At 40.2% G+C, this 576,716-nt stretch overlaps 1 protein-coding gene, 3 long non-coding RNA genes and 2 pseudogenes across 5 annotated transcripts; 4 read left to right on the top strand and 2 right to left on the bottom strand.

Moving 5' to 3' along the window:
- Nucleotides 1-59,192: 59,192 nt before the first annotated feature.
- Nucleotides 59,193-59,614, top strand: LOC103288288 (60S ribosomal protein L23a-like; annotated as a pseudogene).
- Nucleotides 59,615-272,570: 212,956 nt separating this feature from the next.
- ZMAT4 (zinc finger matrin-type 4) lies at nt 272,571-521,358 on the bottom strand. Its single transcript, XM_008143861.3, has 6 exons — nt 521,257-521,358; nt 463,116-463,205; nt 405,452-405,608; nt 379,326-379,553; nt 313,853-313,949; nt 272,571-272,659 (listed from the first exon to the last, which is right to left on the bottom strand). The coding sequence occupies exons 1-6, from the start codon at nt 521,356-521,358 to the stop codon at nt 272,644-272,646; spliced, it is 690 nt and encodes a 229-aa protein (XP_008142083.1). The 3' UTR covers nt 272,571-272,643.
- LOC129150111 (uncharacterized) lies at nt 344,713-356,950 on the top strand. The gene is made up of 3 exons (XR_008556839.1): nt 344,713-344,810; nt 345,135-345,436; nt 356,825-356,950. It is a non-coding gene; the product is annotated as an uncharacterized LOC129150111 (long non-coding RNA).
- On the top strand, nt 357,968-390,531 carry LOC129150112 (uncharacterized). Of its 2 annotated transcripts, none has more exons than XR_008556841.1 (3): nt 357,968-358,018; nt 379,493-379,590; nt 390,448-390,531. It is a non-coding gene; the product is annotated as an uncharacterized LOC129150112 (long non-coding RNA). The 2 variants fall into 2 exon arrangements; XR_008556840.1 differs by lacking the exon at nt 357,968-358,018 and adding an exon at nt 364,733-364,882.
- LOC129150110 (uncharacterized) lies at nt 394,078-402,876 on the top strand. Its single transcript, XR_008556838.1, has 3 exons — nt 394,078-394,170; nt 401,749-401,862; nt 402,467-402,876. It is a non-coding gene; the product is annotated as an uncharacterized LOC129150110 (long non-coding RNA).
- Nucleotides 521,359-523,167: 1,809 nt separating the features above from the next.
- LOC103288289 (double homeobox protein A-like) lies at nt 523,168-523,657 on the bottom strand (annotated as a pseudogene).
- Nucleotides 523,658-576,716: the final 53,059 nt, after the last annotated feature.

The following is a 576,716-nucleotide window of genomic DNA, read 5'->3' as shown; positions in this document are numbered from 1 at the left end:
TTCTCTCTTGTAGGTAAAAAATTTTCCTAATTTGCCACCCCAGCAACTAAGAAAAAATGGCATTCTATGCAACAAAGAAAGGGGAAGATGAATTCCACATGTGTAGTGGGCAACCTCTGTCACAGGACTTAAATAACTTGCCTTAGATCATGGGATAGATTTTAACCCAGGTTTGTTTTGTTCCAAAGTTTGCTTTCTGCTCTTGTTCAATGCTATACAGTAATCTGTGTAGCCTATATATCCAGAGGGATAGGTAAAGGTAATCTGGGTTATAGCTCTTATAGGTATGGAATTTTAAGGGATGGTTAACTTCTCAGATACTCAGTTCTTTTTGTCATCCTTTGAAAGAAGATTTTTTTTAACTTAAAGATAGATGACTTTAGGTCTTTAACAAGACTGGCCATTGTCTTGCAAGTGAAAATACCCATGTTGCAATTATTATTATTATTTTATTTGTACTCTGTGATGAATCATTATATAATGTTACCAGATGGATACTGAAAAGCTTCAATTTTTTATCTTTAGAGACAGCAGATTTGTGATGGATGAAATGAATCTCTCAAGTGGATAGGTTTATCAATCAATATGGACCTATAGAGAATGAGGAGAAAGTGGGGTTATAAGGCTCACACTGTGCTATCATCACCCAGGATAGTTGCCAAATCTGAGCTATAGCTTTGAAAAAATATTCCAAAGAGGGTTATGCATGCAGCCAGTGAACCACTGAGCTCAGACCATCTGAGAATACTGCCTTTTGTTAGATTGCTGCTAATGCCAAGTTCATGCTCATTGGTTTGGCTGAACTTTTAGTGTATAGAGATGTTTGTCCAAGTATGGGTAAGGACACGACTGGAAACAACCTCTTATTTCCAGCCAGAACTTTCTTCCAAGCTCTTGACTTTTGTATTAATGTGAAGAGTTCATAGAATAACTCTGAATGCTTCACAAGCTCATATTTACCCCCCACATCTCAAAAAAAAAAAAAAAAAAAGCTAAGAAAGTGTCAAAAGGCACTTCATTTAAGAATTTATCAAATCTGTATTGATTCTCAGGAACCTGGAACAGATATGAATTTTAATATGAACCAAACATGACCGTTGGTATAAATCCTGCACTTCAATCCATAGACACACTTTGCTAATAGATACATTGTTATGGACATTTGTCCAAATAGCAAATGTTTACTGAATTCTATTATGAACATCGTGCTAAAAATTGGGATTGACACAGTTCTTGGTTAAGATAAACTTTAGCCCTTCTTATGGAACACTTATCTTTTGGGGAAGATAGATAAAACACAAGTAAACAATGAAGCAAATATAAATTATGATCAATGGAGTTGATAAACAAGAGACTAATGTTAAGAGTAAGTGTCCAGGGAAGGTCTTTCTCATGATTTGGCCTTCCTCCTTAAATGATCAGAGGAAGCTGAGATTCCAAGGAATCGCTTAGGTAAGTAAAAGAACAATTTTAAAGATAAATCATATGTTTACTCTATGTAATTCTAAAAACTCTATTAAGAGTGTTCTGTAGGGTGGTAATTCTTAAACTTTAGCATGAGTTGGAATCATCTTCTACAGAACTCCTTAAAACAGATTCCGGGACTCCACCTTCAAAGGTCCTAATTTAGTAAGTCTTGGATTGGGCCTATAAATTTGCATGTTTAAAAAACATATATATTTATTGTTTTCAGAGAGGAAGGGAGAGGGAGAGAGAGATAGAAATATCAATGATGAGAAAGAATCATTGATCAGCTGTCTCCAGCACACCCCAGGCTTGGGATGAAGCTCTCAACCTGGGCATGTGCCCTGACCTGGAATTGAACTGTGACCTACTGATTCATAGGTCAAAGCTCAACCACTGAGCCCTGCTGGCCAGGCTAAATTTGCATTTTTAACTATGTTTTTATTTATCTTAGAGAGAGAGTAAAGGAGAAGGGGAGAGAGAGAGAGAGAAAGAGAGAAACATCAATGTGAGAGAGAAACATCAATGAGTTGCCTCTCATATATACCCTGACCAGTGATCAAACCCACAACATGGGTATGTGCCCTGACCGGGAATCTAACCAGAGACCTTTTGGTGCATGGAAGAACATTCAACAAACTGAACCACACCAGTCATGTCTATAAATTTGCATTTTTAACAAATGCCAGATGTTGCTGTTGCTTCTGGCTTTTGGACCAGTACTACTTTGAGCAGTACTGCTGTAGGCCAAATGTTTTTTGTCAACACAATTGTAGAGAAGAATAGATTAACCAAATTAAGAAAATTTATACTTCTATTACTATAGCTTACAAAGCATTGCATATACCTTACCTCATTTGATTTGTATAATTACCATTTGAGAATGTGACTTTTATCTCTGTATTGTTTATTTAGTCATTTATTCATTCAACACATATATGTTCAGATGCTATTAGGTGATCAGCACTGCACAAACTGTGCTGGGAATATGATAGTGAGCAAAATGGACATGGGGCTCTGAGTTCAGAAGAACAGGCAGACCTTAAGCCAATTATCACATCATATATTTCTAAAATGTATATGACAATCACATTATGTAGATGACAAGTGGCATGAAGAAAATGTACTAAGGAAAAATAAACCAGAAGAAAGCTATTTCTATCAGAAGGTCTAGGAATGCCTCTCTGAAACTTCCGGGTTTATGCCGTTAGTAGATGAAAAAGCCAGGATGATCTCCAAATCCTAGTGCTATTTCCCCTCTGTCATGGCTGCCTCTCAAGATGCACAAGGTCAGGAAATCGCAAAGTCAGGAAAAGGATAAGGCGCTCAGATCAGGAAGTGACACTGCCTGGGACTGAATCTAAGGAAGACCCACACCCCTTGGATGGGAATCACTATGTACAAGCGATCTACCAAGAGCAAGTCATCAAATCCAGTAGCCAGAGATGCATTATCAGCGAGTTTATGGCATCCTACCTTATCAGGAAGCACTCACCCAAATGTCATAAAAAAATGAAATTTTGATGACATTTCCATAAAAAGGAGGAAACTAAAAAAAAATTTTGACACTTGACCATGTATTAAACATTTTTTTCTACTATATTGCTGCTTATTATTTCCTTCAATTTACAGATGGGTAAATTCAGGTTCATAGAGGTTAAATAACTTAGCGAAGATCGTACATCTGGGCAGAAATGGAATAAAATTCCATCCTGTGTCTGACAATTAAGTCAGTCTGACTGGTAGCTCAGAGTCAAGTAGATTCATTGCTATAAGGAAAGATTCCTGAGAACCTTTCTTTAAAGTAAACTCTTGAACCTGACACAAGCATTAGATGGAGATAAGTCTGAACATTTATTTCAGTTATTTTTCAATCACTGTGAACAGAATCATAGGGGTGTACTTAAAAGAGATGCTGGGTCCAATGCATCTGACCCAGAAAGTTTGGGATTTGGCACACACACACACACACACACACACACACACACACACACTCATTGTTTTTAAATAGTTTTCAAGGTCATTCTAAAGCCTAGCTAGGTTATGTTCTACCAATTTGTCTGTTTTCAAGTCTGAGGATATAACAGAAAAGTAGGTCAATGTGGCTAGAACAAGAATAAACATAAAAAATAAGGACATATTTTAGTATTTTAATGGGTAAATAAAATTATTATTAGTTCATGCCACACAGCACATTTGCTCAAAAATTCCATTCTTATCAAACTTAGAGATAACATTTCTAAGATTCTTGGTACTGAGAAAGAGCCTTAGTTAACGTATCTCAATTCTCTTGTCATCCATAAATTAATTTCTTATGTACTTTGTTCTTGAGACTTTGTCACTTACAACCTTGTTTACCCCTAAATTTATATGGCTGAGGATTGAATACATGACTGTGATCACCATGGTATAAAGAATGGTGGATATATAAGCTTGATTAAAACCTCAATGAATCCCTCCTTATTCATTCCTAAAGCCATGAAATAAAAATAGGATGCTAAGTAAAAAGCTCACTCTCAGCGAATAGGTAAGAATTGAAATACCTGATTGAAAAACTGAGATAAAGTTATGGAAAAATTAGAACCTAAACTTGAGTAAATTTCTCTGGAAGCAGCATTAAAAATACAGTAGAAAGTAGGACAGAAAAAATGAAAAAATTGGAACATCAATTCATGATGCCTATTACCTAACTAATAGGGGTTCCACAAAGAGGATAGGAGAAAATATTATGATATAAATAATTAAAGAATACTCTCTAGAACTGAAGAACATGAATTTCTAAATTTAAATATCAAGCACAACCAACTAAAAACCAAGCAAATAATAAGAGGTCACACTATTATGAAAAATCATTGAGGATAGAGATCTTGCAAGATTTCAGAAGAGTCAAAAGAGTTTATAAACAAACTAGTAACCCGGTGTGTGAACTCGTGCGAGACTCGGGACCCTGCCCACGCTGTGGGACAGCTCCGAGTCATGGAGTGCCACCCCGATGCACTGCCTCTGGGCCCGTGGGAAGCCACTGGGCCCCACCTCCTGGTGATGGATTGTGACAGCGTGAGGGCATCACGGCGTGATGGCGTGAGGACCACCTAGGCTTTTATTAGTAAGATACAATTAATCAGAAGAGTAGTGAACTTCTCAAAAGCTAGAAAACAACACCCTAAATGTTCTCAAGGTAATAATGCTCAACCCAGAATTCTATACATAACCCAAGCTGTCAATCAAGTATGATTGACAGAAGAAAGGCAGTTCCATACAAACAAGGTGTCAAAAATGGATATTCCATGAACACTTTCTGTGGAAGGTACTGGAAAATATGCTTCTACAATGAGAAAATGTAAAAAAAAAAAAAAAAAGAAGAAGGAAGACATGGATTCACAAAACAGGAATCCTAGATGGTCACATTGCAAGACTGGAGCATAAACTATCCAGAGGGAACAGGTCAAACTTTGATTTTCTTTACTTTGTAGAAAGGGTCATTGGTTAGGACACAGTCCCTTGGAAACACAAATTTTCTGTGTGCATCTTTCAAATAAAGATCATGAAAAGGACAAAAATGAAAAATAAATGAAGTTACTATTAATTTCTGGGAGAAAAGTATTTTCTGGAAAGAAACAAAAATTTGGTCACAAAGGACATTGGAAGGGTCACATAGCTCAGTGTTCAAAAGTAGTTCTGGATCATAATTGTGTATTCCCTCACTAGAGATTTACCTTTAAATGTAGTATTGGGAGAAAGGGGTAGGGAATGCCATTTAACTGCTAATAATCATCCAAAAATAGTACTGTGTGCTGGAGATTGTTCTAGATGTTTTACATGTTCTCACCCATTTAACTCTCACAATCACCCAATGAGAAAGTTCAGTCTTATGTCTATAACACATACAAGACACTTGAGGTACAGAGATAAAGTAACTCATTCAGAGTCATACAGCTGGGAAGTGGTGGCCCCAAGATTTTAAGCCCAGGTCTTCTGGCTCTACTGTTCTTGCTTTTGACTTCTACCCTGTATTGCCCTTTAAGTGAGTTAGCAATACCAGCAAGCAACAGATTATGTCCATAAAAAGAAATCAGGAAATTTTTACATAAGCATTTCATTTAGAATTACAAAGGCAAATACCAAAAGAAAGAGCAGGGAAGCTAAAGCATTTGCCTCTGAGAAACGCGACAGGAGAGGGTAGTAAGGGTCAGGGGAAGCTATTTGCATTAAAAGCCTTTCATTTTTTATTTAAGTGCTTGTATTACTTTGTTAAAAAGAAAATTAATTACTTAAGTATCCATGGACACAGACAATGGTGTGGTGAGAGGGAAGGGGTGGGGCAGAGGCTGAGTGGAGGGGGGGCAAAAGGGAATAAATGAAAACTTCTGTAATAGTGTCAACAATAAAAATAAAGAAAAAAAATGAGATTGCAACTAGAATTTCCCAACCTTGTTGCAAAGGCTTAATCCCACTTATAATTAGCTAGTATAAAAATTTTTGCACTTTATTTTACTCACATAGAAGACTATCCCTAAGGTGCTTTCCAATCATAACTGCCTATAATTCCGCTCAAACCTCATGATATAATAAGGGCTGAATAGTGATAGGTGATGATCATAGGAATAAAGGTAGATAAATTCATCCTGTGTAGAAAATCTAAAATCTGGAAACATCATCAACATAACGGTTGTTAGTAATGATGGCTGTTATCACTTCCCCTGCCTTGTCCCACTTTCCCATCCCCCATTAATGCCATATAGCTCTCTCCACCTTGAATTCCTTGGTGCCTTGTCAGAGGTGGACTTTAACAGGATAAATTCTTGGCCTAGCTCAAAGTAGCAATTCTTTAGTTCTTGACCTGAACACACAAACTAAAACTAAATTCTGATATAAAAATTATTCACTAGAGAACTATTTTGGGTGAAGAAAGCCAGCTGAGAGGATTATTCATGTTTGAAACATGAACAGTAGAGTTAATCTGGAAAAAAGTAGGCAAGATTTGTAACCACTTGAATGTTTTAAAAAAACCTGCTTGAAAAAAGAAAATTTTCTTAGAGTCTCACAGCTGAATTATTTGTGCCTCCTTACATGGAGCACTTCAAGCACATTTTTAAACCTAAAAAAGAAGTGAACAAGTAGAAAACACGTATTTGGATGGAGCAGGCTTGGTTGAACTAATTGTAAGGGAGGAACCCGAAGGAATAGTAATAATTCATAGACAATTCAGAACTATTTAAATATCAGGACTGAATAGAGCTGGAACAGAATAAGAATATTGGTCTTAAGACACCCATTTTCTTTTAACTCAGGGGAAAATGGCAATACAACAGAAAATAAAAATTTTCTAAGACAAATCCATCAGTATCGAAGTTTTCAAAATCAAAGAAAATTGAACAATAGCTTATAGAAATTAGGCACTTAAAGAGACAGCCGACATTATAAATATTTAACAAAATGAGACACAGGGAGATGAACTCACTTGAACAAGGTCACACAGTGACCTCCTGGTTCATAGGTCAATACTCAACCACCGATCCACACTGGCTAGGCTAGGCTCACTTTTTAATTCAAGGTGTTAAAGTAATAAAATTTGTGGTGGAGCATATGTTGAATACCTCAGATTCTATAATCGTTGGTCTTCTGCCAAATCCAATGCAACGTTCTCCATAATTCTACACCTTAAAACAAACAAAAAACAAAAAAACAGGAGGAGCAAATACAGAGCTGTGAGAATTGTGTACTATATTGGAAGATGATACAACAGGTACAGTGGAAAAGTCTTCCCTGGAATAATTTCTATGCTCTCTTAACACAGGAAGCGCAGAGGGCAAACAAATACTACTGCACTCTCTGCCCAGCTTCATTTTGTTTCTACCGATGAGCGGAAAACATATTCATGTTTGCATTTCATTTTTGACTGATAGCAAGAGAGTGTTTGGGCAGTACCTTTGGAAGGTGACCTTGCGGCTTTGTGCACAGTGCTTGGGCACAAGGAGGCAACTCTGTCCTTGCTTTCTAAATTAGGTTTGGCTTCTAACAATCCTGCTATTTAGAAATGTTTCTACTGCAGAAAAACTAAACACTTTGTTCTTCCTGCTCTTAAAATTGGCCTTTCATAATAAATCTTTATACATTTGATTGCAGAACTCAGGGCTCTCAATTCCCTAAGTCAATAAATTAGAGATAATTCAATATTTGAGGATAAGATTTATAGTCCTGCTCCTTACAGTTTCTCAGGTGAGCGCTCTATAATCAAGCCCAAGCAAACAGCTCTATTATCTGATTTCCTGTAACACCCTAACAGCTTGGGGTGCTGAAGCCTACACAGGAGAACAGGAGCCCAGGAAGGACAACCACTCCCTTCATCTTTGTCCTGTGCTTCACAGCTGTGCTTCCCTGCATATTTTCATCTCTAGAGAAGCCATACCTCCCACAATGTGCAAGTCAGCACAGCATTGGTCTCTAAGCCGTCCACCTTCATCAGATAAACCAACTATTTCGGAGCTGAGTGCTATTATAAGGAAGGGAGGATGAAAGGATCTTTCTGCTCAGCATGCCTCTAGAAAAATCCTTGCTTCTCTCTGCACCATCCCTGAAATGATACCAATATACATTATCTAGGGCTCAACAACCTAGTCCAACAGAAGGGCAACAACGCCTGTGCCAGTTACTACATGATACTATGGAGCATCTGGGGAATTCTCAAGGTGCTTATTTGTTTCTCCAGAGAATTTCATTCCTTGTCATGTGTGGTTATAGCTTTTGCTAACACTCAGTGCCAGAACCCTTCTGACTAATTGCCTTTCAAGGGGCATGACCGCAAATAAGTCAAAAGGGAACTCACAGAATGAGTGCTAACACGGGGAAATTTTCCTTGTGTTGTGCCCAAAGACCCAGTAACAGAGATTAGGTTATTTTTAGCTGTGAAAATTATGCCTGCTTACACAACCTGCCTCTTTATAGCTATTAATAAGAAAAAAAAAAACCTCATAATTGGAGCCAGGTGCTACCATGAGCAAAGTCGTTTTTTGTGGAGCAGATTTTATATGAAAAAAATGCTAGAAAGAATTCTCATGGAGAAATGTGGCCTTTAAAGAAATTTGTTCTCTCTGGATCATAAGATTGTGGGTGGACTCTTTGTAAATCAGCAGCAGAGAAACACACTAACTTCCGTAGTGATCTTTCTAAAATATTCTCCAACCACACTGTGTCATTGTTATCCCTGTGCAGTTGCAAAATGTTTTCTTCTGCTTACATTGGCATGGCAGCTCTTGTTCAGCGAGTCTCCTTTGAACGGCATCTAAGAAAACCTCTATCTGCAGGGGACCTGCTGCCTCTGAACTTGTTTTCCAGTTTTTCCTTAACCCACATACACAGCAAACCAAGAACAAAGTATGGCCATGTGCACCCACATTCATCTCTATCAGAAAGCATACAACCTATGTACAACTTATGGACACACACACGTGCATATTTTACACACATATGTATGCACAATGTGTGTTTGGTGACTGAACTTTTCACTCATTTAAATGCACCCCATGAATTACTGTTTGGTCTTTCAGCAACCATATTGATTGCATTTTGGGCAGGGCCCCATTTCTATATAATGCCTTTTTTTTAGCAACTTAGTAGGGAAGAAGAATTGAAGAAGAAAGAAAGAGAGAGGGGGAAGGGAGGGAGAAAAAGGAGAGACAGTGAGGGAGAAAAATGGAAAGAAAGAAGGAAAGGAAAAACGACAAAGACTTAGGAGTGCAAGTTCTAATTCTGACTTCACTGTGGACTCTCTATCTAGTTTCTCCATACATAAAATGAGGTTAGTGATGCCCTGTTAACATATTTTTCATAGAGTAGGATAATAGCAAGAAGGAGAAACTTTTAAAACTACAAAACACTCTTAAACCTAAATAGATGAGACCACTGTGAAGAGTGGTGTACTTACATAAAACCAAAAAACAGAAAGTGTAGGCGAGATGAAGCTTGCTCTTATATAAACCTTATTCTCAATCAACCTCAAATATTGCCTACAGCCTCCATTCTTATACCACTCAAATGCATCTTTAAGAACTTCCGTAAGTGATCTTTCTAAAATATTCATTTTATGACCCTTTTCCCCACATGAAATGCATCACCTTTAAGGTAAACTAGCTTGCATTCTTCATATGGCTCACAACCCTTAGGGTTGACTCATACCTGATTTAGCAGCCTCACCTCTCTCCACCCCTTCCCTTGAATTTGGTCTCCAAGCACACCAAACAACTCCTAGCTCCCTGAACACACTGTGTCATTGTTATCCCTGTGCAGTTGCAAAACGTTTTCTTCTGCTTACATTGCCCATCCTCCCTAAAGCTACCTGGAAAAAATAGTAATCATCCTACACTTAACACCACCGATCCTCCTCTGGGAAGCTTCTATGTTCAAGAGAAGCAGAATCTTTACTCCTTCTTTGTGCCATCACTCTATTGGTATCTGCTTATTCTTTTCCATTCTTATTTACCTGTTAACATTCCTGCGTAGAATCCAATAGTCTTGTAACCATAGAACACATCTAATTTAACCTGGATACCAAGTGCCTGGCACAGTGCCTGACACATAGAAGAGGCTCAGTGTCTACTGAGAGAAGGAATGATGTGATGAGGAAGAAAAGGCATTCCTAAGGTTTAGAATATTTCACATTAAGATGAAACATTTTACATTATTTTGCACACGTGTCACCTCCTTTATCCCCAAACCACTGAGCCATTGATTTCCCCCAGAAGATAACCTCTTGAGCTCTCATCCTCTCTTGTTCTTTCACAATCCCCATTTTCATTCACAGCGTTAGTCAGGCCATACTTATCAAATATTTCTAAGGCCTGCTAGAGACATGCAAGATCCGCAGAACTCAGAAGAGAAAGAGAGCAAGATGAGGAAGTTGGTGGGAGAAAAAAGAACGTCCCACACAATATGAGGTGGAGAATGAGTACCAAGAACTAGCATGATAACTACATCCATGGGCTGAGGACAGGATAGAAGTAATTTAGCTCACTATTATAGTGATAATGCTGCCCACCCCCTAATTAAGAAAGTTATTATGTTCTCCCTTTAAACAATATCTTTAATCTACTGAAGTTTTATTTACTCCTCTAAATACAGACACTGAAAATATACCGCTTAAGAAAAAACCACAAAAACTAGCCATCACAACCTTCAGCCCCTGCTTCCGACAAATAAAACATTTTCTTTGGTTCAGTTAAACCAACCACTAATCAAAAAGATCAAGTAATGTCTTCATGTATTTATAGAACTAACTAGTCACCAACACTGAGTCACCTCAAGACCATATGAATAATACACTGTGTAGAAAATTCACAGAAATATTTTGACCTCAAAGTTTAAGTACCCTAGCCTGGTTTCTAAAACATTGTGACTTCAATGTATTCAATTTATAGTGATTCTTTTATAAGAGACCTAAAAGGCAGATATCTATGGCTTATATGTGTGTGATATCCATATCCCAAATATTTATCAAAAACTTAATAAAACCATAATACTTCATAGACCCAGGAAACTATCTAATCTGGAAAAGACCTTAAAAACCATCTGATCCAAACCTGTGATTCCAGACTTTAGAAAAAGGAAGGAAAATGTCATTGATTATCTTATCTAAAGTCATACAATGGGAGAAATGGGATGAAATTCAGATTCCATGAATTCTATGCCAGAATATTCTCCCATAAATCATGAGCTCTACAACAAAACACATTAAATGCTAAAAAGCATGCATAGTTTACACATATACATATAAAGCAAGATATATATTTACTGCTATATAAAATTAATTCAGTCTGTTTAGCATAAAAATGAAAGACTAAACCTTTAGCAGAATACAATCTTAACATACTTCTTGATAACCCAATATATTTCATCTTATAATTTTTAAACTTCTTATGACCTTGAAATTTAAAAAGGTAAAAAGAGAAGAAAGTGTTAGATGCCTTTTTTAAGGATTAGGGAACATTTCTAAAAGCAAGGGTGTGTTTCTTTTCTCCAAATGGGTAGGAAAGTGCTCCCTCTTGTGTTCCTTCAGCATCTTAGATTCTTCTGCCTGAGAAACTGCCCTCCCAGCTTCCCCTTCCTAAAGGATTCACTCTGTTCCTCTCCAGAGAGAGGAAACTGGAGTCTGAAACATAAAATAGCCCTCCTGTCACTCATCTCTTTGCATGCTGCATGTACCAAGGATAAATCAAAGCGTAAGTATGAAGAGTGAATCTTCATATTTATTCCTGTCTTTGTTCACTGTATTCGGCATGGTGATTCATTACCTCCCAGTCCAGAGTACACAGTACAATTATAATTTAAGAAAAAAGGAGAGTACTTTCTTTTATGCTTAGACTTACTGCTACTTGAATGTGTTATGTAATTGGTTTTTCAGTAGCTATACCGGGCCAACCTCGCTCTGTTCCTTAATGTACCATTGCCAATTAATTTCCTAACTTAGTTAATGCACTAATCCAGTTAATAAATCCTTTTGGAGCCTCTAATTCTCACAAATCAACTTGTTATTAGTGTGGGGAATATAAGAAAAGAAACTATGCCTGCCTTCAAGGAACTTATCCTATGTTAGAAGATAAAATATATGATCACAAGTAAAATAAGACAACTTGCATAAAGTGACACACAGAATGCCATGAGGGTTCAGAGCAGGAAGATTCTTGCTTAGGCTCAGGAAAGCCGTTACAGATAATGTGCATGACACCTGGGCTGGAATAATAAATAGACTTTCAATAGTTAGATATAGGGCTTGGGGAAGAAAACCATGCACAAGAAAAAGGTGGAATGGAAAATGGAATCAATTCTGGACTCGCTGGAATAAGAGCATATATGGAGAAGCCACTCATAGATAAAGGGATAAGCTGGAGTGGCTGCAAGGAGGCTGTAACAATGAAACCTGAGGCCTGACCAATCTTAGCATCCTGAGTGTATAGGAATCAAACACATGACCTTGGTTTTATGTTCAGCATCATGCTCTTCTAATCAGCTGCACTAATAGGACCAGAAAAATGAAATGACAATGAAAAGGACAATGATTCACAAACACATGCACTGTAACACTCCACAGTGACATTTTGAATGGAGAGCCTAATGGCTCGTCTATTGATTTATCTGCTCTTAATTCCGCTTGGCTGTTACTTTTTTCAAGTGACATTTTCAAATTACATTCAAATATCAGTTATCTGCATTAAGGAAACAGAATTGTGGAAGAGATAATCCAATTGTCATTTCTTTTAGTCTTGCAATTCAATTTAATGGGAATTTGAAGAAGAAAATTCACTCTTCCCAATTCATATTTTTAGACCCATATTAAAATTAATGGGCTCTCCTTTATTAATGTATCAGACTCTCTGGTACTAAAGGTTTTTGTGAACAATCTGCAAAAGGAATGGTCCACTATTGCTAATGGATGTCTCATATTTAGATGTCAGCTAAGTACATTATTTCACCTTAACAAAATGGAACATTTCTATGTGAGCACCAAGACAAAAATAAAAATGTCACCTCCTAATCTCTGGCCTAGTTCCATCTGAATCCCACTGGGATGAAACTCTGGTTTAAAATCTGAGTTCATTACTTCCTTGAAGTGGTATTCTTTAACAATATCTTCAACATAGGTATCTCCTCATTCTACCAAAATTGTGGTAATTTATAACTATAATAATTTATGATTTTAGTTTCCTGGTTATTCATATTTTACTTTTTAAATTTGACATTTCCTTATATCCTTCTTCACATTCCATTAGATAACCTCCCCCCATACCTCATTCCCCCATGGCAGGGAACCTTCAAGAGTGGTCCTTATAAATAAAAGCTATCGGGTGGTTTGGGGTTAATATCATTGATAAGCAAAGGAGAAACATTTGAAAGAGATGAGTCAAGTTTTTTTTTTTTTAATTTTACCTTAAAGTAATAGGCTAAGTTAGTCTACATAATACAAGAGGGTCACCTACCAATGGTTATCACCTGCCACCATCAACACCAACCTGTTTCCTTTCTGAAAACTATTGACAAAAATTGCTGCCTGGCAAGGACTCCAGCTGCCTGGAAACAGCAAACCTAACACATTGTGCAACAGCGGTGCCCTCTAATGGCTGACACTGCACAATGCCTTATGGTGGAGGATTCATGGGTGCTGATGGGGAAGCTGCAGCTAAGACTCTAAAATATCCAGCCTTGGAGCAACAATTTGGGTTCAATTTCAGTGGTGAGGAGAATGAAAATAGGAAGTGGTACCAGTTTCCTGATACTCACCTCAGAATTACTTCCATTACAGTGACCAGGAAAACCAGTTATCAGATCTGAGAGGTGGTATGTATTCTGGAGTAGCATGGAATAATTAACCTGAACAGTCATGCACATACATATACATATATATAATACATGCCTAGAGTGATTCATTTTAGATATTTTCATGAAAATATATTAAACTTTATGAGCATGAAAATATGTTTTTATTTTATATTTGGAGAGATGTGGGATATAATTACATTCTGTAGCAAGTCTTAGAATAAACAAAACATGGACATTTTTTTAAGCATGGTTTTAAAAAAATATTATATGATAGCAAGAAACAATCCTCATCCTCTCAGGTTTAACTTCAACACAACAATCCTAGAAGATCAGTTTTCAGAAACACTCAGTGGACTCATCAGTTTTCCCAAGGGTCTCTCTCATCTTTGAATATTCAAACCTTTCCCTTTTGAATAATTCATCAGGCCAAAATCCCCTTCCATTTTCTCCAGTCTTCCCATGGAGTAATTCTCCCAGATCCATATTCATCAGTGCCTCTGTTTGGGATTCCAGCAGTTTTCCCAAACAATTCTTGTTAAATACATGTCATTCCGCCTTTTTGTGAAATGTGTAGCTTTACTCTGCAATTTCATCAGACAAGGATAGTTGACTAGGTTCTAATTTTATAAGTCATCAGTTTATTAATGAATATTTTAATATAAAACAGCTTTTTCTTCCCCTCAAAAATGAATTCACTCATAGATAATTAATTTAGGGAAATATAGGACCCTCCACCTCCTCTAGATAGCTGATTTGACAATACCTTCAAATGGAGACCTGGACTCCTAACCCTTCCTTTGTCACACTGCTTTCCTCTATCTCAGTAATGATATCTACAGCCCAATTGGACATTGGGAATTTCAGGATACCTTTTGGTCATTATTTTGAAATTACAAATGCCATGTTGAAGCTTCATAGCTCAGGAGGCACTGTGTGATATTGGACTGAGTTCAGAATTGATCTCATTACCATTTGCCTTGGGTTGTTTATTGGCATAATGATAGTCATTCATTTGTGCCAAAAGCATGAATAAAAGACTAGCTTCCTATAGCTGTCATAATTATCATCTTATCTGGGAAAATGGCGGTTGAAGCAGAGGGGCCATGTCTGTTAAGATAGTAGATGCTTTGAGCATTAAGAACATTATCTGAAATCAAGATTTAATGAATCCTAGTTGTTTTTGTTTTCTTTGGGGAATGAGGGAGCTTATATGTTATCATAACTGGCATTCGCCATGAACTGTGAGCTAAACAAAATTTTAATCTTCTGAGCTACCATTTCAATACTTAGTTAAAAAAAAACCAACAGCCGTGTACCACCTGCTACTATGTGGCTTAGTCTCAGAGTCATAGAACAGTCAATAAAACAAACAAAAAGAGCTGAAGAGGATCCAAATACACAGTCCAAGGCAACTGTATAAACCCCTCCTTCCTTCCTATTTTCTTCCATTATATCTTGCAACTGCCAAGATGCTCCTCTCTTAAAAGCTCCTGGACAAAATGATTTTTTACTCCAGCACGTATAGCTTTGCTCTCTCCTCTCTTTCAATTCTATTATTTAATTCAATGGATATTTTCTAAGTCCTCCTTCTTTTCCTCTAGCACCTTGAATTCTCTTTCAACGCTAAGTCTTGTAGAAACTTAGAAAGAGGAGAGAAGCTTTGTGAGGATGGGAAAAAAGCTGAGAGACGAACATCAAAGTCTGGATGGAATTGGGAGTGGTTAGAAGGCTAGGGACACTTCAGAATTAATAATTTTTTGTCTCATCTGAGCATATATGATATATGCAAAAGGAATCCATAATTAGTGGCTGAAAACATATTAGCAACTTGCTGCCTGTACTCTTGCTACAGGTACAGGAGAAGCTATCCCAGAGGCTGTACATTAAAATAGAAAATTTCCTCTGTTTGAGTCAGCTCAGTTTCCCTGTGGATGAAAAAAAAACTATAGCTCTTAACACTTCTCAAACTGTGGAAGTGTGTGTGTGTGTGTGTGTGTGTGTGTGTGTGTGTGTGTGTGTGTGTGAAAAGACACTAACCCACTAATCATACAATACCAGGGTTGCATTTATTTCACTTAACACCCATCTACATCCATGGCTTAAAGGTAAGAAATTGGAGGCCCAAAGAAATGTTGATTTGCCCACAGTAAATAAAAAAAAATCTGAATCCAGATTTCTTCGCCCCTACTACTGAAAGCCAATATGTAGATTTATCCTCATGAGGACACAGGTGATGGCCTGGCTGCTGAGAAGCAGGGGCTGCAAATACATTCTGTTTGCACATCTCTGGCCCTCCATCCTTCCAGCATAGACATCAGGAGGATGCCAAGCCTGATGCCTGCACCTCTGACAAAATGGAACAGACATTAAGCCCTTCCAGAGATGCTGGCTGAGTGGACCAGCATCACCCTACAAGCAACCCTGGCCTCCAAATGGGCTCCTTGTTGTGCAGAAGGTGGGAAGACCACACTTGCCCCTCATGCTTGTTTCACAAAGGCCCCAAGATTCCTGATGGCGCCGTCACATTGTTCTCCCTTTAAGAGCAGAAAAGGGAACCTTGAAACTCAAAAGCAGGCTTTATAAAAATGTGCCACCCTCCAACAAAGGAAATGCAGTCCGCAGAGAACTCCAAATTGTTTTCTGTCCTTCCTAGAGCAGCTCAGAGCATTTCTCAGCATCCTTTAATTTCATGCCATTTTCCTAAACCAAATATTAAATTTCCCCTTTGAAGTGAAAGTAATAAATCACCAAGGAGAGAACTGGCAGCTCTTATGAAAAAAGCAGAGGTAAAAATTAGACGTGGACACCTTTCTCCTCTTCTCATTCCGTCCTGTACACAGCTGTGCAGGCCTCAGCTGCCCGCCAGGGGCTGTGCGGCTCCCCTGGCTCTGAGACTGATGCGGTGTTGCTGCAATTGTTATTGATGCTGGTGCTGTTTATTTTGTTTGATTCTGTGTTCTTGTTGTTTTGCTTTCACAGGAACAGGTGTGGGTGTTTTAGTGTGCTTGCTATTTTATAGCTCAGAATCATTTTGATTTAAATCAATAATGACAGCAAACAGATCTATTGTTTGAAATACCAAGCAGTTGCTCTCAGTCCATTGTTCTGTGAAGACTAGTTTTTTTTTTTTTTACTTTTCAAAATAGCTTTTATTATATCACATGTGGATTTATTGTTGCTTTGCACAATTATATAATAGAGTCTCCAGTTTTCAAAAGTCCTGCTACTTAGTATATAAAAAAAACAACGATGCATCTAGCAGCCTGCCAACCTGTTCACTTTATAGGACCCGTCAAATGATGTTTGTGTATACGGTGCAGAAATATGTTTACAATCAATCCCTTGGGGCAATTTTGAAGACAAAGAGAATCTGCTTTTTATTTAAGGGGATGCTGTGCAAAATGGTAGGGAGAATTTCTCTGCTTCCTTTTAGCCCAACACAGAGAGGACTGGATTCAGCTGCCATTTGGGGGATAAATGTAAATCATTTACGTGATGAAGTGGAACTCGAACTAAATCAAAGCACAGAGATTTATTTTTTGTTCATACTCTTTGTTTCATAAGTGCTAATTGTTCATAGCTGATACTGTAGTTGATTGAGTTTTGCCACATGAGGGCTTCATTTCAATAGCTCGGCTGTTACATCACGGGCCTCAGCTTTCGAGGTAGAATACCACATGGGGCAGCAAAGAATCAGCCATTTATCCTGGTGTTTCAGGAATTCTTCACCACAGCCACAACTGAGACAACTACCTAGATTCACGACAGATCTGAGGAATTGAAAACATGTGTCTGGCATTTTGTGAATCAGCCATGGCTGGTCTTAACCTCATGCCCACCGTGGGTTATGTGCCTCTCTGGTCCTTGGACAAGAGATGATCTTCACTTGGTGAACTGGCCATGTGGAAGGTTAAGGGAGCAACTATCTATGGAACTTATTACAGACTGGCAAATCCTTGTTGCAAAGAACACCAAAATCTATTAAAAGTTCCAGCTCTGCAAACAATATAAGACTCTGGCAGTTATGAAGTGGATAGCTATTTGGGCATGGAAAGATGACCACAGCATGGAATTGGTGTGAGATCTGGGTCTGAGTCATTTTTTTTAAAGCTCTCTAGGTGATGCTCCTGACCATTCAGGGTTGACAACCCCTGGAGTTGTGCTTTTAGCTACCTGGTAGGAATGGAGCGCAAAACTCTACCTATATTCCATCTATTCGCTGAGGGACACACCACTTTACCAAACCATTTTTCCCCAGCTTCTCTGAAGACAGAAGAGAATATAATAAAATAAAACAGTCTAAATTTGAGTGTGAGGCACTTGGATTAGATCTAAGAAGAAACCTTTAGAAGGCAGGAGGTTGAGTATTAAAATGCATTACCTCTGCGATAGCATGCCACCTCATTTTCTGACTATTTCACAAGGATGAATTTCCATCTGCCTTTGATATGTTTCTAATGGAAAGCCTAGACAATATTGGAGTCTAAAGCTCATTCTTTCAGACAGGGCTGAATTCTGCACTCATTCATTCAAAGCAAATCAAGCGTGTCCCGAGTGCCTTGTAATGTCCTAAAGGAGGCCACTCGGTTGGAAGAACTATTTGGGTGTTCAAGCTGTGTCAGGTCCTATTTGTAAAACCATGAGAATCAGTGCAGTAGTTTGGCTAAGTTTGTGTCTTCTGAAGCCAAACTGCCTGGGTTTCAGTTTTTCCAATTATTAGCAGATAAGCATGTTTTTTAACCTCTCCATCAGTTTACTTGTAATGGGATGATAATGATGATGATGAAGATATTGCTAGTACCATCCTCATATAGTTATTCTCTAAGTTCAGTGAATTAATATATGTAAAGTACTTATACCATGCCTAGAACATAGTAGACCTTTGTATAAAATACATATTTTTTTTTCATTAAAATTCATTTCAGGTTGCTTTGGTCATAGATAAATCATTATATTCTGATTTCTATTTTTAGTTGCAAAACTAAAGTACACAATCTATTTTGTATTTTTTAAGCTAGCATAAGTACAACACATCCTTGGATTAGCAAAATCTTAAGAGGTTGAAGGAAATAGAAAAAATGTGTAGAGGAAAGTTTCTTAATCCTGTGTGCACATTAGAATCACTGGGGAGGCTTTTAAACAACACTAATGCTCAGACCCAATCACAAACAATACAATTAATTACCAGGCTCCTTTTTTTTTTTTTTTAAACTCTACTTGTCATTCCAAAGTCCAACAAAGGTTGCAAACTATTAACAGGAAACACCTTTCTTGAAATGTAGACATTTTCTCAACCAATCTCTTTTAACATTTCCATTGATAGAGAACTCATTATGGCACATAAAATGAACTATCCCTTTAAGTTCAAATAACACTAAGCAAACAATTTGGGCTGAACAAATTTAGAGTTTACCTTCAAAGTCCTCACGTCCTCAAACTGTTGGCAAAAGATTTGTTCGATCAAGTGAAAAAATGCCAAATATAATGAAATGTTCTGCAAAGTCTCTAACCTTTCACTACTGTCACAGTTAAATGAAACAAAATACTCTTAAAAGCAAATTGAATTCATTTGCAAAATATAAAAGTTATTATTGTTTAAATGAAATGACATAAGATGGCATTTCTGTTTTGAAAGTTATTTGATAATCTGCTTTTATATGATAAATTTTACACATTTATTTTAGAATTTCATTTATCCATCTATTACTAGTTGTTTGGTTAACCATAGTCCAGAAACAATGTCAGACACTGGCTATAAACCTTTATAAGTACAAAAGCTGGTTTTAATACATTATATTTTTCTCAATATTCCACACCAGTTGACCTAATTTTTAAGTATACTGAACAAATAAGAATCTAGAGTTGTAATTCAAGTAAATTAAGGAGTTGAAAGATTTTGGAGAAGGGATTCACTATGGAATTTTTGTAAAAAGTGAGTTCTACCTTATTTAAGATATGATTTAATTTTCCAGAATGTCATTCATACACAATTTCTGGAGACATAGATCAGGTAAACAAAGACCTACCAGGAACTGAGAATACCTGTGCAGGAATCACTTTTTAAACATCAGTGGACATTGCATCCAGGCTGGCTTAGAGGACAAACTGAGAGAAGAGCAGGACTACCAAAGGTTGGACACCATTTAATTAAACGAGAACAGCTGACCCATGTCAGTGTGGTTCAGAGGAGAGAGAAAAGTTGATCACTCCCGTGAAGGACATCTACAAGGGCAGCCTTAAGGAAATTGCAGGTTACAGGAACAATGTCACTGATTCCTGTCCAATGTGATTGTTGCAATATTCTCCATAAAATACTATTACATTTTTATTTTTCATGGCAAATTGTCAGTGGGCCAAGAGTTATGAGCCCTCCCCCTGCTCGTTGTATGTCCAGCTAAACTGGCAGAGACCAAAGGAGTTGGAATTAATACAACAAAAAAGAATGAATGCAGGAGAAAAAGTATTTATAACAACGTTAAATGGAAAGAAATTGGTGATTATGGTTTTAAACATTTCAAGGGGCTATTTTGTTTCCTAAATACTAAAATAAATTTTTATAGTATACCCATTTTCTTTTTATTGTAAACTCAATTCTCAGGTTCCTTTCTGTCCAATGTAGAAAATTTAATCTTAATAATTTTCCTCCAATGATATGTAAGCAAATGATATTAATGCTCTTTTAGATTTATGCAATGTCATTCTCTGACATAACACATTCTCAGGTTATCCTTGCACCAGATTTGCACTAAAAGAAAAGGCATTATAAAGCAAAACTCTGATCTTATTCTTGTGGGCTTTTTTTTCCCCATTAATTGATCTGACCTTGAGAAAGATCCCTAAACTTTATCCTAGGTTTCTTTATCCACAGAAAAAAAGGGATTTGAATAGGTTATACATTAATTTTCTTCCAGCTTTAACATTTTATAAATCTCTATGTTGAAGTGCATTGAGATGGTGACAAAGAACTTTAGTAGCTTGCCCAAGGTCATGCATTTAGACAGAGGTAGTGAAGGACTCAGGTCTCCTGAATCATATTTCAAAGTGTTCCCACTATGCTTGAAGGCTTATTATTGAAAATGTGAAAATAAGACCTTGACTTATGTTATTATTTTATTTTACTCTTGGACTAAAACAACCTGTTTAAAGTTACACTATCATATGGGATATTATTTGGCAACAATATATTTCAAGGAAATAGCGAACACCAGTGTTTTGCATTTAGTTGTGAAAATTAGGGGAGAAGGATTTCTACTCTGATTTACCATCACAAACTGCCACTTCAGTTGGATCTGTCTTGTGCTGGGACTGTTTCTTAGGGACAGTGATTTTATTCATGCTAAAAGAATAAGATCTGATGACTTGTAATTTTCCAAGGGCAAAAAGAAAAGCTTACCCATATGATTAGATTGAAAGTTTCCCAGAGTTTTACTGTTTTCTAATTTATTCTTAGATTGACCCAAACTTCATGGACTTTTAAGCAGTAGTACTTGAAGCTTAAGAGTTAACCATTTGAAAAAGAATTAATAAAGAAAATTGTTGTCTTCTCCTCTACAAGAAGAGGGACCCAAATGGGCAGTAGCGGATCTTATCCCATTTTTTCCTTATCGCATTACTCAATCTTCCCTGTAGAGCAGACAAGTGAAATAATGACTTTCGCTGGGCAATATTAAGTAGGAACTGGGGCCATTACATTGCAATAGCATAGAGGCCAGTTGCTTGGTTTTTGGTGAATGACTCACACTCTCCTCTGTTTCTTGTTTTCACACAAAAAGCTCACTGGGAAAGAGTGCCTCCCTTCAAGCTTGTTTCACATTTCTCCAGCTTCATTGGAGGAGTTCAGTTGGAGGAGTGAGTTATAGCAAGCCATGATACTTTCTCCAATTCAACATTACTAGGAAGCCCTATACTTCGAGAACTATTAAGCCATTGATAAATTAATACCATAGTTGACTCCTGTTTGCCTCCTGAATGTTTATTAATGTTTCTGGATACAAAAGAGAAGAGGGATGTCATCAGCATCTCCAAATCAACAGAAGCTAGCACAATCAAGAATCACATTCTACAGCTGATGACTACAGAGGTCAAAAATATCTGCTATCAAAGTTTGCTGGAAGTTGACATAGCAATCCCAGATTAAGAAGGCTGTACAGGGACTTAAATTGTGGTTCATTTCTAATCTATTCTAATTAGATGTTAATGTCTTCACACCTTGTCAATTGATTGGAGAAAAATTATACTTGGAAGCATCATGTGCCTCTCTCTCTAATAATTATCCTAATTTGTTTTGCGCATTTGTGTAGTAACATAGCACAAGGTGGAAAATGAGTTCCCTGCAGGTCAGTGAGTATTACCTCACTACTCAATACACATTTGTAGATCATAAACATGGTTCGTTAGTTTCTCAAAGACAAGAAAGTTCTCTTGCCACAGACATTTCTGAAAGCAATAAAAATCACGTAATTATTCTTGAAGAACATGTAACATTTACAATATTAATATGTTTTCCATGCACATGTGCACATCTAACAAGTGGTGCAGAGATCTCAAGTTAAAGGGGTCTCTTTAACCACATAAAGCCACATGTTGACACTTTCTTTAATTGTGACAAATTCTGTTCTCTCACTTGAGAAGGTGACATTTTATGGCAAATAAGTCTGGGAGATCACCTGGAACATGAAAAGATTTCCTGTGTTTTAAGCTATTTCCTATAATGACCAGACAGTTGTGGACAAAAAGCTAGCTGGCAGTACAGTTGTTCCGAGCTTTATTAATCACATCAGGAAACCTATACTTTTTTTAAAAAGCCAATCAAGAACTTGGATTCTCCTCAGCATGAATGTATCTCAAGGAACTGTTAAACTGGAGTGTCTATATTGCCATGAACTCCAAGTCGCTGGAATTGCTGTGTAACATTAAGGAGGCAGGAGGTCTGAGAATAAGCATGTAATGCTGACAATTGGTATTAATATGCTGCCGTCTCCTCTTCCTTGTGATCTAGCTGCCACCACCATAACCACTTCCACTCACACCGCCCTGGGAAGTCATCAAAGTAATATGAATGGGGCTGGAACAAACTGCTTTGCCACAGTGTTTCACCTCTCCCACAATTCCCCATCAGGCCTGCTATCCTCTGATGTGACCTTCTCTGTTGATTTTCCCCTTGGAGGCTATTCTTGATATTTATCTTAATAAGACACCACAAAGATGTAGATGATAGAAAGAAAGAGCCTCAGCAGTATAATTTATGTCAGGCAATTCAGCCAAGACAATTGCTAAATGAAACTCTCCAAATGTTAAAAGATAGCTTTTAAACCTGGGGCAGGGGAGGGGGGGGAGTGGAAGAGGGGACGTAAGAGAAGAGCAACTTTTCAAACTACTGTTTGCATTTTTAGATTGCATTTTTAGATTTGTTACGTTGCAAATAGTCCTGGCAGAGAAGGGCAGCAGCCTTCACGTGTGCTCTCGTGGGTGGAACTACGTGAATGATAAGTTGATGAATATAAAACAAAAACAGGAAAGAAAAAAGAGGAATTCTGCCCTGGCTGGTGTTGCTCAGTGGGTTGAGTGTTGTCCCATGCACGGAGAGGTTTCTGGTTTGATTCCTGGTCAGGGCACTTGCCCAGGTTGCAGGCTCAATTCCCAGTAGGGGGCATGCAGGAGGCAGCCAATTAGAGGTTTCTCTCTCACAGATGTTTCTATCCCTTTCTCTCTCCCTCTCTCTCTCAAATCAATAAAACATATTTTAATAAAATTTTTAAAAAAAGGTATTCAGTTTTCATTCTGTTGTTCGACTTTCAGGGAGAACTGCAAATAAATAGATTTCTCCATTTGGCTCAAGATCGCATCTACAAACTTGTGAAGTGAATGGAACCCCCAAATGGGCAGTTGAAATCTAGACCACTTAAAACACATACATATAGATATGCAATTAAACAAAATGAACCAAAATGAACAAACACATTCTGGATTGAAGGGAGGAAACATTTTTATCCTTCATTAAATATACCAGCTAAGCCCTCACAGCTGGTATCTACCCTGAAATGTAGTGAAATGAATACTGCACTAGGAATCTGAAATTAAATCAGTTCTGGTTCTACTATTTGCTCTGTAACCTGGATGAGTCCCTTCATATCCCTAACCTCCCTCATTATAGCAAGGTGAAATAATACTTAACATACTACCCTCTAAGAGTTGTTGTCAATGTCAAATTAAGCAATGGGTTAAAAGTATAATAGAATGCTACCCTTTATTGTTTTTCTTAAATGATTCTGCTTTTATAGGTTGACTGTCTTTATCCTCAACCTTTTTTCACTTGTTTCTCCTAGGCCCAGGAGATGGACTAGGGAATGTATTTACTGGTATGTATATACTTTAGTCCTGAAATATAGAAGACTAGGTGATAACTGTACATAATTAAATCAAGTTTAAAGAAAAATAAAAAAAGGATGATGGCATCTACTTTAATGTATATTCATTTTTTAATTTATTCAATTAGTTCAAAAATTTCAAACGTGGCTTATAACTGAATAGATGAAAATAAGTATGGTTATGTAATAAAAGAATGCCAAAATATTTCACAATGGGGAAGACTTCACCTGAGAGTAAAAAGTGAGAATTTTTAACAGAATATATCATGACATATAAGAGATTTAACTGAATCTCAAAAGATAAGTAGGTTTCTTTCCCATGTGAACAACAATATACTCATCATTACTGGAACTATAAAATCTTCCTTTCTAAGAGTAGACTAAAGGTGAAATTATATGAGTAAATATGATAACCATCTTTCACAGTAGAATCGGTTCTTTTAAAAGCAAATTAACACTGTCCCTACTTAAGCAACTGAGTACCTTAAGCAAGGCTTGCTGGATGGAAATTATCCCACTGATATTAAGTTCCAACACAATCCAGTGAAAAAATGCCTAAGATCCAGATGTTCCAAAAGAGCTTAGAGGGTGAGAGAAGGAAGAAGAGGGAGGATAAAGGAAGAGAGAAAAGAGATGGGGAAGAATCAGAGAGTACAAAGCTAAATTTTGACTTTTTTACTCCATTCTTTTCATTCCTTGTAACCACACTACATCCCCGCTCTGTACCATTACATTCATCCAAGACTTGGGTCTACAAATTAAAACAGGATCATTACTTGGTTCAAGAATTTAAATGTCTTTATAGCATGAGTAATGAATAAAGTATTTAAAATTATGGCAAATGATAACTTGAACTAGCATGATATAGATTTTGAGTTCTGGGTATAGATGTTGATGAAACTAAATATCTCTCTGAGATTATTTGTTTATTGGGTGACACTGACAAGTTCTGAAAGATGGGAAGAACTCTCTTCCTGTACTATCGCCTGAAAGAGAGGCATGGGGAGCCGGATTTTGTTCTCTATTTCACTTTGCTAATTTTAGGAAGTGCTGACCTCAACACTGAGGTGTCAAATCTGCGCAAAGCAAGCAAATCTTCCCCTGAAACTTTGGGACTTCTTTCAGAGCAATAGTGTCATTCTAGCTGAAATAGTTCAACACATAAAAATGATTCTTGGAAAAAGAAATTTCTCAAACCTGATTCAAAATAGACACTTGCAAGCAGTGGGAATGGTACCAAGTGCTGCGTTGCGTAGGGCATAGAGGCAAAGGGATACTCATGATCAGCCTGTGGCAGGTAGTCTCTTAGCTCCATTTTCTCTCTCTTCAACTGTTACTTCTAATACTCTGTGTCCAATCACTTTAGGCCTTTGAAGACTTTTAGTATATATGCTGCCAAAGCTAGCACAGCATTTGAAGACTTTTAGAACATCTCAGACCTGGAAAAAATAATAATTTACTCTTTTCTACTGCTGAGATAATAATAATAGTGATTCTCAACCAGGCTTATGAATTGATAAGAAATGCAGCCCTTGGGGTCTATAGAGCACTGCTGAACCAATATTTCAGGGCTTTAAGAGATAATAAAGCCAATCAAACCACTAAACTCTATTTCTACATCTAGAATCTCTTTGAAAGGAAAGGGACCAAGAAGTAATTTAAAAATATCTATAATGACTTCAAACCTTAGGAACATTATGGGGTTGGGGCTAATCAAGATAGAACCACATTAGAAAGGTTAAACTTTTTTAATTTGCCAGGAAAGAATATTTTATGATAGCTAATGTACCTAAAATGCTATAAACTTAACTCATTATTTGATAGTATTCTTGACAATCGTAATTAGAAAAAAGTAATTAGCCACAGAGGGCATCTCTTGGTCCACAATTTAATTATTTTTGGCTTTAAAATTTGTAGAGCATCACATTTTCAATGTATTTCTATTGTTCTTTCGAACTTGCAATCTTTTTTTATTTTAAATGTTGTTGCTCTTATGCAAAGTGAGTACATTAGAGATCACTTTGTGTCAAAGAGACTTCAAAGGCTGAAATCAAATTAACTTAAATTCAATATTTTATTTTGTAGACCAGAAAAACAGCAATTACTGTGCTTTCCAAATGTTCTATCTTTCTCAGGGAGAGCTAGTTGCCAGGAAAATCTCATCTCCCTTTTTCTTGGCCATTATGGCTGCTCAGCTAGACTACATTTCCAGACTCCCTTGCTTTGGGACATGGCTATGTGACTATGGCTTTGTGCCTTGGAATAGGAGGGTGATGCCTACTACTCCCAAGACTTGATCTATCATTATTGATGATCCACATTCTCTTCCTGTGACAGGAGCCCAGCTCCCACTACTAGATAGCAACAATGTCACAGGGGTATGGGGAAGCAGTGACTGGGTCCCTAATAGGCTTTAAGGAACCCAGTTCCCCATTGGTCTGGACAGGTCATGTTGAACCTTGTACTGAGAGAGAGAGTAATAAAATGTTTTGATTTTTCTTTTAAGCCATTCAGTCATTAGGTCTTTATTTTTAATGTGTTGGTATCATTATGTCAATTTCTTAAAACCCCTCACAACTTTCAGCTCCTACAACCAAGTGTTGAACTTCTTAAGAAATGCCTAAATATTAGCTGTAATCAGGATTTAGAAAAAGGCCCGGCATACCAATACAACAAATTATTGAAAGAATATGTGAAAAAATGATTAAAAAGCAACTTGCTTAAGGTGACATAGTCATTTGCTACAGAACTAAACAGAAACCTTATGTTTTCAATTATATTTAATATATCTTCAATACAAATCTTACTTTCTTATCCTGAGATAAATAAGAATATTGATTTTAGCCTTGTTCATATAATTTTTTTCTATATGTTACAAAGAAATTTTGCTTAGAATATTTTTCTGTTGTTATTAATAAGTATCAACTAGCTAGTCTTATCAGAGAATTGCCCTAGTGATGTTTTCATAGCAGACACAACATCTCAGTTTGTCATATGTACTATAATTTCAGAGAGAAGAAAACAAGCTACTCCAATTATGCTTTGCCATTTGTCTGACACGTTCATTATTCTCAACGCAATTCCTATCACATGTTGTCTTCTTGTAAAAGCCATTTCTGTCAAATTAACTTAGGGAGGACTGGTGAAAAATGAAAAAAGAAAAGAAAACTCCTCATTTACTTCTAACACCTGGAGAATCAGCAGAGAAATACAATTTTGTCTCTTTCAAATTAAATCAGATTCTGGGCTTGCTGTTTCTGAAATAACCCAATATAAAATGGAAGAGTTGCATCCATCCATGACCGTTTAGGAACACGCTCAATTCATGGAAAATCAATTCAAAATCACAGCCATGTGGCTTTTTATGATGATACATTAAGATTTCTTTAATTTTTGTAAATCTACTGACTTATTCATTTGGATGCTATCAGAAAAAAAGACACTTTCAATTCAATAAAATCCTTATCCAATAAAGTGATCTGGGCTCTGGTCACAGTTACTACACATATTAGGAAATTCATGGTTCCCACTTAAGTGCAGGGCCAAAGCCTCAAAATCTTTTAAAAGGATATCTTTTCTGTATTCTGAGTCACCTCTATAACCATTTTTTTTAATTTTTATTATCTTCATTCATTTCTCAATAAATCTATAGAACAAAGCTATGAGATGACAACTGTCAGAGAGGATTAAAAAAACAACAAACACACACACACACACACACACACACACACACACACACACACCCCAAAAAAGGATCAGAACAAATAATCAAATCAAGGCTAAAGTAAAGGCTTAAATCTTGTTTTTCTCTCCTAGTTTAGTTTGCCACTGCTGAAAGGATTCTATTAAATCTGACAAGTCCAAGGAACACACAGTAGAATCTCTACAATTAAAAAGGGAGCTGAAAGCATGAGTGAATTCAGGAGAGATAGTACAAGACACATGAGTTTTTGAAGGTAGTATCGGATTTGGTGCTATTAATGTTGAAGAGGAGAAGTTCAAAACATAGGGGGAAAAAAGATGGACAGTACACAAAGTGAAAGTGGAAGGAAAATATTACTGCTCTTCCTTCTTCTGGGGCTCCCATTATGTATATGTTGGTACACTTGATGTTTTCCAACAACTCTAAGGTTCTGTTGTTTGTTTTTCTTTTCTTTTTTCTTTCTGCTCCTAAGCTTAGATAATATCTATTGATTTATCTTCAAGTTTACTCACTCTTTCTTCTGCCAGCTCAATCCTTTTTATCCTCAGCAAAGGATATGTTTTGTATTTATTTTAGAAAGAGAGGAAGGGGGGAGAGAGAGAGAGAGAGAGAGAGAGAGAGAGAGAGAGAGAGAGAGAGAGAAACATTGATGTGAGATAGAAACATAAATTGGTTGCCTCATGTACCTGCCCCAAATCTGACTGCTACCTAGGTATGTTCCCCTGGCTAGGAATCAAACCTGAAACCTTTCAGTATATAGGGTAATTCCCTAACGGTTAGGGCCTAACCAACTGAATCACCTGACCAGGGCTGCCAGTTCAATAGTTTGATTGAGCCCTTCTAATAAATATTCATTTCTGTTAACATGCTTTTTTTTTTTTTCAACTAAAGCATTTCTATTTTCTAAAGTACATTTTTGTATCTATAATGATGTTCTTTGATCAGACATCTATGTCATACTTCCCTTTAGTTCTTTAGTTGTCGTTTCTTTAGTTCTTTGAATCTATTCTGTTTATAATTGCTGATCTAAAGTCTTTGTCTACTAAGCCCATACTCTTGAGTATCTCCGGAACATTTTCTGCAAGCTCTTTTTTATTTCCTATGTATGTGCCATATTTTCCTGTTTCCTTGCATTTCTCATAGTTTTTGTGGAAAACTAGATATTTAGACAATATATTTTTCCAACTCTTGTATCAGATTGCCCCACAATTTGTTGTTGTTGGTATGTTGTTGTTGCTGTTGTTTTCTTATTGGTGCTTGTTTGTATAGTATTTTTCCTGAACTAACTCTGTAGATTCTGTGTTCTCTGCTGTGCATGGCCTCTGAGTTGAGTCCTCTGCTAGTTTTTATTTTTTTAAGTTACTGTTTTTGCTTGTAAATCTGGTTTCTTATGGGTCACAACTGGGGTAAATATAATTTAATGGTCAGCTAATGATGGCTTAGATTTTCTTAAATGCCTTGCCTTAATCTCTATATTTGCCACAACAGTGTGTATGAGAAGACAAGTCTTCATACATCAGGTAGTTTAGAAGACAGCCTTAGCTTTGACTTCCTGCTTATAGAAGGCCTCACAGTTAGCCCTTCTCTTTTCCCAATTTTTTTCTGGGCTTTCTCACAGTCTTTTAGGCCCCCTATAGGACTATATTGACATTTTTCAATATGTTGAAATTTTTCAAAGTTCCTTATGGCTGCTGTCTAGATCTTTGGATTTCCTTTTAAATTCCCAGCCAACCTCTTATTGGTCTCAACTGAAACACAGTCTTAGGCAGCCAAATTGTTTCTAGAATTGCTATTGTTTTGGTAACAACCTGGGAGTAGGCTTCCTCCTCCTCCCTACTTCCACTGAGCTGAGGTCTGAATCAAATCACATAGCCACTATGCTCTGGGAATAGAGATTTCCAAGGAGCTGAAAGTTTGGATAAAACATTGGCTGCATTCTGGGGATGCTGCTTTTAAAGAAACTCTAAAATAGGTCAAATCTCTTTGTCGTCTGCAATGCTGCTGTCTTTTGAAGACCATGCCACTGAGCTGGAGAGGAAGAGGGCCTCAAGTTAAAACTTGACAGACCCACTTTCCTCCTCTCCCTCTAACTGAGGTTTAGTAGTTTCTTTTGAAGAAAGTTTTTAAATGGTTAGCTGTAGTTGGTTTGCCTGTATTTTTGTTTTTTTTAATTTAAAGGGAGAGTAAGGTCACCAAGTTTCTCATTCTGCTATTTCAGAAGTTGACCTCCTCTTATATCAAGTTGATTTAGCATTTTACTTAATTAATCTATGGTATGCTTTAAATTTACATTAAATATATGAGGTCTACCACACACAGTCACAGCTGGATTCTGGGCTAGAATCTCAGGCCATGACAGCTCATACTAGGCAAGAAAACTCTGACACCTGTAGGGATGAGTGTCTAAAACATGTATCCTCAAAATTTGATTTAGTCACCCTTACAAGGAATTTCTCAGTGAAAAGATATAGGCAGAAAATAAAAATAACAGGTGCGTTTCATGAGCATTTGGTGACTGGATCATCTATCCTCAACTGTCCTCCTAGACAGTTTTGTTTAAGTATTGCTGTGTAACAAACTATACTCAATAAAGTGGCATAAAACAACAGGCATTTTATTAATGTTACAACTTTGTGGGACAGAAATTCAGTCAGAAATCAGCTGGGCTATATATACTTCTGTGCCACATGGAGTGTTCTTCAGCTGGTGGTTGGTCTGGTATAGGTGGTCCACAATGGCATTATTAAATGCTTAGATGACTAGAAGGCTCTGCTGTATCACTCTGTTTTTCTATCTATGAAGTCTCAGGGTTTCTTCATGTGGTCTCTCCTGCAAAGCAGTCAGACTTGTTACTTCATGGATCAGAATTTCCTAGAGAGCGAGGATAATCCTTTTAAAAGTTAGGCCTCAAATTGGTAGACTATCACTTCCACTGTCTATTAGTCAAAGTTGTCAAGGGGAGGTGATATAAAACCCACCTCTTAAAAAAAAAAGAATGTCAAAGAATTTGATGTCATCTTTAATCTGCCACATGGCCCAAGTTCATTTGAAAAATGGGACATAAAGACATTAGCAATTCTCTGGGGTTACGACTGAGCACATCCCTGTGAATCTCTCATCATAATGGGCCTCTGAGACATCCCTAATAAACCTGAGAATTTTGTTTCTCCAGTCAGGTATTTTCCTGATTCATTGAGCATGACTGTGGCATCACCTTTAGAGAATCACTAAAACATCAACAACAGTGGGATGAAGCCTGCATTTTTCAAAGATAGAGGGAAAAGAGCTACCCAGCATTTGAAGAGATTTCCAAAGATGATGTTCTAATTCCCTTTTAAGAATCAGGTACAGTCATGGCTGACACATGGTATTGATGGGAATGTTATTTCTTCTCTCCTAGTGGACCTAGCTGCACAATTTGCCTAGCTCAGCTTAGTACAACAAAGCCTTCAGGAAGAAGGTGGCTTCATTTCATTAGTACTACTTTGCCAGCTTTTCTTAATGTTCCATCTTTTTGTTCACATACCTAGCTGGTGCTGCCCTAGGGCATGTTGTCTTGATTAGCTCAAAAGTTTTGTTCATTACAGAACTCTCAACTCTTTTTTCTTTTCTAACCTGGATTATCTTACAATGAACATATTCACATCTTTCCACATCTCAAAATATAAATGAGCTGTAAACTCTATTGAGCAGTTCCAATGAGGCACAGACTTTGAAACAAAAGTAGAGGTCTATTGATTAATTGTCTCCTATGGGGAGCAGGTATCAACCTGACAGTTTCCACTTTTTGATCCTTAATACAAAAGGATCTTTAACCTCCTCTTAGACAGTAGAGCCAGTTTATCAAAGGATAGTTTTTAAAATATATATTTTTATTGATTTCAGAGAGGAAAGGAGAGAGAAAGAGAGATAGAAACATCAATGATGAGAGAGAATCATTGATTGGCTGCCTTCTGCACACCCTACACTGGGGATTGAGCCCTGCAACCCAGGCATATGCCCTGACTGGGAATAAAATCATGACCTCCTGGTTTATAGGTCAATGCTCAACCACTGACCCATGCTGTCTGGGCAAAGGGTAGTTTTTGTTTGATGAGAAGGATGTAGATCTCTAAAACACAGGAAGCAAATTCTATTTTTCACCCTCCACAGAACCTTTCATGCTTCAGTAGTGAGTAATCCTCTCAAGGGTATGATGCTGATAGCACTTATTCTAGAGCAGAAGCAAAAATATCACAAGCGTAATATTTAAATAGTAGATTTTGTTTAATATGAAACTTCTACATTGAAGGCATTGTACTTTATACTGGGGGTATAATGGAAAGCAAAATATATATGCTCCCTAAAATCATGGAGTTGACATTGTTGTGAGAAAAAACAAATAATTAAAATAATGTGCATATCTACATATATAAAAGCGTAAGTGACCGGAATGCCGGAATGACCGGTAGCTATGACATACACTGACCACCAGGGGGCAGAAGCTCAGTGCAAGAGCTGACCCCTGGTGGTTAGTGTGCTCCCACAGCCAACCTCCCACAGCCAGCCAACCTCCCCTGATCTCTCCCCACAGACGGCCAACCTTCCTCCTCTCCCCCCACCCCCTCCCACTGGCTGGCAGGCCTCAGCTGGCAGCTGGCAGCTGGCAGGAAGACCCTGGCCAGCCCTGATTGCTGGCCACACCTAAGGACCCAACCCACCCATACACAAATTTCATGCACCAGACCTCTAGTTGTTATATAATATTATGTTTCAAAGTCAAGGAAATAGAATCTGCAAGAGTGCATAAAATATAGTTGACCCAGACTGGAGATGGGAAATGCTTCATGTAACACATAACATGAAATCTGAAGAAAGAGTAGGATGTAATCAAATGAAGTAGAAGAGCATTCTGGGCACAAGCAATTACATGTATATATGATCTGATCCAGAAGAAAAAATGGCACATTTGAGACACTGAAAGAAGGCCTGTATGGCTGAGGTACAGAAAACAAAGGTCAGGTTGAAGAGAGTTATATATCTAATCATGTAGAACCTATGCTAAGTATTTTGTTTTTATCATAAATCAAGTGAACATCCACTTAAGGGATTTATGCTTAAGAATGTATGATTAAAACTATGTTTAGGTGAAAAATCATTCTAGCTGAAATTTGGAAGATGGATTTGATTGGTGCCAGAGTGGCTCTTGAGAAGACAGAGATAACATTTTTTCCAAAGATATGTATGAGTTAAAATTAATACAGGTTGATGGAATATGGTAAGGAGATAAAAGTGTTAAACATGGCCACAAGAAATTTAATGGTAGCTCAATTCAATAAAAATTTACTTGATATTGGATTTGGATATTATGGAGGTTTGGAGAAAAGGACAGTGTTGAGTTACTTCAAGATTTCTATATTAAGCAAGAAAATAAATAATGACTCCATTTTTTGAGACAGAGTGCACTGGATGGAAATTAGAATGAAAGGAAATATCTCTCTTGGGTAAGTTGTCTTTGTGACATTGGAGCAGAGATGCTAGGTAAGTAGATGAGCACATCCTGTATAAGAAAAGCCTAATATGCAAATTGACTGAATGGCAGAACAGAATGACCCGTGGAACAACTGATCGCTATGATGCGCACTGACCACCAGGGGGCAAACACTCAAGGCAGGAGCTGCCCCCTGGTGGTCAGTGCGCTCCCACAGCTGGAGCACTGCTCAGCCAGAATCTAGGATCACAAGCACAGAGGTGGTGGTGGGAGCCTCTCCCAACTCTGCGGCAGCGCTAAGGAGTGGTGAGCCAAGTGGTAAGGAGTAAGCAGGCGGGTGGTTAGGAGAGAGGGGTCCCGGATTGCAAGAGGGATGTCCGACTGACAGTTTAGGCTTGATCAGGCCTAAACTGGAAATCAGACATCCTCTGAGGGGTTCTGGATTGCAAGAGGGTGCAGGCCAGGATGAGGGACCTCTCCTCACCCCCCGTACGAATTTCATGCATTGGGCCTCTAGTGTGGAAATAAAAAGAGAGGTTTTGACCTGAGATGTAAATTTAAGAGTCATTAGCCTGTAAATGACAATTGAACCCATGGACATAGTAAAGGTGGACTAAAAAAAGTGCACAATAGAAGAGCAAACATTTAAAATGGGAAACACATTATTACTAAGTATTTTAGCTTGAGCTTACAAAAAGACCGAGGACAACAGATAGAAAAGAATGAGCTCTCAGAAGCAAAGGAAACAAAATGTCCCCTCCCTCCAAAAAATATGGACAATAAAGTGGCCAACAGTCTCTGCTCATAAGTCAGTTAAAAGATGAATGATTAAGAAGTCCCTTGGATTTAGTAGCATAAAGATAATTGGATAACTAACAACAGTTGCTAAAAAATGATTGGGATGACTTGACAATACAATAAAAAGCAGAGAATTGGAGACTGTACAACAAAAATTTTAAAAAAGATTGGCTCTAAGCGGGAGGAGAAACGTAAGGTGATAGTGGAGAAAATTGTTGCATTTAAAATAGTGATATCTTAAATATGAACATGTTCAATAGTTAATGGGATGGATATATTGGAAGGCAACAGTTCAATAGAAAGGAGAAAGATGAAATAACTGATAGTGTAAGAATACCAGAAAGATGGAGATGGGTAACAACAAAAGGAAGAGAATATCCTAATAAGATATGATGGAAAACATGGTTGGATCTACAAGATTAAGAGCAGAAATTGGAATAAATTATTTCTAAGTGACTTCAATTTTCCCTGAAAAGTAGATGGCAAGGTATGTGTGAAGTTTATGTCTAAAATATTTGTGAGATAAAACAAATAAACCCAATTAATGTCCAAGAGTTGTTAGGCACTATAGATTTTCTAATTGAGGTTGTTAATCATACCATTATATCACAGTTTGTGAATTTCTGCAGTTACAAATATATACTTGGATATAAGAGGAAAAAATATTGTCAGCTTCATCTTGAGTGGGTGTGTTATCAGATAGGTGTGACAGCATCACAGGAAAACAAGAGAATCTGTGGTATTGGCAAAAGTGTTATTAAAATGTTGAACTATGGAATCTAAACTATGTAAGGATGGAAGTGAAGAAAATAGAGGGCTAATAGTTTAGAAGAATTTAAAAAGAGCAATAAATCTGGATTTTCTGATGACTTTTATAAAAAGAAATCTATATATATAAAAAGCCAGCGTCTGGAACAATTGGAACGACCAATGATCGGTCACTATGATGCCCACTGTGGCCAGTGAACTGGCCTGATCAGGGGGTGGGGCCGGCCAGCCAACCTCATGCAGCCCCTCCCCCATACTGGCCCCACCCCTGATCACACCTTCCACTCCAATAGAGGGTGGAGCTGGCTGGCCAACTACCCATAGCCCCTCCCCAGGCTGCTGGCCTCCAGCTAGCACTCCCACCCCATTCAGGGGTGGGGCCTTCTGGCCCACCACCCACAGCCCCTCCCCATGGCCAGCCCCACCCCCAATTGGACCCCCAACCTCAATAGGGGGCAGGGCTGGCTGGCCAACCTCCCGCAGCTTTTCCTCCAGGCTGGCCCCACCCCCAATGGGCCCCCACCACCCTGATCAGCCCACAGCCCCCCCCCCCCCCCCCGATCCAGCTCCACCCCAGATCAACTCCCCCACCCTGATCAGGGGCAGGGCCAGCTGGCCCACCACCCACAGCCCCTCCCCATGAGTGGCCCCACCCCAATAAGCCACCCAACCCCAATCGGGGTGGGGCCCACCAGCCAATCGTGGCCCCTCCCCACAGCCAGCCCAGCCCTGATCAGGCCTCAATCGGGGCAGGCCAGCTGGCCAACCTCCCGCCATCTCCTCCTCCCAACAGGCCCAACCCTGATTTACCCCTATTGGAGCCAGGCTGGCTGGACCCCATCTGTGCATGAATTCGTGCACTGGGTCTCTAGTAGCTTAATAAGCAAGTTGGCATGAGAGAAGGATTTAACCAAAGAGCACACAAGATGTGTTTGTCTATTTTCTTGTTTGACTACTTATGGACTTCAGGATGGAGGGTAGATGAGTTATATGGAACATTGGAGATGGAGGGCAGGTGATTTATATGGAACATTACATGGGGGGGTTGGAATTTATGAGGACTGGTTTCTTTCATATATGGTCATCTTATAAATTTTATATTAAATATAAAGAAAGAGAGGTGAGAAGATGCCCCCACAACCTTTACTCTTAAGTAAAAACATCAGCTCCAGGTTACACCTTTCTCCCCTCTTGATTCAGAGAAAAATTCTGATTTTCTCAACATCGGCTATTTCTCAGCTGAAGTGAAACTCCGATCCATCTAAATTATACTACTTCTGGTAGGTTTTTAAAACATATGTTGGAAATATTCTAATTTTTAAAAAAAGGTATGGAAAGAAGGGAGGAAGGGCGACAAAAAGGAGGGGAGGGTTAGATAAAATAAAATCAAGTAACAGTATGAGCTTGAAGTCATTGAGGTAGCTGTTCTTAAAAATTTAAGAAGAGCAGTCTAAAGATCAGGACCCTAATGAGATAAACATCTACCAAAATAAAATGAAATAAAATGATCCGATCAAGGTGAAATGACATATCCCAAATCATGCTGAAACAAAATTATATCTCAATTTTCCCAGTGCTCCCTTGTTGTTACATTACTAATTGGAAGCTTGATCAATGGACTAGCCATGCTTGATACATCCTATCAGCATACCTATCATAGTACCCAGGACAGAGTAGTTAATAAATAAATATTTAAGTGGAGAAAAATGAAGCTTATCAAATTCCTGATGTAGGAAATTCTGTCAGATATTTCAAGATTGTCAGATATTTCAAGATTGTTAACAATGGTATATATTGTTAACAATCTTGAAATATATATATATATATATATATATATATATATATATATATATATATCAAACTTTATAGGAAAGTTCCAACTTAAAAATATAGGATTAAGAGTTTATATAAATAATATTTACAGTGTTTAGGTCAACCCTATAAATAGTGTACTATTATTTTCTCCATTCTAAGATTAAGGAAAGTGGGACACAGAATGATTAAGTAACTGGCCCTAGGTTCACAGATAGCAAATGGAGCAAGAATATGAATCATGACTTTGATTTCTGAAAAGTTTATGTTCTTAATTAGTGAAGTATAATGCCTCATATTTAAACTGTTCTATACATAGATTTGGTCCACTACAGCTAAGTGAATCTTAGTAGACACCTTGTTTAATATAACAAAGTACATACATTGGGAAAAAAAAGTTTTAGTCCAATTCTTCAGTTATTGGAAACAATGATATAAAAAAGGATGGTAGAGATTTACCAATGGAAATAAACCAGGTGCTAAATTAGGATTAGAATTTCTTTCTCATCATCACTGACACTTAAATGTGGCAAGGTTTGGCAGAAGCTTTTCATTTAGTACTTTCAACAAACTTCTGAAGTAAATATTTTTATAATGCCCTGATTCTACAAATAAAGAACCTGAGACAGAGAGAGATTACATAACTTGTGCAAGGTCACCCTGCTTGTGACGGGCAGATCCCAACTCGGACAGTCTGATAGCAAAGTATGTACTCTTACCTAATAAAGTACACCATTTTCCTAAACACTGCCAGAGGATTGTAATAGTCCTTGCAAAACACATAAATGTACCAAACAGAGTGTTCTCAGGAAGAGTCTGACTTCCGTGTCACAACATTGCTACCCTGAGTCACCTGAACAAAGACTTTTTTTTTTTTTTAGCAGTAATGCTTAGGTGCAAAAGTATTTAGGCTTATTATAAATTGATATGTTTTCACCAGAAAAATATTGTCAAAGTAGAATCCTCACGTCCCTGGGGTAGGGTGAGGGGCAAGGTGCTAACAGGGATGCTGTAAGTGTCAATATTCAACAGCCCTCAGTGAACTAATGATCCTTAAGAAGACATGAGATACTAGAAAGAAGAGGATAGTGAGCAGAAATGATAACCCATGACCACACAATCATAGCTCTGTGTCTGTATATGTCAAAAAAAGATGCACTGTGATTGATGATTATGGGAGGAAAACAATCTTGAAAATTCTCAAGCACTGCATCTTCTCCACCTGCCCTCTTCTTCCATGCCCAGTAGGAGCACATTGATGTTCCTCACCTTCAATAACAATGAATCACATAGACAAGGTAAATAATCTATCATATCCTGTTGGCAGCCAGGAAAGGGTGATCTGTTGAAAGGTTTAATTTCCCAAGATCCTGTATAAAATCAATCTCATAGAAATGTTTCATTGATCATATTTAGCACGAGTTAAAAATTACAAAGTATTTTGGTGGTAACAGCTTTGCCTGAAGCCATACATACTGAAGGCCTTCCATTTGTTTCTTCTAATGATGCTTGGGAGCCTCATAAAGGTAGCATCCAAAATTCTACAGAGGCTCTAGAGTTTCATCTCAACTGGTAGCAATACACGTAATTATTGAGTGAGGGGAGAGCAACATATAGCTATCTATATATATAAAAGCCTAATATGCAAAGTGTCCCATTGGGAGTTCGACGGGAGTTCGATTGCTCGCTATGATGTGTGCTGACCACCAAGAGGCAGCACGGAATGAAGGAAGGCCCCGGCCAGCAGCCGGCAGCCAGGGAAGGGAGGCCCTGGCCTGCACCTGGCAGCCACTAGGGAGCCTACCCATGCACAAATTTTATTCACTGGGCCTTTAGTTAAAAATAAGTGAGGGTGGCTTAGAATAATTTAATAAAATGATTATAATAGTTTCAGCAGCTTTGCTTGCCAAAATTTTAATATTGAGATATAACTAAAGGGTCTCCAGAGATCCTGTAGGTTTGACTAGCTTTTCTTTAGATAACTTGACACTTTTATGAAGTCTACTATGTCAGAGAATCAATCAGAGCTATTTATGATCCCTGCAGTACAGCAGTGAAAGAGACACACAGGTCTAGCTGCAACATGCTAAATATCATCTGATTATGGATGTATTCTGTTACTGCAAGAAACTGCAGTAGAGTGTGACCAGCTGTTCCCCACATCCATGTTCTCTGCTGACTGCACACCAGCAAGGCTTCCTTTCTCAGCTTGTCGTGCAGCTCTGCAGGGCACGGCGACTGAGTTTTAGCCAAAGGTGTACTATTTTGTTTATTTTTTGTATGGAGGCTTAATTTCCTGTTTTTATTATTGGAATTTATTCAAATTTAATTATTTTTAATTAAATGAGTTATTACTTTATAAGTATATATATATATATATTATACAGAGGAGGCCCTGTTTCACTTGCTACCTCTGATCCCTGGATTACCCAATATAACCTCCAACAACCTCAGCTCGCTTGAAGGCTAGATCACTATTCTAAGGGCTTGGGTCCAGTTGATTTGGCAATGCTTCTAAATTTTTTACTTTTGTTGATGTTGTTATTTGTATATCAATTTCTTATCATAGTTGAGGAGGATTTAGAATTTTTAATCCATCTCTTTCTCATAATCTTGGTCCCTTTCCCTGAACACTTACGTATATCACAACTAGCAGCCTGGTGCACAAAAATCATGCATGGGTGGGGTTCCTAGCCTGGCTGGTGATCAGGGCCGATCTGTAGGACAACCGGTGGGGTGATCGGGGGGGACCCCGCTGGCACCTGCGTTGGCCAGCCTGGCACCACCCACTCACCGGCCCTGCCCCCACTGCCAGTCACCTCCCTCTGCAGGGCGACCAGCGGGATGATCAGGAGACCCCCGCTGGCACCCGCCTTGGCCAGTCTGGTGCTGCCCACTTGCCAGCCCTGCCCCCGCCAGTCACCTCCCTCTGCGGATCGACCAGCGGGACAATCAGAGGACCCCTGCTAGCACCTGCCTTGGCTGGCCTGGGACCTGTGGGCTGGGGGAAGATCCTGCATTGAGCGTGTGCCCCCTGGTAGTCAGTGAGCATCTAGTGACCAGTTGTTCTGCCTGTTGTTCTGCCGTTCGGTCAATTTGCATATTAGACTTTTATTATATAAGATTTGTCAAATAAATCTCAATTTAATTTTTACCTTATGACAATAAAAATGTTATTTACTACTAACCCAATTAATGCATGATAATTATTGTTTAAATCTTATATTTTTAATTTTTCTGTGAGTGACTAATTCTCTAATATTTCCTATCATTTATTTTATATGACATATTCTATACATTATGTACATAAAATACTATATGTATAATATACTATATATGTATAACATAATGTTATATGTATAATATACCATATACTGTATATTATATACATAACATTTTATAAGATTTACTTTAACACATCTATCAAGTTTTCTCAATATTATATCTGCATAATCAAATTAAACAGATAATCTACCAATTTCTTCAGCCAGCTTGAATTTGCCTAATACTTACACACATACACACACACACACACACACACACACACACACACACACTTTTCCAGAATAACCTGTTAACCAAGCAAAGATTATCATGCTGTTTATAAAGGAGAACACAGATAGCCTTACCAGTGTCATAATATATCAGAAAAGAAAACTTAGAGGACAATATTTATAGGGCTTTTGATTTGGGTTGAAATGATTTAAGGTTAGGAATTTACTGGGGTTAAGCAATATTAGTGAAAAATTAATTAGGACAAGAGACAGTGCTTTTTGAAGTGGGTCCAGGTAACCATATTGTTGATTCATTAGTGGTTTTTGCTCTTTTCTTTTTAAATTGAAAAGTTAATTGTCCAGATGAAAAAAAATATATTTGCATAGACAAATTGATTTCCAGGAATTTCTAGACATGGGTGGGGAGTGTCTCATTTCTTAGTTTGATCATTAAACTGGTTAGACATAAAAGGCTTCAATATTTCCTCCCTCAGTCTCTCCCTACCTTAACTTCCTTTCTTATTTTTTTTTAAGAACTTAAATGCCTAAAATGTTTTTATGACATATTTGTGTTTGATTGCTAGATTGGCTGTGTATACAATTCTAGACTAAAACCATATCCTCCAGAATTTTCAAGTCAATGTTCTATTGTCCTACCACTTCCAGTGTTGCTTTTGAAAATACAATGATCTTTGGCTTATTTCTTTATAATGAAGAGCCTTTTCAATCATCAGTCTGGACAATTAGTTGACCTTTTAGACTGCAATCCTCCAGTTGTTGGGAATATTCTTAAATTAATCCTTTATAATTTTCTCTTCTCTGTTTTCTTTGCTTATCATTTCTGGAACATTCACGTATCTGATGTTGTGCATTCTGAGAAATTATCTGTAATTCTTACTCTTTCTCTCCTATTTTTTATCTCTTGGCTTTTTGTTGTTTGCTCAGAGATTATTTTTTTTTTTTTTACTAGATGCTTCCTAATTTCCAAATAATGGTTGGCACCATTAATATTCTGTTTTTTCCATTCATGTTCTCTTTTTCTTTTTAGATTAATAATCTTTTCATTACTTTATTAAAATCTTAGTAGAAGCTCAAAGATATTAGATGCAATAGGTTTTCAATTTGATAGATATAACAAAAGCCTATGTTGATTTTTAGTATAAATTTGTTATGTTTTTCTCTGTTTTAAAATTTTAATGTCCTACACCTGAAACTAATTAATATTGTATGTCTACTGGAAATGAGAAATAAAAATTATTTAAAAATTAAATAAATAAAATTTTAGATTATGACAGTAATAATGTCAGAAGTTTGCCTATTATATTAACGTCTAAAAGTAATATTTTTGTGTATTTATCCATTTGATTGTTTTTTCTCTTTTCTGATTTGTAATTTCTATAATCTCTTGCTTTTCTTAGAAATATAACAATAAAATTAACCCTAAGTTTAAAATAGATGAGTTATTTTTACAACTATTCTTGTTTATTAGTAACATATTTAAGACTTCAGTGTAATAATTTTCTAAAATTGAACAGTTGATTTCCTCTTTGGGCATAGAGTTAATTAGGATAGTGTTTTTAATTTTCAATATTGAGGAAATTTTCTTTCTTTTGACATTTCATATTAAATTATACTTTGATGATATTCTATTTCAAAAATGTGGTTTACATAATTACTGCTTTTCAAAACTTAATGAGGTCTTTTTCTTGATCTTATAGTTAGTGTACAATATTGGTTGGCTGACCCAATTTCTAGCTCCTTCTCTTGCTGTATTCCAGTTGCAGGGGACCATATGACATGTTTCCAAAGTGGCAATCTGTTGTATTTCCTGGTAAGAATTTTACTTTCATGAAAACACCCATCCATCTTTTTTTTTTTTTTTTCCATTTGCCTTGAACATAGATGTTATGCTGCCAATAGCAACAGCAGACATATTAAAACCCTGAAGGAAAGGCTAAGAAAAGCACAGAAGAAATCTAATGTAAAACCATGAGCTTTTGAACCAGCATCAATTACTTTTTCAACTGGACTTTTTGCTATGTGATAAAAATAAATAAAAACCAACCAAACAAACAAAAAACATTTTTGAGCCTCTATAGGCACATTTTAGGCTACTTGAAATTATTCTATACTAATACAGACCTAACATATGATGATTCTTTATAAATGTTTCATAGGCATTTAAAAATATTGTCTATAATATTCAAAATATTAACATAATATTTATATAGCTATTAAGTCAATATTAGAAATATTATAATTTTATTACTTTTACCTATATGAATCAGTCAAATGAGCAGAAATCTTATAGTCTGCCATGAATATTTCATTTCTTATTTATCTCCATATATTTCTTTTTAAATTTGTTACCTGATTCTTGTACATTTAATTTGTTAGTTGGCACATAAATGTTTTTTACTTTTCTACTACTATTGCTGATTATTTGCATTATTTACTTAACTTTTTTTATTGTTTCATTCTCTAAAATTTACCATTCATTTTGTGACCCCATTTGTTCCATTTATTTTCCCCATCATTTTGGTTTTAACCTTTATCTGTCTCCTTTTTACTTTTGTTTATGTGCTGATTAGCTGGTACAAGCATGAGGTACAAAATTCAAAGGGAACAGAACAGTGAATGGTAAAAAGTAAACCTCCTTTCACCTCTGCCCCAGCTCTGCATCACCCCTTAATAGCTTCTAGTGAATCTTTCCAGAGGTATTCTATAAATATAGAAACAAATGCATCATACATGTAATTTTGACAGAAATACTATCAAAATACATATATTTGTATTTACCTTGCCTATCACTTGACTTGACTTTCCTTCCCTAGGAAGTCTATATCATTGTTTTAAGTAGCTATATACTCTTCTACTATATATGTCCCATAAATTTACCAAGTCCCTATTATGAATATGTATACTTTGTAGCTAGCATAAGATGGAGTTTGATTATTTTACTACAGAGAGCAAACTACACTTCTAGTTTGAGATTTGTTCTTGGCCCAAAGTAACAGAAATCTCTGACATTAAAGGTAAGAAAATGTGTTATTTCACATATTTGGAAACCTTGGTGATGTAATCAGTGGCTCAATTATATAATTAAGGACCCATGACCTTCCCACCTCCCCAGTATTCCATCTTTGCAGTGACTTCACCCTAAACATTATTCCCCTTATAGTTTCAACCTGGTCTACAGGAAAGACTGATTTCTTCCTTTTAATGGATTAGGGCCAATTTAGACCATGTATATCCATTCATGGACTAACAAGAGCTTGGAGAGCAACTCTGTGCACTGATTAACTTAAACTATGGAGGGCTATCCTCAAAGGAGAGAGAATAATGTGGATTTCTTTAAAAATCTGAGTTCTGTTAGGAAGGAGAATGTGAATAAATATTAGAAATGCCATCAAATGTCTACTATCTGTTCTTAATTTAAAAGACTTTGGCTTTGCCCTTGCTGCATGTTCAGTTGGTTAGAGCATTGACCCCATATGCCAAGGCTGAAGGTTCAGTCCCGGCCAGGATACATACAAGAATCAACCAATGAATGCATAAGTAAGTGGAACAACAAAGCAATGTTTCTCTCTCTTTCTGTTCTATAAAATCAATTTTAAAATTTTAAAAATAAATACAGACTTTGGCTTTAAATAAAAAGTATATTAATTCATATTAATTCTAATTTATTGTCAAAGTTAATGTATTTTCTTTTCAATTTAACATTTTTTTCTTTTCTGTTTCTTATATGTAGTGTTCTATCATTTACTTTATAGACTCTATTATATTATCTTCAGTATTTTCTCTATAAATTTAAAAGCTATATATATTGTTACTATTTTATACTAGTTTCTTTCAAATAAAAAATTAATCTATGTTTTTAACTTTTTAAAAAGGAAACCCTATGCATTTCTTTTTTTTTAAATGTATTTATTTATCCTACCTGGTTTGGCTCAGTGGATAGAGCATTGGCTTGCAGACTAAAGGTTCCCCTGTTTGATTCAGGTCAAGGGCACAATAAAATTAATATATGTATATTTTAGCTTTCAAATTTATTTTTAATACATATATATATTTTTTATTTTTTTAAATATATTTTTATTGATTTCAGAGAGGAAGATAGAGGGAGAAAGAGATAGAAACATCAGTGATGAGAGAGAATCATTGATTGGCTGCCTCCTACACATCCCCTCCTAGGAATTGAGCCCACAACCCAGCTATGTGCCCTCACCAGAAATGAAACTGTGACCTCTTGGTTCATAGGTCAACTAAGCCACAATGGCTGAGCAATGTTTCTAATTATTAACAGCAATAATGAAACAGCATACCACACTTTATTATATAAATGTTAAATAAAGAATATTATATAAAGAAATTAGCATACCTTTATTTTCTTTCACCCCACCAACTTTCCAATTTTTTTCCCACAAATTGGGATGCCAAGTCACTATTATAGTTGATTGTTTATATTCTGTTTGTCACATGTGGAAAATTATTTTTATCTTCCATATTGCTGCACACTTAAAAAACATTTATGATTAATGCTGTATTTAACTAGTTTTGATTTCAGCTCTAGTTCTTTTATGTCATGGATTTGCCATTCATGAATTTTTAAGTTTGATGAATCAGTTCAGTAAAAGTGTATCTGAAACTTTTGTTTTTTTATAGAATCATAGCTGGTTCAGCAAAGCAACATAACGCTCATTTGGTTAGTTGTTTTATTTTTCTCCCTAGCATGGACTTGGACAATGAAATGTACTTATCAGGCTCCTGATAAGAGGCTCCTGAAATGAGGCTCCTGAAACATTAGCCAAAGATGCAAAGAAGCAAAGACTGTGAGAAATACCGTCTCACAGTGTTAAAAACACAGAATCACTGTTTTGAGAAACCACAGAAGCAGCAGAACTCGCTGTGAGTAGCCTTTCGTGCCTGTAGCTGCTGGTAGCCGTGGCACAAACTGTGTCCAGTGTTGAGCCTAACCTGTCTCCTGCCTGTTTTACAATCCCAGTTTTTCAGCACCCCCAGTGTTCTGTGAGCAACCTAATATCTAACTAACTTTACGCTTTGCTTAAATTTTATTTATGAGTTGGTTTCTGATGTTTAAAAACCACAGCTCCCTGTGCTGACAGGGTTAAGCTTCCAATATTCAGTTGTTTTTCTGTTTGCTTTAGCCTCTCAGTGAACTACAGTTTTCATGTGCTGCTCCTATAAATATCTAACAACCACTTTCCCCAGTGGTCTCATAGCCAGTCTTCACCCCTGGTCCCAGGATCTTTAAATCAAAAGCTTTAAGGGGGATTTTTTTTCAAGAGCTGCTCTACATGCTTCCTACTGACATTTATTTTTATTCAGAGAGGTTGCTGGAAGTCAACCTTCACTGAACTGCCTCAATTTCTTTCCATCAGCTTTCTATCTAGAAATTTCTCAAAGATTCTGACATCTCAGCAGAATCTTTCACTAGTGTTTTTTCGTTGTTGTTGATTTTCCTCTACACTTTTTATTCCATTGACTGTTTTATTGGTGATCCAGAAAAAGGGCGGTTCATCTTACTGTATCATCATATTTCACTACTTAACCATTTAGGTGTGCTACATACAGCAATGAGTAAAATAAAGGTATATTCCAGCTGTATTAATATCAGTCTGATGTACCTGTTGATGAAAAAAATTCAAAAGGGTGATGTCCATACTGAAATGGACCCTGGACCTAATCCTTACATTTTAAAGTAGTATATATATTATAACCTTTGAGAATCTGAACAAACACCTCTTGTAGTTTGATCATTATAACCGGCAAACACTTTGTGACTTGCAAAATGCTTTCTTCACTTGACTTCATTCTGACCTTAAGAAATCAATCAATGCTCCCGATATTCCACCCCAAGGACTTTTTTTAAATTAGAGAGAGAGAGAGAGAGAGAGAGAGAGAGAGAGAGAGAGAGAGAGAGAAAGAGAGATTGTTTTGTTGTTCCACTTATTTATACAGTAGAGGCCCTTTGCACGAAATTCGTGAAAGGGGCTCGGCCATCGCAGCTGCGGTGGCTTGCCTGGGCCCTTGCAGCTGTGGCAGCTTGTGTAGGCCCTCGCAGCCCCAGCTTCATCCAGAAGGTCATCCGGAAGGATGTTCAGAAGGTCGTTCGGCTGTCTAGTCTAATTACATTATGCTTTTATTATTATAGATTATTATAGATTCATTGGTTGACTCATATGTGGCCTGACTGGGGATTGAACCCGCGATATTGGCATATGGGGACAACACTCTAACCTACTGAGCTACCTAGCCAGGGCTCACCCTAAGGACTTTTTAGCCTAACCAATAAGCAGTGAAAACCATGCACTCACTTTTTCTAACAAAATGTTATTTTAGAATTGTCTGTGTGGTATTTATTCTCCCTTGCTGCAGTCTCATATGACTCAGTTTATGTCATCACAGGGTTCTTACTATGTGGAATAGGCTTTTCATACTCTCCACACAGACACACAAAATTTGGGAGATAGAGAAGAACCTAAGATCCATTACCTTAGATCATTTTCATTAATTCAGGATTTAAATTCTCATTTTAATATGAGCTCAACGCTTCCTTTTTCTATTAATTTGCTCAATTAGCTTGAGTCATGGACCGGCTCATAAACAGACATGTGCTCTCAAAATTATCCTCTTTCATTTCTTCCTGACCTTATTTCTGCTATTAGTTAAAATCTCATTACTAATAAGCAGGAAGCTTTCAACTTTTATAGCAAAAAACATTTAAAAAGTAAATTCCAAGAGTTTTGCTTATATAGCAATCTAAAAAAAAAAAAAAAGAGAGAGAGAGAAAGGAAGCAAATAAGGTAAGCAGGATACAAATAAAATAAGAAGAGCAAAAAATCAATATTTCTGCAACCCTAAATGCAAATGCTTTCTCCAAATTTGACAAATGGGTTTCACAGGAGTCCCAAAGAGAGGAGAGAGAGAGAGCTTCATGCCCATCCTTGCCACTGACCCGCTTTTAGATGTGATTGACAGGCAAGCACTTTCCCACATCACTCAGACCTTTATTGGGCATGCGTCTAAACTGCCTTTGTCTAGTCCCTTCCCCCATCAATTAGTAGGGAATAGACTTGGAGAAATATAAATGCAGTTTTTTGGCAAAGCTGTATAAATGGCATGCCTATATCATCTGGTCTCCCCTTTCACTTCTTTCCTATTAAATAATAACCAGATTATTACAAGGGCATTAGAAGCACCCGGGAAAGTGTGTGCCAGCTGACCTGGAGATTCCTCAAATTCTTGTTGTAATTATATAAATTGTTCTCCAGTCAGTCAGGATGATCTTCAGTCAGTCACAGCACCCAGAATTGTCCCCAGCAATATCTAAAATGGAGCAGCTAGCCACTGGATGGCACCAAACACTACCTGGACAAGGACAGATTGGATAACAGGTATGGACCCCTGGTACTGCAGCTTTTTAGCTGAACTGGCTCACGCATTTCATTAATGTCTCAATGATGCTAAGCTGCATTTTATTTCTGGACTCCATGCATCAGAATATGGACTTAATACATTATATTTATTTATTATATATATTAATTATAATTAATATTTGTTATATTTATTAATATGTATATATTATATATTAATGTGTTATATAGTATATAATTGTATAGTATGTTGATTTGTCATAAAATTACATGCTATATAGTAATATATTATACATTATATAATTAAATATCATATTTTGTTATATTGTGTAATATATAATTGCTTTATGTTATTATGTAATATATTTTTATATTTTATTTAGTAAGTACCTTTTTAATGAAAAATTCAAATTAAACATAACTAGAGTATCTATTCTCAAGGAGTTTATATTAATTGAGGATCAAGGTATAAACCCATAAAATATATGTGAAAAAAACAGAATATAATCATGTATTTATGGTCTCCAAATTAAAATTTGGTTCACATATTTGTTTTTGAAATATTGATAGGTAGAAGCTGGAGGAGAAAGATGGTTTAAAATTGGTATACAATGTTTTTTCAACTATAAGTGGAGACTAATACTCCTATGGGAGTTCCTTATTTCAGGAAAATCATTTGGATACCTTTAGTTATGCAAATATGCTGCCAGGATTCTCAGAGATGGATGCCTGAGGAGCCTTAGCTCAAAAAAGCTGAATTGTTGTGAAGAAAAACAATATAAAGGTTGTGTTTCCTGTAGCTTAAGTTGCCTATGTATATGAGTTATTTCATGAAAACAATGTTAATCCAACATCTTAACAGACCTTCTCTTAGAAATATATTTTACATTTTACATATAACCCAGTATACAAACACATTGGTTTCACAAAACAATTTGACTTATTACACACAGGTATTCGATAATTTCTGATTTTTTTTTTTATTTTTAAGTGGCTGTGGTAATCCATTGTATTAATTTTAAGAATACTACTGGTTACAAAGGGCATCAGAATAGCCACCCCAAAATATGGCATTTGCCAAGGGATTATTTTGGTAAAGAATTATTTGCAGAAGGATTACTTTGTGCTGAAGGCAATTAAGAAACAACAAACACAAGAAGAGCTCTCTGTCCTTCCCTTTCTGCCTCCAAGCAGGACATAAATTTCCCTTTTGTAAAGAAAATTTACATTTGTAAAGGAACTTTCCATTTGTCAGTGTCTTCTTCTCCCCTGTGTCTCCAGAGATAACTCATTACCTGAGACTGCAAAACAGGCCTTACTAAACAACTCTCATTTACCTTACTAGAGGCCTGGTGCATGAAATTTGTGCTCTTGTGGGGGGGTCTCTGAGCCTGGCCTGCGCCCTCTCATAGTCTGGGAGCCCTCAGGGGATGTCCGACTGACAGCCTAAGCCTGGTGAAAAAGTCTGAGCTCTACTGTTTTGTTTTTGGTGCCAAGTATATAATGTGGCCATCTGTTGCTCTTATAGATTAGAGAAGCATGGAAGGACCAGCTTACCTCTTAGATCTGGAATCAGACAGTTGAAGGTATTTTTTTGGTAGGGGAACACAGAGAACTGCCTCACCAATGGATTTATATTGGTCACAGTACAAGAGGTGGGGCCATATGATGGCAAATGGGACTACAGGAGTTTACCAATGCAGGCTACATTCAGGTCTCAGAACATTTACTACTATCATTAGCTCCAGTTCAGTGCTGCAGGTCAAAAATAGCAACACAAACAATATAAAGTATCTCTGTGTTTTAGCTTTAGGTGCTAAATTTTGAAAGTAGAACTTAATCTCTAACAGATTAGTTTCCAATTTAAACATTTGCAGTCTCCGTTCATAACAGGTTACTAATTAAGCATAAGGGGGAAAGATTAAGGCTCATTTCTACTAAAACTCCTAAATACAAAGTAAAGGAGGAAATACCAAAATATATACCAAAGATTTTTCAAACTCTCCTTTCTACTAATGCAGTCTAGGTTATTTGGACTAATTTTCCTACTGAGAACTACTAAATGATGGATTATTATTTTTTTAATTCTTAAAAGTATTAAAGACATGAATGTAAAAGGAATTGTCAGAATAAAATCAAAGGGGAAAAAAGTATCTGGAGAAGTAAGAGAGGACAAAAGCCATTTGTGTTGTGGAAGCATTTGTCTACGCAAGTACATTTGAACTTTCTGCTAGATGGCCTCACATTCCATGGGGAAGGACATCAAAGCCCAGAATTCCCTAGTTAGGGAGCTTAATAGGTGACCATCATATAGTAAGCTGGAGCCCCAAAGAACCACTCTCATATTCAAGATAAGCTAAAAGTAAACCCACTTCTATCCTCAAATTTCAAAGGGTTTCTAGGAAAGTTTTCATCCTAAGTAAGGGATAAAGAAATACTGTCGCTAAGAACTTATAAACAAAAAGCTAAACATTTTTTAGATTTGAAGCAAATTCACATCATCCAAGTGACCAAAAACAACAACAACAAAAAAAACCTTTAGATCATGAATTTAGTTTAAAGCAACTGAGAATAGTTCCTTTAGGCACCCTATATAGAAATGGATTTTTATCCTTTACTTTAGGCCTAAATATTTTTTTCAATATAAGTAAGCACATAAGAAAAAGAAAATATGAGTAAGCATCATCAAAAACAAATATACAAACAGATCTATAAACACTTCTTATAGCAGAATCAGTGAAATAAAGAGGTAATATGCAAATTAGCCAGGATGCCATAACAGTCACAACCAGCTCAGGAGAAGGCTGCATGCCCAGATGGGCAGGAGGGGAATGTGTGTGCGGTGAGGCAAGCCACAGATGGAGCAGGCCCAGAGCAGACACACACAGGGGGCCTGCCCAAGCAAACTTGGTGGGCCAGCAATCCCGCCTCTGCACGTGAGTTGAGAGGAAACACCTTTTGTGACCACTCATTGGCTAAGCTCCCTGTACGTCACTAGCAGTGTTCTTGGTAACTTGGGTAATAAGAATCCAAGAAGGAGATCTAGGATTTTTCCACCTCACTCCTGAAAGAAAAATGAAGGTCCGCTGCTGGAGAGCTAAGAAATGTCATATCCTGCCCTAGCCAGTTTGGCTCAGTGGATAGAGCCTCGGCCTGGGGACCATAGGGTCTGGGTTCGATTCTGATCAAGGACATGTACCTAGGTTGCAGGCTCCTCCCTGGCCAGGGCCCAGGTCAGGGCTCATGCAGGAGGCAACCAATTGAAGTGTCCCTCTCACATTGATGGTTCTCTCTGTCTTTCCCTCTCTCTTCCATGCTCTCTAAAAATCAATGGAAAAATATCCTCAGGTAAGGATAAAAAAAAAAAGAAAGAAAGAAATGTCATATCCTATGAAAGAGACATCTTGTGTTGTTGAAAACACCTTGGTGGCTGCGGCGGCTGGCAGTGGCAGCAGCAGCAGGGTGATGGGGGTGGCGCCTTCTCCTGATCAGCCCAGTCACCTCCTACAGAGGGAGGCCAAACTGTGACTTAGGCCATCCCCTGAGGGCTCCCAGACTGTGAGAGGGGGCAGGCTGGACTGAGGGACTCCTCCCACCCCCAGTGCACGAATTTCTTGCACCGGGCTTCTAGTAGTTTATAAAACAGATTACAAAAATACATTATGAAAAAAAAAACTTGCAGTATCTATCAAGACGATATAAGAAGTAATCTAGCATATAAGAAAAAGTTTCAAATAGAAATTCTGGAAATAAAGATTATTTACAACTTTGAAATGCAATAATTGAGAGGATGGATTTAAAAGCAAACAGACCATAATGATGAGAAAATAAGTGACCTGGAAAATCAGAGGAAATTGTACACAGAAAGCAGAGCAAATAAATAAAAAGATGGATTCACAGAAGAGAAGTTAAGAGTTATGAAAGATAAAATAAGACAATATAATTGGAGTTCTTGATGGAAAGGACAGAAAAGGGCAGAGGCAATTTGTGAAGACAATGAATGGAAAATTTCCAAACATAAACTTTCAATGAATCTCCAGCAAATAATTGTTCCTTAAAAATTTTCCCATATAAAGACATTGCAATAACATCAAAAACACCAAAGACAAAGAGAAAATCTCAAGCTTACCCCTAAAAATAAGAGATCATCTTCTAAAAAGCAAAATTAGATTTATCACTGACTTCTCAACAGCAACAATGGGAGTCAGAAGACAATGTAATAATATCTAATTCGCTAAAAAAAATGATTCAAATCTGAAAAATCTATGCCCATAGAATCAACCAATTCAAAAGTCAATTTTATTTTCAATTACTATTAATATTAACTTTTTGAGATTCATCATGGAAAACAGAAAGAAGGTATAAGTAGCCATCATGTATAGAAGATGTTATAGACCAGAGGTTAGCAAACTATGGTCTGCAGATTTGCTGACTATTTTTGTAAATATTTACTAAAACACAACCATTCATTTACATATTGTCTATACTCTTTTCATAATACAATGGCAGAACTAACTAAGAGAATTGTGGCAGAGACCACATGGCCTTCAAGCCTAAATACTTAATATTTTTTCCTTTAAGGAAAATGAGCAAACTAAATGCATTATGATGAATCTCACAAGTAATATGTTGTACAAAAAATGCATGACCCAAAATAATACATATTAGCCCAAATCCATTATGCAAATTTCAAAAGTAGACTAAGCTGTACATATATCATTTAAAGTTGCATACATAGGTGGTAAAACTATAATGAAAATAAATATAAGTCAAAAAGAATGGTTACCTCTGGTGTGAGGAAGGATATTATGATCAGGGAAGGATTCGTGGGCTATGGGTGTAAGAAAAGTGTTTCAATAATAGCGATGTTTTATATTTAACTTGGATAATGTTTATAGGTAAGTTTGCTTTATGATCATTTACATACATGTTTTCTGCATAATTATGAATTGAAATTTGTTACCCCTCTCATTCATATGTCCAAGCTCTATCTTTGGAGATAGGTCTTTTAAGGATGTAATTAAAGTGGAGTGAGGTGGTAGGGTGTGGCCTTAATCCAATAAGATTGGTGTCCTTCCTTATGAGAAGAGACACCAGGGGATGCATGCTCACAGGGAAAGGCCCTATGAGACACAGCAGGAAGGACAGCACCCACAAGCCAAGGAGAGAAATATAAGGAGACATCAGCCTTGCCAACACCTTGATCTTGGCCTTCCAGACTCCAGAACTGTGAGAAAATTAATTTCTGCTGTTCAAGCCACCCAGTCTGTGGTAGTTTGTTTTGGCAGTTTTAGGAGACTAATACATGCACTTCCCTGACATATGTTCAATTTTACAATTTTAAAAATGGGATTTTTTCTGCAAATTTTACATACATTTCACAAAATGGGAAAGCTGAATAGTGTCATTTTCTAAATAGTGTTTTTCTAAATAAATGAATATTTAGCCATTAAGCTTCAGGAGCCATTGCTTGCTTGGCCCTGGTGGCACTCTAGCAATTTATTCACATGATTATATGTTTTTGTAAAATTTGAAAACCTAACATATCTGTAATTTATAAAGATTGACTTACTTCACACCTTCCCTAGTGTCTGTTGGGTTACAGTGGAGTGGCTGTGTCTTGTCACAGTTGAATTGAGTGTACATTGGGCTTACTGTGGATGGGTTTACTTCTGGGTATATAGTTAAGTCATCTGTAGTCATAGTTTGCATTATGATATGAATATTGGTATCATATGAGAGTGTCTACCATGGAGGTATGTGGATAGTGAAAGAGAAAGAAGTATGAAATATATAAACTACAAGCTATGTGTGGGGATTTTTTTCTAATCATTTCCTGAATAAAATTATAAGCAGAAGATTCTGTTTCACAACATCTAGTAAAAAAAGTTGTCTCCTGTCAATAATCCTATATAATAAAAGCCTAGGTGGCATCATGCCCTCGCACAACGCCCTCACGCAACACCTTTGTGTGATGTCACCACAAGATGGCCACATGCACAGTGGAGGCGGGGCCTGGTGGCTGCTGCACACGGTGAGGCCTGGGGGTCCCGCAGTTCTGCATGGCCCAGAGAAGGTGGGTCCCGGTGGAGGAGGCAGATCACGGCAGGGGAGGGCAGTTGGGGGTGATCAGATCAGCAGGGGAGGGCAGTTGTAGGCAATTGAACCAGCAAGGGAGGGAAGTTGAGGGCCATCAGGCCAGCAGGGTAGCAGTTAGGCGTCAACCAGGCTGACAGAGGAGTGGTTAGGGGGCGGTCAGGCTGGCAGGCAGAAGCAGTTAGGGGCAATCAGGCAGGCAGGCAGGCGAGCAGTTAGGAACCAGTGGTCCTGGATTGTGAGAAGAATGTCCGACTGCCGGTATAGGCCTGATCCCTGTAAACCAGTAGTCGGACAACTCCTGAGGGGTCCCAGATTGGAGAGGATGTAGGCTGGGTTGAGGGACAACCCCTTCCCGTGCAAGAATTTTATGCACTGGGCCTTTAGTGTATTCATAAGCAGCATATATAATTATAAAAGTATCATATGTTTTTTTTCTTTTTGATGGAAATTGTACAAAACAGGATTTATCACAATTCTTTTTTGAAAGGCTTAAATCTGTAGCAATACTACAAAAATCAACTTCATTTGTAACAGTTCATATCTGAAATAAACATGGGAGAAGAGTCACAAATTTGACAACAATCCTAATAATTTACATGACATTACCAACACTAATTTATGAAACAGAAAGATTTTTCTAAATTATAGACAACAAAAATGTTTTGACCAATGATGTTAGAGAAAAAAAACTCATTACCTTTCTAAGGAAAGATATTATAAGATAATCTTTGTCATAGGAAAAGGCAATCAAATTATATGACAGACAAAATTGCAGAAGTCATTATAGTAATATGTCAGCATATTAATTATCATTGGGGTTTTTTCCGGAATTTGTAATATTTGTAACATTATATGAATTTGTAATTTGATGAGATTCCTTCTTACATTCTAAATACATATTCACTTTTTTAATCAAATTTTTCATTCATAATCTTTTTTAAAGTATTCCCTAATTGTATAAGCATTAGACCCACCAAAAAACCTGGAATCTCCCTAATGTAAACTATCAGATATTTGCTGATTTTTCCTTCCTTACCTGATGGTTCTGTGTTTTCTGTGCTAAAGTACAATTTTTCTGTAGCTCTATCTTGTCATATATTTATACAGCAATCCTATTTATGAAATTACTGTTACACATTGATTGGCCTCATGTTATTTGGCATTACCTTTTCCCTGGAAAGAACTATCTTCCACACATTTAATCTCAATGACCTTCAGTTATGTCTCCCATAACAAAGCAGTTCTGAACTCTTGGTATTATCAGCTTCCTAAGTCTTTGACTTCACACCTGAGTTTTAATGGTTTTTGTGTATTATTCTTCTATGACAAAAGAATTTCTTATGTCTCATATATTTTTACTACTGTTTTAGTTCACTTGCTACCTCAGTTTAATCATCTCCAGGGGTCCTCAAACTTTTTAAACAGGGGACCAGTTCACTGTCCCTCAGACTGTTGGAGGGCCGGACTATAGTTTAAAAAAAAAAACTATGAACAAATTCCTATGCACACTGCTAAGTCGGCTGCTAAGCAGGACAGGCAGCAGCGGCAAAAACACCTGGCGGGCTGGATAAATGTCCTCGGCGGGCCGCATGTGGCCCGCGGGCCATAGTTTGAGGACCCCTGAACTGAATACTCCTTCAGTTTTTATTTCTGTCTCTTTTCCTTACCTGCTTTACAAATATTTTATTTTCTCGATAATTTATCAAATGGTCTTAATCCCAAGATTCCACTTAAAAGCTTAGAGGTGGAAGCAGGTTAAAAAGTAGTCTACATTTAGAACCATTAAACACAATTTAACCTACTTTTCTCTGCATGTTTGAAATAACATCGTGGGAAAAAAAGGAATTCTACCAGCTACTAATGTGTTTTTTGTTTTGTTTTGTTTTTTTAACTTGAAAATAACAGAAAGTCTTCAAGATCAATCAGTAATGAAATTAATCTACCATCTACAGACACGATCAAACTATCACAAACTTGGCCTGTGGATGCTTTATGGTTTTCTAAGCACTCTGTGCCCAGTGCTGTGTTAGGAGCCATGTTAGATATTACTGAGATGAAAATGAGAAATTTCTTTACAATGTCAACAAAGACTACATTTTAGGGAGATTTAAGTGTATAATTTAATTTTTATCAATTTGAAGTAAACTGTATTATGTAATACAAAGCCTTCTTGGAATGTGGCAGTAAAAATGTTATTTATATCCATATATATATATATATATATATATATATATTTTAGAGGCCCAGTGCATGATTGAATCATGCATGTGTAGGGTCCCCTACACGCTTTCGCTTTCGATCGCGGGAAAGCTGGGTGCCTGTCTGCTGATGCACCAGGCCTTTCGGAAGCCTCCGGCTCGGCGAAGGCCTGGTGCACCAGCAGACAGGCACCCAGCTCCCCCGCTTTTGATGGTCCACAGCGGGACGTGAGCTCGCTGCCCCAGAGGCCCCTTCTGTTCCACAGCACAGCCATGGCGCAGACGCTGAGCTCGCGCCGCCGCTGGAAACGCGAGCTCAGCGTCCTGCTGGCCCAATCGGTTACCCCGGCCACCCCAAGTCCCGCCCCCTGCGCCTCCCGCTGGCCCAATCGTGGGCGTAGCGGAGTGATAGTAATTTACATATTACCATTTTATTAGGTAGGATATTTGTGCACCTTGAAAGAAACTGTGGGCCGTGAGGCTGCAGTGGGCACAGGGGCAGGTATCGGCCCATTATCTGTGTCCCTGTCTGGCCCCTCCTGCTGCAGCCCCCAGTCCCCTGTCTGCTGATAGCCCCGCACCCACCTCCACCGCTCCCATGCACTGACGGTGCCGACCCCGCTTGCATCTGCTGATGGCACAGAGCAATTGGGGCTGGCATCAGCAGCAGGTGCGAGTGGCGGCTGCTGCCCTGATCACCCCTCAGGAGCAGGGGGAGGTGGAGAAGCCCTGAGGGACGATCAGGGCCGGCAGCTACCACTTGTACACACTGACAACGTTGAGCGATCGGGGCTGGCGCCAGGCACCAGAAGCAGGTGTGAACGGCAGCTCCAGCACTGGCAGCAGGTGCGAGTGGGGTGGGTGCTGCCAGCAGGTGTGAGTGCTAGGCAGGACCATTGCACATGGGAGCAAAGAAGTTTCAGTAACCACCAGGGGCTCGCCCCAATGACAGCGACTGGTGCCCCACCTTGGTCTGGCACCCCCACTCACCTAGTGCATCATCTCACCACCTGCCATGTTCCATGCTCTGCTGCCTGCTGCCGACACCCACCATGTTACACGTACACCCCCTGGTGGTCAGTGCACATCATAGCGACCTGTTGTTTGGTTGTTTGGTTGTCCCACCGTTCAGTCTATTTGCATATTAGCCTTTTATTATATAGGATATATATGGTTTTTTTTTAAAGTATATTTTTATTGATTTCAGAGAGGAAGGGAGAGGAAGAGATAGAAACATCAGTGATGAGAGAGAATCATTTATGATCTGCTGCCTCCTGCAACGCCCCCTACTGGAGATCAATCCCAGGCATGTGCCCTGACCAGGAATTGAACTGTGACCTCCTAGTTCATAGGTTAACACTCAACCACTGAGTGCTGGGCCATCTTCTTCTTTTTAAGGTTAAGTTTATTGAATTATAATTTACAAACAGTAAAAATCACCTTTTTCTGTGTACAATTTTGTGAATATTGATAAATATGTACAGTTACATAATCACTATGATGAAGATACAGAATATTTTCTTCACACTAAAAATTGTCCATGTTTATTTGGAGCCAATCCCCTACTCTCAGCCACAGCTCCTGGAAAACTCTGATAAGTTTTCAGTCCCTACTGTTTTGATATTTCCAGAATCTCTATATATAAAAGCCTAATCGACCATTACGACCAGACCACTGGACCACCAGGTGACAAGTTGCTCAATGCAGGAGCTGCCCCCTGGTGGTCAGTGTGTTCCCACAGCCAACCTCCTGCGGTCCCTCACCCTGGCCTGCCAGCTTGGATAGGCCCCTATCAGAACTGGGCAAGAGGGCCCTGATCTGCCCCAATTGCCGGCCAGGCTGAGAGACCCCACCTGTGCACGAATTCGTGCACTGGGCCTCTAGTATCATATAAATAGAATCATATAGCATATAGCTGTTTGATCCTGAATTTTTTCACATAGCATTATGAGTTTCATCAATGTGGAATTACTATCAGTAGCTTCTTTACTAGGTATGATTTTTTATTAATGTTTCAGCTTACAGATGTACCACAGTTTATTTATCCGTTCTTCACTTGATGAAAAGTTGGTTTATTTCCAATTTTGGTAATAAAGCCACTAGAAAAAAATGTGTATGCCTTATCTGTGAACATATGTTTCTATCTCACTTGGGTAAATACCTAAGAGTGAGATTGCTGAATAATATAAGTAAATATTTAACTTCAGAAGAAATTGCCAAACTGTTTTCCTAAGTGGCTACATCAATTCTGCATCCCCTTTGGCAATATATGAGAATACCAGTTGGCTTGCATATACATTTGTACACACTTGTTATTACCATTTATTTTTCTTTAATTGAGTTTATTCTAACAGGTGCTTAGTAATAACTTATTGTGATTGTAATTTGCATCTCCTATCTCCCTAATGACTAATGATTTTCAGCATTTTTTTCATGTGCTGCAAGGAATGAAGATCCATTTACCCATTTGTCTTTTCTGGTGAAGTGACTGTAAAAATCTCTGCCCATTTTTACTGGATTGTTTTCTTATTGCTGAGTTGTGAAAGAACTATTTGTATACTCTGCAGACCAGTCCTTTCTCAAATATGTGTTTTAAAAATATTTTCCCTAACCTGTCATTATTTTTAACAGTGTCTTTTTAAAAGCGTATTTTTAAATTTTTGATGAAGTCCAATTTATCTAATTTTTTTATTTTATAGTTTTATTTTCTGTGTTTTACCTAAGATATAGTTTCCTATCTCAATTTGCAAAGAGCTTTTTAATGTTTCCTTCTAAAAACATAGGTCTTCTAAGACCTAAAAGTCTACTAAACATTTTGACTTAATTTTTTAAAATATATTTTTATTAATTTCAGAGAGGAAAAGAGAGGGAGAGAGAGAGAAAGGAACATCAGTGATGAGAGACAATCATTGATTGGCCACCTCCTGAATGCCCCACACTGGGGATCTAGCCACAACCTGGACATGTGCACTGACCGGGAATCAAACTGTGAGCCCTTGGCCTATAGGTCAATGTTCAACTACTGAGCCACACAGGCTGGGCTTGACTTAGTTTTTTAAGATAATGTTAGGTCTGGGCCAACATTCATCATTTTTTATATGAATACCCAATGTTTAGAAAATACAAACATTTCTCTTCAGAATTATCTTGAACATCTTTGGAACTTATATGCATATATGTATAACCCACAGACACAGATAATAGTGTGGTGAAGGCCCGGGGGGAAGGGACCTGTGTGGGTAGAGAGGGTCAATGGGGGATAAAACGTGGGTCATCTTTTAACAATAAAGATAAATTTTACCTTTTTACAAAGATGGTGCTGAAAGCTAAGAAGGAAGCCCCTGCCCCTCCCAAAGCCGAAGCTAAAGCAAAGGCTTTGGAGGCAAAGAGAGCAGTGCTGAAAGGCGTCCACAGCCACAAAATAAAGATCTGCACATCACCCACCTTCCAAAGGCCAAAGACACTAAGGCTGCCGAGGCAGCCTAAATATCCTCGGAAGAGCACACCCAGGAGAAACAAGCTTGACCACTATGCCATCATCCAATTCCCCGTGACTACCGAGTCAGCCATGAAGAAGATAGAAGACAACAACTCATTTGTGTTCATTGTGATGTCCAGGCCCACAAGCACAGATCAAACAGGATGTGTAGAAGCTCTATGACACTGATGTGGCCAAGGCCAACACCCTGATCAGGCCTGATGGAGAGAAGAGCCATATGTTCAACTGGCTCCTGACTATGATGCTTTCTTTGGATGTTGCCAACAAAATTGGGATCAGCTAAACTGAGTCCAGCTGCCTAATTCTAAATAGAAAAATTTTTACACTGTAAAAAAAAAAAAAAAAAAAGATAAATTTAAAAAACTGCTAAAGCTTTCTATAAGTATTTTTAAACTATAACTGCTAAAGGGTCTTGTCTATGATAAACTTTACAATACTAATTAAATTACTATATTCAGTATCAATGGCCTCTTCTTTATCAAGTAATAAGATCATAACTAAAGAATAAAATACCTTTGGGAATCTGTTCCCCCCCCCAATTTTTTTTACCACGCTATGGGTGAGATGTATTTTTGAAATTTCTATTCTGTCCTATTGACCTCTGTGTCTATCTTCTTAGCTATAACATTGTTTTAATAATTATAGCTTTAAGGTAATTTAAATAGTGTGAGTCCTGTACTTATGTTCTTTTTCAAAATTGTTTTAATTATTCCATTTCTATGGGAATTTCGTGTACATTTTAAAATAAGCTTATTAATTTCTACAAAATAAAAGCCTGTTGGAATTTTGAGATTTCATTGAAACTACAAGTAAATTAGGGGAAAATTGACAGTAATAATATTGAGTCTTCTAATCTATTACGTACCACAGTATGGCTCTCCATGTGTTTAGTCTTTTTGTATCTGACTCATCAATATTATGTAGTTTTTAGCACCCAAACCTAGTACATATTTTTGTTAGATTTGTCCCTATCTATTCCATACCTTGGTGCTATTATAAGTACTTTTAAAATTTTAAGTTCTAATTGATTGTTGCTAATATATAGAAATGCAGTTGATTTTTGTATATTGTCCTTATATTCTGCAAACTTTCTTAACCCAATTATTAGTTGACAGTTTTATTGCATATTCATCTTTGTAATTTTCACAGGGATAATTTTACCATCTGTGAATAAACACACTTTTATTTCTCCTTTTCAGCTACATGTAATTTATTTTATTTTGTTTTATTTTTTGCTTTGTTATATTACAAGTTTAGAAGCAGTTATGAGAATGAACACCCTTACCTCATTTCTTTTAAAAATATATATATATTTTATTGATTTTTTACAGAAAGGAAGAGAAAGGGATAGAGACTTAGAAACATCAGTGAGAGAGAAACATCGATCAGCTGCTTCCTGCACACCTCCCACTGGAGATGTGCCCACAATCAAGGTACATGCCCTTGACCAGAATAGAACCTGGGACCTTTCAGTCCACAGGCCGACTTTCTATCCACTGAGCCAAACCGGTTAGGGCCCTTACCTCATTTCTGATCTCAAGGGAAAGAAATTAGTCTTTTACCATTAAATATGACATATATTTATAGAGTTTTCATGATATCCTTTATAAGATTGAGGATAGATAGTTAAAATCATAAAAAGTAATTTTAAATTTTCTTATAACCACATTTTAAAAATTCAACAGAAACAAGAAAATTATTTTAATACTTTATTTAATCTATATATTATCGGTTCAGCATCTAAACCAAATAAAAATATTAATGAGATATTTTGTATTCATCTTTATTTCACACTGTCTTCATAATGTTGTGATTACTTTGTTCTTATTGCATATCTTAATTAATTGATTTTTACTTTTTAAATATGTTTTTATTGATTTCAGAGAGAGGAAGGGAGAGGAAGAGAGAGAGAGAGAGAAACATCAATGATTAGAAAGAATCATCATTGATTTGAACTGGAACTAGAAACCAGTAGCAAAAGATATCTGGAAAATCTCCAAATATTTGATAATAAAGCAACACATTGCCACATAACACGTGTAAAATAGGAACTCAAATAATGTTGAGAAATATCTTGAATGATATAAAAATGAAAAAAAAAAAAACAAAACTAGAGGACTTTCCTAGTTATCTATTTTTTTCCTAGTGAGCTTTGGTAGGAATTCAAGAAATTTGTGTATTTCATTTAAGTGTTAAATTTGTCAGCAAAAATGTGTTCATAATGTTACCATACTATCTTTTTAGTGTTTGTAGACTTTACAGGGATGTCTCTTCTTTCATTTCTGATGTTGGTAATTTGTGTCTTCTCTCGAGCTAATACTTTATCTTTTATATTGTTTATTTCAGTGTATTAGCTTTGGTGTCATTGATTCCCTCTATTGTTTTTGTTTAATTTAATGATTTTTAATCTTACCTTTATTATTTCCTTTCTTTTATTTGCTGTCTCTTTAATTATATCCCCTCTTCTCACACTTCCCCTATTACTTATGGTAGCAGCTTTGATCGTGAATTTGAAATGTTCCTTCTTTTCTAATAGAAACATGTAAAACCATAAATTTTCCTCTAAACATTGCTTTAGCTGTATCCCCACTGATTTTGTTATGAATAATAGTGCATTTTCATATTTATATCATTCAAATATTTTCCAACATTACTGTGAGTTCCTCTTTGACACATGTGTTATGTGGCAATGTGCTATTTTCAAATATTTGGAGATTTTCCAGATATATTTTTGCTATTGATTTCTAGTTCAAGTCTGTTGTGCGCAGAGACCATACTTCGTATAATTTTAGTTTATAAATCTATTAAAGACAGTTTTAAAGCCTAGATATTATATACCTTACTAAGTTTTCCATTTGCATTTGAAGAGGATGTCTATTTTGCTATCATAAGGTGGACATGCATTGGTCTATAAATATATGTAGGCTGTTGGTTGATAGGGTTGTTCAGATCTTCTCTATACTAAATTTTCTATTTCTTATATCAGCTATTGAAAAGACTATTAAGTTCTCTAACTATAATTTGAAACTGTAATTTTTTTCTTTGAATTCTATCAATTTTTATTTTATGTTTTTTGAAACTCTTTGTTAGGTTATTACCACTTAGAACTCGTATGTGTTCTTGGTGAATTGACTGCTTTATCAATATGTAATAATGGCCAAGTGCTATAAAATTCAAACTTTTAAGTTGTTTGTAAGATAAAATAAATTATATACTGACTCTCAAACTGATTTATTTCAGAAATTATGTTATTTTCAAATATGACTTAGTGGATGACTTTGTTGCTTATAAAAACAAAATGTTTTTTGAAAGTTACTGGAATTATAACTTAATTATATATTTAAAATATGTGATACTTGCCCTAGCTGGTTTAGCTCAGTGGATAGAGCATAGGCCTGCGGACCAGAGGGTCACAGGTTCAATTCCAGTCAAGGGCACATGCCCGGGATTGCAAGCTCGATCCCCAGTAGGAGGCGTGCGGGGAGCAGCCAATCAATGATTCTCTCTCATCATTGATGTTTCTATCTCTCTCTCCATCTTCCTTCCTCTCTGAAATCAATAAAAATATATTTTAAAAAAATAAAAAAATAAAATATGTGATACTTTAACAGCTTAAATATCAATATTCAAACTTAGAAAACAGATCATGAGAAATATACAAGTTATATTTTCATTATACTACTCCATATCCTTTAGAACCTTGTACAAATCTTTATTCATAATTCTCTGTTTATTTTTTTCTTTTGTTATGTATACTAGAGGCCCGGTGCATGAATTCAGGCATGGGTGGGGTCCTTGGGGTGGCCTGCAGTGATTGGGCCCCAGCTCGCACCCCCAGCCTCAGAGCCCTGCAGCCCCACCTGGCACCCCGCCATGGCCTGGCGCCGCCCCCTGACCTGTTCCACCATCCCTCCTGTGGAGTGATCAATTGGGGCCAGGCCCCCTGCCCCACTCCCTCAGTGCCTGGGAGCTGGGTGGCAGCCCCACTCCCCCCGCCACCACTGTTGGTTGCTGTCTGTGGGGCGATCGGTGGGGCAATTGGGCTCCCACTCACACCCACCTTGGCCTGGCACCACCTGCTCACCTGCTCCACTATCCGGCATGGTCCCATTCTCCTTGGGGCCCATCGGGGCTGGTAGCACCTCCACGGCCGCCCGCTGCCAGCACCACGTCACCCGACGTTCCGCTCTGCCCCCTGGTGGTCTGCGCACATCATAGCAAGTGGTTGAACTCCCAGTCAAACAACTTGCATATTAGACTTTTATTATATAGGACTAGAGCCCCGGTGCACAAAATTCATACATGGGGGTGTGTGTCCCTCAGCCCAGCCTGCACCCTCTCCAATCTGGGACCCCTCTCACAATCCAGGACTGCTGGCTCCTAACTGCTCGCCTGCCTGCCTTCCTGATTGCCCCTAATCGTTTTTGCCTGCCAGCCTGATCACCCCCTAACCACTCCTCTGCCAACCTGGTTGATGCCTAACTGCTCCCCTGCCAGTCTTTTTGCCCCTAACTGCCCTCCCCTGCAGGCCTGGTCCCCCCCAACTGCTCTCCCCTGCAGGCCTGGGTCCCCCCCCCCCCGCAACTTCCCTTCCCTGCAGGCCCAGTCGCCCTCAACTTTCGTCCTCTGCCAGCCTGGTCACCCCTAACTGCCCTCCCCTGCAGGCTTGATTGCCCCAACTGCCCTTCCTTGCAGGCCTGGTTCCTTCCAACTGCCCTCTCCTGCTGGCCTGATCACCCACAACTGCCCTCCCTTGCAGGTCTGGTCCCTCCCAACTGCCCTCCCCTGCTGGCCATCTTGTATCCACATGGGGACAGCCATCTTTGACCACATAGGGGCAGCCATCTTGTGTGTTGGAGTGATGGTCAATTTGCATATTACTCTTTTATTAGCTAGGATATCTGGGATAAGAACTGAGTCTGAATCTGGTGCCCACCCAAATAGCTGATTAACAGAAAGTGCTCAATAAAGTGTACCTGTATGAACACATAATGAATGACTCAGGCTTTCTTCACTTTGCAGATTTTCATTTTAAATACTGAGCCTTCCTAAGATACATTTTAGAGTTTTAAGTTTTACAGTATCAATCACCTTAATATGCCCTTGTTGCAGCATTATAAGTTCTCTCAGTCTTAGGCAAACAGGGTGGTCACCCTATAGCACCTGAATGTTTAAAATGGAAATAAAATAGAGTGACTTGAAATACTTTTTTAATTTGTAAGGCTGATGTCAAAATTATCCAAATAATTATAATTGAATCACAAAGTTCATGAACATGATTTTAAACTTGAGATACAGGTATTAAAAAACTATAATTTGAATAAATGATGAGTATAAATTTTATTTTTACTTTCCTGTGGAAACTTGCCCTCCCTTTGTATAAAATTTTATGTCTTGTTTTGGTTGACTTTTGATTCACAGGAGGTAGAGAAAGCAAAATTGAATTTTAAAATGCTGCTTTTCTTTGGCATTACATCCAACAAGGTGAAAAGTGGAACCCTGAGTTAAGAAGCCAATTGGTGTCTGAATAAGGCCATGGCAACACATATTTGACAGAGTTGCTCCCATTGTGTGTTAACCACTTCCAAGAGAAAACAGGCTTAATTTTGTTGGAGCAAACATAAAATAAGCTAACTGCTTTCTTTGACAGTGATTATCCATGACCTTTTACTTCTAGAAACTCCAACTGCAATAATTTTCCTCTATTTTTAAGCAAAGTGCTTTTGATATGGCTACATGATATTATGCAATATAAATCACATTGGATTGGAATTTTTCCATAACAATAAGAGCAATGTTCTTGCTAGCAAGATATGTGTAAATGTCTTCAATTATCCTTTACAAGACAGTAGTCTGAGGACAAAGTATTAGGCTGCAAAAGAAATAATCAACTAGACTGGATATGATGAGAACTAGATTGTTAATTCATGAAGGATAAAGCAGTTAATTGCCTTGTAAGACCAACTTTCTTGGTGCCTTATGATCTGAGATATTATTTGAAATGTATAAGGTGGTACAATCATCATCTATATCTCTCACACAATTGATAGTTTCCAACAAAATAATGACTCTGGTATAATTGAGAAACAATTCTAAGATGTGGAAGTCAGAAGTCACTGCCATAGATGAGACATTAAGAACACAAATGAGGGATGATTGTAAATGTCCATTGCCATCTGTTTTGTTCTGCTTCTTCCAATTTTTAAACAAAAAGATAGATGATAAATAATAATGCTCAGTTTCAAAATGCTTAAAGTGTCAATTGAAATGTGCCTGTTAGGGCCTTATTTCTTCATAAATATGTCAATTTAAAAAGAAGTTTAAAAAAGCAAAGCAAAATAAGGCATGAAGAAAGCTATTTGTTCAGGCATCTTGTCCAGCTTTTCACTGCAATAGGTATTCTATTCTGTTTTACAGGTATAAATCAAAAGATTTTGCAGACTTTTAAAAAATAGCCAAAGATATTTTTGTCCTCTTAAAATCATAAATAACAATAGTTATCACATATATATGTCCACATAGAATGCTCACACAGATCCTAAGATTGAGATATTCTTTTGGTTCATGAGCAGATTTATGTGTATTTTTTTAAAGAAGTCTTAAAATTATTTCAAAATATCTAGTATTAAATTGTTGTGTTTCACCCATGAGATAAATTTATACCAAAATTTCAACTTAGAAAACAGACATGGGAAATATACTAGTTTTATTTTTATTATTCTCCTCTGTGTCCCATAGCACTCATAGCATAACTAACCAGCCTTTCACAAAATATTTTTCAGCAGTTTAGTAGAGAAAGAAGGACTTTAGGATCATGACTGTCAGTAACCTGAATGGCTATAGACAACCATTTATCATTCATACCTAATATATTCTAATCTATAGATCATGAGCTGCCCTCCCTATTTCATATCCAGTCTCACTGGCTACTGCACTGACTCTTCCCACAATTTACTGTCTTACATGCACTGTTGCTTCTTATGGATTTATTTATAGACACATAACATTCCTGCAGACATTTCAGTTAAGTAGTATCTATAAAAAATAAGTTGTGCTGAGTTGCTTCTGTAAGCCTCACCTATCTTATGGTAGAGAGAACTTTTGGCTTCATAGGTTGGTCAAATGAATGACTTAAGAAAACCATTTGAATATGTATTACATTCTAAGAAACGATCTTCTAAATTTTATCTAGGATGGATGCTCTGAGGACATCCAAGGTACAATTATAGATCTGCAGACAAAACTTGAGGTTTAGTCTGTAAATTATTTAACCTGTGTTTATTTCTTTAACTCTTACTCTAAATGGTGTATTTATTTATTTAATGCCTGGTCAAACCTGGCTTAAGATTAATATTTAAACAAACATCAAAAGTACTGAGGGAGAGACAAAAGTAAAAGGCATTCATTCTAATGGTATTAAGAAAGTCAGCCACTCAATAATAAGTGACAAAGGAAAGGGATAATGTAGAGCTGCAGTCTTCAATAGGGTAGCCAAAAGCTACATGTGACTATTGGGCATTTGAAATATAGAGAATTTAAATTAAGATGTGTTATAATATAAAGTACACACTAGATTTTGAAGACTTAGTATAAAGAAAAAACTGTTAAGTCATGCAGTAAATTTCTCAATTTTTATATAGATTACATGTTGAAAGGATAATACTTTGGACAATTTTGTTAAACATTTTAAAATAATTTTCTAATGTGACTACTACAAAATATTATATCATATATGTGATGAACATTATATTTTTATTGGACAATGCCAATGTAGAGAAAAAGAAAAGAGATCTATTTCTGAACCTCTCTGATCAAAGCTAGCTTAACAGCCCAGCCAGCATGGCTCAGTGGTAGAACATTGACCTATGAACCAGGAGGTCACAGTTCAATTTCCGGTCAGGGCACATGCCTGGGTTTCGAGCTTGATCCCCAGTGGGGGGCATGCAGGAGGCAGCTGATCAATGATTCTCTCCCATCATTGATGTTTCTATCTCTCTCTTCCTCTCTGAAATCAATAAATCAATAAAAATATATTTTAAAAAAAGATAGCTTAACAGTCCTGGAGAAGGACTGCACAAGATGTCTATAATGAAGGAAGAGAAATTCCACTTCTGAGAATCCTGAATTCTTTGGAGCAGCACACCCAAACAAGTGGTCTATATAGCGGTCCACCCTTGTTTTGTAATACAGGCATAACTTGTTTTATTGTACTTTGCTTTATTGCACTTTACAGATAATGCATTTTTTACAAATTGAAAGTTTGTGGCAACCTGTATTGAGCAATTTTTCCAACAGTGTTTGCTCACTTTGTGTCTCAGCATCACATTTTGGTAATTCTCACAATAATTCAAACATTTTTATTATTGTATATTTGTTATAGTGATATGTGATCAGTGATACTGGATGTTACTAAGGTAAGACCCTCCACCAGGAAAGATATTATGACTTGTTGAGGGCTCAGGTGATGTTTAGCATTTTTTAGCAATACAAGTATTTTTAATTATATATAATCATATTTTTAGACAATCATATTACATACTTCATAGACTACATTAAAGTGTAAATATAGCTTTATATGCACTGGGAAGTCAAACAATTTACATGACTAGCTTTATGGTGATATTCACTTCATTACAGTGGTCTGGAACTGAGCCCATAATATATCCAAGATATGCTTGTAGATAATTTTATAATTGGTATATAGAGCTGTACAAGCAGATTGGTGAAAAACTATATCATAATGGCAGAGAGTACTGATAACAGCAATAATCTTAATAATAAAAGCCCAGGATTGTAACGACCGCTCATGACCAAACGCTGACCATCTGGAAGTCAGAGCTAGGTTGCCCAGCTGCAGCCTGGTGACCCAGCACTGATTGCCTAGGTGGCTGAGACCCAGAAAGTGAGTCAGGGTCTGATCTGCAGCCTCAGTGGAAGCTGTTGACCATGTGACTTACCTCTCTCTTTCTCTCCCTCTTTCTTTCTGATCTTCGCCAGCAGCCAGGCTTTTCTTTCTCTGCCAGCCTCCTCAGGGGCTGCTGTTAAGCCCCACCTCTTTGATCAGGCCCAGAGATAGGCCTGGAGATGCTGACTGGCATAGGAACCGACCAATCAGAACCAAAGGTGGGTGCTGTGGGGAACCAATGGCTGCCTAGGAGGCAGAGCTTCTGATGCTGACTGACATAGGAACTGACCAATGAGAACCAAATTTGGGTGCTGTGGGGAGCCAATGGCTGCCTAGGTGGTGGAGCTTTTGCTGATGGCATAGGAACCGACCAACCAGAACCAAATTGGCCAGCAGAGGAGGGCAGTTGGGGGCGACATCAGGCCTGCAGGGGAGGGCCGTTGGGGGCTAGATCATGTCAGCAGGGGAGGGCAGTTGGGGGCAAGCAGGCCAGCAGGGGAGTGAAGTTAGGGGTGATCACGCTGGCAGGGGAGGGCAGTTAGGGGTGATCATGCTGGCAGGCAGAGGCAGTTAGGGGCAATCATGCAGGCAGGCAGGTGAGCAGTTAGGAGCCAGTGGTCCCAGATTGTGAGAGGGATGTCTGACTGCCCTTTTAGACCTGATCCCTGGGATTGGGCCTAAAATGGCAGTTGGAAGTCCCACAATTGGAGAGGGTGCAGAGTGAGTTGAGGGAACCCGCCCCTCCATGCACAAATTTCATGCATCAGGCCTCTAGTAGGAAATATTTAAAGAGGTGTGGTCAGCAAAGTGTCTTATTTGTTCATAAAACTACATTCCTCTCTTTAGCTTTGCCATGGTTTCCCAAGGGTCAGTATATACTTCCTTAGCCCTTGACTTTGGTCTTGGCCATGTGACTTGCTTTGACCCATGTAATATTTTCCAGTTCTGAGTCAGAGTTTCTAAAGGCATTACCTATTTCTCTTGCCCTTTTGTAGTACTATCATTTGCATGAGATGAACAAACTCTAGCTAATTTCGGCTTCTTTATTCTGGATCCACAATGAGGTGCATGGAGCACATTTGAACCCAACCCAACCCAGCCTGGCTGAGCCAAGCCCACCTGTACAAGGTGAGAAGGACAAAAGTGACTGGGATTTTAGAGTTGTTTGTTATGAAGCATTATTTCAGTTGAACCTGATTAATATATATGTATGATTTATCTTTACAGTAATTCTATGAGGGAGACACTGCTGGTTCCATTTTAAACAAGGAAAATATTATTCACAGAAATTAAATGCCAAAGTCACATAACTAATAAATGTTTGGAACAGGCTTAGAATCCAAGAGATTCTGATTCTAAATTTAGGGTATATTGATTCTTATGAAAAATTACTCTTAATTTATATATAATTATATGAGAACTTTAGTATTATATGATAGAATATTTACTTAGAATTTTTATAGATGCTTTGTTTTGCTAGTTATGGATTCTCCCCAAAGTATTACATTTCTTAAAAGTTGTATCTTTGCCTGATGCCTCTTATATTCACCACAATATTGAACTTCGCACTTTGTGTATTGTTGACTCATAGGAAAAATGTGCAGATTGACAGATTGATGTAATAACATTTTATCATATATTTGCTGTTTATATAACATGATAAAGGTTATTATTGCCAAACAAATTTGTCCTTGTGTTTATTCCCAAGAGTTCAGTAAAAGTAAGAATAACTCTCTTACTCCTCAGCACTTCTCTCCCTTATTGCTAGGCCTAAGCTCTTGGTTGATGGCTGGTACTCTGCTGCCCCCTGGAGGGTTACTGAATTTTGTGCTTTTGTGTAAAGAATAGCAGCAGATTGACAAGACACACACAGCAACAGAAAGTTACACTTTCTAAGAAACACAGATTCAGAATCCATTCATTTATAAATTATAAACAAAAATAGAAGTTAAACAATGGGATAAAATAAATACTTTCTATATTTGATGTAGTAATTTCTTATAATTTTTTAATTGAAAATTTTTAATAAAATTATTTTAAATGTTATCACATCTGTTCTTTTTCTCTTAAAATTATAGAATTCTTGCCCAACTGATGTGGCTCAGTAGTTGAGCATCGACCCATGAACCAAGAGGTAACATGTCAGGGCACATGTCTGGGTTATGGGCTCAATCCCCAGTAGGGGGTGTGCAGGAAACAGCTGATTGATCTTTCTCTCTCATTGATGTTTCTATCTATCACTCTCCCTTCCTCTCTCTCTTAAAAAAATAATTAATAAAATATTTTTGAAGTAATAAAATAAAAATTATAGAATTCTTCTCATTAAAATTTTTGCCATAATTGAATCAACAAGTTAACAATCTATATTTCAAAAGAAAACTACTTTCAGATAATTTTCCCATTATTTTTTAAATTGTGGTCAACTATGTGGTTACTTTTCTTGGTATTCTTTCTAGTGTCCTACCAATTCAGCCTGAAGAATTCTCTTTAGCATTTCTTATAGGACAAATCTACTAACTATAAATTCCCTTTGCTTTTGTTCATCTGGGAATGTCTTAATTTCACCTTCATTTCTGAAAGATAGTTTTGCTGGATATAAAATTTTTAATTAAGGGTGTTTTTTTTTTTTCTTTTTCAGCTTTAAATATGACATGTCTGGTCTTTATGATGAGAAATCAGCTAGTAATCTTATTAAGTAGGTAATATCTTTTACTGATACACTTCAGGCAGACTTTCTTATTAAAAATGTGTTAAGATATTTGACTGTCTCTGAATGGTTTATTTCAGTTACCATAATAATCTCCAGGTCCATTCATGCTTTTGCAAAAGGTAAAATATCCTTTTTTTTTTTAAGGGGCCATGTGATATTACATATGATCTCACTTATATGTGGATTCTAATGAATAAATAAACTGGAAAACAAAATAGAAATAGGCATAGAAACATGGAACAGACTGACAGCTGTCAGAGGAAAAGGGGGTGGGGATACTGGATGAAAGGGCAGAAGAATTAACCAAAGGGCATATATGCATAACCCATAGACATAGACAATAGTGTAGTAATAGCCAGAGGGAAAGGGGGTGGGGGCTAGTTGGAAAGAGACTTTGCTTGGGGCAATGAGCACACAATGCAGTGTGCAGATGATGTTTTATTGAGTTGTACACTTGAAACCTGCATGGTTTAGTGAACCAATATCACTCTAATAAGTACAATTAAAAATAAAATTACATTTGTGGCTTGCGTTATAAAAAATGTGTTAAAATGATGAATATCAATATTCCATTGAATCATAGAATTTCTGGCTGAAGGTCATTTGTCCACCCATTTTGGCTAATAGTAGTATTTTATTCAAAAATTCTAGTAATATAATAGTGTGGACGAAAGGAGCCACATGCTAACCTGACAAGATCAGGGGAGGCCTGCATGGCAGTCTTGCAAACTCAGAGACCTGGAATAACCACAAAGGATGGTTTGAAAATTAAATATTTAACTACAAACAGGTTATAGTGGGTAGTCATGTCCTAGTCCAATATCTTCCCTGACAAAGATCAACTTAGATCTTCTTTACTGAGCCCATTTGCCTTTTTGCCTCTAAGATAACAAATCTGTGAGATGTCTGGGTAACTTGTAACTTCCTTTTTACCCCGGGCCCCTCAGGGCACAACAAATGGCACCGGGACATTCCCTCATTGTTATTGTTATCAAGTTAATTGTCAACTGTTAATTACGTTAAAGTATCCTGTATCCATCTCTGTAAGAGAAGCACATGTCCATCATTTCGCTTTTCACCCTATCCCAGAGGTTTCCCCGCTTTGCTTTGTCCCACCTCCCTAATCTATACCAATGGATTTCATGTAACTCACCTACGTCCCTTTCCTTTGATTTCAATGTATAAATATAGATGTAACCCTGCATTCTCCGGAGCTTTATCTCAATTCATTGAGGTTCTGCTTCCTGGCATATGTTGACAGTTTGACTCAAATAAACTCACTAAAATTCTTTACAGGTTTCAATGGTTTTTTTCATTAACAATAGTAATTTTTAGGATTCAGAATGCAAAATCTAAGTCAGTTGTATACAAGGAAGGTTATGCATTATCAGGATTTGATTAATTCTGCTTTGTAAGCGAAGTCTAATTTATTTGAAGGTAGTCAGTTAGGGAATCTACAAGACCATGAAAGACTCATGCTGCTTTCCTCTTAACCTGAGCCATAGCAGATATCAATAAGCAGCCATGACATTTCCCCACAGAGCTCATATTCAGCTTAGTGTGCTTCTCAGAACACAATTCCCACATTTCTAGTTTATTCTTAACAGTTTATCTCTAGAATGGAGATTGTAAAGTTTTGTGAACATCTTAGACCTCTCTACTACTGTCAGCCTCATATACATTTATCTCCACTGGCTAGGCAAGTGGGTTGTGATGTTGACTTCTGTGGCTTGCGTTATAAAAAAAACTACATGATTATTCTGAAGTCTCCTTCCTTCCTCAATGTTTATTTTCATTTACCAAAGGACAGGGACTAATTCAGAACAGCACAGAAATCCATGGAGAAGTTGCTTATAATGAAATTTCTTACTATTTACTTTTTTTATTAACCAGTCTCTGCTTACCCTGAAAATATAAGGGAGAAAACAAATCAAACAAAAACAAACAAACAAAACAGAGAGGCAATATGCAGAGAATATTGGACAAAAGACAAGACTTTTATATCAAAAATTATTTTCTTTCTTATTTGTTTCTTTCTTTTTTATTTTAGTTGTGGGGGGAGGGTTAATGTAACAACTTTGGTTAAAAATATATATAAAATAAATATATATGTATATGTGTGCCATAAACATATATATAGCAGTTGTTATAACTGCTAGCACAGCTCTTATCTTCAGGCATCTATTTGTACAATAGGAGGTACAAGGGGGGACTGACAGTTCCATATTTTCAAATTTAGGCAAGTGTAGAGAGAGAAACAGAACTGGGGAGAAAAACAGGTGAGCCATGGATGTAGAGGACCAGGTGCTGAATTTGTTCTCAACCTAGCCAGCATAAAGAGCTTAACCTTTTGCAACTTGCAAAGAACAAAGATTACTTAATTGTATGAAGGCTTGTTTGGTTCCCTCAGCATCTATGATTTCTAAGAAGAAATGAGGGGCAAGGTAGAGGGTTTAATGAGGACAGGGTGGAAGGAGAGGAATTACACAGAAAACATATTTTTAAAATTTTGACCTCACTTTTTTTTGGTAGAATGCAAAAAGAAGGCCATGTGACTACACACAGTATTGAATTTGGTTCCCTAAGATCCCAAACTTTTCTAGAACAACCTTCTAGAAAGCATATTTTCTATCATAGCTAGAAGGCATCTTGGAATTAATCTGAGCAATCAATTCTTTTTTTTTTTTTTAAGTTTTAGATAAGGACACTAAGGCAACCAAATTAAAAGTCATGCAGGAGGTTACTCACAGGCTCAGCTGCAACTAATTCAACTGAGACTCATCTAAACCAGAGAAAGCATAAAATAATGTATGTGACTATATACTCAATTCTCCCAAGGATGATGCATAGCTAGTACCATTCTAGAGTAATAATGGAGAAGTTAATTCATAACATGCAATGGATGCCTTGGATATTAGGGCTTAATTCTTTTGAGGAACCAAGTTGAAAGGCTGTAATAGTGCACTATCACCATCTGGCTTCCCCCTGCCACAAACTATTTGGAAGCTGATTCATAAATTCTTTGGGGGCAGATCCATAGAATGGAAGCAGCAGTGAGTTTATAAGAGTCATAAAATTAAAGTATAAAACCTTACTGTTTTGGCTGCTAGAAGATTCTGGACCATGGACATAGGTTGTTTCATCTGTGACCTCGATTTATGATTAATTTTAGATAAACAGTGGATAATACATGTAAGGGAAATCACCTTTGCTCCACCTTGAAACAGAAGCATAAGTTTTACTTGTGCTCTAGTTTCTGTAATAATGGCTTTGCTGTAAAATGTTTTCTAAAAGCTTGACTGGAAAGACTGGCTAATAAAGTACTCTGTGTGCTCATGAGAGAAGAGTAAAATGCCACCAAATTGAACAATTACTTGCAAATAATTGTCAGGAACTTTTTTCCTAGAGGAATTGACTCTTTCTCTAAGTGGGCATTAATAACCAAAGGCTTAGGGAAGCATTCCTCCCTCTCGAGTCATGATGATGATATTTAAGGAACAAAGGTAAACAAAATCAGAAACAGGAAGCAGAATTCAGCAGTGGACAGGGCGAAGCAGAAATTTAGGTTCATTCCTGTAGTGACAAATGATCTTATTTTTCTTACAGTTTGTCCATGGATAATTTAATATTGGCAAGGGGAAGAAATAGTAATACAGAAATGAATCCATCTTTAATGTGTGCTTGCCCTTCAGTGTAGGAGGTAACCTTGATTTTTTTTATGTGCTCACCAAAACAAGTTTTTAATTTAATAACTATATGACCAGTTGTTTTAATCCAAATGGACTGTGGTATTGGAAGAGGGATTCAGGTCCTTCTTGAAGATACACTATTGCAGGATTTGATGAAGTCTTAGAGCAATTCAGTATTAAGAATGTTGAGTCATGCCCGGCTGGAGTGTCTCAATTGGTTGAACGTTGTCTTGTGCAGGACACATGTCTGTATTGTGGGTTTGATCCCTGGTTGGGGGCATATGTGGAAGACAACCAATTAATGTTTCTCTCTCTCTCTCTCTCTCTCTCTCTCTCTCTCTCTCTCTCTCTCTCTCTCTCTCCCCCCTTCCTCTCTCTAAGCATAGTCCTTGGGTGAGAATTTTCTAAAAAAAGGAATGTTTAGTTACTAGGCAAAGCTGCTATGTGTTTTCTAAAATGAGAAACTAAATTAGAATTGAGGATGAAGTAGTCCAGAATAAGCCACTATGGGGAAAAAAAAAATGATTGAGCTGAAATGATTTGAATTTCTAAAATTCCTTATCTGCCTAAAACACAGAGCTTTCCAAAAGAACTCAGTTGCCATAAATCTCCTCCCTGGGAACAACTCTAATCTTGTCTTCTGAGAGATGAGCAGTGGGCACTGCCCTCAAACAAACACTGTCACTAAACTGCCATGGCTTCCATCTATTCTCCTAGGGGTTTTTCTTCTTTCCCTTCCTTCCTTCCTTTCTTCCTTCCTTCCTTCCTTCCTTTCTTCCTTTCTCCTTTTCTTCTTTTATTTCTTCCTTTCTTCCTATCAACAATCATTTGTTTTTCTATAAGTACCCTTTCTTCTAAAAAGTCATTTTATCTCCCAGAAGTGCCTCACTTCTTCCTCCCACTCCCTATTAAGATGGCATATAAGCCCCACACTCTAACCACCTCCTTGAATCACATTTTTCTATGAACTCTCATGTACACATCTGTGAATAAAGCTCTATCTTTTCTTTTTTTAAATTTAATAAATCTTTATTGTTCAGATTATTACAATTGTTTCTCCTTTTTTTCCCCCCATATCTCCCCTCCACTCGGTTCCTACCCCACCCTCTGCTCTTACCTCCCCCCTGCTGTCCTCATCCATAGGTGTATGATTTTTGTCCAGTCTCTTCCCGTACCCCCCACACAGACACCCTTTCCCCCCTGAGAATTATCAATCCACTCCCATTCTATGCTCCTGATTCTATTATATTCACCAGTTTATTCTGTTCCTCAGATTTTTAATTCACTTGACTTTTAGATTCACTTGTTGATAGATAAGTATTTGTTGTTCATAATTTCTATCTTTACTTTTTTCTTCTTTTTCCTCTTTTTAAGAATACCTTTCAGCATTTCATATAATACTGGTTTGGTGGTGATGAACTCCTTTAGCTTTTTCTTATCTGTGAAGCTCTTTATCTGCCCTTCAATTCTGAATGATAACTTTGCTGGGTAGAGTAGTCTTGGTTGTAGGTTCTTGCTATTCATCACTTTGAATATTTCTTGCCACTCCTGTCTGGCCTGCATAGTTTCTGTTGAGAAATCAGCTGATAATCGTATGGGTGCTCCCTTGTAGGTAACTAACTGTTTTTCTCTTGCTGCTTGTAATATTCTCTCTTTGTCTTTTGCCCTTGGCATTTTAATTATGATGTGTCTTGGTGTGGTCCTCTTTGGATTCCTTTTGTTTGGGGTTCTGTGCACTTCCTGGACTTGTAAGTCTATTTCTTTCACCAGGTGGGGGAAGTTTTCGGTCATTATTTCTTCAAATAGGTTTTCAGTGTCTTGCTCTCTCTCTTCTTCTGGCACCCCAAAAATTCTGATGTTGGTACACTTGAAGTTGTCCCAGAGACTTCTTACACTATCTTCAATTTTCAGAATTCTCTTCTCTTCTTGCTTCTCTGGAGGAGTGTCCTTTGCCTCTTTGTATTCCAAATCTTTGACTTGATTCTTGCGTTCCTCTAGTCTGCTGTTGGGTCTCTGTATAATATTTTTTATTACAGTCAGAGTATGTTTAAATTCTAGTTGGTCCTTTTTCATAGCCTCGAGGGTCTCATTAAATTTATTGGCCTTTTCCAGGAAATTCTTGAAAAACCTTATAACCGTGGTTTTGAACTCTATGTCTAGTCATTTGTTCTCCTCCATTTCTTTTGCTTGTGATCTATTTCCTTGTCTCCTCATTTTCACTGCTTTCCTGAGTTGGTAGGGTAGCTTTGTGTACTAGGTGTCCTATTGGTTCAATGGGTCAGCCTCCCAGTTACCTGAGGTGGACACTCTTGGTGCACCCCTTTGTGGACTGTGTATACAGCCTTGTTGTAGTTAAGTCTTGATTGTTGTTGGTGTCACTGGGAGGAATTGACCTCCAGACCAATTGGCTGTGAGGACCCGCTGTGTCTATAACGGAAGAATTGCTGTGCTGGAGACACGTTTATGGGGCAGGACTTGTTCCAGTAGGGCTTTGGTGCTCACTGAGTCTGCCTCTTGAATGTGTCCCTTATGAGAGTAGTTGAAATCTGGTGTCGTCCACACCGACCACTAGATACACTAGTTTCTGGGTCTCCAATGGGGTGCAGGTCAGCTACTGTCTGAGGCCACCCAGCAGGAGCTACAGCAAGAACTACAGTTTTCTCCTCTTTGCTTGGGGTTTGGCTGTTTTGGAGTTGCAGTTTATTTGGTTAAGCTTCCACAGAACAGGCCATTTATATGCAAAAGCTGCTATGTGGAGCCTGGGCAGGTTTGTAGAGTGTGCGGGGTGGGGTCTCAGGGCGTCACTAGGCTAGGGCGTGGCAAATGGCGATGACTACCATCAGCAGTCTCTGTTTTTCCGCATTTCCAAGTCCCCGCATCCCGCACTCCAAAGCAGTAAACAATGATTGCTGGGCGCACCTCTGCAAAGAAGTCACTCTCACTTTCCGACCCGGTGGCCGACAGTACAGCTTCTCCCTGTAGGTGTCTGGGTCCCCCGTGTGTCTCCAGAAACTGGGTTTCAGAGTGATCGGGAGCTTGTCTCCCTTCGGGTTGAAAAAAAGCCACGCGCCCAGTCGCCCATCACCAGCCAGATTCGTGCGCCTACGTACCTCAGCTTTTCAGCGTTTGTGCTTCTTTCTCTTTCCTTCTTAGTTGTAAAACTTCCACTCAGCCAGCTTTCCCATGGTTCTGGGTGGTAGACGTTTTGTCTTTTAGTTGTAGTTTTGAAATTGTTGTGTGAAGCGGCAGTTTAGTTGTTTACCTTTGCCGCCATCTTGGTTCCTCTCTCTAAAGCTCTATCTTTTCTTTTGCTCTTATATCTCTTGTCAATTTAATTTGCAGTCCCCTATCACAGAACTTAAGAGAGTAGAGAAAAATATTATTTTTTCCTCTGACAAGGATCCAGGTTTCAAAATCAGATCTTAATTCTGTATAATGTGGTGGTGGTCCTTCCCTTGCCTGCTACTACAATAAAGAGGAGGAAAGCCAACACATGGCTGGTCCCTTTGTCAATTTACTTTACAGTGGGAGTGATCCTGTGACATTGTTCTGATCAATTAGGTAAAAGAATAAATTTTCTGCAATTGATTTTTGCTTTTCTAATCAACATTGCAAAGGTGCATAAGCATCTCTCCTGTGTCTCTTCTTCTTTCCTTGAATGAGGATGCAATGTTTGAAGAGGCAACAGCCATCTATAATCTACGAAGAGAAGAACTTGATGATAAAAGGTGGCATTACCTATGAAGGGAAAGAGATGGTGATAAAAGGTGATTTCACAAAAATGAAACAAAAAATTAAAAACACAGTTTGAGTTTGGGGCCCTGATAGTATCACTAAACAGGTAAACCAAAACTATCAACTGCCTTCTTCAGGACTTTTTGTTTGGAGAAAAAAAATCACCCTGATTTGTTTAAGCCATACTGTAACTTCGGGCAACTGAAATCTTAACTAATGAAAACAGTTCAGGCAAAAACAGGAACACAGAGACTAGAATCAGGAGGGATAGGAAAAGTCTGGAGACTGTAGAAAGCTCATTGTTCTTGCTGTTTTCTTCTGTTTCTCTAGAACTTTACTTGCATTTTAACCAACTCAGTATCTTTGCTCCCTTTTAGGAGCCTAATGTAAGACAAGGGAATTATGTAAGCAAATTGCAGTGGCCGAGTCCTGCCTGTTTCCTCTGACTGTTGCCACTGTCTCATCACAGAAACCCATTCATCCTCCTGCCCTGTCCTCTCTTCACCCCCTTCAGAAAAGCCTTTGAAATCCTATAACAGCAGTTGAGTAAGTGAAGTGGGTAATTACACATCTTCCTTTTTTTAGAGCAACAAGGACCATTTATACCTCTCATCAGACCTTAAGAGTGGCTCTTTTGCTGAAAAGCTGGAGGCCTAGACAGGAGAGAAATTATATGGAAATGCATGTAAAACATTTCTTGGGAAGGACTATGCAAAGTGTGGGGTAAATGGAAAATGCACTGCCCATATAAAAATACCCTTTTACTAGTGTTCCTGCCATGGGAGGAGAGGCTCAGAGGAGGGCCTGGCTTTCCACTAGGTACAGAGATTGGTGCCCTGGATGACACTGTGTAAGACACGGAAGGTTCCTGAAATGTCAATATAATGAAGCAAACTAAAACGTAAAAGAACCCATAATTTTCCACTCAAAAAAATACAAAAGCCTTATTTTTTTAAGTCACAAATCTCATATTTTAATGAAATCTTCTTCTCTCCATCATCAAAATCCAGGTCCTCGTGTGGCTGACATGGAATCTTTGGGTAACTTTTTATATATTAGTGATTGCCCTCTCAGCCTATACTCTTTTGGAATCTCAAGAGCCCTGGAGAAATAGGAAAAGAAAAGGAGGGAGGAAAGACCTTGGTTGTGTTAACGTAAAAAAAAAAAAAAAAAAAAACGCATTGAAACCTGTGAAGAATTTTTGTGAGTTTATTTGAGCCAAACTGTCGACATATGCTTGGAAGCAGAACCTCAATGAATTGAGATAATGCTCCGAAGAATGGCGGGTTACATTTGTATTTATACATTGCAATCAAAGGAGGGATATAGGTGGGTTACATGAAATTCATTGATGATGGATTAAGGAGGTGGGATATAGCAAAGCGGTGGGAAACCCCTGGGACTGGATAAAAAGTAAAATGATGGACACATACTTAGGTGAGTGCAGGAACAATTAACATGATAATGAAGGAATTTGTGGTATCTGTACTGGTGCCCACCACATCTGGTTGTGCCCCAGGGGCTCCAGAAAAAAGGGAAGTTACAAGTTACCCAGACATCTCACAGATATGTTATCTTAGAGGCAAAAAGGCAAATGGGCTCAGGAAAGATCTAAGTTGATCTTTATCAGGGAAAATATCAGCCTAGGACATGACTGCCCACTATAACCTGTTTGTAGTTAAATATTTAATTTTCAAACCATCTTTTGTGGTTATTTTAGGTCTCTGAGTTTGCAAGACTGCCACACAGGCCTCCCCTGAGCTTGTCAGGTTAGCATGTGGCTCCTTTCATCCACAGTAGCATTTATAGAATGCCTACAGTGAACCCGGTACTGTATTCAGAGTTTTATTAAAGTGTCTTTAAAAACAAGACAACAGGACAAAATGGAATCACTTATGCTGAGCCACACATCACCAGTCTGAGACTTCACTTACAGTTTTTGTTCTACCAAAATTGGAATTTTAAAGCAGCCAATCAGGAATCACCTGATCAACACTAGTTAGGTAATCTGCCTGAAAGGCTCCTGCCATCCTCTAAAGCAGTGGTTCTCAACCTTTCTAATGTTTTCCAATGGTCTTAGGCGACCTGCTAGCGGTTCTCAACCTCTGGGTCCCATTCATCCTCCTGCCCTGTCCTAAGACCATGGTCTTAGGACAGGGCAGGAGGATGAATCCGCTGCTGTAGTGCCTAAGACCATCGAAAAACACAGATATTTACATTATGATTCATTAACAGTAGCAAAATTACAGTTATGAAGTAGCAACAAAAATAATTTTATGGTTGGGGGTCACCACAACATGAGGAACTGTATTAAAGGGTCGCGGCACTAGAAAGGTTGAGAACCACTTCTCTAAAGGAAAGTAACTTTGCAATAACCAACTGAAGAAGGAATTTTGGGGGAACAGAGGCAGGCTTAGGGATTTTTTAGAATTGGGGTCCATGGAAAAACACAGGGCTGCAGACTGGGAGAAGGTACATTTCCGTAACACAAGGAAGCCAGGTACAGTTACATTTCCATAAGACAAGGAGGCAGCAACAGGTATATTTACATACAAAGGGGAACTGGAAGTAGCCAAGAAAGGTCTATATTTACAAAATAAAGAGAAGGAAGCCCTTCATCCAGAAGGAGAGAAAGAAAGCCCAAAGGGAATAGGGAAACAATAAGGGAGGAGGGGGGAGAACCTCACCTGTGCCATGTGAGGTTCAACCTTTGAGCCCAGGAGTTACTATAGTAACCAACTCAAATGGGAATATTGACCAATCAGAGGGGATATCAGGCACCGGGATCTGCAGCCTTTATAAGCCATAGGGAAGGGGAACCCAGTGGGACCCTTCTCCCCCTCCCTACTTGGGAGTCCATTCTGTGGGACTCTTCCCCTCTTCCCCCTCCCTACGTGGGAGTCTGTACTTGTTCTTCAATAAATCTCCACCTTTGCTATATCTTTTTCTGTCCGTGGATTCATTCTTCAATTCCGGTGGACAAAGAATCCGGGTTCCAGTCCAAAAATTCGGTATCACAACCTACTTTTCTGCCCTGTGTGACTTCCTTGTTCCAGCTCCTTTATGCCTATCAAAGTTTTTCATTCTGTAAAGCTCATTGGAGCTCCTTTCTATCCACTAAATGGGATGCTGCCTGATTCACATAAATTTTTGCCTAACTAAAAATTTACTATGCATCAGTTTATCTTTTAACCTTATATACTGGGAGTGGTGCCAGAAGGAAAGATGTGTGGGGTAGTATATTGAGTGGGTAATGTGGGATGGGCAGGATGTGAGGCAGGGGCTCTGGGGTGGGGCATCTGCACTGGGAAGAAATGGGATGGAGGAATGGGATGGAGCACACGGGGTAGAGGATGTAAGGCCAGGTAGAGTGGCAGAGGACATGGTTCTCTAAGAAAAGAGCCATTGATTGAATAGCAAGGAGCTTAAGAGAGGAAAAAATGTGAAAGATGAGAAAGGATCAAAAAACATAGGCAAATGTTGCCACTTCCTATTTTATATTTTACCTGGGAACAAGGCTTTATGAATTCTATGACTGGAGTCCAAAAACCTCTCTTCAGACACCTCCGACATCTTTAAGAGAAACAAACAAACAAAACATTAACATGCCTGGGAACTCATCCCATCCACTTGGCAGCAACTAACCCATCTGCAGTCCCAAAGGGCAATGCGGCTGAAGACACTTAGCTGCAGAAACTAATCACTGTGTAATAGTTTCTGCTCAAGCCCAAACAGTGATCATGAGCTGGACCAGTCAAAAGGATTGAAAAATATCTTTACTTGAATTTTACTTTGTGCTGACTCCAAACATTCCTTGCGCCCCCACCCCCACCCCCCCAAAAAAGGAGCTTTACAGAAGTAGTTCCACTAACTCTCCTAGGAAACTAAAATTACAATAAGCAAATGGCTTCAGAAGAAAAATAAGAGCACAAAGGATCTGAATGGTGGGCTGAAACATCTTCTGTTCTGCCTAATAAAACTTTAAATATAAAGCCATAGGAATGCAAATATAAGGACACAAAGGGTTATAGGTCACAGCTGGGGTTAACTAATCTTGGCAATTCAGAGGGATTCATAAAACCTATTATTACCTCTATGGATCTTGAAGCTTTTGTTTGTACCACAGTGACTGTCCTTTGAAATGGATTAACATGGGGAAGGACAGGTCTTACTAGAATGTGTTTCTTGAGTATTACAAGTATTATCAGGGATGTTTTTACTCACTTTCCTTCTGTAGGGAGGAAAAATAATTTCCTTCTACCTTCCTGAGTTCTTGACTGGGAACCTCTATAATAAAAGACAAACTAATAAGAGAAAAACAAACAGAAGTTTATGCCCATGGGTTGTTTGATTTCAAATCCACTTGTTTATGACTAAACGTTGATTATATAAGTACAGTTGTTTTGACATAAGAGTGAAGTTATTGTGACACAATGTTTTCACTGATATCTGTGGTTATAATCACTCAGTAGCTCAGCTGGGAGGGGCACACCTGGAGGCTTACTGAGAAGAACATGTGGAGAAGCAACTATGGTTAGGGGACACTTTGGCTATAAATACTGAGAGTTTGTGAGGAATATTCAAAAGAGTTCCATCTGGGCAAGGCAACTCTGCTGATCTAAATAGCTCTCCAAAGACCTTGGGGCATTAACTTCTACCTGGTTAAAGCAACTCTTTACCTACCAGCAGTGGTATAAAACATGCATTGGCCCCAGGAAGATTATCTTGGCCATAATAATCTTCTACAAAGTGCCTTGGTTCACCAGCACCGTGCTCTAGAAAGAAGGAACTTGAATTTCATGCTGACAGCTAGACCTCAGCTCTTGGTTGACTTCGCGGACTCTCACAAGAACCAACTCATAGAAAGATACGTCCCAAACTAAATTTACACCTTAGGTCTTGCATCTCCCCCTTGCCTAGAGCAGTGGTTGGCAAACTCATTAGTCAACAGAGCCAAATATCAACAGTACAACGATTGAAATTTATTTTGAGAGCCGAAAACCGACTTCTGAGCATGGGCCACGAAGTTTCAATTGCACTGTATGTGAGAGCCTGCACATGGTATTTTGTGGAAGAGCCACACTCAAGGGACCAAAGAGCCACATGTGGCTCACGAGCCGCGGTATGCTGACCACTGGCCTAGAGCATTAGTAGAATTAATTTATCATTGGTTTGGAGTATGTTATTCTTTATTGATTCATTAAGAGACATTATCCTGTATGCGATTGACTTTTGAAATTGTTATCATTCCTGCAGTAAAACTGTTAAATAAATTATTGGCAAAGATAATCTCATCTTTGAGCATAATTTGCCTACCTGAACCAAACAACATGTATATCCCCTGTACACGTGACAGGTAATGAGGAAAAATTAGTAACTCTCTTAGGTGACCTAAGACACCACCTTAAATACCATCTTTAGCTAAAGGCAAAAGTAAGAAAAGTATGTGGGGTGAGGGGTCAGGAGTGGTGGAGGAAGGGACACTCCTGGGAGGTGACCAGGAAAAGCATGGTAAACAACGTTAAGCTTAGTTACATAGATTTAAGTCAGTGTATTTTCCCTGGATAAGATTCTCTAATGATACAATCATCCTCTTACTGATGCAGAGGGGCTCTTACAAATGAGATTTCTTTTATAAATGTAAATTTCACTCACAAAAGAGTAACTTCTATTGTTTTCAGAGCTTTTCTTATATCTGCTCTTTCTCAAGTTAATCAACTCAAAATAGTAGTAATCCTTATGCCAAAGAGGTAGATGCTAGAGTGACATATACTGCTCCCCTTTACCTCCAAGATAAAATGTGAAACTATGTTTTAGGGTTATAGAAGCAATACTGTTGCAGAAGACCAAAGAAAATCAAAGATGCTTCTGAAAAAAAAAAGGAGGGACACTGTTTAATATGCCAGCGGACTCAGGGAACAGCCTTCCAAATCTGAGTGAAGGAACACGCATGGGGCTTTCCTTTATATCTCCCTCCCTGTAGTCTTTGTCCCACAAACATGGATTATGCTTCCGGTCCTTTTTTTCGGGCCTTGCAAGAAGGCCCCCAGGTGTTGGGGATCTCCAGACCATACCTGATTGTCTGGCCAGCATTAATAACCCTCCCTCCGGGGCAGTGCACTGTTCACAGTAACAGGTTCTGCAAGACCAGTATCTGGGAAAGAGGGAGGGACTTAATTATAGGTTATCAGGAATGTACACTGAGCTTGCTGGCTTGGATTCAGATCACTAGCCCCAAATATCAGGGTTACATTGGAATTGGCCCTTTTTAGCCTTCTCAATACTAATTATGAAACCTGGGATCTTTGTATTACTGTTTGGGGGGAGGGGGGGAGGAGTGCCTTTTTTTTTTTTTTTTGCAAAGTAAAGTATCTTCTTACTTCCATGAATCTAAAGGACAGAAGAAGGAAAAAAACAGAGCCTTGGATATTTTCCAATGTTTTTTTTTTAGATGTTCCCTGATCCTTCAAGAGGTTTGTATTCTGTCCATGTTATATGTTATACATTGAAAAGAATCATGTAGAACAAATGTAATCATGTAAAATATAAAAATGATTTACAGAGAAGAAGTACTTTTATAGGAAGCCATTCTCTGAGAAGTTTTCCTGAAAGTCTCTAGGAATTTATGAAATGATTTTACTGATGAAGCTTATTTTCAGCTATACCCCATGGCAGTCTTCTTGCAAAAGAAATAGGAATTCTGTTTATGCTACAGAAATTGAAGTTCTGCACAGCAGTCAATAGAAAATAATGGATATCAATTACACAGCTGGAACTGCTGACTTGATCAAATTTTATAATTCTTTTCTCTGGGGGCCTTTTTAATAAATCCATGGAGAGTAGTGTCATGGATTTTATGGGACTGTTCTTGTGTTTTATTCTATACGCAGACACCAGTAACTAACAGCAACTTAACCACCTTCCAGTAACTCACATTCCTAAATACATAAAAATTAATGAAAAACAGTCAGAGAATATTAGCTCTTTATTAGCTTTGGATGGAGTTACCTTTGTTTCTAGAACTTAAAGGGCACTCTGGTTTATTTTTAAATCTTTTCTTAAAAGTTTGTATTGTTAATTAAAGGAGTTTTTAGGGGTGAAATAGGCAGGATTAGGAAATATTAGGAATTAAGGTGTCCATGGAAGAAGCACAGGGCTACAGAGCTGCAGAAGGTACATTTCCATAGAATAAGGGAGCTGGGAACAGCAGAAGGTACATTTCCATAGAATGAGGGAGCTGGGAGCTGCAGAAAATATACATTTACAGAATAAAGAGAAGGAAGTCCCTTATTCAGAGAGGGAAGAAGAAAGCCCAAAGGGAATAGGAAAACAATAAGGGAGAAAAAAAGGAGAACCTCCTGTACCTCAGGTGAAGTTTGAGCTCTGGAGTTGCTATGGTGACCAAATCAGAGGGGATAATAACCAATCAGAGGGGATGTCAAGGCACAAAGAACTGCAGCCTTTATAAACTGCGGCAGGGGGGGGGGGGGGAGGGGGGGGATGGTGGGAGGGAGAAAGGGACTGAATGGGACTCTTTTTCCCCCTCCCCACATGGGAGTCTGTGCTTGTTTCTCAATAAATTTTCACCTTTTACTATACCAACTTTCATCCATGGTTTCATTCTTTGACTCCACCTGGACAAGAATCCGGGATCATCCTGCCCAGGGGAACATCGTGCAGTCCAGTTCAATTTTCCCATTTCATTAATTTCTCTACTCATAATGAAATTAGCTAGACACATTGGTTTGGACAAGGCACAAAGGTCTTTTGCTTCCTCTCTGATTTGTCTTTTTCCTAACTGCCCCTTACATGGGACAAGAACTGACTACTAATATAATTTCATCTAATTTCCTATCTGTAAATTAGATATAATAAAACCATCTACAAGAGTCCTCCCCTTACCTATGGGGGGTATGTTTCAAGACCCCCAGTGGATATGAAACCGAGAATAGCATTGAACCCTATATATACTATGTTTTTTTATGCTATAATGAAGTTTAATTTATCATGTAGGCACAGTAAGAGATTAACAACTAATAATAAAATAGAATAATTACAGTAATATACTCTAATACAAATTATGTGAATGTGGTCTCTCTCGATCTTACTGTACTGTACTCACCCTCATTGTGATGATGGGGGATGATCAAGTGCCTATGTGATAGGATGAAGTGAGGTGAATGAGACATTGTTAAGTAAAATGAGGATTACTTGAACACAAGTACTACTATGCAGAGACAGTCGATCAGATAACTGAGATGGCAGAGTGACTAAAGGGCTGGTGACCTATGAAGTGTGGATACACTGGATAAAGGGATGATTAAAATCCCAGGCAGAATGAAGTGGGATAAGGCAAGGTTTCATCATGCTACTCAGAACAACATTCAATTTACAACTTATGAATTGTTTATTTCTGTAATTTTCCGTTTAATATTTCAGGACTGCAGGTAACTATAACCATGGGAAGCAAAAGCATGTATAAGGGGGGATCTTCTGTACTTAACAGATAAGGTTGCTGTAAGAATTAAAAGTGAGATAATATATGGAGAGGATTTAGAGCAGTGCCCAGCTTGTAGTAAGTTCTTTAAAATGTTGGCAATGAGTCAGTGATCCATGCCCTTCTTATTCTGTCATACCACTTCTGATCAACTTAGAGAGCTAACTCAGTAAAAACGGTAATCATCGAAGTGGACATTTCTTTGTCCTTCCAAGGAAAGGTCACTGTGAAATCCTGAGAACAGGATACCTTGATATTCTCTCCTATTTCTTTTTATTAAATTTTCAGATTTATCCTGGAGTTTTCTCTAGCTTTGCATTATATGAGAATCACCAGAGAGATGGGTTGTTAAGTGCAGATTATCAAATTCTTTCCCCATTCTTAAGAGATTATTATTTGTACACTAGGGTGGACCCAGGAGCTTGTGTTATAGACAGCCTCATCCAACCCCCCATTCTCATTAAGGGGGTCCACAGAGCACCCAGGAGAAGCACAGCTTCAGCGTTTAGCTTAGGGCCTGGCAACAGACTCACTGAGCTTATTGAACTGTTACTAAATTTGATTTTCTTGGGACTGAGCTACCAAGCCAGGGCCATTTTTTTCAGTACACGGATGTGTTGAGAACTCTCTGTACTTTTAAAGCTTTTTAAAGCGATTTTTAAGAAAACCTTTACCTTATGTGTGGGCAGTTCCTAGTTCTGCCTAACTTTTCTGGAAGATTCCCAGTGGAATACTTAAGCTATCACTTCAGAATCCATGTGTCTTCTTCCAAAGTGCTCAGGAGGAGGCAACAACTTTGCAGGATCTTCCAACCAGAGCTTTGCCACCTGCTGGATTTGGGCGCCAGCATGACTCAGTCCTACAGAAACCACCTGGATGCTCTAAGTTGGTGCTTCACTCCCACTGCAGGTGCGGACACGGTTGCCAAGTGTGTAGACATATTTTTATGTGAGAACTATAAAAATGACTCAAAAAGTATTCCTTCCACATGCTTTCCTTTATCCCTGCCTCCCTTAAAGAAGGTTTTAACCTCTTTCTATGGCAACAGGTAAAGAAAAAGGAAAAACATGCTTATGTGTCTTGAGTTGTCAGTCTCTATAGAGCTGGGGAAAACAATATATATTCTTTATCATTAGCTCTATTGGTTATTGAGATCATCTGCTATGTCTTGAGTTTCTGGTGGAAACTCTATACATATTTTTCTTTGTAGAGATAAACTGACTTCTCATTCAACAAAAAAGTCAAGTTGATTGAAAATGTTGGTTAGAAATATGCCACCTGCTCATAAAATATAAAACAGGGCATATATCCTCCTCTCCATATGCCGTCAACTTCCATAAGCGTTAAAGATACAGTATTGCCCAGTGATATGGCTCAGAGGTTGAGTATTGACCTATGAACCAGGAGATCATGGTTCCATTCCCAGTCAGGGCACATGCCCTGGTTGTGGGCTCAATCCCCAGTGTGGGGTGTGCAGGAGGTAGCCGATCAATAATTGTCTCTTATCATTGATATTTCTATCTTTCCCTCTCCCTTCTCTCTGAAATCAACAAAAACATATAAAATTTTTTTAAAGATATAGTATTTAGACACTTACACTACAGGAGAACAACCAAAAGTGTATTTAAACTGCAGGGAGAAAGAAAGAGAAATAACTGACATGATCTTCACTATGTCTTATTTTTTGTGTTTTTATTTATTTGTGTCATCATACAGGTTTCTAAATATAGGGCCATTGAGTCTCCTATGTGGTATCTCTCCCATGGCAAATCTAATTAAATTGCCATTAAAGTCTGTGCTCACTTTATTACGCCAAGGTGACCGCAACAGATACTAAACACAAATAATATCTTTCTTTGTGTACTGCCAGCCTTTTGGGAGGAACCTGCAATGGTAATCTTAATAGAAATAGATTTTAACTATTACTTTCTTCTTTTCTTTTTGTTTTTAACAATCAGTATTTGGTGATTTTGAAAATATCACCACTTTGAAAAAAATAATATATTTAAAAATTTTTCTTGTGTATAATGGAATTTTGGGGGCAGTTGAAGTCAACATTTGCATACTTCTCTGGTTTGGGATCAATTGTCACAGACTGTATTTCGTAGCTATCCCCACCTTTCCAGCCTATATAAGCCTGGCTGTAATAGCAAGCACCATTGCTGCCTTCTGAATATGGCAAGTACTAAGTTTTAGCCCTTACCTTTTTGCTCATGCTTTCATTTTTAACTTTTTAAAAGAAAAATCTTAATGTCACTCATCTTCAGGACTCAGTTTGAAATGAAGCTTTTCTTGGACCTCAGCAGCCCAAGATGATTTCTCCTTCACCTTGATTTGATTGACAGCCTAAGTGACCCACATCACAGATCATCTTGCATTTTTATTCATCATCTGTTTATCAAAGGCATTTTTTGGGCCACCAACCTGAGGAAGAAGAATGGATTCAGTAATTCCGGGCACATACTTTCTCCACAGCAAGGGCTTGCTTTTAGCTCCTCAGTTACTGGGATGGGGACTGGATGTTTTTAACTCTCACAGAAGCCAAACAGAATGGGCTGGGGTTTCAACAGGGCCTCTGTTGCTGGTCATTCTTTGTAAACTTTTGTTGTTTGACCTTCACTGTTACCTCTCTATTACTGTTGTATTAAAGCCCAACCTATATTTGCTGCTCTGGGTAAGCAGGCTGTCTTTTTCTCTGTCTTCTTACTGGACAAGTAGTGGGCGCGCGTGCGCGCGCGCGCGCGCACACACACACACACACACACACACACACACACACACACAAACTGGGCAGCAGGCCATCCTTATAGTCCCTGCTCTGTCACAGCTCCTGGCCTTATTGATAGTTCCACATCTTTGGGTAGGCAGGGCACACCAGGTCCATGGCCCACCTGGGGCCTTTGCTAGGTTGGTTTGCAACTTGATTCTCCCTGAGCATCACTACTCTTCCTTGATCCAGCTTCTGAAGCACTGCTGGGGTCCAGTCCTACTCCTCTCCTGGAATACCCTGGTGCCTACTGTGCTAGACTGAGCGGTGTGAGTTTCTTCCATTCCCATCTTCCTTCTCTTTTGGGGGCAGTTTCTTTTCTAACTTATCCCTCCTTCGCTGCCGGATTTCCTCCCTCCTGGATTTGTAGATCCACCCGTGTTTCTGTGGCCCAGAGTTGGACACATACCCTTTAGCTGGATGGGGTGTGTGGACAAACATTTATTTCTGTGTAAGTCCCTGTGTGTGGCAGACTCAATAAATATAAGTTGCGGTCAATCATTTCAAAGCCCTCTTTCAAAACCCTTACAGCAATTAGTTACTATTTACCCACCTCTATTAAGCTGCAAGGTTCTTTACTTAAATTATCTCATTAAATACTTACAGCATTACCATGGGACAGATATTATTTTTTTTCTACTCTATATGTGAGAAAACAGACTCAGAGAAATTAATTAACTTGGCTGGAACAATTATTTAACAAGAATCAAATAAGATATCTAAACTCAGGTCTAATAACTCTGAAGTATGCTTGCCATTTCTGTTCTGATAGACTTATTTCCCAGGGAGGAGCCAGTTCCTCGGGAAGACCTAAGTGCATGATTCCCAGTTTACAAATCATTTAGCAGCAGCAATTGTTCTCAAAATGTTTAAGTCCACCAGGTGGAGAGTCAGTGTTGAACAGAGGGTATCCAATTATCTGTATACTTTGACTAATAGTGTTAAAATCTACAAAAAAGAGGTGTTTTATTGTTGATTAGCACATTTAATTATTTGAGAATTACTTATGTGTTTTGGAAAACTTAAGCCATACTGAGATAGTTCCTCCTGAGTCCCAGGGTTATGTTTTTATCCATGGGTCTGGCTTTTGACCGAAATTCGTAGAGTACATGATCCCTCTAATAGTTTAATTTGACATATATCTCTCCTAACTAGGTAATTTGTCTCCTAAATAGGTAATTAATGACAGAAAAATGCTAATGATCAAGTGGCAATTAAGTGCTTCATATTTTTAAACCAAACTCCCTGAAGAAGTATGACTATATAATTACAGTCTAGGAAACCGGCATCATCTACATCCATGTCAGGGAGACCTTCCTTCTCAGCAGCAACATGTTTGCCTTCTATCTTTCTCTATTTGATTTCACAAGTTTCATAAATCATTGAGCAGCTGCAATTGTTGTCAAAATGTTTTGGTTTCAAATGCAAATATTTATAACTATTATTTTCCCAAACAAAGAGGAAGAACTATGTTAAAAACAGCAACTAGAACTGCCAACGCTTTTAACTTAGCCTGAGATGAGCCATTATTGTGGGGCCTGAATATCCTCGGAGGCCCTTTTCTAAGTTCTTGCTTGAAGAATATATGGTTCTCACCAGTGGACACGTGCCAGGCCAAAAGCTGGAGAGGCAAATTGAGTTCGAGGATTCCTCACTGAACTGTGTGGGCTCGGTCCAGACATGAGTCTGGCCTGGATAAGTGGTCCTCAAGCCAGATGAGAGGACAAGTGCACTTTTTCAAGGCATTTTCAAGATTTTTTAAGACATTGAGAACTAGTATCATGCCAGTTTTTATAAGGGAACATGGTTCAAATGGGATCACAGTTAAAGCAAACAGGTTCATAGGTCCTCCTTTCCATTGCCCTCCCAATCTCTGTCTTCAGGTTGGGACACTTGTCTGAGGGGGTGCACTGGGCCAGGCAGGTTGTGACGATGCACAGCAGTCATGGGCTCTCAGTGGCAGGGCACTCTTGCCATCTTCATAAGAATCAATACATCAAGAAGGATTAATTCATCAAATATGTCTGAAAAGTTTACTTTCAAAGAGAATCCAATATGGCTTACAATGAAAGTGTAGAAACTGTAACCATCATAACATCATGAAAATTATAAATGAAGAGGAGAAAAATAAATACATGTCGGCTAATAGAGTTACTGCATTAAAAGTTTAGTATTGCCTGACCGGTGTGGCTCAGTGGTTGAGCTTTGACCCATGAACCCGGAGGTCACAGTTTGATTTCTGGTCAGGACACATGTCTGAGCTGCAGGCTCAATCCCTATTGGGAGGCATGAGGGGGATAACCAATCAACGTTTCTCTCTCATCAGTATTTCTATCTCTCTCTTCCTCTCCATCCCTCTTTCTGAAATCAATAAAAACATAGTTTTAAAAATGTTGAATATTAAATGTTGCTCAAAGCTTCCAGAAGTCTCAGAAGGAGAATCACATTGTCATGCTCAGCATTCATATTATCACTCTTTAATAGTAAAAGCAACATAAAAATCTTTTCAATATAAATTTTGAGGATGAGGAAAGTATAATTTTCCAAACTTGTCAAAGCTATTTTTTCTTTTTTTTGTATATTCCATTTTAATCTTTATTCTTGTGAAAATAGCCTTATACTGTCCCATTCAAATGTTTGTAAAACTTCATATTCCCCCATCCCCTTCTCAGCATCCCTTAACCACATATAAGATAAATTTTGATGGAAACTAGATGACTACAAGTTCAGAACTAAACCTCTGAACAGCACTTGGGGTGTATGTTCAAGGCATTGCTGGAGGCAGAGGCAGGGCTTGGTTCTCTTCTTAGAGCTGTGGCTGCTGATCTTGGTGGGTCACTAAGCCTTTGAAAAGCTAGGAAAGTTTTCCTTAAAAAGTAAGCAATCATACAGATATTTTTTTCATGCAATTTTAGGAAGTTGCAGAACCTAGTTTGAAGACCTCATACAGCATTAACTGCTGTAGAGCCTACAAACAGAAATGAGTTCTTCTCAAGGTAGCGCTCAGAAATAATAATAGGTGAGGCCAGAGATACCCTTGGGATAGCAAATTAGAGTGACGATATTTTAGGCCTAATGTTTCAATTACTGAGATGCAATGGTTGGAGAGAATCTTGAACTGCGTGGGTCTTAAACGTTTTGGTTTTAGGACACCTTTATGCTCTTTGAAATTATTGAGAGCCCAGAAAAGTTTTTTTTTTTTTTTTTAATATGAACTACATCTATCAATATTTTCCATATTAGAAATTAAAACAGAAATTTAAAAAATATATTTTACTAATTCATTTAATGTAACAATGTTAAATTTGTTACATGCTAACATCAATAATATATCTTTTTAAAAAGTCACTATATTCAAAAATAGTGAGAAAATGGCACTGTTTTCTACTTTTGCTAATCTCTTTAATGTCTGTCTTAATAGGAGACAGCTGGGTGTTCATATCTGCCTCTGGATTCAGTCTGTTCTGTTAAGTTGTTTTGGTTGAAGATTGTGAAGAAAATCCAATCTCACACTGACATATATATTGTTTAAAATGGGAGGAGTATATTAGCACTATTTTCAGATAACTGTGTTACATCTTTCATGTTACATCCAAAACTTGACAAGTGGTAGTTTAAAAGGAGTCAAATATATATTGGCAATGGAGGGAGACTACATTTTGGGTGATGAGCACACAATGCAATATATAGAAGATGTATTCTAGAAACTTATACAGGGTGGGCAAATAGGTTTATAGTTGTGAATATATGAAACAGAGTTTATTCTTGTGTTATTATTTATGAATTATATTATTTTCCACATGAACAATGGTAAGCCTACTTTTGCCAACCCCTGTATAATGTTATTAGCCAATGTTACCCCAATAAATCTAATTTTTAAAAAGTAAGTGGCCACTGGATGGCCACCTGAAATAACTTCAGTACTTTTTTCTCTCTGTTGCATTAAAATCCAGGGATCTATCTTGCAGCTATAATGTTTCCTTTACCATGAATATTTTTAACCTCTCTGGACCCTTAAAAAAGTCCTGAGCCCCAAAGTCACATGAACAGTCCTACAGCACTCTTGTCCTCTGTCTACACACACTGCTGTGTCTGAAGAGCCCCCTTTGTTACTTTCTTCTACCATTAGGCAGTGTGTGGTTAGTTCCACCCACCGTTAGTTAGCTAACAATGAAATAAAGTACAGAGTACGTAAAACATGACTGTCATCAAGACCTTGGAATCTACAGAAGCTCCAGTGTAAGATTCAAGAGAGAGTCATATTTTGACATAAGAAAGCAAGAGGGAGAAAAAACTAGAAGGCAAAGTAAGGCAGATCCAAGTAGCAACCATCCCAGAAAGAACTCTACTTTAGATTTTTTTTTAATCCTCACTCAAGGATATTTTTACATTAATTTTTAGAGAGTGGAAGAGACAGGGAAAGACAGAGAGAGAAATATCAATGTGAGAGAAACACATCGATGGTTGCCTCCTGCACGCGCCCTGACCAGAGCCGGGCCAGGGAGGAGCCATCAACTGAGGTACATGCCCTTGACCAGAATTGAACCCAGGACCTTTCAGTCTGCAGGTCGATGCTTTATCCACTGAGCCAAACCGGCTAGGGCAAGAACTCTACTTGAAATGTGTGTGTGAGTGTGTGTGTCCTGGGGATGGGGTGCACATAACTGGGTTACAGAGGTTGGAGACAGAGATGCTAAAAGTCAAGCTTTGCTTAATACTAACCTTTGTGAGAAATGCTACATGTAGAGTAAAGCAATGCTTATAATTTTTCCAAGTCCCAGTTACTTGGGAGGCAATTGGGATAATTGCTAAAACAATAAAACTACCTAAATAAGGGTTTAGCAAAACTGGTCCAAGAACCGAATTTAGATTTTCTTTTACCATTAAAATTCTTATGTTCTAAAACATGTCCCTTTTGTAAATAATTAGGTTGAGTTTTCTCTACTGAAGACAAGGTTAATCCCAAATTAAAGGAAACTGATTCAGCACTCGTATTTCCTCTTCCCGCGATGTAGTTCCAGTCTTGGGTTTTCAAATTTGGCCTTATAGAATCTGGAGGGTTTCCACTCCCCTGCAGTGAGTAACAGTCTCTGATAAAATGCCAGGGAGCCCCATCACAGTAGATCTTCAGGAATATTCTTATTCCTCAGAAGAGTCCTGCCTGTCAGACACAGAAATGCTGTCATGACTGACCTCACAGAGACCAGGTCTCAGGTAGACTGAGACTACCTGGTTCAAAGTTCCTGTTCCAAACGTGTCCCTTTGCAGCCACAACATTATTTTCCAAGAAATATATCCTTCTAAACAAGGATATGTTCCAGCTGGGAAATCCTGGGGTTGTTACCGCTGAGGCTCCTGGGCTTGCAATGACTTTGTGACTTCTTTAAAAGCCAAAGATGCTTGTGTAATCTTGGCCAAAGGCTTCAGAGAGAGAGAGACCTCTATTAGCATGAAAGCCAGACCAATGGAAAAATCTATTCTGAGGTTATAACTACAGTCGCGTCCCCAGAGCAGAGGATCTTAGCATGTGTTGCGTAGGTGGTGCCATGGCTGTGCCTACGAGTGCCCTGTACCCCAGCAGCTGGAGATGGGGCGTCGCAGGTGGGTGTCCACAGGCTCAGGTCTGATTGGTGGGAAAGTGGGACACCCAGTCTCTGAGAGGTAAGCATCCTCCTCACTGAGCTGGTTTTTTCCTTTGCTTTTCAAGGAAAGGGGTACCGCTTACTACTGACACTTCATATCTAATGAACTATTTAAAATTCTTCTCCAGTACCTTCCATACCTCCGTTATGCAACTCATTTCCCCAAAGGAAACATAGCTTGAAGTGTCTGGGGCATCTTAAGAAACAAGGCAAAAACCCACATTCATTGTAAAATCCAAGCTGGCTTCTGTTCAGGCAGCACCCAGGCAAAAGGAAAACTTGTGTTTCTTCCAGATGGTTCCAGGCTCCAGGGACCCATTTTTGGTCTCTGCCTCTGTCAAGTTCTCCTGTATTTTCACTGTTAATGACTCAAAGGGGGTCAGGGGGTGGTGTGTTGGCAAAAAAACATGATGATAAATCTTGCTGATGCACCTTTTCTAGCAAGAGCAGGCAGCTGTCTTCTGCTTGGTATGCCAGGCATGCCTGTTACCTGTGTTTTTTTTCCATTCCCCCATTCCCTGATGGGAAGGAGTTGGCGTATGCGCGATTCCAAAACACCTTAATGAGAAGAATGCTATTGCGGGGGCAGTCATTATTGCAAACATCTGTGAACTGTAGAGTTTAATTGCGCCACAGCTAATGTTTATTGTGTGTGGAAAGAGGAGGGGATTAATGGTTGTTTGATTGCCTTTAGATGGTTTCTTATTATCTTTTCCTTTTTCTTGTGATGTGTTGTCAGATGTTACAAAAAGTAATGAAAGCCCCAACATCAGACACCTAAATCACTCAAGAGTCTCTGGATTTGCAAACCAAGCAGCCTGGTGGTTCTCATAGCCTTCCTGAGGAATATATAGTCGAAATGTAGGAGCAGGTGGGAAAGCAGTGAATCAGTGAGGAAAAGTTACCTGCCACCCATATAGCAAAAAAAAAAAAAAAAGTCCAGAAATTCATTATAACTGCCCAAGTGGTATCAACTTTGCACACTCGTGTTCAAATACCTTTAACTGGAATTCAACCAAAGAAATAAATGTTCATAAAGGATTGTTTAGATCAAACGATAAGGCTCAGAGGTAAACCTTAATTTTATTTTTTTTCGCAAAGCTAAGTACAAATAAAGCTCCCATTATCTTGGCTCCCCTATACAGGCTACCTTTTGGGGGTTACAGAATATTGTATTTTTCTGTTCTTGCAGCTCTCTGAAGACTTAACTCACAGGGCAGCCTTTTATTTATTTACTAGAGGCCCAGTGCACGAAATTTGTGCATGAGGGTGGGTGGGGGAGGAGGGGAGTGTCCCTCAGCCTGGCCTGCACCCTCTCCAATCTGGGACCCCTTGAAGGATGTCCTACTGCTGGTTCACAGGGATCGGGCCTAAACTGGCAGTCGGACATCCCTCTTGCAATCCGGGACTGCTGGCTCCTAACCGCTCACCTGCCTGCCTACCTGCCTGATTGTCCCCTAACCACTCTGCCTGCTGGCCTGCTTGCCCCCAACTTCCCCCCACCGCTGGCCTGCTCGCCCCCAAATGCCCCCCCCACCAGCCTGATCACCCCCAATTGCCCTCCATGCCAGTGTGCTCGTCCCCAACTGCCCCCCTGCTGGCCTGCTTACTCAAAACTGCCCCCCCATTGTCCTGATCACCTCCAACTGACCCCCACTGATGGCCTGCTCGCCCCCAACTGGCACCCCTGCTGGTCTTCTTACCCCCAAAGGCCCCACCCCCCACCAGCCTGATCACCCACAACTGCTGTCCCATCCTGGCCTGATCACCCACAACTTCCCTCCCCTCTTGGCCTCTAACCGCCTCTACCTCAGCCCTGCCACCATGGCTTTGTCCAGAAGAACATCCGGAAGGTCTCCTGGAAGGTCTCCCAGTCTAATTAGCATATTACCCTTTTATTAGTATAGACTAGTAGCCCGTTTGCACGAAGATTCGTGCAATAGACCTTCATTCACCTGGCTGCCTGCACCAGTTTTCTGCCGGCACCGGGGACCCAGGCCTTGGCTGTGGCCACCGCCTTCTACCTTCTTTCAGGGTCCCGGCTTGGCCCTGGGCGGTGGCCTTGGGCTCAGCTGCACCCAGCGTCCCTGCGACCCGATTGCAGGAGCAGACCCCCAGGTCGGCTCGCTCCTGCCATCGGAGCAGGCACCCGGCTGGCGCCCAAGGCCCGGAAAGCCCCGGGCGGCTTTCCGGTCCTTGGGCTCCACCGCACCCCAGCCGGGTCCCTGCGATCAGAGCAGGCACCCGGCTGGCGCCCAAGGCCCTGAAAGCCCCGGGCGGCTTTCCGGGCCTTGGGCTCCGCCGCACCCCAGCGTCCCTGCAACGGTTTCCTGCTGGGCGTGGTTGATGGGCGTGGCTTGGTTGGTGGGCGTGGCTTGGGCGTAGCGAAGGTGCGGTCAATTTGCATATTTGTCTATTATAAGGTAAGATAGAGTCCTGGCGCATGGGTGGGGACCAGCTGGTTTGCCCTGAAGGGTGTCTCGGATCAGGGTGGGGGTTCCCTTGGAGCATGGGGTGGCCTGGGCGAGGGGCCTGTGGTGGTTTGCAGGCTGGCCATGCCCTCATGGGGTGAGGGTCCCCATTGGGGGTGTGTGGCCAGCCTGGGTGAGGGGCTGAGGGCTGTTTTCAAGCTGGCCACAGCCCCTTCAGGGTGGGGGGTCCCGCTGGGGTGCCTGGCCAGACTGGGTGAGGGGCTGATGGCTGTTTGCAGGCTGGCCAAGCCCCCCAGCAGAGACCCTCACCCCATAGGACTGTGGCCAGCCTGGGTGAGGAGCTGAGGGCTGCTTTAAGGTTGGCCACACCCCCAGGCGATCCAAGCACCCAGCCCCTCCTTTTTTTCTTTTCTTTTCTTTTTTTTTCAGTGCCTCCTTGAGCAGAGGCCAGGGCCGGCTGGAAGCAGGTATCTGGGATTTATTTATCTTCTATAATTAAAACTTCGTAGCCTTGAGCAGAGGCCAGGGCTGGCCAGGGCAGGTGGGAAGCTTGCCTTCCTCCATTGCCGGGGGCAACCCAAGCCTCCTGCTTGCTCCAGCTCTGTGGCCACTGCCATCTTTGTTGGGCTAATTTGCATATTCGCTTCTGATTGGCTGGTGGGTGTAGCAGAGTGATGGTCAATTTGCATGTTTCTCTTTTATTAGTATAGATTTTTCAATGTGACTTAAATCTAGATAATGATTTTCAAGTTGCTTTTGGTAAGAACATTCCAAGTGTCTAGGATCTTAACTCCATTTCCATAAGAACTTTGGGTATATGTAAACATTCCAATTCTAGATTCAGGCTCTTCATGCTATGAACCTGTGCTCACAGCTGCCAAGAAAGAAATTTCAGCATTTTTGGTAGTTAATTTTCAAAGACTTATAGATTGAAAGAACTTAGTGGAAAACAAGCATACAAAAGCATGTATCTGATCTTTTTTTTGGGTTAAAAACACCCAGCAAAGTCTTGGCTGGTGTGGCTTGATTGAGTGTGGTCCCATGCACCTAAAAGTTGCCCATTTGATTCCTGGGCCAGGCACATGCTCTGGTTGCACACTGGATCCCCAGTAGAGGGCGTGCAGGAAGCAGTCTATGTTTCTCCCTCTCCCTCTCCCTTCCTTTCTCTCTAAAAATCAATCAATCAATACCCAGCAAGGAGTAGGCCAAGGTAAACAGACCTGTATAGGCCCTAAATTCCTCCTCTCATCCAGAGACACAGGCAGTGGCCTCCATCCATACTCTTTGGCAACCCTAACTGGACACCCCGTTTCTCTCCCAGGTGCATCCCACAGCACAGAGCAGAGGCAGCATCTTCTCCCAGGAGGCCAGGTGATGCCTTCCTAAGTCACCTCACTCAAAACAAAAAACAAACACAAACAATAAGAGAAGAAAAAGCCATTTAGAATAACATTTCTTTGGCCCAAATATATATTTTTTTCCTTTTATTCTAGCTAGCAATTTTCTTAGAGGTGCCTGAAAGTAAGAAAAGAGTGCACCGAAAGAGACATATGCGATGGAAATTAGCTGTTATCTTCAGGATGCCACTGGATTGCACATGGGATAATGAATTAAATGAAGTAGAAACCATGGCCTGAACTGGAAATGTGCTTTGCGCCTAATGTAATTAATCTCTATTGAAACAGCTAAGCCATTTAATTCGTGTTGCATGAATAATGAAATGAAAGGGGCACGTATGAATTAACTTTTTAACCAGCAGAGGAGATGCAACTTCCAGACTGAAACATTGATTGGGATTTTCCTGACAACTCATTAGATTTATGTGTGCCAGCCAAAATCCCTTTCTCTCATTGGTTGGTCATGGATCAGTCTTGCTTTTTAGCAGTTTCTAGGCCATCCACACTTTTGGAAAATTTACAGCACAAGGACATCTCCCAGATAGATGCTGTTTGCATAGCTTTTCCCAGCAACATATTTAGCTTTCTCCTTTCAAGATTTCCTTCCTCCTCATATGGGGAGAGAGCAGGTAGAAGAGTTACTCATCACCATTGTCTGAGACCACCATGCTTCTTTGAAAATGCTGGTATGGCTACACTGACCTCAGAAGAAGGTATCAACCCATTCTTTGCTATTCTAAGCGTAAAAATGCCCCCCCCCTTTAACTTCCTTAATCATTGAATACAGTTTTACTAAAGACTTGGTAATAGCACATGATACATATTAATAAAAAATAAGCTTAGTGGTAAGAATCCTAGAGTTGGGCTAGTGTGTCTGTCCATTAGCTTCTCTGTTGGCTTGTCCTCTCCTTAACCTGCTACCATGTTGCAGTCACTGGTCTCATCAGAGCCTGTGCCCAAATATTTGCACAGAGGTGGGAGTGTGAGGGGTTCCATACAATGTCTCAAAAACAAACAATAATTTTTTGGGGAGAGTCCAATGTAAAGGTTATTTGAAAGGGCACTGATTTGGGGTAATGTATGTAAATTTTACAGAAATGTTCTTTAGATATAACTTGTTTCTCTTTGCCATCCGCCTCTTTCCTCATCTTCTCCCATCATCACTGGAACAAACATACTTAAACACTGCTGAATCAGTGAACAGCTCTGGCAGTAACAGTCTAGAAAAAAATATATAATCTTAAGATGGAAATAGCAAAGGCCAGAGCCAAGGAAAACCAGGGAAAGAGAGAGAGAGAGAGATGGTGGAAAATACTATCAATTATAATTCAGTCATACAAGTTACTGAGTGGTCTTAGATAAATAGAAAAGACAGTCTTTGAAGGTATAATCTGTCAGCATTACAGTCAGGAATCTGATTCTTTCAAGCCTGGTGGATATAAAAAAGGGCAAGGTGATGACCCAGCTGACTCTCTGGACCAAAATGGCACTAGTGTTTCAATGGTGCCCAGAGTTTCCTCACACCCATTCTTCACACAGGGTTCCTCACACCTCTTTTTCATCATCAAAGCAGCTCTAAAGGTGGAAAATCACTGTAGCACTCTCCGTTCCACTTCCCTTTTTATACCTTCCATTCTAGGAGGCCAAAGGGCTTGCATGCTCTTCCTAAACTGCCCCACAGACCCACATTGTCTCCTCAATTGAATCCACTTCCTCATCAAATATGTTTGTTCTGTATCTTTCCTTTCATCTAGTTATTAGGCAGAATAAGACCTATGTAGATATATTCACACGAAGATGTTAATCTATTTTAAAGATAATTTTCTTTAGTCAAAATAATTAGTCTCCAAATGTGGTAGATTAGGCTTTAAAATTGGTTGATAAGGGAGAAGTATTTTGAGACCAAAACAAAACAAAACAAAACAAAGCAGGGAATAGCTTTGTATCCTATCCCATGCTCAGGTGGATACTTAGCCAAGTATCCCCCAGTACTGGGCATGCCATCTGTGGGAGGACTTACTCCTTGATCCTGCTCAACTACACCAACTGTAGGACCTCAGTTCCCCTGCCAGGAACTGTACCTTCATGGATGCTAGGTATTAGATGGAGAAGTCATAGGCCTATAAGAGAAGCTTTGTTGCAGCCCAAGTAGCCATTGCTACTACAGAGCCATACCAAGCAGCCACGCACCAGCTGGTCAGTAACACATCTTTATGCCAATTTAGACAAAAGAGGTTTCTTGCCAAATAGTGACATCAATACTTGGGCTACAGAGAGGCATGCCTGCACAGCGTGTACAGTACAATCACTGTGCCCTTGCTTTTGCACCTGCATATGACAAAATGGTCTTGAGCATCCAGTGTACTCTGGACAGGGCCCCCACATTCAAATTGCCTTGAACATCCAGTGTACTTTGATTAGGGTTTTCTCACTTCACCTCTTAAGCCGGATGGTCTTCTAGGGGTACCCTGGCCTATTTGCCAGCTCCTTGATCACAGAGCCTATAACCATAATACAAACTGTAGCAGGTTAGGACCAGTACTTCGGCCCTAATTGCAAAACTTAAGAATGCCCAATGCCATTGTCCCTGACAGTCTATCCTACCAATCTCAGAGGTGATTATGGGACAGGGTTTGTATGGCTTGCACTTCACTGTCCATCTTTTGTAGGACATGGTTATATTGCCAGGGCTGGATCAAAGGGTGCAACTGTAACTTTTAGTCATACCTACTTCCCTAAAGGGATAGGATGGCTACCCATAGCCCTTCTCTAGTAATAGACCGTGGCCAGGTCTACATTCCCTGTTTCCTTTCTCTCAAGGGTAGAAGGCCTTGGGTCACAACAGTTCATCTGTTGCTTTTACCTGCATATGCAGTGTCTGAGGATACCTCCTTATACTATATTCATCTAGCCTAATCTTTTAGGCTAGGTGGGTCCACCCTTAGGTGGAGTTCACATTTCCTGTCCCACATGGGGTGATGGCCTACTACCCTCTGGTGTTTGTGCCATCGTGGAAACCACAAAGACAGCTCAGCTGCCTGGCTACTTTGCCCAGCATCTGAATTGAACTACATAGTTCATCAGTATCCAAACGGACAGTCACAGCTGTCCATGTAGTTCTTCCCTACTTGACCTGTTCATATACCACATGGTCTCCAGGAGGGGTGGCATACCTTCTCAGAATGGACTAGGGGGTACCTCCTCTATAGGAGTTTCATCCCTTGACAGGTCTTATATGTCACAGGAACCCACAGGGTTTGCAATTCCTGTGACAGAGGGCTGGTACTCACCGCTGCCCTCTATTCCAAATAGGCCCCCCACTTTGCTAAAGTTGGGGTTTGTGCCACTTCCAACATGGTCATGGTTACACAGGCCTACAAGGCAGCACATATGGCTGCCAACTATCTCTCAACAAGAGAGTATTGGCTACCGGTTTCCTTCCATAACTGGGACTAAAACCTGATGGGCACCCTTCTCTGCCCACTTGGGTGACTGCCCTCTTGGCAGCTAGGTATCCTTCTCTACTTCTGGGGAGCAACCCCACGTCGCCCCCTTCTGGGACAACTGACATATGGCTGTGAGTAACAATGGTGCCAAGTGGGGACTGGACACTCGCCAATACCCCAAAAGACCAACATAGGTCTGTAGACCAACATAGATCAGCAACAACTGCTGGCAGCTGCGTTCAAATCTGCAAGAGAATCATAGGTTAGCATAACATAATTAACACAATGAAACATTGGCCGGGGGCTGCCCCAGGCAGCCAAATCCTGTGCCATCAAACCATGACAAATGGTAGGGCTATGCAAACATCCCTGAGGAAGGGCAACCAAAGTCCACTGTCGACCCTCCCATGCAAAAGCAAACTGTCCTTGGCTCTCTGGAATCATGTCCATAGAGAAGAAGGTACCAGCCAAGTCCATCACGTAGGGCATTGCTCCAATGCCAGTGCAAGGCAATCTATGCATTCTGGCATCATGAAGTGTAGCGGGGGAGTCACTCTGGTACGGGAGAGAGTTGTCTGCTTCACATGGACAGCTCAACTCTACACCCATCTACATGAGCAACTGGACCAGCACTTCTATCCGGGCTACTACAGAGCAAACTGTAGCCAGCATCAGTGGGTTCAACATGCCACCTCCGGCCCCCCCAGCCTGTTCTTCAGTCTAGAGATCAGACTCCTTCGTTTCAGGAAAGTCTAAAAGTCCTGGGGGTGCTCTGGCCCAGAAGAAGTGCCTTCCCTCTGCACTTTCTGGGATCGCTGCTCCACCAGCAGCTGCCTGGGTGCTGCAGTGAGAATCAAATCTTCATGCACATTGCAAAACGTTCATTATTTGCCGTGGCTTGGGCGGTAGGTCCCCCTGCCATCTTTCGCTCACGGGGCGACTGTGAGATTGCTAGATCGCCAGGGGGAGGCCACTGCTACTGTGGAGCTCGGCTCCACCTTTGACCTCCGCCTGGCTCCCAGAAGCTCTGTCTCTTTCAAGCCACAATGCTCCCCACTGCTCTTTGGGCATCTGGTCCAAGCATTCCTGTAGCATCTTCTCCACCACGACTGACACTAACATGTCCTGTTCCCAAGTCTCTGGGGTTCAAGGCATTACCGCTACCGGATACCACAGCCCGGTAGGAGGAAACATGCCTTCTGACAGGGCGGATGGGGCACTTACCCCTGGATCCTGTTCGAGAGGCCAAGTGTTGGAGTACTTACTCCTGAGCCCTCCGCACTCTCCTGGACCCTGCTTGCTGTGTCAATTGTTGGAGTAAGTTCTTCCTTGATCCTGCTCGACTATGCCAACTGTGGTGGCACAGGTGCTCTGCCAGGAACTGGACCTTCATGGACGCTGATATTAGATGGAGAAGATATGAGAAGTCATGGCATATAGGAGAAGCTTTATTGCAACTCAATTAACCATTGCTACTAAGGAGCCATACCAAGCAGCCACGCACCAGCTGGTCAGTAACACATCGTTATACCAACTTAGACAAAAGAGGCTTCTTGCCAAATAGTGACATCAATACTTGGGCTACAGAGAGGCACGCCTGTGCAGTGCCTACAGTACAATCGCTGTGCCCTTGCTTTTGCACCTGCGTATGACAAATTGGCCTTGAGCATCTGGTGTACTATGGACAGGGCCCCCACACTCAAATTGGCCTTTAACATCCCACATACTTTGATTAGGTTCCCACATCATCTTCAGCAGAAAATGACCTATTGAGACAAGCCTCTGACCTGTTGAACACACTTAATTCTATGCTTATCATCAAATGTGTGACTTCTGAGAAGAGGTCATAACAGACATTGTAGCCTCTGCTTGCTATGTTCTTGGATCACTCGCTCTGAAGAAAACCAGCTACGTGTTAGTTGGACACTCAAGCAGTCTATGGAGAGGTCTAAGATCAAGGAACAGAGGCCTCCTGCCAATGGCCATGTGAGCGATCCATCTTGAAAGCAAATCCTAAAGTTCCAGTTGGGTCTGCAGATGGTTGTAGCCCAAGCAGAGGTCTTGATGTCAACTTCATGAGAGTAGCTGAGCCTGAGCCACCCAGTTAAATGGCTCCGAAACTCCTGACCACAAAAAATGGTGAGAGTATAAATGTTGTATTAAGTTGCTAAATTTTCAGGCAATTTGTTACATAGCACTGGTTAACTAATAAAAATTTTGAAATATGTATTTTGTATTAAAATATAAAATTATGTACATTTATATAAATGCATATATTTTTCATTGTTCCAAAAAATATTGCACAGCATAATGATTCATTTGATTTACTCAGGGAATGATCAAATTTGGTATGGCATTTTTAAACAAGATCTTTAGATGTCACCTTTTATGTCACATTGTGCTACAAGGAAATGCGAATTTTTTTTTTTTAGTTTAAAGAATGTCACATATATTTTTACCTTCACATGTTTTGCCTGATTGTTGTTAAGTAGAAAAAGCTGTCAATATTATATTTAAACAGAACTCTGTAATAGCAGAAAATTAGACTCATTATAGTAAATTACATGTGACTAAAGTTTAAATCAAGAAAGTTTATTCCTTTTATTTTTTTGGTTTCTTTTCTGAAAATAGGTATTTTTTTGTAGTTATCCAGAAAAAAATGAAAGGCACTGCTTAGTGCGTTGGCTTTATCAGAACAGTTAAGATTTGCTTAAATTAAAAAAAATTTTTTTTCTCCATTTTAATTATGGTATGTTTGCTGATTTGGACATAATAATCTAATTATCTCTAATTTTATCCCTCATTTTAAGAAAAATGAGGCATCTACAGCAAAAAAAGATAAAAAGAGAAAAATCTAGTGAAGTCTAGTGAAGACCTGGATGCCTACAAAGAAGTCTTGCTTATGCCAATAAGAAGTTATTAGAGCAAATGAATCCTATTCTCTTCCTGGTTGGTCTACCACAATTATTCTATATAAATGTGGCAGTTACTTCCCAAACAGCATATTCTAAGTATTTTATTCTGTAAATAACCCAATTAAGGTACTCATTCCTATTTCTCTTCTTTAACCATGGAATCAGGTAATTTGTAGCAACTTGAAAAAACACATAGGTATACTTGTTATCTTTGTACTTGTTAGCTATCCAAAATTTAGTAGCTTAAATAACAATAAAAGTTGATTATTTCACAAAATAGGTAAGAAATTCGGAAGTAACTCAACAAGTACGTGTTTTTTGTTTTGTTTTGTTTTTTTATATTTGTATTGATTTCAGAGAGGAAGGGAGAGGGGAAGATAGAAACATCAATGATGAGAGAGAATCATTGATCAGCTGCCTCATCCATGACCCCTACTGGATATTGAGCCCACAACCTGGGCATGTGCCCTTGACTGGAATTGAACCTGGGACCCTTTAGTCTGCAGGCCAACACTCTATCCACTGAGCCAAATTGGCTAGGGGTCAACTAGGTGTTTTTGGCTCCAGATCTTTCATGAGATTGCAATCAAGATGTCTGCTGGGGCTACAATCATTTAATGGCTTGGCTGAGGTTGAATAATCCATTTCTAAAATTTCTCACTCCCATGACAGTTAATAGATGGCCTCAGTTCCTTGCCACTTGGACCTCTACATAATGTGACTTGTGTGTCTGATGTTAAGACAACTGGTTTTCCACTGAGTGAGGAATTCAAGAAAGAGAAATGCAGAATAGCAATGTTTCTTACTACTTAGTCTTAGAAGTCACAAACCATCATTTCTGTAATGTCCTAGTGATTACATAGGTCATTCCTATTGAATGTAGTTTTTAGAAAGTCACCTTGTATATAAATTATATATCTCATAAAAACCCCCAAAGGCCCTAGCCAGCATAGCTCAGTGGTTGAGCATCAACCTATAAACCAGGAGGTCAAGGTTTGATTCCTGGTCAGGGAACATGCCTGAGTTGTGGACTCAAACCACAGTGTGGGGTGTGCAGGAGGCAGCCAGTCAATGATTCATCATTGATGTTTCTATCTCTCTCTCTCTCCCTCTCCTTTCATCTCTGAAATCAATAAAAATACATTAAAAAAACCCCACAAAGGATCTGGGGGAAGCACTCATCCTCAAATCCATTAAAATTTCTTCTGCAGAACATATGAATATTCTCACTAGCTTTTCTTTTCTTTCTTTCTTTTTTTTTCTTTTTAACCTAAAATAAATTTTAAGGACTCTTTCAACTTGGGGATTGTGAAGAAGTTATTGTAGGTCACTACAATTCATATTTTCTTCTTTTTTTTTTTTACATGTATGTAAATTCATAGCTGGGTTACTGCACTATTTGTTTTTGGCTTTGTTTTTTTAAAATATATTTTTATTGATTTCAGAGAGGAAGGGCAAGGGAGAGAGAGATAGAAACATCAATAATGAGAGAGAATCATTCATTGGCTGCTTCCTGCACTCCCCACATTAGGGATATAGCCCACAACCCAGGCATGTGCCCTGACTGGGAATTGAACTGTGACTCCTGGTTCATAGGTCAATGCTCAACCACTGAACTGCACCACTTGTTTTAATCCAAATCACTTAGAAAAAGTAAAGTCTTGTTCCAATGTAGAGTCTGCTATAGTATTATATAGAATTGTTTTATTGCATAGATATTAGAAATAATTTAAAGTTATTACATTGAATTAATAAATTTTAATTGTTTTATTCAGCATTATAAAAACATTCAACATACAAAAATATTTGCCCTGGCTTGGTAGCTCAGTTTGTTAGAATGTCATCCCAATACATCAAGATTGTAGATTAGATCCCCAGTCAAGACACATACAAGAATCAACCAGTGAAGGCATCAATAAGTGGAACAACAAATTGATGCTCCCCCCCTCTTTCTCTCTCTTTCCTTCTCCCTCTCTCTTTCTCTCTCTCCCCCCCCTCACTCTCTCTAAAATTAATAAATAAAAATTTTAAAAAGAGCCCTGATGGGTTTGGCTCAGTGGATAGAGCGTTGGCCTGCAGACTGAAGGGTCCCAGGTTCGATTCCCATCAAGGGCATGCACCTTGGTTGCGGGCACATCCCCAGTGGGGAGTGTGCAGGAGGCAGCTGATCGATGTTTCTCCTAATTGATGTTTCGAACTCTCTATCCCTCTCTCTTCCTCTCTGTAAAAAAAATCAATAAAATACATTAAAAAAATTTTTTTAAAAGATACAAAAATATTTAATTATAAAAAAAATTATTGGAATAACTACAACTCTTTGTCTTGACATTTTCCAGGATATTATACCTTTAGATGCAGTCTAAAAATGTACATTACTAACTATAGCTATTCCTAGTGAAAACAAAGAAAATATACACTAGACCTGGAAGCAATAAAAGCTACTTATCTCATTTCCAATTAGGAATGATTCAGGGGATGTTGTTCTCTTAAAGAGTACTATTGTCATCTGTGGGAAGTTCTCTGTGTCCCCACCTGCTGCTGGTGGAAGTAAGCTTCTTGCAAAGTCAAGAGAAAATGAATTTTCTGAGACTCACATGGGAGAATGAGGTATTTCTGTGGAATTAAATCCTGCGTTTCCCCGGTCCCCTCTCCCTTCATCCCACCATGGAAGAAGTCCAGCTGTGTTCAGCAGAGCTAGGGTTAAAACCATTACCCAGAGTTTTTGTTTCATATTTACACAGTCCAGACCAGCGGAAGGCTAGCTTAGTTTGTGTTCCCAGCTGTAGTCCATTGCACATGGGGTCTGCATGGCCCTGGGCCATGCGGCTTCTAGGGCCACACGGCTATGGAGGGAACACAGGTGAGTACAAGGAAGCAGGAACCAAATCAGGGGAACAAGAGAGAGTAACAAGAGATTGCCTTTGTCTGGGATTACGTATTCCCAAATTTTTGAAGGTTTGCATTGGCTCCACCCCTCTAACTTGTGATCTTTGTTCCAGGCTAGACTGACAGGCAAGTATTTTTTTTCCCCTTCATCACCCCAACTTTGCTGTGCATGCATCCATCTTCCTTTCCCCCCAGTGATCTGCAAGGGGATGGACTGGGGAGTGCAAAGTTGCGGCTTCCTGGTGAAGCTGCCCAAATGACCATGCTTATAATGTCTGGCCTTCCCTTGGCCCCTTTCCTACTATTAATAACTAGCTAATTATAATGGTGACACTGTGAACTTGCTTTCTTTTTAAATGTTTTACCTTGAGCAAGTGACTTCTTCTTGAACTATAGCTACAGATAGGAGATGACACTTGCCTTTCAAGTTAATTTGAAGAATTGGGAAGTGTAATGCTATTAGCATGGGTCCTGTCAACTTGTAGGTGCTCAAAAAGTGAGCTTTTCTTGTTTTCTAAGTAATACCATCTAAAATTTTGGGCATGAAGTTTCTGATGTTGAACCATAGTTCAAATACACTTAGGAATTCGCCTATAATAAAATCCTTTGTCAATGTTTTTTTTAAAGAAAACAATCTTTCTGTAAAGAAATGATGATCTTCATATGACCAATAGATTGGTCTAGATATTTAAATATTAGGTTGGTCTTGACTGGGGTATAAGACACCCATGCCAGCAATGGTTACATATATCCCTCATAAAAGAGAAGGAATATTTTCCTGACTTTTTACTGTCCCTTTGAATTAACTTACAGATAGAGGAGAAGCTGGGCTGGTGACAGAGATAATAAACATGAATTTCTCCTTAGATACAAGTGCAACGTTTATATGACTAGATGTCTAGCTCAGGACTTTGACATTCTGTGATACAACTTTTGTTGTGTTAATGCACCTTATTTATATGCTGGTAAGACTTGTGTTGCTGGTGTCAGAGGGTTGCCTTTAAATCAATATAAAGGGAAGCTGTAAATTTCAATTTACCACAACCTGATCAGCCTGAAGGATGTGCTATTCTCATTATAAATTTAACTATAGTTCTATTGCTTGGACAGATAATTAGCACACCATTACTCCTATATTGAATACAACATGCATTTTATTTTTAGCCATACTTATTTTAACAGTTTAAAGAGTAAGTTAAATGTGTAATACAGTTCTCATCAAGTTGCATGCAGTAATATTCCGTCATAGAAACAAATACTGGAGATTATCTGGGTCAACCTCTTCTGAGGAAGAATATAGGGGGCAACCTGTGGGGGAGGCGGGGAGGGTGGCTAGCAATCTGAATCTGTGCCAGCGACTGGTGTCCTAGTGCACATTCTTGTTAGCCTATAATTAAGTTACTCCCCTTCCTTAGGCAATAGTCTGTTTTCTTGGGTGCTCCCAGTTTACAGGGGCCATGGGCCAAGGGCCGGGCTGGGAATTTGGCAGCTTGGCTGAAGGGGGGGGGGGGGGCCACTGGTGCCACCCAGTCCAGGCATTTAGATACAATCTAAACATCCCCATTCTAACTGACTCAGGAGGGGCTGTGGGGGAGAGGAACCAAGATGGCAGCATAGTTAAGCAGCTAATCTGCTGCCTCACACAACAATTTCGAGGGTACAACTAAGGGACAGAGCGTCTACCACCCAGAACCACGGGAAAGCTGGCTGAGTGGAAGATTTACAACTAGGAAAAGAAAGGAGCACAAACGCTGGGGAGCTGAGGTACGGAGGCGCGCGAATCGGGCCAGCGGCGGGCGGCTGGGTGCGAGGCTTTTCTTCAACCCGCAGGGAGACAAGCTCCCGATCACTCTGAAATCCAGTTTCTGGGGACACTCGGGAGACCCAGGCACCTACGGGGAGAGGCTGGACTCTCGGCCATCGGGTCGGAAAGTGAGAGTGACTTTTTTGCAGTGGTGCGCCCAGCAATCATTGTTTACTGCGCTGGAGCGCGGGGCGCAGGGACTTGGAAACGTGGAAAGGCAGAGACGGCTGACGGCAGCCATCGCCGTTGGCCACGCCCCAGCCTAGTGACACCCTGAGACCCCGCCCCGCCCTGAGGCCCCGCCCCGCACATTCTACAAACCCGCCCAGGCTCCACACAGCGGCTTTTGCATATAAATGGCCTGTTCTGTGCCAGCTTAACCAAAATAACTGCAGCTCCAGTCAGACTGCTCCAAAACTGCCCAAGCTAAGGAGGAGAAAACTAGCCCTTGCTGTAGCTCCTGCTGGGGGACACACAGTACACAAGGGTACACCAAGAGTGTCCACCTCAAGTAACTGGGAGGCTGACCCGTTGAACCAATAGGACACCTAGTACACAAAACTACCCTACCAACTTAGGGAAGCAGAGAATATGAGAAGGCAAGGAAACAGATCACAAACCAAAGAAATGGAGGAGAACAAGCGACTGGACATAGAGTTCAAAACCATGGTTATAAGGTTTTTCAAGAATTTCATGGAAAAGGCCGATAAATTCAATGAGGGCCAACTAGAAATTAAACATGCACTGACTGAGATAAAAAATATTATACAGAGACCCAAAAGCAGACTAGAGGATTGCAAGAATCAACTCAAAGATTTGGAATACAAAGAGGCCAAGGACACTCCTCCAGAGAAGCATGAAGAGAAGAGAATTCAGAAAGTTGAAGATAGTGTAAGAAGCCTCTGGGACAACTTCAAGTGAACCAACATCAGAATTATGGGGGTACCAGAAGAAGAGAGAGAGCAAGATGCTGAAAACCTATTTGAAGAAATAATGAACGAAAACTTCCCCCACCTGATGAAAGAAATAGACTTACAAGTCCAGGAAGCGCACAGAACCCCAAACAAAAGGAATCCAAAGAGGACCACACCAAGACACATCATAATTAAAATGCCAAGAGCAAAAGACAAAGAGAGAATATTACAAGCAGCAAGAGAAAAACAGTTCGTTACCTACAAGGGAGCTCCCATACGATTATCAGCTAATTTCTCAACAGAAGCCATGCAAGCCAGACGGGAGTGGCAAGAAATATTCAAAGTGATGAATAGCAGGAACCTACAACCAAGACTACTCTACCCAGCAAAGTTATCATTCAGAATTGAAGGGCAGATAAAGAGCTTCACAGATAAGAAAAAGCTAAAGGAGTTCATCACCACCAATCCAGTATTATATGAAATGCTGAAAGGTATTCTTTAAAAAGAGGAAAAAGAAGAAGAAAGATAAAAATTATGAACAACAAATACATATCTATCAACAAGTGAATCTAAAAGTCAAGTGAATTAAAAATCTGAGGAACAGAATAAACTGGTGAACTTAATAGAATCAGAGGCATTGAATGGGAGTGTATTGATAATTCTCAGGGGGAAAGGGGTGTCTGTGTGGAGAGTATGGGAAGAGACTGGACAAAAATCATACACCTATGGATAAGGACAGCGTGGGGGAGGTAGGGGCAGAGTGGGGTGGGAACTGGGTGGTGGGGAGATATGTGGGGAAAAAGGAGAAACAATTGTAATCTGAACAATAAAGATTCATTAAAAAAAAAAAAAAAAAGAAAGTCCACCACAATCGCCCGGTAGTTAGGAAATAAAGAAACTTAGGAATATATAAGGGGTGATCTCGTTGTATTAGCTGTTCAGGCTTTGAATCTTCGAATTCCCTGAGCCAGTAGTGTTGGCTGCTTTAAATAAAGGTTTTTTCTTGAATCTCTGGGTACTCGTGGATTTTTCAATTGCCTAGTAAATTCTTCAACACTTCTTTTTACCAATGAAGAAATTGCTCCAGAGAAGGAAGGGATTTCCCAGACATCCCACAGCTACTGAGAAGCAGAGCTGGTGCTGGAACTCATGGCTTCTGTCTCCCAGTCTAATTCTCTTTTCTCTCATTTAAACCAACACAGAGTGAAATATGGTAACATTCTAATGGAAGAGCCTAGATTTTTTTCTCTCTACCCATTCACACTCTCTTTAAATAATTAAAACATTCCTCCAACTTCTCTCTGCAGTGTAAATTATCTGCTGAGTAACCCTAGTGCTCCTTGAACGGTTTTTGCAAAGCAATTTCTTCCTTTCTTCTTATGCTCTCCAGGCCAATTTCATATCATTTTATTCAAAGACTATTACAATGAGCAAATCCCCCTACTTCTGCTAACTCTCCACTTCACCCCAACCAGAAAAACACCCTCAATAAACTAATTCATTCCATTCCATTGCAAGTATCTCACCTGGAGGAGGCACTGCCCTGAAAGATGAACTGCCAGGCGTAAGGTCTTGGTTTCTCTATTACGTTCTCCTCACTGACTCCTGAGACCTTTTTTGACATTCCCATGCACAAAAGTATTCTATAACTTTTGTTGCTTCCTTCATGGAGCTCTGTCTGACCACAGCAGCCCCAGTCAGTCTCTCCCTGTCTTGCACTGCAATCATTAAAGTACTGGTTAAAACAAACAAACAAACAAACAAACAAACAAGTGTCTGGGTTCCATCTCAAACAACTGACTCAGAATTTCTGGGTTAAAAATCTGCATTTTAACAAGCACTCCAGTTTATTCTTAGGCATATCCAAGTTAGCAACCCACTCCTACAAAAATGAATGTCTGTTCCACTCAGTAGACACTTACTACATGGCCTCGTGTTATTACTGTATTTGTCACTTCATCAGTAAATAAAATATCTTGGTCTACTGGATCATTGGCTTCTTAATGCTAGTTGCTCTCCTGCACTTTTTCTGTAGGTCTTATGGTACCTAGAACAATTCATTAAATATATCGGCTGGTCAATATATTAAATGATTCCGTAATTAAATGTGAAGTGTCATTATTCACTCTTGATACACAGTTCTTCCCAGGATAGTGGCACAGAATTTTATTTTTTGCTCTTAAAAAGTTTACCATGTAAAGTTGCCAAACCTGACCGGGAGCTCTCTGAGGACACTAATGTGACTCTGTGGCCCTTACCTCCCAGGGACATCCTTCTTCTCTTTCTGTCTGTCTCAGGCCTATTGGATGTCTCTGGCCCTTGCCCTCAGCTCACAGGTATTATCTTTATGTGACTACACCAACCTATAGAATAGAGCATGTGGCTTTGGCCTCAGCTAACCACCATGATCCTATCTATTGTATATTCAGGTTGGATATGACTCCATTAAGGCCAAAGAGACACAAAGAGAGATTTACTGGGAGCTTCCAAAACATGGAAATGTCTCCATAGGGGAGAGGAAGCATGTAACCTTGGTGACCATTTTACAACCTTGACAATAACCAGCCTTATTATGTGACAGATGCCGTGGAAGACACAGCAGACATGGAAAGAAACAGAGTCCCTGGTGATCTCAATCAGTTGATGAATAAGCCATCCTTAAAGCAGGTTTTGCTTTTGGATTTTATAATCATGTAAGGGAATAATTCCTTTTTATTCTTCCTGTCACTCTGAGCTGGGCATTTTCTTCCATGGAACCAGAAGCATCTTGAGTGACCCAGGTCAGGACCATTTTTATCTTTTTCACTTATGTATTCCCAGGGCCTTGCAAGTACATAAGGCGAAATAGACAACTGAGATTTGTTTGAGTGAATAAATGAACTTCACTTGTGTGCTCTTGTTTTCCTAGTGGGACTAATAATCACAATACATTCAGGAACTATCATGGTTTGTCAGAGTACTGCTCATGCTATCCAGTACACCATGCTAGACATTTATGTATTGAATCCATACTGTATGTATTCCAAATATTGTGTTAGTTTTTTTGGAATATGGAGATTTTAAATAGAGAAAATGAAAGGAAAATAAAATGTTGGCTTACTCCCTGAAATAGAACAGGCACTGTGCTTAGTATAGTCACACAATTTTTTTTCAATTAACCTTTGCATAAACCTTTTGAGACCTATATCACTTTTATTACTTTTTAAATAAATAAAACTATCTCAGGGTGATTAAGTGATTAGACCAGTCATGTAGCTAATATGTGGGGAAATTAATATTCAAACTCAGGTTGGTGCCCCTCCTCCCACACCACAGTCTGGTGCCTGTGCCAAAGAACCTCACAGCCTTTTTAGTCCCTGCTGGGAGGAGAGCAATGTCAGAGGAGTTTGAAGTTCCACAGTTTATCCTCTGCAGAGGGAGCTCAGCAACTCCTTGTTCCAAGGTCACTGAAGGGAAAACATAAGCCTTTGCCTCCGAGAAATAATAATGTTTGTTATTCACAATGCTTTTTGTCTTTTTAAAAAATCTAATTGGAGCTCGTTTTCTTTTTTTCTTTTTTTTCTGTGACTGCCAAATGACCAAGAGGTCAGTTGCCCTGCTGTGGGGTTTTCAGCCAATTCATGAGTGTTATTTTACTTGACAAGGGTCCTGTTTAATGGGAAAGGTTGTCACATCCTATTCATATCCTGGTCTTGATCTCACTGCAGCAAATTTAGTTAAATTTGCCCTCAATACTATCCCTTTTCAGATTTTCCTTTTAGCAGCCCCACTTTGATATGCAGGGAGAGCTCTCCCTGGTCAAGCTGTTTCCTGCCTCACTGCATTTCCCCCAACACCTGAGTCTGCTCTTTGGCAATGTCCCGCCTTGTAGAGGGTGCCAGACTCCACAGCAGCTGCACAGCCAGCTGCTTTGGGATTGCAGACAATATGGGTTAAGACCTTATCAGTCTTAGCTTCCCAGCCCTCACCATCACACATCCTCCCTATTCAACAAGACCATTATGTGCTGTGCCGCTCTACTTAGCAGTAGCTTTAATTTCTTCTCAGCAGCAGATGGCATTGTTCCGTGGCAGATAAATGTCTTGAAACAAGTGTCTGGGCAGCCCAGCTCATGAGGAAGGAGGCATGTCAGCTTGGTGTTCCTTCTCAGGGGGTGGTGACCAGGACTTAAGGACCTTATCAGAACTGAGAGACAACCACTGAGTTTGGGACATCAGACGTTAGAGGAAGACATGGTCAGAGGAGAAGGATGAGTGGGAGAGGAGATGTGAAGAGAGGAAGCAGAGAACTGGGGAAAGGAGGAAAGAAAAGAAGGCATATGGTCTGTAGAGTTGTGGGAGGATGAATCCTGGCAAGGGAAGGTCTCTTATCCTCCCTCTCAACTGCAATCACTCCGGGCTTTTTCAACCAGGTTAATTTCCTGGTCTATTCTAGGGCTTGGAGTGTAATAGAAATCTCATTTTCATTGCAGCTGAAGTCTGGAATTAGAGACAATTTTGTAGGGTCATATTCCTGGGCTGAACCCAGGACTTCCTAGCACCATTTGAACTGCAATTCCCCCCACATCCTCATCAAGTTGTCTGCATAAATATGTACAAGCTTCTGCCTTTGATCCCCCTTCTGCTTTAGCTGCTCTCATGTGACTAGGATCCTATTCAGATTCCCACACTGGTGGTGCCCATAGCACTACACATATCAAGGGCTGCCCTTTGTGTGAATCAGGCTCCTTAGAGTTGTCATGCACAGACTGTATGACCTTGGATGACAGTCCTGTTATCAAATTCCAACATCCCTAGGGTGGATGGGGAGTTATGTCTTTTAATCCCAGATCTTGTCTAAACTCCTGTTCCAACAAATCATTATGCTTGTCTCATCTTGTTCAGAAAGGTGACAGTTAGTTGTACATTTCCAGGATATTTAGTGTGGCCTGATCTGGCAAATCCTCTAATGTTGCTGCTCCTCACACCTCAACCCCCAACAGGGGGCAGAAATGTAGGATAGCTTGCCTCCTTCCAATCTGGCTCTCTGTTTTCTAACAGCTTGGGCCCTGGAGTTTGCAATGGGACTGAGAGCTCAGCCTGCCTTTGCCTTTCTCCCCACCCCATGATCCCATAGTTGGCAGAATGAGCTTTCAAAGTACAAACCTCCTCAGGCTACTCCACTTCTTCCACCTCTTCGGTGGCTGCTTATTGACCTCAGAAGGAAAAATAATCAAAAAGATTTATTTCAATTGATCAAAATTTAAAAAAATTGATCAATTCCAATTTAAAGTAGATACTCTTACAAGTAAAAATGACAAATCTCTGGCTAATTTAATTAATAAAAGTAAGGAAGAAGATAGAAATATAGAATTATTATAAATATATTTACTAGTATGCAAAGGATGTTTTCATATGTACACAGATACATATATAATTATACAGATACCTATATTTAAATATGTATAATCTCATACTCAAACTGGAAATTGCAATCAAATCTAACTATATTTAAGACTTTTTAAATGACCCAGATACAAGAAGAATATTGGAATAGACCAAAAAAATGAAAGAAATTTTAGAAGTATGTGGAAGAATAACCTCTAGGAAAGATGTCAGCGGGCTTTACAGGAGAGTTACTTCAAATGTTCAAAAAATAGATAATCCTTACCATTATCAGTTACCATTTAAAGAGTTCCTAAGGATTCAAAAGAAGTGAAAACCTTTAAATTATATTTTAGTTAGTCTGACTCTGAGATTAAAATCTCATTAAATTGTTTTAAAAATAAAACATTTAGATTTGCATCACTCATGAATATAGATGTCAAATATGCCAAAAATTAACAGCCTATCAATTTCATCAGCGTTTTAGGGTATATTAGTATATTAGAAGAAGGATGTACTTTGTTCAATAAGGTTTAATCTAAAAACATATGGTTTATTATTAGAATACCTATAAATATAATTTATAATGTTAGCAGATCAAAGGAAAAAGGATATATGTGATAGAATGCAAATTTTATTTCAAATTTTTAAAAAATGAGTAAAATAGGAGTAGAGAAATATGTTTTTAATGATTTTAAAAACAACAACAATAACAATAATAGGTATCTCACCTCATGGTAAGACTACTAATGGCATTATCAATAAGTCAGACATAAAACAATGAAAGCTCCTTTTGCTACCACTTTTATTATTATGGACATTTTACTTACTGTTCTGAACATTTTAGTCACTGTAAATAAATCTAAATTGAGCAAGAGTACAATATTATCAATTCTTGGGAAGAGTTTTTAGACAGCTAGGAATTGGGCACTTTTATAATCTGGTAATACAAATGTGCTAACACAATTCAGAAGGACAATTGGGTAAGATATATAAAAAATCTTTGCTGTGTATATAAAATTCTTTCATTTTAGACAAACAAAAATATATATGTTCACTTAATGCATTGTTTTTAGGATTTATATTGGCAGAACTTGAGATGATAGTGCTATATATCTGAAATATATATTACAAAGATTGAGCTATAGAGAGAGAACAAAAGACAACAAGTTAATAAGTCTCTGGTTGTAGAATTGCTAAAGTAGACTTTCAGCAAGGTGGACTCCATGACTCAGAAAAATATAAAATGAGCACATAACCAATATATTATTCAATTTATTAAGTAACTAGAGGCCAGTGCACAAAATTCATGCAGGCTGGGAGGGTTCCCTCAGCCTGTTGTGGAGCGGATGCAAGTGAACGACCACTGGAGCCCAGACCAAATTAAAATTTAGGGAGCCTTTATTAACAAGGCGGCCAGATGACCCGGCGACTGCTCTGCCATTCTCCACGCAGGGAGACCAGAGAGCAGCAGCGACCCTTTGTGTAGGACTGCTTTTAAGCACATTAACCACATCCGGTTTTTGCAGAACAAGTAACCCAAGACAAAACAGTTTTTCCCAAGCAACGTCAGGATCATGCCAATGACGACCATGTTATTCACAGGGTCATCCTGTTCTCCAGAAAGCTGACAGTGTTCTATGAAAGAAGGCCTACGTGCTGGGAAGGGGCCATGAGACCATATCTCAAGGCCTGGCCTGGTGTCAGCACTGACATCTCTATCTGGAGCACAGTCCACGGTCTCTCTGGAAGCATGCTCAAAAATTCCCACTCTCAAACAAGCCCAGCCTAGACACTTTCACAATCTGAGACCGCTGGCTCCTAACCACTCACCTGCCTGTCTGCCTCATCACCCCAACCACTTGCCTGCCTGCCTGACGCCCCTAACCACCTCTGCCTTCCTGCCTGATGGCCCCCAACCACTTGCCTGCCTGCCTGATTGCCCCTACCCACTTGCCTGCCTACCTGATCACCCCTAACCACCTCTGCCTCAGCCTCCACCGCCACGGCTTCATCACGAAGGACATCTGAAATGATGCCGGAAGGTCGTTCAGCTGTCCTGTCTAATTATCATATTACGCTTTTATTATTATAGATGAGGGAACCAGTAAGATATTAAGACTGGTTCAAAGAATGTTTAAGGAACTATATATAGGCAATTTAACAAGAGAATGATAGGATATGATTGCTGGGCTACATACAAACCTGGTTAATTCCCTACAGCACAAAATTATTATTGATGTTATCTTTCCTATTGAGCAGTAATTATTTGGATCTCTACAGGACAAAATCCTACAAGTTAACTTGTGACTTTACTAACACAGAGCCCTTTAATCAAAAGTAAACAGTGAGTTGAGCAAAGTGCCTTTTCCTACATCTATGCTGTCCAATGTTGTAACCAGTAATCCCAGGTGGCTTTGGAACACCTGAAATACAGCTAGCCCAAATCAAGATGAATTCTAAATATAAAATACATGCCAGATTTTGAAAAATTAGCACGAAAAAAATGAATAAAATACCTCATTAATAATTTATTATATTAATTTGATAATATTTTGAATATATTGGGTTAAGTCAAGTATATTATAAAACTTAAATATACCCTTTTATTTTTATGTTTTTACTATTCTTATTAGAAATTTGAAAATTAGTAGTCAGTACTATGCTTTCACATTATATGTTCCAGATAATCTTTGGGTGTGCCTTTGCTCTCATATGATGTTGAAGGGACATGCCACCCATATTTATATTTCATTTCCCAGTTTAAATTATTTCTATTAATAGGAAAATAGGTAATTTCTTTTTCTCTCTTTTTTTTAGTAATTTTACAAAATATCTAAAATAGATAAGCACCCATTTTATAAACTGAAAAAGAGATTCTTTTTTACATTCCTCCGAATGTAGGGTAAAACACCTAAATCAGGTTAGGAAATAAAAAGCACACAGCACAGAGTTTGAATAGGACTGTAATGGCACGTTCGGCTATGTTAGCTCAAGTCGTCCTGTGAGTTATTTTCACTAATGATTTTAAGCAGCCAAGCATCTCTTGAAGTCTATTTCAGAGAAAATGAGAGTGGCCCCAGGCATGAGCTGTGAAAGCCTCATTGGGATGGAAGGAGCCTGAGTGTAGTTCATTGAATTACACACTCTCTCGAGGAGCTATCAAGCAGAAGGCCCTAGATAGTCACACAGGTAAATTAGGGGATAGAGTGAGTATGAGTTGCAGCGTTTGGGTGGTAAAGGATGTAGAATGAACAAGATATACTACATCTGGTCCTCGCAGGGTCCAGACTGAAGGCTATGTGAACATCAGAGGTGGCCATGACAGGAGGGGGAGAGGTTCCCAGGGATCCTTAGATCCTAGAGCTTTTATGGATTTATTTGATTAATAGTCTGAAATATAGACCTCACAGATACTGCTATCTTCAAGGTAACACGTGTTGCTGAGGGAGACCCTTTAAGAGCTAGCTTTCCATTTGTTGCTATTTTACAGTATCCTCCTATTTGAGGGTGATATTTAGGGACACACACACACACACAAAAGCCAAGGCACTGGGAATTTTGTGCTGGTCTTCTACTTTATGTTTCCCAGGATCAATAATGTAAACCCTCAAATACATGAGGATAATAGTTATACATTTAGAATTCAAGGCAACTTGCAATCTCAAATGGCATACCTTTGGTTTTCTAAGCTATAAATATTTTCTCCAAAGTATGTAAAATAAAAGTTAGTAATAGTATTCCAAACCCCTTGGGTGTTGGGGGTGGAGTGTAATTCATAAATAATATCTCCCTCCTTTTTAAAAAGGAGAATGAAATTTCTTAAGTTAGGCACAATGACAAAAGAGATTGATTATGTTTGTCTTCCCTTTGAATTTTGATCTTCAATCAGTTGCCCAGATTTTCAAGTTCAAGTAGCATAATGTGGATCAGTTGAAGTTGCGGCTGCTTCACTGAGGCTGAGTCAATAAACAAGCTAAAAGGAAAGTGTCCTTTCTGTGTATGCCTCTATTTTAGGCCAGAACGAAGCAGGTCAAGTAGCTGTTTCTGCACCAAGTAGACTGGAAGAACCCACTTGGCTTACCCCTATTTCCAGACCTCCACTGGTATGATTCTATTTGTCTGACATGCCCCTTCACTTTCCCTGGCCTCTTATCTAACCCCTGTCTTCCAATATTCTATTCTGTGGTTCTCAAATAAGAGTCTAAAGATTCTGATACTACGAAAGATCCTTTCAAAGCTATCTGAGAAGTCAAAACTATTTTTATAATAATACTAAGATCTTATTTGCTTTTTTTTTTTTCTGTGTTAAAATTTGCACAGACGGTGCAAAAGCAATGGTGGGTAAAAGAGCCAATGCATAGCGTTAAGGCCGTGGTTCCAAACTGCATTCCTCACCACCAAGCATTCAGTTTCACTTAAGAATGCCCTGGATGAAACAGTAAAAACTATTAATTTTATTAATTCTGACCTTTAAGTACCTTTCTTTTTATTATTCCATGTGAGGAAATAGCAAGTACACAAAAAGCATGTCTGCTGCATACCAGAGTGTGTGCAATGGCTGCCTCAAGGAAAATCACTTGTGCAATGAACTTCTGTGCTGGTACATTAAAATCCGTTCGTCTGTAAAGATTTGCACTGTTACGTTAAAATCCATTAGTCTACTTTGAATGGAACTTTCCCCCTTGTTTTGATGTTTGTAACAACATGAGTTGGTAGTTTGGAAAATATATATTGACTGGGTTGTCCAAGTCTTCCAAATGTTGACTCATTACATTTGAGATGCCACAAACTAAGAAATACCACATATGTAGTCATAAGTGCAATAACAAGAGAAAATACCCAGTTATCTGAAAAGAGTAATGAAATACTATTGCCTTTTCAAACTGCACGCTTGTGTGGTGCCTCCCTACTCCTCTCTGCTGCATCAGAAGGGGCTTAACCTCTTCCTGGCCAGGATGCTGGGATCTTTCAAACTCCCTTGCAAGAGCTGGAATCTTGGTTTTAACTGTCGTTGGTTCATCTTTAGCTCATCTTGCATGATGACTTATTAATCAGCAGTAAAGCAGTAGTAGGAATTTCTTAGGGGACTTCAGTTCACTCGTATTTAATCCCATAGGTCCTCACAGGAAATGATTCCTGTCTGTTTCCATGCAATTCCAGATTTTTGAACAAGAATAAACTCTAAAGTTTATTTCTTTTCCTTCTTCGCTTTGGGGATGATTAACAAGGCTTAGTGGGGGCGGGGAGAGGGGGGAAATGACTTTCTTTACAACATGTACCAAGTAGATAGTGGAGGAGGACTGGACTTCAGATCTCCTGACTCACCACACAGACCTCTTTCCACCATCCCACACACTGGATCCAGAAGACTCCCGTGTAACTCATAACCCAGATGAGTCATTTTTGCCTCTCTCCAAGTCCCAGCTGAAGCAAGAGCCAATATAGCTGTGAGATTTTCCAAGTGCAGGAGAGAAACCTAATAAATGGTGAGTGCTGATATTAGAGCCCATTGTCCTTGATCAAACTGAAAAGTATCCTACTGTCAGACAACCAGGTTAGAAACCCAAACAACACAAGGCAGCCAGTCCTGCCAGCTAGACAGGCACCCTGCTGGCAAGCCAAATGCTTGGAGGCAGTTACATTTTAACTTGTGTCAAAAACGAACTTCCATATGCTCTAAAACCCAAAACTTATTGAACCGCAGAGAAAACAGTACAAGGCTCAAGTTTAGATATTTCCTTCTTTTGTCATTGAGAATTTTGAAGTTTTGAATTTGAGGGGAATGAGCGAATATACCTGAGACCCATTTGAAGGGGCAGATGGATGGGAAAAGCTGCCCGGTGATAGACTTGTTTTTCATTGGTTATTGGGCACTTGGGCTATATTCATATAGATCTCTTTTCAACGGAGAGACCTTGGAGGTTATTTCATCTCTTTGGAACCTAATTCCTCATTGATAAAATGATTAACTTAGGTCAAGCCTTTCCTAAGATCTTCTTTGCCCTTCAAAAATAAACCAGAGAAATTTAAAATTTAATCTGTATCTTCCACCTGGATTTTATCTTCATTCCCACCTTGCATGCTCATTTGTCCTCTCATGACCTCCAGTCTTTGATCACTTCTCATTATTTAAGGATGTCATTCCTCTCCTAACCTCTCTGAACTTCAAGACCAGCCTCAACTGCTCATTAGTATTCTCAGCTCCCTATCCCTTGTCCTTCAGCTTCACCAACTTTGCCAATTATTATTGTTTGACCAACTTAGTCTCATTCCTGTGAAGCTAAATCTTGATGGGAAAATATATTTAGCTATATAGGACCCATTCCAAATTTATGATTTTATTTGCAAAAAGATTCTCAATGTTCTTCAGAAATGCTCTTAAACATTTCCAGTTGGCTTTCTTACATTCTCTATAATAATAAGCCCAAACATTTATTATTTGTCTCAATGTCCTGCTTTCACACATAATTATAAATTAGATGACATTTTCCTCTAACTACACAAGAAATTTTATTGCAAAAAGTCAGCAACTATGAATTAAACATTTAGTATTATCAGAGACTGTTCCAGGTAGCAAATATAAAATAAAATATTTGTGTTCTTAGAATCTAGGACTGAGAATGGAAACATACAAACAAACAAATTAAAAAGAAGCTGCAAAAGAGTTGCCTTGCACCTTGGATGAACTAAGCTGCTAATGTATAAGGGAAGACTCCATGATCCTGGGCACAGAATAACGATAGGAGAGTTGTGAGTCAAATAAAGGTTCCAGAGCTAGTGTAGGCCTGGGTAGTTTTGAAGTATGTTAAGCATTGCTAAGTGCTATGGAGAAAATAAAGCCTGGTAAGGGAGGCAGGAAGTGATGGGAGGAGATATATATTGTATATGGAATCATGAGGAAAAGCAATATCATATGTGAATTTGGAGCAGATACCTGGAATAAGTGAAGATATCAATTATGTAGATAACAAGGGAAAAGACATTTAGTTAGAGATATCTATAAGTAAACATCCTAAGAAATGAGGTGAGTGTATTTGAGGAAGATCAAGAAGGCCAACATGTCTGGTTTTGAGAGACTGAGGGCTAGTCTAAGATGTGAAGTCAGGGAAATATGGGGACATGATCCAGGTACCTTAAAGGGGCCTTGAAAAGGACTTGTATTTTTCTACTGAGTAAACTATGGAATCTCTAAAGAGTTTTGGATTTAAAAGAATAAAAGAAAAAATAAGAGGATGTTATATTAGTGTGTGTGTTTTTTTTAATACATTGGGCTTCTGCTTCTCATTATTAAAGGGTAATTGGCACTAGACTAGCCCTTCCACCATAAGCTCTATAAAAATGAACCAAATGTATGAAACAGCTACTTGCAGATTTTAGAAAACAGCATGTGACTGTTATCCTAGAAAGAAAGGAAAACAATGAAGGGAGCCAAATAATTGTCCTGGTTTTCTGTCTGGGTGTCTTTTCTAAATAGCAGCTCAGGAATTTGGAGTTTGTACAAATTTGAATTCCATACAACTCCATACAAATGAATCATGCAAACTATGGTGGTTTTGCAAGGCTGAGAACAAATAAATCAAAGTTTGGGGTGGCTGATACAATGGAATTTATAAGGAAGAGAATTAGAGAGGAGCAAGCTTTCAGAGAAGAGGCTGAGGAAAACAGCAAAAGAGTCCCCTTGAGTCATGGGTGAATATTAAACTGCTCATGTGTAGGGCAAGCTTTTTTAAAAATATATTTTTATTGAGTTCAGAGAGGAAGGGAGAGAGAGAGAAAGATAGAAACATTAATGATGAGAAAGAATCATTGATCGGCTGCCTCTTGCATGCCCCCTACTGGGGATTGAGCCCACAACCTAGGCATGTGCTCGTGACCAAATCAAACCTGAACCCTTCAGTCCACAGGCCAATGCTCTAACCACTGAGCAAACTGGCTAGGGCTAGGGCAAGGTTTTATGATCCTGACAAATAGTAAGTATTGGAGAGCTGTAAGCCAAATAGGATTTCTGGGACTCGTGCATAGCTAGATGTTGGCGTTCTGACTGGCCTGAGTGGAGAGATTTTACTGAATTACTCATTTAGTAGATACTTGAGAGAGGTCACACCCCTGGAAATAGGGCTAGATTCTCCTTAACAAAACTTGAAAAAAATTATAACAACCAAAATGGTCCTTAACAAAACACTCAACAAAGGAAGACACAAAATTCTAACATTCAACAATTGTTTTTCACAATTCTAAACTTCAAATGAAATATACTATACATGCAGAGAAGCAGAAGAAAAATACATTAATAGAAACAGATCCAGAGATGATACACATGCTAATGGACATGATAGAATTAAAGAGGCAAGGAGTTTACAATAGCTACTATGTACCTAAGGGTTTAAAGGAAAATATCATCACAATAGAGAAGAAATGAGCTATCTCAATAGATAAATGGAAACTAAGCCAGAGCAATAGAAATAATCTCAACTGAAGCATACATAGAAAAAAAAAATATGGGAAGACTATTAACCAAGCATCAGTGACCTGTGATTCATCAAGCAGAGAAACTTATGTGTAATTAAGTCCCAGAAGGAAAGGAAAGTGATTGGAACAGAAAGAAAAATGTGTGAAGCACTAATAGCCACAAAACTCCCAAATTTGACAAAAAAAATATATGTATAATAATCCAACAGACCCAGGAAACCCAAGAAACATTAACACAAAGAAAAATTACTAAAAGAGCACATAATACTCAAAATGGCTGAAAACAAATGGCAAAGAGTAAATTTTAAGAGCTTCAGAGAAAAGGGATGCAAGGGAAATAAGAATGTCTACTTTTCATTATAAATGATACAAACAGATGGATTATGAGATAGCATTAAAGTAGTAAAATAATAATTTTTAAAAAGCTCCATCAATTTGGAATTCCTTGTTTAGAAAAATTAGCCATCAAAAATCAACCTGAAATTAAAACAATTTCAGACAAAAGTTGAGGAAATTTATTACTACTGACCTGTATTATAAGAACTATTGAAAGAAAATTTCACTTGGCAGTTAATTTCACAATTCTAGAACACTGCACTCGCAAGAACTGAAGAGTACATATTATTTTCAAGTATATATAGACAATATGAGAAAATCAAAAGCTGAGAGAAGTTGTTACCCCAAGTGTGTACTACAAAAAAACATTAAGAGAAATTCTTCACCTGATAGGCAGGTCAAGTAAAGACTATGAAATACTATACCTGAGAACTGCAGAACACACATTCTTTTCAAGTTAACATGGAATATTTACTAGTTAGACCATGTGCTGGTAAATAAAACAAGGCCCAGTAAATTTAGAGAAAATGAAATCTTATAGAATATAGTATTTTATGTTCACAAAGGAATTAAATTAGAAAATTGATGACAGTAAGATATCTAGGAAACCAAAATACTTGGCAATAACTCATTTTGGAACAACCCTTGCATTAAAGAAGAAATCTTAAAAAAGCTTGTGAACTATTTTGAATGAGATGATAATGGAAACACAACATCACAATTTGTGGGTGCAGAAAGGCAATACATAACATCAACAAAAACAAAAATCAGTGCTTTGAGATGACAAAATTGATAAACCTTTAGCTAGACTGACCAAGAAAAAAAGGGAGAAGGCTCAAATTGCTGGTTAGGAATGAAACGGGAAATCAGTATCAACATTACAAGAATAATAACTATTTTAATGAATACTTCAATAGTATGCAAATAAACTAGGTAACTTAAAGTAATGAATAAAATCTTAGAAAGACACAAACTACCAAAATTGATTAAAAGAGAAATAGACCTATAAAAATTAAAATATCAAATTACCTATTAAAAAGCACCTAACAAAGAAAAGCTCAGGCCCAGATGACTTCACTAGTAAATTCTACCTAACATTGAATTAATTAAATAATTATTGGGGAAGAGCAGAGAACACGTACAAATAATGTTGATGCTAATGACACAGCTAGGCCATGCTTAAAGGATATCTAGCAGCAGAGTTGCACAAAGGTAAAAGGAAAGTACAATGTTACACAACACATTCAATTGAACATGGAACATAAGAAGCATGAACCAAAGTAAATTGAAAATTGTAAAGTAAGAAATGAAACATCTAAACATTTTGGTGCATGGTGTTAGCAAACTAAAATGAACTGGAATGAGACATTTACAGTTAGGCCTCTACAAAGTGTTCTTCTTTGGAAATGACAAACTCAGAAGAAATGGAGTGGCTTTGATACTGAGGCAAGATTTGACACAGGCAGTAGGGGCTGTGTTGCAAGGTCTGACTGAATAATAACAGTCAGACTTCGGGGAAAACCCATGAACATAATCAATAACCATCATTAAAGTCTATGCTCCATCTACAGCTGAAGTTGAAAGCTTTTATGCAAGCATCCAAGAAGAAATTGATCACATACCCAAACAAGACGTGCTGATAATTATAGGTGACTGGTTCACAAAAGTAGGAAACAAAGAAGAATCAAATGTCATCACAATTTTGGACTAGGAGTCAGGAATGAAGTAGGAAATCAGTTCGTGTATTTCTGCAAGGCCAACAATTTGTCCATCACAAACACATGCTTCAAACAACCGAACAGAGAACCGAACGTGGACATTCATCCAGGTGGCAAAGCAAGAGATGGAGAAGCTGTATTATTTCTGCCAAAAGCAGACCAGGAGCAGATTGTGGTGCTGACTATGGACAATTAATATTGAACATTAGAGTAAAACTGACGAAGACCACTGAAAATATGTAGTGCCAAAATATAATGTAAATAACATGCCTGATGGATTTAAAGTCTACATAAAACACAGATTTACACTGTTAAACTTAATTGACTGAGAACTAGGAGAACTATGGATGAAACTAGATGTATAATTATGGAATTAAATGTGAAAAGACAAGGTTGGAAGGAAAAAGGAAAGAAAATTGAGATGGATGATAGAAGAAACACTAAACATTGTTAAACAAGAGGCAAAAGTACCATAAAAGGTGACAAAGATAGGGTTAGAATCCTGAAAGCAGTTTTTCAGCAACAATCACATAATGATAGTTATTACAATAGTCAATGTTAGAAGATAGGAGCGAACAACAAAAAGGGAAAACAAGATATCTCTATCTTCCAGAAGATTTGAGAAATATCTAAAGAACAAAATAAATGAACAAACAAAACAGAAACAGAATTATAGATATAGAGAACAGACTGATGAACTCCAGTTGGGAGGGACTTTGAAGGCTGGGTGAAAAAGGTGAAGGGATTAAGAAGTACAAAATAGTTGCAAAATAGCCATGAGGATGTAAAATACAGCATATGGAATATAGTCAACAATATTATAATAACTATGTATGGTGGCCAGGTGAATACTTGAAATATTGGGGGGAGCACTTTATAAAGTATACTAGTGACCAGGTGCACGAAATTCGTGCACATTAAAAGGGAATGAATTAGAGGAAATATTTTAATATTGCTATTTGCCCTTTCTCTATAATAGAAGTGTCAGAAATGAAATAAAATAAGTAAAACATATATGAAAATCTTCCTCCTGTCAGAGTCTGGGGCATGCCATGGGAACCAGAGTCAAGTCCCCGCCCATCCATGTGCACCTCGATATAGTGCGAGACCCAGACCCATCTGGCCCCACCCCTGTCAAGCCCTGCTGAGGGCAGGAGGGGGCATGGCCTTAGGTAGTCTGGCTGGGCGCCAGGGTGGGATGCACAGCCTGAGGTCCCCCTGGGCTGGGGCAGGGGGCATGCCTTGAGGTCCCCATCAAACCCCGCTGAGCGAGGGTCGTGGCCTCAGGTCCCCCAGCCCAGCGCCAGGGCGGGGGGCATGCCTTGAGGTCCCCTGTCAAGCCCCGTGGGTGGGGGGCATGGCCTAATGTCCCTGTCAAGCCCCATGGGTGGGAGTCATGGCCTGAGGTCCCCCGTCAAGCCCCACATGGCGGGGGACGCGGCCTCAGATCCCCTGGCCTGGTGCCAGGGCAGGGTGCGTGGCCTGAGGTCCCCCAGCCTGGCGCAGGGGCGGGGGCTGTGGCCTTAGGTCCCCTGTCAATCCCCACCAGGTGGGGGGCACAGCCCAGCGCCATGCAGCCTCAGGTCCCTGCTGATTGTTCATTAAGGCTGATTACAGGAACTTGGCCTCCACTGTGGGCACAGCCATCTTGTATTACAGAATCCCTGCCTCTGCCATGGGCGTAGCCATTTTGTGTTATGGAATCCCTGCCTCCCCTGTGGGCACAGCAATCTTGTTATGGTATGACAGTCAATTTGCATATTCCCTCTTTATTAGATAGGATGATTATCTAACCACTATGCTGCGCACCCTACACTAACATAAAAAAATGTTGAATGTAAACTGTAACTGGACAAAATAAAATTAAAACAAACAAATAAAAACCTGGGGAAGAAAAAAATAAAGGCAAATTCAAATCTAGACCAGGAATGCTGAACAACCAACAAAGGAGCACATTATCTAATTAGAAGGCAATAAAAGGAAGGTGGAAACAGAATACTGGAAAGCCATACAGAAGAGACAAAAGATGACAGATACCTTTCAAGAAGATCCTGAGAAGAATTTGCAATTCTGGAAAGTAAACTGAAAGTATGGGGAAGAAATAAATCACCAGGGTAGGTAGAATACTGATAGAATTATTTTAATCCTAACAAGAATATGTCACCAAATATTGGGGGAGGAGGGAGGCGAAAGGAATGAACTTACTGACTGGAAACGTTCAATAAACATTCCTATTTTCAAGAAAGGAGAAGCCAAGGAGCACAGTAATTACAGGATCATTTTTCTAATTTCCCATGCAAATTCAGTGATGCTCGAGGTGATGCAACAGTTCTAACTTATATAGAGCCAGAAATAAATGTAGGATGTTCAAACTGGAGATGAAGAGGCACTGGAGATCTGACTGCAAACATTTGTTGGATACCAGGGTACTACAAAGAATTCAGAAGGTTAGTCTATGTTTTATAGACTACAATAAAGCTTTCTACTTCATTGACCTTGAAAAGCTATGGGCTGCTCTGAAAGAAATGGGCATGCCTCAGCGCTTGATTGTCCTGATGAGTAACCTGCTTTGTGGACAGAAAGTCACTGTCAGGAGAGAGAAAATGGTTTCCTATAGACAAAGTTTTCAGACAAGGGTGCATTTTATCTCCCTATTTGTTTAATCTGTACACAGAACACATCACACACAAAACAGGGCTAGATTCAGAGGAAGGAGGAGTGAAAGTTAGTGGAAGAACTATCAGTAACTTAACTTACTTAAATAACTGGTTATCTTCTTTTTTATGGCTTCTAAGCAGGATGCTAATTCTCTATAATGCCCCAATCCTCAAGCTTTATAAATAACAACATGTGTGGTTTATGTGAGAGGCATGCCTCACAGGTTGAGTTTCAAATAAGTTCTCTTTGCATCAGAATTTCCGTAATTAAAATACATTTTAAATGTAGTAGGGGTGATATACTGTATAAGCAGTTCAGAGTATTTGAAAGCTGAGAAAAACATTCTGGAGCAGGAGTTCTGAGGCCTGTATTCTACTATACACTCTGACACTAACTAACTGTATAATCATAGCTATGGACAAATCCCAACCTACAGATACTTTAACTGCAAAATGAGGTTTTTATAACTATACTCCTTCCAGTTATTTGGCAAAGAATTCAATGTATACCTAGTCAGTGATTTGGGATTTGGGAATATTAGAGTGTGTTAAAACTCAGACACCACTATATTAAACTTGCCATATACTCTGGAAATGGGAACTTGCTTCTTACTTTTCAACTAGAGACCCAATGCACTAAATTTGTGCAAGAGTAGGCCTTCCTTCCTGTGGCTGCCAGCACCTGCTTTCCTCTGGCACCCGGGACCCGGGACCCGGGCTTCCCTCGCAGCCCCAGCTTCACCTGGAAGGACTTCTGGTCTAATTAGCATATTATGCTTTATTATTATAGATTATTATAGATGAGTAGAAATATTACCAAAGTTATCTTTCCTAACACTGACTGGAGAGCTTCTTTATGTAAACATACCTAGAAAATAATACCCTTTCCTCCACTAAACATCTTGATGGAAACAAACTGTTTGGGTATGTTTAGAAGAAGGATGCAGCAACCCTTGATCAATTGGGTCAGACCCCAGGGAGAAGGTCCCCAGTAGCAGGCAGCTGGGAAGAGGCACCCTGACATTCACTGCATTAAGGTCAATATGCAATTACAAAACAAAACTGCAAGAAGTTGACAGTTTGGTTTGAAAGTGGATTCTTAATCCCAAGTCAGATTTCTCATGGAGGAGCACAGTCCTACAAGGCAGCATTTTTGAGTTAGGTCAGCTGGGCTGTGTGGCCATCCAGTCCTATTCAGTGGGAAAGAACTGATCTCAGAGGGCATGTGGTTTCTTAGCATTGCACATTAGCTTAACATTAAATTTATGACGACAGCATGTTTCTTGTGGTTGGTTAAAAATCAAGTCACCGCTCCTTTAAAGGTGCCATTCTCTACCTGTTTCAGCTCTTCCTGGTTCTTGCATCACTCTCTCTTCATCCCTTTAGGCCTAAGGATGGTCTGTAACTAGTCCCAGGTTACTGTACCAGTACTTGAAGATGCTATACACCTAGACAGAACATGTGTACAATCTGTTTATAGTCTTAATATTTTTATTTAAAAACTAGAGGCCCAGTGCATGAAATTCGTGCACTTGGGGGGGGGCGGGATCCCTCAGCCCAGCCTGCGCCCTCTCACAGTCCAGGAGCCCTGGGGGATGTCCGATTGATGCAGGGAGTGGGCCTAAGCTGTCAGTCGGATAGCCTTAGCTCTGCCGCAGAGGCGGGAGAGGCTCTCGCCACCACCACTGCACTTGCCAGCCCTGAGCCCGGCTTCTGGCTGAGCAGCGCTTCCTCTGTGGGAGTGCACTGAACACCAGGGACATCTCCTGTGTTGAGCATCTGCCTCCTGTTGGTCAGTGTGCATCATAGCAACCGGTCATTCTGCTGTTTGGTCGATTTGCATATTAGCCTTTTATTATGTATGATGTCATCTATTATTGGATGCTGACTGATACACCTACAGAGATGTATTCTGTTCAGGATAGCAATGTGATGATCTTAAAACCCAAACCAAAAAATCAGCTGACCTGACTCCCTTGTAGCCTGGAGGGGTCATGTGACATACCTGAGACCAATGAGAGGCAACAAAAGTTGGGAGGAGGTGGGAGACTTCTGGAAATGTTTTGTTTTTTTGTTTTTGTTTTTTTAAAATATATTTTATTGATTTTTTACAGAGAGGAAGGGAGAGGGATAGAGAGCCAGAAACATCGATGAGAGAGAAACATTGACCAGCTGCCTCCTGCAGCAAGTTGCCCACACATGCCCGCACATGCCCTTGACAGGAATCGAACCTGGGACCTTTTAGTCCACAGACCGATGCTTTATCCACTGAGCCAAACCGGTTTCGGCTGTTTGTTTGTTTTTAATAAGGGATGGTTTGGTTTGCCTCTCTGTTTCTTTAGCCCTTTATTACCTTCTTCCTTCATGGACAGTGGATGCCATGCCCACATTTTGAGTGTAAATATGAAAGCCACATACTAGGGATGGAGGAGCAGAAAATTGAATCTGGAAGCCTTGAGGCATTGACATGGTCACAGGACCTGCTATGGACTTCCAATTTCCAAATTACTTGCTACAAAAGAAAAATAAATTCACATTTGGAAGAGTCACCATAATTGGGTGATTCTGTCACATACAACATGCAATCTTTAGCATTTTTATCCTGTTCTGCTTGCTTTATGCTGGTTGTTTATGTAATCTTCCTGACTTTCCTCTGCTCTGATGTCTCATGTTTGGAACTGGGTTTATCCAGCCTTTGACAACACTCCTGCTTCCTATTTCCAGACACCCTGACCTCGTACCCACCTAGAAACTAGACCCTTTTACTGACTTTGGAATACTTCCTGATAAACCTTCTTTGTGTTCAGTCCTCTGAAACAGCCCCAGAAGTTTAAACTGTAAGAAGAAAGTAGTCCATGGCAAGTTTATATAATAGAATTTTCTTTGGAGTTGGAGTCAGACCATGTTGGGTTATTTCTCTATTACTTTCTGCTTTGTGACCAGAGGCAAATTAGTGATATCTCTTAGGGTCAGATTTTGTCATTAGAAAGATTGGATAAATTGGATTTACTTATGCAATAGAGTTGTTATGAGATTCAAAATCAAATAAAAATGCTTACCAGTTTAAAAAAAACAAACAAACAACAATTCCATAGTCAGCATATTAATTTGGGGATTATTATCATTGGAATCCTGGAGAGACAGTGCTAGTGCATTGGGTAGGGGCCAGCTGTGAGCCTAGAGGAGTCATTTAGCCTTCTGGTATCTAGAGGCTTCCAGTAGCAACATAGATATTGCTGTATCATCTGCCAGATTGTAGAATACTCACTACATCAAGTAAGGCTGTTACATGGGCACTTGATTATTTATTTATTTATTTATTTATTTATTTATTTATTTATTTATTTTACTGTTGAGATATTATCTAGAGGCATCATTGAAAACGAGGGAGCCATAAATAAATTAGTTCAGAAACTGTCTCTTTATTACCAAGATAGGAGGATCTGGATATTCGTTGCAAAGCAGTTTGTTTTCTCCTCTGGGGCTGAAAGACTGAAGCAATTGGCAGATAATTTCTTTTGTCTAAATCTGGCTTTCTCTCCATTTCATTTGGCATTGTCTCTACCTGACCAGTCATGGATAATTAACCTCCATCTACTAACTCACTAAAGTCCTCTGCAGTATTTCCTCAGAAATTAATTTGAAAATGAATCTCCATCTAGATTTTCCTGCAAGTTGCCCACCAAGAGGACTTAGCAAAAGGGAGTATTGCACATGCACCTAATATTTCCAACACCCAAAACAGTCAGATCATGTGAGAGGTGATATGTAAGCAGTTTTAGAGCTTAGACCTGCAGCTGGACTGCCTGGGTTTGAATCCCATCTCTGCCACTTCTAATTGGCATGACCTTGGGTAAGTTATTTAGTCTTCTCAGGCCTCAATTTTCTTTTCTAAATAAAAGGATGGATAAGAGTACCACTGTCATAAATTTGTTGTAAGGATTACATTCCATTATAGGCAAAATGCTTAGAAAAGTCAAGGTAGGAATATGGGCCCAATGTTCTAGATCAGTGCTCGGCAAACATCGGGAATCTATGTCACAGAGGTTTGGCTGTCAATATTCCAACCTGAGATGTGATCATTGTTTTAGCCATCTAGATCCAGTGTGTCCTTCCTTGGTAGTGGTAGTGGGGAGGCTGGGGGACTTTTAAAATTAGGTGACAGAACTTCAGCTTATCTTGTCCATGAGATGATGATAAGGGCTCTTTGGCCCCTTGAGTGTTCTAATGCCACTTCTTCAAAATAGACTCACCTAGGCCGAAAACCGACTTCTGCGCATGGGCCATGAAGTTTCAATCGCACTGTACGTGCACGCCCGCACGTGGTATTTTGTGGAAGAGCCACACTCAAGGGGCCAAAGAGCTGCATGTGGCTCACGAGCCGCAGTTTGCCGACCATGGTTCTAGATGGTTCGATTATTTAAGAAAAGTGAGAAATTTGATTTTATTGTGATTTTAAATGTTGGGTCTTAATTTAAAAGCCTATACCTCTGTAGACTCACCAAACAGTTTATGGCCGAGGACTGAATTCAGCCTCTAGCCCTCTAATTTATGATCTCTGAATTAGAGAAGCCTACATTAGGTGTACAATGTCATGTAATAATTCCCAAGTTATGGGTCCCTGATGCTTGGCACAGTTGGCTTGAGCCAGGGCTACACCTAGATTTTGAATGCAATCAATTGGCAAGGGAAACGTGAAAGCAAGCACCTATTACAGCAAGGTGCTATTACTGTGCTGACACTTGAAAAATAAAATTTTACTACTTTCTCACAATAATGTGAAGAGTAGTGTGAGATTGTGATTTATAATAAAAATATATATATTTGGTGTTCATCCTTTTTTCTGTTACAGAACTCCTAAAACCTTTGGAATTCCCTCAGTGTTGAGAGCCACAAAGGTGTCTTGTTCTGTTAATGAGGTGACTTTTGGAAAGCACCCAAAGATGGGGGGCTAGCTGCCAAGAGAACCATACATGTGATTAGAGGGTTGGAACTTTCAGTATCCTACCCTACCCCAATTCTGGGGAGGAAAGAGGAGTTGGAGATTTAATTCAATCACCAATAGCAAAGATTTAATAAATCATGTTTATATAATGAAGCCTCCATTGGAACCTTAAAGAGCGGAGTTCAGACAGCTTTTGGGTTGGTGAATACGTGGCGATGTTAGAGAAGTGGTGCAACCAGAGAGGGCACAGAAGCTTTGACCCTTTTCCACATACCTTGCCTCATCCATCTCTTCATCTGGCTGTTGATTCATATCCTTTAATATCTTTTGTAATAAATCAGTAATTTAGTGAATAAAGGAGTTTCCTGATTTCTATGAATTATTCTAGCAAATTAATTGAACCCAAAGAAGGAACAAGCTCTGATTTATGGCCAGTTGGGTAGAAGCACAGGTGCAGCTGGACTTGCAATTGAAGTCTGAAGGGTCGGGGGTGGGGGGTCAAGGGGAGAAGAGGCAGTCCTGTGGTACTGAGCCTTTAACCTGTGGGATATGATGCCATCTCCAGGTATATAGTGTCAGAATTGATTTGAATTGTAGGACACCAGCTGGTGTCTGAAAATTAGTGGAATGGGCAGTGAAACCCTACAGACATTGGAATTGGGACTAGAACCCATAGGTGGGCATTGTCATCTTCCTTTACAGATGAGAGAACTGAGACTCAGAGAACCTGATTAAGAAACTTGCCCAAGATTGGCAGAACAGGGATTCAAACTCACATCTATAGGACACCAAAGCCCATGTTCTTGATCACTTTTAAAAACTCCTGTCAAGCCAAAGAAATGAAAGTAATGTTCACCACTAATATACTAGATAAATACCAAAATCTCCTTGGCATACCCCAATAGAAAATTATTTATCAGTCATGAAACAATCAAAAGGATGTATCTATCTGATCAGTGGACATCTATCCAATCATTCAGAGACCTTGATCCTTCTATCTTCTATCTCATCTCTATTTACTTATAATTTTCAAGGAGTGGAGTGTGGGGAGAGGAAATTGAATTAAAGATATTTATGGACAGGACTTGGAAATAGTGGACATTACTTTCAATCACACACTATGTCTTAGCATCTAATCACATGACCATACAGGGCAAAGGAGGAGTCTCAGAAATGTAATCTGTTTATGGCCCAGAAGGGAGAGGAACCTGGTTTGGTAACATTGGGAATCTATGCCACAGAGGTTTGGCTGTCAATATTCCAACCTGAGATGTGATCATTGTGTTAGCCATCTAGATCCAGTGTGTCCTTCCTTGATAGTGGTAGTGGGGAGGCTGGGAGACTTTTAAAATTAGATGACAGAACTTCAGCTTATTTTGTCCATGAGATGATGATAAAGTCTCATAAACAGCTGCTTTCTCAAGACCTTGATAAGCTTCCTTTGCACATGGGCATTACAGAGGCCATTTTGTTCTGGTAGTTTATAGCCTTTAAAAAGTTATGATGTGGACATTCCTTTAAGTCCCATAATCCATCATCAACAATGGTATTATGTAGTAACACCCACTTACAAATTGAATTTTAGTGCTCTCCATTACCAGTTCACTAGAGAGAAATGACAAATAATTTCATGGCATAAGAGTGGCAGAAAGACGAGTTCAACAAAAATGAGGCCTGGTATCAGTAGGTAGGGGGTAAACAAAATGTGTAGCCTTCAAATTAAAGGTATTTGCTCTCCCTCTTTCTAATTTCATAATTTAGCATCACTACAGGTCATTCTCTCATTCTTTTTATATATTTTTTTATTTTAAAATATTTTTATTGTTTTTTTTTTGTTTGTTTTTGTTTTTGTTTTTTACAGAGATGAAGGGAGAGGGATAGAGATTTAGAAACATCAATGAGAGAGAAACATTGATCAGCTGTCTCCTGCACACCCCCTACTGGTCATTTCTCCTCGTAACCAAGGTACATGCCCTTGACCAGAATCGAACCTGGGACCCTTCAGTCTGCAGGCCGACGCTTTATCCACTGAGCCAAACTGGTCGGAGCCTCTCATTCTTTTTAGATGAGCAACAGGATGTGTCTTCCCCTTTGCCTTTGTTTCTGGCTGTTCCATGTTTGTTTTAGAACAGTGGGTACAGGGACCTTGGGAATGTAAAGTCTTTGCTTCAAGGTATGAACCAATTTCCCACTCTCATTTAAAAGGAAGATATTTTAAGGCACCTAATTTTTCTTTCCCGTGAGATTTTTCTCTCTCTTTAAACTCTCTAAGGAAGAATAGCACTTTAGCCTCAGTTTATTGGAAAGATTTGTGAATGCATCTGGGATTCGGCTTCTGCACACAATGTCTTCTTCTTCTTCTTCTTCTTCTTCTTCTTCTTCTTCTTCTTCTTCTTCTTCTTCTTCTTCTTCTTCTTCTTCTTCTTTAATGCATATGACATCCCCATAGGATATTGTTTGCACTCAGCACTGCTGCCTTGCATTAGCTACAGTAGGAAAGAGGGGCCGGATGGCTGTTTTATGTAACCTCCATTCTGGGCTTCTGTAAAAAGAAGAAGCGGGTAACAACATAATAGCAATTTATCCTTGGTTTCTATGGTAGGAGCAAGCCCCTACCTAAAAACAGCACATCTGCTCCATCTACTCAAAGCTTGTTATTCCTTAACCTCTAAACACTCTAGCTCAATGCAGGGAAAAAAGAATTTAATTAAGAGTCAAGAAAAAACAAATGGCATAATCTGTTTAGCAATAGGAAGTAAAGAAATTGCAAGTTCTCTGTCCCTGCAAATCTCATAAGAAACTGTTCTCTGCATCACTTTCAGTCACTAGAGAGAGGTTACAATTCCATCTGAGTTCAGAGATCTGTGGCACCACAATTGCACTATGTCCTCTATCAGAAAATCAAGCCACTCACCTGCTCCAAAACACCCCGGATATTAAACATCTTTCTCTGCTGCTACCCTGACCCTGAGAAGGTCCAGTACTGGCTCCTGGCAATGTCATAACAGAGTTCACAGAACCCAAGGAAAAAAGTCTACATCCTCATCCAACAGTTATATATGCTTTAAAATCACCTGCTCCTCCAAGAGACTCTAGTCTCTCTCAGTCTTAAGAACAACTAGGCTGAGAAGGCTGAGATCAGAGAGCCTCCATGCTCAGGTTCTGGTGAAAGACTCTGTCCCCTGTTTATTGACAGCCATCTTCTTGCTGTGTCCTCTCATGGTATAAAGGCTCCATCTCATGACCCAATTATACCCTAAACGTCCTACCTCCAACTATCATCACATTGGGAATTAGAGGAATTTGGGGGGAGCCAAACTTGCAGTCCATACAGCAAATTAAAACCATAACGAAATATCACTTTCAACCTGTAGAGTAGCTGTAATTGAAAAGTTAAGAAGAAAAGAAGTTTTGGCAAGAAAATAGAGAAACAGGAACCCTTCTACCCCTTATACATTGTTGCTGGGAATGTAAAACGGTGCAGCTGCTGTGGAAAAAATTTGGCAGTATTTTAAAAAGTTAAGCATAAAACTATTGTTTGACGCAGAAATGACCCACCGTGGTATATACCCCCCTAAGTTGAAAACAAGCACTCAAGCAAATATTCCTATATGGATATTCAAAGCATCATAATTCACAGTAGTCAAAAGGTGGTAACAACCCAAATCTCCATAAGTGGATGAATGGATAAACCAAATATGCTACATACACAAAATGGAATATTATCCAGCCAAACAAAGAAATGAAGTTCCCATACCTGTTGCCACACAGATAAAATTTGAAAACACTATGTTCAGTGCAAGAGTTTAGACACAGAAGGCAACATATTGTATAATTTCATTTATATAAAATATATGATAGGTAAATCCATAGAAACAGAATTCAGAGTGCTGGTTGCTGGGTGCTCTGGGGAGGGAGTAATGAGACTTGATGGTTTAATGAGTATGGAGTTCGATTTGGAGTTGATGAAAACATTTTGTAACTAAATAGAGATGGTGGTTGCACAACATTAATGTTAGAAATATTACTAAATCCTAAGTTTTTAAATAGTTACTTTTATGTCATGCAAATTTTACCTTGATAGAAATAACATAGGCTCTGTTACCCATGGGAATATCCATTGGAATAATATATCCATGGGAATAACATAGGCTCTTGAACCCATGGGAATATCCATTCTGCTGACGTGTGACCAGAGCTCCCAGCACTTAAACTGTGTATTCCCTCGCTTTGCCCTGTGTTACGGACTGAATGATTGTGTCTCCACAAAATTTATGTGTTAAAATCCTAACCTCCAATATCATGGTCTTAGGAGTTAATTCGGTCATGGAAGAGGACCTTTAATTTAAAAGTGCTCTTCTGGGCTCTCTTGCCCTCCCTGGCCTCTCCACCATGTGAGGATCGAGGAGAAGGAGAAACCCAGGAAAAAGCTCTCAGCAGAACTCAACCATGCTGGCATCTTTTCTCAGATACAGCTTCTAAACTGTGAGAAATACATTGTGGTTGTTGATAAGCCACTCAACTCAGTCTATGGTGTTCTGTTATAGTGGTCAGAGTAGACTAAGACACCTGCTGATTCACCGCCATCCTACCAGTCTCAGCCTCCCTGGGGAAATGCACCAGGTGCAAGAGGCTCACTTATCCGCTCATTTTTACAAACATTGTCCATCACTGACCTAGTCTACAGACTGTGGGCACGCTAGAGGCAGGACAGTTCAGCAATGCCTTTGATTGCCAAATCGGTTCACAATGATAAGTAGCTAAAGATAACCAGGGCAGGCATAATGTTTCTAAATAGAAATGGGATACACTTGCAAGTGGGCATGAAGCAGAATGTGGCAGCTCCCCAGAAAGACACCAGATGGGTGGTTTATACACAGCTGCTGTTGCTGAGGGGAGAGACTTGCTGATTACCATAGAGATGGGGGCATTGAGGATTTATTTGGGGAGAACATTTCAAGGGCATAAAGAATGTAAATAGTCATTTTCCACCCATAACTCAATAAAGCGATAACAACATCAGATTTGGGGTGATGGAGTGGAAATTAAAATCTGATAAAATGCATAGCTTTTAGCTTTGGGAAGATTGGAATGTCAAACACTGAGAATCCCACAGTGCTGAGCACGCCCCTAAGGTAATGACTGACACCACTGTAGAATCTGAAAGGGCTTGAGACGGAAGTTTACATGCTAGAGCAAGTATTGCATTGTTTTAAACCTGTGGAACAGACAACTTAATTTAGTCACTTTCAAACAATCCTTATCATGTTAGGCCCATCTTTCTCTCCAGACTTTTAGGGGGACCTCTGTGGCATCCAGCAGGGGGAGGAGCCAAGTCTGTACCTGTTCTCTGTCTTCCACTATAGCATCTACTGAGATGCAATTCACTACATCTAATCTTTGTTCACCTGTAAATTTTGTTTAGACTATTAGCAACTCCATGGATTCTGTAATAGACTTAAAATTACATCGGCCTAAACAGTGTGATATAATTTGTGTGTTAATTAAAACTATATTATAGGGTAGGCAGTTGCTTTATTCTGGAACTCACACTCCTATCATTGTAGGCTGGCACACTCTAGGGGTAGCTACTATTTTTATTCTTTTGCTTAAACTGAAAAAATGCATAGTGTTGACTTTATGCCAGGCACTGGGCTACATGCTTTGAAAACACTAAGTTATTTTAACACTTGAATAATAAATATAGATACTTCAGCTAACTTTATCTGCCATCAATATCAGAGACTTTATGAATTAGCATCATGGGTTTTCATAGATGAGGTTAGTGCTATTCAAAATGTGTGGTGTGGCTAGAATCTTGTAGAGACACCCTCATTTTCGCTTGAACATTTAACCAGCATGGCAAGCTCTTTTCTACAGAATAACACCGGAGGCTTGATCTCTACATGGTCCCATAACCAGCTTAGGATCTGAGGACTCTGGTTATGATACTCTACTGATAAGAATCCCTTCTTTCAAATATTGTTCCACCTGCAGTAAGTGAGCTTTTAATCCAGGATTGGTTTTATGTGATTTAAGGACAGAAAGCTGAAATTCAGCATACTGCTTTATGCTTACTTGCTAAAAAATGTGTATTTAGTAAATGTCTGAATGACTTGTTTTTACTATAATCTCATAGCAGAATACAGCTCACTGTTACTCAGCTCAAACTTTTTGGTGACTACCATTATCTACTGGAAAAAACTCAATCTGGCTTTAAGAGCATCACAATACCAGGTCTGTACCTGGCCTCCAGCATGGACACAGACAAGATTCGATGAAGGCCTGGGAAGGGGTGGGAGTGGGAAGGACAGGCTCAATGGGGAGAGGGGGACATCTGTAATACTTTCAACAATAAAGACAAATTTTTAAAAAATGAGTAATCTTCACACCATCTGTTGCTATATTCTCTCACCACAACCGTGAGATTGCCTGGGGCCCTCTCCTTCTCAGAATTCTAGCATCGCCTGTCTCAGACACATGGGCAATGATTCCATAGCTCCCCATGGGCATGTGGGACCTTATTTGTAGAGGTTTTCTCATTCTTCCTCACTATAGTGGCAGGAGGGGTGCGGCGATGCTTGCTGCTTTCTCATGGTCTGGAGGGAATGGTCATTTCTCCTTTAACAGCTTTTAGCCTCCGATGGCCTGAGCAACCTCTGTGAAGCTACTACTACCCCATCCCCACCCTAAGTGTGGTAGCCAAATTCTGAGATGGTCCCATAATCTTTGTCTCCTGGTACTCAGCTCACAGATCAAGGTTGGTCTGTGCAACCCATAGAAACAAAACAAAATTAATGGTATGTCCCTTCCATGATTTGGTAATAAAAGACACAGTGGCTTCCATTTTGGTTGTTCTTTCTCATGTCCATGGTTAGACCATAAGAAGCACCAAGAGAAAAAATAAATTACCTATAATGCAAGTGTGGGAGAGTCTTGACCCCAGGGAAAGTGTTGTAAAGGCACATTTATTTTGAAAAGCCACCCAGGGAGCCTGCTGGTGAGGGACCCCTTAAGATCCAATATTTATCCAGATGGAACAAACTAGAAATCCAGGTGCCTGACGGCCATTCTAACAATATTTCCCCTTTTCCAAAAACAGAGATGGCTTTTATCATTATCTGAGTGGCAGAAATACAGCAAATTAATTAATTCACAAACTCACCAATTATTGTGCTGGCCACAAGTAGCCCAAAGCTTTCAGATGTGTGGGAAGATCAGATGGTAGTACTAGGATCTGAGAATTAGGGTTGGGATTAGGGACAAGTGCTATTATGTAATGGGAAGAGTTCTTGCCCGTATGGGTTCCTGGCCTGGATCTGGTCACTTACTGTATGACATTGAGAAAGTCATAAAGACTCTGAAAATCTTAGCTTTATCATATGCAAAATATAAATAATAATCCATGCTCTCCATACTCCATAGAGTTTTTAGGAGAATAAAATGAGTTAAAATTATGTGAAAGTGTTTTGAGTAAACTATAAAATGTCATATAACTATGAAGGATTATTATTACTCACCCATACCAATTCAAAAAGCCCAAATGTAAATTTATAAATTAGAAAGTCATTATGTGCTAAAAATATTGTCCCAAATCTAATTAAATTAGAACAATGGTTCATTTATCAATTTATATGCTAAGTATCCAAATAGCAATGCTATGGAATGTAACTAATGAACAGGAATAGTCCAAAATAATAGGTTCGTTATATAGCTACAGCAACTACCTATATGTTAGCCAAGTTTTAATAACAATCATATTTAGAAATAACTTTTTGAAAGACTGGAAATCAGTGCCTTAGTAACACCTGGATTGCTTGAATCCCTTATAAACTGTGAAAATGCTTACAACCCCTTAATAGTTTCCACAATGTTTTTAATGCATTTTCTCATTTGATTATCATAAAATAATTTGAAGCTAACTAAAATGCTTGTCCCCAATGTACATATAAGGAAAGAAACTGAGCTTTAGGTAGTTTGAATATCATTCCAAAGTCAAACAATTATCATGTACTATTACTACAGCTGGAGTGCACTCCCAGGTTTTCTCACATTTCCATATACTTTCTAATATACCACAAGTACGGTGAACTATATGCATGGGCAAACTTGACTGTTCAGCTTCTCTTCCCACCCCTGACCTCTCAAGCAAATATACAATCATCCCCTTTCTCAGCAAATCAGCATGAATCACCACTTCATTTTGGCCCCAGGGGAAATATCCACTAAGTCCCCTTTGTCCATCTCTGAGCTGGATACCTTTGCAAATCACACTCACTTCTTTTGTTTGTTTGTTTCTTTTTAACAGAAGAAGTGAAACTTCCTAGTGTCCCCAATCTTTGTATACTAGTATTCTTGTATTCCATGGGGCCTTGTGTGAAAATGAATTTAGCTTCAGGAGCTCCAAGGAGCTGTGGGCCCTGATTTGCACAAAAAAATATAGTTGGAGATGGCAAAAGTGATTCTGCACACACACAATGAGACCAAAGAGGGTAGGTAGCAAGGAATACATTCTTGCCATCTATCTCCTTGAGGGACTCACTCGCAAGTAGAGGAGAGGAGCTGAACTTCCTTTTTCTTTCTTTCTTAGTTTTAATGATGTGGTATATTTTAACATGTGCATTTTTAACAGCATGCCCTTCTTCAAGCCTCCCCTTGAATCTCTTTGAAGATTTAAATTTGGAGACCGCTGATTCTACTGGGGTATTTTCCTCACTGCATCGGCCAAGTGATGAGTTAGGAGGTTCATGGTGTGTGGACATGCACTGAGGTCCTTCACTAGCTTCCCTGGCGTGGTTTTTATCCCCCTAATTGTGAGTATAATCAGGAAATAACATCATGGGCCCTCTTCTTCCTTATTTCTCTTTTGTTGCTGTTTAAGAAAGAAAAGAAATATAGCTTCAGTGATTCTATTTACTCCACACAATAGAGATAAAGCCCATGGGCGACACAGCAGATTTCTTCAGAGAATATAATGGGCTGCGAGTAGAAGGTGCTGCTGGAAGCATTTATTTCTGGAAAACAATTTTTCATTTGATAAAGGATAGGCAGCAATGGAAATAAGTGAATATATTCACATGAGGCCTTTAAAAACATAATGATTGGAGGATTATATTTCTGAAAGAGTGGGTATTCATTTTGTGGGACAGCAAGGGGATTTGGGAGGTGTTGAATACACACACACACACAACACACACACACACACACACACGACCAGCAGTCCTAAACTTAGAAATGAACCTCTGAGATGGCAGCCATTTATTTGGAACAAGTTTTCAGGGAAACAATTCTTGCTCCACAGCATGGTCAGGTGGCTTGCCCAAATCATACTGTAAAGGCCTATTTAGCCCACAGGTTCTTGAATACAATGTTCTTTAAGAATTATAATAGTCCTAGCTGGGTAGCTCACTTGGTTAATGTGCTGTCCTTATATGTGAAGACTATAGGTTTGATCCTGGTCAGTGTACATACAAGAATCAAACAGGGAATGCATAAATAAGTAGAACAACAAATTGATGAGGTTTTTCTGTTTGTTTGTTTGTTTTTTTAAATTCCGGTCAAGGGCATGTACCTTGGTTGCGGGCACATCCCCAGTAGGGGGTGTGCAAGAGGCAGCTGATCGATGTTTCTCTCTCATCGATGTTTCTAACTCTCTATCCCTCTTTCTTCCTCTCTGTAAAAAATCAATAAAATATATATTAAAAAAAAGAATCAAACAGTGAATGCATAAATAAGTAGAACAACAAATTGATGAGGTTTTTCTGTTTGTTTGTTTGTTTTTTTTAAATTTCTCTCTCTTTTCCTTCCTCTCTCAAATATAAATAAAATAGAGGCCTGGTGCATGAAAATTCATGCACTGTGGGGGGGGGGGGGTGTCCCCTCAGCCGGGCCTGCACTCTCTCGCAGTCCGGGACCCTTTGAGGGATGTCCACCTGCCTGCTTAGGCCTGCTCCCCAGGGGATTGGGCCTACACTCGCAGTCAGACATCAGTCTGGCAGCCCGAGAGCCCTCGGGAGATGTCCTACTGATGGTTTAGGCCCCCTTCCCACAGGAAGCAGGCCTAAGCTGCAGTAGAACATCGTTAGTGCTGCCAAGAAGGCGGGAGAGGTTCCCGCCACCACCACTGAGCTCTCAGCTGTCAGCCCTGCTTGTGGCTGAGCAAAGATCCCCCTGTGTGAGTGCACTGACCACCAGAGGGCAGCTCCTGCATTAAGCGTCTGCTCCCTGGTGGTCAGTGCACATCATAGCAACCAGTTGTTCTGGTGGTTCCACCATTAGGGTCAATTTGCATATTACCTTTTTATTAATTGGATAATTTTTTAAATGTAATATATTACAATTTTCCCTTAATGTCCCTAAGGGAAAATGACTAGCTTTCTACGTTTGAAAGTCCTTGTTTTTTTGTTTTGTTTTTAGAGATTTAAAGCACAAGTAGTGCTTGACAAATTTTGTATTCAAATTCAATTTATTCCAATAAATTCTTATTGACCATATGTCATTATAAATTGGGCTCAGCCTGTCCTCCCATCTCCATGATTCTCAGCTCAGACTTCAACCAAGGCCAGTTTCAGGTGGATGTCAGGAAAAGGTATATGACTACAGCTTCATATAGATATGGATGTTATGTTAATTGTGAGGACTTTTTTCTCATTTCAGACCTTTCCAGGTCCCAAGATGGTTCCTCAACATCAGGTTCCCTTGGACAAGAAGGTACTGTTTTATGTGTCCCTATGCCCTTCCCCTGGGTTGATACCATCCTGCACTTGCATTATAGGCTGTTTACTTTCCTCTGGCTGAGCTGTGCAGCCCAGCAATTGAAGAATACTCTCTCTGTTGGTGTCCTAGTTAGTTATCTGAAGTATATTCATCAGCTGCCTGACTTAGTTGTTCCAACGCCATCATGAAGCTTCTTCACTAGTCTCCTAAGGTGAAGTCAGTATCTGGGCTGCATCCCTTATCCTTCTTCTGCAGATATCTACCTCCTCTGTTTCAAGACTGGAGACACCCAGCAGGGATTTCAGGAAGATCAGAGACATGTCATGCATTTAGCCTGAAGGTCATTTCTAATTCCAGCTCATCCACATGTGATTAGCTTACTTCTAGCCCAAGAAATGATCAGTCCTCAGTACCTTTAGAGGATTCAATTAGGTAGACTTCCACCCACCCCAGAGCATTTAAAATACTCTTTATTATGAATTAACAGAGATTATTTTAATCAAAGGGGGAGAAGGTAATTTCCTCAAAGAAGATAGACTTCATGAGGTTCTAGTAGGGCATTGATATGAAGTGTGACCAAATCTTATTAACCAATGTCACTCCAATAAATTTAATAAAGTTAAATAAAACAGAAGCATGACCGTAGCTAAAGCATCACTCTGTGGATAAACACAGGTCTCAGTCTGAGGGAAAAACATTCAATTGTGTTCACAAGACAGAGCCTCTAAACGTGATTGACCCCAAGCTAGCAACCAGTCAGATTGTGAGTCTAAGTATCTGTTTCCTCTCAAATCTGTCAAAAGTCCCTCAGAATCTCAGGGTGAGAGTGAAAGTAAATGTAAATGTGCTTTTAAAAAGTGAGAACTGGGATATAAATATCAAGCGTTGTTGTTTATGCTTAAATCTAGTCCTACAGCTTCAATGAAATCCACTGATATATTTTGCTATCCACAGTTACAGCTTTTTTTATATATCACTTTATATATGTGGCTGTGTGTCCAAAAGCAGACATAAACATATTCATAAAGAAAGATGGCTGTGATTGTGGTTATAAATGCGCTTTTAGCTATTTTTTCTCCCTGCTGCAGATGACTGTGTTTTTAAACCCTCTAGTGAGCTATGTTTTGCCTTAAAAAGCTGGTGATCCAAAAATAAGGCTTGGGCTGAGTCATCAAGCCCCGGGCTATAGAAGGGATGTGGTGGAGGAGGAGGCAAGGAGGTTATTTTAGCAAAGATGCACTGAACAAAGTGGGAGGACTTTCTCCCCAGGATTGGCAACCAATGGCCCACAGGCTAAATTTACACCTTTGCCTGTTTGTAAATAAAGTTTTATTGGAACACAGCCACATTCATTTATTTGGCTATTGTCCATGGCTGCTTTTGTGCTACAATGCCAGAGTAGTTGCAACAAAAACTAAATTTGGTCTGAAAACCTAAAATATTGATTATCTGGTGCTTCAGAAAAAAATTCAGGGACCCTTGTTTTGTTCTAACATCTACAAACTTGTCATATTTCTTACATTTTTCTATACTTCAATTTATCTTAACAGCATAACACTCTATGAAGCAGTTATGGTTTGTGTCTTTATGCCCTATTTGCTGATGAGAAAAACGAAGCTCACAGAGGCCATATGCGCCAATTCCATCATCTAGAAGTAGCCAGGAGAGACTTGAACTAAAATTTCTCAATGTTAGTCTGATCTTCTGTGCGTCCTCCACCATGCCAACTTCTGAGTGAGAGCCTTCCTATGGGGTCTGCTTGAAGGTGAATACTCTATCACCTATCTATCTATATCTATCTATCTATCTATCTAATCTATCTATCTATCTATCTATCTATCTATCTATCATCGATCTATTCAGGTTGATTGATGTATGTGGGGACAAAGAATTAAAATTCAATTTATTAGACCTGCCTTCTTAAACTAAACACTCTACTAAATTAGATTATAAAAAAACATTGGGGGGAAACAGGGGACATCTATAATACTGTTAACAATAAAAAAATGAAACTAACCAGAAAATAACCCCTGACCCGCACATTTTGATGAATCAACGTATTAAAGGACACACCTGAAAAACTAATGAATATTCTGTTAAGACCCTCCCCTGAGACCTCATCTAGGATTCCTGCTGGCCAAAGAGACCAAAAGCCTCAAGACAAAGGACCTACAGTGTGCTCACACTAGAGCATGCCCACGTCTTGTATCGCTGCTCTTGCTCCTAAACTTTATGGGTCCCCACAAGACTTGCAGCCAGGGAGCAGCGGGCAGTGGCAGCTCATCGCAGGCTTGCCCCCTGGACCTGTCTCCAAGGCCCCACTTTTCTCTGACTTCCCGGTGAGCTCACTTCTGTCACTGTGACTTTAGTTTCTCAGTGAGCCAAAGCAGCCTCCTCTAGGCTCTTTCCTGTTGCTTCTTCTACAATAAACCCTTCCTTTGTTTAACTGTCCCCAGCTTTAATAAACATACTCTCAATTTTTTTTAATGAAAAAAAAACAAAAAACAACAACCAAAAAACAAAACAAAAAGAAACACACTGGTGTGGGATCCCACTTTCTTGTTCTGCCCCTAGCAAGCTAAAGGATTTGGGACAAATCACTTAGCTCTTCTGGGTCTGGGTTCTCCATTTGCAATATAAATTGACAAATGAAAAGCAAATCTCTAAATCAATGACAACATAAACTTTCCACAAATTATTTCTTTCCTCCCCAAACCACAAATTGCAACATTTCTAGACAGCCCCAGGTAGCGCCAGCAGGCCGAGGCACCCTCTATGGCAGGTGAGTAGTGGAGACGGCTGGGAGACAGCTGGCAGCAAGAGGGAGACAGTGGTCCTAAGCCCTTCTGTCCCTGGCTTTGTGTCTTCCTCCCTGGAGTCCTCTTACCATAACTCCTGCTTGTCCCTTCCATTTCCTGGAAAACTGCAACTCTGCAAAGAGTCTGGCGAGGGGGCTGGTGTCTGTGTAAAAAAGAAACAAAGAGAACAGTCACTTATTTTGTTACCAAAGAGTCTCTCTTTTTTTTTTTTTCTCCTGTTAGTGGAAAGTGCTATTTTTAAGTCCCCGTCAGCCTGCAAGTGCATGTGCAGCAATTGCCCTGAACACATTTGAATAATGTCCCCGCATCCTTCTGTGATGTGGTGCAGAACGGCAACTTTGTACTTTGCATTTTTATTGTGATGAAGATATTTTCTGACAGTATTTGAATCTCAACAAAAGTTTTCCTGAAAACAAGTCATGTCTAGACCACATATACAGAAGGAAGGTGGCCCAGACCAATACCCTCTTGGACAAACTGGGGCAGGGAAGGTCTGATCTCCACGGCAATAAGCAATCCTAAGCACCTCCTAGAAGTCAGTGACCACTACACTTGCAGCCTCAAATGGTCCCATTCAGTCTCCTGCATTAGAGTCAACCTCGGGAGAAAATGTGCAATTTCAAAGTCAGCTTCATTGCCCTGCAATCTTTTTTTTCCTCTGCACTCTCACTTTTTCCTTTCCCAATGCTAGTTGAATGTGCCTTTGGTTCCAGTCAATAGAAACATTTTAGTATGGGGAAATAGTTACAAGATACTGGAGGAGCTGCAAGTTCAAAGAGGAGTTGTGAGGCAACCCAGAGATTTAGCAAGTGCAGGAAACTGCTGTCATCTCTGGAGCTGGAGAAACAGGGAGGAGATGGTGTTAGCAGATCTTAGGAGCCAGTGGAAACTGGGCCTGTGTCAGAGGCTGCACATAGAAGGTGGGTCCACAGAGGGGAGTGTTTGAAGGGCGCTGGTACCATGCAGGAGACAGTCATTTCCAGAGATACAGCTCAAAGCTGAGGGCTGGGGAAGAGAAATTCCCTGGCCTCTTCCTTCCGTCTACTCTCCAGTCTCCTGCCAATGACTCCTATGATCTGGATTCAACTTATTAGCAAGAGAGCCTTGAAAATAAAGTTTTTATGGGTCAGCTTCTTGTAAGACAAGCCAGAGTAGAAAAGGCGGTGAATTAATTTGAGGAAAACAGGCAAAAAAAAAAAGGTACTGTGGATAGCACTTCAATTTCTATTACTCTTAATGAAGTCTCCATTGTCCTAGGAAGATTTCCTTCTGCATTTAGGGCGTGCCTATGACTGGAGGTGACAGAATGAAACCAGGGAAAACAGATGTGACTGCAGACCTGGGTGTAGGCAATGGGTGAGTGTAGTGAAGAGCTGGAGTCACCTGGATAGGTGTCGATGTCTGAGAGTAAACGCTGGTAGTGTTGTTGAAAAGCGGCGGCACCAGAAATGACAATTAAAGGAGATCCTTGTGATCAGACATTATGGCTGCACTGTGGTTCCTGAAGGCCGGCTCATTTTAGGGCTGGATTCCGGCTAGCAGCTAGTGGCTTAAGGAGGAGGCTTCCTGAGGGAGGAATTGGCAAGCTGTGAGCCCAGGGTTTAGGCCCCCGTCAATCAGAACAAGACTTAAGCCTTGACCCCTGTCCCAGCAATGCCACCTCTAGCCTGGTCCTTTACACAGAACTAACACATTCAAACATCTTAACCTCCAGGTTCACAAAAGCCAGTTTCAAACAGTAAGCTGCCACCCAGGTTGCCTACCTACCCAATTTGCCCCTAACCTATTTTTCATGGTCTTCATGTTCTGATTCCAAAGATTAGGCTATTATAACCACCTCTGGCTATTTCTCTATTCACCTCCAGATTGTCTTTCTCTACTGCTCTGGCTTAGTCTTCTCTTACGGTCTTGGGAAGAACTCCCTACCTTGGCTCCTGGGCTTATAGAATGCTCCCTCCACCCCTGCTCTAATGCTTTTCCTCTGCCTGCCACGGCAGCGCTCATCCTGGATGAGGGCGCATTCTGAAAAGCAGAGAAGCAATGTATCAAACAGGGAGAGGACAGTTTCTGTGTGATAGACTGGATATATTTGGTAGGGGCCAGGATGAATGAGGTTCCTAATAAACTCATCCTAAACCAGTCAGGGAAATGTGGCTGTCAAGAGCTTAACCTGGTACTTCTTTTCGCACATACCACAGATTTTCTCATTGGCCAGAAACATATGTGCCCCTTCATCTGTCCATAGAAATTCCAAGAGAATTTGTCACCATTTTTAAAATGGGGACCACTTCTTCTGTTTTCAGAATTTTCTTTGTTGATTTATTTATTTGTTAAGAGACAATAAATTAGACTTTCTGTATTTGCATAACAGTTTAACCTTTGACTACCCCTGTGACTTCACAGAATAATTTAAGCTTTCTAAGTCTCAAATCCTACATCTTAAAAGAGATATAATGTTAGTGTGTCCCTTATAGGGTTGCTTTGAAAAATTAAATTGAGAAGTTCTATTAAAAATTAATATAATAAATGTTCAATAAATGATGTCTGATATCATCATCATCATCATCATCATCATTGGCTGAACAGCAGAAATTATCTTCCTGGCTTCCCACTCCTTTTATACCTCCCACAATAACATTATTAGCTTGTTTTTATGGTTTTACCAATCACTATCAGACAAAAGATAGCAGGTGCCATATATGTCATATTTTAAGAATCCTCATTGTCATTATCCATGGGTAATTATTCCTAAATCATTTATTACTTTTGGGTCTAAGTAAACTTCTTGGCCTTCTATTTTTATCTAGAAACATCAGAACCTCCTGGTTCTCCTTCTAGTGTCTGTTAATTCTTTGCCTTGGGAAAATCCCACTCTCCAGTGCTTATGTTTAGGTTCACAGTTGGGATTCCTTAAGTTTGATCCTGTAGATGATCTCTAACCCCCTAGGCTTCTATCCTTTTCCTGTGAACTCAGGTCCCAAAAAGTTCCAAAAAGAATAAAACTTACCGTTACAGGAGTTTGAGGCTAGGAATGAAGATATTATTTATAAAAATTTCAAAGATGGCTAGTCTTCTGAAACTGGCTGTCAGATGAGTCACACCATGGTTGATTTCCAGGCACATGTCCTTGGTTTTACCAGATCAGACCTTGGAAATGTGGGTAATGAATTGTCAAAGGAAATATTGGTTTATATCTGGGTAATCTTGCATCTCTTATTGATAGTGGGTTCAGAATCCAGACTCAGTCCAGTGGATTTTTTATTCAGCAAACTCACAAAAAATTTTTAAACCTCAATATTTTAGAAATGATTTAAAATGGATTATAAGGAGTAGAGGATAGAGAGAAAGGAAACTTATACCTGTGGCTGTGGCCTAAGTATGATCCTATAGTTAAGAACTAAGTGGCCATGTGACCTAAATTCAAATTGTAGCTCCAATTATTATTAATTGTATGACTTAAAGCAAGTTTCTTAATAGTCCATGCCTAGTTTCCTTAAATGCAAAATAGGGAGAATAGTATCTACTCTATAAGATTCAGAGGATGGTTAGATTAAGTAATACATGTTAAACACTTAGAAAGATTCTTGACTGATTCAGGAAATAAGCAACCTGACATAAATAATCACAGAAATTTTAGTGGTATGCAATAATAAGAATCTATTTCTTAGATATCTGTGGATCCACTGGGGAAACTCATTGGGGTGCTACTCCATATTCCCCTCATCTTCTTGGGAGAGTGAGTTAGGCAAGGATATTCTTCTGTTCCTAAGGCAGAAACACCAGAGGTCAAGCACAAACTAGCAAGCACATTTAACCCTTGTGTCTTTCTCATCTAGTGACATCTTGTTGGCCAAATAAGTCATGTGGGTAAGCCTAACATCAAGGACCACTGAATTATAGTCTGTCTTTGTTAGTCTGCACAGTTAGATGACTAAGGACATGGATTGGAGTGGGAGAGAGTATGAAGAATTTCTACCAATAAGTTAGTCTATTGCATTGGCGTATATTAAAAGTTTACTTAATATTAGCTATTTACAACAGTACTATCCCTAGACACTCTTGAAAGAAGATTCTTCTTTCTGACTACTTCCATTTGATACCCTCTTTGTCTTCCTGAGCACTGCCTTTACATGCTCTCACTACTCACTGTTATGCAGTGACTCTTGATGACACCCCTCACTTAGGGCCTATACAGCAGTGCTGCATGCAGGCTCTCAATAGCAATACAGTTCCTCATATTAACTTCTTCCATTATAAAATTTAATTATCTAGAGCCAATTTCTCCTCATTCAGAGACAGTTTCTGTTTGACAGGGAATCTGAAGAAAATCTGAGTGCTTTGTACAGTAACACTGCAATTAGTATATTTATTATAATAAAGGTCTCTTAAAAGTTTTAATAGCAAAAAAAAAATGAGACCATATGATTGTCTTGTAAGTCTAGGGGATCTTAGAAACATGAAACATAAGTGCTCTTATCAAAGAACACCCAAGAGGATGTCAAGTTGACTTTGATCCTTGGGTGCTGAATGATGACCTCCCAGAGATGTCTCTATTTTAATCTCTGGAACATGTGAATATGTCACCTGATATGGCAAAAGGGACTTTGAAGTTGTGATTAAGAGAAGAATCTCAAGATGGGGAGATTTTTAGATTTTCCTGGTTGGTCCAATGTAATCACAGATCTTTCTAAGAAGAATATTGTAAAGTTAGAGTCAGACAGAAGGCAATGTGAAGAAAAAGAAGACAGAGAGATTGGAAGATGCCACACTACTGGTTTTGAAGATGAAGAATAGGGCCACAAGCCAAGAAATGCAGGAAGCCTCTAAAAAGCTAGAAAATACAAGGAAATAGATTCCTCCCTAGGATCAGAAAGAACATAGTCCTGATGACCTATTTTAGGACTTCTGACTTTCAGAATGGTAAGAGAAGAAATATATATTGTTTATAATCACTAATTGTGGCAATTTGTTATAGCAGTGATAGGATCCCTAGAACCTTTGGAAAAATGGAACAGGCCATAGTTTATATTCTCATTCTAGAGGCCCACAGGGATTGGGCCTAAACCAGCAGTCTGACATTCCTCTCACAATCTGGGACTGCTGGCTCCTAACTGCTCGCCTGCCTGCCTGCCTGATTGCCCCTAACTGCTTCTGCCTGCCAGCCTGATCGCCCCCTAACTGCTCCCCTGCTGACCTGATTGCCCCCAACTGACCTCTCCTGCCAGCCTGATCACCCCCAACTGCCCTGCCCTGAAGGCCTGGTCACCCCCAACTGGCCTCCCCTGTTGGCCTGGTTGCACCCAACTTCCCTCCCCTGCTGGCCTGATGGCCCCCAACTGCCCTCCCCTGCCAGCCTGGTTGCCCCCAACTGTCCTCCCCTGCCAGCCTGATCTCACCCACAACTGCCCTCCCCTGCCGGCCATCTTGTTGTGGCCATCTTGTGACTATGTCATGCAAGGGTGTCATGTAACGCCACCTAGGCTTTTATTATATAGGATGGTCATAACTGAAACTGGAAAAGCCCATAAATGTTGTCTCTGCTAGGCAATAGTACTTACACTTAGTCACTAAAAATGGTACTGTGCTTTTGCTAAGACAGACAATTAAAGAACCAAGCATTTGAACTCTCTAGAGTAAGATAGCAAGCTAGCTCAAACTCAATTTATTCAAATGTCTGTCTCATGTGTACTTGAACTCAGCCTTTCAACAATTCTGTTGCACAGCAGGCGCTAGAGAGCCTGCTTTGTTTCAGGGATTTGTTTCCTAGTTTCTTCTAAACCTAGGCTTTTAGAATCTCTACTTTTAGAGCTCAGGAACTTCCCACCGCTGGAAGTTCTGTGACTACCTAGATCTGCTTTATGGATAAGCAATATAAGCAAGCAATAACTTTTGAAGCATGAAAGGTGGGCTCATCCCTGGTCCTGGAGAGGGTTTGACTAATCTGAAGATAATAGAAAACACAAGTGGCTTAAATAAATGAATGAATTTCTATTTTAAATAATAATAAAAAAATGACACCAGATAAGGCAGACTGATGTAGTATGGTTAGGAGGGAGAAAGCCTCCGGCTATATTTCTGCTCCACAATCTAGAGCATGGCTTCATGATCAAGGTTGATTTGTTGTCCAAGCTGATTGGCAGAGGTCCAGCCATTATCTCCATGTTTTTGGCAGGAAGAAGGAAAAATAGGGAATGCAAAAGAGCACACTTCCCAGCAGAATCATCTCCCTTTAATGAGCTTTTCTAGAAGGTCCCCAGGGCCATCACTTTATATTTTATTTGTCACTCCTACCTAGCTTTAAAGGAATTTAGTAAAATTAATCTTTTTTTTTTTTGTGAGAAACATTTTCTCAAAGAAGAACATTATAGTTCCTTCCAGTCCTATTAGAAAAAAACAGAAGGGTAGAATGAATATTGATTAGGCAATAGTTTGCCCGTTCACTATCCAATGTCCATGAGAACTATGAATAGAGTGCATTCACCACCTCCCTAAAAGAGTTAATTACAAATTCTTAGCAAATTATTGTATCCAGCTCAATTTTCAGGACATCTGGGTGATGTGAAGCTCTATCATATTTGAATGTTTCTTCCTTTGAAACACAAACTCAAAAGCAAGTCATCTTCTCCAAAACAACCATGATAGAGAAGAAATGGGATAATTGCAATAAAAGCAAACACACAAGAAAACAGGAGATATTAGAATAAGTTTAATCAATTTATCAGTCACTGTTTTTATCAATGTTGTTTTTACATCATGACTTTGTTGTTATATCATGCTGCTATTAGTTATTAATCAATTTACATATTATTTTCATATACATTTTACTAATTTTCTTTCATCTCTGATACTTCTATTATAGAATAAGGGTGAATAGCAATATTAAAATATTTCTTCTAATTAATTTCCTTTCAATGTGTAGGAATCCATGCACTGGGCAAATAGTAATAATAATAATAGTACCAGCTTCCTCAGCTTCATTCCCATGTGTGTGGAACAAAAACATCCATTTAGAGATCAAATGCTCCTTTCTCTCTTTAATCCAATGTTGCAGAATTAATGTGGTGACGTCAGCCAATAATGAATAAACTGGTCAGCTTAAAATTAAAAGAAATCTCTTTGCATTTGGAAAAGTGGAGAATGAGAAACACTGATTCACAGCAATCATCAAATCCTTTTGTAAAATAATAGCAAGGACTCCTAGCCATGTCAGTGGAGTATGTAATGAGTTAGTTTACCAGGCAGCCTCAGTTCTGTTCCCTGAGAGGAATTCCCTTCTTCATCATTTCCCTTCTGTTGCCCTTCGTCTTGAAGGCTATAACTCTTGTCAATCCTCATTCTCTGTCATGACCACATCTAAAGTAGATACTGGAGACTACTTGCTTGTGGGGGCTGCATATCTCTCATAATCCATTTGCTGCTGTGAAATTTTGGGGCCCAAAAATTGCTTTGAAGGTAGGAAAATCTTAGGCTACTAATGGCCATGTTTAGGTTTATTATGATTATTATCTTGTTTCCTCTAAAGTGTACCACACTCCCAGTCTTTTTGCTTCTGTTCTGTCTTATGCAAAGTAATAGTAGGTTAAAGAGATCTTTCAAGCAGAAAGGGCCTCATCTTTTATTTACTGGCCCCTGTGCTCTGCTTAGCCTTGTTTTCTCAAATTAATGGTCACTTACTGGACTCATCTAAGACAATTTACTCGGAAAAAAATGTAATGCCTTTACTCCTATATTTGTCAGCAGGTTCCTAACATCCAATGAGAGAATATAAGTCTTATAAAGACAGCAATTTATCCCCACTACTTATAACTGATTCAGGTTGAGGCACAAAAGCATTTGGCTTTTCGACTCTGTAAGACCTAAATTATGAGACTCCTATTCAACTCAGATTTCAGGGTGTAGGCAGGAATATCTCCATCTGTGCAGATAGTGTGGCTGGCTCTCATATGAGCTTCTTTCTCTCCTGTAGGACTCTACAGAGAGCAACAAGAATAGGCTAGAATACCAAAAATTTTAGTTTTTCTACCATTTTCTAACACTTCAATTTTGGTCAGCAGGCAATCTGATTTCCAAGGTACAGTAAGCAACAGATTTGACAAAATGTTTCCCCACTGTAGCAACAAAGACAATTACAATATCTGAATCCTTAATATCTATCTCTCCATTTCCTCCATTCAGATAAGTCTCTACTGCCCTACTTTTAAGAACCAAAGAACCAAAATCTGTATCGGTTAGAATTTGTTTCAGCCACATATAGCAGAAACCCCCCAAACACGTGATATAAACAAGTCAGAGGTTCACTTCTCTCTCACATAAAGTAACTAGGTGGTCTAGGATTGGTGTAGTAGCTCTACAGTTTTCCAGGGACTTGGTTGCTGCTACCATCATTCTCAAGGTGACCTCATTGTCCATAATGTTTGATGACTCTCCAGCAACCATGTTCAGATTCCAAGCAAGAGGAAGGAGAAGGGAGAAGGGGTGCTGAGCAAAGACTAAAGCCTATCAGCCAAGTCAGCTTGATTTGAAATTCTTTCCTTTGCTTCTTCCAGTGACTGTTATATCACTTTCAGCAATGTCACCACATAGTTATACTGCATGGGAGCCTGGGAAATGTAGTCCATTAGCTAAGCATATAACCACTCAAAATAAAATTGGAAGAGAAAAAAGAATATTGGGCAAGAATATCAGTCTCTTCCACATTCTCCAGAAATCTGTTGTCCCCTGCCTTGTGCTACCAGGAGTGTGTCCAATGCCTCATTTGCAATATAGCTGACTGCCAAAAGACTTCAGCTAAATGTTTCTTGCGGATAGGAGTAGGAAACATGATTATGAGTCATCTACACCTGAATGCCAATAAATGTCATGTCATTTCCTGACAGCGGTACAATATAAGAAGGAGGTGAAGGAGAGGCTATAATAAGGGCACCTGGCATTAGAGGAGAGAAGAGGATAGGAAATAGACCCTGGAGACAATTTCATTAGATTTTCTGGAATGGGCCATCCCAGATCCAGAATCTTTCGCAGGACTTCCCCCAGGATCTCTGTTGCAATTGAATCACAGCCCAATTTCTCCTTCCATCTCAATCTGCTTTATTTATTTATTTTTATTTTATTGTTTTGTTTTATTTTATTTTATTTTATTTTATTTTATTTTATTTTATTTTATTTTATTTTATTTGTGAAAGTATTTCTGTAGTAAAACTTCCACACACAAATCTGACCTGCAACTGCCTGTGAGAAAGCAAAGTAGAAAGTGCCTTTCTGGGCCTTAGGCTGCCTGGTCCAGACTCATCCATTTAATGGCAGTCCCTGGGGTTTACGGTAACCTCTACTGATAATAGCTCCAGAGGCTACAGTTGACCTCCAAACTCCATTGTTCCCTTTAATAATCTATAAAGATTGATTGAGACATTTGTGTACCAATTATATTTTAACATGTATCATCTACTTGGGAAATTGATTTTATAATTTAACTTATTAGAAAGATTATTGAAGCATTTTCTTTAAATGAAACCACCTTTAAAATCTGAGTATCCTCTGCTCATAGAGAATTACAAATAATGCCCTGTACTCTATGTTATAGGTAACCTACAGATATTCTTTTCATAAAACATACTCCCTTGTTCACACTGAAGTTTATCAGCCTTCTAGCAGAATAGTATGTTGTTAGTGTGGGAAGGATGTCTGAGATGTCCCCTAAGACCTTGGAGGTAAGAGAAATAAAATTAGCCTCCATGGGTTCAACTAATAAAATCCACACACAATGTTTAGAATTTTAAATGAGTAAATAATTCTGAATCTGTAAGTATGTGACCAGAGGATTTGCACTGACCCCCAATTCCACACAAGGTGATCTGGGTCTCAGAGAGGCAGGACAGGGATATGGTTAATATTTAGTAAGCAAAAGCCTAATCATATTGTAATGCATGGACATAAAGGGATAATTTGAATCACAGATAGCATAGCTCAATAGAAAAAAAATTGGCAGTGTTCTTCCAGCATTGTTCAAGCTAAGAAGACACTGAATCTGCAAGACAACCTTAATTTAATTACTGGAGAGGTGTTCTGTAGCACAGGGCAAGAATGATTCACAATGCCATGACCTGGATAAAAATCTCCCAAGCTCTCCATCTCCCTTCGCTCTAATGTTATACTTACTATGCTGTTCCCAGCTGGAGAAATGAGAATTTCTTCCATTGGATCAACCTAACTTCCATTGTACACTAATAAGCTTGCAATCTCCTGATTCACTTTGATTTAAATTTGGTTAGTGTGAGTCAGTGTCCCTGCTTTCATATGACTCTGGGACAATGACTAAGTTTGGATCTCCTGGGAACTGTGAATTCACCACCCTAACACCTCCCTGTGAGACAACTTGGAAAAGAGCCATCTGGTCTCCAACTCAAGACCCCTCATCTCTCAATGTGCATAGAGATCTTTGGAGAGTGTAGATGTGTCTGTCTGCTTAATATTTTATATCCAGGAAATGCTGAAATGCTGAATGTCATCCGCAACTTTGGGGATTTGCCCTCCGGATCGCTCATAAAAACAAATTCCAGTTAAGTTCCACTTCAGTAGTTGAGTGGAGCTCTCTGGTACTACCAGCTGAGCTTCTTGTAAAGAAATGACCTTCAAAGAGATGAGTGATTGACCACTCCAGCCTCTCTGAGAGGCTAACATGGCTTGACATCATGACAAAAGTCTCTCCTGATATGGGATGGAGCAAATTGCCTGGTGGCTCCCTGATGCATCCATGCCTCTCTCAGACCACGGAATGTAAGTAGCAGACCTGTTCAATAAATAGCCACAGCTCTGCAGCCTTGCTGCTAACATTACTCTAGGGAGGTGGGGTGATCCATAGTTGGAACCCTAGCAGATATGATGGCAGGTGACAAAGAGCGAAGTGCACAGAGGATAGAGGAGCAAACTCACCTCTGCTCTCAAGGTGCTTTCAGTGCAGTGGGGAGAGCAGCAGTGAGCCAGTTGCAGCACAAGGAGATGAGGGCTGAAATAAAATTTCTACTAAGGGTTCCCAGGGATGAAAGGAAGGAGTACCTGCCCACTTCATGCTGAGTCTTGGAGAGCAAGTAGGCTTTATTAAGTGAGAAAAGGGTGTTTTGGATGCTCTAGGAAGGTGAGCAACATGGCCATGACAAAGCACTTTGGTGTGAGGGAGTGTGGGACATCCCAAAGTCACACATAACTCATCTGCATTGTAGAGGGAAGATTGCAATGGTCAAAGTATGCTTAGAAACTCACTAGGAGACTGATGTATCATTTCTCTCTAAATCCAAAGGAGATTGTTTCTCAATATTGAAAGAAGATTCTGTCTCTCCATTTAAGCAGCAGGTGAAAAAGTTGGCTTGAATTTTGGAGTGATGTTCAACAAAATGTGTTTATCTTCAAACTGTAGGCTTTGCTGCACTCACACTAAAAGAGACCAGGAGTGAAGAGCAGAAGCCGGGGGGGGGGGGGGCAGAGGGTAGCAGGTTTACAGCTCCCCTCTCTCAGTGTGTCTCAGGACAAATGCTCATCCAGGACAACAGGAGATAGGAACACCATCCATTTAAGTTACTGCTTCCTCTAGCTATTCTCGTGTCTATCATGCCAAGACCGTATCACTAAATCTCCCTGTGATGTGACCACAAATAGCCAGACTGCAGAGTTCACACATGGCCTGAAGGTTGGCAGCTGGGAGCAGGGGGAGAGAAAGCATTGCAGAGGAAGGGATTCAAGGAAGTGCCATTTTGTGATGCATCTTGCATGCCAATGGCTTTGGACACTGTCTTTTAAGGAGTGGGGTCCTGGGAAAGGCTCTGTACCATCCTGTTGGAGGCATAGAAGATGCACTGAAGAGAAGGGAGGCAGAGAAATCATTTTGCAGGCAGCTAGGAAACCCAAACAAGCAATAATTAAGACAATCACCAGGAATACAAAGGAAATTACCACTTCCAGAAATATTGGGTAGCATATCTGACAGGAAGGGAATTAGGGGCACAAGAATGGGTTGATTAAAATGACCTCTAGTTTCTTTAGTTTCTTGATTTTAGGATCAGGAGAGATATTGGCCCTGAATTAGTTAGAATTCACACAGGAAACAGATGACCTATCGAATTAGGATAATCTGAGGAGGGTGTGTGTGTGTGTGTGTGTGTGTGTGTGTGTGTGTGCTGTTACACAGTGTATAATTACAAAGATACTGGCAGGGTGCCAGGCAAACCATGAAGACTGTGCAGTAGGACCTCCCCAAAGCATGCCTGAGAGGATTTTCTGCTTGTCAATCTTGGAGCTAGGTTCAAAGGGACAGGGAAGCAAACCATTATCAGAATCAAGAAGGCAAGTCCTGTGGAGCAGACCACCTTGAGAGGAGCATCGTGCTTCTGAGAAGGAATACTGCCAGCACAAGTTGACCTCCCAGGGAAAGAGCAAATACCCAGGGCTCACCCTCTCGCCTCCCTCTGAAATCCTGTCAGGATCCCTATTGGCACCCTCAGCTGGAAACCAAGTGCACGGGGGCCTGTTGATGTCATCCTTACAGGCAAGTATCCATGGATAGACAGCATAGAGGAAAAGTGTGGAAGATAGAAAAGAAGTAAACTCAAGATCTCCAGCCCAAGTGCTTTCATATGGATAAGGAGTTAGGGAGGAAGAGCAGGCTTGGGGGACAAAATGACACATTTACTAGTAGTTCATATAGGGTAAAGATTTGGAGATTTGGATACAGGATCCAAGGAGTGCCAGGAAATCCACATTAAACAAATACCCAGTATATCCCGGACCCTGCTCTACGTGTTTTCTGTCACTTCCTTCATTTAAGTCTTATTGCTTACCATGCCTCAGAGAAGCACAATCATCTCCATTTTATAGATAAGGAAATTGGGACTTGAGGAAAATGTGATGATTCTACAGTCACAGCAGTGAGTATTAAGAGGCAGGATCTGAATCCAGCCCTGCCTGGCTCTGAACAATGTGCTATTTCCCACCTGAAAGTTAATTAAAGTGGCTCAAGAAACAAGAGAGGATAGAAGCTCTAATCTCCCACTTCAGTGCCTGCAATTATCCAGACGATTTACAAACCATTCACACACTTCATCTCCACGTTAGGATCAATGTCTGTTTTCTATGGCTTTTCCTATAGTGGTTCATTTACCCTCCAGTTCCCTATAGACTTGGGAGGCCTGTGTGATTATGATATTTGGGGTTTCTGCAGCTTTGGGCTCCAATTATAACAGAGGAAGTGAGCAGACAGAGGTGGGGTGAGATGAAGGAAATGGCCTTGTGACAAACATCCTGCAGAGAGAACAGAGCACAGCCCTGGGCTGGCAGGCAAGGTTAGGATCCTGCAGATGGCTTTGTATTCTTGGCACCTGTGCAGTGTCTCCTCTCGATGCCAGTGGCTACGGCAAGTGGCAAGGTGACCTGCATGTTCCTTGGAGCTGATCCTTCATAAGGCAGAAACCTAGACTTGATGGTAAACAGATGCTCTGCATATGCTTTGCTTGCTCTATCAGCCTGTGGAGGGACAGAGGACCAGTTCCAATTCTATCTGGTTACTAGTTATGATCCTTCCTAAAGGCTTTTTCCTCCTCAGATTGAAAACTTAATGGTTTAAAAACAGCAACTCCCTTTCCTCTTTCACTTCCTTTTTTACCTATTTCTTCTTTTACCTTCCTCTTCTCCCTCCCACATCCATACCCTACCCTCTCCCTGCTTTGTTTCCTCCTTTTCTCTCTCTTCTTCCTTCTTCCCTTCCTCCGTTTCCTCCTTTTCCTGTTCCCCATTTTTCATCTTACTCTATTTGACTAACTGGATCAGTGCAATAGATTCTAGATATATAAAATCCAGGCACTTTGCCCAAACCCACTGAATTTCTCAGTTCTTTGGGCACCTGAGAGAGGAGAATGCAGATTACTGTCCCTCGCTGGCAGCCCCAGGCTGCAGAGACTGACAATTAGGGTAGCTGAATTAAATAATTCATAAACCAAAAGGACAGGGACTGTAGGCTTTCAGAGGTTAGGAGTATCTCTCCAGTAAGGAGAAACTGCAAGGACAATAGAGACTCCTGGGAGGATATAAAAAGGGTTTAGCATCATGGAACAGCATCAGCTAGGCACTGGGAGATCACTCTATGGTCCATAGATTCTTGACAGGGGCAGCCATAGGACCTCCCTATGGCTTGGTGAGAGGGTTTCCTGCCCAGTCATAACACTTAAGTCATGTTAGGTATCCAGCAAGCCTGGGGTGGAGGGTGCTAGTATCCAAGTGGCAGGGTGGAGGTGAGTGAGGGCTAAGTCCTTTGGGGGCCCTGAGAGCTGGCAAGCTGAAAACTGAAGCCAGTGCATTGCTGGGCTTCAAATGCCCATCTGAGAAGGACTGTGTTATCCAGGGAGATGGGCAAGGTAAATAAGTTTCATAGCCACATTTAACTAGGAATTATCAGTTTCTATGCCTATACTTTTGGCATTTGGGGTAGCATTTTCTCTTCATTATGCTTCTTAATATTTCAGTGTGGTAAAAGTGCTTGTCCATAGTTCAGATAGTCTCAGGAGTGCAGAGATAGGAGTGAGGAACACTCCCTGGTAATAGCCCGTGAAACCAATCACCTAGAGAAATGCATGCCATGCAGTTACTGATTCAGATGTTAGACACTTCCTGAATATTTAAGGAGGAAGAGAAAGGTCCCTCTTGCTTAAACTGTAAACCTCTTGTATAAAATGCAACCTTTTTAAATATAATTTCAAAAACAATTTAATGGGTTTGGGTGTATAAGAAGAAAATTTATAGAAAAATGAACATTGCTAGATTGGTTCATTATTATCTAACACCTTATACCAGATGTTCGCTCTGCAGACAGTATTTAAGATCCAGGAACAAATGGAAGTCAACTTTCTCCCAGGAAGCTACAAGTCATGAGTCCTTTGTCATTGGAAATTATATGCCAGCACATTTTGTCCTCAGCCACTCAAGTAAGATGTGGTATGTTCCTGACACTTAATATTTTTCCCATGTCAGCCAGGTTGCAGAATATAGGTTGTTTTACCCTATTACCCTTGTTACTTTTAGTCTCACAGGTTTTTGTCTGTGAAGATATATTTAACAAGCCTCCCAACAGGTGTCACAGAATCTCACCATCTGAATGGCTAGATCTCTTGCCTGGTTTGAGAGAAGGTCCTTCCTGGCCTACATCGGACAGCCCTTGTCAGATGATGATTCCAGATCGAATGCTGAGGCTGCTGGAACAGAAACCAGAATGCCTCTGATGATCTGCAAGAGAAACCCGCTCCCTCTCTGTGCTCAGCCAGGTGGCTATAAGCTTTTACATGTTTCTCCCCAGGTCCTACTTCCTCCAGTCTGGCACCCTCCCAGCCATGCCTCTCCTAGATACACACTTGATGGACCAGAGGCCTTGACTAGAGCTGTACTTGTCTTGGCTCATACCTGCCTCATCTCTGACTTCTCCCCATAAGTTTCTCAGTCCTGACTTCTGTCTTCCCAGAGCTCAATCCATCCATCTAGGCTGCCCTCCCAGCTTCTTTGCCACATTTTATATGTCCAGACTCTTGCTTCTCTTTCAAAATGTTCCTTGTGTATTACTTTCCCAATGCTACAGCAACAAATCACCACCAATTTAGCTAAAGACAACGCACATGTGTTATGTCATAGTTCTGTAGGTTCGAAGTCCAGCACAAGTTTCATTGGCTGAAATTGTAAGGTTGGCAGGGCTGAGTGCCTGTCCGCAGGCTCCAGGGAAGAATCTGCTTCCCTACATTTTCCAGCTTCTAGGGACACCCACACCCCTTGGCTCAGGGCTGCCTCCTGCCTCTGCAAAGTCAGCAATGGCAGGTTGCGTCCTCCTCACCTCACATTGTTCCTACCTTGCTTGGTCATCATGTCTCCTTCTCTGCCTCGCTCCTCTACTTTTAAGAATTGTATGATTTCACTGGGTCCAACTGAATAATCCAGGGAAATTTTCCCAGCTAAAGTTCCTATTTTAATGACATCTGCAAAGTGTCTTTTTCCATGTAAACTAACATATATGCACAGTGTCAGGGATTCAGATGTAAACGTTTTTGGGGTGCCTGACATTATTATGCATATTACACCCTTCCTGGCCCCATTCCTTATGATTTTTTTTTAGACACCTAACATTAATTTGATATACTAATTCATGATCAGGAATGAATGGAGATTTATATCTTCCCCAAGATACACACACACACACACACACACACACACACACACACACACACACAAACACTGTGCTTCCCTTTTAGCTGCTGCTTTGAATCCTTAGCCCTGGGTAGTCTATCATGTGAACGTTTGAGGTATCATGGTGGGCCCCATCCCCCAGGGAGGTGTCATTTCTGTTTGGGGTAAACAGAATATTCTAGCTCTTCAAACAGCAACATATTGACATTTGCTAGTTCTGCCTGAAGTCAGATATGTATCTCACAAAACCTTTTTCACAGCTTATAGTTTTGGGGTCCAGAGTGAGCACCATAAACTGGGCTGAGCAGCATCATGGGGAACCAGGTCATGCTATTTGCCTGCTCCAAGTGCCTGCTGCGGGAAGTCACTAGAGCAAAGGAGTTTTTCCATATGCCATTCATTTGTAAGGAAGAATAAATGCTTCTGCACTTTGCTCCTCCTCTGGTAGGCTAAGTTCCCTGAGGGTAAAGGGAGGTAGATGTTATTCATCTTACTACATTTAAGAAATAGATGCATGTGCATGCATACACACACACACACACACACACACACACACACACACATGCTCATTCATACATACCTGTACCTCTGTAAATATACACATGCACATGTCATGGGGGTGACACAGCAATGAGCACAAGCCACTCACATTTGGCAAATTTAGGACCATGTTCTCCTTTTCTGCCCCAAGTGTCTTGGAGAGAGCATGCACAGACTGGGAAACAATGGGGTAGGGAGGGGCGTAAAAAGTGTGAACCTTTGAGGAAAGTTTACAGGCAAGGTGAGGCCATTGATTGCTGCATGATGAGAAAATGAAGAAGGATGTGGCACATTTGGCAATATTGATCCAACCTATTAGCAACAGTGGCAGGTCACTCTATCCTTCCAAATTCTCTTAAATTCTATGCAAGTATGTTTGTTGTGTGTAACTGTGTGTGTGTGTGTGTGTGTGTGTGTGTGTGTGTGTGTGTGTAACAGAGAGAGTATGAGAAAGAGAAAGAGCTAGTGAGAGGCATATTTAAAATGAGATAGACCAAGCATTGATCAGCCTTAAACCAGGAAAACAGGCAGTTCAGTGTGGACCTGCCAAGATGATGAGGTCATAAAGTTTTGAGAACTTGAATTGAAGAATAAGTTGTAGTCTATATAAACAGTATAAAGAGACAGAGCAATCTTTTAGGGACATAGATATTGGCCTTCACAGCTAGATATCAGGAGCTTCTGAAGTCTCTGTTCTTTCCTTCAACAATTGCCAGACATGAACGTTCACCATTAGAAATTCACTGTGGGAAGGGGACTGGGCTCCACCTTTGCAGAAAGGTCTCATTTTAGAAAAGAAATAGTACATCATGGTTGATACACTTAGTTTTTCTGGGGTATTAATGTTATCAGAGCTGATTTTTAATGAGAAGTGAGAAGGTAGAGATTTTGGAGAATGAGAAATAGATAGTGATGATTGCAGAGAGAATGAGGAAAGAGAAAGATAGAATAGGAGGCTGGCTAGGAAGCTAGATTAGAATAAAAGCTTTGTAATAAAGACCAGGATTTGTGTCGTGGTTCCACCTCCTGCAAGCTATGTCTGATGACAAATGCTTTAAGCTCCCGGAGACATTGCTATGTCACTGCTTATCCTGAAAATTAGAGACAGAGCTCTGGATTGTTGTGAAGGTTAGAGTCAATGTTTATAAGTACAGTGCCTGTGCCTAGCTGTTCCTGCCCTGGAGAGGGGATACCTAGAGTCTTAGCTCATGTTCATGCTGGGCACTCTGAAAGCCAGGTGGGAGGTTGGAAATGCTGAGGCTGAGTGAAGGGTGCCCTGCATAATGGAGGGTGCCACACAGTCTCTGCTTATCTCATTCAGTCTCCAAAAGACCCTTCAGAGATGGCAAGAAAATTCTGACCCCATTTTCAAGAAGAAACATGAACCAAGACAAGATATCACTCTAGGGATTCTCCCCACTTTCTCCAGAGTTCACCTCCACTCAATCCTTCCCATCATCATGGAAATATGCTGCTATTTATCCATCTCAAAAATAATTTCTCTTGACCTTTATTTCTTTTCCACTTTCTTTCCCATTGTTATGCTCCTCTTTACAACAAAATTCTTAAAAATAATTGTTTATCATGCTGTCAGAAATCTCTCTCATCCTCTTCTCCATGAGAGCCATTCTCATTAAGTGTTTGTCCCTACCATTCCATTGCATGGCTCTTGTAAAGGGCATCAATAATTTCCATGTTTTGAAATCTAAGGGTCTGTTCTCAGCTCCCATCTCACTTGACACATCAACTGCATTGGACACAGTTGATCACACCCTCTCCCTTGATAGATGTTCTTCTCTTGGCTTCCAGGATTCCATGCTTTCTGCTGTCCTGCCTGTCCTATATAATAAAAACCTAGGTGGTGTCATGTGATGTTGTCACAAGATGCCTGCCCTACGTTGTCACAAGATGGCTGCCATAAGATGGCTGCCCCCACATTGTCACTAGATGGCTGCCACAAGATGGCCACCACAATATGGCTGCCACAAGATGGCTGGCAGGGGAGGGCAGTTGTGGGCAATCAGGCCTCCAGGGGAGGGCAGTTGGGGGTGATTGGGTCAGCAGGGGAGTGGTTAGGGGGTAATCAGGCAGGCAGGCAGGCAAGCGGTTAGAAGCCAACAGTCCCGGACTGTGAGAGGGATGTCCAACTGCCCGGACTGTGAGAGGGATGTCCGACTGCCCAATCCACAGGGACCGGGCCTAAACAGGCAGTCGGACATCCCCCAAGGGGTCCCAGATTGGGAAGGGTGCAGGCTGGGCTGAGGGGCACACCCCCCATGCACGAATTTCGTGCACTGGGCCTCTAGTTTATGTATATTTATTTGTAGCCTCCTTTGCTAGTTCTTCCTCTTTTCCCAAACTTCTTAATGATGTAATCCTTGGGTTCAGTTATTTGTACTTAGCTCCTCACTATTTAGTCTCATTCCTTAAAGATCTTATCTAGCCTCAGGCTTTATACATCATCTTTGCTAGTGATTCTCCATTTCCTCTCATACCCCAGATCCATTCTCCATCAGACTTTGTCTTGCTTTGTGTCTCAGGAGGCTGACCCCTGCAGTCTATATTCCCCAGGTCCTTACTGGCTGGCTTCTGACTCTGGCTGATAGGAGGTAACTGCAGGAAATGGAGTTTTCTATAGCTTTACTTTTCACTGGTTTCAGGCACACTGTTCCCTTCCTGTTTCTCTTTCAGGACTAGTTGTAATGGCTTTCCATCTTTGCTGCTCCCTTGATGCCCACCACCCCTTGTAAATCCCTTTAATCCTGCCAACATCTCAGAAAATAGCTCCTTTATTAAATCCTTTCTAGCAAAGGGCTTTGAATGTGTCACCATTTCCTGCAGGAGCTTTTGTAATGATTTCTGAATCTAGACCTCTAGCTCAGGCTTCTCTCCTAAACTCCAGGTCCATATACCAAATGATATACTTCAAAACCTCATTTGGATGTGTCATAGTTACTTCAAATTTAACATGTCTCCATTTTATTACCTAATAATGACCCCAAATCTGCTGATTTTATTGTCTTCCCATCTCAGCTGAGACAACACTATCCTTAAAGATGCTAATCTCCATATCCCTGGAATCAGCTTTGATTCCTCTTCTCTTGCATCCCTTAAGCTAAATACAGAATCTGGATGATTTTCTCCCCACCCCAATTACTCCTACCTCATGTCAACCCACCATTCTCTTTCACTTGGATACTGTGATAGCTTCATCAGATTGTGTCTCCCTGCTTCTGCTCCTGCATCTTTACAGTCTATTCTCAGCATGGCAGCCAGTGTCATCCTTTTAAAAAGTAAGGTCAGGTTGTATCACTCCTCTGCTCAAAAGCCTGCATTGACTCCCCATTTTCCATCAAGTAAGAGCCGAGTACCTACAACAGTCTAAGAGGCCCTTCATAACTCAAATGCCCATTGTTCTCTGACATCACTTTACTCCAGTCACTCCAGCCACTCTGGCACCTGTTATTCTTCAAATGTCCCAGGTAAGGTCTAGTTTTTAAGGCTTTTACACTGCCCAGGTACTCTGCCTGGCATTTTCTCCTCTGACATTTGTTTGATTAACTCCTCCACTTTCTTCAAGTTTTTAAAATCAAATATCACCTTCTCAACAAATCTGAGGCCAACCTGATCAACATATTTACAATCACCAAGCAGCCTCCTCCCACATTACCAGTGTACTTTCCTTATACCTTTTTCTCCTCAAAGGACTTACACTTTTTAACAAACAATATAATTTTCTTTCTATTAGGTTTGTTTTTATATTTTTTACAAATTGTAATTTTTGTAATTTGTAATAATACTTTACATCTTTGCCTGTTTTGTTCATTAAAATAGTGTTTGGGGCATAAAAGATATTCTACAAATATTTTTAAATAAATGAAATATAAATGAATTGGAAAAGTTTATTAAGGGCAGATCTGCCACAAGGAGCCGGATCTTCTCCCACCCCTGTGTTTCCTCACCTGCACTATGTACTCACACGCAATATAAACTTCACTACATACTCTATGTACAATACAGTCTTCAACAGCAGAGCAATCTGCTTAAGGGGTAGAATCTATAGGCAGACTAAAAGAGTCTAGATCTCAGCCACACTACTCACTTGTTTTGTGACTGGGTAAGTTAACCTCTCTAAGACTCATTTTGGTCATCCATAAAATGAAGTAACTGTGCTAAGGCCTAGGGTTATCATGAGGAATAAGTTAGAAATATGCAGGTGCATGCACACACATGTTGCAGTTAGCTGAGTACCTGGATCAGAGTAAATGTTATGAAGTACACAGAGGAGAAATCTTGCAAGTGTGGAAGTTGTAATTCCATCCTGTACACATTTCCAGGCTTCCAAAGATGAGGTAATCATATCTAAACCTTAAAGTCACACCGTTTCTTTGATACTTGACCCTTGGAAGTTATTTCTGGAATCAGCAAATATCTTTCAAACAGTTTAAATAATTTATAAAGCCCTGTTCTTGGAGACCATCCATTTATTCTCCTCTTAGCCATGGGAAATAGGAACAGTTGTTTAAGTTCTAAGACAATTCTTCCTATATCCTGAGACATTCTGAACATATTGAAAAGAATTTTAAGTTAAGCAATTTCTCTCCAACAGAACCAACAGTGGACTTCGGTCAGCTGCTCTGAATGTGGGTTGTGGTCCACGATTAACCCTAAACATCTTGGTATCCATTGGTTCTGTGGTCCTAATACATTCCATCCACACGTGAGTACCTGCTGGTCACTCCAGTACTGGGCTTTGCCTTGAACTCGGGCTGAGTGATGGAGTCTGGATACCTGCCTAATTATTGCAAGTGTCTCTATTGGGCATCCTGCTCCCTTAGAGTTCTAATACAGGGTAGACTGTTTCCCAAATGAGGAGTCCACACTGAACCACCACCACTATCGTTTCCTGAGAGCCCTGTGGCATGTCTTCCCATCCAGCACCTTGGACATACTATATAACAGTTCCATTATGGGTCATTGTCTATGACCTGTGACACTGAGACTGGTATCTAGAGCCTAGCCCAAACCCCAAACTTTCCTCTTTTACCCTCTTTCCTGCTCATATTCAATAGTCCACTTAGATTGGATTAAGAAAGAAGGAATGAGTACCCACTGATCATGCCAATCTAAAAAAGACATTTAAAAAGCACTGCAGTAAATAGAAATTGTGATGCCAATCAATTCAGGTTTCCTCGGGGAATTATTATATAACTGGTGAAATGTTAATTTGTCCTGACTTTCAGAGCGTACTCAAAAGTAAATTAAAATTAAAAATTATAAATTAAATACTTGCATGTTGCAAGTGCAAATCTAAGATAAATCAGATGTTAGTCCTCTGAAATTGGCATTCAAAATCTAAATTCCAAATTAGGATAAAGCATGTTATAATCCTGTTTGCTAAGCTTTCTTCACAGCATGAAGTTGGCTTCAAATAGTATAAGGCAATTATTAGGTAAATCTTTCCTGAATATTTAATAGAAATATTAATTGAATAAGTTTCCAAATAAATACATCACCAAATAAATGTCATAGTATAGATGCTGAATAAATGTTTAAAGAAAATGAATTTGGAGGGCCATGAAATGAAAATGAAACCACTTTTCCATTTACATTGCCCACAAGTCTGTCCAGTGTTATTTTCACCATGCCCAGGGGTAAGAAGTGTTTTCCAAGTTGAAGCCCAAATCTTCAACTGTACTAGTTAAAAATGTAAAGTGCTGGCCCCATCTAACTCTACTAAATCAGAAGAAAAATCTAGGAACCTACATTTTAACAAGTAACCAGTTATTCATATGAAGACTCCTAATATCAAGGGTTATTTAATTAATAACTAAAGGGCTATTAAAGGAAGGGGGAAGAGAAATGAATGAATGAGCATGAATGAATGAATGAATGAATGACACAACCTGAAAAGCCACTTTTCTTTCTGGTAGACAGGTTTAAGTAGCATTCTTTCCCTCCAGGTGAATCACCACCCCCTTTTCATTCCCCCCCTGCAATTGGAGTGGACCTCATTCTAGGGTGTGGAGGTTACTTAGCCAGGGGCAGTGACAGTTCTCATCAAGCAGCCATTGGACTCTCATTTATCTCTCCTGGTAATTAATTCTAATATAGCTTCATTTAATACAAAGGAGAGAAAGCCTTTAGGGCACGGTTTTACAAGATATTGCAAAGCCTAATTGAAATTCTTTACCTTATTTTGAAAAACAACCTTTCCCAAAAGGATTTAGGAATATTTAAAAGTGATAAAAAGGCAGTTTAACAAAACTAGCTTTTGGCTGTGGGATGTTCCCAAGATGAGTTCCTGTCTATAGAAGTATTTTTAATTCCCCAGCTATCTTAACATGGGCTAAAGAATCATGCTAAGTGCTGGGCCTCGAATTACAGATTTATATAAAATTAGAGCTGGACTAAAATTACCCAACCTTTGACACGATGCTCCCTATGGACCAGGCACTATTCTGGGCACTCTGAAGTCCCTAAATTCTTTTTGTAGGCGTGGAACATAAAGCACAGGAAGGGTAACTAATTCACACCAAAGACATAGAGGAGGTTAAGCCAGGATGTGAATGTGGGTAATTTGCCCTTAACTACTACACTGCCTCTCCCTCAGAGAATCTCCCCACTCACTTAGTTTCCAAGTGGATAAAGTGAATCCAAAGCCATGTGTTGGAGGTCAAGGTCACATGGTCAGGGAGCAGCTGAGGTGTAGTGACATTGGGCTTCCCAGTCCATCTTACAGCTTTGCCCCTGTGGACACAGGAGCACAGGATTCCAAAGGTGAAAAGCAAAGCCTGGAGCTCACCGAGTCTTGCTCCTCCCTCCTCATGTCCACTGCTCTTCTTTCTTGGACAGTGAAGTGATTCTATTTTTCAGCTGAGTGAGAAGGGAGAAAGGCCTTGTCTTTAAACATTTTCTGAATTTCCCAAGGCATATCTAAGGACCAACCATTTGGTTGCTTCAATCTAGCATTAAAACAACTTTCCCCCCTTGGCTTAGAAAAACTGTCCATGAGATCCTTTTCATGTATTTGGGAAATGCCCACTAAATAAGGAACTAGAAACTCACCAGTGGGGACTGCCTATGTAACTTTCTCTCAATCAGGTTTTGTTGGGCCTGCCCTTTACCCAGGCTGGTCAGCTTCTGACAGTAGGAAAGGCTTTGCTTTCTGAGGCTTTCTCCATCCCAGCACCGTGAGCCAAGCCTTACAGTCCTCATGGCTCCCAGATACCTAGCAAACACAGATGATTTCTCTCCCTGCAATGTGTCTGTCCTTTCACTTTTAATTTATTAGAATGAGATCCCCATACTTTCAGTTGGATTTTGAACATAATATTCTTTGAGCTTTTGCTAAGGGCCTCCTATAAGATTGTCAAGTTTAATTCCTTACAGCTAATAGCAAAGTCATCAGCTAAAATTTCACTAAACATTTCTTCATTTCAAGAGAAGCCATCTAGCCTATTAACCATAGCTGATTATTTGTGTCATAAAAGAATTCCAAACATTTTACAATCTATAAAGTATTTATTTATTGCTTTAGGTCAAGTCTTATTGCTAAGAACTCCAAAGTCCTTCCCATACTCTTTAGTGTAAGTGACTTTTGCTGGGGATGAATGTTGCTTTAAAAATAATGAGCTGTCAAATGGAGCTTAGAAATCATTTAGTTATGTAGAAATTTTCACTGCAACAGCTATCCAAATTCAAGAAACACTTCTTTGATATGCAAATGAATTTAGTTAATTCCAGCCTTATACTTTGCCCTTTTCCAGAGATGAATTCTTATCTTTGTCTCTCCTCACTCTACACACTTTCTTGAGTAATCTCATTCACAATGACCTCACCATGCACCTGGGCGCTATATCACCTCCAGATGCTGATAACATCCAAATATATATCTTTAACCCAAATCCTTTTCTCAGCTTCAAACTCATATGTTTAGCTGCCTATTTGACATCTTCACATGGATGTGCCTCATTCCCTTCAAAACTTATCTGCCCAAACCTGTTTATCTTCCTTTATTTTTTATCCTGGTGAAACTACCTAATCACCCAGTTCAGTAAACCTGAGAATTGTGGTGGTATTTCCTTCCACTTCCCCATACCAGAACAATTACTGACTGTATTGAAAAATGTTGACTGCTTATTGCTCATCCACTTTCCCTTCTCCAATTTCTAGAAAACTCATAATTTTGTTCAGATCCCTTCACACACAGCATACTTGCTTCTGGAAAAGTGAATACCACTATATTGTCGAAGCTTGTTTGTGATCTTTGTTCTTCTATCATTTGCTTCAAAAATCTCCCTAAGTGATTCATCAAGTCTTATCAATATCTAATGTCCATCTTCCCATCGTCATCTTCATTCCAGCTTTCACCATTTCTTACTTGGATTAATAAAACAATCTTTGTAACTGGTGCTGATCCTTCTAACCTCAATGTACAGCAATGCATCATCTGGAGCTGCCAGAGTGATTATTTGAAAGAGGAGAAGGAGGAGGAGGAGGGGAAGGAAGGAGAGGAGGAGGAGGAGAAGAAGGAGGAGGAAGAGGGAAGGTGGAGGAGGGGGAGGAAAAGAGAAAGAAGAGGAGAAATCTGCTTGTCTCAGACTCCTGCTCAAAATCTCTTCAGAATTTTTTTTTCTTATTTATTTTTTAGCCACCACTTAAAGCAAAATTACTTTATGATTTACATTTATTTGCAAAGCACTAAAAAAGGGTGGAATTAGAGAAAGATGAAGGGACAAGCATTGTTCCAGGTCAAGACAGAGGTTGCGACAGAAGCCCAGAGACCAGAAGGCACAGTAGTCCCTTTGAATGGCTCTGGTCCAACTTGAGTAAGTCTCTCAATCAGAATGTGTGGACATAGGCTAAGGAATATTGGCCCACAGGGTTTTTTTCAAGATCAAGATCAAAGCCTGTTCTAATCTAAAGCTTGCTGCCAACATTTGAAGACTTAGGGGGTACTTAGCATCTTATTCTTTCCATGAGCTCCCTAAAAGTGGACCATGCAAGTCAAATCATCCAGAACAAACAGAATGCCAGAGAAATATAAGAGTTGGAGATACATGGTTTGGCCAAATGATAAAATTGTATTGCCTATAGAAAATTGATAGTCCTTAATATATTATTCAACTTCATTCATGATAGTACCCTAGACATATTTTCAGTAATAATGGACACCTATTGTTTTAGTTTCCTAGCACCTCAATAACCACCTACCCCTTTCTTTGAATAATCACTTCTTCCTGGTACTATCAAATTATCAACAGGAGTTTCCATGTTCATACAGAACCCTGATGCCCAGCCTTTATAGTTTCAGTAAATTGTTTCAGAGATGCATCTCTGACTCAAGTTGGAGCAATAAGAGGACCTCCTTGGAACTTTTGAACTAGAACCAAGAGAGTGAATCAGTCTCTATGTGGTAAAACTGTGAGAGGGAGAGATACAGATGATAGAGATAGAGATAGATAGAGATGAGATATATAGAGAGATTCAGAGAGAAACAAGAGATGATACGGTATATAAATGCCTTTCAGGGTTTAAGTTTTATCCTTTTCTTTTTCATTTTTAAAAATATGCTCCCATGGTTAAAAGTATTTTACTGAAAAGTTTGGATAAAGAATCAAACTCAATTCATGGCACTCCATTTTTTCCCCTTCTTTTTATTTTTCCTTTTTTTTCCCACCACTCCTCCCTCCCCCTTTTTTTCTTCCTGATTATAGTTACTCTAACACCTAGACATATTACTAATCTTAGGATCACTGAGATACCACAGTTCCTTATAATAAACTAGTGGCCCAGTGCACAAAATTCGTGCATAGGGGAAATGGGGATAGGTGTCCCTCAGCCTGGCCTGCACCCTCTCCAATCTGGGACCCCTCAGGGATGTCCGATGCCAGTTTGGTTTAGGCCTGATCCTACAGTGATAGGGCTTAAACTGGCAGTCAGACATCCCACTCACAATCTGGGACCGCTGGCTCCTAACTCGGAGCACCAGCGGGTCTTTATTTATTTAATTTATTTTAGGGCAAAAGTCTATGATTTTTAATTAAAACTGAAAAACTGTCAGGGACAGGAATGACAGAGGACCCATCCTAGGTGGATGGTATCCTGGGGGTGGGGAGTGGGGAACATTGTTGACACAGTTGTCAGAATTTAAATGGGGTCTGTGGATTGAACCTTAATACCATTTGAATGGAGATTTCCTTACGTGGTTGGGTGGAGAATTGTTATGTAGGAGTGTCTGCTTTTGGGAAATACACAGGAGAGTATCCAGGCATCCTGCCATGTGTACAGATTGCTCTTAAACAGCTCAGAAAAAGACTGGGGGAAATGGGCATATATGTGTATAAATGCACACACTCACACACAGTCTAACCTTGCTTTTTTCGACTCCACCTTTGTGCACCTGCCTACTTGCTAAGATCTGTAACTCCAGAATCAAGGCTTGCAGAGCTTCCTCGGCCATTGGGCCATGGCCAGGGTGCAGGAACCCTGCAGACAGACCCACAGGCACAGTCCCAGCTGAGGTCCAACAGGTGCCACTGTTTTCTTGTTTCCACTCCAGTATGTGAACTGGGGTCTGTTTCACGATGGGTTCCATTGGGGCTTTGGCATTTCTGTGCTTCCTGACTGGCTGGGTCATAGCTGGCACTCCAGTGGCTGCCGATTCTCTGAGCCTGAGAAGACTGGGCGGTAAAATATGGAGAAAAGATTGTGTCGTAAGCACATTCAGGCTGCCCCATTTCAACCTTAAGGAATCAACAGCACCCATCACATATGGTGTCTTTCAGTGGAAACACAGAGAGCGCTACCCTGAGCACGCAAGGTGCCGGCTCACCGGGGCCCACAGACCAACAGCAATGGCCACTTGCAAGTGACATCGTGAAGTCGTGATGCTGAGGCGATGCCGAGGCAATGCCAGGGGTGAGTCCAGCTGCCAAGGCCATGTCCTGGCCCACGTCCAGACCTACACCCCACAGTGAAGCCTGCAGTCAGGCACCGACAAGCAGCTCGGAGCACTGACATAGCCATGTCGGTACTGCCGCAGTTTCTTTATGCATGTTTAAACCATCCACGTTCTTCTGGAAAGAAGGGCTTTTTCTCCCACTCTGGATGGCCATGCTCCCCCCGGGGACCTGGGGCCTACCTGGTACCCCAGCCTCGCTGACTCTGCGGGTCGCTGCCCTAACAGCTCCTTACCTCTGCGGCTCTCCATGCAGCCTGCCGGTGCCATCCAACACAGTCCATCCAGTGTGGTTTGTCCATCTGCACGGCCCCCCAAGGCTGCCCAGCCACCTCTGCTTGGGCCACTCCCGCCCAGACACTGCTTTCCCGCACCTGGCGGCAGGCCCAGTGCACTTGCGCAGAGCTCCAGCCTGGACAGGTCATCTGTCTGTTCATGACGGCCCTAGTCTATTATTAGTATGATAACTGTACTCTTCCTTCTTCTCCACCTCCTCCTTCTTGCTTAGGCTATTTCTAGTTGACATTTACAACACCTGAAGCCAAAATAGTGCCAACTAATATACCAATCTCTTCTCTCACCATTTAACTTTGTGCAGTCCATGCCCCTGGCATATGAGGCTATAGTTCTGTAGATGTCTCCAGCTAGCTAATGAAGCTGATTTTCCCTCTCATGCCTCTATCCATATTGCAGCCCACAATTTCTCTTTAGTTCTTTTCCTGGAATACCCATGTCTACATTTGTCACTTTATTTCTGAAATCCTTTATTATACCTCTGACTCAAGTTCTCAGACTATGTTCTCACAGTGCCCTGTGAATAGCTCTACCATCATTCTTAAGACACTCCACGATAAATGCTATGCTGTGCCACTCACTCAGATGCTCAAGTCTTTGTAGGGCACAGGATTCCTTCAATCTCTCTTTCTCCAGATCCTCAAAAGGCACCCATTTGATAAATAAATGAATCAATCAATTGATAAAAAAATGTTATATAGCAACTGGAGAGCATTTTACAACCTAGCAAATTAGCAAAAAAAAACATTTAAAATCAATAAATAAAAGATTGTCAGATTCCTGGAAATCTAGCACACACATATACTGTTGGTGACATTGTAAATTGGTACTTCCTTTTTGAAAATCAATATATAAAGTACAGCAAGTGCCATAAAAATGTTCACATCTTCAGTTCAAAATGAAAATGTTTCCTAAGGAAACAATTCTGTAAAGTAACAAAAAAGGCATAAATATATCTTATAATAACAACAAAAGAGAGAAATTGTCCCCAAAATTATTGTTCATCAAGGTGATAAAATATTAGAGTTATATAAAATAAGAAATGAAAGCTAGAAATAGGAAAATTTTATTATATATTAAAATTTAAAAAGCAAAATTACGAAACAGAAATTCATAATGGTTTTAAATTTTTTGAGCATAATTTTCAAGCTTGGAAAGTAAATAGGCAAAAAAATAAAATTTTTGAGTAATGGGACTACCATATTGTAGTCTCTTTATCAAAATTCTATTAGAATTAAAAAGTTGTTATTCCAACATTTGTTAACCAGGGGGAAATTTTAGTTCTGTCCTCCATGCTGTGAGTTCTGCCAGGTAATTCCTGCAAGACATTCTTCTGGATAAGGTATGGGTACAGCTACCTAAAAAATCCCTGACACAAGGAATTCACTACATTCAATTGAGAACCATTATATCAACACAGTCCCAGTCCCAAATTTGCATAATGATTTATGGGCATTTACCCTAACAATTGTGCAGGACTCTGAAGCAGCTGTTCACAAGTTCGGCTTTGGCTTCCCTAACAAGAGGCAGACAGCTGTGGTTAATGAAAAACAATTGCTAATGGATAATTCTAATTTAGCCTTGAAGTGCATTTTAGTATCACCAGTATGGAGTAACTTAACTACAGATCTAGCGCCTCATGCCTGCTTCACCCCTTGCTCTCCTCAGACTTAATTGTCCTGGCCGGACACTGTAGGGAGATAGTTCCAGCAGGAAATCTGGGAGCATGGTGTATGGAAGGGGGCTGGATTCTGTTCTGGATGATGGCAATTAAATATAAACCCAATAATAGTAGTGTTAGTAAGGAGTCAGGACGGAGAGAACCAGCATCAGAATAGAGCTGTGATCATTATATTCCTGATTGCCTCTTGTTCACGGTTCCTAAAACAGTAAGGCCCTCCTAAAACATGAAGGCCCTCCTTATGGGCCTTCTAGAAAACGAATGTCACTCAAGAACACGAGTAGGAAGCCAACAGACCCTGGGACAGTGCTAAGACAGCCTATGCACAGGACCCGAGTTCCTACCCTTAGCCTATTATCTCTGTGGAATGGGTCATCCTCTTTGGACCTTAGTTTGCTCCTCTGTTAGGGAAAAGTTTGAAAGATCTCAGAGGCTCCTTCCAGTTTTGTGATTCTCTAAGTAGCAGCTGGGATTGCTATCATTCTAATCAAGACAGACCCTCTTTAAGTGAGCTAAAATGCATTTAGGATGTATTTGTGGTTGATGAAGCTCTTGGTTCTTTCTTCTGAGTTTGAGTGCAAATTTGGGATGACAATGGGGCTCAAATTAGAAACTGGGTAATTGATTAACTGTGTAAATATTTTTAATATACTGCAAGTTTCAGTTCATATAGCACAACTTAATTGGATTTGCCCTAAAGTCCTTCAATTAAAATAGTGCAGAAACTAGCATTTTCAAGATAAAGTGGAACCTTGACCAAACTCCAAGAAAACAAAATGGTAAGTTTTTCAAAGGTTAATACCATTTTTCTAATCAAAGCAATAATAGAGATGAAGAGGCTATTTTCTTCTATACGGTGTACAAGAGAATTTTGATAGTTCTGTCCCAAGGTTCCCTGAGACTCAGAAATTAAGGGAAGAAATGAGCTGTCTTTGAAACCATTGGTAGAGTAGAACCACCTTTGGCAGAGATTGTGACTCAGTCTACTTATCTCTGCATTAGCACAGATCACAAGGATCTGCACAGCCTGGCCCTCTCCCCCTCGCCACCCTTGCTGCTTGCTTCTCAGGGTTTCTTGTCCTTTTCCATCATGATGTCCTGAATCCGCTGCCTTTTCTTGTGCTCTTCTCTTGGACTGAATTAGTCTTTCTCTCCAAACCTCAACCCCCTACCCCTTCCCTGCCTGCGAAACTCCTTCCCCCTAATCCTTTGAGAGCCAGGTCATCTGACTCAGGAGTCAGTTAAGTTCCAGTAAACCTCCTACTTCTACTGCTTGTTATTTGTGTAATTTGGGCCCAGTCTTTTATATAAAGGACTCACATTCTAGTGAAAGACAAAGAAATGGGTCAGCTGTGAACTGGTTCTTCAAAGATGCAGAGGAATTTGCCACTTGCAAACAAGTAAATCGCATTCTAAGAAAAGGCAACAACATGGACAAGACATGGAGGTGTGAAAAGAATGGAAAAGTTCACATAACCCACTGACCAGAACACAGGACCAGGGAGGAAGAAGGGATTTAGAGGTGAGATGGGAAAGTAGGCAGGAAGCAGATAATGAGGGACCTTTTGTGGCATACTAAGTTTTAAATATCTTTAAGAAATGAAAAGACTTTGAAGGAGTCCATTCTGAAGAGCCTTCGGTTACTACTCCTAGCTCTGTAATATTTAGAGGGAGGTTTTCTGCTTAAAATTATGGCACTGATTCTGCTGTTTTTCTTTGGGGACAATTGATGCATGTTCTTCATCTTGGTTTCCCTGGAACAGTCCTAGTTTGACCTGATGTCCTGTTTTAATTATTAATAGTGCTCCCCTTTTGTTCTCAAAAATGTGTCAGATTGGCACTACATTTTACTCTCATCACCTCAAGAGTTTATATATGAAGAAATTCAAAATTATTCTTTAAAAGGTCAATGGCATAATTTTGAAAATAAAGAAGTCAGAATCATTCCTACAAGAAGCTAAGAGATATCCAATCACTGAAGGTTATGCCTAGAAGGATGATTACATGGCAGAGAGAGAGATGGGTAGCATGGGGGGCGTTCAGGGTGACTGTGTAGTCAAACTCACAGTGCTCAGATGCTGGCCATATGCATGCTTTCCTGTGTGTCCTTGGCTTAAGTATTTAACCTCTCTGTGCTCTAGTTTCTCACCCATAAAATGAGGAAGATGTTAGTAGTGTTACCTTAACTTCTCCTGTGAGGCTTAAAATAAATAACATTGGTAAAATGCTTTGAAAAGCCTTACATGGAACAAGAAGATGATAGTTGTCAGTATTTATTATCAGCTTGGTAGTTGAATGTGGTTTTACTATGGATGAGATCCAATATATTGTGGTACTGCTGATCCTCTCTGAGTAGCTCTCCCTGCACAGATCTGGGATATCACTTCTTTTTTAAAAACTATCAGGACCCTTATTACTTATTTGCCTGAAGTTTTCAAGTAAGCAAATAAACAAAGACAAAGATCTCTTTAGAAATAAAACTTCATTAGGGAAAATGGAAGAAGAGTACTTTATCACATTGCTAAGCTTGTTTCTTGACACCCCTGTCTTCCCCACTAGGAGGTTTCAGTGAGCATAAGGACTGTTTTACCCAATTTCATATATTTGTACCTGACCTCATAATAAGAACTCAGTATGTATTTTTTTGAGAGATATTAAGATTATTCGCCAACAAAAACAAAGCTGTACTCTGAAACACAGCCTTGCGGCCATGATTCAATGGCTTTTATGGTTCACTTTTCTTGAGCTTCCTCACACTGCATTCAGTAGGTCTTGCCCTGTAGTAGCTGACATTCTTTTGTTGGGAGACATAGAACAGACCAAGTTAGCAGTCTGTATAGGAAACTTTAAGCATCCAGCCTAGAGCAAAGTTAAGGTTAGATTTCAGTTGGAGAAAGATAGAAAACAGCAGCAATGTACTTGGCAGATAGGGAGAGGTTATTTTTAAAGATGACATTAACTTTGCAACCCAAGGTTTTATTTTTTCCTTTAGAGGCAGTAGATTGAGCGGTTATAAAACCCAAACGCTGGGAACAGGCTCCTGGGCTCTCATCCCGGCACTGGCACTCATTGGCTCTAAGCCCTGGAGGAGGTACTTGTCTCAGCCAGGGCCCCTAGAACCCAGAGCATAAGGCACAAGGCCGTGTGCTCATGCTATACAAGGGAGAGCAATCCCACTGGAACCTGAATAAAGGAAAAGGGAAGTGAGACAGGGACAGAGACCAAATTCAAGGCACTGTGGGAGAGGGCTGATCACAGCTCCTTGACACTCTGATTTCTCAGTTTTGCTAATCCTTTCAAAGCAACACTGTGAAATTACTCCCAGAGGGTAGGAAAGATCTTATCTGCAGATTATCTTCCATTGATCCAAGTCCACTCCTGTGGGAGTTAACTGCCCTGAGCCTCTAGCTTGCTTATGCAGTGTTGACCAGCAGGTTTCACTTTACCCCTTAGAGGCCACAGGGAACCCCAGATAGGAGCTGAGAGACAGGTAGCAGATGGAGGCAGGGATTGTGAGGCTGTGCTCAGAACACCAGGAAGGACTGGAGAAGTTTCTTCAGGTGACTCCTTGGCCTCCAGGTCTGGAAACAACAGCATCTGTGACCTGGTTCTGCAATGCTGAGAGCAATGATGGCCATTGCCAGAGCAGTTCTGCTCGGCCAGGGTTGGGAATCTCCAGTGATGCACTGGCTGAATCCAATGAATTGCCTGACCCCTCTGCACCTCAGCATCCTCATCTTTAAAATGGGAGTCACAACTACTCCCCTACCTCACAGGCTATTGTGATGATTGGGTAAGTTACTATATATAAGTTACTGAGGACAATTTCGGCACACAGGAAACATCACAAAGTGTTAGCTATCGGTATTACTAGAAAAGTCTTTCCAGTTCTTATGTTTATCCAATTCTGCCTTTCCCCGGCAGCCTAGCCTTATCCTTTTCTGTTTCTGCTTAGGAATATACACTGAGTGGCCAGATTATTATGATCTCTGAACATATAATAATCTGGCCACTTAGTGTATATCCTATATAATAAAAGGCTAATATGCAAATTGTCCCCTCCACCAGGAGTTTGACCAGCAGGCAGGCCGGCCAACCGCCCATGTTCCCTCCCCCTGGTCAGGCTGGCCAGACCCCATCCATGCACGAATTCATGCACCGGGCCTCTATATATATATATACAGTATATGCGTTCAGAGATCATAATAATCTGGCCACTCAGTGTATTCAAAGGTGGAGCTATAAGGAATAAATTCTGTATGAAATGATGTCTCAAGCACTCATGCCCTGTGTCTTGTGCCCTGTCTTACCAGTTGATATGATGTTAAGAAAGAGGCAGAGACAAAGCAAGTCCCACCAAATAGCCACCAAACTCATTTCCATCTTGGTCCCAAGGATGCTCTGGGAAAAGTGACCAAACCCCACATGTTCTTATCTGGACAGATATACTCGTTGGCCTGACTGGTCTTTCTCCAATGGAGTCACTGTTGTTCAGGGAAGTATCTTATAGAACTTCTAACCAAAGGTGAAGGTGCAGTAAGGGCTTAAAGCAGAGCCCCCATACTTGGAGGATCTCTGGGCAAATCTAGCTTGCAGGGCTGTTCTGTTTGAACTTCACAGTGTTAGTAAAAGTATTTCAATTTGAGCGTTCAGTAACGAGTCCCCAACAAGAGGCTAGCAAGGAGCTGCTGTCTGTCACAATCAGTAGAAGTGAAGATTTAAATGCGTTGAAACCAATATTTTAAATCATAGAATCCTCCATAAAAGTCCTTACTTCCTACTTTTCTTTAAAAAGAAACCAGAAGTTGGGTAACCCTGGGCCTGAAGTTCCACATGGCATTAATGAGCTGGAGCAGAATAGTGACTTTCCACTTCCGACAGAACACATTCACCATTGTCCTCACCACTCGATATTGCCTCACCTGGCCAGTGTTAACCTAAAAATAAAAAGGCCTTTCAAAGTGAAAGACAAACAAGCATTTATTTGAGGCCAATAAGAATAACTATTCAGGAATCATTAATTCATGCTGAAGCCCAAGTAATGTTCCAATTAGGAGACAAAGGCAATGGGTATTTCTGAGAAAGGGAAGGAGAACAATGATATCAATAGAAGGAAGGCATTTCTACAGGTGCAGATAACCTAACAAAGTGATGTTAACTTTAAACAATGTTTTTAATTTTCAGTCCAGGAATCATAATAACTTCTTTCTTGTTATCTCTGTAAACAGTGTTTGGGAAAGAAATGCTGCCTTAGGCCCAAAGTCCAGAGGTTATTTTCTCTGTTTTAACATTCTGAGGTTTGAGGTATATGACAGTTAGTTCCTCTGGCATGGCAGCTCTGATTCCATTTTTAAGTGGCTCCGTTGATTATTTTTTGACACTGGTTTCACTCATCTATATTACTTTTTATTACAGACATTTCAGTTTTTAACCCTGGATGGCCATTGCCTGAGCAGTTCTGCTCGGCCAGGGCTGGGAATCTCCAGTGATGCACTGGCTGAATCCAATGAATTGCCTGACCCCTGGTTTCAATTTTTTGACACTGGTTTCACTCATCTATATTACTTTTTATTACAGGCATTTCAGTTTTTAACCCTGGACCTAAAGCTTCCTGGGCTAGGCTGGCCATTTATTATGGAAACATGCTCTTGTCCTGAAAAGGCATTTTGAAGATGACTTGGTCAAATCACTGTGGCCCCCCTTCCACGCCCCCAAACTTGCTCATTGAATATTCATTTGTTTTGGTTTCCTAAAAGTGCAATGGCTTTTTGATTTTGTTAACATTGTCATACATTTTCTTTGTTTATAAAAAAACAAGACATTGAGAATAGAATGAATGGAATAGGAAAATAAAGAAAACAGGCACATGATTACATGGTCTTGATTTGCACTGGAAATTTCGGTTTATGTGTGGCAGGCACTACAGAAATGACTCACTAAACTCCATGCAAATTAAAGAAAGTTTTTACTTCAGTTTAGAAGCTAGAAATGTAAATTGCATGTTTCTCAGACTCCCGTACACGTCTGGTTCCCATGTGCTCCACCTGCCCCCAAGTCAAAGCACAGCTTCAAGTCTGCAAGGTAGAAATGGGGGTGGGGTGTGGTGCTGCCTCTCCCTCTGCAGTTTCTAGGGACAGCAGCACAGTTGCTGAGTCACTAAAGGAGTGACCCAGGGTCCGTGTGTGTTTGGTCCATGCCGTGCACAAAGCATGGTGTTTCTGGTGTGACGGCAGCTGAAGGGGTGGGTCCTGAGCCAGCCCTGCTAGTGGCAGCTTCCCTGTCTAACAGTGGATTCTTCCAACTTTCAGTATGCGTGTTTTATAAAAGCGGCTGCCGTTTTTTATATCATAAGTACTGCAGGCATCATTTTAAATTCAACTTACGTTGAGATAATTTTTGTTTCACATACATTTGTAATACAGAGAGATTCCATGTACATACCTTTGACTCGGTTTCAAGCATCTTGATTTTATTCAGATGTTCTGTGTTTTACTTGTACTCGTGTGTGTGTGTGTGTGTGTGTGTGTGTGTGTGTGTGTGTGTGTGTAGAACTATGCAATTTTATCACATATGTAGCTACATGTACCCATCACTACAGTCAAGGTCAAGCTACAGAACAGTTCCTGCTGCACAAGAATTCCTCATATTGCCTTTTTATAACTATAACCACATCTACCTCCCTCCCAATCTCCTATCTAGTTTCTAACCCCTTCAGTCACTAATCTCTTCTCCAGTTCCATATTGTCACTTTAAGAACGCTTAATATGAATAGTATCATACTGTATTTAATTTTGAGATGTTATTTTTTCACTCAACATAATGCTCTGCTAATTTATCTAAGTTGTTGTATATCAGTAGTTCATTCCCTTTTCTCCGCTGCTGTGGCATGAATGTCCAAATATTATTTAACCATTCATCCATTGAAGACATGTGGGTCATTTCCAGTGTTGATTATTATAAGCAAAGCTGCTGGGAACATTCATGTATAGATTTCTGTGTAAATGTAAGTTTTCATTTCTCTGGGATAAAAGCCTCGGGGTGTAATGACTGGTTCATATGGCAATTGCATATTGAGTTTTATAAGAAACTGCCAATCTGTTTTCCAGAGTGGCTGTACCAATTTACCTTCCTGCCAGTTTCTCTGCACATTTGCCAGCATTTGGTATTATCATTTCAAAAATAATTTAGCCATTCTTATGAGTGTGTACAGCAAGCATGTCAAACTCAAGGCCCTCAGGCTGCATGCGGCCCAAAACAAATATTTTTGCGGCCCAGCCAATATAACAGTATGTAAGAAACATTTTAATAAAAATTTCATAACTTAATTTTTACAATATCCTTTTATATGTAATTATTAATAACAAACTACAACATTCACTAATGACTGATTACTATAATTGTGTTGCATTCATTTCCCTTATGCGCAGGGAATTTCTCTCCACTAATACTAGCAGCAAATATTTTAGCAGCCAATTGCCATGTCATTAGTCTTGTGCTGACTTGTTTGGTGTGCACAATAGAAAATATTTCGCTTTTGAAGAAAAAAAAAAAATGGGTTTATTAGCATTACGCTTATTAACGTGTGCATTTATTCAGTGTCTATTAAATTAATGTTCAAGAAAAAATATTAATTTTTGTTAAAATGTTCTATTATTTTATGTTAATGATTACTCATTTATTTCAGCCCTTTGTATTCAGCATGTCTCGATAGAAATAAACCTACATTTCCACGAAAATTGAAGCTTTTGTTTTCTTTGCAGCCCACATAAACTTAAACCTTGTTTATTTGGCCCGTGTTAGCCTTTGAGTTAGACATGCTTGGTGTACAGGTATCTTATTGTAGAGTAAGATTATTTGATTTTGTGTCAATTTATATAGCAGTACATTATAATTTCAATGGTGTATAGAATGTTTTATATCATTATGTTCAGAATTTATATCCCCTAGTATTGAGTTTTATTTCCATAGCATGTTTTTACACATTTTATCACATTTAATTGTTACTACTTCATGGCTTCTAATTATCACAATTCTCTTTTCTATATGAGGAAATGGAGAAAGTGGGAATAAATAAATTATGCAAGGTCACTTAGAGAAACAAAAATATGTTTATTGAGCAACTAGTATATGCTAAGCACATTATATCATTTTCTTCGATTGGGCCAATGCTTCCGCAAATATACTATTATTCCTCTTTGAAAGGGGTAGGAAAACTGGTGCTTCTAGATGTAGTATGTGGCTGAGATAAAATTGTCATAAATTTTCTTTGTCAAAAAAATACAGAGATAGATATAGAGAAAAACAAATCCACATATTAGCTATAAACTATAGATAATGTTGTTAATATATTATACATAATATATATTTGTATATAATGTCTCTAATAAGGTAATCCCACTACTAATTTACACACACACACACACACACACACACACACACACACACATACTAGAGGCCCAGTGCACGAAATTTGTGAATGGGTGGTGGGGGGTGTCCCTCAGCCTGGCCTGCGCCCTCTTGTAATCCGGGACCCCTCGGGTAGGGTCCCTAGGCCTGTCCGGTGATCAGGGTTTTCCTTCCCTCGGCTGCCGGCAACTGGCCCTGCCCCCGCTGCTGCCACTGTTTGCCATCTGTGCGGTGCTGCCCCCAGCCCCCTGCCACCGGTCATCTCCCTCTGAGAGTGACAGGTGTGGGGTGCGATCGCTTGGCTATCCTAGGCCTCCCTCAGCGGGGTGATTGCTGGCCAGACCCGCACACCTGCCACAGCGTCGCTGGCCAGTTGCCTGAGCCTCCCTCTGTGGGGCGATCGATCACAGGGCCCCCAGATCAATCACCCCACAGAGGGAGGCCCCACCCACTCGCCACAGTGCCACCAGCCAGGTGGTCTGGACCTTCCTCTGCAGGGTGATTGATTGGCTTGCAGAGGGAGGCCCTGCCCACCCACTGCAGGCCACTGGCTGGGTAGCCTGGGCTTCCCTCTTTGTGGGGATCGTGGGATGATGGTGGGGCCCCCCAACCAATTGCATCGCACCTACCTTGGCTGGCCGGGTGCCCTTGCGTATCATAGCGTGGTCGTCCAGAAGGTCGTCCAGACAGTCGTTCTGCTGTTTGGTCGTTTGGTCGATTTGTATATTACGCTTTTATTATTATAGGTATTTATGGCAGGTACTACAGAATGGCTCACTAGCTCTATTTGAACTCCATACCCAAGACCTTTTCTGCTCTGCTGTATTGCTCGGCTGGCAAATGAAAAAGCTAAGACTAGAACCTCAGTATCTGATGCCATGCCTGGTATGCTCACCACGACGGCATTATTACCTCTCCTTTTAACTTGAGAAGATAAAACAAACAAACAAATGAACGAACGAACAAAACAACACCAAAGTGAAAGTCTCAGGGGATATTCTAGTATTTTATTCCAATTGAATGAAGTGTTTTCACTTGAATGTTCTATATTTTACACCTCTAAGATACTATCTTGGGCACACTCTGTCTCCCAGTTCAAGGCTTTACAATAGGATTAGTGTACATACCAGGGAGGCTTTGTTCGACTGCGCCTCATCACTTCACACAGTCTTGGACTCTGGGAGTGAACTAGCAGGATAAGAAGACTAAACTGTGAACAGGGGGCTTTAGGTTCAAGAACTAATCAGGCTTGGGCAAATCACATGACCACATTCTTAAAGTGCAACAGTTGGACCAGAGCATCTTCCAGGTTCCTTCCAACTTTGCCATTGACTTTAGTTTGTGTTTTGATTGTATCCCTTGCTCTACTTTTTAGCCTTCAATAAACAAGGATGAGTTGAAAAGCATCAGCATCCAGGTCTTTTCAAGGCTTCCAGATGCCTTGGACCCTTCTCAGAGATTAGATGTCCAGAGAAGTAAAATCTAGCTTTGCATATATATAAAACAATCTGATTATTTCCTATGGCATATGATTTCAAACAAAGGTACATATAAGCAAGTGCATTCTCAGGTCAAGATTTAAAATAAACAAAGATAAAGCAGTATAATAGCAATCCAGTATTTCAGTTCTAATTATGAGAAGTGACTTCCCCTGAGATGGCTAGCATGGTACTGGTTAGGAAGATTAATTTGCTGCTTATCCGCATCAGACTTGTCCATGACACATGAGCTGGGTGGGAAAGCAGGCAGGGAGGCTGTAAATGGGTCTCTATAATAGAATACTATTTGTCCCCCGTAATCTTTCCTGGTTTTCTCATTCTCTCTGTCCTTCACCGAGGGACACAGACAGGGATTCAAAAGAGCATTTAATTACCAGCCTCATCTATGTCATGCCACTACAATGATCCTATATAATAAAGAGCTAATACACTAATTAGACTGAACAGCAGAATGACAGTCCAGACGACCTTCCGGACGAAGCCAGGGCTGTTAGGGCCAGCCAAAGCTGCGAGGGGCTGCGAGGGCCCAGCCCCTTGCACAAATTTCGTGCATCGGGCCTCTAGTTAATAAATAATTGTGAGAGCTACAACTTGTTTTGCCAACATGGGACTTTCCAGAGTCGTTGTCACATCTCTTAATTAGGGGGCCGGCATCTGTTGAATGATAAGCCTTAATTGAAAGCACATGGTGAAAAATTAAACCAAACCTTAGCTGGCCTTCACTTCTTATAATAATGTTCCAGCCAAGAGGGACTTGGAGATCATTCGGTGTAATACATTCATCTCAGAGACAAGTAAATGGAGGTTCAGAGACTGACAGCTGGTTAGCAGGAAAGCCAGGCTGGATGGAGCTCAGGGTTCTCAGCTGCACTATTTCTCCAAATCTCACTGCATATGATCCTGGGGCAGCTGCTAACGCCAGAGCTGCTGTAATGGAACAGTCTGTTTCAGTTTTGTCTTGTTTTTGGCAGTGTGATGGTGGTGCTTTGGGGCAATAAATGGGGGTGGGGGTAGGGGGAAATCTACCTATTAACTCCTCTGCTCCTAAGGCATCAGATCCTAATTATTAGCAAATGGCAACGTAGTAAAACTGCAGAGGTGTGTCTCCATATCTCTAGCCCAGCTGTGATTTCCAAAGTTCCAGAGAAAATATTTTAAAAATATGGATCGAAATAATGATTCTACCACCTGGGACCCCTTCTGTTTAGTGTGCAAAGTCAAGATAACTCTAAGAAAAGAAATACACTGGAATGATATCATGGGTTGCCTATTAGGAAGAAAATTTGACCAGACACAGCACCTCAAGTGGTTTGGAATCTTGTTAAGACTGTTGCTTCTAACATATGGGACAAAAATTAAAACAAATTAGGACAGGCTAGGGTTGGGTGGTATAATAAAACAGAGTAAAATGCTGGAAATGCACAGGAGTGAGGAATATGACTGTGTTGCTCATGGTTTTATTTCTAGGGCCCAGCATTGCTCCTGGCATGTGGTAAGCCCTTATTAAATACAATATTCCATCTAATCTAAGATAGCATTACTGTAAAAAACACCATTATATTTCGTACCCTTAAGAAAAATTACAGTATCGATTGAACACGTCTTACCAATGTCAGAGATGTTAACATTAAAAAACAACAACAACACATATCTTAAAATCAACAAGATGCAGTATTTGTGAAAGAATAAATGAATGTCACCCAGGTTAGAATTCTGGGGCAGTAGCTCACTGCACATGTGACCATGAGCAAAGAACTTAAAGTTTCATTATCTTCAAATTAGAAACAAACAAAAATGCAACTACCGCCACAATGTTTTTCATAATGATTAAAATGCTATATAATTTGTGATAACCATTTTGTAAACTCAAAGTTTTAATAAAAATTTTAATAATCTAAGTTTCAAAATTTACTCATATGCAGTAGTTGCAACAGCTTGATAGAAAAGGATTTGTGTGACCCTAGCTGGTTTGGCTCAATGGATAGAGCATTGGCCTGGGGACTGAAGGGTCCCAGATTCGATTCCAGCCAAGGGCACATGCCTGGGTTTCGGGCTCGATCCCCAGTAGGGGGCGTGCAGGAGGCAGCCAATCAATGATTCTCTCACATCATTGATGTTTCTATCTCTCTCCCTCTCCCTTCCTCTCTAAAATCAATAAAATATATTTTAAAAAAAAGAAAAAGAAAAGGATTTGTGTGAACAAAACATCATAAAAGTCTTATTGGAAATTACAGGACAGGCATTGTGTCTTGAATAATGGAGACAATTTGGACCAGTAGGGCATTTTCACATTGCTTTTAATTGTCAATAGGTACAACTCTTTGGTGAAAGCCAAAGGCCAACAAATCGCTTCTAACCCAGCAGAAGTAGGCAACTCTGGCGCAGACATAAACATTCCACTCCAGTGCTGACCTTCTTGGGTGAGTTCTGTGTCACTGAGGTTGACAATCCCAGTTAGCTGAAGTTCTCAACAAAACAATGCAGGAAGTAGTGTGGCTTACAACATTAAATGATTCTTTTTAATTACATATGCTTTAAATCATTAATATGTGTCTCAAGAAGTTCTTTGCTCTTGAAAAAAATAAATGTAAACTGGAGAACAAAGAATTATGGGAAAATAGAAAGCATTTTACCAAATCTGCTTTTGTGTTTGTGTGTGTGTGTGTGTGTTTCTGTGCATATTAATTCTGTTTTAGCAAATTAGTAAAGAGAAAAGTGTCCTTTAAAACCTGGTATCAAATTATGTCAAGATATGTATTAACAGAAATCTCTTTGTATCCTCTTCTACTAAATAAACAGTGAAAAGTAAGTAAGAAATATTATTTTGAAGGTATTTTCCTGTCTAGGGTACCTGTGAGTGTTTATCTAGTCCTGAGGAGAACTGAGCATTAATCTTCTAACGTGACTATTTGGAGAAATGTTCCTTCTGCTCACTGCACACAGGAAAAAGGTCAATAAACATCCAAAAACATAGATTTCTCCCAAGCCACTTTTTCTTTTCTAGCAATTATCCTTTCTGGAAGCATTTTAGTTTTGCTTGACACAGTGATGTAGTCCAAGGACAATTCAGGAGAAACTGGCACTAGTATTTAATGAATAGGTATTGAATTCATAATGTGGTGTTGCCCCCGTTTTATCCACCTGACATTTGAGATGAGGGGTGCAATGCAGTAATCTCTGCCATGGAGTTCCCCCCAGAAGAATCATGGGGAATTTACATCCACAAGCCCTCTATTCCTGAGGAACAATCCAGAGAAGAACTGGCCACCGAGGTTCTCTAGAGTTGCCAGTTCCTATTTCCTCTGCCATGGCTTTTGTCCTGTTTTTCCTGTTTCCGTGGCTGTGTGACTAGCATGTCCATCTCTAGCATGGTCCTTGGAAGGCACCCCTCTGCCATCATTCTGACCATCAGCCATTCCCAGGCCTGTGAGACCTTGCTTACCTCCTCCTGGGTCTCATCTCTCTTTCCTTTTCCATCACAGCCATGTTGCACAAAACAGTGGTGAGAGAAGACTATCTCCCCACTTAGTTATGCTAGAGGCATGTTAGTTTCCTAGGGCTACTGTAACAAATTGCCATAAACTGAAATTTATTCTGTCATAGTTTTGAACGCAAGAAGTTCAAAATCAAGGTATTAGTAAGAGCTATGCTCCTTCTGGAGGCTCTAGAGGAGAATCCTTTCTTGCATCTTCCAGCTTCTGGTGGTGCCAGGTGTTCTTGGCTTGTGGCTGCATAACTAATTTCAGACTTCACCTTCAAATGGCCTTCTCCTGTACCTCTCTTCTATGTGTTTCTCTCATAAAGACACTTGCCTTTGGATTAGGGTCTACCCAGATAATCCAGGAGGATCTCACCTTGAGATCTGCAGCTTAATTACATCTGCAAAAACCCTTTTCCCACATAAGGTCACCCCCACAGGTTCTGGGGAGTAGGACATGGACATGTCTTTGAAGGGTTGGGGCATGATTCAACCTACCACAAGGCATAGAAAGTTCTTTTTTTTTTTTTAATATCTAACATTCCCATTGTGGTAACTCTAATTTGGCTCACTTTTTAGTTTCTCACATCTTCTGATCAAGAATATTCAATTAAGGTATAACAAGTGTTGAATTACAAGTTGATAACAACTTGTAAATACAAGTAAAACCAAATTGTGCCTTACTTAAAAATATTTTTCTCAACTTGACCTCTTTTCAGAAAGGTGCTGTATTCGGTAGGACAGAATGCTTCATCTGATATCATTTGATATGTGACCATGATCTGAGGGTCAGGGAATGTGTACTGCATTGAGAATACATACAATATACCTGCTGACCCTCCCACTTGAGGATTAGAAAGAAATTCCACAACTATTACCAAATCCAGTGTCTGTAGCTGTGTCTTAAAGAGGCCTGCGGGAACCATCTGTACTTTTGATCTTGGCTATCTTGAGGCTAACTGAAAAATCTCTCTGCTATCTTCATTATTCTCCAAAATATAAGCTCCTCAGATCATTTAAAAAGTTTTCTTCATACTAATCCCAAAAAATTTAGCACACTTTCTCTTTCTTAATCCAACTTCCTGCTGCTCCCCTGCCTCTAAGACTCACCTCTGGAATGCACATTGCAAGATAAGGAGACTAACCTTTATCCTTAATTCTGTTCCCACACTTCTGGTTAACAGTCCCTAAATTTGTGGATCACCAGAAATTCTAAATATTACTTAAAAATGCATGCTGATTTCTTATTCTAGACCTTTTGAATTAGAATACGCTGAGGCCACAGGACCTCTGTCTTTAAAAATTCTTTATAATCCATTAATGAATTTGACTATTATTTATGGGCCATAATCAACATCCCTTGGGGAGTATAAATACTACTAATGGGAAACAAAAACAAAATATTTAGAATGCCTAGACTTGGACTTGGCAGGAGAACTTTAATAATGTGAAATCTAAATTTAAACTTCAAATCTTTTTAATGAAAAGAAACGTCAAGTCATATTTGTTTCAGATTCCTAGAAAAGGATTGCTCTGGGGAGAGATTTCTACCATACTCACTATTAATTTTCATTTAAAGAGCATTTTATATTTTTCAGAGACGCTTCACATTAGGTGGTTCCACAAGGGACCTATCTGCAGGCAATATATATTTTTCCATAAAAGTGAGAACAACAAAATAAAGGCTCAGCAATCGACAACTTATTTGGAAACAAGCACTCAATCTCATTTTCTCACCTTAAACATTTTATGTTTACCTTGACCTACCCATCAAGAATTGATGTTAGTCCACCTGTGTGGCTCAGTGGTTGAACATCCATCTATGCATGAGGAGGTCACAGTTTGATTCCTGGTCAAGGCTCATGCCCACATTGCAGGCTCAGTCCCCAGTAGGGGGCTTGCAGGAGGCAGCCTATTGGTGATTCTCTCTCATCATTAATGTTTCTTTCTATCTCCTTCTTTCTTCCTCTCTCTGAAATCATTTTTTATTTTATTTTTAAAGATGTTTTAAGAATTGATGCTAAAACGAGTTCTCCCAAGTTTCCAAAATTGTCTGAAGTCTGAAGTCATTCTTGCCACATCTTGCATCTGGGGATATCCTTGTTTCTGATTCGCAGTTTGCTCAGCATTACACTATTTATTTAGAAGATTATTTCCTCCATTGATTTTTATTTTTTTTTTCAGAAGAGAAGATTTTCTCTCTCTCTCCCTTCCTTTCTTCCTCTCACTCTCGTTCCTTCTACCTTTCTTAATCTTTGTTTCCCCCTTCTTTTTCTTTCTCATTGTTGTTTAAGTTTTAAATAATGTTTTTCTTATATTGCCTTAAAGCTGAAATACAAACTTATTTCACTTTCTGGAAGAAGGGTAACTTCCCACTTGCTCAAGCCTGGAGCTGTCATAATAAAAATGAGAAGTAGATAATGTGAACCCACAGGAAATATCTTATAATTCAACTGTTCTTCTGAAAGTCAAAACCTACTAGCCGTGAAAACCACCAGAAGACAATTTTTTTGGTTGTCAGCTGAGAATCCACTTCCTCTTTGTTTTAAATCTCCCTCGAACCACTGGAAATGAAAATCAGAGGTGTCTATTTCCATTGAACATCTCTTACTGAAGACTGCTGACTTTCAGAACTGATTCAGTTCCTGCCTGCTCCATGAATTGTTATGACCAAGGCAGCCCACGGTGACCACTGTGTTTTTACCCTGGGGTTCTTATTTCTTCCCTGTTCGTTCATGTTTCCAAAGTTTTCATAATCTCCCAGAAGACAAGGAGTATGTCTCAGCAGAGATAGCTATAGTGCAGTAAAAGAACTCTGGATTTGGAGTCCAAAGTCTTGAGAAGAAAGCAGGGAATTTATTGTGAAAGTTGCTTCCCATGGTTTCCAAGAATTTGTTCACTTTTTTTTTTCTGTACCAGTCAGATGCAAAACAAAACAAAACAAAACACCACACACAAAGAAAATAAGAGTTTACAGAAGGTTTTGAGCAGGGAAATGAGCCAATAAATATTTAAGTGGAGATTAGAAACCATCTTTGTCAGCTATCTGGTTCTATCGTTAATGAGCTACATAAATCTTTAACACATGTTCTTTTTTAAACATATATTTTTATTGATTTCAGAGAGGAATAGAGAGAGAGAGAGAGATAGAAACATCATTGATGAGAGAGAATCACTGATGGGCTGCCTCCTGCACATGACCTACTAGGGATCGAGCCTGAAATCTGGGCATGTGCCCTGACCAGGAATTGAACCGTGACCTCCTAGTTCATAGGTCCATGTTCAACCTCAGCCATGCAGGCTGGGCTAACACATGTTCTTTTATGTTTGCATTAGAGACATGGTTTTTAACTTTTTGAAAATTATATTTGGCAATTTTGGAGGTCATGCTGAGGTGTCCAGTTGGCATACATTCTATAGCTAATTAAACTTGGTTGCCTAAGAGGTGCCCCTCCTGGGTTATTTAGGCCTAAACATGTCTTGACTTCTAAGATGAATTCTCAGAGGCAATGAGAGTTTGTTTTTGTTGCCTCTCAATCTCTTTCTTCCTCCCTCCCTTCCTTCCTTCCTTCCTTCCTTCCTTCCTTCCTTCCTTCCTTCCTTCCTTCCTTCCTTCCTTTTCTTTCTTTCTTTCCTTTCTTTCTTTCTTCCTTCTAAATTCTGTGTTTGTCTTTGCTTCTGGATCTTGCCTGCATTCGACTCCTGTTCTGATTTACTCATTGTTGCACTGGTGGCAATAATAACTGGTGAGCAGGTTGGTTTTAATGGTCTGACCATTAAGTAAACTCTGTTAGATAGACACAGGATTCTATTTTGTTTCTTCAATTGATTTTTGTTGTTGTTGTATAGTGTTTGCCTCTTAGCTTCTTATTTTTATGTATTATGGAGTGGCTATATCCCTGGGTAATGTTAACAAAAGCATTCCTTTTTGGTACTTTAAAAAGGTAAAAAGTGTGAAATGGTTATTTTCAGCTGCAAAGTCCTGTCATGTATGTAAAGAGCATCACAGTTCTGTTAAAATGCTTGCATATGACGGTTGTCACCTACCTCCTAGTTCTTTCATACTTTGCTAAAAATTATAACTAGCATATATGAATGAGAATCTATTAGAAGCAATAATAGCATAGAGGTACAACTTAACATGCAAGGTCATTAGATGTGTTTTTGTTTTCTTAGGTGAAAAAAGAAGATAGCTTTGTTTAAAATTAAGTGACTGGTTTTTTAAAAATGTGAAAGAGGATAGTGAAGAACAAAATATGATTTCTTTTTGCAGAAGGGTATTTTATTTTTCTTGAATTTTTTGTAAATAAGGAGTCTGAAAAGAAGCAATAAAATGTGTTAACATTTTGCCAAAGGTGGTTTACTTTTGATACACTTATTCAAAGAGTTTTTAAAAGAGCTATGAATTCTTTAGTATCAAATAGCATATGGATGCAAAACTACAACTGGGTTTTCTCTCTGTTAAAATGACAAATCTGTCTTGGAATATTGTTTTTTCTCCTTTACCCTCTATGATACCTGGTGAGAAAACTGGGTTAGTACCTATTGAAAGCAGAGGCTTAAAGCAGGGGTTGGCAAACTATGGCCTGTGAGCTAAATCCAGCCCTTCAACATCTCTGTAAATAAGGTTTTATTAGAATAGAAGCACACACATTTATTTGCATATTGATTATGGTGCTTTTGCACTACAACAACAGAATCGAATAGTTGCAACAGCGACTCATGATTCTCAAAGTCTAATATATTTACAATCTGGCCCATTAGAGAAAGTTTCCTGACCCCTGGTTTAAAGCTTCCAATCCTTCTAGGTAGTAAGAAAGGTTACTTCCTGGATGGCCAGGAACCTTATGGAAGAGATATCCTATATAATAAAGAGGTAAAATGCAAATTGATCATCACACCATTGCACAAGATGGCCACCCCCATGTGGTCACAAGATGGCTGCCACAAGATGGCCAGCAGGGGAGGGCAGTTGTGGGTGACCAGGCCAGCAGGGGAGGGCAGTTGGGGGCAACTGGGCCTGCAGGGGAGGGAGTGCAGTTGGAGGGGACCAGGCCTGCAGGAGAAGGCAGTTGGGAGGGACCAGGCCTGCAGGGGAGGGCAGTTGGGGGTGACCAGGCCTGCAGGGGAGGGCAATTGTGGGTGACCAGGCCAGCAGGGGAGGGCAGTTAGGGGCAACCAGGTCTGCAGGGGAGGGAGTGCAGTTGGAGGGGACCAGGCCTGCAGGGGAAGGCAGTTGGGAGGGACCAGGCCTGCAGGGGAGGGCAGTTGGGGGTGACCAGGCCTGCAGGGGAGGGCAGTTGTGGGTGACCAGGCCAGCAGGGGAGGGCAGTTAGGGGTGACTGGGCCTGCAGGGGAGGGAGGGAAGTTGGGGGTACCAGGCCTCAGGGGAAGGCAGTTGGGGGCAATCAGGCCTGCAGGGGAGGGCATTTGAGGGCAATCAGGCCTGCAGAGGAGGGCATTTGGGGGGGACCAGACCTGCAGGGGAGGGCAGTTAGGGGAGACCAGGACTGCAGGGGAGGGTAGTTAGGGGCAACCGGGCTGGCAAGGGAGGGCAGTTGGGGGTGGCCAGGCTGGCAGGGGAGGGCAGTTGGGGGCAATTGGGCCAGTAGGGGAGCAGTTAGGCATCGATCGGGCTGGCAGGGAAGTGGTTAGGGGGTGATCAGGCTGGCAGGCAGAAGTGGTTAGGGGCAATCAGGCAGGCAGGCAGGTGAGTGGTTGGGAGCCAGCAGTTCTAGATTGTGAGAGGAATGTCCAACTGCTGGTTTAGGCCCGATCCCTTTAGGCAGTCGGACATCCCCTGAGGGGTCCCAGATTGGAGAGGGTGCAGGCTGGGCTGGGAGACACCCCCTCCAGTGCACGAATTTTATGCACCCTGCCTCTAGTATATATATATAAACCCATATTTATAGACATTGCAGGCAAAATGGGTAGAGGTGAATATCGGGTTTGATTCCTTGGCCTAAAATTAGAAGAGAAAATAAAACTAATGAAAAAACATCTCTAAAACAGTAGAAAATATTCCATTTTTCAGGACCAAAGTTAATGTTCTGGCCTTACAATTGCTTAACAGCACAGGACTCTAGATTTGCTGACAGTATTAAAAGGTGGCTAGAAAGTGTAAATGAACATTTCTTACTACAACAATGTAAATGAATTAGACTCAAACACAATGAGGTCAGCTTTGTTGTGATCAAGAATAATCTTTAGAGATTATGTTCAAAGGGGAAACTTAAGAAAAATACCCAAACCATAAAAATAGACCAAAGGGATTACTGAATGTTGTTTCAGTGTATTTCTGCCTGTTTTCTGGCAGGCTCGCCTGTGGATTATCTGGTTCTCCACATCAGGGGTCTGCAAACTATGATTACAGGTCAAACACAGCAGCTACCTTTTTTGTGTGTAAATAAATAAAATTTACAGAAGAGTCATGCTCATATTTTTCCTATGGCTACTTTCATGAGTAGAGATGAGCAGTACACCAGAGATCATATGGCTTACAAAGCCCAAAATATTTACTATCTGGTTCTTTACAGAAAAATTGTGCCAAGTTCTCCTCTTAATTTTTTTTCTTTGTTTGACTTGTTATTTACTATTGACTAGGGTAGTTTTCAACTCTGTACATATAGATAATAACTTTAAAAAAACTTACAGCATTGCAAATGATTCTTGTCTAATAGGAATGTAAATACAAGTTGTTTGGTAGAGATGCAAAAGATTTCTGTATAACATGAAAGATAATTCTGCAAATTGGAGTTTTATTGCACTGTAGGAAATGAGTTTTGTAGAGAAGTTAGCAATCTCACCCAAGCATCAGCCACTACAAATTCCTCACTCTCTCCAATTCTCTGTGAAGAGCCTTGCCATTTTGTGGGTTGGTTTTCTCATTAATTATTTGATAATGCTGTCAGGTGCTCACTTCAAAATAGAAGATGGTTAATATGTAATATTGTTTTTATTTTCAGAGGAAACATTGATCAAATCTTTATGATGTAGTTATGATATCAACATTATTATTGATCATAACAAAATGTAAGTTGAAACCACACAAGAGAAAGAATTTCATAGTCATCAATATTGGCAATCAGTAAAGTCTGATAATATCAAGTTTTGGGTAATTGATGGAAAACTATACTTATTCATCGTTTATGTACATTAGTAATACCACCACTCTAAAGAACAAGTTGTACTTACTAGTAAATATGAAACTGCAGATGAACAATGGCAGACTCTTTTTCCAGGTATAAACCCTAAAAAACCTGTGCAAATGTGCATCAGGACACATGTGCAAGTATGCTCATATCAGAACTGTTTGTAGTATCAAGCAAACAAATCTAGATAGAAAATGTCTACCAATAGCAGGAGAAAATATAGTATATGCATATAACATAAAAAATAAATGCATTATAGCTACATGCAACAGTATGAAAGAATCCTACAATACAGGCTTGAGTTTAAAAAGAAAGTCAAGAAAGAATATATACACTCTGGTTGTATTTATATAAATTTAAAGATGGTCCAAAACTACAATAAATTATTTAGAGATATTAACATATAATCCTATCTAATAAAAGAGTAATATGCAAATTGTCCATACCTCCACTATACCCACAAGCCACACCCATCAGCCAATCAGGAGCAAGTATGCAAATTAACCCAACCAAGATGGCTGCAGTCATGGAGCGAGCAAGAGGCCTGGGTTTCCCTGGCAGTGGAGGAAGCCAAGCTTCCCCGCACATTCTGGCATGCCCTGGACTCCACTCAAGGCTACAAAGTTTCAATTATAGAAGATAAATAAATCCCAACAAAAATGGCTGCGGCCACAGAGTGAGCAGTAGGCTTGGGTTTCCCCGGCAATGGAGGAAACCAAGTTTCTGGCCTCCCCTGGCCTCCGCTGAAGGCTACAATTTTAATTATAGTTATTATTTAAAGTTTCAATTATAGAAGATACATAAATCCCAGATACCCGGGCCTCCACTTGGGTCACCCAGGGGTGTGGCTGGAATGCAAACCACCACAGGCCCCTCGCCCAGGCTGCCCCATGCCTCAAGGGAACCTCCACCCTGATCCAGGACATCCTTCAGGGCAAACCAGCTGGCCCCCACCCGTGCACCAGGCTTCTACCCTATCCAATAAAAGAGTAATATGCAAATTGACCATCGCTCCAACACACAAGATGGCTGCCTCCATGTGGTCAAAGATGGCTGCCCCCATGTGGACACAAGATGGCCACCACAAGATGGCCAGCAGGGGAGGGCAGTTGGGAGGGACCAGGCCTGCAAGGGAGGGCAATTGGGGGTGATCAAGCCTGCATGGGAGGGCAGTTAGGGGTGACCAGGCCTGCAGGGGAGGGCAGTTAGGGGTAATCAGGTTGGCAGGGGAGTAGTTAGGCATCAATCAGGCTGGCAGGGGAGTGATTAGGGGGTGATCAGGCTGGCAGGCAGAACCGGTTAGTGGCAATCAGGAAGGCAGGAAGGCGAGCAGTTGGGAGCCAGCAGTTCCGGTAGGATCGGGCCTAAATGGGCAGTTGGACATCCCTCAAGGGGTCCCTGATTGGAGAGGGTGCAGGCTGGGCTGAGGGACACACACACCCATGCACGAATTTCATGCACCAGGCCTCTAGTAAAAGTATAAGAAAGCAAGGGTGTCTAATATAAAATTCAAGATACTGGCTATTTCTGAAGGAGTAGAAAAGATTTAGAATCTAGGATAGACTATAGAGAACTGTAAACAATCATGTTTTCTTTCTTAAACTTGATGGCAAATAATTGGGAGTTTTAATTATAGTTATTATTTAAATCTTACAAATTTCCTTTTAATATCCTCAATATTTGACAAAACTAAATTTTAGAAAACAGTCTTCACGACAACTAAGATGGACTATAAAAATAAGGAATTTGAGGTGGGAAGAAATTCATGTATCAGCCAAGATTCTTTAGGTTGCAAATGAACAATAGTAAAGCAAAAAAAAAAAAAAAAAAAGTTTGAACAAAAAGGGGAATGTATTGGCTTAAACAAACAAAAAGTCTAGGGCCACAGCTATAGCTTGATGAGGAGGGCAGGGATGGGCTGTGGGAGTGTGGTCAAACTATGTCATCAGATCCTGATTTCTTTGAGCTCTGCTTCCTTCTTACTGGATCCATCATGAGATAGCTTTACCCCAGAACCATGGTCAGCAAACTGCGGCTCACGAGCCACATGCGGCTCTTTGGCCCCTTGAGTGTGGCGTTTCCACAAAATACCATGGCCTGGGCAAGTCTATTTTGAAGTGGTGTTAGAAGAAGTTTAAGTTTAAAAAATTGGCTCTCAAAAGAAATTTCAATCATTGTACTGTTGATATTTGGCTCTGTTGACTAATGAGTTTGCTGACTACTGCCCCAAAAGATGGTTGCATCAGCTCCTATTACCACATTTTCTAAGTTCAGTCCTTCAAGTGCAGTGGAAAAGAAAATATGTGCCTCATTCACTAGTCCTAGAAAGAATTTATGCTATGTCACATTGGCTCAAGTTTGGATCATGTGACCATCTTTAACCGGCCACTACTCAGGGGCTATAGAGTGTTTTGATTGGCTGAAACCAAACAACATGTTCACTTTTAAGCTAGATGTGGAATGAACTTCATCGGACTTGCATAACCAGAAACAGAGAAGAGATGATTGCCAGAAGAAAATTAGGGTTCTTTTTGCAAAGGAAGGCAAATCCAACCTTGGTGACCAAAATTAAAAATCTAACCAGCTATAGAATCTAACTCATTCTCTCAGTGAGCTTAACCAGAAAAGCCTAATGCTGTTTAACTGAAAGGAGGAGAAATGGCCCAGAAGATGAGCACTGGTCCATGCCCTGCTTCCCCAGGAAGCTGAGCTTAAAAGCAGAGGCTTTCAGGCTTTCAATTCACTAGGGTACGTCATAGAACAAGAGAGAGGCATAAGGAGAATGAAGCAGGGAAAGAGGGAGAGACAATCCAAACTACATTGATGAAAACAGTCACCATGAGCGCAATCTGTGGCTTTTCCTTGGTGGAGAACCATCCACCACAAAGTGCTATAAATTGCCCAGGTCACACATGCAATGGGCTGAGCAGAGAAGCCTTGAAATGGGGAGCAAGAGATAACGGCCATAGGGGTAAAGTGAGATGCTGCTGTACCTGTATGGCTGCTACAACACCAGCTAGAATAAAGAGCCGGTGAGACAGCAGATCTGATATTAATCATTGAGTAGGGAGACTCATGGGCACAGAATTCATGAGTCCTTATTTTACTCCATAGAGTTCCTCATAGTCTGGCAGCCCAGGGTCAAAATTCCCTTCACTGCAGTGATACAACAGGGGTCCCTACCAATAGGATTTCCTCTCTCCTGCCTCTGAAGGTTCAGGCCTCCATCAGTTCAGTTGTTGTCTCTCTAACTCTGGTGCGCCAGGAAGGATTGGGAGGGGAGGCATCTGCTCTCAATTACATCACTTGCTTGCCAGACGACCTGCTAAATTGACTGCCTAACACCTGGAATAAGTTTCAGCAAGTTCTCAACATCAAGCCCGGGTTCTTATGGGACCCCTCTCACTTTGCCCTAAGCCCAAAACTGTGAGCAAAAGTGGAGAGCCAGGGGGAAATGAGGACCATATAGTGAGAATGGTAAAAGATTGAAGGCTTTGGGGGTAATTCGACTGAAGGAAGCAGAGAGCACTTCTAGAATATGTGGCTTGCAGATGTTCTGGAGAAGGCTATTCACTGTAAAGGGACTGTTTTCCTGTTGTGTGAATTGTTATAGCTCCTGAAGGTTAACTTTTCATGTAGCATTCTGCACTGCTCTGATGTGTAATTGGTTTCTGGGAGGTCAACAGTGTCTCATGAAAAAAGCCCATTTGAAAAAAAATCAATCGGAAACATTAAAGTGGAAATAATTCCATGCTTAGCTACAGAAACTACAAAAACACATTTCATTGATGAAAAGCTTTTAAAAAATAATATAGGCCTTCATTTCCAAATCCATAAAATGAGGGGGTTGGATTAGGTGATCTTGAAGGTCATTTGTTTGTCTTGGTTGCTAGGAAGCTTAAAACTCCAGTTGCTATAGATTTTAAAGAGGAGTTTGGGGTTTGGGTTTATGTCCCCATCTCTCTTTCTTTTGTTCTGTCCCTTTCACCTCCTTAGTCTGTGCTAACAGCATCAGTATATATTATATGGGTCTCTCTGTTTGTGGTGAGCCATTGGAAATCCCTCTGGTAAGCCTACATAACCTGTAAGATCTCTTCTATTTCTGATACTCTGTGATTCTAATAACACCTACCCTCGCTTTTCCCATATGGAAAATAAAAGGAATAAGGACTGCAGCTTTGCCCAAATGCTGACTCTTGGGTACACTGAAGCATTGATGTAAATAACAATTATGAAAGGTTTCAAGGTGCCCCGTGCCTTAGAGCTCAGAGTTTGACTCTGGAGTCAGAGTTCTGACCTTGACTGAGACAATCCTGGAATGCCCAAGCAATTCCTCTGTCTGCCTTTCATCATTACCCAGACTCCCTCCAGAAGCACCACGTTCCAGCTCTGCCACTCTGCTATGAGGTTTAGTCACACAGTGTATGTGTATCTTGCTTACAGTCAGCCTCCTACATCATTGACATGAAGACATCTGGGGCACCTGAGGTGTTTCTTGCCCGAGTCTACTCAGGCCCCTCAGGGAAGTCAGGCAGGCTTATCAGCAGCACACTGAGTAACATCTCAGGACAGCCGGGCCCTTCCTGGGTGCTCTCTCTCCATTTCAGAGCCAATCACCTCAGTAAGAGGCTAGAAAAGTACAAAGAGATGTCACTTGGCCCAAATCCTTGACTCTGCCTTTCCTGTCATTCTCCCTTTGCCACTGTGCTATTTTATCTGCCTCCATGGACCTGAACTCTTTTTGGAACATCCTGCTTTAGTTGCTGTCCTTGAGTTTCCCTTTGTTTTCTTTTCCTTTAGTCTATATTTTTCTTCTCTTATCAAATGCCTTTTCCCCTTCAGGAATAACTTACATGCTACTTTATATTCTACAGCTTAGGCCCCATATTTATAAACAGGGGAAGTGACTTTCATACATTCTCCTTTGAGCTTATTGTGGTGGTCTGGAAGAAATGAGCTAGATCTGCAACTTATCACACATATAAATCCTGGGCTTGTGCCTTTCAGGGATGGATATTGGTCTTTGTGGCTGTACAGTTTGAAGGCTCCACATTAATACACACCTTTTCTTCTTGCCACCTCAGGTGGAAAATCCATTTCTGGCTACAATTGTGAACTGGAGGCATAAAATCCTCAGCAGGGTCCTGGCAGGCACGTCCTCGTTGGCTCTGATAAATTGGTGCGCGCGCGTGTGTGTGTGTGTGTGTGTGTGTGTGTGTGTGTGTGTGTGTGTGTTGGGGGAGGAGGAGTCACTTTCTACACAGACATCAGATGAGAGAGAGCAAGCTGTGCAGATAAAGGATGGAAACCCAGCATGTTCATGCCTCTAATATGTGCTGGGTGCCTTCCTATGGTCATCAATTGTCATTTAGTTCTAATAACCAACTAGGAAATGATTGTTAAACCATTACATGGATGAATAAACTGAGGGTGTAGGAGATAAGGCCTTTCTCAAGGTCATGCTGCCAGTAGGTGGTCGAGCCAGGCTTATTACCCAGGTTTGTCTGACTGTAAAGCCCATGCAAAATGCTTTACACATATTCTCTCAAGTAATATAATAACCCTCTAAAGGTTGATAACACCCCTCTAAGATGGGCATTAGCATCCACAATTTACAAATAAGAAAACAGAGACTCAGAAATGTTCATTAACTTGCTCTTATAAAGTAGAAGAAGGCATTCCTACCCAATCTTGCTTCAGAGTCCACGTCTGTAAGTACCCCGCTCAACAGCCAAAGCACTTAAAACCAAGGAGAGTGGCACAATGTGTTCAACACCCGACGCAGGTTTGGGCCTGCAGCAGAGAAGATTTCTCAGACATCCTGTGTGGCTTCCATCAATACCTACTTAAGCCTCGGGGAGCTTCCCAGACAAACAGTGTGCTGCTCTTCCCAAGACAGGCACCATTTGTTGTGCACACCCACTTCCCTCAGCTCTGGGTGTGCCGCTCTGCTGGGGCAGCTGCACCATTAGCCGCCCATATGGCGGAGCTGCAGCCCACTTATGCATAAAGGATGCACCCAAAGAACCTGACAAAGGAAGCAGCTTTGCTGCAAGCGGATGATTCTATTTGGAAACCAAAGCAGGGGGCCAGGAGTCCTGCCGTCACTACACAGCAGGCCCAGCCAACCCCGGCAGCAGGAACCAATTACCAGGGGACATATCTGCTAACTTTGGTGCATAAGAATTGCTAACCAGATTTTCAGTCATCTCCCACTCCCCTCAAGCAAAACAGCTCAACCAGCACCCCTACTCTGAAGTAGAACATATCTATGGAGACAGAAGCAAATAGAAAAACTCACACTACCATGCTGGGCTCCTCCTGATGCACTAGAATTTCTATTTTAGGATAGAACCTCTTCTTCTCCTGTTACCTCATTCCCCGGTAACTGTTGCACCCCCTTCCACCACTTTGTGTTTATTCAATTTTCTTTAAAGAAGCAAGTGGCAAAACCACAAAGCACATGCTGGATTTAAAAAAAAAAGAATGTTGGGAATGAGGGAACCAGCCTAAGATTGGGCTTTGCCATGGGGGCCTTTTCAGAGGCCCAGCCCTGAGAGCAAAGGAGCTACCAAGTAAAGGAGCTCAGAAATCCCTGTGTAGCTCAGAAGGAAGCCTGAATATCTGGGAAACTGTGAAGCACACGTTAACATTTTCCCAACATGGCAAATGGTCTGGTTTTAAGAGGGGCTGCCTGTAAGTACATCCTCACATGAATTGGGCCTATGCACATAGCTCTGTCCAGGGGGAGCTAGCTCTGGGTGAGAGCAGGAAGTGTTTCCCCCTGTGTAAAGGAAGGAACAGTGGTGATGGTGAAAAGGAATGAGTGTGGACAGGGAAAAGGCTGGGCCTTGGGCATATGGGGATGGGAAAACAGGAGGGCTCATACATACTAGTAAGCTACAGGCAATCTTAGCTGCTAAGCTCCAGTGTTAACTGAGTAAGGGGATGGATCTCAAAATATGATGTGTTTTGGTCTTAGAGTGAAGCCTGCATTTATGAAAAACTAGAGGCCCGGTGCACAAAATTCGTGCACAGGGTGGGGTCCCCTCAGCCCAGCCTGCACCCTCTCTAATGCAGGACCCCGGCAGTCGGACATCCCTTTCACAATCCTGGACCACTGGCTCCTAATCGCTCACCTGCCTGCCTGCATGATGGCCCCCAACTGCCCACCTCTGCTGGCCTGGTTGCCCCTAACTGCCCCTCCCTGCCAGCCTGGTCACCCCCAACTGCACCCCCCCACTGGCCTGGTTGCCCCTAACTGCCCACCCCACTGGCCTGGTCACTCCACGCAGCCTGCTGTTCAGTCATTTGGTTGTTCCTCACTAATCCCCCTGCCGGCCTGGTTGTTTGCAGCCATCTTGTGAGGGTATGAAGGTTAAATTGCATATTACCTCCTTATTATATAGGATATCTTGTCCCTTGGGACAATATCTTGTTTCTCCAAGACACAAAGAAACTTGACTGGTAACAAAAGGGGAAAGAAAAAAAGAATAAGATCAAGAAAAGTAACTGTTTGGGAACCTAGGAGAAATATCTTCACAGTTTGTTCTCCACAGGGAGGCCCTGAGATATATCCCAGAAGGTCATGTTTATTCCCAAATCAGCAATCTTTAAGGTGGGGGATGCCCCTGAAACAAACACAGCCTGACACTTGAAACTGAGGAAAGTGTTCTTTTCACAAATGCATAACTCCCTGTCTCCCAGGTGGGCCTGGTCAATAAGAAGCCCATCATTCCTCCCACTTGGGAACCGCCACAAGAGGAGCACCAGTCAAGGGCGCCAAATGGGCACTCAGACAGAGCTTCCTAAGAGCAGGCTCATATATGGACATTAATCTCAGATGCCCGGACACCATACTTAATTAGTAGTTCAGAGAATCAGACTTATGAAGTTATGATTGCTTCCACAATCGAGTATGACAGAAAAGAGTTCATGTGACAAGCCTCAAAAGGCCATGTTGCTTCTACTTGATTCTGTCGTGGAGGCTCCCTCTCAGAACCCAGGGGCTATTCTGTAAGAAGCTGGAGCCACTTGGAGATGCCATGTGTAGATATTTCAGGACTTCAAGTAATGCCAGCCTAGGTACCAGACGTGTGAGTAAGGAAGACCCCTGTTGATTCCAACCCCCAGCTATAAAGGCAGTCCAGCAAAGGACTAAGACATCACTGAGTAAAGACAAGACATTCCCGCTGTACTTTGTCTGAATTTCTGTGCTCTTCTGAGCACAATAAAATGGTTATTGTTTTATGTCATTAAATTAGGGGTAGTTGGCTATTTAACAATAATAACTGGGGACACTGAGTAAGTGTTGTACAAACTGACATTACAACAGTATGCATTCCTTTAAAGACCATGTGTTGTATATTCTAAGTACTAAGAAAAACTAATTATGCATTAGAAATTTGCTTGAAAACTGAGGAAGAGAAGATTGGTAGTCTCAAGGGGTATTTTCTAGCCACTGTGATAGGGTCTGATGACACACCTTCCTTCTCTATTTCAGGTCAACAGTCCTATTTTCATCTTTTGAGGAAATACTAGGAGTTAGGTACTGTACTAAATACTGAGTATATAAATATGAACTATAGAATCATATTTGCTAATTTATATTTTAGAAGAGAATATAAACATATAAACTAACACAGCAAAGTGTATTAAAATCTATGAGAGACTTAGGAGCAGGGTGTAATAGTGACCACTGAGCTGAATCTGGAGGATAAATAGTTATCAGTGAAAAAAAGGCACAGAGGTTACTTTTTGCAGAGAGAACTATATATGCAAGACATGGAGGAAGAAAATCACATAGTATGTATGAAGAGCCATAGATCTTTGGTTTTTCATTGTGTAAATTGTAAATATGGGGAACAGGGGAGAAGGCAAGGCAAGAAATCTGTGAAGTGCCTGGATGCCATGGTGGAAGCTTGGTTTCACAATGCTGATGACTCAAACCCAGGGGATATTTACAATTAGGAAGTGATATGGTCAAATTGTGCTTTAGATACATCACTCTGGTGATTGTGTCAATGATGTAACTCAGAGGGCAAGTATCTGGTCAGGGAAACTCACTGGGTAGTCATTTCCAAAGCCCAAGAGAAAACTACAAAAGACTAAACTTGGATAGTGATACTGGGGACTTGAGGAAGAGAATGGATTCCAGAATATTTTGTAGGTAAAATCTTCAGGATTTTGTAATCAATTAGATGTAGGTTGAAGATTAGAGAAGGATCAATATTGTGAGCTTGAGGTGCTTGTGAGATACATAAATTGAAATGCCCAGTAGAATTTAAATATTTCAATCCAAAGACAAGGGAAATGAAAATTTGGAAATTATGTAAAAAGTTACAAAAGTAGATAAATTCTCCCCAAGAAAAGTATGTGGAGTAAAGACAAAAATAAACAAAACTATTGCCATGCCATGGAGTACTAAATAGCCATGAAGATGAATACTACAGCCACTTGTAACAAAACAGCTAACTCTTATAAAACTGAGAGAAAATGCAAGTATTGGAAAATGCACAATATAAATAATACAAAGTTAAATATACCTAAAAATCAGCAAATTGATGAAGAATACATATAGGTGGGTAAAACTGCAATGCATAGAAAGAGAATAACAAATAAAATAATCAGAATAGTGGAGCCCCTAGTGGGTGAGAAGGATGCCATTGTGGACAGATACACAGGGCCTCCAATGGTAACACTCTATCTCTTAAGATGGTTGAAGCCTTCACAGATATTAACACTTATAGCTCACATGTATATTACAGATGTTGTTTTTGAATATTTGAAATAATTTATAATAATATTTTTAAATGAACCAAAATGTCACTAGGAGATAAGGAATTCAAGACAGGAAATATAAATTACTCTTTTAAGCAGCTTGACTGGGGTTTAGATTAGAGGAAGATATAAAATTGAGAATGTCTTTAGCATCAGAGTGATATGAGTGTGTAGATTCAATGGACTGGGCATATAGGAAAGAGAACAATGAGTGACTCAGTGATCCTGGAAAATCTAAGAAGAGGAATATATATATTAGAGGCCTGGTGCACAAAATTTGTGCATGGGATGTGTGTCCCTCAGCCTAGCTTGCACCCTCTCCAATATGGGATACCTCTCACAATCCAGGACTGCTGGCTCCCAACTGCTTGCCTGCCTGCCTTCCTGATTGCCCCTAACTGCTTCTGCCTGCCAGCCTGATCACTCCCTAAGCACTCCTCTGCCAGACTGATTGATGCCTAACTGCTCCCCTGCCAGCCTGATTTCCCCTAACTGCCCTCCACTGCATGCCTGGTCCCCCCAACTGGCCTCCCCTGCAGGCCTGGTCCCCCCCAACTGCTCTCCCCTGCAGGCCTGGGTCCCCCCCAACTGCCCTCCTGTACTGGCCTGATCGCCCACAACTGCCTTCTCCTGCTGGCTGTCTTGTGGTGGCCATCTTGTGTCCACATGGGGGCAGCCATCTTGTGTGTTGGAGTGATGGTCAATTTGCATGTTACTCTTTTATTAGATAGGATAGAGGCCTGGTGCACAGGTGGGGGCCAGCTGGTTTGTCCTGAAAAGTGTCCGGGATCAGAGTGGGGGGTCCCTTGGGATGTGGGGTGGCCTGGGTGAGGAGCCTGTGGTGGTTTTCAGGCCAGCCACGCCCCCTGTTGACCCAAGTGGAGGCCCTGGTATCTGGGATTTTATTTATTTTCTATAATTGAAACTTTGTAGCCTTGAGCGGAGGCCAGGGCCAGCCAGGGCAGGCAGGAAGCTTGGCTTCCTCCATTGCCAGGGGCAACCAAAGCCTCCTGTTCTCTCCAGCTCCATGGCTGCCACCATTTTTGTTGAGATTTATTTATCTTCTATAATTGAAACTTTGTAGCCTTGAGCAGAGGCCAGGGCCGGCCAGGGCAGGTGGGAAGCTTGGCTTCCTCCATCACTGGGGGCAACCCAAGCCTCTGCCATCTTTGCTGGGTTAATTTGCATACTTGCTCCTGATTGGCTGGTGGGCATGGCTTATGAGTGTAGTGGAGGTGCGGTCAATTTGCATGTTTCTCTTTTATTAGATAGGATATATATTTCAACATTAACAATTGGTCCAGGGAACATTCTGTTTTTAAATAGTTTAATTTTCAGAAGGAAACCTTTTTCTGGGATAGCACCTCAGGTGTCCCTCTACCATCCTTCCAGGAGCCGTTTGTGTAACCATGACCTCTGAGCCCCCAGCACGAGGCATGCCTGAGTACACAGAATGAGAGTGACAGACACTCTACTGAAACCAAGCAAAAATGGGATTATTTCTCAAAGACTTCAGGGAAAAATTATAAACCATTGGTAGGTGATCATATTGCCAAATTAATTATTACTGTATTACACAATTAAAAATATATATATATGTATATACATATATATATATATATTTCAGAGAGGAAAGGATAAGGAGAGAGATAGAAACATCAGTGATGAGAGAGAATAATTGATAGCCTGTCTTCTGCAGGACCCCACTGGGAATTGAGTCCCCAACCCGGGCATATGCCCTGACTGGGAATTGAACCATGACCTCCTGGTTCATAGGCAGATGCTCAACCACTGAGTCACATCAGCAGGGCCAAATGCATAAATTTACTTGACACTTTGACTAATCTAAGTCATGCTGAAATGATGACATTTTGGCTTTAGTTTCCAATTTCTTCTTGCTAGGATGTTGGGAATAGTCATCTCACTGTAAATGACTTGGAGTTTCACTTCTATTTCTGCTTCCTTATGAGATTATTTGTCATCTGCCCCTGACCTTGTCATAGATGGCAGACTCCACTACACTTATTAGCTATCCAGTCATTGTATTATAGAAGCTTTCTCAGACTCAGTTGGGGAGCAACTGCTTTGTACCTTTGGCTTCTTTTCTTATTTAGTTAAGGTTATTAATAATTTTATTCTCTGGACCCTATTTACTGTTCTCTCTTGGTTTCTTGGTTTCTGTCAACTATAGTCTGCAGAAACATAAAATGCTCGGTCTTCCTTGTATTTGAGCCCAAAGCTCACCTATGTATGCTCACATCTGAAAATCTTGAATTATTGGCTTAGTGGCTGGGTTGCAAAAATAAAAGAAAGAAAAAAAGGAAGATTAACCACCATTTTTATTTTGGAAAACACCATCAGCCACTTGAAGGTTGAAGGTAAGTCCCTGAAAAGATGGGTTGGAATAAGACCAAAAAATAGCTGCAAGAGCTAGTTAATCCTCTTAGCATAAAATGAGAGAGTTGTACTTATGGTATAAAGGCATAAGCCCCTAACAGACTAACCCACCCCACAGATGACTATGAACATTGGACAAAATGCAAAGATCAACCCCATGAAAGCCCTGGAGAATAAACCAAAGCAGAGAGCTTTTGAAAGTGAGATGAAAAGCAGCTATCCTTCTACACTGAAGAACAAAGGAAAAGACAGGAATCAGCCCAGCCAAAGAAAAGTGAAGAGGGAACCCTGGGAATGAGAAAGCCGCAAAAGAGAGCCCCACATTCTGTAAAGTAACTTTGTCTGAGTTTCTGGGTGGCCCCTGGCAAATGCACAGTGAGCACACTCAAAACAGCTTTTAGCCAAGGCTAAGAGATGCAATCTGAGCTCTGAGCAGAGCCCACTGAGAAAGGGGGTAAGTAAAAATCTAATCAGGTTAGTTGCTTGCTAATGTCTATGTCTATGTCTATGTCTATGTCTATGTCTATGTCTATGTCTATGTCTACGTCTATGTCTATGTCTATATCCTGATATATAAAAACCCAGGGTCCATAATGACTGAAGGCTCTACTGAACACAGGAAGTCAGTCCTGCAGTCAGTGATGGGTTGCCGTGGTGACCCAACACTGACTGCCACCACTGTGGGCACAGCAACCCAGCACTGACTGCTGAGGGGGCTACGGATCAGGCCCTGAGAGAGGCCTGGAGAGAGAGGCAGGGTCTGATCTGCAGCCTCCATGGCAGCTGTTGATCAGCCCTTGCCTCTCTCTTTCTCTCTGGGCTTTGCCAGCAGCCAAGCCTCTCTTTCTCTCTGGGCCTCCACAGGGGATGATGATCACCCCCGCCTCTCTGATCAGGCCCAGAGATAGGCCTGGAGACACTGATTGGCATAGAAACTGACCAATCAGAACCAAATCTGGGTGAACTGCGAGGAGCCAATGGCTGCCTAGGAGACGAAGCTTCTGACTCTGACTGACATAGAAACCGACCATCAGAACCTAATCTGGGTGAACTTCGAAGGCAGAACCTAAGGTGGGGGCTGAGGAAGGGTTTTAAGGGCAACAGCTGTTTGGTGTAAGGTGTAAGAAAGTGGTACAATTTTTTAATGACCAGTTTGGCAGTATAGTGCATATGGCTGGCTATCAGTCCAGATATAGGGATTATGTTTTTTTGTCTGCCAAGAGCATCTCCTCCTGCTGAAAAAGGCTCCCCACCCCCATTTAAGCAATCATATCCTATATAATCTATACTAATAAAAGGGTAGTATGCTAATTAGACCAGGTCGACTGGCCATCTTTCAGATGTCCGTCTTCCTTCCAGACAAAGCCATGGTGGTGGAGGCTGAGGCAGAGGCCGTTAGGGGCGATCAGGCCAGCAGGGGAGCGCAGTTGGGGGCAAGATAAGGCTGGCAGGGGAGGGCAGTTGGGGGGCAACCAGGCAGGCAGAGGCAGTTAGGGGTGATCAGGCAGGCAGGCAGAGGGGTTAGGGGCAATCAGGCAGGCAGAGGCAGTTAGGGGCTATTAGGCAGGCAGGCTGGTGAGTGGTTAGGAGCCAGCGGTCCCAGATTGTGAGAGGGATGTCTGACTGCCTGTGGGATCAGGCCTAAACCAGCAGTTAGACATCCCCCAAGGGGTCCCTGATTGGAGAGGGTGCAGACTGGGCTGAGGGAACCCTCCCTCCCCCACCATGCATGAATTTCATGCACTGGCCACTAATATATATATATATATATATATATATATATATATATATACACATGTATATATATATATATATACATATATATACATATATATATATACATATATATATATGTGTATATATATATATATATATATATATATATATATATATACACACACACTGAGTGGCCAGATTATTATGACCACCTGACGTTTGTAGGCAAATTAGCCGTTCACTACATCATATGGGATATGGAAGCCGAAGGCCTGTTTGAACACCTTTGCTGTCTGCAGTTACCAAGATAAAACATCTCCAATTTGCACAAGAACACAAGGATTGGACAGTCAAGCATTGGAAAAAAGTCATGTGGTCCGATGAATCACGTTTCTAGTTGCATCATGCAGATGGCAAAGTGAGAATTTCGCAGAAACAGCATGAAAGCATGCACCCCACATGCATGAGTACAACCCTTCAATCTGGTGGGGGCAGTGTTATGGTTTGGGGCATGATTTCCTGGCATGATTTGGGCCCTTTAATTCATGTGGAACAACATCTGAATAGCACAACATACCTAAATATCGTTGCTGATCAAGTTCATCCTATCATGTTGATGGCGTATCCCAATGGAGATGGCTTCTTCCAACAAGACAATACCCCATGCCACGGTGCTGGTATTGTGCAGGAGTGGTTTCAAGAACATGAGGGAGATTTTACCTTGCTTAGGTGGCCCCCACAATCACCAGATCTCCATACAATTGAGCATTTGTGGGACGAAGTTAAAAGAGCCATCAGGCAGCTGGTTCCACAACCAACAAATCTCACAGAACTGGACAGTGCTATTCATCAGGCACGGTGTCAGATGCCTCGCATCACCTTTCCACATCTCGTGGAGTCAATGCCAAGAAGAATCGCTGCAGTATTGAAGGCAAAAGGTGGCCCAACGAAGTACTGATGGGGTGGACATAATAATCTGGCCACTCAGTGTGTGTGTGTGTGTGTGTGTGTGTGTGTGTGTGTACAAAATCTTCAAGAAAAAAGAACAGAATCCTAAGTTACCATATAACTTTCATAATGCCCAGCATACTGTAAAATTTATCTCTAAGGAACTAAGAAAATAGGACCCAATCTCAAAGGAAAAGACGTGGAACAGAGGCCAGTCCTGCGAAGACACACTCATTGGAATTATCTGATAAGGATTTTTAAAGCACTGTTACACATGTCCAAGTAGATAAAGGCAAATACACTTGTACTGAATACAAAACAGGGACTCTTAGCAGAGAGATAGAAAATACACAAGAGAATCAAATGGAAATTCTAGAATTGAAAAATAAAACATTATTCTACTACATACGCATTTGAATCATAAAACAAACAAACAAAACAAACCTGATGGCACCAATCGCCGGATGTAGCATCTTTAACACAGTGCTAATGGTGTTGCAAACTGTGCAACCACATTGGCAGTTTCTTAAGTGAGGCATAATCATACGGACTCAGTCATTTCACTCCGAGGTATTTTCAGAAAATAAATAAAAACATCTTTTCATATAAAGGCTTGTACACAAATGTTTCAGCAGCTTTATTTGCAATAGTTCCAAACTAGAAAGAACACAAGTGTTCATCAACAGGTGAGTGGGTAGACAGGTGTGGTGCATCCATGCCATGGGCTACTACTCATTAATAAAAAGGGATATATGTGGGTGAATCTCAAAATCATTACACTGAGAGAAGCCAGACACAAAAGAGGAACACACACTAGTAAATACCATGATTCTATTTATATACAATTTAATAAAATTCTAGAAAATGCAAAGTAATCTATAATGACTGTTCATGTAGGGATTGCATTTGGCTGGAGAGGGAGAGAGGTTAGATTGCAAAAAAAACATGAGGAAATTTTCATGGCTGTTGTAAACATTCTTCATCTTGATTGTGGCAGTGGTTTCACTGTGTATGCAATTGTTGAAACTCATTGAATTGTGCACTTTAAATGAATCCAGTTTGCTTCATGTGAAATAAATGAACGAATGTTAAATCAGGAGTCAGTTAGAGGAAGGCAGAGAAAAGAGGCATGTCAAAAACATGGAAAGCCAGTGGAGTCCAGCAGGCAATGAAGGCTATCACTTCTTGAGATCAGACATGTGTAATATTCAGTCAGAACCCATTTGGCTTCCTTCAACATAACCCCATTCCATCTTCTACGAAACTTCTTTAATTCTCAGAAACACACAACAGTCTGTGAATGGCTTTCCATAAAAATTAAGGACAGGAACTTAGCCGTACATATGGCTTGATGGAGTACAGAAAGCATGAAAAAGGCAAAGAAAGAAGCCATAAACGGAGTCTTTCAGCAGAAATTGGAGCTTGGGGCCAAAGGTTATCAGGCAAATATAACACCCTCAGGGTGGAAGGAATCGCAATGAGGCACTGGTCTTTCCATGAGATTTGGACTGGAGATTTGAGTCCATTGTATCCCAATCTTAAAGAGCAGCATATGTCCAGCTAATAATCTGGGTGATATATGCATGTTAAACTTTCCCTTTGGCCATCTCTATGTATGGATATGAATGCAGAACCTCTCTGTTTTCATGGTAGTAATCCTTATCATTGGGACACATTAGAATTTCCTCTTTAAAAATCACAACTCAATTCAGCTAAGTCATTATCTCCAGGTATGTGTTGTTTAAATTGCTCTAAGGAAGTCAGCACTGGCCTCTGGGCCACAGAGAAAGGCTGCATGGCTCACATTTTTATCCAGATGTGACTTACTATTTTAACTATGTAGGTTTCTGACCCCACTGGAACCACATGTCTCAGTGGTGGGCTGGCTCAATCTTCTGGTGACACAGCCTCAGTCACCCCCTGATAAGAAACTAGGCTTTGACACAGAAATTCAGGGGCAGAGAAAAGACTTCCAGGTATGCCAGAAAGCTAGTCTGTAAGCAACAAAGTTACTCAGTCTTTATAAAGTGCTCCTTGGAACTTTACTCTGAAATGGTCTCTCTTCTGAATTCTGAGCAAGGAACAGAAAGGTCAGGCTTCTAAATGTGCCAGCTCCGCTGCTGCTGTCCTTATAAAAAAAATGACTTTATACACTTTCAACTTCCAACTTCTCTCTGTCCACAAAATGAACCGTACGGATGCCTGGAACTAAGGGATTGCTAGAAGGAAAACAGAAAGAACAAATGTGAAATAATGTACAGTAACCACCTACATTTTTGACAATTAGAATTTAATTTTTTAAATGTGTAAAATTAAAGGGAACTATTATTTATTTTGGAAAAAAGATAGTGTGCGTTTTTAATCTTTATATTTTATATGATCCTAAGATAGATACAATGAATATATTTTTTCTTAGCTAACACTACTTTGATTCTTTCTACATATCAATAATTGTTCTAACATTTTATATACACTGAGTGGCCAGATTATTATGATCTCTGAATGCATAATAATCTGGCCACTCAGTGTATATCCTATATAATAAAAGGCTAATATGCAAATTGTCCCCTCAACCAGGAGCTCAACCAACAGGCAGGCCAGCCAACTGCCCATATCCCCTCCCACTGGCCAGGCTGGCCAGATCCCACCCATGCACGAATTCATGCACCGGGCCTCTAATATATATATATATATATATATATATATATATATATATATATATATATATATTAGAGGCCCCTAATATATATATATATATATATATATATATATATATATATATATATATATATATATTAGAGGCCCGGTGCATGAAAATATATATATATATATATATATATATATATATATATATATATATTCACACTGAGTGGCCAGATTATTATGCATTCAGAGATCATAATAATATGGCCACTCAGTGTATATTAAGTGGTATAATCATCACAGCTCCATGAGTTATCTAGTACTTTTATCCTTATTTTACACAAAGGAAACTGAGACATAAAGAGCTTAACCAACTCTTCAAAGATCACACATGTATTAGGTGGGGGAGCTGGGCATTTAGTCCCAGCAGTCTGGATCCAGAGACATTGCTCTCCCTCTAAAACACTATGCTTTGTTCACTCTTGGTGCTTTGAACACTTCTTCTGTATCTATTATTCCTCCAGGAGCATGTTTCCCATGTAGTGGCATTTGAAAATGGTCATAGAAATAGCTAGAGTTATTCATTCAATTTTAACTGACTACAGTGTATATTATAGAGATAATATTATTAAACATACATTTTGTTACATTGTCCAGTGTTCCCATGATTCAACAATAAGTTATCTAAAAAAAAAAAAACAAAAACAAACAAACAAAAAAACTATGCAAGATAGATCATCAAAACTCAAGAGTAAGGAAAATTTTTGTTCAACAATAAAAAAAAAAAATACTTGTACATTGTGAGTTTTCCTAAGCTCTTATATTTTTGCTTCGGCCACCAAGAAACTCAGAACTTAATTTCTAAACCAACATTTTAAAATATGGGCACTTTTGCCATCTTTTTTTCTTATTGTCCCTCCTGTCTCATTTTTTTCTGTTTTTCACTGATCTGACTTTTTATCTTATCTATTTTACTGAATTTACATACATTTCATGTTGCTTTAGATCTTTTGTAATTCAAGGTGAGTATTAAGTATAAAAATAGAAAAATACTTATTTTTAAAAGAAGTTATAAAAGACTCAAAGCCTTTAGGTTTAAATAGAAAGAAATATTGTATTTTTATAGGAAAATAATTAATTATCTAAAGCCAGTTCCTGATTCATAGACAGTCTCTTCTTAAAGATTTCTTCTCTCTTCCTCTTTCTCTCCCCATTTTCCTTTGTACCACTTACTCCTTCCCTTATTCCTTCCTTCTGTTAAAAATAACACTACAACTATTTTACTGTTGCACACTCTTTGAATATGTGTGCAACATCTTCAGCATAAGATCTTTATATATAAAAACCTAAGCCACTGTTCGACCGTTCGACCTATCACTATGACATGCACTGACCACCAGGGGGCAAACGTTCAATGCAGGAGCTGCCCCCTGGTGGTCAGTGCACTTCCTACAGCGGAAGCATTGCTCAGCTGACTGACAGGTGCCAGACCCGGGCTCATGGCTTCGCTATCCTCTCTCACGAACACTCCCCCACTTGTGCGCCCCTCCCCCATCCAGACCTGGACCGAGATTGGGACTGGCATTGGGACTGGCTGAGCATGAGCCCATAGCTGCTTCTCGGTCATGGGCGTGCTGGTATCACCCTAGGACGGGTGGGTGGAGACCGCAGTGGAGTGGCAGCAAGCCTACAGAGCAGCAGCTGGTGGGTGGCAGCAGGCGGCAGGCGGCAAGCACAGTGGGTCTGGGCTCGGGCTCCTCCCTGCTGCCTGCTGCTTCATGCACTACTACATCCCTTGGGGGATGTTGAACTGCTGGTTTCGGCCTGATCCCCACAGGCCACGCAGAGCAACCCCACCAGTGCATGAATCCATGCACCAGGCCTCTAGTGTGTGTGTGTGTGTGTGTGTGTGTGTGTGTGTGTGTAAAAAATTAATGTTTTACTAATGTATGGTAAATATTTTCCAGATTGTCACTGTTTTATAACATTTTTAACTTTGGCCTTTAAGAAATCAATGGTATTCTTTTTTTCATGGTTTTCAGGTTTATTTTTTTATGTTAAGAAAGGTCTTTCATACCACAATTACATAAGGAAACCCACCAATATTTAATTCCATCCTTTTACTTTCAGATATTTAGTGAATCTGCCACTAATTTTTCCTAAAGGATAACAGTTGTGTTTACATAATTTGAATGATATATCATCCACTCACTGCTACATTTGTCGTCCACAAAAATTTTCATTTATATTAGGGTCTATTTCTTGCTAGTGTATTACACTGATTGGTCTATTTACCCATGTATTACTGGCCAATATAAACATTATAAAATTTCAGTATGCTTAAATTACTGGTAAATATTATTTTACCTTTTTATTCATCCTTTAAGACAATATGATTATTCTTGCATATTACTTTTAAAATATAATTTATCAAGTCCCCCTGAAACCCATCTTGTTTTTTGACTGAAATATAAAATTTATAGATTGATTTAGAGAATCCGTATAAAGAATTTTACATTAGTGAACTTTCTTATTTTGACATTTATGTCTATTTTGTCAATATTATTTTTTATTGTTATTGAGTTTTATTGCAAAGTAACATGTTTTCTGTAACAACTAAAAGAGTGTAAACATTTAGTAAAATAAGCAAATTAATCTCCCTCCAGTCCATTCAAATCCCCAGAGTAACTGTAAAAACAATGTTGTATGTAGCTTTCTGTGCCTTTGGACATTGCAAATCAAAGCTTATATACATCTATACGTGCATGTTCTTTCCTGCCTTTACAAAAATTTTTTGACATGCTATACCCATTATTCAGCAGTTTGCTTTTTTCATTTAACAGTGAGATTTATAGACTTCTCTTCAGACCAGTAGATCTAACTTCTTGTTTCCTATACCTGTCTGAGTGCATCATAGTTGATTCAATATTTCCTCTACTGATGGACCTTCAAATTGCTTTCTTTGTTTTTAATTTTTTGGATTTTTCCAATGTTGTTACATTTTCAATTCTAGTTTACATTCAATATTATTTTGTATTTGTCTCAGGTGTACAGCATAGTGGTTAGATTCACTATTATTTTATGATCTTTAGTAGAATTTAAAGTTTCTATATATTAGTTATCTATATTCCTTGTTAATTTAATTCCTAGATCAGTGATGGCGAACCTATGACACGCGTGTCGACACGCGTAGCCATTTCTGATGACACGCGGCTGCTGAGGCGGCCACATGCCGAGGATGAAACATTTGCTGCTCCTGAGGATGAAACATTTGCGACTAGAGTCTTCTAACTCCAAGACTCTAGTCGCAAATGTTTCATCCTCCCCTATTAGACACTCTGTGCCAGAGGTCTGTAGGCCAAAACAACAGAAGTCCAGCACAGAGCGTCTAGTTCTGGGACTTCCAGTTAAGCCGGGATCTTTGCCCTCACTTCTGCCGGCAGAGCAGGGAGCAGCGGAACGCAGCGGGGGACACATCTCTGGGGGCCCTGCCATTACTAGTAACCAAATAACAGTTAACCACAGCAACCATTATCTACTGTTCTGGGGTGTCATGGATTTCTAATCCATCATTACGGAGATAAGTGAGGGGGAGGCTGGGAGAGGTGAGGGTTTGTGGCACCATTTTATATGCACCATTTTGTGGTTAGTTAGGCTAGTTAACCCCTAATTGCCTGCAGGCCTAACAAGCTATCTATAATTCTATCTTCTGTCACTGCCCCCCCTGATGGAGAACCCAAAAAATAAAAAAACTAAGGTTAAGTAAAGAAAGTGGTAGTAGCAGTGGCCAACCCTTTCAAGAGACATGGACTGAGATGTATGGCTTTATAGAAAAACATGGCAGATCATTTTGTGTTCTATGTACTGAAACGGTAGTAAGCAGAACGTGGAATATAAATAGACATTTTGAAACTAATCATTCCCAGCTCTTGGAAAAAAATGAGGATGAAAGGAAGGAATACATTTCCAGGCAGCTACACCTTTATAAGAGCCAATCTAATTCCATCCTTAAATTTATGAAAGGCTCTACAAATTTAACATCTGCAAATTTGAGCATTGCTCACTCTATAGCTCAGCATGGAAAAGCGCTCAGTGAGGGAGAATTTATTAAAGAAACTCTCCTAAGATGTGCACCAGTTTTATTTCACGATATGCAGAATAAAGATGCAATTATTAAGAGAATATCTGAGTTACCACTCAGTAGAAATATCATAAAAGACCGAATAATGAGACTGAACACAAACGTACAACATCAATTAAAGAGAGACATAAGGAAGTGTAAATATTTTCCTATCTCTCTTGATGAAACTACTGATGTCACATCACATGCTCAGTTGGCCATTATTGGTGGATATTCTGTTGGCCTCACAATGAGAGAAGAGTTGATAAAGTTAGTATCAGTGTCAACAAGTAAATCAGGAAGCGAAATATGTAAGGTTGTTATACAAACATTTTGTGACCTAAGCATTGATATCTCTAAAGTTGTGTCAGTGACGACAGATGGGGCACCAAATATGGTGGGGGGAAAAGTCGGATTTGTCAAATTGTTTACAGAAGCTATTGGACATCCGATTGTGCCTTTTCATTGTATTATCCATCAGGAGGCTTTATGTGCCAAGGCAGGATTCACCGACTTAAATGACTTAATGTCAGTTGTTACAAAAATAGTTAATTTAATAGCTGCTCGCCCCTTTCACAAGCGAGAATTTTCGGCACTTTTACTGGAGTGATTCCACCTACAGTGGATTGCTGATGTACAATAATGTAAGATGGCTGAGCTGAGGCAAAGTTCTTGAGCGCTTTGTGGAGTTTTTTGAAGAAATTAAGGTATTTCTTGACAATAAGGATCTGGGAAATTTTCCTCAGCTTAATGATGATAAGTGGGTCAACACCCTGATGTTTTTTACAGATCTCTCTGTTCATATTAATGAATTGAACTTAAAGTTACAAGGTTTTGGCAAAAGTATTGATGTTATGTTTGGATACATAAAAGCTTTTGAAAGTAAAGTTAAAATTTTCAAGAGAGATGTAGAAACTAAAACTTATAAGTATTTTCCTCGAGTAACAAAGTATTTTGAGAAGGCCAGTGCAGCTGTACAAAATGAAATGGAACTCTTGCATATGAAGTACCAGCATGTTTTAGACTCGTTACTTGCCCAGTTTAGTGATAGATTTAGTCAATTTAGAAGTCTAGAACTGACCATGAAAATAATTAAGTATCCTGATGTAGTAGTCTACAGTAGTTTGGAATTAAATGGTTTCCAATGGATGCAAATTGATGATTTGGAGATGCAACTTGCAGAATTTCATGACAGTATCTGGGCTCAGGTGTTTGTCGACTTGATGTCAAAGCTTGAGAATCTGGAAAGGTGCCACTTGGAGAATCAAGAGGAGTGCCACTACGAACAGGAAATTTGGAGTGCCTGGAACTGACTACCAGACACTTTTAGCACCCTGAAAAATATAGCAATGGCTTTACTCACAATTTTTCCCTCTACATACTTTTGTGAGGCCTTATTCTCAGCATTAAATAATATCAAAACCAACAAAAGAAACAGATTGACAGATGAAGTTAGTAGCGCTTGCTTGGGCCTGAAGTGTACAAAATACCAACCTTCAATTGAAGTTTTAGCCAATGAAATTCAGCAACAAAAAAGTCACTAATAGGCAGGTTAGTTAAAGAATTCCCCCTCCCCCTCACTTATCTAAGTTCACGGCACCCCACACAAGCTAAATAATATCAAGACCAACAAAAGAAACCAGCTGACGGATGAACAAAGAAGTCACTAAGCAGGTAATTTAAATATTTAGTTTTTGGTTTATTAAATACAATTATATATAACAATTATACATTTATGTTATTTAAACTATAAATATCGTGAAATAATTTTTTTTCCTCACAGTGACACACTACCTGAGTTATGCTCAGTTTTTTGGTGAAGTTTGACACACCAAGCTCAAAAGGTTGCCTATCACTGTCCTAGATATTTCACCTACTTTTGATGTTGCCGTGCTAAATGGCATCTTATTTTTCTATTATATGGATATATGCTTTTGCATATTAAATTTGTAACCAGGCTCCTTATTAAACTTTGTTGTAGGTTCTAATATTTGAAAAACTATTGCTAGGGTGTTATCCACATCTAGAAGGAGTCAGGAATCTGGAGAAGGGGCTGCAAGTAAATTAAATAAACTAGACATGAAATATAAATTTGGGAGGCATTTTTCAGGGGAGCCAGGGAAGGCTTAGCTTTAGTAGCTGAGTTCTCCAAGTCTCTGGACCCCTCGCTTTTTATTAACACATTTTTCCCTATAGCAAAGCAGATATAAATATCAAAGGTAAGATTTGGTTATCAGGTTGGGGAAAATGCCCTCAGCTGTCTGGCAGCAGGCAATAATATATGCAGATTTTTAGGTTTGGGGAAATGCTTTCAGCTATTCCAGCAGCAGGTAATATGATACAGCCCTGCTGAAGCTTCAAGTTCCATCAACCTTTTGATGAACTTCTTGCATTATTATGACATGCTGGAATTATCCCCCAGCATATCCCCCTTTTTTAATTTAATAAATTTAACAAGAATGTATGTCATTTGCAGAGCTCGGGTCCTTTTAAGATTTTTATTTTTATTTTTTTTTCCTTTTAAGATTTTTAAATTCAATGGAAAGGATTGAGTTCTTTTCATATCCCATTAAATTGCTGCCAGGCATCAAAGGAATCAGTCTGCAGTAAGCTCCTTTCTTGGCCAATAGTCCCTTGAGTCCTCTTTCCAGTCACTGTCCCCTGTGACATGACAGCAATGATATTTCAGTTCTGGATGGTGGATAAATGGCAATGCAGGTCTTACCTTCTTTGGCTTGGTCCTGGGCAACCTGCAGCGATGCACAGCTGCTGATTGCTAGCATGGCAAGGCATCTTCACCATCCCCCATCTCTGGTTCGCGAAATCCAAAGCTTGGTACGAGCTTTACTCACAGTGACCTCACCTTTACCGGTGATTAACTTCTTTTCTTCACTCAGGTGAAATCTTCTTCTCCAGATGTCCTTGACTCAGGTACCATTAAAGCCAGGGTATTATCCTGCACCTACTAGGGTTCAGGAATCTGGAGAAGGGGCTGCGAGTAAATTGAATAAACTAGACATGAAATATAAATTTGGGATGCATTTGGGGGGAGCCAGGGAGGCTTAGCTTTAGTAGCTGAGTTCTCCAAGTCTCTGGACCCCTCACTTTTTATTAACACATTTTGTCCTATAGCAAAGTAGATATACATATCAAAGGTAAGATTTGGTTATCAGGTTTGGGGAAATGCCCTCAGCTGTCTGGCAGCAGGCAATAATATATGCAGATTTTTAGGTTTGGGGAAATGCTTTCAGCTATTCCAGTAGCAGGTAACATGATACACTCCTGCTGAAGCCTCAAGTTCCATCAACCTTTTCATGAACTTCTTGCATTATTATGGCATGCTGGAATTAGGCTCCAGCAAATTATTATAAATTTTCTAGGTATACCATCACATCATCTGCAAATAGGAACTTTCTCTCTAACAATTGTATTTATTTCTCTTCTCCATACATTAGATAATATTTCAGAATGTTATTAAAGTTGTGTTGATAATAGATGTCTTTATCTTGCTTCTAACTTTAGTGGAGAACTCTATTATATTTTCATCAAGTCTGATACTGGCTTTTGTATGTTAAATCATGTCAAGAAAATATTTTATTATCATTAATACTTTTTTTCTTAATCTTTTTTTCTTTTTTATTCAGTTTATTTTTAATTAGTAAAGACATTATGTTTTATTAAGTGTTTTTGAAATATCTCTTGAAATAATACATTATTATTTCCTTTTACTTATGCAATATAGTTGTTTCATAGCTGTCTTGACTTAGTGGTAAGACCTTGGCTAAAGCCAGTCAGTTCCTTTTCTTGAGCAGCTAAGTTCACATCCCCACCATCTCCCACGTGGAGCTTTTACACTCTGGTCCACCATATGCCTGCCCTAATCACCCTAGGCCAGGTACCTGACACCCAGGCACAGTCCTTAAACTCCAGCCAGCTGAGATTATTCAAAGTAGCCAATCCTAAACCTGCTTGCCCTGCCTTACTCCTCCTTCCACAGAAGGCACAATAAAGGCACTTGCCACAGCCCCTCAACCTCTGCCTCCTGACCAATCCTGAGCTCCCCATATAGACAAGGAGTATGCTGTATTCTCCCCAGGGAACTGTAGGTAATAAAACTATAAAGCTTCTTCTGGTCTCTCTCTTCATCTTCATTCAACTTCACCATACCTCATCCAAGGTAATAGGGTAAAAATAATATATTGACACATTGAATAGTATTGATAGATAGTATGATAGTCAAACTTTGACATTCTTTGATGTAATATATTAATATTCTAATATGCTTTGTGATTGTACACACCAGTGTTTTATTTTAGAGTGTTGGATTTTTATAATAAGTGCACAGCAATACGCTATGTGTAATAAGGGAAACAAGTTACAATCAACAATCAACCCCAATAAACTTTTTCCTGTTGCAGAATGGACTGTTAAAATGTCATATTGAAAACATTAATCATCTGTGGTCTCATAAAATAAATGTCATTCTGCCATCAGGGACAGTTTGGGAAAAATACCGGACATGTGAGGGGTCCTTCTCATCCCTCATCCATTGCCTTCTGACTTAGGAGAGCCCATAGATAGTTTACACATTCTGGGGAAGTCTTAAAAAACACAAGGGTCAGCTCAGAGAGTCAGGAGGCTGGCCAGGAAATGCCACTCAGGTATTTCAGAGAGTGCAGTCAAGTTCAGCCAGAACTATGGGACAGAGCTCCTTACAGGAGAAGAAAATAATTTCTCCTAACTCCACAAATAAGTCCCATCTGCAGCTTTAGCCTCAAAGAGGCACTTATATCTTCCAAGGTCATGTTTTTATTCTCTCCTGAATTCTGTGTGAGCTCTTCAGTGAAACAACTGTTCTTTTATGTCTCTGCCTTCATAGCCTTTCCTGAGAAATTGATTTTTAGGATACACAAAAAAAATTCTTATATGCCTTCTTTGGACAAGTACCCAGTGAAAATGAAAAATTAAACTCAAACTGCAAGTCAGAAGAACAAAATTGTGGTTCTGGCTCTGGGAATAGCTAACTGAGTGACCTTGGACTTTGTCAGTCTCTTGTGCTGGCCTAAGTTTGCTCACTTATTCAATGAAGGTTTATTTCATTAATTCAAGCAGAAAACATTTTCTGAGTGTCTTAAGTGTGTCAAACACAATAAAAAATACTGGGAAAATGAAGGTGAAGATATGGTCCTGACCTCCAGGCAGCTCATTGTGTTTTGCTATAGTATTATTAACATAATTAGCTAGATATTACCACAAAAGGAAACAAAGGGAATCAACGTGGTTAAGCATGGTCAACTGGGGAGCATGAGCCTGCTTGTTTCACCAAGAAATTACAGTTTCACACACTCCCCAGGGAACCACCATCAGTTCCCGAAGATCACTGGGAGAAGGAATAGAAAGATAAAGAGGGAGGTAAGCACATGCATAATAGAAGTCAAAATGGGGGGAATAGGATGGATGCTTGACCACAGAGGCCTGTCAATCTAACCTGGGAAAGGGGTCAATTGGCTAGGGGCCATCAGAAGCCTGCAAAAGCATGGGAAGTTGACTAGTTATTTTGAAAAAGCTCCTGGTCCTTCCCCAAACCTGAGGTAATATAATCCCAGGGGAAACAAACAAACAAAAAAGAGCTTTCTCTCACTAGGTGACCTATGCTCGCCCCATGAGTTCACGTGTTCTCTCTTCATAGCCATGTAACCTTAGCAGCTGTGGGGCAGATGTCTGAGGGGACTCCAAATGCAGGCTCCAGGCAGGAGTCTAAGTACAGCACAGCTACAGATGGAAGATGGGAACACAGCTAAGCTAGCTAGATGGTGAGAAAGACTGAACTGGACTAAACTTCGACATGGCACAGAAACTCTGGACACTGGTCTTTGTTTTAGCCTTGATGAAGTTTGGACTTTTTCCATGGCTGGATGGATGGAGATTGGACACTGGAAATCCAGGGACACTGGGAGCCTTCTATTTCCACCTGAATAAATCTTGCCACACCACAATCTCCCATGAGTGGGTCAGTGGAATGCTTCCCTTTCTGTCCCATGAAAGAACAGACTTTCCACCGTCAACACATTATAGTTGAGATCAGGGCAATGATTTGCTTTTGGAAGAGCATACAAGAATTCAGAATAGATAATCCCCAAATAAAATCCTTTTATTTAGGTATAATTTTCAAAAATATTTTACAAAGCATAAGGGATTTCACTGCCAAGTCCAAAGGTATGCCAGCATTTATGCATCAGCCTTCTACCAGCTCTGCCTTAATGGTCATAGCCAACAATGTTATTTGTCTCTGTTTCCTCTTTACCAACAGTGCTCAGTTTGTTCAGCTGAGAATGTGCCAGATCTCAGGAGGTGTACTGTGGTTGTTTTTAGTCAAGCATCAGCATCCCATCCCCTCTGTCGGTGATTGACTTAGAGGTAGTATTGGCTCATGTCCACCAGTGAGATGTAAGGTGACTGCTGCAGAATTTCTGAAAAAGAATTTCCTCCCTGATGAAATGAGAGAATTATAAGAATTATTTTCTTACTTGCTTTCTTCTCTCTCTCTCTCTCTCTCTCTCTCTCTCTCTCTCTCTCTCTCTCTCTCTTCCATGACCAATTCTTACATTAGGATAAAGTCTACGAAGAGCTAATATCTGGGGTTGAACTAGCTATTTAATATTACAGGAATGCCAGGAAAATCTCACATATATCCACCAGCTCTAGGCTGGAGCTACTGTACTCATCTAGAAATCACCTGCCTATAGATTTATTACTAAGTACAAAATATATGTGTCATATGGTTTGTCACTCTTAGTCAAATTTTCTGTTTTAGGTTGCTTAATGCATTCCTAATTCATACAATGATATAATAATTTCTGCCACTGGATTTCCTATTTTTGAGCAAGATAACTTTATACAAAGTGAAGATCATAACAGTTTTTCAGCCATTCCTAGCTCAGAGGTCCCCCTGGGATAGAATACTTGGATGTTTTAGCTTCTTTAAAATCAGTATAAGAGAACCCCTTTTCCCTCCTAGGAAGCAAGCCATTCTGGCAAATTTTCCAATCCAGAACTATTCTAGAGGTGTGGTTCTGTTATATTCTATGAAAATGTGATGTCAAAGAGCATCTTCCTCTCTATTCACAGGTGGGATTTCCAGACTCAGCCAGGAACAAAGGTGGTATAGAAGGACATAGTTCTTTGTCCCCCTTATTGTCCCTTTCATCTTTTCATCTGTACTATTTAGACCTTGTGGAAAAGAGATCATCTAAAATAATAGCATGTTAGACACCATCCAAGACCACCATAGGGCTGGCTGAGTAGATGCTCTACAACTAGAATAAAAGAGGGGGATGTGGGATGATGCTGATGCCGGTGACCCAAAGACCACACTTTAAGAACTACAGCTCAGGCGACACAAAAGAACTATGGCTCAGGCGATACAACAGCGGCCTGGAACGTGCTCGGCGCAGTTCCCCCGGCGGTCTCCGGCTGAGGGGACGGCTCCACTGGCAGCCAAGCACAGACAGACGAGCCCCTATGAGACATGGGGTGGGAGACTCCGCGCTTGCTGACCTCTGAGTCCGTCAAGAATCTCAACGCCCCGGAAGCGGCCAGGTGCGCATGCTCGGCGACCGGCCACCGATGCAGACCCAAGGGCCGACACAGCGACGCCAGACTGGCCCACCGCCATGCACCGGGTGCACCGGAGCTTCGCCGAGCCGCCGCCCGACGAGTTCTGCAGCAGCCATACTGGAGCTCCGGAAGGATGGCCAGGGGAATTGCTGAGGGGGGATTGACCGGCAGGAATTGGGATCGGGAAGACGGGGCCCCGCTGAGACCCGGGTGCGGGCGGGGTTGCGCGCCTCTGGGCTCGGGTGTGGTCACACGCCTCTGGGTATAAGTGAGGCCTCACGTCCCTGGGTCTAGGTGAGGCCACATGCCCCTGGGTCCAGGTGAGGCCGGACTCCGGGTCCGGGTGAGGCCAAGTGCCCCTGGACCCGGATGACGCTGGATCCCGTGCCCGGGTGAGGCCAAGCGCCCCTGGGTGTGGGAGAGCCCACACACCCCTGGGTCCAGGGGAGACCATGTGTCCCTGAATCCGGGTGAGGCCGCGTGCACCTAGGCCCGGGTGAGCCCAAGTGGCCCTGGGTCTGAGAGAGGCCAAGCGTCCCTGGGTCCGGGCGAGACCATGCGTCCCTGGATCCGGATGAGGCCGCGTGCACCTAGGCCCGGGTGAGCCCAAGTGGCCCTGGGTCTGGGAGAGGCCAAGCGTCCCTGGGTCCGGATGAGACCATGTGTCCCTGGATCCGGGTGAGGCCTTGGGCACCTAGGCCCGGGTGAGCCCAAGTGGCCCTGGGTCTGGGAGAGGCCAAGCGTCCCTGGGTCCGGGTGAGACCATGTGTCCCAGGATCCGGGTGAGGCCTCGTGCACCTAGGCCCGGGTGAGCCCAAGTGGCCCTGGGTCTGGGAGAGGCCAAGCATCCCTGGGTCAGGGTGAGACCATGTGTCCCTGGATCCGGGTGAGGCCTCGTGCTCCTAGGCCCGGGTGAGCCCAAGTGGCCCTGGGTCTGGGAGAGGCCAAGCGTCCCTGGGTCCGGGTGAGACCATGTGTCCCTGGATCCGGGTGAGGCCTCGTGCACCTAGGCCCGGGTGAGCCCAAGTGGCCCTGGGTCTGGGAGAGGCCAAGCGTCCCTGGGTCCGGGTGAGACCATGTGTCCCTGGATCCGGGTGAGGCCTCGTGCACCTAGGCCCGGGTGAGCCCAAGTGGCCCTGGGTGGGGGAGAGGCCAAGCGTCCCTGGGTCCGGGTGAGACCATGTGTCCCTGGATCCGGGTGAGGCCTCGTGCACCTAGGCCCGGGTGAGCCCAAGTGGCCCTGGGTCGGGGAGAGGCCAAGCGTCCCTGGGTCCGGGTGAGACCATGTGTCCCTGGATCCGGGTGAGGCCTCGTGCACCTAGGCCCGGGTGAGCCCAAGTGGCCCTGGGTCTGGGAGAGGCCAAGCATCCCTGGGTCAGGGTGAGACCATGTGTCCCTGGATCCGGGTGAGGCTTCGTGCACCTAGGCCCGGGTGAGCCCAAGTGGCCCTGGGTCTGGGAGAGGCCAAGCGTCCCTGGGTCCGGGTGAGACCATGTGTCCCTGGATCCGGGTGAGGCCTCGTGCACCTAGGCCCGGGTGAGCCCAAGTGGCCCTGGGTCTGGGAGAGGCCAAGCGTCCCTGGGTCCGGGTGAGACCATGTGTCCCTGGATCCGGGTGAGGCCTCGTGCACCTAGGCCCGGGTGAGCCCAAGTGGCCCTGGGTCGGGGAGAGGCCAAGCGTCCCTGGGTCCGGGTGAGACCATGTGTCCCTGGATCCGGGTGAGGCCTCGTGCACCTAGGCCCGGGTGAGCCCAAGTGGCCCTGGGTCGGGGAGAGGCCAAGCGTCCCTGGGTCCGGGTGAGACCATGTGTCCCAGGATCTGGGTGAGGCCTCGTGCACCTAGGCCCGGGTGAGCCCAAGTGGCCCTGGGTCTGGGAGAGGCCAAGCATCCCTGGGTCCGGGTGAGACCATGTGTCCCTGGATCCGGGTGAGGCCTCGTGCACCTAGGCCCGGGTGAGCCCAAGTGGCCCTGGGTCTGGGAGAGGCCAAGCGTCCCTGGGTCCGGGTGAGACCATGTATCCCAGGATCCGGGTGAGGCCTCGTGCACCTAGGCCCGGGTGAGCCCAAGTGGCCCTGGGTCTGGGAGAGGCCAAGCGTCCCTAGGTCCGGGTGAGACCATGTGTCCCTGGATCCGGGTGAGGCCTCGTGCACCTAGGCCCGGGTGAGCCCAAGTGGCCCTGGGTATGGGAGAGGCCAAGCGTCCCTGGGTCCGGGTGAGACCATGTATCCCAGGATCCGGGTGAGGCCTCGTGCACCTAGGCCCGGGTGAGCCCAAGTGGCCCTGGGTCTGGGAGAGGCCAAGCGTCCCTGGGTCCGGGTGAGACCATGCGTCCCTGGATCCGGATGAGGCCTCGTGCACCTAGGCCCGGGTGAGCCCAAGTGGCCCTGGGTCTGGGAGTGGCCAAACGTTCCTGGGTCTGGGTGAGACCATGTGTCCCTGGATCCGGGTGAGGCCTTGTGCAACTAAGCCCGGGTGAGGCCACGTGCCCCTGGGTCTGGGAGAGGCCAAGCGTCCCTGGGTACGGGTGAAGCCAGATCCTGGGTCCGGGTGAGGCCGTGCGCCCCTGGATCCATCCGGGTGAGGCTGGGTCCCAGGCCCGGGTGAGACCACGCGCCCCTTGGGTATGGGTGAGGCCACGTGCCCCTTAGTCCGGGTGACGCCGTGCCCCTGGGTTCGGCCGAGACCAAACCAGAGGGAGTCGGACCTCCATTACCACCATTTGTCCAACATCCAGAGCTGAGGGGTCAGTGCTGACATGTACACATAAGGAACTACTGGACATCGAAATTGGGTCTCAAAAGAACTGTTGGTCCAGGGGGAAGCTCGCTACAGATTGATTCATTTGCCTGTCAGCATAAATATTATTGCTCGTCTCACATTCAGTTCTTATTAGTATATATCTAGTGACATTTGATCTCATTCATCTAGAGGAAATGATGAACAACATAGACTGAGGAACAAGAACAGAACCAGAATCAAGGAGGCATCGATCGGACTATCGGGCCTCAGAGGGAGGATAGGGGAGGATAGGGGGAGGGTGGGGGGGAGGGGGAGAGTTCAACCAAAGGACCTGTATGCATGCATATAAGCCTATCCAACGGTTAAGTTCAACAGGGGATTGGGGCATGCGTGGGGAGAGGGGTGGGATGGGAATGGGGGGATGAGGACAAATATGTGACACCTTAATCAATAAAGAAATTAAAAAAATAAAATAAAATAAAATTAAAATAATAGCATGTTTACAGTTAAGCTGAGAGATGGTAAATATCCTACAAAAATTTTAAGTGTGTATTACTCAAAATGTAGAAGATCTGTAAGTGACAAGATAAGTCGGGTGGAAGGACCTCAACCCTATATCAGATCCAGACTCTTCTTCTTCAGGATATTGGGTTGATAGACATTGGATTAGCCATAAAAACTATGTTTGAATTACCCAAAACATAATGCTTATGATTTATAATGTGTAGGGGGTGAGATGGGGGGGGGGAATACAATAGGTCCCAGGGGATAAGGAATTTAAATACAATAGGGAATTGTTATAGGGGGGAAAAATCCAAAATGTATTTATTTAATATATTCATCACAGGGGCTCAACCAGAGACTTAACTTAAAAAACAGACTCAAAACAAATATGACACCACAGTTGAAGATACAGGGTCCTATATAGAAATCAGAATAATTGTCTCAGAGCTTAGAAAATGCAGGTGATTATGGCAAGTTGAGAGGTGGTATGTGACATAAAAGTCCTGAAACTTCAGTTACTTCTTGCTCTGGAGCAGTTTTCTGGCAGATCAGAAACTGCTGAGAAAGCGTGTACTACAGTATTGACCACCTGGCAGAAAAAGAATGAAAGGACTCCCAGTTTTTGATGAGGTTAGAAATATTTTTAGATATGACATTGAAGAGGAGGGATGTCATGAGGTGAAATAAATTTTATGAGCTTTAAGCAAGTGCTGGTGGAAATTCTGTAAATCCCAGCTCTACTAACCAACCTTATGCATTTTGAGAGAGCTAAAGGATTCAGCCTGTTAGTTCAATTGACTCAGGTGGAAGAGAAGAATGAGAAGCAGCCCACAGTCAGGGAAACAAACAGCCTGGGGTGCCTGAATTGAGGGGAGAGACAGAGAAAATTATAAAGGAGCCAATTTACAAGTTTCCCCCCTCATGAATAAAGAGTGATTTCTAGGCATATTCATGAATTTACTTAGTCATCTTTGACTTCTAAGTCAATGAGAAAGCACTATAGGCAGATGGTGTTGTGGAAATATTCAGAAGTTCAAGTGCAGTCAGACAAAGGGCCTGGGCCACATGTGAGAACTAGCCAACATCAAGGAGCTCTCTGCTTTGCTCCATGTGTCTGCCCCAGGGCCATTCCATCCAAAGGGAATTCAGACCCTTCTCCATGAAGATAGTGGTGCCACATATGAACATAGGAGGTGGTATGCAAAGCCATGCTAGACAGCAAACATTAAGTATTTGCACATACCAATTATCTATGAATGACATTATTTAGCTACATTCAATGGAGCCCCTATGGTTCAAGCCTGGAAAACTACCTTATCTGGTTCCTTCCTTCCATTTACTTTCATAAAAATATTGCACCTAATAAAATCCTTGCAGGTTTATGTTTGCTTGTTTATTTGTTTGTTTGTTTGCTTTATTAATTTGTGGTTGATTTTTTTAGAGAGAAAGAAGGAAAGGGAAAGAGAGAGAAAGATTGATGTGCTAGCTTCCTGCACACCCTCTACTGGCAACCCAGGCATGTGCCTTAATTGGGAATAGAACCACCAACCTTTTGGTGCACGGGATGACATTCCACCAGCTGAGCACCCAGCCAGGGATAAAATCCTTGCCTGTTTAACCTGACCTGGTATCTGCTTCTCAGAAGATCCAGACTATTATTTCCTCTAATTTATACAGGGATTTTTTCTGGACCGTGCATTCTCAATGCAGATTATATCAACCCCAAAGAAATGAAAATTGGTTCTTGGGTGCACAATGAAACTTTGATATTATCATTGTTTGTGGGCCACAGTACATAAAGAATTATACTGTATATGTGGCAGTAAAATTTCATGGAGGATGGGCAATTAAGAAAAAAAAATCTTTGGGGGGCAGTAATTAAAAATCATTGAGAAATTGTTCTAGATGAATCATTCTGTCAGAAAGCAATGATTTCAGAGCTCAAGTCAAGGATCTCTTTGAAAATTGCATTACAGCCAAGCCTTTGAATCAGCATGCCTTTCCGATTGTGAGGCATGGATTAAAGCAGTGGTTCTCAATCGTTCTAATGCCGCGACCCTTTAATACAGTTCTCATGTTGTGGTGACCCCCAACCATAAAATTATTTTCGTTGCTATTTCATAACTGTAATTTTGCTACTCTTATGAATCGTAATGTAAATATCTGTGTTTTCTGATGGTCTTAGGCGACCCTGCTAGCGGTTCTCAACCTATGGGTCGCGACCCACAGATTGAGAACCGCTGGATTAAAGGATATTGAACAGATAACTATGACTGATTCATATACCCTGCCTCAAGTTCAGGAGGTTTCGGAAACTCAGTGAGAATCTTAGGGTTCTCAACATTAGACCTAAGAAGTAAGAACTTCCTGACATTTGTATTCCTCTCATCATTCCCAGACACTTCCCACTACAATGCTCTGGAGAGCTCTCCCTTGCTGGAGATCATCACAACCCCACGTCAGGAACCATTGTCATCTGGTTAGCCAGCAGTACCTTGAAAAACTATTGGCAGACAATTCTCTCTGGAGGTTTTGCACTTCAGTATATCTCTGATAAGGAATGGACAGCTTATTTCTAGACCATCTTAAAAGGCTGCTTGCAGAAAAAATAGCCTTTGAAGATAGAAATAGTGTCTCCTTCCAAGGAAAAGGGAGTATTATATAGTATGTGTATACTATGTTTATAAATTTTAAAACTTGATTTTTAAAAAGGGTGGGAAGGTAAAAGAGAAAAATGAAGAATTTCTTCTCAATGTACAGAGAAAAGTTGACATTACCACACTTGTTGGAAGAAAGTCTAATAATCCAAAAGAGACAGATCTGGTTTAATGCCAACTTCTCACCCACATCTATGTATTATTATTTTTTCCTACATTTTCTTGTAGCTCTTTGAGACCCAATAACACCAATTCTCTTTTGTTCACTCTGTCAAGGGAAGACAGAAAGCAGGGATGATTGGCAGCAACCAGAGAGGGGATTCTGGAAGCTCCCAATTCATCCCTGTGGCCACTGCACCACAGACCTGCATCCTCATGAATCCTGCCACAGAAAGCTCTTTTTCAGTCATACTGGACTGATGTCTCCATTATCCCTCCTTGGCTGTCTGCCAGTTGCATAGCAAACGATATCACCTGGACATGTATATTCAGTGTTTATTTGAACAAGCTGATGTTTCTTGGTTAAATTTTAACCCCTCACTTATCAGACTCTTCCTCGGCCTTCAAAGCTTTCTTCAGATGTAAACCCTCCTACCATTATTCACTGGGCCTTGTACCTGAGGAGAAAGAGCTCCCCTTCTTAAATATTGACTACAGACAAAAGCCAAAGCCCTTGGCATGACTTACAGAGCCCTTCATCATCCATCCTCAATTTATAATTTCAGCTTTACCCAACTCATCTGACCATTCACTTTTACCAGGCTAACACCAGCTGCCTGACTTCCCCATGTATTTTTTAGATCTTTATTTTTGCTTTGTTACTTTCTCCTCTACCAAGAATACAGTCCCTTTGTATTGTTATTCACTTGGAAAATTTTTACTCATCCATCTATACCTGATATTCTTAGCTCTCTCCCAGATCCAAAGAGCAAACCTCTCGTCCTTTTGGTTCTCACAGAATCTTGATATGGACTATCATCCTCCCCTCTAACTTGTGGTTTATTTGTCTTCTTATATCTCTAGACTTCATGATTTGAAAAGGAAAATTATTTGTTCATCCCTGTGTTCCCAATAGCCAATCCCATAGTAGCTGTTCTCAAAATTGTTGATGAATAAGTAAAAGATTTCTTCTGCCAGGTTTTCAAATACTGTGAGAGTGTGCATCCAAACCTAATCGCGAGTGGAGTTGTGATTTTTCAGGGGGAGGGTGTTAAAATATCTTCCACTGTGACTTGATTATTCTGGTCTTATGTTCTATTTAAGAAAGCAACTGACTCTAAATGTGAGCAAATAAATAAATTCATCTAAGTATATGACATTTCATCAACAAACAAGTATACATCGAAACCTTATTTGAGGACAGCTCTGTATTTGACACTGGGGAGACACATGTCTTTGTTAGTCAAGAAAGAGAAGGAGCATATGGTCTAAGTGGGGCGATAAAGCTTAGACAACTTAGACCTGCATTTATTTTGGTTAACTAAGACTAATAATGGGTCTGATTTACATTAGATTGCAGTAGTGCCTTTCAATAAGTGCATTAGATCAGGGAAAGAAGATATCAACACGCACAGGAATACCAAGAGGAAGTCCATGAGGAAAGCAGGGCCGGAGCTGCTCCCTGAATGACCTTCCCATGTGCATGTGTGCAGACCCTTGAGTGAGCCCACACTTCAGGAGAGCAAGTCTTTGTTTTCTCTATGAGATGTTCCCTTTAGCATATCTAGGATTACTTATGCTCAGCAAATTGATTCCCTACAGCAGGTTTCTCAACCTCAGCACTATTGACATATTAGATTAGGTAATTCTTTGTTGTGGGAACAGTCCTGTGCATGTAGAATGTTTACCAGCATCTTTGGTTTCTATCTACTAAACGACATGGCAACCTGTCCCCAGCCCCCACCATGACAACCAAAGGTGTCTCCAAACATTGCTAATTATATTCTGGGGGACAAAACCTCTAAGGGTTCACATAGTAAATGTGATTCAGACTTGCTTCATAGGGGCATTCTTATGTTTTTGTTAGGGTACTTTAAGAGAAAGAGAGACAGAGAAATCACATGGGGTACCAGAAAAACAACTCCTAAAGACTCAGTGTTTTTGCTTTGTTTTGTAAATGGCTAATATTAGGAAAACACACACTATTCACTGTCTATTTCCTAGTGTTTATTACTTAGCCAAGATGAATTGATAATACTCCAATGATATGAAAATGGTGCCCAAGGCCATTGAATATGACATTGAATTAAGCTTTGGAAATATTCCTAGCAACACGTTTAATTAACTAGGATACTTAGTTTATATTAAATCCACATCAACTAATATTAAAAACATATATATTGAGGCTTAACAGCTTCAGGAGGGCTTAGAGTATGATTGTGGTGTTATTCAGTTTCAATATACAGGTTCATTGAATCTCTCTAAATTGAGCATTGGGGACTGGAACATTACCACTGATTTGGAAAGCAAAGTGGGGAAAATTAAATTCTTGTGTAACAATGTTTATATTTCTAAGCAATGTTTGTAATGTGCTATAAAAAGATATTGGGTGACTTTGCTTTATTGATTGTGTATTCTTCTTTCTACCTCAAAATATTTGGGCCTCACTTGTTTGAGTAAATGTAGTACAACAACAGTGATTTTATCACTATGTACTGTGACCGTCCCCATTTATAGACGGAAATCTTGACCCTCTGGCAAAGTTTAGCTCAATGTCCATGATCTTCACCAAGCTACCCTTTGTTTGACCTGAGCTTGGAGGAAGCAAAATAGACCAGGATCTGGAAGCACTTTATTCCTGCCTAACTGAGATGAGGTAGGCATTAATAGTGGGATTTGAGAGATAACCATGACAGGGGAGATGATAGTAGATGCAGAGAAATGGCAAAAGAAGGTTCACTTAAAGTTTCATCTACAAATATGATAGATTACAGTGTACGTAATCCAATTCATAAGGTTCAAATTCCATGGTATAAACCCTCTTACAACAGAATTCTTCAACATTTTGCTTAACTGTATAACTTTAGGTATCTTATCACATATGTTGTCATCAACTGCTCATTAATAGTTTCTTGTGTGTTAGTTTTGTTGTTCCTAAAACATTATAAAATTCCAAATGACTGACTTACAGAGGGGAGCAGAGCTGATGAAAAAGGAAACCTCAGCCACCAAATTCCTTCCTAAGCTTCATGCTCCTTTGCCAGGAATCTGTTGATCTGCACCATGAGAATTTCCGTGGACTTCTCACCTCACTAAGATGGGCCTCCACAGTAGCTGCTGGAGTCTCATTCTTCAGCCCATGCTGGTTATAAGGCCCCACTTCTTGGTCTGTACCCACATGCCTGAATCTGAGAATGTCAAAATACTTTGATTTAGCAAAGACCTGACACCTTTCTCCACACTCACTCCCATCAGTACCCCTCTCCAACTCTCCCCATGGATGCCTGCAGGACATTTTCCTAGACCTGGACCATTCTTAAGACTTTGACAAGCTACACTTATTTTTAAAAACAACGGTAGTTGTGGGATTTTTCTGCTGATTATAAAAGACAAAACATTTTTGTGTCAATAAATTCCTATGAACCACAAGACCTACCTGCGTTTATTTTCCTGAGTGATGCTGCCACTTCCCTACACATGAATTGATTTTGAGTCAGTAGACTCTGGATAGGATCAGTTCAGCTATGTGCAGGCTTGGCTGCTTCACCAACATATCCAAATATGTAAGCATCTTTTTGCTTGTCTGTCAATCAGAAGAGAGGACCTGGACACACTTATATTTCTTTATTTCTCCTTTTTAAAAAATAGAATTAGTCAATACTTTGGATTTAGTGTAATTTGAGTGTGATGGCAGAAAAGCAGAGAAGGGAAAGCAGTAAAAAAAAAAAAAAAGGAGGAATACTAAAGGCATTTAACAAAAAAAATTACATCCTAACAAATAAGACAAATGTGCCCAATGTGGGATTCTGAGAGGTTCCTCTCCATTTTAAAATCTGGCTTTAGCCAAGACTCATCTCTGTTGTTTATTTCTTCAACTTGATGCTTTTTTTTAACCTTTGGATAAAAATCAAAATAGCCACCTTATCAAGTGGAGTCATAGCTTTACTTTTCAGCTCTGGTTCTATGATGCAAAGCTCAGCAAAAAGTGGTGCCCTCAATCTTTGTCCCTGAAACATGCTTTAGAACTGAGCACTGCAGTCGAGACAACACCTGACAGAAAGGTGAGATCACTGAGAGTGGGACAGGTTCATGGATGGGGACAGCCCACAGGAAAAGCTGCAGGAGCATGTAGGGAGTGTCTCTCTCTTTCTCTGCCCACCTTTCCTTTTCACTCTCCAAAATATATTACACCATCGCATGACCTTCAGATGCTCACAGTTCTGACAAAATGGGAAGCTCCAGGCAGCATGTGCTGTTTGCATCCTGACAGGATTTCACGCTGGAAGGGTAGTCATTTTACTGTTGGTGGCCGTCTAATAATTCCATCTCATGGGTTGCTAGAAGCAGAGCTTCCACTTCTGCCCTCTCTCACTAAAAGGGACCTCGAGATTTCACACAAAAAAGCTGATTCATATATGACAGGCACACATATCTCTTTCCTCTCCTCTCAATTAATGTAATTTCCTCGGCATGCACATTGGGTTCATTCATACAAGCAATGTGCCCCCAAAGACAGAGACAGAAAGCGGTGTATTTAATTTTCTGTGCCCATTTCAACACCCACCCATTGGAACTAGGAAAAGTCAATTAAAAGGTAAATTCCTTTTATAAAGTGAAAGAACTTGACCTTGAATTTGGCTAGATGGTGCACCACAATACCCTGTATATGCCATGTCATTTCAGGCTTCTCTGTGTTGTTCTTTCTGGAAGGCTCCCCCACCTTTAGCCACCCAGTGAAAGGATAAGCATCTACATGTCTCCTAGGCCACCAAGTCTGAGAGCACAAAAAGGCTCACACACTAGTAACTGGGCAGGAGTTTATGTCTGGCCAGGAGCAGATTTACAACCTTCCTTTCCCATGTGCTATCCCTGTACCTTTTAACCCCATCCTCTATGTTCCAGGTGAGGCCTGCCTGAATTCCCAGTTTCTGCAGAAATACTATTGTCCGCTTCTGATAGGAAAGTATCTCTCTGTGGGTGTTGGCTGGGAGGGTCCCTAGGCACTGGCTAGTCTGCACAGCGTTAGTGCCTATAAAAGAGATCTTGGTGGTCCTTTCTGTGCTGACACAGAGTCCTCTCTCTCTTAATCCTCCTTCACTCTTATTTCCCTCTGGGCGATGTCCTCACCATGGACTACCGAGGAGTTGCTCCTGGTAGCCACCAAAACCCCTTTAAGACCAGCCCCCGAACTCCTTTCTCTAGGTCCCATGAACTGAGCTCCCCTCTCCTCTATAGCTTTGATTAAGGCAGATACTGTCTGCCTATAGGTGTGTCTCCCCCAACTATGACCATGAGCTTTAGAAAATAATATTATTCATTCTCGTATATATCCAATGGACGGCCTCACATTTCCATTCGGGTATCTAACAGAACTCTCAAAGGTAACATGTACAACATTGAACTCCTGACTTTCTTCCCAAATGTTGCTCACTTCAATAAGTGAAAGCCCTCTTCTCCAGCTGCTCAGGCCAACAGCTCTAGAGCCATCCCTGACTCTTATAATTCTTGCATAATCCATGTTCAATACAAGGGAAATTACCATCAGCTCAACCTTTAAAATACTAACAGAATCTGACCACTTCTCAGGGCCTCCACCACAACCACCTAGCCCAAGTCACCACCATCTTCTGCCTGGGCTATTTCACTAGCCTTTTAAAATGGACCCTATAACACTTGCCCCTGAAGTCTATAATCCATGGTGCAGGCTGTAGAGAGCCAGATGACAGTCCTCAAATAACTATGTGCCTGTCCTACTCTCCAGAACTTGTGAATGTGACCTCATGTGGAGTAAGAGATAAAATTAAGCTAAGGATCTAGAAATGGAAAATCCAGGATTATCAGGAGTGCCCTAAACCCAATGAGAAGTGTTTTTTTTTTTTTTTGTTTTTTTTTTTTTATCAAAGGTACCCAGAGGAGAGACCTAGGGAGAAGAAATGGTGATGTGAAGACTGAGGCAGAGATTTAAGTGCTACAACCACAAAAAGTGAATAGCCATCAGAATCCAAAAGAGGAAATGATAACCGTGGAGTTTTCAGAGGAAGTGCAGCTCCGATTACACCTTGACATCAGACTTCTGACCTCAAGAACTAAGAGAATACCTTTCTGTTGTTTTTAGCCACCACATCTGTGGAATTTGTTTCGGCAGCACTAAGAAACAAACACATTGCAGTGTCAGGCCAGGTATGCTCTGCCAATGTCCTCCGTCCCAACCTTAAAGATATTTTTCATCAAGCTTCCTTTTTAGGAGGTTGAGAAAAATTCATTCTTTAAGAGAGCCCAGTAAGCACTAGATACCAGTGACAGGTGCTTTCCACCCTCTTCCGCAGGCAGCATCAGCGGTGGTATGGGTACCAGCTGCATACCAGCTATTCGAAGAGCAGGCCAACCATGACAGCCAGAGAGTGACAAGACAAGCCTTAGATGTTTCAGAGGCAATGCCAGCGGAGCAGACACAGTAAGTGGCAGGACAAAGGGCATTAGTGTGGCAGCAGGATAAGGGCAGCAGGCTTTGCTCCAGTGATTCTGCTAGTGACACTCATGTCATTAACATGTGCTTCATATATATATATATATATATATTTTTATATTTATATTTATTAAGGTATTATATGTGTACATATCTTACCATTGCCCCCCCCCCCCACTTCCATACATGCCCTCACCCCCCAGAGTTTTGCGTCCATTGGTTTACATGCGCTTCTTGAAGATGTTTCCTCAGGTTGTGCAGACCAGGAAATTAGGGGAACCAGGGATTTCACTCTGCATGCACAAAGCCCTTTATTTTATGTTTTTTATTTGAACTGAGCAACAACTAGGGAAAGATGATAGAAAAGCTTTTTGTTTTGTTTATTTTTGTTTGTTTGTTTTTGTTTATTTTTGTCTCAAACTTATTTCTTTAAGGCTTTTTAAGGCCTTATTTTTGAATGGGAAAAAATAACCAAATAGCTTGAGATACTCAGAATCAAGCTACCATTTGGTTGTGCTGTTGTTCTGGGTCAATTAAAAATTTAATACTAAAATTGAAATAGCCTAATTAAGTACATTTTTTTTACATTTAGCAGAAATCCTAAATTTCCACTTGGAAAAGATAACACTGATTTTCATAGACAATGACATAGGATATATATGTTGTGACCCAATCAGGAGACTTTTTTGTTGTGAATCTGATTGCGCAATTTTTCTCATTAATCTAGCAGTGAAAATGCATTCGGAAGGAAAGATTTAAAAAATATCAACTTCAAATGATGTGCAACTTTTAGCAGAGAATACACAATCAAATGTGCCTATATATTGCTCATTTTTAAATCTCTGAGCAGGGAATGGAGGGAGGAAGGGCAGGAAACTACCATGTTGAAATTATTCTATGTTCTAGTCTTAGTGCATAGTAGCCTTGCTTTTCATGTCATTATTTTATTTAATCCTCACCACAATCTACATGGTTAGCTACATATTACTTGTTTTACAAATGAAAAAAAAAAAAAAAAAAACAAAACAAAACAAAAAAACCCCAGAAACATTAATGAGCAGGAACATTTTGAAATAAGCTGCAATCACATATAACTTCCCTTCAGCTTGGGTGCAGATGGACCTTCTTTGGAACACCAGGGGAAATATGAGTTTCTTTTAAGGGGTCTTATTTAAGTTGTCTGTATAGGAAGCACTTTTTCACAGATGGGGTGACCTGTCATTGTTGCTGAGCAAACATCAGCAGCACCTACTCCTAGAGAAATGTCTGTGGGAACTGAGAATGTGTCAGCTTCCTTCCTTAACACCGTTCCCAACAGGGTTCTTCATCAACCTGCCAATAAAACCACTTATGGAGATCCCTGCTGTTTTAGAAATGAAACCTATTTGATTACTTCTTTGTCCAGGGCATTTTGGTCATTTGCATTCCTGGAAGTTCGATTGTGAAATCTGAGACCTCCCTCTCACCAATTGTGCCTTAATATGGGCTTTTTCTGATGCTTGCATAGTACCACATTTACTCATGTATTAACTCATTCAATACCTGTGACAATTCTAAGGCACATATGAGTGTTTTCACTTTTCAGGTTAGTAAACTGAAATCCGGAGAATTTTAGTAATTTTCACAGAATGTCACAAATAATAAAGAGTAGAGATAGGACTTGAGCTCATGTCTTTGATCTTCATTATGGTCGCCTTCTCTGTACTTATCCATAAAACGCCTGGGGTCTTCAAATATTATAGCAATATTGGAATGCAGGCACAGTGTTCTGTGGAGGACCCTACATGCTCTCCAAGAGGAAAATGAGGAGGGCACACATCTTATGGGGCCAAGTTTAGTGCTAGACCTTGCGACCTATTCATTCCTTCACAATACTTCAGCCTACTTTTACTCACTGCCAAATTAAATAACTCTAAAACTGAGTAATCCCAATAACTCTAAAACTGAGTAATCCCAATTATTTAACTAAATAACTCTAAAATAACTCTAAAACTGAGTAATCCCAATTATTAAATAACTCTAAAACTGAGTAATCCCAATTATTTTCTATAGTTTCCCAACAGAAACCTGTACTGGCTGTGAAATAAGAGTTCAGATGTTTTCTTTTGACTTTTCATCAGAAGATGTCCAGTACCCTTGGAATAGAGAATCCTGTCTCATACTCCTCAAATCTGAAGATCATCTATATGCCTTCTACTTCCCTACTTACAACATACTAGATCCTTTATATGTTTTTATATATTAAGCCTATCTTATCAATAAGGACTGAGAATCCCTAGAGAATAAGCTAAGGACTCATTGTTCCACCTCTATGTTGAAAAGTAGCTTCTCCATTAAATGGCAAATCCTACAGCTCAGAGGCTGAATAGTACAGCACTTAAAAAAGACTTCCAGCTGGTTACATTTAAGGGGCTGGGAAAAAGGCCATTCCCAGAATATCTGCTGGCCTGAGGCTGTGATATATTTTTGCTTGATATTGAATTGGAAACATTTCACTTGTTCTCTATTCCTGCCCCATGGGATTTGTCCTTGTGGAAGCTGGCATGTAAGCATGAAAGTGTCCATGGCCGCAGTGCCCTGCCATAATGATTCTGCCAAACTATCATTTGTTCCTTATCGTGGCCAGACAGGGAAGGCCTCCTGCTCAGACCCTCTGTCTGAGGATAAACATACAAGACCAGAGGCTGTTTTTCTACATGATTCTATGATCACAAGCTCTTTCCCCAGAAAGGGTTGCAGGAATGGGAAAGAACCATCCCACCAGGACAGAGGAGAGCAGGTTTGACTATCTCTTCAATATCTCTTTAGGATTTGTTACCTCCAACCACCCACATCTGCAGCCTTTCTCAGCTCCCTCACATGGCTCTGTCTTTCTCCTCCCATGGTTCCTTCTCCTCCACTTCCTCCTTTTTTTTATCCTCACCTGAGTGTATGTTTTTATTGATTTTTAGAAAGAGAGGAAGGGAGTGAGAGAGAGCAAGAAAGAAAGAAACATGGATGTGAGAAAGAAACATTGATAGGTTTCCTCTTGTATGTTTGTTCCAGACTGGGGATCAAATTAGAAACCTAGGTATGTGTCTTGATCAGGCAGAAATCAAACCCACAAACTTTTGGTATATGGAACATGCTCTAACCAACCAAGCCACCCAGACACGGCTCCTCCTTCTTTTTATGACTTTGAAGTTAGACTTTCAGGATTTTAATCTCTGCTTATTTTTTAAAATCTCCTTTTCTCAAAAAATTATTGAGGTACAAATAGTTCTTTCTCCTCTCCCAAATATAGCTGCTTTTGGCTAGTGTCTTATTTTTAAAAAGATAATAAGAATTGAAATGATTTGTGATGCAAAGTTTTGCTATTAGTGCTTCCTACTGATTCATTTGTCTGTGTGTATCTGACCCTTACTTTAGCAGTAACCATAATGATGTGTTTATCTATGGTGGTAACTCCAAAGTCTGGATGTCTAATTCTGAACACCTTTGTCAGCTTCAAAATCTGATGTTGTACCATTTTTCTAACATGTTGAGTTGTATATCACGCTTTTATTATTAACCGTCAAAAAGGGAAGTTCCAAGAAAACATCCAGTGAATTGGTTCTGATACCAACAAAGACTGATGACAATCAGTCAAGAAAGAAAGGCTAATCATCTCTGAAAAGGAAAAGCACCATGACCACACATTTCTTACTCTGAGGGCTAATGTAAATTCCAGTCACTTCAAACTGGTGTTCAGAGTAAAGGAGCCCACGTAGTTAGGGACAGAGGATTAAGTGGCAGGAGTTCTTAGTATCAAGAAGATACCAGATGCCCTGGCAGATGTTCAGTGGTAAAAGCACCCACCTGCACACCAAAGGTTTGCAGGTTTGATTCCTGGTCAAGGGCACATACCTGGGTTGCAGGCTCCATCTCTGGCCCCAGTCAGGGAGCATGTGGGAGGCAACCAATCCATGTGTTTCTTTCACATTGATCTCTCTCTCTCTCTCTCTCTCTCTCTCTCTCTTTCTCTCTCTCTCTCTCTCTCTCTCTCTCTCTCTCTCTCTCTCTCTCTCTCTCTCTCTGTCTTTTACTCCCTGCACTCTCTCCCTTCCACTGTCTCTAAAAATTAATACAAAAAATATCCTCAGGGGAGGATTAACAAAAATAAATAAATAAATAAATAAATAAATAAATAAATAAATACTAGAAAGATAAGTTAAGGTGGGAAGTCCAGATGAAAAAGAATAAGCTAAAAGCAATATGTAACCCTGGGATGAAGGCAGCAGGAACTTGACAAAGGGTCATTGAAGTGAACTTGGTCTCAAAAATGAGTTCTAGACCCAATACAGACCTGGAATAAGAACATCAGATTCTGATTCTAGGTGATCTGGCCTCTCAAAGAGACTGTGAGTGGTGGAGGCTATGAGACCAACAGACAATGTTGAGAAAGATAGAGGCCATGAGACCAACAGACAATGGCTAAGCCTGCTCACTGGAAAGGGCTCCTGCTGAGCTTAAAGTCTGAGTTCTCAGCAGTGCAGGAACTGGGAAGGCCTGAGTCTGCGAGAGGTTTTTGTGCCTTCACCAAGCAGGACAAGGTCAGGGCACAAGTAGGCAGTGACCAATGGAAGCACCATTGCTTGAACTGAAACCCTTTCCCAAATGAGATTCCCATGGTGATAAATCCCTACTGCCATTTTCTCAGACAACTCAATTGGAAAGTTTGTTAGGTTTGACTTTCCATCTTTCCCTTCCTTATACTTAAGCTGTCATTAAGTCCTAATAATTATGCCTCCATGTTATTGATTAGTACCTTTTCTATCTCCCTTAAGTCTTTTTGCAGCCATGCTAGTTAAACTCCTGTCGTTTCAACAGATCTATAATCCCCTTAACAGTTTCTCTTCCTCCAGGTTCTTTCTCATCAATCCAGCCTGTATAGTACAGATTAATTTTCTTAAAATATAAAAAATCTCTCTATATATTTTACCATACCACTCCCTTTATAAACAATCCTCAAGGACTTTGCATTATCTATAGAATAAAGTCCAAATTCTTGAACTCACCTTTCAAGCCATTCCATGATCTGATCCCCACTAATTTTTCTAGCCTGATCTCTCACTCAGTCTTAACCAAACTATTTCCATTGAGATTGGTCTTTCCACTATAAGTCAGTCCTGATAACTTTCAACCTACAAGTTCTTCCTATGCTGTGCCCATTGCTCCAACAGTGTTTCCTACCAGTACTCTTCTTCATCATACTCCCATCAACCTGACCTCACCAACTTCCATTAACCAGCCCAGCCCACAAGGAGCTTTCCTAGCATTTACTGCTTATTCCTCTATTTTGGTACTTTTTATGTCCACTTCTCTAGTTAGTTAATATTCCATGTTTTTCATACTGTATCCTGTTAGCTGAACATCAATGGGGATACTATTTGTGTTTATAGATTTTACCAGAGCACCTACTTCCACAAAAGATGAATAATAAATATTCTCTCAATTAATAAATATTCTTCTTAATAGTGATGTCTGCAAACAGTTATGGCTGCTATTACACTGAATACATGCAATGCATTAATCAGTTCTATTTTTCTTATATACAGGAAATACTTGGAGCTGCATTCCTTCTGGTGGGAATGAATTTGTGTGGATGCATTTACACAGTTTGATGAGGTTTTCCCCTGTGACTAATAAAGTGACTTTGTGAGATGGCCTCCCAAGGTCATAACTTATCAAAAGATGTTTTAATTTCTATAGAGATAACGAAACATAATGGACTTTGAACTCGCAACTTTGACCTGTTTAACAGAATGCACTAACCACCAGGGGCATAAGGGTCCTACTTCAGTTTGGTACAGTTATTTTCAATATAAATCAGTCCAATGGATATAAACAAACTCATGATTGGGGCATTCAAGCCTATAGATCCACATCTCTCTTTCTACCCCAGTCCTATGTTGTTATATTCCACCTAGGAGTTTGACTCCCAAATTTATATAGATCCTTGAGATGGACCCTGTTAGGGTACAGGGCTAATGCTAGGCCCTGAACACCTAAGTGTGGTAAAGTCTTTATTGAGGTAGGGCAATAAGTAACATATTTTTTCTCTGTCTTAGTTCTGAACAAATTAGGCAGTTAGTCAAAGGGAGATAGCTGCCAACTATCATTTTTTTTTTACTGATAGTCTAGATGGAAAGATATGACTTCCATAGGTGGGCATTTAATTTCCCTATTATTTTAGCTTGAATCAGGCCAACTTACACATCTGGCAATGGCCATGCTGGGCCAGGGTAGCCACACCTACTGCCCTGGGAGGGCAGAGACCATCCTTGAAAGGCAATTGCAGATGGAATACAGGAGGAGATGAAGCGAGCAAGGTAGCTGATTCTTCCCAAAGTGTCAAATCAGATTAATCAGTCTATTTCCCCAGAAGCAGAGATGTGAAGGAGTAGAAAGAATCCAGGAACACTATACTCCCTAAGCTTTTCCACGTGGAAGGGAACATCATGTGTGGGGAAGAGACACCATACTCCACATCAAGGGATATCCTGTGCCAGCCCTGAATTGGCCACAATGAGATTCAGAACACTTCTAAGTTACTTTTTCCTCATCTTTCCAGCAATTTGTTACTCACCTAATCAAGGTCAAAGCAACATTCAATCTAGGACTAGAGGTCTAAAGAGAACATATGTACTGGATTCCAAAATGGGGACTAGACAAAACATGACTGATACAACTGTTCCATTCCAACTTCTGGAAAGCAGCTAAAGCCAACACTGGAAGTAGCTCAATGACATCACTTAGAATTTCAACCCTGCACTCATGTATGCAAAGCAGCAGAGGCTTGGAGGGCACTAATTTTAAGGAGTGAAGTTATATTAACTTGCTGTGTCAGCTCCAGGCTGTGACTTGGTGCTAGATAAGAATTTTAAGTTTATCATCTAAAGGCTAAAGTTTCCTAAATTAGTTATAATAAGTAAGAAATAGAGTATGGATAACTATTAGTTCATTTTTAATCATCTATGTGGTCATATATCCTGCCACAAATGTAGACTTTTTATTCTTAGAGATTGAGCCCCTTTAAAGTGCCAAACATTGTGCTGGGGGATATATCTATATTAATTCATTTAATCTTTATAATTGTCCCCATGAAAAATGGGGACAATTTCCAACAGAGCATCATTAAGGAATTCCATCAAAGACACAGAGCTAGCATGTGCTGGAGTTAGGACTTAGGCAAAGGTCATACTGGTTCCCAAACCTGCTTTTTCCCACTAGGTTAGGCTCCAACCCCTAGATTAAAAACAAGGTGGGACTCGAATAGCCAACCCCTCTCTCATGTATTCTAGGACTTAGAATACATGAGAGAGGGGTTGGCTATTCGAGTCCCACCTTGTTTTTAATCTAATGAATCAGCCAGGTCTGGTCACTTCCTGTTATGAGTCCAATTTCTTTCTGTGTAAAATGCCTGCTTCACTGGACTGTGGTGTGGAATAAAGGAGGCTATTTATATGAAAGTGTGATTGAAATTGTAAAGAAGCCAAGGAATAGAAGAGATTCTAGTAATTTTCTTCACTTCTTGATCCATGCCTTAGGGGCTTTGGTCTGCATGGCAAAGTCACCAGGGCCTGGCCTTTAGTTCTCTATTGGACCTTATCACCTCACTCCCATTTTTTCTTTACTTCTATCTCTGATGCCCTGCCCTTCTCATTTTCTCTATTTCTTCTCTTGGTGTTGGCAAAGGAGGTGGGGATAGACTTGGCAATTGACAAATGTTTGACATATGGAGGTAGTGAGTGAAAGCAAAGATTTGGTATAAACAAATGACTTTAACTTTTCTGTGGCAAGCAGGTGATGTGGGCAGTGGGAGATCAGATTGGGAAATAACTCAGGCAGATATGACACCCAGGGTAATGAATCCATTGTCCTTATATGGATAAATCAAATATAAAATTGCTCTTGCCTTGGGTGTTGGTCAAGTTACTCCTACGCTTGCCTTTCTCTTGGCTTGTGGATGCATTTCCTTGGATTCATTTCTTTTCCAGTGGGGTCTTAAATAACATGTTTCTGATCCTAAAAGCCCAGGAGAGAAAGAATTCATTTTGAAGGAAAAAGAACCCATGCAATAATAAATACAAATGCCAGGATTTCAACAACAAAATACCTCCTGAATAGCACTAGGGAAGCAATGTCATCTAGGCAAACTGGAAATTCCCCTGAACGGAGGCCAAGGACCTGAATGTGAAGCAAAAGGGACCATGAGGCAGGTGGCATGGGACTTCCCAGCAGGACAGGCTCAACTGCAAAGAAAAGGCTATGGGTTGAAAACCTTAAAATCAGAGAGTCCCTAAATAGCTGAGCTTGAGTTTCCTGCCTGCTTGGTGGCATGTAAGTTGTGAGCCTACATTAAACTGATTTTTTAATTAAAAAAATACAATATTCTTTGCACACCTGAGTTTGAGATGTGAGATTCCTATCCACTACACGATCAAATAGAAAAATCAAAAGTCTCACAATGATTTTAAAATGGAAATGAATTTATATGAATATAGTTGTATTTCCCAATATGAAAAGAAAATCGATTTTTATGTAAATGAAGGCAGGGATAAAAAAAATTGCTTTAAGACTGAAAACTCCCAAATATGGTTGTAAACAAGGCAGGTGTTAAGGGTGAAAGCTGGGCTTTTTTCCAGGAGGTTTAGCTTGATCCAATTTTGCCCAGTTACTGGGTTCACCCTATGTTTTCTCACCCTAGGGTTAGGCTGCATAACAGAGCAAAAAGGCCTCTGGGGTGGCAGCAAAGTGAGCTTGGGTCTATGAGTGGCTCTAGTCCAAGGACCAGCAAGACATGGTTTAGGTTAATTCTCTTCCAGCAACTGTACCTCAAGGGGACTACAGAAGCAGGCCACCCCAGTGGGAGGAATATTTCCTCACTGGTGTTGTTTAGAATTACTGGTGCATGGATAATAATGAGCTGACTGGCTGTTATTCCACTTTTATTGTTTGCAAGTTATTTCCAGATAATGTACTTTGTTACTGCCCACCCTTGGAGAGGGAGGATCAGAGCATTCCCTATGTCCCCTCTCCATCCAGCACCTGCTGGGTAGTCTTTTTCAGTTCCTCAAATCTGCAATTTTTCTTTTTCTCATCAACATTTAAAGGTTTGTCTGTTTCTCCCCCATTTTCCTGCTGGACTGGGAATGATAACAAACCAGGACTGTGTTGGGTTACCAGCAAACACATGATCTTGCAAATTGGCAGGAAAGGGGCATGCTTTAGCCTGCCAAATGGTGAGTGTTATTGAAAGATGTAAAATACTCCATGACTTTGATAATGTGGAGAAATGGCTTGACAGGAGCTCTAACTGCCAGCCAAACAGAGAAAGTGACAGCTGATCCATTAGCTTCCTTAGTTTCCAGGCATGAAGGCTCTTGTTGGTCCCCTGTGGCTTATTCAGAATCTGGCCTGAAGTATTAATTTGCAACCTGCTAAGAGCACTGTGAACTTGGATAAATATCAATAAATACAAGTCAACTTGTTTTGAAAATGCTCTTTTCCTTATTTTGTTGATTTCCCTCTGATGGGTGTAGTATTTCCTAAGAGCTCTGATGGCTGTATCTTTCATTCCTCATGCATGACATTCCCTAGCCCTGTGGCCATGACAACCCTGAGCGCTTAGGGGCAGCACACTTAAGCCTGAGCTGTCGAGGCCACGGAGAATAGGACTGAAGTAGTCCAAGGACAGAAAACCTCAGAAGTGAGCAATCTCATGTCAGCTACAACCACCATTCACCTTCCTCTGGCCTACCCCTGACCTTGGAAATGATTTCCTCAGGGCTCATTGTTTAGAGAGGGAAAAGAAAGAAAGAAGAATGGGACACTTGACTTGAGGTGGTAAACACAAACAATATACAGATGATGTATTGTAGAAGTGTGTACCTGAAACCTACATAATTTTATTAACCAATGTCACCCCAATGAATCAATAAAAAATAAATTAAAAACAAAAGAAGAGTAGGAAAAAATCAAAACCCAAACTCAATTCTCTAACCTCCAATCTAGCTGTTCTTTTCTTTATCTCTTTTCATCTCTTGGGTATTTCAACATTTTTGGTTTGGGAGAGGGGATTCAGACACATTCTGGGTAAGACTCAATTCATCCATTTCTTGTCTAATTCAAAGTCATTCCATTTTTGCTCTGTCTTGAAGGCACCATCCCTTCAGTCACTCACTGTCTTAGCATCATATCAGGTTTTCAAATACCTCTAGGCAGTGACCTCAGAGCCCATGGCAAATAGTTACACATTTGGAGAAGTTAGACATCATTGCTGAGCCTGTGATGCTGGGAGTCACAATGGACCTGGAGGATGGAGAATTAGGGGGAATGAAAGATAAAGGATAAGAGAAAATGAAGGTAACCACTCAGAGGGAAACACTCCTTCTCATCTTAGGAAATAAGCCTGAGCTATCATGGGGGCTTGGAATACCAGGAATTTCTGTGGATTTTGGCTGATAAAGAACTTATCAACGGAATTATTAAGATCTCCAGGCTGCTGTCCTTTAGAGAACAAACAGTTGTTTGGGGGCAAGTCTTTACAAGCAAAGAATCTTTAAACAAGATAGCATCTATATTCAGCAAGTTTTTACTGACCTGCCATAAGGTGCCAGGCACCATGTTGCGAAAAGTGTTGAACATGATGGACAAGGTCTCTGCTCACATGGAGCTTACACTTCTAGTGCAGAAGACAGTTCTACAGGCCATTAACTACAAGTGTGACGTACAGTACAAAACAGAAGCTACAACAGTCTTTGGTAGCACATATTGTTGAAGAGCATCTTGACCTTGTTAGAAAAATCAAGAAAAAGAATGTCCCTCAAGTGAAAGCACGAGGTAGAGGAGCAAAAGGATCTAAACACCAGCAAAGCAGACACCCTTCTGCTGCCAGAGGCCAGGCTTGCCTGGGCCAACAGCTGGCCTGTCCAGATTAGGGTGCTACTTTCATTGTGTGTAACTTCAACCTGAGATGCCTCTGTTGATACCCACACATTCCCATTCACAAGAGGCACCTGCATCTAATTCAACCCAGAGCAGTGCCAACTCTCACAAGATCATCTCAAGGGTAGAGGCTGCAGGAAACCAACTGCCTACAAACTAATTTTTTAAAAAAATCAATACATCAAGTTTGCTGTATTGCATTGTTTACAACAAAGTGATCCATTAATCCGTGGCAGACGATTAAGGAAGGACAGAATCATAGAATGTCAGAGTCCAAGGGGTCTTTTGGGAGAATTTAGCCCAGCAGTTCTCCCCTGGTTCAGAATGCCAGGCAAAGGTATTTCCCAAGTGAAGAGGAAGTCTTAAATCTGTCAGTGTGAATTATTCAAAATGGTTGGATTTCCTGCTAATTCTTAGTTACCACCACCCTGGGGATCCACCTGCCCTCTGCCCCACCCCAATTCTGATACATTTGGGTTGGTGTGGGGAAGGAGGATGGCATTTTACATAGAACATGATCCTCAGTAGATTCCACATATTTCAGGTAGTTCCCTCCACCCCTGCTCCCTCCCGTGCAGTACATAGGGGAGCTGATCTAAGCTGGTTCCTCAGTTTATAGACTGTCCAGGACGAGAGAGGTTAAGTGACTGCTGCATTTGCTTTAGTAGTAAAGCTGGAACTGGAGCACAAGCTCATAATATTTTATTGTTCTCCATGCTTTGGGGTCTTAAAGCAGGATTAGCTTTGAGGGCTGCCACTTCCTGCCCCTGCCAGGCTTAATTGCCAGTTGATGTTTCTAGTCACAGCAGCCAGCAAAAGGTATATGTACCCCTGTCCTCTGGAGTGGCCTGGACCCAGGTATAGGAAGGAAATGTCCCTCAAATCCTGGCTTGCCTTAATGCTGCCAAAGCCATGGGTCTTTACAGCTGGGGTGGTGGAGAGGCTCTGCCTCTGTCTCAGGAGTCCCTCAGTCAGTGCAGACACACACACACAGGACAAGCCCTGCCAGTCTGGCTGTGCAAGCAGGGAAGAGAGGCAACCTCTGGGCCTTTCAGAAAGAACATTGGAGCAGGAACTGAAGACGCCAGCAACAAGGTCAGTCACTTTTCTGAAACAGGATGTCAGTGAAGGACCCCTTTTCTTTTTATCTGTTTTATGAGGAAATGTCAGAGACTGCAGAAGGGCCAAGAGTAGGCAAGGGGAATGTGACATCACCCTTCATACTTTCAACTCAGTATACAAATTCAAAAACAATTTGCACTTTAAAGGAGAAGATATTTCCCAAGTAAAGAAGAAGTCTTAAATCTGTCAGTGTGCATTATTCAAAATGGATGGATTTCCTACTAATTCTTAGTTACCACCACCCCATTCCCTACCCGTTGCACTAGGGAAATCAGGATACGCCGAGGGCAGGGAAGGCAGATTTGTGGGTGCATCACTATGAAGGATCCCAGTAGCCTAAGAGCCTGTGTGAATCCTCCCAAAACCCAGAATAAAGGAGGAAAGCCTGAGAAGAGAGGAGGATGGAAAAGAAACACAGGGCAGAAGGCAGCAGGGCTATAAACAAATACTGTTTCCAAGACTCCCATGACTACCAAAATCCACAAATTCTCAAGTCTCATATACAAAATGGCATAGGTTTTGCATATAACCTATGCACATGCTTCTATGTACTTTAAATCGTCTCTCATTTACTTATAATACCAAAAAAAGGTACATACTATGTAAATAGTTATTGTACTGTATTGTTTAGGGAATAATTACCAATAAAAAATCTGTACATGTTCAGCAAAGACACAACCATCATAGACCCATTCACACATTAAACGTCAGCAACAACATAGCATTGTTTTCTAATATTTTTGACTCATGGTTCTTTAAACTCATGGATATGGAACCTTCGCATAGTTTGCCTGAGGCTCCTATAGTGTTTGAATTATCTCAAAAGTCCTACTCTGGTCAATGATTTAAGGGAGGAGGTCAGGAAATTATGGCCCACAGCACAAACCTGGCTCACCAATGTTTTGTACAACTTACAAAGTTTTTACATTTTTAAAGGTTGAAAAATATCATAATGTATCATGATATGTGAAAATGATATGGAATTCACATTTCAGTCTTCATAAATAAAGTTTTATTGAGCACAGCCACACTCACTTATGTATTGAATGTGGCTGTTTTTGTGCTGTAACAGCAGAACTATGAGTTGCCAAGAGACCGAATGAGCCTTGCATTATATTTACTATCTGGCCCTTTATAGAAAAAAGTTTCCTGGCCTCTGATGTAGGGGATGAAAGTAAGAGAAAAGCTATAATGGGAGGATTTGTCTCCACCTCTCTGAGTCTGGGGTCTCCTTAGCAGATCCTTCATGTCCAAGTCTGTGTGTCTTCTTTCATGTCACCAATATCAACCTCTGTTCTACATGCTCCTTCCAATTGACAAGAGGTGGTGACATCAGATTTTACTACTGAAATGAAACAGAAAAGAAGGTTGCCCTAATGCTTATAGAAAGATTAGGCCTTCCATCTCAGAATCAGGAAACAGCCCAACCTTCACAAGAGAGTCTTAGCAGGCCAATGAATTTGGGTAGACCAATTGACTAACTCCACTTCATCTCCAGTTCTGACCTCCTCACCAATCCTCAAATCATCCACAAACTTCTAGATTAGGACTCCCATAACACATGGTTTAGATGATATCAAGTAGAATTGGATGAGCACGGGACTGGGAAGAGGAAGATACACATTGATAATACCTCTCCTCTGTGTCCTTGAAAAATAAAACCTGCAATTATAATTGTTATTCTTTGTTGAATGACCACTAGGTCATTCATTATACCATAAGAACCCTGTAAAAAAAAGTATGAGGAATCTCCTTTTAAAGATAAGAAAATTGAGATTGAATCATTGACTCCACTGCCCAAGGTCACTTCCCTAATAAGTGATGGAATCCAGGTTAATTCTATTCTGAGGACGACATTCTTATGATAAAAAAAAAAAATCTTGTTTCCTCTCTGCTCCTCAGTATCTTTATCTACAAAATGAGAAGGTTGTATTAAATTTATTTCAAGGCTCTGTCAGCAAAATAAATTCTGTTGATCCTGAAATCCTTAAGTTTGATTTGGTCACTTAGGTAGAAAAGCATCAAGGTATGTATTTTCTGTATGTTGAAAAAGTCTACATAGGTCCTAGGCAAAGAGCAATGACTTAGACACTGTTGCTGCCTTTATGGAAATTTTAGTCTATTTTAAATTGGGTTTCTCCCTATCTGTTGGATTAAGATTTCAGAGAATTCTCTGGAATAAATGCAGTAGAAAGAAGATGTTTATTTGAAAGCAAGTGAAAAGATTCATGAAAGAGGAGATTATTCTAAAATTCTACTTCTCCTCACTCAAAGAGTATGGTTAGTGCTGTGTATTTTCTGAGCTTTCAATTGGGTATCATGCCAGATAGGACTGGATCTTGTTGGGAACCCAGAGAACTGGAAACAAAGAATGGAGAAGCCAAGTAGTAAATGACAAGAAAAGCAAAGGCATTAAGGCCCAGGTAGGGAGCTGACCTTGGAGAACCAAGCCTAATTGGACACAGATGAAGACAATATCTTGTTGTTGTTTTTAAAAAATGTAATATTCATGTACATATACATTCAACAAACAATTAAGCATCTACTAGGTGTCAGATACATGCCTAGGAACTGGGTAGATTGTTTTATAAAGCATGCTTCAGGCATTGTTATATTTTACTAGAGGGGGTGGTTGTATATTTATTTCAACTTTCAACACATATTTGTTGAATGGTTGCTGTGTTTGATAAACTATAAATGACAAATGCTGAGAGGCAATTTCTTGATTCCAACACTTGTTTTACCCCTTCCTTCCTTTCTACTGCAACAATCTTTAAAAAGTCAATTTACAGTCTCTCTGGAGATAGTAAAATTGGTGAATGCTCTTATATTGAGCAAAATACAGAAGAAGCTTTAAGGTACAGTCACTTGGCCATGTAGACTCATTACCCTTAATGTGTGTCTCTTCCTAAGAGACAGGGAGCCTTGGCAACCAGGAGGGCAAAGGCCACCCTTCTAATGTGAAGCTAGTGTCCCTGTGGTATCCAGGGCCTTTCCACTCTTTCATCTTCCCCTAGCCTTACCCGCATTCCTCAACTAGTCTCTCTTCCTGGGAATTACTCCCTGTTTCTGAGCGCATCCTTCCCAGAAATTAAATTCCTAGTAATGGCCAACATGAAAAATAAATAAATGAGAATGCCTTGCACCTTGAAACACTAAGAATGTACTAAAAATTGGTGGAGATAAGAAGGACAATGGAAGAGATACACCTTTGAAACTGCAGTTTTTCATTTCTGTGTCTTGCAAAAAATTATAGAATATTTTAATTTTATAGAAATAAATGTAACTTTCCATGGGCAGATAACTGTAGAGTATGTACATATGAATTTCACTATAAACAACACTGTCAAATAGAACTCTCTGCAATGATGAAAATGTGTTATATCTGTAGTGGCTATTAAACACTTGAATTGTAGCTAGTCCAACTAAGGAACACATTTTTAAGTTTATTTAATTTTATTTAATCTATAGCTGCATGGGGCTATTGGTCACTGTATTGAACAGTGCATGTTCAGAGGGTACACATTAGACAAACACATGCTAGGCACCAAAATTTTGGCAAAGGCTTCTAAACTTCAATACATCCTTCTGCTTGAGATATAACATGCAAATTCAAATAGGTAAAAGCCAGGGAGGTAAGAAATTTTATTCTTTTTGAGGGCAAACAATAGTCCCTAATTGCTCTTTCCCCATTTAAGGTTGAGTAGCAATAAAAAGAAAAAAACACACACATTGCACCCAAGAACATATCTTGAGACATAAAAGGGTGAACACATATTTTTCATCATCTAGTTCAGGAAACAAAAATATATTTTGAAATCTGTTGCTTCTTGTTGCTTAGATTCTCAATAATACTCAAGAATAGAAACAATCTATAAAGGGAAGTTGAAAGATTAGTTGTTGAGACAACAAATTAAGATGGAAAAATAGGTAGTTGGAAACCAGGAAGAGATTTAAAAAAAGTTATTAGAGAAAATAAGAAAAAAGTATAGACAATTGAAATGCAATCATAGAACTGCAATCTGCATCAGAAGTCCCAGAAGACAGAATCAATATTGGGGAAAAAAAATCAAAAGAACAATCTAGAGGATGAGTCTTCAAAACTCCACTCAAGTGCAAATAAAATGTAAAAAATGCAGAGATGCAAACAACTAAACTTAAGATTAATCAACGGAACAGAAACAATAATCAGGTATATCATCAGAGAAAAACATTCATGAATATGATGACACACCCAAGACACAGAATAACAGAGGTAATTTAAAGCCAGTAAATGACCAGTGAAAAGAAACCAAGGACCAAATTGTTATCTATACTAATAAAAGGGTAATATGCTAATTAGACCAGGAGATCTTCCGGGAGACCTTCCAGATGTCCTTCTGGACAAAGCCATGGTGGCGGGGTCGAGGCAGAGACAGTTACGGGTGATCAGGCAAAGAGGGGAGGGCAGTTGGGCATGATCAGGCTGGCATGGGGGGCAGTTGGGGGTGAGCAGGCCAGAAAGGGGGGGGCAGTTGGGGGCATGCAGGCCAGCGGGAGGGGCAGTTGGGGGCAATCAAGCCAGCAGGCAGAGTGGTTAGGGGTGATCAGGCAGGCAGGCAGGTGAGCGGTTAGGAGCCAGCGGTCCCAGATTGTGAGAGGGATGTCCCAGATTGGAGAGGGTGCAGGCCGGGCTGAGGGACCCCCTCTCCCCCCATGCACAAATTTTGTGCACCGGACCACTAATATCCTAATAAAAAGTTTGCACTTCAAGGGTTGTTCAATACCTCCAAGAGTTTTCAGACAAACCTATCTCTCTTCCATCAAACCCAAAGAAAAGTGGATGGCCTATGAAGGAATAACAAAGGTTAATATTCCTGTAAAGTACCTGCATATCAAACTTGATAGTTAACTGTGTAGGTGCATATTCTGATCACAGAGCTTTTGCTCATCTCCAATCTTTTACTGGGTATATGGAACAGAATCATTCTTAAAATAATAAGTGTTTTAAAATTAAATTTACTAAGGTAATTGAAATAGTAATATGTTTGAAAAGGTATCCATGTTTTTTCTCATTACTGAGTATTTGATCAATAATATCAGTTTTCCCATGTTCAAATATGAATGATAGTGCCTCTCCAGCATTTTTCCAGAGATTATTCAAGGTAATTACATTTTGAACCCTTCATAAAACTACATTTTTAACATTATTCAGAAATTGGTTTAAAATTGGCTATAATTTTTCATAGTTACATCTTTTATGACTGTTAAACTTTTATGTCTCATGATAAAACTAGATAAAAAACTCTTAAAGTCTAACCCTTTGTTTTAATCTCACTTAGAGTCCACACTTAGTAGGAGCTTAATAATAATATTAATATACTTTGATAACCTGCATTTTCAAAGTAAGATGCATTGCAAGACATAGAATTTTGTTCATATTCAATTTTTTCCCCATGAAAATTCCGAATTTGTTAGTTCTGGTACTGCAACTCCTTTACATTAGTGACAATCCCTAAGCACTTTTTAAGCTGTCTCCATGATTTGCACAGATCCCACCTCCTGAACCTCAGAAAACAGGAGCCAGTATAGCTAGGCCTAGCCAGTCCTCACCTGAACAGTTTATAAAAATATAAAGTGTGTGTGTGTGTGTGTGTGTGTGTGTGTGTGTGTGTGTGTGTGTTGGGGGGAGACATCTGTAATACTTTCAACAATAAAGATAAATTTTATATATGGAGAAGCTCTGCTGGGGCTGTCAACAGCTAGCTTGCCTTCCTGCCCTGCTGTCCCCATGAAGACATCCTGTCTGAAGTGTGTAACAAGCAGAGAGGGATACAGATGAAGAAAGCTGGGTAGGCCTTGAGTGCCACCCCTCTGAGCCCAGACCTGGCTTCTATATGGGAATTTCTTCTTCTCAGTCCTAATGCTCAAGAAGTTATCTTTTTTATTATGTTTATTTGAATTACTAGAAGCCTGATGCACAAAATTTGTGCAAGAGTAGGCCTTTTTTCCCCCGGCTGCCGGCACTGGCTTCCCTCTCAGCTCCGACTTTGTCCAGAAGGTGGCCCGAAGGATGTCTGGTCTAATTAGTGTATTACACTTTTATTATTATAGATGTTTCTGCCACTGAAAGAGTCCTGACTAGAAATTCCATAAATAAGTGAAATTGAAAAAGAGTATACATAAATTTAGATTTTTAAGTTTTTTGTTAGTTGGTTAGAAAGATGTACCTATTATTGTTGCTGTTTAATTTACTATTTATTCTACTAGGTACATAGCACTGCATTTTCATGTTATTTTATAATTGTCTGTATATATAGACATCTCTCTTGATAACCCGTTTCTGTGAAGCCAATTATTCCAATGCTATGTGGCTTAAAATGATCATTTTATTTTATCTCACAATATAATGGGTCAGAAATTCAGACAGAGCTTGCTGAGCAAATCCTTTGTTCCGTGTGGTATCCATGGAGGCACTTGGTAGTATTCCACTGGCAGCTGGGCTGGGCTGGCAAGTCCAGACAGTTTCACTCCCATGTCTGAACTACAGGGGGATGATGGGAAGGTTGGACTCTTCTGGGCATCTTTGTATCCCTATGTTTTGTTTTGTTTTGTTTTTATCAGAAAATTGCATGGATTGTCCTTCTCTTTTGCCAGTGGGAGTGGGGATGTTCGAGTACTATTGGAATAAGAATTTTCAGTGGCCCCCACAGGAGGATGGGATATGGTAGAAAGCTTTATTTGCATGGAATTATATCCCTCAGTTTGCAAAGTCCAGAGTGCTCACATTTGCAGAGTCCTTCCCAGAAGAGCAGCCCGACTCTCATGGGGTGGCCCAGGGCTCTGTGGGAGAAAGGAACTGGGAACTGCCAGTCTGTGAGAACTGGACCCCAAACGAGCCTTGTATTGTGACTGGCATATTCCAGTAATCAAAGCCAGCTCAGATTCAGGAAGAGGGGCAGTGTCAAAGAATCAGTGGCCTCGTTTATCCTTTGTACCTAGTTGAGCAGCTGGAGAGCAAGAAATGTGCCTTATTGATCTATACATCCCTAAATCAAAAATCAGGCCAGAAACCTAAATAGGAAAGTTAGAGAATGGCAGTCAGAATTTGGATCTTAACATCCATGAACAACTGTCCCAGCTTTGGACTGCCCACCTCTCAACTTTTGTTACATAAAGAATAACAACTGTGTGTTTAAAATACTGTCAATTAAAAAAATCAGACTAACTTGTCTTTCTCTACATCAGATCTCAGAATACAATTGAACAATGTTCACAGTAGGATTTTTCTTGGAGAGGGTTAAGAGGGTGACGCAATTTTGTTCTAAAGCATGCTGATTTCTAAAATTCATATTAGGGGGATTAAATACTGCTTAAATTTTTAGATCAAAAATTAAGAAAACATGGCTTTGGTTATATTCTTAGAAAAACTTAAAGGTAACCATTATAAAATTTATATTTATTTAAATTAAAAAATTACATATAAGTCAGAGAATATAAAGGAAACATCTGCATTCACCTCTGTTTGGTCAGCTCAGGAGATGGAGGAGTTGATGGAGAATTCTTTATAAATATGGTGAAGGGCTACAGAACAGATGCTCCTGCAAGCCCATGGTAGCCCTTTGGTTTAAAGCCACTGTGAGCTGAGTAGTTCACCTGCCACACTTTTAGGGTCATCACTATATATACAGTGTGCACAGAACTGCTGTATCCTAGGACAATATGCCAGATATAACGTGCACATAAGCAAGGGGGAGAAGGCTATAGCTGATGCAGAATCTGTGGAGGGTGGTTTCTTTCTCCTTTTTGTTGGAAATATACCTGGTACATTTATTGTAGGTTAAACCCTCTTATTGTTGGTTAGTGATTACAAACATTTTGGAGCCATGTGCATTCTTCTGGGTTTCTCTTTGGGGTGCATAAAGCACTCTCAGGTTCCGACTTGGCAATGTCTCCTTTCTTTGCCTCCTAGTACTCAGCTGTGTAGTGGTACTCTAAGACCTCTGCAGCTGGATGGGAGTAGGGTTGTCACAAGGACCATGTTGTGGAGAAGGATGCTGGAACCTGCCAAAAAGCTTCCCTTTCTCTCATTCATTTTTAAGAGACTCTGGCCAAATTCAGTGGGCATGTGTTAGCTATGGTTTTGTTAATTACTTCTCACCACCTACCCTCTGTGTTTCATGTCTGATGGCCATCATGTTTCCAAGACGACAATCACTTCCTGCCCAGCAACAAATAGAGAGAGGTAACCACTTCTGTGCCTTCAGCCTCTCATAGAAATCACATTAGCTACTGTTAGAGGAGGATTAATGAGGTCTATCTAATTTTCTTTTGCCCAAGTTACTATATTTAACAGACTTTCCTCACAGAAAGAGGACATGGATGATGGGTAGCTTTCTGCAAATGTGTGAAGAACTCACTCATTGTTCCAGACATTCCAAAAATGATTAAAGCCTTACGATACTTAGGGTATTGCTGACTCTTATTGATGGCTTGAACTGGCTTGGAATATTTCCCGAAGCACCAGAGAAAACTAACATGACAAGTTATTTTTTTGCAAACAGCAGAACACATTGGTCTTCGATCAAGTAGAAAGCCTTCATTTGTGTATTTGAGAGCTTCACATTACTCTAGCACAGCTCTGTTGGCCCCTCAGCACAACAAGCAGTTACGTTTCTTTAGGTGCATAAATTCACATACCAGTTATGTAATTAGCAAATGCCTTTCTAATTAGAACTTTAATTTAGTTACAGTCAAACACACCTTTCTCCCTAACCTATAGACTGTTTCTAAACTGTATTTTCAGCCTCTGAAATACATTGAAATAAGACCTACCATAGCACAGAATGTTACCCACAAAATAGACCTGTCTTTTGTATGTTAACTTGAGAGTTGACAAAAGATTCTAAGTCAGCTCCTGTAGGTGGCCATAACCCACCTGTCCCAGGGCAGTCCTTGCTAGGACATTGTTTCTCAGCAGCTTTGTGCCCACTGAGGCAGATCCTGCAGTTCCTGCCTCATCCTAGTATCTTGGCTTCGGAGCATCTTGGTGAAGCTCACCACCCTGCCAATATGGACCTGAGCAGACATCTGCCATCTCCCCTGTCACAAGCTTTTGTGGACTTGGTCCTCTAAATCTCAGGGGCAAAACTCCTCAGAAACACACAGAGAAATCAGAAGTAAAATTGCAGCAGCATCCAATCCTCTGGAAGAATTTTGTGGATGTTTTGGGAAGCTGGTGCCACTCTTTGAGTGGCACTTTGTCTCCTTGGAGCTGCTTCTTGGTGCCTCCCATCAGGTTCTGTGCTTCATGCTGTTTTCTGCCTCCCTGCCCTGCAGCATCTCCTTTGTATCCAGTCTCGGCTCTCAGCCTTGCTCAGCTCCTGCTCAGTCTGGGCCTGGCAAGTCACCTAATCCCCTGCTGCCTGCTCCAGAGTCACCCGAAGTAGGCCTCCTTTTTGGTGTCCTCCCTCAAGCACCAGCCGAGGAGTCAGGCCCACCCCAGAGAGCTCACCCATTATCTGGACCAGATCTTGAAATGTTTTTTTTACCTGGTGACTGGATCCTAGTCTCACTTTCCAGCCTCCCCCTGGAAACTTTGACCTGCTGTGTGATCTTTTTCACATATCCATATTCAGACCATGCCTTACCACTGAATAGAAACCTGTTTCCTAAGGACACATGACTTTGCAAGGGCTTCTGGAAATTGCACAATAGCCCTTCAAGCAATTCTTACTGTAGCGAGCCCTTGTCATCCCATCAATCTCTTTCATCTCTGCCCAGACTCCGCTGCTTCCTCATTGCTGCTGAGATGTGATGCTGAGGTCCCTAAGTGCCTCACTTGGGAGGGCACCTGAGAAGTGTCGACTCTCATCACACCAAGGCAGACCAGCAACAGGGACCAGAGGTTATCTCAGCATCCCCTTTCTTCAAAGGGCTTGTGCATTTCTAAAAATGTGTACACTTGGAACAGGAAGTTGGGCTCCACCAGAGTGAGCTATCCCTCTCAGTTTGTTTTGCAGAGAAAATGGGGCTCCTCCATTTGGTGTTTTTTGTTTTTTGTTTGTTTGTTTGACATATCCAGGGAATAGTGAGCAGCCTGGCTGGAATGAAGTGACCAGAGCAGGGACCTTCTGGAGCATCCCATTCCAATCCTACATGGTTTGGGCAGGAACAGGGAGGCTAGAGAGGCCTTTCCCAGAGGCTCAGAGTTAGTAGCAGAACTGAAAATAGAACTCTGAGCCTTTTTATAAACCTCCCAGGCAGGTGGTACCTCAGAGCATGGCCCATAGGTGCTGTGCAATCTGTTGGCCAGTCCCCAGTTTAGGTGACACTGGTCAAGTGCCGTTCTCACTTGTCCTCTTTAGACTAGTATAAAATGGCTACAGAAATTTCTGAAATCTTATATACTTTTCTCTTTCCTGAAGCTGATTTTGCCTGAATTCTACTTTCTCGCCCCCCTCCTTACCTCCCCCAACAATAGAACCTTTGTGTAGCTACAGCATTTTTGCAACTGCCGGTCCTCCCCTCCCGGCTCCTGCCCAGGAAGTAGAAACTAATTCAGTGCCGTAATATTCCTAGGCAACATTGTTATCATCTGATATGCCAATGTGATAATGGGCAGTTTGCCAATCTGGTCAGTTTTAGAAGCAAATTGGCTTAAGTAATCACCTAAACATCCTCTTCCAAGGAACTTTTCTTCCCCTCATAGGAGACGGCACCTATTATTTCTCCTGTGAAGAACAGAGAAAATATTTCCCCTGCTAAGTGTTACAAGGGATTTGTTTGTTTGAAGCCTTCACAGGCCTTCCATTTAAATAAAGCTCCTTTTTTAATAAATGAAAATTCAATGCACGCTCAGAGGATTTCAGTGTTGTCAAATATTCGATTTAAACTCTTCCTGTTATTTACATTCTCCATCCTAACAACCATTATTACACAAGAGAGGTTTTTTTTTTTTTTTTTTTTTCCCCGCTGAGAGCATTCATGCGACGACGACATGGTGCTGGTGTTATTGCCAGAGCAATTCTCATCTCCTGTGTGCTGTGTTCCAGAGCCTTATCTCATGGTGCCCTTTGTCCCCCCAGCACGAGTGGGCATTCTCCACCACAGCAGACAGCATCTCTCACAAGTCAGTCTGATTTGAACGGGGTTGACTGGAGGGGGCCAGACCCGAAAGCCCAAGGGTAGGAAAAGCCCAGGTGCTCTCACTGCAGCTTCTGATAGGACAAGTGACCATCCCTGCCTCTTCTGTGTCTCATACGGGCATTTCCTAGTGTACCTAAAACCACACTAAAGAATGCTGATCCCTTCCTTCTCAAGGGCTCGCTGGCGTGAGCTGTTTCTGACTCCAGCCGTGGAGGGGGAGCCTTATCAGAACTCTGTTGGGGCTGCGGCAGGCAGTAATGGGATGACTATTGGAAATGATGGATGGCGCTCCAGATCTGCATTTCCGATGGCACGTACGCAGCAGAATAGGTGACTGTCGCTGCGGCTGGAATGAGACTTTTCTTCCCGCTGCCCTTGAGCTGCACGTTGATTTGATCTTGGATTCAATGCTCTTTCTCCCGTTGTTTTGTTAAAATTATTTGTCATATTTGGTTATAAAATGATGTGGCTTTCCCACTGTAAGCTGAAACCAGAGACATACTGGACAATTGCATGTTCTAGAAAATTAAGAATAATGAGTCAGAGCCAGATCCTATGAGAGGTAAATGGAGACAAGTGGTAAGGGCACTAAGTACAATGCCATCTTTAGGAGTTTATGATCATGCAATATTCTGGACAAAGTACTTGCAAACTCCATTTAATGACGCAGGTGACATCAGTGTTACCTTCATGTGATCAGGTCATATTAATTTTTCTGAGTCATTTTAATTCTCTTAATAATCTTTAAGTAGAAGGTATTATACAAGAGTAAAAATGCATAGTCCCTTTCTTTAATATCCCAATGACTTCTTATTTTATACAGTAACTGGAACAATCCAGTCCATACCCACCCCTTTGTTTTACCCAAGAAACCTGGCCCAGACAGTGGGAGGTAGCTTGCTTGATAAAAGCCCAAATATCTCTCCTGGCAGAACACGGCTAAAATTTCATCTTCCTAAACTTCAGCTCCCTTCTTGCTACTGCAACTTGATGCTTTCTAATTCATAGAGTTTCCAATTAAATTCATGATCATTTTTTTAACTTCTTAAGATAACTAAACCAAAACTGTTTTTTGTTTTTTTTTAATGTGTGCAGGCAATATGAGCACAGGTCTCCTTTTATCCCCAACTTGTCAATACCATCAAGGTCCCATCCACCAAAGATGAGAAGATGCATAGGAAGAGGGTTGTGAGCTAAGACTGGCTGACACAGGAAGCTAACCAGGAGTGCAGCACACATCTCTTTAAGGGAGGAGTCCATAGTATGTGATATCAAGACTGAGGTGCAATAAACATGATTTCTATCTAGGCACCAAGCTCCAGGAATGGGGCCCAAGGAGCCAGGTTCTGGGCAGAGCAGTCAGTAACTAGACACACATTGAGGGATGTACAGAGAGATTGCAGCCTAATATTGTTTGAATAACTAGTCTGAACTAGGCAGGGCTCTCATTGGCTCGGAAAATGGGTCAGATGGGACTCCTCAACCTATCATGTCCCTAACAGGAGAGGGCAGGAGTAAGCCAGCTCCAACTCCACAGGAATTCACTCACCCACCCCCAGAGATGAGGCTTCTGGCTGTGCACCAACACATCGCCTGCACCTCTAGCACCCATGATGTGGAGAACATGAATCATAGGGCAGACTTCTGAGAAAACATATAGGGGATTCTAAACAGCTAACAAAGAACTCTTCAGGGTGCCAAGGGGCAGATATATTTCGAGCTTTGGGTGCTTTGGTCTTCACATTTATTTGCAGTCAGCTGACTTGCTGGAGTGGGGGGCTCACATGCTGATTTATGTAGTGAGTTTGGCTCAAGCTCACAATGTTTATGAGTCAGCAATGTCTGTGTGACATTTATTACCACTCAAACAGACTGGCAGTCATAAATCCAGCTTCATTTTTACAGTTAAATGGCTACTATCCTGGAACAAAGGAACAAAGGGGAATAACCCACAGCTGTGCTATTCATCCTGCATCTTATGAAAAAATAGAACAAAGTGTAGGAATGAATAGGTCATACTGCAATAGATCCATATTTATACGCATGCACGCATGAATGCTATGTACAAATACCAGATAAAAACATATGCTGAATTCTGTTCTTCATGTGGGAAATATGTTGAGGAGCCCCAGGTCATATCCTGCCATGTTAGAGCAAAATAGATCTCGAGCTCTCCTCACTAGCTCTAAGTGTGGGTCCTTGTACTAAGCCAGTGATCGCAAACTCATTAGTCAACAGAACCAAATATCAACAGTACAATGATTGAATTTTCTTTTGAGAGCCAAATTTTTTAAACGTAAACTATATAGGTAAGTACATTGTTATTAACTTAATTATGGTACTCCTAAGCTGGCCTTTGCTAAAAACTCAAGGGGTCAAAGAGCCGCATGTGGTTTGCGAGCCGCAGTTTGCCGAACACTGTACTAAGCAAAAGCCCCACAGGCTGATTGAGCTATCAGGGCAAAGATATCTCAGGGAGCAGGAACTGGCAGAGCTGCTGAGCCTAGCGTGGAGGTCGGGGAGTGCAGAGGAAATGAGACTGAGACCTGATAGAGGGGCTGCTTGGGAATTCACAATGTCAGCAGCTGGAACATTCTGGGCTCTGCTTTGCTGGGAAGCTATACTAGCAGCAACTCTCTCCCAGGTAAAGTTCTTTGTCCTCACGTAGTTTTAAAAGTGAGAATGATCAAAATGAGAGAGATGGGCAAGGTAGTCTTAAAGATCCCTCCAGTTCTCACATTGAATGGTTCTTTTTAATATTGAAAGATTATTAGCTAGTTGGATCATAGAAAAGAGGGGAGAATAAGAAATGCATACATTTCATTTGTTTAATTTTTACAACTCTATAAGAAAGGTATCATCAGTCCAATTTAAACATTGAAAAACAAAAGCTCAATAAACATACATAACTTGCCCAAGATCATAGAGCAAATAAATGACAGAACCATATTCCAGATCCAGCATTTTAAAAAAATATCCTGTATCATTTACCCTATAGCATATCCTTTGTCTGGAATTTTGTATTCCATCCATAATTACTAAATTAATTTATGCATACATGATAAACATAACACATACAACCCCTTTACAATATTTGTTAACAGCTGGATTACCAGAGTTTGCACAAAGTGATAAATTGATTTTGGTTTTGTTTTTTCCCTTTCAGGGGTACCTACCTCTATTCTCAGAAAAACTTTGAATGACAAAGATATTTGCAAAGGAAAATGATTTGTTCTCTGCAAATCCCAGCAATAAGTCAGATAATAAAAGTAGGAACTGTAGTCTGTCTTGCTTTCAACATCTATAGATATAAGGCCCTTTAGGAACCATGATACATGTTCTTATACAAAAATATATAAGGACTGAGTTCAAGTCCACCCAGAGAGAAGCCCACTATTAATCTGAAAATATGGGCAGTTTCTGAACCAGTGAGTGATTGAAAAAACCTCAAGTATTTAATTTATTTATACCTCAACACTATCAAAGAAGTCAATAGCTGGTGCAATCACCCAGGTGGAAGACTCACTTTATTACATACCCACATGGGCAGCTTGCAAAGGGTACTTGATTAACTTTCATCACAATTAAACTCTCTATACCTAAAGGACACTGAGAATTGGTAGCTCATATAAAAGAGGTAGGAGATGAGCTTGCAATGGGCCTTAAATTAAGTGGTAAAAAGAAGAAAATGAAGACAAAGGCTTTCAAAAACATATCTAGTCAAAAGTAGGTTGGCTTTTTAGAAAAGCTGTATCCAACATGGAAAATATTACCATACATGGACTGTATTTTCTGCTACTAATCACTTTTTTAATAGCAGCATGCTCCAGTTAAGCAGAAAGAGTGGTGGAGAAAGGGGACAAACGACTTTAAAGTTCTGAACATATGGTCTTCGTAGCCAAATCATCATGGAAGCCACAAAGTAAATCTAACAAGGGACAAGAAGAATTAATTAAGGAGAAGAAAGGAGGGGAATCCTAAGCTAGTTACTAACGCTTCTAAACCCAGTGTGGACATGTAGAGGGCAAGGGTTGTCTCTTCTCTGCAGGTGTCTCCCTGATGCTCAGACAGTTCTGGATAGAAAAAGAGCTGCTCTGGATTCTCTTCCTTGCAAGGTGACCTCCCTTTATCCCATTATTATCAAGCTCAACCAAAGAGATCATATTTTTGACAAGATAGAAAAACACCCCTATTACCTGTCTTACACATATGCAACATTAATAATTTTCTTGGCACTAATATTTAGGGAGGCTAATCGCATCCTCCCATTCTGAGCTTCTTGGAGACTATTTACTGCCAGAGTAGCGAACTGATGGGACATGGGGTTGATCCAACATGGCAACTCTTTGGATTCTTAGTACCAAAATCATTAGCACTAATGCTGTTATGTACACAGATTAATACTCCACCATCTGAAGACAATTTCAAGAAATATGAGCATATACAGTAAGATATTGATTTCAAAGTAGCACATATGGTCACCAAGTTGGCCACCATAAGGAAACTTCTTGCTCATCATTTGTGGTCTTACACTCAGAACTTTTAATCATTTGAAGAGTAACAATTCAAGTAGAAAATGTGCTGAGAATTCTCAAAATAGCAAGAATAAAAGAGGGGATTCAATATTGTGTATAACAATTTCACTTTGTTGGCATATATTTAGCAGCCAAATGTAAAACATTGTACATTACTCAAACTTTCTGAAATTAAGTCAGCCTTTGCTGATCCTACAGACCACCTATGGAATGAGGGAACTTGAGCCTAGACTTCAAACAACCACAGCTGAGGTGAAAGTTTGACACATAACAATAGTTTGACTGTAACCTGTTAATGATAGCTGAAGGTGAAGGGGCAGGTAAAATTAAATCTTTTTCCCTTCAGTCATATAATTTGAAGATTATGGAATGTGAATTTTAAAGGTCAGAATAAATTGCTAATTAAGTTGAGGTATTTGAAATTAGCAAATAAAAACGCAGTTCAGAACAGTGACTAAGGAATAATGAATCATATGGGGGAAAATGACAGAGAAGTAGAGCCAGCAGTAAAATTATTTTTTAGCTAGTTGTTATAGAGCCTTCATATGTCATTACTAATAACTATTAGACATTAATTCCTTTCTCTTTAGGCTATATCTTACACACACACACACACACACAACAGTGTTCAACATCATTATAGGAAGACACAAATCAAGGCAAAATCAAGGCAGATGGTCATCTGTAAAACCTCTCTTGAAGGTATTCAGATCATATATATATATATATATATATATATATATATATATGACACTTTCCTTTATCTTTTACTCAACATGTGTGTGTATATATATATATATATATATATATATATATATATGAAATAGATATGACACTTCCCTCTATCTTTTACTCAACATGTGAAGGAATTAAGGCTACCAGACTGCTGTACCAATTTTTCGGTAATTTCCGAATCTGCCGCTATACTGCTTTACCTAATTTTCTGTACTTTGCCTACTTCCTATTTTCTACAATGTCTCCAAGTTCAATCTTATTCTAACCACTTGTTTGCATGTAACTAACATTTTTCTATATCATGTTGATTTTTTCTCTTTAATGCTCAGGAGCCCAGGTATAGGGGACAGTTAGTTAGGTTCAGGGCCTCAGGTCTGGTAGGGTTAAGTTACATGGTCATAGACATAACCTTAAACCCACTCTAATTGATTTCAAATATAAATCACAAAATCACAGTCAATTGTTGGCATTTTAACTGTTACAATGCAAATTTACACTCTCACAACACACACACCTTTGAGGATATCTCCTTTATATTCCAGGTACTTTATCTTTCCTTAGAAGCTACACTTGGGTTTGATGCTCTCAATCCATGCTGGGATGTTCAGGATTTCATTTGACATTAAGATATTTGCATATTAAACTTAAAGCCAATTGATCAACATGGGTATTACAATGAAATATCCAGAGAGTTAATTTGACATGCACATCTTCAACCAGAAAACAAAGACAGCATTTATATAGAGACTTATATTTTTAAACTTGACATTTATTACTTAGCTCATCCACACCACATACCTATGAGGTAGTTTAGCATGACTTTAGCATGAATAAATTAGGTAAGAAGCAGAAAAAGAGATCTGTTCCCACAAAAGAACAACAATTCTGGTCACAAAAGAACAACAATCAAATTTTTTTGTACAAGCTGGTCAAACAAGCAATGCATATTTAGCGTGGATAGAATGTAGAGAGGGTGGTTATTTTATTTCCTGACAGTTTAGAAATGTTCTAATATGCTGTGCTCACAGTGACCTGCCAAAAATACCTCACTTAAAAGATCAGCTTTGGAGGAGGTGTGCCCTCCCCCAGCCCCAGGGCTCAAATTTCCCTATGGGAGTATTTGCATTTTTTCATCTATTTCATATTTTTCTTCTCTTAGTCTGATTGGTCTAATAAAGTCACTTTAATAGAAAGGTATAAAGACTCTTGCAGTTCCAATTTATGTTTATATGTCATGTAAGAGGCAGATGAAAAACAAATCTTATTGGTCTTTGTAGTCAAGCAATTGCAGATGAGGGTTTTATTGCCACTTTTATCAGCAGGAGGGATCACTGCAGTCCTCTCCACTTAGCAGACTGCTTTATGATCACATTTATTAGTGCACTTGGCTGTGAAGACTACATATAAGGAAAACTCATTAATTTGGGTTTCACAATCATGGCCTGTGTGGCCACTGGCACCAGTGCTAACCTGAAGCTCACCTCTGTGCTTGAAGGAAAACTCGTTAGAAAATTAAGTGAATTGCATGACCAGGACTGTAGGAGTATATTATCTCTATAAGAAGACATAGACTATTTCAACCACTTAGCAAGGTTTCTTTAAACACAAAAATTTTACTCTACTATAAGGATGCCATTAGGCTTGTGTGTTAGGTTCATTTTGAATCATTTCTCCCTCACTGGAGCAACACTTCGAATGGGCAGTAGTGGGTCAGTTTAGTTGACGTTCTTATATGTACTCTGGAACTTTAAATATTGAACACTTGGGTTCACCTCTAGTTCTCCCGCATTGAGGATTTACAGGAAATCCTTGAACCTGTCTTCGTCTCTCCTGGAATCTCTGCTGTAATCGGGCGGCTCTGCCAGAGCAGCTCCACAGGGTCAGGTCTGCAAGGCTCTCTCTCTGCTCCAGATTTAATTTGGCTCTTTGAAAACATTTACCTCTCACTCCCATTCGTTCATAGTGAAAGTGGAATGCAAGACTCGACCTAATGAAACAAATATCACCACCACAACAAGATAAAAGAACAATAATGACAACAAACAGCTAGCTTCCCAAGCAGGGGTGTTTCCATTTAAGATGGCCCAAAATATAAATAATATTCACAGGCTCTTCCTCTTGAAAGCTGAACATGTCCCCTCCACGGTTCGCTGGAATGGTAACTTCCCTTCTCTGTACAGCAAAAATAAGGAAAGAGATTTGAAAACAAACAAAGTCTCGTCTCTGGCAGGGTATTCACTTTCACTTGACAGGTTGCCAAGGAGCAATGGCACTTAGATGAGGGATTCTGAAATAATCAGATTATTATATCTGGAAGCTGATCTATCAAGGTTGGCAGAGACTCTCTGTAAAGCAAACGAGATCTATGTTCATAGACACGTCTGCACTATATTGGGTTATTAAAAACAAAAACAAAAACCCCTGAGGGCATGAGCTCACTCACTAAACACAAAGAGAAACAAAGACTTTTTTTCTTTTTTTTTACTTGGACAGTTGCTTATGTTACAGCAGAATTGACAAATAAAGCCTCATTTTACACATCTGAACAAAAGTCACCATAGGAGGTTTGCAGCTCGGTTGTGTGCTTTCCAAATCAGCAAAATAGTTTGTTCCCCATCAAACCTTCCTTCCTTCCAACAGGACAGCTGTGGCTGGGGTGGCTGCTCTTTCTGTAGTCATGGACACTGGCCATCTTGGTCCCTCCTGAGTGGGCCCTCCTCCAGGAAATGGTGCCAGATCTCAAATACCTTAATAACGACACTGTGCAGTTTCTAAGTCATTTCATTTATTGCTCACTGAGTTGTAACCGCCTTGGCTCTCTGTGGAAAAACAATAGGCGACAGAAAACCCTGACACAGGCAGATCAATTGCCTGTGGTCACAACATACAAAGGGCAGCCCCGGCCAGAGCATTGAGAAGCTTCATGAGTAGAAGCTAAATGCCCAGCTTTGCAGCCAGCCTGCAGGTCACCAAATCCAGTCTGATGGAGAAGATGGAACCTAGAGAAAGAGCCTTGTGATTTACACTCAGAGACACTCTGTTCCCCATCAGAGCAACACGGTTCCAGTCTGTCATACTGGCCACTGGTGTTTTTCCCAAAGTGATTGAAACTTGGCTCAATGAGAGCACTTCAGTGAGAAACAGAGGAATAGGGGACCTCATCATACCCAAGGCTGTCATTCTTCAGAATTCACCCACTTATTTCCAAATCACAGTACCCCACATCGAAGCCCATAAGTCAGGCCAGCTTCATAAGAAATATTCATTTACTTCTCTCCTGTTCTGGGATTTATAATTCTTCTTTTGGATGCCTTTGGGAAAACATTTCATCAAGGTCAACTGCTGTGAAGACATTTTTGCCTAAGAGGATCATCATGCAGGCAAACTAATTCTTTTCCTAAGCTATTATTTTGGCAGCTTGCAAAGAGGATTTGGCTTAACCTTGAGAAACTTTTTTTTGAATGATCAGAAAACAGAGATGATGATTTTTCTTTTATTTACCTTCTTCATTCTCGCTGTTCAGATGGCAAGGCTGGCTCACATTTTGTAAGGTGAGATGAGAAGGACCAGTGATTCCTTCCCGTTTAGGGCATGTTGCCACAGTCATGTTCCACATGATGAAAAAATAGTGCTTCTTTCTTGATAGAGGTGCTTTACATACAATCATCCAGGATTTAATAGAATAATTTTATATGTTAAAGAAATCTAGAATAAACTGGTTATTTAAATTTTTCCATTGTCTTTAAGTTTAAATGATGCTCTTACTGTTTGGTATAGGATTGTAATTTAGAACATGTGCTAAATATATTATCTGAAAAGAATTTAAAAATCCATCCAAACATCACAACTTACCACAAAATTAAAAAGAAGAAGAAGAAATAAATAAAGCTCATTTACTTTCCAAAACTAAGATTAGTCACATGTTAATCTGTGAATCCTCGTAAGAAATGTTCATTATTCAAGAAAGATTTCTCCTCTGGTGGTTGATAAGCAATTCTCCATGGCAGAGAAATCCTGATATTTTTTTCTCATCTTGATTGATGTTTTCACTACTTATTCTTCAGGCTATAAAACAGAAGAGAACATAGTCTTACCTTTTTTCTTAATTACTTATCTCTCTCTCTCTCTCTCTCTCTCTCTCTCTCTCTCTCTCCTCTCTCTCCTTCTCTCTCTTTCTTCCTCTCTCCCTCCCTCCCTCCCTTCCTATCCCCCACCCCCACATCATTTTATCCATCAAATTAAAATAAAGTTGAATTTATATAAGTCTTTTAAGTTCTAAATAATCTGTGTATATAATAACTCAATTACTAATGTCATCTCCATGTATGTAGAAGAAAATATATATCTTTGTAATGTCAATCCAGACACTAAATTCATTCTGAAAGTTGTTAAAATGAAAATAATAATTTAATTTTTATTTATGACATATTGCATATACCCATCTGTAAATTTCAGGTATCGCTATTTATAGAAACCTCTTGTTGGGAGGGGAGAACAACTTGGTAGCATTTAGGTTTCAAATTATTATAAACTTCATTTTCTATTCATCAAAAATTTTCTCTGTTAGGTAAATAGAAAAATTGTTTCTGGTTTTATTGTCAAGAAGTATTGATTTAAATCAAATAGAGAACTAATTTTTAAAGGTTCGTTAGTTTTGTTTTGCTTTATGGTAAACAGATACTCATTGATTGCATACCTACTATATCTCAAGAATTTCCCATTTATTTTACATGTTAATTTAATCCCCACACCACCTTTTATATGGATATTATTTCTCCCCATTTTAAAGGTGAAAACAGTGAGGCTTAAACTGACTATGTTAATGGCACAAGGTCATAGGGCTGTTAAGGGATAAGCGTGAACTCCGGGAAAGATCAGAATCAGAAGGCAAAGAGCTTGTTGACATTTGTGCAGGGTTTCCCTCGGGATATTGAAGGTGTCCTCTGGCTGCATCAAGACTGCCAAACAGTGTGTTGTAATAGTTGACTATTAACCCAAAAAGCAATATTCCGGGGGGAGGGGGAGTACAAATGTGCTGGAGCCAGTCAGAATCCCTGTATAGACCTGCCTTCCCTCATCACTAAGATCTAAATATCTTAGTGGAAAGCTGATAAGTGAAAATTCACAAGTGACAAAGAAAAATTCTATCACTAACCTGGAAGCACACAGCATATTTTGAAATGTTATTTTCCAAAACATAAAAAAACACACATGCTGAATAGTGTAGGTCTTAATAAAATATTCTTAAGAGACAAATAAGAATTTGGATATTATTGGTATAATGTAGACCAAAAGAAAACAGAGACATTATTTTTTAAATAGCTTTAAAATTTTGCCTCAGAATGACCATAGTAATCACAGCTACTTTTACATCGTTATACAACAAAACTTCCTATTTTAGAATCTCATATTCAGTTCCTGCTACCATGACCTATGAAAATTCTACAGTCGTTGCCACATGAATTCATGTGACATAAAGTTGGGAAGTTCTCACTAGACAAACAAGTATGATCTCATTTTTATAACCTGCAAAGATAAATATTTTTTCAAATTAAAATGAGTTTGAAGTGCAGTATCCAATGTAATAATAAGAAGACCAACATCCATGGCTGAGAAGTCTTCAGTCATAATGACATCTTTAGAGGAAACCAGAGAGAGTTGTTTATTTAACTTCCAGTAAAAGTGTTCTATTAAGAACTTAATTTCATAATGAGAAAGAATATCACACCCTTCCTTTTTATGGTCAATAAAACTATTCAGGTCCTTTCTGAACACATTGAAGTAATGACAAATTAAAATGCTTTCAATTCCAAGTAGCTTTCATAATTACTCATCCATTTCTGATATTGCTGGAAAGGCTCCTTCATATTATAGTTTGCATCCTATTTGACACAAAAGAACATGGAAAATTTTATCGCTATTTATAAAATGGAGCACCCAATCCAAGAAGAAATTTTTTTTCATCTGAAAGATAAGCTGCGTAATTCATGTATTTTCAGAAATTTCTTTAAATAGAAAATTGAAGAAAGGCATAGGGAAAAAAGAATTTATTATATAGTTTCCATCTGTGGTGAAAATAGTCTTTGTTTTCAGAGAGTTTTAAATTTGATTTGAGTTGAAGAGATAATTTCCATTTAATTGTACACATACCAATTACACTCATAGAGCTCACTTTATTTTCTTTTTCTTTTTTTAGCTTCATTTTTATTGTTGACACTATTACAGATGTCCCCATTTCCCCCTCCTTTGCCCAGTTCCACCCAGTCTCTAACTCCCCCTTATTTTCAACATATATCTGGAAAACATATCCTCTGTTTCACTTAAAAAAAAAAAAAAGTAACAAAATTATGAAGGACTTTTCTCGGGGTCTTGGAATGCAGTGAGAAAACCCTAGAACGATTTAGATGGGTACCTCCACCTTCCAAAAGAAGTTTCCATGTCAGTGAACTGTGAGAAGTTTCCATGTCTAATTTCTGTGAGCTCTAGCCCATTAAGGCTCCTGTCATACAGAGGGATGTGAAGGCCTTGCAGGACATGTATTGCATTCCAGGACCCCAACCCAAATGAGAATCACAATTGCAGGACCAGTTAAATGAAAAAGCTTCTCTTTTTACTAGTTACTTCTTTCCCCATTCTGACTTAGAAGGTTCAGGGAGAGGAGATGCTATAAACTGGTATCAGATAGTAGTCTTGTGTAGACTGGTAAGAACTTCTTAATACCTAAAAAGGAGTGTTAAATACTACAACTAAATTTTTCTCACCATTAAAAATTACCAGACATTTTTTAAAAAGTAAAGGGATTAAGAAGTACAAATTTGTATTAAAAATAGTTTGAGAAATGTAAAGTACAGTATAGGGAATATAGTCAATAATATAGTAATAACTATGTATGGTATAATGTGGGTACTAGACTTATTGGGTGATCATTTCATAAATTATATAAATGTCTGACCACTATGCTATACTCATGAAACTAATCCTACATAATAAAAGCGTAATATGCTAAGTGTCTAACAGATTGGTCAACTGTTTGGTCGACTGCTTGACCAGTCGCTATGATGCACACTGACCACCAGGGGCAGACACTTCAGACGATAGGTTAGCTTACTCCTGGGGTCCCACCAATCGAGACTGGGTGAGAGGGCCGGACCTGCCCTGGAGCCCTCCTACAGTCCCTCCCTGGCTGGCTGGCCCCCATTGGCCCCTATTGGGACTGGGTGAGATGGCCCCGATCAGCCCTGATTGCTGGCCAGGCCAAGAGACCCCACCCATGCACGAATTCGTGCACCAGGCCTCTACTATAAAATAATACTGAATGTCAACTGTACTTAAAAAAATTTTTTTAAGAAATCTGAGTAAACCCAATGGTTATATTAATTACTGAAACACTGGGTATGTACATTAGAATTAAATAAATAAAATAAAAATGGCCTGAAATGTATTCAGTCTTTTTGAAATATTACAAAGGTATGGGAGAGGGGTAGGGAAAGCATCTGACCAAGCATGTTTGAAGGTGGTGACTAGAGAAACATCTACTGATTCATTTGTCCCATGCTAAATTTAAACTGTGATACACCAATTAAAAAGCAAATCAAAACATCCTCAGCCATTATCAAGTCTCATTTCTGATAGCCAGGGAGCAAGTTTATAGTGACATGAAAAATGAAATTTTGGACCATGGCTTATAGGCAATGATATGGCCAGAACTTGTTAGATAAAGAGGGGTTATGTCCCAGACATTTTCCACAAATAAGTTGCTGAACAGTCATGACTTTTAACTTGTTCAACCTACTGCCTGAGATGTACCATGAATGACATCCAAGTACTTGTCACCTCTGCTCAATTTATTAAAATAGTACAAAAGAAACTAAATTAAATAAAATTGATCAAAGAAATTTTACTCTTTCTTTCCTGCATTCCCTAACTTGGCAAATAAGAATTTAAGGCAGAAATTCAGTGTTTTCCTAGGCTTGATTTTTCTTCCCATCCCATACAAATCACCTACAACTTTATTGGCTTCCTATTTCACTCTGAAATATGTCATTTCCTCTGCTCCCCCTGTCCCTGCCCTACTCCAGGGCATTAGTCTATCTGGCAACTTTGCAACCAGCTCTGCTGCTTTACTCATTGGTGTTGTAATGCTTCTCTGGGTTCCCATCACCTACGGCAGAAAAATATAATATACCAAAGTCATTTGTGATGTGACAGCTGCTTCTCCAATTCCATCTTTTTATAAGTCACACACCCCCACCCCCTTAAGCACTCTAAGCTTCATCACAGAATTACTTGAGGTTTTGCCCTGCTCCCATGTGCTTTTTTGGTTTGCAAAGGCTCTTCCTTCTGCCTGGAAACTCATCCCCCAACGCTTTACTTGCCCAGCTTTACACATCCACCTTAGTGATATCCTTTCCTGAACTTACTCTCGCCCAACATTTAAAATGTATTTGTAGTATTTTTGAATAGTCACTTAGAAGTAGAGAACAAAGCTTCAAGAATATACTCAAGCTACAGGAAGTGATACCAAGTAAACTGTTGTGCTTAAGAAAGGGATGAATGTTTTTTGCTTCTGATAAGAGTGGGTGGGCAGGGGGGTTGGGGGTAAGGAGAGGAGAAAGAGGAGAAGAGAAAGAGGATGTGGAAGCAGGGGGTGAGGCATGGAGAGAGTAGAACCAGAAAAAAGGCTTTATTGTGTGCATGGTGCTATTGCTGTATGATGTCCAAATCTTTGATAGTTGTCTAAATAAATAAAATACTTGCAAAATGTTAATTATTAGTGGAAGTCTATGTAGTCTGATTGATAAGAGGGAGGAAAGCATTCAAAGTTATAGGAGAGAAAGATGCAGGAAGACCATAAGACATTGGGAGTTACAAGCATAGGCGGGGCTTTGAATTCCAACAGACTATTAAAAACTTTGCTGGGAGTCCTATGCCAATCCAAGGTAACTGGGAGTGGGATGGATTTCAGCCAACATCTCTAACATACGGGTAACACAAGATGAATTTACTCAAATCCTTCTGAGGAAAACAAATCCTGTCTGCCATAACCATTGAATGAAAAAATAATATAAGAAAATTCAGGCTAATTCAAAGAACAATCAAATATTGTGAACATTCAAGAAACCAAATATTCAAAAGTATAGAATATTTAAAATGAATGCAGCTTTATCACTTCATAATAAATGTAGAGTAAGAAAACAGCCTTCTCTCCTCCATATAGGATTTGCATTGTTTATATGCAAATTAGTGTTCCTGATATGCTTGAAAACAATTTATTTCCTTAAGAAGGCAAACATTCTCTTTATAATCTTGTTTACACTATTCATTTGCTTTGCAAAGCATTTTTTTTTATAAAATTGCAAAAGAATGAAATGTTAGAGGCAGAAGGAACCCCAGGGATCATAGGAGAGTCCAAAGTCCTCACTTTACATATGAGAAACTTGATAAAGGCCCTGACACATTATATCCCCGCAGCATTGCCAACACCTATAACCTCACACCTGAGCCCCTTTGTCTGGGGGACTTCACTTCTCCTACCTTGGGGTTCTAGTCACAGCTGAGGCAAATGCAAACAGATCAAAGAACATCAGTCTCCTGGACAGATGCAAGAGAGTGCAGCCCCCCTGTTCAATGCACTTATAGAACTGGAGGCCTGTTTGTTTCAGAGCATATGCTATCATTTTATCTCCTGCAGGAAATCTTTCCTGATCCCCTCTTCTTCCTACCCTGTCCTAATTAGGCGCCCATCCTAAGTGCTTCCCTCTATTGTTTCTCCAGCCACATCATATTGCCTTCCTTTGTTTACTGACCATCTCCCCTTCAAAAAAGCCTGGGCCTGTGTCTTTGTCTGTGTATTCAGTTCTTGGATGAGGCCTGACACAGAATCAATGCATACATAACCTTCCCCAAATAAACACATAAAGAAAACTACAGAGGAAATCTATTGCCACATTGGGAAGAAGCCTAACTCCCAGATACTCACAGTCCTCATTTCCTGTTCTATCCTGGGCAAGTCCATTCTCATCCTGCATTTTCAGAGAACAAAAACAATTAAGTATTTAAAGCATCTCGATCTCTATTGCTATCTTCTACTCTTCTTCTAATCTATATATATAAAAGTCCAGCGACCAGAATGGTGGGATGACCAGAATGACCAGTGGCTATGACACACACTGTGGCAGCCAACCAGCCTGATCCGGGCCCAGATTGGGGGCGGGGCTATCCAACCACCCGTGGCCCCTACCCCCCACAGGCCGGACCCCACCCATGCACAAATTCATGCACCGGGCCTCTAGTAAAGAGATAAAGGGCTGATGATGTAAAGTTAGAAAACTTGGCTTTAAACTCCAACACCAATTGTTACTAGTTCTATATTCATGTACAATATTTATAATTTCACTTAGTCTCAATTTATCCATGTGTAAAACAAAGACATCAATAATTATCTTCTGCAAAGGAGTGTCATGAGGCTAAATGAGATAATGTACATGAATGTGGCAAGTTGCCTGCTTATGCTTTATGCCAAGTATATTCTTAATAAATTAGCTTGCTTTGCCTCAACACTGCTTCTGTCATTTGTCAGAATTCTTTCCCCTATAGTCATAGGGGGCTCTCCCCTCCTCATCTCTTGTCTCTCTCATGAGAAAGAATTCTGACAAATGACAGAAGCAGTGTTGAGGCAAAGCAAGCTAATTTATTAAGAATATACTTGGCATAAAGCACAATCAGGCAACTCAGCTAATCTGAATGCCCCAACTGGTGGGTATTCAAGGGCTTTATAGTTTTCCCCTCTATAGGTTTCAAGGTCCCCCTTTTACAGTGTTGTGGCTTTTATCAAAATTTATGAAAACATCTGGTGACTTAATCTTGGCAAGTCCCAAGACTGCTGACTTCTTTGTTCAGTGGGTAAGAAAAACTTCCCTCTTTCTCCCCCCCTCTTCCCCTTCCCCTTCTCTAGCAGCTATCTACCTACCTAACATTCCCCCTTCAAGTGAAACCATCCAAATGCTTTTGGGGTTTTTGTTATTTGTCCCAACACTTCATTTGTCTTTGGGTTTAACTGGCACAAATGACATTAATTGGGTCTTTGTTCTCTATTTTCCCAGGCCAGGGAGATTTAAACTATGCATTCTCTGTATAAACCATTTGCTCTAGAATGTCCTTGGTTGGGGAGGATAACCTCTTATGATTCACAAACTGGCTGTTAGCTGCCCAAGCTGCTTGGCCTTGTTTAATTTTCTTGTCTCAGTTTCTCCATTTCTCTTGCCAAGATTTTTTCTAGCTTCTTACTATCCTGCCACTTAACCACAAAAAATTAGAGATTCTTATGATATTATCCTTGTTCTTAATCACTTGAAAGAAAATTTTCTGATGTGGCTGTAATATAATAAAGACTTCATCTGGTTTTTGTCCCAAGTCTTTGGGTGAAGGTCCTAAACCCTTGGAATTTCCTAATTGATTGGAGAGTCTTTGTTATTCATGGTGGGCCCTGGTAGTTTATGTTAATGAGGTGACTCATGGTTAGTCCTTAGATAATTTCAAGATGGGACTGTAAAGACCAACCATGGAATTAGAGGGATTAGACTCTAGCCTAATGATAATAGCTTACCTCTGGAGAGGGGAGAAAGGCTGGAGATAGCCAATGATTCAACTGACCAGGCCTAAGTACCAAAACCCCAATCAAAATGCTGGACAGTGAAGCTCGATTGAGCTTCCTGCTTGGAGAACACATCAATGTACCTGGAGAGTGAGTGGTGCTTCCTGACTCTACAAGGAGAGGGCACAGAAACTCTGTACTTAGGATCCTCCCAGGCCTCACCCCATGCATTTTATCTGCTCCTGATTTCTAACGATTGTAATAAAGCTATAATCATAAGTCTAGCACTATCCTGAATGTCGCAATTCCTTCTAATACATTGTTGAACCCGAGTGAGAAACCTGGAATTTATAGCCACTTGGTCAGATATGTAGATAGCCTGGAATCCCAAAAGATTGTAGCTGGTGTCTAAAGAAGGGTGATTTTAGAGAGGACTGTGCCCTTATCTGTTAAAGTCTATTAACTCCAGGAAGTTAGTGCCAAATTGCATTGTTTTATTGCAGTAGCAAACCTATCTGCTTCTGCTTCTGTGGTAGTGGACAGAGCCCAACACTAGTTCCCTGTGGCGCAGGCACTGGGAAGGCTCAAGATGCTAGACCAGGAACTTCTCTGCAGTGTAGCATATGGCAGGTGAGTAGTGAGTGTCAGAGAGTGAGTTTTACCATCAGATGCTGAACCACAAATCCCAGAGCTCTGTGGCCATTATCTCAGTTTCCTCCTCTATAAGATGAGGATGATGTAACAATAACACAGATTTCAAATGGCTGTTATGAAATTAAATGAGTTGATACCTGAAATTACTATATACCTTATACATATGGAACAACAAATAAATGTTGCATTTTATCATTATTAGTATTAGAATTATTAACTCATTACCTTGCCCTCTGCTTCAGGCAAAGTCAATTATGTCTGGTACCCCAGCTGGCTTGCTAGTGGTAAAAATACAACTAACATGATAATACAATTTTTATAATAAATTATCTTTCAATTATTACCAAAACCCCAAAACATTATGTGATGGAATGAATAAACTCAGAATCAGCATTAAATTAGTATTTATAGAGTGTCGGCCATCAGACTGAAGGATCCCAGGTTTAATTCCAGTCAAGGGCATGTACCTTGGTTGCAGGTTCCCCAGCGGTGGTCGGGGTGCATGCAGGAAGCAACCAATTGATGAGTCTCTCTCACATCGATGTTTCTCTCAATCTCGCCCTCTACCTTCCACACTCTCTAAAAAGCAATGGAAAACATCCTCAGATGAGGATTAACAAAACAAAAACAAAAAAATTAACATCTAGACCTGGATTTACCACAAACTAGCTATACTGTAAGTGTCATTTCATTTCCCCAAGCCTCAATGTCCTCATCTATTTAATGAAGAGATAGACCAAGTCATTCCCTGGGCCCCTTCACCTCTGACATGCTGAAACCCTGTGGCTGGGCCAAGGTCACTGAAGCAGAGATAGACCCAATCCTTTAAGTCATTCAATTCCAAGTTCAGCAGTTTTATGTCAGCCTCATCTAAATTATTACCAACTCCAAAATGACAAATCCACACACAGAGAGGATTCTATACTAACTTTCTTTTTTCCCCCTTTTACCCTTTAGGCTCAGAGCTCATGTTCTAACTAGAACTATAAACACAGCCAAACTTTCAGCAGATGTCCAAATCCACGACTGAAAACTATCAACACATATTTTCAAAGAGCCAAAGTCTGTGTTATAAATGTGTTGATCGGTCAATGAAAGGATTAAGAAAGTCAGCATGTCCTCAAGGGAGAATTTCTGGGAGATGATGGTCTGGTGCAGCATCCTTCAGGGTATCCAGCTCTGGACCAAAACAAAACAAAACAAGACACATACTACAAAGGGCAATAATGTCTGCAGTGTCTGTGGTAGGCAAACTCAATGATGTGGAGACAATTCAGTCACATCTAGGAATCATCCTAGTAAAAATTGACTGTGATGTCTCACTTTAAAGAACTATACCTTCCACAGTGTCCCAGTAGGACATTTATGATACAGTGTGAAGTATACTACATTGGCGTGGAGTCTGGGATCCTGGGGTCAGTTGACACAATCTGAGTCATATAATTAATAAAAATGACTTTACCTATCTGAGCCCCAGTTCCCTAGTCTCTAATTTGAGCATAAGATATTTGCTGCATAGGATTTTTGTGAGGAATAAATGGGTTGTGAACCTCTGTACATGGTAAAAGTAGTGGCAAAGCTATTGAAATGTAAATCATTACACGATAACTTTATATATTGATGTGACTTTGTTAATCTTTAAAGGCTATTTTATATATTTTAATTGAGATAATGTAGTGGGAATAATATACTAGCTAACTACAACATTATCATTGATTTGTTTATATGATAAATCTCTGTCACCATGGCCTTCCAAAGTGTCTATGGATTTGACTCTAATATACTTAAACTCTTGGAAATAAGATGTGGGTAAGGCTGGGGCTGATGAAAACTTTGGCCTATGTAGTCAGGAACTATGAAGGGCAATGAATGGAGTGTGGAGGAAAAGAACGGAACAGAAGAGTCCACCAGGTAGATTTGCATTTATGTATGGGACGGGCTGTTGAAATATATTTCCATCTCACAACTTGGTCTTGACCAGCATTAATGAACTTATGATTCACAAACTGGCTGTTAGCTGCCCAAGCTGGATTCTGTGAGACAATAAATGTAGGTGTTTCGAGCCACTAAATCTAAGTATAATTTGTTAAGGTTATTTAGCTGAGGAGATTTTCAAGCTGTGTTTAAGGTGCCATTTTGTTTTTTCTTGCTATTATGTTAGCTAGGAAGTTAGACATGAGTGGCTGGGGTGGGGCCTGCCCTGAGGTTCTGAAAGGTGTCAGACCAACATTGCCTTCAGACCCCTTCTCTATGGGCAGCCCAGCAGCCAGCAGACCACCAATGGGCAAGTTCAGAACCATCTGGTTCTTGGCATGAGCACAAAGGAAAATGACAAGACCTCAATGTGACCTTACTAGGGCCCTGGGCTAATTCTAATAAAATTTGCATTACAATTTTGACCCCTCCCCCCATGAGTTTTTCTGTATGCACTATGGGCAAGAGTATGCTCAGAAGAAATACGGTTATATAACACTTTTCTGTCAATCATCCCTGGATGCCAATGAAAATCTCTATCCAGAAAATCCCTCATTTAAACCATATAACCCAGGAAGTTCAGGGCCATTGTTTCTCTGGACTGCCCTGCTCCTCACTGGGAGTGTATTTGCAATAAATCTCACTTTGCTTTACTTTCATTTTCGTTGGCCTTAAAATCTTTTCTGTGTCAATGAGGAGAACCGAGGTCCCAGCTGGTAACCCCAATCAGTAACATTTAGAATAAACTGCAGGAGTAATAAATTGTAGGAAGAACTGTTAAACAGAAAGGAAGCAAGGCTTGATTTTGAAAATTCTCAGTCTCTCTGGACAACAGAAGATGCTGAAATTAAGGCACGGCTTCTAAGTATTACCAGGAAAATGTGATCTAGAGATAAAGCTAACCAAGACTGCCTCACCCTGGGTTAAGACTTTAAAAAGGCAAAAGGATCAGACTGTTCCTAGGTCCCACACAAGAGCCTTTAAAGAGATTAAGGGTGTCCCTGGATGGAACAATAGGGCTTCCAGGAAGTGTAAGGGCATTGTCTTTTAGCCTTCTTAACAGGATCCAAAGCCAGAATAAGAGATGTGTGGGTGTGACTTTTTTTCCTGGTGCAGTGAACACCAATAAGATTCACAGAAATCCTGGAGATTTTGAGAAAATTATCTACTCCTTTCAGTCTAAAATGATAAAATGATATCTGAAAGGAATAGAAACAGCACAAAACGAAAAGAGGCCGGTAGACCCAGAAATTCTACTGGCAGGAAGCAGGCCAAGTGAAGTATTTGGGTGTAAAAATGTGCTAACTTGCATGCAAAAGGAAAGATGTCTCTGAGGGCAGGCCAAGGTGAGCTGCTTCTGAAATGGCTAACAAGGTCCGTGCATCCTGGTTGCCATGCCATGGTGTGATGCTCGCCTCTTAAGTGTGGGCCGGATCTGGAGAATTGCTTCCTACAAATGCAATATGAAGAGTATTATTTCAAGATGAAGTTATAAAAGGCTGTGGTTTCCATCTTGTTCCCACACTTTCTCTTGGCCCTGGCTTGCTTGCTCAGGTAGTTGTGAGCTGCCCAAGCCCTTAAATGCCTATGCCAGTGGTCAGCAAACTCATCAGTCAACAGAGCCAAATATCAACAGTACAACGATTGAAATGTCTTTTGAGAGCCAAATTTTTTAAACTTGAACTTCTTCTAATGCCACTTCTTCAAAATAGACTCGCCCAGGCCTTGGTATTTTGTGGAAGAGCCACACTCAAGGGGCCAAAGAGCCGCATGTGGCTCGCGAGCTGCAGTTTGCTGACCACGGCTCTAGCCAATAGTTTGTGAGGAAGAGAGACCCTGATTCCAACAACTCACAAGGAACCACATTCTGCCAATAATGATCTGAATGAAATCAGAAGCAGATTCACCCCTGCGGTAGCCTTGGTTGAAGCCCTGGGAGAAACCTGGAGCCAGAGAATACAGTTAAGTCCTGTTTAGATTCTGTGAGACAATAAATGTAGGTGTTTTGAGCCACTAAATCTAAATATAATTTGTTAAGCAATAGTAGATAAGTAATGATCAGTATTGTGCATTGAATTGTGTCTCACCCAACCCTAACCCAACCCCACAATTTATGTATATGTGAAATTCTAACCTCCAGGACCTCAGAATGTGACCTTTTTTGGAAATAGAGTCACTGCAGATGTTAAGATGAGGTCATACTGCAGTAGGGTGGGTCTCTAACCCAATATGACCAGTGTCCTTATAAAAAGGAAAATTTGGACACAAATATAAGTATACAGGGAGAATGCCTTGAGAGGATCGGGGTTATGCTGCCATAAGCCAAGGAACTATCAGAAGCTGGGAGAGAGTCATGGGACAGATGCTGCCCTAAAAGGATCTGGGAGCATGCTTCTGCCCACACCTTAATCTCAGACTTCCGGTCTCCAAAACAAATTGCTGCTGTTCAAGCCACTCAGTTGTGGTACTTTGTTGTGGCAGCCCTAGGAAACGAATAGTTATTAAATGGGAGATAAAGTGCTATTATGGAGTATCAAGCAGGAGAAAAACAACCAAAGAATTATTTACTCTGATCCCAATAGTCTCCTGAAATGCCAAGACACCCTTACCAAAGCCTAGGGGCAGGGCGAGGGGGGTAAGGGAGGAATCTGTGTCCCTATTCAAATGCCATCACCACCATGTCAGGAAGATGGGCTCTTCTGATCACAGAAGGTACAGGGCCAAGTCAATGAGTCATCCAGGTGGGCATGCCCCTTGCATCATGACCTCCTTCACACACCTCAAAAAGGTAAGTGGGGTAGAGTAAGCAAAGCAGAGCAAACCCCAAGGCACAATACAAAGGAAGGTCAATGGAAGAAGAATCTGTGTGCATCTCACCTCCTAAATAGATTTGTTCCTTAAAAAACACACACACACAAAATTGACTCCCATTTGTGTAAATTAATTTACAGAACTAGCTGACCCATTTAAAGAACCACAAAGTGAATCATTTTAACATGAAAAAATCATCTTCTAATGTACCTCTTACACAAGGTCATGCTCTGTGGAGAAACACCCTCCTACTCAGCTCCAAATGTAACTGAGTGGTCTCCCAGGTGTCAAGAACCATCAAGTCTCAAACTCTATACATATTCACTTTTAATTAATAGACAAAAAGAAATTGATTATGGAAAAACCAGGGCTGAAATGCAGACACTCTGATTAAAATTCATGCTGACTGCTCTCATCTAGTGCTGGCAAGTCCTGCTGGGGAAGAAAATCCTTTTTTTTTGTTGACTTTTTTAATACTGGAGAAGAAAGAATGCAGAAAGGAATTGCATTCCAATGGTCCTCAGAGGGAAGCACCGATTCCTGAGGCAGCATGATTATCTGCTTCCAGCCCGTGACCTTTACTCCTTGATGACTGACAGAGAGAGAAGGAAGAAGGAAACAAGGGCTCTCCAAGGCTCCCAGGAGCTGCAAGTGCTAGGAAGTCCTCTGCTCCCAGCTGATTGCTATCGAAATGTAGGCTGTGTGCAGAGCATAGAGCCACACTAAAATATGGCTCACTACAGCTTCTGCCAGGTCCTTGGAGCAGACTCAGACACATCCTGCCACTGGGGCCTAGTCTGAGTAGAGGACACATTTTTTTAAAAAAAATATTTTTTTATTGATTTTTTACAGAGAGTAAGGAAGAGGGATAGAGAATTAGAAACATCAACGAGAGAGAAACATAGATCAGCTACCTCCAGCACCCCGCCCACTGGGGATGTGCCCACAACCAAAGTACATGCCCTTGACTGAAATCGAACCTGGGACCTTTCAGTCCACAGGCCAACACTCTATCCAATGAGCCAAACCAATCAGGGCTAGAGGACACATTTTAAAAGCATTTCACACATACACACACACACACACACACACACACACACACACACACACCAAACTAACATGGAAAAATATGGAAATGCAATCATGATAAAGAGTGACATTTCTCAAGGTGCATCATTTGTGATATTTTGATTAACTCCCATGTGTAAATAGCAGAGCAGCTTATGTTACTAAACAGAAAACTCCAGTTAGACATCTGCTCCTGCCATCTAAATGGAACTCTGTATGGCCCCTGTGTGCCACTGGTTTTCCCACAATTTGTGGGTGTGATCCAACCTGGGTGTCAGGAAGATGGTCTCCAGTGATCTCCTGGCACTCCTGACACTTAACTCCTGTGACTATACAAACCCCCCACAGTTTTATTGTTGATCTCTTGGCCTCTCATACTGGTCCCTCACAGTTGGACTTCCTGACCAAAATTCAGAGTTTAGGAAGCAGAAATTCCCTGTATGGAAGCTGTCCCTGCTTACATGACAGTATTGAAGCTGGCCATTTGGAAAGAAAGGAAAGCACAATGTGGTGAAAAGGACATGTGTAGATCTTGGGCCAGACAGATCAGCATTTGAACTTAAGCCTTGCCATCTGCTGATCATGTGACTTTGGAAATTGTTTCAGCTTCCTCAAGCCAGTCATCTATCTCATCTATGACTGGGGATGTTAACGTTCACCCCTTAAGAGCCAAGCACTGCTATCATGTGCCAAGGGCACAGCAGAAAACCAAAGTATCAAAACCCTTGCCTTATATTTTAATAAAGAGACACCAGCAATAAATAAGAATAAATAAATTACCTGGTACGTTGCAAGGTATTAAGGAATATGAAGAAAAAAAATCAGGCCAGGAGATATGAAGAATGTGACAATAGGAGGTGCAATTTTTAAGAGTGGTCAGAAAACATGCCATTTGCATGTACTAAAAAAAATCACCAGTCAACCCATGGTTGTTGGGGAAAGAGCAGGTAGGGAAACAATAAGTGCAAAATTTCAGAGGAAAGAACCCTCTTGGGGTCTCCAAGGAGTAGCATCAGTGAGGCTGGAACTGAGGGAGAGAGGGAGAGAAGTGGGAGGAGGGCCAAGAGGTAACTGGAGTGGGAAGGTTTAGTGTGGGTAGGGCCTGCAGTTATTGTGCAGGCTTAGATTTTTATGGTGAACAAGATGGAAAACAATTAGTGTGTTTGAATCAAGGAGCAACCTGATTATGAAGGATTCAGTGAATTAAAAGATGAAGACAAAGATGAAGAAGAGGAGCGAGGGAGGAGCGGGGAGGTGAGGAGGAGGAAAAGGAAGAGACAGGAGAAATGATATAAAGTACTTAGCACATCTTCTGGGACAGACAGGTACTTTAAAAATGCTATTTTGAAGCCCTTTTCATACTCCCCAAGACTCTTCCCATTTGCCCAAGACTGATTTTTGTGTATGATTTTGGGTAGAAATTTTTATGTTTCCTGAATCAATGTCATGAAACTTAAATAATAGGGAAAACATTTGGGATCAAAGCATGATGTTCTACTAGAGATTCTGAGGATTTCTGTGGCTGACTGCTGCCTTGCTGGGTTAAGAAAGTCAGATAATGTTTCACCATCCATCATCAGTTGTCGAGAGATAAGAGTGCTCTTGAACAGCATCTGCAAAGTCACTCCACACATCTGCATGGAGAGTGCAAGGATGTGTTCTCCCAAATGAACAGAGAAAAATAAAGACAGGGATGGATGTGACTAATAGAGTTACGTGTCCATTTGGCGAGGAATTCATTTTGCAATCTCATGATCTTGTAGTCATTACATTAATCTCTGGCTGTTGTTGTTTTTTTTCTTTGCTTTGCTGATTTCTGCTACATATTGAAAGGTCAAAAGAGATACAGAGATATAAGAGAAACAACTTCACCAATATAAGACTTGAGGTAGTTGGCAGACTCCAAGGGTTATGAAAGTGTCTCCTGGGGAAGAAAGGCTCACAACTTCCTGATTTGCCTCAGGACCACTATAGTTACAGTGAGGCTGTCCAGCGCTCCAGGCTGAGCAGACAGAAGAAAAAAAAAAAAAAAAAGGCTTTGCCTAAGGCAGTTGGTGCATTTTAGGAGAACTGCAAGCTCAATATGGCTGATGGAGTGTGTGGTTTGCAAAAACTTATTTTCCCCCGCAAACCAGTGTCTATTCAGGCAGTCTTTAGTTTAGGCAATTTCTCCACTGTCTAGGTGCAAGCCAGAAACCTGGGAATCAAATACTCCTCACACACAATTGGTGATCAAGTGATGTTAATTCTACTTCTCACACTTCTGAGTTTCTGCATTTCCAGTGTCACTGTGAGAGTTCATAAAATAAGTTGTTCCAACTTCTCTCCCTGTTTCTTACCACATTTCTAATAAAGCCACTGGTTTATTAGGAGGGGGGGAAACCTGATTAGTCCCCTTCTCTACTTAAACTTCCCAATGTCTTCTTGTTGCCTAAATCCCTTCGATTTACACATTAGACTGTGCCATTTGGCTAGTGAACATCTCTGGTATTGTTTCACAATACCTGCCCTTTTCACTTTCTCATTATCCAAACCAAAATGCACCTACACTTCAGCCATATGGAGCGTGGAGTTCTCCTAAAATGCACCAACTGCCTTAGGCAAAGCGTTTGTTTAATCTGCCCTCTCAGCCTGGGGTGCTGGCTTCACTGCTACTAAGGTAGCCCTGCGAATGTGCCTCACAGACCTGCACCTACAGGGAGTGTAGTCAAGCAAGGGTGCCACCTGTTGAGCTCTGACTGCTCCTCAGAGCTCCTCCTAGACCATGACTTTAGGAGCCGAGATGCAAAGGCACATCTTTCCTGGAAGGCATGGAGTACTAAGGCAGACAATGGTGTCATCTACCAATGGCCCTACACAGTAGTCAAGAGACTTCCACCAAACTTCCCTTCCTGCCCTGCTTCACTCGGGGTCAGACGTGTGGTCTGAAAGCTTCACCAGTTTCTCTTGAATCCCTCTACATTTTATCTCACAATCTACCCTAATAATGTTCTTGCACAATGAATCCTCTCTTAGCACCTGCCTCTCAGAGGACTAGGTCCCAAACTAACACAGTGACCATCTGGTGAAAGCCTACTTTTTATCTGATATGTCACTCCTCCACATGTACCTTAGGACCCCTAGGTAAAACATGATAGTAATATATTATCCTATCTAATAAAAGAGTAATATGCAAATTGACCATACCTCCACTACACCCACAAGCCATGTCCACCAGCCAATCAGGAGTGAGTATGCAAATTAACCCAACCAAGATGGCTGCGTCCATGGAGCGAGCAGGAGGTTTGGGTTTCCCTGGCAATGGAGGAAGCCAAGTGGCAGGCCCAGGCCTCCACTCAAGGCTACAAAGTTTCAATTATAGAAGATAAATAAATCCCAACAAAAATGGCGGTAGCCACGGAGCTGGAGAGAGCAGGAGGCTTGGCTTGCCCCCGGAGATGTAGGAAGCCAAGTTCCCACAGCGCTGGCCTGCCTTGGCCTCCACTACAAAGTTTCAATTATAGAAGATAAATAAATCCCAACAGAAATGGCTGTGGCCACAGAGCAAGCAGGAGACTTGGCTCCGCTCAAGGCTACAAAGTTTCAATTATAGAAGATAAATAAATCCCAGATCCCAGGGCCTCCACTTGGGTCGCCAGGTGGTGTGGCCAGCCTGCAAAACACCACAGGCCCCTCGTCCAGGCCGCCCCACACCCCAAGGGAACCCCCACCCTGATCCAGGACACCTTTCAGGGCAAACCAGCTGGTCCCCACCCCCACCCGTGCACCAGGCCTCTATCCTATTTAATAAAAGAGTAATATGCAAATAGACCATCACTCCAACAAACAAGATGGCTGCCCCCAAGAGGTCAAAGATGGCTTCCCCCATGTGGACACAAGATGGCCACCACAAGATGGCCAGCAGGGGAGCGCAGTTGGAAGGGACCAGGCCTGCAAGGGAGGGCAGTTGGGGGCGATCAAGCCTGCAGGGGAGGGCAGTTGCGGGGGACCAGGCCGGCAGGAGAGAGCAGTTAGGGGTGACCAGGCCTGAAGGGGAGGGCAGTTAGGGGTGACCAGGTCTAAAGGGGAGGGCAGTTAGGGGCAAACACGCTGGCAGGGGAGCAGTTAGGCATCAATCAGTCTGGCAGGGGAGTGGTTAGGGGGTGATCAGGCTGGCAGGCAAAAGCGGTTAGGGGCAATCAGGAAGGCAGGCAGGCGAGCAGTTGGGAGCCAGCAGTCCTGGATTGTGAGAGGGATCCCAGATTGGAGAGGGTGCAGGCTCGGCTGAGGGACACACCCACCCATGCACGAATTTCATGCACCGGGCCTCTAGTAACTAATAATAGTAGTATATTATATATTATAACTAATAATAATACTGTTCATATTAGAGATGTTAATATCCAGGTCACCCCTCTATCCTTTATAAAATGTCATCACACTTTCTATTACACTGCATTTGCTCATCATAGTGATAGTGTCTCACACAACATCTCTGTACCCATAGAGCTGAGCACAGGAGTTGGCCCACAACCAAAAGTAGTCCATCAGTCACTAGAAAAAGCACATAGTACATGCTCAATAAATATATGTTGAAAGAGTGAATGAGTAATATTTACCAAGTAAATGAATGCACAAATGAATAGCACACATGTGTGGAGAGCAGTGATAGAAAGCAAAGGTCATAAATACCAGGAAGAAAGAGAAAAATATTTTCTTTCCTTGAAGAAATAATGGATAATGAGCAAATTCTAACAGGTAAGCATTGTAAAAAAAAAAAAAAAAGACCAAATTTCCCTATAGACATTTCAAATAATAGTATAACTGTAAATCAAGTATTTGAATTTTTTTAAAATTTTGCTATGTTGGACTGCTTTAGTGGTAATGCTGTCACTAGTTGTTATACAGTAGAAGATGCATTGGTTATAGTCTGGAGGTTCAAGAAAGGTGAATTTGTTGTGGGGAACATACAACCTTATCTCTGAATGAGAAAGACATGAATTGGCAGAAAAGACTCTACAAGAAAAACACCACCCACATTTTAAAATATGTTTTTATTGATTTCAGAGAGAGGAAGGGAGAGGGAGAGATAGAAATGTCAATGAGAGATATCAGCTCCTTTCTGCACAACCCCTACTGGGGATTGATCCCGCAACCCGGGCATGTGCCCTGACCTGGAATCAAACCGTGACCTCCTGGTTCATGGGTTGATACTCAACCACTGAACCATGCTGGGCAGTCACCCGCATTTTAAATGTTATTGCAGTAAAACTGTGTTGTCAAGAGCAAGGTACTTTTCATGGAATGTGCTAGACCTATAGTTTAGCCTCTACCAGTCATTTATTTAGGGTGATGCAAAATTTTAAGAAATGTTATTTAATCCATGATGTATCTTCATTTGCAATTTCTCATTTTAAGAAATGAAAGTTGGATATAATAAAGTTTAAAAACTTGGGCTCCAATCCCAGTATTTCCCTTTGCTAACTGTGTGACTTTGAACAAGGAACATAAGCTGCCAGAGCAGCGATCTCCTATAAAAGGAGAATAATAATAAAACTTCCCAAACAGTGTTTGTGAAGACCGAATGAGATAATAAATGTGCATGCCATGAGAACAGCGGCTGACACACAATTGCTGCTCAATAAATGCTGGCTGAATCGACAGCCAGGGTTGTAGTAGCATCTAATGCATTTTAAGTGTCTGAGATGAATTTACAACTTGGTATTTCTCCAAAATTAAAATCTACTTGGAAAGGTTTCCCATAATAACCCTCTCTTGCTCTTGCTGAACCCACTCATTCTTTCGGGCTGCATTCCCTACTCCACATTTGAGAATGGCTCTTCTTTTGCAGGCTCTGAGAAATTTCCCCAACATAGTTTCCAGTGTGTAAGTCATCCTGCCACCAATTAAGCTGCTGCTACTATGGCAGAGCTTAGTCCACCTTCAGGCCTCATAGTGTAGCCTTCCATAGACATGTGTAGTTATAAAGCTGTATGGACTGCCCAGCTCTCTGTCTTTTTCCACGTTGCTTTCTTCCCCCATCCATGTTCCTATTCTCCAAACCCTCACATCCTCTTCCTCTTCACCTTCCAAACACCTGTCCCCTGGAAAGGATCCAATGAACTATTTGCATTCAGAATCTTTCAATAAACTGAACTAATATTTATGGGACTCCTACTCTCACCAGGCACTGTGTTTGGTCTTGTCAGAGATGTTACATTCTTTAAAAGATAGTGTATTAGGACATATAAATAAACATAAACACAACTCTATTAGGAGAAGTTGAGCAAGCAGGTTGACTTGTCCCTGTGGAAGAAAGATGAGTCTTCCCATGCTAAGTGTATCACCAGCAAAGACAACCACAGACTCTGCTGATGTCCAAGAAGACCCTAGGGGACCATTCCTTGACTTTGACTACAGGTAAAGGTAGTGGCTTTAATATATGCCCACAGATTCTTTCATACTCCTTCCTTTAGGAGGGGGAGCTTAGTACCACCCCAAACCTTACTTAGCGTGGCTGCATGTGACTCCTTTGTAACAAATAGAAAAAAAAAGTAGACTTAACAGTGTGTGACTTTGGATACTTGACTGTGTCTTCCTTCTTGTTCTTTCTCTTGGGTTAATCACTCTAGAAGAAGTTAGCTACCATCCCATGAGGAGAGAGCCGTGTGCTCAGGAGCACAGGCCTCCCGCCAATAGCCACGGAAGTGGGCCACCTTGAAAGCATGAGCTTCAGCCCCAGTCAGGCTCCTGAATGACTGCAACCCCAGAAGAGTCTTGGCATCATTCCTGATTCATAGAAAACTTGGAATAGCAAATACTTTTTGTTTGTTTTAAGCTATTTAGTTTTGAGATAATTTGGTACATAGCAACGGATAGTTACTAGTAGTACAGAGGAAACATGGATGCTGTAATGTTTTGGAGTTATTTAGAAGTCCCAGGTGATATGTTGTGTTTAAAGCAGCTGAGTTTGTTGTGCCATCAACTTTGGAACCTGGAAATGGTAGAAAAAAACTTTTTTTTAAAAAAAATGCAAAGCTATTGTTGACTCTCATCCCAAGACAGTATGTGAGCCTTGGACACAGGTAGCTTTGAGGACCAAAATAATGGCACCTTATAATCATATAGCATTTCATGCCTGATGTCATTTGCTCCTCATAACAATCCCACTGGGAAAGTAGGAAAATTATTATTCTATATTTCATAGGTGATAGAAAGTGAATCGCCCAAGGTTTCATAGATAATGATATGGGCAATTTAGGACCCCTGAATTTCAACTGAACATAATTTATTTTATATTATACTCTCTGCATAAATCTATTCCCAAGCCAATGACTATGTTAGCGAATAAAGGAGTTAAATATTTATGGATTATTCTTTCTGTGCCAAGAAGTGTACCAGATATTTTACATACTTGACTTAATTATCCAATGACGTAACTCTTGTTAATATCAGTTTTCAGATGAGGACTCTTGAGAGAGAGGAAAAATAATAAGAAACTATGAAAATCACAAGAAAATATCAAAGTCACTATCATTCAATCTTAGTATTCCTATCCCTAAAATTCTTGCAGCTATAACTTGACATGATATAAGTCTGTATCATTCCTAAGTCTTGCCTGGACTACCTTAATAATTTCTTAATTTTTTATCTCTGTTTCACTTTTCCAATCTGCTGCCAGAATGATAGTTCTAAAATCACTTCAATGTGACTCCACTACCTATAGGATAAGTACTCTCTCTTGCTCTCTCTCTCTCTAGGACTGCTTACTGTAGCTTCTAACTCCTAATGATTTCTCAGGTCGGTCTCTCTCTCTCTCTCTCTCTCTCTCTCTCTCTCTCTCTCTCTCTCTCTCTCCACTCCAGAATCTTTTCTAAATATATAAATCAGCCTTTACTAATGGTGGTATCACTTCCTAGAAAAACTTCCTTACTTTTCCTGTACATCTACTTATCAACAATTCAAGTTAAGTACCACCTCTTCCAGGAAGTCTTCTCACAGGCTAAGTTGGATATCCCTCTTTTGTGCTCCCATAGCATGCCCTGTTTTCCTCTGATATGGCATTTCCCATCTTATATTAGAAGTATTTGTCTTTTATTATCTCTAATACTAGAATGCATTATTGTCTCTAATATTAGAAAGCAGTGTATTCCTGCTATGCATTGGCCCCTTGATGCACTGAAGATATAGCAGTGAACAAGATCCAGAAAGTCCTGGCCTCTCTGACATTTTTTGAAATCATGGATGAATAGGTGGAAGGAAGATAGATAGATAGATATAAATAAATAAATAAATAAATATCAGGTAAATATATACTTGGTAGAGAATTAAAATAGGATGATGTGACAAATAATACTTAGGAGATATTTAAGCTGTGTGTTGATTGACAAAAAAGAGTTAGACATATGGTGATTGGTGGAAAATACATGAGGAAGAGATTCTAGATAGTGTAAAAACACAAGTTACGGTAAAAAAAAAAAAATGTTTGGTTGTTTGAAAATCAGAGCAAAGGCCAGTCAGTATTCCTGGAGTAGAGTAGGCAGGGACAGATTGGTTTGAGCTGACACGGAGAGGTGGGTAAAGGTCAGCTCTCACAGGGCTCTGTGAGTAGCATGAGAAGTTTGGATTCTCTTCTGACCACAGTGGGAAACTTTTGGAGGATTTTCAGTGGAGAATAATAAAATATGGAGTATATTTTTAAAAGCTCATTCTGGCTGCTATGTGAGGAAAGGCATATAGAAAAGCAAATGGGTCCACAAGGGGCAAGTGAGGAGGCTGCTGCAGGGAGTCCAGAAAAGATAGCGATCAGAGACTTGGACTAGGGTGCTGATAAAGGAGATGGAGAAATGAGGACTGATTTGAAATATGTAAAGGCAGAGTCTAATCTATCAGAGGCAGGACTTGCTGATAGATTAGATGTGGAAATGGAGTGAAGGAAAGGAATTAAGATTAACTTCTAGATTTTTGCCTTGAGCAACTGTATAAATGATAGTGCAGCTTAAAATACGGTAGATTCGGGGAGAAGGCGTTGGAAGTTCTTGGAAGGAAGTCAAGTGTTCTCTTTTTAATTATACTAAGTTAGATATGTGTTTTGGACATCTGAATAGGGAGTCTGGAGTTCCAGGGGAGAAATCAGGGTTGAATGTATATATATATCCATATTATGGATGTGTATAAATGGATAGATAGATCGATAGAGCATATTTGGATTAGATATCTTCTGAAAAAGTATGCTGACAGAAAAGAATAGAGCACCAGAAATGGTCTTTATAAGGCCCTTTGTGACCAAGCATTTTTGATAAGCTTTCTAGGCAGAAATTGTAGAGAAGGTGTTGGGGCTGGGCAAGGACTTGATGCCTGTTCTAAGTTTTATACATTTTTTCCTTGAGGTTGGTCCCACTAACTCTTATCCTGGTGCCAGCTTCGGTACATGGCTTCCTGCAACTGCCAACATTAGTGCCACCTAATAAGTTTCCAGCTTTACCCATTCACAAAGTGGCAAAGCTATTTTCTTTAGAATGCTCTTCCATAACCCTGTCACACTTTAAATATCTATACATCTAAAGTAAAAGAGACAATTTCACCAAGGGAAATTGGACATTTTATTATAGCTTGTTGTCCTCGACAAATTATGTAAATAATAATGCTTCTGATCACAGATGTTCCATTTTCCATAACACCTCTGTAATAAAGCCCGAAGCCATAGCACCAGCAGATTTTTTTTCCTTTTTTATTTTGCTTATCAATGAGAAAATAATTTTATCTTTCCCCTCAAATTAATCTCAGAATGTGAAAAAATAATGTATGTTCCTGGTTGTATTTTAATTTTTTAATATTTTGGATATAGTTCATTCCTAGGTGGATATTAATTATCCTACACATGAGTTTAGAATATTTTCATTAAAGGCATATGATTCAGTGAAAAAAAGAAATGGTTTTTCATTTATAATTTTACATGTTCCTAAAGCAAAGAGATTCCAAATGTTATTCATTAATAAAACAAGTTCATCTTCCTGAGAGAATTAGAAACATCTAAGTCGCTCTATCCTTTATTTAATTTTTTTAGAGACACAAAAATGACTCAGCACTTAATGCTTTAGTCTTTCATTTGGCATTTCAATGTTCTGTCTTATATCATTGTTAGCAGCTTTATGGGTGAACTGTGGTGGTTTTGTAGCATGCTAACATGACTTGGCTGAGCAACATTTCCTAGAATTCTCTTCCCTGTTTTTGGTTTTGTCTTTTTACACTTGGAAGATCAGTGCTTTTGTGTCTTACACACCTGATTCCCCTGCAGAATGCTCATTTCAACTGAGCTGAAGGTAGTTTACTGTCATCCTCAGGGGTTCCAGCTCACACTCATGAATTTGAGCTTGTTCTTGTCTTGCTCTTTCCTGCTATATATCTGTTTCCCTGTCCAACAACCTGTTCTGCAGGCTTCCAGCTCCAGCACCAGATGCAGTGCTTTAGACAGTGCTTAACCAGTGCCCACAACTACCTAAGGTCAAATGTGGCGCTTCTCTCTCTCTGTCCCTTTCTCTCCTTTAAAGGATACATCTAGTCCCCAGGCTCTAGCTTTCACTTACTGAGCTGACTTAAAAGTCTCCATTTTAAGCCATAGTTTATATCTGCATTCCAGGCCCATTTCCAACTACCTACAGCACACCCAATGGTACTTTGCTGAAGTGTCATTATTTCAAAAGCAATGTATCTAAAATCAACTTACTAAGGTACCTGCTGGTCTCTATCAGTATTCCTGCCAACTCCCAGGCTGGAGAAAGGCAGGAACCCTTGACTCTTTCTCTGTTGCCTTATCAGTAATGACTGTCAAATGGTTCTTCTGAGCCCTAGAGAATAGCAGGGGCCAGGGAAGAAGTTCAATGGGTGGCACTCAACTTTGTTTAGAGTTCTGTTTTTCTCAATTTCCACATACTATTTATTTTAAAAGAGGGTTCTGCAGTGTAATTTTGAGCTCTCCTGCAAAATCCTTTCCTCTCTGCATGTCACATGTCACCCTCTGCCCTTCTCACTGCGGTCATCTGTGGGCTGCAGGGCATTCTCCCTCATTCATGGTGAACAATGGTAAGAAACTCCCTCACTTCATTCTTATCCCAGCCATCATGTGGTCATCATGGTCTCGAAACAGCAAGACTCTCCTGGCCAAAATCAACTGCCACCTCCTAATTGACAAACCCTCTAGACTTTTTTGGTCATCTTTCTACTTGACTCTTTCCGGTATTCAGTTACTCTGCTCTGCACCTTCCTTTTTGAAATGTATTTATATTTTACTTCTGAAGTACATATCTCTCTTGTACATCTCCTATTTAGAAAGGAAATATAAAATGTGTCATTACAAGAAAAAGTTCTGACTTCTCTTCCTTTGTCACCCTGTGTGTGCACATGTGCACACACGCACACGTATATATGAATGTGTGTTTATTCTCGGTTTTTCCCATATGCTCTCCTTAAATTATCTCATTTATTCTATTGTCATTCACTTAAATAATCTCCTGTGAGAGATGACTCCTGAGTCTACACTTCCAACCATCATCTATTTTGTGAACTCTAGTCCATAGACCTAAATGCCCATTGGCACCTCCACCTGAATGTTCCCAAACCCCTTACATTGACCTACCTTAAATGGAACTCACCCTTGTTCCCCAGCCAAGATTTATCTCATCCAAGTACATTTTTCTCATTATTCATGAGTGTTCTAATCTCTCCCTTCTCTCATTTTTTTGCATGATGTTATATAAAATCACTTGCATATATTTAAATGTTCTATTATGCTTATCTCTTAATTTAGTCTCTTAATTTAAACTCTAGGCTTCTTGAAGGTAAGAATCATACCATTCACTGGTCCTATATCCTTGCAATATCTGGATTTTAGCTAGGCACAGCATGAAATTAAATCATTCTCAAGAATTGGAGCTCTACAAAAGGAGGACACGCCAGAAAATCATATCCATCTGCATGTAAATTCAATTGTAACAGACATACGTAATTCATCTTCTTCTTTGAACACTACTAATAGAAGTAATTTTAAAGCAAAATACCTATTAAAAAGGCAATGTTCTAAACTAAATTTTAAAAAATATTACTTAGAACTGTCTTAAGAAATTTCTTTAACTGTATGGTTCTGTAAGACTTGATAATATATCTATCTCCACCTTTAACTCTATGGCCAGATGATAAGGACATTATTTATTAGACTACAGTGACTCTGTCTCTAAAGATAGCTGTTTCTTGACTCTGAAAATAAGCCAGAAACTGGAGTAGTTGGGGAAGCTTGTAAGTAGAAGCCAGAAGCAGGGCTTTCAACTCCTTCTTTTGATCCCTAAGGTCAGGACCACCCATAGGGGTTGCTATTGACCTTCTACCAAGTGGCAAGTGGTGGAGGGAGGAAGAGTCCTTTCCACTTTTTCATCCCAGACTCTCAGAGATCATACATCAGTTATTTAATAACCTTTCTCTGACTAAAAATCATAACGAAACTACTTGTTCCCTGTCTGTCCTCCAAAAGGATAACAATGGGTGACTCAAGTGGTCCATACATCTACAATTATTCCAAAATATCTGAAATCAATGATTTATGAGCACTAAGCTAAAAAGACAAAGAAATCATAGTGGAAAAAACTATGATGGTAAGGGAGCCTAGAAATATTTTTGTGTAAGAATATATTTAACTTGTCCAGCTGGTGTGGCTCAGTTGAGCATTGTCCCAGGAACCAGGAGTTCACTATCCAATTCCTGGGCAGAGCACATGCCCAGGTTGTGGGCTCCAACCCCAGTAGGGGGCATTCAGGAGGCAGCAGATCAATGTTTCTCTCTCATCAATGTTTCTAACTCTTTCTCCCTCTCCCTTCCTCTCTCTGAAATCAATAAAAACATTTTTTTAAAAAGAAAACATTTAACTTATAGATTTTTACATTTTTCCCTTGTCTTTTTGTAAATCCACTAGAGGCCTGGTGCATGAAATTCGTGCACAGGGGGAGGGGTGTCCCTCAGCCCAGCCTGCACCCTCTCCAATCTGGAACCCTGCAGAGATTGGGCCTAAACCGGCAGTTAGACATCCCTCTCACAATCTGAGACTGCTGGCTCCTAACCACTCACCTGCCTGCCTGATTGCCCCTAACCACTCCCCTGCTGGCCTGATTGATGTCTAACTGCTCCCCTGCCAGCATGATTGTCCCCAACTGCCTTCCCCTGCGGGGCTGGGGGACTCCAGCTGGATGAGGCAGGGCTGAGGGGACTGGGGGACTGAGGTTGGATGAGGTGGGGCTGAGGGGACTGGGGTACTCTGGCTGGATGAGGCGTGTGGTGCCTGCCGCCCCCTGCCAAGGCTGAGGGGACCTGGGGACTCCAGCTGGATGAGGCAGGGCTGAGGGGACTGGGCACTGTCATCTTGTGGCTGTGAGTGCCACCATCTTGTGAGGGTATGACAGTCAATTAGCCTATTCCCTCTTTATTGGTTGTGGGTGCCACCATCTTGCGAGGGCATGAGAGTCAATTAGCATATTCCCTCTTTATTAGATAGGATAGTATATGGAAGTGGGTGTTATTTCTTCAAGCTTGTCTGACTCTGGGCCTAAAGAGGCTAAGCTCAATCTTGCCAGTCCCAGCCTCCCCTTGATGCCTTCTCTATCCCACTTAATGATGTCCTTTATATTTCTGCCTCAGCACCTTCCATCTAAATCTCTCACAGGTAAGATTCTGATAGTTGCAATTATCTCTGGGAAAGTAGACAAAGTAAATTTTTCCTCTGTGAAAGAATATTTTTGACAATTAGCTGGCAATTATGTATGGGAAGAAGGTTATCACTTTGAGAGGAGAAATCAATTCCCTGAAATCACATCATAAGGCAGGCCAGGTATTACAGCCTGTCACATTCTCTCATGGAAATGGAAAAGTTACTCACAATTAGCAGAGAACATTTTTGAATGATATTCACAATTTTCATTGACTTTAATCACTCTAATCCTGTGTTGGCATCAACTCTAATTAAATAGTTGAGGGGGAAAAAAAGACTATTAATTGTTGAGCATTTATTGTGGATGAGATATTTTAATAAAAAGATCCAAGAATAATCCTACTTCAAGGTTAAAAGAGAAATTACCTGCATAGATAGTAAAACAATCTGTTAGGACAACAAATCCATTCTTGTTACGAATATCTGACTCCTATGGAGCAAATCATTTACTGTCAATTCCTAGAACCATACACTAAAGAAAGTGTTATAAACATGAAGAGAGAAAGAATAATTAATTTTCAATAGAAATTGGACAGGCAAATGTCTCTAACCTTCATTCTTGATCAAAATGTCAGGTACTCTTAATATAATTTTTAATCCAGACTTCTTCCTATGCTTAATAACAATAAAATATCCTATCAGGTGTTATCAGATTTAAATAATCATATATACCTAAAAGGGCTCTACAAATAGAACCCAGAACAAATAAAGTTTTGAGTGAAGAAAGTAGTTTTCTTTGGGAAAGGACTTAGAAGGCAAAGCTCCCATGACTACATTCATCAAAACTTCCTGCTCATAAGAAGGTGCCTCATTCTGTTCAAACCTGACTTCCTCCTGGATCCTGAGTCTGTCTTTCTTCCTTTCTTAAGTCAGGTTCCAGGCTACTCTGGGCACTAAGAACTGTACCTGGAGCCCACATTCCTAGTGACAGGTCCTTGTTGTGCCACTACCCAGCTCCACATCACTGACAGCTGCTCAGAGTGCTCCTGACCTTCATCACTGAGTTAGAGCACCAATAATCTTTCTTGCAATTTGAATGGACCAAATAATTGAAGGATCACTCTCTGGAATCACAAAACTTTAGTGTTTAGGCATTTAAAAATTACATGAGCACTTTAAGAATGGAACATTAATTTGTCATTCTCTCCTAAGTGATTTAGAGCCTAGCATATGGTGGGTCACTTAATAATTTGCTAAACTATTGACCTAATCAATAAACATCCTGGTTTTCCTTTACCATGTCATGTTGCTTCACTGCAAACCTCCAGATCATGAGTGGATCAAATTTTACCAACAGATTGAATCCTTTAGATTCACTATAGAAATATCATTTGCATATTCTAGAAGGTTGGCTAATTCATTATTTGTTACTGTGTTTCTTGGTAGTTAAACTTAAAATAAAAGATGCCTCTCCAATGGATACATATATTGAAAAAGCATTGATAAGTCTTTTACTTGTACTGATGTTTTCCTGCAATACTGGTGTGAGAGAGCCTGATCGCTTTCTCTTCAGATTTAGAAAGGGAACAACAGATATTGCAACTACATTTCCTGACTGTAATGAATCTCTCAGATTACATTTTGACCATAGGAGGCACACTTTTACCTTCAAGATTCTTACGTAATATGGACTAACAAAATTATGACATCTATTTCTAAGGCTAAGAAATAGAAACCTACATGGTTGGCTTCCAAACCTTCTCAGTATGGAGGCTGCTAAAAAATCTGAAGCTCCTTCCTAGTCAGTTGCCTTTAAAATCTAAAGCTGGATTTAACGTAAGAGAAACTTTAGAGCACCCAGGAAAACCATCTACAAGACTTAAATGTCCTTTCTCATATAGACATTCAAGGACAATAGATTCTAATTTAATAAGTTGTCTGCTCATGCAAATCTTAGCTATATGTAAGTTTATCTTATTTAGCACCAGAAAAATGTTATAAAATGCAATCTATTATTTAAACTTTATCCATTATCAAGGAAATAAAATCAGAGGTCTGAAACTCATCTACTTAAGGCTACTATAAGATCTTTTAGTAAGAACAGAAAAAAGTTTGGTGGCGATGGTTTTAGAAATCAAAAAGAGTAAAGTGCACATGCTATCCCATTCAGTGTCTTTAGAAGAAAGGGCACTTAAATAAGGAAGAGAACAAATAGATATAGCTCTAGAGAGCATAATAGCACCAGAGGAAGCAGGTAGAACTTTGAACTAATTGTGTCCTGAGCTTGAAATATCACCCACATTTTTGAAAGATAGCTTTATAGATTGTATCTGACTACTCAGCATGAATAGACTGGGCTTTTTCTGTGACCCTAAAATCTATAGAAAAATCACATATTTCCTATTTGCTGTTAAGGACTATTAAGAGTGATATATATGACTATAATGATGCTTATATAAATTTATATTCTGACTGAGGTCCAGATTCTGGTTCCATCTGGCTAGTCTTAACACAATATAGAATGGTCTCAATAATATTAGTGCAAAGAAGAAAATAAAAACAAATTTTCAAAATGTTTATAGTTAAGTTATAACTGAAATAACAGTGATTAACATTTAAAGAGGTGTTATCCTTATCCATGGAGAGCATTTATTTTTGAGAAAACCCTTCCAATTAAAGTTGAGTATTTATCAAATGTTGTGACTCAAAGTTAGATTTAATTAGTTAATATTGAGATTGGCCTGACTCTGGTATGAGCAGAAGTATATAGATGCCTGAGTAAAAAGGATACACATGCTTTTAAAATGGTAAAGTGAAAAATGCAAATGGGGAAGAAAAATGAGTTCCATGTAATCAGAATGGTTAAGCAATTCTATCCAGGGATTTGCAAAGAATATTGGGAGAATGATTTTAGGAAAGTCAATCAGCAGCATAGTTTATTTTATTTTATTTATTTTTCAAGGTTCATAAATCATGGTCTTTGGAGAGTAATGTGCTAACTACAGGTGAATGACAAAATACAACCGGTAATCAGAGAGCTAGATAAAGTGAGAAGCCTGGATAGGAATCAGGGTGTAAAGACCATATGTAATTGGGAGCATTCAGAAAGTGTTCTTTCTGGCATTGCAAGACTGAATATCAAGCTTGAAGCTGTTGCATAATAAAAGGACTTGGAGCAGAATGAGGATAGTCTTTGGAGGCTTGTCTTTATATCCCACTGCTGGTTAATAAAATTTTGGGTTCTAAACCATGAGAAGGCCTGAAGTTTGTGAGCGTCCAGAAGCCCAAACTTTGGACAAGAAACTAGAGTTTGTTATGAAAAATTCTGGGGAAATCCTATAGAAGAACTACTGGGACAGCAGAAGTATTGTTATCTCAACAGTCATCTAACCATTCCTTCAGGGCCACTTCAAGTTTAATTTCATTAATACAAAATGATAATTAACACTTAATGAGGAAAAAACTTCATGTCCAGTACTGTCTAAGCAGTTTAATGCATTTGTTGGTCTTAAAACTCAATCCTCACCATAGTCAGTTTTGGTAAGCATTTTTATAATCTGTTATACTTTACTAATATAAAGACTAAGCCACAGAGAAGTCTTTCAGTAGCATGTTCAAGGTCACACAGTTAGAAGATAGAGCCATGATTGAACCCTAATGGTTTAATTTCAAAACCACTTTACTGCACTCAATCCTCACTAACCTCTCCTGATGGGCCAACCAGATGCAATTTCTTCTTCCTCTGAATTCCAGCGACATTTTATAACTCTTATTCTTACCATATCCCATGCTGATTTTAACTATAATTACTTGACTACTTGTAAATCCTCAACTGGATTATAAACTTGTTGAGAGCTATACTTATCTTTGTATCGCCTTCTGTTGTCCCCAAGGCCTATCTTTTTTTTTTTTTTTTCTAGGTGTGCTTTTTGTTTTGTTTTGTTAATTCTCACCCAAGGATATTTTACGCATTGATTTTTTTATTTTTTAGAGAGAGGGGAAGGAAGGGGGATAGACAGACAGAGAAACATTGATGTGAAAGAGACACAGTGATTGTTTACCTCCTGCATGTGCCAGGACTGGGACCAGGGATTGAGCCTGTAACCAAGGTACCAGCAAACAAGGTATGTGCCCGTGACCTGAATCAAACCCGTGACCCTTCAGTTTGCAGGCCAATGCTTTAACCACTGAGCAAAACTGGCTAGGGCCCCAAGGCCTGTTTTAATGCTCTATACATAGAAGATGCTCAATAGACTTTGGCTCTGGGACTGCATCATATGGGCTGATTTGTGCACTCACACAACTACCACACCCACATTATGACAATCCCAGCTAAAATGGACCCACTCAATCCTCTCCCCTACCCCAAAAAGAGGTGGTAGAGAGCTGGATTGAGTAACACAGCTAAGGGCATGTTTTCATTCCCATCATATCTCCTCCCCCTACTTTCCCAACAAAATTGACCTATATGAAGCGAGGTCCTTCCTTTATTTAATTCAACTAGAGGCCCGGTGCACAAATTTGTGCACTGGTGGGGTCCGGCTGGCCCACCCCAATGGGGGCCCATCGGGCCAGGCCAGTGGGTAGGAGGGGCCTGAGAGGTTGTCTAGCTGGCCCCATCCCTGATTGGGGTGGGGGCAATCAGGGGCATGGCCAGCGTGGAGGAGGGGCAATGGGTAGTTGGCTGGCCAGCCCCACCCCTGATCAGGGTGTTGGGGGCTGATTGGGGTTCAGATCAGGTTGGTTGGCTGCCTCAGTGCGCCTCATAGCCACCATTTGTTCCAGTCATTCTGGTTGTTCTACTGTACTGGTCACTGGACTTTTATATATATATATATATATAGATAGATAGATTCCTTGGCAGTCCATGTTCCATGATGATTTTTAAGAGATTAATATTCTACTAAAGTTTGGTTGGAGTAAAAGTCAATGGCAGCTAAATATAGTTTACAAATAAGCATACTCTAATTTCTAGTGAACCTTGGTGAAATGTGTGAGAAGAGATTATAGCAGACCCAGAATAAGTACAAGTGCAGAAGCCTGGCCTATTCAGGTGAGGGTCAAGTCTCCTCTAGAACCTTGCTAAGTACCTCTTATCCCTGTTGGCCTGAGAAGACACCAGAGTTTGTGATCTGTATTCACAACATGCAATAAAGTTAGAGTAAGTTTTTTTCTCTACTTCCTGCTTATACAATCAGTTTTACCCCTCTTGCCCCAAGTATTAAGCATTTGGAAAGTCCCTGGTCTTTTTTTTAAGGACAGAATAAAAGGCCTCCAGGACCTCTCTCCTCTTATAGAACCTAATTGTTAAAAGGGTCGAAAAGAACTGGGTCACCCAGCAATAGAGAAGTAAACACTAAAGAAATATTTCACAGTCAGTCTTCTGCCAGCTGAAAAATATAAAACAGTTAAGGAAGCTAAACATCAAAGTCATAACATAAGCGAATGTTAGAATTGATAAGACTTGACTACTCCATATTCCAACTCCCTGTCAAATGAAGATGTTGAAGCTCAGTGAGGGGAAAGGAAGAACTGATACATGCCACAATGTGAATGAATCCCAAAAACATTATGTTGAGAAAAAGAATGCAGAAGGAGAAGAATTCATACTGTATTATTGTATTAAGTTCGATACAGGCAAAATTAAGCTATGGTGACAGAAATCAGAAACTGTTTGCCTGAGATGGGGGATTGACTGCAAAGGGGCTCAAGGGAACTTTTAATGGTTGTGAAAATGTTCTCTATTTTAATTGTGCTGGTAGCTACATGGTGTATAAACTGTCAAAACCCAACACATTATATACCTGAAACCTGTGGATTTTATTGTATGTATATTGCATTTCAATAGGTGGATTTTCAAATAATGTTTTCAAGTGGTTAAAAGCCACACAGGGTGTGAGAAGCAGGACTGACACTGGAGTTCTGGTTGTCTGACTCTCAGCCAGGCCTATTGGGCTCCACCATCCTCCTTCCAGTTCTTTTCTCTTTCTTGATGCACTTTTCAGCACCAAGTCAGGTTGGTGATTGGTCCTAATGACTAAGAACTGAGAGGTTTCCATGGGCCTACAGTTAAATCTGGGACATTAAATTATCAGCTCAGAACCACTCTGGAGACAGCCATGACTCATACAAATTTCAAGCAAGACAAAATAATGATTACAAGTCCCCCAAGAAGGAGGAGGGTAGAAAATGAGTGAGCTAAGGAATATTAGATGTCATCAGTAATTCTAGAAATAATATGACAGAATGAAGGTGCTTCCCATTTAGTTCTTTCCAAGCCTGCCAAAGGCCTAATTTATTCACATACTGTAATTATAATGTATCCCTAGGTATGGCGTATATAGAAAAAGCATGCAAGTGAGACTTTGGGAAAAAATAGAGCTGTTAGAATTGCCTGTGCATTAGTGCTATATAGAGAGAGATATAAAGGTTTGTTTTGTTGTTTTTTTCTGTCTTCTCTGGAATTCTTCTCCCTAAAGGCCACTGTCTCTTTCATTTGAGAAGTTGGACACTGTTTCATCAGAGGCCTTTCACCAAAAGGGAGGGCTCTTGACAACAGTAGACTAGAATGTTCTATTAAAAACAGGGCTAAAAAAAAGAACACCCTTTGACCCACAGGCTTTGCCACATTCTCATCTCTATGCTGCTATAGGCACCTTATTTACAGTGTCTAAGAGTGCCCTGGGCTAGAAAGATTTGGTGACACTCCATGGTCTCTGCTTTCTAGAAGAGCTGTTTTGCACAGCTAGAATCATAAAATGGGACAAGCAAAGCAGTTTCCTTGGATTCTAGATTTTGCTCTTTATTCCAAACCTTTCCAAGCAGCTTACAAATGATTATCAATTAAAGAGAAATAACCTGACATACTTTGGGAAAGGACAGCTCTATTTTCAATACTATCTTATGTCCTGCTCATCTCAAAACTTTACTGAACTTTTATACTTTTCAGAAAAGAAAACTTTCTCATGAAAAAAAAAAATAGCACAGTATCAAAATTCCAAACCCTTTGGTTATGAAAATTTTCCTTTAGTGCCAGTAAACCACATTGAAAATTGCACAAAGAACATCTATATTTTCAGCCTTTGAAGTATTTTCATTGATTCATTGTTGTTGTTTTTCTTGTTTCTTGGGGTTTTAAGTAACTTATTTATCCTAAGTACAGAAGGTTCTTAATGGTTGGCATATCTCGCAAAACTATCTCAATTATTACTGTGTACCCCTCAGATAACTACTATTCTGAATGAAGGAACGGAATTCCAAAATATTTAAAGCAAATATATTCTAGACCTGAAAATTAGTCTAAACATTCATTCAATTACTTCACAAATAAATGAACATAATAGGAAACTGAATAATATAAAGGCTTTGTCTAGGATTCACCAAGTTGAAGAGAAAAATCTGCAAAAAGCAATGGATACCATTTAAGGCTTCCCATCAAAGGAAAAAGCAAATTTAGAAATTGCTGCTAAGTTCTGATCAGTCTGATTAATTCTCTTAGACACTTGTGTGTCATTCTCAACCAACTGAAGCATCAAAGTAAGTAATGACAACTTTTATATCCTTTATTCTAGGTAATATACTGTCCTAAGGCTTGAAGTGTTCCCTAATCTCAAATTTAAGTACATTACGTGGGAAATGGTCATTAGTCTATGGTTTGTACTCATCTGCCTTTAAATTTCATTTTAATCATTTGTACTAATTGACACACTAGCTCCCCTGGAAACACTGAAGAATCTACTAATAGGCAATTGCTTTAGATGTCAGTGTGATCATTTGCATTTCTAAACTCTTAGTCCTATTAGCTACTTAATATTTCTCTTTAACAATGGAGCAAAAATTGACTGCCATTTTCCTGTTTATGACATTTGCCAACAAAAGAAAAAAAAATCATCATTGCTACCAGTAAAGAGCACATACTAGATATGACATCACTTTCAAAGCATTTTAATGTGTTCCTGTATTCCACTCAAACAGAAGTTCCACCCCATGCATATCAGTGGTGGCACCATTACCATCATCACCATCTTCTTCATCAGCATCATCACAATTGTTGTCATTGGGATAGGCATGATAAGAAGTTGCCTAAAGGGATACTTGTGGAATAAGTCAAGTAGGTTTTACACTGTAATACTTTCCTCAGGCTGCCCTAAAAAAAGACCATAAACTGCATAGCTTAAAACAATAGAAATGTACCAGCCTGGGTGGCTCAGTTGAGTACTGTTCCATGCACCAAGAGGATTCCCAATCAGGTCACATGCCCAGGTTGCAGGATGGATCCCCAGTAGGGGGCATGCAAAAGGCAGCCAATCAATGTTTCTCTCCATCTCCCTTCCTCCCTCTCTAAAATCCATTTTTCAAAAACCAGGAATTTATCCTCTCATAATTCTAGAGAACAGAAGTCTGAAATCAAGATGTCAGCAGGGCACATCCTCAAAAAGCTCCAGAGGAAAATCAATCATTGCCTCTTCCAGACCCTGCTGGTTCCTGGTGTTCTTGGTTTGTGAAAACATAACCCCAATCTCTACCTACATCTTCACATGGCCTTCTTCTCTGTGTGTCCCATTCTCCCTTTCCTTTCTCTCATAAAGACACCAGGCATTGGATTTAGGGCCCACAATAAATCCAGAATAATTCCATCTTGATATTTTTAACTATTTATATCTGCAAAGACCCTGTTTACAAATAACATCACATTCTGAGGTTCTGGGTGGACATAATTTATTGGGACACATTATAGTTCTAATAAAATGGTTAAAGCTAATTGGGGAGTTGTTTTAAGAGTGTTAAGACTGAATTCATGATGAGAAGGAAAGAGTACTAGGATCATGAGGAAGGCATGGAAAATGGATACACATTTGCCCTGTTCTTGTCATCACTATTCACTTATCTATAAGGGAACTGATACTTAAAGAAGGTTTGTCAGTGCCCAAGATCACTCAGTGGCAAAGTTATACTAGAATAAAATCTACTGACTTAAAAGTCAGTGCGCTTTGCTCTACATGTTTTAATAATATTTACTCATCTCAACACTTTTACTGGAAATTATTAGTAAAAATATAAATATACGACATTGAACATTGCTGACATCTTAATACTTATGTTGTTTTAATTGGTCAGATTAGAATAGTTAGGAAGCATTTCAGTGGCTGATTTCCATTTTCAGCCCGAATAACGTAATTGGTATAATGCTAACCTTTCACCTGAGAACAAAATAAAAGCTGGATAAAGTTTAAAGAAAACATTTTGGAAGCTTTGAAGGTTGGTATAGCTGATGTTGGTATATGTTAAGGAAAGTATTGCTAGTAAGAAAGAAGGCCATTTCATGGTGACAAAAAGTGCCAATTTAATAGGAATACATAAAAACATCCTATATGTATAAGCATCTAATAACATACCTTTAATACATATTTTAAATAGAATTAAGAGGTCACTTAGGCAAATCCATATTTATAGTTAGAATATTTTAACTGCCTCTGTTTCTCATGGATATCACACAGATAAAAAATCAGTAAGGGCATAGGAAATTTGAGCAATATTGAGAAACTTAATGTAATTGATATATAGAGCCATTTACTTAATTATTGAAAAAGACACTTTAAAAAAATGAATATAGGATATTATCAAAATTGACCATATGCCAGGAACACAGAGCAGGTCTACACAAATTTCAAAGGATTGAATTCATTTAGAGTATGTCCTTTAATCATAGTAGAATCAGCACAAAAATATAAATATAAAAATATCCCAATATTCTAAGTTAACCATGAGTAAAAGAGAAATCACAGTAAGAATCCTATATAATAAAGAGGTAATATGCAAATTGACCCTCATGCCATCACATCACAAGATGGCTGCCCCCACATCATCACAAGATGGCCACCACAAGATGGCCACCCCATGTTGTCACAAGATGGCCACCCCCACATTGTCACAAGATGGCCAGCAAGGGAGGGCAGTTGGGGGTGACCAGGCCTGCAGGGAAGGGCAGTGGGGGTGATTGGGCTGGTAGGGGAGGGCAGTTGGGGGGGACTAGGCCTGCAGGGGAGGGCAGTTGGGGTGATTGGGCTGGTAGGGGAGGGCAGTTGGAAGGGACTAGGCCTGCAGGGGAGGGCAGTTGGGAGTGATTGGGCCAGCAGGGGAGCAGTTAGGTGTCCATCATGCTGGCAGGAGAGCAGTTAGGTGTCAATCAGGCCAGCAGGGGAGTAGTTTGGGGGCTATCAGGCTGGCAGGCAGAGTGGTTAGAGGCAATCAGGCAGGCAGGCAGGTGAGTAGCTAGGAGCCAGCAGTCCCAGATTGTGAGAGGGATGTCCGACTGCCGGTTTAGGCCCGATCCCCGCAGATGGGGCCTAAACCGGCAGTTGGACATCCCCCAAGGGGTCCCAGATTGGAGAGGATGCAGGCTGGGCTGAGGGACACCCCCCGAATTTTGTGCACCAGGCCTCTATTTAATAAATAAATATAGATGAAAATACCACATATTAAAACTGCTGGGATATATAAAAAAAAAGATGACTTGCAACATATAGCAAAAGCAATTTGTAGAGGCACATTGAGAGCCTTAAATGCATATATTAGAAAAACAGAAACACTGAAAAATTAATAACCTATACTTTGATGTTAACAAGCTAGGGGGGAAATGCAAATTAAATCCAAAGGGAGTAGGATGAAGATAATTTTAAAATGGTAGAAAGTAACTGTACATAGAGAAAATCACCAAACCCAACACTCATTCAACAAAAGCAAATAAATATTGAAATATTTCTAACAAAACTGATCAATAGACAAGAAAAGGAAGGGGCACAAATAAACAATGTCAGGAATGAAAAACATCTTCCAGACAAAAATAAAATTAGAGCATATCATGAACAACTATATATCAAGACACTTTAAAATTTAGATAAATGGGCAAACTCCTTGAAAAACAACATATTCAAACTGATCTAAGAATAAATAGAAAATATGAACAGTGCTCTATTAAAGAAATTAAAATTCTAGTAAAGATTTTCCCATCTGATGAACTCCAGGTCCAGATGGCTACATCAGTTTGTTCTTCCTAATACTTAAGAAATAATAGCAATTTACCTCAAACTCAATCAGGCATCAGAAATAGAGAGAAGACCTCTCAACTTGTTTAATGCTGTCAGCATATATTTTGATGCTAAATTGGACAAGAATGTTACAAAAAAAATTATGGAATGATGTAGCTCATAAACAAGGACACACACACACACACACAAAATCCAAACTAGGTATGAGGGCAGATGAAAGAAGCATGTGGGACAAGGCTATTACAATTATTTTCTTCATATTTCCCTCATTTCACTTTCAGAGGGAGCGCAGCCTTGTGCTTGAGGTAGAAAAAAAATGTGTTTATTGGAAAGAAGATTGCACAGTAGGAGAAGTACCCTTCTGAAGTCACATATAATTATTAAATCCCACCAGGGAAGTACTAAAAATTCATCATAGTACTCTCTGTTGGCAGTCTTTCATCCCAGGCCTGTGTGGTAACTAACTGAAATGAAAGAAGCAGAAGCATGAGTCACACTGCGAGATTCAGTCCCGGATCTGCCATTTGTTGGCAAGGTGCTGTTGGGTAAGTTGCTTTGTCTCTCTGATCCTTAGTGCTCTCATAGAAAACAAGGGGTCAATTTATTTATCTCAAGGTAGTTAAGTGGATTAAATGAGATAATAGGTGTGAAAATGGCTGGCACATATTCTGGCAAGTAAAGTTTTATATGTGCACATAGCACATTTCATAGACAGAAATTTTCCCAAGTGGAAGATACTGTCTGCATTAGTTATTTACATGATTTATGACACTCAAAATCACTGTCTACCTTTTTACATTACAAATATATAATATGTTATATGATAATATATTATTATTATCTATATTAAGAGTAATAAATATATGACTCTAAAAGATTACCATTTATTGTTGCAGCTACTTGCAATGTCCTGGTGTGTAGATTCAATGCATGTTAATTAGATTGTATATGGTGCCTCTTACAAAGTTGGAGAGATGATAAATAGACTATTTGGAGGAGGAGGGGACAGTAGTGTCCAATAATCAATACAAGCACTCTAGGTACTCTATAACAAATCAGAGAAAAAATTTTTTTGCAGAATTCCCTTGATAAAAGTACTCTAGGGTGGATCAGAGTAAAGTGAGTCATGCAAGTGTCTTTGACTCACGAGACAGCACAACATGGATGAAGAGACTGAGAATCAGTAACCAAATCTAGGCTTACATTTCCTCACCTACATCAGATCCCCTGTGACCTGTGTCTTTAAAATATCCTTGCAAAGAAATTTCCTTGCCTGGAATGCACCTTCCTCACATGCCTGCATGAAAAATTGCTACTCGTATTTTAAAATCACACATTCATTCCATCAAAAATGTTTATGAACCCCTTAATAGGCATGAAGTGCTGTGCTAGGCACCAGGGTTCTGATGGTGAGCAGCATCAGACCATGACTTCAACCTTATCTGTCAACTTCTGCACCAACACCCCTATAAACTTACCCTGGTTGCTTTCTCCCTAGCACTCAAAGCTCTAGGTGTTCACGTGGTATTAGAGAAGAATCTGTGTGTTTACATGGCTGTCCCCCTTCCCCACCCCCGACCTGCAGACAGCTCCACAGAGGCAGGGCTGGGTCAATTCATCTTTTATTTCCCAGTGCACACCTCGGAGTCTGACACATAGTGAAGCTCAATAAATGTTTGTTAAATACATAATTTATTATTTATGAAGCCTTGGTACAGTCAAATCTGTTAAATGATTCTGCTGATAAATAGGAGAGAAATGAAAACAATTACACTCAGGAACATTATATACTTTTGAGATATTCCTTGTGTGTTTTTTCTGTTTTGTTAGATTTCATTAGCAGTCCTAGCAGCTACTTTAAAAATGCCCTCAAAGCTAAAATCATTCACTTTTAAAGAGATGCAAAGTATAAATATAGGTGAAATTATGCCTGATTAGCCTTTTCAGGTTTAAAATCAGGAGACTTTCTTCTAAAATAATGAAATAAGCTTCCATTTAATTGGAAATACTTAGCATAAGATTTGCTAAGTTTCTATACTAATTAACAACATTCATCTAGAAATGGAAAGTGGTAGAAGACATTCATGGAATTTGACATAACACCAAAGTCTGGCACATCCTTCAAACAGAGATAACATTGTTTATTTAAAAACCCTTAGAATAGATATAAATGTTTCCTGAAGTTTATAAAAAATGCGGTGAACTGTCCTTGAAAATGAAAGAAGAAAGCCTATCATTATTTGTGCCCCCAAAGGAGAAAAAGCCATTCTTCAAATAGCACTAAGCAGACTTGGGAGGCTTCTGCAGAAACACTATCAAGGGAACTTTGGAGGTAAAGAGATGCAGTTTAAATGCAGAAACAATTAAAATGGTTAGCCTTTAACCATCATCTAAAAACCACAAACAAAAACACTAAAGAGTGAAAGTATGAAAGTACCTACTTGGTCTGATGTTTAGATCCTTTCAGGTGGGCGTGATACTGTTCTATTGAGTTTAGAGAGACACTGCAGATGGTACATCTGTAATTGCGCCTCAGACCTGTGGACAACAGACAGACCGCATTAGCTGCATCCTTGTCTTCAACCACCTGAATGAATTCTAGAATCTCCCAAAGTTAAGGGACAGATTATCTTAGTGGTTATCTGGTCCATCCCACCAACAACATTTTGATCCCTCCTTCCTGAGCCCAGTCAACAAGTCTCTTAGCAGAAGTATAACTGTGAATATGGTAGAAGATGCCTGCTCCATTTATGGGTGGCTGACATTATTAAAACATATTTTTTGATATAAAATGGTTCTGGAAAGTTTGTAACATAAGCAAAGAAGCAGTGTACTCTTTCTCAAGGCAGATAGAGATGGTAAGCTGTCTTATCTGCATGAAACTTGAGACTCCAGAGAATACCTATCTCAATTCCTACTCCACAACTACTACAATGGCAGAGTCAGAAAACAACTTACACATCATTCACTTGGGTTCTTCTTATACTCAGAGGGATCATATATTAATCTATTTCACAAGAAAGCTTACTTCCCACGAGAGAGTTTAAAAGAATGTTATCTATTTATTTACTTATTTATTCACTTAATTAGTTCATTAATAGAGGATCAATTTTGGACCAGGCACTGGGGAATTCTAAGATGAATAAGATGCTCTCTGTTTCCAAAGAGGTTATTAAAAATCTCGTTCCTTCGTAATATTGACTCTTCTAGAGTCAACATGTTAGAAAGCAGCTTCAACAAAACAACTTTAAACATTTGCCACAGCTCAGAGACCCACAACTGAACACATTCCTTCTGATGGTGTGTCCCAGCAGAGCAGAGAGAAAAGGAAACTCAGAGTTAAGATCTGAAACTTCAGATTTAAATCCTGGCTCCAATCATTCCTGGTTGTATGATCTAGAGGAAGTCATATAATTTCTTCCTAGCTTCAGTTTACCTTCAACTGCAAGATGAAGACAAGACCATCCACATCACAAGGTTGTTATAAGAATTAAGTGAATAAGATATATTAAAATTCTTAGTAATTAAGAGTTGTTTTTATTAATTTTGCTCCAAAATTCAATGTCTTACCATTGTAAAAACAAGGCTATAAAACAACTATAGCAATTTTTTTTTTCTGATGAATGCACAGTATTTTCTAAGAGACAAAATTCTTAATAGGAAAATAATGCACATTGTTAGCCCTAGCTGGTTTGGCTCAGTGGCTAGAGCATTGGCCTGTAGACTGAAGGGTCCTGGGTTTGATTCTGGTCAAGGGCACACATTGTTCGAAGAATTTTACGACCTGATATCTGGGTGCAATTATACAAATTATTTGACTTCTCTGTACTTCTGTTTTCTTATATGATTGTGGGAGGACTAAGGAAAAACATGTGTGAAAGAATGACTGACACATAACAAGTGATCAATATAAATTAGCTATTTTTATGATTTCAAAGAGATGTTAAAATGGAACTATTTCTGTCCCAATGTCCAGATGAAGCCCTAAGTTGAAGTCCTAAAACATAGATGCTAACTACACCCACATTACTAAAGTGAATATGAAGGTACAATTCAGGGCATCCAAAGGAAGTGATCAAGAACCAGTTTCCAGTCCCAAGCTGATCATTCACCACAAGTCTAAAAAAGAGATAGAAAGAAAGAAATAGGTAGAGAGTTTCTAAAAGGGAGCTATACAGTACTGTGAGTTTTACTTATCCTCCTCCATGTGAGCTGTGGGAAGAGTTCTTCTCTCTCTCCTGAAACCTATGGGAAAATAAATAGCTAATCACAAAGGTATCAAAGCCACAGATTTTTTGGGACCTTTTTGGGAAGTAATCTAAGGGACTCAAAACTTTCCAGGTACAGACTAATGACTCAGAGATGAAATAGACAACTGTTGACTCTCTATTCCCTAGGCTTAAGCAATGACTCCCAAACTTCCTTGTGTCGATACAGCCTCTAGTTATGGCACTAAAACGTAGATTCTCAGGCACAGCTTCTGGAGATTCTATAAGTTTTGGATATGGCCTGGGAATATACAGGAAGTTTCAGACTAGTAACTCCAAACCTCAACATACACACACACTTTAACAGGTACTGCCCCCATAGACTCATATGCCTTTTGGTAACCTGAATTTGTCAGAACAATAGGTCTTAAAATGTTATTCTATAAAAAAGAGCTGTGTTTATATCACTTTTGAATTTCACAGGTGTGCATGATTGAGAAAGTTACCATAGTCCCCAAACCCAGAGACTGTAAGTTATCACAACCAGCATGCATATGAGTTGTTTAAATCCTTATCTCCCCTTTTGTGCATGAAATCAGAATATGAAAGCCAGCTTCAGGCCTTTCTCACTCCACAGTTCTCCATCAATCTTCTCATAATAAATGGTAACTACTTTTTATACAAGTCCCCTTCTGACTACAGACTAATCAAAGGTCTCCTCATAACAAACGGAAGTTCAGTTTGGCAGCAGGCATAAATATGTATGTTTAAAAATATAGGCACTTTTAAGATCACCAACAAATCTAAAAAATATTCTGATCTCTTACTTTTCATTAAAGTTTTCATGCTCTGCAGCCAAACAGAGGCGTGGGCAGGAAATATTTGGCATTTTATTGCGATGCAAACTACAGGGAGTATAAACTAGAAAGGCTGTGCGTATAAACAAGAACAAAGGCAGCAAAGGAGCAGAGGAGTCCTCCCCCACACATGACACAAGTGTCCTTGGTGGGAACTTAGGGCTTTATTAATGCTCAGTTGAAAGCCAAATACTTTGGAATTATACAGCTCTTTCTTCCTCAGAGAACCAGAGTCTTATTAAACAAAAATGCTAACTTTTCTATTTAATTCATTTTCAGTGCAATACCATCTTAAGAGTATCCATAAAACCTCTGCAGACCCAAAGGTTATTTCTGCAGGATTGTCAATATGTGTTAGGAAATATAGTCCCTGCCTGCAAGGAACTGACAGTCCAATTGGAGAGAGAATATATGAATACAAATGTCAATAGTATTAGGTAGATCATAACAAGTACCACAGTCTGGATGAGCAGAGTGCCCCAGAAACTAGGGGAGAAAATTGTTTCTAACTCAGAGAGTTGGAAAAAGCTTCCTGAAGATGCATTGCTTTTGTATTTATATTCCCGAGTACAGTATGTAGAATAGATGGTCCTGGAGGGTTGAGCAGTCTGTGACTACTCTGTCTTTTCAAGTCTAGCAAAATTAGACTTCAGATGTCCCTGAAACTTTAGATGTATCCATTCTACATTAGAGAAACATCATTATGACTTTATTATGATGCCAGTTATTTTGCTGAATGCCAAGAATGTAGGAGAGAATAAAAGAGGCAGAATAAAATTATTTCTGGAGCGAGTCAGATAGGAACACAAGAAACAAGTAAAGAAAGAAAAACATAATTAAAGATTGTGAAAGTGTCACACAGAATGTAAACAGAATAATGAGAAAGAACCAGAGAAGAAGGGTGATTTTTGGTAGCATGGTCAAGAGTTCTCTGAGAAGTATGATATGAAACCCAAGGGAATGAGAATTAAGCTGTGATTGAAGAACTAGTTCAAGAGTTGTCCGGGAAGAGTAAACAGAAAACATAGAGAGGTAGGAGTGGAAATCATCCGTGACTGTTCAAGGAACAAAATGTGGTGAAAAAAAGAAACTAAACCAAACAAAACTGTCAAGTCAGAATTCTATATCCAGCAAAAACATCCTTCAAAATGAAAGTGGAATAAGAATATTTTCAATAAAAAGTAAGAGAACAGCCCTAGCTGGTTTGGCTCAGTGGATAGAGTGTCAGCCTGTGGACTGAGGGGTCCTGAGTTCAATTCTGGTCAAGGGCACATGCCTGCGTTGTGGGCTTGATCCCCATTGGGGAAGGTTCAGGAGGCAACCAATCAATGATTCTCTCTCATCATTGATGTTTCTATCTCTCTTTTACTCTCCCTTCCTCTCTGAAATCAATAAAGATATTTAAAAAAAAAAAAAAAAACAACTAAGAGAACAGTTTTCCAGTAGACCCACATCACAGAAAGGCTCATAAAGTCCTTTAGATGGGAGGCAAAAAAACACAAGACTTAAACTCCTATCTACAGGAAAAGATAAAGAACACCATAAATGATCAATATGTGGATATCTATATTTTTATTCTTCTAAATTTATTTGAAGAAAGTGAACGATTTAAACTGTAACATTATATTGTGAATACATGACAACAATAACATAAGAATGAATAGGAGTAGGACAACACTACTGAATGATCATTATCTTTTGCATAAAATGGTAAATAGTAACTCTAAATAGTCAGTGGTCATTTCAAGATGCAAACTCTATTCCACTAGAAACAAATACAAGGACATAAAGCTATGGATCCTACATAGGAAATTAAATAGGATGGTAAAATTATTTGATTAACTCAGAAGAAAGCAAAAAAGAGCTCTAGACCCAGAGGCTATCATTGGAGAATTCTGTCAAACATTAAAGGATTGCATACTATCAACTTATGCAAATTCTTTCAGTGAAGAGATGAGAAAGAAACACGTCCATACTTGTTTTTGAGCCAGTATAACACTAACAAAAAGAATTAACAGACTCCAAAAGTAAATAAAATTGTAAACCAGTATTTGTCATAAGCATGACATAAAAATCCTTTAAAATTTAGCAAATCATCCCTAACTGGTTTGGCTCAGTGGATACAGTGGCAGCATGTATACTAAAGGATCCTGGCTTTGATTCTGAGTTACTGGCTCGATCCCAGTAGGGGGTGTGCAGGAGGCAGCAAACCAGCGATTCTCTCTCATCATTGATGTTGGTATCTCTCTCTCCCTTCCTCTCTGAAATCAGTAAAAAATATATTTAAAAAAATTAGCAAATTAGAAACACAAGATAGATACAGACATGCATATATATATGTATATATACATCCATACATTCATTATGATATATGTATATATGCATACACATATCATAATCAAGTTTGTTTATTTGTTCCAAGAGAGAAGATTGGTTTAACACTTAAAAATCAAATTATATAATTCACTATATTAACAGACAAAATGAGAAAGTAATATAATTTTAATAGCTGCAGAAAAGATCATTTGACAGATTTCAACATCCATTCATGATCAAAATTCTCAGCAAACTGGAAAAGAACTTCCTTATTTTAATAAAGAGCACCCATGAAAAACTTACAGCTAATGTTATATTAAATAGTAAAATAGTGAACAGTTTCCTAAGCTAAGCAAAAAGCTAAGAATGTCACTCTTATCGGTTCTGTTTAGTATTGCACTGGAGATTCTAGGCAGTGCAATAGAAAAGAAAAAGAAAAGGATGTTTTCAGATTGGAAATAAAGAAGTAAAATTGTTTGTATTTGTAGAAGATATGATTGCTTATATAGAAGATCCTAAGGGATCTATAAAATAGCCACTAAAATCAACAAATTTAGAAAAGTCACAATACACAAGGCCAATAGAAAAAAAATCAATTGTATTTTTTAAATAGCTACAAAGAAATGGAAAATTTTAAAAAAAATGTAAATCCAGCATAATAGTATTAAAATATTATAAAATACCTAAGAATAAATGTAATAAAAGTTATACAAGACTGAAAACCAGAAAACATTGTTGAGATAAATTAAGAAAAATCTATATATATAAATATATATATATATATATATGCCATATTTATGAGCTAAAAAAATCACTATTGTTAAGATATGAGCTGTCATATAGATTCAATGAAAACTCAATAAAAATTTCAACAGGCCCTTTGTAGAAATACGCAAGTGATTTGTTAGATTTATGTGGAAATTGAAGTAATTAGGATGGCCAAAACAATTTTGAAAAAGAAAATAGTTTGGGGAATTATACTTGAGGACTTTAAAATTTGCTATAAAATTTGATATAATCATAAAAGTATTACTTACATTAGCAAAAGGATGGAACATATTCCATCAATGGAACAGAATTGAGAGTCCAGAACTAGACCTACACACAAGGGTCAGTCCTATATAATAAAGAGGAAATATGCCAATTTGTCTGTTACAGTGTCCAAGTCAGGACCAGTCAATGGGTTGCGCATGCACAGGAGCTGGGTGGTGGGACAGGGGCAGGGACTTCTGCTCCCCAGGCCTGCCCAGTGCTAACGTCTTGCCCAGCACTGAGGTGAAGTTGCCTGCCTGCATCCCTGGCCACAGATGTGATGCTGCCTGCCTGTGTCCATGACCTGGGACGTGACCCTGCCTGCGTGTGTACCCCGGCCCTACGCAGAGCTGCTTCAGTGTCTCAGTGAACTTTGCAACCAACCCAAGGAGGAAACAGAGAGGAGATGCCAGGAGCTGTGGATTCCCAGCGCTTTAGTCACTTGAAAACAGCCCCGCTTGGAATGCAAGGCAGCTGTACGTTCAGCTGAGAAGTGAGGGGGCTGAACACCACCTTTGCTGGGCTCTGGTCAGTCTGTGGCCCTAGCATCCACCATGAGAAGGAAAAAATAGAGGGTGGAGCTCAGAGAAAGGGAGGACAATAGAAGGAAAGGTGTCTAGACTTTCCCCAGCCCTCTCCCTCTTTCCACTGCCTACAAAAGCCCCAGGCCTGGCCACAGTTCTGTCTCCACCTTTTAGTCCCCTGTTCTCCAACCACAGAGGAAAGAAATAAGGAAGGAGTTTGTGCTGCCTCCAGAAAGTATCTATATACCTGATCGGCTGGTCGCCTCCCACAGAGGCATCAGTAGGACATACTGTGAGGGCTCCCAGACTGTGAGGGGGGGGGGCAGGCCGGGCTGAGGGACCCCCCCTCCCCCGTGCACAAATTTTCATGCACCAGGCCTCTAGTTGAGATATAATTGGCAATACAGCTCGGTATGTTTAATTGTACCCTGTAATGACTTGAGATACATATATTGTGAAATGACTACTAAAAGAAGTTTAGTTAGCATCCATTAACTCATATAGGCACAAAAAGAAAACAGGAAAAATTTTTTTTTTCCTTGTATGAGACATTACAGGATCTACTACTCTCTTAGCAACTTTCAAATATATCATACATCAATGGTAACTCTACTAGTACTTACCATGTTGCATATTACATCCCCAGTATTTATTCATCACATAACTGAAAGTTTCTACCTTTTGACCACCTTCATTGATTTAAAACAAAGGTGTAAGTCACAGTGGTTCTCAACCTTTCTAATGCCGTGACCCTTTAATACAGTTCCTCATGTTGTGGTGACCCCCAACCATAAAATTATTTCCGTTGGTATTTCATAACTGTAATTTTGCTACTGTTATGAATCGCAATATAAATATCTGTGTTTTCCGATGGTCTTAGGCAACCCTGCTAGCGGTTCTCAACCTGTGGGTCGCAGGTTGAGAACTGCTGCTGTAGAGCCTAAGACCATCAGAAAACACAGATATTTACATTACGATTCATAACAGTAGCAAAATTACAGTAATGAAGTAGCAATGAAAATAATTTTATGGTTGGGGTCACCACAACATGAGGAACTGTATTAAAGGGTCACGGCATCAGAAAGGTTGAGAACCACTGGTGTAAGACAATTCAAAGGGGGTAAATCTTTTTCAACAAATGGTGCCAGAATCCTACCTAATAATAGACAAATATGCAAATTGACCATACCTCCGACACACCCACAAGTCACGCCCACCATCCAATCAGAGCGAGCATGCAAATTAACCCAAACCAAGATGGCTACAGCCACAGAGAGCAAGGTTTCCTAGGTAACAGAGGAAGCCAAGCTTTCCACCTGCCCTTGCCAGGTCTAAGCCTCCACTCAAGCTACAAAGTTTCAATTATAGAAGGTAAACAAATTCAAACAAATGGCGGCAGAATGGAGCTTGAGAGAGGAGGCCAGGGTTGCCACCGGCAACAGGAGAAGCAAAGCTTTCCGCACACCTTGGCTGGGCCCACCCGCTTAAGACAACAAAGTTTCAATTATAACCCCAACACAAATGGCTGCCGGCCGGCCTCGGAGGGAGCCTCAGGCTTGGCTCCGCTCCAGGCTACAAAGTTTCAATTGTAGAAGGAAAATAAATTCCAGATACCAGGGCCTCCGCTTGGGTTGCCAGGGGGCGTGGCCAGCCTGCAAACCACCACAGGCCCCTCGCTCAGGCCGCCCCACGCCCCAAGGGAACCCCCACCTGATCTGGGACGCCCTTCAGGGCAAACCAGCTGGCCCCCACCCCTGTACCAGGCCTCTATCCTATCTAATAAAAGAGTAATGTGCAGATTGATCATCACTGCAACACACAATATAGCTACCCCCATGTGGTCAAAGATCCTGCCCCCATGTGGACACAAGATGCCACCACAAGATGGCCAGCAGGAGAGGGCAGTTGGGCGGCACCCAGCCTGCAAGGGAGGGCAGTTGAGAAGGACCAGGCCTGCAAGGGAGGGCGGTTGGAGGTGATCAACCCTGCAGGAGAGGGCAGTTAGGGGTGACCAGGCCGGCAGAGGAGGGAAGTTGGGGGCAAACAGGCTGGCAGCAGAGTGGTTAGGGGGTGATCAGGCTGGCAGGCAGAAGCGATTAGGGGCAATCAGGAAGGCAGGCAGGCAAGCAGTTGGGAGCCAGCAGTCCTGGATTGTGAGAGGGATGTCTGACTGCCTCTCAGTGGGATCGGGCCTAAATGGGCAGTCGGACATCCCATATTGGCGAGGGTACAGGCTGGGCTGAGGGACAACCCCCCTCCATGCATGAATTTTGTGCACCGGGCCTCTAGTGACTACATAAATGTTTGAATCCAAAGGACTTACATCACTTCTACCTCATAACTCACTTTACAGTTCAGACTTATTATAGATTTAAATGTAAAGACTAAAACTATAAAGCTTCTAGAAAAATATAGGTGAACATTTTATGAACTTGGGGTAGAGAGATTTCTTAGGAAACAAAACATATTGAACATAAAAAATGATAAATTGGATTTTATACAAATTAAAAGCCTCTACTCATTAAGAAAACACCATTAAGAAGACAAAAAATTAAAAAGGTGAAGGGATTAAGACAAAAAGAGAAGAAAACAAAAAGTTAAATCACATCCTAGGAAAAATTATTTGCAATACATATATTTTATATAGGCCTTGTGTCCATAATATACAATTAACTCCTATAAATCAATTAAAAATGATAAACAACCCAATTTTTCCAAAGGACAAAATACTTGATCAGATATATCATAAAAAAGATACCAAAAACATAGACTGATAAACAAGAACAGACCCAGAAACAAGGAGGCATGGATCAGACTGTCGGGCCTCAGAGGGAGAGGAGGGGAGGGTGGGGGTAAAGGGGAGAGATCAACCAAAGGACTTGTGTGCAAGCATATGAGCCTAACCAGAGGTTAAGGACAAAAGGGGGGGTGGGGGCATGTGTGGGGAGGAGTGGGGGCTGGGAATGGGGGGATGAGGACAAATATGTGATACCTTAATCAATAAAGAAATTTTAAAAAAAATTTTTTAAAAAGTGGAGGGAAAAAAAGTAAAAAAAAAAAAAAAAAAGATACCAAAAAATGATCAATAAGCACATGAAAAGGTGCTCAACATCATTTGTCACTCACCAGGGAAATTAAAATTAAAAGAACAATTAAATACTGGCTACTTTCAAATAAAACAAAAATGTCAAATGTAAATCACTATGTGGGAAATCTGAAATTCTCACATTCCTGAGAAGACTGTAAAATGGTAAAACTACTTGAGAGAACTATCAATTTCTCATAGAGTTAAACATATTTTATCCTATGACTCAGAAATTCTACTCCTAGATATTTACTTGAAGAATGAAAACTCAAAACAATCTAAATGTCCATCAGTACAAGAATTGACAAGCAAATTATGATGTATTTGTACAATGGAATAAAATATGGAAATTTAAAAATCTAGTGAGTTATACAACTACATAAGTGACTCTCAAAAACATAAAGTATAGGCAAAAAATTCAGATACAAAGACCCCATACTGTGTGACTTTATTCATATAAAGTTCAACAACAGCAAAGCTATCCTGCAATAACAGAACTTCAGAACAGTCACATTCTAGGGGTGGAGACTGACTGGAAGGGAACATAAGACAATTTTCCGGAGTGATGTAACTATTCTATATCTTGATTGGGATGATAGTCACAGGGTATATTCATTGATCAAAATTTATCAGATTATATAATTTCACATTTTTTTAAAGTTAGATGGATCTGATTCTACACAGAAATCTCAGCAAAATAGACGCATTTAGTCCCAACACATTCTATTGTAAATTACTAAGAAGTAAACTTCATATTCGTATTTATGCTTTGATAACCTTGCAACACAAAGAAGTATTTACATATGGTTTGTGTAATAATGCTTACTAAAGCTGAAATCATTTTGAAAGATGATTAATAATATAAAAGTAAAAACAAGAGATATTTGGTTTTGAATTATTTCTTTCTCTTCCACTTTCTAAACATTCATTAATCAACATGTCTTGTGAATGAATTGGTTCTCTTCCAGTTTAAAAAAATAAGCTAATACTTATATATGCCATGTATCAGCACTTTATCCATTTACTTATTTACTCTTCACAATATCCTGTGAGTGGACACTATCATTATCCTGATTTAACAGATGAGGAAACTGAGGTACAGAGAATTACTTAAAATCACAAAGCTATTTAAAATCCATACATTCTGCTCAGTAGCCTATGCTCTAACCATTATTCATACTACTTACTCTGACAGGTGACTAGAAATAGTCACAGAAATAAGAAAGGCTCCTTAGAGTTCATCTAAATTTCAGGCCTCCGCCCAGTTGATTGTGATTCAGTAAATCTAAAACAGAATCTAGAAATCTGCATTTTCTAAAGCTCCCCAAGGTACAAGTTTTGGATAAACCATTAGTCTAGCCCAAAACCCCATAGGGAACACAAATTTTTCCCCCAATCAGAATAGTTTGGATTTTCTTATATTAGGTGGCTATTATTTTATAAAATGATTGAACTCTGCCCACTGGCCCAAGTTCTGCTTTTTTGCACAAGTTTATTCCCATCTTTTCAAATACATCAAATACCTGAAGAAAGTTACCTCACCCTCTGAGGCTCTGTTTACCAGGCTGAAAGTCCACTGGCATTTTGACAGTGTTGTTCATTATAATATAGGCTCACGTTCCCTGTGTCATCTCTATTATACATTCTAGATGGGATTTTCTATTTGTTGATGACATTCTTAAACTGCAGCCCTCAGACTGAAGGCCAAATCACTTGTGCGGTTTCATGAGCAGGAAGCAGAAGAGAATTGTCACAACTTTTGTGCACCATTAATTCTATCAATACCTTTAAATCTGTGTGTGTGTGTGTGTGTGTGTGTGTGTGTGTGTGTGTGTGTGTGTGTGCCTGGCAACCTTGACCCACATAATCTACACTCATATTGAACTTGCTATCGGTAAATTCTAAGTCTTTCTACACAAGTTTCTGCTAAGCCAAATCTTCATTTATTCATTTTGATTGGTTGGTAGTGGCTGCCAGGGTGCTATGAAAACAATATGAGTCCTCACTCCAGAATATAAAGATTGCCATCGTCTGCTAGCCAAGTTTGTCATTGATGAGGGGTGGAGTGCCAATGGCATGCTTTTCATGTCTCTGTCATTCCAGTTATAGCAGGTCAACATAAATCATAGAAAAGTCAGGGCAAGGAAAATTCTGGTAAACCAGGGAGTCATCAACATATAGGTGGTAAAGTCATAGGGATTGTTAGATCATCTACGGAGATGGTTGTATGTAAAGAGAAGAGAGTGTGGAGGAGAGTAGAGGAACAGTTTGTACTCCATGATATCAGAGTATTGCTGATCTGCTATCTCCCATTGATGCCTCTGGTAGGAGCCAGGCCCATGGGCATCTCCATCTCCCACTGGATCTCCATCTTCAGTGTTGCGGAAATCTGGGGCAGATGTGGGCAGATGTGGGTGTGGGAATCTGGTGCCACACCCCAGCCTATACTGCAGTCACCTGCAGTCACAGTCTCTAGTTTGTCCCCATGGGTTTCATCCAGTGCAAAGTCCCTGTCACTGGTAGCATCTGTCCACAGCTAGAAAGGCAGGCTTTGGACTCAAGCCAGGAGCTACAGTGGTGGGCAGGCATCCTGTGGAGTGCAAGTCCAGCAGAATACTGAGCATGACCCGTGTACAGCTGAACTCAGTGCTGGGTGGGCTGGAGACCTGAGTTCTTATAGCCCACAAGAGGCAGAAGTCCCACTCATATTGGTGTCCAGATGGAGTCCTTATCCAGGTGTCCAGACTTATGGTTTGAGGGATCCTGGGCATTCCTATTACACCCCATTATTTTAGTCTTGACATAGCATTTGACATAACTGTCATGGCTGACAGTGACTCCATATTGACTTGTCCAAGGTGTTAAAAAAAGTTCACTCTGCTCTTGCTCTATACAATATTCATTACAGTGGTTGTACTTCTCTGATCAAACACTAACTGATAGAGGTGGTATTGAGGAAGCTGAGAGAAAAAAGCTTTTCTAGAAGTATGAAGAAATCATTATCATATTTAATCCTAAAAACTTTCTTATGAATATTATTATCCCATTTCACAGATGAGAAAACTATGTTTCAAAGACATTAAAGTCATAGAACTAGTAAGTGGAAAAGCCAGATATGAATCTACTTATTTCTGATTTCAAAGCAAGTAACCTTAATAACTATACTTGGACTCTTAAAAGAAGAAAAAATGGGAGTAAAGAAAGAAAAGTAAAAGAATCATGGTTTCAAAAAAACCTTAATTTGAAACTAATATGTAAAACAGATAAGCATAGCTGCTCTACTTTAAATGGGGATGAGTTTGGGGTCTCAAACTCCAGTCAGTTTCACATCAAACTCTAATTAATCATAGCATTTATGGCACCCAAAGTAAGGGACCTTGGGCTCTGTGGGCAGAGTTTGGAAACCACTGTTTTTTGTTATGTTACTCATTATAAGGATAATAATGGGGCATGTTGGTATGTTCAATCTTAGATTGTACTGTGGGATATCTCTTCCCTGTAAGTTTAAACTAAGAAAACTTCACTAAGATCAGGGTTTGCTGCAGTCCCAGTTAGAGGAGAGCCTGTATTACTCCATACTACAGCCATCACAGTGTACAGGATGTTTACCAGTAAATGCTAGACCTTCTGAGTTCATCCCATTGCTTGCAGGCATAAACCACAGGGTACCAAACTGTCAATTAAACAAAGAACATGCATTTTCTAAGACAATCCTTTCTCTATTCAAATAGTATAAATGCAAATCTTTGAAAATGGAATCAGAAAGTGAATGGCTTTGCATCTTAAAAATTTCCAAACAAAACCTAGAGCTATGAAATAAATTTATTCTCAGTAATTAAAAGACAATTTTAGCCATGTTGGATGTCTGACCCAACAAAGGACTGGAAAATTGTTACCCTACTGTGAAGATTCAGAAGGGACAGAGTAGTTCATGCTAAATATTTAAAGAGCTGCTTCATTGGAAGAAGGTCTAGATGTGTTTTATATGGCAGAGAATCGATGATGTATTTTCATTCTTCGAGCAAATCAGCCCCCATACAACCTTGAATTTATCCTTAGAGGTTATCACTATAAATATTATTTCTATTAGCAAACTGCAAACAACCCAAATAATTGAACTGGTTTTTGTTTTGACTTTTGTGATTTGAACTGAATGCTAAGAAAATAAATAAATAAATAAATAAACATACTCTGAAGCAATTTCTTATTTGAATTGTACTCAAGTGGTTTTCAACCATATATTAAACAACAACATGTGGGCAAAATAGCTTCTTCCTGTCCTGGATGCTGATGTCATACAAATGAAAATTCATGGAACATGAAATGTACTTTTTCCTTTGGGTCCCATGGCAGTGCCACAGATCTCAGTGGATTTAGGCAACTAATAACATAGCAGAGTATTTTTTTGTTTTGTTTTAGTGTAAAATGTTTTCATAAAATTTGTGCTTTTTCACAACACAATTTTTTATTACAGATTGTTTTCTGCACAGCGTAGAGTGTACTTCAGCCTGATTATGACATCAAGTTAAACAGTGGGTTAAATTAAAGCTCAAATAGTTGCTTGTTACTACTCCCTAGGGTTGGTAGAAAGCAGAGTGCAGAATAGAATAGAGGCATTTCCCTTCTCTCTCTCTCTCTCTCTGCCCTGCAGTGGTGTCTCTTTCAAGCTATATCTCATTTTTTTTTTTTCTCAAGAGCTAGTGATCATAGGCTGCTATGATTTCCCTACAGAATTGTCAGTAATCATGATAGGTCCACAGCTGTCAAAAAGTTGTAGTATTGGCTTTTTATCTGCATTAGTTGCGGACACAGTAATTGTCAGCTTTGTTAGAAGTCCAAATACATCTTTAGCAAACTTGCTTTGGAGCTGTACGAGCTGCCTGGTCAGTCAAAGGGCCCCAGGAAGGAAAAGAAGAATTGGTGTTACTTTTCAAGAGACCTCATCCAAGAAGGATTCCAAGTTGAAATATGAACAGCAATAAAGTCATCATTGTCAATATCTCCTTTTAATCTCTTTATAAATGAGATTGTATCCTTTCCCTCTTTTTTCTCTCTCTGTCATTCACACGCAAGCAGGCCATTAGGTACATGACTATAATCTTTGGTGTCCTTCTGGTTCTTTTGTTAATCCCTTTTGCTGGTTTGTAGACATCTATCTCATACGCCCAGGTCTTTATCCTGCTTCCACCAGAGAGCCCACCATACTCTGGTAAGTCATGAAGCATTGACCTTTTAATAGGGATGTTTGATGCTAACAGCTTTCAACAGTACAAGAAAACAACTTTAAAGGTGGGATTTTAGGTTTGACTCTATGGGTCGGAGAGAGCTTTATGAAGACAGTGGCCTTCCAATCACCAGTACCTCATAGCTTCCTGTGCTGCCTCCCCCTGGCCAGCTTGACACAGACACCCTGACCTCCGGAGCCCCACTGTAACTGGCATAAAAGTGACCTTTCTCTGGGACACAAGGCAGGAGACCTCCCTATTTACCATCATCATAGCAGTCATATCTATTTATAAAAATATGCCTGATCTTGTGTGATTTCCAACATGAAAGAGAATAGCAGAATTCGTAAGTTACAGATAAGAGAAATTGTTGATTTTAGAAAAAAAATTATACAAAATCTAGAAAATGACTGTGACTCAATAATTATCAAATCTATTGGGGACTGAAAATATGGGAAACAAAAGTCATGAAAGAATGAAGTACTGATTATTTTCAGGAGGAGGAACTTGTATCTTTTCCTCTTTCAATCTACTCCTGTTATTAACCCTTGGGTCTCTTCATTTCTGATCTGTAAAATGGAGATAATAAGTGTATTTATCTCAAACAGGGATGTGGGGGATAAGGACACATATGTAATACCTTAATCAATAAAGAAAAAAAGAGTTTATATGAAAATTAAGAGTTAATATAAGTCAGCGATTTTAAGGCATGCAATACCTGACTATTTAGTCAGGGGCACTGACGTCTTTTCCTTTAGATGGTCATATAAAAAAAAAATGACAACACAACAATAGCCATCTGGTATGAATGAATCAAAATTATACCTTTTTTTCTTTTTTTGTTCAGGTCGGCAAACAAATCTAATATACTTTTTGGTGTGCCACAGAATTTTAGTAATTAGTTTATGTGTGCCATGAGATGAAAAAGGTTGAAAATCGCTGATATAGGTGAACAACTTCGAAAAGAACCAAAACAGCTCAATAAATGCAAACTACGATTGTTATTTTAATCACAGTTATTCTTTGCTTTGGATAAAAATAAAGACCAAACTCCTGAGTGGGAGGTTTTATAATTTAATATTCTAGAAAAAGTTCTCCTTTTTAGCATCCTGAGGCATATTTAAATATTCCTGGCAAGTTGCCTCCTCCACAGATGCTATTTGTACACATCTTTTTTGACAGGTCCAATGCTTCTTTCTATAACCAATCATCTTATATATTTGCTTGGCATAGAGTTAAATTGAAAATTATCTCTATTCTTTATTTTTTTATTTTTTTGAAAACATGGAAGATGTGACTTTTTCATGAACTGCTTGTTAGAAAGCAGTTGATACAGTAAATTTCAATATATTTTCCCTACTTTGTTTTTAAATTGGGTGATTGATGTTATTGAATAGATAATCAGCTAAGTTCATAAATTAGATAAAAAAGAAAAATGCAGAAGAGTATATTAGAAGTCATGTAATTGTATTTTTAAAAATTTTTGGTTAATCCTCATCCAAGGATATTTTTCATTAATTTTTAGAGAGAGTGGAAAAGAGGGGGAGAGACAGAGAAATATCAATGTGTCCGCTGGGGACTGAGCCTGCAACCAAGGTACATGCCCTTGACCAGAATCAAACCTGGGACCCTTCAGTCTGCGGGCCAACGTTCTACCCACTGAGCCAAAATGGCTAGGGCAATTTTTTTTGATACTTCCTTTTTGTTGAAAGTATTACATAAGCTCCCCTTTCCCCCACCCATTGGCACCCTCAAGCCCGCCCCTGTCCCCCACCCCAATATTTTATTTTTTATTTTTAAGAAGCATACTCAAGGATCCATCAGAAGACATGTGTTTTTTTTTCTGTGTTTTTTTTCCTTAGTAAACTCTGTTAACAATACATTAGTTCTCTAGGGTCCTTACAATTACTGAGCACCTCTGTTGCTACCACCCTAGTCTAAACTCTCATAATTTTCCATCTGAGTGATTGCAATTTGTCTCTACACCTGTTTCCCTGCTTCTGCTCTTATCCCCCTGCTTAAGACAATTCTCAACACAGCAGTCAGTGATTCTGTTAACACTGCAGTCCAACAGCTTCCCATTACACTCTGATTGAAAGCCAAAGTCATCACAGTGGCCTTGAACTGTCACACTTTCTGGACCTCTCTCATTGCCTTCCCCATTGCCTCAACTCTCTCTACTCCCCACCTTGCACACTCCTGCCTGAGGGCCTTGTCCAGCTATTCCTTCTGCTCATCCTCAATTCTATGCATGGCTTGCCTTCAGCTCACTCACATCTTCATTCAAATGTCACCTTTACTTCAGCTCACTCACATCTTCATTCAAATGTCACCTTCTCTGTGAGGCCTTTCTTGACTGCTCTACTTACCCCACTCTCTATCTTTTTTTCTCTCATCTTTCCTCACAGTATTAACAGCTAACATAGTATAGATTTTACTTTTTAAAACAATTTTCTAAAATGCTGAATTAAAATCTAACATCCAAAAGGCAAAAGTTTTTTCTTTCCGTTAATCAAGCTCAGAGGAGTGACTGGCACATAGAGGTACTCAGTAAATATTTAAGAGGATAAATGAATGAGCAAGTGCAATGAACAATTATTAAAAGATAATACAGGCAAGCTGAACTCTAAAGAAATATTTAATCTTTAGAGAAATATCCATATGGCTTTTCTTTTTGGTTACCTGAATGGAAAAGCTCATTGAACTATTATTTGAATTTCATGATTATTTAAAACTAATATTGGTTGATGAGGCAGGGAAGGTTTCAGGAGTAAGTATAGTGCCTCTCTTCCCCCCTCCCCCAAGATTCTAATGTGCCATTCCAAAAGGAAGTATATGAAGAGACAAAGAGTATGTGTATTTTTAAAATTCTCTGAGTTTTATGGTATAAGATTAAACCATAAATTGGGGGGGGGGAAGCATACAATTCAGTTTTTTTTTAATTATGCAATTTTCATATGCTTATGTTGAACATGAAAGTAATGCACAGTGTATATTTTTAAAATGTATACTGAATATATTTTGAAATTCTGTGTGAACATATATAGGAAAATAAATAAATGATTAGGCCAGAAATCCAGGGAGATAAAATCCGAACAGCTACAAAAGACACTTTGATGTTCCAACTGATGGTTTCTAGGCATAACTATCACCAGGCATGTGAATTGTTGCAGGATTTTTCCTGTTCAGACAATACAAATGTCTGATTTCAGTCAACGGTTTCAATGTGGTGGGAAAATTTGACTGGAAAATAGTAAATTCAATAATATACTAGTAAGTAGACAGTCAAATCAATCAATAGTTTTAAATTTAGGATTTTCTGAACTCTTACAAATCTCTGACATTGACCTCTATTCTGAAATATTTCTATAATAAATTCTTATGGTCCCAGATTCACCCATTGCAATTTCTTTCATCTTCCCCCTCGTTTATTCCCAGTGCACTTTAATTTTCAAGCATTCTGGCCTCATGTACTACTTGATTATAGCCCTGGAGAACAGGGAATGTCTAATTCATTTATTTCCAACGTAGAGCTAGCACATAGTAGGTATTCAGTTTAAGTTAATCAGCAGGACTCTGTCCAGTACAACACACAAATATGCACACACACAAGCATGTACAATACACATATATACACATACACATCTATATGTATAGATGTAAATGTTTTCTACACTGTCTTTCTGGAAGTGAAATTGAAAAGAATAATCAAATAAGGGCTTCCTTAGTATAAGGGGTCTTCTCTATTAAAGGAGCTAAGATTGCATTCCCCTTGGTAAAAATATTGTCTTAGGGAAATGTCAGCTTGCTTTGAACCTAAGAATTGGTATATACAAAGAGCTGTGGAAGTATGTGGCTGTGTGGTCTGCTAAGTGTGGCTTCCTCCTCTCCGAGGTCTATGCCTAGAGGCAGGTGGGAGAGTGGGTTGAAGATGTCTGGAAGGAAGATGTTTAAGGAAGGTAATTGTTTGAACATGTGCTATATAAGGGGAAGGTGTGGAGGGAGTTGGGGGTCCCTATTACTTAGTCCAACCAAGCCTTTAGTTCCCAGCATCAATCCCTTCTTCTGTCTGGCCTTCCTCACAATGCACAGTACCCAAGCTATCCTCTGGGTTCCTTAGACAGTGATTGCCTCTATTAGTCATGCAGAGTTCTTCACTTGGTCCTGAACTATTCAAACTAGTACAATTTGATTTTTCCTATGTTTACATCTCCCATTTAAACTAAAAGCTTCTTTAAAACAACAATGGCATCCTAAGGCAGTCATCCTTTTGTCTACCCCAACCCCTGCAAAGATTCCTGCTCATAGAGCTGCTCACTAAACAGCTGAATAATTAAACATGTCTGTATATAGTATGTATGGGGGGGGGGATGCAGGTTAGGTTCTTAACATAGGCCAATCAGACCTATTATCAGTCCTTTGAAGTTGGTCAAACAACGCATATTGGTAAAATAGCAGTCAGATTTCCCCCCTATGAACTCTTCTTAATTTTCTTCTTACCTACCCTCACTTTCTGGATTCCTTGACAGATAATTGATTCAAGACCCTCTAGTCTGCCACCCCTCCAAAAATTTCTTATAGCTTTGGACCTTGGCTTCCCTCAAGTTTCAAGCCCTTTCAGTTCATCCAGCTACCTATCAGGAGTCACTCCATGTTCCTGCCAAGCCAACAGAGTCCCAATTCAGAGGGTCACAGAATTTGCTCTGTTAATGGCCAGATCTAGGCCCATGTCCCTTTATTCTATCCTGACATAGACACCCAGTTCCAAGGTAAGGCAGCACCTCTAAACTTTATTATTAGAAGAGTAATTAATGCTCTCAATTTTTAACAGAGTCCAATTGGTGAACTCTATGTAGTTTGTTTAAAGAATGAAAACAAATAAAAGTACCTTCCAATAATGCCAATCCTTAAAAATAAACGAAACTACAAAGAATCTGCCAATAAATCCCCACTGATTATTGAATCTAGTGCTTGGAAAGCTTCAATATGTCAAAGAAACTGAGAAATTATCCACAGAAGCACAAAAAAATAAATGTAAAGAATACCAAAAATATTTGTCACATGCTCAATGAATGTCTGGGTATATATTTATATTTTATCTTAGATCAAACAGGCAAACCTTTGTAGGCACCTCATACCTTACGTAGACACTATTACAAAGCAAAAATGGGTTGTGTGAGGCAGCTATACAGGGCCAAAATTCATCCCACGAGAGGATATCCAAAGAAAATCACACAAAAATAGCCTAATCAAGTGGATGATACACCAAATCATATACATTATTTTCGTCACATCTGTCTGGAAAGCTTGATTGCCAGTTGAAGCACTTAAGGCAAAATGAGTCGCCTGCCTCATTTGGATGAAAGCAGGAACAATTTCTTTCATAAATAGCATGAATATAATTTAATTCTGTTATCTTTTCTGCTTGAGAAAAGTGCCTGGATTTCACACAGAAATAAGAATTTGATGTTTGTATATTTGCCATGTTTTCTTTGAAACTGTAAATAAGAAAAAGATGATGCATCAAAAATGCCTCATGCATTTTTGAATATTTGGGTCCTTGATTCAAATTTTCAGACCCTATAAACAGCAAAAAGGAGTGATAAGAAGTGTGCAATCAAGAAAGAAGGTTGTATGTGAAATCTACACTAAACTTTCTCCTTTATTCAAACTGAATAACCAGATTTGCCCTTTTGCATTATTTGGCGGGTCTTAACTCATGTGTGTTATGGCTGTTACAGAGAGTTCTTTTTATTACTTCATAAAAAATATACAATTATCATTTTCAAAATGATCCAAGGTGGCATCTGCCCTTCCTTTGAGTTCTGAGAATAGTGATCTGTGCTTAATTGAAAAGTTCCTTCTGCAAATGCAGAAGTTGTGCAATCTTTTGCTACAGAGAGTCACTTAAAAGTAGCTTTAATGGACCGTGTAATAGCTTATTTGGCTGTGCTCTTTTATTTTAGCATAATAGCATAAATATTCCATTCAAATGTTGAAAAATTATTCAAAGCAAAAATACAGGCCCAGCATGTCAGCTACAGCATTATTTGGGTTGTGGTCCATTTAAAACTACATCGATGTGTCAACATTAATTGTGTGTGCCCAGACATTTACATATTATCTGTAGGATTTATCTGATCTCTGAAATTCACACTTCAACTTATTGTCTGGGGCATGTAATCACATTTAGAATAACATTATTCTGTCCTACACCAGATCAATGTAGGATTTCCTTCTAGATAAAACATTTGTTTGAGCTTCATTATTCTGGGCAGTAGTAAAGAATATCAATAAAGGTAAAAAGTTTCAAATGTTTAAATGGTTCTCAAAAGAGGTTAAAAATAAAATTTGACTATTATATATTTTAGGATTGCAGATAAGCAGTTTAAGTGCCACACTAAATTAGACAAAGTACGGTCTGGAACTCTCCCTGCCACAGAGAGCTGATTTTTCAGCAAGACTTTTTTATGGTCAGACCCCACCATCATGGTTGAAAGGCAGAGGTTGTCCAGTTAAGGGGAAGTACCTGGACTTCCTGTTCAAATACTGGTAAACTCAAGACTCCACTCACAGCACCATTACTTAACTGTCATAAGGCACTGAGGCCCAGTTTCCTGCTTTGCAGGAATAAAGATAACACTATTCACCTATTGTGAAGAAATGAAGTTGGCAATATATGCAAAGTACTCAGCACAGTTCAAGACATATTATGGATTCTCAGTAAATTCTCATTCATATTCTCTCTCTTCCTCTCATGAGTATGTGCATGCTAAATTATAGCCACTACTGCTCTGGGCAATATCATAGACCCAAAGACTCCTTTGTGTGTCAACACAAACAGAGGCAAGAAATGCAGGTTCTATGCCAAATTAGTTACTCATGACACCCATAGAAAATTTATAATTCCATATCTCTGGCAACTCTGGCTCCTCTATTGCCACCTCTTCCCCCCCTACCACACACACACAATATCCATTCCTTATTCATTGACATTCCTCCAGTTTCTGTACTTGGCCCACTTTCTCCTTGCTTTTATCTTATCGCCGATCTTACCCATGCAAGAACTTTAGCTCCCATCTCCAGGCTGATGGTCTGAAGTCCACATGCCCAGTCCTGGCTTCACCCTAAGCTCCAGATTTTCACATTCCATGGCTGACTGGCATGTTCACCTGAGTGACCTGCAAGTACCTCAAACTCGACATGTCCAAATGTGTCTTCACTGCCTTAACCTACTCAATCCTCTGATCCCTCCATAAACATGTTTCTCTTATTTTCCATGTTCTCCTTAATATATTTTTACCCAAAAGTTTTCGATGCTAGAAATTCTTCACCTGCCAATTTAAATTGGTTAAATTAGCTTTGCCCTCTTCCCAATGTTCCTACATTCACTACTCCATTCAGCTATGGGTTTACATTACCTCCCATCTTGTTCCCACCCCACACTTTTAACCTGCTCCCCACTTTCATATCTACTCATGTATTACATGCAAATCTTATCTGTTATCTTGGATTTCCTGAGATGGCCATTTTCCTGGACTGGATGCCATCACTAGGAGCCAGTAAGCCACATGGCCTTGCTGAGAATGCTAGGCCAGGTCTATGCACTGAGTTGCTGCTCCTTCAGCCATTTCTAGACTTTCTGAATGAAACACCCCTCTGTACGGCATGAGATCTGACATCCCAAGCAGCCTCCAAAGGGATGACACAACCTGGAAGCATAAGAGAAGTAGCTTTCCATGGGGCCAATATTGGCCCAAAGAAAATCAGAGATGAGATTAATCTGGACAAAGAAATGTTCCCTTCTTCCTACCTCCAATGGGCTCATTTAATGTTGGTCTCCTCAGTACAGACAGTCCAGAAGCATTCACATACTGAGTGACATCCCTGTTGAGTTGCCTTCTGTGACTCTTCACAGCTCATCATGAAGCAGCAGCCCATACAATAATGCATCACTTTTTATCGCTTCATATCCTCTTTGCAGCCCCTCCATTTTTCCTCACTTCTGCTACCCTTTGTTTGCACCTAGCAATCAAAGAATTGGATTTAATCCTTGCCTCAAGTTCTATGTTTTTACAAAATTAAGAATTAACAATACTTCTAAAAATGATTTTATGCAACTTTCAATAAAAGTATCTTTACAATAAGTAAGAACGCTTGACTCATTTTCCTTTTCTTAAATCAAATGTTAAAGGAAAATAAAATAAATATTTATAGTGTAAAAGCCTGTTGTAAGAAGGTTACAATAATTTTACAAAAGTTTGCTTTAGGTAGTTTAGGAGCCAGAATGATTGAGGAAACATAGTATATCTCACAAGTGAATAATAATTGGATGTAAATTTACCAAGAAAAAAATTTCTTAGCTATTACTAGACCCTGAGCTTTGGGAGGAATTTGTCATGATGAACTTTACAGAAGGGTCATAAAATAATGTAATGGATCATATCTTTTATAATATGTCCTAGAGGCCTGGTGCATGAAATTCATGCATGGGTAGGGTCCTTAGGCCTGGCCGGCAGGACCATCAAACGGGGGTGGGGTGGGGGGAGCCCTGCTGGCACCCGCCTTGGACAGCCTGGTGCCATCCGCTGGCCAGCCCTGCCCCCTGCCACTGCCACCAGTCACCTCCTTCTGTGGGGTGATTGGTAGGGTGATTGGGGGGCCCCGCTGGCACCTGCCTTGGCTGGCCTGGGGCCTGTGGGCTGGGAACAGCTCCTGCATTGAGCATCTGCCCCCTGGTGGTCAGTGTGCATCATAGTGATTGGTCATTCAATAGGTCATTCCGCTGTTCATCAATTTGCCTATTAGGCTTTTATTATATAGGATATATTTTATAAACAATTTTAAAAAATACACAGAGTTTTCCCATATTAGAATTTTGGGAAAGGTAATGGCAAGATTTTCAGACAATGGTTGTAAAGCCTTGATATACACAAGAGGTTTCTTAAAAACACACATTTCAGAGTCCCATTCCACACTCATGAATCAGAATTCTTGGAGCTAGGGTCTAGGCACGTGTATTTTTGACAGGATGAACCTAATGCTCACCAAAGTTTGAATATTGGCAATTTCCAACAGTTCAAACTAAATGTTATCTAGAAAACTGTTACAATTTTGGTAGTAGAGGCAGTTTCTAGGTAAGAATACATTCATTTTTTAAAAAATATATTTTATTGATTTTCTACAGAGAGGAAGGGAAAGGGATAGAGAGTTAGAAACATCAATGAGAGAGAAACATCGATCAGCTGCCTCCTGCACAACTCCCACTGGGGATGTACCCGCAACCAAGGTACATGCCCTTGACCAGAATCGAACATGGGACCTTTCAGTCCGCAGGCTGACGCTCTATCCACTGAGCCAAACCGGTTTTGGCAAGAATACATTCATTTTAAGTGTTATCATAGAACGCTGGATCACTGCACCAATAAACACCATCATTTGGATTTCAGGAATTATATATGCAACTAAAGTAAAATGGAAAATTGTGGATCGTTTGAATATTGTTTGAGCAAATACCTGTGAAACACCCTTTATTGTTACAAAGCCTTGGTTAAGTATTAGCATTAGAATGTAGAATGTGGGGTACTTAAATTGGAAGCAGGGTTCCTTAGCCCTATCAATAAGCTTACAGAAAAAAGCCACACAACAAAAGATTATATCACTAAGGGCAAGATGCTGTACTATAACTAACTCTATACCCACAGACACAAACTGCTTCCTGAATATGTAATTCACTGAGGAAGCCCAAGACCAGCCAAACATTTGTCTTTTCTAAAAGGAAGTTGCCATCCCATAGGTAGTTTTGCTGTAGACAATTGTTGTGAGATTGGATAACAGATCATGTATCATAGAAACAAACAATTGAATCCTATATAATCTTATTAACCAATAAATTTAATTTAAAAATGAAACAAATGAGGCAAGACTCAAATAAGACCACTGAAATATTCTCTCAAATGCTGCCTGCTCTCAGCCTTTAGAGCAGTGGTTCTCAACCTTTCTAATGCTGCGACCCTTTGATACAGTTCCTCATGTTGTGGTGACCCCCAACCATAAAATTATTTTCATTGCTACTTCATAACTGTAATTTTGCTACTGTTATGAATCGTAATGTAAATATCTGTGTTTTCTGATGGTCTTAGGCGACCCTGCTAGTGGTTCTCAACCTGTGGGTCGCGGCATTAAAAAGGTTGAGAACCACTGCTTTAGAGTATATTATTGAGACAGTTCAAAGTTGAATCCCCATTGCTTTCTACACATTAACCTACCAGCACTAGGTTTCCATTATCTGTGTGTGTGTGTGTGTGTGTGTGTGTGTGTGTGTGTGTGTGTGTGGTGTGTGTGTGTGTGTTTTGTTTTTCAAATCCTCACCCAAGGATATATACCCAAGGATATGTTTATTAATTTCAGATAGAGAAAGAGAGTGAGAAACATTGATGTGAGAGAGAAACATCCATTGGCTGCCTCTCGAATGCTCCGGTTATGTGCCCTGATTGGGCATCGAACCTGCAACCTTTTGGTTGGACGACACTCCACCTGGCCAGATCTCCCTCTGTGTGTTTTGACAAGCCTAACAACTATTAGAATAGCACCAGCTTAATATGACTTTTCATATTCAATAATTAGAGATATTTTAAAATATCAGTCCAATTAGAAGAAAAAGAAATAAATTCTTTGACGCAGGGTATCCAGGACAAAGGCAAAGGAGGCACTATTTTCTTTCATAACAGAGAGTCCCATAAGAGCCTCTGGCATTTATCTTCTAGATCACGGCTCTAAGAGGCTAAATGCTCACAAACAATTCTGTCAGAGGGTCTGGGGAAAAAGCAGGTATAAATAATACTTCCTGACACCAAGTATATTTCATAGTGTCTAACTGAAACTCCAGACTTTAAAAATGAAACCATGGTTTAAATATCTTTTAAGAGGACGCATCTTGTGTTGACAGAAAGTCAGATACTACTTAGGACAAAGTTTTTAATTGTCCTTTAATACTTTTAAATCCAAGTTAGGAACTCATTTGTTTAGTGTAAAAATTGAAATTGTGTGAACCTTTTTATTGAGCACATTACAGTTTTCTTGCAACTAGAAAAAGAAAAAAAAGTACATGTTTTAGAGGTCAGGTCACACTAAAGATGGAAAGAAGAAGAGAAGCCAGGGTCTGGCTCACTCAGCCCAACCAGGTGTTAGTCTGAACAACACAGCTTCTTTTCTCGTGTCCCTACTTGACATTACTATTTGAGTAGGATCTTAGTTTGGCTATCTCCAGAAGTGACTGATTCAAAGAATGAGTGCAGGTTTATTCTGGAGGCAGTTTCAGGAAACACTAAGGAGGGGGTGGGAAATTAGACAGGTAAGGAAAGCCATTAAGGAAGGGTTTGTTTTCTAGTAAGTGAGATTGAATAAGGCTGAATCCCATTGGGGACTCCGCCAGTGAGTGTAATGTTACAGAGAAATCCCATCTGAGGGAGGAAGGAGAAAGGCTTTTATACACCCATCACTGAGGGTAGGTTGCTAGGGGATGGAGCAGAGTATTAATTCTCTGATGCTTCCAGCCTTCCATGGGGACACCAAAGTGGGCTCTGGTGACCAGAGAAAACCCTCAGGCAAAGAGATGCTGGTGGCAACAGTGTTAAGTCAAGTTGGAGTGTGGTGGGATCAATGGAGACCATGCCTACCACCAACAGCCCAGTCCTTTAATTATGGGTCAAAAATGTCATTCTCAGAATTGAAATCCAGCCTCTTACCAGTGTCCCAAGACATTTCCATGCATTTTTCAGAGCAAATCACTTACTCAAAAGGAAAATGCACAGTAGAAACATCTGGCTCAATAAATGTTAAGCCATTGGCCAAACAAAATCCCAGGGTTTGGGGGTTGTTGGACACAAAATATAAATCTAGATTTTTCTCACTAGCTGTATAGAGTTCTGAGAGATCCTGAGACGTGAAAGTGTCTCAGCTCATTTAGGAATGTAGCAGGCTACGAATTGCTAGAGGGCAGGAATACTGACCCGTTTTGTGATGATTTCACTTCTGCCTCTCTTGATCCTGAAGGGTCACAACAGAGGCAAACTTTAAAGTGAAAAATAAAAGTCTATGTGTTTAGAGCAACAAGAGAGTTGATGTTGGAGCAAAGGATGATGTGGGAAACATGTCAAAAAGCTCCCTTCTTCTCCATCCTTCCCCAGAGCAAGGCAGGGCTGATGGCCTCAGGGCACAGAGCCAGGATAAAGTGAGGTCTTTCCTGCCCAGGGGTAGGCAATCTACTACCTGATGAACATCACTTTTCTTCCTACTAAAGAACACTTTTATAGCTCAGGAGCCTTCCTATGCCATCTAAATCCCATTTACTAGCAAAGCAAGGATTGTGTTCAAAGGGAACACAATTTCAGATTTTGAGATGCTCCCAATATGAAATCTATCGTATGTTATAACATAAATTATCCAACCAACAATTCCTTACTCCCAATCACTTGCTTACAGATTTTATTAAATTCTTGATCTTGCCACTTGGTTTTCTATTGCTTCTATTTGAGTCATCCTATTACAAATGGCCCTGATAGGTTATAATTCTGCAACTATAGTACCTAATACCATCTATATGCAAACAGGCACCAAAATGTTGAGACAGATCTGTTTATATTTTAGTGGAATTCTCAGACAAGCCTTTTTGTTGCTCAAGCTCCTTTTAAGCCTGTGCTGCGCAATTTTCAGCAGAGGCATTTGATTATATATCCCCTGCTGTTTATTTATTTCCAGTGCATCGTAGACCATTTGGAATACCAGCAAAGTCTTGGAGGAATTATTTATAGTCTAATAGGTATTAGCAATGTGAGCTGTTCCACAAAATTGAGACCTGAGCCATTTACTAGAGAAGTGATATCCACCATTTCTGGTCTTAGTAATTCTAGCCTTATAAGAATGGGTGATGTACTGCAAAGGACAGTGAACTGGGTGGGAAGGGAAGACACTGTTATTGTAGTCTCAGCTCTACCAGACAGGGATTGAGGGACCTTGGGAAGGTTACTGAAGACCAGGCACAGAGCTTGTACCTGTGAGAAAGGTCTGCACACACCAGGACTTCTGATCTGGGAAAAACAAACAAACAAACAAACAAACAAAAACAAAACACCATGCAGATGCTGAAATATTTAGGCAAGGCCTGAATTTACTCCACTAAAGGGTCAATGCAGACACAACAAAACTCAAGATGGTCCTAATTGGTGCATAATTCTGGAAGAAAATGTCTGGGAAGCATCATGCAATTCCATGAGCTGGTGCTGTGAAGTGAGTCCAGGTCTGAGCAGCTGGTAATCTGCAAAGATCCATGGGTTCAGAGTTAAAGCAGGTAATAAGCACAGCAGAAACCAGAGTGATTCATCCTGGTAGTATCAGGCAATGCTGGGAATTTGTCCCAGCTTTGGAGTCAAAGGAATCAGCAACAATAATAACATTATCTGACATCATTAAGCTAATGGCATCGATTCCTTGGGCCCTTTTGTGCCACATCTCTAAGTGGTCCACAGGCCTCAGCTTCAAGATCACTGGGAAATGGGGTGGAGAATCAGGAAAATATTGTGTCTCTCCTCTCTGGATTTTTTCCCCTCTATAGAACGACTGACTTATGGCAGATCTCTAAGAGTCATTTAGGGTCTAAAATATAATTATCATAGTGATTTTTTAATGTCATCTATGAATTGTTCAACGTAGGTCAAATCATATTGTGAAAAACTTACCCATGGCTCAATTATATAAGCTCTACACACCAGCTACTAGGTCAGAGAATTTATTTAATGGACATTATAAATATTGAATCTTTCATTCAGTATCCGCAAAAGTAGAAACTCCACTCCCATTTGACCAGAATAACAGTTCTCATAAGCTTAGTAGTAAGAGTCAGTTCAAAGTATTTAGCATGCTTAAATTGCACATTAACAAGACATAAAAACATAACAGAAAGCTCAGTTGATAAACGACCTGATAATTCTTTCCAGGAACCAATTACTATGACTTATAATTTGAAATCTATAATAATAAAAGGGTAATATGCTAATTAGAATGGACATCATTCCGGACATCATTCCAGACATCCTTCCAGACGAAGATGGCGGCTGGAGCAAAGCCCAGGTCCCAGGTGCCTGCTGGTGGCTGGAGCAAAGCCTGGGTCCCAGGTGCCAGAGGGAAGCTGGTGCCAGCAGCTGGAGGAAGGAAGACCTACTCTTGCATGAATTTCAAGCATTGGGCCTCTAGTATATAAAATATAAAGAAAACAAAATAGTTCATTTCAGACATTCAGAGTTTACATTTGTATCTGCCCAAAGAAAATAGTGAGTCGCCTTTATTTTTTTCTTTTCTTTTACTTTCAACAATAAATATAATAAAATAAGATAGATCTGATGATTTAAAAAAAATCAAACAGTGAAGAGAATGAGTATGTATTTATGGTACATAATTGAAAGATATATGGAAGAATCCTTGCCCCTAAATACCTGTCTTCTCTAACACTAAGAAGAGATCATTTCGAGGCTGAGGTTGTATTCTCAGAAGAACCAGGTATGACTGATGTTGGGTTATGGAGAGGAAGGAACACTGGCCCAAGCATCAGTTCTACTCTAAACAATGGTGCTAACTGAATCACCTTGCACTTCTCTGAGTTTTGTACTAAAGAGGGTGCTTAAGGCTAGTTCAAAGGTTATGTGCTTCTAAGAAATTATATAGCATTAACACTTAATTTAACAAACATTTATTGCCTCCCTCTTATGTGTCAAACACCTAGACAAATAAAAGAGCAACTGAGGTTTCAGGGTGACTTCTGTGTAGCTGGGGAACTAGCAAGGACACTGCTCACCCGTGAGCAGAATGAAGACTGGAGAAGGCAGTCTTCTGCTCACCCCTGAGAAGAATGAAGACTGGAGAGGATGCTATGACACTAAAGAAAGGGTCACTTGACATAACAGAGGAAGCCAGCCAGAGATTAGCTACAGGTCATCAGAGTGCATGCCGTCAGAGCAGTCACAGTGGGGCAGCATGTGGCACTAGGACACTATGCAATAACAGCCAGAGTCCAGACTCAGAGGCTGCTCTGGTCTAATGCCATTACTACTCAAAGCATTCTTCTTGAAAAACAAGACTGATATTATTTTCTTTGAAAGGTGGGTGTGAGGATTAACATGAGATAATGTATGAGAAAATACTGGCAAATGCCTAGCATAATCATTTTAGCTATTTTCATTTTCACTGATATGCAAGTTATTCATAATTGGAGCCACAAAGCCAAGAAGACTAACGTGGCCTCGATTAGCCTGGCTGGAAGAAGTGGTCATCACTAGCCTGCAGATCCCCAGATCTATCTCTCCTATGACTCATTGAACACTAGGGGTACAAGGGCCACATCAAACATTCCAGCAACAACAGTAAACAAAATTTACTAGTATCTTGGTTGTTGGAGATCCATCACACAGGTGTGAGACATGTAGAGTTCTAAAAACCACAGGGACCTCTGACATCGCATTGACCCTAAGACGAAATAAAGGACCCCTTCTTCTCCAAGTTTCAGCCCTGCAGTAATAAACTATAGAAATAAAGTCCCTACTTGATCCATCCAAGCAACTGCAGTGCTGACTCCAAGTGGGAGAGGCTTTCTGTGAGTGGTGGGTGGCCCTTTGTCACCTATATTCTATAGACACTCAAGAAACACCAGTTTGCCAGGCTCTCATCAATGACCCCAAAGCAGATTCCTCTTGGGAAGGGTTGGGTCTGCTAATCCTTGCTCACACTGACTTCTCTTGCTTGTGCTCTCAGAATCCTGTGCTTTCCTGTTGGTGCTTTGCAAGGATCTGCATATATGTCTGCTATAGACTGAGTTGTGTTGCCCCAAAACTCATATTTGAAACTCTAATTCCCAGTGTGACTGTATTTGGAGATGGGTCTCTGGAGTTAACTGAGGTTAAATGAGGTCATAAAAGTGGGGTTCTAATCCAATAGAATTTGTAGTCTTATTAGAGGAAGAGAGAGAAATCTCCATCTTTCTCTCCATGAGCTCACACTGAGGAAAGGTCGTGTGGGGAAACAGCAAAAAGGTAGCCATCTGCAGACCAGAGAGAGTGCCCAATCATACTGGCTCCTGAACTTAGATTTCCAGTCTCCAGAACGGTAAAAAAAATAATTTTTGTTGTTTGAGCTACCCAGTCTGTAATATTTTGTTGTAGCAGACAAAGCTAAGACAGCTGTCCCCTTCCTTACCGAATTATGAACTCCTTAAGGGTAGAGACGTTGGCTTACTTGCTTTTGTTGCCTAGCCTCTAGTTGGATACTAGACACCTTTAATACTTAAGGTGTATCCAACACACCTTTAATACTTAAAAATATTTGTTGAATAAGGAAATATTTAATTAAATGGTTAGCTGTAAATATATTTCAAAGTACTCATAGATTCTTCTCAGATCTTAATATACATTCTCTTTCTACCTTCCTCAGGATCAAGAGGCTGAACCACATAAAAAGGATTCTCTCCTTAGAGGGAGACTTTCATGTCTCACCCCATTGCTAAAGGAGAAAAGCAGCAAGAATGGTCAGTGAGTCAATCAACAAATATTGACTGTACTTCCCAAGGACCAGGCACTGATTCAGCCACTGAAGATATAACCATGAAGACAATGAACAGAGTACTTGCCCCAAGAAACTTCTATTCTGATGGACAGAAACATATAGTACACATGTAGTGGGGAAAATCAGATAATTTCAAATACTGCCAAGTGCTCTGAAGAAGTTGAAATAAGGTAATGTGGTAGAGCATGATGGAGTGGGGGCTGCCTTATTCAGAGAATTGAGAAACATCTCTCTGAAAAGCTTACATTTGAGTTGCAACCTAAATAATGAAAGGGGACAGCTATATGAAGATCTGGGGAACAGAATTCCAAGTGGAAGAAAGCAAATTCAAAGTCTCTGATGATGGAACACACTTGATTTTGTCCTGTGAAAAGAAAATCAGCAAGTGAAGCACAGTGAACGAGGGGAAGAGTGGGGAGAGAGAGGGCAGGAAAGGCAGGAGCCAGATCATGTGGGCCTTGCAGGCTCTAATGACAAGTATAAATTTTATTTATTTACAATGGAAAGTCATTAGAGGTGTTTTAGAGGGGTATTTAATCATCCAATTTACTCTTAGAAGTATGACTGACTGTGTGCAGAAGATGAAGAACAATGAGGAGGCTGTGGCATGGTCTGGGAGAGAATGAAGTGGCTTAAACAAGAGTGGTCATGGTAGATGTGGTTAAAAATTTGGTCAGATTGCCGAAACCGGTTTGGCTCAGTGGATAGAGCGTCGGCCTGCAGGCCTGCAGACTGAAGGGTCCCAGGTTCGATTCCGGTCAAGGGCATGTACCTTGGTTGTGGGCACATCCCCGGTAGGGGGTGTGCAGGAGGCAGCTGGTCGATGTTTCTCTCTTATCGATGTTTCTAGCTCTCTATCCCTCTCCCTTCCTCTCTGTAAAAAGTCAATAAAAATAAATAAAAATGGTCAGATTATGGATATATATTTGAGAGTAGAAAAACTGTATTTATGAATGGATTAGATGTGGGATTAGCCGGGAAGAAAGGAATCAATGGGAATGGAAGACTCTGATCAAGGTTTTTGGCATGAGTAACTGCATGGATGTGATAGCGTTTACAGTGACAAGGTGGGAAAGCAGGGCTGGCAATGGCTGCTGTGGGGGAGGCAATGATTGATCATTTGAGACATTAAGCTTAAAATACTTATTAGACACTAAGTGCAGATGTAAAATAGGCAGCTCGATATATCAATCTAGAATTTAGGGAAGAAGTCAGAGCTAGATAAGTAAATCTGTCAGCCATAAGCATCAAGACAGTATTTGAAGCCATGGATCTAAGTAAGAACACCAAGGGAGAATATGTACGTGGGAAAACAGTAGATGATAAGGACAAGGCACTGGGGCACTTCAATTTCTAGAGTCAGATATCCAAGAGGCCAGTCAAAGAAACCAGCCCTAAAGGGCTGCTAGTAAGGAGGAAAGCCAGGCCAAGTATGGTGTCTCAGAAACCAATAGGAAATAGCAATGTTCCCAGTGAGTAAAATGAAGATCTGACAAAATAGGAATCTGTAGTTGATTTCTAGGAATAACAGCATTAGAAGAGATTTTAGACCTCAAATGAGGAAACTGAGGGGGAAAAATTCCCCAAGGATATACAACTCATCTGTGTAAAGGGCCAAGACTAGTTTCCAAGACCAAACTAAGCTGCTGTCAATCCTGCGTTCTTGACCTGTCCCACCACATCACCCTCTCTGCCACTGCGCCTGCCTAGAGTAGTAATCACGCAAGGCATTTAGGGGAATGGGCAGAGCTGGTTGTTTAAGAATCAATTTCTGGTTGACCTTTGTACAGCACATTGTCTTAGAGCAACCAGATCTTTATCCCGCTGGTGTGAGGGTTAAGTCTCTATGACTGAAGGAAAATGTCCATGTGTCTTTAGAGTTAAGAGAGCAAAGCTGCAGATAGCTAATAAGAGATGGATAAAGATGGACAGGAACCAATTAGGATTCAAATGTAGAAATAAATGAAATGCAGGGACGATGTGGAGTAGGCTGGACAGAGCCATTTACAACTGCAGCCCTCCACAGAAAAGCCACAATAGACTGGGTTTTAAATTTGGGAAAAAGGTGGAGACAATGAGGAGTTATGGGATTACCCATTTAATGAACTAAATTTCCACCCAAAGTTTAGGACATATGACCCTGTGAAGCTTTTCCTGGTAACCCCACTCTGAATTAGTTGTTCTTTTTGCAGTTTTCACAAATAATTATATTTAAAATATCATTGTTCTTATCTGCCTTTGCATCTAACTTCCCCAGTGAACCGTGCTTGTTCTAGCAGATATTCAGGAAGATATTGAACCAACCAATAATCAAAAAACTAATGAGTCAGGAGATTTGAAGTTTGGGTTATCCTTGAAAACCTGAGACATATATTCCCCCTAAGAATACTGCTGTGAAATATTCTGTCAGAGAGGCTGAGATTTTCAAGGGCATTAAGCACACTGAGAATGTATCACCACATTATGTAACTAGAACATTTTGAAACCAGATATATCTGTAGCGTAGTCAAACATTAGAATCTAATATTTAAAAAAGAATCTAATATTTAGATAAACAAAGAAAAATAAGAATATATACATATACATATATACACAAAAGTGTATATATATATATGTATATATATACATATATATATATGAGTATGTGTGCATTTTATATGTATATTTATAATGTATTCATTGTTTTACTATCTTTATGGATCAGGAAGACAATATACACTCCTAAAATTAATATTCAATAACATTTATTAATAATATTATATTTCAATGTATCATTTGAATTATAAGTTTTCTACCATTTAAAACATTTCAACTATATATAAGCAGGGAATATAACTAAAACATCTTATACCTATGAGCTTTAAATGCTTTCAAAGCTGATTTTTCATATTTGAATGATTTCAACTTGCTCAATTGACTTTAAATTCAATGAAAGAAGCATCTTTTCTTTTATATAGCAATAATCGCTCTCTGTGTTAAACAATAGGTCTGTTAATAAGGCTTTGCCATTGACAATAGCCCTATTTCTCAGAGTCTCCTTTGAGAGGATGGCGAAGGAGGTAAAAGTAAACCCTTAAGTATGGAGACAGAAGGCCTAGGAATTTACTATTTGAAGGTCTCAATTTTGTACCTGCAGTAGGAAGGGAAGCCACCCATGAAGAGAGAATGTGGTGGAGGTTAGGAGGAGACTTCAAACAAGTGTCAGCTTTGAATTGTTTGTTCTTAGAGAATAAAAAAAGAAATGTTATATAGGGATGCATAGGAGGACTAGGTTCTGAGTGAAAAGCTAAGGAAGGATTTTGTCTTTATCATAGTCCAAAGTTCTGGTGATTTTCCCCATTGGAGTCTCAGCATTATGATCACAGCAAAGGACTGAAGACCGAAGCTGTATGGCTCCAGGTTACAGCCTGTCTGAGAGGGGTTAACACAGGGGGTAAGGGACTGAGGGTACTAATGAGAGATATACTGAAGACAGGGAGACACATTGATGTGTCAGCTGAAGAATGAATAAATGAAGACAGGAAAGTGTTGACACAATGGTAACATATGGATCAAAGGACTAAAGGTCATAACACTGAAAATAACATTTTTAGAAGACTTATTATGCACCAACTATTGTGCTAAGCATTCCATATACATTATTTGATTTCACAAGAACGTTATGAAGTATGCAGTAAGACTATCTCCATTATAAGCTCAGAGAAGTAAATTTTCCAATGTCATATGGCTAGTAAATGGTGAAGCTAGAAGGACTGATCCCTTTATTATATTATAAAAACATATGAAGAACTGTTATAGTAGAATTAAGACATTATTTTAAGATTAGAATGCTGTGGGCTAGACATAGAATTTTGAATGGAAATGATGAACTGTTGGAGGGGTGATAAGGTCTAGAAGTTAGCTGGATGGTATCAGACTTAAAGGAACATGATTATCAATTTGGAGCAGAGAGGTGAGAATTTGGAAATGGCATTAATAAACTAGGAGGATGTCCATATTGCTTTTGGGTGCTTTGAAATTTAGAGAGAATAAAAAGAAAGAGCAATCACAGGGGAAAATGCCAACACAATACTATCCTATATATACTATACTCTGTTATGTTACACTATATACTATTCTATACTATACAGAATCATTACTACTTTGAATCTAAATATATGGTGATAAAGATACATCATACAATGAATATTAAGACTGTATTTCTATGGAAGATCTTGTATAGATATTATAATATTTACTTGAGAGAGTCTTACTTGAAGTTTCCTTTTCAATCTTAGTTCTCTCTACTATCTCTCAGAAATCTTATTTTCAACACCCACTTAATGATTTTCTACTCCATATGCAAAGGTTCAAATCACTCATGTTGGTTCCTCCATTTGGAATGACCAACCTTCAACTGCATTTATGCAAATTCTCTTTTGACTAGACCAAGTTCTACTTTTTACACAAAGTTTTTCTTCTTTCTTCAAACAGAAATATGTGTTACTTGTTCTGAAATATCCCCAACACATTTATTTGTATTTCAAATGCTTATTCTGCCTCTCATATTTACATCCATAATTGGAAAAATAACAGCTAACTATCATGAGAACATATTCCCCACCAGGCTTAGAACAGATCCATTTAAGTGGATTATCTTCTCTAAACCTCTGTAGAAGGTAATTGGTATGAGTTTTGTTTTATAGATGAATAAACTGAGGTTTATAGAAATTAAATTACTTGGCTAAGCTCCACAACCAAACAGTAGGAGACCGAGTATTCAAACACATGTATTGTGGTACCTACTATCAATCCTGTGCTTAACCCTTGCACAAAACTACATTAATAGATTTATATTCCATAAATCTTATGAGATTCCTAAAGAGTAAATATTAGAGGTTAAAATCTGAGTCTAATTCATCTCTGTATTTCCTTGAGTGTGTATGACAGTGCTTTTCCCATAGCAGGATGTACAAAGATACTGAATGAAAGGATAAGTGAATCTGGCTTATAAGATTTAACAAGAAAAAACATTGTTCCTAACATATAAATAATTGTGCAAGAAGATAAATTATCGGAAGAAAATAAGCTTAGAAAGTGAGGAATAATAGGCAGTGGTAGAGTGGAAGGAAAACGGGGATATAAGTGGTATATGTACCATAAATATTAAAGAGATCTGAGCCATATATACCAGTGCTACAATAGCATCACTAACCCCTCATTCCGTTAATGCATACATTTTGTGTGAATCTGTCTGTAGATATGTTCAGGAAGTCTTTTTCATATTGTTAAGAATTTATTTTTTTTTATTTTACTTGTTTCATTTTCTTAATACCTTAACAATATACAACTTTTCAATGGCATATTTTCCCCAAAATAAAAAAATATATAAAGAAAGGTAATCTATACATAATTTGTGTTAAGTCAACACCTTTATTTTCCATAATTAGGTGTTTAACCAAAACTGATGGTGGTTCTAGGTTGCCTGATAGCAAAGGAAGGCAATGAAACATAATTTAACAGTAACTTTGTTCTTTTAGAAGATGCCTTGTATACATAGATATGTGCAAATATTCATATGTATACACATGCCATTAAATGCACATATGATCACTCTATGTAACTCTGGGTATTTGGAGCTTATTCTCAAAATTGTTTTGCATAGATATCATAGAACAGCATTGTAAAGCAAAAATGCAATGTGACCTACATGCTACACATATAATTTAAATTTTCTAGAAGCCACAGTAAAAAAATAAATAAATGAAGCAAAACATGAAATAATTTTAATGTTTTATTTATATCACATATATAAAATACTATAATTTAAACATATGATCAATATAAAATATTAATAGGAGACGTACATTAGTTTTTCATGTCAAGTGTTCAAAATCTGTTGTGTAGTTTACACTCGCAGGCCCTCTTCATTCAGGCTAGTAACATTTCAGGTGTCCAACAGCCACATGTGGCCAATGGCGATCACATTAGATAGTGCTATACTGGAATGTTAGACCTGTAATAGCTCATTGGGTTGTGTACTTCATAAGAATGCTTTTACAAATTAGACCCTGAGGCTCAGAAACATAGGGTGACTTGTTTAATTTCACTCAATTCTAATGCAAGATATTTTCAGTTCCTCTTCCTGGCCTGTTCCCCTAATGTTTTATATTTGATGGAATTATCCTATATAATAAAAGGATAATATGCAAATTGACCCTAACAGCAGAATGACCAGGAACGACCAGTCACTATGATGTGCACTGACCACCAGGGGGCAGATGCTCAATGCAGGAGTTGCCCCCTGGTGGTCAGTGCACTTCCACAGGGGGAGCTCCGCTCAGCCAGAAGCTGGCTCATGGCTGGCCAGCACAGCAGTGGTGGCAGGAGCCTCTCCCACCTCCACAGCAGCCCTAAGGATGCCCGACTAATGACTTAGCCCTGCTCTCCCAGAGCTAAGCCGTTAGTTGGACATCTCCTGAGGACTCCCAGCCTGCCAGAGGGATGTCTGCCTGCCAGCTTAGGCCCAATTCCCTGGGAAGCAGGCCTAAGCCATCAGTCAGACATTCCCCGAGGGGACCCAGACTGCGAGAAGGTGCAGGCTGGGCTGAAGGACCCCCTGAGTGAACGAATTTTTGTGCACCAGAACTCTAGTAAGAAGATAATTTGGATCAGAATCAAATCATAGTCTTAAACCTCTTAACATAAAAGGAACATAATGGTACCGTGAAGTCCAAATCTTTCATTTCACAAATTAAGAAACTGAGAAAGGAATTCACTTGGGTATTTTGAGAGTGTTTCATGCTCCAAGCTTTGAGATCTGAAGCTTTGGTTGGGAGCTACCTTTATTCCTGAACCCAAGAATAAGCTGGCATCCTAACCCTGAGATTATGGCAATTTCTCAGTTTAATATGAATCCGCCATCTTAAAATATACAGACTAAACCTCTTAAGTAAATATTGACCTGCAGACATTTTGTGTCTACACATAAGATCCAAACTATTCCTTCATCTGGAACAGATTTCTGCTTACATCCAGTTCTTTCCTAGTAAAATGACCACAGGGAACCCTTTCTTGATTCACCCAGCTAGTTAAGTAGACTCAAGAGTTTCTGTGGTTTCATATATAGTCATGTCTAATGGTTGAACAGACTGGACTGCAGATTCCTAGGGTGGAAGATTTAGGTCATGATGTCTTAAATATCAGTTTTACACACCTCAATTTTAGATGCAAGAATTGCTTAAAACAACAGAAATGTATTGTTTTACAGTTTGGAGGTTAGAAGTCAGAAATTAAAGTGTCTACAATTCCCACTCCTTCTAAAGGCTCTAAGGGAGAATTCTTCCTTAGTCTTCCAGCTGCTGGTGGCTCATAGCATTCTTTGGCTGTGGCTTACATGGCTCCTACCTCTGCTTTGTCTTCACATGGACTTTCTCTCTGTGTTTCTGGTGTGTGTTTTTTTCCTTTCCTGTCTCTTCTAAGGACATTCTTCATTGAATTTAGGGTCCATCCCATCCAGGATAATTTCATTTCAAATTCTTACCTTAACTACATCTGCAAAGACCCTTATTCCAAATGAGGCACAAGTCTGAGGTTCTGGTGAACAAATCTTCTGGGGGTGGCTTTCCAATCCACCATAATAATGCATTGTTTTATTTTATTCTTTCTTATTTCTGTGATAGTATTGTTTTTACATAATCATTTGGTAATAAGCAGGAGAATATAACATGGTTTTAAAAAATCTATAAAACTCTTTGACTAGAATGATTTAGGAACTCTCTAGATGGAGCATTATCTAAAGGGTTTGTTTAAATATTAGATAAAAATTAAGATTTAAATGCCATTATATTGAATAATTTTGATTTCTTTTTTGGCCCACCAGCAGTTAGAGATGCATGAAAAAGGCCTTATTGATTTAGCATCTAAGCACAGTATGCACGAATTTGTGTTTGTCCCCTTATATAGCTGGGGAGAAATATTTTCTATTTGCTTTCACCTCTAAAAATTATATTTCACAGCCCAGAAACACTCCTAACAGCACCTACAGAAAAATTATTTCCACATTCTTAAGTTCATCCAGAAATTTAAAAGTAAGCGAAAGTGATAACCCTATGCAGTAAGTAGTCACTACACACACAATTAAGAGTCTCTAGAAGTTCTGATTCTGTAGGTGGGGAGTTGGGAAGGAAATGTACAGTTTGCAGGTAGAGGTTTCCTGTCTAGGGGAATTGTTCAGCATGGTGATCTTAAGCTGAATTAGGTTCTCTGCATTCATAATACCTTGTGATCACTTTACAAAAAAAAAAAAAAACAAAAAAAAAAACACAACTCAAACATCAATAAACTTACACAATTCACTTGTGTGTAAAAGCACCTAAGGAATAGAGCCAACCACATAGTTATAGAAAAGATACCAGTGCATGATTTATTTTGCAATCTAGCTTCTTGCAGGGTCTAATGAGTCCATTACCCACATCCCTTCAGCACCTTGCGCATCATTTGCAGTATATTAATTTGAACACATTTATAGGGTTTTCCCAGTGATAGTTCTATAGTCTAGTCATATGTCTTTATTCCATCTCCCCATTTAGATGGTAGATAATCTTCTCAGAAGAGAGGGCCGCAATTTCTCAGTGGTCTAGAATCAGCTACTTATATGGATAACTCAATTCTAAAAAAAACTGATGAACAATAGAGTGTACCTAGGTTTTCTCTCCCAAACCTGTATAAAGCATTTCCATTTGTATGATTTCTGAGAGGTCAACTTAGCCAAGGCACCAACAAGTAAAAGATAGCTTGGGAAATCAATCAGTTTGAATCATTGCTTTGACCACATTGTGAAACAAATGATGAGGGTGACAGGGAAAATTTCAGCACTGTTTCCTTCCCATTACTAGAGGCCCGGTGCATGAAATTCGTGAACTTGGGGGGGGGGGCGGGTCCCTCAGCCCAGCCTGCACCTTCTCGCAGTCTGGGACCTCTCAGGGGATGTCCCACTGGGGATTGGGCCTAAGCCAGAAGTCAGACATCCCTCTCACAGTCCGGGACCCCTCGCTCTTTACCGCCCGCCTGCAGTAGAGGCAGGAGAGGTTCCCACCACTGCCACTGTGCTCACCAGCCTTGAGCCTGGCTTCTGTCTAAGCAGCGCTGCCCCTGTGAGAGCGCACCAACCACCAGGGGGCAGCTCCTGCATTAAGTATCTGTCCTCTGGTGGTCAGTGTGCGTCATAGCGACCGGTCGTTTGCAGGTCATCCTGCTGCTCTGTAGATTTGCATATTAGGGTGTTATTATATAGGATATGCATCCTTTCCTGCCCCCTACAATCCCCTGCTGTCTCCTGTGCTCTCTGTGACTCCTATCTCTTTAAAGAACGCCCCATCCCACCACACATAGACACACACACTTCAGCCCAGCACCAAGGTATACTTAGAGGCTCGATTCCAGACTATCCCATCCTCTGACTTCAACAATCAAAACCTAGTTCCCTGGTAGTAAAGGTACTAAATATTTACTTAAGCAATTCCCACTAAGAGAGTGGCTGCAGTGTTCCAGACAGAGCATGAGACTTCAGTTTGGAAGTCCTGGATATGCACCCTTGCTCTATCATTTACTAATTCTGTGGCCTTGAAAAATCACTTTGCACCTTCCAGAGACCTCCTGATTAAGGTTGGCATCATGGCCATGCAAAGGCTCTTGAAAACATTTACTATTGTAGAGTAAGTGACTAATGGACATTAACGTTGTGCATGTTTTCTGAAAAGGAGAGTTTATTAGGTCAAATATACTGTAACCTAATTAGTTAACGTTTGAATGGAGGAAAGACTGAGGGCTGATACAACAGGAAAAGTGTCGGAGGCTCTTTTATGAAGATTATAGACCTGTAAGCTTTTCTTTCTTTTTTTTTGTGTTTTTGTTGGTGATCCTCACCAAAGGATATTTTTCCATTAATTTTTAGAGAGAGTAGAAGGGAGAGACAGAGACAGAGATAGAGAAACATTAATCTGATAGAGATATATCGATTGGTTGCCCCCTGCACATGCCCCGACCAGGGCCAGGGATTGAGCCTACAATCCAGGTATATGCCCTTGACCAGAATTGAAGCCAGGATGCTTCAGTCCATGGGCCGATGATCTATCCACTGAGCCAAACCAACTAGGGCTAAGCTTTCCTCTTTCTTTCTTTCTTTCTTTCTTTCTTTCTTTCTTTCTTTCTTTCTTTCTTTCTTTCTTTCTTTCTTTCCTTCCTTCTTTCCTTCCTTCCTTCCTTCCTTCCTTCCTTCCTTCCTTCCTTCCTTCCTCCCTTCCTTCCTTCCTTCCTTCTTTCTTTTCTTAGCTGACTTCTGTAAGATATGTTGTACACAACAGGGAGAAAGTTGTCCAGCAATAACAATGGGTGAAATTTCCAGAGCAGCCTGTGATTACTCAAATGTACTTCTCAATATGTTGTTGCTTTCTCAATTGATGGGCTTGAAAACATTCCTTAGTAGAAATTTGAGTGTGCAAACACATAGACACAGGGACACACACACACTTCATATGCCTTTTATTCTCAAGGAACAGACTTTCGATCACAGAACTGATTGCAATTGAAAAATCAACTCCCCCAGGAAGTCAGGGTTGAAGTATGCTGCACAGAAGCTTTAAGTTTGGGAAAAACCAGCATCTCTGACATAAAGTCAAAGAGTTGCCTCAAGCCCTGCACATATCCATCATTTTTTAAAAGCCAGTGTTCAATTTATTCTGACAAACACAATCAAAACTCCTTAAAATGTTGCTTTTGTTGTTGGTGGTGGTTTTTTTTTTTTTTCCTGGTGTTCAGAAGGTCAACTTTAAATGCCTTCACATTTCTTCAGTTGGCTTCTATTATTCTTTCAGAAAAAATAACTTTTAAAAGGAGGATAATTTGCTATGCTTTCTAAAGTTTCTGGGGCTATAAGAGGAGAAAAATGGGGCGGGGGGGTCACAAGTGACATAGCCCAGAGGAACTCATAATTAAATAGGGGCTTTGAGTAGCAACATGAAACCACTGACAATGGATCAATGGGTAAAGAAGAGTTTATGTCTCAGACAATCAAGCAACAGTCCAACGGATGCTTTGGGGGCATTGAGGAATCTTTTATGAGGGTTTAGGGCCCTAGGATCAATTTTAATTTCACTGAATTCATAAGATGCAATGGCAAAGTTTTTAAAATGAAAACCTTTCATCTTTTTAACAAACACCTCCCTCTAGAGAGAGGCACAGTACTTTTCTGAGCTGAGAGCTGCCAAATGCAGAACTAGGTATCCTTAGAAAGTAATTGCTTCTTTGGTTAAGGCTCAAATGGGTAGTTCTTGAAAAGAAATAACCACCTTCAAAAGTTCCAAATAAAGGAAGATACTCTGAGTCTTAAATATAAAAATAATAAAATAGCTTTAAAAAAAACCAACTCTGCAATTCCCATGAGGATACACAGAACTGGTGAAATGTCTTCTCTATCTTGAAACTACATTTCTCACAGCCAAATTGCAAGTGTTGGAGAAGGGGTCAGAAAGAACACTAGAGTAATATGACCGCAAAATATAACATAAAATTATTTTCAGATTATTTTCAGAATGGAACCAATTTTCAAGAGACAATAAAAGTCAACAGTTATCATGAGAATTGCTGAACACCACAGAATTAATAACAACGAGGCTGACTCAGACTTGAAGAGGCTGACATCCCAGTAAAGGTGTGATTTCTGCATTTCAGTCTCTGAATCAACCAAGGTCTGAATCAAGTGACTTAAAACAAGGTGTTAACATGCATTTCCTTAAAATTATGCACCCACCACTCCCTGTATCCCCTAAAGAGAAAAGGATTAATGGGACTCAGAGAATTATTCAACTTAAATTTTAAAAACATAACCTTCCAGTGCCATATTAAAATAATGATTATGTAGGTAATTTCCTGTAATAGAAACTATGTACAAAATAGCCACTGAGTCAATTCAGGCCACAATGACATCCTGGGCAAATGACATTTTAAAAAATATATCTCTATTGACTTTTTTTAGAGAGAGAAAGGGGCAAGGATAGAGAGATAGAAACATCAATGAGAAAGAAACATGGATGGGGTTGTCTCCTGTAAGACCCCTACTGAGGTTCAAGCCAGCAACCCAGGCATGTGCTCTGACCGGGAATTGAACCTGTGACCTCTTGGTTCATGGGTCTACACTCAACCACTGAGCCACACTGGCTGGGCAAATGACTACTTTTCGGAACATCTGAACCACTCATGTGACTTATATGGAGGGATCATTTCTTTCTAGAGTCACCAAGATTCCAATCCCTGGGTGGCCAGTGAATGGAGTAGTGCATATACATTATGATGCTGTAACTTAGGGGGTATTGGGAAGACATCCATGCCAGCAACAACAGAAAATCCTCAATTTGTCTTTACTTGGTACTTAGTTAAAGGAAGATAGAGTCTTTCATTGCACAGCTAAAGTAAGGGTTAAAAAGCCCCTCTGTTAGGAGAGGGAATCCCCTGGAGTCCCTTCTACAGTATAAGTAACTGCTTATCAGACATGCAAATACATGTGTTATAAGGAATGAAGGGTGGAGAGTTAGAGGCAGGAGGAGAGGTACTGTAGGAGAGGCTCTGTAAGGGTAGAAAAAGCAGCAGAATAAACAAGTGGGAGCATTAAAATTAAATTCCACCCACTTCTCAATTTTGTATTTTCGGGCTATACCTGGATGTGAAAACCTTGGAACAAACTTCTGCCGCTTTGGAGAAAATAGAGCATAAACAAGGTCAGCAATGAATATATACACTTTTGGATTTCTATCAAGTAGAAAAAAAACACACACTGTGTAAATGTATAAGGTTGTACTTGGAGGAATAAAAAATGATAATGACTAGAAGGCACATTATAAATATTAAGCGCACAGAAAAGCTTTGATGAGTTCAGTCTATTACATAGCTGTGACCACTAATACATAACTATTAAGTCTTTCGAATAATTATCCTTAGTCACACTAAGTTCACTCTACTCCTGCAGTTCACTCTATGCTAACACCCCAGGGCATCTACTCCTGCCATCTAATTCCCAGGTCTATGACAGGTGCCTGGCCCTGCTGCTTCTTAAGCTGATCCCATGCCTACACAGGAGCCAGCTTGAACAGCAATTCTTGAGCTTCAGAATTGCCACCATTCTAGGTCATAGAGGCTTCTCTAATAACTCTTCATAGAGGTGGAATGAAAAGGCAAAACCCTGCTTCTCTGAGGTTCAGCCAAGGCAAGGTTGAGTTTTCCCCAATAACTTTTCCTATGAAAAATAAAGAGAGGGAGGGGAAGAGCAAGAAAAGGCAAGAATACACACATATACACACAAACACACACATTGATGAAATTACACACACACACACACACACACACACACACACACACACACACACACACAGCTGTGTCTATGTTCCTGCTTGCCTGGGTCTAATCCTCATAGCTTGAGGGCATTGTATTTACCTCAGTATAATATAATGCAAATACATTGCTATACAATGGAAAGATGCAGGAGAGGACTCAAATAAGAAAGGAGATTTTTAAAAAGGGAAAAATGAGGGCTAACACAAGTCACTCCTTCCTCTGTGCTCTTTCTCTTATACCCATTTTAATGTTTACAGAGAATGTGAAGGCTAGGGATAATTCAGAGAGCTCCAATAAGTGTACATATTAACTTATACTTGAGAAATACAGCTGTGAAATGCACTAACCATGACTCCACCCTGATGGCACAGAGGTAGCCATCATTCTACAAGTTACCTCTCTTTGGATGGTGCTATCATAGAGATGAATACTCAAGTCCTATTAATGAGCAATTAACAGCAACAACAACAACAACAACAAAAACCCTCCTTTTAAAATATCTAGGATTACTGGTTTATTGCCCAGTAATTTTAAAGATATATCAGAGGTGAATCTTGATAGTTTTTGGAAGTTTTTCTTTGAAAAAAAAAAAAAAAGATTCTGTCAACTTAGTTTACTTATGTTTAAAAAGGACAGCATATGTTTGCAGCAGAGACAATAAAGCAGAGTACACAGGACTTGATTGAAAATCCATAAACTTTTCATATCAAATTTTAAAAAATATTTTAAAATAACAAACATTAGCTCAATGCCAATAAGAATCATTCTGTAAATGTGCTAAATATTTCCAATATCTCTAGAGATCTATGTGTAGGTGGCAGATAAAATAAACTATCCGAGAAGAAAAATAGAGGCAAGGTTAGTAATGGGCAAAATTGGCATTAAAAACCCTACTAAACAAAAGAGGGGATGGTTGAGGCTTTGATGTTCCAGTTTAGTAGGAAATAACTGTTTTTAAAAAAAGACAACAGGCCTTGAACCGACTGGCATATGCTGAGCCCCAGGTCATCAAACCCAGACTTAAATACAGTTTCAGCTCTCCCAGAAATGGAATCTTAAACCAACCCATCAGGCATCACCTGGTCAGCACTAATTAGGTAATCTGCTTGATAAACCTCTGCCATTCCCTAAAGAAAAGTAACCTGCAATAATTAATCGCCTATTTTGCCTAGTATAACTTCCTTATTCCTGCTCCCTTCTGCCTATAAAATCTCTTGCCTTGTATATCTCTTTGGAGCACCTTTTTATCTGTACGATTGGATGCTGACCAATTCATGAATCATTGAATAAAGCCAATCTTTAAAATTTTCCCAGTTGAATTCTTTTACCAAAGTTAAACTTTATGTGGAAAAACATATGTATTTTGCTTAGCTGACTTTTCAAATCTTATTCAGAGGTAGGAATGGGGTAAAAGGTCAGGAATTTTTACATACTTTAAACGTCTCAATAGTTTGCTCAGAGATATTTTTAAGACAGTGTTGGTGATTTTATTCTTTTTTAAAAATATTTTTAATTGAATTCAGAGAGAGGAAGGAAGAGGGAGGGAGGGATAGAAACATCAATGATGAGCGAATCAGTGATTGGCTGCCTCCTGCATGCTTCCTACCAGGGATCGAGTGCCTGATTGAAAATCAAACCATGAGCTCCTGCCTCATTCATGGCTGGATGCATAACCACTAAGCAAACTGGCTGTGTTATTCATTTTTTTTTAATGACTTCCAAATTTGGGGATCTCAGATAGCCAAAGTTAATCATGTAACAGTGAAGTGAACCAATTTTCTGCTCCTAAGATGGTATTTTGCTCTTTATTTGATTGAAATGTAAGCTTTCAAAGGTATTTTGGCCTGGAAAATTAGGCATGGCATTAAGGTTGCCAAATTTGGTAAATAAAATTGAAATGCCTGGTTAAATTTTATTCTGGAATAAACAACAAATAATTTTAATATATGCATGTCTCCAATATGGCATACTTGCACATCTAAGTTAAGAAGTATGTGTTCTCTGAGCTTCAGATTTCACTAATCATCCTGTATTTTATCTGACAATCCCAGGAGCCATAACTACCTCATGCAGTCCACTGTATTAGTGGGTGAGCATTCAATAATATAGGGCATTACAAAGTAATTACCCTGGGCTATCATAGACAAGTAGGGGAAAATTTAAACATTAAGTCATCCTTATTAATGTGGCTGAGAGGGACAGTACATATATACAATTAACATGGCTTGCAGGAGACTAAAGGAAGTGAATACTTTAGTGTATTAAGCTGTCTTATCCTCACTTGACAAAACAAGATCAGCCTTTTAAGACAAATATATCTAGTTAACTCCATTTAGTACCAAGTGAAAGACTTTCCTTCTAAACCTGACACAAAAGCATGTACTTCCTTCATGAGAAAAACCTAGCAAGTTGTGGCAATTTTAGACTCTCTCAGAAAATTGTTAGAGAGGGCTATTAATATTCTCTTCATTTCCCCATCTAAAGAAGAGCTGAGCTAAAATAAGAGGATTGGAGGCAATGTCTATAATATACTAAGAGATTTAGAGGGAGAGCATTGCTGTGCATATGTTTGGTAGGAGTACAAATGATTTCCATTCTGATGGCTCTGGAAACCTAACATTCAAGCCATATTTCATTAGAGAAAAATGACTGTCCTACTTTCTTGAAAGATATTAAAAGGCACCAACATCTTCTCTGGGTAAAAAAAGGTGTGGATGAGCAATGTCAAATCTTATCTACTTGCTCTTGTGTTAGACTCCTTGTGAGTGTGTAACTGTCAGGGTGGAAGTGTAGAAATGTTGGGACTTGCCTGGAAATGCCCTTGAGATCATGCTCTTTTCTGAGCCATGAAGTGCAGGTGTGAATTTCTTGGCAGCTTTAGAATTCCTGTCCATTTCTTCATGGCTGGTTTCCCAGTTTGTTTAACCAAGAACATACCCACACACTAGATTTGAACTGATCTCAAGCAGTCCAGAAGCTGCACCTTGCCTTCTGTTTTCATTAGGAAATGGGGAAAAAAGGAGGCCAGGAACTCTGCCTCATGATGAGTAACAACAGAGGAGTTGCATTAACTGTTACTATACTGAGAGATACTCTGCCTGCAAAAACTAATATGTATTTAACACTTGGAAAGTCATTGTCCTTTGGAAAGACATCAGTGACCATTGCTTCCTTGAAACTAACAAGATGGGGAATAGTCCATGGATCACTTATTGATTCACTAAACAAATGCTTCTTCAGTACCTGTCAAGTGCCAGACAATGGGTTAAGTGTTAATAATACAGTGATGGAACAAATGTACAAAGTTCCTGCTGTCACAGAGATTTCAGTCTAGAGGGAAGAGACATGTGGATAGGTGATTGGATGTAGTGTAAACAAAGGTTGAGAGTTTTTAGAGGTGAATTTGGGGAGGAATGTAGGAACAGATCCCAAAATCCTTTCCAACAATATTAAGTTGAAACTTTTCCTAAGTGCAACACTGGGATTATGGAGGTTTTTTAACCAAAGTAATGGTACAATGATATTAGTATTTTATAAAAATTTATTTGGTTGCCAACAGCAGAGGAATGATGAGCTACAGGGCATAGTGAGAATTTGAAAATAAAAGTGGAAAAATATTCTTGAAGAGAAAAAATATTCTTGAAGAGAAAAAATTTGCTAGGTGAAATAAAAAGGTGGGAAAATCATTCAAAGTAAGCAAGAAACCTATTGTCCAGATCTTGGTTTCTAATATCATTATTTAAAAAGTGGGGAGGAACCAGGAAGTCTTTCAGAAATGGCTGAGGCAGAAAATTGATAAGATGAGCCTCAAGCATCTTGTTGTGCCAGTAACAAAGTTCAAGTAAAACAAAACAATATTGGGATTATATCAAAGAGACACAGGAGCTAACTTAAGGAGTTCTAAATGGCAAAATCTAGAATAATTGGAACAACAAAATAAATATATCTATGAATTAATATAGATATAAATTACTAATTAAAAAAATAGACAAGGACAAGAGACAAATTTCCCATACAGAAGAATTCCTAATAATGTATGTAAATACTCCATTCCCAAGAAGGTAGAAGATGACTCCCCGCTCCTTAAGTATGAGCAATGCAGAGACACTTCCTCCCAAAGCATACAGTATGACCAACCCAATCATGAGCCAGGTGTCAAGGTTAACATCAACAGTGTGAAGTCATTTTGATACTGTATACATTTAATATGATGTGATGAAAAACCCATCATCCTACTCAAATCACAAGGATACCACCAATTGGGGGGATTCTCCAAAATATCTGATAAGTGTCCTCAAAACTGTCAAGATAATAAAAACCAAGAAAAGTCACAGCTAAGAGAAGCCTAAGAAGACATGATTAATAATTATAGTGTAGTATGACATTCTTAAACAGAAAAAGCATGAATAAATTATGGACTTTTGTTAAAATTAATTGTCTCATTAACTGTGGCAAATGTACTTTATATATGTAAGGTATCTATATAAAAAGCATCTATATATATAAAAGCATAAGTGACCGTATGACCAGACAATTACATGAGTGGCTGGTAGCTATGACATGCACTGACCACCAGGGGGAAGATGCTCAATGCAGGAGATGCCCCCTGGTGGTCAATGCACTCCCAAGGCCAACCTCTCATGGTCCCTCCCCCTGGCCTGCCGAATTGGGACTGGGCGAGATGGCCCTGATAGGCCCCAATCGCCGGCCAGGCCGTGGAACCCCACCATGCATGAATTTGTGCACTGGGCCTCTAGTTAATAATGAGAGAAACTGAATGTGGTATATATGAAAGCTCTCTGCACTATCTCAAACCATCTGCTATAACAAAACCTATTCTGGAGGTGAAACTATCTACACCCCAAGCACAGGGACTCACAATTAAGTGTTCCTCTGTGGTTCAGATTGACCTACATGGAAACTAGATAGAAAAATAAAATGCTAGAAGAGACATTGTGCATGACCCAACCCATGACCTTCATTTTATAGAGAGGAAACTGAAGCTCACAGAGGTGATGTGAGTCATCCATGTCCAACAGCTACTTAGTAACAGAGACAGGACCCAACTCTAGGATTTTACTCTGAGTCCACTTTACTAAATCTTAATGATTCACCAGGATTTGGGAAAACTGTAGTTTCCCCTGCAAGGGTTTATACTGAGCAATAGATATCTTGCTTTCACATGTTATGGCAAAGGAAATCAAGACTCTTATTTACAAAACAGCAGTGCTTGATAACTCATTTCAAATCATTTAACAGTTTGCCAGCTGGTATCTGTGAAAAGCTATGCTGCCACTTACTTCACTGGTCCAATAGCTATTTCAGTAAATGTATCATTATTTGTCATATGCTGTAAAAATAGACTCTAAATTCAAGTTATTGCATATTTTTGTTCATTATTCAGGTCTAAGAACCCACTTAACTAATGTAGACGTCATACACACCTTCCGAGTAAAAGATCTGTTTTGGTAAATAACATTTTTATTGGCAGCACATCACCAGCCTCTATATTTCCAAAGAAACCTTTAGTTTGTTTTATTGCTACATTTTGTGTGTGTGTGTGTTAATTAAAGTGGTTTTTCCAATAAATTTTCCCATTTCCTACAAGGAAAGATATGTAAATCACTTGGGGATTTTAAATACATCCTTTAAATAATGTTAAAATGCTTGCATTTCCTACTAGCATAGAACTTTCCTGAAGGCAAGGGTCATGCCTTCTCCATTATTGCATCCCTAGCATCAAGTACAATGTCTATAACATAACGATCACTAAGTAAGTATTTGTTGAATGGGTGAATAAATGCAGAGAACTTTCCTTCATGTGACATCTATAGGATTGAAATTCTCTAGTTTCATGTAGCAGTTTTGGAAATGGGCAAATAGCCATATAAAATTTCAGACAGAATTTATCAGGATGCCTGATGCTTCCTTTCTTGCCTCAACCTCAACTATAAAATCCCCATTTTCTTGGGTTAACATTCATATGAGATGATAATTGCCAGCAGCAGAATCTATTTGAAAAGTAGATCAAATGTATAAAAGGGACTACACTTTTATTTGTTTCTTTCTTTCCCATATCTCTATACACAAGACACACCAGAGATCATCAAGTAAAAAGCTTTCCACAGCATCTCATTTGCTACAGCAACACAATGCCTGTGGACTTCTTGAAGACAAAAGAATGTCTTCTTTTATATCCCAGGACAATGTCAGCTTTATATCTCAAGGTTTATCACAATGGCTATTCCCTGGTAAGTGCTCATTAAATATTAGTCAAAATAAGATAGTGAACAAAAACATCAGTAGGTATGCCATACTTTGGGTAAACCTGACATTTGTTTAGTTTACCTTAATCACAGCTCACAGTCACCTTTGTAGAATCCCATCTACTGCAGAAAATTAGGTCTATCTGTAGCAGTTTTAAAATAAATAAAAGACATTTATGTCTACTTTCTCTGCACGGAGTTAAAGCTGTAATTTTAGAAACAAACAAAAAAAGAGTTTCCCATTTGTTACAAGATAGATTTCTTCTGATTTTGCATCTTTTTTGCAAACATCCTATATTTTGTCAAATGATTACATGCCACTAACAAAGCCCACAGCTATTTAAGAGCCAACATGGCAGATATGTTTTCCTAGAACCTTAGGAAAACATTGTGCTGAGCTCTTGCAAAATACTATCCTAGTTCTTGAGCTTAAACTAAATAATAGAGACCTTCAATCAATACCGATAAAACCTTAGAGCCCTGAGGAAGAAAGATGAATTGTTCAGCAGCTTCACATAATATTGTCAGCTTCCTCAATGTAGCCAAAACTGGCAACTAAAAACAGTTGAGTGGGAGTTGGGTGGGTATGCTTTTATGTTGCTTTTGCCCTTTCCTTGGTCAATATTTCACAACGAAGGATACTGGTTCCAGTATAAAATTTAGGGCAGTTTCCAATGTATTAGCCAACTCTAAAATGAGAAATCCAAGTTGGTTTCCAGTTCTCTATTTAATGAATGCACCTGAGATGCATAAATGGAAGCAGAAGTGTGTGTTCCATTTTAAAAGCCGCACTCATCCTTTTTGGAACCTAGTCAGTGATGATGAAGAGTTAACCAAGCTTTTTTAGACAGTGTTCCATTTATTAGCTTCATTAATAACAATAATGGGCAAAAGCCTGTCTCGGTTGAAGAAAAAATTGCCACAGGATGTAAATAAACTATTGTGCATGTTCATCAACTACAATCCTTGTTGGATTTGAGACCAAACAAAAATTTAAGTTATTACTCATATTACTCATTAAATTTATATTTTGCTATTAGTGTTCCTAAGGCCTTGCCAAGGTGTCTTTGAGAATTCAAATGCTCTGGTTCCTTTCCATTTTGCTGTGGGGAGAGTATGCGGAACAGTGCAGAGAGAAATACATCTTTCACTTGTTGTACCCCTCGCCCTACGCTACCTCAGCCCCCTCCAGGCCATCACATAGGCCTCTGCATCAATTCTACCTGGTTTCCTGACCTCTTGAACCTGCCCACTCCAATCCATCATGCAGTAATCCCCCTAAAGCACAGATGAGACAGGTCATCTCCTTCCTCAAAAAACAAATGACAGTGGCTATCAAATAAAGTTCAGCTTTGCTTGACATGCAAGGCTATTTATAATCTGGTTCTAATTTGTTTCCCCAGCTTTGTCTACTTACACATCTAACCCCACTGAACGAAATTGCCAATTATGTTCACACTTTTTCTCATTTCTTCAGGCCCTTAGTCATGCTGATTTCTCTGCCCTAAAACATCTAGTTGAACTACCACTAATTCCAGGTTGGAAGTAATTTTTTCTCTATTTTTAGTTCCCAAAGCATTGTATTGGGATGACTCCTCAGCTCCTATTTTTTTTTCATATTTTGTATTATATTTATTTCAAAGGTATGATCTTGTTCTTCCCTGCTCTGGACTTTAAACTCTTTGAGATTAGAGGATGAGTCATAGACATTTTAATGTTCTATATGACTTTTAAAAAAAAAACAGAGCTGGGTGTGTAATAGGTATTTAGTAAATGTGGATGAATGAATGAAGTAAGGAATGAAAATTATCTCTTCTATATCACACTATTTTCCCACTCCAATGATATGACAGGAACATGAGCCATTTAAGCAGTGTAATCAGTTAACCCAAAGTGTGGGCTCTGAAGATTAGAGTGAGTCTATATGAAACAGCTGAGGTGTCAAAACACATTAAAAATAATAATGCAAAAATAACCAGGTGAAATCTAAGCTGAGCATTTTCTTCTGGCACCTCCTCCCCTACCCTTCAATTTAGAATTGTGTTCTATAATTATCATATCTACTTAAAGGTCCTATTTTCTACTGATTCTTAACTAGATAAAATACACACGACTTTCAGAGATCGAAAATATCAGTATAAGGAATGGACTAATTATTTTTTAACCTATTAAATGTAATAAAAAAATACATCTTACTTGACATAGTCATCTTTTTATCAAGTATCCAACATTAGGAAATGTTCAGTCATCTGCTCAAGACTGATAATCCTGACTCTAACATAGATATTGGAGAATCTTAAGTTATTACTCATATTACTCACTTAGAGTAAATCAATAGTTAACAGAAGTGAAACCATGCAAATCACTGGGCATTCATTTAAGGCCTTCTATACTATAGATGATGAAAGAAGACTTGGGCCATCCCCTCAAAATACTTTGCCAAGACCAACACTGGTAATACCTAATGCCTAACCCTAATGGGACCCACACTTCAGAAGGCTGTGCCAGTATCTGGGCATGTAGCATGGGCAGGCTCTGCCTCTACGTGGAAGGAGCAGCTGTCAAGGGTCTCTGGAGGACCAACTGTCCACCAAATCCTGTTGAATTCACATCAAATTTTTTTCTCATTTTGTTCCCTTTACTTACATCCCCATTGCTACTACTTTCTTTAGTTGGTATATTGTCTCACTGGATTAAATTAATTGCCTTACAATAACCTCCCTGCCTCATGTCTAGTGCCCTTCTATTGAAGCCTTCACATTGTTGTCTGTATGGAGAGACTTCTTTCAAAAACAGAAATACCAACATGTAATTTTCCTGCTAAAAATCTATAAATCACTCCTAATAGCCTTCAGGATTAAGTGAAAGTGTTCAGCTCCCACCATGATCCTACTCTTTGTCTCTTCAGCTACCTCTCCAATTATTCTCAAACCTGTCACTAAGCTCCAGCCACACTACACAGCTCCTGGAAGGGCCCTTCTGTCCCCTGCCCCAGGCATTTTCATAGGCTCTGTCCTCAACCTGCACCTTTGTTCCACTCAGCTGCCTAACCTGGTATCTTCTAGTTGTTCTTTAAGGTTCACCCAACTCCTTTGATCTCCAAGTATGGGAATTCCACTTCATCCTGACACCTTTGCATCTCCAGACTTGACTAGTCTGGCTCTTTTACTTGCCCAGTTATACAAGCCTTAACCAATGGGCGGAATCCTCTGTTCTGAAAGAAAGTCTTTAGTGGATATTTGTTAGGCCCATTTTCCTGTGAATATACTGTCCCTAACATGCCTGAATGCACCTTTTGTATTCCCTTTTAACACCCTTGCTATTCTGCAGGAGTCAGCATGCTGTTCCTGAACTTGATTTCATCCTTAACTAAATGACTGGTAAGAAACCTTTGTTCTCCAATCCACCCACCAACTCTGCTAACAGTATTAAAAAGGCCTATGTCAGTTTTTCTTGCCCTTAAAACCATAGGAACTCAAGGGTATTTTTAGTAGTAAAAACCATGAATGAATGATGGACCCCTTACTAGAAAGTTTTGCTACCCTAAAAATCTGCTAGTGAAAAATGTGGCCTCAAAAAAAGTAGGTAATAGGTATCTTCACAGGAATGGCAGAAATAGGACCTGCTCTGGACAGAAGAGAAGGTGACCTAGGGTAGAAATGAACCAGGCCCTTCAGTAGAGAAAATGTGGAGCATTTGGATTCACAGGTAAGATCAGATGCAAGTACATGTATGCACTTACAATAAATCAAAACATCTTACAGTGACCTATTAGAATCTACAAAAGGTGACCCTATGTAACCCCAGTGTCAATTTTTACACCATTCATTAGCTTCAGGCACTCTGCCTATTATTAGGCCTCAAATGTACCCAATTCTTTCCCCCCATGAAGTCCTCTGCACTTGCTAGTACCTCTGCTTGGAATAAGCAAGTGCTTCTGGAACCTTCCCTTCCTTCAGGTCGCAGTTCAAATGTCAGCTAATCTAAAAGGCTGTCACAAACCATTCCACTTAAAGGACCCGACATCCCAGCTCTCATTATTTATCATGTCACTCTATTCCTTTCCCTTTATCCCTTGTCATTTATTTGCTATCTTCTTCCTAAGAACCTTCACCTTACATTCACTGTAGAATGTCCAGCACGTTGTATCTGGTGCGCTGTAGGAGTTCAATATTAGCACAATGAATGGAAAATGAACAAATAAATGAAGGAAGGAATCATAGAGGATATAAAAAAGTGACATAAAGCAAGCTTTCTGCTTTTACAAACTTGACCTTAAGTCAGCTGATCAGAACTTCTGCTTCTATCATCTCACATGGACATTGGGAGACCACGATCAAGCTACGAACTCAAATTAACTTGGTCCCCAAATCTTTGCAATCTGTTAAGCATATTGGGGTGGCCTCGTATGAAGGGAGTATGGTTGTTGGATTAAGAAAGAATTTTAAAAACTCGTGTGGAGATTTTCAAGAAAGCTTCAGATGAGAAAGAGTACCTTTTCTCTGCAGACCTCAGCCAGGACATCCATCAGGACAGGTCCAGGTCTTGAGCAGAGGACCACAGAGAAACTATTTTCCATTGGTTTGGTTCTTATGAGAATAGGTAGAAATCACTATTAGCTTTTTACTTAAAAAATTTGAAATCCTTGACTTGGTTGTTTACTGCCTATTCAAAGTCCACCCATTGATGAGACTCCAAAGTCTACAGGGTGTGACAGCATAGTGCTTGCCACACATGTTAGTTGTCCACCTGCATTCTGACTGATTGTAGTGGTTTTTAAATGTCCCCATAGTTTCTGATAATTATCTCTTCAAAGGTGGAGTTTAATTTCTTACCACTCCTTTGATAGAGACTGGCTTTGACTTTAGCAGATGGAATATGATGGAAGTGATGCTAAGTGACCTTCAAGAATTTAAGAAAAGATAGCTTCCACACGATGCTTTCTTGATTGGCTTGCCCTCTAAGAAGCCAGCCACCGCCTCACAAGCACATTGAAACCCCAGGGAGAGGCCCATGAGGAGGAAAGCTAAGGTCTCCTGCCAACAGACAGTCCTGAGAGTGAGCCACATTTTCTTCCTACTTTTATTTGACTTTTAAATTTTACATACCATTCTCTTCTTTGTGTACAGTTATACAGGTTTTGATAAGCACAGCTACATAGCCGCTATCATATCAAGGCACAGGCAAGTTTCATTACCCCTCCAATTCCCTCTTATTGCCTTTTTGTAGTCCCCTACCACCTCTTATTGCCCCCTTCCCCTCCTCTACTACCAACCAGTGCCTGACAACCACTCATCTGTTTTCCAGAATGGAACCACCTTGAAAAGTGGGACTGCAGCTGAGGCCCATATCTCAGCCGCATTGTTATGAGAAAGCTCAAGCCAGAATTACCTAGCCAAACCAAGCCCAAATTCCCCCACAGAACCTGCAAGACAAAGTAAATGTCTAGTGTGTTTTTCAGCCACTAAGTTTTGAGGTAATTGTTATACAGCAACAGTGGCACTGGCTTCCTCTGAAAACTGTTCATTTTTAACCTAAAACTTCCACTGGTCTTGAAGCAGATCCAGTGCCCAAGTCCCCCTGCACAAGAAACGTAGGTTAACTGAAGGTACAAGAGTGTCACTGAATGATATGACTCTGTTGTCTATTGCCTGAGAAGTACGCAAAGGCTAAACTAAAATAAGTGGAACAAAATATGAGATGCCAATCCACTATCACCTGAAAGTCCACAGCAGAAATAATTTAGAAAGTACAAATCTCTGACTCCAGCATTATGTTTGTTTTGAAAGAAGGCTGATCATTCTGACTCACATACTACTTTTTATGATTTGAAGTCCTAGATAAGCTTCCTGGAAATTAATCCCCATTCCTGCTAATAAAGGCAGAAGTTGTATTATAGAGGGAGTAATAAATCTAGTGGAATCTCTAAAAACTGAACTTGGCTTCTCAATCCAAAACCCTCTGAATAGTCAAAATGATTTCTTTGCATTTCTATATTCACTCCAGCTAAGATGAAATCATAAATGTGGGGAAAACTCCTTTATTAAAAGTATGTAGTGTACTTTGCAAACAAAAAAAAAATTCATTCTAAGAAAACTGAGAGTTGACTATGCCTATTTAATGCTTGAGTTCAAACCAACTTTTATACTAACATATATAAGCTCCCAAACTCAACTGTTTAAAAGAAAAGAGTTAATTATCAGAGTTCTAGTTAGTCAATAATGAGTCACTGGAATTTAGAATTAGCACACATATAATCAGAAATCCCAGATCACACCATAACTTAGAAGGGGACAGTCACTTCATTTCTCTGGGCTTCAGAATCCTGCTCTATAAAATGAAGGGGCATAAAGGATATATGCACCCCTATGTTCATAGCAGCATAATTTACAATAGCTAAGATTTGTAAACAGCCTAAGTGCCCATCAGGATATGACTGGATTAAAAAACTGTGGTACATCTACACAATGGAATACTACACTGCTGTAAAAAGGAAGGGACTCCTACCATTTGCAACAGCATGGATGGACCTGGAGAGCATTATGCTAAGCAAAGTAAGTCAGTCAGAGAAAGATAAATATCACATGATCTCACTCATTTGTGGAATATAATGCATAACATAAACTGATGAACAAAAACAGATACAGAGACAGAGAAACATTGATCAAACCTCAGAGGGAAGGTACGGGGGAGGCTTGGGAAGGGGGTGGTAAGGACACATATGTAATACCTTAATCAATAAAGAAAAAAAGAAGGGGCGTAATTCAATAATGTTCAATGTTCTTTCTAACACTATCAGTGTATGATGCTCAGAAACATGACATTTTCAAAATTGTTTGTTTGCCTGTGTCTTCAAATGAGAATTATACCAGAATAGTCTAGTTTAGAGATTTCCAACCTTTTTCATTTCATGGCACACATAAAGAAATTACTAAAATTATGCCACACACAAAAATGGTACATTTTTTACCAATCTGACATAAAAGATCTAATTTTGACTGATTTACAAAAAAATAATAATAGTATTTAACTACCCTTTTTACTCCAAAGTTACTTAAAAAAATGAGGTGCCTATACTTGTATATAAAGATTTCAGGTACCAATAATTAACCAATCAGATGTAGCCTTATTATGTGATGTGACCAATAAGATACAACTTCATTATATATTTGTGTTCAAGACAAGGCATTCACACTGGATAGCTATTGTTGTCTTGGCTATTGTCATTTTATTAGTTGACAATCTAAGGAAAAAGAGGTCAGTGCCCCCAAATAAATGTCAGGTATTGCATGTTACAAAAATTCTTGCAGCACACCAGTTGAAAATCACTGGTCTAGTTTCCTCTGAAACAATAAAATGCCTGCATTGTTTCAATCCTAAAACTTTTAAAAGAATAATAAAAAAAGGATCCTACCTAATAAAAGAGTAACATGAAAATTAACCATCACTCCACTACACCCACAAGCCACGCCCACCAGCCAATCAGTGCGAGTATGCAAATTAACCCCAACCAAGATGGCTGCCGCCACAGAGAGTAGGAGGGAGGCTTGGGTTTCCCCAGCAATAGAGGAAGCCAAGCTTTCCACACAGCCTGGCGGGCCCAGGCCTCCACTCAAGAATACAAAATTTCAATTATAGAAGATAAATCCCAAGAAAAATGGTGGCAGCCATGGACCTGGAGAGAGCAGGCTAGAGTTGCCCCCGGTGACTGAAGAAGCCAAGCTTTCAATTTGCCCTGGCCAGCCCAGGCCTCTGTTTAAGGTTACAAAGTTTCAATTATAAAAGGTAAACAAATCCAAACAGAAATGGCGGCAGCCACGGAGCAAGCAGGAGACTTGGCTCTGCTCCAGGCTACAAAGTTTCAATTGTAGAAGGTAAATATATCCCAGATACCAGGGCCTCTGCTTGGGTCACCGGGGAGCATGGCTGGCCTGCAAACCACCACAGGCCCTTCACCCAGGCCGCCCCACGCCCCAAAGGAACCCCCACCCTGATCCGGGACACCCATCAGGGGAAACCAGCTGGCCCCCACCCATGCACCAGGCCTCTATCCTATCTAATAAAAGAGTAATATGCAGATTGACCATCACTCCAACACACAAGATCAAGATAGCTGCCCCCATGTGGTCAAAAATCCTGCCCCCATGTGGACACAAGATGGCCACCACAAGATGGCCAGCAGGGGAGGGCATTTGGGAGGGACCAGGCCTGCAAGGGAGGGCAGTTGGGGGCAATCAAGCCTGTAGGGGAGGGCAGTTAGGGGTGACCAGGTTGGCAGAGGAGGGAAGTTGGGGACAGTCTGGCAGGGGAGCAGTTAGACATCAATTAGGCTGGCAGGAGAGTGGTTAGGGGGTGATCAGGCTGGCAGGCAAAAGTGGTTAGGGGCAATCAGGAAGGCAGGCAGGTGAGCAGTTGGGAGCCAGCAGTCCTGGATTGTGAGAGAGATGTCCCACTGCCCTACATGGGCAGTGGGACATCCTTCGAGGGGTCCCAGAATGGAGAGGGTACAGGCTGGGCTGAGGGACACCCCCCCCCCCCCCGTGCACGAATTTCATGCACCGGGCCTCTAGTCCTATATAATAAAAGGCTAATATGCAAATGGACTGAACTGTGGAACGACCAGTCACTATGACTCACACTGACCACCAGGGGGCAGATGCTTAACACAGGAGCTGTCCCCTGGTGGTCAGTGCACCAGAAGCTGGGCTCAGCAGCAACTCTAAGGATGTTCAACTGACGGCATAGGCCCGCTCCCTCCAGGGTAGCGGGCCTAAGCCGTCAGTCAGATATCCCCCAAGGGCTCCTGGATTGCGAGAGGGCACAGGCCAGGCTGAGGGACTCCCTCTACCCCCGCGAGTGCACGAAGTTCGTGCACCAGGCCTCTAGTAAATATAATAAAAGATTGAAAAATGAATCTTTCATTTCCACCTAGCTATAATTTCATAATTTACACTGTCATTGTTTTTAGCTAAGAAACTGCTTATATTTGCTGACAAGAAGAATTTAAACTATAAAGCAAACCTCTAAAGTACTTTCTGACCATTAAGTTTTATAATTATGTAATTCAACAACTTCTTTTTATTTTCTACATTGGATTTTATGTTCAAAAAGAGGTGACTGTATTTCTTGTCAAATTAAAACTTGGAAGTACAGACAAATACCATCTGTTTTTTTAAATGAATAATACTAACATTGAATCAGTAACCAGATTCTGCATATTAATATATATTTAGACCAATTACATTTAAAATTATTTGTTCTCTTATAAGAATAATGTTTATTTGACCTGCACTTTAAGCAAAGGTTCTATATTTTCTAATGGCTAAATAGTTTGAATAAAAAAAATACAAAAGGTGTAACTATTTTTGTGCATTTAAGTTATATACAAATAACAGGTAAAAAGTTATGTGGGAGTTACATGATTTAAGGTCAATATACAAAAATCAACTACATTTTCTATATATCAGTAACAAACATATACAAATGAAATTTCCAAACTATAACACACTATTGTTAAAGAACATAAAATACTTGAAGAAAATTTAACAATATGATTAAAACATTTATTCTGACAATTGCAGAAAATTACTGATAGATTTAAAAATAAATAAATAGAGATATAGGATGTTCATGGATTGAAAAACTCATTATTATGAAGAATTTAAATAAATGATCTCCAAATTGATCTATAGATTGAACTCCATCCCATTCAATATTCCAATAGATTTTCTATGTAGAAATTGGAAAGCTAATTCTATGATTTATATAGAAATGCAAAAGATTTAGGACAATCAAACAATCTTTGGAAAGAACAATTCTGGAAAAATTACACTACCTAATATCAAGACTTCTGTAATGCTAAAAAAAAAATCAATACAGCGTTGCACTGGCATAAAGATAGACAAAGAAATCAATGGAACACAATAGATTGTATAGAAATAGACTCACACATAATCAATAGGTTTTTAATAAAGATACCAATGCAATTCAAGGAGGAAAAGAAAACATTTTCAACAAACTTGCTGTAATAACCTAGTAAATGTATGAAAACAAAATGAATTTCAAACCCTACCTGAAATAATATATAAAACTTAATTGGGAGGGGGACTGGATGAAAGAAGGTGAAGGGATTAGCCAAGGAATACACATGCATAACCCATAGACACAGATAACAGTGTGGTGTTGGCTAGGGGGAGAGGGTGGAGAGGAGGCTAGGGCTGGGTGGAGGTGTGCAAAGGAAAGAGGGGGAAAAAAGGACATTTGTAATAGTGTAAACCAATAAAATAAAGTTTAAAAAACTAATCTGAGTATGCCATAATCATAGATGTAAAAGCTAAAATAATAAAACTTATAGAAGAGAACATACAAAATGCCTTTGATCATGGGTGTAGACAAAGATTTTTTAGATGGGGCATGTAAACAATAATCACAAGAGAAATAAGGAGATAAAGTAGACTTCCATAATTTAAATGTTTGCTCACCATATATTCTTTAAGAAAATAAAGAGCCAAGTCACCATCTAGGAGAAAAATATTAGCAATTCATATATCTGACCAAGGATTATATTGATAATATGTGAAAACCTTCTACCTTCATAAAAAAGGCAAACAACCAAATTTTGAAAAACAAAGACAAAAGACATGAACAAACACTTCTCAGAGGAATATACACAAGTGACCAATAAGCACATTTTTAAAAGTGCTTCACATGTTGGTCAATATGGAAACACAAATTAAAGCAATAGTGAAATCCTCTCCTACACTCAGGAGAGTGGCTAAAGTATAAAGACTGACAAAAAGAAATGTTGGTGAGAATATGGAATTCATATAGAGTAGTTTCCTCTTATCTGTGGGAAATATGTTTCAAGAACCTCCAGTGGGTGCCTACAACCACAGGTAGCACCAAACCCTAGATGTGTGTACATACCTATGATAAAGTTTAAATTAGGCAAAATAAGAGGTTAACAACAATAAGTAATAATAAAATTGAACAATTATAACAATATACTGTAATACAAGTTACGTAAATGGCTTTGAGGCCATTATTAAGTGAAATAAGGGTTACTTGAATACAAGCACTATGATACCACAATAGTTGATCTGATAACCTAGATGGCTATGAAGTGACTAAGGGGGTTGGGGAGCATACTCAAGGCGGACATGCTAAACAAAGAGATGAGTCACGTCCCAGTCAGGACTGAGCAGGATGGCACAAAATTTCATCATGCTACTCAGGGTAGCGCACAATTTAAAACTTATGAATTGTTTCTGGAATCTTCCATGTAATGTTTTCAGACCATGGCTTAGCATTGGTAATTGAAACCAGGGAAACTAAAACTGTGGATAAGGGGAGACTACTGTATATTTCAAGAATGCAAAATAATGAAGCTACTTTGAAAAAAATTTGGCAGCTTCTTATATAGTTAAAAACACCCAACCTATGGCCCACAAATTCTACTCCTAGGGATTTACCAAGAGAAAAAAAAAGGCATGTTCATGAAAGTTTTATTCTAAATAGTACCCCCAAAAAATCAAGAGGAGAATGGATATTAAAACTGTGGAATTTGGGAATTTGGGGTAGAATACACTCTGTAATAAAGAGAAAATGGATACTCTGCTTTATATGCACCAAGTGGATACATTTCAAAAAACAATAAGCTATGCAAGAGATGCTAGATACACAAAAAAATACACACTTTCTGCTTCCATTCCTATGAGGTTTTAGAATAGGCAAAACTAATCCATGGTGAAAAAATAAGAAAAGTGGTTCCCTGGAGTGGGAGGCTAGGATTGACTGGAAAGGGGCATATGGGGATTTTCTCAAGATGGAGAAGCTGTGTATCTTGACAGGGGTGTGATTACACAGGTGTTTGCATTGTTAAAACTCATTGAACTGTAACACTTCATGCCTTCTCATTTGACAATATGTAAAATATACATTTTTTAAATTAGAGAAAATATCATAAATAATTTCCTATAAAAATTATTCAATCAGGATCCTTTTAGAAATGAAAAATATTAATGATTGCCATATTAAGAATGTAGGATTTTAGGTAATTTTTAAATTTGGGGGTTTTTTTTTTTTTTTTTGGTTATTTATTCAGCAATTATTGAGTACCTACTATGTGGTTGTCACAGTTCTAGGTGTTTTAACCACATTGGTGAGCAAAACAGATAGAGATGCCTACTTTCAAGTTGATAAAAATCTAAAGGGGCAAGTAGGGTAAAAATAGATTATTAGGGAAACCATAATACACAAGTAAATGCACTGTTTAAAAAACTGAGACGTGCTGAAAAAGAAAGTCTGTGATACTGCCATATGATGTCCAACTGCTTGAAACCATTTTTTAAAAAGTTATGGTTATGCCTTTATTAACTGATTAGCACGTTTGTCCTGATTAATTGATTAATCATGTATTAGAAGCACTCCAGAAACAGGGATGTGTGTGTGTGTGTGTGTGTGTGTGTGTGTGTGTGTGTGTGTGTGTGTGTGTTTTAAAATGTGCTGAGTTATCATCATTGTTTTATTCCTCAAGCTTTTGTAATATTTACTGCCTGAATAAATATATATCAAGATGTCACCTGGGGTAGGTGAGAGGGTTGGTTTCAAGGACACTGTGTTCAATGCTAATTGCATTTCATGTGGTACCAAGTCATAGTCACATTGAGTTACCAAGTCAAAGTGCAGCTCTTTTTGTCTTCTCTATAAAAGACAAGCTGCTCAAATGTAACAGAATTCAGGCACCCAAGTCATTAAGATGTGGTTGTACATAAAAGATGCAGTGCTGATAATTCAAAATTGACAAGAAGAATATGCTCTAGGAATAATTCTTCTCTAAGTCATACTATCTGGCATAGAACACGCATAAAGCCCTAGTTTTCTCCTTCAGTGCCCTGCCGTGAAAGAGTCACTGAGCCAGCTTGTTATCTGCCAGTAACAGTGAGTGGTGGGTAGGCCTTCAGCTATGGAGAGACTCAGACTGAGAACATAAGAAATCCCCCAACAAAAAGCAATAATAACAACAATTGAAAAGTTTCTGCAATGAGATTATTCAACATAGAAAAAATATTAAGGCCCATGTTATTTTTCTTCAGCTAGAAAACATACACAAAAGTAAAGTATTGTCTGCTCTTATTTGTCATTTTTAATCACATATCTTGGAATAATCAGTTCCTTCTCAAGTTCTGTATATGTACTAATGGACTTCCAATCTTAAATACATGCAGCATCAGAGGATTCAGAATAACATGCTTATTTGCCAGCTAACTGCTTCTATTTCCCTGCCTCTTTGCCTGCACATATATAATTCTGCTCAGACGTAATTCTGCTAAAATGCTATCCACTTTTCTAGTTCCAAATGAAGTCCCTTTCCTTGGGGGAGTGTTCCTCACCAATATCATTAGAAGTGTCCTGTCCCTCCTTTCAGCTCACACAGCATGAGTTCTGTTCCACTTACTTGGTCTAGAATTGTAACAGATTATTTCCTGACTACAATTATCCCTCTTGGAGGCTCATAGCCTGGTTGAGGGGTAATCAGAATTGTAGGCTCTACACACAGAACCCAATTTCAATCTAGGTTACATTTGGAAAATTGATTTGTAAATGTTATTACAGCTATGACCATGCCCTAGCCAATCCAGAAAAGCTTATCACACCCAAACATCTGACGTATATTGTCAATAGCACCCTTCACCTATATAATGCTTCACATATATGTGATTGTGTTCTACACTGTCAACATTAAGCTGATTAAAAATGTTTAGGTGATCAAAAATTCTTAAATGGTTATTGATAATGAAATCTCCTAAGAAATCCACAGGACTAATCTTCACCCTACAGCTTCCAGGTTTCTGCTCAGCAGCTGCTGGGAAACCTTAGATGAAGTTTGAATGTTGCTTAGCTTCCATCAATTAAGAAAATACCTGTCAAAATGGGGTGGGATAGCTGGTATTGACTATAACATGGCACACAGCACCACCTTGAATCAATTTCCAGGATATTTCTATTAAAAGGACTTGGGTTTGCTTTAAGACATCAAAGGAAGTCAATGTATTGTCCTGTTTGGGCTGAATTCATAATAGCACAAAAGTTTAAAATAAGATCATGCTATTTGGCTTTTTTAGCATCTTCTCTCATACTGCTCATGTACAAAGCATTCATTAGAGAAGGTGTTTAAAGATAAAGCAGAAGAAAAAATAATCTGGTTTATGGATGGGTGACTTTGATCTGCAAAATAGTCAATAAAAATAGGGAAATAAATTATTTGAAACAAAGGAGATCACAAAAATTGAGCTAATTTTCTGCTCATTTCCTTTATCTTCTATTCCTTTGGATGAGCCTACTTAATAAGAATAATCATGCCAATTTTTGAAACACAAACCTTTCTCTGAAAGCCCAGTTCTGGGGTAGAAATTAGAGTTTCTCTTACCTCTCAGTTCCCCCATATCCAGAGTTGTCCCAAGTTGTTCTAATAAAGCAACTCTTGCCGCATTCTTTTTGTGTTTCTTCCCATCATAATGCTGCTGGGCCATCAGGGGATTATTAAACCAGGCTGCACAGAGCCCGCAGTATCTGTCTGAATCTCTTCTTTGATAGGGAGATGTGACCACCGGAGCAGTGTCCACCCTCGGAGGCTTAAGTGAGCTCAGGGGGGTTGCTGTGGAGGCAAACGACCAGAGAGAAATACAAGACAGGTTAGTACACTTGTCCTCAGTCTCTAAAGGTGGAAGAATCTCATGTTAATTGTAAAGCTGAAAAATCCAAGAGTTTATTGAGAGCAGAACAATAATCTATGCCAGCCTTTGTTTTTGAACTTGGGATACGACTGAAAATTCTAATAGTTCAGGAGATCATTCCTTATAAAGAAAGAGAGATTTTTAAAAATAAACTTTTGGAGATATGGAGTGATCTGCTAATTGAATTGAAGCCAAATTCTGAAACAAATATTGAATGATCATGACTTGAAATATTCTGAATGAATGAATGAGATATTTGTGTCGTAAGTAGAAACCACCAATAAATAAATGATTTGCCCAACTGTTAGCAAATATTTCAGTGATATGGACTGTACAAATTGACAAAATCATGCTAAAATTTTACTGTAAGTTACTTCTGTTTACTGTGACAGGTTATTTTCAACTTATACCTGCTAACATTGATGTTGAAAGTACATTTTTTAAGACCAAAAGACAAACACCACAGAGCATGCATTGCTTCTCTAAACTGAAAAGGGATATATCACTATTTTGAGATTCCAGTCCCAACTCTTAATTTAACACATTCCATTGTGAACTATAGTTATTTTTGGTCCAGAAAAAAATGAACCCAACTTGATGTTTACTAACAGAAAGTAAAAAATAAAATAAAATTAACTTCTTAATGCATTACACCATGCACGTTGCTTTTAGCTTCATAATAACATCTCAGATTATTGTCTCTGATGATGGACTTCAGAGACACCAAATGATTTACTGAAGGTGAGATAACCAGTTATGGTAAAGGGAGGACTCCAAACCAAATCCTTTGTTTCCAAGACCAATGTTCATTTTGCTACCCCTAAGGACTCTTTTCATACTTCTTATTAAGCAAAGAGATTTGTTTTTCTAGACCTCAGTCATCTATTTTATATAGGACTTAATTTAATTAAGGGGAAAATTTCTGATCCAAATATTTTGATGAAGACAAAGAAAAGTAAATTGTCACATAGCCCATCAGTTATAATGTCATGCAGGAGTACTTTCTGCTTGTTCTTTCCCTCTGTGATTCGGAGGGCAGCTGAATGTCATTCAAGGAAAAGCTGAGATATGGAAGCTCAATAAAAAGGTAAGCAACCACTTAATTAACCCTCCAAGCTTTCAAATAATTTTTTATGTAAACTTTTATTTTTTTAGATTAAATAACTGATATAGAAATAAATATTTGCTGAATGACATTGTAATTCAAGAAATGCCTACAGTGGAACAATATCTCAAGAAAGTATTTTCCTCTCTACTCAGAGATTTCATCAGGCAAGAATGTTTTAACTAGCTTGGATGAAACAATGCTATTATTTCTCTAAGAGAAATAAGGACTTAGAGAAATAATACTTCTTTTAAAAGTTCATTGCCAGATTCAGTCATAAATCACGATGTGAAACTAAAGCTCAAACGTGGGCCTTACCATCCTGGCAGTCACCCAGTATCATTCTGCTGTGACTTAGAAATTCTAATAAGAAGCTACAAATATGCAGTTGACCTGCATGGGAAAGGACTTCTATCCACTTTTCTGAAGGAAATTGGATTTTGCTTCCAAAGTTTCCTGCATCCTTATCAATTTTTGAGGATTTATAGCTGCCTGTTGTTTTTAACGACAACAGAAAACATATCAAATGTTTGCAATCTGAATGAATGTTGACCCTTGAAGCATAATTTACTTCCTTCTAAACTGGACCCTAAAAAAACACTTCAGAGTCAAATTTATCAATTGATACTTTATGCACCACATTCTAGCAGGACTGATGCACAATAGAATATTTGTCAAATAAGATAGTAATCTTATCTTGCATTTAAGGGTGTAGTTTGATGCTGCATCTGTACTATAGCTTCTCCTCTTTAATAATTCTGTCCTCTGTATAGGCCCCAAATTTAATTTTCTTATGCTTTGTTTCCAACTGTCTTCACCAATCTCAATTCAGTTTATATTTCATATAAAGGCAAACTAAGCAGTATGAGGGGAATGAAAAGATCTTTGAATCAAAGTATGAACTCAGGGTTGAGTTGGACTCACCAACCACTGAGCTGTGTGACACACACTCCAATCTACAGAGAAGTAGGAGTGGCCTATTTCTATGTATTTCAGAGTGGGCAGATATGCACATCATTCTAGAAAGTTTACTTTCAAACAGGAAGCCATCTACTCTGCTTTATTTTTTATCATGGCATCCAGACATCACTCCAAGCTTCTGGCCTGGTACCAACCACCCTAGTTTGCCTACGACTGAGAGGGTTCCCAGGATGTGGATCTTTCAAGTGCTAGTCCTGGGCAAACAGGAATGAGTTGGTCACCCAGGTTCTGGGTCAGACCTGATTTAACATCACTGTGGAGAAACAGGAGTTAGTGAAAAGTTTGGCAACAATTGTTCAAGAGCCTAGAGCAGGAGCACTTTCAACCAAGCAGAGAGGATCCACCAATAGATTTCAAAGCTTCACTTGTCAGATCACCAAGCGGGTGTCCTTAGCCAGGTTAGGGGGTAACACAGTCAACAGACAATGGGATTCTCAACTACCTATCAATCTTCTGAACCAGGGACCTGGGGTACCCTTCAACCCCCACACCTGGGGTTTCTACTAACATTCCCTTCTCTCTCTCTTATGCTTTCTAGGTTTTGATATAACGAAAATTATCCCATTCTCAAAAAGGACTTGGGAACTTTTGAAATAGTTTAAGGAATTTACTCATTTGAAAGGATGTGGTTTTCTCACCTAAGGCATTCATATCCATAATACAAGTTAATCTAAGTTGTGTGATATTCTGCAATTAATACATTATATCTATTTCATGTATTTTCTTTAGTTGCCCTCAAATTCCATTTGACCAATGAGGTAGCTTGAAGTTCCGGGGGATGGTGGTAAATCAATTAGTATTAGGCCCCCTCATAAAAAGCAGCAAAGGAAATAGCAAAGACCAGATCTTGGGATTTGAAGACCAGCACTATATTTCAGTGTCAACTGGTTTCTTATGATGCTCAGGAAGCAATAGGCCAAATAAACATACAGATAAACTGTAGAGTAAGAACACATTTTCTAGGCTTCAACACCTGTTCTCAGTGGGGATTACTTGGAAATATGCACTGTTTCTAAAATAATTTTTCTGATTTCTAGTCCCTCTGATAAACTGCCCTCCCCTCCTCTTTTTTTCCTATCCTAAATCAAAATAACAATGACAGTAGGAATTCTTCAGCAAGTATCACTGTTTTTTTCTGCAAATGCTGTTAAGAGTTCAATTTGACTGGGTCAGTCATTGCTGGCCTGAGGAGACAGCTGTCAGTGTAGATTGACAATTCAGTTTCCAAACAGGCCCCCTTTTCCTGCAGGAAAACGCTCAATGCAAACTGTGCAAAGTCTGGTCTCAAAGCAGATTTTCGTTGTATCTCTCACAGAGGATGTGTGTACATGGCAGATACTCAACAATCACATGAAGAATAAATGAAAAAAAAAATACTAGTGAATTTCAGTAAATATCAACTCGGGATTTTTATGTTTAATAAATAACTTATGAAAGCTAAATTTTAAATCTTTAATGATTTCATTAAACTTACTTTAAGGGATTAAAAATAAATTAGATGAGCCCGGCCTGCATGGCTCAGTGGTTAAGCATTGACCTATGAACCAGTAGGTCACAGTTTGATTCCCTCTCAGGGCACATGGGTTACTGGCTCGATCCCCAGTGGGGGGCATGCAAGAGGCAGCCAATCAATAGTACTCTCTCATCATTGACGTTTCTATCTTTCTCTCCCTCTCCCTTTCTCCCTGAATTTAATAAAAATATATATTTTTTAAAGAGAGAAAAATAAATTAGATGATAAATTAAATATATTGTGTACATCTATACTCTGAAATACCAGGCATTAATAAAAAAAATCTGTGGTGTTTTTTTTTTTTAATGTTTGGGATATAAAGTAAACTAAATGATATGGTTTAGCCCTGGATAGTATGGCTCAATTGGTTGAGCATTGTCCCATGCACCGAAGGGTTGCTGGTTCATTTCCCAGGCAGGGCACATGCCTGGGTGCGGCCTGGATCCCCGGTCAGAGTGGCCAATTGATGTTTTGCTCTCACATCAATGTTTCTCTCTCCCTCCCTCTGCCTTCTGCTCTCTCTAAAAATCAAGAAAAAAATCTTTAAAAAACGATATTGTTTACTAGTATATGTAGGGTATAAACCAAATTACTTATTATTAAATTATACAAACACATGCAACTATACATAAAGACTAGAAGGTTATAAATGAAAATCTTAGCAACAATTGTTTCTAAGCTGTGGATTCTGGGTGATTTGTTTTATACTCATAGATATATACTCATTGCTGCAGAGGGAGAACATTTATATTTTATCACTTATACATGGGCCATATTTCATGCTAACTTATTTTAGTGCAAAGTCTAGACAACACTGCTTAGGGGACTTGTGGTGCCACAACTAGGTCTTAAATTAAATCTCAGAAGATTTTATTTGCAATTTTTTTATTTATTAATTTCTTATTGATTTGGGGAAGAAATGGGCTGGGAAAATGCTGGCTTAGTCAGAATAATACATGAAAGACCCTATTACATCTCCTACTTTTCCAAAAGATACAGGGAAAGCCATTTCTCCACTGTATAGCAGATCCAAAAATGGCTCTAATTATTCTGATAAAATAAAGAATCTCTCTTCCTTCTCACATGATATGCTTGGAAGTGAATTCTGTTATCCAAGGCTATAAGGGGAGCGGGGGGAAAGCATGTGCTAATTTTTTCTATGCCATGAAGGAAATTAAATCAATTTTCCCGTGTTCCAAAGTATGTGCCATTAAACACTTCCAGAGAGTAAACAAAGATGAGATGACCTAGCGGAAACATCATCCCAACTCAATTTTGTATCAACACTCTAAATATAATCAATCCATTAACAGGAATTGCTTTCTCACTCTCACTAAATACATATATCATCAGTCTTCATTAATATAGTATTCATAGATCATTGATTTTCATTAATATAGAATAATTCCCTCTAGTTTCAGCCACTGATTAGATTCTAAACATCTTAAGTATGCCTGTTTTCTGCAAAATCCTAATCTTTGAAAATAGGCCATTAAATAGAACTTTAGAAGAGATAAAAGTCCTTTTCTAGCTTTCTCATTTTTAATGGGAAATATTCCAATATTTCATTTTTAATATCTCTGGTTCTATTTATTTGTTTACTTTTTTTAAAATTTGAAGTAATTTTAAATTTACTGAAAAGATGCAAGAATAGTGCAAAGAACTTATCTGTACCCTCCCCTCAGGCTCTCAGATTGTTAACACTGTGCCATATGTGCTTCATCATTCTCTCTGCCTCTCCCATCAGCTTTTATACACACGCATAGAGAGAGTCACACATACAAAAGAACCCAAAGGCTATGCTGCTCTTCATTCTTCTATTCATTGAAAACAGGGAGACAGAATGTAAGATTCACAAGGATAAGGATCTTTATCTGTTTTGCTCACTGATGTATCCCAGGTGCTCAGAACTGAGCCTGGCACATAGCATGTGCTAAACGCACACACACGCACGCACACACACGCACACACAACAACAACAACAACAACAACAAAAAACTCTTGTTGAATGAAGGGAGCAGTTAATTCTCCCAAAAGCTATCTATGCACCCTGACTGGTTTGGCTCAGTGGATAGAGCATTGGCCTGCAGACTGAAAGGTCCCAGGTTTGATTCCGGTCAAGGGCTTGTAACTTGGTTGCAGGCACATCCCCAGTGGGAGGTGTGCAGTTGGCAGCTGATCAATGTTTCTCTCCCATCGATGTTTCTGACTCTCTATCCCTATCCCTTCCACTCTGTAAAAAATCAATAAAAATATATTTTAAAAAACAAAAAAGACAAAAGCTATCTATGTAAGAGAAGGAATCATGGTTTTACATTAGGACATCCAGCTAGTATGATGTGATAGCGTCCTTTCTGTCTCTTTAAAACAGCTGTTACATTGTGGGTATACAGACATACCTCATTTTATTGCACTTTGCTTTATTTCACTTCACAAATGTTGTGTGTGGTTTTTTTTTTACAAATGGAAGGCAAGACCCTCCACCAGCAAAAGATTGCTTCTCATTTTATTGCAATACTTGTTTTATTACGGTGGTCTGGAACTGAAGTGCAATATCTCTGAGCTTTGTCTGTAATTTGTTCATGGCATTCCATCTTCAAACAATATTCAGTGAGGGTGCTTTACTCCCTCTGAGTTCAGGGTCAAAATATTTGGCTATGGCCAAACAGTTCCCAAACTCTGCACAGAAGTGCACTGAAATGATGCAATGAATATACAGGAGGTCCATAAAATATTTTAAAATTCTGATGAAAGGATAGCTACATCTCTCTGACACCATGGGAACCACTATCTCCAGGTAGTTGAGTTTCAATATGAGATGCTCCAGTGAGTTAATTTTCCTGTGAAGCTGGATTATTGAAGGCTGCTGTGTTATTCCAATTCATCCAACCAATAAATGAGGAACAGGAAATAAAGATGACAATGTCCAATCTAATTTCAAGATTTGATAAATTAGGCAGTGCCCAATATGATTGCTTAAGAAGGAAATACAAATGTTAAATTTTTTTTTCAGTATATGTGTACTATTTTTTCAGATGGCTGCTGTTATTAGCACATACTGGTAAATACTTACTAAGTCGTCTGGACACTAACAGTTATGACATCATACTACTATAGGATGTTTGAGCAAGAATTGAGGACCTGCTAATTGGGTGCTCCTAGAAATGCCTTTTCCCATAAACCTCAGACAAGAAGCAGAATTTCAGAAGGGCAGAGTGAGTTTCCCTGACAGGGACTCATGACTCACTGCCACCCCGGTGCCCGCCCCAGCAGATGTCATCCTTAGACTAGTGAGCTGGAGGGCATCACCCAGATCACAGGCAGTATTGAGGGGGGCTGGTGAGCTGAAACCTGGGATCTGATACTAGCTTTTGTTCTTTTCATTCTGCCTTTATTTCCTGATTTCACTTAATCCAGGGGTGGGAATGATTTACTACTTATCCAGCAGCATCAGCTATTCAACTAGAGAGCCAGCTTCCCGGATCATTTCTTACAGCCTATGAATATTTATAGAAGATTCAGAGATGAGAAGAGTGATCAGTGTCAGAAGCTCAGCGGAAGATAAAGTGCAGGCTGGGTTTAGATGAAGACAGAGAGAAAAGGTGGCCTTTTGGCCTGGGCTGGAATGAAGCTGAAACTTTAGAAGTAATTTTAGGGAAGTTAGTCCCTGAGTAAAATGTGTGCATCTACCCTTTTCTTCACCATCAGCCAGAGTACCTCCCCCAAAAAGGGATCTCCTGATTACTCCATTTAATCTCAGTTGTGAGTTACCATAAACATCTATCCATGAAAATAACATTGGCCTTAATAACCCATAATCCAAACCAGGCAGCATGGCTCAGTGGTTGAGCATCAACCTATGAACCAGGAGGTCACAGTTTGATTCCTGATTAGGGCACATTCCTGGGTTGTGGCCTCGATCCCTAGTGCAGGAGGCAGCTGATCAGTGATTCTCTCTCATCATTGATGTTTCTAACTCTCCCTCTCCTAAAATCAATAAAAATACTTTAAAAAAAAAATAACCCATAGCCTGCAAGTTATAAAAAAAATCCCTCTATTTTGTATTTAAAACAATGAATATTAGCTACACACATATTTTGCATAGATCTATTTAGATTTAATCTAGAAATAAAGTACTTTATATTAACTGTCACTTAGAAATGGCTAAATCTGAAGGTTTGAAGCTATTCTGAGTCAGCTCTACGAAACAGCTCTAGAACTTCTTGAGGTCAGATTGTGAGACAGGTGGAGCTACTGTGCTCCATCATATGAGCTGCCTCCCAACACTTGGATCAAGAGAATCCTGAGTATCAGATACCAATGCAATAAGGTTTTCCTGAGAGTTTAAAGACCATTGCCTTACACCACTGCTTTTCATATTGAGCAATGTGGTTGGTGGGCAAAAGATGAGTGCAAACAAGGAAGCAGTTTGGGGCTAAATAAGACTTTGCAGATAAGTATTAGAAAATCATTAGATTAATTCAGTTCCTGAGGGAACAGAAACTTTCCCAGGGTCTGAATCATGTAGATGTTTCATCCATAATCATTAGCTAAACTATGGCTTGACCACAATTTGCACACTTCATTGCCAAGCAGACACCACTAAAGGGAGTGCATGAGAAAGAATCTAAATTATTTCTATTGAAGAGTTTTTAGAACAAGGGTGCTATTAACAGCCAACAAGGATGGCACTTCAGGCTTTCTTGGTCAGTGTGTGCCACAGACCAAGAGCTTCCACATCACCTGGAATTTATTAAAGATGAAAATCTCAGGTCCATCCCTCCACCATTGGATGAGAATCTACATTTGTGAGCACTTAACTTGGTTCATATGCAAAATAAATTTCAAAAGCACTGAAATTAGGATTCAGTGGTTCTCATCCCTGGTTGAGGGTTAGATTGAGCTGGGAGAGATTAAACACTTATGGACTCTAGTCTCTACCCCAGGCCAATTAAATCAGAATTCTGTGGCATGGGACTGAGCATTGATAAGTTTTAAGGCTCTGTAGGTACTTCTAGTGTGTATACAGTGTTGGAAACCATGGGACTTAAAGGATACCATCTGTGATGGGCCTCACTTTTGTCAATCTTACCAAGCCTCTATGTTTTCATGTTTTATTCCTTTGACTGTATGTGCTGTCACAGTAGGCATACAGCACCACCCAAGCCCTCATGGAGCTTGAAATATGGAATGAAAATATTTTAAATAGTTTCACAGAACTACTTTATTATGTTGTATTAATTCTACAGAAGATTATGTGCTTCCTAAAAAAATCATGAGACAATAGTTCTAGAGAAAATAACTCAGGTTTTAAAATAAAACCAAAACAAAACTCAGGGTTTTTAACTATACCGATGTTTCCTACAATAAAATGGGGCTAATGGTTCAACCTCAGACCTTTGCTGTGAGGATTAAAATTGCTTGCTTGATAAAAGTTATTTCCCAATCCTGGCCACAGAGAAGACTAAGACTGGAACCCAGATTTCCTAACTCCTCCCCCTTGTTTTTCCACTGTCCCACACACATTAGTTCTGCCTCTGGTAAGAGGAAGTCAAAAAAGCTCATCTACTGGTAGTGAAATGTTTAAGTAGCTAGTCATAAGTCTGCAGTTACGATAGCAAACAGATGTGTTGTAGAATAAAGGAAGTACATAGAAGAGCCAGAGAGATGGCTTGAGGAAGAAAGATATATGAGTAATGTTAAAGAATTTGGAAATACTTAGCCAAAAGAAAGGAAGCAAAAATATGACTTAATAACACTGAGATACATAGAGGATTATGGAATTTGGACTGATGGCAAGCTGTTTTCCAAAGTCACTAAACACAGGAAACAGACTAAGCTTAAAACGGAAGGCCTCTAGAAGAGAGGGAGTTTAAGGGTGCTGGTGCATGATGCTGAGACATGCTTACTGCCCCTGATAAGGTTTGTAGAATGTGAGCATTATCAATGCCTAGTGGTGGAGGGGGAAGCACTTAAACCACACCAGAAGCTGGAACTTAGAATTAAATGAAATTTTACTGGAACAGTGAGATGGATAAGATGTTAAGTCAGGAGTCTGTGAATTTCTATGTATAACTTATTCTACATCTCAGTCTCAGGATAAAACATAACTTTAAAAAAAAGTAACATACTTGAAGATTAAATCATCATAATTAATCAAATGTATGGACATGTTTCTGACTTATTTTTATTAAAAATAACCTGGCATTTGCATTAAGATCAACTAAAATATTCATGTATATGCCAGAGCCAATTCTTTCCTCTCTGACCATCAGCACTCTTGTTTTATTATATTTACTAACTGAAAATGAAAGGTCCAGATATTGAGATTTCATCTGCTCTGTTGACTGAAAAGCAAAATAATGATTAGCACTTTGCACTAATCAAGATATAATTACAGAGAGAATTCATGAGTACTCCATTAACCCCCGTCCCCTGCTTCTCAGTTAAGTGGTCTCAACAGGTAGCATAGGACAGCAATCATGCCTGCAATTGGCTGAGACCCCTGACTTCCAAAGACCTTCATATCTTTCAGCTTTGAGTATGGCACTCAGAACTCCCAGATCATGTCTTTAGCCAATATCACTAACAATAAGAATGGCTTCCTCCAAAAGAATTGCCAAGGCTTACTTGGGGCCCTTTAATCTCACCTTGGCAATTAATAATGCATCAAAATGGCCATAAATCCTCTTGAAAACCTTGGATGGATTTATAATGAGAGCCATAAACTAGTGTGTGCTCAGCAGACAATCGAAGAAAGTCATGTAGCAGAAAATCCTACACAACAGACAGCTTCTCTGACAGCTGGAAATAGAGTAAGAAAACATGAAATGTCATCTTTCTGTGTCACCTGACAATTTATATAGCAGAAGTGGCTATTGATAATTTACTTAGTGGCTTTATTTGCCTATAGGCTCACTTCATAAAATAAGAGGTGTTTCCATTGAATTCCATACTGAGAGCTAAGCCCTGAGGTCTGGTTTTCCCTACCCTCGGGAGACAATAAACAATGCATTTATTCTGGGCTCTCTGAGAGACAAAGGGACCTGAATGTTTAAAGAGGGGTGTGCCTGATATTAAGAAAATAATTGCTTCTCAGGGCCCATAAAAAAAGAGGGTTGCAAGAATGGATAGAGACCTACGCATCTTAAAACCAGTATGTCTAAGTTGGTGCCTTTGAATGTCTACAATGGGGCTTTGGCCTTCTCTTCCATAGCCTAGCTTGGCACAAAGGAGATGGGACCATCCATGGAAATCACTGACCTGGAGGAATAGGACTGCCTGCATAGGGAGAAGGTGAGTGAGATCCGTTCTGAGGAAGCCCTGGCTTCACTGCCAGCCTGTGGACACACAGCACTCAACACCATCTGCGTGGTCATAAAGTAGTGAGAGCGCATAGGCTGAGAGGCTTCTTTGAGGATACCTAATGCCTCTAGGCCCTTGTATGACCCAAAAGATGGATAGGGTACCCAGAGAATGACTGAGACTGGCCTTCTAACCAATCATCAGGGCTAGAGGATAGATGTAATTTAAATTGATACAAAATATAAATAAACATGATACTTACTGTACTCAAGTGCTACCCAGTAATTCATACTTCTTGCATCTGATTATTAAAGAAATCAAACTAAGCACTAAGCAAGCTTTTAAGGCTGATGTTTATATAGATATTTCAAAAGATGAGAATGTAGTTTGGGACACTGACTGCCAATTATTTTAGATGGGACGTTTACTTTACAAGTGCCTTTTCAATTTCATAGACTAGATAGTTTTAAGGTTCTTATTTTTAATAGATGGCAAGAATTATTGCCAGAAAATCTCTCACTCTGTTTTTTTCTGAATAGCAATGCATTATGTGTACAGATTCCAAGTTTTAACTACATCTCCTATTGACAGTTTCAGAGGAAGCACAGGAAATTGATTATTTTATTTTTCTACTATATTCCTTCATAAAATATATTAAAGAACATTCTAAAATAAAGGGATAACTGCATCATAAAGCTTTCTGAAATTCTTAACAATATTACTCCACTATTTGATCACCCAAAGGAGAAAACTGAGTTTATGGTATTTAAAAGGATTTGTGAAAGTCACCTAGGTAATAGCCTCATTGTTAAAATCTTTCATTCTACCTAATCATTGATCCTTTGTTTTATTGATCATCTAATATAAAATAAGACAGTAGCCTTGACCTAAGCATTGTCCAAAGCCTCTTTTGATCCACTTTACAGAAGTAGTGACCAAAAGAATTTAGTTCACATTGTTAATTCACTTAAACTCTGTTCACTGTAAAGTAGTCAATAGCTGGATTGATGTGGTTTCTTCTGACAGTGTGAGACTGTAGAAACACTGCTGCCACAGAAGTCTCTTTGCCACCAGGCAGTTGTGTCCCCTTGGGCAAATGATTTCACCTCTCTAGGCCTCAGATTCATCACTGGGAAAACTAGATAATTAAAATAATGATTGGTAAGCACCTTCTAGCTTGCAATTCTATGACTCTATTCCTTATTATATTTGTAAGCATTCAAAAAGCCAAAGACATCATCAGAACAAACACATTGATCTAGAGATGACAGGCCAACTTTCCTAATTTCAAGGGAAATGCGTCACTAAGAAAGGGCTGCCTGTTTGACAAACTATTGTTTGCATCTATTAAAATAAGTATCTAGACAGATCATGCCTGGCAAACCAAATAACCTGAATCAGATGATAGAACTGCCATGGCATATAAAATCTTATATGCAAATACAAGGTGTTGATTGAACCTGAAGCACATGTATTATTCAAAATTTGAATTTATGTAACTTTCAAACAAATCTTTATTCATTCAACAGAAAACTCAAATAAGCAATTCTGTGTGACATAGAAATTTATAGAAAAGTTCTGAAGCTCTGTCTATTTCATCTTCCGAAGGAAGGGAAAAAGAAAACCAACAAGATTTTAGAAGAGAAATATACAATAAACACACTTACACAGAAGACAAGCAGAGTTGACAAGATCATTGCTTATCTGTCCCTTTTCCCACATTGTTCACTATTCCTACAAATGAGAAATGCTTGATTTAAGGTTTCTAAATATCTGTCTTTGTTGCTTTATTGCTTCCAGTCATCTTTGTGAGAACCTTGGGGTTTGAATGGTACTGTTCATTAGGCAAGCAAAAATCTATAGATCATTTTATGAAGCATTATTTATCACCATCTAGGAATCAAGGCAAGGTCCTAGAATGTACAATCAGAAGCCCTGGGTTCAAGCTCCAATTATATATTTTACTATGTAACACCAAGCAAGTTACTTTACTCTGCAGGGTCTCAGTTTCTTCATCAGTATAAGAGACATAATACTTTATACTTTGTGTTTGCTATGATGATTGAATTAAATAATAAATGCGATGTTTCTGATACCAAATCTTTATAATTATCAATTATAATAATTGATTTTATTATTAGGTTACATTCAGTCTACTCAATTACAGTTTTACGACATCCCAGGATCTTTAAAATATTATGTATTTTTATTTCATTTTTGAGAGATGAACAGACTTTTTAAAACTTATTTTTTATAAATATAATAAATACAAACTTAATTTTGCTATGTAGACAGTTAATTCTTATTACTCACGGTAGGTATTTCTGTAAAGTCTCCAAGCTCAAGATCTGCACCACTTTGCACGTCAACAAATGACCATGGAAGTGCCATGAGTACTGATTCTGTGGTTACAAATTGCGAACACTGAACCATTGCTCTTGGGGAAGTTCAAGGTTTAGGTTCCTGTGAGCCTATGGTCACCACATTTTAATCAGTTGATCAATATAAAAGCTTGTTTTATATGTTCTTCTGTTTAAAGACACTTTATTTAATATGTGTTTCATTCAAAGCCAACAACACTATAACTCATGCCTGGAACCAGTTTGTTTTCCCTGTAAGGCACATCACTACTTCTTGGAACTTAGGAACACTAGACAGCACTTCAGCACTATCCTTGGGAGCCATTTAAAATGGCAAAATCACCAACAAAAAACACAAAAATTTTAAAAACCTGGTACTAAATAGATTACAAAAAGGGCACTGTCCACAGTATGAGAGCTGAAAGAGAGAGTAGAGTCAACCTTGTCAACCTCAGCTGAGAACCTGCAAATGGAGCAGCTCAAGATCTGCACCACTTTGCACATGTCAACAAATGACCATGGAAGTGCCATGAGTACTGATTCTGTGGTTACAAATAAATTCCAGTAAGTAAGTAAATTCACAAATACAGAATCTGCAAATAATGAGGATCTACTGTGTGTGTGTATGTGTACACTTGCATACATTAACATACAATAATATACTCACTCAACTGAATCATATGGCAGGCACTATATTATGTATTTTACTTATATCTTCTCCTTTATTATAATAATTACTAGAGGCCCAGTGCATGAAATTCATGCACGGGTAGGGTCCCTAGGCCTGGCTGGCAATCAGAGCCAAACTGGTCCCCCGCCTCCTCCTTCCCACATTTTCTCAGTGCCACGCCCCTCCCTCTCCCCCTCCCCCCGCTGGTTGCCCACCATGTTCTGTGCTACCCCCTGGTGGTCAGCGCACATCATAGTGAGCGATTGAACTCCCGGTCTCCCGGTCAAACTCCCAAGGGGATACTTTGCTTATTAGCCTTTTATATATATAGATATAATGTAAATACCCATAAATTTAAAATATGAATTTGAGGGCAGGGGAGTTAAAATAACTTGTAAAGATTCAAGAGATAAAACCAGAATTTAAAACTAGGTCTGATTTTAGAGCTTATGTTCATACTCTACATTATTCCGTATTTTACCTATTTTATCAGGAGAAAAGGAGTTTTTTAAAGTCAAGCAAATGAACAGGCATGACACTTCCTGTAAAAATGAAAAACAACTACCTTTGATCACCCTATTTAACTGAAATTTAAGTAACCAAGGTAACTTAATTTGAAAATAAAACTATAGATACGTAAATGTCTATCATTATTCTAATGCATGCTTCCAATTTTTACTTATCGAACAATTATTTATTAAATGTCTACTATGTGCCAGGAAGTGTTCTATATACAGTCATCAACTGAGAGGTGGTGGTGTGATGCCTTAGCAACTGACCTCAGAACTGCCCACTATCCATCTTCTAGCATCATTAAGATGTTAAAACCTACATACCTCTAAGGCAAGTTCAAATTCATAGAGATCAAAAATGAAAGAAAAGGTACTGCTGGGAATTATATAAAGGTGAATGCTCAATATCCAGTTTTGTTAAGAATGATAGAAGTATTCATAAAAGTTTATATGTGAAACAGTAACTTTAAAGGACAGTGTATCAACCAGATAGATTAGACTATCCTGAAATAAGAAACACCACCAAAATATCACAACAAAGGCGTCTTTCTTGTCTTGCAAAGTCTAATGTAGGTTGAATGGCTCTCTGCTGTCTTCTTGGCTAGTCTTAAAATAATGCAAATTACACCTAAACACAATCAATGTGAAGTCTGGGGAATGTAGAAAGCAAATGAGTTTCAGATGAGCAATGTCTCTGCCACAGACAAATGTTCTTGTTAATCATAAATATAGTACATAACCATTTAGATTATGGGTAATCTTAAATTCTCCTTTGATTAGTAGTACACAATGAGGAATATCTGTAATTTAAAGCTTTTTTTCCCCTCGGCTTCAAATTTCTTTTAAATAATTTATGTTCTCTTCGAAAATATTATTAAGAACAGTTAAATGAAATTTTCTTTTAGGATGTTCTTTAGGGTTTGGAGTAAGAACTCAATCTCATTCTTATTCCAACTATCTTATTTTTATGGGTTTATCAAAAAAGAAAGAAAGAAAGAAAGAAAGAAAGAGGAAAAATCACTAGCCAGCAAGAATGATATTGAGGTCCCTGACCTTTATCAGTTGCAATCAGTTAAATGAAGGTGGCTTATGTACTGTGTTGAAATTGTTCCCCCAGAATTTATGTCCAGTTGAAATTTCAGAATGTGAACTTATTTGGAAATAGGGTCTTTGCAGATGTAATTAGTTAAGCAAAGTTGACTCATACTGGATTAGTTCCGAACCTGATCTAGTAACTGGTGTTTATATAAGTAGAGGAGAGCACACACACAGACACAGGGAAGGACAGTGGCAAGGGAAGCAGAGGTTGAAGTGATACAGCTAGAATGCCAAGGAAGGAGCCACCAGGAGGTAGCAAGAAACAAGGAAGAATTCTTCCCTAGAGCCCTCAGAAGGAGCATGACCCTGCCCACACCTTGAGCAAAGACATCTAGCCTCCAGACTGTGAGAGAATAAATTTCTATTTTTTTTCAGCAACCCACAGTTTATGCAATTTTATGGCTACAGCCCTGGGAAACTAATACAGATTGGATCTCAGACTTCAAATAAGAATTAAAAATCAGGAGATACTGCCCAGGTGGTCTGGCTCAGTGGAGAGTGTAGACCCATGGACCAAGAGTATGCTAGTTTGATTCCCAGTCGTAGGGGGCATGCAGGTGGCCGCCGATAGTTGTTCCCTCTCATCATTGATGTTTCTATCTCTCTCCCACACCCTTCCTCTCTCTCTAAAATCAATAAAAACATATTTTTTTCAATCAGTAGATATAAGCATATTAAGATTATGGCAAAATCTGGTTATAATTTCCTCAATTTAGTTTTCATAAATGTTTTGAATTTTAGGCCTACTTGAGACATTTGCTATCACTCAAATCTTGTAGCTTCTCTGGAGGGCCTCTCTATGCTTAACAAGGGAGAGTCACTGGGTTTTCCTCATTCTCTAGTCTTAAGGTACTTCCCCAAGGTACGTATTTCTAACTTTCCTCTGTGCCCAGTCTCATCTGTACACCAATCCCTATCTCAGTGCCACCCTAGCTACTCAAAGGTGCATGGCCCTGGAAAATGCTTCCATTTTATATGTGCACCCATACCCCTGCCATTCTCTCCTTCCTGCCTCTCCCTCGAGATCATTCATTATCTAGATCAGGAGTCAACAAACCTTTTATATAAAGGACCATGTAGCAAATATTTTAGGCTTTGTGGACTGTACGCTCCCTGACACAACTACTCGACTGCCATTGTAGCACAAAAGCAGCTTAAATGGAACGCAAACAAATGCATGTGACAGTGTTCCAATAAAACTTTATTTATGGACACAGAAGTATGAGTTTTATATGTTTTCCATATGTCACAAAACATTCCTCTTCTAATTTTTTTAACCATCTAAAAACATGAAAATGATTTTTGGCTTTCTGACATACAACATAGGCAGTATCAGGTCAAATTTAGTCCTCAGGCCCTATTTTGCTAAGTGTACCCTGTTCTAGATCACTGGTTCTCAAGTGGGGTCAGCCTTGCCCCCCATGAAACATTTGACAATGTCTGGAGACATGTTTTATCATTAAAACTAGAGGGATTCTCCTGACATCTAATGAGAAGCAAGGGATACTGCTAATCATCATGTGATACACAAGACAGCTCCCTACACCCCAATGAAGAATTATCCAGTCAGAAATGTCAATACTCTTGAGATTAGAAAACTTGATCTAGATATAGGATTCCTATGAGATATTGAGAACTCCCCCTAACAAATCCCCATAAGTTATATAGTTAGTAAGGCCTTATGTAAACATCTCTCTTCATAAATTATTCTCAGAACTTTCCAGGTGCAGTTATTTTATTTTTTAATATATTTTTATTGATTTCAACGAGGATGGGAGAGGGAGTTAGAAACATCAATGATAAGAGAGAATCATTGATTGGCTGCCTCCTGCATGATCCCTACTGGGTATCAAGCCTGTAACACAGGCGTGTGCCCTTGACTGGAATTAAACATGGGACCCTTCAGTCTTCAGGCTGGCCAATGCTCTATCCACTGAGCCAAACTAGCTAGGGCAAAGTGCAGTTATTTTAACAGTTCTTCAGTATACTCTTGTATTTGTAGATTTTCATGGTGTGTTGTGCATTGTAGTCAGGTGCATATGTTCCCTCCTCCTACATGGTAATACTGAGAAGTGCAAGGGCGTCTTATCCACCTTTGTATTCCCACATCACAGGATGTTTGTTGAGAGGAACTGAGCTAAGAAAATAATGAAAATAATGAAAGGAAATCTTCAGGCTATGAACTCTCTTAAAGCAGGTACCAGATAAGGAAACTGCAAAAGCTGCTTCTATCCCTGACAGTGGATATTTGCTGTTCTGAGTGGTCACCTGGCAACAAGGTGCCATGCTGGATGTAGCATGAACTAACTTTGGCCAGAAAGCCTGGTGGGACTGCAACTGGTTGAGGCTCCATGCAGTGAGAAGCGCCACTACAGGGGTGGGGAACCTTTTTTCTGCCAAGGGCCATTTGGATATTTCTAACATCGTTCATGGGCCATGCAAAATTATCAACTTAAAATTAAGCTGCTATATTTGGTCAGACATTTAATTAACTCACCCATAATGCCTTGGCAGGGCCAGACCAAATGATTTTGCAGGCCTAAGAAGGCCCGTGGGCCAGATGTTCCCCACCCCTGATTTAAAGCTAGATAGGACTTCCTGCACTACTCCTGGAGGAGTTGAATGGCAAGCAGCTGTTGAACTTGGAGTCAGAAGCTAGAAGTTGTGTGGCATTACATGAGGCAGGGCAGTTGAGGTCACAGAGATGATATGTATTTGGCAGAATACCTAACATCTGAGTTTGCTCAGCCTTGCTTCCATCTGACATACCCAATGCCCCTGGGACTCCTGACTCAGCTTCCCTCCCAAACTCCTGATTTTCTCTCAATCAGGAGTTTGCTCTTCCTTTCTCACAGCTCCTCTCTGTCCCTACCCTATGCCTCTGACTATGCTTCTCCCTCCTATGTTTTCTGGTATCAGCTTGTCTACACCTGGATGTCCAGGCCAACACATTTCTGGTTCCCTCCCGGCACACAGCCAAGCCCCTGGCACACAATGCAAAACCTCAGGGGCCAGCCTCTCAGGCACTCAGACCATTTCTCCCATCCTCCAATTTAACCTCTGCTCAAATCTGATCTCCTGCTCACTCCTATTAGCTGCCACCTGTCTCCCCTCTCTGCCCAGTCGCACTGGATTAATGTCTCATTTGGCAGATTTCCATGGCTGTTTCAATTCTTCTTCTCCCCAAGGTTTCTGAGACCTTGTACCCTGTCCTATGTTACTACATTGCACTTATCCTCAGGCAGGAAGGGAACAGCAGGTTACATTCTCCTGTCACTATCTGTGAGGAAGAAGAACATGGCAGTCCAGCTGTGTACAGAATGTAGCAGAAGAATCAGTGTGAAGATGAGGAGCACTTACAGACCACAGGGGAAAGGAGACTCACCCAATGGGAGCAACCTCGTACAATCCTATATAATAAAGAGGTAATATGCAAATTGACCATCACTCCAACCCACAAGATGGCCACCCGCCACACGATGGCCAGCAGGGGAGGGCAGTTGTGGGTGATCAGGCCTGTAGGGGAGGGCAGTTGGGGGGAACCAGGCCTGCAGGGTAGGGTAGTTGGGAGGGACAAGGCCAGCAGGGGAGGGCAGTTGGAGGCAATCGGGCTGACAGGGGAGCAGTTAGGCATCAATCAGGCTGGCAGGCAGAAGCGGTTAGGGGCAATCAGGCAGGCAGGCAGGCAGGCAGGTGAGCGGTTGGGAGTCAGCAGTCCTGGATTGTGAGAGGGGTCCCAGATTGGAGAGGGTACAGGCTGGGCTGAGGGACACACCCCCCCATGCATGAATTTCATGCACTGGGCCTCTAGTAGGCAATATAATATTTTAAGTGCAAAATTATACAGCACAGAGTTCAGAGCAGAGTAAATAAAAATAGCTTAATTTCCTAAGTAGACAGAGCTAACTTTTACTGAACTCTGACTATGTGGCACTGTGATAAGCACTTTGCATTTATTAATCAGCTGGTGTAATCATCATGGAAATCATTTGATATAAGTAATGGCATATACCCATTGTACAGATTAGGAAAAGGAGGTTCAGGCAAGTGAAGTCCTCAGCTAATAAAGAGTGGGACCCAGATATGTCTGACTTCACAGCCCACACTGTATTAACTGCAATTTCTAGAAGGCAGGAGGGAATCCAGAGATTGGTTGAGACTTGAACTGAACCTTGGAGGATGGAAGGTGTTTAAATCCATGACAAGAAGAGGAAAGGGTATCTTGGATATAGGATACCAGCAGAAAAGGCACTGTGGGCCTCTGGGTACATTTTAGAGTGTGTATTGAGAAGACAGAGGAAATAGGGTTGGAGATAGAGAAGAGCTAACTTGTGCAGCTCCTGTGAACTAGAAAGACTGAGTCTGGATATCATAGGAAATAGTCACCAAAATGTTGCACAGTACAGTAATAAGTTGTGTTTGAGGAATAAGACTATCACACAAAGATATACTCCTGCCCCTCAGGTAAGTCCCCGACAACAGTTACATCAGTGTTCCCTGCGTGGAATTTGAGCTTCGCCGGGGGGAAATGTGTGAAATACACATGAAGCAGTACCCTATTTGGCCAAGTATTTACTTAGGTCATTGTATTAGTTTTCGATATCTGTTATAACAAATTACCACAAATTTAGTTCCTTATAATAACACAATTTTATTGTATTACTATTTTAGACATCAGGAATCTTAATTACATATGCAACCTTAATTCCTCTCACCATGCAACTCATATTCACAGGTTCTGGGGATTAGGATGTGAAGATTTTTAGATAGCACTATTTGGTCCCCTACAGTCAGTGATCTTGCCTTTGGGGATCCATCAAAGGCAGACCTAAATATGTCCTTACAGGTCAACCAGGCAGCCACTTGGAAAAAACCACAGCTCAGTGCACAGGAGCCCAGAAAAGCAACCATGAAGTGCACAACCTTAGGGCTCTGTCCTCTCCACTCTGTTGGAAGTACTCACCTTCACCCAGAGTCAGCTCCCTGTGAGCAGTCTCTGGGGCTAATCCCAGCTTAAATGAGCAAGATTGGAGCAGTCTGATCTCTGAAGTTTGGCATTAAGCTTCTAGCTCTCTTATCACTTATGTTTCTACTCTGATAACAGCCTCTTCTGAATTCCTAAGATCTATGCCCTTTTCTGGGCCCTCATTATGGTGTCCGGTTCCTTGTTTTACCCTCTAGAAAATGACTTACTCTGGTCTCTACTTGCCAGGCCCCAGGCCCAGATCCATGGTCCTGCCCCCAGCTTGGTGGCTGCATCTCCCTCCTGACAGGTTTTCTTAATGCCAGAGCCTGTTTGTCTCCTCAGCTCCATGGCCATCCTCTGCCCCTGAATTCACAGTCTATGCTCCCCATGCCCACCAGCACTGTCTCTCGAATGGGCAGCTCCAGTGCCAGGCTCACCTCAGTTCATAGAAATGATCCCAGAAAGATTTGTCTCGAAGGAATCACAACAGAATGTCCCTATATGCTATTCCCAAGGTAGTGTGTGAACAGCCCATGTTAATCAGGAAGTCGGAGGCTCTAACAGAGGAAAGGAGCCACATCCCTTATTAACTCATTTACCAAATGCTCAGAGCACCTTCTAATTTTCTTTCTTTTTTAAATTTTTTAGTGTTGGCACTATTGTACATGTCTCCCTCTCCCCCCCCCACCCTTTGCCCACCTTCACCCAGCCCCCACCTCCCAAAAGTGCTTTTAAATCTATTGTTTATTCTGATAAGGGTCAGTAAGATCACTTCATCCACAATAGAATTAAATGATAGATAAGAAATCGGAGGTTAAAAAAGATAACAGAGCTACTAAAGATTATATAACTAGGCAGAGTTAGAGCCTGAGTTCCTTCTCCTGACTCCCAGGCCAGTATTATTGCTGCTATATTATGTCAGTGGGTCAAACCTGTAGATTCTGGAGGGGAATCTCAGGGTAGGAGGAATTTAATGTCATTCAGGCTAACTATATAATCTAGGGACTTTAAATGTCATGTATGCTAATTATGCAGGAACCCCCTCAGAAAATGCCCTGCCAAGTGATTAGCAGCTCCCACAGCTACACATTTTACCTTTAAGTATCTCTGAATATTAATAAATTCTTCCTTATCTTGAGCTCAGATCTAATTCCCTCATTTTCTACTCACTCATTGGTTATATTTGTTGCAACCAAGCACATACATGCATGTGCACACACTCACATACATACAACATGAATATTTCTCATGACAGTCTTCCAAATTATTTACCCCTGAGTAATCATTTTTCCATGCTTAACAACCTTTGCTTCCTTCACTCTTCCTCCAATGAGAGGATTTTCACGCTCTTCATTGTCTGGCCTCTGGCCTCTGGCCTCTGAGTCTCCCCTCAATGCTCCTCATAGTGTGACATGACTATGGCAACCTCACTCTGGCCTCTGATCTCGGCAAGATCTCCATGCTTTGGTCTGCTGACCCTGAAAGAACACGATGAGTCAAGAGTCCTCCCTCGGCTCTCATCTTGCAGCAGGATCTAGAATAGCATGAACTAGAACAGAGATTCTGAAACACACTAACCAAGAATTGAAACTGGTTTTTGTTCCAGTGATTCAGGAATTCTAGTAAACATGTACCCTGGAGAAGACAACTAAAATGACAGCTAATTTGGCAGGATACCCAGCTGATGCGTGAGCCCAAGGCACCCTGAGTCGGAGGAAAGGTAATGATTCACAGGCACCAATTGCTCACCCTCAACACATGGAATAGCTAGGAGAAGCAATGAGTCGTGCTTCAATTATTCCTGCCCAGAAAACACTACAGTTCAAAGAGCCCATTATTCATGGAGGGGCAGCTTAAGCAGCACACCTGAGCAGGAGAATTGCTTCGCTCTGGATCTTGATTCACTTTCTTGAGTTTTATATGTGTTTTTTTTCCCCTTTTTGTTTTCATTATAGAGGTAATTTGAAGCCAAGCTGGTTGATTAGGCAGAGCAGTTCCTAGATGTGCACAGGGCAGCCACAGTTCAGAGGGTGAAGTCTTTCAGGAACTGCTGCTGGGCTGGGCTGCAGGAACCATGACAGGAAAAGGGCTAAAGGGGCTGCACGGAAGCTCAGGAAGCCCGTGGCCTCTGGATATCATTTCTGGTGCCTCTTGGTCCTTATCCTGTACTTGTAGTAACTGAATTTGTGCTTGAGACCAAGCCCTCACCTATAGCCTAGGTCTGGGAACCAGGTTTTTGACATGTTCCTTATGCTTGATTACCAGCCCAGTGCTCTTAAATAATGATGCCCTGCAACACTTTTAACAGCCCTTCCTTTCCCTAGACCCACACGACGGCAGCCAGGACCTTGCTTCCACCTGCCAGACTTTCCTGATGCTGGTGCCCTGCTCAAGCCTCTGCAGGACCTCCGTGCCCAGACTCTCCATTGCTAGGTTCTACCCTCCTTAGCAAGCCCTCAAACCCCATCCTGTGCCACACCTCCCTAGCCTACCCTCTGCTTCCACTTTTACCTAAGGACTCACCTCTCTCTATCAGGATATACTGCTTCCTTTGCTCACTGCCAGCAGCTGGGTTGACCCTAACCCAAGCCCAGGAACCAATTTCACTTCCCAAGCCCTTCAGGTCTATCGGATGTTGCCACTTTTCAAGATTCTTTCTGCTTGAAGCATCATTAGAAGAAAATGGATGAGAGGATAAGCTTCAGAACAGTGATGTGCAGCCTGAGAACTCTGAGCAAGGTGAGGAAGGGGGATGCTGTTTCCCACAGCCCCACACACAGGTAGTGCTCTTCCACCCACCCACCCCCATTCCCTACTTGCCTACCCAGCAACCTGATTTCTGCCACAGTGAGGACTGGGCCAGTTCTATGGACACCAAAGCAAAGGCACTGCATAAAGATTTTAGCTTAAGTGCTTTTGATTTTTCTTTTGGAATATTGATGGCAACTAACAAATTACAGCCAAGTTCTATTTACAGCTCTGAGGGTATTTGAATTCAGGAAAACACACTTGCACTTGGCGATCTTGAGGATATATTTAAATTCACAAAGAACTATTTTTGCCATGTGGTGATTTTTTCTGCAGAAATAATAACTCTCCGTTTGCTACTTAATGTGATAAACAATGGTACAGCTCCTCTTCCATCTCTACCTCTAAACTTAAATTTAATAGCAATCATCTGCTGAGGCAGAGAGAACAAATGAGCTAGTTGCTCATTCATGGAAAACAGAAAAAATTTTTCTAGGGACTGTTTCTTTGAGGTGTCTATTTTAAGAGATTTGAAGGGGTGTAGGTTACAAGGTGAGTATCCAACCTTTTAAAGAGCAAGAATCAGGAATTTCAATCAAGTGGTTGCTTATCAAATGCTCATACACAGAGTATGCCCCCAAATAGGCTGAGCTTGTCACCAGATTTCATGTTTCACAACCCTATCCTATATCTGAATGTCAAAGCCACCTTTGCAAAAACAGTATTCTTTTGTTAGACTAAGTAGAAAAATACAGTGAAAAGATTTCTTGCTATTCTCTAAGTAAAAGAAGATCTTTCTCCTAAGAAAAACAATGCTGAGGATAAAAGCCAAGTATTGTTTTATACATTCTCCAAATTCCAAAATACCATTTAAAAAAGAATTACACCCACGATTTATTCACGATTCATTAGACAGCAGGATAAAATGAACTGCTAAATTTTAATTGCATTGAAAGAATAGTCATCATGAAATACACCCCCAACTTCTTGGGAGTATAACCTATTCTAGTTAACATGTTCACCATAATGTACGCCTTGTTCAAATAGCCTACCTTGATTAAATTAAAACAGTATTTTTAGTTTTGTGCTTTGATAGACTCCTGAAAAAATATTTAGTTAAGCAATTAGAAGGCCAAATGCTATCAATATGTCAGCTTTTTATTGTGAAAGTTAATAGGTTGACTCTCATAAAAAAAAGATGAAATGTTGTCATTTGCTAGAGCATTGATGGACCTTGAATGCTCATTGAATAAGCCAGATGAGAAAGGACAAAAAACGTGTGTTTTTATTCAATTGTGAAGAAAAAAATACAAAAATGAACATACAAAAAACAAAAACAAACTCATTCATGCAGACAATAGATTGGTGGTCACCAGAGGAGGAATAGAGAGAGGGTGAAATGGGTAAAGGGGGTCAAAGGTGCAGAGACAGATAGAAACTAGACCTTCGGTGGTGAGCACCTGAAATTTATGTAATGTTAAAACCAATGTTACCTCAATAATTAAATAAATAATAATGGATTATTGAATTTATAGCAAATAGCCTGGCCCAAGTGGCTCAGTGGTTGAGCATCAACCTATTAACCAAGAGGTCATGGTTCGATTCGCTGTCAGGGCACATGCCTGGGTTGTGGGCTCAATCTCCAGTGTGGGGCATGCAGGAGGCAGCCGATCAATGATTCTCTCTCATCACTGATGTTTCTCTTTCTCCCTTCTCCCTTCCTATCTAAAATCAATAAAAACAATATTTTAAAAAATTGTAGCAAATAATGTTTAACATCTAAAAATAAGGATTTAAGATTTATATTTAAAACACCTTATTCTAAATAGAAAATTTCTTTTAAAAAAAAACACCAACTCAGATGTCTGCAAACAAAAATGTTTTTCAGCCCTAACCAGTTTGGCTCAGTGGATAGAGCATCAGCCTGCGGACTGAAGAGTCCCAGGTTCGATTCGGTCAAGGGCATGTACCTTGGTTGTGGGCACATCCCCAGCGGGGAGTGTACAGGAGGCAGCTGATCGATGTTTCTAACTCTCTATCACTCACCCTTCCTCTCTGTAAAAAATCAATAAAATATATATATTTTTTAAATGTTTTTCACAACTGCAGTTTTCCTCTTCCCCGCAAGACGTACTGCACCATACAGGCCTGAGAGGGAATGTACCCGCTACACCCAGCACACTCTCCGTTACCATACTGATTGCAGACTGAAGCTAGGGAAGAACAGTGTTTTTTGCATAATAGATATAATATCTTACATAACATACAATAAGTATGACAGACAACATCTTGCAGGAGGTAAACAGCCTTTCAGGAATTGCAAGCTGCCAGATTACAGATCTAAAGGAGCAAGGTTCAGAAAGAACACCTGCTATTGGACTTAACGGTCCATGACAGTAAGGTTTGCCGGGGGCTCCTGCCCCCTCCCTTTAGGTTTGGAAGGACATCTGCTTATGAGTCTCCGATTCTGGCAGCCACCACTGAAGAGGGAGCAGAATTAAGGAGACAGGCACGCTGCTTGAACTCCAGCGTCTCCCCACGATTGCGCATCGCACACATACCTGTGGCCTTTAGTGGCGTTTTCTCTCCTAGCAACAGTTTTAACCTTTTGGCATGGATTTTGCCTTGATAATGGGAGTCGGCCACCACCGCTGAGGTAAAAGACATGTTGCAGAGTGTGCAGCACTTGTTCTTATCAACCATATCAGCACCACTTCCCTGCCAGGGGAGGGAAAAAAAAAAGATAACATTAGAGAGAAGCCCAAGTCCTAAGATGTCTTTATTCCCATTCCATTCTGTCGCAGATGAAACTGACCACAGACTTTCTTATGGGAATGTCTAGTTTTTGCTCTGCAATCTCTTTGTGCTTCATGATAAGCATCAAAACTTAACTCAGTTCCTGACTTCACCCCACATTTATTTAGTGGCTGCTGCTGCCAGGCACTGGGAATATAGGACAAATGTTCAGATAGGAATTACCAGATGAAAAAGGAGCCCACAATTAGGGGAGAACATATTGTGTCTGGCGCCGTGAGGAAAACAGCCTCTAATTGCACCCATTATACTCATTAAAATAGGTAAAATATCAGAGTTCGGGTGACCTGAATTATTTAGCAGAAATTATCATTTGACATTCAGCTCTGCCTTTGACCAATTTTAGCATCACCAGGCTACAGGGCCACGTGTTCAAAGAGAATTTTTAAGATTTATTTAAGGGCTAGAATATTTTTCATAATTAATTTGTGTATCTATAAGCTCTGATGACCATGCTGGCAGAATTTTCTATGTGAGTTTGTGTAATTTTCCTTTTCTTCATGAAGGTTATTAAATGCCACACACCCAAAAACTGAAATCCAGCTTGATTTTTATTCTTTTGTAAGATTTGATGAAAATGAAACATGAATCAGAAAAAAATAAATCCTTTGTCAGACCATGTGACCTGGCTATTGTGCACACATCATCAATTGCCTATATTTTGCCAGGGGAAGATTAATCCATTGGCTCCCCTCCTGCCTAGTTGGAAATTGAGGGTAAAGTGGACTCTCAGATAAGGAGTTAATCTATTCCTTAATGGAACAGTAATAGCAAAGCGTCTCTTTGTTAGCGCAGGCCCTGGACGAGTCTCTGGCCCCACAATAGGACCTTCTCTTATTTCTAGCAAGCCCAGGGAGTGCAATTTAAAATGGCATGGGGAGAAGGATTAGGGTGAGGATGGGATGGAGAAAGGGAATTATACTGTGTATTTTTTTGCATAATAATAAGATGTCCAGACTGCTGGAGAGAGTATTGCCTTGCAAATTATGTGGCAGAAAACTAACTCTTCCTTCTTTAAGACATTAGTCTGTAATTTCTGTGATAGTTAGCATTCGTTCTTGGGAGGAGTGATGTGTGGTGGTTGAGGAGGATGTGAGTGTGGGGGAGGGTATGTGTGTTCCAGGGGCTGGCTTGTAGTTCAGGGGAGGAGGGGAAGTGAGAGACTTCAAAAGGGAATCTGTGTGATTTGGAGTTACAAAGCTGTACCTACTGCAGTTGATTCTCTTGATCTTAGAATATTAAACCTCAGAGTGTCATCCTTTATTATAGTTAATGAGTCAGGTGTGAGGGAATGTACTGCTGGGCGTTTGGGGAGTCAGTGAGAGAAAATGGATCCTGTGGAGAGAGAAGGGGCTCCCCCAAATGTCCACTCCTGGAAAGGGACTCACCTTAGGGCAGGACACCTGGGTAGTCACTGAAAGCTGTGCCCACTGAGCATGCCCTTGCTGAGCATTTAAAGTCAAGATGCTTTGAGTTTTCTTCCCATTGAAAAAAAAAAGCCATAAACACTTTTACACCCATGTGTGGTCTACAGTGAGGACTGACTAGGCCAGGCAGGAACGGGGAGAATTGGCTTCTCCTCACCTACCTCTCCTACCAAGCCCTAGAGCTGACACATAACCCGTGGAGGGGGTAGAGCCCAGGAATACCCAGAAATGACAAATTGTGGTGTCACTAAGGATTCAAGACCAGTAAATGAGGAGGTGATAGGCCAGGAGGGATGAAAGACCCAACCCGGTACTTTCCTATTATGTGCTACTAGGAGCCCAGTGCACAAAATGCATGCACTGAGGAGGGATCCCTCAGCCCAGCCTGCCCCCTCTCACATACTGGGAGCCCTCAGGGGATATCCTACTGATGGCTTAGGCCTGCTCCCCATTGGGAGCGGACCTAAGCCACAGTCTGGCCTCCCTTTTCTCGAGGCGACCAGGCTAATCAGGGGAAGACGCCAGCCCATCACCCCACTGCTGCAGCCACTGCCAGTCACCGCAACCGCCAAGGTATTTTCATCAACACAGACTCCAGTCACTTCACTATGAAAAAAATGACAACTTTCTTTAAGCATTTTCAAGATGTGTCTTTCATAGGATATGACATTTCTTTCTTTCTTTTTCTATTTTTCTTTTTATCCTCATCTGAGGATATGTTTCCATTAATATTTTCCCCTTCCCTCCAATAGCAGGCTCAGCCCCTTCCCAAGCCTAAAGCCTCTGCCCCAGGCTTTAGACTTGGGAAGGGGTTCCCCCTGGCACCTCCAATCGCAAGCTCGGCCCCTTCTTAACCTTTTGCACTCGGATGTCGAGATTAAAATTACTCTTTGAATGTATCAATAATTTGAAATATAAAAAAATCCAAATAAATAAGTTTTTATGAAAAGAAACTCCAGTTTTTTATTCTACTGCCGCACTTTGTAAAATCTAGGGTATTTAAAAAATTAAATCCCGAGTAGAATAAAGGAATCGAGAAAAAAGCAAGCGAGTGTAAAGGGTTAAGCCTAAAGCCTCCACCCCAGGCTTTAGGCTTGGAAAGGGGTTCCCCCCAGCACCTCCCCGAGACTAAAGCATTCACCCTAGGCTTTAGGCTTAGGAAGGGGTTCCACCCAGCACCACCCAAGCCTAAAGCCTCCACCCCAGGCTTTAGGCTTGGGAAGGGGTCCCCCCCCCCTCTGCACCCCACACCTCTGATTGTAGGCTTGGCCCCTTCCTAAGCCTAAAGCTTCCGCCCTAGGCATTAGGCTTGGAAATGGGTCCCCCTACCCAGAACCTCTGATCACAGGCTCATCCCCTTCCCAAGCCTAAAACCTCCTCCCCAGGTTTAGGCTTGGGAAGGGGTCGTCCTCCCCACCCCCCGCCCGGAAACTCCGATCTCAGTCTCAGCCCCTTCCCAATCCTAAAGCCTCCACCCCAGGCTTTAGGCTTGGGAAGGGGTTCCCCCACCCGCACCTCCGATCGCAGGCTCAGCCCCTTCCCACTCCTAAAGCCTCCACCCCAGGCTTTAGGCTTGGGAAGGGGACCCCGCCCCTCCAATCATAGGCTCAGCCCCTTCCCAAGCCTAAAGCCTCTGCCTGATGGCTGGCTGGGAGTGACCTGGTTGCCGATTAGGTTCCCCAGACCCAGGTATGTATGCAAGTTAACCACCATCTTTGTTGGGTTAATTTGCATACTCACTCTGATTGGCTGTGGGCATAGCGAAGGTACGGTCAATTTACATGTTTCTCTATTATTAGGTAAGATGTGTCAGAAGATATCAGTGCTACATTAAATAAAAAATAAAAATAATGGAAGAGAGGTTGTTAAAATGAAAGGAGTAGCTTGAATTACCAAATTTTGATCTATTTATGCATGATATGCCTCAAGGTATGTAATTTTTCTTAAAATGAGGCACAAGATCATAAGCCAAAGCCTAAACCCACAATCTATAACTATGTGGAATTTGCACATCTCTGCTGCTACTTCCAGTGAAAGTACAGCCAAACCTGGCCACAGGAAGCAGTCCTTCTCTTGCTTGAACGCTAATGAAAGTCCAGAAACCCAGAAATAGGGGCTGGTATCATGATGTGAAGTATACTCAGAACTAATTTCCAGGGCAAAGAATTGGCCTTAATGTGGATGATGACCAATGGATTTATGTCATTGATTCATTCAACACATTTTTAAGAACCTACTAAATATTAGATTCTGTATTAGATAAAAATGGCACTGCTCTCTGTTATCAAGGACGTTGAGACCAGGAGACTTGGAGAAGTCAGACCAAAAATAAAAATAAAAGTATTATAATCAAGGAAACAGAGTCTTCCCTTGGACTTACATCCTCCTAATTATAAGGTTAAAAGACCATTAAGATAAGTCTATCTGTGTGGATTTTTTTTTTCTTCAAACCTTTCTCATGCCTGGAATGCCTTTCCTCATCACCTTTTGTCTAATTCAGTCTTTTCAGAATTTGTCTTCATGGTGCAGTTTAGTCATCACTTCCTGAAGGTGAAGATTCTTCTGACCTCTCTACTGTTCTGCAGAAGTAAGCATTGACCTTGCGGTCTTCTATCTGTCCTGTACATAATTATTTTACCATAGAACACTAACTAATTCATTTATTTGTTTCTATATTTGTTCCCCTCATGAGCCTATAAAATTCTTTTAAGATCATGGGAATAATCTCACTGATATTGAAGCCCCAGTACTTAGCAGTACTTAGCACAATGCTTGCCAGACAGGGGGACCTTTAGTTGTTTATTGAATGAATAGAGTTCTGGGTTGTTTTGTGGGGTTAATAATTTGAATGACATAAGTAAAAAATGAAAACAGATAACCCATGGGGGTCTTGTTATTATCTAAATTCTTTCAGACTGACAGGAAGATAACTAGCAAGAAAAACCAGAGGTATCAACAATTTATTCCTAAATTGAGGGTTAAAGTAAGAAATTTTCCCCCCAAATTTGTTAATTTCATCATAGTTTTAATATATATTCTTAGATTTCTGCTTACCTCGACAATCTCATTCACATCATCATATAGGAGAATCAAATAACAATAGAAAAGGAGAACCAATCATTATGAAAGTAAATACCATGGAATGTGGTTATGCCATAATTATAAACAAGGGACAAAGAAAGTTTGGGTACTTGACAATAGAAAGCCTATGATGCCCTGAGAAGTTAGGTGGCCGCTGAGGCCAGCAGGACATGCTTACGGGATATTTTACTAAAGGAGCCAATGTAGCTCACATGATACAATTGTAAATACCACCTCTTCTGACTACTTTAATGACCTTAGTAAAAAAACAACTACTTAGGAAAAAATCTAAATATTAACCAAGTGCCTGCAAAGAGATAGAATTTAATTGTGTCTTCTTGGTTATGTAAATTCCCAATTAATGGCTCTTTGCAACTATAGATCATATAATCTATATTGAATTCTCCCACTGTACCCAGAGCAATGTGGATAGATTGTCCAGTGTAGAACTCCATAACGTTTGATGAACTGACTTCAATGAATACATTTAAAGTTTCTGGCTTAAAAAATTGAGAATGGCCCCAAGCTATCAAGTAAATGGAGAGGAAAACTAAGATTGTCTTAAAATATGGATTTCAACGTAGAGGCAATAATTAAGTCAGACTTTTTTAGTGCAATGTCCACATTGCTGAAAATATATATATATATTTGTAGATTATCCTAAATCTGCTTAGTCAAAGCATTTTGCAAAGCTAAGAAGTTTTCAGAAGAACTCAATCACAGTGAAAAACCCTAGATGATTCCACCCAGAAATCTAGTCCCAGAAGGCCTTTCTCTTTAAGATTTCTAAAATTTAATTCAAATAATTGCCTTCATTTTCTTATACTTTAGATAAATATAAAAAGTCTAAGAGAGAGACTTTCACTTCCAGAATTTCAGAGTAAGGACTTCTTTGAAACTGCTCCCCAGTAAACAACCATAACTAGTAAAAATTACTTCTTAAAAAATAAACAATTCTTTGAAGTCTCTGGAAATTTTCCTAAGAGCAAATGGCAAATTAAGAAATATTTATTTAAGAAAATATACTAAATTTCAGCAAGAACTTCAGCTACAACTATCTATCTCCCCATCAACCCTCAGTTCCACATGATGGTTGGGTGGGGTCAAGGAAATAGAGCTCCTTGACCCATCAGCTCCCAGTTAAGGGATATCACGAAGGAAAGGCCACCTAAATTAATCACATTCTCTTCATTTATAAGATGAAAAAGCTAAATTCCTGGTAATGTAGCCATGAAATCAGGTATTCTCTTCTTCCATTCACCCTCATTTATAAGACAGAAGCTCTATCCTAAGCACAGCAGGCTAAGAATATTGTAACTCTGATTGCCCTTGCCTCAGCACACATGCTTATCTGTCCATGCCAGGACAGATAATCTGAGAAGACCAGAGGCTGCCATCTCTGCCAGCTAATAAAGCAAGGCTTTCACTTTGAGAGAGTCATGCCACTGCCCCTGTCCCTAGCTCTAGAGCACCAACAAAGAGCTTTTATTTTTCAATAAGACCAGATAGAGATAAGTAAGTCCATAAGAATAGAGAGCTCATAAACTCTCCCCAAAGGAACTGACTTTATTTGAAATAGAGTCCAAGGGTGCTCTAAAAACCAATGGAGATTTTGATGGTAACTAATTAAGTCAAAGCAGATAGCTCCATTAATGCAATAAGCTAAACCATAGGCCAGCTAGTTTACCAGAGAGGACCAGGAAAAAAAGACAGCTAAGGACAGCCATTCTGGAGTCAGAACAAACTTCAAAGATTTGCCTCAAAAACTAACTCTACAAAAAGAAATGAATTTAATTAGATCAGACTATGGAGCATTTATATCCTAGAGCACTGACAAAACAACTGAGCAATTATCGTGCAATTAGTAAAACCTACATTCTAGGTATGATTCCAGCAGAGATAGGCAATTTAACAGGGGTGACCAGAAAAAGAGACAAAGGGAATCTTTTAAAACCTCTGTCGTCACACAGTGACTATGCACATTCCTAAGGCTGCTCCTCTGAGCAATGATATTGGTAGCTGCCCATTGTGAAGGAAATAATTATTAAAATAGGTTAGCCAAGACATTGGACAAAGAAATGAGCGAACAAAAACAATCCCTGGAGGATGAGGGAATAAGAATGCAGCACTGCTACAATGTATTACCTAAATATCCAGTTTCAACAATAGCAACAAACTTAAAAATGTGAAAAAAGAAAGACAGAAAGAAAGAAAAATAAATGTGAAATCCCTACGCAGAAGGAAGGGGGGAGGGGCAGATGTTGGGTTTAACTGGCAAAGACTTTGAAACAACGTCAAAGACTTCAAACAATCATAAGTGTGTTCAAAGAATTAAAGGAAATCATGTTTAAAGAAGTAATGTAATGTATGGTGCCAATACATTATCAAATAGAGAATATCAATAAATAAAAAATTAAATCAAAGTTCTGGAGTTAAAAATATAATAATTGAAATAAAAAATTCACTAGAGAGTGCTCATTGGTAGATTGCAGTTTACAGAAAAAATAATTAGTAACTTGAAGATAGATCAATAGAGATTATGTTATTGAAAAAATAGAGGAAAAAAGAATGAAGAAAATTAAAGTGTCAAAGAAATGTGGGACACCATTAAGAACACCATATGAATAATATGGGAGTATCAGAGGTGAACAGAAAGAGAAAGGAGCAGCAAACAATATTTACAGAGTTAATGACTGAAAACTTCCCAAATATTTAGAAAACATTTATCTACACACTCAATATTTTTAATAAAATTCAAGTAGGATAAGCACAAATGATCCACACCCAGCTATATCATGGTTGAAATACTGACAGCCAAAAGCAAAGAGAAAATTCTGAAGCAGCAGAGAAAAACAACTCATTAAATTCAAGAGAACAAAATAAGATTAACAGCTGACTTCTCATTACAAACAATGGTGGCCAGAAATTAATGGGATGATATATTCAAAATGCTGAAAGGAAAAATCTATAAACTAAGAATCTTATATCCAGCAACCTTATATTTCAAAAAATAAATGAAATAAAGACATTCAGAGATTTTTTTAAACTGAGAGTAATTGTTACTAGCAGATCTATCTTACCTGAACTACTAAAAGAAGTTCTTTATGCTGAAAACAAGTGACACCAGACAGTAATTTGAATCTCATGAAGAAGCAAACCAAAACCAAAAATCACCAGTAAAAATAATTATATAATTATAAAAAACAGAATATAGGCATATGTCTTCTTTCTTTCCTTAACTAATTTACAAAGTATAGGTATGAAGTCATATGTAAATATTTGTATAGTTGGGCCAATAACATATGGAAAAATATAAGGTATTTGACACTAATAGCACAAAGGCAGTAGGTGACAGCAAAATTGTACTTGAGTAAGAAATGACACCAGATTCTAATTCAAATTCACAGAAAAAAATGATGCGAACTATAAAGGGTCAATAAGGTTAACACATTAAATAAATATTGGGCTCATTTCTTTTATAAACTTCTTTAAAAGATAAAATTATGTAACAGTAATTATAACAATATATTGTTGAATTGTAACATACAGATGGAAAATGTACAACAATATTAGCACAAAAGGAGGAAATATAGAAGACAGCTATACAGGAATAATATTTCTATATCTGGCTTAAATTAAGCTCATTAAATCTTAAGTAAATTTTGATAGGTTGAGAATTATGCGGTAAGCTCCAGAACAACCACTAAAGAAATAATTTAAAATAATATAGTGAAAAATCACTAAAGAAATTAAAATGTTATAATACAAAATATCCTCTCAATTCAACATATAGTTGCATAGGAGAAATAAGAAACAAAAAAGACAAGATTCATTTAAAAATAAAAGTAAAATGGTATACATAAATCTAACTGTAGGAAAACACTAAATGTGAAAGTATTATAGAATATAATAAAAATTGAAATGGTAAGGCTGGATAAAAAAGTGATCAATCCATAGGTTGCATGAGGAGACACTTTAAATTCAATGATACATGTGGGTTAAAATAAAAGGATGTAAACATACACCATGCAAACAGCATCCATAAGAAAGCCATAGCAGCTATGCTAATATCAGATAAAATAAAATCAGTAAAACAAAAATTACTGCTAGGGATAAAGAGGAGCATTTTATAATGATTGAAGTGCCAAGTCTTCATGACAATATAACAATCATATACATACATGCACAGTTACAAAATATATGAAGCAAAATCTAACAGAATAGAAGGGAGAACTAGGTAATTCTATAGATGTCTATTGAATCTAGTTAAGTCTTCTCTTTTTTTTTATTTTCTTATCAACCTTCTGCATAATTGTTCTACCTATTATTGAAAGTACAGTATCAAAGTCTCCAACTCTTATTATTAAAAATTACACCAATTAAAAAATGAACTAAGGATCTGAATAGACATTTCTACAAAAAAAGATATACAAATGGCCAATAACAACCTGAAAAAAAAATGCTAGATATCATTAACCATCAGAAAAAATGCAAATCAAATCACAACAAGCTACCACTTCATAACCACTAAGATAGCCAGAATTAAAAAAAAAAAAAGGTTAGTAATAAAAAGTATTAGCAAGAGTGTGGAGAATTAGCAGCTCTCACATACTGCTGGTGAGAATGTAAAATGGCACAGCCACGTTGGAAAACTATCTGCCAGTTCCTCCAAACCTTAAACATGGCATTATCATATGATCTAGCAATTCCACTTCTAGGTACAATCTTCATTATTCACACACATATGAGTTTACCTGTTTGCAAATATTTATTTGTAACCCCAAATCAATACTGTGTCATTTTTCTTGTAATTTATAGATACATGCAAAGTGGCAAAAAAATTGAGTTATCTGACACTCCCATTCCCAGCTGAGGTTGAACAAGGCCATGGTCTGCCTAGTTTCATCTCTCAGAATGTAAATAGTGTCTTTTCATGGTCTACTTCGTGCCACGTTTTTTGCTTTTTGTGCTTTTTGTTGGTGATTTTGCTGCTTAAAATTACTCCCAAGGGTAATGCTAAGCTGCTGTCTAGTGTTCCGAAGCACAAGAAGATTGTGATGGACTTTAAAAAGAAAATACGTGTGGTAAATAAGCTTCATTCAGGCATGAGAAATAGTGATGTTGGTTATGAATTAAATGTAAATCACCTGACAATACTGTACTTCTAGAATAAAAAGCAGGAAATTCCTGATGTGTCTGTGAGACCACTCCAGAAAATGCTAAAGAGGTCAATAGTACATGATGAAACTATGAAGTGGCGAAATTTGTGGATTCATGAGATAATGACTGATAAGAAAAAGCATCCTTATAAGGTTAAAAGCCAGTGACATTTACCATATTAACTAGAGTCAAGAAAATGTTAAACCCTTTTCAGCTAGTGTTTTATTATAAAGAAATACTACATGTAATCAATTATTTGTAAGAAGTATATATTAAATAAGACATCTTTAAATGGAAACACATATCAAACAAGGTTATATATTGATTGGTTGGCAAAAGTCTTGTAACCAGCGGCTTACAGAACTTAACCCTATATTTCCTCGAGGAACAATGGCTCAGTATTTGCTAATTCAGTATTTAGAGTCTGGTATTTAATTTTGAATGACTCAGTATTTGCTAATTGGTGACTTTATCGAACATAAATATCATAAAAAATGGAAATCAAATGTATATTTCATTTGAGAAAAATAAAAATATATGTTCATATAAAACAGGTACATAAATATTCATAGCTGTATATTTCATAATAGCACAGAAGTGAAAACAACCCATTTATCTACATTTTATTTACCTGAAGGATAGGTAAATAAAATGTGCTATATACATACAACTGCCTATTATCAGTAATAAAAAAATAAAGTACTGATAAATTCCACAACACAAATGAACCTTGAAAATGTTATACTAAGTGAAAGAACGTAATCATGAAAGACTATATATTATATGACTCCATTATATGAAATTTTTAAAGTAGAAAAATCTATAAAGACATAAGTGATTGTCTAAAAGTAGGGGGATGAGAAGGGAGAGGTCAGGGCAAATGAGGAGCAACTTCTAACAGGTACAGGGTTTCTTTTTTGGTGATGATAAATTTATTATGGTGATGGATATACAACTTTGTGAATAATCTAAAACACTTGAATTGAACACTTAAAATATGTAAATTGTATGATACCAGTAGTGTATCTCAATAAAGCTATTATAGAAAAAGCCTAAGAGGTGCATTTAAATGATTTAGAAAGCCCAAAGAAATACTAAAATATGAGGCATAAATTTAATTTTCTTTTATTGAAATCTTCTACTTGGAAGCCAAACCCATTACAGAAAGGGAAAAATAGAGAGAATTATTTTGCTTATGTTGTCTCCCTTGTAGTATATAGAATTCCTCTGAGCACTAACTGGACATTCTTGGAATTCAGATCACTGGCTAAAGACATTTCATGGTTATACTGGAACTCTAACTGCAGCCACTACTGAGCTACACCTAAAGGCAAGATACACCTCATACCCACTGCTAGAGGCAGAAATAACTGTATCTCTTAGCACATACCTGGTAGTAAGATTAAATGTTCAATCAATGCAACTAATTATTGTGTTATGTATGTTGTCTCTTATAGTCTGGTATTTAATTTTGAAAAGATGCAACAAGCAGAAAAGAATTCTCCTCTCCTCTACCACTGCAGTGGGAACAAAAGACCTACAAGGCATGCTTCCTGACTGACTACAGGGTCCTGAGCAATCTTGTCTCCCACTGTCCTCTTTCAGGCATCCCATTCCACTCCATACTAGATAACAAGAAAGCTATCAAAGACTACTACAGTCATGACACAAGGACTCAGGGACAAATTTGAAGAGGCTTCTACTGATGAAAGATGGGAAATGTTGAACTTCAAAAGAGATAGTAATTGTGATTGACAAAACCCATTAAATTCATTCGTTCACAAGGATATTTCTTAAAATCCTATTTGGTCAACTTTGCAGAGTAACAGTCAACCAATTCCTTAATTGAAAAATTGGTAAATAAAAGGAAAGAATGAAGCAATTGTTCTGCCTTTTCTAAAAAAACAAAAAACAAAAAACAAAAAAACTGCAGCACAGAATACCAATTAGTAAATGAGGAACTATGCTTGTTCAAAATTATTCCAATTAATCAATGAAAAATAAATAATAGAATAAAACAATTATTTAACCTCCAATGAATTACTGGTTTTAAGGCATTGAGCATCAATACCTGCTAACATCACAAAAAGAGAGACATTCAGATATCATGTGCCGTTGGATAAAAGAACTCAACACCACTCACTGTCTGGCCAAATGCATCAATCTCAAATCCTATCAAGTCTCTGGATCCATCTGCCAACTTGCAGGGAATTAATAGAAAGAACAGAGAAATGTGTTGAGTGGGACCAGAAATACATATCCAGCAAAATCTACACTTTAGAAAACTCTATAGGGCAAATGGCCCCGAGTTCTTCTACAGGTATGTCATAAAGAAAAGAAGACAGTGGAGAAAGAATCTGCAAACTCGAATAGATGACAATATACATCAAGTTTTTAAAAACTGGGCAAGACTACCTATGATAATTGGGAGGCACACTTTGTCATAAAACTAGACAAAAAAAAAAACAAAAAAAAGGGAAGAAAATTGTTCTGAAAAGGCAGGATAGTGGTTACTTTTGGTGAAACAAAGAGGGTCCAGATAAAGATGGAGCAAATAGAGGAGGTCCTGAGATGGTGGCAAAGACCTATTCTCTTGACCTGGGTAGTGGTTACAAGAGTGTTTGCCTTAGAACTCATTAAGTGATGGACCTATTTTTTTTTTAATTTTGTGTCTGTGTTTTATTTTTTAATAAAAGGTTAAAAAAAGATGAATTCCTGTTTAAAATGCACCTGGCTAGCAGCCCTAAGTGTCTCCCTAAGTATGAGTCTAAAATATTAATGAAGACTGAAAAAGATGAAAACACACTAAAAATTAATTTTATAGACCGTCTGATGCCTGAAGTTAAAATGAATTCCTACCTGCTATAAGGTATGAGGAGTTCAACTGAGGTAAGCCCTTAAAGTAGAGTAATAATAGAATTTCCCTTACAGTGTAGTAGGGAGGATTAAATCAATTTATATGTAAAAAGTATTTAGAAAGGTACCTAACTTAGAGCAAAAGGAATATAATGAACAATATAAACTGATGAACAAAAACAAATCCAGAGACACAGAATCATCGATCAGACCATCAAACCTCAGAGGGGAAGGTAGGGGAGGGTGGGGGTAAGAGGGAGAGATCAACCAAAGGACTTGTATGCATGCATATAAGCTTAACCAATTGATAAAGACACCAGGGGGGTGAGGGCAAGATTGAGGAGGTTGGGGGGGGGGGCAAATAGGGGGATAAGGACACGTATGTAATATCTTAATCAATAAAGAAAAAAAAGAATAGGCTATTGTTTTTATTACATGCTTACCCAGGCTTGCTTGTCATAAAACAGAGACTCTTGAAACAAAAAATAAAATGACACTATCTGCCTCACCACTGTTCTCATCCCAGACCAGATTTGTAGGAGGAGGTGGGGGCAGGGGGACTGAACAGCTATCCTTTATCTATCATATTGTTCTTGAACTGATATAACATTGATTGCCTATCATCTGTCCACATCTATTCTGTGACATTCATTCCTAGTTGTCATCTGGGCAGAGAAATGCAATTGATCCACTATACACTGGTGAATGTAGCTTCCCATCTCATCAAAAGCAATGGGCCACGGGGGCAGAGACAGATAAAGCTGCAGTGGCTCAGCACCCTGGGAATCACAGCTTTAACACGAGGCACTGACTCCTAATTTTGGAAACTAGGCAGCAAAGGTACAAAAGGATGGCACCAGAAAAACAGAGCTTGACTGTCAAGTTGAACTTGAGGAAACTGGAAATTGGTCAGAAGCTGTGCACATCAAGCCACATCTAATAATAGCTCTAACGAAGAGATTGAGAATTAGCCAGTCAGATACCAGGAGAAGTCATCGTTTCTCACATTTATTTATAAAATTAGAGGCCCGGTGCACAAAATTTGTGCACGGGGGTGTGTTTGTGTGGAATCCCCCTCAGCCCAGCCTGTACCCTCTCCAACCCAGGACCCCTTGGGGGATGTCCGACTGCCGGTTTAAGCCTGATCCCAGGGGTCAGACCTAAACTGGCAGTTGGACATCCCTCTCACAATCCAGGACCACTGGCTCCTAACTGCCCCACCTGCCGGCCTGGTTGCCCCTCACTGTACCCCCACAGGCCTGGTCACCCCACGCAGCCTGCTGTTCGGTGGTTTGGTCGTCCCTCACTAAGTCCCCTGCCAGCCTGGTCATCCCACGCAGCCTGCTGTTCGGTGGTTTGGTCGTCCCTCACTAAGTCCCCTGCCGGCCTGGTCAGTCCACGCAGCCTGCTGCTCGGTCGTTTGGTTTTCCCTAACCAACCCCCCTGCCAGCCTTGTCACCCCACGCAGCCTGCTATTCGGTCATTACTGTGAGGACATCCTGACCAATTTGCATATTACCCTTTTATTAGTATAGATTGCTACAAACTTAACCACTGGAAGTTGGGGGGAAATTTTCTAAATTACTTCTGCAAGGAAAAAAGCCCATATTAGAGAGATGAAATCATTTTAAAAATTAAAAATGAGAAGTGATTTAGCCTAATATAAGAAAATATTATAAAACGCTAATTTTTAAAGTGGGTTTCTGCTACAGAAAGGTCCAAGTTAATAAAACAAAATTAGAGCAGAAACAATCAAACAATACTTTCAAATTAGTATGTAATAAAGGGGAATTTCAAGTCAGTGAGGAAAATGACATTATTCAATAAATAGAATTAGAAAACTGAATAACAATTGGAGGAAAATAATAAAGCCATAAAATAACTAGAACATATAGAAATATTTATATAATCTTAGGAGGTGTTAAACTTTTTTAAGCATAAAATAAAAAGCAATTCAATACAGAAAAAAAATACATGTACTCCATTACATAAACTTTAATGTGCTCTGTATCAAGAAACACCAATGAAGACATTTAAAAGCAAATGGCAAAGAAAATTAACCATATATATTTTTAATGCTTATCTATATAAAGAGCACTTGTAAAACACTAAAAGAAAGCTAGTCACCCTCCCCCAAATTAAGTAGAGAACATAAAATAAAAATGTATAGAAGAAATATACATGTTCAATAAAAAGTATGAAAAATATCTATCTTTACCACTAATCTAAGAAACATACAAATTTTAATGAGTTGTTTTTTTACTCATAAAATTGGAAGCTTTTGAAAAAAAGTACCTAGTATTATGAAAGTTGAACAGAAATGAGCATTCTAAATCTCTGTTGTGAGAAAGATGCAGCCCTTATGAAGAGAGATTTGATAAGGTGTATCAAAAACCTTACAGACATTTCCGTATGGACCCAGAAATTTCATTTCTGAACATTTATCCTATGGAAAGTATCAGAGATTTGAGTAAATACATACAAGGTTATTTGGCTGATTACAAGAGCAAAATAAATGCTTACTGAAAATATCAGAGGCAAATTCTTGAACAAAATGTGGTATGTTAGTTATAAAAATAACATTTAATAAAACATGGTATATTACATATTGGTGGGATAAAAACAGTCATTAAATGAAAACAAAGCTATTAAAATCATGACAGATGATATTAAAGGACACGGAATATGATTCCTGAGGCTAGGCTCGTTCATTTGATATTTTTAAACAGGTATTTACAGAGTGTCAACTGTGCACTGGGGACAGTGCAAGGAACGGCCCAGGTGACAGCCCCTGTCATAGAGCGTACCTGATCATTGGGGAAGCTGGTAATAATAAGTAAGTGAAATATATATTGTATTTGTTATAATTGCTAAGGAGGAGAGAAAAATAAAAATGAAGTGTGACGCTTGTGGGAAGAAGTGTGTGAAATTTTAAAGTGATCCAAAAAGCCTCGTTGAGGAAGGTACTTTTGAATAAAGACTTGAAGAAGTAAAGAACTGCTCACACACATATCTGGAGGAAGAGCATTCTAAGTCCTGGGAACAGCTACTAGAAAGACACTGAGCATGAGGCTGACCAATGTGTTCATAGATTAATTAGCAAGAAGACCGGAGTAGCAGTAGGTCAGGAGACAATGGGAGGCATGGTGTAAACCGTGCAGGACCTGGTAAGTCATAGTAAAGACACTGGCTTTTATGCTGATGAGATGCAGAGGATCTACAGGCAACAACCAGCACAGTCTACACACACACAAAAAAAATTTAAATATATGTAAATATATATTTGCAAACGTATGCATGGGTTTTACTTATTCATATATTCCTAAGGTAGGGGAGGGAAAAAGAGTGAAACAAACTAGAAAGGCATGACTTTAAATATTTAAAAGTTTATATATGTACATTTACATAAAATTAAACTTTGTTTTTTTATAAATTGTCTAAACACTCCATATTTACTATGTGTTCCTTTTTAATGAAAAAATAAAGTTTGAAAAACATATTAAAATATTTTAAAAAGAAAGAATGAGCAAATCTCTAGTCCCACTATTTTGGAGGTTGTGAGTTAAAAGGAGAGAGATTATGCAATTTCAGATGAGATTCCTTTTCAGCTCTTTGGGAAGAAACCCACCAAAGATGAGGCAGATCTAAAGGGATGTGTCAAGTAAGCAGAGCCACCAGCATGAGGCGCCTCAATAACCTGGGTCCCCTGCGGTCAATTTCCACATCTATTTAAACTTCCCAAAAAGCTGCAAGTCTAGCAACACCCTGACCTGACAAGGCATGAAAGGAAACTGCCAAGGCAGCAAGAAGTAGCTTGCTTTCTGCCCAAATCTTCAAATGCATGTGGTTGTATGTCTTTACCACTCCAAATGCCACTTCCACTCCTCAACTGCCTACAGAGAAAACAATCAGAAACAGACACTTTTTACACCAGTTCCCACAGCTGTCTTTATCATCACAGCACTAGGAAACTAAAGAACGAACAAAAAAATCAGTGGAGGCCCTGGCTGGTGTTGCTCAGTTGGTTGAGTTGGTTGGTGCGTCCTCTCATACATCATGGGCTCGATTCCCAGTTAGGGCACATACCCAGGTTGTGGGTTTGATCCCCTGTTGACTAATGTTTCTCTCTTACCTCTCTCTCTCTCTCTCTCTCTCTCTCTCTCTCTCTCTCTCTCTCTCTCTCTCTCTCTCTCTCCATCTCCTTTCCTCTCTCTCTTCAATTTTTAAATTGTGGTACCCAGGTCTGCAGGATCAGCATCACCGGAGAACTTGCTGCAAATTCCCAGGCCCCTACCTAAGAGCTGCTGCATCAGAAATTCTTCCCATAGGACCAAGCGCTCTAGGGGATTCTGCCCTATCTAAAGGATGCCCTAAATATATTGCAGTTGTTTCCTTGGACTCTTCCTGCCTTTACTTAAGGGAAAGTCAGTTTGATTGGGGTCACATCTTCATTACTGTCTTTTGCTCTATGGAGGTTTCTACAGGCAGGGTCTCTTCAACATATCAACACCTAGCAGGCTCATTTACTTTGCTAGCTGGCTAGACGGGCCTGGGGTTGGGTCAATTACAATTCCTCTAGTGCAGGATGCAGATAGACCACATGCAGATCTATTTTTCCCTCTTATTCTCTCAACTACAAGCATACCTATCAGGGTGAAGTTGTTTCGCTGGTAAATTAATCTCTGTAGATATAAAACACTGTCTTTCTATCACAAGTTCTGAGTACTTTCTTTTAACAAGGAGACCAGCTGAAACATTCTGTATCTCTTTTATAATCCTGTAATTTTATCTTTGATTGCTCAGTAATGCCATCTTTTCCCAATAGGGTGGAATCATGCTTTTGCTATTAAATCTTGCACACACTGAAGGCCCTTGAGTCCCAGTTTGAAGAGGCCAGATGGAAGGTATTCTGAGATTCTCATTTACCATTTAATATGTACTTGGTCTCTGATGCAGACTGTATAAAAAGGTCAGAACAAATCATATTCACTAGCTTTTCTGTGTCAGTTCAACTAAGCAATCTCTACCCAAAAAAATACCTTCTAGTGGGAAATATGCAAAATATAACATTCAATAATAATGTGTATTTCTTGAAAAAATCCCATAGTTATAACTTCAGACACTCTTTCAACATCAAACAGGAATCGAATTTAGCAGAGTAAGTTTACTGTGAGTATGTTCCTTCTTATTTAGTTTTTAAATAAATCTTTTATTTTGGAATAATTTTAAATATATAGAAAAGTTGTGACGATAGTACAGAGTCCCCAGATTCCCTGCACTCAGCTTCCCCTAATGGATCAACTTACATAACCATGATGCATTCTTCAAAACAAGAAATTAAAATTACTATGACCTAAACCCCAGACTCTATTCAGATTTCGCCAGTTTTTTTACTCATATTCTTTTTCTGTGCCAGGATCCAATTCAGGATAGCATACTGCATTTAGCATTTTTATTCTCAGTTCTCTTTTGCTCATTCCTGCCAGCTTCTGGATTGGAACTTCATATAGAATAGCCACTTATAAATAGCTGTTAATGAACTAGCATAGCATCCTATGTTTCATAACTGGTAGCATTTCTGTTCTAAACATAAAGCAACCCTTTATTCAATGCCACCAGCCTGCCTCAGAAGGTAGGCTGGCCTTACCCAGACTTTAGCGCCCTCTTAGGTAGGCCTGGAGTTGGAGCAAGAAATCCATTTGGGATCCAAATGAACTGGACAATCTAAACAAGCCCTACTGATTCCTATTCCTGAAGATACAAGTAAGCTGGTGTGTTGTAGGCCAATTCTTTGTAACAATACTTTCCAGATGGCCAGAATGACAAATGATTTAGAAAACTACAATCATTGATTATTGAAAAAATTACTATATAGTATGAAGAAGGTCTGGGCAAAGGTGGGAAAAACAGAAATTATCCATGGGATAATTATCCAAGGAGATATAATCCTCTTGACAACAATCCTATCTAATAAAAGAGTCACATGCAAATTGACTGTCACTCCAACACACAAGATGGCCACCCCCATGTGGACACAAGATGGCTGGCAGGGGAAGGCAGTTGGGGGGTGATCAGGCCTGCAGGGGAGGGTAGTTAGGGGTTACTGGGCCAGCAGGGGAAGGCAGTTGGGGGTGTCCAGGCCGACAGGGGAGGGCAGTTAGGGGCAATCAGGTTGGCAGGGGAGCAGTTAGGCATTGATCAGGCTGGCAGGGGAGTGGTTAGGGGGTGATCAGGCTGCAGGCAGGCAGGTGAGCGGTTGGGAGCCAGCAGTCCCAGTGGGATCGGGCCAAAATGGACAGTCGGACATCCCTCGAGGGGTCCCAGATTGGAGAGGGTGCAGGCTGGGGTAAGGGACACACACACACACACACACACACACACACACACACACACACCAGTGCATGAATTTCATGCACCAGGCCTCTAGTTACTTATAATTACCTACTCGCCAGCTTCCCACCCTTTTTCACACTTGATTGACCTCCACAGAGGTGAGAGAGAGATACAAACAAAAACCTATAGACAAAAGTTAAGTTTGCAAACAGCCTGTCCAGACAACGGTTCCCAAGCCTGCTCTATAGATAAGCTTTCTGGGGATGCAAAAAATAAAAATAAATAAAAATAAAAAGATGGTTTCCTGTGTGGAAACAATTGTCTCTCGCATTCCTATAAATTCAGGTTCCATTTCTAATGATATTCTTCATGAGGCATTGACCTGAAATCCCAGGGACCCTTACAAGTAGAAGAAACAAGTATTCAAGTCTGATTCTTGAAGACACTTAAAAACACTGACCACCCAGATGAGAAAAGGTTTAGGCCCATAAAACTGGGGCTCTTCTTAAATTCATTACACCAAAGTGACATTTTTCTTTTTCAATTCATAAGTTGGCATGAGTTGTTAAGATTTGAATAAAAACACATTAGAGAAAGCAATGGGAAATATGCAACTGAAGACAACAAGTTGCATAGAGAAGTTCTCTTAGCTTTTTCTTGTGCAAAGAACACAAACCCCCATACATCTCAGCAGCCCCTGCCCTTCCCCCGGGGTACTTCTGGCTTGGCATTAAAACTTGGAGATAGTTCTGGTCATCCTCTGCAGTAGGACCAGGCAAACATCTATGTAATCTTCTGCTTCCCAAGAGTTTGGGTCAACAATGGACTTGCCTTTCTCTAATTCCAAAGTAATAAAGGATGTCTGCCTCTGAACAATCTAATAAAATTATTGGTCATGTTACTGAGTTTCAGAATTTGTTTGAAAACACCAGCACCATTAATGATACAAATGAAAGCAATCTCATTCAAGTGATCCTTGTCACCAGTGTCTGTACAATCAGTCCTGTTACTGACTATGAATGGTGCTAGGATTTGTGTACCACTCAGGGCAAGTGTCCTGAAACTTTTCTTAATAAATTTATTTTTAATTTATAGAAGGTGTTATGACTGCTCTGGGTTAATACAATTGTTGGTCTGAGGTCAGAAGCCCTTGCATCATCCCCCCTCCCTCCTGTCATCATCCATTCGAGTTACAGGCAAAGGATGACAGAGAGTGTGACATCAATGGCCCGGCTAGGTCACCAGCCTGATAAAATTTCAGAATCATCGGGTAGACTCTTTTAGAAGTCCCTCTCTCCTAATAGCTCAGTCTGAAAGAGGGAAAGGGGGTGGAGAGAGAGGCTCAGAGGCAGAATAACAAATGTTATCAGAAAGCTATTTTTAAGCCTAAAGGTGACCCTGAGGGTAGAGGTTTTCTGAACCATAGAGCTTCATCTTAAAGCTGAACCATGTGCCTGCATTTTAGAGCTTTCAGCTAAAAGCATCTTAGTAAGAAGAAAATTTGTATTTATAATTAGATAAGTACACAGTTGGATCACAAATATTTTAAAGCCACTTCTGCACCTCTCTTCTTATGCTTTGAATATTTTTTGTAGAACTATCTGCTTTTCTTTATAAAGAAAATGTGTCCTTAAATAAAATGTCATCAAATATGATAAAGCCATATTCAAATTATTAAAAACTTAATAATCACTTTTTTCCTGTGATCCACAAAATTAAACTATGTGATGAAACCCCAAGGGGGAAAAGCCAGACTTGGAATACCAACCAACAACCCTCCTGCCCATGAACAGGAGCTAACTATGGGGAAATACAATAGACTGAATTAAGCACCAGTGAAATGACGAGAAATCTACTTGCAGAAGAAAACTGACAGGTGGAAGCATATACCATTTACATCCATCTCTACCTATCATAAGCTAGTCTTCCAGTCCCTAACATACACACTCTTAGCACAAGAAGTATAACTGGCTTAAAAAGTGAGAATCCAACTGATATTCAGGACTATAGCCCTCAAAGCATAGCCTGTGAATACTAAGGACCTAGAAGCCTCATCAGACAGACAAGAGAGGGAGGGGAGAATGAGCATCCATATTTGAGTTCCCAAATAGACCTCCATAGGAATCATATTGTAAAGATTGCTTAGGTACAGCTGAAAAGGTTCTATTGATTCTCTACCTTAGGTACATCATGAAAGATTAATGGACCAGGTGGAAATCTAACCAGCTTTTATATTATTTCTATAGTGGAAAAAGGCTCCAAATTTCAGGCAATAGATTTACCAATGAATTATTGGAACACAATACATTTGTACATTGGTCACTATGGAGGAGGGCAGGGAATAGATTTTTTTACCTTTGTCTTGAAGGTAGATGCTGCTGATGGGGAGGACTGTGCTGAAATGTTCTGAAAATGTCACATCTGAGAATGGACTCTGCTGAATGACTGCCATCCCACCGCCGTGTACAAAACTGCCTCCTCAAGTCTCGTGATAAGCACCCCCACACCTTCCACCCAGCTAAGATGGTTTTCCTAAAACTACCCTGCTTAGTTGGCATTTCAGTGTTTTCCTGTCCTCTGGATTGTTTCCTCTGCACTCTGATTTCTCTATGCAAAAGGCACTCCCCAATGCTCTCCTTCTCGACTCCCTACCCAGCCGAGTTGCTCTGGGATAAACAATCACATGAAAACAGGCAGGCTGATCACACTCTGGGACTGCACTTGGTAAAATAATCCAAATAGGATGGGGAGAGGTAGGGATGACAAAACCATTTACGCAGCCAGATGTGCTATCTATGGTGGGCCCACGTCTCAAAGGAAGTCAGGATGAAAAATTACTTTCTTGGCTTTTAATAAGATTTGAAGCTTATTAACTTGCACATAGGTATTGTGCTCTGTCAGCCTTCTAAAAGAAAGTTTTATTTGTTCCAACCTGTTTTTGTAGATCAGGACATCACTGGAAAGTGTTTTAAGATGACATCTGGCTTTTCAGCTGTCTGACTTGGCTTCAGATGTTTATTCATCATCTAGTATATGACAGGCATCAAAGATATATATAAAGGGACAGACTATTACGTTCAGGAGCTCATGGTGAAAGGAGAAAGAATGTCACATAACTGGGTCAGTCTGTTTCAATACACTTGGTATGTTCTAAGTAGACAAAGGGAGGCCCAGCCTTCCTAGAGGAAAAATATTCAAACTGGGTTTTGAAGGATGATCAAGATTTTGCCAAGCATGTGAGACACAGGACATGAGAAAGGAGACAGCAGAGTTTGGAAAAGGGGAAAAATGCAGAGTGGGGTATTCGAGGGAGGAGATGGAGTGAACAGGTAGCAGAAACCAGGACCAAAAGAGGCTCAAGACCTGAAGTGAGGGGGTGATCTGATACTCTTAGCTCCCTATGCTCATCTATAAAATAGTTTATTAATGGGAGGATCAGAAGTCAAGACTGTATTTCCTGTTACACTGTCTATATTTTCCACTAAGAAAGCTGGAATGACGACTCCTTTTCTACCTCTACACGACTCGCAAGTGGACCACTTCTCGGTAGAAAAGCTACCTAGTTAGGAGCCAAGCCTCAGGAAGCACACTCAAGAGGGAAGTCATTTCGGAATTACCAGACATTCGAGTTGCACTTCCCGAGACACCTGCAAGTGTATTTATTCCTGCTAAGTCACCTGGCAGCAACTTAAAAGCATAGGTTTTTCAATTAATTGTAAAGTGGCAATCAGGCTGTGGGGAGAGTGATATGGAAGAGTTAGAGGAATTCACGTCTCCTCGTGGCTGTGTTCACTCATTCTCCAAAGAGGCAGAGAGGACCTAATTAGAAACAAAGCCAAGGTAATGTCTTTCCTGAGGTGCTTCTTAAGGGGAAGGGAGGGTTCTTTTGTTCGATTTTCTATCTGTATGTTTGCATTCATTAGAATGCTCTAAGGCGCTGGGTATAAACATCTTGCGATAGCATTATTAGTGTGATGCACCATATACTTCTAAATGGGGTGCAAGGGACAGTTGCTTAAAAGCACCAGGCTTAGCCTTTGCTGATCCTGAGTGGCAGTCACAGGGGAGGACCCATCAAACCATCCACTGGGACGCTATACTCTGGGGCTATGTGCACTGAGGAACTATTTTAAAATAATGATTTCATTTCCACCTATTGTCAGAGACAGTTTGCATTTAAAGAAACAGGGAAAGTAAGAGATAAGAGAAGGATTTTGGCCTGGCTGGTGTTGCTCGGTGGTTGAACATTTAACCAGAAACCAAGAGGTTGCCAGTTCAATTCCCAGTCATGGCACATGCCCAGGTTGTGAGCTCAATCCCTGGTGGGGTGGCTATGCAAGAGGCAGGAGGCAGCTGATCAGTGATGTTTCTCTCATCGATGTTTTTCTAACCCTCTCCCTTCCTTTCTCTCTAAAAATCCATAAAAACATATTTTAAAAAGAGAAGGGTTTTGTAAAAATTATGAAATATTCTTCTGAATATGTCTTATACACAAATATATATTTTATAATATTCATCATTCTCCAATTTACATTCTGCTTTGCCTCTTTTATTTTCTCAACAGATACTCATCACTGGTACTTCCCTAGATCAATCTTTTACCTGATTTCCATTACCCCATGTTGTTTGACAGAGTTCATTATCTCAAATAATACCCTGGCTAAGTGTGACAGACCAGCACTTTCAGAAATCAAGCCTTTCCTATTTCCCTAATTAGAACAACATTCTTGCACAGACTACCCAGATGCACCTGTTTTTGTGCAACTCTGACGGCTAATCATGTTGCCTTTAGTTGGTCAAAGATGTTTTGTGCTTAAGCAGATGGACTGGGGGAAAACTGCTCCAGATGTGTTTTTTCATTCAGTCAGCCGCATCAAGTTCAAGGGACAAATGGTTTCGAAAAATGAAGCCAACTGTCAATTATTCAGTAACTGATTAAATAGACAGTCAATTATATAAACCTCTTGTTCCTCAATTTTCTCTCTCTTGACTTTTGGCCTTTCCACCCTCTTACTGCAGATAGCCCTTGAATCAGAGCACAGACAATTCTAGGAGTAAAAATGGGAGTCAGGCAATGATCTCATAGTTAGCTGCTCTGTGCCCCATCAGCCTTGATTATCCACAGTTGGCTGAGATTGTATTTTAGGTCAGAGGTTGACAAAGTATGGCCACAGCCCAAATCTGGCCCACTGCCTACTTTTTTAAAAATAGTTTTATTGATTTTTAGAGAGAGAGGAAGGGAGAGCACACACAAGAGAGAAACATCTATCAGTTGCTTCCTGCACACCCCCTACCGGGGAGCATACCCACAACCTGGGCATGTTCCCTGACCAGGAATCAAAGTGGCAACCTTTTGGAGCCTGGGACAGTGCTCAACCAGCTAAGCCACATCGGCCAGGGCACTGCTTGCTTTTTGGAAACAAAGTTTATTGGATCACGGTGCTCATTTGCTGTGTCATCAATGGCTGCTTTTGCACTGCCACAGCCGAGCTGAGTAGTTACAGCAGAAACTGTATGACTCACAAATCCCCAAATACTTACCTTCTGGCCCTTTACAGAAGCAATTTTCCAACCCTTGTCTCAGGTGCTTGGGCTAGTGAGCCCAGCTTCTGGAAGCATGTTCTGATGAAGGTGGAGGCCTTACATTCTCTAGCTCATGAGCCCAGATGACATACTGGCCCCCAATAGGAACATTACAAATTTCAAGGCCACCCTAAGTGATCAGAAATGTAGAAAAACATACTTTGGATGGACACTTTTAACTGCAAGTAAAAGAAAACACAAAATCAGCTGGCCTAAGGATTTTGTTTTCATGTAAAAAGCTGAGAAGTAAATTAACTCCAGGGTTGGTTTTGTTATTGTCTTGGCTATTCAACAAATACTTAGAATCTTTGTATCTTTGTGGACTGCAGTGCTTCGTCTGTCTCATTTGTGCTTCAGGCTAACTCCCCTTAAGGCCCTGAGAAGCCTTCTCAAACTCTAGTCACTTCATGCTGACACAATAATGTCCAGCAGCGGTAGAACAATCTTTCTTTATGTCTATTTGTAAGATTGAGTAAAACTATTCCCATAAGTGCCAGGCCCACCCTCAGCTATCTTGCCCTGTATCTCAGTAGCCATTATAGTGACTGACAAGGACACAGGACCAATGCTTACTCAGATCATGATGCAGTCCTTCATGCTGAGATGGATATCTCACTCCCTGGAGTTTATGGCTTAGCTGAGAAGGATGAATATGTGAAAAAATTGGGGCTCTGCCAGAAGGAAAATGGGGAGGGAGGATGGATGTTGAGTAGGCAACCAACAATGTCTGTTATAGATTGACATGAATCTCCTTTTCACTGGAAAAAATCAGTCACAAGTTACATCCAATTAGTGACCAGCAAGTTGTACTCTATGTACGAAGCCTAGGCCATATATATATATATATATATTATACTTTCTATTTTAAAAATAAAATAGCTCCATGAACTATCACTATAAATTTGGGTACATCCTTTTATCTCTCTGGATCTCACAAAGTTAAGACAAGATGAAAATCCCTTCCAGGTCTCAGATACAAAAACCATTACTAATTCAAAACCTTGGATAATGGAACAGGGGGTGTTTGAATAAATATCTTATTTTTATGTTTTTGTATTTATAAGCTGCATTTTTGCATACAGAATATGAGCTAACTTTTTTAAAAATTTAAATACCAAAAGGCAAAATAAGTAATGGGAATTGGTGCTAGCAGAAATTAAGGGAAGGAAAACATTAAAGACTGAGGTAAAGAGGCATGGAGAAATGCAAGCCATGTGTTGCTGGAGAGTTGCTGGTAAAAAACACCTAAAAACTGAGTTCTTAGCTCTCTATCATTTGAAACAAGAAGAGAAACACAGTAAGTTATGAAACTGACAATGTCCATGAGATAAAATCACAATACCTGTTTAGGAGAAGCATAGCTGTGCTTGATATTTAGATATCAGATAAATTCCACTCATGTCTCCCAATAAGGACATTGTAATAAACTAGTAGCCCTGCACACGAATTTGTGCACCAGTAGCTCTCTGCAGGGCCTGGCCGCTCTACGCCCACTGCCCAGAGGCTCTCTGCAGCCCAGAGGCACATCTGCACCCTGGCCTGGCCAGAGGCCCACCCGCGGCTGGGCACACAACGCTCACGCAGCCTGCTCTCAGCAGCCGCCCCTCCCCTGCCCTGGGACTGGGGGACTCTGGCAGGGCTAAGGACTGGGTGCCACTATCTTGTGGCTATGGGCACTGCCATCTTTTGTGATGGAGTGATGGTTAATTTGAATATTACTCTTTTATTAGATAGGATAATATCCTTAGCAAAAGCCTTTTAAAGTCTGATATATTAGTCAAAGTGGGGCTAACCACTAAAACAAACAAACCCTCATATTTCAATGCGTTACACAGTAAAACTTTATTTCTTGCTCACATAACATCCAGTACTAGTGTTTCAGGTCAGTGGGTGGACATGATCTTTCCATTTTATGGGTTCACCCTTCTTTAGGGACTCAGAGCCATCTGCATTCAGGTAAAGCAGTATTTCTACACCTTGGCACTATTGACATTTTAGAACAATGTTTTGTTGTGGAGGCCATCCTATGTATTGTAGGATATTTAGAAGCAGTATAGGTCATTACTCACTAGATGATGGAAGTATGACGACCAAAAATGCCTTCGAAAATTGCCTGGGGATAAGATTGCTTCTCTTTGAAAACTGCTGAGTTATAGGATGGGAAAAGAAAGAGAAGAGAAAGCACATCTCCTTTTTTGTTGATGGATAATTTACATATACAAATGGACAGATCTTAAGTGTTCAGTTCAATGAGTTTTGACAATTACACCTGTGTAATAATCACAATCCAAAACAAGATGTGAACAATTTCGCTTCTCCAGAAAATCTCTAGTGCTCTTCTCTGGTCAATTCATCATCCCCTCCTAGGCAACTGCTTTCTAATTCTATTACCATAGATTAGCTTTGTCTATTCTTAGACTTTATGTAAATGGAATTACACAATATGCATCCTTTTGTCTTTGTCTTCTTTTGCTCAACACAATATTTTGAAACTCACTCATGTTGTTGCATAAATCAGTAGTTCTTTCCTTCGTGTTTCTAAACACTATTGCTTTATATGACTAAACCACAGAAATCTTTATTAACAGTTGCATACATTCCATTGGTGAAAACTAGTAATAGGACCCATATAAATGTAGGAAGGGCTAGAAGTGATGTCTTTAGCTGGGCAGACACTTGTCAGTGACAGTTCTGCACTCTGGAAAGTAAAGCATAAATCTTTTGGAGGACAGTTAATTATCTCTGTCATATCTAGCATCTGCATGGGAGATCTACATATTGCTTCTGACCTCTAGCCTAGAAGAAGTCAAAGCTCTTACTGTACATGGAAGTACTTGCATTACATATATAATAAGTTTTGAAATGTAGTCTGAAAAACTATCAGCTCTATAAACATTTTTACTAGTCAGCCATGTTAAATAACAAAATAAACACCTATTGCAGTTAATTATCCACATGTTCTGACAAAGTACTAAATAGCCAATCAATATTCAAAGCAATAAAGAACTTTCAGCTACCTCAAATTAGTGCTTTTTTTGTACATCTTTTCCTTGAAGCCTCAATATTTTAAAAATAAATTACTTGGCATTGATTAGAACATTATTGATTAGGTATAAAGAGTAATCTGTTTAAATTACCATATTATGTTTAAAATCTGCAGACTTGTGATTCACAAAGGACTCGCTTTAAATTTCATATGATATGAGTACATTTGTTTTAACTTAAAGTAAAAAGAAAAAATAGAATTCATAATCATAGAAATGTAAATTGAATATTTATCACAGGCATCCATGAGTGGAAGCCTGTATTCATAAATTCATAAATATTTTCAGAACAAAATCTTTCCCAGACCAAAAGGGCTAGCATCTTAAAAACACACTGAGAAAACATGGCATTCTTTTCTATTTGAGGAATGCTGAAAGGTAAAACAGACCAGCATCCTCTGCTTTATGTTTACTAATCACCTAACATGTACAAAAACTCGATAGAAATACATAAAAAGAAAACTGATTGAAGATAAGTTGATATAATATATTGCTCATTTCTAAAGTTGGGCATATCTATTAGGTTTGCATCATATACAAATAGAAAGTTTTTGTATATGTACATGAATATGCCATCATGTGATGATCTTTTTTATTTTCCTAACCCAGTGGTCGGCAAACTCATTAGTCAACAGAGCCAAATATCAACAGTACAATGATTGAAATTTCTTTTGAGAGCCAAATTTTTTAAACTTAAACTTCTTCTAACGCCACTTCTTCAAAATAGACTCGCCCAGGCTATGGTATTTTGTGGAAGAGCCACACTCAAGGGGCCAAAAAGCCGCATGTGGCTCGTGAGCCCCAGTTTGCCGACCACGGGCCTAACCTAACACATTCCCAATGCTTAATTCTTTATTGCCTTTAAAATACTTGGTTGTACTCATTGTATATTTCTATATATGTGGATTTTAGAAGTATTCCAATGTGTATTGCCTCAAAGAGTTCAGACCTAAGTATGTACATGGAAGTTCTGATTGGTGTAGGCCTGGAAAGGGTCTCATAAGGATCTAGGGCAATTCTAAGGAGAACAGTCTCTCCTCCACTCCCAACTCAAAGAAAGGGCAAACATATCTGGTTCAGGGACAAAGGGCCCTGATAAAGTGCCTGCAACTGGAAGATTAGATCCAGTGCAGGTACTGGGAGGCAAGCAGGCCAAGAAAACAAGAGAAGGCTCAGGCAGATGGGTGGCATCAGACAGAGCCGGACAGCACACAACAAGGGTCCTGGAGCTACAGCCCCTAAAAGTCCAAGCAGAAAAGTGGTACCTGCATTAGGACAGTTGTCCCATTGGGAACAGGGTCCAAGCATGGGGCTGGATTTGTGTCCAGGACTCACATGCCCAAGAGGCATGGAGACTGGCACGAATGGGTTCCTGCCCTAGAGTGACAGCTAAGTCACTGAGATAGAACTGGGGCAGAGGAAGAGGACAGTTTAACAGCTATCCAAAGTAACTGAAGGTCCAGAGTCTTAAAGCAGGCATGGTTAATGCTGGTTTCAATAAATTTAGGACAGCTCTGGCCAGTGTGGTTCAGTGACTAGAGTGTCAGCCTGTGCACCAAAGGGTTTTGTATGGGAGGCAATCAATCAATATGTCTCTATCACATCAATGTTTCTCCCTTTCTCCTCTTCCCCCGCCCCCTGCCTCCTTTCCACTCTTTCTGAAAATCAATGGAAAATAATATCCTCAGGTGAGGATTAAACCTTCAATATAGGATAGACCTTCATCATCTCTTCCCAAAAAAGGGCCTGGGGACAGCATGCCCCCATTGCTTCAGCCATGGGAAGAAGAGCAGTGCAGAGGTTGGGAACCAGGGACACCTGGCAGGCACAGGCTGAGCATGACCTCCTGCTCTTAACACAGTTCAAGTAAATGTACATTCTTTTATGAGAATGTCTTTGTGAATAATAAAAACTCTGGTATATTTCACTTCCATCTTAAAATGCCTTGAAACGTTATTATGTTGTTTTAAAAGTTGTTGCCAGAAAGAGAGTAATTGCAACTAATTTGCAATGCATGCCTAGTCATAATGTTAATTCACAGGACTTGTGTTAATAATCTAATACACTTCAAAGTGAATCTTGTATATTCTACTGAATTAACTAGAGTTGTTCAGGGGACTCTTAACAAGTTGCTGAAATGCAGAAGCTTTTGGATTTGTTGGGCAGTCATAGCCTATTACAAGTTGTGTCAAGGCAATTTCAGGGGCAGGCAAAAGAGAATTGCTACTCTTTTGGAGCCTTAGGCACTACTTTCAAATTTCATTAAGAGTGACATATTCATGCAATCCAGCAAACTATTATAGGGGGCTCCATCTTAAGAAATATTAGTTAATGAAAGGCAACCTTAGGACATGTCAAAATTAGCAGGATGTTATTTGCCTCAATAAAGGATTTTCTATTTATTCAACTATCATTCATTCATTCATTCATTCACTCAACAAATGTTTCCTGAGCCTTTCTATGAGTAAGGGACTGTACTATAAATAAGACATGATCCTTGTCCTGAAGGAGCTGATACCCCTGAAGGCACATATTAACAATTAGCTACATCCAGTAGGTGACAGGTTAAAAACAAGATGCTACGAGCATTAAAATAATGGAAACGACATTTCAGCTGAAAATTCAAAGAAAGCTTCACAAAGAAGAGAGTAACCTCACTGACACTTAGATATAACAAGATTTTAACAGTTAGTGATAGCAAGTAGAAAAGATTAACAATATAGACATGCAAAGAATGAGGACAGAAAACTATAAGGCATGCTCATGGCACAGCAAAGGGATCCATTCTTCTGAGTGTGATATTTGAATAAAACGGTGGGAGTTGGAAATAGAGTCATAAAGGTAAACTAAAGCTGAACCAAGAAGAACCATTAATGCCAGGATAAGAAATATGTGATGGATTTGTTAGGAGCCAGGAAGCTATCTGCAAAGAAAATAATAGGATTAATGCTTATTTAATGACTGTGACATTTGCTTACAAAATGCTGATCATCAAGTACAGGAAAAGAACATTGAGAGCAGCAATATCAGATAAAAATACATCACTGTAGTTTGGTGGAGAAGTAACAGGGGCTCAACCCATGCAGAGTTATGCATGGAGTATACTTAGCAGTGATGTCACATGCAGTTGCCTGGATGGGGCTCAGTTGTGCTCCACAAGAAAATTATGGTGCTGCCCAAATGGAGCATACATGGTCAGTTGGGGCTTCAAACAGGAGGTGGCTCTTCCTCCCAAAATAGAGTTTCATCACTAGCCTTAGGGCAGATGCTGACACACACAACAGGTGAATGGGACAGAACCTGCTGATGCCACTGCAAGGGCTAAGAAAAGGCAGTTGTCAAAGACACATTTTTCATAGAACCAAACCAAATCCAAGTTATGGATGAGAGTCTGGAGTAAGGAAGTATTGGATATTCCAAAGCAGACAAGACTATTTGGGGCAAGAGCAGGGGGAGCCTCAGAGAAGAACCTGTAGACAAGGTCAGTTCAAAACGACTTCCTTAGTATTGCCAGTGAAGGTTATGCCTCAGTTCCTTAGTGGATGGAAACAACCCTTCTAAAGTCAGGATTCCTGTGTTCAGGGAGTGTGTTGTTTGGATGCAGAGCAAGTAAAATGGTATACTGTGGTAGAGTTCCATGTTACAAGGCTTATACTTTGGGTAACTTCAAGAACAATGGGTTATGGCTTTCAGCTTAGATACATGAAGAAGAGTTGAGTACAACTGAATGTTTGAGTTTGGGGAACTGGAAGAACAGATCCTAGTAGTTGGGGAGGGGTAATTATTTCAGTAAGATGATGGTCTCAGTTGAGAACATGTTGAGTTGGGGTAGGAAATCCAGAGCAAGATATAGGCATTAGAAAGACAGAATGAGAGATCACTAGAAAAGTCAGGGCACAGGGACAACCATTTCTCAAAATAAACTACAAACCAATAAAAAGATGATCTTAAAACAATTTCAGTTTACATACAACTTTCTAGAACTATCTTAAAAGTTTTAAATGAGGTATAGCTTTAATTATGTTACTGTTATATTTGATATTAACTCACAGATGCTTTTACACATTTTTAGAGTAATAATAAGTAAAAAAAAACCCACAATATTCTTTTTAAAGAATTGTGAAGTTCAGGAGAAACCAAGATGGTGGCTTAGGTAAACACCTGAAATTGCTGCCTTGTACAACCAATTCAAAACTACAACTACAAGACAAAACGAACATCATCCAGAACCACAGGAAGGCTGGCTGAGTGGAAACTCTACAACTAGAAGGAAAGAGAAAAGCACACTGAGACTCAGAGGAGGTGAGGAAGTAAAGTGCAGAGGTACGGAGGCGTGCGCATGCTGAAAGGGCTGGCAACTGAATATGTGGTTGTCTTTCTCAATTGGGAGGGAGAACTCCAGTTCCAGGCGAGATTCTGGGGACCCAGACTTATACGGGAAGAAACTGGACTGTCTGGCATCAGGCTGGAACACAAGGGCAGCTTTTTCTCAGAGGTGCTTGCAGCGATTACTGCGGGACACTGAGACCTGGGGGCCTCTTAGGACAGGGCTGATGGGAAGCCATTGCTGTTTGCTCCACCATGTGGATTCCCTGAGACCCCGCCACACTCAAGCTGTGCGCAGAGGCTTTTGCATATGAATGGCTTGGCCCTTTGCAATCTAAAATTACCTAACAAACTGCAACTGGGTCAGAGAGACCCAGAACATCCAAAAGAAGGCCCAAGGCCCCACAGCAGCTTGCATTGCTTCACAGCTGGGCCTCATTTGGGCACCTCCAAACTCCAAATAAAGAAGAGGAATCTGCAGATCTCTCTGTAGCTACTGATTGGTGGCCTCAGGCAGAGGCTAAATTAGCACTTCCTTAGAGAGCCAAGAGACAGTCTACCCAATGGTCAGAGTGGGACCATCCAGATTACAACTCCTCAGATCCATAAGGGACACACTCAGGGGGCAGATTCAGTGAGCACCAAAGCCCCACTGAAGCAAGTCTTGCCCCATAAGGGTGTCTCCAGCACAGAAATTCTCCCATCATAGACAGAGCTGATTCTCACAGCCAGTTTGGCCTGGAGGTCAATTCCTCCCAATGATACCAACAACAATCAAGACTTAACTACAACAAGAGTGTGCACACAGCCCACAAAGGGGTGCACCAAGAGTGTCCACCTCAGGTAACTGGGGTGGCTGAGCCACTGGGCCCTATAGGACACCTAGCACCCAAAGCCACACTATCAACACAGGGAAACAGCCAAAATGCAGAGATAAAGAAACAGGTCACAAAAGACAGAAATGGAGGAAAGCAAACTACTGGATATAGAGTTCAAAACCACATTATAAGGTTTTTCAAGAATTTTCTAGAAACCGCCAATAAATTTAGTGAGACCCTCAAGGATATGAAAAAGGACCAATTAGAAATTAAGCATACACTGACTGAAATAAAGAATAATATACAGAGATATCCAACAGCAGACTAGAGGATTGCAAGAATCAAGTCAAAGATTTGAAATATGAAGAAGCAAAAAAACACCCAACCGGAAAAGCAAAAAGCAAAAAGAATCCAAAAATATGAAGATAGTGTAAGGAGCCTGTGGGACAACTTCAAGCGTACCAACATCTGAATTATGAGGGTGCCAGAAGAAGAGAGAGAGCAAGATATTGAAAACTTATTTGAAGAAATAATGACAGAAAACTTACCCCACCTGATGAAAGAAATAGACTTACAAGTCCAGGAAGCACACAGAACCCCAAACAAGAGCAATCCAAAGAGGACCACACCAAAACACATCATAATTAAAATGCCAAGGGCAAAAGACAAAGAGAGAATATTAAAAGCAGCAAGAGAAAAACAGTTAGTTACCTACAAGGGAGTACCCATATAATTATCAGCTTATTTCTCAACAGAAACTATGCAGGCCAGAAGGGAGTGGCAAGAAATATTCAAAGTGATGAATAGCAAGAACCTACAACCAAGATTACTCTACCCAGCAAAGCTATCATTCAGAATTTAAGGTCAGATAAAGAGCTTCACAGATAAGAAAAAGCTAAAGGAGTTCATCACCACCACTATAACCAGTATTATATGAAATGTTGAAAGGTATTCTTTAAGAAGAGGAAGAAGGAGAAAAAGGTAAAGATAAAAATTATGAACAACAAATACATATCTATCAACAAGTGAATCTAAAAATCAAGTGAATAAAAAAATCTGATGAACAGAATAAACTGGTGAATATAATAGAATCAGGGGCATAGAACGGGAGTGGACTGACAATTCTCAGAGGGAAAGGGGTGTGGGGGTGCGGGAAGAGACTGGACAAAAATCGTACACCTATGGATGAGGACCGTGAGGGGGGCGGGTAAGGGCAGAGGGTGGGGTGGGAACCGGGTGGAGGGGAGCTATGGGGGGAAAAAAGAGGAACAACTATAATAATCTAAACAATAAAGATTTATTTAAAAAAAAAGAATTGTGAAGTTCTGATATGTCCCTTATCTCCTTTGTACATAACACCATTTGTGCAAATCTACACCCAAAATTAAAAAAAAAAAAAAAGCAAAACATGCCTATACAAACTTTTAAAACCAGGAAAACACCAGTCCATTACATCACTGGAATATTCCACTTCACAAGGACAGACTTTGTTTGTCCACAGTATTCGTACCTGTTCAATACTGCCCTGAACAGTGAAAGACATTTAGGATCCCTTGTCATCCCCTGCTCAATGCCAATAGATCCCATTATAACAACCAAAACACTCTCAGCCATTTTAATGGCCCCGAAGAGATAGTAGCCCATTTTAAGATGTAAAATGTGTAGTTCATTATTGGCATCTACCAGTGAATCACAACCCATTTCTTGAGACTCTGCAAATTAAAACAAAATCTGGAATATTTCAGTATAGACTCTGATGGTTTTCACATGAAGAAAAATTACCCATTGCTAAGAAAATGCCCAGTGTCCCAGTGGAAAGATTCTGAGTTTGAAAGGAGACAAAAAAGAGTAGGGGTAGCCTGCGAGCATGCTCTAACATTCCAGAAGACCAGGGAATCTGGCATCTCCCTTGAGAAAAAGCCATCAGTCTACTCTCTCCACCCCCTAACAAAAAGCTTGTCTAAGTCTACAGTGAAAGCCAAAGGGGAAATAGGATTCACATTACATTTTAGAGCAATTTATCCCCAACACAACTATGCCTAAGGCTACAGATGGCTTTTCCAAAAGCCAACATTAAAAGTCCTCAACCAAAAGAAATCTACATTGTCCAGTATTTAAGAAAACTTTAAAACATTAACATAGCAATTACATTTTTTGCAATATTCTTCTCCTTGAATTTTGCAACAAATATTTTTGTCTTTGGAATTGAATAAATGTGCAAGGATTTTAAAAATACCCTAAACACATCATATGAGTTCTATGTCAATTTTTATTGAATATGATATGATAAAACCAGTTTCTGTTATTACCCAAAATTATAGAGCCTATTGAGTTTGATTTTTGAAGAACAAAAACTGTTTCTAACTCTTTCTTGGGAGAAGGCCCATGACTGGATGACTAAAAACCCAGTCTGTGGCATTGCTGACTCGGCTTTTAACTGACTGAGCATGTGACAATCTGAATTGCTCACTAAATCTGATGTTCTAGGCCAGTGGTCGGCAAACTCATTAGTCAACAGAGCCAAATATCAACAGTACAATGATTGAAATTTCTTTTGAGCCAAATTTTTTAAACTTAAACTTCTTCTAACACCACTTCTTCAAAATAGACTCACCCAGGCCGTGGTTTTTGTGGAAGAGCCACACTCAAGGGGCCAACGAGCTGCATGTGGCTAGCGAGCCGCAGTTTGCCAACCATGGTTCTAGGCAGAAACTCTAGCTTATCATTGCTCAAAACTCCACATTTAATATATAATAGCCAAATAGTCACATTGTATAAGTGGAGCCACAGTAAGGAATATTTGGTGTTAATAAATCTGCAAATGAAGATACTAAACACCCAGTGTTTGGCACAGAGCTTGGCACATATTTGAAGTTTTAAAATATTTATTATTAGCCTTAGCTGGTTTGGCTCATGGGATAGAGCATCGGCCTGTGAACTGAAGGGTCCCAGGTTCTATTCTGGTCAAGGGCACATGCCTGGTTGTGGGCTCAATCCCCAGTAGGGGGTGTGCTGGAGGCAGCTGATCAAAGATTCTCTCTCATCATTGATGTTTCTCTCTCTCTCCCCCTCTCCCTCCCTCTCTGAATCAATAAAAAATATATTTTTAAAAATTTTATTAAATAAAGGAATAAAATAGATGATTTTAGTCATATGGAAATGTTAAGTTATATTCAATATTTTCTGCTATTAGAAGACAATATAATGTTCCATACATTTTTTAAGGATTTCCATCAAAAATTTTAAATATTCATTTTTGATGTCCTCAAGAGTAATAGCCAATTATCTGAAAAAGACTCTCACCTAGGATAGTCTATTTTAGACAGTGCCAGATATTTTTCAAGCATTACTAAAATACAGGATATAAGTATTACTTCTTCTAGTGTACTAGAAACTTGATAAAAATGTTTGAGAGCTGATTTCAGGAGTTAAACCCAATGCAAAGCTTGAGGAAATGAATTTGAATTTGAAGCCACTTTTCTGGCTCTCCTCACAAATGGACATGCAACCACCCATCATAATTTGCAAAGAGTGGTGCTCAGTGAATGTGATAATCCTCTTAGAGCAGTGAGTTCAGTGCCTCTCTGGTAAAACACTGCAAACAAAGGCACAGGGGCATTTAACCACCACAAAGCTGAGTGCCAGAACAGCATTCCTGGACAGGAGCTTGGAAAGCATTTTCCTTTCATAGAAAAAGACACAGGCACAGAGAGTCTGAGTGAATTGTCCTAGGTCACACAGTGAGTTCATAGCTGGGATGAAACTGGAAATCGGGTCTTCTAACAAGCTAAGAATCCCAGATGGATTATGGAGGAACACATATAGAAAAGGTGAGAAGAACATCAGTGCATACAGTGATACTACAATGCAGAGCAGCAGGTACACAATAAAACATCCACCTTCTGACCGTTCAGACCGATAATTCATCACGTGGAATGAGGGAGAGTCTGACTCGCCTCTCCTGAGCTCCTAGTGGCTTCAGGTACATGGAGAAGAGCCACCACAAGCAGATATATGCTGGCTGAGGGCCTGCATCCAAGAAAATGTACAAGGCCTGCTGGTGAAAAGGAGGACACTCCTCTAACCTTTGCTGGCCTGCTGCAATGAACCCATCATGAAAATGCATGAGACATAGATAAAGGGAGTCCGTTGACCATGGCATACCAATAACAAGGAGCAAACTTCAGTGAGAAAATGGTGGGTGGGCACTTTCCCTGAAATTTGGATAATACCCAGAAGCCCTTGCTTTCCTGGCATTGCTATTTTTATCTTTGAGCAGTAAGTCTTAGCTAACAATCTCAAAGTAGCATCCTGCCATTCTCATTAGTAAACTTCACTTGTGTACCACCTTTGAGAAAAGTATAGTACAAGCACTGGGGATACAAAATGAAAGATACAATTCTTGCTTAGGAGGAAAGTATAGTCAACTTAAGAGAAAAACAGTAAAAACAGAAGTCAACAAAGAAATGCTGGAAGTATTTTACAAGAGCATAACAAGTTTAGAGGAGTAAAGGGGGCAGACCACAAGAACAGGGTGAGATGGAAGGTAGTTGTATAACCAACGGAAAGATCATGAAGAAATGGGTTTTGCAATTTAGAAGGATCCTCTGCCAGCTGTGTGAGAGATGAGTAGGAGTGATGAAAGACAGGACATGGAAACCATGCAGCAAACAGGTCAGAGAGGCCAAACAGATACAGCAGATGGGATGGACTTATGGACTAAAAGGAGGGGGTGAAAATAAGAATGAGTCCAGGGTGTCTTGCTTGGAGCCTCATTTGCCAAAACTGGAAATATAGGGAAAAGGTTTAGTTCTGACTGACATAAATAGTGCCCATGGGACTTGCAGATTCAGGAATCCTTAAATCTTTAGCATACATAGGTCCAGGAGTAGGAAGAAGTTCTGAATGTGGGTAGAGAGGGTGGTGACAGGAGCCATTGGTAGCAAATGAAAAATATATAGAGAGAAGATATATATGGAGAGAGATGGGAGCCCAGAATGGGATTCTAAGTCTATCAGAATTTAAGAATTTAATGAAGCAAACCATAGAAAGAAGAATGGAAAGAAGTCAGAAAAATAGAAGGAAGAAAAGTCATAGAATCCAAGAGGACAACTTTTTTTTGGTGTTTTTTTTTTTTAATAATAATATAGGAGTAGTCATTGATGTCATATGCTAAGATGAGATGAGAAAAAGACTAAAAAGTCCTATTGACACTGGTCATTAGCAGGTCATTAATAACCTTGGCCACGCTTCAGTAGTGCCCAATGGCCATGTGGGTGGGAGGTAAATGAGATGAGAACCCAGTGTAAACTTGTTCATGGAAAGCAGTGAAGCTGGGGGACGTCTGGTTATATACCTATATCTATAAACATATACACAGATTATAGATATACCTTTCTATATAGAGATATAGATTGTGGAGAACAGCACAAAGTTTCAGCTTTGTAACTTTCAAACTGCATGACATTAAGCAAGTTATTTAATCTATCTTGTCCTCAGCTTAATTTCTTTTTAATGGAGACAATAGAGAATAACAGTATTCACCTCAAAGAGTTACATGCAACATTTAGCTTAGAGTCTGATGCACTAGATGCACTTGGTCATTAACATTTGTAATATTAATATTATTAATGCTAGTGATTAATATTACTACCATTGTTGCTACCACAGTTAGGACATTGAAGGTGCTAGCAAAAGACTGGTCCGGGAGAGTGCTGAGAAAAACAAAGCAAAAGGGTAAGTGTTGGATGGGTTGAGAAGGAAAGACGTGAAGGGTTGGAGCTATAAATAGGTAAGAAGAAGGTATCCCAGGAGTTAGCAGTTGGGGATCTAGAGGAATAGGATGTTATGATTAGAAGTGTGTATACCACATTGTACTACAGAAGAAGTTTAGTGCCAGGTGAATAACAAAGGACTAGGATGAAGGCAACAATAGAGAGATGAATTAAAAGTAAGACAAATATCATTCATTCACTCTCAAACAAATATTCCTTGAGAAATGACTGTGTGTTATTTGGGAAGCTAGAGACATACCTTCAAAAGAATTGAAACCTGCTGCAAAGCTTTGAGGTTAGGGGGCAAATGGGTTGTCCCCACAGATGGAAGAGTTATTCAAGGTGGTGGCTGGACAGCAGCAGGGAGACTAAACTCAGTAATTCCAGAGCAGTCAGGATAAGACCATAGATTATAACTAAATGTGAGCTAGAGGCTGATATATGTGGATGCAGTGAGCCTAGAATTAGGAGGGAATTTTGCATGAGGGTGGAAAAGTGGAAAAAGCAAGCAGGAACTGGGCATGCGCTAACAATACATCTAGGCCAAGGGGGGCCAGCAGTGTTCATGGAGGCAGGAAAGTGCCCTCCACGTGGAGAGAGAGTTTTCAGGTAAGTGAAGGAGATGGAGGATGTGCTCTGAGTATAGAGCTGTTAAAGCCCTGAGGGTGGGGGAGGGGCAGTACTACACTAGGCACTGGAGACATGGGCCTCAGGGCCTACATGCTTTCCAGGACCTACAAACCAACTTTTTTTTTTTTTTTTAAAGCCTCCAAAATAAGAAAGCTGCAAAATCACTATAACTAAAGGTTTAATTAAATGTACACAAAATGTATCATGTCAACTTCATTAATGTTAAATTTAGTATTCATAAAAATTTCATTACATTTAGAAAACAATTTGTATGTTAGATATTCCTATTTTGCAAGAATCCCTGAGTAAGCACATTGGCTGTCAAAAAATCACAGTCAATCGTAATTAAATTAATTTCTCGTTACCAAGTAAATTTAAATAAAATTATTATAATTATTTCAAATGTTTATAACTAACATGTATTTAATGTGGAATGTGGGTAGGTGATCATATATTTGATATAACATTGGAGACGCTTCCAGGGCACCTAAGACAGGTAACCCAGAGAGCAAGTAAGGATGAAGGGAAACGAGTCAGAGCAAAGGAAGAAGGCCTAGCTTCTCACTGAGGAGCAAGTTAAAACCTTCTAGTAACTTTAATACTTTCTCTAGCTTGAGAATTCTTGACTTATGTGTACCTTGGATGCCCTTGGTAGTCGGATGACCCTTCTCAAAATAATGTTTTTACATGCATAAAGCAAAATGCACAGGACTACAAAAGAAACAAATTGAAGTGAAATGCAACTTTTAAATATTTAATGTTTTGTGATAAAAAGATAGAGTAACACATATACTTCTTTATAACATGACAGGATCCAGCTTAATTTCATAGTAATGAGCATTAATGATATTATAAGGTATCTTCAACAGCAGTAATCTGATTTTAAAATATTGGTGGGTTTTGCCCTAACCAGTTTGGCTCAGTGATAGAGCGTCGGCCTGTGGACTCAAGGGTCCCAGGTTCGATTCCAGTCAAGGGCATGTATCTTGGTTGCAGGCAAATACCCAGTAGAGAGTGTGCAGGAGGCAGCTGATCGATGATTCTCTCTCATCGATGTTTCTAACTCTCTATTCCTCTCCCTTTCTCTCTGTAAAAAATCAATAAAATATATTTTAAAAAAATAAAATATTGGTAGTTTTTATAGTGTCCAATATCAGGAAATGCAAATATTACTGTGGTATAATGCCCACATTTATAATTGAAGAAAATACTAAGTTTCAAGATGTTAGTGCAGATAAAGTTGTATTTTTAAAAAATATTAATTCACAAATCTCTAGAATTCTACCCACAAATTCCTTGGAAGTTCATGGACACCTATTAAAAAATTGCACTGTAGCTCCTGTGCAAATAAAATAAGCAGACTGGGCAGATGTTGAAGGAATGAGGAGCAGGAGCAGAAACGTGCTAGCTGACTTACAGGAACGTCAGATTCAAAGGTGCATCCCCAATATACATTTCTTCTCTCTAACCTATTGCAATCATTCTGGAAGAATCTATTTCAGTTCGTTTTGGATTTTATCTCCTTTAGCAAACCTCATTTGAACAGCATTGTCCTTTGAGAAATACATGTACACATACACACACACACACACACACACACATCCCTCAAAGTTAGAAGACAATTTCATAAATTGGGGGGGGGGGGGGACAAAGAACAAAATATAACATCCAATAAATTTAAAATAAATGATATAATATAAATATTGGAAAAGTTATGAAAATTGAGAAAAGATGGACATAGCCATAGACATGATAATCAACCTCACTAATAATTAAACTGTATCAACTAAATAAAATCTCATTTTACCTATCAAATTAGCAAAGATTAAAAAGCTTAATAAAATCTAGTATTTATGACAATGAAGTAAAATGGACACTTTAATACATTTACAGTGGAAATATAAATCACTATCTGGAAAGCAATATGAATATATATGTAGAGAGAGAGAGACTATAAATGTGCATATACTTTAACACATCAAGGCACTAGTAGGACTTTATTCTAAATAAATACCTGTACAAGTTAGTAAAAATATGGTTAAAATTATGATATAACAAATATCCATAAAAAAGAGATTGAATAAATAAATTGCAGAATATTCATTCAATATAATAGCAAATGGTAAGAATTAAAAATGGTAAGATATCTCTGTTAGGTGTTGAAATAGGAATTTGACTAAATTATTTTATTACATTAAAAAACAGGACATAGAACATTATCTATAGTGTGACCCCATTTCTCCCAAAAATATATATGTATGTATATAGTTTATGTATAGTTCATATGTAAATATTATGCATTGTTTATAGTTTACATATAAATATTATTTATGTATATATACATATATAGAAATGAAGTTATCAAAATTATATATATATGTTATACATACATATATATGTGTATATATACATATATATATATAAATATATATATGTATGCAAGTATATTAAAGTAAAGAAACCAGAAAGGATATACACCATACCACCATACTGCTAACAATACTATCTCTTAGGAGTGAAAATCTTATTTTCAAATTAAATAAATAAATATAAGAAAATAATAATTATTTTATTTTATAATTAAAAATGAAAATAATATTTCTGACAAAAAGTAACCTGGTTTTCTCTCCCCTTACCCCTCCCCTCCCCTACCTTATAAACCTAACCAATGGACACAGACAACAGGGGGGTGAGGGTATGAGTGGGGGGTTAGGGGGGCAATGGGAGGCTAAGGACACATATGTAATACCTTAATCAATAAAGAAATTTTTAAAAAAGTAACCTGGTTTTGGTGTCTGTCAAAGGTAGATGTCTTTGAAAGGAGCCTTTGAATAACTGAGCTTTTAACAAGAATTTGGGGCTTTAAAACACGTGCTTAATTGGGTCATTTCAGTTAATACCTAAAGGCAGTAACCGGAGATGACAGTTGAACAGCAAGCTTTCTTCCTGATTATTTCCTAAAGGTCCCAAGATGTCAGGCAGAAGCCTCAGACAGCTGATTGGAAGTTGCCCTGACTGAGGTTGCCCACTAAGCATTTCCTGAAGGCCAAGAAATCTGCTTTAAAAATAATGATGTTCTGGGCTGACAGAAGCATGGCTAAAACCCACACGTTACTCTCTCATTCATTTATCCATTCATCCCATATGTACTAAGTATCTATTAGGGAAAAAACTAATAGAACCACTGCCCTCTAGACCTTATGGAGAGAAGGGAGCTCTTAGAATATAGGAAACATGCACAGGTATGCCACAAAACAGAATTCGAAGGAGGGTCACAGGTCACAGTAGTCTTTATGTATAGGTGCTATTTGAGCTAGACCATAAACAATGAATGGGCTTCTCTAGACAAAGAAATGAGAAACAGGCATTCATTTCTGAGAGGTAAACAAAAGAAAGAAAGAAACAAAGAAAAGGAAAACAAAGGCATGTTAAGGGAGCCCTTGGAGAAATTCTGTATCTGGGACCTGGAGTTCCCTGGTACTGCATGTTAGATGTGTCTTTCTCGAGGGAAGCAGGAGGGATCAATTCACAGATTATTCCTGCTGCCTTGGGTTCTCTATCCAGATATTCCAAGAATTGTGGGTACCTAGCCAGCAGATACTGAAGGCAACCCTGCTCAAGGTGGAGAGCTAGGAGGTGGAGTGAAAGGTTGAGGAGAGGCCAAGGGCCATGATCTATCTGCAGGTACTCATCTGGTTTAGACAGCAGACTCAATGCCTTTTATGCTTCTACTAGAGGCCCGCTGCATGAAATTCGTGCACGGAGGGGGGTTGTCCCTCAGCCCAGCCTGTACCCTCTCCAATATGGGACCCCTGGAGAGATGTCCAGCAGTCAGACATCCCTCTCACAATCCAGGACTGCTGGCTCCCAACTGCTTGCCTGCCTGCCTTCCTGATTGCCCCTAACCACTTCTGCCTGCCAGCCTGATCACCCCCTAAACCACTCTGCTGCCAGCCTGTTTGCCCCCAACTTCCCTCCTCTGCTGGCCTGGTCACCCCTAACTGCCCTCTCCTGCAGGGTTGATCACCTCCAACTGCCCTTCCTTGCAGGCTTGGTCCCTCTCAACTGCCCTCCCTTGCAGGTCGGGTGCCTCCCAACTGCCCTCTCCTGCTGGCCATCTTTTGGTGGCCATCTTGTGTCCACATGGGGGCAGGATCTTTGACCACATGGGGGCAGACATATTGTGTGTTGCAGTGATGATCAATCTGCATATTACTCTTTTATTAGATAGGATAGAGGCCTGGTACAGGGGTGGGGGCCAGCTGGTTTGCCCTGAAGGGTGTCCCGGATCAGGTGGGGTTTCCCTTGGGGTGTGGGGCGGCCTGAGCGAGGGGCCTGTGGTGGTTTGCAGGCCGGCCATGCCCCCTGGCGACCCAAGTGGAGGTCCTGGTGTCTGGAATTTATTTTCCTTCTTCAATTGAAACTTTGTAGCCTGGAGCAGAGCCAAGCCTGGGACTCCCTCCGAGGCCGGCTGGCAGCCATTTGTGTTGGGGTTATAATTGAAACTTTGTTGTTGCCTTAAGCGGGTGGGCCTGGCCAGGGTGTGTGAAAAGTTTGGCTTCCCCTGTTGCCGGAGGCAACCCTGGCCTGCTCTCTCAAGCTCCATTCTGCTGCCATTTGTTTGAATTTGTTTACCTTCTATAATTGAAACTTTGTAGCTTGAGTGGAGGCTTAGGCCTGGCTAGGGCAGGCGGAAAGCTTCCTCTGTTACCTAGGAAACCTTGCTCTCTGTGGCTGTAGCCATCTTGGTTTGGGTTAATTTGCATACTCGCTCTCATTGGATGATGGGCGTGGCTTGTGGGCGTGGCTTGTGGGTGTGTCGGAGGTATGGTCAATTTGCATATTTGTCTATTATTAGAGAGGATGACAAGACTTGCATTTCAGGTGACAAGATTCGCACTGAGTAGCCTTAAAATCCCTTCCAGGCTCAGATAGTCTTTGGATACTTCTTAACCTCACCTTTGCCTGGTAGAATTCTATGTTTTCCCCTTCTCCCTCCCTTCCTTCTCTTTACCTCTTTTTTGTCTCATTAGCTAGGAAAGCAGAGAACTACTGCCTAGGATGGTCCATCACAATGCACACACAAAAATGCACAGTCTGTATGAAGAGAGGAATGTGTAGGAAAGACACACTAAAGACTCTTATTGGTGTTCAGGAAATTTCAGGTCATGGTTCTATCTTGACATTTTCCATCCCCCATTACAACAATGGCTATAATGGATAATGAGAGATCAAACAAACTAATTTGTCAATTCTAGGATGTGACACCATGACCATTCTTTTCCGGGGTTGCTAATGCCAACTAGTGACCTTCTAAGATTATGAACAACTGAAATGTGAAGAGAAAATTTAATAAGAAAAGGTCAACCATCACTCAATACAGCAATGAAACAAGATTTTTTTCCTTTTACAATAAAATATCAAAAATTTAAAAAAACAGTGTCTTATGATACATATTCAGTGCATTTAGCCCAAACTATAATGACTATTTAAATTATATGGAGGATATTTGCTGAGCTCTTGAGTATCTGAAATTATAGACATTCCTTTAAAGGTCATCTATAAAACCAAGTTAATAACTTTGAAGAAAAATGCCTTTTTCCATCAGGAATTCACAATAAAAATAATTTCGTTTTCTGCACAATTTTTCTTTTAAATGTGGTTGGCAAAAAGACAAAGCTAATAGATGAATTATACATAATTACAAGATGATTTGGCTATACAATGTCACAGATCAATAGGAACGTTCCTATTGCAATCAAGTAATAGCCTGTACCATGTTCACTCACATATGCTTCCATAGAGAGTTTCAATGAGGCTTTAAGAATGACACGCTTAAACAGCTACATTTTTAGTATCTATTGAGGTCACTGTGCCATGACTGAATAATACCACCCATGAGCAAGAGGGTACAACCACAGCACTATGCACGTGGCTGAAGTCATGCATGCTGTTCCCAAGGTCTAACTCTCTTCTGTCTAGACTTAAATATCGGGACTGGATAAGGGCCAAGTAATGACAAGACATACGTGTTCCTCCAAGCAAAGCTCAGATGTGCAAATGCCAACACCATATTTTTCACTCTTTGTATTAGTTTAGGTTCCTTAAAACAAGAATGTTATTGAACACTGTAGTATTTTTCTCTCAATTGTTCTAGTTCTTTGTCAATTACTTCGGGGCTTCTGCAGAAAATGAATTTGTCAGCAGCATTTAGTCCTGAAATATAGAGCAGTGAATTTCCCACCATCTCATTCTAATCAGACTGGCAAGTGCTTTCCCCCTATCAAATAAAGACTCACCATCATCGGTCCATTAGAAAAGAGGAAGAAGTAACAACAGTTGCTGAGCATCCATCCCTCACCAGGCCCTGTGCTCCCTACTTGACATTTATATTATCACATTTATTCTTCACAACAATCCTGGCACATACTAGTGGTTGCCACCATTTTTCAGACAAGGAAACTCAGTCTTAGAAAAGTCAAGGAACTTGACCAAAGTCACCAGCTAGCAGGAGTTGGAGGCCAGATTCAATTGCAGGGAAGTTCCCAAAATCTATGCCTTTTCCTTACATTACACCCAATTGCGTGTAATGTAAGGCACCACAGCATCTGACCCTTCTGATTTTTAATCCATGTGTAACGCCATCCACTCTCAGTGGAAAAGAAAAGGACATGATTAGGATGACCCAATGAACATTACTCAGCCCACCATAGGCTCTGAGTGAAAGAATTCCTTGAGTCATTCCATAAAGGATGCTTTACAGGAAGTTAGCATTACAATGTCACCAACATGTTGAAATGGCTGAGCCAGGAGTAAAAGTGTGTTCTTAAAAATAAATAAATGCAGTTCATCAAAGGCTGCGACTGGGAGGTGGCAGAATGAAAAGGGCACTAGAATTAGATGACCTCAGTTTTGATTCTGTGTCACAGTTTCTACTGCTCTTTGAACCCTCTTTATCTCACCTGAAAGTGGGCACGTGATAAAATTTTCTGAGAATTAGTTAAGAGCATATATGCAGATCTCCCAGTGCCGTCTGTGATACAGGGCAGGTGCATAAGATAGGTTTGCCGGATCCAACTTCAAAGAGACATTTTACTTCAAATTAGTAGAACTCAGTGCATCATCTCTATTTTTCAAATGTATCTTTGCAAGGCTTTCTGGTGTTTATCGGGAGACATCCATCATTGTCTCAGCATTACCTGCACCAAATCCAGGTCACATACAGTTATAAATGTATCTTGTAGTCTAATGTCACAACCCTTGGCTGGTTCTAAGGCAAGAAGACAAAAATTAGATATTCCTACAAGAATACATCAACCTAAACAAAGCCAAACAGTCACAAGGCAGAATGTAGTGAAGGAAACAAACTTCTTTGTTCTACAAGAATAACACTGTGAGCATGAGGAAGGCCCGGAGGTTACTAAAAAGAAACAGAATGGGCATACGGGGTCACTTAATGGGAAGACAGCAGGCATGATTTATGGCATAGCTGTATGAGAGTAAAGACTCAGTATGCTATGTAGGACAAAGGAAGGAAGGAAGGCAAGATTCTCTCACAGCTCTCCCTGCAGCCAGGGAAGAGATGAAGATAAATGGACCCAGATACATAAGGAAAGATATTTGATTAAAAAGGAGTAATAATTTTTTTTTTCAGGAATGATTTTGGACTTAAGAGAAAAACAAACATGTTTTGTGAAATTCTAGCACATTAACCAAGAAATCTATCAGGGGGGACAAAAGGTTTTTTTGTGTTGTTGTGGTTTTTTCTTTTTTTAGACGGAAAGATGTGCTTGAGATACAGACACCTCAAAAGAAAAAACATAGCAGAAAGGAAAGTGAAAGCTGAAAACCCAGCTGCCACAGGCTAGTGAGTCATCAAATGGTGCTAAGAGGCTCCTGTGCATCGCTGCTAGCCACCCCCCCACCCCACCCGCCCCAAAAAGAAAACCCAACGTGTAAACTAACGTTTCAGAGCTGGAGTTAGAGAGTCATTATCACAGAACAAATGGCTCTTTTGAAGTCTATAGTCAACAGAAATCTTTTATTTAAACTCCCCTAAACAAAATATATATTCAGATTCATTTTAAGAGCTCATTAAGTGAAAGACATATGCTAAGGAAATTGACCTATACTCTTCCATGTCTTAAATCATCCAGTAGATATGCTCAATCTCTTTACCCCTGAGTCAGCACCAAAATGTCCTTTGGAAGAGAACGCCCTGAGTGTCGCGTGAAAGAGGGCTGGGGTCAAGAAGGACATCCACCTCTATTAGCTCCACATCAACACTTGTACTAACAGCCTCGATTTGTGGTAAAATAGGGTCAAGCCCCAAGGACAGACAGAAGAAAGGAGGCAGTGACGCGTGGCAGAGAGAGCAAATAAGCGAGCAGGATTTTGCAGGGGGGAGATGGAGTTAGAATGTGTAGTTCTTGATCAGAAGTAATTGCTGGAGAGAACAGCTCCTGCTATGAGAATACACTCTCCAAAAACCCACCTCTCCCTTCCACAGGGTTTTCCTATTAGAGGAGGGCCCACAAAAGGGGCCCTCCTCTCTATTTCCATAGAATCTGATGAAGATTCTATGGAAACTGTTCATAACCCTCATATTTTCTTGAACAAATCCAATTTCACAAGATATTCTTTTAACAAAGGCATTTTGATAGGCATGTATCTCAAGTATAATTTCATGGAAATGCTCTACAAGACTTTCCATACAAATTATCATTTTATTAAAATTATTTTTTTGAAATCATAATTGTTTTAAAGAAAAAATAACAGGACGATATCTTATTATGAAAATACGAACAATCATTTAGGAAATCCCTGTGTGTGAAGTGTTAAGGACACAAAGATAAATAAGGTAAAGACCTGTCCTCATAAAATCTAAAATTGTGTCCCTTGGGTCCTACCATCTCTGCCTTTTAAACTAAGGAAACACAAGATGAACCCTCTGAGAGTCACTGGACCGAGGTCGCATGTCCACATCTGAGCTGCTTAACCCTTTAAATAACCCCAGTTCTCCTACTGGAAGCATGTATCTGACCACTGCCAGCATCTGCATCCCTCTCTGGAAACCTTCCTGCTGGCTTAGCCCAGGGAGTCAGGGGCTAGTACTATCTTCACCACATCCCCCCACTAAGTGACTGCCTTGAGAGCCCTAACTCACTGCTCTGGCTTTGGACATCAGCGCTCCTGTAGGTATCTCTAGCCTGTTCCTCTGTGGGATCCGCTTCCTGGGCTGGTCCCTGGCATGGCCTCAGCCTCTTTCAGAGAAGTAGAAACACTTGACTGAGTAGAAGCTCTGAGGACAAAAACCCACCAGTCCATTCTCCCTAATTGCTCTCTACCTCTTGGCTGGTGCCAAATTCATATTTACCCAACTTCAGTCCTGCTCAGCCTGGATCAACATGGAACAATCTGAAGAAAGGGTTTTCCTTGCTTCCTTGCCTGCTTCTCAGGTCTTTCTGCTCTCTGGGTCATGGCCTTAAAAATGAAGGTTGTCATGGCTGCAGGAGGAGGCAGCAACCATCTAATTGTGCAAGTTCTAAACCTGGAAGTCCTTCAAAAACCATCTTCCCTTTCACACCCATTATTCAGTGCATCTGTTTTTACCTGCTTAATTATCTCTCACATCTATTTCTTTCTCATTTTTCACTGCTGCCATGACCCTCTTCAAAGGTCATACTCTTTCAGTGGACTACTGAAAGCCTGATACTTGACACTTCACCTCTACTCTTTTTTCATTAATCCACTCTCTGTATCTCACATCACTGCCTGTTTCTATCTCTGAACACTAGCCATGCTGGCTTTCATTTTATTCCTAAGTGTGCCATGATCTCCTTAACTGCAGAGGCTTTGCACATGCTGTTCCCTTTGCCTGGAATCCCCCTGTCTCCTCTTACCTCTTTAACTACTCAATCTTTACTGATCTTCATACTCAGCTCAAGAATCAGGAAGCCTTCTCTGACCCCAAAGGCCTTATGATTCCCCATTCTATGCTTTTCCACTCCTTTCCTTTATTTGTATACTCATATGACCCTTAAAAAAGTAATGCCCATATCTCCCACTATCCTGTAAACACTTGTAAACAGAAGCTATATCTGTTTCATTCACTATTAAATTCTAAGCAATCACCATAGTACCTGACTCTGAGAAGGCAATCGATTAATATTTCTTAAAGAAAAAAATAAATGAATGAAGAATATATAGTAATACGGAGCTCAGGTTCTAGAGACAAACTCTATTGTGTTTGAATCTTGGCTATATCATTTACAAGGTGTGGGATTTTATGGTAAGATACTTGACCCAAGCTTCAGTCTTCACATCTTTTTAAGTGGAAGAAATATAGATTCCTACTTGCATTCATAAAATTCAAATGAAATATCTAACAAGTATTTAATATATGGCCTGTTATATAAAGAGGACATAATAAGTGGCCTGCTAACAAGAGAATATATCCAATGATATGACAATAATAGAATAATGGAGTTATAGAGGACAGGATGTGGTAACAAGGTTTGCAGTAATCAAAGTCCCATAATACCAACTTCGCTGTTAAAAAATTACTTTGATAGCTGTCTTTTTGGGGAATTCTTTTCTCTCCTCTAGATCAGATTCTGTATAGAGATAACAAGTATAGTATAGATTTCAGTATGAATGAGTTTCAGAACAAAGTCCCAAGCTCAAGACCTGGTCTCAGGCCTAGAAAGTCACATACAGCTGCAATGCCAGACGACACAATAAATCAATGAGCTCTGCTTTCTTCATTTGGATTATCACTGGTGTATCTGTTTAACAAAGGTTTTTATTCCACTTTTGGGTACAATTTGGAGAGGAAACATTAGCCTTTCCAAGAGATATTATTGATGTGTAGTGACAAGAAAGATTATTCTCAATAATTGCTATCCCAGAAAACGCAGGAGTTTGGGATATCATAAGTTGAGTCTGATGTGTAGGTGGTGGAAGAAACAAAACATCCTCATTGTTCCCACAGTTTTGCAGGCTTCAAGCTAATTCTTACAACATAACCTGTACATAAATTTCAAACTATCTGCATTGAAAGAAACAAAGCAGAAAGCAACAGTGCCAATTCCTGCTCAGAGGTTTGGAACGATGCTTCCTATTGAGCAAAACCTTCAACCTGCTGGACGCTCATAAACTAAAACTCGAAAGGAACAGAGGACAAGGCAGCTTTAAAGTCCAGGTGTCCTGAAGGGTCATTCCTGTGAGCAGGGCAACCCACACCTAGAGGAGTGATAATGTCCCTCTTCACATAGGCGTCAGCAGACGTTTTTGGTGAGCAAATATTTCACTTGGAGAGTAAATTCAGGGGTGGGCAAAAATAAGTTTATAGTTGTAATGCAAATAAGTAATACAATGATCAATAAGTAATAAGAATATAAGAATAAACTCTTTCTTGTACTCACAACTGTCTACCTACCTTTACCCACCCTGTATTTTAGGCTTTGAGAGACCTCGAGTCTCTGCTGCCACTACTTAGCTCTGCCGTTGTGGAGAAAGGAGCCACAGACTCTACGTACAGGACTGAGTGTGGCTGTGTTCCAATAGGGCTGTGTTTACAGATATTAAAATTTGAATTTCATGAAATTGATGCATCACAATCTATTATTCCTCTTCTGAATTTTTTTCCCTAAACATTTAAAAATGTAGAATCCATTCCTAGCTTACAAACCTTGCAAAATTCTGTGAAATAACACTTCACATACGTTTATAATTGCAGCTTCACACACAGGAAGCTTTGCTTGAGCCCTTCACTGCTCAGAGAGGCAGACAGGGCAGCACTGATAGGCCCTGAGTAAAGCCACAGCAATTAAGGTTTAGAAAGTCCAAGAGAAAGCGGTGAAAACAACTCTGCATCCGAGCCAGCGCCAGAGCCCACTTCCAGCTCTGAGTGCACAGCTGGGAGCCAAAATGCACAGCATTTGTGGGTAAATGCACCTACATTTGACAAAATTACTATTGACGAAGTAAATGTCAGTATTATGCACATTATAGACCTGTACTCTGTTCACCATCCCAACCTCAACTTTTATCTTCACTTATGTGCTGGGTCAGTGGTTGGCAAACTGTGGCTCGCGAGCCACATGCGGCTCTTTGGCCCCTTGAGTGTGGCTCTTCCACAAAATACCACGGCCTGGGCGAGTCTATTTTGAAGAAGTGGCATTAGAAGAAGTTTAAGTTTAAAAAATTTGGCTCTCAAAAGAAATTTCAATCGTAGTACTGTTGATATTTGGCTCTGTTGACTAATGAGTTTGCCCACCACTGTGCTGGGTGAACACTGTCCCCTTACAATGTATGTCCATCTCCCACATGGAACCTTATTTGGAAATAGGGTCTTTGCCAGTTTATTAGTTACGATGAGGCCATACTGGATCGCAATGGGCCCTAACTCCACTGACTGGCATCCTTAGATAAAGAGGGGAGAACACGCAGAAGGACATGTGACGGCAGGCTGGCTGCAGCTGCAGGCCAAGGTTCGCCCAGGATTGCCAGTGACCACCAGTAGCGAGGAGAGAAGCATGGACCTGTCCAATCAGAGACTCCGGAGGGAGCCCCTGCCTACACCTTGAATTCAGATTCATAGCCTCCAGGACTGTGTGAGAATAAAATTCTGTAGTGTTAAGCCACCTGGTTTGTAGTAATTTGTTACAGCAGCCCTGGGAAACTAACACAGCCACCCCCAGTAACACTTTATACTCTAGAAAGAACTTTGAATTTTATGTCCCTAAAGACATCACTCATGTTGACACCCCACTCAGAAGAGCCCTTTCTCACTCTTCTTCATTTGGCTCACCCACACCTGTCCTTCAAGGATCAGCTCGGTGTCCCTTTCTCTTGGAAACCTTGCCCTGTCCTATCCTACCCAGAGAGGCCGGAAACCCCGCCTAGTGCCCAGGTGATCACCTAGGCCTGTCTGCAGTAGCACTTACCACACTATATTAAAACACCCCCCCACACACGAGATCCTGATTTCTGTTGAAGAAGGTTCCCAGTCTTTTCACCTTTGTACCCCCAGCACATGAAACAGGTAGAAAGTCAGTGTTCTCTACCTGTTTCATGATGTGGCATGGTGGGTGAGTTTGCAGTCCCAGAGGAAGTTTCTTTTTGTTTTGCTTTATATTTCCCCAGCCTTGTGTATGCCACTTACCAGCTGTGTGACCAGAGTCCAGTTACCTAACCTCTATATCAGGTTGCTTCTCTGAGGGCTGCCTTGCAGAAAAGTTGGGAGAATTAAATGCGTTAATGTATGCAAGCATTTAGAACATAGGGAAGTGCCTGATAAGTGACAGCTACTATTATTTTTCTGACCCAGAACAACAGTGCTCTCAGCTCTGGACCCAGCGATGGCTGCAATGCCTAAAAATCAGATAGTTTCAAGATATGTGGAAGAAGCCTGGGAATAGGATTTAGGGAAGCAGGGCGAGTCCTAACCTCAGGCCTGACCTATTTGGACAAGGCATAGTTCTTCTCTGGGCTTTATTTTCCCCTTGGTAATAAGAGTGGGGAAGGGGTTTGATTACACTGAGTCCTCCCAACCTGAAATCCTGGGTGCTTAGGTATCTGTGGAAATAATATTGCAGGTTCTCAAGCTATGCTGAACACTTCAGGCCTAAGGGAAATCAGGTAAATATGTAGCCCTGATAAGCCTGATCACACTAACCAAATGTCAAGTTCCTCCACTTACAAGGAATTATATTAACTCCAGGAAAAAAACACCATTTACTTAATACTGACTAGAGATTTGGATTGGCAGTTAGTTATCTTTCCAGAACAAAATAAATATAAGTAAACTAAATCACCTTTACACTTAAAAGTGCTATTTCCCAAACAGATGGTTTTTTTTCAAAGCATGTGACCATGGGTAAGAAGATAATAAAAAGGGCTGTTGGTGAAAGACTGAGATTATCAATGCACTAGAGGATTTCTGAAGCCCGTTCTTGGCTCGAACGCTCAGCGGATTACTGAAAGTTGCTCTAAAGCAATCAACTATAACAATTTATTTCACGTGTAATTTTACTCTGTGGCATCAAGGGGAAGATGTCTTGCTCTAAAATTTCAAGGGGAAAAAAATAGAAGACCCAAAGGATGATTCTAAAAAGTAAAAGCATATGAAGGGGGAATTTTAAAAGCTAGGAATGCCAGGACAGCAGACAAAAATAAATTTAAGTTTTTAAACAACAATAGCAACAAAAAGGTCAAATGACCTGGAATAGAAATGGTAACAGGACTTAGCAATAATAATAGGCCCTGCCATTTATCTGCATGTCAATGTGCAGTTACTATGTATTCCAGAGGGCTAAGAAGGGGGATGGGAAGGATGGCTGCCATTACTCACCAGCCCCATCCATTTCAGGAATCACTGAGGGCTCAAGGTTCTTTAGAGGTCAGGGTCTGGAAAGTCAGCAATAAGTTTTCTCTTTTTAGAAGCCTCTCACTTTGTTGGGTATTCAGGGCAGCCAGGAAACTGCTCTCAGTCCTGGGACACTGGCCTGCAAACCCATCCCAGCCCCTGGAAGCAGGCCAGATGGGAGCATGGGCAGAAATGGAGAAGCAGGTGGAAGAAAGTGCTACATCCTTCCAAGAACACAGGATGCTGGTGGAAAGAGGATCAATAGTAATAATAAAACACTCAGAAAGCACTTTGAAAACAAAGTACTAAATAAATGAGTTACCTCAGTTAGGCCTTATAACAAACCTGTACATTAGGTATTATTGTGATCCCATTTTACAAACCAACCAAATAAAGACCAACCAGATGAGCACAAGAAAGGTTATTTATGCAAAGCTTGGTATAGCAAAGAATCAGCCACTATCACGTCTTTGGAGGAGATTCAAAGGCAAGCAGAAAAGTGGGAAAGCTTTATGGGGGATAAAAAGGGAGGCTCTGCTGTGGAGGAGCTGTAGGTGGGTTAACTAGAAGAAGACATCCTATGTGATTGGTTAGGATGCATGTGTGGCTTTTTCTGGTTGGTCCTAAGGTGGAAGTGAGGACAAAAATTAGGGAAGCTAAAAGGTAGTAATCAAGCCCTGTCCATTTGGGGACTACTGTTACCAAGGTCATTGTTTGGCTTCCCTGGGTGGTAACCAGAGACAGTGGTCAGAATTCCTGTAAGTCTGATTTAGTCAGACTTTCTGGGAAGGTTACTGTGCGTTAAAGGCTTGGTTTTCTGGACAAAGTTCTGTTTTTATATATGGCCTTGCCATTGTCCATCTGTATATTCAGTCTCTTAAATACTTAGGTATGAGTCTGTACAAAACAAAGTTTTTCCAAATAATTAGCAACACTGACTCTCAGAGCCCTGGAGTGGGACAGGGTATGACCTCTGCACTTCATCCGTATACCAAAATGCCTGGTAGAAATCATATATTCACCTATGAAATATACACATAGCCTAATAAAAGCACCAACCATTTATTTCAAAAGTAAGATCATTATATTGTTTTTCCTGTTTATTGATTTGCTTTAACACTAATTAATAAGTTATAAGAAAAATGACTTAATAAATCAAAGGTAGATCAAAGATTTCAAAATACAGATACATCAAAGGAAAAAGCCCTCAAATCCTTTCAAGTACTTCTTGCTCTAAAACTCAAAGATCTTTCACTCCATAAACTGATCTCAAGGTTGCTGGCAGAACCAGAGCCCGAGTGGGTGAATCATGGGTCTGACCAGAGTGGCAACACCATGTCTTGGAGGAGCACAGCTTGAGTCCAGTGCCCCCTTTCTGTCTGTCTGGCCAAGCCCTCCCCAGGAGCTCAGATAAAAGTGCAACATTCATGGTCAGAATTTGAATGGATACAGTTCATTGTTAAGTGTCCCTGCACTCAATGTCTCTGACTATTGGGATAAGACACTAAATGGCTATTGAGTGAAGCAATACAGACCCCGTTGCTGGATAATTCCCAAGGGGAGAAAAAAAAACTAATTCTGTCTCTCTTCTAATAGATACCTGATGGAAAGCATGACTCCAGTGTAGCTAAAGGTAACATAGACCTGGCTTAGGCCGACTCTCCTGTGCTTTCATACATCCTTTGGATAGAATGCTCCTGTCTTCCTTTCTCACTCCTACTGCCCTACTGCCTCCAATCAGTACAATCCATTCAAGCCCAAAGACCCCAACTCAAATGCCAACTCTTGAATAACCCCTTCCTGGTCAGGTTGCCCTGGCATAATCACTTGTCCTTTGTTTCACTTGGACTTTGTGAAGAATGTTTAAAAAAAAAAACAAACACCTACACGGTGGCATTATAGCTATTTTTTATACAATGTTAATCTCCCTCACTATATTATAAGTTCCTTTTAAACAAGTCTGTGTCTTATTTACCTCTCCTTCCTCAGTGCCTGACACGTAACAAGGCACCTCACTACCTATTCTTTCATTTCATATTCAAAAGCCCAGTGAGAAAGTATGATTATTATAGCGGTATTGAGGAAACTGAGGCTCACAGAGATCAATTACCTGTCCAAGGCCATAAAGCTGAGCACTGGCGGAACTAGACTCAGTCCCCCATCTTAGCACTTGCACAGTTTTCATGGCATCCTTTCCCTCCAATAAGCTCTAAACGCTGCTTCACTGAGGCAGAAAACCCCACAGTATTCCAGATTTCTGGTATCTGTGTATGAGCGGTTCACTTTGTGATGCTAACAGGCATGCTTGGAATTTGTTAACAACACCAGCCCTGATGCTCACTACCTTTGGTCATATGCCATTCTCACTCTCTCTTTTCTTCCTTGTGAAGAATATACAAGTACAGCTTTTGTCAAGTTTCTTCAATGATCATGTATTAATTTTTAATAAAGAAAAAAACACTGGCATCTATGTGGCAGCAAAGGAAACAGGATCACAAGCTGAGTAGGGTATAAATTCTATACCTGTAGCCTCCTCAGGACTCAAAGGGTAAGGAATTTCTGTGTTCAATCCTCAGTGTTTCTCATGGCTATGATTATGTCTCTCATTGTTGGTGGAACTGCAAATTGGTGCAGCCACTATGGAAAACAGTATGGAAATGCCTTAAAAAACTAAAAATAGAGCTACTATGCAACCCAGCAATTCCACTTCTGGGTATTTATCCAAAGAAAATGAAAACACTAGTTTGAAAAGATATATGCACACCTATATTCATTGCAGCATTACTAGTAATAGCCAAAATATGAAAGCAACCTATGTGTCCATTGATAGATGAATGGATTGAATGGATAAATAAGATGTATGTATATATATATATATATAATATGTATGTTATATATATATATGAAATATATATAATTAGAATATTACTCAGTGATAAAATAATGGAATCCTGCCATTTGCAACAACATGGATGGATGTAGAGGATATTATGTTAAGTGAAATAAGTCATACAGAGACAGGAAAATACCACATGATTTCCCTTATACGTAGAATTTTTCTTAGAAAATCAAAACAAATGAACAAACAAAACAGACTCATAGAAATGAAGAACTGATGGTTGCCAGATGGGAGGGGATAGAGGGATGAGTGAAAAAGGTGAAGGGAATAGTCAATAATAGTGTGATAACTTTGCGTAGTGACAGATGGTTACTAGACTTAGTGTGTTGTTCACATATCATAAGATATGTAAATGTTGAATCACTATGTTGTACACCTGAAACTCATCTAATATGGTATGTCAGCTATACTTTAACCTAAAAAAAAGCAGCTCAAATAAAAAATTATATTCCACTTATTAGGAAAAGTAAGCCCTGCTAGGAATATTTATTTCAAAAATCTTTGCCTTGACTTGGCTGAAGTAAACCCTTTGTTCTGACCTTATTCCCTCAAAGCAACTTTCTGATTATCATTTGTTTTCTCATGTAAATGTTCCCTCAAGGAGAGAGGGTGCTGATAAAAACAAACAAACAAACAAACAAAAAACTGAGTATTTTTATTTGCAAGATATGTACAGTCCTCATTATAAATGAACAAATTGGCATTCTGTTTTACATACCAAAGAGAAAATAAAGTATGTAAAAAGCAAAGTATCTGCTATTCTAGCAGTTTTGCCTCTTAGGTCATGTCCCCTACTCTTTGTCTTCTGATGGCTCCTGTCTCTTTCACCCAGCCCCTCTCTGTACTGGCACTTCTGTGCATTCTTTAGGGACCCCTGCCTGGTCCCAGTGCAGTATCATCAAAAAGTCCTCTATTACCACATTGGAAAGTTCTGGCAGGGAAAAGAGAAGTCTTGCTTACATGTAATATTTTTTATAATCTTAATGAGAACTGTTTCTACTCACTCAGCTTCCCCACTAAGCTGGACGTGGCTACAATTCCTTGATCTGCAAAGTTCTTAGCAAACACAACAAATTGCCTAAGGATATCACAAGGTGCCAGATACTCACGTTTTCTGACCGGAGCCTCTTGGCAGGACACCCACCGTCCCTAGGGTGAAGCATGTAGTACAGTCGGACTTTGCTTGCATGTTTTCGACTCTGGGAAGGAAAAGCAAAAGCAGATACTGAAAAAGAGAAGGCATTTTAAATCCTTGCAAACCCAGCCAGTGACTGCAAATGCCAAGAAGCACTTTTATTAGAAAACACTTCTGCACACTGCTATGAGTTAAGTGGGATTAAGCTCAGATAGGTTAAGTGACCTGCCCAAGGTCATAAAGCCAATATAATGTGAGGATTAGAAAACACACTTAATGAAGAAAGGTAAGAGCTTTGGGATCTTTAGCTTGGAATGGATAATATATTTAACTAGAGGCCCAGTGCATGAAAAATCCATGCACTGGAGGGGGTCTCTCAGCCCAGCCTGCCCCATCTCACAGTCCAGGAGCCCTCAGGGGCGGGAGGTGACCCGGCCATCAGGGGAAGGTGACACCCCATCACACCTCTGCTGCTGCCACTGCTGGCAGGGCAAGCCTCAGCCAGTCCTGGTTACCTGAGCCTCAGGTGGCCCTGGACAGCTGGGCAGCCACCACCCGAGGCTTGTCTATGTCTCAGGCTGGCCCTGGGCAGCTGGGGGACTGAGGGGATTGGGTGCCGCCATCTTGTGGCTGTGGGCACTGCCATCTTTGAGGGTGGGGCTGTCAATTAGCATATTCCCTCCTTATTGGCTATGGGTGCCACCATCTTTGTGACTGTGTGAGGGTCAATTAGCATATTCCCTCTTTATTAGATAGGATTGTCCTCAAAAGTAAGAACAGGTTAGTAGAAGAAATAATACAGGGATCAACTATGATGAAAACCCAGGTTCTCTACTTTCTTTCTCACTCTTGTGCCCTGCCCTAAGGAGCTGGGAGCCATGGCCCTGGGAGTCAGGCACCACAGCATCTTCAACAGAAGCCATCTCCTTGGTTCCCATATCTGAATCTCAATAATAAGCTATCAAAAAAGCTTCCCAATGTCAGATGTCATGAGCAAACAAAAAATATCATCTGTTCATCTGAGGTCTGGTCACAGCTCAAGGTCCATGTCTGTAGCACACCCAGTGGACAAAGAAAGCCTCTCTTCCTGCAGGATTCACAGGACTATCGATTTCTGCCTGCTGACGAGTCCACGCTCAGTCTGGAGAAACTGACCCTTCTTTAGTCCCATCTTTCCTCTACTCTTTTGTTCAACTGAGACTCCACCTCAAATCCCCTCGACTTTAAAGAACATTGCAGTTCTGACTTCCAAGTTGCTAACTGAGGCAGGAGGGTGGGGTGAAAAGAATAGTAATAAAACAGTCAAGACAGTTTTATACATTGTTGGTCCCATCTATGTATATATAAAAGCCAGTGACCAGAATGCTGTAACAACAGAACAACCAGTGGCTATGACACCCACTGCAGCCAGCGAACCAGCCTGATCAGGGGGTGGCACTGGCAAGCCAACCTCCTGCAACCCCTCCCCCCAGTCAGCCCTGCCCCCAATGGGCCACCATCACCCTGATCAACCTGCAGCCTCTCCCCATGGCTGGCCTCACCCTCTATAGGCCCCCACCACCCCGATTGGCTGGCAGCCCCTCCCCCCACCCAATCCTGCCCCTGATTGCTCCTCTACCCCAATCAGGGCCAAGGCCTACCAGCCAATCACCCACGGCCACTCCCCACAGCTGGCCAGTCCCTGATCAGGCCCTGATCAGGGCGAGCCAGGTGGCCAACCTCCCGCTGTCTCCTCCTCCTCCTCGACAGGCTCGGCCCCAATCCACTGAATTCATGCACTGGGTCTCTCGTAAGATTATAATGGAGCTGACAAACCCCTGTCACCCAGTGACATCATTAGCCATGGTCATGTCATAGAGCAATGCATTACTCCTGTGCTTGTGGTGATACTGCTATAAACAAACCTACTGCACTGCTAGTCTATAAACGTATAGTAATACAATTATGTTACTGATTTATGTATTTACTATACGATACTTTTTCCTGTTAAGTTAGAATGTAATCTTTCTACATGTAAAATAGTTTGCTGGAAAAGAGTATACTGTTATGCCAGCTGCAGCCTCATACATCTAGTATTTGACGAATCTCTTGATTGCATCATTTTCTCTTGTGCTTTACTGAATCTTGTGCAGTTTTGTACCATAACACACTGTACAGGTTTGTAGTCCAAGAGCAATAGGCTATACCATATGGCCTAGGTGTGTAGTAGGCTCTACCATCTAGGTTTGTGTAAGTGAACTCCATGATGTTTGCACAACAATGGAATCACCTAAGGAAGCATTTCTCAGAATGTAGCCCCATTGTTCAGCTGAGCATGACTGTTGATGGAAGTTCAAAACCCCACTTCTGGCTCTACCACCTTCAAACTGTGTGATGACAAACAAGGCACTTATTCTAATTTGTTTATAGCCAAAATGAGACTCGTTGCCTCCATGTACAAAATGAGCATAATAATATTTCTTAGGGTTGCCATGAGAACCAAATAAGACAATGCATTGAAAAATTGCAATCTACATAATGCTAAAGATTTCAACACTGATTGCACCAATCCCTACCTTTGGTTCTGCCATAATATCTATAATGTGATTTTTTTCTAATTTATCTTTATTGTTGAAAGTATTACCGATATCCCCATTTTCCCCATTGACTCCCTCCATCCCATCTCCCCTGCCCCAACCAGGCCTGTACTGCACTAGTGTCTGTGTCCATGGGCTATGCATATATGCATATAAATTATTTGGTTAATCTCTTCTCCCCTCCTCATCCATTCCCTCTGAGATTCGTCAGTCTGTTCCATGCTTCTATGTCTCTGGATCTATTTTGTTTATCAGTTTATTTTGTTCATTAGATTCCACTTATATGTGGAATCTATAATGTGAATTTTCCTTGAATTCATTTCTACCTAATTCTAATCCTCCATCCCCTTCTTTTACTCAGATATTATTTCTGCTTTTTCAGGCCTCAGCTCCACTTTGCCCTTACTGACAGTTGAATTCTAGCCAATCTCCTGGATGATGGTTTGTCTTCATTGATTAGTCACACAGCAAATTGCATCTTGTTTACAAGATATATTGTAAATCCTTCCTGTCTAGTTTTACTCATTAATCACTTTTTAAATTCTTTTTTTATGCTTAGAGCAAGAACACTGTGCTTCTAAACAGTCCCTGAATACTTTGAAGGCCTTTAAATGGGTTTAAAAGAGCTATTGTAACATGAAAAATATGTAGAAGTACTGAAGTTTGATTTTGTAATACATTTGTGTCCATTTCTAGGATGCATAGTAATTTTATTTATTTTAATTGATTTTTTTTTTTTTGAGAGAGAGAGAGAGAGAAAGGGAGAGAGAAACATCAATGAGAAAAAGAAACACCCATCAGTTGCTCACCTGCCTCCCATACACACCCTGATGGGGAACAGAACTCACAGAATATGTGCCCTGACTGGGAATTGAACCCATGACCCTTCGTTGTATGGGGTGGTGCTCAACCAACTGAGCCACACTGGCCAGGGCTAGAATGCATAGTAATTTTAAAGGCAGGCTTATCTGGAAGGTTAGTAGGACAGAGAAACAGAGACCTATGTGAACCTGTGTCATATGATTTCAACTCTACTATTCAGTCTCCACATTTTGGAGAACGACTCAGTGAAAGCTGGTATTTGTTCTTTTTGCAGATAAATATGTTGACTACTAAAATATGTACACCTTTTCTACAATTCTGTATACCTTTTGTAAGAAGGGGTAGTGGTAACATTAGGAACATACTGCTATAGACAAAAACATTTTTAAAAAGAACGTTAAGAAAACCTACAAGCCGAAACCGGTTTGGCTCCGTGGATAGAGCGTCGGCCTGCGGACTCAAAGGTCCCAGGTTCGATTCCGGTCAAGGGCATGTACCTTGGTTGCGGGCACATCCCCAGTAGGGGGTGTGCAGGAGGCAGCTGGTCGATGTTTCTCTCTCATCGATGTTTCTAACTCTCTATCCCTCTCTCTTCCTCTCTGTAAAAAATCAATAAAATATATTATAAAAAAAAAAAAAACCTACAAGCTGCTGACTGTGGCCCCAGAGCCTGGGCTGTGAAGAGCACAGCAGACGGGTAATTGGAGAAAAGACAAAGTGATAATAATGAGAACTCAAATATGGCTGAAGTGGGTTTTCAATTTTTCATTTGTTACCATAGAAAAATTTCTTATCACAGTTCCTACATCATCAATCTATTCAAAGCCCTGGATTCCCAGAGAATAAAATTGTGGCAAAATTGGAAATCTCATAATGCAGCCTTTTTGTGGCTGTTTTTTTTTTTTCTCTTTCCTAAAATATTACCCTTATTTTATAAAGACTCTTCCCAGCAAAGGCAGAGTTCACTGGGTTATTTAATTGCAGTTTGATAAACTAGCAAGAACTTGTTAACTGAGAAGAAATAGAAATAAATAGTAAACTCTGCTATGAAGCCATGCTATGAGGAGAGATGCTGGGGTTTACGGAGTATTATCCAATGTGACCAAATGCTGTTCATAGACACTGGTTTGTCTCCACCAGCTCCCCCAGCTCCAGCTCTGATGGAAGGAGGACTGACTCCCCTGTAGGTACTGCCTTTGCCCTTGTGTGTGGGTGAAGAGAAACAGAGCCTTGGCAAGCACCACCTGGTTTTGGACTGACACTGCAGGCGTGACCCTCTGGTGTGGTCACCTCTTTCCCCTTCCACTGCTTTCTCCAGGCTGCCTGGGCCGGATCCAATGCCTCCCAGGCACCAGCCAACCCTGACTTGGGACTGGAAGTAAAAACTCCAAAGACAATGAGAGGCGTGTGGAGTGACCCTCCCAGTCAGTCTGATTCACGCCCAAAGCTATTTCCTAAGGATGCTGGTTGAGAAAGGGAAAGAGGTTCCCAGCAGAATGTTCTAGCCTAGCCTCAGCACCGGGGTGTCTTCAGCACCATTCAACAGCAGGGTGCAGCAGCTGAGCCTTCTTTCCCTTGTGGCTCACTCACTTCTTACTCCTGGCAGGACAATCTGAGTCACCTAGACCCTTGATCGGCAAACTGCGGCTCGCGAGCCACATGCAGCTCTTTGGCCCCTTGAGTGTGGCTCTTCCACAAAATACCACAGCCTGGGTGAGTGTATTTTGAAGAAGTGGCGTTAGAAGAAGTTGAAGTTTAAAAAATTTGGCTCTCAAAAGAAATTTCAATCGTTGTACTGTTGATATTTGGCTCTGTTGACTAATGAGTTTGCCGACCACTGACCTAGACTTCCTTCACCTGGCTGTTCTTAACCACTGAACTAACTCAGCTGCTTGACATTTGGCATGGTAATCTCACTTCCTTTCATTTATTCTAAAACTAAAACCTTCCCCACAGAAAGGTAAAACTAAATTTGAGCAAAGATGTTAATTATAGTATTATCTAAAAACAAACAAAAATAATGGGAGCCCTAGCTGGTTTGTCTCAGTGGCTAGAGTGTCGGCCTGTGGACTGAAGAGTCCTGGGTTCGATTCTGGTCAAGGGTACATGCCCAGGTTGCAGGCTCGATCCCCATCAGGAGGCATGCAGGAGGCAGCTGATCAATGATTCTCTCTCATCATTGATTGATGTTTCTATCTCTCTCTCCCTCTCCCTTCCTCTCTGAAAACAATAAAAATATATTTTTTAAAAAGATAAATGAATAAATAATGGGAAACAACTGCGAGTTTGACACACACCCCCAGAAAGCCATAATGTGCAGTTGGAAATTGAAAAAAAGACATTCTTTCTACATAATGAATGTTGAATGAAAAATGCTAAACTCAATAGTGCTCATATACTGTCATTGCAACTATATAAAAATCATTAGTATATCAATAAGGGGTGGGGAAAGCATGATTTATTATGGTAGAGGAAATATGGGTAGTTTTAATTTTTTTCTATAAGTTTACCTTTATTATAACAATAACTTCGCAATGTTCAAGCCATTGTAACTCCTCATTAAGTATACTTTTTACTCATAATGATTGTAATTAGTAAAAAATATCAAAGAGCTGGAATGCTTTTCACATGTACAGTACTAGTATAATTAACCACATTTCCATCTACCTTTATAAATGTCTTAATGTTCAAAACACACATTTTTAATGCAATACTTGGTAATTAGATACACGTCCTTAAACCAAAGCAATGCATGTTAATTCAAATTTTAAAACTTTATTTTGGTAGAAACAAATATGTCAGGGTAAAAATGTATACTTTTCACAATGTGGTCACTTTTGCTTTTGGTGTCTAAATTGAGACTATGGGGCTAGGTGACAAACGCTATCCAGACAACTAAATTGAGAAGGCCTGGGAAAAAGCTACTTCTGAAACTGGCTCACGACACACAAATAAACACATACAACAACAAATCCTTACGACTTTTTCGAAGATTTATTAATACTTAAAATTTGCACTGTTTCTAAGACAGATATGCTGCCAACTGGAAGAAACATTAAAGAGAAAAAAGTGTCCTGCATGTTAAATGTATATATTGCAGGGTTTCAGGAGGGAAAAGGACAATTACTCCAAGAGAAGGCATGAAAAAGAAATTATAATCTTTCAATTGCACCGAGAGTCAGTCCCAGCTCTTTTTTTTTTTTTGCATTAATATTTGCATTTTAAGCAAAAGTCATTACTTTCATTCAAATCACATCAGCTTTAAGCTTCCCAGATAGGCCGAAAATTACCAACTCTTCCATTTTAATTAGAGCTCTTGCCCCCGATGGCTGGCATTGTGCGGGGGCAGACCTATCTGCAGATTGGTTTTTTGCTGAAACAATCTCTTGGCACTCAAAGAACTAGTCTAAAGTGGAAATTCAGGCCAGCCTTCTCTTGGGAGGAGGGGGGAGACAAGACAAACCTCTATTTCAGATGTACTGCTGTGAAAGAAGAGGGCGAACCACATGGAAATAGAATGGCTTTGTGCTTCACTTAAATAGACATCTTCCATTATCACATATAACTTTAAAAAAAAATTCGCAACTCAAATTTGCTTCCAAGGCTCCTGAATTTGGTCTCATAAAATGTGGAGATAAAGCGACTTTGTAGTTGTATAATGCTCCAAACAGCCTTTAAAATTTTTTCACATTTACCATCTCATTTTCTCCTCAAATCACAGTTGTGAGGCTGGCAAGAGAGGTGTTATTTCAAATAAGCTTTAAGATCCATTCCTGATATCCTAGTTAAGTCTTCACCATCTTATTTCACATAGGTATCTAATTATACCTCCTCTAGAAACCCACTAAAATAAGCCAGGGACTATAAGAAAAAGTCTGGAACAGCCTGATAATTACAGAAGAGTGGTTCTCACATGCTACCAATTTCTGGGTATCTCCACCTAAATGTTTGATGTATTTCCACTCATTCTAGGGTGAGGACTACAAATACCAAGAGTCTGACATCCAAGGCTCCCCGAGAATGACTGACTGATGAGAGAGAGGGTTTCCATCTCTCAGGAAGAAGGGAAGGTGCCCTGGAAGAGCCCAACTTCACACTCCAAGGTTGAGGGGTGCCAGGGCTGAGCCTCAGACAAGCCATAGCACAACTTCACTAGGAAGTCAAGGTTAAATTCACATAAACGAAGAGAGTGGTGGGGATTCCTCTGATGAGTGGGGTTCTTTCCCAGAGTGATGTGCCTTTCCTGAGTTCCACAGGAGGGAGGTTGGATACAGAAACCTAGAGTGGATGATGGACCAATTAAAAACTTACCAAGAGAAAACTGGGCCCTAGAGGAAGGCTTTACCAACACAGAGAAGGAAGCAATAAAATTCCTCTGCTGGAACTGCCCAAGGCCCCAAGTTCCAGATCTCCTACCCGGGCTGCTGGGCCACTAAAATGGTCTATACCCAAGTCCCACAGATAAAATTGGATCAGAAGATGCTCAGAAGATTCCATGAGAAGATCCAAGGCCAATCCACACACACTGGGAACAGGTGGCAGGCCTACATAATAGATTTCTGTTCTGCCAGTGATGAGGGCACCTATGAAAAAACTCTGCAATGCAAAACAGGACTTTGAGAAAACTCTCAAGGAGGAGACATCAGGGATTATTTTCAATGCAAAATATTTACTAGAAAAATAGGAGAAAGTTTCAAATGGTACATGTTTCATGTCATTCATTTAAGAAAATCCAAACTGAGTATAAAAGTTAAAAGATGAGATAAGACAACTGATTAAGATGAAGATGTACTGTCTGAGTTAATAAAGTAAGGACATTAAACATATCATAGCTTAATTTTGAAGGTCTTTCACAGAAGTTCAAAACCAGAATCAACACAGCAAATCACTGTGAAAGTCAAGGTAGAGACACTTTCTACAATGTAGAGGATTAAGATAAAAAGGAGGGAGGGGAAATGATACTGGAGACCTTGTATACAAAAGACCAGAACAAATATAATGTGGCTTTAGTGGCAGAGTAAACAGACACAGAAATTCCCAAAATAGACCCGATACTTTACAACCAAAAAGAAACTAGAAAAATATATTTAACTTTGTGATCTAAAAGTTTTCTAAACAACAAAGCAAAAGAAGCAGAACTAATAGCTATAATTTTAAAAAAGTGTTTTTAATCTGAAATACATATGCTTATGGGAAATAATACAATAATCAATAAATAATAATATAAGAAAAACTCTGTTTTGCACATTCACAACTATACACCTACTTTTGCCCCACACTGTGTATAAGAGGCAAATCACAAAATAGGAAAAATATTTGTAATACATAAAAAAATAGTTTAATACCTTTAAGAGAAAGAGTGCTCCAACAAATTTATAAGGAAAAAAATATTAAAATAGGCAAAGGATATAAATAGGAATTGCAGACATGGAAATAGCTAAAAGATACATAAAAAGTTCATCCAAATTCTACCTTGTAATTTTTAAACTAAAAAAATATATACATTTTCACCTCTTAAAATAGTACAGATTTTCAAAATATAATCTATGTTGGTGAAGACACAGGAAAAAAAAAAAAAAGACTCTTGTATGTAGCTAATAGGCATATAAATTGACACCAGTTTCCTGGATGGAAATTTTGCAATATATATTCAACAGGCAAAAACTTGTTTGAGCTGACAATCCTACTTCTATGAATTTATATTAAGGAAGCAATCAGAGGCATGTATTGCCATATGTTTATATTAGTGAAAATGAGAAAATAAGTTAAGTGTCCTAAATGAGATAGTTAAATATTATGAGATAGCTATATGATAGATCACCAAGCTGCCATTAACAAGCATACTAATAACGTTTAATGACATAAAAATATCTATAAAATAATACTAAGAAAAAACCTCCATTTCAAACCAGACTACAAATGCCAAATTTTCTAAACAAAAATATGTGTGTACATACATGTGTATTCATAGATGTAGCAACAGTCTGGGAAGAAACACACCAAAAGATGAACACCATTTATCATGGGTCACAGGTGACTTTAATTTTTCTTATGTCTGCTGCTTTTGGATTTTCCAGTTCCTTAAGAGACATAATTATTCCAGTAATTAGAGAAAAAAATAAAAATCTTAAAAATCAATCCCTTTCAACATTAATGCTTTACCATTTTAGTTGTCCTTCCTTAAGTAGAGGAAAAATACATCTCAGAAAGACCAAGGAACTTGCTCACGATCCCACAACTTATAAATTCTCAGAGAACAGGAATTATATCTGTTTGTTCATTGTCACGTCCCTATTATCTATTACCATGCCTGATAGTAGGTAAAGGTTTATTGACTGAGTAACTAAATGCATGAATGAGAGAAAGAGGCAATCCCAGAACAAGAGTCCAAGACCCTTGATTAGTTAAACCAATTGTGTGAGAGCATTGTGCCCATAATTGTTCTAGATTCCCTTCCATTCTAAAAATAAAATCAAGCCCAACACCCAACTATTTCCACTTCTATACCCCACTGTTGCAGTGTAAGTCAGAGAAACAGGGAGCCTGCAGACCAGAGAGAATTCTAAGAAACAACTGCAGGCATTTTGCAGAGTGTGCACACTGGAGGAAAAACTCTCAGCAGGTGAACTGGTGAAGACTAAGCATGGAGCATAAACTCTGAAGGAACTGAGAAATTGCTACCACTGGTACGAAAGTCAAGATTCAGAGTGAACCACATTGCTGCAGACACAGTGGCACAAGCAGATCCAGCTTTTAAGGAATGGGTTTGGAACAAGCAGAGTCAGTTCCTCCCATGCTTCTAAGAACCTGACTCACCACATGCTAGTTTGGTCATCTTTTTTAATCTGTTGTCAGAAATGTAGGCTATTGGGCTAGGGTATTACATATCTTACTTTTTAATTATAGGATCTTGGGCATTTGCACTGTTGTAGACTGAATTGTGTTCTCCCAAATTCATAGGTTGAAATCCAATCCTAAATTTTACTGAATTTGGGGGTAGGGCCTTTTTGAAGGTAATTAAGGTTAAATGGTTCAGAAGGGTGAGGCCCTAATCCAATAGGATCTGTGTCCTTTTATGACAAGGATGAGACACCAGCCATCTCTTCCTCTTTCCACATGCACAGAGTTAAAGGCCTTGTGAGCACACAGCAAGAAGGTGGCCATCTGTAAGCCAGGAAGAGAGCTTCACCAGAACCAAACCTGCTGGCATGTTTATCCTAGACATCTACTCTCCAAAACTGTGAAAAATAAATGTCTGTTGTTCAAGACACCATTCTGTGGTAGGTTGCTGTGGCAGCCAAGCCAAGACATGTGCCATCATCTAAACTAAATGCTCTCTTGGGTTTTCTTCTATACACAATAAGAAGTCCATTTTTCAAAAGCAAAAATAATAGCCTTAAAGTTTCTAAAACTGGGTCACTTCATTTTTTTCTAAGACATTTATAAAAGGGCATTTGAAATAAGAAATGCTTATCTTAAACAAGTATTAGGAAAAAATAAATTTTCTTTGTAGAAAAAAAGTATTTGGTGCGAATGTGTACATGACTGTGTAAACACATTTACACTAAATCTGTACTTCCGTCTGTCTACACAAATGATTACATCAATGCACTGCAATCTTAAATCAAAGTCCTGCAACTCAGAAAGTTATATTGCCACCAAAGCACGGAGGAAACATTTTCCTGTGGTGTGAGGACAGAGCTAACTATGTCTCCACGATATCTGAGCATTTAAAGCAGAATCACATGAGAAATAAGAGAACACTGGAGGCTAAATCATGTTATATACCTCATCTAGGCCTCTCTTTTGCTGTTTGGGGGGAGTGGGACAAAAATGATTATTTCCCCAGAAGCCCCTTGTAAAGAAGTTAAAGTTAGAGATGTGTGAAAAATAAAGCCAATGTGAGCAGTAACTGAAGTCAGAGAAAACTGGATGATTTGAAGCAACCAAGCTCTGAAATCCTCCTGGGCTACTGTTGCCCAAGGTCTCTTGCTTTCCCTTATAAAATTCATGTCTGGAATAAGAAAAATGGTAAAAACATCACTGTGTGAAGTCTTCCAGGATTAACCCCGCCACTGCTGTGGGCAAACATAGTGCAGATTCCACCTGTTTGTTGGAGGGAGGTTTAGTCTGTGGAGAAAACAAGGTTAACAAGAGTCCCTGTCCTTGTGAAAGGAATGACCAGACAAGCAAGGCAGGACAATCCCCCAGAAAACCACGTAAGGACAACAGCTGCAGCAAGGCTCACACATGACCTCTTTACTCTGTATGTATTTTCCTATTAGATTCTCTTTTGATCCCATTATTTTAATGGCATGTACTATATAATTATTCTCAAATTAAACTCCATTCTTATGACTAAAACCTCAATGTCGTATTATCTTAATACTATTGATCCACCCCCCACAAAGTACTTTTAAGAGTTCTACACAGAGCAGCTCCTCTATGAGCAGAAGCTTTTTTTGTTCTGTAGTCTTTGTTTCTTTGTTTGTTTTATAGTTCGCTTTGCCTTTGCCTTTGCTTTTGGTGTCAAAATAATTCCAATACCGATGTCAAGGAGCTTACCCCCCTCTGTTTCCTTCTAGGAGTTTTATGGTTTCAGATCTTACATTCAAATCTTTAATCCATTTTGAGTAGATTTTGGTGTACGGCATAAGATAGGGATCCAGTTTCCCCAACACCATTTATTGAAGAGAATGTTCTTTCCCCATTGTATATTCTTGCCTCCTTTGTCATACATTAATTGACCATATATAGGTGGGTAGTTCTGGGCTCTCTATTCTGTTCACACTGTTTTGATGACTGTAGCTTTGTAATACATCAGGAAGTATGATGACTCCAGCTTCATTCTTCCTTCTCAAGATTGCTTTGGCTATTCAGGGTCTCTTGTGGTTCTACACAAATTTTAGAATTGTATGTTCTATTTCTGTGAAAAAATGCCTTTGAAATTTTGATAGGAATTACATTGAACTTGTAGATTACTTTGGGTAGTAAGGACATTTTAACAATATAAATTCTTCCAATCCATGAGCATGGAATATTTCCCAATTTTTCAAGTCTTCATCAATTTCTTTTATCAGTATAGTATAGTTTTCAGTGTACAGACCTTTCACCTCCTTGGCTAAATTTATTCCTAGACATTTTGGATGCAATTATAAATGTGATTGTTTTCCAATTTCTCTTTCTGATATTCATTGTTAGTGTGTAGAAGTGCAACTTATTTTTATATGTTGATTTGTGTCCTGCAACTATACTAAATGTATTAGTCTTAACATTTTTTTTGGTGAAGTCTTTAGGGTTTCCTATTTATGATAGTATGTCATTGCAAATAGAGGTAGTTTTACTTCTTTTCCAATTTGGATGTCATATATTTCTTTGCCTCACCTAAGTGCTTTGGCTAGGACTTCTAACACTATGTTGAATAAAAATAGTGAGAGTGGGCATGTATCTGGGTTGCTTTTATGATCCCCAGCCCTGGTCAGGGGTGTGTGTGGGAGGCAGCCAATTGATCATTGGGTTTTCTTTCTCTCTCTTTCTCTCTCTCTCTCTTTTCTCTCTCTCTCTCTCTCTCTCTCTCTCCTTCCCTCCATCCCTCCCTCTCCCCCCCTTCCTAAAAGGTCAAAGGGGAAAAAAATCAACAACAACAACAAAAAGATAGTGAGAGTAGGCATCCTTATCTTGTTCCTGATCTAGAGGAAAGCTTTCAGTGTTTCACCATTGAGTATTATATTAGCAGTGGGTTTGTCTTCTATCACCTTTATTTTTTTATATTTTTATTGATGTCAGAGAGGAATGGAGAGGGGGAGAGAGAGATAGAAACATCAATGATGAGAGAGAATCCCTGATCGGCTGCCTCCTGCACGCCTTTATTATGTTGAGGTACATTCCCTCTACAGTCACTTTGCTGAAAGTTGTGTGTTGTTTTTTATCATGAATGGATATAGAATTTTGCCTAATACTTTTTCTACATCTGTTGAGACTTTTATGTGTTTTTTATCATTCATTTTGTTAATGTGGTGAATCTCATTAATTGATTTGCAAGTGCTGAACCATCCTTATATCCCTGGAATAAATCCCATTTCACTTGATCATGGTGTATGATCCCTTTCATGTGTTGTTGAATTTGGTTTGAATTTGAGAGATTTAGGCTATAATTTTCTTTTCTTGTAGTGCCCTTGTCTGATTTTGGTATTAGGGTGATACTGGCCTTGTAAAATGAGTTTGAGAGTATTCCCTGCTCTTCAATTTTTTGGAAGAGTTTGAAAAGCATTGGTATTAATTCTTTTTTTAATGTTTTATGCAACTCACCAGTGAATTCAGCTGGTTCTGGACTTTTCTTTGTTGGGTGGTCTTTGATTACTGATTCAATATCCTTACATGTAAGTAGAATGTTCAGATTTACTATTTCTTTATGGTTCAGTTTTAATAGGTTGTATATTTATATGAATTTATCCAATTTTTGAGTGTCCAATTTGTTGGCACCTAATTATTCATAGTGGTCTCTTTTGATCTTTTGATCCTTTATATCTGTGCAGTATTAGTTATAATGTCTGCTCTTTCATTTATAATTTCATTTTTTGTGTCCTCTTTTCTTCTTGGTAAGTCTAGATAAAGATTTGTCTATTTTGTTTATCCTTTCAAAATACCAGCTTTTACTTTTATTGATCTTTTCTATTTTCTCTATTTGATTCATTTCCACTTCTACTAAGTAAATATTTTCTTCTTTATACTAAAATTTCTGCACAACAAAGAAAACTGTCAAAAAAATAAAAAGCAACTGCCCTGGCCAATATAGCTCAGTTGGTTAGAGTGTCATCCTGTGCACTGAAAGGCCATGGGTTCAATTCCCAGTTAGGGCATGTACCCAGGTTGTGTGTTTGATCCCCAGTCAAGTTGCAAACAGGAGGCAACTGATTGATATTCCTCTATTTCTCTCCCCCTCCCTTCCTCTCTCTCTCTCTAAAATCAATAAAAGCATGTCCTCAAGTGAGGATTATATAAATAAGTAAATAAATAAATAAATAAATAAGGCAATTATGAAATGAGAGAAAAAATTGCAAGTCATATCTGATAAGAAGTTAATACCCAAAATATATATGGAATTCATATAACTCAATAACAACAAGAAATCTGATTAAAAATTGGCAGAGAAATTGAATACACATATATCCAGAGAAGAAATACAAACGGCCAATGTGTACATGGAAAGGTGCTCAACAATTCTTATAAGCAGGCAAATGCAAATGAAAACCACAATGAGATATCACCTCACACCTGTTACAATGAACATCATAAAAGAGTCAAAATATAGCAAGTGTGGGCAAGGTTATGGAAGAAAGGGAATCCTTGTCCACTGTTGGTGGGAAGGTGATTCTTCAAAAAAATTTAAAAATAGAACTATCATATATCTAGGAATGCCACTTCTGGACATACATCCGAGGAAAAGTAAAATAGGATATCAAAGAGGTATTTGCACTCCCATGTTTATTGCAGCATAATGCACAATAGCCAAGATATAAAACAACCTGAGTCTCCATCAGTGGATGAATGGATAAAGAAGGTGTATTATATGTATAAGATCGAATATTATTCAGCCATGAAAATAAAGGAAATCCTGCAATTTGAGGCACATTGATAGACCTTGAGGGCATTAAACAAGCGAGATAAGCCAGACAAAGACAAATACTGCATGGTATCACTTATGCACAGAACCTAAGATGAATGAATGAATGAATGAATAGAAGAACTCATATAAAAAGGAATAGAAAAGTGGTTTCCAGTGAATGGAGCAGAGGAAAGTAAGGCGAGGTTGATAAAGATTGGTAAACTTTCAGCTATAAGATGAATAAGATCTGAGGATTTAATGTAAAAAGTGGTGATGATAGTTGAGAATTGTATAATTGAAGTTTGATAAGAGAGGAGAGTAGAACTTAAATGTTCTCACACACAAAACAGTAAATATGATAAACGTGTGATGGATGTGTTAATCAATTAGATGGGGAAATCCTTTCCTAATGTATAAGTATATTGAATCACCACAATGTATACTCTAAATATCTTACAAAGTACTTGTGAGTAATAAATGAATAAATAAATAGCCAAGTGACTCAGACTCTAGAAGATAACTCCAATAGACCTCACTTTAAACACAGCAATCATTTTTTTTAATGGACTAACAAAACAAACAAAAGCAGTAGAACATCTGCCTAATAAAGAGATTCTTCAACTTACAAAAAATTATATTTCTAAAGCCAGTTTCCTCTGGTAAACTCAAAATGTGACTTTACTTTCAAAGATTTTATATCCACCCTATTTTCAAGAATACTTCTAGGTACACATAACTTTTAAAAAAGTAATCAGCAAATGTATTAGGAACATTTCTCAGTGTGAAATAATATACCCAGTAAAATGTCCATTTCTGCATAGCCAGCTGTTTTCCCAAATTTGAACTAGATTTTTGCATGCAAAATTAGCCGGTGACCTGAGCAGGGCTGGGAATCCTCCCTGTTGGTGAAATCAGAAGGTCCAGCCTCTATGCCAGTAGAAAAATAGGCTAGTAGCTTTGCTTCACTCGGTGACAAGAAAACATAAATATTTTCCCTTGAATTCCTAGAGTCAAGTACCCAGAAGCATGTTTTATTTTCCCAGCTCTATTTGTTTGGTTTAATACCACTCTACAGACCTTTAGGGGAAACATGCGCACGGCTGCCAGCTGCAATTCTGTTGTCACCTGCAGCTCCACCGCCACCTGCTTTTCAGCTTATCTGTTTACCTACTCAAAGTCCCAGATTTTAGTCTTTCTACAGGTTGCTTTGAACATATAGCATGATTATAGAAAAGTTGGGAATTTCTGAAATAATCCTCCTCTCTAGCCAGGTGGTTCAGAAAGATCACATGTTCAGCAAAAGATTGTTTTAATCAATAATGCTCACCAGATGTTCCCAGAGTCCCTATGTCACTCCTTCCCCTGAACCAGAGTAACCAGAGAGAAACCTAGCTGAAAGAAGTCAGAAGTTTACCTTTCCAGATGCTATGAAATATTGGGGACAGCAGAGAGTAGAGTGCAGGAATTCAGGGCCCCACCACATTGCCTGCCCTTCTGCATACAGACCAGATCTGGGTAGTTCTTTTCCCCTCCATTTTTCTCAAAGTTTGGTCCCTGGACCACCTGATTCAGAATCTAGAAAGTTTCAAAGAAAGGTTTCAGACCTAATAATAAGAATTGCTAGGGGTGGGAATTAGGTTTTCCACCAGCTCCCTAAGTGCTTAGAAGGCAAGTGGATTTTTAAAAACCAAGGCTTTACTTTCCCTCCTTTCTGCTCCTCTCCCCTGGCCTCTATGGCTGCCAAGCTCAGATGAAAAGAAAAAGGAAGTCCATTAAGAGAGCAATCTCCAGCTTCAGCTGGACTGCACTTCAATGTGAGGCAAAATTGGGGAGAACCAGTCTCAAGGCCAGTCTCCTAGGGACCTGCTAAGAGCAAGCTGAGAAGGGGAGAGCTTGCAAGAAGCCTGTGTAGGCAGAGGCAATGCTCTGATACCTTTCAGCTCTCAACCTCTATGACTGCCTCCTTTCATTGCTCACAATCTTTCGTCCCATCCCCCTCCCAACTTCCATTCTCCTCTTCCTTACCTCCTTCAAAACATTCCCCTTAGGTGTCCTTCTACCCTACTCAAACTCAATACTTCCAAAGAGAAGTCATTATTATTTCCCCGTTACAATGTTCCTGTCTTTGTCTGAAATACCAGAATTCTTACAAGCAACTGTGCACAAAACCAAGTGAAGCAAAGATATTGGAGTATGCAACCAACAATTTTAAATGAGGATGATAAATATATTTAAGAAGTTGAGGAGATATTACCAATCTGAAACAAAAATGTAGAATTATAAAAAAGAGAAATATTAGATAGTAAGATTATATACCATGACCTTGAAAGATTTATTGGTTTAACAGATGAAAATTCACCAGTGTAATATACCAAATTCATGAATGTTGAGCCATGGTTCAACTATATTTTCTTTTGATGATCAGAAAAAAATACATCTTGGTGTGTGTTTGTTTTAAATAAAAACATATGTCCACACAAAAATTTCACATGGATGTTTACAACAGCTTTGTTCATAATTTTCAAAATGTAGAAGCAACTGAGATGTCCTTCAGTGGGTAAATGGATAAACTGTTGTTACATTCAGACAATAGAATATTATTCAATGCTAAAAAGAAAGGAGGTATCAAGCTATGAAAAGACATGGAAGAAAATTAAATGCATATTACTAAGTGAAGGAAGCCAATCTGAAAATGTTACAGACCGCATGATTCCAACTATATGACATTCTGGAAAAGGCAAAACTATGGAGACAATAAAAAGATCAGCGGTTGCTAGGGGTTAGAAAGAGGCAGGGATAAATAGGCAGAGCACAGGGAATTTTAGGGCAATCAAAATAGTGTAAATAACATTATAATAACGGATATATGTCATTATACACTTGTCCAAACCCATTGCCCTAAGATGATTATGATGTATCAATGTAGGTTCATCAATTGGAACAAATGTACCATTTTGGTTTGGGATGTTGATAATGAGGGAGGGTATGTATGAGGTGGGGCAGGGTACACATGGGAAATCTCTGTATACCCCTCTCAATTTTGCTGTAAACCTAAAACTGCTCTTAAAAAAAAAAAAAAAGAAAAGTCTATTAAGTAAAAATATTTAAGTAGATGCCAAACCCCATAAATAAAATTAACAAACTGAATACAACATTGTGGGGTGTTTTTTTTTGTATTATACTATGATCAGTAATGGATTATCTAAGAAGTACAAGCATGGCACAACATAAAAAATATCAATGTTATTTATCACATTAATAGGCTAAAGGAATAAAAACAATATTCTCAACCACTGCAGAAAAATCATGTGATATAGTCCAGCACCTATTTATACTTTTTAAAAAACTTAGTAAACTAAGGAAAGATAGGAATATTTTTATCTCCACATGGATTATATGAAAAATCGACAATAATCATTACACTTAATGAAGAAATTTTTATTGTATTTCTTTAAATACTAGTAATAATGAAAGTATGACCACTGTCACTGTTGCTATTGAACATAGCACTGGAGTTTCTCACTAACACCATAAAGAAAGAAAAGGAGAACTAAGAATAAGATGGGAAGAGCTGAAACTCATTGTTTGCAAACAATGGAAACATTTATCTAGAAAAGTTGATAGAATTAACAGACAATTAGAACTGATAGCTGAGTTTCCTCACTTTGATGGGCATGAAGATGCACTACCTAGATCTCCTTCAGTGGAGAACTTGTTGTCCCTGCTGTCCCTGCTGCTGGGAGTACAGACAGCAGACAGCCTTCAGCTGGCAACCCTTTTGGGGATCCCTTCTGCTACACAGAGCTGCCTTGCCCAAGGTCAAGTCCTTCCCAGGGTATGGGGAGAAAGGTACATAAGTAAATAAATAATAGGAGAGGCACCTGACATATACCAATTTTGAGAATGCATTATGAACTTTGAGTGTGAATAACTTATCCCTCTGCACCAGAAGTGAAATCAAATTTAACTTGTACAAGGTTATATAACTTGTATAGAGCCTGGATTTGAACCCAGTTTTCTGACATGAAAGGCTGAAGTGTGAAGGATAATTTCCCATTACCATCATAAAATTACAAAATACATATTCCTATCTCTATATGTGATTCTCTTCCCAATTCCTGGGATACATGTAAGCCTTCTGTTATGTACTTAAATATAATAACCCTTCTATGTCTAGTCTATGAATTCTTCCCCAGTTGCTCCAGACACTAATATCATCTTATTCTGACCACTCAAAGCCTTTACCACATATTTTAGCCTCTTTATTATTTTTATTTAAGAAATTAATAAAATACTGCCTAGACTATTTCATGCATAGCTAATAACTTCCCAGCCTATCTCATGTAGCCCCAAACTACAACCACTTTGGCAAAGGGCAACATATGACTCTTCTATAGTCTCACAAGGCAGGATTTACAATAGGTGTCCCAAAATAATGCTTGTTGATCTGAAGTTATTACATAAATATATAAAATAAAGAGCTAATATGCAAATGGTAGTCAAGCCTTCACGCTGTATCGGCTCAGACACTCAACACTGGAAAGAGAGGAATGGGAACCAGCCAGGCATAAATGAGCTCATGAGAGAGGAATGGGGACCAGCCAGGCAGCAACCTGGGAGAGGGACAAGCCACCGCCCGCCCAGCAGTCCTGGGTGCCAGCTACTATGCCTGCACCTGTGACCCGGGAGAGGGACAAGCCACCTGCCCCAGGGTCCTGAGCACCAGCACTTGTGGCTGCAGCCTGGGAGAGGGACAAACCTACCGCCCACGGTTCCCTGCAGCTATGGCCAGCCCGGGCGAAGCCAGCCTGGGTCCTGGGTGCCTGTGGCTGGCCAGAGGGAGGGAAGCCAGGGTCCTGGTTGCCTGCGACTGGCTGGAGGAGGAAATCCTGGGTCCTGGGTGTGAGGTGAGGAAGAGGCAGTTAGGAGCAATGAGGCAGGCAGGGAGGTGAGCGGTTAGGAGCCAGCAGTCCCAGATTGTGAAAGGCAGTCAGGCATCCCCCGAGCGGTCCTGGATTGGAGAGGGTGCAGGCTGGGCTGAGGGACCCCTTCTTGTCCCCCAACCCCCCCATGCACAAATTTCGTGCACCAGGCCTCTAATACATATATATATATATATATATATATATATATATATATATATATATCTCCTAATTAATTAAACTGAAGTTAAAGGAGAGGAAACAGAACTGTCTTCAAATTCAGTTCTGCTTTTCTTTCTCAAATTCATGGTCAGTATTCTTCCTTATCCTTATCTTTCCTGACAATCTAATTTTGATTCAGAATCTCTTCTCAGAAGTCAGCCCACAGATAAATATGCATATGTAAAGTTAGCCCCAAACTACTGAGCTACGCTTAACCAGTGTAATCATGCATTCTGACTGGTAATTTTCTCATGGAGGATTTAGCACAGTCTTCATCCTAATGTGATTGGGCACACATGGTGATGCAGCACCATGCACAGCCCTCTCCCTCCTGCCACCTGCTCTTAACTACATTTCAACTCAGTCTGCCCCACTTTTTTTCACCTGCTGACTGATTTGCTGTTTCATATAAATGTACTAAAATTTTGAAAACTGATGAATAAGGGTGGGAAAATTAGGACTATTATTTTTTTAAAGGATGGAGGGTTTAGTCTTCTCCAGCTCCTCGACAGCCCACTGTAGTTGTTTCTAGCTTACATGACAAAACACAGCAGCCAAGGGGAGGGGAGGCTGTTGGTTCCTTTCTTCTTCACTGAATTAAGAATCCAGCAGAAATTAGTGCCTTAGACATAACCATCTGTTCTCCTCCATGCAGTCCTTTCTTCTGGACTTTAACAAGGGGTGATATGTTGATTCTACGTTGTATTTAAATCCAATTCCTGGTATTTCAAATTGTGTTCCTCTCAGCTGAAAGTAAATTTATGGAACTAGGCCAAGATGAGGGAGGAACTTAACTAATGTTGGTATTCCATTAATTTTCCAGTTTTCTTTTACTACATAGAACCAACTCTACCAGAAAACAACAACAACAACAAAAAAACCTGTGATATTTCAACTGAGATGATTTAATCAGCCACTGATTATGGCAGGTAAATAGTATGTGCAACTACATGACAATCATTCACTCATTCATTCATTCATTCTCCAAAAGCTTGAAGCATATTATATGTGGACAAAAGTCAGAAACCACCAGCAGAAGTCATCTGGTACATATATTACTTTGGTTAGGTTATTGCTACAAAAATAAAACATAGCCAGCATGTACTTTCCAGTTATTCTCTTGTGAAATCTCAACATCATCTTCTATTCATTTATTCTTCTCATTCACTCTTTGTGCCCCAATTCAATCTACTATCATTCTTCAGCCTGACATTCTTGACCTTCTTTGGCTTTAGTATGTCTAAACACTTCCCTTCCTCTGGGCCCTACTATAGATGTACATAAACACAGGTTACACTAACAGAATAAAATTGCAGTCACATTCTACCAAAGGCTATTCTAGGTTCAAGGATGAGTAGGTAGAATGTAATTTTGCAATCTGTTGCAAAGATTAAAGCAGAACAGAAGGTTAGAATCTGTTTTAAGTATAAAGATAGGTTCAACACCTCAAAACTAGTTTCATGAGAGATGCTGTTTAAACACTAATGAAGGAACATACTGCTGGAGGAGGTAATCAAGAGGACATGACCGAAAGCTGACCCTCCAGCAGTCAGAGGCTCCTCACCCCCTCCTCTGTCCTTTGGAATGTATACTCTGCCCACTGTTACCACAGTGGGAGGTATTTCAAAGACATAGCATTGAGACCATCTGTACAGAATATGCAACTGAACACAGTTAAGGCCTCAATATAAACTTTTAAGGTTCTCATGAGGATGGGTGCAGAGAGCTATTCCTCTTACAGCCACCCAAGACAAGCCTCATAAGTTCCTTTTTATATTAAGCCAACCACATACCCCATATGGAGTGTTCTGCTTTCTTCTCTTCCTCCTTGCCCTGCACAAATAGGACCAGTTTGTGAACCAATACAAACATTAACTTTGAGATGCCTACTAATTTATGGTTTCTTAACTATAAAATGAAAAGATGGGACATGATGATTTATAATGTCCCAATCAATGTTAACACTCAGTGATTCATGATGTATACTTTGAAAATACCATCACAAGTTTAGAGCACTAAATGCATATATTAGAAAAGAAGATCTCAAATCAATGATGTCAACTTCTATCTTAAAAAACTTAGGAGAACAAATCAATTAATTTTAATGAAAGTAGAAGAAAAAATAAAAATAAAAGTAGATATTCAGAAAGTTGGACACAGAAAATAAAGATAAATTAATGAATGCAAAAGCTGGTTCTTTGATAAGATTAGTAAAATTGGTAAGCCTCTAGTCAGACTGATCAGAAAAAAAAAAATCCCAGCCAGAGTGGCTCAGTTGGTTGATCATTGTCCTGTACACTGAAAGGTGCCAGTTTGGTTCCCAGTCAGGGTACATGTCTGGGTTGTAAGTTCAGTCCCCAGTCAGGGTGAGTACAGAAGATAAGTGATTAATTGTTTCTCTCGCATGTTGATGTTTCTCTCTCTCTCTCTCTCTCTCTCTCTCTCTCTCTCTCTCTCTCTCTCTCTCTCTGTCTCTCTCTCTCTCTCTCTCTCTCTCTCATTCCTCTCTCTAAGCAGGTTCCATAATGAAAATTAAAAAAAAAAAAAACAGAGAGAGAGAGAGAAGACACAAATCACCAAACTCAACAATGAAAGAGGCAACAGTATTACATATTCTACAAATATTAAAGTAGTAAGCAACTTTATGCATCTTAATTCTACAACTTCAATGAATTTAAAAAACTCCTTGAAAAAATGCAAACTACCAAAGTTCATTCAAGAAGATATAACCCAAATAGCATATCTATTAAAGAAACTGAATTTGTGGTTAAAAACCTTTCCACAAAGGAACATCATATTCTGATGGTTTCACTGAGAAATTCTGACAAACATTTAATAATGCCAATTTCATAAAAACTCTTCTAGAAAATTGAAAAGGAAGGAATATTTACCAACTCATTCTATATGGCCAACATTATACTGATACCAAAAACAAAGACATTACAAGGAAAGTAAACTATATACTAGCATTCCTCATGAACATAGATATAAAATTTCTTAATATATTTTTTAGCAAATCAAATCCTACAATGTATTAAAAACATATAATACATCATAACCAAGTAGAATTTACTCCAGAAATGAAAGATAGGTCTAATATTTGAAAGTCAATCAATGTAGTTCACCATACCTACAGACCAATAATAACAAATAAGAAAATTCATTTAATATTAATTACTAAAGAATAGAAGAGTACTTTCTCAAGTTGATAAAAGGCATCTGTAAAAAATTTAAGCTAACATTGTACTTATGGTAAAAATCTGAATTTTTTCCCAAAAATGTATTATGCAAGTATATTCACTCTCACATATTCTGTGCAATATTGTAGTAGAGCCAGTGAAATAAAGCAATATAGGAAATAAAATTCATCCAGATTGTAAAGTGAAAGACTAAATATACAAATGGACAATGGCCAATACAGGACTCTGACCAACACCTGTAGCAACCAGCCCTGGAAGTCAACTTACTATCTGCAAGTAACCAGTCCATAAAGTCAAACTACTTTTTATAGCAACCAGTCCAAGACACCAAACAGCAATGCCGGTAGCAATAGCCCAAAAGTGACAGAGCATGATTAATAACCAAAGCTTCCCTAATTTTTTCCCCCTGCTTCCAACTTAGGACCAACTGGAGAAAGTCAAATACTCATCCTAAACCAATCACATAGAATGTCCACTCCTAGTTAACCCACCTACAGCTTCCTCATTGCCAAAAGCCTCCAATCGGGGCATTTCTGAATCCCTACCTTTTTCCAACTATAAAGCCTTCCCACTCCTCTGTCTGCCTTTTAGTCTCTGCCAAATGCATGTGATGGTGGCTGACTCCCTTACTAAAGGACTCCGATACTAAGGGAGCCAAGCTCTCAATAAATAGCCTTTGTTTATTTTCATGTAGTAGTCTTCATTTCATTCCACATGACAAAGAAATAATACACAAGCAACATGATTGTATGTCTAGAAAATACTATAGAATCTTTTTTTAAGGTCCTAGAACTAATCACTGAATTAGTAATAGTGCAGGATATAAGATTGATATTTAAAAATCAGTTATGTACATATTAGCAATAAACAATCAGAAACTGATTTTTTTAATTCACTACTTATAATGGATCAAAAGTATGAAGTACTTTGGGATAAATCTGACAAAATATGTGCTAGACCTATACAATAAAAACTACAACCCATTGCTGAGAAAAATTAAATGACTTAAATAAATAAAGAGATGTATTGCATTCATGTATCGCAAGACTCAACATTTTAACCTTTTGCACTCGGATGTCGAGTGTGACGACACGGTTAGCATTAGAATAAAGGAATCGAGAAAAAAGCAAGCGAGTGCAAAGGGTTAAATATGTCAATTCTCTTGTAAATTATCCATAGATTTAATGAAATTGTAATTAAAATCTGTGTAGCCTTTATATTTATAAAATAAAAGGGGTACTGAAGGGTAAAGGGAGTCAAATATGCAGTGATAGAAGATGATTTGCCTTTGGGTGGTGGCACACAATGCAATATGTATCATAGAAATGTACACTTGAAACCTATATAATCTTATTAACCAATGTCACCCCAATAATTGAATAAAAGGGGGAAAAGAAGGATCTGTAAAGGGACACAGAAAACTTTGGGGACAGATAGAAATGTTCTCTAGCTGAATTGTTCTGATGGCTTTACAGGTGTATACATGCACCAAAACTTATCAACATATACATTTTTTTAAAAAGGCACTTTAGTGTATATCAATTATACTTCAATAAAGCTATTTAAAAAATGACTCCTGTGTCAGGCAAGAAATGACACATCTTTCCCAGAATTGTCCTCAAGTAATTACTAGTAAAAATAGCACAAGAAAGTTTAGGCCATTCATTTATTTATTACACAAGGATCAATGCATGCCATCTTATTAGGAAAGATGAAGTAAGTGTTGAATATCCTTTACCCCACCAAATTCACTTTCCCACCTCCACCTTTCTATGGACCTCAAGATGCTGAGCTGTATGAACTTCCCCACCAGGCTTTTGCCTTATGGCCTTTGGTTAAGTTCAGCCTAAACAAGGCACACAGGCAAGGCCAGCTTCATGGGTATGTGTCCTAAAATAAAGTATATTAATAGAAAATTTGAGGTATAGTAATACTAACAGATTGAAGGACAATTGCTTTTGAAAACAGAGTTTATTACTCAACTAGAGGCCCAGTGCACGAAATTCATGCATCGGGGGAGAAGGGGTGTCCCTCAGCCCAGCCTGCACCCTCTCCAATCTGGGACCCCTCGAGGGATATCCGACTGCCCTCTCACAATCCAGGACTGCTGGTTCCCAATTGCTCACCCGCCTGCCTTCCTGATTGCCCCTAACTGCTTCTGCCTGCCAGCCTGATCACCCCCTAACCACTCCCCTGCCAGCCTGATTGATGCCTAACAGCTCCCTTGCCAGCCTGTTTGCCCTAACTGCCCTCCCCTGCAGGCCTGATCACCCCAACTGCTCTCCCCTGCACGCCTGGGTCCCCCCCCCAACTTCCCTTCTCTGCTGGCCTGATCACCCACAACTGCCTTCCCCTGCTGGCCATCTTGTGGAGGCTATCTTGTGTCCACATGGGGGCAGTCATCTTTGACCACATGGAGGCAGCCATCTTGTGTGTTGGAGTGACAGTCAATTTGCATATTATTCTTTTATTAGATAGGATTATATAGTATAGAGGCCTGGTGCACGGGTGGGGGCCGACTGGTTTGCCCTGAAGGGTGTCCTGGATCAGGGTGGGGGTTCCTTTGGGGCGTGGGGTGGACTGGGCGAGGGGCCTGTGGTGGTTTGCAGGCTGGCCATGCCCCCTGACAACCCAAGCAGAGGCCCTGGTATCTGGGATTTATTTACCTTCTATAATTGAAACTTTGTAGCCTTGAGGAGAGGCCTGGGCCCGCCAGTGCAGGCGGGAAGCTTGGCTTCCTCCATTGCCAGGGAAACCCAAACCTTCTGCTCTCTCCGTGGCCGCAGCCATCTTGGTTGGGTTAATTTGCATACTTGCTCCTGATTGGCTGGTGGGCGTGGCTTGTGGTGTAGCAGAGGTATGGTCAATTTGCATATTATTCTTTTATTAGATAGGATTCCCAAGAGAAGAGGGCACACTACACTGTGGTGGCCACACAGGGTATCACCTGAGTTGGTCCTGAGGTAGAAGGAGAGGAACCGCGGACAAGGGCCTTTATTGTGGTTTCCACTGTAGGAGTGGGTGAGGTAGTGTAAGCAGGCTTAAGGTTGGCCGGGCCCAGGGGTTGTCCCTAGCTGTCTGAGATGATTAGGAAGACTCCTCCAAGGTGGGGGTTGGAGGAGGACAGGGGTAGGGAGCCAAGACAAGGTGATGCAGGCATTTTCCCAAGTTGTCCAGAACAGAGCTTGTCCAGCATATGCATGTAGGGCACATAGTGAAGTATCAAGTTTACAGATCTGGACATATGGTTAATGGAGTGTACAACCCATGCAGTGACATGGGCCACAGCACTCAGAAAGGTCTAACACTCAGTTTAATACTCTCCTATTACCGTCCTGAAATTCTTAATAATTGTTGAACTAAGTCCCATATATTAGGAGCTGGTGCTGCATGGAAGAGCAGGCAAAGAATTTAGGGTACCTATTCCTGTGTCTGCCCACACTTTCCCTGCTAAGCCAGGCTTTTCCTTTGTTCCTCCATCAAAGGCCACGGCTCCTGACACATCCCCCCACCCTTCCCCAGCTGCTCCAGATCCCCCAGCTCCCAAGGACTACATGGCTCCTGTCTCCTGGGTGGTAAATTGCTATTGTAGTAAACATGAGGAGGTTCTCTACTCCTTGCTGGTTTTCCTAAACACTTGTCTCACCTCAGCAAAACATCTTTCATTAACTCTCTTCAGTCACCCCTTGTGTGTGCCCTGCTGCCAGCCTGGGCCCTGCCAGAACCCCGTGGTAGATGGATGTGCAGGAGGAAGACAGGGAAGAGGCCAGGACATGCAAAGAGCTGGAGAGAAGTACAGGTTTTGTAGGTTCCCAAACCAAATTACAGAGTAAAAGGCAGTGTGGAAGCTAAAAGGCACTAGGAGTTTCTAAGTCCTTCAGCCTAGGGAAGCCCAGCCTTTCCAAAGCAGAGGGTAGAGTCTGAAAACAAATATCCACATAAACTCAGAGGGTAATGTAAAATTTACAGAGTGATTTCACATATGGTAGCCTATCTCCTCTGGTCCACCCAGAATCCTGAGGCTCAGAGAGGCTGAGCAACCTGCTGAGGTCACACAGGCCCCTCATCTTGACTCGTGGCTGAGTGGGGACATCTTCTGCTCCCATCTCCCCCCTCTTCAGCCCTGTGTGGTATGTAAGCTCCTTGAGGGCAGAGACTGGTCTGAATTTCTCATTGACTCTCCAGAATTCAGAACGCCTGGCGCACAGAGCTTTCGATAATATTTACTAACCAACTGCTGACTCTGAGGCCAATGGTTCTTTCACTCCACTGCACAGTATGTCCTCACTATGCTTTGTAACCTACAGATAGGGAAGCTGTAAAAGGACAGGCCTATTCTTCGGCGTCACCTGGCCGGTCCATCTATCAGGTCACTGTGAGCATCAGCTGGCTTAACTGGGAGGGTCACTGCACAGCAGAGGAGAGAAGTCTCCAGGTCAAGGTGGGTTGCTTCAAAATGCACTAGTGCTGCTGCCCAGCCAAGGTATGCAATGAGCTCACCTTCTCTGGGATTATGGAGAAAGTCCAGGCTGGGCTTAGGTATGGCAGTAAAACAAGTCTGGATGGGCTCTGAGGCATAACATATTCTTAAGTGAATTTTATATTACTTTACCCATAATAAAAACTCTGTTTCACTTTCAGTTTCTGTGCTTCTGTGTTTGAGCAATATACTATTGTCATAGTATAGAATATACACTATAGTATGTTGAATTGTGTGAAATTGCTATTTTTGTAAGTTAAAAAAATCATCAAATATTGGCAGTTTGATATGGTTACTTTTATATTTCTTTGATAATCAGAAAAACATACATCTTGATTTTCGAAAAATCGAAAACTTATGTCCACACAAAAATCTGCACAGGGATGTTTATAGCAATTTTATTCATAACTGTCAAAATTTGGAAGCAACCAAGATGTCCTTCAGTAGGTGAATGAATAGATAAACTGTGGTACATCCAACAATAGAATAATAATCAGAGTTAAAGAGAAATGAGCTGTCAAACCATGAAAAGACATGAGGAAACTTAATCATACTAGATGATCCTAACTCTATGACATTCTAGAAAAGGCAAAACTATGAAGACAATAAAAATAATCAGTGGTTTCCAGGTTTGGAGGTGGGGGTGGGAAGATGAATAAGCATATTACAGAGGATTGTTTGGGCATCGAAAATATTCTGTATGAGATTATAGTGATGGATATATATCCTTATACATTGTGCAAACCTATAGCATGCACAACACCAAGGGTGAACCCTAAGGTAAAATACAGACTTTAGGGATTATGATGTGTGAATGCAGGTTCATAACTGATTAGAAAAACCATTCTGGAGAATGATGTTGATAACAGGAAAGGGTATACATGTTTCTTATAAGCCTAAAACTGTTCTTTTAAAAACATATGGTTTTTTAAAAATAGCAGACAATAAACCTTTATGTTAGTCCTATATTAGCCACTTTCTTTTATCATTTTTATAATTCTAATATAATCTAAGCATTTAAAACCTTGCCATTAGCAACCAAGCTATCCTTCAATAGGTGGATAAAAAACTGGGTACATCCGTACATGGAATATTATTTGGAGAAAAAAAGAAATGAGCTGTCAAGCCACCAAAAGATATGGAGGAAACTTAAACGCATATTAAGTGAAAGAAGCCCATCTGAAATGGCTACATAATATATGATTCCAATTATATCACATTCCGAAAAAGGCAGAACTATGAAGATGGCAAAAAGATCAGTGGCTGCCCCAGGGCTTAGGTGAAGGGGATAAGTAGAAGGAGCACCAGGGATGTTTAGGGCAGTGCAAGGATTCTGTATGGTACTGTAATGGTGGATACATGTCATTATACATTTGTGAAAACCCATAGAATGTACAACACTAAGAGTGAACCCTTAGGTAAACTACAGTCTTTGGGTGATAATGATGTGTCAGTGTAGGTTCATTGATTGTAACAAATGCATCACACTAATGCAAGTTGTCAAAAATAGGAGAAACTGTGGGGTGAAGGGAGTATAAGGGAACTCACAGTACTTTCTGCTCAATTTTTTTATAAACCCAAAACTGCTCTAAGAATAAAGGCCATGAATTAAAAATGAAAAAAAAAAAAAAAAAAAAAAACAGCCACCTTGCCTTTCATCTCCAGGTAGAAAGACTAAAGGACAGGTGTGATCCATGGGAGAGAAAGCATAGAAGACGCTGAGTGCATCGGTGCAGGCTCTGTGTCCATAGAAGGGAGCACAGACAACTCCCAAAGACGCGCTCCATTGATTTTCCAATCTGCCTAAGGCTGACCTTTCTTTCCAAATAGCATGACTTAACAACACCCTTGAAACCCTTTTGTGAATGTGCTGCCTCCTTTCAAGCATCACAAATTTTCCATTTGGGGGTGTTTCTAAAGCTCTGGTGACATCTAATCTTATCTTCAAGTCATGCCTAAAAGTCCAACACTTGAGAACATTTCCAAGTAAAATGAATAGCTTGTGACAAGCAGTGTCCCCAATGTTTTCAGATCTGCAAGTCTGTAAGGACTGAAGCCACTCATTCCTATTTGTGTCATTTTTCTGGCCCTGGGGTCTCTCAGGGTTGAGGGGCCCCCTGAGATGTGACATCTATAATTACAATCCATCTGGATTCCTCTTGTCACCTTCTTTAGGAGAAGTGTGACAGACTTGCCCCTCCATTTGTTATCATGATAGAAGCAAATATTTGTGTATTTCTTGCCCCAGTTCTGTACACTCTTCAAGGACATCTGCAAGCTGCCATCCCTGGAAAACAAAACATGCTTATTTCTCCCCATTCTCCTGTAATTTCATTCAGTTAAACAGAATGTCCATTCTCACCAAAGAAAAAATTTTTTGGAGTTAAGTTATCTGTGGGCTGATTTAAGAGAGGTCAAAAGGCCATTTTCATTTTTTAGCTTTCACAGAATTATTTAAACTAAGACATAAATATCATGAAATAAAATCCATTAACCCATTCATGTTGGTGCATAATATACCACAGTACTAGGATAATGGAACTCGCCAGCTTTATCAAGAGGGAGGGTACATTGATGAGGAAACTGCCTCAATAGCATGGATGAGAAACAGTTTGTCGATGCCAGAAGCTGAAGAAACTCCATTGGCATTTACAGGCAGTGGGATCTGTCCTAACTTAGACATCAAGTGCTTCAGAAATGTTTTTACTCAATACACTACAGAGCACTGCATGTCTCCACCATGAATATTAATTCAACCTGGGACACCTAGAAGGAAATATATATATACATTATAGAACATTTCACAAAGTGTTTTATCAGCTGAATGACCCCAGGGACTATCTAAGGGGGGATCAATCATCAGGCTTGCATAGCAGGTGTCTTCTGGAGGAGTTTATATTGCCTTATTGTCAACAAACTAAGGAATGGGGAAAGATAACTGAGGAAAAAGCAACAGGCCCTTCATCAGGGTGGTACTCTTTGGACCAATAAGGCACATGGTGGCATGGTACAGACACACACTTTCCCTTGTCTTCCAACTCTCTCTTTCTTTATGATACAGGTGTTTCCACCCCAGGTATGTCTCTCCCCCAAATCCTCAGTCCTCTCCTCCTAGGTCTATGTCTCAGCTAGGTACCAGATATCAAGATGTCATCACAGAGGTGCTGTGGTATTATGTGACAACAGTGTGTTAATGGGGACAAGAAGCTACAGATGGAGTATGGAGGTGGTTGGGAGATAGTGGAAATGGAATCTTATCCTCCTGAGAGCAGGGGAGGAGTAGAGACCCTGGAGGCTCAGAAGAGGGAGAGTAACAGTTGCAGAAAAACAGTCTCAGCCTAGAAACCCAAAACAAAGTCATCGGAAATCCTCTCTGAGCCTCTGTTTCCTAATCTGCTCATTAGGGTCTCATCAGCAATTCTATTTTAGAATCCTGTCATAATGGTCACCACCTCCCTGACCCTTGTCCAATCACACATCATCTCTGGACTTGACCTTGAAAGCTCTAACGGTGAGGCTGCATTTCATCATACCATCTGACCTGGGGCCGAGCCTAAGAATAGCCATGGCCAATGGTTTGAGCATCCCTACAGTGCACTCCTGCCCTATGTACCTGACTCAGTAAAACACAAACAGACATTCCCCTCCGGCATCCCAGGCAAGAAGTGAGAGGTGCAAGGTGCCTCATGAAATACCATGATCACCAGACCATAAGAATGCTTTTTAGTGCCTTTCCAGCCAACATAGTTAACTGGAGAATTTACAGTTACAGAAATTCGATTCAGAGTCTTGCTGTCCTTAGGCTGAGAGGAGAATTTAGTATCACACCTGTTTCCTCCCGAGGCGCCCTTTTTGCTCTGACTGGCTGCACTGATACATCAATTGGGAAACTGTTCTTATCAGTGGAGTATTGATTTAAAGTGTGAGGCTCCAGGACTCAGGGTATAAACTTTCTCCCCAGATTTATTTTATATAATCCATTACATTAATGTCGCATATAAAAATTTCCCTGTACTTTATAATAAACATTATCTGTTCTGCAAATTGCAAACCGGTGGCATTCTTGAGCATCCAAAGCGATGTTTTATATTCCACTCACTATCACCACAAGTATCTTAGGGTTTATATAAGACACTGTCTACACAGGATTTTGTCCCTTCCTATTATAAAATTAACCTGAAAAACAAAAGGAGTGCTTAAATTTATATATATTTTTTTTCTTCTTTGTTTGTCTCCCTTTTTTTTACCCAGTCTTAAGTAGCAACTTGGATGTGTGAGGAGATGGATAGTTTCATGGTGGGACCCCTCTGCACCAGAACAACTTCAATCTCCCCTGCTCCAGCTGGTTGTCAGGGACAGGATAATGCAGAGGTTTCCAGGCCGTATTTAACCTGCCCTGAAAGCCGGTTCTGAGCAGACAGGGCACATCCACAGTGGACTGTGCATCTGCAGTGGACCGTGCATCCACAGTGAAACCAGCACCTACATAGTGCTGGTTCCAGGTTCCAGGATGCACATGGAGAGAGGTGATATTGAACTCCACTGCTGTCTGTCTGGCCTAAACATTATAGTGGCCTCAGTCCCCCATACCATTTCCCTTCAGAGACATGGTCCCTGTGCAATTTACTCAGATCAGCACTGCAAATGAAAATAAGAATGTTAATATTCCATCTCAGGACGTTTCTTTTTGTAGTTTAGCACAGAAGAATAGGAAGTGAAGAACGAGTGCTTAAGTCAGCAATTCACCAAGTTGTCTGCTAACCACAACCCCTGAATTTCACCCAGCCCTTTATCACTGTCTCAGTGGTATTTAAAAAAAAAAAAAAAAAGGAAAAAAAAGAAGAAAAAAAAATCCTCTCAAAACTGCAGACCTACAATTCTGCCTTCAATGCACTAATTAGAATGGTATCTCTTTCCCTCCCTGGCCCCACCCCATGCAGCTGCTGCGGAGACCAGGAGGTGAGGGTGCCTGGATTTGCAAGCTAGAAGCATTTTTCTCAGTATTTCCTTTTGCTTCCTCATCACATCCAATCTGGAATTCTTTCCCATTTCAGCCAGAGGTCACATTGTTTTATCTTTTCCTTTTCGGTATCCAAGAAGCTGCATGAAGTTCTTGGCCAAACAGCCACCTGCTGTGCTTGGAGAACTGACTGATGCCTGGACAGGATTCACTTCAGCACAAAGCCTTCCACCCCAAACTGGTGTCCCCTTTCCTCTTAATTTGGCCAGTTCCCCTGGCCTCCACATCCAGGCTCACTCCTCTCAAGACTGATGCTCTCCAGCAAAGCCAGGCTGCTCACCATTTCCACACACTCTACTTCCAAGGTTTAGTACCATCAGCCTGGAGTCTCCTTTCCCCATGTTCGATGCTAAAATTGTCCTCACGCTTCACAGTCCGCTCACTTCTCCTCTGTGAATCCAGCCTTGTGATCCCATCACACCCCACATTGCACCCTGCCAAAGCACAGCCTGACACCTCTCTAGGCATCAGAGTGGCTCTGCCCTAGCATTCGGGGCACCCTGATGTGTATAAGAATCATGCACACCTTCACCTCAGCCCTCCAGGAGCCCGATGCAATCACGGAGACATCACCAACCCCCCCTTGTATTCTTGTCCTCAGGCTCCATGACTAGCACATTTTAAGGGAACAGTACATTCTTGTTGAATTAAAGAGGACACAGTGGAACTCACCTGTCTTGTCACCTGCCACTTCTCAGAGAAAAGGGAGAGTATGACTGGATCTAGGAAGGTGGTATTTAGAGAATTCCCTAAATAGCAGGTTCTAAGTATTATAGCTGGGAAAATCCTATAATTTCTCTGAACCTCAATTTCCTCAAAGGACAAGTGCAAAATTGCGATACAGTAGTCTTCCCTAGTCCTTGGTTTCACTTCCACAGTTTCAGTTACCCATGACCAACTGTATTCCAAAAATATTAAATGAAAAATTCCAGAAATGAACAATTCATAAGTTTTAAATTGTATGTCGTTCTGAGTAACGTGATGAAATCTCACACAGTCCTGCTCCATCCCGCCCTGGACATGAACCATCCCTTGTCCAGCATCTCCATGCTGTACACACTCCCTTCCCATTAGCCACTTAGCAGCCACCTCTGTTATTAGATTGACTTTCAGTATCAAAGTGCTTGTGTTCAAGTAACCCTTATTTTACTTAATAATGGTCCCAAAATGCAACAGTAGTGATGCTGGCAATCCATACATGCCAAAGAGAAGTCATAAAGTACTTTCTTTAAGTAAAGAGTTGAAAGGAAAGAGGGGAAATCATATGCTGAGATTGCTAAGATGTACAATAAGAATAAATCATCTATCCATGAAATTGTGAAGAAGAAATGCATGCTAGTTTTGCTGTTGAACTTCAAACTGCAAAAGTTGCCATCACAGTGTGTGACAAGTGCTTAGCTAAGATGGAAGCAACATTAAGTTTGTGGGTGGAAGACATGAACAGAACATGTGTTCCAATGGACAGCGACGTGTTGTGCCAGGAAGCGTTGACCCCATAGGAAGACTTCAGCAGGGACTCCCTTGAAAGAAGTGATGGCAAATTATTTACTGCAAGTAAGGGAGTTACACAGATTCAGAAATAGGTTTGGACTGAAAAATATAAAAATTACTGGACTTAAAAATATGAAAATTACAGGTTCAATCCCCAGCCCTAATCAGGGCACATGTGGGAGGCAACCAATTGATGTGTCTCTCTCACATCAATGTTTCTCTCTCACTATATCTCTCTCTCTCCCCTTCACCCCTTCCCTCCCCCTTTCCACTCTCTCTAAAAATCAATGGGGAAAAAAATTATCCTCAGGTGAGGATTAAAAAAAAAAAACACCTTTCTGGAGAAGCCATCTGCCAATGAAGAAGCTGCTGCCACACTTCCACAGGGCGGATCAAGTTTATTCGGATTTGGTGCTATTCACGGTTTCAGGCATCCACTGGGGATCTTAAAACATATTCCAAAAAATAAAAAGATAAAAGGGACTCCTGTATCTACCACTTGAGTCACTAAAAGAATGATGTGAGATGATGCATACAAAGGTTGGCCCAGCGCCTGATCCTGGGTAAATGGAAGCTGTTGCCGTAAATAAGATCCGGGGTTGAGAAGCATGTCAGGCTGGGAGAGGTTGATCAATTCCACATTCCTCATCTTTAACAACCTCCACCTTGAAATTGGTTTGTTGTTATATCCACTAGGACAGGATGTGGGGTAAGACCCCGGAGTCCAGGCCAAACCCTCCAAGGGTGAGCCAGATGGGAAACCGGTGAGAGTGCCCACAGGCGGCACTGAGGTGAGCTCCTATGGAAGCAGTGTCAGTGGTCCAAGCCTTTCACCTTCTCCAGGGACTTGACTAACCCTAAGCCTCACAGCAGGTAAGCAAGAGAGCACAGCATACACCAAATCTGGAAAATACCTCTACTTCCGGTGGAGAGATGCACTCTTTGTGTATTCCTCCTGTCTCCTGTCGGTCTATGCAAGTCTTCAAAGAACTTTAAGTCCAAGCATGAACAAGGGCAGCTACACACAGAGACCTGATCTGCAGGTTAATGCCTCACACATTTCCCGGGAAGAGTTTTCTGGTGTCCTTGTCCTCCTCCCCTGGCAGATATTATCGAGTGGGATGAGTTCCTGCCAACCTGCATGGTTCTGTCCCAAGGTTCTAATACCTGGCTGCTAATGTATGACACCCCACAGTAGGCAGGACATCTTATTTTTCAAGCCCTGCTGGCGAGCTATATGAAAAAAGATGTTGCTAAAAAGCAGAAAAGAACACTTAGAAACTAATAAACATCTCTACCCCATGACTGATTCCACCTTGAAGAGCTGCCTTGCGTTTCCATATGCTGCATAAATCCTCCCTATTTTAGAGACACACAGGTCCCTGTTCATGCTCCTCAGAGCCCCAATCACTTCCAACTTCTGTTGGCTCTGACAGAGGAAAACTTCACTGACAAAGTAGATAATTTGTACTTGCTTTCCCAAAGCAGCACTCGGACGAGATTAATTTTCTCCTACCTTTACTGCTGTTGCTGCTATTTCTCAACTTTACTTCCTAGGACTTCATCCTGAATCAACAAAGTGTTTTATCAGTGAATAAAATAACAGCCAAAATTATATGGTTTTAGTATGCAGACCTTCCTCCATTTCCCTTCCCGGCTTCAGATTTCAGAATTGTTTCTTCATTTATAGGGTTTCTTTCAGAACAAAGTCTTCTCAATTGATTCGGACAAGAAAATGTTCCTAGTTCACTGTACCTTGAGCACGGAGTCTAGTTTATCTCTTATTGTATCTATAGGTGTGTCTTTTTCCTATTAATAGATAGTAAGAGAGCTAGATGATAGATAGATAGATAGATAGATGATAGATAGATAGATAGATAGATAGATAGATGATAGATAGATAGGTAGATAGATAGATAGATAGATAGATAGATAGATAGATAGATAGATAGATAGATAGATAGATAGATAGGAGACAGATCATCAAAAACTCTGTTTCTATTTCTCTCTCTCTAATGTATGTACATAGACATATATATATTATATCCCTAACATAAATGGCAGAGAGAAACAGAAAGAGTCAGACAAGAAGAAAAACAAGTGTTTCTTCTTTATTACAGATTTGTAGATTTGTCCCCTTCACCACTGGAGCTTTCTCCTGAGAGCTCTGAGGCTCTCCTTTATGGTTTTCTATTTGAATACACAAATGAAATGAAGCTATTTCAATATTTAAAGGCATAAAAATGTTTTTAAACACCAGCAATATACTTAGAAAATAAGTCAATCCTTTTTTAAAAATCAACCTAGTGATTATCTTATTAATCCAATCTTCAGCTGCCCAGCTTTGGAGATCACTGGCACTAAAGCAATTTAAAAATACTAAGTCCCGAAAGGAGTAATGAGATAGTGGGCTTTGATAGACAATATAGTTTAAACCAATGTTTCTCAACTATAAATAAAAGAAGAGATTTTCAAGCATCCACGAGAACAAAATTATCAAGGATCTGATTATATCCATGTACCCAGTTTGAGAAACACCATTCCAAACTTGCATAACTGTGTCCATTCTTGCATATGGACACTTCCACAGGCAGTGTGTGAACACTCACCAGGGCTCTCAGAGCTATAAACTTCTCAACCACTAAGGAACCAAACAGAGCATCACTGTCAGAGTTCTGCTTTGTCTCTCCATTTCAAATTCAGGGCATTGAAAATGTCTTTATTTCCTGAATACACAAATAAGTACTTTTTCATGATGACACACATGACATCAGTACAGGAAAGCAAGATTTTCTGAAGTGTGACCTTGAGCAACCTTAATTTTCAAAAATGTGTTGTCATAATCAGGGCTTTGTTCTATATGCTAAGCAACCACCTCTCTCCCTTTTAATTATTAAATACATTATAATATAGGTCTACTACACAGATAAAAACAAGGACAGCTTTTACATATTTTTATTGATTTCAGAGAGTAAGGAAGAAGGAGCAATTGATAGGAACATTAATGATGAGAAAGAATCAATGATTGGCTGCCTCCTGCACAGGAGTCATCAGATTCTCAAGGATCTGAGGACTCCTGTCTGAGAAACAATAGCTTAATAATCGAAGTTATTCTTCTATAAAAATATATTTTGATATTATGGAAAAGGGCACTATTTCCTCTTTACACCTGGAAAAATATGTGTACTATCATTAAAATTATCATTTAAAAAATTATCATTAAAAATTTTGAAGTTTAAAAGAATTGTTAGAATCTCAAGATTACATCCATATACCCAGTTTGAGAAACACCATTCCAAACTTACATGCCCTGCACTGAGAATCAAGCTTGCAACCTGGGCATGTGCCCTGACTGTGAATCAAATCGTGACATTCTGGTTCATTGATCAATGCTCAACCACTGAGCCACACTGGCCAGGCAAGACGTTTTTTTAATTCTCAAATTTTATTAAATTGAGAAGAATAAGGAATAAGTTTAACCAAGGATGTAAAGATTTGTACTTGGAATATTATAAGACACTGAAAAAAGAAATTGAAGAAGATACTAATAAGTGGAAGCATATACCGTGTTCATGGATCAGAATAATTAACATCATTAAAATGTCCATATTACCAAAAGCAATCTAAAAATTCAATGCAATTCCTATCAATATACCTATGGCATAGTTCACAGAACTAGAACAAATATTCCAAAAATGTATATGGAACCAAAAAATACTATGAATAGTCACAACGATCTTGACAAAAAAGAGCAAAGTTGGAGGAATATGCTACCTGATATCAAACTATACAACAAGGACATAGTTATCAATACAGCATGATACTGGCATAAAACAGGCATATAGATCAATGGGACAGAATAGAGAACCCAGAAGTAAGTCCATGTCTTAATGGTCAATTAATATTTGATAAAGGAGGCAAGAATATATAATGGGTTAAAGAGAGTTTATTCAATAAATGGTGCTGGGAAAATTGGACAGATATATGAAAAAAATGAAACTAGAGCACCTTCTTACATTACACACAAGAATAAACTCAAAATAAATTCAAGACTTAAATGCTAGATTCAAAATTATAAAATTCCTAGAAGAAAATATAGGCAGTAAATCTCAAGCTTCTCTAGTAGCAATATTTTCTCTGATACATCTCCTCAGGCAAGGAAAACAAAAGAAAAATAAAACAAATGGGACTACATCAAACTAAAAAGTTTTTGCACAGCAAAGGAAACCCTCAACAAAATGAAAATACAATCCACTGAATGGCAGAACATATTAGCCAATGGTATATCTTATAAGAAGTTAACATTCAAAATTTATGAAGAACTTATAAAACTCAACATAAAAAAAACAATTCAATTAAAAAATGGGCAAAAGATTTGAATAGACATTTGCTCAAAGAGAAATATAGATGGCCAATAGATATCTGAAAAGCTGCACAATGTCACTAATCATCAGAGAAATGCAAATTAAAACCATAATGAGATATCACCTCACACCTGTCATAATGGCTAGTCTATATAATAAAGAGGTAATATGCAAATTGACCATCACTCCAACACACAAGATGGCTGCCCCCATGTGGACACAAGATGGCCCACAGGGAAGGGCAGTTGTGGGTGATCAGGCAAGCAGGGGAGGGCAGTTAGGGGCAATCGGGCTAGCAGGGGAGCAGTTAGGCATAGATCAGGCTGGCAGGCAGAAGTGGTTAGGAGCAATCAGGCAGGCAGGCAGGCAAGCAGTTGGGAGCCAGCAGTCCTGGATTGTGAGAGGGATGTCCGATTGCCCACCGGGATCAGGCCTAAACAGGCAGGTGGACATCCCTCGAGGGGTCCCAGAATGGAGAGGGTGCAGGCTGGGCTGAGGGACACACACCCCTGTGCATGAATTTTGTGCACCAGGCCTTCTAGTCATTAATAAATCAACAACTGCCCTGACTGGTTTGGCTCAGTGGATAGAGCGTCGGTCTGTGGACTGAAGGGTCCCAGGTTCGATTCCGATCAAGGGCATGTACCTTAGTTGTGGGCACATCCCCAGTAGGGGGTGTGCAGGAGGCAACTGATAGATGTTTCTCTCTCATCAATGTTTCTAACTCTCTATCCTCTCCCTTCCTTTCTGTAAAAAATCAATAAAATATATATTGTAAAAAATAATAAATAAATCAACAACCACCAAATGTTGGCAAGGATGCTGAGAAAAGGGAACCTTCATGCATTGTTGGTGGGAATGCAGATTGGTGGAAAGCAGTATGGAGATACCTTAAAAAATAAAAAATGGAACTGCCTTATGACCCAGCAATTCCACTTCTGGGAATTTATCTGAAGAAACAAAAACACTAAACCAAAAGAACATATGCACCCCTATGTTCGTTGCAGCATTTACCGTATTTCCCGGTGTATAAAACGACTTTTTAACCCAGGAAAATCTTCTGTACGCCCAGTCGTCTTATACACTGTAAAATATGGTATATACAATAGCCAAGATTTGGAAGCAGTCCAAGTGTCCATCAGTAGATGAGTGGATAAAAAAATCTGTGGTATATTTACACAATGGAATACTACTTGGCCATAAAAAAGAAGAAAACATTACCCTTTGCAACAGCATAGATGGACCTGGGGAGCATTATGCTAAGTGAAATAAATCAGTCAGAGAAAGATAAATACCATATGATTTCACTCATATGTGGAATATAATCAACAAGAAAGACTAACTAACAAAATAGAAACAGACTCATAGATAGAAACAGACTGACAGCTCTCAGGGGGAGGGTATTGCAGAGCTGGATGAAAAAGGTAAGGTATTAAGAAAGAAAAATACTCACAGACACAAAAGTATATGCGATCTTAACAATCACAAAAATCCTATTTAGATCTCCTATTTACACGTTATTCTCAAGTATTTCATTTGTTTGATGTATGATGTTGTGACTAGCAAAATTCATCAGTGACAGAAAGTAAATGACTTTGTTTATAGTTTTTTTAAAAAAAGAATTGAGAAGAATAAGTCAAACTGATTTTTCTTTCTAACTACGTCATCCTAAATCTCCATGATGAATAGCACATACCTACGCTTCTCTAATACTATTTACACCCTTCTCATTTGTATGGTTGTCATTCCTGCTCCTGTCTTAACTCCCTGTCCTAAATGAGTACAAGATCTTTGTCTTTTTCATCTAGGTTTCCCTGTAGAGAAGGAAAACAATGCATCTATTATGGTACAGTTACACTGTATAGATGTTCCAAAAATATGTTGGGAGAATAAATGCAGGCAAACATCAGAGATATCCATCACCATGCACCTAACTTGGAAGAAAATGCTCAGAAATACCTGCAAGTCACCCACCTCTGAGAAAGCTGTACTACTTGGCTGACCCAAATGTAAGAACACTAGCAAGTGTGTCCTTCTATAGACCAGTGTCACAAAAATAAGCTGAAGAGACTTGCAGTTTTCCAGATGAATGTCCCCAGAGGGCCAGATAAGACCCTCATGAATTCTGGAGTTAAGCCTAAAAGTCTGAGCATGCCAGGTGGTGGTGAAGCAATCATACCCCTAGGTGTTCCATATTTTTCAAAGATTTAAGAGATCACCCTGGACCCTATGACCCAACCCCAACATGGCTCTTTATTTTTCTTAAATGGAGAATGTGTATCTACCACATTAACATTTTAGTTACAAGGCTGCTTTACTGAGCAAACACATCTTGGTCTTTAAGGTGCTAATGTGGTAAACATTACTTTGCATTTTTTTACTCAGAAAACATTTCAATAAAAATTTAAAATGTCATGAAGACCTAGTGATATCAGATTAACTTCAAACTTTGTTTCCTCCTCCATATAATCAGCATATTGATTAGTCCATAAATACCACCGTCCGGTGTCTTACCTCGGAGCATGCCAAGCCATTCCAAAGACATTTGGCTTCTTGAAGTGCTTGAGCCAAGGGTACCAAGCTCTTTCAATGCCCTCAATTTATTCAGCATTCAGCTTTTAATTTTTTCCTCCAAACGTGGTCTTGCCTTCCCAGTACACACAGTCCCAAAGCAAACTGACTTGATTGATTCTTTCCACAGCAACAATAACAGATGAAAAGAGCTTTTAAAATAGGAAAACCTCATTATATAGCTTACTATTATATGGATCTGATAGAGGGCAGGTTAAATAATGTCTCTGGATCATCATAATTATATAGATTGGAAAGCAGACGCAAGGCAGTAACAGCCCATAGGGCAGGGGTTAGACATGTCACTAGCAAAAGAACATCCCCCGTGACACTTTCCTTTCCTTCAAGAAAATATAATGGTTATGTGTTTCTTCTTTAGATAGAAGGAGGCTACTATGGGAGCACCTGAAACAATAAAGGTTTCAATAAAGAATGTTACAGCACTTTGCAAAGAAAATGTGGTAATGAATATGCAGCTTAAGGGTGAAATTGGAAAAAAAAAAAGATAGCATATTTTGGCTTCTTATTATAGGATATTTAAGAAACAGCTTGGCAATAAATGTTAACATCTTTCTAATGGTTGGGAATGCAGTTGTATAAAGCTGAAGACTCACCTTGACTTATTGGCACAGCTGAGTTTTCAGTTCCGTTGCTCATCCCCAAAAGAAATGCAACACATGGCAAAAAAAGAAAAGTGCTTCACCTCACTGGATAAATGAAGGTAGGCATGAGCTATCGTTACATGGCCACATTAGGCATTTTCATCCAGGGGAGGCAATAAGAAAAACAGATGGAAGAGGCAAGCAAGTCAGTAAGGAGAGAGAAAAATAAATACTAAAATGTAAAAGAGAAGGCCAGAGAAATTAACCTTCAATAGAGGGTTTTTTCTGAATATCAATTAATTTAAAAAAATGCTATTTATGATGTCCCTCTAAGTCCAAAGATAGTGCAGAAGAAGAAAGAAACTAAAATCATGGCCCTTGTCCTCGATGTGATAGTGGTTTAGTTAAAGAGTAATGATTAAACCTTCGTAAAAGAATAGAAAGAAAGAAATATATCATTAAAAACTAAATTATACAGAAATTATATTTGTGCTCCTGTGTTTTATGTTTATTAAATTACTTTCATGAAATTTAATGTAGAAATGGGTTAGCATTGAATAAATGGATAGATATCCCTGCTTTGGGATAAGATGACTTTGTATTATAAAGATATCCATTCTCTTCAGGTTAATTCTTAAATGTAATGGAATTCCAATAAAATTTTAACTACATTTGTTAATGGATTCAAGCATCTTTATGAAGACAAAAGTATACACTGTACAAATAGCTAAGTCAACTCTGCAATAGAACAGAAAAGATATGTGACTTGTCATTCTCACATATTAAGATATAACACCAAGGCCTAGCAATAAACAAAGTATGGACTGACCCAGGTAAAGACATGAGAGTTATGGAATAGAATAAAAAGGTCTGATTCAGAGTCAAAGTGATGTGGAAAATTAACATATGATAAACATGACACCACAAATTATGAGGAAACAATGGATTCTATATGGTGGTAGGAAAACTCTATGGAGGAAAATCTAAGTGGTCTACCCTATAAAATATATAAAGGTAAATTCCAGGCAGAGTAAAAGATAATTACAAGTATTAAATTAATAAAATCTAGTATATTTAATTATAATATCAAATATATATTTGATCTATCAATGGGAATAAATTCTTAATATTGTAAGGCAAAGTTTATTAAACTTATTACATAAATTAACAAATTTAACAAATAAAATTATCAAAGGCCAACATGAACAGATTAATAAGAAGATGATGGAATGGGAGAAGATATTTCCAATGTCTAAATCCAACATAGAATATATAAGGAAATCAAAAAGAAAAACAGGAGAATAGAAAGAGACAAAGGGCATGAGCAGGAATCACCAAAAGGAAAAGGAAAACAAAAGGGTAAGTATTAAAAATTTTGTCTAAACCTTAATAATAACCCTTCCTATATAATAAAAGCCTAATATGCTAAGTGTCCAGTCATCCAGTCATCTGTTCAACCAATCAAAGTGTAATATGCTAATGACATGCTAAGGCCGCTCAACCTCTCATTATGATGTGCACTGGCCACCAGGGGGCAGACTCTCCAACTGGTAGGTTAGCTTGCTGCTGGGATCTGGCCAATCAGAACTGAGCAAGATGGGCCAGACATGCCATGGAGCCCTCCCTGGGTCCCTCCTTGGCTGGCCAACCTCCCGTGCCCCTCCCCAGCCCTGATCATGCACCATTGGGGTCCCTTGGCCTAGCCTTGCAATCTGGGACCCCTTGAGGGATGTTGGAGAGCTGGTTTTGGCCCGATACTACACAGGCCAAGGGACCCCATGGGTGAATGAATTCATGCACCGGGCCTCTAGTTGGAGAATAACAAGATATCAATATCAGCTAGATTAGGAAAAAATGAGAAAGACGAACAAAGGCATTTATTTGGTAGAGCTGTGATTGTGGAATCCTCATGTACCAACCCTCTTCTGAGCAAGGTTTAGTCAAATTAATTTGGCTTATGATGCACAAGTTCCACTCTTGTGTGTATACCCATCTTAGGTAAATCCTTACACAGGTTCTTTAGGAAGCATGTTTAAAGATATTTGTCACAGCACTGCTTTGGTTAGTCGGGCGCTGGAAGCAATCTAAATATCCACCCCTGAAATGATGGAAAAAATCAAAGTATGACAGATGCTCACTATGGAAGGTTGTGCAGCATTTTGGAAGCAAGAGATTAGATACAGGTGTAGGATGGTTCTTAGAAACATACTGCTGAATGAAATAGCAAGATAAGAATAAGACTCACATCACAACACCATTTATACACATTAAAGATACATGCCTACTCTGTGCATAATGACTGCCTTCCAACGAGTACAATATGGAAAGGCGGGAAATGTACATTTGCAGTGGAGAAACCTGGCAAACACTATCAAAAGCTAGAAGATCAAGATCAGTCAACGTCAGCAGTGATTAGTCATATTGATAACAGTACCCTTCCTATGATGTGACCAGAATAGCATTTTAGCTCTGTGATCTTCCCCTCTAAAAATGCATAACCTCAGCCTAATCTAATCTAATAATAGACAAATATGCAAATTGACCGCACCTTCGCTACACCTAAGCCACGCCCACCAGCAAAGCCACGCCCACCAACCAATCAGGATGAGTATGCAAATTGCCCCAACAAAGATGGCGGCTAATTTGCATATCAAGACCGCGTCCAAAGAAGCCAACAGCTGCAGAAGGGAGTAAAGCTTGGGGGAAGGGCGGGACGGAGGCGGGGCCAGGGGGGAGGAGAAGGGCGGGGCGGAGGCGGGGCCGGGGGAGGAGAAGGGCGGGGTGGAGGCAGGGCCGGGGGCGAAGGGAAACGCGGGCGGGCCGGAGGAGAAGGTGAGGCGGGCGAACAAGGGAGGAACGGAGGCGGGGTAGAGTGCAGCAGGAAATCCTATTGCAGGAATTTTTCCTGCAACGGGAAAGCTAGTAATAATAATAATAATAAATCAAACAAATCTCTATTGGGGCCATTCTACTAAATACCTGACCAGTAATCCTGATTTTTTTTCAATGTCATCAAAAACAAGGAAAGTCTGAGAAATTGTCACAGTGAGGAGCCTCAGAAGACCTAATGGCTAAATGTAGTGTGGAATCCTGGGTGGGAACCTCAAACAGAAAAGGACATTTGGTAACATTAAGGAAATCTGAGTAAAGTACAAGCATCACCCTTTAAAATGTATGTTATATAATAATGTATCAATGTTGGTCCATTAGCTCTGACAAATGAACCATACTAATGCAAGATGTGAACAGTAGGGGAAACTGGGTCAGGGTACTTAAAATGCTGTACTATGTTTGTAACTTTTCTGTAAGTCTAAAACTAGACTAAACTAAAAATTATTTTAAAATATACATGTCCACAAAGCAATGCACATGTTAAAGAACTGTATAGAAATAATAAATGTTTACCTGTGAGGATGTAGAAAGGATGAGCATGAGGAGTAGAGATAAATGGAAAGAAGACCCCAATCTTCTCATGTTACAGAAGGAAGAACTAAACTCTGGAATGGGGTGAGTGACTTAGCTAAGATTGTACTTATCACCCAGGCCTTCTGACCTGGAGTACACACACCCAAAGCTCTTTTCATAACTCAGGGCTGCTCTGCCTGCTCTGAGGATAAGTTAAGAGGTGATTCACTTCTCAGAAGGGAAATGAGAAATTTAACAGGTGAGACAAAAAAAAAAAAAAAAATGAATGAAGTGGAAAAAGAACATGTTGCTTTGAGGCTTTACATCAGGGGTGTGGAAACTTTACTCTGCCAAGGGCCATTTGGATATTCATTACATCATTGTAACATCATTCATGGGCCATACAAAATTCTCAACTTAAAAGTTAGCCTGCCATAGTTAGTCAAACATTTAACTAACTCACCCCTAATGCTTTGAAAGGGTCAGACCAAATGATTTTGAGGCCCCACCCCTGCTTTACAGCAAGTGATGGTACCCTGTAGGGCTCCCCACATTAAACACGGAAGCTTGGCTTTAGGGCCACAGAAAATGGGGCAGTAAAATAAGGTGCACTATTTAGGGGCAAACCTGGAGAAGCTTCATTTTCAGAAAATAGCCTTATTAACAGTAAGTTAATAGCTACAATGAACTAATGAAAGCAGGAATGGGTAGGCTTCGTTTCTTGAACCAGAAGACAGGGAAACTTCTCAATTCAGGGGCAAAGTTCATGATTCTGAGGCCAGAACAGGAGGAGAAATATGTGTGGCAGGGATAGAAAAGAATTTCGTTCTATTTTTCCTATTTTCTTAGTAAAATATAAAACTTTCAAACTGCCTGTAGGTTTTTCAAGGTAAAGAAAAGAAGGTCTCTTTCCATATTTGAATTAGTAGAGAGAGGACATAAGAGCCTGTCGAGCAGCTGGCATAGTGTCACCAAAGACCATCCCAGAGGCCAAAGAGAGCTGAAGGACTGGGCAAGGAGCTTGGGCACAGGAGGGGACACATGGGGACTTCCTGAGTAGGTGCAATTATTTATTTATGTGGTCCTCAGGGAAACTGATGGAATTCAGAGTTAGAAAAATTCTACTCAAAATTAAATCATCTCAGGAAAAGCCTAAAGAAACCAATTCAATTTTCAAATCACAAAGGGGAAGAACACGCTGTCCTCAACACCTTCTCCAAACATCAGAAGACATGTAGGCAAAGACACATGGCTTAGATGAACACAAACCCACTACTTAGGTCATTAGCTTTTAAGAATCCCTGTGTGCTAATATCTTAAAAAAATCAGCAAGCCCAGATGGCTCAGTAACGGCGAGGCCAGAAATGCATATGTCTTCAAGTGGATGCTGGGAATGGAGAGCTGGAAGAAAAAGGGTCTCTGTCAATCACCAATCAGTACAGGCCGGGATCTGAAATGCAACTGAAGTTTGCTTCACCAAACAAGTGTTCACAGAGAAAAAGTCTTTTTTCTACCAGAGTTTTATCAAGACTACCAAGAAGTTATGGGTCAATTCAATAAATACGTCTTTATAAATTATGATACATTCGTATAATGACAATCTACACCACAATTAAATAAAAATGGAGGGCATAGCTGTCGCCATTTGTGAAAAATATTTTAACGAGAAAATTAAATTGTGTCTATATGCAGAGACTATTTCAAACATGAATTTCACCTGAGAAGGAGAACTGGGTAGCTGAGAAACAAGAATAGGTGGGAGTATACAAAATATACATTGTTTTATACTTTTTTGAATTTTTATCATATGAATTTACTGCCTCTTCAAAAATTGTTAAAATAAAAGGATTAAATATTTTACATTTATACCCCACTATTGTCTTCTAAGACTTGAAAAAGATATCAGAATGTATCTACATCTAATGCAAAAGAATAAAATAAATAATTGAGAGATAACAAATTTAAAATAAAACAGGGGAAGGTAAGTAAAATCCAGAGGCAAAGTGAATACGATAAGTGTGTACACAGAATCCTGTCTAGTAGCTGGACATGGCCATGAACTTGGTGGCTAAAGCGAAGCAGGAAACAATAATCAGAGAATCAAGTGCCTGTAATGAACTGGCCTCTCAGGAAAGCAACGCTTTCTTGTAAGGGAGAGCAAAGAGAAATTTCTCTCAGACATCCATCTTTCAAAGACCCTGATACCAAAGAAATGTCCTCAAACACAGCTCTCAGATGGAGGACCACTCGGAGGTTGCTCTTGGACCATCTGAGGGAGGAGCAAGCAGGCCATTCACCACCCAACAGCACAGGGCTCAAGGCCTGAGAGATAGGAAGGCTGGGCCAAAAAAAATACCAGCACAGAGAAGGAACCCCACAAATCAGACACGCCACTTAATATGCGGACTCCCAACTCCAACTAGAATCTTTGTGCTTCACCAATTAAGTCTAGGGAAGAGAGAAAATCCCAGTTTGTTAGCATATTATCCCTTATCATGTCATGTCCACTCCATGGCTCTGTAATGAAATAGGCATCAACTTCGTGGTAGTCCAGACACTTGATTTTCAAAGTTGTTTTAAGGTTAATTTACCAAGATCACTCCCTCTGGGAATCACCTTTCTTTCTCTTTCTTCTCCATCCCAGCTCTTCATCTTCATCATCCCCAAAGCAGGTCCTAATTGCCATGGCTCCTGCAGTGTCACACACAGCCAGTGCAGAGACAATGCTGTGTGCTCACCAAACCTGTTCCACTTTCCTCCTGGGCACCCAGCCAAGCCACATGTCCCAGTCTCTCATACAGTAAGAAGAAAACATATGATTAGTTCTGCTCAGTGGAATGTGGGTGGATAAAATTCCAGGTCTGGCCCCTAAAATGTCCTGCATGACCACCCACATCACCCATTAGTCCTCCAGGGACCAGCTGGATTTTAATACAGCAATGTCAGGAGCAAAGACGGGGGAGCTTCTGTCAGTTTGGGTCTTGAAGAATTATGTGGCACAAAATCCCCCTCTGCTAACTCACAATGAGCTATCCTATGAGCAAGAAATAAATTTTTATTTCTTTTATTTTTATTTCTAAAATGCTGAGACTGTTTGTTACCAGTTAGCCTACTTTGTTTTAGAAATTGGGGTTCTCCCATAACATAAAACCTGAATATTTGACACTAGCTTGGTAGATGGATAGTAATGGGGAGGGAACACGTAGAGCAGATCCAGGCTACACAGTGGCAAAATACTGGCAAAACTATCCTATCTAATAAACGAGTAATATGCAAATTGACCATCACTCCAACACACAAGATGTCTGCCCCCATGTGATCAAAGATGGCTGCCACAAGATGGCCAGCAAGGGAGGGAAGTTGGGAGGGACCAGGCCTGCAAGGGAGGGCAGTTGTGGCGATCAGGCCAGCAGGGGAGGGCAGTTGGGAGGGACCAGGCCTGCAAGGAAGGGCAGTTGTGGCGATCAGGCCAGCAGGGGAGGGCAGTTGGGAGGGACCAGGCCTGCAAGGAAGGGCAGTTGAGGGCAATCAAGCCTGCAGGGGAGGGCAGTTGGGGGGGACCAGGCCTGCAGGGGAGGGCAGTTAGGGGTGACCAGGCCTGCAGGGGAAGGCAGTTAGGGGCAAACAGGCTGGCAGGGGAGCAGTTAGGCATCAATCAGGCTGGCAGGGGAGTGGTTAGGGGGTGATCAGGCTGGCAGGCAGAAGTGGTTAGGGGCAATCAGGAAAGCAGGCAGGCGAGCAGTTGGGAGCCAGCAGTCCTGGATTGTGAGAGGGATGTCCGACTGCCAGTTATATGGCAGTCGGACATCCCTCGAGGGGTCCCAGATTGGAGAGGGTGCAGGCTGGGCTGAGGGACACACCCCCCCTGTGCATGAATTTCATGCACCAGGCCTCTAATTGCCTATAATACTGTGGAAGATGGATCACCTGTCTACTGAGCTTATAGTTCTGGAACTGGATGGTTCTATGCAAGGTGATGGTTATGGTTCTAAAAAGAGCTACAAACGGATGGGGGAAAAAAAATACACGGATGCATGTTTTGTTTTGTTTTTGTATGTTTGTTATTTATTATCTCTCAGTGATGTTTGTTCAGTTTTTTTAATGAAAGAATCAAAGAACTATAATGTGTAACTGGCACATTAGCAGAGGACAATAAAACAAAATAGTTATTCCAGAAATCTGGGTCTTAGAGAGATGAAAAAGTCAATATGCCAATTGCTTCCAGTCACCAAAACGTAAGAGATGTCATTTTAAAAGACATTGTAACTTGAAGACACAGTGAGACTTTTCAGTTATACATTGTAGCTCAGGCCTTTGGCAAAATTTAGATTAATGATGTGGTCCTTCCACCTACTTTTAGATAACCTCAAGGAGTCTACTATTAAACTGAAAAATAGAATGTGGTACAGAGGTAAGGAAGCAATAAAATAAACAGCCTTGAAAGTGTGTCTAGGAAAGAACTGCATGGTTATGACATAATGGTGCTTTCAGAAAAAAAAATTAATCAAAAGCCTTCTATCTTATTGAGAGAATTATATTACTAAAGCAGTTATGATCTTGAATTAGAAAAGCTTTGAATATGCAGTAAGTCTTAAATCAATCTTGGGCAAGAAGTAGGCTATAAATGCTGGCAGCCTAGGGCCCAAGATCTATTTCAAATGTGGCATGGAGGAGAGTGGACAAGGAAGCACAATAAATGTGTACAGCTAGTGGGATGAGCCAGGGCTCACTGAGAAAAATAAACAAGAAAGTCCTTTCCCACAGAGGAAGATCAGAATCTATTGGGGGAACTTCCCTGACTTTCCGGAAAGATCATCTTCGCAATGGGTGCCCTACAGGATACCAAATTTGCTATGAGTCAGTGATTACTCTTTGTCTTCTTGCCTTCCTTTCTCTGAATGGGAAATGTTACCACTACTGCTCTAAAGTGTACGGGGAGGAGAGGTAATCTTTCTCTTTATTCATAGGTTCCTGAACCAAAATGAATCACATCCACATTAGTGAGTGGGTAAAACTTGAAGAATGGATGTGTGTGCCCTATGGGTTGAAGAAAAAAATGAAATGGGTATTTGGTGACTAGAGGGATAAATGGTGCAGAGATGATCCTATGCGTTTGTTCAACCCATTTCATTTCCCAACTTCCCATGCAGTTAGGTGGGACCGTGTGATTGAATTCTAGCCAAGGGAAAAATTTGGCCTGGCTCCTAAAAATCTAGTGAAAAACATAATTTGCTCTCAGCAAATGAGAAATCATGACACAGAGCATACTCTACCCACTCATAATCAATGAGCATTGAACACACACACCATCTGACAAATGCTCTTAGCCAAAGTGTATATTGTCTCAAGTTAACTGTGTTCTTCAGCTTACTGTTGTTTACTTCACTGAAGCCTCTCTATGAACCATTCATTTTTGTGTTGCAATGAACTATTTTGACTAATAATAGTTTATAAAAGGTAAAATGATTAGACCTTCTAAAATAAAACAACACAATATTTAAGAATAGTTACAAATTTTATAGATGCTCAAGATTTTTTAATGAAATGATCTAGAAACAGAGGAAATCATAAATAGATTGTTAATCAGCTTACCAATAACCCACAACCTTTAGGCCAACTAGAAATAGATTGGAGTCCTCTGACATATGAAGGGTAACAAGAATTGCTTTAGGCTGGACAAATGCACCAATAATTATATTAATAGCACCTGGAAGAAGTTAAGCATGTCATGATTGCAAGAGATTTCTTTAAAATATGTTTCTATTGATTTTTAGAGACAGGAATGGAGAGGGAGAGAGAAAGAGAAATGTCAATCAGCTGCCTCCTGCAGGCCCAGGGATCAAGCCTGCAACTCAGGCATGTACCTTGACCGGGAATTAAACTGGTGACCTCCTGGTGCATGGGTCGACACTCAACTACTGACCCACACTGGCCGTGCTACAAGAGATTTAAAAATACTAAATCAGCAATTCTTACTGTACAGTGAGAAGAAGGTATAGTCACAGGAATCCTGCTATAAAGATCTGTTTCTGTTCTCACCCAGTTAATACTTGCATTTCGAGTAGCACATGCCTGCTATACCCAGAATAGGTGTGGACCCAATGAGCCCTGACAGTACTCAAGTCCATTTAATGTAGTCCCTGGCAGGACTAATGAGCTGGAGAACCACAAATTGTGTTTATAAACACAATTCTCATACATGGGAAAGGAGGTGTACAGCCTATATGTTTACTCAGTCAGTTAGAAAAAAGAAAAAGAAAAGCCAAAGTTGAGAGGAAGGTGTGAGAGACCAAGGGAAAGAAGACATTTAAGGCATTAAAGTTCCAGAAAGTTATGACACTTTAATCAGCACATGTTGGGCACCTGAATTTTCACCTTGTTTCTACCTGCAATGTACTTATACCCTGTCTACTATTAAAGAGACCAGAGAATGCACTTTGGCTATTCTCTTGCATTAAAAAGAAAGCTGGGTAAGGCTAAAGTCCTTTTGGAAGGCAATCAAAACAAGTGAAAGAGGAAAAACCAAGTTCAGGAGGCCCAATGTGCTTGCTGCTACAAGGGAACAATACTGAGTCTGCCATTCCCTGGTGAGCTAATGAGGTTCATTTACCAGAATTGACATTACTTCAACATTCAGATATGTGGGAAGGATTTCTCATCAGTTTAGAGAACTGCCTTTCCAATAACTACAAAACCATCACTTATACCTTGAAGGTCAGCTCCCAAGTACAGATTGACTCCTAATGTATACCAAAGCATCTTCTGGCCCATCAACGCTTCCACTAAACTTAACCCACTGCTTTCCTCCTTGGTCTCACCCCCAGACTCTTAATAAACCTCCAAGTTTCAATGAGCAACAACCATGGGCAAAGCTCTGTGGTGGATGCTGTGGAAATAAATGAAAAAAACTCAATGCATGACTCCTGCCCGCCCTCAGGAAGCTTACAGTCTTTTTCGGAGGTGCCAGGATAACTGAGCCACTGATTTCACAAGAAACAATTAATTCCACACATGGCACAGCAATACAGGGGATATTAGGGTTTATAAGAAAGGGGCAAGCAAAAGGGGCGGGCACATTTATGGCTGGCTTCATTGGGCCTGCCTAACAAGAGTATTCTCTTTTCTTCTAGATCTGCTCATTCACCTGCTTTCTTCAGCTTCACAAAAAAAAAAAAAAAAAAAAAAAAAATTTCCTGTCCTTTTGGTTTCATTTTGCATGGTCTTCCCTGTACAAAGCCTCTTCTTCCTACATGCCAAAAATTCACTCCTTCACTCATGCAATCAACTCTTTCCCTTTGCAAAAAATTATTCTTTAGCACTTTAAACTACAGCAAACTACTCAAGTGGCCTCACTGCCTAACCTCTATAACATTCAGGCACTCTTTTTTTTTCTTTATTGATTAAGGTATTACATACCCCCCCCATTGCCCCCCACCCCACTCCCATTCATGCCCTCACCCCCCTGGTGTCTGCGTCCATTGGTTATGCTTATATGTGTGCTGTGCATACAAGTCCTGTGGTTGATCTCTCCCCCTCATCCCCACCCTCCCCTACCTTCCCTCTGAGGTTTGAGCATCTCTAATCGATGCTTCTCTAACATTCAAGCATTCTTTTTTAAAAAATGTTTTTATTTATTTTAGAGAGAGAAGAAGGAAAAGTATATATAGAGAGAAACATCAATGAGAGAGAAACATCAATGGGCTGTCTCCTGCACAGCCCCTACTGGAGATTGAGCTTGCAACCTGGGCATGTGCACTGACCAGGCATCAAACCAGTGACCATCTGGTTTGTGGGTCAACGGGTCAACACTCAACCACTGAGCCACACCGGCCAGGCCCAGGCATTCTTATTTGAAAGCCTGCTCCTCCCCTCTGTGTTTCTGTCTACTTGTTTTATAAATTCAGACTATTCACCCAGTGAGCAGAGGTACCATCTAATTATAGTTTCCACCAAAACATTAACACGTTAGCAACGCTTAGCAAGTAGAAAAAAATAATAATGCCTGACATTTCCTTTTTTTTTTTTTTTTCTTTTCATCTCAGGACTTTATATGAAAAAAAGAGATTTTTAAAGTATAGCATGAAAGGGTTTGGTCCATTAGATATATATTATGTTTTTCTGTCCTATACAAAGGTTCAGCCTTTTAAATGGGGCATGCAGCTATTAGCCATTAACCCATCTGCTATGTTTTTCTCTCCTGCTCTGGAGGACTGACACACTAGTCTCATGGGACAAGTCATATCAAAAGCTGTTCTTTTCACAATACACCTAGACCACAAACAATGAACTATCATTCAGAAATGCTCAATTATACTCTTACTAGAGGCTCGATGCATGAGATTCATGCACTCATGGGGTTCCTTCAGCCTGGCCTGCATCCTCTCACAGTCCTGGAGCCCTCACAGTCCGAGAGCCCTCTGGGGGATGTCCATCGGACATCCTTAGTGCTACCATGGAGGCGGGAGAGGCTCCCGCCACCACCGCTGCACTCACCAGCTGTGAGCCCGGCTTCTGGGTTTCTGGCTGAGTGGCACTCCCTGTGTGGGAGAGCACTGACCACCAGGGGGCAGCTCCTACGTTGAGGTCTACCCTCTGGTGGTCAGGGTGCGTCATAGCGACTGGTTGTTCCACTGTTCAGTCGATTTGCATATTACCCTTTTATTATATAGGAAGCTCCCAAATACCTAAGAAACTCACAATAAGCCAAACACCCCTTCTCTTTATGCCCTGACCCCACCCTACCTATACATGCTCCCTACTCCCTCCCTTCCCTACACAAATCCTCTAGTCCAGACAACCAAGCCTCCTCGGTGTTTCTTAGAGATACCAAGACCTCTCATACCAGCAACCCCTATACCTAACCCATCCATTGAGGCCTAGAAAATTCATGACATTCCCTCAAATCTTTCTTGACCATAATAGCTCTTGGTTATGACTCACTTTTTTGAATTTGGAGTATGCAGCTATATAAGAAATTAACAGCACAATGTAGTATATATCAGAAAGCCAAAGGGGCAGAAGAACTAACATTCTGTTTATAACAAAGTAAATCAGCAGGTAGCAGAATTTTACAGATGATGTTCTCAGTATCACACACATATTTATACCACACCAAATTATTCGTGGCTTTTCCTTCTAATGAATTTATAATCTTCTTGGGGGCAGAGACTATTTCTCAGACAGAAATAGTATGAGAACCCCCTGTCATAACTAGCACTAATAGTTCTGGACATGCAGAAAGTACACAGTGGCTTGTCAATGATTTGCTCCATAGGGAAGCTAGGAATATTATGTGGTTGAACTGAAGAATAAAATCATTCTAAAGCAATACATCAGTGATAGAGCATTGAGAATGAGTATGCCATTTTCAGTGCTTTGAGTGGGACTTTGGGCTCATAGAGACGCACTCTATATGCAATTTCAGCAGAGAGGATGTGGTGGAGGGAGGGGAGAGATTAATAGACTCAGTGTCAGTTCTCAAATGGCCTTTAAAATTATCTAATGGAAGTCATCCTTTTAGAGATGAAGAAGTCCTTGGAAGTCTCCTAACTGAAACTGGGAGACCAGCTGCATCCCATGAGGTGGCCACAGTCCTGACTGTGCCCTTTGCACATGCAAGGCAGCTTTGCAGCAAGAACACATATGCCATTTCTCACTGAAGGAAGTGCCTCACCTCTGCCTGGAGGCGGGGAGTGAAACATCATTCAGATTCCCATCCATGGTTAATGGGAATGCATTTAATGTTGTTTTAATGATGTGTAACATTGTTAATTGCAGATCTATTGTAATTGCTTTCTTTTCTTTTTCTCATCCAGGCTACATGAAACAAATCTAACACATCCTCTAAACAATTACAAGAGTACAGTGTGGTGACAAGAAAACTTGAGTTCAAATCACTAAACCCTTCACTGAGCAGCTAAGATATTTTTCCTTTTAAAAAACATTTTTGTTTTCTTCAATTTTCTGACATTACTTTTTTAGCTCAGGGAATGACAAAGCAGGGCTGGACATTGTCACCAGGATATTTTTATAAACAAACACTGACTGTGCATCTATGACAAACAGGCACAATTCCAGGAATTACAGAAGATCAAATGAATAAGATTCTGTTTCTGTACTCAAGAATCTAGTGAAATGATTAAATATGAACATAAAATGTCTAGTAAAGGGAGAACATAAAGGACTATTAAAGAAGCTATGGAATTTCAAAGAAAAGACAAATTCCCTGATTTAGCTTAATTGGGGGAAATCAAAAGAATAAAACCATGTGTGTTTATAAAGCAATATCCATAGAAATTAGGAAGTTCTTAATTTTAAAAGATGGATATCTTCCATATTAGATAATTCTTTAGAATATACATTTACTTCTAACATTCAATTGCCTATTGACAAAAGAATATCCTTTTTTCATAGATGCTACATTTTTAGTTTTCTCCAAAGAGCAACTTTTATTTGCCTTCAACAAAATATTACTACAACAGAGTTAATAATGAAAAACAATATAATTTTGCATGTGTGGCACACTTTACAGCTTCCAAAGCATTTGCACAAATACTATTTCTATTTCAATGGGTCTCATTGGATTGCCACAAAACCCTGAGGGGTACATAGGGTCAGCTTATCGTGATTCTGAGTTTGTAAATGTGCATGTTATTATTATTATTTTCATTGTGCACAGAGGATTCTGAGGCTCAGATGAGTTTTATGAGTGACAGTGACAACTAGCATTTGTCAGAGTCATCAGACAAAATGAAAATTTCTGGCTAAGCTGTCCAATGTAAAATTACATACACATTATTACACTTGAAAATTAAATGGTTCTGGGAAAGTTGGAGAGCCACATGCAAAAAAATAAAACTAGACTATAGTTTGTCCCCACGTATAAAAATAAACTCAAAATGGATCAAAGACCTAAATATAAGATCTGAAACAATAAATGACATAGAAGAAAACATAGGTACTAATCCTATGGATCTTGGTCTTAGAGAAGTTTTTATGAATCTGACCCTTAAGGCAAAGCGAGTAAGGCAAAAATAAATGAATGGAACTATATCAAATTAAAAAGCTTCTACACAGCAAAAGAAACTGCCAACAAAACAAAAAGGAAACCAACCTAATGGGAGAATAATTTTCAAACAACAGCTCTGACAAAGGATTAATATCCAAAATATATAAAGAATTTCTACAACTCAACATCAGACAAACAAACAATCCTATTAAAAAATGGCAAGAGACCTAAACTGAGACTTTTCCCAAGAAGACATACAAATGGCCAACAGATTTATGAAAAGATGCTCAACCTCACTAGCTATTAAGGAAATGCATATCAAAACTACAATGAGATACCGCTTCAAACCTGTTAGAATGGCTATTATCAATAAGACAAGTAATAACAAGTGCTAGAGAGGTTGTGAAGAAAAGGGAGCCCTCATTCACTGCTGGTGGGAATATAAACTGGTACAGCCACCATGGGAAACAGCATGGAGGTTCCTCAAACAATAAGAATAGAGTTACCATGTGACCCAGCAATCCCTCTTCTGGGTACTTACCCAAAAATTTTGAAAACATTTATTCGCAAAGATATATGCACCCCTATTTTCACTGCAGCATTATTCACGGTAGCCAAGACATGGAAACAACTCAAGAGTTTTTTGATAGAGGACTGCATAAAGAAAATGTAGTACACATATACAATGAAATACTACTCAGCCATAAGAAAAGTAAAATACAGCCATTTGCAACAACATAGATGGACCTTGAAAACATTATGCTAAACAAAATAAGTCAGTCAGGAAAAGCCAAGAACCACATCATTTCACTCATATGTAGGATATAAAACTGAAAATCACAGGCATAGACAACAGTATGGTGATTACCAGAAGGAAGAGGAAAAGAGAATAGCAAAGGGAAAAGAGGAGCAAATATATGATGATGGAAGATGATTTGACTTTCGGTGGTGGGAACACAATGCAATGTACAGATCATGTACTATAAAAATGTATACTTACAACAATATAAACTTATTAATCAGGGTCACCCCAATAAATATAATTTAGAAACAAAAAAAGAAAGAAAAACCACGTTTCCACTGACGTATGTTCTCTTAAAAAACAAACATGCCCTGGGCAGCACTAGGCATCTGGGGGCCCAGCTTCCCCTTTTCTTCATGCATGTCCCCTTGTTCCCTCCTCAGACACTGGTCACCCTCTCTTCTCTCATCTTTTCTTCCCAATAGAGCTTCGAAAGGCGGCCATTTGTACTTCCACCCTAAAGAGCCAAAGGCACTGAATTATGTCCTTCAAGAGTATTTTGGCTTTAAAACTTTGTTATAACTCTGCAGGGGAAGTCTTTCAGCTGATAAACACATTTAGGGCAGCAGCCACCAGGTGGACGGAGTTTGGTACTGAGCCAGGATGTTGCCATGTTTCCCTGCAGTGAGGAACAAAGGGCCTCAAGCTTATCTTCAGGGTCATTGAAGAAAAGAGAAGCTGGCACTAATGCATCCTGCCTTGTGTTCCTGCAAAGAACTTCAGGGATGAGCAATGACAGATTTAACAAGCAGAGAAAACCCACTGAGTTTTGAGGGGCCAAGGTACAAAGAAAAGAAAACACAATCTGGGAAGCAGCCAGGGGCTGAGAATGATTTCCCCAGCCCTCACTCCCAACGCCACCTCCCCACATTGCTCCTGGCCTGAGCCTAGACTACAAAGGTACAAGCCCTGTGGTTCTTAAATTCTTCCCAACTACAGAAAGGGGAACCCTCAAGTCCTACAACCACGACCCATGCTACTCTTTCTTCCATTTGGAAACCCTGAGTGGGAAAAGCAGTCCTTACCTCGTAATGGGCCACGCGCTGAGATTCAGATATCAGTTGTGCACTGCACACCTTGCAGTAACTGTCTGTAAATAAATCCTGGTCGATATCGGAGGACTTCATCAGGCTAAAGGAGAATCAACAGAAGATAAAAGTGAGTCCACTGCTTTGATGTTTACGTAAGACATTGACTGTGTGAAAAAGCCAAGAGCATAGTAACAGACCCCATGATAGCAACAGTGGAGAAGCACACCCTAAACCTTTGGTGTTGCCATTTTGAATAACCATAGTAAGTGTATAGTTTATAATTTTCTCATAAATTCCCAGCAGGGTTGCCAGTACTGTCAAAAAGGAATTCCAGCTTTACTTTTCTCTGTTTGATAAATCAGACTGATATCTAATGCACTCATTGTCAAGGAATTATAGAAGAGGATATTTTCACATATGGTTTTATGTTAACAAAAGATGGCATTTCATATACCCAACAGTAGGAAATAGGTTAAATGAATTTTGATGCATCCACACACTAGAAATTGGGTGATTCCCAAATCTACATTCAAATCAAATCCTTTTTAAAAGAATATTTAGTGAAATAAAAAGTTCACCGTTGTCAACAAAAGAGGTTTATAAATCAATATCAATTTGAATTTGTTTTCAAATATGTATAGGTACATAGAAACATTCCAGGAAATTTTAACAAAATTTTAACAGCAGTTATCTTTGAGATATTATAGGCAATTGCCTATGTAATTTTCTTTATTTTTAAATTGTCTACAATGATCATGTAATACAATTTTGCTTTGTCAAGAGCCTTATGATCAATATGAAATCTAATTTTGAGTTTAACTGCTATACTTTGAAAGTTCAAAAAGAAAATCTGACCGATCTATAACCTATACTTTATAAAATATGGAGTCCTCACCATTCCTGCTGACTTTTCTACCCATAGGTTGTTGAAATTCATAAGGCCGTCTTCATTATTTCATACCACAGTTGAGACCAAAAAGGTATGTATAAACATAATCATAATCTCAAATTCCAAATCCCAAGTCAAAATGCATCCAAGGGTCTAAAGCTTGTGAAAGTGACTTGGCAGAAAGGTGTCTTAGAGCAGCTAAAGTGTAATGTTACCACCCTAGAAACACACACCAAGGCATCGGAAGGTTTTCCTCCAGCCCACAAATTTGCTTTATTTTACCTCCTACCTGTCAGGCAAAAAGTAAGAAGTGTGCCAGACAACATGTGGTATGGAGAGGCAAGAGAATTTCAGACAATAGGTGGGCACCTTGGAGTTCATCTTATTCCAATGCCCTCTTTTTACATATGAGACTGTCTAAAACAGTGGTTCTCAAACTTTCTAATGCCGTGACCCTTTAATATAGTTCTTCATGTTGTGGTGACCCCCAACCATAAAATTATTTTCGTTGCTACTTCATAACTGTAATTTTGCTACTGTTAATGAATCATAATGTAAATATCTGTGTTTTTTCCGATGGTCTTAGGCTCTACAGCAGTGGTTCTCAACCTGTGGTTCATGACCCACCGGTTGAGAACCACTAGCAGGGTCGCCTAAGACCATCGGAAAACACAGATATTTACACAGATATTTTTTAATTATATGAATAAGTTCATTTTCATGGTCCTTGACATATGCTGAACTGTGGAGCTGGGGGATCCATGGTAAGGCTGTGTGGTGCCTTCTGTCTATCTGCCTCCTGAAGTCCTGTTGACTATCTCCAGAGACTCCACTTCTGGAGAAGCTGACGGTACATTTAGAAGAGTATGTTCCCAAGAGGAGTGAGAGAAAGTTGGATCCCAGTTCAATAACATCAAATACAGTGCTTTGTCTCTTGGTCCGTCCTGTTCTGGCTTCAGAGAAATAAGACCATTGCTAATGAGATTGGTGCATTCTGTACCTTGAACTGCCTCGTGTCAGAGATCTTGTCCCTGGTTTTGTTTCTGTTCTAGAGGCTCATTATGTTCTCTTTTTATTTGAACATGGAATCTAGGTCTTCAGTTTTGAAACCAAATTTGGACTCTTGTCTCTGGAACCCCAATTTCCTTAGCAAGTTGCTCTGTTGCCTCAATGCCAGGATATGAGTTGTTCCCAGTGCCACAATGAGGGTGTGCAATTGGGAGGAAATGTAGCTGGTAGGACACTGTCTTCTCTACTTTGAATCTTCTCCACAGGGTGATCTTGGTGTTGACTTGCTTCTACATCCTCCTTGGGTTCTGGCCTTTTCTGAACTTGGTGCCTAGCTCTTCAATTCTGAAACCAAATCAGGATTCTATACTTCAATGTCTATTTCTAAAGCAAGCTTTTGCTTGGAAGTGTAACTAGAGTGACGTGTTTGTTGAATGTTTTGATGAGGATTTTCAATGGATCTTCTGTGAACTGGGTGCAGCTTCGTCTATGACTCATTGCTATGGTCTTGTTTGGAGAGTTGTCTTGAGCTATGTTGAAAGAGTGTCCTGAAGTCTCAGCCTTCAACCAAGAGTGACCAAGTCTTGATTAAAGCAACAAAATGAAATATTGTGGTCCATTTTGAAGGGTTTTTGAAACCATCTAAATAGCTGGGCCACATGAGTAAAGTATCTTCCTGGAATAAAAGGATTCCTGCCTTAACAACTCCAAATTCACTTTCTACTGTGGCCTTGGCTGTCATGGCCCATTAGGGCATTTGTATTAAGTGATTTAGCACAACAGTACTTCTGGTTTTTCAGTGCCCCACAGCCATAGGAATGGCAGGTAGTAAAAACCACTGACTCACACAGCTGAAGTGGACATGTTTTTCTGAAAGCATCAGTATTGGCAGACAGCCCAGGAAGCCTAGAGTCCCACACTGAAAGTGCCTGGAGACTCATTATCTCACATGACAACCTGTTCCAGAGAGTCTGGCAACTCTAGTTGTCAGGTACTTTTTAGGTTGCATCAAAATCCCACTGTAGATTTCACTCACTGATTCTGTCTTTGGATACAACACAGAACAATTTTACTCTCCTTTTTTACGAGATATCCTCCATCAAATGTTTGAAGATAGCTTTCTTCTATCTATTCCCACTCTCTGTCCTGTCTTGGTAATCTTGGTCTGTATCTATCTCTTTATAGGCCACATTCAAAGGCAGTCCTAAGAACATAATGAAACACTACAGATATGGTCTAAATGGTGCAGAGAATCACAAATTCATATGACTATCCAAAATATCCATTGTCATTTGTAATGGTTTCTATTCATATCCTGGAATGTAAATGGAGGAGAGGTGCTTTGGTGATGAGAAAATGTAGTACAACATTTTGAAATGCCAAATCGGAGAAGACTTATTAGGTGTAGTTTTGAAGCTAGGCTCCTACAAGTAGCTGTGTTTAAATATTGTGTTCTCTGCTATTTTTAATAAAGAAGTGCACGAAAATAGATTCATGGGTGACCTGGTTAATAGGAATCTACAAACTCACTGCACACTCCTTCCTCATTATACAATCGACTGCAGGAATCAAACACTGTGAAAGCATATTCAAGGTACATGTCGGACCAAGTGGGACCCGTAGGAGTCTGAGTCTTGGTAAAGCAGCTGTGCAGCAGAAATAGCATTAAAGACAGAATATAAAACTTGTGTGCTAAAATAAATATATTCAAAGGAAGAAGAGATGATCATGGATTTTTTTCACTGTTTTATATAAATGTTTGTGCAAAAGAATCTTAATTTAAATAAGCCCATATATAGTAAAATGACAATAAAGACCCCTCCAAAATTTACGAGGCCCAAATGGAATACACAAATAGGTTAAATTCCAGTGGGAGGCAATTAGTGGACAAGTGTCAGCCAGGTTTGTGCATGAGGGCTTTTCTCCAGTAGAATAGAACTCTCTCTGTGTAGGTATTTAAACAGCTAGAAGGACTGATTTATGATTTAAAGAGTGAAATTCCCAAGGGGGCAAGGGACTGCCAGTTGACTCCCTCTTCTGGCTTCTTTAGAATAGGATTATCAGCTTCTTTGGCCTCAAGAAGTACAGGTGAGCTGCTAAGAAAAAGGAAAATCTGATTTCCTGGCTTTAGCCTTGTCCATGGTTCTGAATTAGCAGCTAGACCAGAAACAGGGCAGGGCCACTTACTGGTCAGTCCTACGGTTACATCAGAGCCAATGTGTGGTGACCTCCACCCTAAAAACACACTCACTGTGCTACACTCTGAGGCCTTGTGAGATTGTAAGGAGAGAGACAAGAGTGGGGAAGTAGGAGTGTGATTTTCTGAATCTGAAACAGATTGAATGAAAGCTTCCTCAGTGTTCCCCATCCTGGTGCATTCCAAAGCAAACACTGAAGATTTGAATAACCTCTCTATCACTCTTCAGTATTCATAAAGAATAGTGTTACCTGTATTTTGGTAAAAGAAGAAGAAGAAGAAGAAGAAGAAGAAGAAGAAGAAGAAGAAGAAGAAGAAGAAGAAGAAGAAGAAGAAGAAGAGAAGAAAAAGCCCAGAGTGGAGTCAAAGGCAGTATTGGAACAAGATTCTGATCTGATTTTATTTTGCTGTCCCAGGTCTCTAGATAGAGATTTATGTACAGGTATAGCAGTGACAGTGTAAGACTCTGAGGTACAGATAGGTATAATATATAAAGGAAGCATAGAGGAGAAGAGAATTGGTTTCTTAATAATGATTTTGAGCATCTACAATGTGTGAAGCACAGGGATAACAGAAAGCACAAGTCTTGTCTTCCAAATCATCATGAGCTATTGAGTGATAAGAGATACACACACACACACACACACACACACACACACACACAACTACTGAAGGCATAGGTAGCAAGTGTAATTTGGCCGGTAAAACATGCTACAGGATTTGAGAAGACAAGAGGGACTATAAGAAACTCTTCAAAGAGGATCTACAAGAGTTGAACATTTAAAGATGGATAGAATTAGAGTGGAGGGAAATGGGTTTCAACTCAAAAGCTAATTCTTTTTCATGTCACTGAGAAAAATCTTACCATCAGCCGGCATGGGAAGATAAATACGAGGGGCATCGGTGGGGCTAATTTAAGATTATGCAACATAAAGTGAGGTGATGGCAAAATGTATGGGAGAAAGATACACAAAGCTTGGGACCCAGATGGAAGGAGGAGAGACTGGGGGAGAAGTGCCAGGTCCCAAAACTGTTCTAAAGGTGCAAGAATTGGCCTTTTCAGCATCTTCAGTTGAAGGGATGAAGCTTCCTTTCTGCTTCTTTCTGCGTCTCACAAGCAGATTTCAGGAACATGGCAAAGAATATTCTTCATTTCATTCCATTTCTGATAGTGCTAAAATAGCTTCAGACTCAAAGATCCCCAAACCCATGTGGGGCTCCTCGGAGGAAAAAGACATTAGTTCAAATCCAAGTTGGTAGCTCGCCAACTAGGTTTTGAACAAGTTCATATCCTCCCTGAGCCTCTATTTCCTCATTTGTGAAACAGGGGAGACATTCTCACAGGACTATTGTGAGGATTGGAAACTATGTAGATTAAACACACACACACACACACACACACACACACACACATCTAACAAAGACTGCGGCATATGGCATACACTAAAAAACAGATATTACCGCCATTATTATAAATATTATTAATTTTGTATTATTATTATTCTCATTTTCAGGAGGGATGCTGTAAATATTTAAGCAGAGAAATAAATAGATCCACATTCCCACTAAGGGGGAAGATAACACAGTCGGTGTGCTGAAATCATAGCTTTTATTGCCATCACAGGCCTTCTCTTTTGTATTAACAATATCATCCACAAAAAAAATATGGCTCATTTCCACTGCATTCCACTGCCAGCTGACACTCGGGCCTTATGCTGTGAAGAACCCATGCTTCGTGAGCATTTAAAATCTATTTTTGTTGTCAGTCAGTGCCGATACTGTCAGAGGGGGCAGTTTGATGAGAACTCAATCCCACCTTCTCTCTTGCCCATTAGTGCTCTTCTCACTGTGACCTGTTCCCTGGGGGACAACAGGGGAAGCACACATCACCCCAAAACTGGATGCATCCCAACTATCTGGACTCTCAGCCACTCACTGTGGTCACCCTGAGATGGCCATAGCAGTCATGCCCCCCAGAGTGTCATTTCCTTGGCCCCAGTCCCTATGGAGAGAAGCCCTTGGCTTGGTGATTCCCCACCCATGGGTATCCTGTAATTATAGTAAAATTGGGCATTTCCTATATAAAATTCATCTATAAGATCTAATAACCTACTTTCCACCCACTCCATCCCCCTCCCCTCACTAGCCCTTAAAGATTCTATTTAAGCCCTGGCTAGTTTGCTTGGTGGTTAGAGCATCAGCCTGAGGACTGAAGGCTCTGGAGTTTGAGTCTCTGTCAAGGGCATATACTCGGGTGTGGGTTTGATCCTGAGGCCCAGTTGGAGAGCATGCAGTGGATGTGTCTCTCTCACGTAGATGTTTCTCTCACTCTCTCACTTCTCCTCCCTCCCTTCCACTCTCTCTAAAATCAATGGAATTTTTTTTTAAATTGGATTTAAGACCCATGGCAATTTTAAGCAAAGAGCTGCTTTCACCTTTAGGGGCAGATTTCTGAATTTCCAAACTCACTCCATATGCCTTTGTGAACTCAGTGATATCAGGGATTATGACTCCTCTAAAGATGCTCCCAACAGTGCTTGACACTCATGACAGCTCCAGACCCAAAAGGAATACAAATTTTATTTGACTATTATCAGAGTATTATGTGCTGCTCCTGAGCCAGGCTTCCTGCTAAGGGCCTAACCGCCTGTTTTAATTCCCTCACAGAGACAGACAGAGTCATCAGCCTCATTTTCTAGATGAGAAACTAAGGTTTAGGAGTTGTGTCACTACTCGAGGGTCACCCAGATCCTAAGTGGCAGTCAAGTGTCCAAAAAGCAAGCCAGGGGATGTCTAGGCCATCAGCTCAGTCCTCACCCTTGGCTGTCTCCCTGTGATGGAACTCAGCACATGAGCCCTTCAGTCTGTTTCCCTACTGCCTGTCTAGTGAGCACCATAAAAAGTACTTAACATGGCCCACCGGCATGGCTCAGTGTTTGAGCATCAACCTACAAACCAGGAGGTCATGGTTCGATTCCCAGTCAGGGCACATGCCTTGGTTGTGGGCTCGGTCCCTGCTGGGGGGCATGCAGGAGGCAGCCCATTAATGATTCTCTCTCATCATTGATGTTTCTATCTCTCTCTCTCCCTTTCCCTTCCATACACACACACACACACATACACACACACACACACACACACACACACACATACCTACTAGAGGCCCGGTGCACAAAATTCGTGCACAGGGGTGGGGTGTCCCTCAGCCTAGCCTGCACCCTCTCCAATCTGGGACCCCTCGAGGGGTCTGTGCTGACAATGGGCCAGCCCTGGTTCTCACACCTTTCCCCCTTCTGAGCAGCGTTTGATCCATTCCAGTATTGATAAAACAAAACCGAAACAATGTCAATAGCCTTTGGGATGTTAACAATTTTTAAATGTGGCTGAATTTTAGCAGCAATGATATGCCTCACATTTGTTTCACCTTCATAATCAGGGAATGGTTCCTTTTACCTAGTGGCATTTTTAATCTACCATTCAGCTTGGTCAGAATGGAATGACAAAGAAGTCCAGTGGACACAGAGGACAAGAGCTGCTAGGAGCAGTGGCCTTAGGGGGGTATTTAGGCCTGAAACGGGCAGTCAGATATCCCTCTCACAATCCAGGACTTCTGGCTTCCAACTGCTCGCCTGCCTGCCTTCCTGATTGCCCCAAACCACTTCTGCCTGCCAGCCTGATCACCCCCTAACCACTCCCCTGCCAGCCTGATTGATGCCTAACTGCTCCCCTGCCAGCCTGATTGCCCCTAACTTCCCTCCCCTGCAGGCCTGGTCCCCCCTAACTGCCCTCCCCTGCAGGCCTTGTCCCCCCCAACTGCTCTCTCCTGCAGGCCTGGGTCCCCCCTAACTGCCCTTCCCTGCAGGCCCAGTCACCCCCAACTTCCCTTCTCTGCTGGCCTGGTCACCCCTAACTGCCCTCCCCTGCAGCTTGATCACCCCCAACTGCCCTCTCTTGCAGGCCTGGTCCCTCCCAACTGCCCTCCCCTACTGGCCATCTTGTGGTGGTCATCTTGTGTCCACATGGGGGCAGCCATCTTATGTGTTGGAGTGATGGTCAATTTTCATATTACTATTTTATTAGACTATATATATATATATATATATATATATATATATATATCTAATCTAATAATAGACAAATATGCAAATTGACCGCACCTTCGCTACACCTAAGCCACGCCCACCAGCCAAGCCACGCCCACCAACCAATCAGGACGAGTATGCAAATTGCCCCAACAAAGATGGTGGCTAATTTGCATATCAAGACTGTTGAAAGAAGCCAAGAGCTGCAAAGGGGAGTAAAGCTTCGAAGAAGCAAGCAAGCCAGGGGGGCGGGGGGAGGAGAAGGGAGGAGCGAAGTCAGGGCCGTAGGTGAAGGGAAACGAAGGCGGGCTGGAGGAGAAGGCGGGGCCGGCGGCAAGGGCGGAGCGGAGGCGGGGCCGGGGCCGAAGGGAAACGCGGGCAGGCTGGAGGAGAAGGCGGGGCCGGTGACAAGGGCGGAGCGGAGGCGGGGCCGGGGCCGAAGGGAAACGCGGGCAGGTTGGAGGAGAAGGCGGGGCCGGCGACGAGGGTGGGGCGGAGGCGGGGCCGGGGGCGAAGGGAAACGCGGGCGGGCTGGAGGAGAAGGCGAGGCGGGCGGCAAGGGCGGGGCGGAGGCGGGGCCGGGGGTGAAGGGAAACGCGGGCAGGCTGGAGGAGAAGGCAGGGCCGGCGGCAAGGGCGGAGCGGAGGCGGGGCCGGGGGCGAAGGGAAACGCGGGTGGGCTGGAGGAGAAGGCAGGGCCGGCGACGTGGGTGGGGCGGAGGCGGGGCCGGGGGCGAAGGGAAACGCGGGCGGGCTGGAGGAGAAGGCGAGGCGGGCGGCAAGGGAGGAACGGAGGCGGGGTAGAGTGCAGCAGGAAATCCCATTGCAGGAATTTTCCTGCAACGGGAAAGCTAGTATATATATATAATACTTAACATGAAAGCATGAAAGCAGAGTGCAGACATCCTGCCCATACTTAATCTGCTGTGGCCTGGAGCACCCCTACTGCCCAGGCAGAGCCTTGAAAGCTGTTACTGACCTCAGGGCACAGACTTTCTTCCCGGTTTTCATGTGAACAGAGAAATAAATAGATCCACATCTGGAGTACGCTGTCGCATTCCCATACAGTCTAGTCCGGCTTCTGCCTACACATCCACGGAGCCTGCTCCTCTGTGACCTCACTCACCATCAGAGAGGCACCTACCCCTGCCCTCCCCAAATACCACAGCACCCTCTGTCCTGACCAGCTCCTCTTCATCCACAGTGGGGCCCTCTACTCTATGCCCACCCTCACCCCCCTAAGGCCACTGCTCCTAGCAGCTCTTGTCCTCTGTGTCCACTGGACTTCTTTGTCATTCCATTCTGACAAGCTGAATGGTAGATTAAAAATGCCACCAGGTAAAAGGAACCATTCCCTGATTATGAAGGTGAAACAAATGTGAGGCATATCATTGCTGTTAAAATTCAGCCACATTTAAAAATTGTTAACATCCCAAAGGCTATTGACATTGTTTCGGTTTTGTTTTATCAATACTGGAATGGATCAAACGCTGCTCAGAAGGGGGAAAGGTGTGAGAACCAGGGCTGGCCCATTGTCAGCACAGAACAAAGAAACCTTAGTCTACTCCTGTGTGTCCTTTTAAGTTTTTATTTCACTCGCAAAAGGACCCCTGCACCAGAATTCACCTTTGTGGCCCAACCTTTGCTCCATTACCCTTTCAGGTTGTACGCTGTCCTCCTGGGATGGGTTAAAATGCCTTCCCCTCTAACTCTGGCAGCAACAAAAAGAAAAAGCCTTGAAAGACAAACCTGTGGTTTCAGCACACATCTCCACAGCAACCACCCCCACCCCCAACTCAGGTCCAGCAGTGGTAGAGGATGCACTGGAAGCAGGGAGTGCCCTGTTCCTTTCACATCTCCCTCCACATGGAGGTGGGTGATGCAGGGCTGGGTTGCCATGGCAGCAGACCAAGCAACCTTAGGAGTAAAAAAAAAAAAAAAAAACATGAGAAGTACTCCAGAAATGAAAGCGTATTGGTCTTCCATGAAATCATGCCAGAGAGAGAAAGGGGGTGGGGAGCAGCGCCCCGCAGCATAGAGGAAGTAAGTGCCCAAAACCTAGCTTTTGGGGCCTGAAGACTCCAGCACACACTTTCCTTTCATTCACCATGCACCCCATAGGTGGTCAGTCCTGGGAACTTGGAACCTCCTGTGAAGTGGCTGAATCAGGGTGAAGGCCACATGTATGACTGACTTAAAGAATCTTTGTTGATTCCCTGTTTCTTGGGATGAGCCCTTTCTTCTGGTCTGATGCTGCTTTCCCGGTCCCCGATGTTGTTCAGATAAAGGAATGTGGCAGTCCAGGCCCCTCTCCATACATCCTGCACATGCAGGTGCAAGCTCTGCTTTCCAGCCTGAGCTTTGTTTAAAGAGACATTATGAGAGGAGGGGGGGGGTTGCGGGGGGGGAGATGACTCTGCACGCCACTCCCTTCTCTGGCTTGGCATTGCCAGGAGCTGCATAGCTGACTCACACCACTTGAATAATTGCCTTTAATGGCACCATTTTCTTTGCATGTAAATCCAAGTTCTGTGATTCCTGACTCAGAGGCATCTGCCACTGCTGGGCACATGCCTCACCCACCGCCCTGGGCCACGGAGCCATATCTGTCAGTCTCATTCACATATGGCACAGGCTGGTCTGACGACATCTGGCAGGACAGCAACACACATGCCCCCAGCTTGGGCCAACCTCTGCGGGCACACACGCATGCCTCTGTCACCTCTGAGGAGGCATGTGTGCCTGAGTCCTCGCCACTTCTCCCTCTCTGGCCCCTTCACCTTTGTCTGAATATACACATCTGAATTTCAGACTCCCAGGATATGAATGGAGCCCAAGGTTTCAGGACACTCCAGCCCTTAGATTTTTTTATGGAATTTACCAAATGGCCCCTGTGCAAGTCCAGGTCATTATACAGCTTCAGTAGGATCCTCCCACGTATTCATTAAATGGATTTTTACTGAGCATTTACTATGTGCTGATCTCACGGAGAAGGTTTGCATCCTGGGATCCAGCATACGCCATTCTACGCAAACACAGACAGGATTCCTGTCTCCTTCGGCACATACATCAACTATTCACACCAGCTAATAAGACAATGGCCTGGCTCTTCCACATGTCATTCTAGAATCTCTATTTGCCCCATGGCCCGATGGTCCTCGCTAAGATTGTAATGTTGAACGTTGGCCTACACCTAACAGCAGAGACTGGGGATGGAGGTGAGCGGAGCTAGCAGGTATTCCAAACGATGAAAGCCATCCTACCTGGGTTCCAAAGGCCCTTTGGAAGCTGCTTTGGGGAGAGCCCTGGCAATAAAGCAGCCAGCTCAACTGCACCAGGCTGACTGACTGGTCTGGGCGGCCTGAGGGAGCGCTCTTGTCAGGGAAAACACTGTCTACGTTTGCAAGATATTCACAAGTAAACTGCCTCCCCCCGTGCCAGTCACAGTGGGACAGAGCATTTTCTCCCTCTTTCTATCCTTTCAGAGGGGTGACAGGGGTGGTGGGTGGAGAGCTTGAATTTCCCATCGCTTCATCCCTTCAAGTCAGAGCACAAACAGAGCGCCCATCACAGGAGGAAAGCCGGAGGCAGAGAAAACAAAACAATCCCTGGCCCACGAAGAGAAGGAGGGGAGGGGAGGAGGAAGTAGGGGGGAGTAGAACACACTTCTTATGTTTTCTGTTGCTCATTCCATCAAACTAAAGGGCTGCGCACCCAGGTGGAAAAGCCACTCACATTTGAGAGAGCAGGCACCCGCCCTCCCCCACCACTCAAGGGAGGAATGCCAAGGAGGACTCCCGCTCTCCAGTGCGCGAGCTCCCTGTGCCTGCTCAACAAGCTAAAAGATAAGACCTTCCTTTTTAACGGTGGATACAAGCCTTCGAACACACAGTTTATAAATAAGTATTCCATTACTCTAACTTGTTTACATGATTTATCTTCACAAGACTGCCCCTACCAAACCAGACAGATTGAGGGCAGATTTAAATGCTGCTATCGCATCCGGGCTCGGAGGCACCGCGCTGCACCTGTACCCAGCTGCAGAGGAGGCACAGACGAGGCAGACCAAGCTGCTGCAGGGAAAGCCATGACTTTTATTTTAATCCATACTCCAAGGCTGCTGCATGGGCTGTCCGTCAGCCAGCAGGCATGTTCAGCTCCATCCTCCACCCACAGCTCACTAGCTGAACTTGGCCTCTCCGTGGAACCCTAGTTGGTCTACATTTGCCTGCTGCCTTTTCCAAAAATGCACAATTGTAAAGTCCATGTATAAGTATCTGGAGTGGCCAAGTTGGGAAGGCACAGGAATTAAAAGGCTGCAGAGTTAGGAGCTGCCCATCCACAAACTGACAAGAGCCCATGCTTAGGTCTGCCGGTTCACTGAAATTATTCAGTCAGAACTTCTTTTCCCATCGGAATGTTGGTGTGAGATCCGGTGCCACCTCTTGCTTTGGGATGCAGCAAGAAGTAGTGAAAATGATGATAGCTTAGGGATTCAGCTACCAAGAAGATAATAAACATATAAAGGTATGTGTATTTTGCTCATTAATGATGAAAGGATTAGTAAAAATTAAAATAGCTGACTATCTCAAGTGTTGAGGACATTGTGCGGACACATGGGGTCTTTCATGCATTTTTGACAGGAGGATGAGTTGAAAGCATTATTACATGACGCTAAACAACCCAACAACTGCACTCCTAGTTTACAGGCAAGAATACTCTCACTCGTGTACAATTCCAGGCAGGTAAAGGATGGTGACACTAGCGTTGTTCAAATAGCCAACCCTACAATCAACCCCAATGAATAAACTGAGGTATAGTCATAATGTAAGTGAGTAAAAAGTCCATGTCTGGGGAATTGTTTTCCAGCCCTGTCAAGCTCCCAGTGTTTAAGCTGAATTAAGGTAATGCTACATAAGCCCTGGAATCAGTGGCTTAGTTCACTAGAATGGGTAAACTGAGGTATAGTCACAACATAAGTGAGGCATGGCAACACACCAGACTGTGGCTGAATCACAGCAATCTAATATCTACATGGAAAAATGTAAGTCAAAGAGTACATACACAAGATGCTTTTTATAAAGTCAAAAACAACTACAATAAAAATAGATACATGTACATAAGCTACAACTCTTAAAATGTTTGGTACAAAAATGAGGACAGGATTCAGGATGACGATTTCTTAGGAGGGGTAGGACGAGAGAAAATCACATGACTAGATAGATGCAGGTTGCTGCCAGATCTTAACTTTGCTTTGGAAGATGTTATAGGGGTACTCATTCAGATATTACAGATGGGGGGAGAGAGAAAGAGAGAGAAAGAGAGAGAGAGGAGAGAGAGAGAGAGAGAAAGAGAAGAGAAGAGAAGAGAAGAGAAGAGAAGAGAAGAGAAGAGAAGAGGAGAGAGAGAGAGAGAGAGAGAGAGAGATATGCCACCTATGCATCAATGATGAGAGATGATTTTCTAGAAATGAATTTGCCACACTCTCTGAAACAGACATAGTTGCTTTTGTGTGTGTGTGTGTGTGTGTGTGTGTGTGTGTGTGTTGTTGTTGTTGTTGTTGTTGTTTTGTTTTGTTTTGTTTTGTTTTTGCCTCTTTTGCCCAGCCACAAAAGATTGAGCTGAAATTCTCATTCTTTCTTGAAGTGAGTGTGTCATGTAACTGAGTTCTGACTAATGGAAAGTGGGCAAAAGTCACGTGCACGCTGCTAGGCCTGGCCCTTAAAAACCTGCTGCCTGATCAGCTATCTGCTCTGCCTCCTGCAGGCTGGGTACTGATACCCTGGTCAGCGTTGGAACCCAGATGTGAAAGAAGAAAGGGTCTCTGAAAGTCTGAGTGCCTGAATGACTGCATGGAGTAGAGCCCCATGTCCCCAACCCCCGGTGCCCACTGGACTTTGTGTGCTTGAGAAATGAACTTCTAACGCACTAAACCACTGATTCCAGAGCTTATGTAGCATTACCTTAAGTCAGCTTGAACACTGGGAGCTTGACAGGGCTGGAAAACAATTCCCCAGAGGTGGACTTTTTATCTCGTTACACCTTTTACATGCTTTGTGAGAAAGCTGGAAAAATCCAGACTTTCCAGGGCCTTGCACTCAAGAGACTGCATTTTAACCTTGCCTCTGTGCTCAGTGCTCTGAGCAATAGCAGTGAGTTGTCCAGGCCTCACTGAGAATGCTTATCCAGGGCAGTCCCGAGCTATTCCTCATTTGAACAGAATGTGGGATTTCTTATGACTCTAAAATCAAAATATAGAAAATCATGGCATGATTTTAGGACACAGCCTGGGTACAGGTGCATTAACTATGAGCCCCTTTTCTGGCATTCTAACCGGGAGTCCTTTTCAAACACCAGTGGCACCTTCTAGGAAGGCTACTCTATTGCTCTCTAGCTTTGAGCACATCCATCCTACTCACCCGCTGGCACGTTGGTGCTGGTGTCTTGTGAAATCTGCTCTGCCATTTGTGAGGGGGTGCACTGAGCAGATGGTCATGACCACTGGGTTGCCAGGTAATGAGCAAATGCCTCACATCAGAGTTTCAGGGTCTTGTCACCTCGCCAGAATGACAGCCTGGCTGTCTGGCAAGAGCCCTGATGTTGGGAAAAGGCACACGTCTCACCAATCCAGGCCTTAACATAGTTACACTTTCGAATCCTTGTTCCGAATCAATTCTTCTCACCTTTCAGCTGAGGTAAGCAGGGGTTGGGCAGGTTCAGGAACCATATTGATATCGATTCATTACCTGGCTGAGCAGTTTCTGGCTTTGGGGAAAAGAGTAGGTGTATAGGCTGGTGATGCCCTTCAAAGGCCACGCCTCACTCTCCCATCAGTTCTGCTCTAGCCCCACCCTTGCCTCAACCTGGCAGTGAATTGTCAGCCCCTCTGTCTAACCTGCCCACCTACTAAACCCAGGGTGCCCTGAAATCAATGCTACCTCCCCTGCCTCCCTCCTATCTACCTTTCCCCACTTGCTCAGAAAGAGGTAGGGCGGCTCAGTGGAAGAGCAGACCAAGGCCATTGAAGGGCTGGGCAGGAAACAGGGGAATCTGCACACTTTGGCTGACAGTGGAGGAGGGATGAAAAGTTGAGGCAGAGCAAAAGTAAAGGAACAGGGACTCAGGCAAGCCAGAACTGAGTGGATCAGAGAATGAGACCCCACCCTTCAGTGGAGATAGGAATAAAGGAATTGCAACACTAGAAAAGACCTTGGGGATCATCTACCTGAATCTTTCACATGCACAGAAAAGACACCCAGATGATTAGGGGAGTTCTGCACATTCATCCTGGTAGTAAAAGACAAAGTGGGGATGCCTAACTCCTGCAATAATATTCCTTCTCTAGGCTCACTGCTGTCCAGAATATTTACTGTCTTCCTTTCAGGAATCATGTTGGGCAAGGAGGAACCAAAGGCAACTGTTTCAACTTGGAGGAAACCAGACACTTGTGGTTTTGACTGGTGGGAGCCAGTGATGCACGGATGCCTAACAAAGACCATCTTCCCAGGCCAGGTCCCCAGAGGACTGTGAGAGGGGCTGAGAGCAGGAAGAGGAGCAGACATTTGGGTTGGGGTGTGCCTTGTGTCTTCTGCCACATTCTTGGAGTTTACAGGTGGTAATAAAGCCCAGAGACCTGTGCCAGTGAAGATATTCAGGTCAAAGTGGGAAATAAATTCAAGTACTGATTTCATCTAAAGCTGAGCACCAGCAATGCAATTTCTACCACAAGCAACAATTCCTATTCCTCAGCACCCCAAAATAATAAACCGTCCTCCCAAGTTGATGAGCTGTGGCTCGCTTAGTGACTGAGTAGCCTGGAACATTAAGACAAGCACCCGGAACCTCTTGTGGAACAGGGAAATGTTCAGGCCAGATGCCCTTTCAAGGAAGGACTGCTTGCCCCAGCTGCTGGGAGTGGGGTTGGCATTTGAGCGTCAGCTTTCTGGCCCTTCAGAAATGCCCTCTGCTGAGAGAGCCACCTTAACCAATGTGGGACCCACACCAGTGACTGATGAATGCAAGGGTGAAGAAGCCCAGCCACACAGCCCGATATGGGACAACTCCGGCAGTCCATCTCACCCCTAGAACTCCCCATGGGGCTGGTCGAGGCTGCGGCACTTGCACTGAAGCCCAGTCTCCCAATCGTTCTTCTGTGTCTCCCTACCACGGTGTCCATCAGGAGCCATCAGGAGCATTTGAACTCTGCAGAGTCTGTCTCCTGGCAAACACTCTCTGCGACATCTCTTCTCGCCTGCCTCCTCATAAAGCAGACCTCACAGGGAAGCCCCAACTATGGACCTCACCTCATCAGAAATTCTGAGACCAGATCAATTCCCAGAGCCTCAGAACTCCTCCAAGAATCCATCAACTTAATCTCAGAGCAACATTTGTGCAATACCGAGCAAAGAACTGTCTCTGGTGATGCTGTATCCTGAGATCAGCTCTGTGCTATTTAATAATATGCAAGAGAGAGAAATATGCCACTGAATCTCATTCTTTTGATCTGTGGTCCCCAATGTGGTTACAATTACTATCATACCATCTGACTTGAACTGATGATTCTAAGCTTCATAATGTCAAATAAGTCATATTTCAGTAGCACTTCCTACCCACTGCTAAAAATATTGTTTCTTCCCACGCAGCTATTCCTAATGAGATATTTCAAGCCACCTGGCACCCAGGGGAGTTCCTTAGCTAATATGCTATGGAGTCCCACAAAATGAAAACTATACAACAGAACCCCCGTGGATGCTGGTGTTGGGGCAAGAGGAGCAGTGACATCACAGGTTATTTTGTCTGACAGTAAAAGATGTGCCTTGGAGATGTCCATGGACCCACAATCAGTGGGTACAACACAGTACATTATAACATGCTTTTGCAGTGAACACTCAGAAGCGGAGCTGGCCCCCGTTACTGGCTGGCTTTCCTCCAGGACCTTAGCTGCTCTTAGAGATTCTGATGAGAACCAGTTTGAAACTTGAACAACTGCTAACACCCACTGAAATGTAAATGTATCTGGGGGCCAGGCAAGGCCTCCTGTCCAGCCACATTGCCAACTGATTCCAGCCATTCCACAGGCTCGCTGCATCACAATGTGCCCTGCTTGCTCTTCCCTTCCAATCTTGTTAAATGCTCCACTCTTTTCTCCTCCTCATCACCCCACTAATCCATGTGTTAGGCATCCTCTCCCTGGAGCATTCCCCTTCCTCCTCTCACCCAAGCTGGGTTCTCCTAGCTCCCCATGCACACCTATATATATAAAAGACAAAATGCCCTCTTGCCATGGTGAGTGTGCTTCCCCATGGGCTGGCCTTTAGAGGCAGAACTCTCTCTTCTCTGTGCTCAGTACTCAAGCACCATTCTAAACACTTCAGCTAGTGTCGCAGTAGCAAAAATAAAACGCACTGGTGTGGTCAACCATGTCTAAGTAGAACTTTCTCTTTCTATTCTTTGAGTCTTATCCTCAAAGTTATTAAAGAGAGCCCAGAGGGTGGTTCCAAAGGAAACAACTCCAAGAGCACCTCCGGGCTATCTCTGGGCTGTCTGGGAAGCAGGGTCTCCTCCAGGGAGAGGCAGGCAGCACGCAGCCACCGTGCAGACATTTCAGTGTCTGAGAGCCCACGGAGGGCTCCACTCTAATTAGAAAATGAGGCCTTTGTAATTAGGAAGAGGTCAGTATAAAGTCTTCCCTCCACCACCACTAGCCCCTCCTTCACACTGGGTCTCAGCTGGGTCAGGAGGTGACACTAAGAGATCTTAAAAAAACATGCTTTCAAGCGGCAGCAGCATCCCAGGGGACCAAGCGAGTTCACCCACTCTTCCTCTTCCCACCAAATGCACCTGTGCTCTGAGCCATACCATCCCAAGGCCTTATATTGAAAGGCCAGGACAAGGTAGTGTGAAATAGAGCAGGTGCTCAAATCTGTGTCTCAGGGACTCATCCACTATCACCTGTGGGACGTCTGGGAAAATGCTAATATTCATCTTTCTAATCAACATTTACATTATAGTTACGGGTTTAATTATGTCTCGCACAAAAGCTCTATTAAAGTCCTAACTCCCAGGACTTGGCAAATGTGACCTTATTTGGACTTAGGGTCATTGCATATGTAATGAAGCTAAGATGAGGTCATTCTGAATTAAGGTGGGTCCTAATCCAATAACTAGTGCCTTATAAAAAGAGGAAACTTGGACACAAACAAATGGGGGAAAAGGCCATGTCAAACAGAAGCAGAGATTGGAGTGATGCATCAACGAGCCAAGGATTGTCAAGGAATGCCAGAAGCCAGAAGCAACAAGGAAGGGTCCTCCTCTCTAGCCCTCAGAGCATGGTCCTGCGACACCTTGATTTCTCAGAAACTAATATACTGACAGAGCATTTCATGCCACACTTAGTAGTTTCACATAATGACTTTATACAAGCCCCACAACAACCCTGGAAGGTGGTTATGGGGGTACAGAAAGCCCATGTGACATGCCCAAGAAAAGGTCAGTATAAGGTCCACATAACTAGTGTAAATAGAGCAGGTACCCCAGGGACTCTCTTGACTCCAAATCCAGTCATCATTCCAGAGCTTTTAAATCAAATCTTTGTTTTAGTATTTACTTTTAAAAACGTCTAATCCTTTTAAACATTCCAGTTACCTTCCTTTCCTCCTCCTTGCCAAAAAGAGAAATGATTTGTGGTTCTGACCGAATTCCAGGTCCTGTGGTCAGGCAGGGGAAGCCAGTTGCAGCCACCGCCTGCCCAGTTGTCACAGATCCTGCCTGGGTTGCTGCACTTGATTTACGGGTCAAGAGAAAGCAGCAATTTACAACCATGTCTTCACCTGCCTGTGTCATAAAGAGAGTCCATAAGCAATTAGGCACTTCTAATCACTTAATCCACTTTAAATCTCTGCAAGAGGAAGGTAATAATTATGAAGCTCCGATCTGGCTAGTCCTTGGCTGGTTTTCAGTCAACCAGAGTCCTGCAGAATATTATGAAATACATTTTTGAAAGACTCCTGCAAAAATTCGGCAGCCCTGAAACTCAAGCCCGGTGCAGAAAGGCAAGGCCAGGAAATGACTTGGGTTTCCTTCTACCCTTCTCCTCTGCAGGAAGCTGAGCTGTCTCAAAGCCCCCCACTGAGAAGACCTTGATTATAAATTGGCACCAGATCCTTCATTTTATCACATTTCTGTGGGTGACCTCTCCAGTTACTGCTCAGCTCCACACACGCCCCCTGACAAAGACCCCAAATGTATAATTCACCAGGCACTGCTAGATCGGAGCCCCGGCGCGACCCCGTGGCCCCTGTGTCCAGCTCACTGCAAAGTGGCATTTGCATGTTGGAAAAGAAAATGCAACTAGGAGGGAGCTGGGGAAGAAACGAATGCCATCCTTGTTTTCCCAGGGAGTAGAAGGCTTACCAAGGACATAGACACTCCCTCTACCTGCTGCACTAACATTTCTCCTCTAATCTTCCCAAAGAAAGAGTAAGTTCTAAGTATTTTAGGCTTTTTATCTCCAGATCCTTAGCACGTCTCTAGCCTTCAACACCCACAATGGTTATTCCACAGAAACACATTATTTATTCAATAGCCGCTGGCTTTATGTACTCAAGTGTCACACCAAGACTGATCCTTGTCTTCTTTCTGGGAAATTTGTGCCTGCAAGTCACCAGTGCATCCTGGTGATACGAGAGGCTCACATAGAGACCACCCTGAGAATTATTAGCAGAACAAAAATAGGTTGAATGAATTTGCTACTGATGTTGATTTTTGGCTGGTCAGCCAATTTGAGGCCCAACTAGGAAATAAACCCAGCAGGACAATGCACTAGTTTTCAGGATCCGCCCCCTCCTCTTTCCCCTCAGGTTTGCAGGCTATGTATACACTGCACCAGAAAACCAGGACTCACACAATTTGGATTGGAACAATGCAGCAAAAGCCCAACCAATGGACACTGAGTATCTTCTTCCGCCCAGCCCAGGGGCCTCTGAAGAATGCCCAAGGCTATAACCAGACCTGACACCTGAAAAGTGATGAAGAAGGGGAAATGGGCAAAGAAAATGTAGGCGTCAAATGAAATCATAGTTTACCCTGAATTAGCAACAGAACTTTCTAACTTTCCACAGTGATCCCACCTAGCATCACCACAGTTTAAACTCACTTGGGGTGGTAAAGTAACTCACTTTATTTCACACCCGATAGAGCAAAAACTGAGACCTACAGAAATTGAGTGACTTGTCTCATATCATGTGGTCCGTGGCAGGGTCGGGGCAAGAACGCCAGCACTCGTGGCATTGGTGTAGGCGGCAACAATAGGGTTCTTCTAGGAGAAGGTCCACAAGGTGACCTCAGTACTGTAGACTGCGTGTGGATGAGACAGACACAGAGGTACTGGATGCCCATGTCCCGGGAGAGGGACTGTTTTAGATTCAGTCCTGGTTAACCTGATTGCAGATGCTGAGTGAGGCTCCGAGTTGAATCTCAATCACCAATAAATATCACATCTCTAGCCCTCACAGCCTCACCTTTCAATTAGTTCAGTTCCCCCATTTCCATGTAACTTGCATTTTCTGCTAAAAGAACCGTGTGGGTACCCCTGGACGTGTTCCCAGATCAATACAACCAAACAGCCTCAAATAGAACATTTTAAGCATCTTTATTATTTTCAAAAGCTTTGCTTCTCCAGAGAAAAATACTCTCGTTTTGAGATTCGACACTACTAATTGCCCACGGAAGAGGACAGAGTTAAGTGTTATTGATGTGCATCTCCAGGCAGTTACAAACACTCTGCCCTGGGGTCTCTGGTCTCTCCCAGATGCCGTGTGTGGTGGCGACTTGGCTTGCTTTGGGAAGGTAATGCAGCCTTTGCTGCAGTTGGTGAAAGGCTCCATCAGACCTGCAGGCTGTGGTAGCTTCTGAAAAAATAGCAGCGTCCTGTCATTTGACTGCAGGCAAGACAATTGCTTGCATTCAGGCAAGGCAGCCCTGACAGGGCGAGAACCCCAAGAGACCGCTGGGAGAACGTGGTGAGAACCTGTGTTCACTGTCCCGAGGAATCTCAAAAAGCCTGTTATGAAATGTTTCACACTCACAGGCTTCAAGTGTGCTAGGCAAGTTAAAAAAAAAAAAAAAAAAAACACCTCAGGTGGAAGGGGGCAGTGAGGGTACAAAGTGCATTTAACAAGGAGAGAGCCAAGCATCCATTAGGACCATCCCCAAAAGGAGACAAGATGTCCAAAGAAGGTCCCAGCCAACTGACTATTGGCCTCCACACGGGGAGGAGGCAGGGCCTTTCCTGTCTGTGAATCCTGACGTTCCCAGGTTGGACTCCGGCCTCTTTAAACCCCAGAGAGAGCAGCCCCACAGTGGCCCTCCTGAGGCATCAGCAGAAGAGCAGGAGGACCTGCCAACGTCCACTGAAGAGTCTGCGGACCCACCGGCTCCAGCTGAGACCTGGGAACCAGCAGCTATTTGTGAGCTTTCTTCCAAATGGGCTCCCCAAACCAACTTGTTTTCTTTTCTTACAGCCTCTTCCATATGTCTGTCTCCTCTATCCGTTCCCCCAATAGCCCATCCTCCTACTCAGCTCCACTCCCAACCTTCAAGGAAGACAGATTCTCCCTGTTTCCATGCTGTTCCTCTTGGACATCAAGGAAGAACCAAGGTCCAGGGACCGAGGACGCTTGTTCCGCAGAGGGGAAGGGTTCCCTGGGCGAGGCTGCAGCCGCCTCGGAGCTCCTGGAGGCTGCCTCGGAGCTGCCTGCCTCTGGATCCCATGATTAGAGTCCTGGGGTGTTTGATCACCTCCTCGATGCAGGGTTATCAAAATCTGCTGTTTGTTTTTCATTTCCTTTGATACATGGTGACAACTGTTAAGGAGCAAAGCAGACTGTTCCACCGCACTCACCCTTGGCGCCCCAATTTCCATGAGCGCCCTGCTTCTCTCTGGGCGGGCACTGAGTCAGGAACTGTAGGAGCAGGGACGGCCTGGCCCAAGAGCAGACGCTTGACAGGATGGAACCAAACAGCTGCCGGGAGTATGTTTGAGGATGACCTTGCAGGGAGAGCTTTCCCTTTCAACCTTTTAAGGGTAGAAAGGCAGGACTTTGCTTTAAAGAGAAAACTTGAAGTGTAAGTTCAGGTTATTCTGTTGGGCTTTTGAATGCATCACCCTTTCCTAAACCCTTATGAAAAAGAAACAGAGGAAATCCGGGAGTTTTCTCTGGCATCCCCTCTATGTGACAGCTTACGTCCATCTACCAGGTATGGACGGATCCTGCTTAAATCAAGTCTGATGCCTGCAGGGCTCTGGCAAGAAAACCTGAGGTCAGCCCTTCTTGGCCTCCAGAGAGTGCCAACCTGCCCATGGATTATGTGAAATCTATTTCGAAAGTACACAGGATATGGCCTCTAATTTAAGTCCCAGACTTTTCCTCAGAACCACAGGGACCAGGCCACCTCTAGCAGTAATTTTGAAAATGAAAAGAGGTTTGTCTGCTGAAAGTCTGGACTTAGGTGCCCCTTCTGTCTGCCTCCTGTTGCCATCAGCTGTCCTGGGGAAAAGATGTTAATTTACCCTAGTAAAGGAAAGTGGAACCCAGTCCGACAGACTAGAGAATCAAGGGAAAGGGCTTCAAATGGTAGACAGTGACTCTCAGGAGGGGAATGATTCTGTTCTAAGCCATACCTGGCTGGCCCTAAGACAGAAGGCCACCCTGAAGGTACAAAGCCTTCTCTTTGTGGAAGTCAGAGTCCATGACCCCGACTCTATCCTCATGGCCAGTGTGGTGATGTCAGGTTTTCCACCTTAGTATTCCCAGGAACATAATAAAGTGTATGCACGAAGGCCCCCTCCAACACCCAAAAGCATAATGATTATTTTCAGTTATTTGGGGGAACTTAAGGGAACTGAACATGCTGGGGGAAAGTGGGAGATGAGTTATGCATGGGTCAAGCAGCGGTTATTATATAACAAAGTAGAAAAGGTATGACTGCTGACTTTGTCATTTGCGAGTTATAGAACTTTGGGTGAGTTATTTAATCTTTGAGCCTCAGTTCCTCATCCATAAAATAGGGATAATAATAACCACATCATATCATTGTGGTGAGGAGAACAAAGAATATAAAGTATCTAAAAGCTTGGTGCATTGTTGAGATTAAATAAATGGTAGCTACTATCATCTTTATTACTAGCAATAATATTACTGATTGGGGAGGAGGCGTGTATAATTCTTCAACCATCCCTTCTTCTTCACTCTGATTCCTGATCACAAAAACAAAGCCAGTGCCTGCATCATTTCAGCCAGCCCCAAAGAATCTGTTTTGGAAAGGACTTGACACCAAGGAGAGCTCAGGGTCCCCTGCAGGTCAGTTCTCACTGTTCCTGGCAGATGGCAAGTCACGCCAGGAGGACAAGCTGCTGTCAGGCTGGTGGGCACCACCACATGCTGGCATCACAAGTTGCCAGGTCAGGCCTGCACAGCTGCCTGGAGAGACACAGACAAACCAGCCTGCAAATCTAGAGCGGGTGGAGGTGGGAGGGAGTGTGGGAGGAGAAAGCTAAACCCATCAGCTTCTTCCCAATCCACTCTGGCCATGGCTGACCGCAGGCCACTCTCAGCACACAACTGCCCTTTTTTCATCATCTTTAACTGGATAAACATGGCCAGACACTCCAGCAGGAACAGTCTTCTTTTCTGGTTTTCTGAGTACTTTCATTAGTTACTCATAATATATTTATAAGTAATGACATTCCTCCGCCCACCTCTCTCCCACCGGTACAGGAAGGAAGAGTGAGATAAAATGCTCTATGCTTACCAGGACAAAGAGATAAAAGATGATATATTTATATCTCTTGGGTCCCCAAAAAAATTGCAAAATGGTTATCTAATCATGCCACCTGTCTCCTAAAGAACACACACCTGATCTGATTACTGTCCTGTACCTCAATCATCCTCACTTACCCCCACGAATGGGGTGAGAAAGAGGATAATTTACCAAATTCACCAGATGGCATTACTCACTCCATCTTCTCTGCTTCCAAAACAACATTATGAGAGAGAGGGATAAACATGCTTGTGTGTGTGTGTGTGTATGTGTGTGTGTGTGTGTGTGTGATTCATGAGGATCTCCTTCCATTCTTAGATCAGTGTCTTGCATGGAGTAAGTACTTGACCAATATCTGCTCAATTAAATTGTAGTTTGTATGATAGGATACCGAAGAGGGCTCAAACCTAACTTAAATTTAAAGAGAACTATTGAACATACTCTGTGAATTCACTGGACTCAAAGTTCCCCCATCTCAGTAAATGCTACCCCTATTTACCCAGCTGCTCAGGACAGAAACCTGATATTCCTCCTTGATTGCTCTTTCCTTCCCACTCACATCCAGTCTACTAGCAAAATACGCTGCTCCTAATTCAGAAACAGATCCTGAATTTGAAAATGTCTTACTATCTTTGGACGTACACCTGGAGCCTAAGCCACCATCACCTCTGACCTGAACTACTACAAAAAATCCCTTCCTGTTCCCTCCCCTCCATCTTGACACCTTTTAGTCATTTCTTATGTGGCAAGAATGATTTCACCAGTCAACCAGACACTGTCATTCCCCTGCTTAAAGCCTAGCAAAGCTTCTCAGGCAAGGAGAATAGAAGCCAAACCCCCTACCAGGTCCCTGAGCCCTATCTGATCTGGACCCTACCTGCCTCTTCAGCTATGTCTTCCTCTGCTCTTCTCCTCACCCACCACTCTCCAGCAGTGCTGGCCTTCCCTCCAGCCACTCAAAAGCACCAAGCTCACACCTAGAATGTTTGTCCACCAGATTTTCACTTGGCTGACTTCTTCCAAATACGACCAAGCCCCCACTTATGCACCTTCCCACCCATCTCCTGTTGACATTGCTCTCTACCACATCACTCTGTTTTCTCTGCTTTAGACCACATACAAGTATAGAAAGTGATGTAAGTTCTTTGTTTATGTGCTCACGGTATAACTTCCTGCTTCCCCACCCCCCAAAAAAGTAAGCTCTTTAGATAGAAACTCACTCTGTCTTAAGAATAGCTGTATCCCCAGGGCTTGGACTATCACCAGGTACATAGTCTGTACTCAATTAACATTTATGAGCTGACTGAACTAAGTGACTTGATCTAGTGCTGTCTCCGGTACCCAGGTTCTTTCTCACTGAATTTAGTTTTGCACGCTCATGTATATTTATGGATCATTGGGGGAGGGGAAGGAAATAAACTCTCCAGAGACATTATATAAACCCTCAACCTTATGCCTATTCTTACAGTCTAGCAGTTTGCAAATACAAACATTCTCCTCTTACAAAATATTCTAGGTCAGCAAACATTTTGTCTCCGGACCCCTTTACATACTTAAAAATGTTTGAGAATCCAAAAGTTTTTGTTTATGAGTATTTTGTCTATAAGTATTTACTATGATAGAAACAAAAACTGAGTTTTAAAATATTTAATTCACTCTAAAATAATAATAATAAACCATTATATGTTACATATATACTATATTTACATAAAATTAACTATAGTCCAAATGCAATGTGGTATTCTAGATAGGATCCTAGAACAGAAAAAGGACATTCATGAGAAAACTGGTGAATGATAAATAAAGTGTATAGTTTAGTTAATAGTTTTGTACCAATGATAATTTCTTAGTTTTGAGAAATATACATGGTCATGTAAGATGTTAACATTAGGGAAAACAAAGAGATGGTTATACAAAACTCTTTGTACTATGTTTATAACTTTTCTATAAATGTAAAATTATTTTTTTATTTTTTAATAATTCTCTAACATTGAAAGTGTTACATATGTCCCCTTTTTCCCACCATTGACCCCTCCAGCCTGCCCCTGCCCCTGCCCTCATCCCCCTTACCCCAGCATTTCAGCATCCTATTGTCTGTGTCCATGGATCATGCATATATGCATGCAAGTTCTTTAGTTGATTATCTCCCACCCACTCATCCTCCCCCGCCTTCCCTCTGAGATTCCACACTATGTTCCATGCTTCCATGTCTCTGGATTCACTCCATTCATTGGTTTATTTTGTTACTTAGATTCCATATATGAGTGTGATCATGTGATACTTGTCTTTTCTGACTGACTTATTTCACTTAGCATGATACTCGCCAGGTCCCTCCATGCTGTCTCAAAGGGTAAGAGATTTTTCTTTTTTACTGCTGCATAATATTCCATAGTATGCTAGTAAATATATCACAGCCTTTTTATCCACTCACCTACTGATGGGTATTTAGGCTGTTTCCAAATCTTAGCTATTATAAATTGTGCTGCTATGAACATAGGGGTGCATACATTCTTTCTGATTGGTGCTTTGGGTTTCTTAGGATATATTCCTAGAAGTGAGATCACTGAGTCAAGTGGAAATTCCATATTTTATTTTTTGAGGAAACTCCATACTGTTTTCCATTATGGTTGCACCAGTCTGCATTCCCACTGGCAGTGTACTAGGGTTCCCTTTTCTCCACATCCTCACCAGCACTTGTCATTTGTTGATTTGTTGATGGTAGCCATTCTGACAGGTGTGAGGTGATACCTCATTGTTGTTTTAATTTGCATCTCTCTGATGATCAGTGACTCTGAGCATTTTTTTCATATGTCTCTTGGCCATCTGTATGTCCTCTTTGGAGAAGTGTGTATTTAGGTCCTTTGCTATAAATGTAAAGTTATTTTTTTAACAGAATTTTATATTTATTTATTTTTATTTTTTATCTTTATGGTTGAAAGTATTACATAGGTCCTTCTTTTTCCCCCATTAACCTCTTCCAGCCTGCTCCCATCTCCCCTACCCCATCCCCAGGCCCTCACCACCCCATTGTCTGTGTCCATGGGTTATGCATATATGCATACAAGTTCATGGTTGATCTCTTCCCTCTTACCTCCCCTCCCCCACCTTCCCTCTGAGGTTCAACAGTCTGTTCATGCTTCTATGTCTCTGGATCTATTTTTGATCATCAGTTTATTTGGTTCATTAGATTCCACATATGAGTGAGATCCGTGATACTTATCTTTCTCTGACTGGCTTATTTCGCTCAGCAAATACTCTCCAGGTCCATCCATGATGTTGCAAATGGTAAGAGTTCTTTCTTTTTATTGCCACATAGTATTCCATTGTGTAAATGTACCATAACTTTTTTATCCACTCATATGCTGATGGGAACTTAGGCTGTTTACAAATCTTGCTATTGTAAATTGCACTGCTATGAACATAGGGGTGCATATATTCTTTCTGATGAGTGTTTCGGGTTTCTTAGGATATATTCCTAGGAGTGGAATGACTGGGTCAAATGGAGGTTCCATTTTTAACTTTTTGAGGAAACTCCATACTGTTTTCTACAGTGGCTGCACCATTTTGCATTCCCACCAGCAGTGTATTAGAGTTCCCTTTTCTCCACAACCTAGCCAACACTTGTTGTTTGTTGATTTGTTGATGATAGCCATTCTGACAGGTGTGAGGTGATATCTCACTATTGTTTTGATTTGCATCTCTCAGATATTTTTTCTTTGATACTATGCCAAAACTTGACAACAGGTTGCTTCTTAAGAGTTAGTTGCAGTATGAAATATGAAACCTTCTCAGTAAATTTTTGTATGCTATTTAATATTAAACTCTGTTGGCTTATCTTGCATTTTGGATGGTTCTTCTACCAATCAATTTTATAACAACATGTATTGATCATTTGAAAACCAGTTCACTGAATTATGTAGATCATCCAAATGTTGACACATTCCATTATACAGGATAAACACACACACACACACACACACACACACACACACACACACATCATATATCAACCATCTCTTCAGAAAAGTCTTTAAGGTATGGAAAGTTGTCAAGTTCATTGTAATAGACACAAATTTTCCAAAATTAATTTGCTCTTTAATGCTTGAAGTTTACCACTGGACAAAAAATACAGTCCGTTATAGTCCTTGAAATGTCGGGCTCATTTCATCCAATTTTAAGAAAATGACTCCCAAATATTTAATTCTGAATGGCCAGGGTTTGGTTACCAGGCATTTTTTCAAGTAAAAATGATGTTTCGTAGGGAAAACTCTAGGTCAGCTCACAACTCAGCTTTTCCTCAAGATAATCTCTGTACATCACTATGAAACAGAAGTTCTTTATGGCTTATTCCCACTTTATAACACAGGATAGTTTTAAAAAGTGTACACAAAGACTGACATTTAATAAATAATTTCCAAAACGTCGCCTAGGACTTAAGTGAAACTGGCAATTTTTTGTTTTGTTTTTATTACTACAAGTGTGTGGTGGTTGTGCTGCCTTCTTCTACGATTTGGTGCCATTGCCTTGATTTGGGCTAAGGAGCCAGCAGCTGTAACCATCTTTGCTTTTGCTTCACTGTCCAAGGTAGAAAAGGCAAATAACACCTTCATATTATTATGAAAATAATTTTGACCTCACAGACTTCCTACAAGGGCCTTAGAAAACTACAGTGGTTTTTGGAACACATTTTGTGAACCACTGCCCTAAATGATTTGCCAATACAATATGCCAAAATGCAAACATTTATTGAGCACCAACTGTAAGTAGACCTAGTTCTAATTTCCTGTGGCTATTGAGGTTAAGATGGCACAAAAGAAAGACAATGTCCTTCTGTTGTTTATGTAACTGTTTAAAAGATAGTTACATAAACAACACATAAATAAAAGAACCCTGAGGAGTATGATAAAATGTCAGTGATAACAAACTAGAGATTATAATGGGAATTCAAAGTAACTGTGGACCTGCAGGAGGCAGGGAGATTAGGTAGGCAGGAATTCTAGAAGTCAGACCTTTGACAGAGTAGCTCAGGCTTCCAGATTTCTCCTCCCGCCTCACTCCCAGCCACCAACCTAATGTGGATTCTGAAGACCCCAGCCTCAGCCCAAAGACTACGGTAGAACTGAAGCCAGCACAGGCAGGGAGGAGGGATATCAGAAAAATGTGTGAAAACAGTTTCTGGAAGTTAAAACAGTAGAGAAAAGAAAGGCAAAAGATGCTTGCCAGATATCAGGGGTGGTCAATTTCTACCTTTGGGTGAGAGAAAAAGATAATGGAAATACTGTGATGTGTTCTACGAGGGATAATTATTGAAAAAAAGATAGTCGATTCAATGGACGATCAACATTCAAGGACAGGTAGGGCATTTTTGAGATGGAGTCTATGCCGCATGAATACTGTACCAACAATATCTGAAACTCCAACAGCTAATTTGAACACAGTGGCATTCATGGTTTTTCTTCATCCCCTGCTGTTTGTGTTCATTTCAAATGACACTAGACTTCAAAAATTGGCCACCAGCCCACTTAGCTTAGGCTCTTTATAAACAGTTTGTCCAGACCAAAAGCGGCTTGAGCCTGCATTATTTTCTGACAAGCTGTGGCGTTCTACCCTGCAGAGCCAGGATGTCCTGAATCTTAATGGTGCCCAGCAGAGTCTATCCCTGTAGGTATGGGCTTGTCTGTTGGCCACTTTGATGACCCTGGTGCCAAATGACTCAAATTCCCTCCAGCTCTCGGTTGCTAGAGTTAGATGATTCCTAACTGAGGGCGAGAGACACCTTCAGCAGAGACAAAAAACTATTTCTCTTCCAGCAAATCCACAAGGTCAGGAAGGGTGGAGAAGCACAGGATTCCACCAGAGAGCCAAAGGCACTCGATGGAATCAGAACCACCTGGCATGGAGGGTGCAGCATTTTCCTGAACAGAATTGACCAGTGACAAATGCTGATGACAGTAAAACTAATCTTTCACCCACCACTTACATGGATAGCTCTAACCTTCCAGCATTTGGTGCTCTCATGATGCTCACTACCACCTTTTAAAGAGGATTCCACCTAGTTATCCCTCCCATAATATCCCCATGTTCTGAATAGTGCATGAGCCCCAGTAAGTCTTAGTCCACACAGGTTGTGTGGGACAGGATGGGAGGTACAATGAAGTCTAAGTCATTCTGTTACTATCTCATTTGTATTTGTCTCAACTCTCTAAATAGAGGATGGGCCTTTAGAAAGGATATGCTGAGTGACAAAGGAATTTAGAAATATTAAGTATAATTCTGAGAAGGAAGAATTAAACTTCTAGTGTAGATGTCCTGGGATGGCTCATGGAAGAAGAATTGAGGAGTCAATATAAGGTGGGCAGAATTGGGAACAGAAGACAAAGGGAAGGGGATGTTCCAGGTGAGGGAGGACATTATGAGCCACGGCATGGAAAGAAATGCTTGTACTGTATATTATGTGTATCACTCCAGTAGGAGTGCGAGGCTAAAGCATGGAAATTAGCGAAGATAATGTAAGAGAAGTAGGTTGAGATCATAACATAAGGGAAATTGAATGTCAGATTGCTAGGCACAAGGGAAACAAAGTTGATTAAGACTACTGCAGCCCAGCAGGGAACATACAAGGGAAAGTAGTAGCACAGACAAGGAGACATCAACCCTGAAGACTTCATGTTTGAGCATCTTGATACAAAGGACATCATATTTCCCCAGGCAGACATTGGGAGGATGGGTAGAGAAGCACTTTCTAAAGACAGGGAACAGCATTAGCAGAGGCCTGAAAGCTTGGAACAGTGTTTTATATTCAGAAGCCTATAAGCACTGAATATATGGCTGAAAGGGAATGTAAAGGAGATGTGGGAGCTGCTGCTATAGATGTGGACAGGTGCCAAGTCTGGTCAGTTGGCAGTTTCTAATGAACACTTCAAAGAGCACAAGGAATTCACAAAAAACCTTGGGAGTTACAATTGTACAGGGAGAACAAATGGGAATGATGAATAAGCAGGTTCCCACCTTCCTTCAACCAGATGAGCTCCGCTCTGAAGAAAGAGTTTTCCACTGCAATCATCATAAGTTTGAAAATTCCTGATATTGGTGTTAGTCATTAAAAATTTCAGCAGCAAAGGACAGCAGTGATCAGGAAGCCACCAGGGCAATACCAGAAGCCAGGTCGCCTGGTGGAAGGGAGGCAAGTGAAGAGATTACCACTCAGTTCAAACGAGAGTTGATAGGACTATTTAAAAAAAGAAGAAAATAAAATAAAAAGATGTATCTAAGAGACAATGTCAAGAAATGATTCACTGGGACTTAAAGGTTAATCACACATGAGGAACCACTATGAGATTCCACTGCACATCAACTAAAATGATTACAATTTAAAAGGCTGACAATACCAAATTTGGGGAGGAGACAGAGTCTTCCAAACTCTCATCCATTGCTACTAGGAGTGAAAATGGTACATTAACTTTGGAAAACTGTTTAACAATTACTGTTAACATGAAATAGATGCCTACTCTATGACTCAACTATTTCACTCCTAGATATTTACCCAAGAGAAATGAAAACATATACCGCCCCCTTAAGACCCATGAAACAATGTGCACAATAACCTTGCTCATAAAAGTAAAAAATACTGGAAATATCTCTTATGTTCTTCAACAGGAAAATGAACAAGCAACTGTTGGAATATTCATACAATGGAATAAAACTCAACAATAAAAAGAATTGCACTACCAAAATAAGAACAATCTCAAAAAATATATGTGTAGCAGAAAAAGCTAGACATAAAGGAGTACAAAATGCATGATTCCATTTATATGAAGTTTATGACCAGGCAAGACTACTCTGTATGAGAGACATCGAAAATGGTTGCCTCTGTGGAAGGGGAGTTATTGACTACAAAAGGGCAGGAGAAAATATTCAGTGGTGGTAATCATGCTGTATTTTTTATTTGGGTGAGAGTTACACAATGTAAATGCTTGTCAAATTCATTGAACTCTACGCTTAAGATTTATGCATTTTACTGTGTGCTTCAAAATATACTTCAATGATATTTTTCACATGAGGAACCTGGAGGAAAGGGAAGTCAAACATGACTTAAAAGTTCAACTGGCCCTAACTGGTTTGGCTCAGTGGATAGAGCATCGGCCTGCAGACTGAAGGGTCCCAGGTTCGATTCCGGTCAAGGGCATGTACCTTGGTTGCGGCACATCCCCAGGGGTGCGTGTGCAGAAGGCAGCTGATGGATGTTTCTCTGTCATCGATGTTTCTAACTCTCTATTCCTCTCCCTTCCTCTCTGTAAAAATCAATAAAATATATTTTTTTTAAAAAGAGTTCAACTGGACAGATAGGAAGAATAAATTTGCCATTAATGAAATAAGGAAAACAATGAAGGGTGAGATGATTCTCATTTTCATCTCTTTTGAAACTAGTCTTTAAACTTTGAAATATTTGGGTGTTTTTTTCTTTTTCCTTCTCTTAGATTGTAAGCTCCCTGAAATCTCCTCAGAACAAGGACTTGAGCACAACAAACCCTCAGTCACTGGATGTTGCCTTGCCATTGAGATCAGGTGGTGATTTTTTCTCTTCCCTCTGGATCCTAAGACTGGCAGGTTTAATAAATAAATATATGAATGCTTTTTTGAATGATGACAGGTCAAAGTATTATTCTTGAGAATATGGCTTCATTTCTGTGGTTTTAGATCCAATGCCTTGGCCCAGATGAATGACTAATCAGGAGAATTTAGGCTCCATGAAAGGCTAGCAACAGAGATGGTAAAGAAGGATTTCCCAGACCCCTCAGCTCACATTAACTACTCCATACATGAAGAGTTCACCTCAGCTCTCAAGGTACCAGCAAACTCCACTCATTAGAAAGTCTTTCTCCTTACAACTTCTCTTCTGTTCTCATTCACCATGTTCATCTGCCTGACCTTTGTCTTCTTTATCAACTTGATCAAACACATAATTGTGCATGTGTTTTGGCCAGTTACCTGTAGGATAGCTGTGCTTATGATCAATGGTGAAGCATGTCATGTCCTGTCATCCTCATATCATTAAGATACATTTGGCTTGGACCTAACTTAATTGATAGAGATATGAGGGTTGGGGGGACTCCCGTCATTCAAAAAAGCCCTTGTAATTGCCCTTGACCTCAAATTAAACTCTATGTAAATACTGTTTTCTCTCCAGCTGGGCCAGGGCTGCTGGCCTGCCTTGCCATTCCTGACCTCAGCAACTTCAAAAAGATTGTGTTTCAGGGAAATTGGATTTATGCAAAATACCCAGTGAAGTCACATGACAACCTGCAAGGCCTCCTGCCTTAGAAGCTGCAGGGAAAGCCATCCCAGGTAGCTCTCGCTGACAGGGAGAGTCACCCTCTACCCTCATCAGAAGATGAAGAGACTTAACCAGTGACACAAATCCCCAGAAAGGAAACTGAAACTTCTTCCTTTTCTCTCCACCCCACAAGTAGTGCCTGCATGGAAACCCAACTCTTCAATCTTCTACAATCCATGAGAGTGGTAGTGGGAGGGTCTAGCAACATATATTCACATATATCTTAGGGATTCTGAGTTTATTGTCAGACAAGAAGAAGTATAGACTCCGCAACTGCCTTCAGTGAGCTTTTAACTTAAGCAAAGCAACTCTGATTAAGAGCAGAAGCTCAAGATAAGCTGGAGTAACTGTGCTACCTGTCTGTACATATTCTATCAGATGTCAAAGCAAATTGTGTGTTCACATGAGAAGTGCACCAACTGCAATGGCATTGGTGGGGGACAGAGGTTACCCTGAAATATAATGAAGCTTCTAGATAACTGTGAGTAGCCAGGTGAAGTCATGAGAGTTAAGCCGAGTAAGAGGGTAGGAGGGATCATGCATTTCACATTTTAATGTAGTGATTTCACAGGAGCTCATTCTTCCATATCTCCCAGATCTACTTTTCAGCCTTACTACTCAACAGCTTTAAAATACAGAAAAAGATGTTGAGATTAATCTGAAGGAAGAGGCTTCTAATTCTTTTTACTGAGGAGTGACAAAATTCTGTGTGATATAGCAAAAAGAATAAAGGCTTTATGATCATTTGGATCAAGGACTAATCCCAGTTCTGGGATCTGTGCCTGGGGCAAGTCACAGATCATTTCAGCCTCAGTTTCCACAAATTAAAATATGGATAATAATACTTGCTTATACACAGTGTGTGGTAATGACTCCTGCCACAAAAGGATTTTTTCTATAGATCTTCAAATCCAAAAAAATCATCATTATCATCATCATCACTGGCATGGTTTTAATATCAGCCTGAGGTGAGGCAGGGGATTCATCAAATGACAGGCAACTGGATTGAACCCAGATATGAGCCATATTCACCAGGGTCATTGTCACACTTTGCCTCCCTACCCTAAATTTATAGACATAATTCATTTATTGACTAGAACAGACATATTTTCATTTGTTACAATATCCAATATCATCTTAGGTCCTTTCAAAGGGTGTGATATTCCTTTCCATTGTGGCATCTCTTAATGCTTGCTGCCAGGACCACACATGAAGCTCTGTGAAGAGCCATGGTTGATAGTGACACAGCCCTAGAGATGTGAGTTGGTCACACCGGACATTAGGACAATGACTCCCAAATTATTCCATCCTATGAAGAATTCTGGCAGAGAACACAGTCCACATACTACAGTGCCTCTCAAAGTACTGGGAAGAGTTCTAGCTTTATCCCAAACTGTCAACAGATATTCGTGAGCAACTACTTCTTGCTTAAAATTGAAGATGCAGCCAGCGAGGCTCTGACACTGTTCTCATCAAGCCTACAGTATAGAGGGGAGAGGTGACTACAATATAATAGGACCAAAAAAATCTAACAGGGCAGTGTGTGATGCTATGTGAGTCCTAAGTCATTAAACCCACACTGGGAAGGTCAGGAAGGACTTCCTAGAGGAAGAGGTGGAAAAAAGACCCAAAGAGAAGCCAGTCTCAGGTATCCTCACTGTCTCAAGGAAGCCCTTCCTGATTACTCCTCCCAGTCTAAATTAGGTCCTTCTCACACTCTCTTATAGTCTATGTTCCTTCCCTTACTTATCACCATTTGTATTTACATATTCATATTTAACATTGGCCTCAGATTGAATACATTACTAAAACCTTACATACCTGAACCCTATGAGGGGAGGGACCATGTCTATTTTGTGTACCAACACATGCAGGGCTGGGCACATGCTAAGTGCTCTACATGTATGTGTTGGATGAATGAGGACTCAGAAGACTGTTCTAGGCAGAAAGAAGCAGCTGTGCCAAGGATGGAGGGTTGAAAACAGTTGATGCGTTCAAGAGATAGATAGCCATCCCGGTGATCCAGTGATCATTGGGGGGCAAGAATAGCAGCAAGAGATGAGCCTGGGGAAAAGGCAGTGAACAAACCAGACAGTGTCATGTAAGCCTTATGAAAAAGTTTGGTCTCTATCACAAGGACAATATGTACTTTTGGAGAACTTTAAGTAGGTAAGCAAGATGATCATATTTGTATTACTCTTATTAGAGTGAAGAAAATGTTTAGAAATAACCAAGATTAGAAGTGGAAAAAGTGGTTTAAAGTGTGTATGTAAAGCCATGGGAAAGATTATGGTGGGCCTCTCTAGAAATAGAAAAGAATTTGGAGAAAACTAGAGGTACAAAAAAAATCAGTAAGAAGTAGAATCTGCTGTGTTAAGGATCCTTTGAAAGATGTAGTTGAAGGAAGAGGAAGAGTCAAGAACTATGTCCCGGCATTTGGCTTGAATGTCGGTGCCATTCACATTGACAGGGAACAACCCAGAGGAGGTAGAAGGTGAGGCTGGGAGGAGGGAATGCAGAGGATGGGTTCAATTTACAACTGGGTAAGTTTAAATTTCTATAGCACTTTCAAGTAGAAATACCCAGTTGATAACTGAATATACCAGAGTAAAGTAACTCAGAGCAAGAAATAAAATGGAGATACAGATTTGAAGAAAATCCATACAGTGATGGTCATTGAAACAGGGGACTAGAACAAATTTCCCCAAAAATTAATCAAAACAGTATACTTTTTTTTTTATTGAGGTATTATATGTGTACATATCTTACCATTGCCCCCCCACCCCACACCCATACATGCCCTCACCCCCCAGAGTTTTGCGTCCATTGTTTATGCTTGTATGCATGCATACAAGTCCTTCGTTTGATTTCTTATCTCCCCCACCTCTCCCTAACTTTTCCCCTGTAATTTGAAAGTCTGTTTGATGCTTTACTGTCTCTGTATCTCTCTTTTTGTTCATCAGTTTATAATGTTCTTTACTATCCGTAAATGAGTGAGATCATGTGGTATTTTTCTTTCATTGACTGGCTTATTTCACTTAGCATAATGTTCTCCAATTCCATCCAGGTTGCTGCAAATGATGAGAATTCCTTCTTTTTTATGACAGCATAGTATTCCATTGTGTAGTATACTTTAATGAGATACCAAGTATGGAAGGCCTTGAGGAAATCATTAATTTATGTCAGAACTCAAAGTAAAGCTATCTATCATGAATACTCGTGATCTAGTATTGATGTAAAGCAGGGGTGGGGAATGTCTGGCCCATGGGCCATATAGGTCTGGCCCTGCCAAGGCACTAGGATGAGTTATTTAAATGTTTGACCAGATATTACAGGCTAATTTTTAAGTTGATAATTTTGTATGGCTCGCGAAGAATGATGTTATAAATATCCAAATGGCCCTTGGCAGGATAAAAAGTTCCTCGCCCTTGATGTAAAGATTATACACACACCCAGAGAGACACACTTACATTTTTATTGCAGCATTTACCTGTATGAAATAATTGTCACACATTATTACTTGCTCGGCAATCATAAAGTCCCAGAAAATGGGTATATATTTTAGTCAGATTTTATTCATCTTTGTATCTCTAGGACCTTTTACAATGAGCAGCACATAAAAGATGCCCAAGCAATGTCTGTGGACAGCATTGAATTGAATGCCCTGATTAAATGACCTTCTAAATTCCTTTCTCAGTACAGTAAATGAATGCATCTGACTTCTGCCTAGATGAAATAAAGCAGAGTTTTGTGTTTCAGGCCCAGGAAATCACACTTCATCCTATAAAGGCATTTGCCCATTTTCCAGTATCCTTAAAGTCATCAGAAAATGGCCTATGTTGAGATTCATTTTCCCATTGAGAGTTTCCCCTTCTCACAACTACACTAGGTATATATGCACAGATTGCACACATTACTAAAACCTGACATACCTGAAAGTGTTTGTTTTTCAAGTCCTCCCCAACTAGGTGGGAAAGGGTGATTCTAATGGCTGAGGTAATGGCTGGGGCATCTTAGTGGCAAGGGCAAGATAAGTCAAGTGTCATGTTCCCTTGTAGTCTGGGTACCTACTGCTACACACAACAGCCATGAGCTGGTGATGATATCCTGATCTCTGGTCTAAATGATTTGTCTCTGTGACTACAGTGGGGTCATGACTTGTCGAAGTGACTGGACTTTTTACGCATTGTGGTGGTACAGGTTGAATTTGAACAAGCATGGAGAAAGCCCCTAGCATGTTAGAAGATGGCTGTAAAAAGCCTACCAAATTCTATTTCTCAAAAACTATATGTCACAACATATCAAAAACTGAAAATGCACTGAAGCTGGTTTAGATTATATGAAATTCCAATATTTATAAAGTACCAAGTTCCTAAAAATATAAAATTCTGAACATTTTTATTAAAACGCTTATTGAAATTCTCTTTCTATTTGGGAAGTTGGTTCTTTAAATAAAAGACTGACATTGTGTATAGCACAGAATTTTACTGAATGAATCCCGAACAGGACCAGACAAAGATGTAAAAGTAAATCTTAATGGCAAATTCAGATACAATATTCCCTAAAAACTGTCTTTTTTGTGTGTGGATATCTTTTGGCAAAGGCAAGGGCTTGAAAGAATCAACCTTTTGCTGAATTCACAAGTTCTGGATGACTCCTAGCAAGATTGACAAATGCCACTTTCTCCCACTTCTGAGCTTCACATAGCATTTTGCACAATAAAGCCCAAGACAAAAAGGAAGTTGTGAATGCAGAATTAAATGTGGCTATACAGTCCAAGACTGATATTGCTCAGAAAACGTCCCCTTAGAGCACAATCTTCCACACAATCCTGTCTGCAGAGCCATGGGAGTGTGAGGCCTTTGTCCGAAGCACAGAACTGCACTGCCCAGGGCTGAGTGGTCTTCCAGGCAGGTTGTGAATTCAGTGCCCAGGGCAATGCTGTCAGTGACCCAGGCCTGCTCCCTCCCAGGTCCACAAAGGATGAGCAATGAACACTGACCCAGCATCTTTTCCATGCTGGTCCCCCCAGCTGGGTGATTTAAATGCATGGTTCATCACTCCCCAACAATTGTCCTAGGGGAGATTACATCATTCTCATTTTACTGGGACTCAAATAGAAACTGGAACTCAGAAAGTTAGTCACATACTATCCCACAGCCTCAGTTTATAAAGCTGAGACTCGAGCCCAGACTTTCTGATTCCATCTTATGATGTTTTCATTGCCCCAGGCAGAATGTAGAAGTCTGAGCCCAAAAAGATGTTCTTCCTTCTCCTGCCATTTGCTGAACATCAATCTGATTTTCCCAACCCATTTTTGGATTTTAGAATGCCAAACCAACTCACTTTCCAGCTTCTCAAAAGGATATAAAGCCATGAAGCAAGGGAATCCTATCTAAAAAAAAAAAAAGAATAATATGCAAATTGACCATCACTCCAACACACAAGATGGATGCCCCCATGTGGTCAAAGATGGCTGCCCCCATGTGGACACAAGATGGCCACCACAAGATGGCCAGCAGGGGAGGGCAGTTGTGGGCAATCAGGCCAGCAGGGGAGGGCAGTTGGGAGGGACTAGGCCTGCAAGGGAGGGCAGTTGGGGTGATCAAGCCAGCAGGGGAGGGCAGTTAGGGGTGACCAGGCCAGCAGAGGAGGGAAGTTGGGGGGGACCGGGCCTGCAGTGAAGGGCAGTTGGGGGGGACCAGGCCTACAGGGGAGGGAGGTTAGGGGCAATCAGGCTGGCAGGGGAGCAGTTAGGCATCAATCAGGCTGGCAGGGGAGTGGTTAGGGGGTGATCAGGCTGGCAGGCAGAAGCAGTTAGCGGCAATCAGGAAGGCAGGCAGGTGAGCAGTTAGGAGCCAGCAGTCCTGGATTGTGAGAGGGATGTCCAACTGCCCATTTAGGCCCGATCCTACCAGGATCAGGCCTAAACAGGCAGTTGGACATCCCTCGAGGGGTCCCAGATTGGAGAGGGTGCAGGCTGGGCTGAGGGACACAACCCCCCATGCACGAATTTCATGCACCAGACCTCTAGTCTATATATATATATAAGGTTAAGTGACCGACCGTATATCCATCTGACCAACTGACCAACCAACCAGCCGGTGCATATGATGCACACTGGCAATTTAAAAATAAACGTTGACTCGCACATGAACAATATAAAGCTCTTAGAATGGATATTATTGAAATCCCCCATGAAATGATTTGTAATGGATCTATTATTGAAGCTTTGGAAATAGTATATCTACAAATAATATTAAAAATATATCTAAATGTGCAATTCTTTGTCCTAAAAATGAACACGTTCATAAATTAAATGAAGAAACTTTGGATATACACAATGGAGATTTTCACACCTATTTGAGTGATGATTCCATCGATTCAACAGATGATGCTAAAAACAAAAATGTTCCCATTGAATTTCTTAATAGTATTACTACTTTGGGAATGCTGTGTCAAATTAAAATTGAAAGTAAGTACAATCATCATGCTATTGAGAAATCTTAATAGTAAATGGTCTTTGTAATGGTATTAGATAGATTTATTATCAAAAGATTCAACCTAACATAATCCAAGCTGAATGCACAAGTTCTGAATGACTTAACAGGATCTGAGGAAGGAGAGGTTGTTCTGATTCCAAGAATTGATTTGTCCCACTCTGACACTGGCCTCCCATTTACATTAATTCGAAGACAGTTTCCCATGATGCCAGCATTTGTGATGACTATTAACAAATCACAAGGACAAACTCTAGACAGAGTAGGAATATTCCTACCTGAACTTGTTTTCAGACTTGGTCAGTTATATGTTGCTTTCTCTTGAGTTCGAAGAGCATGTGACATTAAACTTAAAGTTGTAAATACTCTATCACAAGGGAAATTCATCAAGCACTCTGAAAGTGTTTTCACTCTTAATGTGGTATACACAGAGATATTAGAATAAGTTCAATCAATTTATCAGTCATTGTTTTTATCAATGTTGTTTTAATATCATGTCTTTGTTGTTGTTATATCATGTTGTTATTATTTATTTATTAATCAATTTATATATTATTTTCATATACATTTTACTAATTTTCTAATAGCAATATTAAAATATTTCTCCTAATTTCCTTTCAATGTGCACAAATCCGTGCACTGGGCCACTAGTGGGTATAATAAAGCCTCAGCTCTCTGAGCCACCTAGTTATGCCAAGCTCCAAGCCAGCTTGGTGTTCCTGAACATCTCCCAGCTGAAAGCAGAGATCAGCCCATGTCATCCCCAGAGCATGGCATTCTCAGCATATAGCCCAGCCAACACTGGCCTTCCAGGGCCCCTATAAAGAAGGTGATCCCCTACAGCTCTCTGCAATTCAAATCCAGAGCTCTGTGTGTGCAGACACGCTGTCTGTGGCCATGCTTCCTTGTTTTGTCCTATGTCTCTCCTTCCTGCTTTTAAGGGTCGGTGGGCACCACAGGATCCAGGGCTGTCGGCATTAGGGTTCTGCACACAAGGCTGGTGTCCCAGGGCTGGGAAGCCTCAAGTGCCCCATTGCAAGCAGATCCATTTCCACTAATAGCTGGTGGATGTGCATTCTGAGCCCACTGGCACCCCAGGCACATTTCCAACAGACGATGTTGCACACACAGGAATTCATCCGAATCCAGCAGAAATCACTTAGCTTAATAACGCTGCTCTGATTTAATTTTAACTTTTCATAAAGCATGAGAGATGAGTGGGGTGTGCTTAGTGTTTTATGGATTACTGATGAGTCTGGGCTAACATCTGGCTGTTTTATCTTTTTTTTTTTTTTTACAACTTCCAAAAAGAAGGGGGTTGGGAAAGGAAGTGGATGGGTAATTAAGAGGAGGGCAACACCTGCAAAATGAGCAACGAAAATGCTCTACCGTGGCAAGCGGGAGTGTTTTGCTTCTCTCTGATGTGTAAGTAGCTGGCAAGAGCCTGGGGAGTCCAGAGATAATGGCCTTGGTTAATGGATTCAGTGCTGTGGGTGCAGGGATCCAACAGGAAAGGCACTACACACACACACACACACGAAGACATGCTCACACATGCACACATTCATGCACACACACAGGGTACACACACAGTGAAACAATATTACACTTGCATTCCCATGTCTGCATTCAGGTGGCCCTCCAGGGCACAGTAAGCCCAATGACTACCCACAGGGTGACTAGGCTTGCAAGCACTAGATTAGAGAAGATGTTCTAACAGTCATCCTTAACTCTTCTCTTTCTCCTACTCAACTCTCCCAGCTCTTCACCACCCATACAGCTGTGCTGCCAGGGGCACCAGCGCCTCACCAGCAGTATTACAACAGTCTCCTCCTCTTGTCCTCTCTGGCCCCCCACTCCATTTTCAAAGGAGCAAAGAATCGATCCTGATAAACGTAAGTCAGGTTCCACAATTCCTTTGCTCAGGCCTCTCCAATGGCTTCTCATTTCAGAGTTGACGCCCAAGTCCTTGCAGTGGCTGCAAAGGCTCTGTGCTCGGCAGGATCTGCACCCTCCCTGCACTTTTCCACTTTGTCCAAATCACCTGCCATTCTACCCTTGCTCCTTATTTGCAGCCACACTGGCTTCTTCGCTGTTTCTCAAACACATGGGCATGCCTCACCCCAGGGCCTCTGCACTTGCTGTTCCCTCTGGAAGGCTCTTCTCAGAGATCCACATGGCTCATTCTCTCACTACCTTTGAGTTTCTGTTCAAATGTCACCTAACCATCAGATATAGGATTCCAATCCCCTCCTGCTACCCTTCCCCTAGCTTTCCCAATCCTTCTTACCTTGTTTAATTTTTCCACCCCGCACATATCATCTTATAAAATACTATAGAATTTGCCCATTCATTTTTCTTGTTTATCACCACCAAGCCGACAGCAAGCTCCACAACAGCCATGATTACTGTCCTCGGCTATACCCCAGAGGCTAGCACAATGTCTGGCACAAATAAATCATTACCATAGTTGTATATGTTACTATATTTTAATATATTCGCTGAATAAAAAATGAACAAATGATTTGTTCTGATTTGCAAGTATATGCATATGAAAATAATCCCCTTAAGTTTATATTTATAAATCTCCTGTATTCAAAATAATAATATCAGACAAAATGAAGTGGGCTACGGGATACCAGGAAACCAGGGAACAAAACGGCTGTGGCTCACAGCAGCTTGGAAACCTCCGCAAGGGGAGCGAGTCTCGGCCTCTGCACCTGCAGCCGCTGGTAGCCGGGGACTCTGCCTGCAGGAGCAATGATGCTCTCTCTGCTCCAGAACCACGAGTGCACGTCTCCGGAGCCTGCACAGTCTGAGGGTTTACCTAAGGTTTTCTCGGAACACAACACCTCCCTGCCCAGCGACCACAGTCAGGAAAGCTCAGTAATCACAGACTGCGCTTGGGCATCATGAGGACTCATCAGGGCCAGGACAAGAAAGCAGAGGAAAAGGAAATGTTTGCGTTAGAATTATTAAGGCAGAAGAGAGTCCAGAGTCATCTGCCCTGCACCCCGCCCACCCCATCTTCAAACTAAGATCATCTCAAACCCCTAAGGCTAGCTGGCCAGCTCTAAAGCTTAATGCTTACCTTTGTAAGCTTTTGAGAAACGTCTGTCCCTCCCTCACCATTGCCACCAATGCAGGTGTACCAGTCATCCTCCCTGACCGCAGCCTCTGCTTCGCCCAATCCATCCTGCAGACCAGACTCGGGGCTTTACATACCATCACTCTTGTGGAACTGCCCTAACAGAGTCTACAGTTGTACCTATTGCACCAAACTGCAGCTCCCGCCTGACCTAAAGTCCTTCAGGGCAGGCTTTGTCTCTACCTGTCTACCCCCACAGGCCATGTGGCCCTGCCTGAACTCCCTAGTTTGGATACCATTCTTCATTCCATCCCACTTCACATGCTCATTGTCATGCTTGTCCCCACCTCTGCTCACTTATGTTTGGGTTAGTGCCTTTCACTGAAGGCCCTCCCTTTAGCCATTCAAATACTAGTCAAGCTTCTAGAAGACCTGGTTCAACCTCCATCTTCACCAAGAAATTCTACTTTCTTCTGAAACTTTAAATAACATCTGGTCTGCTTAACACCACTGCCCTATAGCATATATAGGGTGTCCCAAAAAATGTATGTACACACATTGAATAATTATAAAGACAGTGTTTATTAAAATATATTTCATTTTCAAAACTGAGCTATCGGCTATTGAAGTGTGTATACATTTTGGGGGGACACCCTGCATTATGTCATTAGTAGGACATACATAAGCAACCTCATGAGTATTTACTGATTTATTTTCTTTCCTCTGCTTTCTTGTCCTGGCCCCAGTGAGTCTCCATGATGCCAAGTGCGATCCACATGTGATGATTGAGCTTTCTTGACCCTGGCCCCAGGGAAGTGTTGTGTCCTGAGAAAACCCTCGGGTAATTGCCTTTGTAAGATATCTAGGGGATTCTTTTTTACCTGTGGGGAAGGAACACAATATTGAGCTTTGGTGTAAGGCAGACTTAGACTAAAATCTCCAGCCTGCCACTTACTATGCCTGAATTTGGCTAAATGACTTAACTGCTTTTAGTCCTGATTTCATTCTCTGGAGAAGAAGAATAAAAGCATATACCTCCCTGGGTTGTTATAAGGACAAAATGAGATGATGCCCAAACTCTGTTTGGGCAGGGACTCTGCCCCCGTCACCTCAGCGCCCAGGATAGTAACTGACACACGGCTCTCCTCAATAACAGAAAATGTGACTGAAAAACGTGAGTATAGCCCTTGTGTAATCCTCTGTGTGGCAGATTATAAATAACCAGAGCTGCTGCCAGCAGCCTTATTCTTTACCAAACGGAAGAATAATGCGCCACCTCTCCCTGAAGAAGTCCTCCAGCACCTGGCGGCCATTGGCAGGACACCTCTGCACCTCTCCCGGCTGAGACAGCGCAGGCCCATTAGCTCCTTCTTACTGATCTCATTCTCTAATCTTTTCATCACCATCCTTGAGGACCTTTCCAATTCCACACAAGATAAAAATTAAGAAAGCCGGTTCATTCTAGAAGGGAAGAGGAGCCTTCCCTAGAAATGAATTCTTTATTTCATCTGTGTCTTTCATGCGCTACTAAAGAACTTGGTTTCATTCTTTCTTTATGTGTCACATGTCCTCCTCCCAGACTGAGGATGGATTCTTAGAGCTACACATTTCTGGCACGTATTTGTCCCTCAAATGCCAGGCACATGATAGATGCTGAAAAAATAATTGTTGAGTAACTGAATGAACGTGCCAATTGATTAACTCAAGTCAATTTTATAACTGTGGATCTTAAAAATTAATGGCAGAAGTGAGTCTAAATTTTGGTCTTAAAAATAAAGCAGAGACTTGCTTTCTTGTTTAAGAAAGAGGATACAGGAGCAAACCACTGTATTAAACCACTCTCTCGAGAAGGGGTTTCTGTGGGCTGGGCCATCTGCCAGTTTTGTATAGTTATTCGGATGTACATGTCACCCTTCCCTCTCTTCACCAGCTCCCCTAGTTTTAAAGCAAGCCATCAGAACTCTCCATGACCTTCCAAGAGGTTGGTTGATGAGTGAGAAGGTTCACTTGAAATGTTCTCTATAATAAGGGAAATCAAAAAGTTTTGAAGGAAGTATATTATTATTACTCACTGTCACATGAAGATGGAGCTTATGTCCTAATGCCCCACAGAGACGCCAGGCAAGAATTTTACACCATTTGCTTAAGGGTGATATGGGCAGGTAAAAAGGATGAAAAAGAGACTCCTCCCTCTTCTTTGAGAATACAAACACAATTAGAATTAACTGGAAGCATTAGATAAAACACCATATTTCTCCAAATTTGTAAGCTGAAATAGCAAAAACATGAATTTGCAACAGACGGGGAATTTTCAAAACCTCCATGGATCTACAGAGAAGGATCAGGAAGAGCAGAAGCAAAGGGGCTGATGGGGGGGCGGGGAGCCAAGAAAAGGGGGTTCCCAAGCAGAAAATGGGCCAATAAATGACTACATCGCCAACAGTGAACTCGGTCTTCACAAGGATGATAAGACCCGCCAGCAGCCTGGGAGAACGCTGAGGTGTGGACTAACCCATCCTCTACACTCACTTTCCGTCAGCCCTTCTCCTCTGCAACGGAAACCTGCCCTTCCCCTGGGTGGCCCAGTTCCCTTGCACTCTTCCCGCCTCCCTTAATGAAGCGTTTGTCTCAGGAAAAGATTTGTTACACTGCCTCCCGATAAGTCCAAAATGATAAAGAGGACTCCTGAGTTACCACTCCTAAATGTATGTGTTTTTCAGCTCAGATTAAAACCTAATGTGAATGAAAGTCATCTCAATTTTGGGCTTTCAGGGAAAATATGTGACATGATTTATAAAGCAGAATAGGATATTTTAAATCAGGGCCAACTTGGGCAATGGTCCCTGCAGCAGTCAGCCCAATGGGGGAGGTTTCTACTTGCAGGCAGAGAGTGACTTGCGAGACCTCTGGAGTCACACTAACTGAGTGCAGCTTTCACAGCTCCACTCCCCACCCCATCTCCATGCTCACCCGCGTGTATGCTCACACATGTGCACACACATTCATCAGGGAGGCCATTGCTCAGGGCAGGAAAGGCACCCCACATTGGGAACCCTGAATGGTGTTCCCCTCAAAGCACCCCAAGAGCTCCCCAGCTTGGAGAAAGGAGCAGAGAGGCTCTCCAGGGGCCAGTGGAAACATCCTTCCTTCAGACACAAGTCCTGTCACAGGATGTGGCTGTTGCTAGGTAACAGTGGTTCCCCCCACTCTTCCAGAATACAGCCCCCCAAGCCTTCCCACCCTGAAGGAGGAAGGCTGAATAACGTATTAAATGCCTCCAGTTCATGTTCCCCCATGCCCCTTCCTGGAAAGGCAGGCTTCTGGCCCCCATTTTATTGGGCTGGTAGGGGTGCAAAGAGTGACAGAATGGTGCAAAGGCTATGGTGGCAGCTGGTGCTCCCTCCAGCAGCCCTCACCTGTGCCCCCTGGATAATGCCAGAGTGAACTATATGTAACATTCCTGCTGCTTCAAATCACAGACTATTGTCAAGGAACTAGATTTGAATTTGAGCAGAGGGGTACAGCTAGTTGGCCGTGGGGGGCCAGTCAAGGGGATTTTGCTTGTGTCTATTTTTTGTCAGCTGTTTTAGACGTTAAAGAGGGTTTTGCTATTCCAGAACACCAAGAGCCAGAGCGATCTGAAGAGGCCAGGCGGCTGAACTCTCTGTGGACCAGGACAGCAGAAATCATGGCCTCCAGGATTTTAAATAATCAGGGGCTGTCAGTACCAATAAACCTCAATCTCTGAAGTCCTGAGAGGTTAAAAAAAATCCTCCATGCAAGGTGACAAGGAGATTTAGATGAAGAATCCTTCAGGGGAAAAAAAAGGGTCGGCTGCAGCTTGAGGGATGTGTTGCCTTTGGCCCATCAGAGAAACCCCATGTCACCTGACTGGCAACTCAAGCCCCAAATCGGCCTTCCCTGGATGCATCAGCACATGTGCTCAGAAAAGATAATGTTAATGTCGCTCCGTATTTGTCTTTCTGTCTACAAAAATGCCCACTTATCAGCGTGTAATGGCTCTCAGAAATAAAGCTATTTTAGAACATTATCCAAAATGCAAATGAGTCACTGAAAGCTGTTGCTACGACCTTTCCCTGTCGCGCTGGGTAGATGTTTCCAAATCAACGGCGGCCTTCCAGATGGCCTAACTCATGCAGGGTTCCCTGAGATAGCAGAGGTGTCGAGTGCTGGACCCCTAACCTTTGCTTAGGGAGTGGCAGACCCCCAAATGGTCCACAGATCTTTGAAGAGCCAACTCCCTCATTTTACAGGGCAGTCCTTGCATTCTTATTAGGCACATGGTTTCTCATTGAGAGGTTTTTTTTCCTAGGTCTCCCGGTTTCTAATGAGAAAGCCAGGTCATCTAGCATCTTGTGACAAAGGAAGCCCATGCAGAGAGCCCGCTGCCTGGGAGATCCAGGTACACAGAACTGGTCAAACCAGGTCCCCCAACAAAGTAGTCCGAGAAGGTCTGAGACTAGTACAATTTCACCAGGAGTTAGGAAATGGGACCTTTTAGAGGCCACCAGTCCTCCCCATTGTTTTTCAAATGTTGTTGTTTGTGATTATGTCAATTCCACTTTGACAATCTGAGAATTTCACCCTCAGACAGTTGTGAGAAGGGGCAAGTTGTTTACTACTGTTCCAGTAAGTCAGGCTTATATGAAGGCATTTAACTCTCACCACAAACCTACTGTTCCCACCTTCAGGCAAGGCAAAGGTGAAGACAGTGAATGACAACGTGAGAATTGAACTGTACTTTCTCATGTCAAAGGTTCTTTCCCCACAGGAACACACACCCACATGCCTTTTCTTCTCTTCCACTGCCACCCTAGACACTATCCTTTATGAAAGTCTCAGACCTGCTGGCAGCATTTTCATATTTCCAGTCCTCCCCATTGTTTTTCAAATGTTGATGGGGGGGGGGAGCCAAGAAAAGGGGTTCCCAACCAGAAAATGGGCCAATAAATGACTACATCGCCAACAGTAGAGATAGAATAGGGCTGGGGAGGAGAGGAAGGACATCTTAGGCTTTACATATGGAGGAGATTCCTGAATCCCATCTCTCCAATATCTCTTTCATGACACTCTAGGGGCTCAGTCGTTAATTTATATCATTCTTCTGATTAAAAACCTTTAGTATCTATTAGCTGCTTATTGGATAAAGTCCAAACTCCTTGTTATAGCCTACAGGGCTGTTCATCAATGAACCTGCCTCTTCAAGTTCCTCTTTCATCACACTACTCCCATCTGCCTGGAATGGCCATTCCATTTCATGTGCAAGAACCACTCACTGCACATTATTCTCTACACAACTCTACTGAGCTCTTCCTTTTCCCAACTCAACCTACACTGTTTACATATATGCCTCTTCTAATAGACTGAGTGGTAAAGACTGGGACAGTGTGTCAGGCTTTCTCATCTTCCCCCCCTGCCGAGCATGGTGGCTGACACTGAGTAGATGTTCCATAAGCATCTGTGGAGTGAAGAGTCATCTCTCTCAATGACTTAGACCTAAGCAGGTTCAATGTCAACACATTCTTATCACTGGGAAAAACCCATCAAAGATATTTCAACTAAGTAGCCCTCTGCATTAACCTGGGTATGCTTTTAGCCAAATCTCTGTATCAGCAAAGTGGGATTCTGACCAGAAATCTCTGGAGCTCAGGATCATATGTAAAGCCTAAGATGTCCTTCCTCTCCTCCCCAGCCCTATTCTATCTCTCCAGAATCCAAAAGGAACATTTCATTTATAACAGTACTCACACTCTGTTGGCATACCAATTAACACCAATTAATCATCTTCATTAGGTGTGATAATGACTGAGAGAGAAAGATTAGTTCCAACAAAATATTCTGTGCCTATATCAACTATCCTGGTGGCTCATGAGATTAACTCGCCTAAAATCAAATCCTCATCAAACTACCCCTGCTCCACTGGAGACCTGTCACTAAACTTCTGGGTTGTGTCAAAGAAACAAAAATACCCAGCTGGGGAAGCATCCAGATGTAGAGATCTGACCTAAACAATCATCACAAAATTAATTGACGTCCTCCCAAAGCAGGAATTCTTTGCAACCATGACAGCCCCTGAAATACGAAACATCCATCAATTATAATTCCTGAGTCCCTTAGGAGACAGTAAAGATGAATCATAGAGTGCACCTTTTCCTGAGTAGTTTCCAGTCCAATGAGGACCAAGCTCCTTACTTGCTGGAGGCCTCTCTCACAGCCTTTCTCGTCTCTGATATTGGCATCTACGGCTTTCCTGTTGTTCGGGCCAAAATCCTTGCAATTGTTCTTGATTCCTTGTCTTCTCCCATATATCACAATCTATTCATGAAAAATAAAGTTCAAAATACATACAGAGTGTGACCACTTTCTCGTTGATTCCACTCTGACCCAGGCCACCTAGACTACCACAACAGCCTCTAAACTCGTCTTCTGCTTCCAACCCTCCCTGCCTTCAGTCTATTCTAAACACAACATTCAGAGTGAGTATTTTAAGAAGTAAATATTCTCATATCACTATGCTGCTCAAAATCCTCCTTCTCTCCCTCAGTCCTTAAAATGGCCTGCAAGCTCCCATGTGATGTCCCCCATTACTTCTCTGACTTCATTCCCTATGCCTCTCTCTCCTTCTCACACTACAACAATACTGGCCTCCAGTTTCTTGAACACATCAAGCACACTCCCATCTCAGGGCCTTTGCACAAGTCTCTGCATAAATGTAACCCTCTTCAGGAGACCAACCTATTTAAAATTGCAACCCAATGCCACTCCCCCTACCTTAGCATTTCAAATCCCTACTTACTTTGCTTTTTTTTTTAATTTTCCATAACCTTCTAACATTTTATAGAATTACTTATGTGCTATTTCTAGTATTCATTATCAGTTTTCCCCAGGTAGAATGTAAACTCAATGAGAGCAGAAGTCTTTGATTTATTCATTAATTTACCCAAGGTACAGAGAATAGTGTCTGGCATATAATAGGTTCTCAATCACTATTTTACTATTAAGTAGTAAGAGAAGTACATAGAGGTGACTATGAGTATCTTTTAAGGGCCAGGAACAGGAGAAGAAAGATCAGAGAAAGTTCCATACAGAAAATTACATTTGAACTGAACCTTGAAAGATGGTTAGGACTTGAATCTCTAGAGCTGTGGGAAGGGCATGTATGTGGATTATCTCTTAGGCCAACAGAGGGCCTATAGAAAAGACTGGGGTGGTTCAGTTAGACACAAGGCAGGCGATGGACAGGGAGATGGTAGAGAAGTGGGTTGAAAGAGTCCATTGGAACCACAGCCTCCATGGCCAGGAAGAGGATTCTGTTGATAAAAGTGGCTAAGGATTCACTGATGAGTTGGAAGTATCCTTTCCCTTCAGCCACGTCTGCCTTACAGAAACACAAACTGTGATTATTTTGCAAAGCATCATCAACCTTCACAAACTAACTACAAAGATACTTCCTTGCCCTGGCCGGTTTGGCTCAATGGATAGAGCGTCTGCCTTTGGGCTGAAGGGTCCCAGGTTCGATTCCGGTCAGGGGCATGTACCTTGGTTGCGGGCACATCCCCAGTGGGGGGGGGGGGGGGTGCAGGAGGCGGCTGATCGATGTTTCTCTCTCACCAATGTTTCTAACTCTCTATCCCTCTCCCTTCTTCTCTGTAAAAAATCAATAAAATATATTTTATAAAAAAAAAAGATACTTCCTTGGTCATCTTCCTTTCCATCCCCACATCTGCCAGCTCATGCAACCTTCCCATCCCAGGGCCTAGGCTCCTTTTCCTTCTTTTACTTCCTAAACACTAACTAAGGTAGAGCAACCCTTCCTTGCACTTGCACTTGCACTTGCACCACCAGCCAGTGACTCATCAACCCCTCCTCTGCACATTCACTGCACCCTCCTCCACCCCACTGAAGCCTTCCTTGTTCTCTGGGCACTTGATGTGTATCTATCTCCTCATCTACATTGCATGTAACCTGTGGGCAGGACCAGTGCCCTGACCCTCTTATCTGTCCTTGACACAGTTATAAGCACATAAAAGGTGACACATTTAAATGTCTGTATCCAGGTGTTCTTCCAGAGGCAGAACCAGCCTGACCCAGTGCAGCATCTGTAATGAGTACACCTACCATGCCCAGCTGCTAAGATCATCACTTGGCATTCTCCTGAAGAAAAGAACCTTTTGAGAAAGTGATGGTGGTAAAGGTACTAGTTAAAGAGTTGATTGGGCCCTAGTTGGTTTGGCTCAGTGGATAGAGTGTTGGCCTGTGGACTGAAGGGTCCCAGGTTTAATTCTGGTCAGGGGCACATGCCCAGGTGGTGGGCTTGATCCCCAGTAGGGGGCGTGCAGGAGGCAGCCAATCAATGATTCTCTTTCATCGTTGATGTTTCTCTCTCTCTCCCTCTACCATCGTCTCTGAAATCAATAAAAATATTTTAATTAAATAAAATTAAAAATAAATAAATGGTTGGTTGGTTGGTTTTTAAGTGAATGGGTATAATGTATACTGGAAAGACCCCTCCCTGCTCCTTTGAAGTGGGAGTGAATGTCAGCAATCACCTTAGTAGTTTCCTACTTTGAGGTTGGAATGATCCACCCACTAAATCTTCCAATTGGGGACCCACAGCCATGCCTGACACCCTCAGAGAAGAATGTTCCCCTAAGCTAACACAGTGTGTTTTTCTTATACTTTCCCTTAAGTTCCACCCCCAGGTGAAAATTATACAAGTCCACTTTACATTTGGCATTTGTTCCTATACTCCTTCCCATGGCAGCCAAGCATATCTAATTTAAACACAGCTTTATGATGGTTACATTTTTGCACATGAATGATTTTTGGCTACTGGAACTTTTCTTTAGGGCTTTTATCTGCTCAGTCACCCAAGACCTTCCCTCATTCTAACTCTTAGCCTGAGCCAACTGAACTGAAGGACATACATAGCTTATCTTAGTAGGCAAAACCAGAGAAGTGGTGGTGTCTGTATTTGTAACTCAATAGAAGAAATGCCCCCTTCTTCCCATTTTTCTACTGTATTTTTCATCTGTGCTACTCAAAATGTCAGGAGCGGGGCAGAAGAAAGTGCCAAGAAAAAAAACACATACTTGCCAAACCTGCGTGCACTGAATTTGCACCTATCTCTGGAACCCCACAGCATCTAAGGAAGGTATCAGGACAGCCAGAACGAAGTCAAATTCTTACTTCTCAGTCACACCAGGCTCTATTCCTGTCCCTTCAGGTTCTAGCTCTCCAGAGGAACTCAAGTTTCCGCCTGAGCAAACATAACTGACCTCTTGGTCCCCTCTCCAACTGTCACCTGCACATACAACCTTTGCCCAGATGTGTATACTTAATACAGACGTATTCCTGGATCTGAATCTTGCCTCTGCTCAACCCCATCCCCTCAGGTGTGATGACTGTGGGTATAAGAACATGAAACATTGAGAGGGGACACTAAGGAGCATGTAAACTTGTGGTTTCAGACAAGGGAATAGGTTTAAAAAAAAAAAAAACAGCTAATGAGAATGTGCCTTAAAAGTATTCAACACAAAGCAGCACATTGGTGCTTGCAGCCCCCACACTGGCAATGAAAATACTATTACAACTGTGGTATGGCAGTCCCAACAAACTAATACAACTGTTAAGAGATTCTCTCTAGAACTGTTAAGAAATCCCCATGAATTTAGCAAAGGTATCTTTTCACATTTTATGCTCAAGAAGCCTGGTGCTAATAAAGCTGCCCTCTTGTTGGACTGTGAGCTTTAGTGACAAGGACTAATTTAGTCAGCACTACCCAGGCATAGCTGACACTTGGTAAAGTAATTTTTTCTATTGTTAGAAACTCTATAACTTCTTTTTACCTAATTCAAAAAAAGAGAAGAAAGAAAGAAAGAAAGAAAGAAAGAAAGAAAAAGGAAGGAAGGAAGGAAGGAAGGAAGGAAGGAAGGAAGGAAGAAGGAAGGGAAAGGAGAATACATGTGTTTGAACACATTCAGATTTTTTACTAATGTCTAAATGTAAGAGTGAGAGTGTGTGTGCGTGTGTGTGTGTGTGTGTGTGTGAAGAGAGAGAGAGAGAGAGAGAGAGAGAGAAGAAGAGAAGAAGAGAAGAAGAAGAAGAAGAAGAAGAAGAAGAAGAAGAAGAAGAAGAGGAGGAGGAGGAGGAGGAGACGACACAGAAGAAGGGGAATGGAAAGGGGAAGAAGAGAGAATTCTCTCCCAAGACTTTCAGTGGGTGGCAGGGAGAAAAATCAGCATCATGCCAGCTTTATAGCTGATGGTTGGTACTATTTATAGAGCTGGCCATGGCTGTGTCAGATCTTTAAAAGAAGCAAAACATCTGGGCACGTCCCAAGAGAGAGGAAGAGCCCAAATCACAACACAAGACACAGAGAAAGGCTGCATCTTTACAAAAGTCACAATTTACATTTGTTAAACATAATCCCATGCCTCTGAGGATTTTAGGGAACCTGATTCTGGCACCAAGTGTCATGAAAGAATAACACAATAGCCATTGTATTTTCAAATTGAAAAGAGTTCTGAGGTGAATGAATAAATGATTTCTGGCAGGCAGAGAACACACAGCATCTCCTCAGCCAAGGGCCTCACAGTGGCCAGTGGCCACCGATAGCCAGTCATGAGAGGAAGCCTCACTGAGTGAAGTTTGCAACTGCCCCGGGACGTGTGCAGCCAGGCCAAAGTCAGAGCCAAACCTGGCCGAAGCTCCTCACATGAAGGCGGCAGCACCCACTCCCAGCACCATCTCACAGAGACATCCTTAGGATGAATTAAAGAGAAATATTTAAACTTATATAACACACTAGTAGCCCTGCGCATGAATCCGTGTGCCAGTAGCTCTTTGCGGGGCCTGGCCACTCTGTGCCCACTGCCCAGAGGCCCATCCGTGGCCGGGCGCGAAACGCTTGCCTCATTGCCGTGGTGATGAAGCAAGCATGCCGCCAGGCCGCTCACACTGCCCCCTCTCAGCAGGACTGGGGGACTCCAGCGGGGCTAAGAGGACTGGGCGCCACCATCTTGTGGCTATGAGTGCCACCATCTTTGTGATGGAGTGATGGTTAATTTGCATATTACCCTTTTATTATATAGGATGGGACATCTGCACAAAATGAAAAAAAATCACTATTTCTACAATATTTCACAGACTTAAAGCAAGTATGTCCTACTTTAAGCAAAACCAATGTATTTTTTAAACTCCAGATTTTGAAAACATACATATCAAAATTGATGTTCAAAATACAAAAAGAAAGTAAACTCTGCCATGGCCTCTGCTTTGACCACCAGGGAAAGCCCAGCATCCAGCCCAAGACCCAGAATGGTGCATGTCCTCAAACAGTATTTGTTGAAAAATTAATTCTACCTGTTAAACAGCTAGCTCCATCAATATCCTTAATGTATTATAGAAAAGGCCCCATTCTTCAACATGCTTGGCGTGGTAGGTGAGATGCTCCTATAACACTGCCTGGACTTGGGGACAACTGTGTTCTGTGAGATGCCCCAGCCCCCAGCCCCACTGTCTCTGCAAGTGTTTCCTACATTGTCCATGGTATGTCCAGCCCCAATGTTCTATGAGCATCATGTACAATGGGCTGCTGTTTATCTTCAGAAACCTCTTCCTGGCCTGGCAATGACAACTGCAAGCAGGAGGGCAGCAGATGCCAGTGGCTTTGAGGGTGAGTGACTAACATGTGGGTCATTACCATGTCTGTGGATCTCTGGACAGAGAACAAACCCATCAGGACATCTACTGTGTTGGGCACTGTCTTCATAACCACTTCTGCCTCTTCATTCCACAATATTTGTTTGTTCACTTGTTTTTCTGATTTTTATTAAACTTACTAGAGGCCCAGTGCACAAAATTCGTGCATGGGTAGGATCCCTAGGCCTGGCTGGTGATCAGGGCCGATTGGGGCCTTCCTTCTCCAGCTGCTGGCTGCCAGTCGGGGCCTTCCTTTCCTGGCTGCTGGCTGCTGGCTGCTGGCTGGGGCCTTCCTTCATTCCACACCACCCCCTGGTGGTCAGCACACATCATAGTGAGCAGTCAAACTCCCGGTCTCCTCGTCAAACTCCCGAGGGGACAATTTGCATATTAGGCTTTTAGATAGATGATAGATAGATAGATAGATAGATAGATAGATAGATAGATAGACAGATAGATGGATGATAGATAGATAGATAGATAGATAGATGTGACATTGATTAATAAAATTATATAGGCTTCTATATAGGCTTCAGGTGTACAATTCTATACAGGTGTGTTCACCACGCCAAGGCAAGTCTCCTTCCATCACCATTTATACCCTCTTCTATCTTCCCCCATGTCCCCCTTTCCCTTTGGTAATCACAATACACTTTTCTGTTGTCTGTGTCTATGAGGTGGTCTTGTTTATTTGCTTAATCACTTCACCTTTTTCATCCAAAATATTTGTTTCCCCCCACCCCATATTCAGGAAGGGATAAGAGGAGGACCCATACAAAGCCATTAACAAGCTTCCAGAGAATCCACACTAGGC

This window comes from Eptesicus fuscus, chromosome 8 (assembly GCF_027574615.1).
Source record: "Eptesicus fuscus isolate TK198812 chromosome 8, DD_ASM_mEF_20220401, whole genome shotgun sequence".
Classification (NCBI taxonomy): domain Eukaryota; kingdom Metazoa; phylum Chordata; class Mammalia; order Chiroptera; family Vespertilionidae; genus Eptesicus; species Eptesicus fuscus.
The sequence above is the reverse complement of the archived record's forward strand: the minus strand, read 5'-3'. Positions and strand labels throughout refer to the sequence as shown.

What these genes read in the sequence shown, in the direction of transcription:
- ZMAT4 (XM_008143861.3), bottom strand. Translation starts at nt 521,358, where the DNA reads ATGAAGTCCTCCGATATCGACCAGGATTTATTTACAGACAGTTACTGC. An exon ending in AACGCCACTAAAGGCCACAG is followed by an intron (nt 379,554 to 405,451) that starts GTATGTGTGCGA and finishes TTGCCTCCACAG; the next exon opens with CAACCCCCCTGAGCTCACTT. An exon ending in GGATATGGGGGAACTGAGAG is followed by an intron (nt 313,950 to 379,325) that starts GTAAGAGAAACT and finishes TGTTGTCCACAG; the next exon opens with GTCTGAGGCGCAATTACAGA.